We start from the raw sequence: 544,270 nt of genomic DNA on the forward strand, positions 1-544,270 counted from the left end.
TTCATCGCAGCATCCCTGTCCTGGCTTCACACAGTAAAATTAATAAAACGTTGGTTTTCAAAGTGTTTTCATATCTATTTTCTCATTTGATCTTCTCCACTTTGTCAGAGCCACAGAACGGATTAAGAGCCGCATTTAACAAAAGACTAAAATACTTGAATACTGAAGCCCAGCCATCCCTCCAATTGTAAGTACCTATGTCTTCCTGTTGGTGAAAATGACAAGCAATTAGTCAATTTACTCCTAAAAAGTGTTTGCATTAGGTCTATCCAGAAGTCTTAGCAGGCATTTAGCGTTTTTCTCTTCATTACACATGGCTTTCAACATAATGCTATGCATGCCAAGTGAATACTACTGTGCTGAGACTCGATAGGTTCCTGATAAGTGGGAAGACTAGGAAAATCCTAGTATTAGCCACAGGATCCTTTTTAAAGGAAGAATCTTCTAGGAATTCCCTGGCTGTCCAGTGGTTAGGACTCCACGCTTTCACTGCCTGAGGGCGTGGGTTCAATCCCTGGTCGGGGAACTAAGATGCCACAGGCCCGTGCAGCGCAGCCAAAAAAAAACAAAACAAAACTTATTGGAGGTTGTCTAGCCCAATGATTTTCCAGTGGTGAATCACAACTCATTGGTGAGTCATCAAATCAAGTTAGTGGGTCATGACTAGCAATTTTTAAGTTAAAAAAAATAGAAAATATTGGCATGCTTCACACATACTAAAGGTAAATATTGTTTCCTGAAGTTTTTACTTTAGTATGTACATGGTTTACACTGTGTAGGAATGTGAAATACATTTCTTGATATGGGTAACAGTCAAAAAAAATTGAAAGCCACAGTCCAGTCCACTCCACTTACTTAATGCAGAAATCCTCTCTATAGCGTCCCCAACAGACAAACATTAGCCTCTGTAAAAAAGCTCTTGGGATAGTTGCCCCCACTTCCCAAAGGTAGGCAAAACTAAATGGAATTTACTCTGAAATGTATCGAAAAAATTAGGTGGATGGACGAATGGCTAGAGGGATGGATAGATGGATAAATATGTGATAATGCAAGTACAGTAAAATGTTAATGGTAGAATCTAGGTGGTGAGAATATGGGTGTTCACTGTAAAATTCTTTCAACTTTGCTGTTATGCTTGAAGTTTTTCCTAATAAAATGTTTGGGGAGGGGGCAGAGAAACGATTTATGGAGAACCCTAATGGGTAGAAAGTGATTATATTGAGCTAAAATCCAGCTTCTTGTAACCTTTAAAAATTGACCCTGTTTATTTCCTTCCTCCCCTTGTCCCTCCTCTACCCCACCCCCAACCTACAATAGAAATAGCTAACCCTTGTTCTAATAGACAGCACTTCAGCTATGAAAAGATATGCCTTATAACCCACTCAGGATAAACACTGTCAGTTCTTTCAGCCATTCTTCACATGACATATCTCTCCTCTGGATATGGTCCAGTCGTTGTACTCTTTCCCATCTCATGGTTGTGCTCCTTGAGCAAAAATTTGGAAATAAGAGGAATTCTATATTTGTTCTCCGTCATTTCCATTTGGTAACATTACGTCGTCTCTCTCAATCAGTTACCAAGAGTGACAGATATCCACTCTTCCCTTTAAAATGTTTCTTAAACTCTAAAAAAAAGGGGAAAAAATGGTAACAGGTTTCAAAAATTTGGATTTCTGACTTATCCTGGAATCTGACAACCCTGGGACCACATTCCCACATGGCAACCAAGTGCTGGAGTGGAGCTGCAGCCTGCCCCCTTTTAGGCTGGGAGTGCCCTCTCCAGTTTCTCACTGTCCCCACACTATCACTTATTTAGACTTTAGATTACCTATCTGGATGCTAAAGGCTTTGGAGCGTAACACTCCTCTATAGCTCTTCTTCTAGTTTCTAAGGCACTGCCTACCTCAGTTCTTTGCACGTAAATATTCATTTTGAACAAAAGACCAAAACAACTAGGCCAGAATGCATTATTCAAATGTGAATAACACACATTTGACTGTGATTGTGATCATATTTATAGTTCTAAGTTTTTACCTTTAGGCAATTCTAAGGACACACACTTGAAAGTTGGGAAAATATCATTATACAGTGTTCTCTCCTGTGAGGTGAGAGAGTATTTGGAGGATTCAAATACTATTTTGAGGCTTTGAAAGCTGAACAGTCATAGACATCCCATTTGTATCTATTTAATTGACATTCTAAAATGAATCCAGGAGCTCGATAGATAGACTCTTTTAGCTTCAGCGACAGCCTTTCATTCACTGTGACAAGTCTTCATTCAGTCATTTAAACATTTCTTGTGTTCACATAATTAGGTACTTGGTAAAGTGAAAATAAGTAACTCTTAAGTAACAACAAAGGAACCTCCCAAATTTCATTACATGAATATATATTTTAAAATCACAATTTGGAGCAGTTTTCTTATGACTACCATGTCAACTATATAATACCATATGTAATTCCAGCACTGCTACAGATAAAATGTGGGTTTTTGTTGAAAATATTGTGTTATAAGACTATGATTCCAGTTACTCAGTACTCTCTATCTACTTGCCTACATAGATTGTATAGGAGTGAATCAAAACAATATGCCAAATATTCTTTGGAAAAAATATATGCATTCATAACTTGTATACATTTGTGTTTTAATTTTTGATGCCCCAAATTACTATTATTCTTAAAAAAATCTTTGAATTAGATTATTTGGCTGTTCCCATAGGAATATTTTCTATAAATAGCTCCTATTAAAAACTGGGAAAAATTAGTCAAGCAGCTTTTCAATCTGTTTTCTCAATGTGTGCAGAAGAAAAATAGTCTGGGAAATACAAAACTGAAGGGAAAGTCTTAAAAAAAAATAAAACCCAACTGAACAACCTGATTCTTGAAACAGCAGAATAAATCCTTGCAATAATACGTTGCTGTCACCAGGTGTCACAATCAACCTGACACAAAGCTCAGAGCTCCCCAACCAGCAAGTCCAGTCAGTAGCACCCTCAGTGATGTAATAGACTGTTTCCCAATAGGAAAGTTCAACTTATCTCAAGAGATTTTGTGAAATCCTAGAAAAGTTTTCACAACAAAATTACTTTAATTTGAAAAAAAACAAAAAACAAACACTTTCTAAACCTTGTCAGTACTGACAAAATTTCCTTCAAATCCATTCCCTTTCCTTCACCTGTGTTTGTTCTTCGATCATAAACTAGTGCAGTATAGCATAGCTGAGGATGTGCTTTTAAATCCCATATGCGACATCTATTATCTGTGTGGCCCCAGAAAAAAAATTATTTAACCAGTACTGGCTACGTAATTCCACAGGGCCAGTGCAAAATGAAAACGAGGGCTCTTTGTTGAGGAAAGGAATTTGAAGATGGCGACAGCAGAGCACTAAATCAAGTGCTGTGCATACGACAGGTCACATGCCCAAGAACCTGACTCTTATGTAACTTCTCCCAGCCTCCATTTCTCCATTTTCCTCACGGTTAAATGAGGATAATGATAGCACCTGCTTCATAGACCCGTGAAGGTGAGGGAGGATGATGCACATGAAACATTTACCACAGTGCTTGGTAAATGGTGAGCTCTCAATAAACAGGAGCTGTTGTTTTTATGTCCTTCATCAGGCTCTGTGCCTCCCTTCCCCTGGACCAACCCATTTTACAATCTTCTGCCAGAGTAATCTTCTTTAGCACAGTTCTAATTATGTCGCTGCCCTGTTTTTTACAAAAGCCAACCCTCACTGCCTACAGAATAAAACCCAAATTTCTTGGACTAACCTAATCCAGTTTTCCAGCTTCATCACCCATCACTTGTCTGGCTCCCTGGTCTCTCTCTGACCTCTGCCTCACATCCTGCGTCTTTGCTGATGCTGTTCCTTCTGCTGGAAATGCCCTCTCCCCGGGACTGTAGGGGAAATACAAGAATAAGAGTCACAGTTCTGCCTTAGAGCTGTTTACAACATAGACTGGGAAACAATATCACACAGAGATTCAGCAAGAACGCAAGACAAGGTGAAAAGAATGGTCAAGGAAAAAAATGTCTTAGAAGTTCAGAAGTAGAAGCCATGACTGAAATGGCACTTTTTAAAGCATTTCATTTCATAGTTTATTAATGGTTACTATGTTATGCACAGACTCTATGTTATATGTATCAAAACACAGAGCTCCATGGATTCTTTTTCAAAAATATAATTCATATCCCTCAGTTATTAAATGCTAAACTTAAAAGCAGGGGCAATATATACTTTTAATTCATTATTTTTAGAGCAGTTTTAGGTTTACAGCAAAATTGAGCAGAAAGTCCGGAGTTCCCATATGCCATCGCCACACACACGCAACTCCTTCCACTATCACATCCTGCAACAGTACGTTTGTTACAATTGATGAACCTACACTGACACATCTTTATCACCTGAAGTCCATATTTACATTATGGTTCACTCTTGATTTAGTCAGAGAGGCTAAACATGAGTTTAGTCAAATGTATAATGACAGGTATTCACCATTATAGTATCATACAGAGTTGTTTCATTGCCTTAAAAACCCTCTGTGCTCTGTCTATTCATCCCTCCCTCCTCTGAACACTTGGCAACCACTGATCCTCTTATGTCTCCATAGTTTTGAGTTTTTGAGAATGTTGTATAGTTGAAATGATAAAGTATGAGGCCTTTTTAGATTGGTTTCTTTCAGTTAGTCATATGCAATTAAATTTTCTTCATGTCTTTTCAGGGTACAATGTTTTTTAAATAAAATTTTGAATGAAAGTCACATTTAATTATACAGAGTACTAATTTTTTACTTTAAAAAGTAGGTTTAGGACTTCCCTGGTGCCGCAGTGGTTAAGAAACCACCTGCCAATGCAGGGGACATGGGTTTGATCCCTGGTCCAGGAAGATCCCACATGCCGCAGAGCAACTAAGCCCGTGTGCCACTGCTACTACTGAGCCTGCACTCTAGAGCCTGCGAGCCACAACTGCGCCTAGAGCCCATGCTCCACAAGAAGAGAAGCCACCGCAATGAGAAGCCCACGCACTGCACCGAAGAGTAGCCCTGGTTCACTGCAACTAGAGAAAAGCCCGCGGGCAGCAATGAAGACCCAACGCCGCCATAAATAAATAAATAAATAAATAAATAATTTTAAAAAGAAGACCCAAAACATACACATAATTTAAAAAGTAAAAAAAAAAAAAATGTATGTTTACCAACAACTCTTGTGTTGGGGACCTTTCTGTGGGATAATTTGCCCACATACATTAAGTATCAGAATTGTCATCTCAGAGGTGGTATGTTCCTAAAGTCTCTCTCAATTTTAGGGACAAACGGGATGGTTTAAAATACTGATTTTTTTAAAAATTCAGGTATTCAGTTTGCCTAAAAATAAAGTCTGTTATGGAATAACTGCTGAATTTTTAAAAAGCCCATTGTGTAATCATTACTTTTTTCATTCGCCTCCCAGATCTGATGGCACAGTCAGTCCATACCTTTCTCCTTTATCTTTCTCCTTTAGTGGTATTGCTACCACACACATGCCATGGTTTACTTTTCATGTTTTCCTAAACACTACTACTGAAACGCTCTATAGCCATCACTGAGTTCCTAGGATCCATTTATTACCTTGGGCTTTATAGGACTGTCATGATTTAAGAGAATGAGAGAGAAGGGAAAGGTATAGGTATTTCAGGAAAGGAAAAAAGAATGATCAAAAGCAGGGATGAAACAGTCACGTTCACGCCTGGATGCTGTGAGTATATTTTATTCTGCAAATGTAAGGTACTCTAGGTCAGGAGGTTAGACAATTCATCATACACACTACTTATCTAGTTAGTTAGTTAACATTTACAGAGCATACTATGTGCTGGGCATGATTCTATAACACTTTTCTAATATTCTAACCTCATACAATTTGGGAGGTCCTCTTTGGAAAGCACACATACAAAGAAATACAAAATTAGGTGGCCTTAGAAAGGACCCATGTAAGTGAAGAGACCTGAAAATTAAGCTTCACAGTAAACTCACCTCCATTTCCCATGACTGAGAGACTGAAGTGAAGAAGTAAGCTTCAGGCAGCCCAATTCTTCACCTCTCACAGGTATCCAAGACTGCTTCTTGTCCCATGGTCTCCATTTCTCCCTAGAAGAGCTCGGTTATATTGCCATTAGAGCAAAGGGCAAAATTAAACAAGAAGCTTTCATGTTCTGCTTGCCACACATTTCTAGCCACCATTTATGCACTGATTTTATTCACTGCCTTATTCTAGGCAGATTTTCTAACATTCTTTTCATCTTTTCATCAAACTATAACATGAAATTTCTGTATTCCAGAAAGACGGATATGAATAAAGTATCCTTTTTTGCCCCCTCTCCACACTTTCCCAGCAATTTATAAAATGATTAGTGTTCTCACAGAACAGTGTGTTCATTCACTTAATAGGCTTTTATGTGCCAGGCTGTACCAGGTACTCAGGATACTAAGATGCATCAGAAATTAATTTCTTCCCTCAGGGAACTCACATTCCAGTTTGGCAGAGAACAGATAAGTAAACAAATGATTGCAATAGTCCCTAACTGGCTGTAATAGGACTATGTACAACTGTTATGGGAACCTAGCTTTGAGCATCAGTAGAAACGTATAAAATAAATCTTAGAGGATAAATAGATACAACATGTGGACAAGGAAAGAAAGGGCTTTTAAGCCAGGGGCTCTTAACCAAGCGGTCCACGGTTCAAATTACGGAGCTTGAAGAATTTGGATGAGAAAATGAGTATGTCTTTATTTTCACTAACCTCCAGTTTGAAATTTAGCATTTTTTTCCATTATAAATATAGGGCACAAACTGGAGTAGTATTAGCAATACTTGTAACTTGTCACCAGTAGAAACATAGATATATTCAACATAGATATATTCATATTGCAGTTGACTCAGATTCTTGAAACATTATTTTACACATATTGCTACTTTGAAATTACAGTAGGAATTTGACTCACTGCGAGACCTTATTATTTATTGCATACTACATAACACAAATTTGTTTTCCTAACATTCTGATAATTGTATAGGAATATACAATTATCTCTTTGTAGTAATACGTATGTCTATGTAATAATATGTATGTTTATGCATTTAAATATATTATTCTGAGAAGGGCTCCACAGACTTCACCAGACTAAGAGATTCATTGTGAAAAAAGAATAAAAGTAAGGTTAAGAATCGCTGTTCCAGGCAAAGGGAACAGAAGACACAGCAAGTTTGGGACTTCCCTGGTGGTGCAGTGGTTAAGAATCTGCCTGCCAATGCAGGAGACATGGGTTTGATCCCTGGTCCAGGAAGATCCCACATGCCGCAGAGCACCTAAGCCCATGCACCGCAACTACTGAGCCTGCGCTCTAAAGCCCGCGGGCCACAACTACTGAGCCCACGTGCCACAACTACTGAAGCCTGCGTGCCTAGATCCTGGGCTCCGCAACAAGAGAAGCCACCGCAATGAGAAGCCCGCGCGCCACAACAAAGAATAGCCCCTGCTCATCGCAACTAGAGAAAGCCCTCACGCAGCAACAAAGACCCAACACAGCCAAAAAAAAAAAAGACACAGCAAGTTTAAAGACGAGGACTTGTTCAAGAATTCAGTCACCAGTGCTGCCTTTTCTTTCTCTTGACCCTGAATTCTTCCCACTCCTCTTTCTGCCACTCCCCTAGTTTGGGACACTTGTCCATTTGGCCCTCTTCTAATCTATGTTCCACACTTCCCACTGTTGGGAATCCATATTCCCAAAGCTGATATTGTGTCACTGCTATCCTGGTTGAAGGAGATCAGGAGAGCCCAGCCTGCTTGGCCTTGGTATTGCCTCTGCAGGCAGAGGCAAGATCAAGGAGCCCTTGGGATCCCTCGGACAGATCTGGAAACCCCTGGCCTAAAAGAGCAAGTGTGGCTTTCAACACCCTCCATGGGGCATTAATACCTCTCCATCCTTATCTTCTATCATATTCCCTGAGCTCTGTCCTCCAGCCTCACAGAAACACTTTTCACTTTTCATAAAGATCCTGCCCTCTATCACCTCCGGGGGTATACAAGCTATTTTTTCTGCTCGGGACTCTACTTCTCACCACTCCTTTTTCCTGGTTAACACCTACTTATCTGTTAGGTGTTAGTGTAGAGGTCTCTTCCTCTGGGAAGTCCTTCTACTCCCCACAAGAATGGCCCAAATATCTCTCCTATGTGTTGCCTTAACAGCCTGTATTTACCTTTTTTTTTTTTCTACTTTATGTGGCATAAATATTTTGTTACACAAGGTACAAAAATACTTTCACGTTTTGGTTGGTTTCAAAGTTTGAAAAGAATGACGGGCCACAGTAGGGGTGGGGTGCGATGTGGAGAGGTATGCAAAACGGGCAGAGAAAGGATTTTTTTTTTTTTTTTGGCTGCTTTGGGTCTTCGTTGCTGCACATGGGCTTTCTCTGGTTGCAGCAAGTAGGGGCTACTTTTCGTTGCAGTGCGCGGGCTTCCTATTGCAGTGGCTTCTTTTGTTGCCGAGGCAGGGCTTTAGGCGGGGACTTCAGTAGTTGCAACACGCAGGCTTCAGTAGTTGTGGCACATGGGCTTAGTTGCTCTGCGGTATGTGGGATCTTCCTGGACCAGGGATCAAACCCATGTCCCCTGCATTGGCAGGGGGATTCTTAACCACTGGACCACCAGGGAAGTCCCGAGAAAGGATTTTATTAACGGCTGTTGGCCCATCTGAGGAGGAGGAAGCAGAGGACCCCGATTTGAAGTGACCAGGAAAATGCTCTGTCTTGGCTGGGTGGTCCTTCCTGTTGGGCGGAACCAGCTGCAGGGCTTGGTGCTCACTGAAGCAGGGTGGGTGCAGGGAGAGGTGTGGACAGAGGGGCTGGGAATGATGAACCATTCGTGGTCAGGACCTGTTGCTATGGTGACACAATGTGAGAACAAATGGTACACTCACATATACACAGGTTTAAGTGTCTTAATCCATGCCAGAAAACATGCAAAATTAAACGCGTCGTTTCTTTGAGATGGAGCTATGGAAGCACATTTGGACTGGAGGTCAGGCCTCGCTCAGTCCCAGGGAGGCCTCTGAGCTGGGTCTGGGTGTCCCAGAGAGAAGGCCCCTGAATCCTGCCGTAAGCACCTTGAAGAGGGGTTTTGGGGCAGGACAGGGCTGAGGAAGAGGAGAGAAAGGAAACAGGAAACAGTGCACTGAGTCAGGCTTAAAATTCTCAGGCTTTGGAGGGAAGCAGCAGCTCTGCACAGGCTGCCTGGGGGCAGTGGAAGCTCAGGACGGCTTCCTCCTCAGTGGGGCGGGGGCCTCGAGCTGTGGTGACAAGACTGAAGAACTAACAGAACTGACAAGACTTCCAACCTTGCTGGGTGGTATCAGAGGAAGGGTACCAGCGCACCTCTGGACATCAGTTTCTTCATCCTGAAAATGGGAGAGCGCCACCTGACCTGCATCCTCTGAGCATGTAGGGCAGCGGCGGCAGCGGTAGTGGCAGCGGGGTAGGTGAGCGCAGCAGGTGAGGGGGCTGGGGTCAGCTCTGTGGTGTACAGAGGGAAGGGGGCCCAGGACCCTGGGTATGCGGCGATCAGAGGGGCCCCCATCAGCTCTGAGTGTGCTCCTAGGGAGGGGTGAGCGTTGGTGGGATTTGGCGTAGCCGTCAGCTTGTTCTTGGACGTCTTGGTGTTGGCTTTGGCACACTCTAGCCTCAGGGTCTGCGGGGTCTCAGGATCAAAGCGAATACTGTTCAACGCCTTCTGGGCGGCTTCTGCTCCTGCCCGGTCGTCAAAGGTCGTAAAACCAGCAGGCTGCCTCGATGTGAGCTTGATCGGGGATGCTTCATACCCCTTGCACGGCCTGAAGAGCAGGTAGAGTTCTTTGGGTTGAATGTCCACAGGGAGGCCACTGGCGAGGGTCCGGAGCGCCTCCTCCGTGCGAGCCGTGCGGGCGCTGAGCGCGCAGTCCGGCATCAGGTTGCTCGCGGTGCTGGGGGTGGGGTGTGGTGGCGGTGACAGGGGCAGCCAGCGGGTCCGGCTGGAGTCGCATCAGGCTTCGAGGGCGCGGGAGACGGGGAGGGGGTGCGGCGGACGTGGCGCTGGGAACCCCGGCCGAGCCGTGGTGGCCGCCGCCTCCGCCTTTTCCCTGCGACCGGCGAGTCTTGCCTTCCTTTTATCACGGAATGGTAATAGACCTTTTACTGGTCTGCGCTCTTCTCTCTGGTCGGCACTGAGCCTTTACCCACTGTTTAATTCCCCACATAGGGCCTGACAGTAGTGGGCGTTGGGCGGCTACTTACTGGTTAGATGGATAAATGAATGAAGCCAGAATTGTCACCTAGGGCTATAGCAGAAAAAGGCTTGGAAACCGAGGTAAGTGGTTTGAACTATATCCCCTAGGCCAGGATTTTCCAAACTGTACCTTATGACCTATTAGTGGATTGTGAGATCAATTTAGTGGTTTGCAATAATTTTTTATGTGAAATAGAATTTTATAGAACAGAAGAATAGAATAGAATAGATCCGAGTGCATCGCAAGAAGCAAGGGTAAGTTTGTTTCCTAAAACTTTTACTTCAATTACACATATCATGCGTATATATGCACATCCTGAACTAGTATGTGTGCCTTGAGTTGTGATTATTTCTTCCAATAGATTAAGTCAAGAAGATTCTAAAGCTCCTGCTGTAACCACAGGGAAGCCGTTGGGAAGGGTTTCAATTAAGGACGTGATATGATCAGATCTGTGGTTTGGGAAACTTCCTCAGACCATGGCATGAAGGGTATTTTGACCAGCGATGGTGGCAATGGGAGCATCTGAAAAACTACTAGAGTCAACTGAGAAATGACAAGAAAGATAATGGCGTGGGATGGAAAGGAAGGGGTGGGAAGGAGAAATAGTGACTGACTGGAAGACGGTGCTTTTGAGGGGGTTGAGGTTTAAGATCTAGTACTATGGGCTTGATCTGGAATGCCGTAATTCAGGTAATGGAAACATCACAGCCAATGTCAATTCAGTAGGAGGAAAATCATTATACTAACTTTTGAATTGAATTGACTGATCCATTTGGTCGGAATAATTAGCCCACATTGATATGAATTGCTCTGGATGCTAAATATAGTAGTGACTAATGGGCTAGATTGTCCCAAGTATAAATTATCCATAACTAGTGTTTGAATCTAGTTGCTTAAACATTTAAGCTACTTTTATTATGCTATCACTACAGTGTATGAAATTATCTATGTTTTTGAGTGGGGAAATCAACCTACATAGCCCATTGCTTATGAATTATCTATAGTTTACTCACCTACCTCAAATTCTTTTCTGGAACAAGACAAATATGAGGGAAAAAAATCCAGTAATATGTAATTCATATAATTTAATAAGCATTGCATATGAGAATAAATATTATTTTTGTTTCTCTATATAATAATTATGTCTTCTCTCGCAAAGTCCTCATTCATCTGGAAGAACTATATAATGTTCTCAATTTACTACGGATGGGTAATGCTTAACCTGGGTGGTATGTGGATCACCATATCTTAGTTGTAGGACGGGACCGCCTCCAAGCAATCTGAATGTAAATCGGGTATGGGTGTTGTCCTGAATAGTTATTTAGGAGCAGAGGAGTAATGGTGGACGAAGGTGCAGCCAAGGAATGAGACAAAATAAAATGTATTAGTTTTTATGCATTAGATTAGTAAGCGAATGATAAAATAATGATTAAAGGCTCACATTAGAGCAACAACTCTTAAATTTTGACCCTTACCATTTAATATTTAGTCTTACGTGTTAAACTGGATGTTAAATTCCTAAAGGATGTTGTGGGCCCCGCATAGCACTTAGCAGTGCCCTGAGCCATGCTTACTGACTGAATGATATATTTATTAAAAATTACAATGTTGCCCATCAACAGACAATTGGCTTGAGGAGATGTGATATATAATGGAATATTACTCGGCCATGAAAAGAATGAAATATTGCCATTTGCAGCAACATGGATAGGCTTAGAGAATATTATGCTTACTGAAATAAGTCAGAGAAAGATAAATACTCTATGATATCACTTATATGTGGAATCTAAAAAATAACACAAATGAATCTATAAACAGAACAGAAACAGATTCACAGACATAGAAAACAAATTTATGTTTACCAAAGTGGGGGAGGAGGGACAAATTAGGAATATGGAATTAACAGATAAAAACTACTATACATAAAACAGATAAGCAACAAGGAATTACTGTATAACATAGGGATTTATGCCCAATATCTTGAAATAACCTATAATGGAATATAATCTGCAAAAAAAAAAATCTGAATCACTATACTGTACACCTGAAACTGATATGATATTGTAAATCAACTATACTTCAATAAAAATAAATAAAATATTTTCAAACTCTTTAAAAAAATTCCAGTATTAATTTCCAATTACCACTAAATTCTTTTTATAGCTAAAATGAATTACTTGAATTAAAGCCATCTGCTTAAAGGTACAACTATAAAGTTAGGTGACTTTTAAAAAAAACATAATGAAATATAAATTATGTTGTTCCTCAAAGTTGAAACTCCAGAAGGCTACACACTTGTTGAACAATAATGTAATTACTCAAAATGAAACAGGAGGGAAGGAGGCAGGGCACAGCCTTTGAAAGAATGACATAGCCTGAGGACATGACATAAACTGATTAGAACCAAATAGGTCCAAAATGGTGGACAAGTCAACTTCCACTAGACCTTGAGCCTCAGTATACGCCCACGTCAGCAAGCTGAATGACACACCCACAGGCGCCATGACAGTTCCATAAGGATCAAAAAGTGGGCAGTGGCCCAATTCCTAGAAATCCCCTCCCCTTCCTAAAATAGCTGGAGTACTCCTCCCACTCTTTAGCCTATGAAATTTATATATCTTTATATCTTATTTATATATCTTTATATCTCTCCACTCCTATAAAAACTGAAAAGGCCATACCCTGGGGCCTTTCTCACCTTCTGAGATGGCCCACACTCTGTCTGTGGAGTGTGTTTCTCTCTAAATAAATTCACTTCTTACCTAACACTTTGTCTCTCACTGAATTCTTTCTGCAATGAAACGTCAAGAACCTGACCTTCGTTAAGTCCTGAAACCAGGTGTGTGATCTCAGTTGGAAGACTGTGGGTTTTGGCTCGGGTTCGAGTCCCAGCTGTGTGGGTTCAAGTCCCAATCTGAGGTGCATGGTTTCAAAAGCATCAGCAAACTCTTTTGCAATTGCCTTTAAAGCCAATTTAAGAAACATACAAGAAAAACAATTCACTTTATAAATACGACTAATTTCTGTTACCCCTCCCACTGGAAAAAAAATACATATTTGGATTGTTCATTTTATTCATCATATTTGGCTTTAGATAACTCTTGGTTGTGTGTGTGTGGTTTTTTGTGTGTGTGTGGTACGTGGGCCTCTCGCTGCTGTGGCCTCTCCCATTGCGGAGCACAGGCTCCGGACGCGCAGGCTCAGCAGCCATGGCTCACGGGCCCAGCCACTCCGCGGCATGTGGGATCTTCGCGGACTGGGACACGAACCCGCGTCCCCTGCATCGTCAGGCGGACTCTCAACCACTGCGCCACCAGGGAAGCCCTCTTGGTTGTGTTTTTAAAAAATGTCCTTGAAGAATAAATTTGTAGCCATTAAATGTACTGAAATAAACATGACATAGGATCATTGTAATATACTAAATCTCCATATTGAGAAATTTTTAAAATTGTATTGAAGTATAGTTGATTTACAGTATTTGTTAATTTCTGCTGTACAGCAAAGTGACTCAGTTATACATACATACATATATATATATATATATATATATATATATTCTTTTCCATCATGGTTTATCACAGGATATTGAATATGGTTCCCTGGGCTATACAGTAGGACCATGTTGTTTATCCATCCTATATATAATAGTTTGCATCTGCTAATCCCAAACTCCCAATCCTTCCCTCCCCTCCCCTCCCTTCCCCTTGGCAACCACAAGTTTGTTCTCTATGTCGTTGAGTCTGTTTCTGTTTCATAGATAGTTTCACTTGTGTTGTATTTTAGACTCAAAATATAAGTAATATCATATAGTGTTTGTCTTTCTCTTTCTGACTTACTTTGCTTAGTATTATAATCTCTAGGTCCATCCATGTTGCTGCAAATGGCATTATTTCATTCTTTTTCATGGCTGAGTAATATTCCATTGTATATGTATATATCATACCTTCTTTATCCATTCATCTGTCAATGGACTTTTTTTTTTAAACATCTTTATTGGAGTATAATTGCTTTACAGTGGTGTGTTAGTTTCTGCTGTATAACAAAATGAATCAGCTATACATATACATACATCCCCATATCTCCTCCCTCTTGCGTCTCCCTCCCACCCTCCCTATCCCACCCCTCTAGGTGGACACAAAGCACGGAGCTGATCTCTGTGTGCTATGCAGCTGCTCCCCACTAGCTATCTATTTTACATTTGGTACTGTATATATGTCCATGCCACTCTCTCACTTCGTCCCAGCTTACCTTTCCCCCTCCCCGTGTCCTCAAGTCCATTCTCTATGTCTGCGTCTTTATTCCTGTCCTGCCCCTAGGTTCTTCAGAACCATTATTATTATTTTTATTTTTAGATTCCATATATATGTGTTAGCATATGGTATTTGTTTTTCACTTGCTGACTTACTTCACTCTATATGACAGTCTCTAGGTCCATCTACCTCACTACAAATAACTCAATTTCGTTTCTTTTTATGGCTGAGTAATATTCCATTGTATATATGTGCCACATCATCTTTATCCATTCATCTGTCGATGGACACTTAGGTTGCTTCCATGTCTTGGCTATTGTAAATAGTGCTGCTGTGAACATAGGGGTGCATGTATGTTTTCGAATTATAGTTTTGTCTGGGTATATACCCAGGAGTGGAATTGCTGGATCATATGGCAACTGTATTTTTAGTTTTTTGAGGCACATCCATACTGTTTTCCACAGTGGCTGTACCTATTTACATTCCCACCAACAGTGTAAGAGGGTTCCCTTTTCTCCAAACCCTCTCCAGCATTTATTATTTGTAGATTTTTTAATGACGGCCATTCTGACTGGTGTGAGGTGATACCTCATTGTAGTTTTAATTTGCATTTCTCTAATAATTAGCAATGATGAGCATCTTTTCATGTGCATAATTGGCCATCTGTATGTCTTTTTTGGAGAAATAGCTATTTAGGTCTTCTGCCCATTTTTCAATTAGGTTGTTTGTTTTATTCTTATTGAATTGTACGTGCTGTTTGTATATTTTGGAAATTAAGCCCTTATAGGTCTCATCATTGGCAAATATTTTCTCCCAGTCCGTAGGTTGTCTTTTCATTTTGTTTTTGGTTGCCTTTGCTGTGCAAAAGCTTATAAGCTTGATTAGGTCCCATTTGTTTATTTTGTTTTTTATTTCTATTGCCTTGGGAGACTGACCTAAGAAAACATTTGTATGATTTATGTCAGAGAATGTTTTGCCTATGTTCTCTTCTAGGAGTTTTATGGTGTCTTGTCTTATATTTAAGTCTTTAAGCCATTATGAGTTTATTTTTGTGTATGGTGTGAGGGTGTGTTCTAACTTCATTGATTTACATGTGGCTATCCAACTTTCCCAACACAACTTGCTGAAGAGACTGTCTTTTCTCCATTGTATATTCTTGCCTCCTTTGTCAAAGATTAGTTGTCCATAGGTGTGTTGGTTTACTTCTGGGCACTCTATTCTGTTCCATTGATCTGTATGTCTGTTTTTGTGCCACATATTGAGAAATCTTAAACCGTGTATACAGGCTGAAACTGTATAGTGAGGATTGTCTATAATTAACCCATGGACCACTCTCTTTAGGCATTCTTTCTTTTAAAAAATTTATTTATTTATTTATTTTTGGCCGCTTTGGGTGTTCGTTGCTGCACGCGGGCCCTCTCTAGTTGCAGCGAGCGGGGGCTACTCCTTGTTGCAGTGTGCAGGCCTCCCGTTGCAGTGGCTTCTCTTGTTGCAGAGCACGGGCTCTAGGCGCACAGGCTTCAGTAGTTGTGGCATGCAGGCTCAGCATTTGTGGCTCGCAGCTCTAGAGCACAGGCTCGGTAGCTGTGGTGCACGGACATCGTTGCTCCGCGGCATGTGGGATCCTCCTGGACCAGGGCCCGAACACGTGTCCCCTGCATTGGCAGGCGGACTCCCAACCACTGCACCACCAGGGAAGCCCTCTCTAGGCATTAAGTTTGCTCAAGCATTAATATTAATAATACACCAATAAAGGGGAGAATTTTTACCGTGCATCTCCTAGGACCCAAAGTTGGTTAATGACAACTATGTTTGTAATATTAGCATCACCAGATGCCACAGCAGTTTGATTAAATGTAGATAGGAGAACAACTATGTTTTGTGACTATAAGCAAACATCTAGGTACACTTCAACATGTCTCCTAAGTACAAGAATAATCTCCTACGTAACCACAGTATAATTACTACACTCAGAAAATCCAGCATTGATACAATACCATCATCTAACATAAATCCATATTCAGATATCCCCAACTGTCCATAGGCCACATGTTTTGAATCCAAAATTGAGAATCCCTCCCAGAAAGAAGTTCTCTACCACTAGGATTATATCTTTCACCTTCTTATCTGCCATATTCCTTGCACCACAAAAAGAAAACTCTTGGTTTGCTCTCATCTCTGCTGAATTTCAGGTCAGCTATTCTTTGTGGAATGTTTCCAAGCCAGCTATCCATTTGTATCTATTTTTGAGACGTTTAATATGTATTTGGGTAATTAATGGGTTAAAGTCCACTTCTCCCACAAGACTGTTTCACAAGGATAGTGAGTGTTTCCTCCAGCCCCAAATGTATTTCCAGGTGCAAGTGCTTGGTGCACAGTAGGTTTTCAAGAAATATTTTTGGAATGAATGAATATATAAAGTGTTTAAGTTGGCAGAATGCCTGTATTGTCTTTATATCTCTCTGCATCCCATAGAGTGGGCCCTCAATGGGAGTTTAACAGACCTTTGTAAAGTGAAAATATTCAGCACCATAGCTGGAAGTATGTTCTGACTATTTCCTTTGCACTTTCCTTTGATATTTAATAACATTTAAAGAGCAGAAGAGGTATACAGGGAATGCTGAATTTGATCTCCAATTCAGTACACCGAGATGTAGGAATTTATTAACTATGGGGAGAATCATTGCTGTGACAATGGAAAAATTAATTTTTCATAATTTTCATATATTAAACTATCATTTATTATGCACTTACTAAGTGTCAAACACTGTGCTAACTACTTCACATGCATTGAAAATTTTTATTATTATATTTTTAAAGATAAGTTTTACTGAGGTATACTTGACATTCAGTAAAATTCATACCTTTTGGTGTACAGTTCCATGAATTTTGACAAATGCTTTAGTCATGTAACTAACTACCATTACAATCATGATATAGAATATGAATATTTCCATCCCCCCAAATCCTCTTATGTTCCCTATTAACACACGTCACTTACCTTCCTACTTTAGTATATTTTTCTCATTTTTTAAAATAAATTTGTTTATTTTATCTATTTATTTTTGGCTGCATTGGGTCTTTGTTGCTGCGTGGGCTCTCTCTAGTTGCAGCGAGCAGGTGCTACTGTTCGTTGTAGTGTGTGGGCTTCTCTTGTTGCGGTGGCTTCTCTTGTTGCGGAGAATGAGCTCTAGGTGTGCGGGCTTCAGTAGTTGTGTCACGTGGGCTCAGTAGTTGTGGCTCGTGGGCCCTAGAGCTCAGGCTCAGTAGTTGTGGCACGCGGGCTTGGTTGCTCTGCAGCATGTGGGATCTTCCCAGACCAGGGCTCGAACCCATGTCCCCTGCATTGGCAGGCAGACTCTTAACCACTGCACCACCAGGGAAGCCCCTTTCCCATTTTTTTTGGAGAAGAAAAACTGAGGCTAAGAGCAGTTGAGTAATTTATTCAGAGTTACATAATTAGTAAGTGGCAGAGCTTGGACTCCAGCCAAGGTCTGTCTGACTCTAAATCACAAGATTTAAGTATGCCACCCTGCCGTTACTACTTTGTGGTATTCCACTTGCTCAGCATTGTATTTCCCATTTTGTTACACAATGGCCATAGAGCTGTAACAACAAGAGGAAATTAAAATGAACCTTTCAAAAATACTAAGAATATGGTAAATGAATTACAAGATAAATTTTATGTCAAACTAGAGGTATATACTCTATTGCATAAGATTAAAAGCAAGTAAATTTTTGGTTCGTTGATATGGTAGTAAATATTTTAGTAGTTGTGAGTTTTAACTTTACTTCACAACTGAGGACTCTATTAGCCACTTGAATCTAGGAATATCCTAGGATAAAATTTGGGGGTTTGTCGCTGCCTGACATGTCAGACCCAGACAGTTCCTGTCCTCAGGTAGCTTACCACTGAATCTCAGATAAAACGATTACCTGCATTATGGTTTTATTTAGAGTTCTAACATGATGCATCTTAGCCTAAATCAGTTACAGAGTGTTTTGCTGAATTAGATAAATTAAAAATCTACTTAAAAATAATTTTAATAGATGGAACAGGGAATCCTCAAAGTAGCCTTAATATAATAAACATTTTGTATTTGTAGTATATTAGAAAGACAGTGTTCAATTTAACTACTAAATTTGGGGGTGGTTTGTTATGCAGCAAAAGACAACAGAAAACTGATACAGGTACTAGCTTATTGGTCTGTTCAAGCAGGAAGATCAAGTCGCATTTTTGAAGTCTCCAAATTACAAATTAGCTGCATTTTATAAGTCAGTTGTTTAAAATTTAGAGTATATTGTCTCATAGAAACAGATGCATTTTCTTACCAAGTAGTTTGGAATAATTGAATCTTTATGTGGTAGTTCAGGATTTTTCCATTGCCTACATTCATTGCACATCTCTGAGGTTAAGATACAAAAGGTGCTCACAACTGAGTTGGCTGTTTATTGACCTTGTGCCAGGTCACTGCTTTTTTTTAAGCAAATGTTTTTAGACAAAAAACTAGTGGCTTAAAACTGCACTATTTATTTGGCTCATGAATCTGCTGGGCAGTCCTGGTCTGGGACAGGCTTAGCTGATCTCCAATGGCTCTTTCGTGTGTCAGGGATCAGTTGGTGGCTTGACTGGGTATTGGCTTGTCCCAGATAATCTCACTCATATTTCTGATGGTTTGCTGTCTGTTCGTTGGGGGTAATAGGGGTGACTTAGCCACACATCTCTCATAATCCTGTAGGCTAGTTTAGGTATGTTCATAGAGCAGCAGGATTCCAAGAGAAGCAAGGAACTAAGCCCCAAAGTGCAAGTTCTTTTCAAGTACTGCTTGCATCACATGTGCTAATGTTTCATTTGCCAAAATAAGTCACATAACTCACTTAGATTTAAGGAGTGAGTAAATGGATTCTACTTCTTTATGGGAAGAGTGGAGAATTATGGGCATTTTTACAGTTTACCTCAATGTCAACTTAAATTCAGATAGAAAATATAAGAGAAGGCTAAAGAAAGAAATAAAAAATCAGTGTAGGTTAGAGACAGCTGGCCTCTTGACCTCATTCTCTGTTGGAGAATGAGAAGAGATGTTAAATGCACCTGAGATTGCTGGATAGAGGGAGAAGAGTACAAAGGGCATAATAAGATAGAGGACCCAGCTTCTATCTATCTATAAAATCTTGAAGATAGGCATCACATGACGTTGCCAAAGGGATGCACTTTGCCCCAGACAACCTCCTACCTCTTTAACTGCACTGTCTGCCCTCTGTTGTGTGTAGGCTCCCCCTTACCTGCAAAGCACGTAAATGTCAGTGTTACTCAGGGTTTTGTCCTTGCTCCTCCTTTATCCTTATTCTACACATTTGCCCTAGGTAATTTCACCTGATTTCACAGTATCAGCTTCCACCTATTCAGTGATGAAGTCCAAATCTACGTATGTAGCCCTGACCTGTGGCCTCCATAACCATATGTTCAATGAATTCTTAGACATCTGTGCCTATATAGCCTCCAAGCCCTTCAGCCTCAATATGTTCAAAACCAAATTTATTTTCATGCCCAGAGACCCTGATCTTTCTCCTGCTTTCCTGTTTTTAGTTAATGGTTTCACCTTCATCCATTTACCTAAGCTAAAAATCTAACCTCATTGTCATTCTTGATTACTTCTTCTCTATTTACTACAATTCCTGGTGATTCCATCTCCTACATGATTTTGTATCCATCCCCTTCAGTCCATTTCCACCCCATCGCCTTGGTGTGGACTCTCATCACCCCTCCCCGACCTCTTGCAGCAACCTCTTAACTGGTCTTCCTCAAATATTTTCACCTTTCTAGTTTTTCGCTACTCCATTCCATTCAGGGACGTTGTAAGTCCCAAGTTTGTTCATGTCACTCTATTTAAAAATGTAAGCTGGGCTTCCCTGGTGGCGCAGTGGTTGAGAGTCCACCTGCTGATGCAGGGGACACGGGTTCTTGCCCCGGTCCGGGAAGATCCCACATGCTGCAGAGCGGCTGGGCCTGTGAACCATGGCCGCTGAGCCTGCACATCCGGAGCCTGTGCTCCGCAACGGGAGAGGCCACAACAGTGAGAGGCCCGCATACCGCAAAAAAAAGAAGAAAAAAATGTAAGCTGGGTCCCTATTGCCTACAAAGCTAAATCCCAATTCCTTAAAAGCATGGCTCACCAAGTGCTTAGCAATCTGGGCCCACCTGATCATACCAGCATCATCTCCTCCCTTCCTGCCCCACCCCATCCCCTTTTATCCAACCTCACTGAACTTCTCACTATTCCCCACCAACACATGCACCTTGCACAATGCTGGGCTTTGGCCCATGTTGTTTACCCTTTCTGGATTACCAGCCCTCTCTTCTCTATCTGATAAATTCTTATTCATCAGCACAGCTCATCAACCTGTCACCTCCCTGCTGATGACTTCCCAGAGCCATCCAGAGTTAGTCACTTGTTCTGTGTTCCCATAGTCTTTTGCCCTTTCCTTCGGCAGTGACCATCTTGTGTGCTTTTGGCTGCCTAGGTTCTTTTGAGTATCGGTGTTATGTTTGGCAAATTTTGAGCCACATGAATTCCATCTCTCTGAAGTAGAACCCAGAAATCTCAAATTTCCCTTGCAGCTAAGAAGCCATTAAAGGATCTGAGCTCCCTCAATCAGATGTACCTGAACGGAACTTTTTTTTTAGAAGTGAGCGTTAGTGTGTAAGGGGGCAAGGTGTGGGGCTGATCTTCGGTCAAGAGTGATCAGAACAAATCTTTGATTCTTGGGATGGCAGTAGCAGAGCTGCCTGTGTGTAGCCCCTACTGCGAGAGGTGATAAGTGTGGTGTTTGCTAGACCAGCTCTCAGGAGTGGCTGGACATGTTTGGGCTTCAGAGTCTGGCTCTCTAGCTTTGTGGGATAGTCTGTGAGCCATCTCACATGCCATGATAAGTTAATTTATTGCTTAAACAAGCCTAAGTTTGTCTACTTTTGCAGTGACTGGAAAACAGTGAAACACTTTGGTTAGAACATATCAAGTTTTATGGTACAAGTTGTATTTTATCAAGTTGTATTTAAGTGTCTATTTCCCTCACTAGATTAATCACAAGTACTGTATTTTAGGTCTCCTATACATAGTTCTAATTTCTTATCACTCAGATAAAAAAATCTATATTGGGTGCCAACTCTGTGCCATGCACCGTGCTAGTCACTGGGGATATAATAGTAAAAAAGACCCATGCGATCTTTGCTCTTACAAACTAAACAGTCTACAAGATCTGTGCCTGAAACATTCTAGGTATCCAGTTAGTTTAAATACCAATTCATTTGATTAATTATTTCAATGAATGGATATTTACATTTTGAAAATGTAAAAATAAATGAGAAATGTTCTTGTGTTTCTCTCAGGCTAATAGGAGACACATACGTAAACAAATCATGTCCGTGCGATATGGACAGTGTGATAACTGAAATATGTTCCAGATTCCTTGATGGTAGAAGGGAATAGCATGAAGAATCTGCTTGGAGGAGTCAGGAATGAAAGAATGAATTACTGAACTTGTAATATTTGAGCAAGTGTGCTTGAGAAGATGTCCTCTTTTTTCCCTTTAACTTCTCTTTTCCCTCCTTCCCTCTTCCTTTCTCTTCCTTTTTTCTTGCTGATCCCTTTGCCCTTTAAGATTCAACTCAAGGGGCTTCCCTAGTGGCACAGTGGTTAAGAATCCACCTGCCAATGCAGGGGACACAGGTTCGAGCCCTGGTCCGGGAAGATCCCACATGCCGCGGAGCAACTAAGCCCGTGCACCACAACTACTGATCCTGCGCTCTAGAGTCCATGAACCACAACTACTGAAGCCCACGCGCCTATGCTCTGCAACAAGGGAAGCCACCGCAATGAGAAGCCCATGCACCGCAACGAAGAGTAACCCCTGCTCGCCGCATCTAGAGAAAGCCCGTGCGCAGCAACAAAGAGCCAACACAGCCACAAATAAATAAATAAATAAATAAGATTCAACTCAAGGGCTACTTTTATAATAAACCTTTACTGACCACTCCTCTTCCTCCCTCCCAAACTCCCAGGCTGGGTTAGTAATGTTTCCAAACTCCCATAAGGCCTGGTATGTACCTCTACTAATTCTCTTACCCTTTGACGTATATCATCTATGTGTCTGTCAGTCACCAACCACCCTTCCCCCCCAAGTCAAGGCCTGGCACATAATTAGTACTCAGTAAATTCAATAAATGTTTCTTGAGGAAATATAAATTAAGACTACAGTGGGATAACATTACACCTCCATCAAAATGGCTGAAATTTTAAAAATTGATATCAAGTGTTGATGAAAATATAGAAAAACTGGAAGTTTTAAACATTGCTGAAAGGAGAATAAATTGATACAACCATTTTGGAAAATGTTTTGGCAAAATCGATTGACGCTGAACATACGCCCACCGTGTTACCCAGAGGCTGAGCCCCTGGGTACATATCCAAAAGAAATGGATGCTTATAGTGCAACAGGTTCACACCAGCTTTATTCGTAATAGCCCCAATCTCGAAACACCTAAATGTCCATCCACAGTAGAACAGACAAGCGAATTGTGGTATATTTATATCATGGGAGAGTACACAATAATTTTTTTAAATGAAAAACTGCTATGTGAAGCAATGTGGATGATTCTCATAGACTAATACTGAGCAAAAGAAACCAGAGACAAAGAGGTACATCTTGTGATTCCACTTCAGTGAAGTTCCAGAAGAGTCAAAATTAATCTCTGGTGATATAAATTGAAATAATGGTAAACTTTTACAGAAGGGAGGGGTAAGGCAGTGGAAGGGGACAGGAGAGGGACTAAGGTGGTTTGGGAAATATTCTATATTTTTATAATGGTATATTTAAAATCCACATACAGAAGGATTTTCTAAGGCAATGTCAACTGTCCTTTTTAAAAACATTTTATACCCCCAACCACATAAATATGTAAATATTTGAGTTATATACTTAATGGTTTGTGCTTTTTTTTACTATATGTAGGATTACATTGATAAAAATGTAAATATAAAAATAAATAAAAATGAATGTTCTTGAATGAATGAATGAATAAGTTGGGTCTTCAAAGAGCAAAGAAAGAAGTATTACAGTGTAAGAGGGACTTGTACTGCATTGAATTTTAAAGCAGTACTTGGTTCTTCAGCACTTTATACTCCAATAATGCCCAAAGTGAATTGCTCATGGACTTCTTTTGCTTAAATATTAGTCCCCTTTGCTACTTAACCAGGATTGTGTGGTTAAAAAAGGAAATCATTAACAGTAAAACAGATGTCGGAGAGGCCTGTGGGACTGGCATTAATTCACAATGAGGGATCTATTAAGCCCTTGGGAACTGGGGAATATGCCTCATTCCCTTCAGTTTTTTATCCTTTTGTGCTTTATGAGGTGCAAGTACAAATTAATTTTTCAGACTCTTGAAGGGAGAGGAGAGGAGTTGGCACCCGTGATTACAAACAGGAACAGAAGCCATCCCTCACATGACATTGCTCAAGACACCTAAAGGGGAGAGGGATTAGTTCTAATTGCCGAGCAGCCCGGCCACGGGATGCGCCTCTCCCCATCCTTCTTTCAGGCGGGGCTCGTGGCTTAGCATTCTTCGTGCCAGCCTTGCGAAGGCCAAGAGTGACCAGCAACTCCTCAGACGACCGATGGCACATGCGTCAGAGGTGGTGTCAAAACCCGACCCGACTCTTGCTCCCACTAGGGTAGAGGATGCAGCGTCAGGAGACGCGGTTCCCAGGCTGTCCAGTAGGTGTCGCTGTCCCGCGGCCGCCGCGCTCCTCGAGGCCAGGGCCCGGGGGCGTGTCCTCCCTACCTTGGGACTCCGGCGCGCGCACCTCACCTGGCTCCCACCCCTTGCCTTCCGCGCCGCGGTCGGGTGGGGGGCGCGCTGTGCTGCGGTCCCGCGACCAGGGGGCGGGGTCGGACGGCGCGCTGGGAAAGGCGGGTCAGCTTGGCGCCCAGGTGCGTTCTTCCACAAGGACCGGGCGGCGGAGACGGCAGCATCCGAGCAGCCGGAGGAGGAAGCAGACGAGAAGATGCCACTGTCGCTGCCACCTCAGGGCGACCACGGGGAGTCCAGTCCGTCCAGGACCCCCAAGAAGCACGCCTCTTTCCATATCTGGCGCTCCAAGAAGAAACAGCAGCCTCCGCGGTCTGACTGTGGGGTGTTCATTCCGCACCCGCCCCCGGCGTCCTTCGGCGAGGCCAGGTAAGCCCCTCGCCGAGCTCCTCCCTCCCCCCAACAGTCTCACCTCCTCCTGCCCCCTTTCTACTCCTGCTGCGCTGACCCTGGAGTCCTCTCTACCGTCAGCCCGCTCGACCCCTCTCTGAGAAGGGGAAAGGCCCAGGGTCGTTTCCCCCGACAGGAGCGTAACGGGCTCCAAGGGGGGGATGTGGTGGCCGCTGCGTGTGACCGGGTTCCTCGCGGCTTCTAGCTCAGACCAAGCTCCAGCGAGAGGAACTTGTGCCCACACATGTGTTCTTTATTTTGACTGGCAAAGACTCTACACCAGAGTCTATACTATCAACTTGCTAACGAGAGCGTGTGGGTTGTGAAGGGTTATTACCATAACGAACGATGATCGGAGCTCCACCTGGGGATTCTGTAAGACTTGATAGTGGTGCCTGAATTGTGAAGAGTCCCACTCTTGCAGTTGTTATATCTCCATTGTCCTCAGAGGATCCGAATGGAGGAAGAAGTGGGAGGAATGGTTACCCCCATTTTATGCGTGGAGAATCTGAGACCAAAGGGTGAATGGCTTGTCCCCATTGGAATCAGTGGGAGAACCAGGCAGAACCTAGTTATTCAAAGTGTAACTGCCATTGTGCTTTTAAATTCTTTGCCATGATTTTGTGATGATTTTATCCTTTATGCATAATTATTCAATTATACTATCTGAACTGATGGATTCGTTGAACAATAATCAATTGGATGTAACAGTATTTTTATGGAGTACAGGTGTGTGAAGTATTTTTAATGAAGGACAGTTGGCAATATCCAGTATATCCTTCTGTATGTGTTTTTAAAACACACCTTTATGAACAATGAGAATAATAATGAATAATATAATAATAATAATAATAAAGGAATATTTTTCCTTTGTTTCTAAAAAAAGTCTTAATTTGCAACACATTTTCATTCATTTAGCAAATATTTTATTAACTAAGTGCTGGGATATCAAAAACAATGAGAGTGGTCTCTGTTATCAAAGACTTTTTAGTGTCTTGAGGAGCCCAAAAAGTAAACAGTGGGATAAGTGCTATGATAGTTGTTAGCATAGAGGAGGGGATCTAGGGAGGCTTCCTGGAGGAGGATGACTGAAGCGCTTTAGTCAGACAGAAAAGGGGGGGAGCAACAAGTTCCAGGCAGAGGTGCATTATGAGCATCGCCAACACTTGGAAGAATATGGTACTTTCTGAGAAGTACTTCCTGAACAGGTGGTTCAGGGCAGTCTATGTGTGAGGGCATAGGGAGAGGTGTGCTAAGAGAGAAGGTATTTTTTCTCATATTTATCATTCGCGGTAGTACTTGGTTGTAATAGGACATTTTTTTATCCACATAAAGACTTACTGTGCTTAACTACTAATTGAAATTTCTAACAAAATATGTTACTTAATAATGATGTATCCAACATAAAAGCATTTTTCCTATTACCTCAGTAAATATTTTAAAAACTTCCATAGTGGTGGTTCTTATTTGACCTAGTCACATCATTTCGTATCTATCAAATGAGATAATGCACAGCTGTAAACAATTTATTCAAACGCAAATACGTTTTAGATTGAAACTTAAAATAGGAGTCTTTGTTTCTCTCCTCGAGCTTCATGTATTTTAGTTCAGTCTTGAAGCATTCCATTCTTTCCTTCAGAACTATGATGAACTTTGTACTAACAAATGTCCTGAGAACTAAACTTACTGGTCTGTCTTTGGGATGTTTTTCTAGTTATACCATGTTTATAAATATTTTGTTTACTTCTGAGAGATTGTACCTGTTTCTAGTAAAGAGAGCAGCTAAAGCACCCTTAGGTTTCTGGCCCATCTTTGGCCAACGTGGCTCTCTTGAGCCATCTGCCCTGTACGTTCATTTCTGTCCAGGATTTGGAGGTGGTGGACCTCAGTTGGAATGTGCAGCACTCACTGTGGCCTTTGTTTCTACATAACGATGGGACAGTCAGGTGGCCACACTTATCTGCTGGTCATACACGATTAATATTGTGGGCTTTTAGAGCAAATGAAAGTGAATTTATGTCCTGGATGCGTGACCTTGCGCAAGTTACTTCACCTTTCTGAGTCTCAGTTTCTTCATATGGAAAATGGAGAAAAGAGTAATACTAACTTTGTAAGGCTGTCATGAATACCACATGATAATTCATGTGATTAAATGTAAAACTCTTATCACACTTCTGGACACAAAGTAGAAACTCAGTAAATGTAAAGCCATCATCACCATCACCACCACCACCACCACCACCACCACCACCATCATCATTATTATAAATGCAAAGGTCTAATGGGAGAAATGGAAAAAACAGGGTTGGGGAGGGGGAAAATGCTTCTCTTCCTAAAAGAGCTTTTACCACTCCAACGATGGTTCAAAGTTTATTGATGTCAGATTTCTGTATTCTGCAAATATTTGTGACTTTCAGTGTAGATGTTCTAAAATTCAGTGACTATTGCTTGCTTTCTTTACATAAAATAATTTGAACATGGCTGACTCTCTTCCTGAAATTCACCCTTAGAGGTTTTTTTCAGCTTGGTTTTGGTAAACATGTTAATATGTAATTTTCCATAGAAATAGAGCCTCGCCCTTCTGGGTCAGCCTCATCTCCTGTCTCGTCCATTCTGCTCTTGCCATCAGAGGGACCACGTTGGTGTGTGGAGAGGGCATGGCGAGCTATGGCCAGACTTTCCTTAGCAGCCATTAGTGGCACCATCATTTATTAGGTTTTGAATTATACTTCATTTTTTAAAAAATTTTTATTTATTTATTTTTGGCTGCGTTGGGTCTTTGTTGCTGCGTGCGGGCTTTCTCTAGTTGTGGTGAGCGGGGGCTACTCTTCGTTGCAGTGCGCGGGCTCCTCATTGCGGTGGCGTCTCTTGTTGCGGAGCACGGGCTCTAGGGGCACGGGCTCTGTAGTTGTGGCTTGTGGGCTCAGCGCGGGCTCAGTAGTTGTGGCGCACGGGCTTAGTTGCTCCTCGGCATGTGGGATCTTCCCGGACCAGGGCTCGATCCCGTGTCCCCTGCATTGGCAGGCGGATTCTTAACCACTGCACCAGCAGGGAAGCCCTTGAATTATACTTCATGTTGTAAACAGTTTATTCAGAGTGTGGATTCTCTATCTGGGTTTAAATCCCTGTTCTACTTACTGTGACACTGAGCTGTGTCATCCTGGGCAAGTTATTATCCTTTTTGTGCTTCAGTTTTCTCATCCATAAAAGGGACATAATAAGCATTGTTACAAAAATAAGTAAGTTAATGCATGTCAAGTGCTCAGAAAAGTGACTGGCACATTATGAGTGCTCAATAAATGGGAGCTGTTTCTCCTTTTTCTTACTACTATCTTGCCTATACTTCCTTTTTTTAAAATAAATTTAGTTTATTTTATTTATCTTTGGCTGTGTTGAGTCTTTATTGCCGCACACGGGCTTTCTCTAGTTGCAGTAAGCGGGGGCTACTCTTCGTTGCAGTGTGTGGGCTTCTCATTACGGTGGCTTCTCTTGTTGTGGAGCACAGCCTCTAGGCACGCAAGCTTCAGTAGTTGTGGCACGCAGGCCCAGTAGTTGTGGCTTGTGGGCTCTAGAGCGCAGGCTCAGTAGTTGTGGCACATGAGCATAGTTGCTCGGTGGCATGTGGGATCTTCCTGGACCAGAGCTCGAACCTGTGTCCCCTGCATTGGCAGGCGGATTCTTAACCACTGTGACACCAGGGAAGCCCTATACTTTCTTTTGAGTAGTAATTTCATTGTTTATTTTCTGCTAGAAAATAGTTGTTCCTTTTTATTCTCCCTAATCAAGACATCCAGTGTTATTTTGACTAGAAATGGGCTCTTCGCTAAGGTCAGTACAGTGAATTAAAAATGATCACCCACGAACTGAACTGAACTCGAAACCTAGAAGCAAGCATTAATGCTCTCTGCAGGGAAGCCAAACTCAGGTGATGGCTGGGCTCCATAATCCTCTGAAAATCAGCAGACCTGGTTTCATTTGGAGGACAAAATGCAGCCAGAGCCAGAGAGCAGAGCATCCTCATTACAGGGTACATAGGTTCAAGTTTTGGGACTGTCAACAGTCCCTTAGTTTTTCTGTCCTGGCATGGACCTTTTCCTTCTATAAAGGGAAAACAAGTTACTCCCTGTTTATATCACTAGAGTGTTGTGAGGATAAACTGCTGTTTTATTCCATGAGAAAAAGAACAATAAAATGTTATTTGAAAGCGTTCTGGAACTGTAGAGTGTTAGTCTTCGTGACTTAATTGACTCTAGTTTTCAGTCTTTTGTGGCTGGTTTAGTGTTTAGAACTCTAAACAGGTTTAATTATTTTCTAATATAAAGGACATAGCTAGATGTAGCCTAAGTTTGTTTTACCTAATATTGCATCTAAACTGGTTAATACATACTGGGTTATTTCCCTTATTTAGCTTATGCCAAAGGCAAGAGTTTGACATTTTAAGTTTATGTGGTTTCACCACTGATAAAGCAGGAGTTTAAATTTTAGCCCTGTCACTAGCGGTGAGCTCCTGGGGAAGTTTCTTTACTGCTCTAACTTCAGTTTCATGATCTGCGACCTACCTCTTAGCATTGTTTCGGAGACTTCTAAATATGTATTTACAATGACTAGCACAGTGCCTGGAAGATAACAGAGGCTCAATAAATAGCTCTGAGAGCACGCTGCAGTGGAAAAAGGCATAGACTGTGGTGTTGGACAGACTCAGTTTCAAATTTGTCTCTGCTATTTGGATAAGTTTTGCTAAGCCTCAGCTTTCTCTGTAAAATGGAGACAATAGCACTTCTCTTCTGGGGCTCTCTGATGGTTAAATACTATCTATGTAAAACACCTGGCCCAGGGCCCAACCTGAAGCAGGTGCTGGACAGATGAAAGGTGATGGGAGTGGGAGTGATTGTGGCAGTGATGTTGTAATTGTCGTTGTCTGCATAGTAATGGTGGTAGCATTCATAAATCCCTTTGTACTTTGTAAGTGGAGTCAAACAACTCCAAGTCCAGGAGAGGTTGTAACCAGGTCTGTCAAGACTTGAAGTACCTTTGGGTAACTGGAAGTACCTTTGTAGTTGTAAAAGTGCAGGCCTTTGTGCATTCAATGACTTAAAAGTCTTAATACATCTGATTTAAGAAGCCAAAGATAAACTTTATACTTGAAGTTAGAGGTATTTCTCCTGAAGTGATTTTTTGGTTTTGTTTTGTTTTGTTAGATTTTTTTAAAATGTGGACCTTTTTTTTTAAAGTCTTTATTGAATTTTTTACAATATTGCTTTCTGTTTTTATGTTTTGGTTTTTTGGCCACAAGGCATATGGGATTTTAGTTCCCCAACCAGGGGTCGAACCCACACCCCCCGCATTGGAAGGCACAGTTTTAAACCACTGGACCGCCAGGGAAATCCCTCTCCTGAAGTGATTTTGGAGTCTAAGTTTAGTATAGGATAATTCTTTGCCACTTAGCTCTGTCATTATATTACTTTATCCACTCTATTTCTACACTTTTAGTCATAATCGTCTTAGTCCGTAACCAAGTGATGTGAACACTTTTGGAGACCTTTAGTACTTCTGGGCTTAGGTTTATTTCTTTTTTCTTCTGTAGCTTTCAATTATAAATTTTATTTATAAGGATGAGACAGCGAATCACTGCTTTACTATTCATGCATGATTAGAGCCATGTAGCAAAGATATTCAATATTGAAATTTATTTTCTAACTGCTAATATTCATTCAAAATGCCCATCTTACTATGAACATTAAAAACGCTTATCTGTCTTAACTTTTAGTTCACCTAAGGCATTGGTTGTGTTTTAGGAATGTCCATGCAGAAAGAAGTGATTTAGTTATTAAAAAAACTGTGTCTGGTGAGATTATTTGAATCTTGAACTGTATGCATTTCTGTTTACCTTGAAAAATTTATCAAATGATTGTTTAATCTCCCTTTCATGTTTTAGCTACTGTATAGAAGATCTAGAGAGCCTGTTCATGAAAAGCAATGCAATCTTACCTACAGAATCATTTTTCTAGGATTAATGATACATTAGTCTATGGCAGCAAATTCCTTTCTGTATCTTATTGAAATGATTCTCAATCCGAATTTAAAGAGAAGTTTCTTATGTCCAACAAACACTTACTGAGCACTTATTCTGTATCAGGCACTGGAGAAAAGAACAATAAAATTAGAGCTGACCTCTGCTCCTAAGATACTTGTAATTTAGTGGAGGAGGGGCATATGGGTGAATAAAGTAGCATATCATGCCTTAAGTGCAGAAATAGAAGATTTAACCAAATGCACTGAGGTCAGAATAAGGATTACCTTGAAGGAGGAGAAAATTTTTTCTCTCCTGAAGAAGTTTTACTCATACTGAATAATTAATGAGAATTTTTATTCTCTCATACAGAGATCGTCAAAGGCTCTAAATCTTCTTCAGATTATGCTCATCTTAAACTATATCCAATACTGGACAAAAAGAAAAATCGTGGAAACTTTTATTTTCTCAGTGGCATTTAAAACAAAGAGAATCATGTATTCAGGATTATGCATAAATAATTTTCTATTTAAAATATCTAGAGCCTTAGATTATCTCAGCTATTCTATCGCATTTTGGCACCTAGGAATAAAGATTGGCCTTCAATTGTGACATATTGATTTGAAAACCTTCGCTGAAATTATAGGTAAACATGATATTAATACTCTAAGATTACAGGCTAAAAATGAGTGGTTCTTGACATTTTTTAGATAGATTTACAGATCCAGAGAGGATTGTTATATAGGGTACACAGCTAACTTGGTGTCTACTCGATCTCCGTCAGAATGATTCTGGAGTCTCCTTCAGGAAGAGTCCAGCATTGCCGGTGTTCTTCCTTAAGAGCAACCTATCTTTATTGCCATACCAAATTTCCTGGCATATCCAACAGGTGTCTTTTCATATATGCACTTTAGAAAAATGAATTCTGGACTTTTACCCAAGAGAGGATTGAAATGTGAATTCAATATCTTGTCCCAAAGTGAGTTTTCAAGATAAGGTATGTATAAATATCTGACACCTGTGGGGATTTTGGCAAGAAAGGCCAGTCAATTGTTTATGAGTCTCATTAGCTCACTTATCGCTCCCTTAAAACACAGCTGCGTTGGGCCAATGCAAATGCCTCATCAAAATACCTCTGTGCGTTCAGGTTTATGAGACGCCTTCACGCTAGAGAATGAGCACTTGCTTAGTGCTGTTTTTACAGCACTGTGTGTCTCCTGGATTGGCCTATTCAATGGGAGTGAAGCAATGATAGAGAAACTTCATAACAAGGGATCATTTTGACAAAGTACCAGGAGACCCCGAGACACACAGGTGAGGCAGAGAATCCTAAGTCCCTTTGTGGTGCCCCAGTTTCTCTCATCTACAAGTTATAGGTAAGACGAGGACAGGTAGAACCTGTAGCTAACATGGAAGAATGAAACACAGAATTAACGAGTGCCTTTTGTTTTTTAGCTTCCCCTGTATGGAAGTTAAATGAGTGAAAATAAGTTACTGTTAAGCTTGGCAAGATATTGGTTTGTAGTTTGGTTCTCTAGTTGGATAGTTTTTTATCTTGAAGTTGGGGTCAAGAGGCAAAATAACATGTGCTATGAATAAGACAAGAAAATACAGGAGGCAGTTGATTTATAATAGCTTTAGACCATGTCTGTGAAAACATTGTTTTCCATCAAGATTTCGTTGAAAGATGCAGCTTATTTAACATACACTGTGTCTGTCAGACACTGTTCTAAGTACTTTACAACTATTAACTCACTACAGTTAATTCATAACATCCCTGAGAGGTAGGTAATATTATCAATATTATTCCTATTTTGAGGAAGAATGAGGTACAGAGAGGCATATGGTAACTTGACTGTCAGGGAGTTCTTTATGGTTGGGGCTAGGGTTCTCCAGCTGGTGGTCTTGAGTCCTGCAGTTAATCACTGCAAATTGGAAGCACTGTGGTTAACGCTACCTTCTTTGTATTCCCACAGTGAGTGTATTTAGGCTGTAGATTTCACATGCAGGGATTATAATATACATAGGAAAACAAATTAATGTTTGGTACTAAACAACTTCTATATTAATTAGTGAAGAGAAAAACTATTTAAATACATTAAAGTACCATGTGTTAAATTCTTGGAAGAAGAAACAATTTTAAAGCAGAAATTCTAAAGTGTATGTTATATCCAAAAGCATCCGTGTCTAGATCCTTAGTCTGGGGCTTCTGCCCAAGCTTCGTCAGGAAACAGCATGACCTGGAAGGGGACCTGGTTGGTACACCCTTCTTCTTCCCTCACAGTCTCGGCCCAGGCAGTAGAGTGCAAAGTCAGATATAAGTGGCTAGCTAGGTGGCCCTCAGAATTTATAGTTGCTGCTCAGGCTAAGTGGGGTGTCAATTTCTCAAGGAGTAACTCTCACTTAGGTCTCTAGAGGTCCTGCTGCTTGAATCCTTTGGTTTTACTTGCTGATTTATCATTGAGGGCTCCCTGTTAACGAATACAAGTTTCACCTTATGTTGACCTTACACTTCAAGGATTATAAACTACTGCTGGTATTTTATCCCTCATGAAGCTCGTAATGGCTCTGTGCAGTAAGCCCAGACCCTCATTTTGTAGATGAGGGAACTGAAGTTCAAAGAATGCAATGCAAATGGGGAAGTGCAACTAAAAGCAGGTTTTCTGCTTTCTGCTCAGCTGTTCTTTTGGATTCTCTTGGGTTATAGACTGTACCGCTCCATTCCTGGCCTCTACCCAACTCTGGCAGGAGCCCAACTGACTCATCTAACTTCCTGATGACTATTCTCTGGGAAATCTTTGCCTAGATTCATAAACCAACAACTATGAGACTGTCTGATCCCCAGATTGAGTTATTAGTTATTCAGCTGGAATATACACTGTAGTCTGCTTACTGACATACTGAATACCTTCAGAGTTCCTGCTATAATTAGTACTTCACCTACTACCTAAAAAACAAAAAAGAAACAAACCCAAAACCCAAACAAACAAAACACGCACACACACAAAATATCTTAATTCATGTTTTCAAAAAATGTTTAAAGTTTGCACAACCCATATTTTATAATAATAAGATGGTCTTTAAAATTATAGAGTAGGGACTTCCTGGTGGCGCAGTGGTTAGGAATCCGCCTGCCAGGGCTTCCCTGGTGGCGCAGTGGTTGGGAGTCTGCCTGCCAATGCAGGAAACATGGGTTCGTGCCCTGGTCCGGCAGGATCCCACATGCCGCGGAGCGGCTTGGCCTGTGAGCCATGGCCACTGAGCCTGCGCGTCCGGAGCCTGTGCTCTGCAACGGGAGAGGCCACAACAGTGAGAGGCCCGCATACCGCAAAAAAGAAAAAAAAAAAAAAAGAATCCGCCTGCCAATGCAGGGGACATGGGTTCGAGCCCTGGTCCAGGAAGATCCCACATGCCACTGAGCAACTAAGCTCGTGTTCCACAACTACTGAGCCTGCACTGTAGAGCCCACGAGCCACAACTACTGAGCCTGTATGCCACAACTACTGAAGCCCATGTGCCTAGAGCCTGTGCTCTGCAACAAGAGAAGCCACCGCGATGAGAAGCCCACGCACCGCAACGAAGAGTAGCCTCTGCTCTCCACAACTAGAGAAGGCCCGCGTATAGCAACGAAGACCCAACGCAGCCATAAAAAAATAAATAAATGAAATGAAAAAAAGTATAGAGTATATGAATGTGTCCCCCTAAAATTCATAACTGAAGCGCTAAACTCCAATACCTCAGAATGTGATTGTATTTGGAGAGAGGGACTTTAAAGAGAAAAAGTTAAATAATGAGGCCATTAGGGTGGGCCCCAAACAAATCTAACTGTTGTCATAATAAGAAGAGGAGATTAGGATACACAGAGAGACACCGGGGCATGTACGCACAGAGGAGCAACCATGTGAAGAGGCAGCAAGAGAGCAGCCGTCTGTAAGCCAAGGAGAGAGGCCTCAGGAAAATCAGCCCTGCCGACACTTAGGGCTGGGATTTCTAGCCTCCAGAACTGTGAGAAAATAAATTTCTGTTGTCTTATCCAAAAAATAAATAAAATAAAATTATAGAGTCTATCCATATTGTACCCATTCAAGAATTCCTTTTATGGGGCCTGACATAATAATGGTGCTGAGATGGGGAATATATTTTATTTATGATCTGTCATTTAAATGTTTTCGTAATACTGATGAATTTCATAAATACTCTATGAAAGCACAGTTTGATTGTTTTTGCCTCTGCTATTAGAAAAAGTTGACAGTAGAACCAAACTGTTGACATTGATGTTGACATACAGTGTAAGTGTCTCCCTTATCATGAGCGCCACGTGCAAACCTAAGAACTGGCCCTTTTCAAGCCTGTGCAGGGGAGGCTGCCCCAGGCCTTGCCAGCCGTTCTTGGCTCTACTTGCAAAGGTTGGCTTGCTTGCCCACTGTTCCCCTCCTGAGAACTAAGTGGTTGCTATTATCTGCAAGGAATATTATCTTGCTGTTATTATATGCAAAACAAAATGTAGTTGCTCCAAGGTGGGGTTACAAAACTATTCTCTTTTACTATTGACTCCCCAAAACAATTTTGTCTGGAATAGACTCAGTTATCGTTCAGGAATCCTTCATTGGAGGCTACTTTGGATGGAAACAAGAACATTTGTATTCCCCGTATGTGTCAGTAAACATGTTTAAACAAGTTAGTCTAAAACTAGAAATTGGATAATTTTTTTCAAGATAAAAAAGCAAAGTATGACAAGTATGACTGAATATCCAGCATTGGCTCGGTTTTGACTTTTACCACTTTGCATATTGTGATTGTCCTAATCTCACCCTGTAAGAAGTTTCAAGTACTTTGACCTAGAAGTCATAGTAGCTAGTGCATTACCGGTGCTTAATTGTATCCTTCCTTGTTATTTCACTTTTATTTAAAGCTCTTTTTTATGCCCATAAGGGAACAATCAGTCCTAGATCTAGGTGATAGCTTGATGCATTGAGGCTGTGTTTGCTTCATCACGTGGTTTCCCACAGAGAAGCGTCTCAGGAGTTTATGCATCGACTTCCTTGCTCACTACAGGACTCCTGGTTGCTTTCTGTGTGTGTAATCATACTCTGGTTACAATTCCACAAATTTACAAAGCCAGCAGATGTTAAACAAAGGGGAGCACCAATTTTTGTCTTCATGCCACCCAGGAACTGATCAACAAAGAGCAAAAGACAGTCAGTTGGGTTTGGGCCGTTTTCTGAGGAAAATGGGTGCGGAGGTGGGGAATGGAGGAGGGGAATTCTTCTCAGCCCAATAATTCCCAACCTCTCCTATAAGTTAAGTAAACATAAGAAACTTAAGAATACATAGGTGGGGACTTACCTGGTGGCGCAGTGGTTGGGAGTCCGCCTACCAATGCAGGGGACATGGGTTCGACCCCTGGTCCGGGAGGATCCCGCATGCCACGAAGCAACTGAGGCCATACGCACGGCTACTAAGCCTGCGCTCTAGAGCCCACGAGCCAAAAAGAATACATAGGTGAAAGGGCACGAGTTGTTGATTACCTATTATGTGACAGTTGCCTTAATATTCAGTGTATCTCATCTAATCTTCATAATAGCTCTGCTAAGTAGGTGATTTTACCCCCATTTTTACAGTTGAGAACACAGAACCTGAAAGAGGGGAAGTAGCTTACGCAGGCTGATTTAGCTGGTAAATGACAGAACAGTATTTGAACCCAGGTCTTTCAGACTCCAGAGCTCGTAATATTTTCACCACACCATGAGAAAACTAAAGCTGATTGGATGAGCAGTTGGTAGAATGTGTGAATGAGTGTGTGTGTGTGTGTGTGTGTGTGTGTGTGTGGTAGTTAAAGAACAGAAGCATCAAACAGAAATGTAGTTATCCATTTACTCTCAGAGCAATCACCCTTTCAAAGACCAGGAAAGATGCATTTCTCCTTTTTAATTACCTGCACACTACCACATCCTATTTAGAAAAGGGGAATACCCAAGAATGAAGAATTCATGTGTGCTGGGAAGTCCATGAGGCATTCTTGTTTTCCTGGGAACATTTGACTTGAGATAATACTGCCGAGAATCAGTGACTCAGTCCCTGAAGTGTTAGCTAAACTTGTTGCACCTGATTTCCAATCTACTCTCAAAGCCACCAAGCCTTTACCTGTTGCTGAGATGATTCACAGAGTATGCAAAGGAATCTAAGGTGAAAAATGTTGAGGATTTTTCACTCTGCGCAAAGATTAATCATAGCCCTAGAAGAGGAAAGAAAATGCTGGTGACCAAGACTCGGAATTTATAGGAAATACTGTTGGCTTGAAAGACGTAGATCTAGAGAGTTTGATGTAAAAGGATTATGAAAACCCTTTAAATAATCTTTCTCTTTATAGGAGCTAGCAAGTTTGTCTTTAGTGCTCATTTCTCTGAAAATTGAATTTTATTTTGACTTTTATGTGTTTGAGTTATTCTTAAAATTACATTTAAGAATGTTCATTAATTTCTATGAGTATTATTATACGCACAAAACTAACTTACAGTAGTTCATAGAAGAGAGTGAATTTCTTTTTCCATTATACTAGGCTAAAACTTCTGCTCTGGTACTTAGATTTATTGTAGTTATTTTAAAGCATAAATTACTATAGTCATTAGTACTGCCTAATTCCCAGAGTACAACTGGAAATTTGCTACTTTATCTTGAACCACACTCTCTGCTCAGTTCTGCTTATTATAGACTTTCTCCAATTTTAAAAACAGTTATCCAGTGATAATGGTAATTGAAGCATCAGGTTTGCTTCTTTCGTGTGACTCAAGCAACTGAGCAGATGTTATCTCTATCAAAAGCGGTCTTAATGTATGGTCTTTGGTGTCTGTGTCTGTCACACTCAGGAAGGTAAGTAAATGTGAGAGTGAAAGTGCACCGATGGGGCTTCCCTGGTGGCACAGTGGTTGAGAGTCCACCTGCCGATGCAGGGGACACGGGTTCGTGCCCCGGTCCGGGAGGATCCCACATGCCGCGGAGCGGCTGGGCCCGTGAGCCGTGGCCGCTGAGCCTGCGTGTCCGGAGCCTGTGCTCCGCAACGCGAGAGGCCACAACAATGAGAGGCCCGTGTGCTGCAAAAAAAAAAAAAGAAAGTGCACCAATGTAATTCACTTATTTAACATATGTGGACATCTGCTGTGTGTGAGGCCCTGGGGTATGGGCTAGCAAACCAGTTCAAGCTCTATTGTTGGGAAACTGAGTCTCATTCTCCTGTCTCTGAAGACTGTGCAATACTCACCATTAAAATGAAAAGTTGCCCATTTGCCATTATAATAAGGTAGAAGAGTAAATGTTCAAACATGCACAAGACAGAGGCTGAGAGATACAGGAACTTAAGACTCACGGGGGATGAAGGATTTATGATGTTTGAGAGGTCTCAACATTGATACTGCTAAAGGAATTCCAAAGACCACTCGATAATGTTCTATCCATCTATTCTATGGGCATATATATGTGTAAAGTACTTATGCTGGCCTGTATGTGTGTGTATATATACACACACTCAGTGTGTATCTTTATATGCACACACCTGTATGTATTTATATGTACTCACCTATGCATGCATATGTGTATACACACATGTACTCATATCTGTGCCCAGTGCTAGATTACTTACTTGGTAAATTAAGCATGTGCTTACAATATTAGCAAAGCAGGGAGGGATGAGAAAGAGAAAAAACTTCAGAATATGCCTAGAAGTTTTATGTTATTTCAGAATATCAACATTTTGTTTTAGAGTTTAGAATTGTTTTTATTTTGAGTGGCATATTGGTTGAGAGAGGCATAATCTTTTTAGTGGTTCAAGTGATCATTATACAGATTTCTCTATATTCCTTGTTTAAAGAGCTGCCGGTTGGGGTTGGCGGGGGTGGAGGAAAATATGATGTGAACTATGGAAAGTAAGAGAGAAATGTGCCCAGTTTATTCTCATGTTCTTCACATGAGTTGTATTCCAGATCCCAAAAGTATCATTTTATCTTCCCTGAAAAGGCTTGATTGGTTGATACCACTTTTCAAATGACCTGTCCAGTTCTATGGAAGTGGTCAGAGTAGTGAACCTTCGAAGGGACTGTTCTTTTATGATTGAGACTCTTGTTTTTTTTGTTGATGTAGACTACATTTGCTTCAGCTATTTTGGTAGCTTTAATAACTAGTTATGAAAACACTTTCTGTTCTTTTTCTGTGCGTATTTTCATATAATTTAGCACTAAAGATGAAATTACAAAGGCAGCATTAGATGCCTTTTGTGTCCTGTTTTATTTTCACTTAGTGTTATATCATAAGCATATTCTCATGTCGTTAAAATATGTAAAATAATTTTCTTACTCATTCCCCTATCGCTGGACACTTAGGTTCTTTCTGATTTTTCATTATTAGTAGTAATGCTGCAGTGAACATCTCTGTGTGAAACCTCAGTCTCTGGATATTCTCTGTTTGCCCTTCCAGATCCACTCTCCACCTTCCTCTGTGCTCCTGAGAGCTGATTGACAGACTGTGTGGACCAAGCTCTCCTGCCCTCTGGTTTCTAGCTGGGTTCAGCCAATGGGAGGCTTTGGAGGAGAGGGCAGGAGCAGGAGGTGGCACTGGAGTGTGGTAGTGGTTTTGTTACTCTGCTGAAAGCTACAGCCTCTTCTACAGCTCAGATCTTGCCAGTTCCAGTACTCACACCCTCCCCTTGCCTATCTGTCTAGAGGTAGCAATGATTTCCTGCTGTTAGGAGCCCTGGGCTGCTCCACTGCCCTTTATTGATTTTCCTTCTCCTTCCCACATCTTGTAAATAGTTCTTTAAACACTTTTCAGTCATCTCTTCTGTGTGTGCCATCTGTTCCCTGCTGGGATCCTGTCTGACATCATCTGAATCTGAGTGGTATGTTCTTTTTATTATATTTTAAGTTAGGGTCTTTGCACTGCAGAAAGGTAAAAGACCATTCAGAATAGGGTAGGAAAGTTCAATGAGGTCAGGACCAAGCTGGTGCTAGATTGAATTAAATTACTCTCATAGAGATATAAGCAAATTGCTTTTGGAACAGAGAGAAGGGGGCAATAAAGTCTTCCGTGCCCTGTGTTGAAAATGCCTGTACTTAAAAGATAAGGAGGATATCTTAGCTGCCAAATGTTTCCAGTTCTCATGTTGCATTTGGATATAATTGGCTCAGTTGATTCATTTTCATTCTGGGATTTTGTGGCTCACCCCTTATATTTTTCCTCCTGTTCTTGGCAGTTTGCACATTCATATATACGGCCTTCTATATCCACTTACATTGTGTTGGCCAAAAAGTTTGTTTGGGTTTTTCCATAAGATGTTATGGAACTTTTTGGCCAACCCAATATTCCTTCTTCATCTACATGTTTCTTATGACCTCTTCCTTATAGAAAGCACACTTAGGATTTTGTGAGCTGAGTAGATGCCATGTGTTTGGAATTCTTCCATATATGAGTGATAACTTTCTTAGTCTTTAAATAAAAAGCAAAGCACCTAGCAAACAGTTAACTTCATTCACTTTTGCTTCGTTTCGAAATCTTAGAGTCTATAATTTTCCAGCACAAATGCCAAAGTGTTCATCAAACTTACTAGGGGCTGTTATTAGTTCACAAATCTTTTCAGTCGAATGATAATGTCATCCATGGCTAATGGGTCATCACTGACCAGATCCCTGACTGACATGGAGTATTGAGGCTTATCCAAGGACTCACCTGGTTGCTCAAAAGTCTAGTCCCTTTTAAAAAATAAATTTTATGTATTTTAGGAAATGTCTTTGTTGATTTGATATTCACATTATATTTCATGCTCTTAGAAATGTGAATTGTTATGAATATATTCTACCCCAGGTATGGAGTAAGGATAATTCACTTAAAATTCAATGTATAAAATTCTCACCATTTAATAATTACCAGTGATGGCAGAAAAGAAAAAACAAAACCAAAAACCCAGCAGTAGAGAAATGAGCGGGCTTCGGTCTTAATCCCGTATTTCTCAGTTCCAAACTAGAAAACTTTGGGCAAATCATCTAAACTCTTTGAGCCTCAGGGTATTCATCAATAAAATGGGAATGATACCAACCTGCCTAGCTCCCCACCAGGCTGTTGAGAGGCTCCTTGGAAACAGTGTGTGAAAAGTGTGGTGAGAACTGTGAGGTTTTCGGTAAACTCCATCACCCCTTGACTCATCCCTTGGCTCTCCTCACTTCTTTTCTGGAAGACTCGTAAATTATTTTCCCTTTTCCTTTGGTCTTTTCAAAACTGAGTGGATACATGGCAGTATTCGCTTTTCCCTATCTTTTCTCCATCCTAATCTCCTCGGTGTCCATTCCTCCCCGTCTCCGGAATTCTGGTCTGAAGCTGGTATGGGGCACTCCCATCCATGTCCCTGTGCAAAGTGACGAGGTGAAAGTGGGGACTGTGGATCCTCGTGCTGTTCTGCACGGCCCCTCCTTCTCGGCTTTCTTCCCCTGTCCCTTCAGTCTGTGCCACCTAAATGCCTATGGGAATTGTGGTAGCTGGATGGACACCGCCAGCTCTTTCCTCAGCCACTGCCAACCGGTTGCCTTTCTCTTACAGATGCAGCGTATTTCACAGAGGAGGCTCATGGGATTCCCACATAATTCTAAGTAGTTAGGTCTGGTTGTCTCCACTTAACAGATTAAGCAGTTGAGGCATGAAGTTTTTTAATGAAAGTGAGCACTATATCCCAGGACTCCAGAATTGTAGCCAGTGCTCTTTCCGCTCTAGCTTCACAGATGTCCCAGCAGGGTAGATAGAAAAAAAAATGTTTGTAGCTTTATTGGTTTTTGTGATGTGCTTTCTTTTTCTTCCCTTTTTTAATTTAACATGGTCAAGTTAATGGAATAAAATGATATTTAAGTAGAAGAAGAAATTGAAAAATATTTATTTGATTAGTAGCGTAAGACATTATCCTTACATTCTATTTAAAGATTGCACTTTAAAAAAAATTATTTATTTATTTATTTTTGGCTGCGTTGGATCTTTGGTGCTGCGTGCTGGCTTTCTCTAGTTGCGGTGAGCGGGGGCCGCTCTTCCTTGCGGTGCGCGGGCTCCTCACTGCAGTGGCTTCTCTCGTTGCGGAGCACGGGCTCTAGGGCGCGTGGGCTTCAGGAGTTGCGGCACACGGGCTCAGTAGTTGTGGCTTGCAGGCTCTAGAGCGCAGGCTCAGTAATTCTGGCGCATGGGTTTAGTTGGTCCGCGGCATGTGGGATCTTCCCAGATCAGGGCTCAAACCCCTGTCTCCTGTATTGGCAGGTGGATTCTTAATCACTGCATCACCAGGGAAGCCCAAGATTACACTATTATAAATATTAAATTTCTAAGATAACATTTCTAAGAAAATTCTATATGTAGAAAATAATGGATTTTTTTTTTCTTTTTTCTTTTGCTATACATGGGCCTCTCACTGTCGTGGCCTCTCCCGCTGCAGAGCACAGGCTCCGGAAGTGCAGGCTCAGCGGCCATGACTCACGGGCCCAGCCGCTCCGCGGCATGTGGGATCCTCCCGGACCGGGGCACAAACCCGTGTCCCCCGCATGGACAGGCGGACTCTCAACCACTGTGCCACCAGGGAAGCCCCGAAAATAATGGATTTTTGTTAGTAACAAATGGATGGCTGTTGAATTGGCAAGTTTGACTCTTACCTATTGTATGCTCTTTTGAAAGACAGTTGTCTCTAGGGCCTTTCAGTGTTTGGAGTTGGATAACCAAAGACACTGTCCTGACTTGTACAACTTCAGTGGAGCAAAATCTCAGAAGTTATTACTCCACCAGACACCTTTCCTATCAGAGCTACTCATGTTCAAGTCCTAGCACACACCTTCAGTTGTGTTTTTTCACTAAGTGGAAATTTGAGTATCATTGAACACAATGTATTTAGGAAATTCAAATATTTAACAAATAAAAATATCCCTAGGGTAATTTCATTTGGGAACTCACGATGTGAATTATCAAGAGGTTCTGTAGCCCCAAAGCCAAGGCTTGGGCATGGACAGGAACCCAGAGTAGCTGCAGTCAACTTCCCTGAGCATTGAAGCCTGGTGGTGGATCAGAGGGCCGATGGACTAGCCGCCTAAAGGAATCTGATGGTTTATTAGCCATCAGAGGAGGATGTAGCTGTTTCTATCACAATCTTTGTATTTTTGTACCAGTCATGTAGATGAATTTTTTTAAAAAAGGAGATTAATAACAATTTGGGGAAAGAGCCAAAGCAGAAATCTGAAGACTTGGATCTCTACTTATTGGCTATGTTAATTCAGTAAAATCAGTTGTCTTTCCTGGAGCTTAGGTTCCCATTTATAGTAGGAGGGGGTGAATTTGGTCTTCCATCATAAGGTTTGTTCTTGTCTAAGTCCTCTGAATTATGTATTTGAGTTGATCATTTTCCAGGAAAGTTGGTCAAGGTTTAAGTACAATAAACAGCAATGTGTAAGGCATACAGAAACTGAGTTGGTTCTAATGATAAGTAGTTATTTCTACACTTTTCAATGAGAGTGTCCCTTGATGAAAAGTAGAGCCATCAATGTCATGAGGTAGGTTGGCAAGGTTAGAGTTTCTATACCTCTTATGAGTAGGAAGCTTGTACATCTTGCACAGTTGCAAAAGGGAAAAGAAGGAAACATTAACAGTTATGCGTTTAACTTAGACACATGACATGAAGGGTGAATCATATAAATACTGTTTTGAGGAGTCTCTTAAGGTGTATACATCTGTGTCTTTATGTTTGATCGTCATTTCACTAATGCAGCCTAGGATCATAAAATTCAACTGAGGAATGTGCAGACAATCCTATTTGCAGCCTAGAAGCCTTTACTAACACATATTTGGGGGAAAAATGTAGAAAATGTCTATGTCTGGCTTCTACGTAGTCATAAAGTATCTTTTGACTTCATAAAATAGCATACTACTTTCTTTACAGGTTTGAGGCATAGTGTCTTCAGCCCTGAACTTGTGGCCAAAATATCTAAATTCTGCTCCTGGTTCAGCCGTTTCTGATTGTGTTGCCTTAGGCAAATCATTTCACCTCTTTGGAGCTCAGTTCCCTCAGATATGAAAAGTGAACCAGTGGGATGATGAAGGGATTTTAATCAACCTCTTTCCAGATTTTATATTCTGTTTGTCTACAGATTCCAGCTTGCTATTGGGGAGGTTGAACGACATAAACAAATGCAAATGTTATCTCCAACATTTATGCACCAGCCAATCGCAAATGTTAAAAACCGTATCCAGGGAAAGCTAGTTTAACTGAGGACTGGCTCCTAGGAGATGGTTCTCCCAGAAGCAGGTGCTATGACAAGGATTCAAGTACAGCTAGAACTCAGGAAATACTTCTAGGGAGTGAGAAAGTGAGCAGGGAAGGGAAGCCAGCCAGTAAAGGGGGAATGATCACTTCTGTTTCCACTGTAAGTAAATGGAGGTTAGTCCCCTCAGGGAATCCTGAATGTCACTGTAAAAGTCAGAGCTGTGCTATCTCTGGGGCAGGGGAATTGGAGTATTAGAACAGCAGGTTCTGCAAGTCACTGGTTGAGAGCTGCCCCTACAGGGCATTGTTTCTCTGGCACTTCCTGCCTCAGGCAATGTGGACTGTTGCAGGCCAGAAAGCCCCCTGGTGGTTGGAAGTTCAGGGTCCCAGGCCACAGTGTCCTGAAGGGATTACAGTGCCTGCCATAATCTGGTTACAGCGGTACAGCCAGAGCAGTACAGCGAAACTACTGCCCTGTGGTGCACCAACTGAAGGTAGGTATGCATCCACGTTCAGAAGGATGCACCACTAAGGGACACTGAAGCAGTTCACCAGGAAGTGATGAGCAGCCCTCCCAGATGCAGAGATTTCCCGTCTAACAATGTTTTCCTAAACACAATGACATGTAGCAGCCAGGGAGGGGCAGGCTCCTGAGTGCCTGTTTACGGTAGATCTGGGAGGCAGGCCATGGACATTGCAAAAAGACGTGTTGACAGTACACGTGCCATGAGTGTAGTCAAAATTGCAGGGCCTAATTGCTGGCTGGCTACGTCTGGGACACTTTAAAGGGAGTAGCATCCATGAGAACTTTGTGATGCAAAGGGTGAAACTCGCAAGGAATATGTTTTTATTTTGTAGAAACTCTCCTTTTGATAGAGAAAGCACATTCTCTGAGGTGTTATAAAAGCATGTTAGGAGATACAGAATTTCCTTCTATCAGGTTCTATGGAGAATCAAACCAGCTGTCAGCAACATCCTTGACTGATTTTGAAACATCTGGGTTTTAAAATAGAATGTTTGGCATGAGCATTAAATTTTTGTTCCTTCGGCATCACCCAAAGTTTTGTGAAAACTCTGTTGCTTTCTAGGTGAAGTTGGCTTTTAAAAATCTATCTTTTTTCCTATGTTTTGCTATTTATACAGTGGAAAAATGTGTTTTCGAAATATAACTATATTTCTGTTAGAAAAAAGCAGAGTCCTGTCCCCACGTCCAGGAATTAAAATTTGGTAGGTTTGGAGTAGGGCCTAGGAATCTGCATTTTGACCCACCTGTCAATGTTTGAGAACCACAGATCTAGCCCAATGGGGATTAGGATATAAAAATCTCAAGAGGATGGGGCTTCCCTGGTGGAGCAGTGGCTGAGAGTCCGCCTGCCAATGCAGGGGACGCAGGTTCGTAACCCAGTCCGGGAAGATCCCACATGCCGCGGAGCAGCTGGGCACGTGAGCCATGGCCGCTGAGCCTGCGCGTCCGGAGCCTGTGCTCCACAACGGGAGAGGCCACAACAGTGAGAGGCCCACGTACCGCAAAATAAATAAATAAATAAATAAAAATAAATCTCAAGAGGGTCTTCCCGAGGTTACCCAGCTGCCTGGTGGCAGAGCTGGGGCCAAAACCAGGTCTCTTGAGTTTAAAGTTTGTTTCTTTATATTTATAATTTTTATAAATATTTGAACCCATATTCCAAACTTATCCTTTGCATAAGTAATTATTGACTAGAGAACCAAATACAGCAGATGTGTAAAGTCTCAACCCTCTTATATGTATAAATATGTAAATGAAATGTATGCAGACTAGAATAATAGGAACAGTTTTGGAAGGCTGGGCTTTACATCCTAAAAAAATACAAAGCACAACAAATGACTAGTTCTGGTATGAATGGATTTCTAACAAGGCTCTGATACGAATGTATCATATGATTTGTCATACGTATTTTTCCTCTGATCACTTCTTCATTTCCACATCTATTGTTCATATTTGACAAGTTTGCCACAGATAACTTCCTCCTGCAGTTTTTCATATTCAACCTCCTACGTGTTCCAACCAGCAAGTCAACTGCTCAGAGCCAGGTAGTTGATGACTATGTGGGCTGGTGAGTTTGCATGATTAGTACTTGGGGCTAGGGAAGCTGTAATTGCGGTTCTCATTCCTGTATGTGACCAGTCAGCTTTGCTCTAAGAAAAAAAAAATGCTTCCTTGTTCATAAACTGCATTTGTCACAAGGCAAGTCTTCCTGAAGATGTGCAGTGTTGTCCGTGCAGGCACCAGGTGAGAGCAAGTGCACAGCTCAGCTCAGCACATCACCTGGGAGGAGGGCAACTTGCAGGGCACTTCCTGCTGTTGGTGGGTGGTTAGTGTCACCTTTGTTGAGGATGGGAAATTCCATGAGTTTAAACAAGGCTGCGGAGAATCTTCTGTGACCCTCTGACCCTCCAGGAGCCTCTCACAGGTACCTGGGCCCTCTAATTTAGAGGAGACAGAGTCGCGACAGGTTGATTTTGCACCAGGGTTGATTTTGACATGGATTAAAGCAAAAATAGAATTGGGAGACAATTGCTCTACTTTGTCTCCTCTCTTGCCCTTCCTTCTTGTTCTTGTAAGCTTATCTTAATCCAGTAAGGATTTCAAGCCTTTACCAGGGGGCATAAAATATAACAAAGTAGCATAATTTACAAATATAGTAAAACAACAGTGAAAAAACAAAGGTGGGACCCAAGTTAGTAAGGCTAAATTTACTGATCATAATGACCTACCCACTAGTATGACTGGGCCTCAAATTTGGTGCTGAGTTTTCTAACACTCTCATAAAACAAGAAATGGTTTAAGTCACACAGTTCAGTCCTTAATTTAGAAGAGACCCATGAAGAGAATTACAACACTTCTTTTTATTCAGATCAGAATTCTCTCTGGGGCATCCTTATAAAGAGAATTCTATGATCTAAGGAACAATGCTATTGACAATTTCTTAAAATAGAGTAAACAATAAATTTCCTGGGGTGAGGGGTGTTTCTTAAAACCCCTAATGTTGACTTGGAATATAATTTAGTTAAGGCAGTTCTGCAGGAGGCCAATACAAAGCAATCTAGGAATTGATATGCAAATTAATAAAATGACAATATGAAGTTGTAGGGATTTAAAGAATGTGTTGAGCTGTTAGAATTTCCACCAACACTGAGGAGAGGTGAGGAAGAAAAAAGCTGAGGAAGATAAACTCAACCTGCCTTTCATGTGCAGGAGAGACAGAAGTTTCCAAGTTTCCTCATGGGGCCTGGAGCATGGGGCAACTGTACCTTCCTCTGTACTCACAGCCCACCCCTCCAGAGGCCCTTTCTCCTCTCCCCTGCCTGGCACTCTTATTACCAGCATCCCCTTGTACTCTTGAAAAGATCCTTGTTTGGATGGATGAGAAGGAAGATGGCGGAAGAGTAAGACGCGGAGATCACGTTCCTCCCCACAGATACACCAGAAATACATCTACGCGTGGAACAACTCCTACAGAGCATCTACTGAACGCTGGCAGAAGACCTCAGACCTCCCAAAAGGCAAGAAACCCCCCACGTACCTGGGTAGGGCAAAAGAAAAAACTAAACAGAGACAAAAGGATAGGGACGGGTCCTGCACCAGCGGGAGAGAGCTGTGAAGGAGGAAAAGTGTCCACACACTAGGAAGCCCCTTCGCGGGTGGAGGCTTCGGGAGGCGGAGTGGGGGAGCTTGGGAGCCGCGGAGGAGAGCACAGCAACAGGGGTGCGGAGGGCAAAGCGGGCAGATTCCAGCGCAGAGGATCGGGCCGACCGGAACTCGCCAGCCGAGAGGCTTGTCTGCTCGCCTGCCGGGGCGGGCGGGACTGGGAGCTGAGGCTCCGGCTTTTGTCGGAGCGCCGGGAGAGGACTGAGGTTGGCGGCGTGAACACAGCCTGCAGGGCGTTAGTGCACCGCGGCTGGCCGGGAGAGAGTCCGGGGAGAAGTCTGGAACTGCCGAAGAGGCAAGAGACTTTTACGTCCCTCTTTGTTTCCTGGTGCACGAGGAGAGGGGATTAAGAACGCTGCTTGAGAGAGCTCCAGGGACGGGCGCGAGCCGCGGCTAAAAGTGCGGAGCCCAGAGACAGACAGGAGACGCTAGGGCCGCTGCTGCCGCCACCGGGAGGCCTGTGTGCGAGCGCAGGTCACTAGCCACACGCCCTTCCGGGGAGCCTGTGCAGCCCGCCACTGCCGGGGTCCCGGGATCCAGGGACGGCTCCCCCGGGAGAACGCACAGGCGCGCCTCAGGCTGCAACGTCTCGCCGGCCTCTGCCGCCGCGGGCCCGCCCCGCACTCCGTGCCCCTCCCTACCCCCGGGCCTGAGTGAGCCAGAGCCTCCGAATCAGCGGCTCCTTTGACCCCGTCCTGTCTGAGCAAAGAACAGACGCCCTCCGGTGACCTACACGCACAGGCGGGGCTAAATCCAAAGCTGAGCCCCTGGGAGCTGTGAGAACAAAGAAGAGAAAGGGAAATCTCTCCCAGCAGCCTCAGAAGCAGCGGATTAAAGCTCCACAATCAACTTGATATACCCTGCATCTGTGGAATACCTGAATAGACAACCAATCATCCCAAATTAAGGAGCCCTGTGGATGAAAGGCTCTTGGTGCTGCAGCCAGGAGTCAGTGCTGTGCCTCTGAGGTGGGAGAGCCAACTTCAGGACACTGATCCACAAGAGACCTTCCAGCTGCACATAATATCAAACAGCAAAAATTTCCGAGAGATCTCCATCTCAACGCCAGCACCCAGCTTCACTCAACGACCAGCAAGCTACAGTGCTGGACATCCTATGCCAAACAACTAGCAAGACAGGAACACAACCCCACCCATTAGCAGAGAGGCGGCCCAAAATCATAATAAGTCTACAGACACCCCAAAACACACCACCAGACGTGGACCTGCCCACTAGAAAGACAAGATCTAGCCTCATCCACCAGAACACAGGCACTACTACCCTCCACCAGGAAGCCTACACAACCCACTGAACCAACCTTAGCCACTGGGGACAGACACAAAAAACAACAGGAACTACGAACCTTCAGCCTGCAAAAAAGGAGACCCCAAACATAGTAAGATAAGCAAAATGAAAAGACAGAAAAACACACCGCAGATGAAGGAGCAAGATAAAAACCCATCAGACCTAACAAATGAAGAGGAAATAGGCAGTCTACCTGAAAAAGAATTCAGAATAATGATAGTAAGGTTGATCCGAAATCTTGGAGATAGAATGGACAATAGAATGGACAAAATGCAAGAATCAGTTAACAAGGACCTAGAAGAACTAAAGATGAAACAAGCAACGATGAACAACACAATAAATGAAATTAAAAGTACTCTAGATGGGATCAATAGCAGAATAACTGAGGCAGAAGAACGGATAAGTGACCTGGAAGATAAAATAGTGGAAATAACTAATGCAGAGCAGAATAAAGAAAAAAGAATGAAAAGAACTGAGGACAGTCTCAGAGACCTCTGGGACAACATTAAACGCACCAACATTCGAATTATAGGGGTTCCAGAAGAAGAAGAGAAAAAGAAAGGGACTGAGAAAATATTTGAAGAGATTATAGTTGAAAACTTCCCTAATATGGGAAAGGAAATAGTTAATCAAGTCCAGGAAGCACAGAGAGTCCCATACAGGATAAATCCAAGGAGAAATACGCCAAGACACATATTAATCAAACTGTCAAAAATTAAATACAAAGAAAACATATTAAAAGCAGCAAGGGAAAAACAACTAATAACACACAAGGGAATCCCCATAAGGTTAACAGCTGATCTTTCAGCAGAAACTCTGCAAGCCAGAAGGGAGTGGCAGGACATATTGAAAGTGTTGAAGGAGAAAAACCTGCAACCAAGATTACTCTACCCAGCAAGGATCTCATTCAGATTTGATGGAGAAATTAAAACCTTTAGAGACAAGCAAAAGCTGAGAGAGTTCAGCACCACCAAACCAGCTCTACAACAACTGCTAAAGGAACTTCTCTAGGCAAGAAACACAAAAGAAAGATTTAAATATAAGACCTGGAACCATAAAACTTCTAGAAGAAAATATAAGCAGTAAGCTTTCTGACATTAATTTTAATCTTTTTTTTTCTTTTTTTTGGATATGTCTTCTCAGGCAAGGGAGACAAAAACAAAAATAAACAAATGGGACCTAATCACACTAAAAAGCTTTTGCCCAGCAAAGGAAACTATCAACAAAATTAAAAGGCCACCTACTGAAAGGGAGAAGATATTTGCAAACAGTATATCTGGAAAGGGGTTAATATACAAATTATGCAAAGAACTCACAAAGCAGAAAAACAAACAACCTGATTAAAAAAAGGGCAGATACCTGAATAGGCATTTTCCCAAAGAAGACATACAGATGGACAACAGGCACACAAAACGATGTTCAACATCACTAATCATCAGAGAAATGGAAATCAAGACCACAATGAGGTAACACCTCACACCTGTCAGAATGGTTATTACCAAAAAAGACAACAAATAAGTGTTGGCAAGGGTGTGGAGAAAAGGGAACCCTTGTGCACTCTGGTGAGAATGTAAATTAATGTAGCCACTATGGAAAACAGTATGGTGAGTCCCCGCAAAAATTAAAAATAGAACTACCACATGACCTAGCCTGGGGATTTACATGAAGAAAACAAAAACATTAATTAGAAAGATATATGCACCCCGATGTTCATTGCAGCATTATTTTAAACAGCCAAGATATGGAAGCAACCTTAGTGCCCATCAATAGATGTATGGAAAAAGAAGATGTGGGGTGTGTGTGTGTGTATGTGTGTGTGTGTGTGCATGCATACACACATATATATATATACACACAATGTAAATCTTGCCATTTACAACAACATGGATGGATCTAGAAGGTATTATTCCAAGTGAAATAAGTCAGACAAAGACAAATACTGTATGATTTCACTTATATGTGGAATCCAAAAGACAAAATAAATGAACAAGCTTAATAAAACAAAAAGCAGGATTATAGATACAGAGAAAAAAAAACCAGATGGTTGCCACAGGCGTTGGGTGTGGGAGAAGTAAAGAAATAGGTAAGGGAGATTAAGAGGTACAAGCTTCTAGTTGCAAAATAAGTGCGTCAAGAGTATGAAATATACAGTGTGGGGAATATAGTCAATAACTATAACATTTTTGTATGATGACAGATTGTAACTAGACTTACCATGGTGATCATTTTGAAATGTATAGAAATATCAAATCACTGTGTCGTGTAAAAGTTGCTTACATAACGTTGTAGGTCAATTATAAATATAATTTAAAAAAAAAAAAAAAAACAACAACAGGGTTCTGAAGAACCTAGGGGTAGGACAGGAATAAAGACACAGAAGTAGAGAAGGGACTTGAGGACACGGGGAGGGGGAAGGGTAAGCTGGGACGAAGTGAGAGAATGGCACTGACATATATACACTACCAAATGTAAAATAGATAGCTAGTTGGAAGCAGCCGCATAGCACAGGGAGATCAGCTTGGTGCTTTGTGACCACCTAGAGGGGTGGGATAGGGAGGGTGGGAGGGAGATGCAAGAGGGAGGGGATATGGGGATATATGTATATGTATAGCTGATTCACTTTGTTATACAGCAGAAACTAACACAGCAATGTAAAGCAATTATACTCCAATAAAGATGTTTAAAAAAAAGAAAAAAAAAAAAAAAAAAGAAAAGATCCTTGTTTGAACGATAAGTTATAAGGTCACCCCACCCTGAACTAACTACACTGCTTTTTCTAAGCTTAAACTTAAGGCCCTGCTGCCACATTGGGAGACTGGTGAATTACATGCACTTCTTTTCTGTGTATGTTGAAAAGCTTCCCCAGAAGTCTGAAAATCACTTGATGGGTATTTTTACTACCTACATCTTTGCACCTCCAACTATTTCTGGGCCCTGAACTATCTTGGGGCTAATGCAAGGGCTAATGCACTGCACTTAAATGTGAAGAAGGGAGGGGAGATTTGATTCCCTTTTCCACCCTGTCCCTTTCCTCCATCCTCGCCCAGGAACTAAGTATTCTTCATAAATTATTGGCAATTGTTTAATTGAACTACTTCCTTCTAGCTCTATTAGCGATTTCAGAGCAAACTCTCTTATGGTTCAAAGATATCTTAAATATATAATTTTATGTGTATTAAGACATTTCATTTTCAGCAGAAGCCTCATAAAAAGGGGAATATACTTCAATTCAGAGTAGTATAGTAATTTCTGGCATCAACCATCAATCAGTGTGCAGAGAAAAATACCATCTAATCTATGGCCTTGTGAATTACATTACACTTTTCACTTTATAGGTTCAGATTGGCAAGTTTATTTCTCAAGCTGTTTCTATTTATGTACTCTCCTAATAATTAGAGTAAGATGCCGCCATACAAGAAACAGTATTTGGGTTATAGCCATCTTGTGAAAACCCTAGCTTCATACCACAGAGGTGTCTAGCTAAGAGAAAAATCAGTGTCTTTCACAGTTTTATCTAATTTAAAATAAAAATAGAATTCTTTACTATGATACCTAGGAATATTTAGTACTTCTAAACTTTTAAAAAAGGAAATACCTAAGCAGAAAAATAAACACTGGCATAAAGTTGGTACCGATCTCACCAATTTCTAAATTACCCAGAGTTTAGTTTATATTTTTGCTCACCTATTTATCCTCAGCTCAGTACTGAGATTGCACTTTGAATTAAAATTCCTTTCCCCAAAACTTCCTTCATAGTTTCATCTGTCTTTCATAATTTTAAAAATCTCTTTCTTTTTTTTAGGTTAAAAATTGCCTTTTGTTGATGTATGATTTGTATTTATTTGATTACTAGGGAAGTAGAAATTGCCTCATATGCTTATTGGCTATTTATTTGTATTTATTCTTTTGTGGCATGTCCTTTGCCAATTTTAATATTGGTGTGTTTGTATTTTCTTACTGATTTGTAAGAGTTTAGGAGTAAAATTAAAGTGGGCAGAGGGCGTTTATTGGCAATATGCTTTTTCTTAATATGGTGAATGGAACCACTTTTCTTTTACAAAATTCAAGTCTATATGTCCAATTAAAAATTTTTTATGAACCATAGTAGTGTTCCAAATTTTGTCAAAATTAATTCTTTGAAAAAAAATACTATGAAATAAACCAGTCAATTGCTTCAAAATTCAAGGCATCCTGGTAAGACAGAGATCACATATTTTTTTTTTAGTTTGTCATCTTAAGTTATATTTTAGAAAAATAGTAATTATTTACCTCTTTATATACTATAAGTGTGAGTTTTCTTTCTTGAGCAGGAATTGGAAGTAACTTATACAACATATGTTAGCTGGATATTTTTGTGTGTGAGAGAGATGGTTGAGTCCTTTTTGACATTTACTTTTATGAATTATATATATATATATATGAATATTTTATCACTTTTTATTTTTTGCATAATTTTCTAGTCTAATTGAACCCTGTAATGAGAGGTTGTATTGTATTTCTGTTGTATTGTGATTTTTGGCTTTTTTCAGCTGCCATAACTTGTCATTAATGTTAAAATCAACTTTATTTCATAATTACTGTTAAAGTAATTTAAGCGCTCACTCTTTTGGCAGAAGAAATTATTATTTTTATGTCTGTAACTGATTTTAATTGAAAATAATCCATAGATTTAGATAAATAGTTTAATTAATTTTATCCCTGAAGACTGTTATTGTTCAAAGACAAATAGCATTAAGATGAATCTTTTGTAAGATGGACCTATAAAGAAAACTGTATTCTGATTAGACCTACCAAAGAACAAATATTCTACCGTTTGGAGATGCTGGGTTTTAAGGGCTTGGTAACAAAGCAGAAAATATTATTGTAGAAATTACCACAGGTTCTTTGGTGCTTCCTTATTAAATCGCAGTGTCTGAGGCAGCGGCATGGTGTAATAGCTCTCATGCCCCCCCAGCCCCCGCTTCCTATCCTCTCTCTTCCTTCACTTTCCTTTCCTCTTCCCTTCTTTCATTTCTAATTGCGTATAGCTTACACAGAGCAAAGTACCAAAATATTAAGTACAGCTATTACTTATTATTAGTACAGCTAGTTTATTTTTTATGTATTTATGTACCCATGTAATCACAACTCAGATAAAAATGCAGAACAGTGCCATCACCCCAGAAGGCTTTCTTGTGTAATGCCCCCTTCCTCCACCAATGTGAAAATAACTGCTATTCTGGCCTCTGTTCACCATGAATTAACTTTACTGTTTTTATCTTTATATCATTGGAATCATATGGTATGTGTCTGGCTCTCACTCAATATTACATTTATAAGAGTCATCCATATTTTGCATAAAATAGTTATTGCTGTGTAATATTCTATTATATGACTATGTCATAGTTTATTTTATACATTCTATTGTCACTGGACCTTCGGGTTGTTTCCAGTTTTTCACTATTATGTATAAAGCTCCTATGAGCCTTCTTGTGCCTTTTGACAAACATAAACATCTGTACTCATATCTGCTGGGTATACTCAATATTTGAATGGCTGGGATGTAAGGCAAACATATGCTTAGAGTAGTAGATACTTCCAAACTATTTTCCAAAGCGATTGTACCAACTTACATTCCCACCAGTAGTGTATTAGCATCCCGGTTACTTGTCAGTCCTTTTAATTTTGGCCATTCTGGTGTGCACTGGTGGTTGGTAGTGTATCTTGTTGTGGTTTTTTTTTTTTTTTTTTACAGATTTGTTTTTTGATGTGCACCATTTTTAAAGTCTTTATCGAATTTGTTACAATATTGCTTCTGTTTTATGTTTTGTGTTTTTGGCCGTGAGGCATGTGGGATCTTAGTTCCTTGACCAGGGATCGAACCCGCACCCCCTGCATTGGAAGGTGAAGTCTCAACCACTGAACTGCCAGGGAAGTCCCTCGTTGTGGTTTTAATTTATCTCTTTTCCCTGATGACTAATGATCTTGAAAACCTTTTCATAAACTTACTGGCCATTTGATATCCTTTTTTTGTGAAGTGACTATTAAATATTTTACCCATTTCAGAAAATGGATTGTTTTTTTATTTATTTTTAAAATTTATTGGAGTATAGTTGATTTACAATGTTGTGTTGGTTTCAGGTGTACAGCAAAGTGAATCAGTTATACATATATGCACTCTCTTTTAGATTCTTTTCCCATAAAGGCCATTACAGAGTATTGAATAGAGAGTTCCCTGTGCTATACAGTAGGTCCTTGTTAGTTATCTATTTTATATATAGTAGTGTGTATATGTCAATCCCAATCTCCCAGTTTATCCCTCCTCTCCCTTACCCCCTGGTAACCATAAGTTTGTTTTCTACATTTGTGACTCTATTTCTGTTTTGTAGTTAAGTTCATTTGTACCCTTTTTTTTAGATTCCACATATAAGCGATATCATATGATATGTCTTTCTCTGTCTGATTTACTTCACTCAGTATGGCAATCTCTAGGTCCATCCATGTTGCGGCAAATGGCATTATTTCATTGTTTTTTGTAGCTGATTAATATTCTGGACTGTTTTCTTTTAAAATTATTGATTTATATGCATTCTTTTATATCTTTTACATATACCAAGAATGGTATATGTAATATACAAATACAACATTAATTTATCAATCTTTTCTTTCATAATTCTTTTATGTTTACTGTTTTGGAAATCTTTGCCCACCATGTAGTAGACATGTAGTAAATATTTAATAGATGAATGAGCTATGGGAACAAGTATATTTTCTACATTTTATAAGTAGTATTTCACAGCACCAATTACTTCTATTTGAGGTGTTGTATCTATATTATTTATATTTTCTCTCCAGTCTTATTTCATGGAAATAAATGTATTGATTGCTGTTTCCCACAAACTCTGTGCCCCTGCTGTATGGGAATGTCTCCTGCCTCCATCAAAGTTTGGGAAACACCTGTTAAGGACAGCTGACGAGTCTGGGTGAGGTGCTGTATGTCATGTGTAGCTGAAGATAAGCAAGTGTTTCTTTATTCACTAGTGATGAATCACCCAAGTTTGCCTGGCTCTGACTGTGCAGCCGGTGCCCTCCACATGTAAACACTCCATACTCAGGTGTCTTCTGCAAACGTCATCTTTCTTCTCTGCTTTTTTTGTCCACTCTTTCTAGAAGCACCTTTACTATGAACTTGTACACTTTACACTTGATTCAACTTCCCTGGCACCATATTTCTTTGGCATCTCTGAACACTGCTTGCTAATAATTGTCTCTAACATTGTTTATCCTTCGCTTTGTCCTGTTTACCCTCATGTTTTCCGAAGGTTCCATGTCTGCTATTTTTCTTAGAAGTACAAAACAGCATCTTACACTCATGGGTGTTCACTACTCATTAAGTGTTTACTAAATATTTATATTTTCTGCATCATGCCCATTTCCATTTATCACAGACAACTGAGTAAACATTTTTACTCAACTGGTAAACATATTGGTAAACATTTTTTTTCTTTCAAACCTCCAAGCTTCTCTTATGTTCTTATAAGATTATCTTAGAGTTGTTATCAAGGGATTGCTTTAAGCGGCCGAATTCTAGAAAAGCTGGGCATCAAAACACCTTGATTTTCATTCCTGGCATCGTTAAGCACCGTATCTGGTAAAGAAAAAATAAAGTGATTTTAAGTTATTTCCGAAATATAAGCTTGTTTTCTAAAGTAAAGCAGTTTCTAAACAAGTAAGTTGTTTGTTTCATAATAGTGCATTCAAGTTAAATGAACCATGTAATTTCTGCTTATGGATGTTAAGTTAAAAAGCAAACATTTTAAAGAAACTTGACAAGCTTAATCTTTCAAAGAAGAAAAAAAGAGTATTTCTTATTTGGTAGTGCAATGCCTTAGGGAGGTTATAGCGATTGTGTTAAATGCACACAGCAGGAATTGATACTAATCACATTTTAAAGTGCTCTTTCTAAAAATACTTAGACTTCAAAAGAAAAGTGAAGAAACACTGGAGATCTTACTAGAACCTTAAATATAGCTCAGTATATACTTGATGATCTGTAAAGAACAATTTAAGGGAAAAGGAATCACCTATATCAACTTCTGAAAGTAGAAACCTAAAAAGTTTATTTCCTTGAGTTATTCTTGCTACAGTTATTAAAAATATTATACATTATTATTATTTCATAGTTTTAAGAGTGCTTTAAATATTGAATCTCCTTTGAAATTATGGATATATTGTAGAGTTCCAAAGAGTGCTAATACCCATCTATGTCTTTCTTGAAAACTTTTTTGTTTTAAATTGTTCAATGTGTATTTCATGCACAAAAAATAGGTTTGCTTTTTTTTTTTACAAACTGTATAATTGTTAACAATTTGCCAACCTGTCTCCTTTTTCTTTTTTAAGAAAAAAACTTACAGATTTGTGGGTTTTTTTTTTTTTTTTTGTGGTACGTGGGCCTCTCACTGTTGTGGCCTCTCCCGCTGCAGAGCACAGGCTTTGGACGCGCAGGCTCAGCAGCCATGGCTGTCGGGCCCAGCCGCTCCGCGGCATGTGGGATCTTCCCGGACCAGGGCACGAACCCACGTCCCCTGCATTGGCAGGCGGACTCCCAACCACTGCCAACCAGGGAAGCCCTTAAAGATGTATTTTAAGGCTGTCCCCATTCATTCCATTTTCCTCCCTTTCTCTAGTTGTTTTTTTTTTTTTTTTTTTTTTTTTTTTTTGCGGTATGCGGGCCTCTCACTGTTGTGGCCTCTCCCACTGCGGAGCACAGGCTCCGGACGCGCAGGCCCAGCGGCCATGGCTCACGGGCGCAGCCGCTCCACGGCATGTGGGATCCTCCCGGACCGGGGCACGAACCCGCATCCCCTGCATCGGCAGGCGGACTCTCAACCACTGCGCCACCAGGGAAGCCCTCTAGTTGTTATTTTTAACTAAAATTGGTGGGTATCCTTCCCACTTATGTTTGAATACTTTTATTGCATGTGCATGTGCCTATAAGTGATATATATTATTGTTTTAAATATTTTAAGTTTACACAAATAGTATTGTCTTGCTTTTACCTATCCTTTTACGATCTGCTTTTTAAAATACTCTATGTTTTTTGAGATTTATATATGATGGTATAAGTAGATCTAGGATTTTTTAAGTGCTATAGAAATTTACATATTTTTGCAATATCGTAATTTATTTATATCCAATCTCTTCTGATGGATATTTAGGTTTTCCTGATTTTTCTAATTTTTCATCATGTGAAAACACCATCCTATTTGAGTGTGAACACTGAATGAACTACCAGTTCAGTGGGAAGCAAAGATCACATGACAATTCTTCCATATTTAAACATCAAATAATTATAGTATTAGCCTTTGTATGTATGACTTCACCAACCTCTAGCAAAGGAGAATTCTACCACTTTTGCCAGAGTATGTAATTTCATTTCTAGCATTTCAGGAATGACCCATTTTTCCTCATTGACAGCTTTAACACCAGAGTCAGGAAAACCAGCACCTAAAATCTCTGGCATGCCATTCTTAGCATGGGTCAGTGGAAAGGCCAAGTCTAATGATATTGCCTTCTGACCGAATATGCAAACGATGTGGCAGTGAGCACCCTTGTCTACCTCTCTTTATAGCACATGTATAAACGTTCCTCTAGGGTTTTTACCTAGAAGTAGACTTGCTGGGTAATAGGATATGTGCATTTTAAACCTTATTAGAAAGTAAGAAATTCTTTTCCAGTGTGGATTTATCAAAATGTGTGAGTTCCCATTTCCTACATCCTCACCAACATTTGGTATTATCCAACTCTTAAATTTTTGCCAATCTGATGGGTGTAAAATGGTATCTGTGTGTTGGGTTTTTAAGAAAATTTTAATTTGGAAGCATTTTCAAACTTACAGAAATGTGGGGAAAATAGTACAAAGCACTCTCATATACTCTTTACCCAGATTCACCAATTGTTAACATTTTGCCTTATTTGCTTTTTCATTCTCTCTGTATATGCATATTTTTCTGAGTCACTTCAGATTAAGCTGTTTGCATTATGCCCCCTTACACCTAAATGTTTCAATGTATATTTCCTAAGAATAAGAATATCTCTTATATTATCCCAGTACAATGATCAGCTTCAGGAAAATTAACCTAACATATAATACTTTTATCCAATCTACCACTCATAATTTTGTCCATTGACTAATAATGTCCTTTATAGCAATTTTCTCCCTTGTTCAAAATCAGGTATAGTATTTGATTAAAGTCTTTGATCTTTAATCTGGATCAGATCCTCAGCCTTTCTTTGTTTTAAAGAATATAGAATATTTGAAGAATATAAGAATATAGTCCTAGTGTATTGATAGAATGTTCTTCATTTTGAGTTTTAATGTAGTTTAATCTACATTTTCCTGGTGAAATTTTTTTTTTTTTTTTTTTGGTGGTTCGCGGGCCTCTCACTGTTGTGGCCTCTCCCGTTGCGGAGCACAGGCTCCGGACGCACAGGCTCAGCGGCCATGGCTCACGGGCCCAGCCGCTCCGCGGCACGTGGGATCTTCCCGGACCGGGGCACGAACCTGCGTCCCCTGCATCGGCAGGTGGACTCTCAACCACTGCGCCACCAGGGAAGCCCTCCTGGTGAAATTTTTTATATGTGTATTGGTTATTTAAATTTCCTCTTCCATGAATTAATACGTGTATGTTTTGCCCATTTTTCTGTTGAGTTATCCTTCTTGAGTTCTTTCTATATTCTGAATACTAATCCTTTGCTTCTTATATGTATTGTGAATAGCTCCTCTCAGCCTATGGCGTTTTTGTTGTTATTGTTTAACTTTAATGGTTTCTTGTGTAATATAGAAGTTTAAAAAATTTTAATGTAATAACATTTATCAATATCTCCCTGAAAGATTTCTTAGTCTTCCTCAAAATTGCCTTGGCTATTTTTGGCCTTTTGCTCTTCCATTATAAATTTAGGATCATCTCGGTAAGTTTGTTGAAAAGATCTCATGGCATTTCTATTAGAAAAGCAGTGGGTTTGTAGGATAATTGGAAGGAAATTTGACATCTTTGTGATGTGAATTATTCTTATCCATAATTATCTCTCTCTATTTAGATCTTTATTCATGTCCTTTAGGAAAGATTATAATTTTATTCCTGAAAGCCTGGACTGTTTTTTTGAATGCCTAGATACCTTTAGTTTTTGTTGCTGTGGACAGGATTTTAACAATTTTTTTTACATTCTCTAATTATAGTTTTTGGTATATAGAAACATAACTGATTTTTATACATCAATCTTAAATGTAACAACCTTGATAAACTCTCTTGTTACTTTTAATAGTTTGTAGATTGCCTTGGCTTTTCTTAGATAATCATTTAATCCATGAATAATAACAATTTTGTTTCTTTTATTCTAATCTTTATACTATATTTCTTTTTCTTATCTTTTTCACTGATGAGAAACTCCAGTTCAGTGATGAATAGACATGGTGATAGAGGTATCATGGTCTTAATCTTGGCTTTAAAGAGACTGTTTCTAACATTTCACTATCGTATGATGCTTGCTGTATGCTTTTTGTAGATATCCTTTGTCAGGGAAGAACTCCAACCTCTGTTGAGAATTACAGAAAGTAACAAGACTCCAAAAGAGACACAAGGCATCAGGTTGTCTTGCCATAACTCCACAGATGCCTAAAATAGATAATGAGACTCAGTGGGTCAGAGCATGACAGTTTATTATTCACACACAGCAAACAGCTTGAGCATCAGCATGGCATGCCAGTTCTCCCGACCCCCAAGGACCTTGGTGTGATGTGACGGCCCAGTGTGCCAAGCTGAGAAACCCAGGGCTAAGAGCTCGGCACATTTTATATCAAGCAGTAAACAAGCCAGTCCTCCCCCACGGAATGAGTAGTTGTCCCATAGTCATGTCTCGGTTGCCTTGATCTATTTAGTTGGCTGCAGAAATGGTTCAAGGATGGGCTGGTTAAGGCCTTGAGATTTGGCATACTCAGAAAGGCCCTGTAAGGATGTTTGGAAGTGATAGCAGATTGCATCTCACAACAAGAATTTTTCTATTTAGTTTGCTAGGGGATTTTTTTTTTTTTTTACTTTTTTAGCTGCGCTGGGTCTTTGCTTCGTTGTGGCGTGCAGGCTCCAGAGCACGCAGGCTCAGTAGTTGTGGCGCTTGGGCTCTCTAGTTGTGACACGCAGCCTCTCTAGTTGTGACGTGCAGGCTTCTCTAGTTGTGGTGTGTAGGCTTCTCTAGTTGTGCTGTGTGTGGACTCCAGAGCACACAGGCTCAGTAGTTGCGGTGCGTGGACTCTAGTTGCAGTGTGTGGGCTTAGTTGCCCCGTGGCATGTGGGATCTTAGTTCCCGGACCAGGGATCGAACCCATGTCCCCTGCATTGGAAGGCAGATTCTTAACCACTGGACCACCAGGTAAGTCCCTGCTAGGGGATTTTGACATGAATGGCTATTGAATTTTATCATGAGATTATTCTGTGTATATTGAGAAAACCATATAGTTTTTCTCCTTTAATTTGTTACTCTCATTTGTTATATTAGTAGTAACACTAATTGTCTAATGTTAAATCAGGCTGAAATTTATGGGGTAAATTCTTCTTGGTGAAGATACATTGTATTTTTATACATTGATTGATTCATTTTGCCAATATTTTATTTAGCATTTTTGTGACTATGCCTGTAATTGAGATTGGCCCACAGTTTTCTTTCCTTTATATAACCCATATCTGTTTGGATATCAAGTATATATGAGCCTCAAAAAATTAATTGCTGAGCTTTTCCTCTTTCTGTATTCTCTGTAACAGTTTACATAAGAGAGGTTATAAGATAAATGTTACCAGAAGTTTTAGTAAAGGTTACTGTAAAAATATCAGGGCCAATGAGTTTTTGGTAATTTATGGAATACTGTTTCAATTTCCTTAATTTAATAGGACTTTAATCAGTGTGTCTATTTCATCTTGAGTCAATTTTGTTAATTTATATACTTTTAGAAAAGTTTCTATTCTCTTTAAATTTTCAAATATATTGGCATAATATTTCATGATTTAGAAAACCATTTCTGTTTCTGCAGTTAGGTTTCTGTCATTATTCCTAATGTTTTTAGTTTTCTTTTTCCTCTCAAGTATTTGTTTCCTATTTCATTAATTTCTGATCTTATCTTTATATTCCTCTCATTTGTATAAACTGTATAAACTGTTCTTTTTCTAACTTATTATGTGAATGCTCAGTTCATTAATTTTTTATCTTTTTTCTTTTATATATATTTAAAGCTCTGAATTATTTTCCAAGTACTGATTTACCCAAATACCTTTAATTTGTTAAACAGTATAGTATTTTCATTGTTATTCAGTTCTGTTTTACGGTTCTAATTATGATGTCTCCTTGGACTCATGAATAATTTAGGTGTGAGATTATAAATTTTCAAAGATTTAGGATTTTGTTTATTTTCTTTAAGTGGTGGTTTTGCTTCTGCCCTACCTGCAGGAGTCTCATCTATTCAAGACTAGTTTTTATATTAGTTCCTCAGCTGTGATTACTACATTACAAAGGTACTATAAATTCAGACCTTGGCGTTTTGTTTTTCATGGGAGACTTTTTTCCCTATCCTGAGCCCTGGGCACATGGCAAGCTTCCTTATTCTTTCCCTGGGCCATTGTGGGGTGTTTCTGCTTCCATTTTCATGGAAGAGGTACCCCACCCATGGATCCAACCTTATGACTGGGTCTTATTTCCAGCTCTGCCTTGCGTGATCCTAGGGCTGTGTGTCTTGTCTCCTCAGGATCATTGAAGCCCTAATCTCTAGATATTAGAGCTTATTTCTGGATCTGCTATCCGCATCACGATGTCTGAGTGCCAGCTTGTACACTTACTGCTTTTGCTTTGAATCCTCTATTTATTTCTGATGCCAGGATATTTGTTTTTCTTTCTTCTCTCTCTCTCTTTAGCTCAGCTATGAATTTTAATTTAGTAAATTTTTTCTCACATTTCTGTGTTTATAGTGAAAGGGTGTCAACCTTTGATTAGCCTCTCAGTGATCTTTCTAGGCAGAATTGTGACCCCTGTTTCAGAGTGGACAGCAAATGAACTCGTAAATTCAGTGGGAAGTAAAGAGCACATCACAGTTCTTCTGTAGTTTACATCAAGTAATTTTAGTATTGGCATCTGTGTGTGTGACTTCACCAACCTCTAGCAAAGGAGAATTCTACCACTTTTGCCAGAATATGTAGTTTCATTTCTAGCATTTCAAGAAGGACCCATTTTTCCTCATTGACAGCTTTAGCACCAGAGTCAGAAAAACAAGTACCTAAAACCTCAGGCATTCCACTCTTAGCATGGGTAAGTAGAAAGGTCAGGTTTAATAGTATTGTCTTTTGACCAAATGCGCAGACTGTGGACTTGCTGATGCCCTGTTCTGCCAGAAAAACAAGACCTCAGGGCAACACCCACTGCTTGAATTTTGATTGATTACATCATGGTATGCAAAGACACCCAAACTGAAGTTGCTGTGGTATTACATGAAGTCATAGTATTTAAGAACTATATTTTCCCAAATGGCTGTTATCCTGATTCACTTTACTTCTAATATGTACGTGACTGTAGATTCAAAGAGGGCTTGAAATCATTGTTTCAGAAATTGCCTCAAGTAAGAGAAACATCAGGTTAGAGTTTAGGAGCTGAAAGGGTTAGGTACTTTTAATGAGCTCCATTCAGTTCATGGCCTGCGACACAATCCTGCTATAATCCTCGGCTCTAGTCCGCTCATCTCTGACAAAGGAGAGGGTGTGATCAAGGAACACAGAGTGCAGAAGTCAGCTTTATGCCCAGAATGAGGTGGTTTGGGGTCAATGGAAGGCTATTTTCATACCTGCCTCTATGAAAACAGTGGGGCGTATCACCACCCACTCCCTGACCACTGAGTGATAATCTTCACATTTGAAATATTTCTAATGAAGAATTAACTAGGGATAAATTGTAATACTCACCCACTCCCTGTATAATTCCAGGAAATCCTGTGTTTTTACCCTTTGCTATTATAAATGCAGGAATTTGAGCTGCTGTATCTCTGCATCAATGGAGCCTTTGGGTGTTGACTGTCTCTAAATCAAATTTATAGGCCCTACATTCTCTAGCAATTAGTGTCATCATGAAATGTACCCTAGTTTATCAGTAAGTGCCAAAAAGACCAAGTCTCATTGTACTGTCATACAAATTGTCTTTCATTTTTTTCCTCAGGAAGTTATGAAGTACAATATATATATTGAACCCTTGCCCATCTTCCCTACTTTCAAGGATCTCAGGTCTAGTAGACAGGAGTATACTAAGCAAAGGGAACAGAATAATAACAACAAAAATTCAACAAACAACAACCAATGAATTCAGAAGCCATTTCAGCAATCGATGGCAAAAAATCTATCTCCTATAAAATATACAGAAGTGTGTTCTTTTTTTAATTGAAGTGTAGTTGACTTACAATATTGTGTTAGTTCAGGTACAGAGCTCATTGATTCAGTTACTATTTTTTCTGATTATATTCCATTATAGGTTATTATAAGATATTGAATATAATTCCTTGTGCTATACAGTAAATCCTTGTTGCTTATTTATGTATAATAGTTTGTATCTATTAATTTCATACTCCTAATTTGCCCCTCCCCTTCTTTGGTAACCACAACTTTGTTTTCTATGTCTGTGAGTCTGTTTCTGTTTTGTGTATAGATGAATTTGCATTATTTTTTAGGCTCCACATATAGATGATATCATACAGTATGTCTTTCTCTGTCTGACTTACTTCACTAAGTATAATATTCTCTAGGTCCATCCATGTTGTGGCAAATGACAATACTTCATTCTTTTATATGGCTGAGTAATATTCCATTGTGTGTGTGTGTGTGTGTGTGTGTGTGTGTGTGTGTGTATATGTGTATATATATATGTATCTCACAACTTCTTAAGCCAATCGTCCGTAGATGGGCACTTGGGTTGTTTCCATATCTTGGCTACTGTAAATAATGCTACTGTGAACATCGGGGTGCATGTATCTTTTTGAATTAGTGTTTTCATTTTTTCTGTATATATACCCAAGAGTGGGATTGCGGGATCATACGGTAGCTCTATTTTTAGTTTCTTAAGGAACCTCCATGCTGTTTTCCATAGTGATCATGCTAATTTACATCCCTACCAGCAATGTACAAGGGTTCCCTTTTCTCCATACCCTCTCCAGTCTTTATTATTTGCAGACTTCTTGGTGATAGCCATTCTGACATGTGTGAGGTGATACCTCATTGTGGTTTTGATTTACATTTCTCTAATAATTAGTGATGCTGAGCATCTTTTCATGTGCCTATTGGCCATCTGTATGTCTTCTTTGGAAAATTTTCTGTTTAGGTCTTCTGCCCATTTTTTGATTGGGTTGTTTGTTTTTCAGTATTGAGTTGTATGAGTTGTTTGTGTATTTTGAATATTAACCCCTTATTGGTTGTATCATTTGCAAATATTTTCTCCCAGTCCATAGGTTGTCTTTTCATTTTCTTTATGGTTTCCTTTGCTGTGCAAAAGCTTTTAAGTTTGATTAGGTCGATTTGTTTATTTTTACTTTTATTTCTTTTGGATCGGGAGGCTGATCTAAGAAAACATTGCTGTGATTTATGTCTGAGAATGTTTTGCCTAGGTTCTCTTCTAGGGATTTTATGGTATCATGTTTTATATTTAGGTCGTTAAACCATTTTATTTTTGTATATGGTATGAGGAAATGTTTTGATTTCATTGATTTACATGTAGCTGTCCAGCTTTCCCAGCACCACTTGTTGAAGAGACTGTCTTTTCTTCATTGTACATTCTTGCCTCTTTTGTCATAGATTAATTGACCATAGGTGGGTGAGTTTATTTCTGTGCTCTCTATTCTGTTCCATTGATCTATATGTCTGTTTGTGTGCCAGTATCACACTCTTTTGATTACTGTAGCTTTGTAGTATAGTCTGTAAGGATTGCTTTGACAATTCTGGGTCTTTTGTGATTCCGTATAAATTTGAGGATTATTCTAGTTCTGTGAAAAGTGTCATGGGTATTTTGATAGGGATTGCATTAAATTTATAGATTGCTTTGAGTAGTATGGCCATTTTAATAACATTAATTCTTCCAATCCAAGATTATGGGATATCTTTCCATCTCTTTGAACCATCTTTAATTTCCTTCATCAGTGTTTTATAGTTTTCTGAGTATAGGTCTTTTAGCTCCTTAGTTAAATTTATTCCTAGTTATTTTATTCTTTTTGATGCAGTTGTAAATGGGGTTGTTTTCTTCATTTCTCTTTCTGATAGTTCATTGTTAGTGTATAGAAATGCAACAGATTTCTTTAAACTAATTTTGTATCCTGCAACCTTGCTGAATTCATTTATTAGTTGTAATAGTTTTTGGATGGAGACTTTAGGTTCCCTATATAGAGTATCATGTCATCTGCAAACAGTGACAGTTTTACCTTTTCCCTTACAATCTGCATACCTTTTATTTCTTTATCTTGTCTGATTGCTGTGGCTAGGACTTCCAGTACTATGTTAAATAGAGCAGTGAGGGTGGGCACCCTTGTCTTGTTCCTGAATTTAACAGGAAGGCTTTTATCTTTACACCACTGAATGTGATGTTGGCTGTGGGTTTGTCATAAATGGTCTTTATTATGTTGAGCTATGTTCTTTCTATACCCACTTTGGTGAGAGTTTTTATCATTAATGAATGTTGAATTTTGTCAGATGCCTTTTCTGTGTCTATTGAGATAGTCATGTGATTTTTGTCTTTTCTTTTGTTAATGTGGTCTATCACATTGATGATTTGCATATGTTGAACCATCCCTGTGATCCTGGAATGAATCCAACTTGATCATGGTGTATGATCCTTTTTATGTATTGTTGGATTTGGTTTGCTAATATTTTGTTGAGAATTTTTGCATCTATATTCATCAAAGATATTAGCCTGTGTCTTTATTTTTTTGTAGTGTCTTTCTCTGGTTCTGGTATCAGGGTGATGGTGGCCTCATAGAATGAATTTGGGAATATTCCCTCCTCTTCAGTCTTTTGGAATAGTTTGAGAAGGATAGGTATTAGCTCTTTTTGTATGTTTGGTAGAATTCCCCAGTGAAGCCGTCTGGTCCTGGACTTCTTTTGCAGGGAGTTTTTTTTGCTTGTTTTTTTTTTTAACTACAGATTTTCTCTATGAGTGATCAGTCTGTTCAAATTATCTGTTTCTTCTTGACTCGGTTTTGGCAGGCTGCATGTTTCTGGAAACTTGTCCATTTCTTCTAGGTTGTCCAATTTGTTTATAGTTATTCTCTTATGATTTTTTATATTTCTCTGGTATTGGTTGTTATTTCTCTTCTTTCATTCTTATTTTGTTTATTTGGGTCCTCTCTCCTTTATTCCTGGTGAGCCTGGCTAGAAGTTTGTTAATTTTGTTTATCTTTTCAAAAAATCAGCTCTTGGTCTCATTGATCTTTTCTATTCTTTAATCTCTATTTTATTTATTTTCTCTCTGATCTTTATTATTTCCTTTAGAAGTGTGTTCTTTTGAACACTAAAATATTCAAAGTCTCTCTGGGGTGACCTTTTTTCTGACCTTTAAGCTATCCTCAAGTCTTATTTATTCATTTTCTTATCCTACTTCTCAGTTGCTCGAATGTTATTTCAGAGTGCTACCTCTTCTATGAAATCTTCTTGGTTTCCTTCAAGCAAAATTGACCCCCTTCCTTCTTTTTGTCATATCTTCTAAATCCTTCTGTCACAATGCTTTCTTGCATTTGTTTGTTTACATGCCTGTTTCTCTCCACCAGAACATCAGCTTCTTAAAGGCTAGTGTCATCCTTTGTCCCTAGTGCCTAGCATGATATGTGGCACATAATACATCTCCCATAGAGATTTGTTGAGTGAATAAATGAAGACTAGGTTAGTCTTAGTGTTTTTTACCTAGATTCTATCAAGAACAATAGTGCACCTTTCTATTAAACCTTTCCAGTGAGGAAGTTTGCCCAGAGAGCCAGTTTATTTTCCATAGTAGAAGCACCGACAAATATATAGAATACTTTAAAATACCAAATTTAATTCCACCTTGAGTCTGTGCATTTAAAACATAACTGAAGAAGCGTGAGTCACCTTGCCGCTTCTTGTCAAAGCCTCTTCACCTCAGAAAAACCTTTTGGTCAGCACTTTGATAATTGAGTATGTAGAAAATCCTGACATGAGTCAATAGATCAAACACTGTAGACAGTTTTTGCAATAAGCTTAAAAGGAATTTCTTTTTCACCCTTTAATTGTCTAAATTACAATTTGTCTCATACTTTAGTTTACCCTTCTAACTTTCTAGACCAAAAAATAACTCACTACTATCTTACAACTTACTTGGTGCCCTTGTTGCACCTCAATCATTAAATATCAAGAACTTAAAAAGTTACATTCATGTTTCTTTTAGACAGTTTTGAACTTGTTGAGAGCAGCCATTTGAACAACATTTTGGATGTGTAATATAGAGATGGTAAAACCTTTAAAAACTCTGTGGACCCAGGGAAGTAAGCTTTAAATATTCTCTTATTGTTTAGAAAGAGATTTTTCTGTGTGATAACTTTAGTTTGGGTTTTCCAGATCTGTTCTTTAAGATGCAATATTAAACGTATTGCCTCCACATATAAAAACAGACATTGCCAAATCTTACTTGAGGCAGTACCCTTTTTCTTTCATTTTTTATATTAGTGAAATTATGTTTGTGTTTTCTCCATCTCTTATTTCACTTTATTGGACCCTAGAAATGGATGGAAAAAATATTCCAGAAGGATAGGAATGAAAACAGGTGCAACAGGAGGAGCAGTTTGATCACAAGTGAGGGCAGAATATTTTCAGGTAGTCGTGAAAAGATTTGCCTTGGTGTTGGAAGAAACTGAATGATTTATCGGAGCCCTTTAAGAGTGGACTCTTAAATATTTATTGGATACTTATAGAACATAGAATGAACCCCAGTAAGTGCCAGCCACTGTGCAAAGAACGAGAATAGAAATAGAAAGATGAATGTGATACACTTCATGCCTACATGGACCTCATAATCTAGTGGTACAGACAGACAGACACTGACCAACTGTCTATAATGTCATAAGAAAATTACGACACCCACAGCGTTTATGAGGACATAGAGGAGGGTGATCATTTCTTTGAGGGAAAGTCAAAGGTTTCACAAAGGAGGCACATGAGCTAAATCTAAAAGTAGGAGCTAGGTAGAGGAGGGCTAGGGGAAGAGCATTTTAAGCAAAGAGAAGGTGAGTAGAGCTACAAAAGTGCCTGGTGCTTCGGGAAACTGTCTTGCTAGCTAGTTGAGGTATTGATCAGTGACCCAGTGCTATGCTCTCACTGAGGCAGTGCCCGCAGGCACTACCTTTTCTTCTCCAAGTTCCTAGATTATCTAATGATCTTCTGGTCATAACTGAGTTTTCAGGTAAAAAGAGGTATGAAGGATTTTTTTCTTGATATTAACTCTAAAATTGTGAAGATTCTCTGAACCTCTTTTCAACATGCAGAGCAAATAATAGAGTTGGATTCATTTGTAACAAATAACTCTTAAGAAAGAACTGGTGAATGCTTTGGACTTTACTTGTATTTTGTGTGTGTTATCTACCACGGAGAGAGTTTTACCTTCATTTTGCTTTTTTAAATTTTTATTATTTTTGATTTCTAAATTTCTTTTTCATTTTGCTTTTTTTTTAATAGGAAATTAGATTCTGAGAATTTTTCAGTCATATTTTCTATCACTAGTAATATCATTCTCTTGTCTTGTGAATGAGTCTTTGACACTCGCTCAGGATCATTCAGTGAATGATGGGGACATGTCAGGGGAAGTGACCAGGAGGAAATGACACCCGAGCCCTTTGTCTGTGGCCTGAAAAAGGAATGAGCATTAGATCGTTAGCTCAACAGTATGTGGGATCGGGGTGCTGGGCCAGGGGTAGAGAGTGAGGGCTGAGCAGACTCACCGGTGGCGAGGAGCATGCTGCTTTCAGACCTGCATTGTAAGCTCTGTGGGGGCAGGGAGCTGGTCCGGGCTAGCTCATGCACCTAGAACGTCGTCTGACACGTGGCAGGTTCCTAACCAAACAACCTGTTGAAGGAGGAATTGAAAAGATCCCTTTGTGGCTGGGACACAGAGAACAAGGGGTTGCATGGAATAATGTGATTCTGAGAGAAAGACAGAGCTATACAAGGCCTTGTGTCCATGTTAAAGATAAGGGGCTTTGTCCTTGGCAGTGGAACAAAAGGATCTTAAGCATGACTGGATTTGCTCTGCAGTATAAAGCCAGTGCTTTCCAACTCTTTGATGGTGACCAATAGTGAGAAACACATTTTACATTAAAACCTGGTAAAACACACATACACATAACTGAAATAATGTTTATGAACAGTGCTTATCCTTACTAAGTGTGATGTGCTCCATTATTTTCTGTTCTATTTGGTATTTTTAAAAAGTAGTGGTCGAAACCAATATGACTCATGGGTCGTAAGTACACTTTGAAATGGATTTGATTCTGTGGGGAATAAAATCTCTACTGATGGAGGCTCTCTGCATAAAATTATAGGCACCATCAACTTTAGGTGATCTAAGAAAGGTCAAAACACGATAGCTTAAAAACAATATGCAAAGCAGAAATCTGGAGAGATGCTAGTTCCAGGGGAATGTATAACAGCTGTGTGGGAAAGATTTTAGGAGTTATAGAATCCAGATGGAAAGTCTGCCATAGAGAAAACCTGCTTCAGGGCACAGGGGAGTACTATCAGAGGGGACTAATGCCCAGACTTCTCCCCTATCTGTGATCTTTCCATGGTTCCCTTCAGCCTTGCCTGTCAGTGCTTTTTCACAATGATCTGAGGCACGGAGGCTTGCTGATCTTATCACCATTTCATACATCTGGATGCTGAAGCCTAGGGAGGTCATGTGACTTGCCGCAAGGCTACAAGACTACATGGCTACTGAGAGGATACAGCAGAGCTGGGTTCCGGGCCTCCTTATCACTGGTCTGGCGATCTTTGCATCATACTGCACTGTTTCATACATACGTGTGGAAAAAGAACTAGGCTTATAAAGTGACGGTGCTACGTTTTGACAGGTCTACATTTCTGTGCTAGAACTATGAGTTCTGCTGCTAATACTATTTAACCAATTTGGTATTAAAAATGAAGATTGAGGTGTATGAACTGCTTCTTCAGAAATCTAGGAACATAATCATTAATCTGTGTCGTAAAAAGAATGATTATATCTGAACATCCAAATCTCAGTCACATAATATCTTCATTGATATTTTGGCAGAAAGAGTGGGAGAGTAAATCAAGAAATGTATTCATCATAAAAATGCTAATGGTTGAAAACCCCTGGGAGATTGATTTTAATCTTAAGAACTGGGTAAAAAGATGAAAGGTAAAATGTGGTTAATAAGTAATGTATATAAATTAGAAAGCATTTGTGATGTTGACTTGAGGTAGTAAAATCAGTTTGAAATACGTTTTCTGCTGAGCTTCTAGAGGAGATTGGCTTTTTGAACTATCACAGAGCACTTTGGGCCATAAAATGTTCTGAAAAAAAATTTTTTAACCATGTATGGTGACAGGATGTTAACTAGACTTCTTGTGATGATCATTTAGCAATATGTACAAGTATCAAATCATTACATTTTATATTTGAAACTAATACAGTGCTGTACATAAATTATACCTCAATTTTAAAAAAAGAAAAGAAAAATCATGTACACAGCAAAAAAAAAAAAATCCAACTTGTATTGACCTACTTTTGACTGGGAAACGTTTCTGAGATGAGCTTGTCTGTAGCAGGGTTGATTTCTGTGGGCACCCCATGTGTGCCCTGGCCTGTGGGGTTACACCCAGGAGGCAGCCTAGCATCTGCCTACTGGTTTCACCAGGGTTCAACAGGTTTTTTTTGTTTTTTGTTTTTGTGGTACGCGGGCCTCTCACTGTTGTGGCCTCTCCCGTTGCGGAGCACAGGCTTCGGACGCACAGGCTCAGCGGCCACGGTTCACGGGCCCAGCCGCTCCGCGGCATGTGGGATCTTCCCGGACCGGGGCACGAACCCGTGTCCCCTGCATCAGCAGGCGGACTCTCAACCACTGCGCCACCAGGGAAGCCCAGAACTCAACAGTTTTAACGTTAGTTTAGTTTCTTGTCTGAGAGCTTCTGTCACCATATATTTGTATCTACATAGGCTTAAGGTCTTGGGTATAAATTTTTTTGAGTGATGTTTTTTTACCCAGAGTTCTCTTTGCATCTTATTGCCGGGGCTGCAGGTGAATCTTCTTCTAGTCCTTCTTACAACTTCACCTTCCTCACATGAGGCATGATGCCCCCATGCCCGTCCTGGTACTGGCATTAAAGACCCAGCTCTAGGGAGTGGATTTTTGGCCCCAGTACGCCCCCTCCCCCTATGCCAGGCAGCTTCACACTGCTTTGCTGATGGTTTGAGTCTCCTCTTCTTTTTGGCACCATAAAATTGTCTTTCTTGCTTTTGAGTGTAAATTACATATTTTAAATATTTTATTATGTATCCAGATTTTCTTTGTGTTTGGAATGGCATCACCTGAAGTACTTCCTATTACTTTAAAGTCTGACTTTGTTAGAAAAAGAAGGTATCAATATGTTATTGCAGTATTGTTTTATCCCACACATGTGCAGGGTGGCATGGACTGTAGTGGATTGTTACTGTGGTTGTGTGGTCATCACTGCTGCATGAGCCTCGCCCTCATGATTAGGGAAATTGGTCTTTGTTTACTTTGTCCTAACAGAAGTTGGGAAATATTAAAGCAAAGAAAATATGACAAAGCTTATTCTCTCTTATTTTCACCTTCAACTCTGAACCTGATGCGGCTCCAGATTTCAGTGCTTTTTGTTCTCCCCAGTGAACTTAGCCAAACTTTTGGAGAAGTTGGCAATGTTCTCATTCCTTGTAGCATCCAACTGAATGAAATTGCTGACACCTCTTGGTACGATCAGCTCCTGGCTTTGCTCCATCCTGTGTGTGCTCTTTCATCTGATAAGACTTTCTGGTTTGTGAGCCTCTTTTGGATACTACAAAGACTTCCATTGCCTTTGAAATATCCAGAAAGTTTCAAAACTTACCTTTTTAAACAACACTTCAAATGGAAGTGAATCTTGACCTTCTGTGCTCTGGTGGAATTCCTTTGATGCATAGCAGCACACTTAGTTTGCTCCTTTGGTGAAGAAGAAACTCCACGAGCTGTGCTGGCTCACTGGCCGTCTGCACAGGCATGGATTGCCACCATGGGCCTGGCCAAAGAAAGCCTTGTCCGTTGCAGACTACTCCTCCAGAGCCAGAGTCGGGAATTTCTTCCCCTTTGAGAAGTTTTTACCAAGAACTGGAGCAGCATATCAAGTTTTTCTCTATTCCACAGAGGGCCATTGGTTCTGGAAGACAAGTTGGAAGTACTTAATTGACCTTCAGAAGTTTCACTTTCTTTTGACAGAGAGATAAGGAAAGTCCATTCTTGGAGCAAGTTTACAGGGAGCTGTAAATGTTTGTTTTGGCTTCATTTATACATGTTTAGCTTTGGCAGTCATGTGAACCTTGATATTCACAGCCCTGCAGGCAATGTTAAGGATGCTGCTCCTAGAGCAGAGGGAAACATGGGGAGATTAGCTGTGAGTTCTAAGCCGTCCCTCTGGATGAAGAGTTCGGAGGCACACAATTATGTGGACTTTTCAGGACTAGAAGCAGGGTTGAGGCAGGCTTTCATCACTTTCTTTGTAGGCAAAGATCACCTGGAAACACTATCAATTACTTTCAAGAGTACTTTTTAGCCCACATGACTTAAAAATTGGAAGTGGATTTATAATCTCTTCCTTTCTCATAGAACCAACATCAGCCACATAGCCCTGGCTGAAGATGATCTCATTGACTTGAGGACAAAAGAAAGAATGCAAATGAATTCCACTGGCAGAATTTTGAAGAAATCCTGACCTTTTTTCACATAAATTTGACTTTAACCTGGCAAAGTGAGAGATGAGAGTTTTTTCTTTCCAGTTTTATTGAGATGTGATCAACATACAGTGAAAGCTCAGAGTCCACCTGGTTCTACAGTCTTTATGAGTCCAGGTTTTCAGCTGTGATTGCCCTTAATATGCAAAGTTAAAATTGATAGAATGTCAAAGACCATCTCATGGTTTTAGCTTCTTACTCAGGTTAAATAACATTAAGTATCTCATTAGGATGTTTCTTTATATTTTTTATATATAGTTAATTGTTCTTGGGAAATAGATATTACTTTTTTTCATAAAAAAGTAGTAGGCGACATAATTCTGCATTAAAATGCTTTTTGAAAAATCTTTTTATATAAAAGTAATCCCCAGTGCTTTTTCTCCAGCTCTACTTTTAAGACTGGGCAGGGGAAGGAGTGATTGGAGGAAGAAGGGCAAATATCTTCCACTTGGCTGGTAACATTTGACTCTCCTCTTTTGGCTCTGCATATGGCAGGTCTTCAAATGTTGGCTGTTTCTCTCTTGGTTCACTCTTGGGGTGATTTTATGGATTCCTTGGAAGCTTCAACAGGTGATTTGACCCTGCAGCATTCCCCGATACGGGCAGTGATGTGACTCTCCTCTTAGCATCCCTTTTCTGGCCTCTGCCCTGGAGTCCAGCCCACAGCCTCTCATTGTCTAGTTCCCTTTGCCAGAGCAGCAGGCCTCTTGGGGGGCCCAATTAAGATGACGCAAGTCTGGCAACTTTGCAGCACGGATCTCTTCCAAGAAAAACTCCTGCAAACTTACTGGAGACTCTTCCCTCTGCTGCCCCCTTTCTTGGTCTCACAGTTGAGAGCGACTCTAGTCCCTCAGCCTTCAGACTTCTCCTGGTATGAAGCCAGCACTGCCCTCTGTCCGTGTATGTCCCCAGACTCCAGGGCATACTGGTCAGACTCTCCCAAGAATGCTTCTACGGTGGACCCATGGCACCCCCAGGGCCAAATTCCATAGTGCAATAAACAGTATTGGGGGAAGTGCTGTCTTTCCTTCTTGCAGGCATTTCTAATTTCTATTTTTGATTTTCTTGGGGCTTCCCTTACTTGGTTTGCTGCAGTGGAGAGAAAAGTACTCTTTCTTCCCACCATGAGGGAAGGGAAAGACACCCAGGTGTAAGCTTTACTCTGATGGCGCTCTTAGGTCTCCCCTCAGATTTCTAGTCTTGTTTTATTTTAGCCTAAGGTGAAAGGCGGGGGTAGATAGTTGCTAGACTGGTTCTGCTGTATTTTAGTCAGTCTGGCACAGGGTTTTCTGATACCTTTCTTCAGAATGTGTTGCCCATTGTTCTCAAATGTGGAGCTTCAGCTGAAATTTTGAGAACAAAAAGGAAAGTTGTAAATATTTGAATAAATGAATGTTTATCTCAGAGTGATTTAGAAAAGCAAAAAAACTGGAACCATCCTAAAAGTCCTTCAATCAAGGATTTAGTAAAAAAAAAAAAATTACGGTATTCGTTAAACACATTGTGTGTGTGTATGTTTTGGGACACAGAAGCTACTCATGATACACTGTTAAGTAAATAAAATAAGAACAGTATGTATAGTCTAATCTCATTTTTGTTGAAAAAGATGTGTGTGCATGTGTGCGTGTGCATACGCAGTGAATAATCTTTATAATGTTTATCTCTGGCTGTGGCATTATGGGGATTTTAATTTCCAACTTGTTTCTGTGGTTTTTTTCTTCCAGTTTTACTGAGATATAATTGACATACAGCACTATATAAGTTTAAGGTGTACAGCATAATTACTAGACTTAAATATATTGCAAAATGATTACCACAGTAAGTTTAGTTAACATCTATCATCTCATATAGAGAAAAAAAAAGAAGAAACAAAAGTGTATTTTTCTTTGTGATGAGAACTTTTAGGGTTTACTCTCTTAGCAACTTTCCTACATGCCATACAGCAGTGCTAACTATGGTCATCATGCTGTACGTGACAGCCCTAGTACTTATTTATCGTGTAACTAGAAGTTTGTACCTTTTGACCACCTTCATTCAGTTCCCCTACCCCTACCCCCCAGCTTCTGAAAACCACAAATCTGATCGCTTCTTCTATGCGTTTTTTTGTTTTTTTTTTAAATAAATTTGAGTTACTTTTTGATTTACACAATACTCCTTTTTAAAAAAATTTATTTATTTATTTTTGGCTGTGTTGGGTCTTTGTTGCTGCGCACGGGCTTTCTCTATTCGCGGCGAGCAGGGGCTACTCTTCATTGCAGTGCGCGGGCTTCTCATTGTGGTGGCTTCTCCTGTTGTGGAGCACGGGCTCTAGGTGTGCAGGCTCAGTAGTTGTGGCACGTGGGCTCAGTAGTTGTGGCTCGTGGGCTCTAGAGTGCAGGCTCAGTAGTTGTGGTGAACACGGGCTTAGTTGCTCCGCGGCATGAGGGATCTTCCTGGACCAGGGCTCGAACCCGTGTCCCCTGCATTGGCAGGAGGATTCTTAACCACTGTGGCATCAGGGAAGCCCCTTTGAATTTTTATTTATTTTTAAGATTCCACTTATACTGTGTTTCTTGAATTGTTTTCCTTTAAGCACGTTTTTCTTTAACAAACAGAAGAAAGCCATAGTGGAATTTACATTTTTTTTAAATTGATTTTTTTAATTAAAAAAAAATATATTTTAAAAGGAGGGCTAGAAATTGGCAGCTGAGATGTTGAAGAGTAAGGAAGAGAAAGTGGCAGCCGAGCTGAGACTAGGGTGAGTCAAGAGAGGCATCTAGGGTTTAAAACAGAGACGCTCGATCTCAGGGTCGAGCAAGTGGCCTGAGAGTGGGCACTTCTTTAGAGTTCGCACCATAGATGCCTCTCTTGCTCACCCTAGTCCTAGCCCTGTGTGTCAGAAAGAAACCCAAGGAGCAAAATGTGGAAGATATTGCTCTGTTTGACCCTCAGACCACCACCCTAGACACAGGGCATGTATGTCTCCCAAAGTCTAAATCCTGTAAAGATAATCAAATGCTCTTACCTTTTTCTGCTGCTTTATCTTCCATCATTGGTATCTTCCATCAACGGAAGATGATACATTATCTGTTCTTTACCATTTACAACTCAAATTCAATTCTAAATTCCTTTTCCAAACTCCACTTTTGTTTCAGCCTGAACAGCCTCACCGTCAACTCACAGCTGTCTTCCAACCTGTTAACTGCCATCATGACAAGAGTTTGGCAATGACTTGGGTTCATAATTATGGAGTCAGTAGACATGACTCATCTACATTAAGCATAGTACCACGAGGAAGATAAAGAAATATAAGAATTAACATTAGCCCTTCCAAGTTTTAAAGTGACAAGCTAGTCATGCTGGGAAAGTTTAGCACAGAAACGTTACTCCACTAATTCAAAAGAGCCTCCAGCAAGCTCAACTCTGATTTATGATCAAAATTCCCAAGGCAGGAAAAAAATCCTCTGAGTTGCAAATATAGCTGTTTTGAAATTTTTATTCCTTTCTGAATAGAGATTGAAGCTGTCCCTGAGGCCAGACCATACTGATTTAGATTTGTATCTGTAAAGCCACTGATCTAATAAACTTCGCTCTCTGATTTCCTCGGCAGTTCATCCTAAGTCTAGCAGATCAGAAACGTGTGCTTTTAGCATGTGTTTACAACGGGAGATGGGACCATATAGAAGTCCTCTTAGCCAGCTCAGACAGTAGGCTGTAGTAATTTTGTACACTTCAATATGATTCCAAATATTAAAGGAAAGGTACGTTATATTCCGTGACTCTGAGGGCAAAGAATCACATACTTTGGCACAAATTGCTGTCAAAAATGGTTACGTTTTTGGTAAGCTTCCATTTTTTAGTATATTCACTTATGGGGAAAGCCTCATTTGCTGATAATGCCAAGTACCGGAGAGGTGAGGGTAAGAGTAGGATGTGCCAACAGAGCAGTGAGGAGAGTGAGAACATGGACACGTGCAAAAAGGAGAGATCTCCAAGGAGGCTTCCTGGCCTTGTGGGGAGGCTTCAGAGGGGCTGGGGCTGTGCTCGAATGGAGGCAGAAAGCCCTCCCACCCGGAAAAACTGAGAGAGTCAACACATCCAGGAGAGAAGCAGTGACGGGGTCAGAGGCCAGGGAAGCCTGGGGATTTGGGAGGCTACAGTGGCAATGGAAAATAAGTCATATATCAGCATAATAATGCAGGGAGACTCATTACAGCTTAGCTGCTGACCGGATATGGGTAATGGGAGTGTAGAGGAGTAGAGAATGGTTTCAGAATTTCAAGTTTGGGCAATGAAGTTTCCCTTACCATATCCTGAACGGAACTTGATGTAAAGTCATTTTTGGCTGCAGGGGAGATGGGGTGGTGGAAACCATCCTTTTTATTATTGAAGTGTAATTGAATTGCAATTTTATATTATTTTTAGGTGTAAAACATAGTGGCTTGATATTTTTATACATTATGAAATGATCATCTTGATAAGTCTAGTTGCCATCTGTCACCACACAAAGTTACTACAATAGTCCCTGTGCTGTACATCCCCATGACATTTATTTTATAACTGAAGTTTGTACCTCTTAATCCCCTTCACCTATTTCACTCATCCCCCCACGTCCCCTCCCTGGCAACCACTAGTTTATTCTCTGTATGTACCATACTTTTCTACATGTAATCAGTTCCAGATGGTAGACGCCCATATGCGTGGATGTGTTTCTTGGGAGTTTGGGTCCCGATTGCCTTTAGGACCACTGGAGCTAAGCCTGAGAGAGTAGGGCCTCTAGCTTCCATGAGAGGCCCTTGAGAGCAGAGGGCTATGCGTAGGGTGTCATTTGGACCCCACCTTAGATATGACTCGGTATCTTGTCCTTTTAGTCTACGGACTAGGATCTCAAATTTCTCTTGGTTTCAGCTTCCTCTCTTGCCTTCCACCACCCCAGATTCAGCTTTCTTTCAGTGTTTTGGGCCTTGAGGTCAGCTTGCGGTCTTCTCTGAGCTCTTCTCATTAGAGTTGGTGACCCCCTCCTGGATCCTACTGTGGCCTATACATACGTACTTCTTTTATGGCCCGACAACCCTTTTTGCACACAGTCTTTACATGTTTGTCTCCTCAGTAGTTGATAAACTCTTAACAGAAGAAAACATGGCTTTGAAGCTCTAGTGACTAGTGATTTCCTGGAACCAAAGAATCTCAGTAAATGCTAGTTCGTGTGTGTGTGTGTGTGTGTGTGTGTGTTGGGTTGGCCAAAAAATTCATTCAGGTTTTTCCATAACATCATATATATATATATCCTTCGTTTATCCCTTAAAATATATTATGATTCCTTGAGAGTGAATTCACCAGAATCTGGGATAACCCCTTATATTTCCCCATGATGTCTGATGTTTTTGATTTGGGGCAGGAAGGATCACTTTAGGATAGGAATTATTCTTTGTTTCTCTGGTACTGAACAGTCTGCTTTCTTCTCTCTGCTATTAGCTCATTTGTTAAAATACATAAGGTATTCAAATTAGAATAATATCTTACATTCATACATCACTCTATTAAGCGATTTCATAAACATTATTAGACTAATCAAATAACAAGGGCTTCCCTGGTGGCGCAGTGGTTAAGAATCCGCCTGCCAATGCAGGGAACATGGGTTCGAGCCCTGGTCCGGGAAGATCCCACGTGCCGCGGAGCAACTAAGCCCGAGCACCACAGCTACTGAGCCTGTGCTCTAGAGCCCGTGAGCCACAACTACTGAGCCCGTGTGCCTAGAGCACATGCTCTGCAATGAGAGAAGCCACCGCAATGAGAAGCCCACGCACCGCAATGAAGAGTAGCCCCTGCTCCCCGCAACTAGAGAAAGCCCATGCACAGCAACGAAGACGCAACGCAGCCAAAAATAAATAAATTAATTTAAAAAAACCCCAACAAATCAGCCAAATGAATGCCTTAACAAATGGACAATTAAAAAAAGATAAACTTCTGGACAATTAAACTACATACATATATTATAATTTTCCATGTGATTAGTTATTTCTCAAAAAAAAAAAGGTTAATGGGTGCAAATTATTCCATTGTGTCCAGAACTGATATATGGCAGATGCCCACCGGTAAAATATCCTAGTCAACTTCCATTTGGATTGATTGGGTATCTGTTTTAATTAGTTGGCATCTATCTGGTTCTTAAATATTTTGAATATCATCCCTGATTGTATGAGTAGATTATGTCTACTTCGAGACTATGAAATACATTATAATATCTAAATCCAAATTCAAATAAAACTATTTAAGACTTTTCTTATTTCAGTAGAATACCCATTTCTTCTGTATCTAGGTATGGTATCACTGTTTTATGACTTGAGAAAATTGATATCTCATATTTAATATTTTTAAGAAGCAATTTGGTAGATTTTGTATTAATGTTTTCATGGTTTGGCCCTTAGTTAGCTATCCTGTCAACATTATTCTTATTAGTGTTTCAAACTGTATTTTTATGAATTCAAAATTGTAGTGCCCCTTTAAAAATAGTTTTCTTTTTTCCAAATAACCATACTCCTTTTCTCTTGCTACCCTGACCTATTTCATTTCTCCTCCATCCCACTCTCTCTCTCTTTTTTTTTTTTTTATAAAATACTATGGAAACTTGGAATTCCGTAGAGGAATCAATTCCTTGTTAAAAGAGCATGTTAAGTATTATTTGGGAAGTATTGGCAAATAAAACTCTTCAGGTGGTAGCATTGTCAAGAATCTAGTAGATAGATTTTTGTTTTGTTTTTTCAGGAATAAAAAGCACACATTTCAGTCCTTCTTCTGCAGTCTAACTTGGGACAATACATAAATGTTCTTATTTGCTACTTATTCCGTAATGTTCTTTATATAGACTACTGGGGATGATGAAAGATGGTCCCTTCCCTCAAGGAGTTCTTTTCAAGTAAATGGACAGAATCAACAGCTAGATAAGGATGTGGTGATGCTATCAACAATCGTGGAGATTAGGTGCCTAAAACCAGTGTGACTCACATTATCACCTTTTTCAGGAGCTTCATTTTAGAATAGTGATGTTGCTGTGGTAAAGTCGGAGAAGAGCAGGTACTTTTTAAAGTCCTTCAAAGGTGGATGGTGACTAGCATACTCTAAAGTGAATTGTCCTGTTGGTAAGTTCAACAGACTCTTGGAAGCAACCAGGACAACATTTGGTCACTTGCTGCCCTGATGTGGTTCTTGGTGTGTGGAAAAAAACACATTTACTTTTTAATGAACTCTTGATCTTTGGAAAATAATGAATTGATGTCAGAGAATCACAGTCTGGGTTGAATTAATTGAGGAACTGATATCACCTGCAGACTAAAGGAAGCTTGACTCATCAAAGTAATGCTGGAGTTAATTGTTTTTATGAACAAAGACTTTTTCATAGCAAGTACATTTTGCTAAGGTACCTCCCAGCCACAGTTCAGTCATTCAACTTCTTCTTTTTCTTTTTTGAATCAAATTCAGTAGGAAAAAAACTTGATCTGTCAAGCAGTTTTCATGTAAAACTCTGCAGCAGAAACATTTTTATTTGTGTTATAAATATAGACACAAGCATAACATTCAGGCCTATTTATGTTAATACAAGAGGTGTATTGAAGCACATTCCAGTTGAACTATTGGGGTACTGTTTTAAAATACTGGAAGATTTAATTTGCTTTAACTTCCTTTTCTCCCTTTCTCCTCCTCCTTCCTCTTCCTCCTTCACCGCTCTCCTTTATATGTTGTGATTTAAGGTAACCTAATATACAAAAAGCAAAATTATGTAAATAAGCAAGCCAGAACCATTTGTACTGCAAAGGATTCTCCACTTAGAAAAATAACTTCTTTTACCTCACAAGCTATAGATAATATTTGGTTTATAAAATTCTGCGTCCAAACAACTTTTCTAGGAACACATAGTACAAAGCACGATAACAGGTGGGTTTTTTTCCTCCTATTTGTTGCACTCTTTGAAGGGTAATTAATCAGCCGACTGGCTTTTCCTCAGCTTCCAAATAAAACTACAAAAGTTATTAACAATGTACATTTTAATAACAATCTAATGATGACACAGGACTCACAGGACTCTCTTACTGCAGTGAAAAGCCAGACTTGTTTCTATTGATTCACTCATTCACCACATGTGTGAGGAGCACGTGGAGGCCCAAAGAGTCCCCTGAGCACCACCTTCTCCTCCAGCCCAGCTGCACGTGGCCCTGAGAACCGGCCCCAAAAGGAGGCTCTAGTGAGAACCGATTATTCAGAGGCCGTCAGGACCAACCTGCCAGGGCCTGCGTGCTGTCGGCCTCAGTCATTACCAGAAGTCTCTTCACTCTAGTCACTCTTTGTCATTGGGCTTTTCTCCCCAGACTCTCTGAACTTCTCCCCAAGTCCTTCCACTGTGTCCTCTGCAATCTGGGGTGCATCATCAGGAAAATCCCCCCAGACTCCCTCCGGGTACGCTTCAGAGCAAATACTTGATACCCCCCCAGGATATTACCTTCCCCGCGTCCCTCTCCCATAGTGGATGCCTGCTTTCTCAGTTCTGCCTCTCACTCAGTGTGGGAGGGGTTTTCCTGCCTCCTGTTGCTCTTTCTAGACCGTTGTTCTGCCTACCTTTTCAGCCCCACAGAGACATATGCCATCCTTGCCAGTCCTCCTGCTACCCCCCCCTCTCACTCAGTGAAGACTTAGCACTGGGATCACCTTCTCTCTGGCTGGCCCTATTCCTGGCCTGGCTCTTGGCAATTTCAATATCCATGTAGATGACCCAGCCTTGATTCTCAGGTTGCTGTCCTCACCTCCGCCATGCCCACTATTATGCCCTAGGCCTTGTCATTACCAGCATTTTCACTATCTCCAGAAACCTTAGTTTATCCCATGCCTTGACCTTCGCCTTTTATACCGTCTATCATTCCACCTGACTCCCTTCAGTGTAGATTTTTGGTCCATTACCATCACTCCTTTGCACACAACCTCAGCTTCCTTGCCTCCGTCCCATTATATTCACCTGGGAAAACCCCAATACTGACAAAATACAGTTGCCTAACCAAATACCTTTTCTAACTGAAAGTGACTGGAGAAAAATTCACAACTGTGCTGACTGGTTTCACTTTACAATCGTGACCGCATAGGCTGGATGGGTCCTAGGTGCTGACCCGCAAGCCTATGGTATTTCCTTAAATCCTTCATTCTCCCACATCATTGCCTGTCCCCAGATCTTCAACCCCACACCCCATCTCAGCGGATGACGTTGCTTCTCATTTGGAGAAAATTCAACCACCACTAATTTACCTTCATTTGTCCTTATACCCTGACTTTTCTCCTACTACCATGGATGTCCATGCTCCTATGTAAAGCCAAGCCTTCCACTTGTGCACTTAATCCCATCCCTTTTCACCTACTCAGGGATCTTTGCTCCATGAGTAAGCTCTCTCCCGCTTCGTTGTTCCTCCCACTCTCTGTTGGGTCATTCCTATCAGCAAACTAGCACTGTAATACCGTCTATCTTAAAACACATACAGCTGCCTTGGCCCCATGTCCCCCTCTTCATTTCTCTGATGCCCTTGAGCAGAAAACCTCACATATGCGTTGTTTATACTTGCTGTCTCCATATTTTTTCTCTTCACGTTTTTTCCTTTGAAGCTTACTCCAACCAGTCTCCTCTGACACAGTGAGGCTCTGGAGGTCTCCACGGGCTGCCTAATTAATAGCACTCATTTTCTTGCCTGGGTTCTGTACAGATTATATCTCAGGCTCCCCGACCTGGGCAGAGATCCTGCCCGCGGAGAAGCAGAGAATACCTGCTCCCTGCAAGCAACCAGCTCCCAAGAGGAGGAGAGATGAACCAAGCATGCCCAGTTAATTCTGCCGAGATTTACCGCCTGGAGAAGTCACTGTCTCTACAGAGGCAGAGTGAGGATAGGTGTGGACAGGGGCCAAGAGTCACTCTAAATGAATTCCTTCCATGTGGAACGAAACATCAGGTTTAAGGGCTACCAGGCTGCAAAATTCAACAGTCAGTTTGTAGACCTTATTTAACTCAAATTATCAGCATCGTTTTGCACACCTCCAGGCTTCCTTCTTTCATTGTGTTCGTGTGACGCTAATACGTCTTCATTTCTCTCCTGTCTCCGTAGAATCTCTTTTTGCCTCGTTGGCTGTTTATTCCTCCTCTTCCCAGTCTTGGAGGTTACTCTTTCTCTTCTAAATGTTGGAAGGCCTCAGGGCTCAACCCTTGGAGCCCTTTCCTTTCTCTGCATTTACTTTCTAGGTGAGCTGTCTAGTCCCACACATTTAATCATGCATATGCTGATGACTCTCATATTTATATCTCCAGTGTCAACCTCTCTCCCACATCCCAGACTCATATATCCAGTAGCCTTCTGACATCACGACGTAAATGTCTAACGTGCCATTCTAGCATAACAGGTCCAAAACCCACCTCTTCCCTAGCGCTCCCCATCTAGCAAACCTAATAACCCAGTAGTTCAGGCCAAAAAAAATCCTGTAATCATCTTGAAAACCTTCATTTTATCAGTAAATTCTGTTGGCCATAGCTTTAAAATATGTCTAGAATCTGACCACTTCTTAGCACGCACTCTGCTACTTTCATCCTGGTGCCTACTGGTACCATATCTAGCTTGGATTATTCCAGCGGCTTCTGGTCTGGTTTTTCTCTTTTCACTCTTACTCTCCCTACCGTCTGTTCCCTACATATCAGCCAGGGGGATTCTTGAAAAACCTGTCATATGGTATTATTTCCCTGTTCCAATTCTCCCCATTGCAATAAGAATAAAATTCCAAGCAGCATGGCCCATGACCTAGTCCCTAACTGCATCACCTCCTGCCACTGTCTGCCTTATTCAGCCCTTCCATACGCACTAGCCTTTTTCACTTTCTTGGACCACATCAAGCTCAAGTCTTTGTGTTTGCTGTTCCCTCTGCATAGTAATGCTCTTCCCCGAGATGTGGGCTTATTTTACATATATATGTGTGTGTGTGTGTGTGTGTGTGTGTGTGTATATATATATATGAAATATATATATATAAATTAAATATCTCCTCTCTTCTGGTTTTTGATGTGTCTGATTTAAACAATCAATATGATGTATAATAGTATATTTTTTTGGAAAGTTAAGAGTAGTACACTCATGTAATATATAGTAAAATGTTCCTATAAGGTAGGAGACCTTATAATAATTAAAATTTGTCATGAGCTTTGCAATTTACAAAGTGCTTTCACAAGTACCATCTCATTTAAACCTTACAACAACTCTGTGGCATGTCGTATCATCATCCTTATTTTACAGATGAATCTGAAAATCAGACAGATTAAGTGTCTTGCCCAAAGTGATACAGTTAGATGTGGCAGAGATGGTATTTTAGGTGAGGTCCTCTGATACCAAATCAGATTCTCCTTTTACTCTAAGGATGCAAGTACACACAAACGTTTGTCCTAAAACAAGCATATCAGTCCTTTAGTTCATTGTCCTTTGCACATATCAAAGCATCATCCTGAATTCTAGTGCGATTTGGTAAAGCCGAGAGGCTATGAAGGCTCTTTGTGGAAGTAACAGATCAGGTGTTCTGAGGTTTGGTAACTTCTCCTCCAACTTTTTATCAGATAAACAAGAGTGTCCTTTCCCTTGATCTTTTGTGAAAGCAAGTTGCGGATTAAGGTTCTAGAAGCAACCAAAACTAGCCATTCACTTGGTTTTAGAACAACACTTTTTTGGGGATTTTTACAATGTGTTTAAACTCTTTGAAATAGAAAACTATTTTGTAGTGCTGGCAGAGTTGATAACCTGGAAATTATACCCTTTGACAAAATTATGTTCCTTTCATTTCCTTCTATTCTCTGGCTCTGTGTGGACTATATTGCTATCTGCAGCCTTGCTAATCAGGGTTATTGAGCATAAGCCCTCTCAATAATGAAAGGATAGCATGTACTTGTGTGAGGGAGAGTGTGTGTCTTTGAAAGAAAGGAAAAATAGGTGAGATGGGCAGGGCCAGCCAAAGTAGAGAGCAAATCAGATGTTATGGTTCACAGGAGGACTGGTCAGGATAAATCCTCAGAATCAGATGGTGATGCCTCCGTTCTACCTTTTGTATAACAAATAATCTTCTAGGAAGTATAAAACAAAATAGCAAAAGGACAGATGTCCATACTGTATATGAGAAATTTTCCTATAGCTTCCAATAATTATATAGCGTGAATCTGACAGAATACTGTAGTAATGCAAAAGGATGCCAAAATGCATGCAAAATACTTAAGACCAAAATATGGCTTTATTTTCACTATTATTACTGTGGGACACATTCTCCTCTGAACATAAAAGTACCCAAATAATGAAACTATTTTACTGTTAAAGCTGCAGGCTGTATTGTAATTAAGTAGTTAAAAGGCTTTCATGTTGGGCTGGCCAAGTTCAAATCCCAGCTCCACAACTTCCTAGCTGGGTGATTTTAGGCCAATTGCTTAATCTCTTAGAGCCTCAGTTTCCTCATCTATATAAAAGGCAGATAATAACAGCTATCTCACAGTTTTTTGTTTTTTTGTTTTTTTGCGGTACGCGGGCCTCTCACTGTTGTGGCCTCTCCCATTGCGGAGCACAGGCTCCGGACGCCCAGGCTCAGTGGCCATGGCTTACAGGCCCAGCCGCTCTGAGGCATGTGGGATCTTCCCGGACCGGGGCACGAACCCGCGTCCCCTGCATCGGCAGGCGGAGTCTCAACCACTGTGCCACCAGGGAAGCCCTCTCACAGTTTTGTTGTAAGGATTAAATGATATAATAACTGTAAAGCACTTAGCACAGTGCTTGGGATATAGCAATCACCCCATAAAAGGTAATTATTACTACTACACTACAATTATCTTAGGTGCTTAGTACTGCTGAGTTGATTCTCTATTTGTCCTCCCCTACTGCTCTATTCATTTAAAATAAGATAAAAATTACAAAACGTATATATATTTTTTAAAATAAAAAGTGGGACTCCCTGAATCTTTCTATCCTTTCTAGAGTATATCTATTCAGATTCCAGGTTCTACCTAATAAATTCTTAGTACAACTGGGTTTTCTGTGGATGATTTCTGTAAGAAATAACCAAGTGTGGCGTTTTAAAAAAAAAGGATTTTAGCAGAAAGCTATTTGACATTAGCCTGTTTCAGTTATCTATTGCTGCATAACATCTATCCCAAAAGTTGGTGACCTAAAATAACAATCACTTTATTGCTTCTGATGATTGGAATTCGAGCAGGACACATGGGATCAGCTTGTCTCTGCTCTACGTGATGTCTGCTGAGGCTGGAACTTCTCAGATTGCTCCCTCAGTCCCATGCCTGACAACTCAACTAAACAGCTGGGAGCTGTTGGGGACTGTCCTACTGGGACTGTATGTCCAGGGCCTCAGTTCTTGCTTTTGGTCGAGTCCCAAGGTTCTCCCTGTATCCTCCCTCCATGTGGCCTCTCCCCCAGGGTAGCTGCATCTCTTACAAGGCAACTCAAAAGGGGAAAATAACTCCACCATTCAGCGTGAGGATTAGCAAGCAGAACCCAGAGAGGGCAGACTGCTGGGGCCGTCTCTGGAGACCACAGCCTCCTAAAAATGTGTCCATCCAGCCCTCTACCATTTAGGCTCCTAATCCCTGCTTTGTAATAAACCTCTCTAAATAGCCTATAACCTTCCTAAGTGATATATAAATACATTCTTAGGTGGACACTTTAATATTTCATTCAGTCCAAATACTTTCTTCACACAGTCTTTTCGAAACTTAAACATTCAGATTCCAAACCATCTTGGGAATCATGTCTGAAGTGGAATTTAAGACAAGGGGATTATAGACCCAGATGGGCAAACAAACTGCCTATTTTGGTTAAGCAGACACACCAAACTGAAAAAGCGGCATTGGGTTCTATTTTATTGACTTCATCTTTCTACCTGTAGATAGGACGAGTACACCAGGGTGGGGGGAAGATACATGCGGAAATAGCCACATTGCTTTGTGGTTTGTTGTATTTTTTGTTTTGAGCACTTTAAATATTTTGTCAGAGCTTGTCCTGTGAAGGTGCCCAGGTGTGCTTGGAATGTTTCTGTAGCCTGTAGCACCCGCTGTACCGAGGCTTGGCTGGCTCCCTGGGAGTCTGTCAGGGCCAAGAGCTGATGTGGGTCCACTCTGGACTCTCAGAACCAGATGTTATCAGTGGGTACAAATGACATGATGAATGTGCCACCCACAATGTTGTGTTTACATGGAGGGGTTTCTTTACATTGTTCGCTGAGTCATCAATTTGTTTACAGGTGCTTGTGGGCAGGGCCCTTGGTAACACTGCTATAAATAACGATTATGTTCTTAAGGGAGCAGAATATTAATTTCAGCATGACAAAAATCATTGCTGTCTTCTGCGTGCCTCTTGTCTCTTGAAGCTCTTTGAGAGTGCAACATTCCAATACACATAGTCTCTTCTTTTTCTTTCCAGTGGCCAGCTACTTATTTATTTATTTATTTTTAACATCTTTATTGGGGTATAATTGCTTTACAATGGTGTGTTAGTTTCTGCTTTATAACAAAGTGAATCAGTTATACATATACATATGTTCCCATATCTCTTCCCTCTTGCGTCTCCCTCCCTCCCACCCTCCCTATCCCACCCCTCCAGGCTGTCACAAAGCACCGAGTCAATATCCCTGTGCCATGCAGCTGCTTCCCACTAGCTATCTACCTTACTACGTTTGTTAGTGTGTATATGTCCATGACTCTCTCTCGCCCTGTCACAGCTCACCCTTCCTCCTCCCCATAACCTCAAGTCTGTTCTCTAGTAGGTCTGCGTCTTTATTCCTGCCTTACCCCTAGGTTCTTCATGACATTTTTTTTTTCTTAAATTCCATATATATGTGTTAGCATACAGTATTTGTCTTTTTCTTTCTGACTTACTTCACTCTGTATGACAGACTCTAGGTCTATCCACCTCATTACAAAGAGCTCAATTTCGTTTCTTTTTATGGCTGAGTAATATTCCATTGTATATATGTGCCACATCTTCTTTATCCATTCATCTGATGATGGGCACTTAGGTTGTTTCCATCTCCGGGCTATTGTAAATAGAGCTGCAGTGAACATTTTGGTACATGACTCTTTTTGAATTTCGGTTTTCTCAGGGTATATGCCCAGTAGTGGGATTGCTGGGTCATATGGTAGTTCTAGTTTTTTAGTAGTTTTTTAAGGAACCTCCATACTGTTCTCCATAGTGGCTGAACCAATTCACATTCCCACCAGCAGTGCAAGGGTGTTCCCTTTTCACATAGTCTCTTAATTGTGCCTCATAACCTAGATTTCTTAGAAGATGAGTCACTGTTAATTCAAAGAGGAGCTTTTCTCCCCTCCTTTGTCTTCCATTAATGTTTTCTGCCAGATTTTTGTCCACTTCAGAAATTGTAAATAGAAGGAAGTCCATCAAGAGAAATTATACACCTTTGTTTAAAATACTTTGTAATACAGTGTGTTTTATAGGTTGAAGAAGAAAATTATATTATTCGTCACATCCCTTCTTTACTTCCTTCCTCTTTTCCACTCTCCTTTCCTTTCTCACACATTTATTGAGGACCTTCCATGTGAATTCACTGTACTACAAGCTGCTGGGGGGTACAAAGATGAGTACCTGCCCTCCAGGAGTTAAGTATGTTATCAGGGTAACAAAGGTTCTTGGAGGGCTTGAACAGTTGAGGGTCAAGGGTGTGATTCTCTAATCCAAACATAGATATGGAGAGTGTGCCCTGGGTAGTGAACCTGAGAAAAAAATGGGGTTCTCTGGTAGAATCCTGGTAATGGGGTGCCACCAGGGTGACCTCAGCCTGTCCCCACTTGACCCTTGATTTGGCCTCTGAGGCCCCTCCATTAAACTTCTGGGCTTTACACATTCTCTGCAAAACATCCTAATACTTCACAGAAATAATCAGATGCTATTTTCTATTCTGATACTAATATTCTCTGTCTTAAATATTAATCTCTCTTAATGTTCTCTCTCATCTCATCTTAAAGTAAGATGACTCTTTTTTATTGAAGTATAGTTGATTTACAATATTATATTAGTTTCAGGTGTACGACATAGTGATTCAATATTTTTATAGATTATACTCTAAAGTTATTACAAAATAATGGCTATACATCCCTGTGCTGTACAACATTAAAGTAAGATAACACTTTAAACCTACAAGTCAGGGTTGCTGTGAGGATTAAAGATAGAATATCACATAAAGTCATTACTTTTCTAATGACAAAGTGCTACAGAAATGTGAATATTTTTGGTATCGTTCACCTCTCCTGGTAGAAGTACAAACAAGGCTGAAAGCTGTTCGGAAGCCTAAACTGGTCTGCGAAGTTTGAGCTCAGGTCCCCACGACACTTTGGGGGTTTGTTTGCTGTGTTCTGGTGGGTTTTAGTCCTCCTGGTGTGAACATGGTGCTGTTTCCAGGGCCCCCATGTTACCTCAGTCATCTCAGTCTTTAGCATCTTCGTTGCAGTAGAGGAATAATTAAGAGCTGCTTTAGTGGCTGACGTAAACCTGGAGTTTTTATAGTACAGAGGAAAGTTTCCGATTGGTTTGAAGCCCATGACATTGATATTGTGACCTGAGCTAGGTCCAATTCAGGATCCGTTTCAAGGACCATGTCTTATGTCTGACAGTCCTGTGCAGAAAGCTTTCCAAAGCTAGAAACTGGGATATGTAAGTGGAGGCAGAGGAAAGTGTATTCGTTCCCTGTTGTTGTGTAAACAAATTACCCCCAAATTAAGGGGCTTAAAAAAACAAACATTTATCATCTGACAGTCTGAGCAAATCAGGAATTTGGGAGCAGCTTAGCTGTGTGGTTGCAGCGCAGGTTCTCTCTTCGGTAGCAGTCAAGCTCTCGGCCAGGGCTGCAGTCGTATGAAAGACTGACGGGGGCTGTTACTCATATGGCTGTTGTGAGGGGGCCTCAGTTCCTCACTGGCAATTGGTTGGAGGTCCCAGTTCCTTGTCATGTGGGCCTCTCCATGGGATGACAGCAGTAGGTGATGAGAGACAGAGAGATAGAGACAGAGGGAGAGAAAAGCTACATTGTTATGAGTCTTAGAAGTGAGATACCGTCACATGTGTGAGTGAACTACCCAAAGCCATAAATACCAGGTGGAGCAGATCATGGGGGACATCTTGGAGGACAGCTGCAACAGGAGTCAAGAAAACTAAGTAAATCAAAGAATTATGCAGATTTGGACCTACCTCTAGGATTGTGGGTGAATTCTTCCTGTCTTTGAATTTATCCAAACTTGGGTAAACTTGAGCCTAAGTTGTATGGTAACTACCTAATAATATTTATTAGAGTTTTAGGAGTACTTATTCCTCTTCAATGAAGGTTATGAAGGTGCAAAAAGAAGACCCTCTGCCAAGCAAGCCTGTAGGAGTTTATGATCTAAAAGAGGGTTCAGCAGATAAAGGGCCAAAGAGTGAATAGTTTAGACACCGTCGACCATCTAGTCTCTGCCATTGTAGCACTAAAGCAGCCATAGATACTTCTGGGTTACAACTACTGTGTGGTTGTTTCAATAAAACTTTATTTACAAAAATAGGCAGTGGGCCAGACATGGCCTCCAGACCATAGTTTGCCAACCCGTGATGTAAAAGAAAACTACAGAATAATAAATCAGAAGATTTGGGGCTTCCCTGGTGGCGCAGTGGTTGAGAGGGCTCAGTGGTTGAGAGTCCGCCTGCCGATGCAGGGGACATGGGTTCGTGCCCCAGTCTGGGAAGATCCCACATGCCGCAGAGCGGCTAGGCCCATGAGCCATGGCTGCTGAGCCTGTGCGTCTGGAGCCTGTGCTCCGCAACGGGAGAGGCCACAACAGTGAGAGGCCCGTGTACTGCAAAAAAAAAAAAAAAAAAATCAGAAGATTTTATCCAGGATCAGTGTGAAAGCAGACCTCCACCAGTTTCATTTTACGGATTTACTGATTTATTCTATTAAATGTATATAAATAATAAAAAAAAAAAGAGCTGCAGGAGCAATAAAAAGATACAGAGCCCTGGAAAATGAAACAATAAGTGAAATCAGGATACTCATTGGTTATTTGCACCATGTCCCCTTTGAAGTAGAATAAATGATTTTGGAATTACGCACAGTAGGAAACAAAATCATCCTCTGTCAGTTTCTGTGCTCTCCTGTCCCTCATCTCAATCTAGCTGCCACCACTGCAAACCTACCTTTTGATCAAGATATGTTTTGACAAACTCAAAACAGATCTTGATTGCCTCAAACAGGGTGAGGTTCCCTGAAAGTATTCTTTTTCCTTGCAAATTTTAAAAACAAATGGTGTCTTGGAAACCACCCAAGAGAAAATTTGTGACTCTCATGAGATAATTGACAATAACTTGGGATATTCCAAAATCTAGGTTGGGAATTACTGATATTAGCCTAAGAAATTGGCAAAAAGAAATTGAGACTGGCAAGTAAAAATCTGTGCATTAATATTTTATTAGATTATATAAAAAGTCTGTCTCATCATGTAGGTTTTACCTTCTGCTACTGCCACTCAAAATCATTATTTAAACTTCCCTGAGGAGGCTATTAGGAGTTTTAAAACTTTTTAAATTAAATATTTTTCTTACTGGAAGAGACTGTATGACAATGTAGAAAATACTGATAAGAGCATAAATTACTCATAATCCAACTAGCCAGAGATGACCACTGTTAAGATTTTAGCGTATGTCCTTTCCATGTGTTCTTGGATATTTAACATAGTTGATACATACAATATTTTATTCCACTTTTCAACTTACCATGATATCACAAGTCTTACCCCATGCCTTAAAGGATTAATGGTATTCTATAATATGGATATTCCATAACTTACTTAATCATTACCCAAGTTGGTTGAGTTGTTTACAAATTTTATTATAGATAACACTGCCATAACATCTTGGTAAAAAAACTTTGAATACTTCTTTATTTCCTTATAAACCTTTCTTAGAAGTATAATCACAGGGTACAGGTATATTAACATTTTAAAGTCTCTGGATAAATACTAATAAATTGCTTACTAAATGGCTGTGGCAATTGATATACCTGCCCCCAGTAGTATGTAAAATCATTGAACATTGTTAATTTTAAAATGGTATCTATTGTTACTTTAATTTGCATTTTAATTACTAGTGAATTTGGGGAAGTATTGTCATTAAACATTTCTTTCTTCCTTTGAAAATTATTTATTTCCTTTACCCATTTTACCGGGTTTGTTAGTATTTTTCTTATATATTTGTATGATATCTTAACCAGTTGTTGGATGTTTATGTTGAAAATATTTTCTTGGCTTGTTATTGCCTTTCACTTTTTAAAAAATGTATAAAAATTTAAACTTTTTGCACAGTAAAATTACCAGTATTTTTCTTTTTCTTTTTTCTATTGCTTTTAATCTTAGGAAATTGTTTCCCATCCTGTATTATCTTCTAACGTGACATATAGTGACCTTCTAATCTTCTTTATGATTTCATGTTTTTATATTTAATTCTTTCAGCCACCTAGCATTAATATTGCTATATGTTGTGACTTTACTAGGATATAAAGGAGCGAGTGGTATAGAGATATACAGTGCTGTTTGTTAGAGATTCTCTCTTAGTACTCCTGTGGTTCTTGATTTTATTTCAGGGTTTCTGGTTACCCGAAGCAGCATTTTTTTACTTCAGGACTTTTGGTGTCTTTCGAGTGCCCTGGATGGCAAAGTGCATTCACCCTTTTCATTTCTCTTTCTTCCCTCCCTAAGGCTTAGTAAAATGCTCCACTCAAACTAGTCCAGACGCACATCTCCATGGAGGAGGCTGCTACATGCCAAGCTTTATTTAAAAGGAACTCAGAAGGCCCACATCCCTAAAAATGTCTTCTCTAAGTTATTTTTCATGCCGGAAACACCTGTTATTTCATCTCTTTGCATTAAAGATCACCCTCTTCCAGAAATCTTCTTAAAAACGCACATTCACCTCAGCAGAGTAGCACAGTGTTTTAGTTTCTTCTGGCAGCCATGACAAATTACCACAAACTTGGTGGTTTAGAACAACAGAAATTTATTCTGTCACAGTTCTGGAGGCTAGAAGTCTGAAAACAAGGTGTCGGCAGGGCCATCCTCCCTCAGAGGCTCCAGGGAAGCTCCTTCCTTGCCTCTTCCCAGCTTCTGGTCATTGCAAGAAATCCTTGGTGTCCTCAACTAGCATCACTCCAGTCTCTGTCTCCAGCATCACATGGTTTTCTTCCCTCTGAGTCTGGGTCTGTGTTTGTGTATCCAGATTTCCCTCTCCTTATAAGTTCACCAGTCATTGGATTAGGGTCCAACCAAATCCAGTATGACTTCATCTTAATTTAATTAATTACACCTGAAAAGACCCTGTGTCAGATAAGGTCATGTTCTGAGGTTCCAGGTGAACATGAATTTGGGGGGATACTATTCATCCCAGTACACACAGTGAGTGAATAGTTCTTTCACATTATTTAGTTTTATTAAATCTCCTTTCTGTTTAACAGCTGACGTGGAACCAGAGGAAGATCCTGGGATCTGTAGTGAGGAGGCAAAGGGAGAAAATGCAGGGAGAACTGAGGGGGAGGGGAAAGGGGCCAATGTCAGATTCCACTCCTTTGTCCATGGCTGGTCCTATAACCAGATAAATGGTAAACCCGCATCTGTTTTGCTTTCTCGGTAACTTGCTTGCATTTTAAGTGGGGAGTCCAAGTGTTTAATTAGGTTGACCAATATCTTCCTTTTCTGTTAGTAACATATATAAACTGTTTGATGGGGAAGTAAAAGAATAAAATGAGTAATCCTTTGGAATGATTTAAAAGATTCATGTCAAATCTTTTCTGTTTTCAAAAAAATATATTACATAAATTAATAGTAACTGAAATCATTGGATTTTTTCATATTTGATGTCTAGTGACATGAGTTGTAACTACTAAATTCAATAACGGGAGAAAAATACTTCAACTCTTTCCTAAATAGGGGGAACCCTAAGATTCTGTTAATTTAAAGGGAAAAAAGAATGACAGATTGGAAATTAATTTTGCTAATCATATTATTTTGATTCTTTTTAGTAAAAAGCAATTGCTAAGGCTGGGGAAATGCCAGTAGCCCTTTTTATCCATTTAAAACAATATGCCAAATGAAAATTTTAAATAAAATTTGCATATCTACTATTTGATTTTATAAATTGCTCATTTTTTAGAAGCATTTTAAGTCCCACCATTACCTGGTTTATGCAAAACAAGTTTATTTCCTTTTTGAAGTATTGGCCATATTTAAACATTTTTATTACAGAAACAGTCTGAAGATATTTTTAAGCGAAGAAAGTGAAGATAGCTCTTCCTCTCTGTTAGCTTGTGGCTGATTTCACAGCCAAACAGTGAGAAAGTCCCTTCCTTCATCTTGAGTACAGAAGGAAAGCTCTCCTGTGTACACAGAGCTTGTTGACTCACAAGTTCTCATTATACTGATGAGATAACACTGCCTAATTTAAAATCCTATTAGACAAAATAAATATTTTCTTAGGGTAGAATGCTTTGTGGTTTAGTGACTCAACTCTCTCTCAGTGCTGGAAACTGGGTTCTCAGTCAGTGCCACAAGAAAAAACTTGTTTTAAATCATCCCTGTCTTAAAAAAAAAAAAAAAAAAAAGCATTTATTATATACCTATTGAGTTCAGGTTATAGGGATAGAAGAAGATATGATTCTTAACTCCCCAAAACACATAATTGAATTGAAAAATGATATATGTTCACAGAAAACCTAATTGAACACCTAACAAATAATACTAGGTTGAACCATATGGAATTGCAATATTTGACTGGTTTTGACCTACACAAATGATACTTAAAAACATTCAACCTAAAAGTTCAAAACCAGTTACTGTCACTCACCTGAATTTTGCACGTCCTTTAGTCCTTTGTGTATAAAAAACTGTGGTGCACAACATCCTGTCCTGAGCCTTGTACCTCAACCCTCAGCCTAGGGGATGGGGGGCCGGTGGGTTTTCCCTCAGAGAACTGTGCACAGGCCATGCTGCCTCTTTTCTTCTGCCCTCAGCTGTCCGTCCCCAGCTCTGTTATTTCCACATGTGAGGATTTTCTTTCCTCCTAAGCATAGCCTCACCTTGTTTTGAATACTTTCCTCTCTTCCTGTTTCTTCCTGGTTTTTGCCAAGGAAATTCTCTCCCCATCCCTCTCCTCCCTTCCTCTTCCTCTTTTTTTTCTTTAATTTTTAAATTTTATTTATTTTTTTATACAGCAGGTTCTTATTAGTCATCAATTTTATACACATCAGTGTATACCTGTCAATCCCAATCGCCCAATTCATCACACCACCACCACCACCACCCACGGCTTTCCCCACTTGGTGTCCATATGTTTGTTCTCTACATCTATGTCTCAATTTCTGCCCTGCAAACCAGTTCATCTGTACCATTTTTCTAGGTTCCACATATATGTGTTAATATACGATATTTGTTTTTCTCTTTCTGACTTACTTCACTCTGTATGACAGTCTCTAGATCCATCCACGTCTGAACAAATGACCCAATTTTGTTCCTTTTTATGGCTGAGGAATATTCCATTGTATATATGTGCCACATCTTCTTTATCCATTCATCTGTCGATGGGTATTTAGGTTGCTTCCATGACCTGGCTATTGTAAATAGTGCTGCAATGAACATTGGGGTGCATGTGCCTTTTTGAATTGTGGTTTTCTCTGGGTATATGCCCAGTAGTGGGATTGCTGGGTCATATGGTAGTTCTATTTTTAGTTTTTTAAGGAACCTCCATACTGTCATCCATAGTGGCTGTATCAGTTTACATTGCCACCAACAGTGCAAGAGGGTTCCCTTTTCTCCACACCCTGTCCAGCATTTGTTGTTTGTAGATTTTCTGATGAAGCCCATTCTAACTGGTGTGAGGTGATACCTCACTGTAGTTTTGATTTGCATTTCTCTAATAATTAGTGATGTTGAGCAGCTTTTCATGTGCTTCTTGGCCATCTTTATGTCTTCTTTGGAGAAATATCTATTTAAGTCTTCTGCCCATTTTTGGATTGGGTTGTTTGTTTTTTTAATATTGAGCTGCATGAGTTGTTTATATATTTTGGAGATTAATCCTTTGTCTGTTGATTTGTTTGCAGATATTTTCTCCCATTCTGACAGTTGTCTTTTCATCTTGTTTATGGTTTCCTTTGCTGTGCAAAAGCTTTTAAGTCTCATTAGGTCCCGTTTGTTTATTTTTGTTTTTATTTCCATTACTGTAGGAGGTGGATCAAAAAAGATCTTGCTGTGATTTATGTCAAAGAGTGTCCTTCCTATGTTTTCCTCTAAGAGTTTTACAGTGTCCGGTCTTACATTTAGGTCTCTAATCCATTTTGAGTTTATTTTTGTGTATGGTGTTAGGGAGTGTTCTAATTTCATTCTTTTACATGTAGCTGTCCAGTTTTCCCAGCACCACTTGTTGAATAGACTGTCTTTTCTCCATTGTATATCCTTGCCTCCTTTGTCATAGATTAGTTGACCAAAGGTGTGTGGGTTTACCTCTGGGCTTTCTATCTTGTTCCATTGATCTATGTTTCTGTTTTTGTGCCAATACCATATTGTCTTGATTACTGTAGCTTTGTAGTATAGTCTGAAGTCAGTGAGCCTGACTCCTTCAGCTCCGTTTTTTTCCCTCAAGACTGCTTTGGCTATTCAGGGTCTTTGGTGTCTCCATACAAATTGTAAGATTTGTTGTTCTAGTTCCATAAAAAATGCCATTGGTCATTTGATAGGGATTGCATTAAATCTGTAGATTGCTTTGGGTAGTATAGTCATTTTCACAATATTGATTCTTCCAATCCAAGAACATAGTATATCTCTCCATCTGTTGGTATCATCTTTAATTTCTTTCATCAGTGTCTTATAGTTTTCTGCATACAGGTCTTTTGTCTCCCTCAGAAGGTTTATTCCTAGGTATTTTATTCTTTTTGTTGCAGTGGTAAATAGGAGTGTTTCCTTAATTTCTCGTTTAGATTTTTCATCGTTAGTGTATAGGAATGCAAGAGATTTCTGTGCATTAATTTTGTATCCTGCAACTTTACCAAATTCATTGATCAGCTCTAGTAGTTTTCTGGTGGCATCTTTAGGATTCTCTATGTATAGTATCATGTCATCTGCAAACAGTGACAGTTTTACTACTTCTTTTTCAATTTGTATTCCTTTTATTTCTTTTTCTTCTCTGATTGCCATGTCTAGGACTTCCAAAACTATGTTGAATAATAGTGGTGAGAGTGGACATCTTTGTCTTGTTCCTGATCTTAGAGGAAATGCTTTCAGTTTTTCACCATTGATAATGATGTTTGCTGTGGGTTTGTCGTATAGGGCCTTTATTTTGTTGAGGTAGGTTCCCTCTATGCCCACTTTCTGGAGAGTTTTTATCATAAATGGGTGTTGAATTTTGTCAAAAGCTTTTTCTGCATCTATTGAGATGATCATATGGTTTTTATTCTTCAATTTGTTAATATGGTGCATCACGTTGATTGATTTGCATATATTGAAGGATCCTTGCATCCCTGGGATAAATCCCACTTGATCATGGTGTATGATCCTTTTAATGTGTTGTTGGATTCTGTTTGCTGGTATTTTGTTGAGGATTTTTACATCTATATTCATCAGTGATATTGGTCTGTAATTTTCTTTTTTTGTAGTATCTTTGTCTGGTTTTGGTATCAGGGTGATGGTGGCCTCATAGAATGAGTTTGGGAGTGTTCCTTCCTCTGCAATTTTTTGGAAGAGTTTGAGAAGGATGGGTATTAGTTCTTCTCTAAATGTTTGATAGAATTCACCTGTGAAGCCATCTGGTCCTGCACTTTGGTTTGTTGGAAGATTTTTAATCACTGTTTCAATTTCATTACTTGTGATTCGTCTGTTCATATTTTCTGTTTCTTCCTTGGTTCAGTCTTGGAAGGTTATACCTTTCTAAGAATTTGTCCGTTTCTTCCAGGTTATCCATTTTATTGGCATAGAGTGCTTGTAGTAGTCTCTTCTGATGCTTTGTTTTTCTGAGGTGTCGTAACTTCTCCTTTTTCATTTCTGATTTTATTGATTTGAGTCCTCTCCTTTTTCCTGGTGAGTCTTGCTAATGGTTTATCAATTTTGTTTATCTTCTCAAAGAACCAGCTTTTAGTTGTATTGATCTTTGCTATTGTTTTCTTAGTTTCTATTTCATTAATTTCTGTCTGATCGTTATGATTTCTCTCCTTCTGCTAACTTTGGGTTTTGTTTATTCTTCTTTCTCAAGTTCCTTTAGGTGTAAGTTTAGATTGTTTATTTGAGATTTTTCTTGTTTCTTGAGGTAGGCTTGTATAGCTATAAACTTCCCTCTTAGAACTGCTTTTGCTGCATCCCATTGGTTTTGGATTGTCGTGTTTTCATTGTCATTTGTCTCTAGGTATTTTTTGATTTCCTCTTTGATTTCTTCAGTGATCTCTTGGTTATTTAGTAACGCATTGTTTAGCCTCCATGTGTTTGTGTTTTTTACGTTTTTTCCCCTGTAATTCATTTCTAATCTCATAGCATTGTGGTCAGAAAAGATGCTTGATAGGATTTCAGTTTTCTTAAATTTACTGAGGCTTGATTTGTGACCCAAGATGTGATCTATCCTGGAGAATGTTCCATGTGCACTTGAGAAGAAAGTGTAATCTGCTGTTTTTGGATGGAATGTCATATAAATATCAATTAAATCTATCTGGTCTATTGTGTCATTTAAAGCTCTGTTTCCTTATTTATTTTCATTTTGGATGATCTGCCCATTGGTGTAAGTGAGGTGTTAAAGTCCCCCAGTATTACCGTGTTACTGTCAATTTCCTCTTTTACAGCTGTTAGCAGTTGCCTTATGTGTTGAGGTGCTCCTATGTTGGGTGCATATATATTTATAATTGTTATATCTTCTTCTTGGATTGATCCCTTGATCATTATGTAGTGTCCTTCCTTGTCTCTTGGAACATTCTTTATTTTAAAGTCTATTTTATCTGAGATGAGTACTGCTACTCCAGCTTTCTTTCTTTTTTTAATAAATTTATTATTTATTTATTTATGGCTGCATTGGGTCTCCGTTGCTGCACATGGGCTTTCTCTAGTTGTGGCCAGCAGGGGCTACTCTTCGTTGTGGAGCACCAGCTTCTCACCACAGTGGCTTCTCTTGTTGTGGAGCACAGGCTCTAGGTGCGGGCTTCAGTAGTTGTGGCTCACAGGCTCTAGAGCACATGCTCAGTAGTTGTGGCACATGGGTGTAGTTGCCCTGCGGCATGTGGGAATCTTCCCAGACCAGGGCTCGAACCCATGTCCCCTGCATTGGCAGGTGGATTCTTAACCACTGCACCACCAGGGAAGCCCTCCAGCTTTCTTTTCATTTCCATTTGCATGGAATATCTTTTTCCATCCCCTCACTTTCAGTCTGTATATGTCCCTAGGTCTGAAGTGGGCCTTTTGTAGACAGCATATGTATGGGTGCTTGTTTATGTATCCATTCAGCAAGCCTGTGTCTTTTGATTGGAGCATTTAATCCATTCATATTTAAGGTAATTATCGATATGTATGTTCCTATGACCATTTTCTGAGTTGTTTTGGGTTTGTTTTTGTAGGTCCTTTTCTTCTCTTGTGTTTCCCACTTAGAGAAGTTCCTTTAGTATTTGTTGTAGAGCTGGTTTGGTGGTGCTGAATTCTCTTAGCTTTTGCTTGTCTGTAAAGCTTTTGATTTCTCCATCAAATCTGAATGAGATCCTTGCCAGGTAGAGTAATCTTGGTTGCAGGTTCTTCCCTTTCATCACTTTAGGTATATCATGCCACTCCCTTCTGGCTTGTAGAGTTTCTGCTAAGAAATCAGCTGTTAACCTTATGGGAGTTCCCTTGTATGTTACTTGTCATTTTTCCCTTGCTGCTTTCAATAATTTTTCTTTGTCTTTAATTTTTGCCAATTTGATTACTATGTGTCTCAACGTGTTTCTCCTTGGGTTTATCCTGTATGGGACTCGCTGTGCTTCCTGGACATGGGTGGCTATTTCCTTTTCCATGTTAGGGAAGTTTTCGACTATAATCTCTTCAAATATTTTCTCTGGTCCTTTCTTGCTCTCTTCTCCTTCTGGGACCCCTATAATGTGAATGTTGTCCCATTTAATGTTGTCCCAGAGGTCTCTTAGGCTGTCTTCATTTCTTTTCATTCTTTATTCTGTTCTGCAGCAGTGAATTCCACCATTCTGTCTTCTAGGTCACTTATCTGTTCTTCTGCCTCAGTTATTCTGCTATTGATTCCTTCTAGTGTAGTTTTCATTTCAATTATTGTATTGTTCATTTCTGTATGTTTGTTCTTTAATTCTTCTAGGTCTTTGTTAAACATTTCTTGCATCTCCTCGATCTTTGCCTCCATTCTTTTTCTGAAGTTCCATTCTTTTTCCAAGGTCCCGGATCATCTTCACTATCATTATTCTGAATTCTTTTTCTGGAAGGTTGCCTATCTCCACTTCATTTAGTTGTTTTTCTGGGGTTTTATCTTGTTCCTTCATCTGTTACATAGCCCTCTGCCTTTTCTTCTTGTCTGTTTTTCTGTGAATATGGTTTTTGTTCCACAGGCTGCAGGATTGTCCTCTTCCTCTTTTTCTTTCCTTCTTTGTGTCTTCTTTCATTCCACTATGAATCATGATCACACGGTCAATGGCTGTAAAGCCCAAGAGTAAAGCTAGTGATACATTTGTGTGAAGGAAAGGGAAAACCATGAGTTCTGATGTGAAATAATAGCAATCTAGATCTGGTAATAACAAAAGCTCTGTAAAGTCACTTTATAATCTCTGAAAAAATCTCTAACCATTATCTCTTTTCAACTGAACCTTTTTCTCAGTAATCCTTATCTCAGAAAGAGAATAATCCCCTTGGGAAAAAGAAAGACTATTTCTCAGACTGTTTTATTGCTTTCTTGTTTTTTTGTTTTGTTTTTACCAATACTGAAACAGTTCTATCTTTCATATTGGCTTTCATTTTTCCTTTCTTTTTTGCCATGACGTACTATTTCAGCTACATGAAATTGACTTTTAGGGCTTATTTGGGAATTAAACCACCACTTATAACTTTGTATTTACAGAATAATAAATCAGTTATTTAAAAAAAAAAGTTTGGAACACAACCTTTTGGTAAATTAGGATTTCCTTTAGTATAAACCGGATATCTAAGGGGTAAGGAAATACAAGATTCATTACAATCAGTGATATTCCGGGATAAATGACTTTTGTAATTAGTTTTAATAGAATCTGACAGCCAAAGATTGCAAAGAGAAAAGGGAAAAGAATTAATAGGCAGCCCAAGCAAAGACATATAAATAATGAAGCAAGGTGTACATAAGGGAAATGCAAACAGATTTCTCTGACCATGACTGAAAGGCTGAGTTTGGAGAGAGGAGAGGGGCGTTAGAGTGGTGTTGGAGAACCCCTCAGGGTGGGGAATTTGGAGATTGTTGCTAGCATCTCTGTAAGGACAACTTTATTAAGCTAGATGGAGAGTAGGGACACAGTGATAATCTCTTGTTGCCTCATACACCTGAGAGATTTCAGTTCATGAGAGCCGAGATGATAACTGTCAGTCTGTTCTCAGATCCAGCTTCCCACCATCTTCAGTCAGCAATCTGGATTCCTGATATGTCGGCAAGATGTTTTACATTATTACTTCTTGTTAGAGATGATTTTTAATTAGAGTTTTCTTTTGTAAAGACAATTAATTTTCTAATGTAAAGACATTAATTGAACTCATTCATTAAGTAAATGATAACAGTTCTAGTCACTACCAAAGGATGTATCTAGGAGACCCTTGTGGCGTTTACCCACCTGGTGCAGGTGGATAGGGGAAGCCAAAGATGTAATTCAGGCAATTATGTACTAATTACTGTGCATGTTACATTAATCATCAAACAACTGACAGGTATTTGGAAATCCAGTAAGTCAAACATGATGAAATTGACAGTTACGAAAATTAATGTGAAAGCTAACCTCCATAAGACTTATCTTGAAAAGTTAAAAAAAAGAGATAATGAGACTCATCCTCATATTTTGAAAGTTTTTTTAGTTTCACATTATCATCAAAGGACATTTACTATAAGCACCAGATTGTGTGTGGGAATGTTTTAATGTCTTATAAGTAACATTTAAAGACTCAATTCTCACTTTTAGGTTTATGAGAATTACGGACCATCATATAGCAAAAACATATTGATTAGAGCCTTTAAATCTCTGAATTATAGCTGTGAGAATTTTGAGAGTATCTGATTTGTAGGAAAAATAAGTATTTATAAGTTCAGGAAATGCCATAAATACTAAACATTATTGGTATGAGGAACAAATTACACAATTTCTCTTGAAACTTTATTGCTCCTAGAAATGCTACAAAGTAATAATGTTTACAGCAATGCAAGTATTATCAAAGCTCTGGATTGAGGAAGATAATTCTTTGAGTGCCTGGAAGGACTAAGGCAGAAGAGTTCAGTGCCAGGTTATTTAGGGACCCCAGAGTTTCATAAACTCCTAATTGTCATGGCACCAGAGTCGTTTTGGACTAGTGAGGTAGGTGGGGCCAAGGTAAACAAAGGAAGTAGATGGTGCCTAGTAAAGGTGCTGTAAAGTCAACTTCAAAGTATGTGACATCACCATAGACTTGTGGAAAATGACGACAGACCAGCCTAGCGTGCAGCTGTCGTGGTTAGGAAGAGGTGCTTTTGAACTAAAGCTTTATGTTGACCTTTGAAACAGTCGTAAACAGCAGGCTCTGCAAGCTGCTACTTATGAGTAGCTGTAAGCTACTAGTTATGAGTCAAACCATCTTTGCGAAAGGGGCTTTGTATTCTCTCACCCAGGAAGTCCTTACTGAATGTCTGTGATGTGCCAGATGTGGTCAGATGCTGTGTCAGAAACAGAGGGAATTATGTACACAAAGGAACTTCCTCTCTGGGATGAGAGAAAGAACCGTCCATGATTATGATAAAGCTAAATTATAGTAAAATTGCCTGTGACATAGGGCGTGTAGGAAAGCTATGTTTGAAAAGGTAAATTGGGTCCAGAAAGTAGAAGAGCTTGAATACTAAACTATGGAGTTAAGACTCTTCTGTACACAGTGCTGAACCATCTGATGGTTTTCAAACACCAGTCTACACCAGGAAGATCAATCCATTCATAGCTTTAGAATGGGTTAGAGGATGCAGGAGAGACCAGATAGCAGAGAATAGCTGGAAAACTCTGTAAATTGAAGAGATAGTGAAGTTAGGAAGTAGGATAATGGTAGTTGGAGTGGACAAGGGGAGATGGACATCATACTGGCAAGGTGGAAGCATGTTCCATGCATTTATAACTGCCACCCCATCCCTTCCTCCTCTAAAGATTTACAGTTTATCTTGAATTAACAATGTAAATAAGTGAAGATAAGAAAACTAAAGGAATAGTAGTGTGATAAGGCCAGAGAGACAATTACTTTACAGAATGTATATGATTCTGTATAATTATTAACATTTTTTCATGGTCAGGTACACAGTCCACATTGTCTGAAAGACACCTGGTGAGGAAAAGAAAAGGTTTATTTGGCACTTAAGAAAGAGAGAAACTTCTCCTTTCAGTCCCTGCAGAGAGAATATTAAATAAGATGGTGGCTTACACCCTTCTCGGGTTCCCTGCAATATGTTCAACAAAGAGGTCTAATGTGGCTGCATTTTTAGTGCCTCTCAAAGCAAGCTCAGGTATGATGACAAAGAGCCCCTGACCAGTGATCGGAGGTGGGGTGCTGGGAACAGGAGAGCTCAGGGATAACTCCCCAGAGTTGCCTCTGGTGATTCGGGGTTGGTTTTCTACCCTTGTACATATAACTATATTCCAAGCTTCCTGCTCATTGCCTGCTCCATGGTTATATAATCACCATTAGCTTTTGTTTTGTGTTGCAAAAGACAGCAATTTAAAATACTCTCTCTTGGGCTTCCCTGGTGGCGCAGTGGTTGAGAGACTGCCTGCCGATGCAGGGGACGCTAGTTCGTGCCCCGGTCTGGGAAGATCCCACATGCCGCGAAGCGACTAGGCCCGTGAGCCATGGCCGCTGAGCCTGCACGTCCGGAGCCTGTGCTCCACAACGTAAGAGGCCACAACAGTGAGAGGCCCGCGTACCGCAAGAAAAAAAAAAAACTCTCTCTTGAGTGGCATGGACATATATACACTACCAGGCGTAAGATAGATAGCTAGTGGGAAGCAGCCGCATAGCACAGGGACATCAGCTCGGTGCTTTGTGACCACCTAGAGGGGTGGGATAGGGAGGGTGGGAGGGAGACGCAAGAGGGAAGAGATATGGGAACTTATGTATATGTATAACTGATACACTTTTTTATAAAGCAGAAACTAACACACCATTGTAAAGCAATTATACTCCAATAAAGATGTTAAAAATAAATAAATAAAATGCTCTCTCTTGCATTATTTATTTGTTATTTATGAGCTTAGTAAAGTCATTAGTCTTTCTTTGGGGGTTATATATGTCGTCAGAAGAAGAGCTACATTTTCTCTGCTATTAGGTTATAGAAATTTGAGTAGGCTTAAAAGGAAAATACGAGCAATCAAGAAAACTTTTAATATTTTGACAACTAAAAACTAAACTTGTCCAACTGGAATATTGTAAAGAAAAGCTGAAAAAAAAATGCCAGAATCTTCAGCAGCTGTAAGTGAGAGCATATGCAGTCATGCATGAAACACAAGACTCCTGATGAACCTAAGCCATTCCTTGAGATACAGACCACGGGTCCTCAGTTCTCTCGGGGTTTTGGGCAATGATTCCCCGACTGGTTGGGGCCCTGGTCCTCTTTGCTCTTGCTCAGATTGAGATCCTTCTTTCCTCTGGGACCAACACTAATAAAGCCAAACCTCGTTGAGCCCAGCCTGGTTCTGGGGGGGCTTCATAGTTTGTTAATCATGGGAAGTGATCCCAAGTGACCAAAATTTGTGTATTATATTGGTCCTGAGATAGCTTGGTTAAATTTCACACACTCTGTAGCACCCAAAGCCTAGATGTCACTGCATGGAACTACTAGGGCAAAACCCAGCCTTGGTAGGAGAGACGATGATCTGCATTCCCAGCGGTCAGATATGAGGGGAACTTGGACAGACACGGGGGGAATTCTGTCCCACGCAGCACGTCGCGAGATGGTTTTGAGCTGCCATTTAAAGCATCGAGTTTAGTGACACGCACTGCACTGGGGTTTGCTGGCCACTGTATTTTTTGGTCATTTATAGTTGGGTTTATATTCTGTTTCAGAAATGATAGCTGAAAAATAGTTTATTTTTATGGAAATAATGAGCCATAGAAGAATGTTTTATCATTTGTTAGTGGCATCTGCCAGTTTCCTTGGCAGTGCATAACAATAAATATCTTTCTTGCTCTAAAAAAAAAAAAAAAAAAAAAATCAAGGGGCCCAGAAAGATGGAGGCAGTTGGGAGCAATAGAGGCCAACCAAACCAGGATGTGTTACTGTTTACAGAAACACTACTAAAAAGGATGAAAAGATTGATGCTCTAGTGAAACCACTAGATGGCAGCCTTTCTTCATTAAAAGCTATCACCGTTTGCTAACACCAAATACTGGTATTAATGATGTAAGTAATTCTTTATATGGCTAAAACTATGAGGATGTTTTGGATTTTCAAAACTTGAATGAGCATAGAGAATTTATTCATCTCTCCATCCAACTAGGGATTTTGTGATCATAAAACTCATCTACAGAGAATTTGAAATCAGTCTCTAAACTAGGAGTCAGACGGGTTCTATACCCTCAACTCTGTCAATAATTAGCCCTGTGACCATGAACAATGAACGTCTCTGGTCCTCAATGAGCTCAACTGAAAAATGACATGATTGGGTCACTAGATTATCTCTGAGGTATCTTCCAACTCAGATATTCTCATTTCTATATCCTTTCGTAGTTGAGCCTGATAACTATGCTAGCTCAAAATACAATCCACATGATGCCTAGTAAGTTATTGTATTCTTCAGCAAATGTCAACTGATATTCATAGGCGTAATTAACATAGCTGATACTTATTGAGCACCTACTATGTGGCAATACTAGGCTAAGTGTTTCATGAGCATTACCTAATTTAAGTCTTCTGACAGTCTGATTCTAATCCCCATTTTTCAGATGAGGAAACTGAGGCTGAGAGAAGTTAAGTAAGTAGCCCAAGATCACATGGCTAATGACTAGGCTGGTATGACTCTGAAATCAGTGTGTATACCATTGCTATATCTCCTCTCTGATTCAGGTGAGAAAAATACAAATTTGAATGCATCATTGCTTCTGAAAGAAAAACTCATTCTGTAAATCCAAAATCCTTGGTTTTCCAAGGGAAATATATTAGGGTTTTTTTCGTTTGGTTTTTGGTCTTTTTTCCTGGAGATAGGACAGATTTACTTGGCTCTACTGTCACACTGTCATTAGATGCCTCTTTGTGAGTCTTGTCAGAAAAGCCTAACATCCAGTTTCATGCACATGGGTAACCAGCAGGCCCAGGGCCCTGTCAACCTTGTGGTTTCTCAGAGCCAGTGTCTCTTTAAATGTGCAAAGAGGGACTGCACCAGGTACTCACTAGGGACCTTTCCAGGTCTAGAATTATCTGATGGTGTGTCCATAATCTGATACAGGGTCTAATATTAGCAGGATAGAAGTTGCTCAGTATATGGCAGCTCCCTACCATTTAGCAGTTGCAGCAAGGAAATACTACACATACTATTTAGTGCTGTTTGTTAGTGAATTAAAAGTTTCCTCCCTTTCTTTGCGGCCAGAAAACTTACGTAGCCTTACAACCACTGCCTTAATTCAGAAGAGTGGTTCTAATATCTGGTGTTTTCAGCTCTCTTGGAGACGCCTTTTGGTATCTTTCAAGTCACACCTCCAAGGTTTAGTAGAACATACTGTGAATTCTCTGAGTAGCCACTAGATGGCAGTAGAGCATCAATTTATACCCTAGAGTTAATCCCAAACCTTTAGTTTTCTGTCTCATTTTATTTTACATGTACATTATCTCTGAAGTAAGAATTATTAGACAGAGAAGCTCATAACTTGCTTTATATTGGGCTACGCATATTAAAATGCTTGAGGAACAGCTTGATGGAGCAGACCAGATTAGGAAAACCTGAGGTGGATTTATAGGAAGCAAACAAAGCTGAAGTTTCATGGGCAGCTCCAATGCCTTAGGAGGGGCCCTAGTGCTATAAATTTTGTTTTCTTTTTCTTAAAGAGGGCTCCAAAATTATATAAGCTTCAAGCCTCCCAAAGCTTGGATTTGTCTGGAAATAGCCATGTGGCTCTTTTAATTTAGGAAAGGGTAAACAATCCTGCCATTATTAATTTTCTACCTACTTAATCTCCAAGGACAAGGGCAATCTGGTTTTTAAAAGCAAGCCAAATAAAAAGGAAACAGGAAATAATGGAATCAGTGGGCCAATATTCCACTTGTTTATGAGTCTGAGTAAAATACAATACTCAACACTGAAACTCACTTCTGGCAGCATAATACCTGTACTAAAAAGAGGAAAGTACAGATTATAAATTAGCAAATTAGTAAATTATCCTCTGCTAAAACTCCAGACCGGTATGGCAGTGTTTGAGGATTTGATTTTATTCTGTCTTATTTTTTAACCCCAGAAGTGTTGTGCTTAATAAGAGACCAGTAGTGACTATTCAGAAGGGAAAGTCTACTTTCATTTATAAATCTTAAATTTCTCACCAGGGGGCTATGCTTAGTCTTTCTTAAGACTACCAACAGCCCATCAGGAGTTAAACTGAAATGTACCCTTTGGAAAAGAAAAATGAACTTTCCAATTGGTCTTTCCTGTTGCAAACACTAAGATTTTCTTTTAAGCTAGGGGGACTTATCTATGTCTAGCTCCATCTGTGACTATTATTCACAATTAAAATATTTTGTCCACGCGATGCGCTCCTATGTCTACTAGACCTTGATATCCTGAGGGCTTCACCTTTGTGTCCTTGGACATATGACACATGGCAGGAAATGTAAAAATGCTTGCTGAAAGAATGAGAGCTAGATATTATTTCAAAGTTAATGTAGGGCCTGGGGGTCCCTCCAGCATGATTCTGGGTGTATTATATCTGTGTCATGTTTCGCAAAGGTTGTGTTTCAGGAGACACACTTGTGTAATACGTTTGCCATGAGTAGAAGTTCTGTGTCTGACATTAGAGGAACTAGAAAAGGCTCCCAGGGTGGCCTCAGCGTCTGCGGGGAGAAGCTCCCAAAGCTGAACTCGGCTTGTGAAGCCCTCCCAGCCCACACATCCCGTGGCCTTTCTTCACCTCCCAACCGAGTCCTGGAGCCAACTTTGAAATAATGACACCTGTGACCAGGTGCTCAGCAGGACTGCTTGGATCTGGATCTGGAAGAAAAGGAATTCAGCCAACCCCTCATCCCCCTCCCCTCCAAGGGAGGTCAGAGGTCACTGGCTGTAGCACAAACTCGGCAATTCCTGGCTTGGGAATTGCAGATGAAGCAAGGACCTTGCCTGGACTACCTGTGAGGGTCATCCCCTTCCTCTGACCACTGGGAAGCTAAATCTGCCTTCTGAGATCATGACCCAAAGCATATAGAATTGACCTTTGGATAGCAGGCTAAGTCTTGTTAGTTTATCGCCAAATCAGGAGGACAAGTACACTGCCTGGGTTCAACATGCAATGAGGCCAGAGTCATGAACGTTTCTGCTTTGGTAACTCAAATTCAACCATGAGTATATACCGACTCCACGTCTACCAACAGTGTAGTAGGTGTGGGGAACGTGTTGTCAGACAGGGAGGTGAGGTGACACACACCAACATCCACGTCCACTTGCCCCCTAATCCTCTCTTCCTGATAGAACACCAGCTTGTTCTGGTGCCCACTCTCTGCATGGTGATGTCCTTTAGGCCCCAGCCTCAAGGGGGTAGGTCCAGTGATTGTTTTTGTGTAGGCATGAGACACGTAGAGAAGTCTGCTAGGTGGTTTCTAGAGAAGACTTCCTTACTTCTTTATATATATATATATATATATATATATATATATATACACACACACACACACACACACAGACACACATATATTTTTTATATTGGAGCATAGCCGATTAACAATGCTGTGATAGTTTCAGGTGCACAGCAAAGTGACTCAGCCATACATATACAGGTATCCATTCTCCCCCAGACTCCCCTTCCATCCAGGCTGCCACATAACATTGAGCAGAGTCCCCTGTGCCATACAGTAGGTCCTCGTTGGTTATCCTTTTTAAATATAGCAATGTGTACATGTCAATCCCAAACTCCCAAGACTTCCTTACTTCTGAGAGAGAGACACAGGAAAAGATAGTCTTTTCATCCCCTGGAATTATCGTATCTATCATATCTATATGTAATGACCAGAACTGTAGCAGTCACTCAATTCAGCAGAAACTGAATAAACCGATTAAACCAACTCAGTCCACCCTTCTCGTTTATATGCAGTAATAAACTTCGTGTTTGATTAGGCTTCTGTGAGTTGGAATTTCTGTTACTTGTAGGCAAAAGAATCCTATACTATAGGCAGGGATTGGATCACAAGAAAAATTTAGAAAAAAGAGCACCATTGCCAGCTTTTCATCACACAATACATAAGTATCTAGCAGGAAGGGAGAACTCCGTTTTGGAACTCTGCCCACCTCCAACAATATAAAGCTTAGGAAGCACATGTAGTTCAGGTTTATCACTGCATCACTAGATCCATTCAATGGCATATATTTTTTTCCTCAAAAAGAAAAAATACTAAAAGTGGCAGACTTTCTGTACATTTCTTGTTACTTTTACAATTTATAAAACTGCAGTGGTTGGAATCCATTTTCTGTCCTGAGTCCAAGCTTGTACTGCTCACCTCACAATATGCCAATAAATCGAGAAATGAGGTGTTGACGCAAGGAATACGATTTTATTTGGAAAACCAGCAGCTGGAGAAGATGGTGGACCAAGGTCCCAAAGAACCATCTTGCCTGGGTTTGGATGCTAGTTTCTTTTACAGAACAAAGAGTGGGAGGAGGGGAGGCAAAGTTAAAAAGGGGATAAAGCTGTTGCAAATACTTCCTGGTCCAGCCAGACTCCGGAGGGGGTGTGTTAATTTCTTCTTTCCTGCTGCCGTTTACAGGTGGGCCTGGTGAGGATGTTTCCTGTGAACTTAAACAAAGGCACTTTAGCTTACACCTCAGGCTTGGGAGGCAGGGTTCCCAGATACCGGCCATTATGTATACTTTAAACTATAGGCAATGTCTCTTTAGTGATGAACTTGCAACAAAAGCAATAGAATACGAAAGTAAAAGGAATAGATCCAATATGGAGTCAGATTTGTTCTTCCCCATTGTAGTCCTAGTGGTCTTCTCTTGCTTGCTGCTCTTCTTGGCTTATTTGTGAGCAGAAGAAGGACAAGGACTGTGGTTTAGGGTCAGTGGACCAATTAGTAAAAATAAGTCTTGATGCAGACATACAAGCGTGGTTAAGTCTTTAACACCTTCTCAACTCTAAGATACCTTTCAGTTGTTAATGTGATTCTCAGGGAGCTAGGTGTGTTTTTCTATCCCTTTATACATGCCGTCTGTAATTCCTAAGGAGACATTTTCCTCAAAGGTGAACTTCAGTGCTTTCTTTTAGAGGGTAGAAATGTTTTTTTCCTAAGTCCTTATATATGATGTAAATATTGCAGGAAGGAAACCGTTCAGAGTGGTTACTTATGCAGAGAGAAATTGTGACTGGGCTAAAGAAATTATTTTTTTATTTCAGTTCCCAAGGAGAAGACAAAAAGAAATTGTTGCTGCTAATATATTTTCTATAACACAAAGAATAATGTTTTCTAAAACAAAGAGGTACAAGATGAATTTCTTCAAATTACTCCCATACAGCCCTTAATTTCTCAGCCTTAATTATATGCTTAAGAAATATATCAACCTGGACTTCCCTGGTGCCTCAGTGGTTAAGAATCCACCTGCCAATGCAAGGGACTCGGGTTCGATTACTGGTCCGGGAAGATCCCACATGCCACGGAGCAACTAAGTCCGTGCGCCATAACTACTGAGACTGTGCTCTAGAGCCCGCGTGCAACAACTACTGAAGCCTGCATGCCTAGAGCCCGTGCTCCACAAGAGAAGCCACTGCAATGAGAAACCCATGCACTGCAACAAAGAGTAGCCCCCGCTCGCCACAACTAGAGAAAGCCCACGCACAGCAACAAAGACCCAACACAGCCAAAAATAAATAAATTTTTTAAAAAAGAAAAAGAGGGCTTCCCTGGTGGCACAGTGGTTGAGAGTCCGCCTGCCGATGCAGGGGACGCGGGTTCGTGCCCCGGTCCGGGAAGATCCCACATGCCGCGGAGCAGCTAGGCCCGTGAGCCATGGCCGCTGAGCCTGCGCGTCCGGAGCCTGTGCTCCGCAACGGGAGAGGCCACAACAGTGAGAGGCCCACGTACCGCAAAAAAAAAAAAAAGAAAAAAAAAGAAAAAAATATATTAACCCTTGTATCAGTTATAACGCTGCTCAACTACAGATAATAGAGAACAGGTGACTCAAAGTGGCTTAAAGAATAGGACATTTATTATGCAACATAACAAGAACTTTAGAGCTAGGGCAGGTCTAGGGTTGGTTAATTCAGCTACTCAACAATGTATTTGAAGACTCAAGTTGCTCTCATATTTCTGCCCTGCTTTCTCCTCCATCTATTCTCCATAGGCTAATGCCACTTCTGGTCCCAGGATGGCTGTCACATTCATCACATGCAGTCATGACACTGGCTTTCAGGGAAGAACTGTTGCTTTCTGTAAACCTTCTTTTAAGAGAAAGACCTTCTCCTGATTCCTTCAGCAGTTGTCTCTCTCATATCAGTGGCCAGAGTTGCATCAGATAAGTAGGGCAAAGTACAAACACTTTAAGGGTCAGGTAGACCTAAATCAGTGTGTTGATACCAGCCAGACAGATATGTATGGGCATATGTCTGAGTCAGTTACTGGCGAGGGGAGTGGGACACCAGGATTAGACCAATCGTGATTGATTATCAGGGCAGGAAGCAGCTTCCTCTGAAGCACATGGATATCTGAACAAAATCAGGGTTATTAGCAAAGAAAATGTGTGTTAGGGGTGTGGCAGTTAGGCTGGGGGTTTAGATAAAGGAAATGGTTTTGGGCTAGGCAACCACCAGTGTCTGCTAAAACTCTCTGCCTTAGTTGGTTTGCATTCCTTTTAAATCTAATAAATATTATAATCCTGGGAACAGTTTCCTTTGCCTGGCATAGCCTAGATTCCTCCCCTAACTGGGAGTCAGTTTCCACTTTATTTCCAATGTTCAGGAAACATACAAATGTCTTTTTTTTTTTTCTTAAGAGCAATGACAGCAGAGCAACCATACAAATATAAAATGAAATTGTATTGCTTTCATGTCAAAATCTAACCATCTAGCAATTTACCTATTTACCCATCTATCTCCATTTGTTTTCTGCACAGGGTTTAAAAGAATTCTGTTTATAAATGTGTTATGAGAGTACCAAGTTATCTGCAATCCTGTGTAGGCTTTGAAGAATGATTCATTATTTTGGTTGATTGGAAATATACACAGGAAGTGTGCCTTTGGGCTTCTTGATTTTCCAGCATCCTTGATAAGTTGTTGTTTCCACTCTTTACAGAGCTTTGGAGGTAGTGGATGGAGGCCATGTGGCTGGAGAGTGCCAAGAATTTACACTGCACTGCGGGGAGTCCCGGTTCTTTCACACTGCCTGTGAGGTGCCTGGTCCTTTACCTACAGAGTCTGGAATGTTTAAAAAGGTAATGCTTCATTTCCAGTATTTGGCTCCCAGGACTAAACACTTTAATGAATTAAAAAGTGAAAAATAACCCCTGTCTGATTGAAAAACACATACTTGAAAAGAACGTAGATGGTAAAAAGGTCATTATATATCAACGCACCAGGATAATAAATAAGGATCAAGGGATAAGTTTGAATCTTTGCTCTTTGCTGCCTTCAAATGTTCTACCTCGTTGTCCTGGGTGCCTTTTGCCTGCCTTTTTCCCTTTGTATACCTTTAACTCAAAGGTATACAAAATAAAATGACATCAATATTTGGAAATAGTGATTCATTCCCATAAAAGGCATTTTTACTACTTCCTACTGTAAGGCATTTAAAGTTGTTACCATTCTATCGGTAGTTACATCTTAATATCTAGATGTTTGCGCAGAAAGTTCTGACTTAACTATATTGCCTTGAAAAGTTTTTCCCAAAGTGGGAGATAACGTGTATGCATGTTAACTGCATCCTTTCACCCATGAAAAGACACGGCTCCTGTCCTTGCCTGCAGGCAACAAAGTAGAATAAAGTCTTGAGTCACAGTGTGAGAGCTGGTTTAGCTGCCAGGCTTTGAAGGTTGTATAATACATTTCTTGTTACAACTTCTTATAAGATCACTGAGGGTTAGTAATGAAAGATATTTTGTCATGAAAGAAATCTCCCTCCCAAAGGAATTTGCTTTAGTAATGCTATATATTAAAAGTGAAAAAATTACTTAGTGCAAGATGAAAAATTTTGGAGATTGGATGCACAACAATGTGAATGTATTTAGGACTACTGAGCTATATACTTAAAATGGTTAAGATGGCAAATTGTATGTTATGTGTATTCTACCACAATTAAAAATTAAAATGAAAAAATATCCTTACTGGTGGAAAGAAGTAAGAAAAAAGGACATGATGCAATTATAAACTCATATTTTATTAGAAAATGACAAAAGTAGGTAGGGAAATTCAGCAGAAAATGCTTTCTAACTCAAAGTAGGATGATATCAATCAGAGTACCAGAAATATAAAATTAAATTTTATGAAATGTTGAAATTAAAAAATCAAATTTAAACTAAAAAATTAAATAACCTGGCTTCCTATAATTTATACTCACTTTCAAATTGGTTTTGCATTTTGTTCTTCTTTCTGTGTAAGAAATAGTTTATAACTGGAAACAAAACCTGATAAATCCAGTCACTGGCCCTGAGTTTCGAGTTGTTTTCTACATTTTTCCTTTAATAACTTAAAATAAAAATAATTCTGCAAGTATCATGCCATTAACTATCCTATGATGTTTCCTGAAGTCCAGGAAACAATTGGGGGCAGCATTCAAAGTTGCGGCAAAAAGTAAATTCCCTGAGAAGGGTGGCGGTGAAGGGTCTGCAGTGCCCCCTCCCTTGGTCTGCAATTCAGCAATAGGCGTGTCTTCTTCCTAGTCCCCTTATCCCGTCTAGACATGCTCTCTCAGCCCTTGCTTGCTGTCCCAGGCTGCAGTCAAGGAGCCCTGAGCACCAGGCAGCTCATGGGAGAGGCCCCGAGGCCAAGCCAGAGAGCTCAGTCCCATGAAGGCTGGCAGGGAGAAAGAGGCCAGTCGGTACACCTGGGGAAGGCAGAGGCCTGGGACCAGAAACGGATGAACTGGGAACCCAGTGTAGGAAGGGAGCCAGGGCAGATAGAAACAGGGTAGGAACTGGACGAAAGGAGCAAGCAGAGGCAAAATGTCCTTCTGGCTACACTGTCTCCACGTGTTGCCTGAAATGGGGTCAGCCAGGCACCGTCTGTACTCTCTGCCTGTACCACACCCTCCTGCTCAGAGATGGTCAAACGTCCACATCAGGAAGAACTGGCTCCCGGATCCACTTCTGGATCTGCCTGTTTCTCCCTCTCCCGCCTCCATCAGCCCTCTTTCTTCCTCCTGCTTGCTCTGGGCTCTAGCTCTCTGGATCTTTCTCATCTGCATATTCTACTAGGGCTGGGAGAAAGGAAGAGGCATGGAACAGACGTTCTCTTGCCTACTGATGTGTTCTCAACTTTATGTCTCTTGAGATCATGGCTGAGAGGAGTAACCAGACCATTCTCAGAAGTGCAGGACAGCCCCACACCACCAGCCTGGCCAGTAGTACTGGGAAACAGAAGCTAACTCCATGTAGATTCTGGGTAGTTCGTACCCACTGTGAGTGCCAGCATGCCAGGGCGCCTCCCATGCGTCCAAAGGACTCTTCTCTTAATCCACTCTGGGCAGCAAGCCTGGTCATTTCCTGCAGGATTCAGCAGATTTACTAGGCAGTTGTATCAGGGCCGCCCTTGGCGCCTTTTCCAGGCAGAAGGCCATCAGTTCTTCTTAAGATACCTGACTTGATCTAGCCCTCTAAGTTATATCTATTTACTCAGATGAATGTTTCAATTTTTTATTTTCATTGAAGTGAAGCCATGTGCCTTCCCCCAAACAACCAGGATTTATTCCTTCTCTATATTTGTTCCATACACTCTGTGTTACTGTGTTTACTTATTTAACATGCTATTAACATTCCTTAGACATTCTTTAGAGCTGACAATACTGTACTGAATCCTTCAATTAAAAGAAGACATTGTTCTTCCAGCTTGTATAAACGGAAATAGGGATTTATAATTATAAAGCTGGTATTGCCTCTCAAATGCATGTATACGTCAACTAGGAAAAAAAGCACAACTACAAATCAAAGGAGAATATTACTAGAATTTAAATCTTAGATGAGAAACATCATCAGGGATTATATTTATTTATACCAAACAATTTTTCCTTTAAACGGCTACATAAAACCTTTAGTCAGCTTTAGAGTAGAAGATATATTTATGTAAATATTTATTACAAATATTTATATTTGTAACAGACTTTTAATATGAGAGAAAAGCATAAGGAAGTGGTATCATTGAGTGAAAACATATATCATATGTGATAATTATATTGAATAATTCTTTCTTTGCATGTAAGAAAGGATTAATATTGTAGATTAATATGTTTTGCTGTATTATATACTTATTATATTTACTACTGAATTCATTTTTTAAGTGAAAATGTCTTAATTCCACTACATAGAGATATTTCCAGAACATGAAGTAACACCCTTTATTAATTAAAGCATTTCTTTAAAAAAAAATAGAATAAGAATACTGAGCAAAGTATTGTTAATTAAAATTAGCATCTTCAAAGAGAGTAATTACCTTAATGAGAATTTCAGTGATTTCTAGTATGAAAATCTTTTAATTTCCCTTCAATTCTAATCACTTATTTTGATCTAGAAAATTGTATCTGACAATAGTGATAAGTAAAATTGTCACATTTTCAATCCTTCTGGAGCCAAGTTCAAACAAGTGAAAAGGAATAAGTGGGCACAGCAATTGTTTGATTAATTCAAGCAAAAGAAAAGAATTATTTTGCTTTAACTGTTTGGACTTTTTCATTCTTGACTTGGATAAAGCCTCTAATTCCCATTGCCTGTAAGTGTGTTTGCACGTGCATGTGTATAAGTGTGTGTATGTGTGCTTTTTAAAAGGAAAAATAAGCCCCACACCCCCGAACCAAAGTTGCTATAATCTATAGAGGAGAAAGAATTTTGCCAAATCAGTGCTGCTTCTTCAGAACTCATGTGTACAGATTTTGATTCTTGTTAATGCTTCTCTGCCTCATCATTCAGGAGATATCTGTGAAGGTCTCATCCCACTCTTGAGATTGGGATGCTCCCAAATCATCCAAGACAGGTATCTGCTTTAGTCTCAAGTATCTCAGAGATGGTTCTACCACAGTTGCTTTTGATAGCTTCTTCATCGCCCAATTAATCTTGCAGTTGTCAAGGTGGAGTGTTGTCCAGCTTCCAGCCTGGTTATTCTAGTTCAGTCAATAAGGATAACAGTTCAATTCAACAAGTATTTGTCGAGGTAGCAGAGAGGACAGAACATTTCCTAACACGTTCATTTCCATGTTTCTCAGGTGGTTGAACACTCTGAGAGGTGACATCCGTTTCTCTTCCCAACCCTATAACTTCTGCTTTCTCTCTCTCTAGCTGCTCCACATGGGCCCACTGGTTTTCCTCTGGATGCCCAATCCCCAGGCTTACCTCATTTCTTCGGTTGGACTAAGTTCAAAATATGAAGTACTTAAGAGGGCTCAGACTTGTCCACCCGCCCTGCCCCATCCCATGCAGCCCAGTGTTGGGTTGGCCTGGGACACAGTACATGAACATTGGTTGCTGGGCTCCTACATTTTGTCTCAGATCGCCCATGTTGCTGATCTCACCAAGGACTCTTCTGAAATTATCCTGCAGGTAGTAAGACCTTCGAAATCCAAGTTCCGACCCCCAAGCCCTAATCCTGAGATGGAGGCATTTAATTACTAAGGTTAGCCCTTCCCGATAGTGACTTCCTTGAAGGACTTAAGAGTATTATCCATCTGTTCCAACTCTGCATTCCACACTCCTATTGGCACTTTGTCTTACACTTGCATGTGTCATCTGGTGTGTGATTAGGGACTGCTGGCCCCTTAGACCTACCTTGTCCCAAATCTCTGCTTTCATCGTCCTTCAGATCTTCACATCATTTTACCCACCCCACCCTGGGACCGGCCCTAGCCATACAGGTAGGCCTAGTGCCCAGTTTCAATCTCTCATCCCTTTCCCTACTGGCTGCATGGCCGGAGTCTCTCTGTGCTCTATAAGTACTGATCTAAAAGGCTAAATATACTGTTAAGAAAAATAATTCAACATAGAGAGCAATGTGTACAGCATGTTACATTTTGTGTAAAAGGGGGATTAGAATAGATAGATAGATATAGATATATCTTTGTAGATTCATTAAGAAATTATGGAAGGATACATGAAAAGCTAGTAATAATTACTTGTGATAGAGGTGGGGGAAAAGAGTAGATAGGGGATGCAGGTGGGAGAGAGACTTTACTGTGCACCTTTTCATATTTTGAATTTTGAACTATTTGAAAGTATTGCCTATTCAAAATATTTTTGAAGATGGAGGAATGAATAGATATGATTTAAGTTATATTGTGATTAAAGTCACATTGAAATGGTTTAGGTATGCACGTGTGATTTTTTTATGATTCTCTGATTTGCTGTAAACTCTACCAGTCCTGACTGCATTGCCCGAGGACGTTACTGTTGTTCCCAAATTTCTTATTGCACCATTCTACTACCTTTGCCTATATTCTTTCCCATGCCTAGAAAGTCTTTCCACTTGTCTACCTGCAAAATTCTACTCATCCTTTAAGATCCTGCTGAAACAGCTCTTTCTTTGTGCTCCCTGCCCTCAAAAACTTGTTTATTTACCTTGGATGCATCAGGAACTCAGCATTTACCATATTGATTTACAAGTCTCCTTCCTTACCAGACTGGGAGGCCCTAAGGGTCAGATTGCATTTGTATGGCTGGAACATTATCAATTTTGCATGAATGAAATGCTGTCTATTTGCAGTAAAAAGTAGTGGAAAACAATGCTATTGCAAGTGTGCAGCATTTCAGCTCCGTATGAGTTGAATTTTTATTTATGCTCTAGAAGGTAGAGAAGGAAAGCTCAGCAAATGCATATACACACAGGTAAGCCATGTGTGGGCAGCAGAAAGAGAATGTGATTGTTTCCGGAGCATGACTCCACCCTCCTTCTCCAGCACTTGGGCTGTGGGGTCCGCGAAGATCAAGGTAGAGCATAGTGGCCTAGGGAGCACTTTTCCTCTGAAAAAGCCTGGTATTATTGGATGCAGCAAGAGGTGCTTTTCCTACATAGGAAGTTTCACATGTTGGGCATTCTGTGGGCTGGAGAATGTTGCTTTAATAACCCAAGAATGGCATTACAAAAGCAGGATATTGTATACCAGTTCTTTTTCTCATTAAAGCTAAATGTCTGGCCTTATAAGAAAAAGGTTGATTGCCTATGCATAGCTGGCTTTGGGAAAATCAAGCCTGTGGATATAACTATCTGTGATATTGTACATTTGAAGGTACCATGGTCACAAGGAAGTAGCAGGAGATCAATGAGTGATTTGTTGTTGTTTTTGTTTGTTTGTTTGTTTTTTGCGGTACGCAGGCCTCTCACTGTTGTGGCCTCTCCCTTTGCGGAGCACAGGCTCCAGACGTGCAGGCTTAGCGGCCATGGCTCACGGGCCCAGCCGCTCTGTGGCATGTGGGATCTTCCCGGACCAGGGCACGAACCCGTGTCCCCTGCATCGGCAGGCGGACTCTCAAGCACTGTGCCGCCAGGGAAGCCCGGTTTTGTTTTGTTTTTTACACCCCAAGTACATGTGTTGTCTTCCTTTGAGGTAGTGGCTGTGGGTGCTGTTTATTCACATATGTATAAATAAATATGTAAGTATATATTAACTAGTCCATTTCCCCATAACCCAAACTGGAAAGCTTTGTCTGTGGTAGGGTTTTGAGGTCTGTTTGTTTTTTAAATGTGGTAATATATTTATTATTTTTCTTCTAAATATTATGTTTGTTTGTTGCAAAAAATTTCCAAGAGTGTGAAACATACAAAATGAAGACTTAAATTCTCCCATTACACTTGAAGGTAACTAGTTTGGTGTGTATACTTTCAGAGTTTTTTGTTATGCATTTATGTAAACAGAGTTAGTGTATTTGTACTTTTCCAACCAAAAGATATCATGCAATGCATACAATTCTCTAATTTGTTTCTTTTTACTAAGCAATCTTTGTGATCATCTTTCCAAGTCAGTATCTATAAATACGCCTCTTTTGAACTACTACGTGATAGTATTCCATATGTATATTACGATGGCTGTACTCTTCTATAGTTAACCAATCTTTATTTATGAACATTTAAGTTATTTCCACTTTTTTTTCTTTTATAAACATTGCCCTCTCTCTGGGTGTTTTTTGGTCAGTATTTCTTTTTTTTTTTTTTTTTTGTGGTACGCGGGCCTCTCACTGCCGTGACCTCTGCCGTTGCAGAGCACAGGGCTCCGGACGCACAGGCTCAGCGGCCATGGCTCACGGGCCCAGCCGCTCCGCGGCATGTGAGATCTTCCCGGACCGGGGCATGAACCCGTGTCCCCTGCATCGGCAGGCAGACTCTCAACCACTGTGCCACCAGGAAAGCCCTGTCAGTATTTCTATGGGATAAATTCTCTAGAAATGGAATTACTGAATCAAAAGTACACTTATTTTTAGATGTTATAGATATTGTCAAATTGCCCATAAAAAGGTTTTATCAACCTAAGTTCCCAACCAAAGTGAATGAATGTGCCTATTTTCCTACCACTTCATAAATGTTGTATGTAATTGATATTTTTTTTTCATTTTGTCATTCTGTTGGTATCTCATTGTTTAAAGCTATAGTTCTTCAATTAGGAATGAGGTTGGGGGACTTCCCTGGTGGCACAGTGGTTAAGAATCTGCCTGCCAATGCAAGGGACACAGGTTCGAGCCCTGGCCCGGGAAGATCCCACATACCATGGAGCAACTAAGCCCGTGCGCCACAACTACTGAGCCCACGTGCCACAACCACTGAAGCCTGCGTGCCTATAGCCTGTGCTCCGCAACAAGAGAAGCCACCACGAGAAGCCTGCGCACCGCAATGAAGAGTAGCCCCTGCTCACCACAACTAAAGAATGCCTGCCCTCAGCAACGAAGACCCAACACAGCCAAAAATAAATAAATTTATAAAAAAAAAAAAAAAGCATGAGGTTGGGCTCTTTTTTTATGTTTACTGGCCATTTGTATTTCTTCAGTGAATTATCTTTTCATGTATTTTGCTCACTTATGTGTTGGGTTTATCTTGCTTAAGATATTGTGACAAGGTGATAATCATTGGTATTCAAACTGGTTAAAAATTGTGTTTTTACAGGGGACATTTTAACCTTTTTGTATTCTTTTTCTTTTAAAAAGTTATTTTAAGTTACTTAAAATAACTTAGTGTTCGGTTATCCAGTTAAGGTTTAAATTTGTTGTGTGCTTGTAGGGGCGGGAGTTTTGTGTGGCTGGAACTGTTAGGTAGTGAAGACCCGAAATGCTTCTCTGCTCTTACTAGAGAGTGGGTATCAGAGGAGACAGGAGTGGGAATGGGACTTGTGAAATAATATTTTTTGGTCACTCATGCAGTGGAACTAAATGACAGTCTCAGAAGAGTCACTGAAATGTTTTTCCCTCTCATTCACCTCAGTCCTGCTCCTGTACGTCTTTCAGTCCCTTTGTTCAAATGAATTTCTTTCACTTATTATAAAAAATATTTACAACAGTCTTAGACTCAAAGTATCAAGGCTGAAAATATTTAAGTTAAAGTCCTTCAGGATTCTGTGTCTAGCTCTAGTCAAGACAGATCCATTTCCATCAGGAATCCCTGGCTCGTGATCATCCTGACCAGCATGGCTGTCTTGTAAGGATCGTTAGTGATTGTAAAGCCCAGGGCATATACAAAGCTCTCTGTAAGTAGTAATTATTGTTATTCTCTGATATCCTTAAATTTCAAACTGAATTCCTACCAGCTAATGTAGTACAGGAGAAAATTAAAGTTCTTGTGACGTCATTCCCAGAATAAAGAGGAGTCACTGGCCAGTGACACTCATTTGTCTTCCTGAAGACGTCGAGAGATGTCGTCATGTTGGCCAGAGAGAAGACAATTTGGGGGGGGGGGGCCTTCTTTTGAATATTCTAATCATAGAATATTTATGTAGGTCAGGAATCCCTCATTGGGGATCCCTTCTTTAGTCAAGAACAAAGCCCTCTGGCTACACTCGACGACATTTGGGCCAATTGGAACGCGATCTGGTTGCTTATGTAGCTCTGGACACTGCATTTCTGCAATACTTACTTCTGAGGAAAATCTGAAGACTGGCCTAACCCAGAGCCTCAATGGGTGGGTCGAACCTGCTGTGGTTCTGGTTGTGGCAGGTGCAGCGGGTGTGCCGACAGTCACAGCGGGAGGGCAGACTCTCGGAATAGGTGCTCCGACTCCCGGAATAGATATGAAAATTCCAGAAACAGGTACTGTAACCGGGATCTAGAGGTGAGTCCTGCTGAGGGAATCTTTCTGAATATCGATTTGTCCAATGTCACTTTAATAACAATTGAGTATGAGGTACATGATTGGGAATCAGTATGTGTTACTGTTTCACAGGGCTAATGCCATGGTAGTCTTATATATTAACATACTCCCTTACTTTTTTTTCTGAGTGTTAAACAATTTTTTTTTTTTTGCAGTTGGTTAGAGCTTAATTGGGAAAGTCGATGCCGGTGAAGGTAGCTCCTGCTGGGTACTGTTCTCTGAGACTTAGTCTTCTCTACTTTAGGCTTTTGAGAACTTTGAATGCTGGGAGAGAACCATGCTACCCTACATTCTCTCAAAAGCTACTTTCCTGTGAGCTGAGCTTATTTGCAGATTACCAAGTTCTTAATTGAATCAGATATTAAATCACATAAAGGTGCTTTGAACAGTGGAATGATTCGTTTAAGATTCTGAATCAGCAGCTCAGAATTGCTTTTTGTGTACCGAATTTGACAGGAGCTGTTGTCTTTTTTATATATATACATTTATTTATTTATTTTTGGCTGTGTTGGGTGTTCGTTGCTGCACACAGGCTTTCTCTAGTTGCGGCGAGCGGGGGCTACTCTTTGTCGTGGTGAGCAGGCTTCTCATTGCAGTGGCTTCTCTTGTTGCAGAGCACAGGCTCTAGGCGCACGGGCTTCAGTAGTTGTGGCACGCAGGCTCAGTAGTTGTGGTGCTCGGGCTTAGTTGCTCTGTGGCATGTGGGATCTTCCTGGACCAGGGCTCAAACCCATGTCCCCTGCATTGGCAGGCGGATTCTTAACCACTGTGCCACCAGAGAAGTCCCAGGAGATGTTGTCTTAAGATTGAGAGGTGACTCAAGGTCTCAACACCAGTGGTCACTCGTTATCCCCAGTCCCTGTTTGTTAAAGCCAGTGTTTTGTTTTAGTAGTAGATCGTCTGTGCTACTTTGTAATATGTGAGGTGGCCAGCACCACCAGCCTGAGCTTGCCTTTGATGCTTATTCATCCCCTTCTTCTCCACCTGTAATATTATACATCTGCTTTGTTTTGCACATGATAGCTTTGAAGCTACTGGAATGGAATGTGTAGAATGTGTATGTCAGACTAGTTTTGTAATGTGCTTTAGAAAAAGCAAGCTGTATGTACTTCTGAGCTACAGTTTCCTCAGGGTACTGATTAGAATGTAACCCATAACTTAATGAAATGGGTAATAGATTTAAATATATATATGTGTTTGTATGTGTGTGTGTATATATGTATATACATATATGTTTGTGTGTTACACGCATACACACACACACACACACACACACTTTTGAAGAACATCTAAATGCTGAAGTGACAATTGAAGGTGGAATTAAACATTTGAAGTTAGTACTTTGCAGACCCCATTGGTCAGATAGACCCCTCTTAGCTGTTTCTTATGTTCAAGTCTTCAGACTTGAATACAAGGGACTTAGTATTTTAATTATTCTATGTTTATTCCCATGATTATTGATTTTACTGTCTTCTTAGCAGAGCTTTGATTTCTCTCTGCCATTTTACCTAATGACTTTCTCTTTTGGAAGCTTTAGTCAAACACCATCTATAGAGAGGTCAAAAATTTAGTATTACAGATTTGTGTCCTCTGATAATTAGTGGTTCATTATCAGCTACCAAGGGGTATTTTTAATGACTTTCAACCAGCAGTATGGAAAAAATGTCCAGAAAAACATGGGAAAAAACGAAAATTTGTGACTGGAAGACAACCAGATAACACTAACTTAAATGCTTAGAGCCTTTGGGTAACATGTGATTATGAGAGATCTCTGTAATTATGACAATTGCAACCTAAGTGAATCTCTCCAAGGCAACCTGGGTCATCTCAATGAACAGTGGACCATCTCACCTAATTCCCTGCTGACTTTGAATGTAGATCTTAGAAACTTGAACATGCTATTCACCAAAATGATCCAAAAAAGAACCCCAAATAATGTGGAACTTTTGTCTTATTTGATTTTGTTTTATTAGTATCTTAAAATGAACATCAACCAACTTAGAAGATGAGGCAAGTAGGGACTGATTTGGCACTGATGCTAAAATTCCTAATTTAAAGCATCTCCCTATTGGTGATAATGTCATTCAAACCAGTGCAGAAGACTTTGCCCTTGAGTTCTCTCATAAGCTTTGCCCAAAATAACTAAAGAGAATATCAAAATGCTTCTAAGAATTAACTTCTATGAGCTTAGCAATTAAGTGAAGTTCCATCATAATGTATATGTTAATTCAAAATATTGAATTTTTTCAGATATTTTCCAAAATGACAATATACATTGTAACAATGATAAATACCCTGAAAAAAAAAAACTCTTTGATTTTCTATTTTAAAATGGTGATAATCCAAACTGGCTAAAGTAATCTGGTGAGTACCTGTGAATGCGAAAAATTATGACTTATCAACATCTATTCATCTTTAAAACCCCAATTAAATATCATTTCATTTGTGAAGTTCCCCTGAATTCCCAGGTGGTATTGTCTGATATCTCTCATGTTCTCATGGAATTTTATAATATCCCAAGTGATTTCTCCATATTATTATTCAGAAATTATGTCTCTTCTCCACTAGGCTTCTCTAGGGCAGGGTATTCACATTCACATCTTATTCACACCTAATACTGTGCCTGCCATATAGAAGACACTCTACACTAATTGCAATAACTGGAAAAGTGAATTATAAAGCGCAGAATGTAGCCCAAAGACCAGAGCTCTGATTTCAACTTTTATATTTGTAACTTAGGAGATGAGAGTTGGATGAGACAGTGCTCTGTAGAACCCTAGGGGTCCTCTGAGATGCCTTGGAGGCTGCAACAGGAAGAAAGGGATGGATGGAAAGATGGATGGGAGAGGAACTCAGGCTTGCAAGCTTCACGCCTTGTCTTCACTCAGAGATGCTCACTTATATCTGTTTTCTATATATGACTGAATCCCTGTACAACTTCTTTTGAATAAAATGCTTTACTGCTGATAGAATCATGAAAACAACTGGACTAGATTACATATAATGTTCTTCCACTTCTAGTGTCTGTAATTTTATGTAACATTTTTATTAATTCATCTTATCATATTGTCTTTTTTTACAGATTTATTATTTTTAAATTTCATTTTATTTATTTTTGGCAGCGTCGAGTCTTAGTTGCATCATGCGGGATCTTCGTTGAGGCACGAGGGATCTTTCGTTGGGGGTGCGCGGGCTCCTCATTGCGGAGCGCAGGCTTCTTTCTAGCTGTGGTGTGTAGGTTTTCTCTCTAGTTGTGGCACGCAGCTCCAGGGCGCGTGAGCTCTGTAGTTTGCAGCACGCGGGCTCTAGTTGAGGCGCGCGAGCTCAGTAGTTGTGGTGCGCGGGCTTAGTTGCCCCGCGGCATGTGGAATCTCAGTTCCCCAACCAGGGATCGAACCCCCGTCCCTTGCATTGCAAGTGGATTCTTTACCACTGGACCACTAGGGAAATCCCTGATATTGTCTTTTAAGAGAAACTTAATAATCACATTGCTCTCACTGACTTGTTACTTATACCCACACCACCCCCCATCATACCAGTCTTTTCTGTTCTATTTTGTGCTTAGCCAGCTTGTCTATTACACCTTGTAGTTACTCTTTAAATCTGAATGTTCTTTAGTTTTGTAAAATCTGAATGTTCTTTAGTTTTTAAAATCATTCTTAAATTTAATTGTTTTGAAGTTCATTCTTATCTATCTGAGCATTAGCAACCTTGAATATCTAGTTTCATCTATAAATCTGATGATAGTATTCAGGTTGGAGTTATTGGGAGAGGGATGGTTGAGTAAATTGATATTCCGACCTTCCTATGGTGCTTGCTGATTTTGCAATGAGTTGTCTTCTCGACCCTCATCTTGTTTAAAAATGATATTTGAGAGAGCAAATATTTTAAAGTTTGTGAGTAAATATTCATGATGGTCATCTAAAGTACTAAATAGAGCAACACATATTTTCACAGCATAGATAGTAATGATGGAATTAGTAGGTAGGTTATAGGAGAAAAGGAAAGAAGCAGGAGAAGGTCAAAGTACACAAAATAAGGAAAGAGATTCAAATACCCATGTGCTCAGCGTTCATTCAAAGCTCATTAAACGTCCCTAGTGCGTCTGCAGTTTTAGTGCTAGCATTCTGCGGATGGCTTATCCTTTGTTCCTTATGTTTGGTACCTGTGCTATTTATTTATTCATTTCATGCTTGTTAATGAGGTACAAGCATGGGAGTTTCTCCTTTCAATGGAGGGGAATGAAAAGGGAATTGTTGGAAGTACACTGACTAATTCAGTCTCACAAATTACCAACAACTTACCCTAAAACAAGCCTAAAAGAAATGACAAACTAATTTTACTTAAGACAAAAAATAAGACCCAGTGTACCAGTTACATTTGATACTGTGTTGTTCTGTCTTACAATTCGGAAAGGCATCAGAATTGAGGCGATAGTTGAACACATGAGATGATAAATTAAGCAAAGTATTGATAGAATGTATTTGGTTAGAGAGAATGGTACAGAAAGGAAACTTAGGAAGTAGAATGTTTTTCAGGAATAAGTGTGGGGTGGGGTCCAGTCTTTAAATACAGAAAAATTATTGTAAGGTCTTGAGGAAAGAAGAATTCGTAATGAATGCAGTATTTCAGAGGTAGTGGCATTGATATTCCTGGTGTGATGGAAGGGCAGGGTTGAGGGATATAAAAAGCTGTGAACAGAGGTGGGGACTGGGATCTCAGAAACTGCCCAAGAGGCTATTAAAACAGTATGGGCTTGGGGCTTCCCTGGTGGCACAGTGGTTAAGAATCCGCCTGCCAATGCAGGGGACACAGGTTCAAGCCCTGGTCTGGGAAGATCCCACATGCCACAGAGCAACTAAGCCTGTGCACCACAACTACTGAGCCTGTGCTCTAGAGCCCGCGAGCCACAACTACTGAGCCCGCGTGCTACAACTACTGAAACCCAAGTGCCTAGAGCCTGTGCTCCCCAACAAGAGAAGCCACTGCAATGAGAAGCCTGTGCACCGCAACAAAGAGTAGCCCCCACTCGCCGCAACTAGAGAAAGCCCGCGCACAGCAACGAAGACCCAATGCAGCCAAAAAAAAAAAAACAGTATGGGCTTGTATTAAGGTAGAGGCTGTTGAATGGGTGAAGTCAAGAGATCCAATGATGCATTACATGTAGGAGCAAAAGTGGATAGAATGAAAGATTTTAAGATTTTTAATTTGGGAGGCTAGAAAAAATGGTGTTCCTGGTGACAAATGAAATCCTTTAGAAAGGAAGCCTGCTTGCAAGGAAAAATTGATTTGTTCCTTTTAGAAAATGTTGACTTTGAAGTAGGAACTTGAAAACCAGGTAGAAAGTTTTAGAATAAAAGAGAGAGCAGGGCTTCCCTGGTGGCGCAGTGGTTGAGAGTCCACCTGCCAATGCAGGGGACGCGGGTTCGTGCCCTGGTCCGGGAGGATCCCACATGCCGCGGAGCGGTTGGGCCCGTGGGCCATGGTGAGAGGCCCACGTACCGCAAGCAAAAAAAAAAAAAAAAAAAAGAGCAGTATGGAGAAATAGATTTGTGCTATCATCAGAGCAAATGAGAAGTAGAAAAATTTTCAGTTTTACTTTTCTTTCTCTCTCTCTTTTTTTCATTTTTTTGTTTGTTTGTTTTCGTTTTTTTTTGTAGATTGACATTGAAACTCATTTGGCAGCAAACTCTGACCTGAATGCTTATAAGGCAATTTATTATCTTTAATTATCCCATTTACAGTAAATTGTCATACATTTTTGCTACAGAAATATTAATGTGTTATGGTACGTATACATACTACCTTTCCAAAATCTGAAGATTCTTACTTTTAAAATACTTCTGACCCCAATGAGATTTGCATCAGGGATTGTAAGTTTGGAGAAAGAATGCCAGTGATGGGGTAAGACAGAATCATCCATAACTGGGAGTTGTCTGTAAGGTTGAATAAATGACAAGAGAATGAAGGATTAAACTTAAAAAGAAAAACATTATAGTTCACACAAGTAGAAGGTAAAATTGAAAGAGGGAATTCAAGAAATAAGTAAGTTGAAGGGGATAATGGATTTGGCAAAAAGAAGGATATAGCTGCATTCATACAGTTCTTAAAGGTTATGGGAGTGGTGGAAAATGGGCACTGGCAGCTGGAGAGAGAGCCTGAGGTTTATTTACAGGTTAAAGGAGAGCAAAGACTGGACGGGGAAGATTCAGGAAAGACTGTCAAAGGGGTAGCAGCACAGAGGGAAGGGCTGCTTGTTAAGATAGGACAAGGCAGTTATAGAAGCTGAAAAGAGGAAAAAGGAGAAGGGACTATAGTAAAAATGCTTCAGAATGAGGGCATCATTTGGGAGGTGCATATTGGTTGCAAGACAGACCTTGAGCTCAGGTGGTCCGTAGTTTTGGAGAAGAGAGACATCTTCTCAAACTAAGAGGAAGCTATCAGAACGTGAAGCTGACACAAGAAGGAATTCCTCCTGAAGAGTTTCACTTTTCTTTGTAGAGAAAGAAAGTCGCTACCCCAAAAAATAGGTCTGGGGGAGAATTGATGATTGAGTGTGGTTTTGGTGTAACCACTGACAAAAGTATGGTAGGAAGTCAACAGTAAACCGAGGGCGTCAAAAGGGCCAGGATGAGTAAAACACCATAAATCTACAATTCAGATGTACACAGAGTACCATTTGGCAATGGCTCTCTTGTTATTTAATGTGATCTAAAATTTCCCAGTCCACAAAAGTGGGATAGCTCTGTGTCCCAGCAGACATGTAGATGTGACATGTGAAGTGATGCACACAAAATGATCATTTGTCATTTGCTTTCCCAACAATGAGCAAGTAGTTATCCCAGGACTAAGGACGTAAGTGCCACACTGCAGTCGTCTCCTCGCTGGTCTCTCTGCCCCCCTTCTTACCCCCATCATTATTTCTGCATAAGGCAGCAGAGTCATCTTTTCAAGGCATAAATCAAATCCTACTGTTTCTCTGCTTGTAACTCTCCAAGGGCTTCCTATCACACATAAAAGAGAAAACTCTGGGTTTTTTTAATTTTATTTTATTGGAGTATAGTTGTTCAGTTATACATATACATATATTCAGTCTTTTTTAGATTCTTTTGTCATATAGGTTATCACAGAATATTGAGTAGAGTTCCCTGTGCTATGTAGGTCCTTGTCAGTTATCTATCTTATATATGGTAGTGTGTGTATGTTCATTCCAAGCTCCTGATTTATCCCTCCCCCTGCCCCATGTTTCCCCTTTGGTAACCATAAGTTTGTTTTCTATATCTGCAAGTCTGTTCCTATTTTGTAAATAAGTTCATTTGTATCATTTTTAAAAATTAGATTCCACATATGAGTGATATCATATGATATTTGTCTTTGCCTGTCTGACTTACTTCACCTAGTATGGTAATCTCTAGGTCCATCCATGTTGCTGCAAATGGTGTTATTTCATTCTTTTTTATGGCTGAGTAATATTCCATTGTATACATGGACCACATCTTCTTTATCCATTCCTCAGTTGATGGACATTTAGGTTGTTTCCATGACTTGGCTATGTAAATACTGCTGCAATGAACATTGGGGTGTGTGTATCTTTTTGGATTATGGTTTTCTCTGGATATATGCCCAGAAGTGGGATTGCTGCATCATATAGTAGTTCTATTTTTAGTTTTTTGAGGAACCTTCATAGTGGCTGTACCAATTTACATTCCCACCAACAGTGTAGGGCAGTTCCCTTTTCTCCATACCCTCTCCAGCATTTATTGTTTGTGGGCTTTTTGATGATGGCCATTCTGACTGGTGTGAGGTGATAACTCATTGTAGTTTTGATTTGTGTTTCTCTGATAATTAGTGATGTTGTGCATTTTTTCATGTGCTTTTTGGCCGTCTGTATGTCTTCTTTGGAGAAATGTCTATTTAGATCTTCTGCCCATTTTTTGATTGGGTTGTTTGTTTTTTTGATATAGAGCTGCATGAGTTGTTTGTATATTTTGAAGATTAATTCCTTGTCAGTTGCTTTTTTTGCAGATATTTTCTCTTGAGAAAACTCAGGTCTTTATACGTGTTTACAGGCCTTTTGTGAACTGGCCCCTTCCATTGCCCAGCTCAAACTCCCCCCAGCTCTGCCCCAGACACACTGGAGCAGTTACGTGATGTGCTGAACCCTTTTTTTGTCTTGAGAATTGGACCCTACCTGTTTGCCTGGCCTGGAACACCTCCCCCAGTCCTCACAGGACTGATTCCTTCTCATCCTTCACAGCTTAAGTGTCACCTGTGCAGAAAGGTCAGTCACCATCACCTCAACCTGCATGAATTATCTGCACAATACGGATTGCTATATATTTTCTTGCTTATTTGTTTGCTTGTTATTTTGTCTTTCTCCCCTACAATATAAACTCTGTGAAGCAGAGATTTTTGTCTCTTATTCACTGCTATACCCCCTTCCTAACACAATGTCTGACACACACTAGGTGCTCAATAAATGTTTGTTGAATGAATGAACAAATGTTTCTCTGTACCTTCTACTTTCAATTTAATTTCCTTAACTATTTTATTTTTTAATGACTACTTAGTAGGTGTTCAGCACTTTGTTCAATTTTCTTAATTTGGTTTGATTTATTAATTTCAATTTGGTACTGTAACTACAGTGCTTCTCTTTTCTACAGTTTTGTAACTGTTGGGATTAACCATCCCTGCAGTGTTTCCTAGGCAGTCGCGTCTGAAACCTGTTTTGTTCCCTTGTGCCACAACCTTCCCATCTTCTAACCCAATTAATGGCATTAAAAGGACCTTGCAGCTATCTTACGTAACAGAAAGTCAGTATTTTTGGTCAGGAACCAGTTTTGTAACAAACAGCTTTGACGACTCTGCCCCAAGGCCCATGGAGCCTACACATACAGAGATAGTAAGCTGTCACACGTGCTGCTGGGGGTGGTGGTATAGCACTCAGGCTGCCAGGCCAAGTCCTGGACACGGAGCTTCCCTTTGTCCCCAGGTCGTTAGTGTAGTCACTCCCGTCCTGTCTGTCCAGCAGAAGCCTGGTAAACACAATGCTCTGAAGTGATTGAAAGCCAGACACAGGTAAGAAGTTAAATAAGAAATATAAATACAGTAATTCTGCACCATGAAAAGGATGAATCTAAAATAGGAAAACAGGGACTTCCCCTCTGGTCCAGTGGTAAAGAATCTGCCTTCCAATGCAGGGGACGCGGATTTGAACCCTGGTTGGGGAACTAAGATCCCACATGCCGCAGGACACCTAAGCCCATATGCCACAACTACTGAGCTCACGTGCCTCAACTAGAGAAACCGCGTGCTACAAACTGCAGAGCCCACGTGCCCTGGAGCCTGCGCGGCACAACTAGAGAGAAGCCTGAGCACTGCAATGAAAAAGCCCAAGTACTGCAACGAAAAAGATCCTGCGTGCCTCAACTAAGACCTGACACAGCCAAAAATAATAATAATAATAATAAAGAAAATAAATAGATAAAATAGGAAACCAAACAACAAGTATATAATCATAAAGAACTGGGGTGGGTCTGCTAAGACCACCTTCCTCAGTGATTGACACAGCTTTGCTGGGCTCTCACACAGTGTAATTCCCATGTGTTACTCCTCAAGGGACGTATTACCTGCCTGTACCATGAAGCCTCTTTATATTTAGCCCTGTGCAGTCATTAATTAGCTCATACATGAGCCCCTGAGTTGGTATCATTAGCTCTCCTTTGCAAACAAGAAAAAGCAAGGGTGTTGGTGCCTAGACTCCAAGCAGTGTGCTGCTGGGCTCAGTAAAGAATCCTGGAATTCCTGAACTTGAGTTTCCTGCACTGTAGAGTCAATGTATCACATTGTCAAACACAGTCAAATGGAAATGACCCAAATACCTGTTGTTCTTGCAGTGTTTTGGCCCCGCCCTTGTGGTCTTCTACCTGAAGGGAGGCTGCTCTCTGCTTGGCACAGTTGGGGCTGGAGGAGAGGGACCGGAGAGGAGGGGCGTGGCATGGGGAAGTGGAAGGGACATGCATCATGTGATTTCTAGTCTTTAGAGAGAAGTTACTTGAACTAAGCTTTTTGAGGATGTCTCTTAGGTCTGAAAGTTATGTTGGTCTCCATGGAGCAGGGCTGAACATGCAACGTGGCCTCCCCTTCCAGCATGTTGCTAATAAATCCTAGAAGCAAAAAGCAGACAAATCTTGACTTAAGGCAATATCCCGGCACCAGGAATGGCAGAACAATGAACTATGAAAACAGAGGGAACGTGTGTATATCAATGAGCGGGTCTTCTCTGCAGGCATTTCAGAGGTACCTGCCTGGTCTGCTGAGAGGTAATGCTGACCTGGTTTCACTATTCATATTTCCACAGGATCATCTCTATTTTAATCGTCTCTATAAATTATTCAAATGAGCTCAGAAGCCTTTCTGTACCAGATAGGTAAAAAGTACCTGGGGATTAATTTCTGGAACATCACACCCCAAGAAGAGTCCTCTTAAGGGAGTGCTTGGCACAATCTCTTGAATGCAAGTTACTCTCCCAAGGAGGCGACAGCACTACCAGCCAGGTGACAAGTGGGATGTGGGTTAGGGGTGAGCAGGAGCCTCTGAGCTGTTGCAGTTTTCCAAGCCTCTCCCCTTCCCAAGCGTGTTTTAGCCTTATTAAGCTCTCTTTATGCCAGGCACTCAAAAGAGAAAGAGTCCTCTTTATTTGCATGCCATAGACAAAAAGGATAGAATAAGTAAAAATAGATAATAGCTAACAGAATAGACAAAAACAGAGAATCTTTCACCCTCTATCTCTTATCTTTGGTCTGATTTAAGAGAGAAGTTTAATAGTAACTGTCGAAACATTTCTTTCAACAGAATGGGCTGGCCAATAAATTGCTCACTGATTCAGGGTATTTTTAAGCAAAAGATACTTACTCTCTGACACTAGGCATATCAGTATGGCTTTAGCTTCTCCTTTGCAGGGAGAGAAGAAGATCACAGTATTCTATGAAAAACTTTGCAAACAGAAGATGATATCTGCTTAATATCTTTAATCAGAAGTGGAATTTGAAAAAAAGTCAAGTAGTATTTTTCCTTCAAAGAGTTATTAGAGTGGGAACTGATTCTGTTGAATTATTTTTTTTTCTTTTTAAGGTAAATTTGAGACTGCCATGAACACTAAATGTGTTTCTGTGGAAATATAAATTACATAGGTATTTTGGAGAACCGGGTGTCTATCCCTGGCTTGTGGTACTTGGCTGTCTGGAACTTTGGGAAGTGAGTTGTTCTAAACAGCTGAGTTTTATAGATGACTTAGTGTCTATCCTTGTAGGTTGGAAACTTTTAAAGTTTTACTGTTTTGGGTAAAAACTATCTGAAGATATGTTTACTTATTTTTTCTTTTTTAAAACAGAATATGCTAAAATTATTTAGCTTTTTCTTGATGAAGCATGATTATTATGGATAACAGCATTTTTTATGGAAATACAGTAATGTTCTGAGAGCCTATTGAAGTGTATTGTTCTGTCTGCTATTGCAGCAAATTATTTCTGTATTATTCTTTTTTTCTAGAAGTTGCCTTTTATTACCTGTCATTTCTTACTTTTGTCACTGTGTACTTTAAAAAAATCTTTTAAAATGTTTAAAGTGTTTGGGTTAGTTACATGTTTGGAAATTAGCTAACAATGCTCTTTAGAATCTTGTATAAAGGAAGGGTAAATGGGCTTGGAGTGAGGCCAAGACTACCTTCTCTAACTGTTCGTATTTAAAAAAAATTTTTTTATTATGTATAAAAATTTTTTTTGGTGTGTATTATTCTCTCTACACAAAAGTAGAGAGAATAGCATAATGTACCATCACACCATTCAACAATTACCAACTTCTGGGCAGTCTTGTTTTCTCTACACCTCCCCTACTTTCCCACCTTACAGCTGGATTAAAAACTGCTTTCAACATTAGTATGAACTCATACTTAGCTTAATATAGATACAGGTGGTTACATATGGAAACGTTTAGGTATATTTGTATATACACCAGTTAGTATACACACACATATTTCCTTGCTCTGTCAGGTGAGCGGGTCTAGAAGCAATGACACCGCAGTAGCAACAAGCACTAGAGCCCAGATCTTGGTTTCTGATACCATTCTCCAGTAAAATAAACCAGGGCTTCTTGAAAAAATGGCTGATTTTAGGACTGGAGCACAAAATATACAAGATGAGCCTGGAATGTCTTATAGTGCCAGAAAGTAAAAATGTACCAAACGCGCGCGCACACACACACACGTATATGCAATAATAGAGATACGTCAAAAGGTCCTAGAAGCTAACTGAAATAGTTCCCAATAGTCAAAACTGGAACAATTTGAGCAATAAAATAAAGAAAGCAGCACTGTATTATAACACAAAGTATAAAATAAGTATCGTTGAGTCCGTACTGATAGAAATAAGTGAGTAAATAAATAAATAAATAGAGGAGAAGAGACAAAGCTCCAATGCAGAATTTCAAATAATTTATGTAAATACTGCACCTTTAAGGAGGGGGAACATAATAGCCCCACTCTGTAAGTGTGAGCTCCGCATGGGGACTTCCTTCCAAAGACTACGCTATAGAAGGGGGATCAAAGAGTAACTTCACAGTGGAGAAACATGGCAAACATTACCAAAGTCAACATCAGTAGCCACAAATCATGTTGATAGTATGTACCCTTGATATAATATGGTGAAAATCACATTGACCTCTGTACTCGTCTTCACCAAAACCCATAACCCCAGTCTAATCATGAGAGAAACACCAGACAAATTCCAGTAGAGGCTCATTCTACAAAAGGTCAGACCCGTACTCCTCAAAACTGTCAAGGTCATAAAAACCAATGGGAGTCACTCATGGCCAAGAGGAGTCTAAGGAGACATGACAACTAACTATTCAGCTAGTGTCATAATTGTCTGTGCTGTGACTGCATCTCTGCCAAAATTATATTACGGGAATATAAAAGATGAAAAACATCCATTTATTAGGCTTATATGACACTGGTAAAGTTTTAATGTTTAAAAATGTGTATTCATAATGTTAAGAAAGTCAATTCCAGAAGAGGGAAATAGCAGGAAGAGGATTACATTTCTAGCAAGGGTGACTATCACTGGAAGATTTAAGGCACAAACAAAAGAGAAAAGAGAACCAGGTAATGGATGCAGCAGAAGTGAATAAAGAAAGAAGAGGGGACAACAGGAAAAAGAGAAGAGAGAGAGAGATACATACAGTGGAGAGAATGTCAATAATATTCTGTTCGCCAGTAATAATAGCTGCTGACCTAAACAGTCTCTGTTCTGCCATCCCTTTTTTGGATTCTTTATTTACTATGAATACTAACGAAAAATTATCAGAATAAGATTGAGTACTGTTTCTTGACATTTTTCTTTTTCTTCGGTGGTACATAAGATAATTTTCTGGACATGTAATTTCAAAACATGTTTTGGTCTGTTGTCATCTTCTGAACTAACCATGAAAGATAGACTTGTCTTGCATAAACTGAGACAAACATGTATTTACATATTCAGTGAGGAATCTAATTCATGGAGAGTTGACTTATGATTATATCTTTATAAGAAGAGCACTGCTTGCTTAGAAAAGATGGCGACTATGATTACATTTGCCAAACTACTCCATGACTCGGAAGCTAATCTGGAGAAGGACTGAAAAAAATAACAATGCAAAAGAAGCTGTGTCTTGCTGTTCATTAAGTTATATATCTGTGGTCATTTTTTAAGTTATATGTTCAGATATTGTCAGTTGTGACCTTGACACCTTTGCCAATATGTTTTTTGTTTGTTTGTTTGCGGTACGCGGGCCTCTCACTGTTGTGGCCTCTCCCGTTGCGGAGCACAGGCTCCGGACGCGCAGGTTCAGCAGCCGTGGCTCACGGGGCCAGCCGCTCCGCGGCATGTGGGATCTTCCCGGACCAGGACACGAACCCGTGTCCCCTGCATCGGCAGGCAGACTCCCAACCACTGCGCCACCAGGGAAGCCCCGCCAATGTGTTTTTTTTTTTTTTTTTCAAGGTTTTATTGCAAACCAAAGTTGGTTTATCACACACAAAAAAAGGTGTGTGGTAGGGAGGGGGGGAAAGAATTGTACATTATTATAACCATGTTAATTACAGTACATTAAAATGGTGGTTTACATTACAAATAAGCCTGTAAGTTTAAATATACTAGTGTTACAACCCAATGTACAGACTTCCTTTATACAATACATATAATTATCAGGAATGCAAAAAAGAAACAAAAAAAACCAAAAACATAAATAATGCCCATTTTACAGGTGATATTTTAAACAATGAAAACACCAGGCTCTGACTGACAACTGGGGCATTGGTCCATAAAAACCTTTTCTAAAAATAGAAATATTTGTAGCAGCAATGCTTCTTTAAGCATCTGGATACAAGTCACTGCAAGACCATTTTCGATAAATTTTAGTTATTAACTATATCTTACAAAAAAAACAGCCTACACATAAATTTATCTTCCAAATATGGAAGAACAAACAATGTCCCACGTTGTAGTGTCCTGCAAGTGTCACATTGATGCTTATAACTGAGTCCTTCTGTGAGCAAGCATACCACACTCATACGGCTGATCACACAGGAAAGTCCACAAGGAAGAACAGAACGGAAACACTCGGCAACAGAAAGAACTTTGGAGCTAACACGATCTCATCAGAAAAGGCACGTTTCATAAGATGCGTTATCACGGCCCGGACAGACCTTCAGAAGCTCCTTCTCCGAACAGCGTCCTCCTACGAATGAGACCACTGCATCTGCCTGGGGCAGCCCTCTACTGCTCATTTCAGAGATAGCACCACATTGGAAGGAAGAATAAAGGAAAACCTCACAAGCTCACTGAGGAGGATGTGCTCTTCGAAAAGCTTCCAGCAAACAGTGTGCAATAAGATTGCCAAGATGTGCAAGCTTCCAGGGATGTGCAAATTCTCTTTTAAGATGTCCTGTCAGCTGGCAGCTCTGCCAAAAGGCTAACTAAAACATTTCAAAAACGCCCGTAAAATCCTTCACAACCAACCCTAAGACCATTCAGAGGAAAGAGTCCACGGGAGGTGCGTAGGAAAAGCCCAGGAAGGCCTCGGCCGCTTCCTTGACGCTGGCTGTGAGGAGGATACTGTCGGGCGACCGACCGATGGAGTTGGGGACTGGCTCTTCGGTAAACTCGGGATCAAAGTGCCGCAGGTCGCTGGGTCCACTCACATTTGGGTTAAAAGGGGGAGTAATCTTCTTATTAATGAGATCATCCCAGTTAATTAGGGAGAAGAAGACGTGATTCTTAATCTCCATAAAGTCATTCTTGGCACCAAGCCTCTTTGTCCTGTCCTTCTGCAGGAGGCCCTCCAGGACATGTCTTGCAGAATTTGTAATATTTGGCTTCAACTGGAGGGGTTTGTTCAGAATGTTGTCGTACATCTCAGCTGTGTTTCGGCTATAAAATGGAGGCAGGCCATAGAGCATCTCATATAAGACGGCCCCCAGACACCACCAGTCCACGGTCCTATCATAAGGCTGCTTATGAAGCACCTCAGGTGCAAGATACTCGGGTGTGCCGCAGAAGGTGGATGTCGTGCCATTGTGTTCAATGTTCTCCTTGCAGAGTCCAAAGTCAGTAAGGACAATGTGTCCCTGTGAATCCAGCAAAATATTCTCTGGCTTTAAGTCTCTATAAACGATGTTCAGAGAGTGCAGGTAACCCAAGGCACTGGCTATTTCAGCAGCATAGAACCGAGCCCGTGGTTCCAGGAAGCATCGCTCCCTCTGGAGATGGTAGAACAACCTCTCCACCGTTAATGTAGTCTAGGACAAAGTACAGTTTGTCAGCCGTCTGGAAAGAGAAGTGAAGGCCCACCAGGAAAGGGTGTTTCACGTTCTTCAGGAGAACATTCCGCTCCGACATAATATGCTTTTCCTCCTTCTTTTTCAGGATCGCTTTCTTTTGTAAAACTTTGACTGCATAGAATGCTTCTTCGGCTTTGTGTCTTGCCAGGAGAACCTTTCCAAAACTGCCCTTCCCGATCACTTTCAAGAAGTGAAAGTCAGATGGTTTAGCATGAGGGTTGGATGATGGGCCCAGGTTAATTTGCTGAGAAGGACTTGGTGGAGGAGAAGGGTTGGCATTCATGAGCTCAGGCTCCTGAGGTTGGGAGATTTTCAAAATGGACTGAACTTCAGGGTGTTTGCATGCATAGGAGTTATTGGCAATCTTCTGAATAAAGTTGTTCAGGCCCATCCTTCTCTGTTTCATGAAAGCGATGAGAATTGCTACCATGCCCCTCATCCTGGAGTAAGTGAGGGTGTCCCTAGCAGCCTCGGTTTTCACCGTCATCACCACAGAGAGAGAGCACAAGGACTTGTCAGGCCCGAGAGACCGGCTCAGCCAACACCCGCCAATGTGTTTTTAATATTAACCATCTTGCTGTTCACACAGTGATATGTTCCTAGCAATAGTTATAGTGTGTAGTAACTTGCAAACATTTATAATTGTACTATATATTTCTCTTTTTAAAGTGCTTTTACATTTAAGAAGATGAAATTTAATTTAACTGATTTTTTAAAGTCATAAAGGTTTTACTTTTATTTGGTATTTTGAATGCAGCTATAAATTCTGAATGAATTTATGTTAAGAAGTAAAAAAGAACAGATTCAATATCTCCCCTAGACCTGGGCAAGAATGGCCCCACGTTAAAAAGAACTCTTCTTTGCCTTCCTCCCTGAGGGCAGGCCCTGCTACCACGGTGTGTAGCCCCAGGCCTGAGAGGTGGCAGGGAGTGTGTCCAGAGGATGGAGAAGCAAGGTAATATCCACTTGCGAACGTGGGAGGCCACTTGTAGTGCAGAATGGAGACGGGAGGGAAGAGAAGGAGGCAAAGCTGGGCTTGAGGTCATTTTGAAGGTGTATTTTTTTTTTTTTTTTTTTTTGCGGTACGCGGGCCTCTGACTGTTTTGGCCTCTCCCGTTGCGGAGCACAGGCTCCGGACGCGCAGGCTCAGCGGCCATGGCTCACGGGCCCAGCCGCTCCGCGGCATGCGGGATCCTCCCGGACCGGGGCACAAACCCGCGTCCCCTGCATCGGCAGGGAAGCCTTGAAGGTGTATTTTTAAAGGCAAGAAATTAGAACATACTTTAATAGTTTGTTAGCTTCATTTATAACGTTGAAATATTTAAACATATAGTAAGTGAGCCTCAATTTATATTCTTATTCCCCTTTAGCCACCAATGTTGAGGCAAATTTGGGTAGATTTTAAAAGCAAGACAAAAACACATTAAGCTCATCTGTTCCTATTTTCTTAATTCTCTTAACCTATTAATAAGTACTCTAACAGGTGATCTTTGAATTTAATCATGAATTATAGGTAAAAGGCTCTTACTTAAAGATATATCCTATAAGCTTTTCAGTTTTTAGAATAAGTGTATAAAATCATCCCAAATGTTTTCAGTGCCAGCTCTTCAAGGAGAATATTGGGGGAGGAGGAAGAAAATGGAAAAGCAATTAAATAACCAGCTATTGATACTTAGTTCTTTATGTGTTTAATGCAGAGGAAATATTTTTAGTCTTAAAAAAAGGTATCCTGCTCTAAAGGATAAACTGGATGGGAAGACAAGAGAAATGCACATGGAAAAATTAAAGTAAGACTGCAAATATGAAATCAGTGTTGCTAGTAATAAATGCTTTCAGAAAAGGAATTCAGGAAGTTTGGGTTGTCAGGGAGGCCTCCAGGCTGGACCTTGCAGTGTGAATCAGAATGGGATTGGCACATCTATTTACAATAGCCAGGACATGGAAGCAACCTAAGTGTCCATCGACAGATGAATGGATAAAGATGTGGCACATATATACAATGGAATATTACTCAGCCATAAAAAGAAACGAAATTGAATTATTTGTAGTGAGGTGGATGGACCTAGAGTCTGTCATACAGAGTGAAGTAAGTCAGAAAGAGAAAAATACCATATGCTAACACATATATACAGAACCTAAAAAAAAAAAAAGGTTCTGAAGAACCTAGGGGCAGGACAGGAATAAAGACGCAGATGTAGAGAATGGACTAGAGGACACGGGGAGGGGGGAGGGGAAGATGGGACGAAGTGAGAGAGTGGCATGGACATATATATACTACCAAATGTAAAATAGATAGCTAGTGGGAAGCAGCCGCATAGCACAGGGAGGTCAGCTCGGTGCTTTGTGACCGCCTAGAGGGGTGGGATAGGGAGGGTGGGAGGGAGACGCAAAAGGGAGGAGATATGGGGATATATATATATATGTAGAGCTGATTCACTTTGTTATAAAGCAGAAACTAACACACCATTGTAAAGCAATTATACTCAATAAAGATATTAAAAAAAAAAAAGAATGGGATTGGCACAGACAGTTGAGGTGATATCCTGGGAGGGAAAAGCCACATAGGCTAAGGTACCATGAGACAGGTAAGCCCTACGTGTGTTTGGGGGAACTGGAGACTTACTAATTTGGCAGGAGAGGACGGTTTGTATCACACACAAAGGCAAATGGACTTGAAAGATATGTAGTACTGTCTGTTTAGGGTTCTGAAAGTTTGGGCTTTACCCTGTAGACAGTGGATAGTTGCTGACGGTTTTTGAGGTACAGATGATAGTATGAAATCTGTGACTTGCAAGGAACCATCAAATGGCTGTGTTCAGACGCACTGGCAGAGAGAGATGAGAGGCAGGCAGACCATCTGGCAGGAAGTCCTGAGCTCCTGGACCAGAGAACAGGCCAGGGATCAGACATTTTGAAAAAGAGACTTTTTTTTTTTCCACAGAATTTTAAACATTTCCTGATGGTTTTCAGAAATATCAGCAACAGTTTCCACCAGGAACAAATGACTGGTGATGAAATATAATGGAATAATAGAAAATTAAAGTAATATACATTTTCCACTTAGGACACTCATATTCCATGTCCTAGTGTTTCTTATTTACCTGTCTGCTTCTCTAAATGAAGAAAGGTAAGCACCACCTAACTCATAATTGAAGCAGTTCAAGTATATTTACAAAATTCAACTGTTGGAATATCATTATGTTAACCTTGTCTGTACAGAGCATAGGAAAGTGTCTTTAGCCCCAGGTAATGAGAACATGTCACTCCTTTATATAAAAATGTCACGTCGGGTGAGGCAAGCAATGTGGTAAAGAGGAAAAAGACATTGGAACCTAGGGGTCTGTGAGGTTGTTCTGGTGACGGTCCTTCCACCGAATGGCTCTTAAGACCTGGGGCAAGTCCTTTATCCTTCTGGGACAGCCTCCCTTAAGGAGATTAAATTCTAAAAACTCCAAGGCCCTTTTCAACTCTAACGTTCTATAATTATGGAGTTAGATCTAACACCAAAAGAGCATTTCATAAAATGGATTTCTAATATACTTTGAGTCAGACTCTCTGGTTAGGTTTCCTGGCGGCTGAGAATAAATGCAAGTATGGATTTATCTACAGTTAATTTGAGGGAAACTTGAGGTAGAGTTTTTGTTTTTTTTTAATGCTGGATGTATAACAAGGTTATTAGGTCATTCAGTATGTGAAATGGTATTTCCCCTTCCCCATGAATCACCGTTAAAAATGGGTTAGTGTGTAGATGTAACTTTTTTGGGTTTTTTTTTTTTTTTTTTTTTTTTTTTTTTTGCGGTACGCGGGCCTCTCACTGTTGTGGCCTCTCCCGTTGCGGAGCACAGGCTCCGGACGCGCAGGCTCAGCGGCCATGGCTCACGGGCCCAGCCGCTCCGCGGCATGTGGGATCTTCCTGGACCGGGGCACGAACCCGTGTCCCCTGCATCGGCAGGCGGACTCTCAACCACTGCGCCACCAGGGAAGCCCTGGTAGATGTAACTTAATGGATGATATTCCTTCTGTGAAATTTTTAGGGACTGCCCACGAGGGACAGGAAGTGTGGCCAGTTCCCTGTAGACAGTGTGGTAAATTGGTTAAAAGCATACATTCTGGAGTCACATCACCTCAGGTTCAAATCTGAGTTCTGCCACTTGTTAGCTGTATGACCTTGGGATAGTTACTAAACCTTTCTGTGCTTCTGTTTCCTCATCTGCCTCATTGGGTTGCCGTGGGGATTAAGTGAGTTTATTACAAGTAAAGCACTGGAACACCACCCACCACAAGGATTTGGTAAGATGTTATTATTATTAGACAAGGCAGGAATAAAGCTATTTATCTAGGAAGGCACCCTGGCATGGAGAGCTGGAGGCGTAATTATGTGGACCAGCCTATCTCCTTCAAGATCAGTTCAGCCACTTTTGCAATGATGTTTTGTATTGGTCGGATTGTAACTCCAAAGCCACAAAAAATGACTGTTCTCATCATTGTTTCATCCTATTTGCGGTTTGCTAAAGATGAATGTATTTTTTTCTGTATGCTTTCAAGAAGGAATGTTCTGCAGTGAACATTCAGGAAGAGGAGGTTTAGAGGCAGAACGAAGGAAGTGGATCTTATGTTAGCATTGTGCTTCCAGTAGATAGTGAATATTCTTTAAAAGGTGTTTTCTGGGGGAAAATTCTGCTATAGGTCGAGGAACTAAAATTTCAAGTTCAGCTGAAGCAGTGAGTCAGGGTTTCTAAGACCAGCCCCATCCAGGCTACTTCATCTTAGATAACAAACTGAGGTTGGCAACTCATAGCTAATGGATTACCTCAGATTACCTCAAATTAAGCTTCATTTATTTGGGTTTTAGAAAACTCCTAGCAAAACATCTCACTTTCAGTCATCCCTGGTGATCCGAGCTCTGACCAAATAAACAGAAAAGAAAAAAAGAGAGAGGGAGGGGGACGATGGGTCTTCTTGTAGCCCCACCCTTCCTTCAGACCTTTGCCCTATTGGAGAGCAACTTTCTGCTGAGGTTTTCCTGAAGTTTCTCTCTGTTCCTTAGCTGAGAGGGAACCACGTTTATGGGGCTCATCAGAAGAGGGTGTGAAGGCTTTCTTCCTGTCTGAAGGATCTCAAGCCATGAAAAGGTCTTTTCATTCTCCATTTGGTGGAGCCAGAGCAGGGCACTGGGCCGTTTGGGAGAGGTGTGCCAAGGCACCAGTTCCTTCCCTTAGGGCAGGGGAGGCTCTGTAGGAGTTCCTGTCCCTCCTCCAGGAGGAGGGCACACTGTGCTCCCTGGCGGGGAGCCAGACAGCAGCTCAAGTGCCAGAATTGTGCCTCCTGATCTGGGATGTGGCCATCCACAGTGTGAGACAAAGTGTGGAGGGACGGCGATGGTTTCCACGACTGCCCCCTAGGTTTAGAAGATGCCAGGAGAACCCTTCATACGCTGCCCTCCGAGGCTAGATCTGCACGCCGTGGAAGAGCTGCTCTGTAATGAGGGTGCAGGAAAATGAAAAAGAAAATGAGTGTGTTTTCTTTTATTTTAAGAAGATTAGCTCTATCTTATCTCTCCTTCTAAACCTTTAATTCCAATTATGTTTGTAACCAGACAAAGCCAGTTAAACTGTGGTTTGGGCTGAGGCTGATGACAGCTACAATCTAGAAACTGATGCACAGGCTGAATTGTAAAATCTTGGGCTGAAAGTAATGGCCACGTGGGACAACGCCTGAAGGATTGGGTTGTGCCTCTCACACATCTGCTAAGGACAGGTCGACATTTGACAGAGCACAAATCAATGGAAAGGATGCCCATGTCAAGTGTATTTTGCAGGCATTCTTTGAATACCGACACCAGCTTTACTTTTGAACCCTTTCAGGCTGAGGAGACCATGCCTTTCCCAGGCCTTTTCTAATCGGTGTGTACCTCTGATTAGACATAAACACAGGACAAGAGAAACCTTGCTGGGGTAATAGCTGATGCTCAATGAATGTGTGAAGGAATGAATGAATGAACCCAGTTTCGCATGGGCCTTGACACCAAGAGCATATACTTTAATCAAAAATCATTTCCACCAGTGGAACATCTGTATCCTTCCTGGTGTTTTACATGTATTCTATGATTGTATGTTCACTCTCCTTATAGCAGCTACAACATGTTATACAGATTTCACCTTGTTCTATTTGAATCTCATATTCCACCCCCCCTTATAATCTAGAAGGTGCGTATTTTATCATTTGTGCATTTCTCATGTCCAGGGCACCCCCTCCACCTGGACCCGCAACTCAGCCTTGCTTTCTGAATTGTGAGGAGGGCTACTCATCTGAGTGGCATTCCTTTGATTGGGTAGGACTCAGTATGCGAAAGCAGAAACAATGAAGATTATTCCTTGTCATCACTGTGTTTTCAAAAAAGTTCTATGGGGCTTCCCTGGTGGCGCAGTGGTTGAGAGTCCACCTGCCGATGCAGGGGACACGGGTTCGTGCCCCGGTCTGGGAAGATCCCACATGCCGCGGAGTGGCTGGCCCCGTGAACCATGGCCACTGAGCCTGCGCGTCCAGAGCCTGTGCTCCATAACGGGAGAGGCCACGGCAGTGAGAGGCCCCCGTACCGCAAAAAAAAAAAAAAAAATTCTATGAACTATTTCCTTTCCGTTCCCTGGATTTATCACTCCTTCTTAGAAAGTAAAAATCTTTAATTCCAGTGATTTAAATGTCTGGCCCAATGTAGTAGTTAAAATTCTAAATGTCATCCAAGTGGTCATTCTCCCTTTGCCCAGCTAGGGTTGGTTTTGGGTGGGGCCCCCTGCAGGGAGGGAGGGGGTAGCTGGCTTCTGCTCTGTTCCCCCCGCTCCCCGATTTTACCCCTTTGCTCTTCAGTCCCAGCTCACACTCATTCTCTGTGGGTTAGGCCCAGACGGAGTGGGGATTTGGGTGGAAAAGGGGCACTGTCTTATGTAGAAGGTGTTGTCTGGCTTAAGTGGATATTTATAGCTGCTTCTTTCTCTCCAGGGGCTTTTGTGGTTTTCTCTAGGGCTCTTGTTGGACATATAGCTCACTGTAATTCCCAGGGTGGCCAGAACTTGCCCCTTAGCCCTCAGGCGTTGAGTCCACCCCACACTGACCCTGCTAGAGTCCAGATCCACACCCTCCCCCTTCTCGGACAGAGTCTCAGTCAAGACTGCTCCAGGCTGGCTCTCTCCTGCAGGGTCCACATCTGTTCCATGGAAAACTTCCCTCACCATCAGTCCAAATACCAGTGCCTCCTTCTTTCTGTCCAATAATCTCAGCCCCTTAACTTTAGATCTCCCAAATGTGAGGCAGACACTTGTCTTCTGTGTCTCCCAGCCTCTAAGAGACACACATGAAGCTCTCCATTTGTCCCCCTGAATTTCTCTCACTAGGCTTGAGGGAGGGGAAGCACCTGTGTTCTCTCTTCCACGGGGGAAGTGAGAGAGGGAAGAAAAATTCCACCCTGCAGCAGCCTTCTCCAAATGCAATCTCTTTCACAGCTTCTTTGACTTCAGAATTTCTTACACTGGCTCTGAGACATCACCTCTGCAAGTCCTGGTATAGGCGGTCGATGCACCTCACTTTGGAATGTGCAGGTACCTGGCACTACGGGTTTGTTCTCAGATTTGAGGTTTACCTGAAACTGAGCACAAAGCATTCCATTTCAACATCCTGTTACATATGTATATAGAGGATAGGTATTTTTACAAACCCTGCTCATTGTACTGTGTTGACATGGAGAAATTGTATAAAACAATAATAGCAGATTCTTACATAGCACAGCATTTATTGTATGCCAGGCACCGTTCTAATCCTGGCATTGTTTAGTGTTTTTGTTTTTATAGCAGTATTCACATATTTATTGAAAGATATAAAATACATGTGGCCAATGTTGTTATTTTCATTTGCAAATGGAAGTGTCGGAAAGTATAAAGACCTGTACTTAACTTTTTGTCAAGGTTATCTGCCGTCAAACTACTCTCATTGAGGCTTCTGCAGGTCTGGAATTCTCTTTCCACTGGATAAGAGTATATAGTGGGAATCCCAGTTGATGATAACTTACTTGTTAAAAAAAAAAGAAAATCAGCACAGTCAAGTTTCTTAGTCGTAAGGATTTTTGGATTTTGTCCTTGAAAGAGGTCAGGATCTTCCCGAGTCCTGGGTCCTTGAATGTTCTTTCAGTCATCAAAAGTGGAGTCCTTTATTTTCTCATACTCTGATTCCAATGACAATTCATTCATTTTTAGTTTTTGTTTTTCCAATTTAAGATCAATTAGATTACCAGTTTATTATAAAAGTATGCAACTCAGGAACAGCCAGATGGAAGAAATGCATAGGACAAGGTATGGAGAAGGGACCACAGAGCTTCCATGCCCTCTCCAAGCACACCCCTCTCCCAGCACCTCCACATGTTCACAACCCAGAAGCTCCATTTAATCCTTATAACAACTCTGAGGACAGTTATTACTCCTATTTCTCCAGATGAGAACCCTGAGGAATAGAGGTCTCTCGACTTGCCCAAGGTCACTCAGTAGTAAGTGTCAGAGCTGGGATTTGAACCTGTGTAACAAAGCTACATGTGTGCTCCTGACCACTGCATTATGCCGCCTCACATGCTATTGTAGAGGGAGGGGCATCCTCTCTGGAGCCAGGCGGACCTGGGATGAATTCCATCCAGCTCTACTTGCCATGTGACTTTGGAAAAGTTACTCTTACCTCTAGTTTCTTCCTCCGGAAAATGAGGATAATGCATTTGGCCTTTTGCATCCATGTGGCATGCATCCGGTGGGACTGGGCCCTTCCCACTCCTTCTCTACTCTCCTCCCACCATGCTAGCTGAAGAAGAGTCTGTTTACATCAGGTGCTCCGAATCCTTTAGGATCTGTCCAGCATGGCGATAGTAAGCCCTGCTCTTGCTTAGCAAGCAACCAGAGATGGCATTTCTGCTCTGTTTAATGTGTGGTCCTCTCTTTAAGAATGTAGGGAAGGTCCTGCAAAGATATTTCTCTATTTCTGGTCAAATGCAGGCCTTGAGTGAAGTTTCTCAGTTGTGTGTCCTTCTTCCAAGTAGTCCTGAAACATTTTCAGGAGCAGCAGAGCTTTGGGGAAGGGTTCTAGCAGGATGTGAGTAGTTCCTCCAGCAGCCTGGCTATGATCAAGACTGTACACAAGGGCACCATGTGGTCCCGGGGACCTTGGCAGAGGGGGTGCTCTGGTGCATTTAAGTGGAGAAAAACCTACAGTTTCACCCTTCATCTTCTTTAACATGTGAAAGTGGCACCATGAGTTCTGGTATCAAACAGACCTGGGTTCAAAGCCCAGTCACATGACTTTGCAAGACAGGTCAATTAATTTAGTCTTACTGAACCTCAGTTTTCTCACTTATGAAATGGGACCATAATATTTACCTCTTGGGGTGGCTGTGGGGCTTAAATATTATCAGGGCTCCTCAGAAATTAAGAGAGGCCGAGCTCACTCCCATTTTAGAAACTCCTAATACATTAGAACAACAACAACAACCAAAAGTCAAAATGTCAAAAATAGGGTTATGAAAATACTGATTTTTACTTTTACTAAATTTTTACTTTTTAAAAATTAATATTCTTAGCATACACAAATATAATTATGTATTTGCAAGATAAGGATATGCTAAAAAATACTAGTTTATATTTCATGAGATGTCATTTTATAAGGGACAAAAATTCCTGTTATTGTCTCTATGTACTTGAGTCTTTTATGTCATTGACAAATACAAGTTTGTATCTGAGGCCCTTCATGAATGTGAGCCCTGGGCTGACTGCCATGCTCCTGCCCCTTGTTAGGGACCTCAGGCTTTGCCGAAGTCGCCGACTCATAGGAGGCACTCCCGGACCTTAATTACCATCCTCCCTTCTTTCCATTTCCCTTTCTGCAGCTGCCACTAGAACACAGTGAGAAGGCCTTCCATAGCGCTTTCATGGATTTGGCCTTAGCATTGTTCCAGGGCCCCATAACTTTTTTCTTGCAACTTGAGATCTTATTTTACTTTCATTAGTTTCCTTGCACTGGGGCAATAAGGACACTGGAAATAGTCTCACTTCATTATTGTTTATCATCCATTTTTTAAAATTGAGAAGTGATCCACATACCATAAAACTTGTCCTTTTAAAGTATACAGTGGTTCAGTGGTTTTTATTTCCAAGGTTGTACAGCCATCACCACTACCTAATCCCAGAACATCTTCAGCACCCCAAAAATAAACCCATCCATAGTCCCTCCCCACTCCCTCTCCTCCCGCCACCCCCCCCCCACCCCATCCTTGGCAACCGTTAATCCACTTTCTGTCTCTGTGGATTTGCCTGCTCTGGATATATGGTAAAAGTGGAATTATACAATATGTGGTCTTTTGTGTCTGGCTTTTTTCACTTAGCATCATGGTCTCAAGTTTCTTCCAGTATGTAGTATGTATTGCAACATAATATTCTCCTGCATGGATATGCCAGATTTTGTTTATTCATTCATCAGTCAATGAACTTTGGGGTTGTTTCCACTTTTTCGCTATTATGAAAAATATTACCGTGAACATTCATGTTCAAGTTTTTTTTGTGAACATGTATTTTCAATTCTGATAGTATATACCTAACAGTGAAGTTGCTGGGTCATATGGTACTTTTATGTACCAAAACTGGTACTACCAAACTGTTTCCCAAATTGGCTGCAATTTTACAATATATAAGAGTTCTAATTTATCCATATCCTCACCAGAATTTGTCATTGTTTTGATTGTATCTATCCTAGTGGGTGTGAAGTGGTATCTTATTATGCTTTTGATTTGTGTTTGCCTAATGACTAATGATGTTGAGCATCGTTTCATGTGCTTACTGTCTATTTGTATATCTTCTCTGGAGGAATGTCTATTCAAGTCCTTTTAGAATTGGGTTATTTGTATTTTTGTTGTTGAATTGTAAGAGTTCTGGATATTAAACCCCCACATGTGGTTTGATGTTTGATTTACAAGATATGTGATTTGCAGATATTTCCTCCCATTCTGTGGGCTATCTTTTCACTTTCTTGCTAGTATTCTTAGAAGCGCAAAAGTTTTTATTTTTGATGAAGTCCAATTTATCTGTATATATTTTTGGTGCTTTACATATTATAAGAAACCATTGCCAAATTTAAAGTCACAAAGATTTACACCTATGTTTTCTCTTAAGAGTTTATAGCTTTAACTTACATTTAGGTCTTTGATCAGTTTTGAGTTATTTTTTTATATATGGGGTGAGATGGGGGTCAGCATCCAGTTTTTTGCTAGAATTATAGTTTATTTTCTCAGTGACATGATGTCTGGGAAGACATAATTGCAGAAATGATTGCCAGGACTTAAGGGAAGTATAAAGCTCATAAGGTCTGAGGTCCAGTGATTCTCATTAGGTCCAGTATGGCCGGCAAAGATGGTGTGGGCCACAGGAGGGCCTGGCTGACCCTGTGACCAAGCTAGGATTGCTCAATGCAGCCTAGCATGTACCAAGAGGATCTGAGTATTAAAGGAAACTTGGCTGCTACAATGGAGATGAAAGTTCAGCTTAGAAGAATTCTGTCACTCTGACGAAGTAAATTTAGGAAGAGAATAATTACAAACCCTTACCAGCTGGTGATTCTTATCAGCCAGTAGAATTAGACCATGACTCATATGTCTGCAGTACTCCATGCTAGTCTTTATGATGATGAGGCCTCTAGCTCTTCCTTTCCCTAATCTCAGCTGCACCTCCTTCAGAAACAGCAAGAGGGAGAGGCGAGGCTTACTCTTGCCCCAGAGATTCCTTTGCCTTCTCAGCTGGAGACCCTCCATTGGGCCCTCTGGGTTCCTCTCCACCCTTCTCCAGGTCTGGCTTTGGCCTCTCGCTTCCTGATGAGCTCAGTCAAAGGGAGTCACACCAGGAGATCAGAGGGAGGGAGGGGAGATGGGGCATCTACCCACCCTGATCCCCTCCCTCCGGGGTGGCTGCAGGCTCCTCTCAGTGTCCTACTCAGCACAGCCCTCTGCTCTGTCTGTCCTGGTATCTGCTCCCTCCTTGCCCTTCAGACCCGTTAGCAGCCTCGGAGCAGGACATAAGCTTCTTCGCGCCCTGCCCACACCTTTGCCCTGTTGTCAGACTCTCATCAAATTCTCCCACTCTTCCTGTACTTACTTACACCTGGCTGATACACCTTATCCCCCAGTCAGGCATGTATGTGCAGACCAGACCTGAATCAAGCCTTTCACTATCTGTGAGTGCCTCTATTCATTTAGCGGATGTCTTTCAAGTACCTATTATACATGTGAGATGCCTCTTATGAGCCAGCTCTTTTAGGCAACTGGGGGTTTGGGGTGAGTGAAATAGGGAAAGTCCCTGCTCTCCAGGAACCTGCATTCTGACAGAAGACAATCAAATAGATACATTGTATCATTAGCTAGTGGTAGGTGCTGGGGGAAGCAGCACGGGCAGAGGAAGCAGAAATGATGGCAGGGAGTGCCATTTTAGATAGCATCAGCAGTCACGGAAGGCCTCCCTGAAGGGACTTGAGTTAAGTGAAGAATGCCCATGCAGCTCTGTGGGAGAAGGGCAGCACACACAAAGGCCCTTGGCTCTGTGAAGGAGTGGTAACGAGAGCACAGCGGCTGGAGGGGAGCGACTGAGGCAGGCAGGGGCTGGATCACGCAGGGGCTTGATGGCCATTGTCAGAGCTTTGAATTTCTTTCTGAACATCATGGAAGCCATTGGAGGATTTTAAGCAGGGGAGTGACATGATCTGACTTGTGGTTTTAAAAGGATCGCCATTCAGCGGGACCAGGGAAAAAGGGTCCCTAGATAGCACTGTCAACTGACAAAAATAATACAATGTAGTAACAAGTTTGATGTCCTTCATTCAAGGGAAAGGACTGGATCTGGGAAGTGCAGTGCTTCACAAGCGGTGGAGCTCTCTTCCTGAGGGATTTTGGGCAAGAGCGAGATTTATGCCGCGTTGGAAGTGGCAACAAGGAAACAGGATGTGATTGGCTAAGAGGTGGTGATTTCCATATAAGGCTAGTAGGTGCTGGTTTCTAGGGCGAGGTGAGCTAAAGCTGAGTTGGAGAATTGTGATTGGTGTGTGTTCGGTTTCCTTGACAGGTGTTTCCTATAAGAGCCGGATGACTTAGATTTGTGATGTGGGCTAGGCTACTGGGGCAGTCTCCATTTTATGGGCCCCCATATACGAATTACCTTTATCAGCAACTAGCCTTGCCTCTTCCTGTGTGGCCTCAGCCACATTCCCTAACCCATACCAGGAGGCCGAGTGTCTATCTACCCAATGAACTTGACACGGTATCTATGGTGCGGGAACATACCGAGAGAGACGCCCCCAGAAGATGGCTGGATGCTCCCAAGAGACAGCAGAAATTACATTTGAGGTGGCGGGGGGATTAAAAAGGAAATTGATAAGAGGGAGACAAGCAAGAGGGTTATGAGGGAAGACAAGGGGGAACCAGAGAAACAGAGTGGTTCCCGGTAGAGCAGTGTGGTGAAAGCTGGTGTAGAGAGCGGAGGGTAAGAACATGGGATTCGCAGCCCAGCAGCACTGGGTTTGAATCTGGACACTGTTGATTCGTTCTCTGCCCTTGGGCAAGGTACTTACCTTCTCTGAACTTGCTTCCTCGTTTGAAAATGGGGACCGTAACAAGTACCTCTTCAGAGTCAATAAGATTATGTATATCAAGCACTTAGCAACATGTTTGGGACATAGTTAACCCTTATGGTTGAAATTTATAAAAATATAATACAAACATCTGCTATTTGGTGTCCCCCAAGACTTCCAGCCATAGGAGGACACCTGTCCTTCAATGCTCAAATAAAAAGAGGGAAGCCCCCTTCCACATGCTGGGCAAAGCCAGAGGCCTCCCTGCCCTCCCCCACCTCTGGCACTGACCCTTCTCAGGGTGTCCACTCCCTCTCTCACCTCTCCTCTCATGTTTCCTTTGGCCACACGTCAGCCTGTACGTGGACTTCAGTCCCCTTCTTGATTCTCCAGAAGCACCACTACCCTCACAGTCGCATACAGAGAACTCTTACTGAGGGTGTGGCACAGTATGGCTAGCAATTGAAAATCATGTATTCATCACTACTGTTGATAAAATTTCCTCAGCCATTCTCCACACTGGGAATGACTCACTGACCTTTTCTCTAAGTCTCAACCTTTATTCTATTTTTAGAGGCCAGTCTTCAATCCCCCAAATTCCTTTTTTTTAAAATTTCCCATGAAGATCTATGCTTCCTACTCTGATCTGTCCTATTTTTCAATATATAAATCTTTTAAAAATTTCTCTAAACCAAGGGCCATCTTATTTGAGATGTCTATCCACTAAAATGCACAGATTTTGAAATGATTATCTTCTTTTCCACATAATTTGATTCTTGTTAGATATGAGTCTCTTAAATGGAAGAGAGCGTATAGACTGAGCCTGCTGCTGCGTGCCCTTCCTCCACCTCCTGATGAAATGGATCCGGTACGTGTTTTGTTGCAGAGATCGGAAATCTCCTTTCTGTTAGTAAACAAGATATTTGATATCATAGAAGGAAAAAAACCCTTAGTGTTTACTGCATAGTGAGAATCAGGAAGCAGGGGAGATAACAGTATCAACATCTGAAAAGCCAGGAGAGAGCAAAGGATCTCCCTTATCTTCTGAACCAAGAAAGCAGTCAACCTTTCCACTTAGATGGAGAGCCAAACATTTGCTACCCTTGTTAACACACAAAAGGTGCCTCTCTTGCCTTCAAAGGCTGCCTGTTGATCACCAATAAAGTCCCAAGCAACCCCTATGGGAACTCTGTTTCAGCCAGAGTGTTTCATTGGCTCCTCCCTAAATAGACATTGCACTTTTCCATCTCTGCTTTGCTCACGCTCTTCCTTTGTCCTGGGATGCTGATCTACCTCATTTCTACCTAACACAACTATTCAAACTCCAGCTTGTGCCACCGCTTTCACAAAGCCTTCCCTGACTGCTCTCCTCCTTCACATTCCTAGTTTAAGAATTGCTACAACTTATCAGATACATGCTGCTTTATTTTGTCCCCACAGAGTTGCCTATATTATGGTCCCCAGTAGATTAAAGTTTCTCAAATACATGGATTAATCTTTACACTTAAAAAAAAATCTATTGCAAAATGTAGCCCAGTAAAAAGTGGCCAATAAATATTTATTGATATTGAATTAGTTTTCTATTGCTGCATAACATCATGAATTTAGCAGCTGAAAACAACATGCATTTCATTGTCTCAGATTCCATGGGTCAGGAGTCTGAACAAGGCTTAACTGGATTCTCCACTCAGGGTCTCACAACCTGCAATCATGGTGTCAGCTGGGGCTGGAGTTGCATCTGAGGCTAGGAGTCCTCTTCCAAGCTCCTGTGGCTGTTGGCAAGATTCCACTTCCTTGCTGTAGACCTCATAGCAGCTTGCTTTTCAAAAGTCATCAGGGGAGAGTCTTTGATGCTTCAAGTTTCTGACCTCTGGGCTCTCTTTTAAAGGGCTCACCTGACTGGGTCAGGTCTACCTAGGATAATCTCCCTTTAGAGTAACTCAAAGTCAGCTCATTAGGGAACTTAATTACATCTGCAAAATCCCTTCACCTTTGCCTCATAATGTACCTAATCACAGAAGCGACATCCATCATATTGTTAGGACCTGCCCACACTCCAAGGGAGGGGATTACACAGAGTGTGTGTACCAAGGGTGGGAATTTGGGGAACCATCTTAGAATTCTTCCTACCACAAATACTTTTTGACCAACAGTCTTAATAGAGTGTTTTTTATTTGATTGTGTCACAGATCCCAAATTACTTCAAAATAATAGGAAAAATTTCAAATTCATTACTATTTTGAGAGATTGAAAAGGAAAACAATAATTATTTTGAATCATTTTAGTTTGGTTGTAGTTTATGTTGTTTAGAGTTGGTTTCAGTTCATTTTATTCAGTCTGTACACAAGAACACAAAATTATCCCGTGTAAGTGACAGAGTTGAGTTTGTTTATTAATAGTGAGGAAACAGACTAAATGTCTAAAAAGTGCATAGATTGAGGAACAGGTAAAGAACTATGGGAAGACTTTGTCTGGAATGGAGAGACCAATGCCTCTAGGCAGGGCATGAAAATTCAACCACAGGGGAGTCCTTAGTCTAATGAGCTCACATTACAGTGTTGTTTCCCTCTCAAAATCCCACCCAGCGTTTTATTAAAATATATCCACAAAAAAGAAACAAAATTGAGTTATTTGTAGTGAGGTGGATGGACCTAGAGTCTGCCATACAGAGTGAAGTAAGTCAGAAAGAGAAAAACAAATACCATATGCTAACACATATATGTGGAATCTAAGGAAAAAAAAAAAAGGTCATGAAGAACCTAGGGGCAAGACAGGAATAAAGACACAGACCTACTAGAGAATGGACTTGAGGATATGGGGAAGGGGAAGCTGGGACAAAGTGAGAGAGTGGCATGGACATATATACACTACCAAATGTAAAATAGATAGCTAGTGGGAAGCAGCCACATAGCACAGGGAGATCAGCTCGGTGCTTTGTGACCACCTAGAGGGGTGGGATAGGGAGGGTGGGAGGGAGGGAGAGGCAAGAGGGAGGAGATATGGGGACATATGTATACGTATAACTGATTCACTTTGTTATAAAGCAGAAACTAACACACCATTGTAAAGCAATTATACTCCAATAAAGATGTTAAAAACAAAAAACAAATATACCCACAGAGATAGGGTGGTGTAATGCTGCCGGTTTCTTAATACAGCTGGAAGAATCCCTAGTTCATGCTGGTGTGAATGGAAGCACTTTCCCCTAGAAGACTGTGAGCTTTGGGAAATCAACAGCGATGGCATAACCATCTTTAAATCAGATTTGTGACTGGTCTGATGGTTCCTAAAGGAATAAGCACAGAAAGAAAACTCTACAATTCAGTTAATGAGGGGGACATCTCACCAGGAGGATTATGAAAGAGGAATTAGAACCTAAAGCGATAGATTGAGTAGATTAAAAAAAACAGAGGGTGGCAATTTTTTTTTTTTTGAGGGTGGCAATTTAAAGATGAATTTCTTTTTTTCAAATAAATTTATTTATTTTATTATTTGTTTATTATTTTTGGCTGTGTTGGGTCTTTGTTGCTGTGCCCGGGCTTTCTCTAGCTGTGGCGAACGGGGGCTACTCTTCGTTGTGGTGCGCTGGCTTCTCATTGTGGTGGCTTCTCTCATTGTGGAGCACAGGCTCTAGGTGCATGGGCTTCAGTAGTTGTGGCACGCAGCTCAGTAGTTGTGGCTCACGGCCTCTACAACGCAGGCTCAGTAGTTGTGTTGCACGGGCTTAGTTGCTCCACAGCATGTGGGATCTTCCCGGACCAGGGCTGGAACCCGTGTCCCCTGCATTGGCAGGCGGATTCTTAACCACTGCACCACCAGGGAAACCCCTAAAGATGAATTTCTTTTGCAAAATTGTAAAGTTTGCATATTGAATTTTTGCACTGGGAAGATTCATTGGGCCCTGTGAACACATGCTCTGCATTTATTCATACGCCTATTCTGTGACTAGCAGCTGAAATATGTTGATGTGAATATTTTCCAATGTGATACAGAAGGGCAGGGCCAATGAATGTGGGAGGAAAGTCAGGCGTTGGCAATTCTGCTGTCTTTTGCATTTAGCTCCTGCTCTGTGCTCTTTAGAGACCCAGCCATAGAGTCAGGGGCAGGAATTTTTCGTATTTTCCTATTCCTGCCTTCCTGCTCCAGAATACAGATTCCCACAGGTAGAGAGGGAATGAGTGGGTGAGGAAATGAAAGGCCCTGAAGCTGGAATGACCCCAGGGGAACTGGGGAACTTGGCTGAGGGGGCAGGAGGGAGGCCTGCCAGATTCTCGGGCCTTTCCCCACCCCCTGTGAGGAGTCCTGTTGCTGGCTCTGACTATTTTTCAAGTTGCACTTAAAAAAAATGTACAGTAATGAAACAGTACAGCACCTCCAGTGAGGCTGGAAAGTAAATGAAACTGGCAGCTCTTCCTCTCATCTCTGTGAGATGTTAATTTAATGAAGTCTCCTCTCCCAAGAGGATTTTCATTGGTTTCAAAACAGAACTACACGCTTGCTGTTTTTACTTCATTCATTATGAGAATCACAAAGCATGACCTTTTTTCAAACACTTTATTTAAACAAAATGATGTCATGTCAGAGTGGTTATTACTTACGTTTATTAATGCCCTTCTCACTACAGAGGTGGCTCAGCAGGGGCCATGTGTGGATGAGGCACATTTGGAGAGACTGAGTCCTGACCCAGATCTGTAAAGCGCCGATGGCAGCTGAGGACAGACACAGGTGTCTTTCATCTCTTTTACGGGGAGTAAGAGCACGTCTGGCCCTTCATAGAGCCAGCGATGCCAGTTACAAACTGTCACTTATGTCTTTCCTACCAAATTGTGATCTGGTATGTGACTGCTTGAGACTTCAGGTACAGTGTAGATATGTAGCTTTGAAAATGGAAATGGGTTCCAGGTCTGTTCCAGATGGCGTGTGGACATTTCCATGTGGAAACATTTACTGTGCCCTGAGTTCAACATGACTCACGCCAGACTCCTGAGCTCCGAGGGAGCTCCCAGGGTTCTCCGAGGCATCACGGAGTTCTTCGGAGTCATCTCTCTCTCTCTCAGTGTCTGCTTTCCTGCAGTCCTTTCTCTTCTTCCCTCTGTTTCCACAGTCGGTGGTCACTTCAGGCTCCTCAGCCCTTAATGTCTCAACTGCTGACTCCAGGTCCGCATGCAGTTGAGCCCACCGCAGCGTGCCATGCTTGTCTTCCTCCAACACTGCTTTAAATCATGTCACTTCCCTGCTCAGAAACCTGCAAAGAGCCCATATTTCTCGTGACATCACACCTAGGCTTCTTGACGAGCCTTTCAAGGCCCTCACCAAACTAAATTATTCTTACTTATTCAGCCTCCTACTTACTTATCCCACTGACCTTCATTATGCACCGTCACTCAAGCGAACCCCTATGCCGGTTGTCACTTCATTGCCTTTATTCTGGCTGTTCCCTTCACCTGGAATGCTGTTCCTCCACTCTTGCCTCATTAAATGTATCCTTCCAGGCAGTCCTAGGTCCTTCCTGCAGTCTTCCGGCGCGTTGTCACTCCTCTCTTCCTCTTTGAACTCCTGAAGCCTTACAAATGTCTCTTCTACACATTTTAGCACTTAATTATATGCCTGTCTGCACACTGGTGGTGGTTTTATAGACAACTCTATAAGCTCCTAGAAGTCAAAGTAAGCCTTATGTTCTCTGCCTCTCACCGAGTGAGTACACGGTAGGTACTTATAGAAGATAGTCATTGTTTCATGGCTTTTCTGTCCAGGTTGAGTCAGTAGAAGAATTCTTATTTTCATATTTTTTATATATATATATATATATATATATATATATATATCCGTATCACCAGGTAAATATTTTTAATATAAATGATTTATATTAAACTGCAGAATTAATATTATATTACAAGGGTTTTATCTGTTAACCACAGTACCATAACTAGGATACATGCACTTTAAGTATCAATTCAAATGCCACCCCTTCTATAAAGCACTACTTTTTCTACACAGGCCATCCATTCATGGTAGCTATCATCAGATGCCCACTGCATCCTATACACACCTCTAAACAATAACATTGCTTTGCTCTGTCTTGGCACACATCTGTCCTCTTTCCTTCCCTTTTACCCCAAACTGTGAGTTCCTTGATGGCAGAGACTGTATCTTTTAATTCCTGAATCTGCAGAAACTGACAGAGTTGGCAACCAATAACTGCTTGTTGAATGAATACGTGAACTATAAGAACCCTCATGTAATCATGAGTGTGACACTCTATAAATACAGTTATGGTTGGCAAATGACCATTGAGTCTTTTTATAAATAAACCTTTTAATATTTTTTAAGTAGTTATTTAAGATAATTTTTTTTTTTTAGTTTTTGGAGAGTTTATCTCTCAATCTATTCAAAATTTATCTTTTTACATAGATGATTACAGAGGAAATTACAGCTGAGTTTGCCAAGCCTAGAGAAATTTATAATATATATTTTAAATAAGTTTAGCCACCTACTTCTTCTAGCTTTTCTTTAGAATAGCACTATCACTCAAAAACAAAACAAAACAAAAAACAAATAATCACCACTTCATCATTAGGAAGACCACTACCAAAAAACCAAAAAATAACAAGTGTTGGTGAAGATGTGGAGAAATTGGAACACTTGTGCCCTGTTGGTGGGAAAGTAAAATGGTACAGCTGCTAGGGAAAACAGTATGATGGTTACTAAAAAAATTAAAAATAAATTACCATATGATCCACTTCTGGGTATATATCCTAAAGAATTGAATGCAGGATCTTGAAGAGATACTTGCACACCCATGTTCATTGCAGCGTTATTCACAAAAGCCAAGAGGTGGAAGTAACCCAAATGTCCATTAACAGATGAATGGATAAAGAAAATGTGATCCATACATACAGTGGAATATTGTTCAACCTTAAAAGAGGAGGAAATCCTGTCTTATGCTACAACATAGACAAATCGTGAGGACATTATGCCAAATGAAATAAGGTAGTCACAAAAAGACAAGTACTGTACGTTTCCACTTTATGCGGTACCTAAATAGTCCAGCTCCTAGAGACAGAAAGGAGAATAGTGGTTTCCAGGGGCTGCAGCGTTGGCAAAATGGGGAGTTGTTCAATAGGTATAAAGCTTCAGTTGTTCAAGATGAAAAAGTTCTAGAGATCTGTGCACAGCAGTGTGAATATAGTGAGCACTACTAACCTGTACACTTGAAAATGGTTAAGATGTAAATTTTGTTGTGTGCTTTTTACCATAATTTAAAAGAAAATTGAAAACATACAAAAGAGTAATAGTACCTCACATACACACTCACCATCATCAATACAAACTTGCACATTGAAATGAGCCAGTAGATGCTCAATAAATGTTTCTAATACTGATGCTCATGATGAAAAAATTAGGAGAGCACTTTTTTATGATTGATGTCACCTAATAACAAAGACTTAAGAAATATTGGTCTAATAGTAGTGTGACTATTTCGTTGAAGAATAAACTTGTTACCAAATGCTGAAAACTTCTGATCAGACATATAAACTAGAAACTTTTGGAACAAATGTCATGGTAATCTCTAGTTATTGAATCTTACTTATTGATGAAAATAGATATCAATTGTTTGGGTTTTAATGAGGTGGACATAATTTTTACATTTTCTGTTATGCTGCATGCTTTCATTTTTGGTAATGTTACATGGTATGTGGCTTATGGGATATAATTTATATCTTTTTAAGAAAGCATAAGTAAATAGAAGCTGGAATTAAAACGAGACATAACAAAAACTCGGCATTAAAGAAAGCTGACCTCGTTCACCAGAGAAAGAAAATCAAAGCTAAGAGGTTCTTCTCGCTCTACTTCCTATCAGGTTCTCCAATTTAATATATTCAGGGCACCTTTCCCCAAACTGCCCACTACTTCCTCTGTTGTCTTTTCAGCAATTTTGGGTCAGTGTCACACCCAAAAAAGGGCGCACCTCGTTAACCCTTTCAACTTTTGACTCAAACACGCCTTTGTTAAATGTGCTCTTCACATAAACAGTCAGTAGCTGTCATTCACCTCGGGCTCTGGGAGAGAGCAGCACTGCCAGGAAGGTGAGCTGGAGAGAGTTAAACACAGTCATCTGGGAGGAGGAGGACAGACAAGGCTATTCTGAGAAGTAGGAAGATTGATCTTGGTAATGCCTGCCCAGCTACACTGTACTTCTCATATTCTCTTGGTGTGTCTATAGAAAGGAAAAAAGAAGCCACATCATGGTAAGAAACTAAGTGAAGTTTTGTTATCTCTTCACTGACCGAGACTTTTTATTTTAAATTAATTAGTTAATTCATTTTTATTTTTGGCTGTGTTGGGTTTTTGTTGCTGCGCGCGGGCTTTCTCTAGTTGTGGTGAGCGGGAGCTACGCTTCGTTGCGGCGCGCTGGCTTCTCATTGCGGTGGTTTCTCTTGTCGCGGAGCACAGGCTCTAGGCGCGCGGGCTTCGGTAGTTGTGGCAGTTCGGCTCAGTAGCTGTGGCGCACGGGCTTAGTTGCTCTGCGGCACATGGGATCTTCCTGGACCAGGGCTCGAACCCGTGTCCCCTGCATTGGCAGGCGGATTCTTAACCACTGCACCAACAGGGAAGCCCGCTGACCGAGACTTTGTTTTGAATTTATGTAGTATTATTATTAATGACATCAGTTAACTTCACAGTGTGTTTATTGTCTAGAGCTGGTAAATTCTCTGGGCTTAAAAATCGTGAGCAATTGTGAGTAGAAGGAATATAGTAGGAGGCTGAGGAGTAGAGTGGGGGCTAAGTAGCCTTGGAGACTTTGAAATAGAAATGAAAACACTAGTATGTGATCTACTGTGTCTGCCCTTCTTGAGGTTCTTTAAATTATTGCAGGTAATCATTGACAACCTGCCCTTGCTGACTATATTTGAGTTAGTTCCATCAGCCATTCTAACGACGCCAATTTTATAGACCTGTTGTTGAGTGTGCTGCAAAGAACTTAGTTACTCCTTTTTTCTCCCCTGAGTGGAAAAAAATCTTTTCCCCACCCCTTTTCCAAATATCAAAGGCAAACTGACATCTAGCCCCTTGGAAGAAACTAGTTGGGAAACATTGTGTCGAGTGCTAAGGATTGATTTTTATTTTTCATCATGGTAGGGAAAGGTAGATCTCTATTACACTTTCTTTTAAAATGTAGGTTATCTTTCAGATACATTCTCCACTGGGTGTCGGCTGTTGCTGCTCACGCGGGCCTGTCCCCGTAACACGTTATTATGTGTTGCACGTACTTTCCCCAAATGAGATTTTATTAGGACACAGAAATTTATAGGAGTGACTCGGCTTCTTACAACCCTATCATTCCAGAAGTGCCATGGCTTAAAGGAAGTTATGAGAAAAAAGCAATCTTGTAAACTTTTCAGAAAAAGGAGTTTATGTGAGAGTCTATTAAACTTTGCTTCACTACTTTGCTCAGAGAGGCACAAATATAAAGGGCCAAGTAAGTGTTGGGCATTGTTGCCATCATCTTCTCTGTTAATTCTTATCACTTTCCCCTATCCTTTGATATTTTAGACACAGTGGCTTAATAACTACGTGGACAAATAGTCTTTACACTTAGGATATGAACTCCTAATCATCCCCTAGAAATCTTAACAGAATTAATACCTTGTGTTTTACAAGAAATGCCTTTTTTAAAGTGAATTTTCCAAATTAAAAAAATAATAATAAACAGCTAGGATTAAGAGCATTAGGACTATAAACCTCCAGAAAACATTTTAAGTTTAATAAGTAAAATTTCTGATGTTTTGGTCAACCATCTGATTAAGGCCTAATTGTAAATATCTATAAATGCACTAAGCAGATTAACGTAACTGTAGCCTATGCACCTTGGTAAGTAAGCTTGGCGTGGGGTGAGGAGGACAGTGCGGGGAGGTATAGTGGCCAGGCTGGTAATTTTGAAGGTTGCTTTTCCCTTGAGTTTCTCTGTGATATGAGATAAAGGTACGTGGAGTGCTAAGAAGGCACTGTGGGTGCTAAGAGCATGGTGGCTAGTGAGCCAACATTCTCATTTTAATTCAGATGTTGAAATGGGCAGGAAGCTGCTGCCTGTGTCTCCAGGCATAATCAGGACTGGGGCAGTGCTCAACCTGGGTGCACAAGCTTGTCCGCCTCAAGTCTGTACAGGAGCAGTGTTTGCAAAACACACTCCAGACCTGCAAGCTGAGGCAGAGAGTGGCATCCAAGGCTCCTGCCGCCCGCCAGGAACAGCGTGGTGAGAGGTGATGAAATGCTTCTCTTTTCAAAATTGAACGAGCAGCAACTTTCTCACAGTCTTCCCACTCCCAGCACACACACACACACACACACACAGTCCCAATCCCCCATGACAGAGTCTAGTGGAGTCAATGAAGAATAAGGCTAAATTCCTTGGGAGGGTAAAAAGGAAGCGAGAGGAAGGGTCAGAGACCCAGAAAGTGGAAAAAATATTCATTCGACGCTGGATGAAAACCCATAATTGTATAGGCCCCAGCGAGCTAAAGTGTGAATTCCCCCCACCCCCTCCAGTTTGTTGGTTCAGTGCTGTTCCCTGGACTCCCCTGGAGCTGCCCCTCCCAGCCATTTCCTGTCCTCACAGGGCCCCTCCTCCCCACCTTCCTTAGCAGCACCCTTTACTTCTCGGCTTTTTCTGTGTCTGGGGTGACCTCCCTTATCTCTCTGTTCATATTTAAGTGTGTGTGTGTGTGTGTGTGTGTGTGTGTGTAACCAATGTAACCCAAAGGAACAGAGCAGGAAAGAGAAGGAGAGAAATAGCACAAACATCGCAGTGCATCTTCTGGTGCCACCAGCTATGCATGACCTTGGGCAAATCACTTTTCACATTGCAGTTTTCTCAAACGTAAAATGAGGATGATAGTTATCACCTCACAGGACTATTAAGAGGTACCTGGCACATGGTAGGTTCTTAAATGTTAGCTGAAATAAATCACAAAAGAGGAAAAATAAAAGGTCAATAAGGATATAAAAAACATGTTCAATCCCATTGGAAAGCAAAGAAATGCAGTTTACCTAGTCATTGTAGATTACAGCATGCATCAGAAAAGTGTGTAAAATATAGATGTAAGGTATAATGAATATAAAGCAAGCACCTCTAATAACTAGGCGCAGGTCAAGAAATAGCATATTGCTACCACCTCTTAAGTCTCCTGTGGGTCTCTTTCTGATCACACCCCATCCCCTCCTTCACCATCAGGGCTAGTAGTAGGGTAAGGGGAGTGGGAGTAGGGTAAAGGGAGTGCCTCAGGAGCAAGTGGGAGTAGGGTAAAGGGAGTGCCTCAGGAGCAAAGTTTAAGGGGGTGCCAAAAAACTCGGTAATCAAGATAAATAATATATCAATCCAGTCTTTTATTGCAATATTTTTAAAAACAAAAGTTAAGGGGCTTCCCTGGTGGCGCAGTGGTTGAGGGTCCGCCTGACGATGCGGGGGACGTGGGTTCGTGCCCGGGTCCGGGAGGATCCCACATGCCGCAGAGCGGCTGGGTCCGTGAGCCATGGCCGCTGAGCCTGCGCGTCCGGAGCCTGTGCTCCGCAACGGGAGAGGCCACAACAGTGAGAGGCCCGCGTAACGCAAAAAAAAAAAAAAAAAAAAAAAGTTAATGCAAAAAATCCATGTGAACAAAATATCAAATTTTTAAATAAAGAGAGGATCTGTACCACAAGAGGTAACTACTCTCTTAACTGTTACAATCATCATATCTCTTCTTTATAATTTTACCACCTATGATTTTATCCCAAGACAGTGCAAATTAACTTACCTGTTCTTGAATTTCACATGAATGGAATTATACCCCAAGTTCTCATTCGGGTCTGGATTCTTTCAATCAACTTTATGTTTATAAAATTCATTCACGGATTTTGCTGCCGAAGTTCATTCATTTCTGTTGCTGTAGAGTATTCTGTTTTATGAATGAACCAGAATGAACTTACTCATCTTGCTGTGGCTGGGATCTGGGTTGGTTTCTTGTTGGGGGCTTGTACAAGCAATGCTGCCGGGAACATCCTTGTGCTCAGGTCCTTGAACAATGTGCATGAGCCTCGAGGGCAGCAGTTCTCAAAGTGAGGTCTGGGGACACTTGGGGGTTCCCCAGATCTTCCAGGGGAGTCTGTAATGTCAAAACTATTTTCATAAAAATGCTAAGATGTTATTTGCCTTTCACTTTCATCCTATCACAAGGGTACAGTGAAGATCGAGAGGCAACGTGATATGCGATGATGTCTTGCTCTGATGACTAATAGAATGTGTCCTGAGTATTGTTGAACTTTAAAAACAGCTCAGTTTTAATTTCTAAGCTGAGAAGTGTAGATCGATATAACCCATACAAACAAAGGCTCTTGGGGGCCTTAACTTTTTAAGGGTGTCAAGGAATTCTGAAACCAAAATTTTGAGGACTGCTACTCTAGGGAATATGCTGCTATGCTCATAGGGTATGCATATCTTCTGTTCTATTCAACAATGCCAAAGTGTTTTCCAAAGCAGTGGTTCCAATTTACACTCCCATCACCAGTGTGTGAGCGTTCCTATTGCTCCACAGCCTCTCTTATATTTGGAATCATTGCTCTTTTTAATTATTTTCCAATCTGATGGATTTGTAAAGATATCTCATTGTGGTTTTCCTTTTCATTCCCTTCACTACTAATTAGGAACATATCCTGTGGGAATAATTAAGGATGTGTGTAGAGATAAGGTACAAATATAGTTTCTGTAGTCTGCAATGCATTGAAAATAACATAAACTGTAGGCATTGTGGTACACTGACATGGTAGAATTTAATGCAACCATTAAAATATTGTAATAGAAATGTATTTATTGGCATGAATTCAGTGAAAGAATAATACACCAAAAAGCAGGTACAAAATGCTATTATACAATGCCCTGATAAAAAGCCAGAAAGAAAAAATAGTAAGAGTGGTATTTGGGGATAGAAAAGATAAAGGACAATTTATATTTTCTTCATTGTACTTGTTTATATAGTCTGACTTTCAAATATGAATATGTATATATATTTTTTAAGGTTTCCTTTCCCATTCCCTGTCTCTTCCCCAGAGACTGTGCTAGGTGTTTCACAGACATCTCATTTGATCCTCAAACAGTCCAGAGGATGAGCATTTCAGAAACTGGATTTTAAGGGAATCATTTGAGAAGTGGGCCAAGGCTAGAGACAGGCCTTTGTTCCTGTCTGAGAACGTTCACTGAGGGCCTCAGTCATAATTCATTGCCCCCAAACTACTGGCTGAACCATTACACAATGTCGTCTGGCTCTTGTCTGTGGGAGACTGAGAGATTTCTGGAAAATATGGTTGGTGTGTTCTTTTGATAAATATTTATTCAGTGCCTATTGGTACCACACATTGAGGAAGGAATAGGGACATAGTGGTGAACAAAACTACATTCTTATTCTCATGAAGCTTACGTTCTATGAGGAACGACAGACAACAAAGTATACAAATAAATATTAAGTACTTTCAGTTCAGGTAATAAGTGCTATGAAGAAAAATAAAGGAGCATAAGGTTATAGAAAGTGAGGTGCTTTTTTTACATAGGGTGATCCAGAGGTGTTCATTCTGCCTAGTTGCATATCTTCTATACATGATGATCTGGAAAAGATAATGTTTACGAGGAAGGGTAGACTTCAGTTTTTCATTATTCTAGTCATGACACATTGAAGATGAGTGCCCATGAGCAATGATATGCCAAGTTCTGCATGTCTATCATATTCTGTGTTCATCTCCATCTCACCAAGAATCATAAATTAATCCTGTTATTTAGTCAGCGTCAACTTGGGTTATGAAACATCAGCAGAATATCAGACTATGAATTATGCCAGCCATCACCATCTTAGGTACTTTGTGCTTTTCAAAGCATGTTCACATATATCATTTCATGTGAATTTCTCAATACCCTCGAGGACAGAAGAGGAATTTTTGAGAGGACAAATTATTTGATCCCTATTTAGTAGTATTCCTGAGTTCTCTCCATGAAAGCCTGCATTTTCCTTCTTAATTTGAAATGAATTGCCAGGAAGTCAATAATTCTCACTAGAAATTGCAGAAAACGGAGATATTTCTGGGAAGTATATATTAATTGTAAAGATAAAGAAATAAATTTATTTTTTAGGGGAAAACCCCACCATTTTCTGCCATACTTTTAACTGTGGTTACACTAAGCTCAAGTTATGAGGTGTCAAGGTCACTAGAAGTCTCAGAGGGAGCCTGGAGTTGACAGTGCTGTGTTGGAGAGGCTTCTTCATTCTTAACAGAGCTGCTACCTCCGAGTTCCTTCTCTCATCCTGGTCCCCTTAGTGGACTTGGTTGCCAGCTGTGCCTGGTGGAGACAGGCATGCTGTGTCAGTCTCTCTTGGTCTGCTTCACCCTCATCTCCCCAATATCCCTATCCGTCTCATCACATCATCTACATATGGATGACCTAACTGGAAGTTAATCCTTGCGACTTGAGCGCTTGGATTCGGCAATGCACTGATGGTTTTCTAGTGTTTTAAAGTACTCATTCTTGGGCTTCCCTGGTGGCGCAGCGGTTGAGCGTCTGCCTGCCGATGCAGAGGACGCGGGTTCGTGCCTTGGTCCAGGAAAATCCCACATGCCGCGGAGCGGCTGGGCCCGTGAGCCATGGCCGCTGAGCCTGCGCGTCCGTAGCCTGTGCTCCGCAACGGGAGAGGCCACAACGGTGAGAGGCCCGCGTACCGCAAAAAAAAAAATCTAAAGTACTTATTCTTGATCTTTGGCCTGAGTTATTGTACAAGTCATTTTTTTTTTTAATATAAATTTATTTATTTATTTTTGGCTGTGTCGGGTCTTCGTTTCTGTGCGAGGGCTTTCTCTAGTTGCGGCAAGCGGGGGCCACTCTTCATCGCGGTGCGCGGGCCTCTCACTATCTCGGCCTCTCTTGTTGGCAGATCACAGGCTCCAGACGCGCAGGCTCAGTAGTTGTGGCTCACGGGCCCAGTTGCTCCGCGGCATGTGGGATCTTCCCAGACCAGGTCTCAAACCCGTGTCCCCTGCATTGGCAGGCAGATTCTCAACCACCGCGCCACCAGGGAAGACCCGTCATTCTTTTTTTTTTTTTTTTTTTTTTTTGCGGTACGCGGGCCTCTCACTGTGCCGGCCTCTCCCGTTGCAGAGCACAGGCTCCGGATGCGCAGGCTCAGCGGCCATGGCTCACGGGCCCAGCCGCTCCGCGGCATGTGGGATCCTCCCGGACCGGGGCACGAACCCGTGTCCCCTGCATCGGCAGGCGGACTCTCAACCACTGCGCCACCAGGGGAGCCCCTGTCATTCTTTTTTAAAATATATAAAGGACATGCTTTTTTTGTTCTGAGTCAATAAAAAAGGAACTAATTTGACAATGAGCACATTTTCATTTTCCAGTTTGGCTAAGCTTCTTTACTCCAACTAGGAGCTAGCTAGCTAGTGATTTGAATATGTACTTATCAAAATATGCCCACAACCCAGGAGGTAGTAAGAAATATTCGCTATCCCTGTCAAATTCCCATATCTCCTGTAATTTACACATTATACATGGGAAAAAATTATTCACCAAATTAGGATTATATTTACATCTCTACTGTAAAGCAAATTAATTCAGTGTGATAGAGAAAAAAAATGTTGGGGGAAACTGTTCAGTTTACACAGAGAGAAACATTGTGAGTTATCTGTTACCTATGATTGAGCACATAGTAAATCCTAGTCAGAATCCCAGCATGGGAAAGGGCACAGTCAACTTGGATGATTGAGTTAAGTAAGAGGGGCTACGTACAAAGCATGGGCAAAGTTTTAAGGAAACCACAAGAGGCAAAAGAAGCTTAAGCTTCACGATTTCTTCCTTCACAAGGCCTCTTCCCAGGCTCTGTCCCTAAATCTGTAATCTAATATTCTGTTGTCGTCTTCTTAAAGAAAGCTCTCAAAATTATATATGCTTCATGCCCCACAAAACCTGGTTCCAGGGGCTTCCCTGGTAGTGCGGTGGTTAAGAATCTGCCTGCCAATGCAGGTGACATGGGTTCGAGCCCTGGTCTGGGAAGATCCCACATGCTGTGGAGCAACTAAGCCTGTGCGCCACAACTATGGAGCCTGTGCTCTAGAGCCCGCAAGCCACAACTACTGAGCCTGCGTGCCACAACTACTGAAGCCTGCGTGCCTAGAGCCCATGCTCCACAACAAGAGAAGCCACCGCAATTGGAAGCCCGCGCACCGCAACGAAGAGTAGCCCTCGCTTGCTGCAACTCGAGAAAGCCCGCGCGCAGCAACGAAGACCCAAGGCAGCCAAAAATAAAAAAACAAAAAAACCCAAAAAATCTTGGTTCCACCCCAAGCAAAGGATAGTGAAGCACTGCCAGGCCATCACCACTGAGACCCTTTCCATCCCGGGCCTGGAGGAGTGAGAGGAGAAGCAATTACTGGGACGTGGCGACAGAAGTGTAGCTGCAGGGGTGGTGCTATGACCGATGCTATGGTCATGCTGGACCACACCCAACCCAGAGCCTAACAAGGAGAGAGAGGGGTGGGAAGGAATTACCTTGACCTCACTCTAGTCCCTCCCTTTGGTTTCCTGTCAGTGTCTTCTACTGGTTGAACCTATCAAAGCCAAAGGGTAAGGGAGTCTGTTTCTCTGTTCCTCATGGTCAGGGGCCTGGGGCACAGAGAAGGGTGACAAAGGGTGAGCAAACAGAAGTCCCCACTGTTTACAGAGTTACCTGATTCTACAGCCAGCACTCCATCATAAGTGAGAGCTCAATCCCGGCCATTATTATATTGCAAGGCTCAGGAGGAAGCATGCCACACAGGTGTAACATACTCTATATAGTCAGTACGTACATAAAAGTGGTACGAAAGTCATATTCTAGTAAACGAAATCTTATTTTCCTAATGATATAAGTTCAAATGGGAAAATTTACTGAGCTAACTTTTAGAAAGCCCGACTTGTGTCTTAGGAAAATTATCTGATGCTTTGGGCCACAGTTTGCTTCTTTAAGGTAAGAAGAAAATCTGACACAAAGCAGACTCTCAATAATTATTAGCGGAATGAACGAGTAAACGACCCTACAATTCAAACATTCTATGATCTTACCTTCCTTTCTAATTGATCAAGTGTCAGTGGCTTTAAACAATTAGCTTTCACTCTGCTTCTTTCAAACAGTAAATGACCTAAAGACAATCCTTAGCTGGAACTGGGAGTCTACTTTTTAAAAGAAACTCTTTACTTCTTCAAACCCTCTGAAAGGGTGGGGAATACTTTTGGAATAACGAACATACAACTATTTCCTAAATTATGGCTTTCATATTCAATAACGCCTCTTTTTCAGGATGCTGTTAAACCTGACAGTTTAAAAAAAAAAGTCTGCTGCTATTCTTTTACATAATAGTATACCTATAATTCTGTCAACAGGATATGATTGCCATTTGGTTTGAAGTGACAACATTAGAAAAAAAACAAACATTGAGGTTGTAAGTAGAGAAGTATGTGTCACATGAAATGGAAAGGACAGAGATTTAAAAAAAAAGAGAGAACGATGGTGAGCAGCAGAGATGGGGTGGGCAGTGGGATGCTGACAGATATTGAAAACAGCACAGGGGCAAGCATCCCACCCCGAGAGACAGGGGAGCAGTGAGAGTGGAGAGAGGCTCTGAAGGTCTGATGCAACATACTGTTGGTTGCACCATATGAAATTGTACATAGATCAAAACTGGTTGAATGCAGTCATTTCCTGTGCCTCTTCATAAGAGGCCTGCTTATGATTAAACAGTATTATAGTCTGTGGGTCATTTAGTGCAAACCTTAGTCTATACTCATTGTAACAGCCATGGAAGAAATCATTATTATAGCACAAATGTAAATAGTTCTGTCTCCAGAATCATTAAGCCATAGCTAAATTATCTTTAGTATACTCTGAGGGAGGGAACTTGATAACATATGAAAAAAAATACTTGAAAAGTTAAAATGAAAAGTTTCAGTGTTTAATAGGTCAAGGTGTATTTATGTGAACATTTCTTCTTTTGCATTTTGTGTGCATGTATGTTGTATTATTTAGAGTGGGCCATATATATTAGCACAAGCAATACCAAAAAGATAGATTGATGAAGAGGACAGTAGATCATTTTAAATGCCTATTACAAATCTCAGTCCATAGTGAGCTCACAGGGAATCACAAGTGTTTAAAAAAAAAGAGTTACTTTTGTACATCACTGACCACATTTTAGCAGGAGGCACATGTGAATACATGTAAAAGATATTGATCTGCTTTCTCAAGTGAGACTCAGGCTGGGAACCAGCAGTAAACCTGAAGAAATCCAAGTTTGTGTGCCAGCAGCTGCATCGCCGTGCAGAATCCTCACATGGGCAGAAGAGAGCTGCAAATTCTTGACCACACTAAGTCTTTTTTTTTTTTTAATAGATCTTTATTGGAGTATAATTGCTTCACAATACTGTGTTAGTTTCTGTTGCACAACAAAGTGAATCAGCCATATGCATACACATGTCCCCTTATCCCCTCCCTCTTGAGCCTCCCTCCCACCCCTCTAGGTCATGGCAAAGCACGGAGCCAATCTCCCTGTGCTATGTTGCTGCTTCCCACCAGCCAACTATTTTACATACTGTAGTGTATATATGTCCATGCTACTCTCACTTCGCCCCAGCTTCACCCTCCCACCCCATGTCATCAAGTCCATTCTCTATGTCTGCCTCTTTATTCCTGCCCTGCAACTAGGTTCATCAGTACCATTTTTTTTTGTTTTTTAGATTCCACATATATGTGTTAGCATACGGTATTTGTTTTTCTCTTGCTGACTTACTTCACTCTGTATGACAGACTCTAGGTCCATCCACCTCACTACAAATAACTCAATTTCGTTTCTTTTTATGGCTGAGTAATATTCCATTGTATATATGTGCCACATCTTCTTTATCCATTCATCTGTCAGTGGACATTTAGGTTGGTTCCATGTCCTGGCTATTGTAAATAGTGCTGCAATGAACATTGTGGTACATGTCTCTTTTTGAATTATGGTTTTCTCAGGATATATGCCCAGTAGTGGGATTGCTGGGTCATATGGTAGTTCTATTTTTAGTTCTTTAAGGAACCTCCATACTGTTTTCCATAGTGGTTGTATCAATTTACATTCCCACCAGCAGTGCAGGAGGGTTCCCTTTTCACCACACCCTTTCTAGCATTTATTGTTTCTAGATTTTTGATAATGGCCATTCTGACCAGCATGAAGTGATACCTCATTGTAGTTTTGATTTGCATTTCTCTAATAATTAGTGATGTTGAGCATCTTTTCATGTGCCTCTTGGCCATCTGTATGTCTTCCTTGGTGAAATGTCTATTTAGGCCTTCTGCCCATATTTTAACTGGATTATTTGTTTTCTTGATATTGAGCTCCCTGAGCTGTTTGTATATTTTGGAGATTAATCCTTTGTCTGTTGTTTCATTTGCAAATATTTTCTCCCATTCTGAGGGTTGTCTTTTTGTCATGTTTATGATTTCCTTTGCTGTGCAAAAGCTTTTAAGTTTAATTAAGTCCCATTTGTTTATTTTTATTTTTACTTCTGTTACTCTAGGAGGTGGGTCAAAAAAGATCTTGATGTGGTTTATGTCAAAGTGTGTTTTTCCTAGGTTTTCCTCTAAGAGTTTTATAGTGTCTGGTCTTACATTTAAGTCTTTAATCCATTTGGAGGTTTTTGGTTTTTTGGTTTTTTTGGTTTTTTGCGGTACGCGGGCCTCTCACTGTTGTGGCCTCTCCTGTTGCAGAGCACAGGCTCCGGACACGCAGGCTCAGCGGCCATGGCTCACAGGCCTAGCCACTCCGCGGCATGTGGGATCCTCGGAGACCAGGGCACGAACCCGTGTCCCCTGCATCGGCAGGCGGACTCTCAACCACTGTGCCACCAGGGAAGCCCGGTATTTTATTCTTTTTGTTGCAATGGTAAATGGGAGTGTTTCCTTAATTTCTCTTTCTGATTTTTCGTTGTTGGTATATAGGAATGCCAGAGATTTCTGTGCATTAATTTTGTATCCTGCAACCTTACCGAATTCATTGATTAGTTCTAGTAGTTTTCTGGTGGCATCTTTAGGATTTTCTATGTATAGTATCATTTCATTGGCAAAGAGTGACCATTTTACTTCTTCTTTTTCAATTTGTTTTCCTTTTATTTCTTTTTCTTCTCTGATTGCTGTGGCTAGGACTCCAAAACTATGTTGAATAAGAGTGGTGATAGTGGACATCCTTGTCTTGTTCCTGATCTTAGTGGAAATGCTTTCAGTTTTTCACCATTAAGTATGATGCTCGCAACCACACTAAGTCTTGTGCAGAAAATATTTCCATTCTGTTTTTGTTTTGTTTAGAACTAACCATGTTTATAGTTGTCTGCAAGAGTGCTGATGACTCCCTTTGGAAGGGAGTGGGGATGTTACTAATTTTTTAGTAGCATCAAATAATTTATGTCCACCTCTACTGTAAGTCCCTGTGCTAGGTGCTGGGAATACAGATTGGTCAATTTTCTTGCTCTTAAGGGGCTTATATTCCACTGTGCAAGGAAAAGATGGGAAATATATGAAAGATTTATTTTTAAACAGTTTGTTAGTTACATTTTCAAATAATATGCTCAACGTATTTTCCTTCAACCTCCAAACATGATTTAGGTGAAGCACTTCTAAATTTAAAGCAACAACTTCAAGGTAATCTTTAAAAAGCAATAAACTATTATGCCTGTATATCCAAACATTTTGGTATACTAACAGTTTATCCTGTATTTCCTGACCTTTTGTTCCCCACCAGTGAGCAGATAGTAGAGATCTCTGAAATTATTTATAACAGTACAAGGTAGCTTTTATCTAGTGGCCGCTGTTGATAGTAGGTGCTACCATACCAAGAAGGTTGAGAATCAGAGAACAGCACTGCAGCCAGTACTGCCTGGGCCTCTACACACTGCTGGACTGTGGTCTTGTTACAGATACTTGCACACGGCCCCCCATGAGCCACATGTAATGTTTGACAAAAAGAACACTAAAACAAATCCCAGCACACAACCCATGGACCATTTCTAACATTGTCCTATTGTGGATTACGCTTATCTCAGTAGGGCATTGGTGACAGGAGGATTCCAGGTGCAGGTTTCTGCACAGCGAGGTGGGCAGAAAGGACAGGGGAAAAAGCTAACTACAAAGGAGGTCCCGGGTTTGCATGGCTGTGCTATAGTCCGAGAACACCCAGCCTGAGAACCCTCAGGACCCTGACCACACCAGAAGAGCCTGAGGAGTAGCCTGGGGGAACAGGAAGAAGACTGATGGGCCCCCATGGCCTCTGTGCAGAACACTCCCCTTCCTAACAGATGATCATCAAGGTCGAGGGGGAAGGTGCTGGGTCTTTGGCCTCCCATTCTAGGTTTAGGACTCTAGGTGCAAAGGCTCCTACTTAAGGAGGTGCCTACTCTCTAGACAACTCCCAGGCCATCTCATTTTTGTTTTCCATCTACTATACTCATCCTTCCTCCATGAACACTGTAATGAAATAATCCCTGGCTGAAAAGAAACGTGTCCTGTTTTAAGAAGGTGTGTTCCTCAAAGATGTGACTGTGAACTTTACTCAGGAGGAATGGTGCACTCTGAACTCTGAACTCTCAGAGATCCTACACAGAGATCTGATGCTGGAGATGCAGGGCCCGGACCCCTCGGGGGAAGACTGCATTCCCCTGTAAATGAGAAAGTAGCCTTTGAAACAACTTGAGGCCCCCATTGACTAAGAACTATGAAATGGGCACCTGAGCCAGATGGATTGTGTTTCTGCTCTTTACTTCCCAGGGAAAAACCTTTATTTTTAAATCAACTTTATTAAGATAATTTACATATAAAAATTGTCCCCATTTTAAGTGTACGGTTTGATGAGTTTTGAAAGATATGTACACATGTGTAACCATCACCACAATCAAGATCTGGAACACTGCCTTTATCCCCCAAAGTTCCTTTGTGCCTGTTTCCAGTCACACCTCCTTGCCCACCCCGCACTCAGGCAACCTTTGATTTACTTCCTACGATTATAGATTGGATTTGCATTGCCTAGAATGTCATCTAAATTGAACCATGCAATACCTTTTGAGTCTGGCTTCTTCCAGTTAGCATAATGCTTGTGAGATTCATCCATGTCATTACATGTTTTAGAAGTTCGGTCCTTTTTATCGCTGAGTAGCATTCTGTTGTATGGGTGTACCACTATTGGATCCATTCACCAGCTGATGGGACATTTAAGTTGTTTCCAGTTTTTGATTATTATGAATGAAGCTGCTGTGAACATTCACATCTAAACAAAAGTCTGGAATTCTAGTAAGTTCAACAGACAGAGCAGCTTGGCAGGTGACAAACTGGCTGCCCCTCTGGGGGGAGAAGGAGTCAAGTAGTTGATGAGGTCAAGTTACAAAGAACAACCGGTTCTGTAAAAAGCAGCTATAGCCAAAAATGAAAAACAAAAACCCGTACTGAGCAGAGAAGACGGCTGATCAGACGCCTTTCAACCGCATGGGAAAAATGGATTGCAACATCATTGGCAGGACGGGATAACATGTACACTAGTTTTTTTTGGACATGGTCTAGAATTGAGCCAATAAGACTCAAACCTATTCCTGGCTACTTCTTTAGGATATGTTTGAAGGCCTGTTGAGGCAGCAGAGACAAAGAGCTCCATTTCCGGAGTTAGAGAGACTACTGGCTGTGGGACCTTGAGCAAGGATAAGGAACCTTGGCAAATGAGCATAAAAACACTACCTATCTTCAGGGCTGTCTCTGATGAGAATCTATGTAAATCACTTAGTAAGTCTAGTGCCTAAGGAATTATTACGTTTCAAAACCATGTAATACCTTTGACTCATAGTGAAAGAGTCCAAATATATTCCTTAGGAGACTGGAATATTTTAATGTATTTTTTCTTAAATTACACAGTGAATTCTTCCTATATTATTTATATAACTACTGAATAATTATTAATCAAAATCTGGTTAAATTTTAGAAGCGTATCAACTCAGTCACAAAAGCTCCCAGTGGCTGCAACGTTCAATTGTTCCTCTCCTCATGCAGCAGCTGTCTAGTTCCAAAGCTCCCACCAGGGCCTTCTCAAGCGCAAAGAATCACCTCTGGAGTTTGTCAGTAAATCTGATTCAGGAGCATTTCCTCAGGAGCCGATTCTGGGGGAAGTGTGGCCTGCAGTCTACTCCTCTGGGCTGACTCTGGCTCAGGGTGCCCACTGCACTGCCATGTCCTCAGTGGGGAGTTGGGGGTGCTCGGACTGGAAGCTGAGGACCTGGGTTTGGATCCTGACTTTATTGCCCCCACCCCTAACACACCTTAAGTCTCTCTGCTCTGAGCTTTGCTTTCCTTATTTCTGCTGTTGGGTGACAAGCACCTCACGGGGCTGTTGCAGAATGACATGATGTTACAGTGTCAGGACTGTCTCAGTAAATGCTTGTGGACTCTGCTACTTCCATGCTTTATCTTACAGTCTTTCCTATTTCCCACCATCTCCCACGTCCACTGGCTGCATATAATTCAAATGAAATGAAGCCGCTTTAAAGAGTGATTCAGGAACCCCTCTGTAAGCAGTCAATATTGTAAAAACTGCCCTTCCGAGAAAGGTAGCTCTCGGGTTTTAGGTGGAAGAGGTAATTCTTAAGTTATTGTAGCCACACGTGTGGTCTGGGTTGCCGTGGGCTCGTTACCGGGAATAGGCTTCCCTCCGCTAGGAGCTTGTCTGGACTCGCCGCTCGCGCTCCCTCCTCCCGCAGGCGGGCCTCTTCCTCTTTCTGCCCGCCCGGGCACCTCGCGTACCGGCTCCCGGCGCGCCACGGCGCCCATTGGCCGATTTGCTTTAATTGATTTGTTCTGAGCGCCCTCCTGGCTTCCCGCGCGGGCGCCAGGTGCCGGCCGTTTTGCCGCAGGCTTTGTAACAGGCGCAGGTTTCTCCCCTTACCGGCACCCCAGCTGCTCGTCGCCGGCGGCCAGGGCCCCTCCCATGGGTGGGTCCGCCCCCTGGGTTCCCCCCCGCCCCTGGGGTTTCCCCCCCGCTCCGGTGCGCAGCCGGAGCCCAGCGGGGTGGTGAGGGACCGAACCCCGGCCGAGGTCGGCTTGGGAGAGCCCCGCGCCCTTCCGTCAGCCCCGGCCAGATCGGGGTGGGGTCGGGGGGTGGGGACCTGCGAAGGCGGTCGCCCAGCACCTTCGCCCTCCCTCCCGCAGGTGCTCGACCTACTGACACTCCCCGGAACTACCCGCGGAGAAGACCCTCTCGGGTGAGCTCGGCAGGGGTCAGCTGTGTTCCATGAGGACTAGCGGGCGTTTGATGCCCACGTGCTTCTCCCATTGGACGCGCGCTGCCTGGCGCGCCGAGAACCTCGGGCTTGGTGAAGGGCACGCCCAGGGGCTCGAATTCTCGTTTTCTCAAGGTTTTTCGTTTGCAGTCACGTTGAACCCAAGTGGTTTCCTTCAGTTCTGGGGAAGGCTGTTCTTCCCCGTACTCCTTTCCGCCTACAAAAAGAAAAGGCGGCATTTCAGAAAAAATTCCGCCTTTATTATGGTTACTGCTGCCCTGTAGTCACGCATGGATGTTTTGCAATTGCATCTTTACAGAGGAAGGAGGTAAAAAGCAAAACGTAGAAAGGCCTAGGAGTTGTTTATTTTGCTTGAGTGATTATTTGGACCTTCCGAATTTTCTTTAATAATTTTCTTTCTGTAGTTAATGTTACTCTTCAGTAGCGCCAAGCATAGATGGTGTTTGAGAAAAATTCAAAAGGTAAAATAAGAGTTTATTTTGTTGGAATGAATTCCCAAACACAAATCTCGTTTTCAGTTAGAAACTCTGGCCTATTATCATTTTGGCTTGTAGTTCCATAATATACTTAACTACTAAAGGAAAAAACCGGATTCTCAGGTTCTCTCTTTCCCCATCCCCTTTTATTTTTCAGTCCAGCGCACAACCACCAGAAGAGAACAAAAGGAAACCAGTTTTGGGAAAACTCGGCACCCTGTTCACGGCAGGAAGGAGAAGGAACACCAGAAACGGGTTAGAGAGTCCCACCAGCTCAAATGCCGTATCAGTCTCTCCCAAAGAAGTAACCTCTTCCAAACTCCCCGAAACAGAGACTGAGAAGAGTCAACTTCAGGGCAGCCAACGAAAGCAGACAGAAACGTGTGAGGAGGGCTCCCCCCAGGAAAAGTGCCAGGAGCCGGAGGGCGAGCGCCCCGAGGGCTGCGTCCAGGCGGCCCCCCCGGACGCCGAGCGGTCACCTGGCTCGGGCAGCCGTGCAGCGGAGGCGGCTGTGCAGCAGGGCCATGAAAGTGATTCACCCCAATTAGAACCTCTGGAGGCAGAGGGAGAGACTTTCCCAGATGCCACCACCGCTGCCAAGCAGCTGCACTCCTCACTAGGGAATTCCTCCGGGCAGGAGAACGCTTCGCTCGGCGCTGGCCGCGAGCAGGAGCCAGCTCGGGGAGCGAGGGGCGTGCCGGGCTCGCCCGCCGGGGAGCAGTCGGCCGACAGGGCCGCCCGCTTGTGTGCCCAAGGAGGCTCTCCGGAGCACCAAGACGCGCCGAGCCAGCCCCCCAAGGACGCATCGGCTCCTGCGGGCAACCGTCCCGCTGAGGGCGCAGAGAACCAGACGGGTTCGGCGCCGGGGAACAGCAAAGCCGATCCCCCGGGGCGAGACTGTCGGCCCCGCGAGCGCGCCCACCCCGCCAAAGTGTTGACTCTGGACATCTACTTGAGTAAGACTGAGGTGGCGCGGGTGGACGAGCCGGTCGTGATCAGTCCCGGGGCTGAAGATTGCGGCGATTGCGAAGATATGGAGAAGAGGTCGAGTGGCCGAAGGTCGGGGAGGCGGAGGAGGTCGCAGAAATCCACCGACTCCCCCGGTGCTGACCCGCTGCCGCCTGACTTTGAGCCCCGGAATGACGCGGTCTTCGACAACGAGGTGGCGCCAAACGCAGCCGCCGAAAACGGCTCTGCTGAAAAGAAAGTGAAATCTCCTCCAGCGGCCCCCGACGGGGGCGTTGCCGCTGTTTCCGGCCTAGAGTCCAAGCCCAGCCCCGACCCCAAAGGGCAGCCGCTAGGGGAGTCCGAGCGGAGCAAACAGCCGCCGCCCGCCTCGTCCCCCGCCAAGAGGAGGGGCCGGAGCCACGTTCCGGAGGCTGTGCCCACCTCACCCGCCGGCGGCCCGCGGGCTCCGGCCAAGGACTCTCTTCTCAGGAGGGCGTCCGGCCCCGGCCCGGCCGCCAAGGAGAGCGGGGAGGAGGCGGCCCGGGTCATCCACCGCAAGCTTATGGTCAAGAGCAGCTCGCTGCCGCCCGAGATCAAGCCCAAGCCCAAGAGGGGGCCGCTCCCCAACCTCTTCGACGGCCGGGGAGAGGGAAGTCGAAGCAAAGAGCTGGGCAGATCGGTCGGAGGTTCTGACGCCGACGGCTTGAAGCCCAGGAACCATTTCGGTGGGGGCAGGTGGACAGTGACCACTACAGTGACCATGTAAGTAACTGCGGGGTTGGGCTGGCGAGCCGCGGTCGCCGCACACGGGCTGGGCGGCCGCTCCGAGGGGCGCAGGTTCTTTGCATTTGTGGAAGAACTGTGTGCACTGGGTTTTCTCCTCGGTGGTGAAATTAAGATAGTGAAGGGCTAGTTAGCACAGTTAAGGTTTAAGAAGATGACCCATTCGGGACCTTAGTTGGTTGTTAATTCCTGTTAATATAAGCCTTTTAAGTTCAATGAATGTGAAAGTGAGATATCTCTGGAGGTTCAGTGTTTACATAAATAATAGAAGACTGCATGGCTTGACGAACTAATTCTATTCTTTATTCAGAATATGCACCAGCATTCCTGGGTGGGTCATTCTTAAAACACAAATGAATTTGAAAACGGAGCAAACACTAGTACGTACAGTATACCCAGTAGCTTTGACGTGTCTGAGTTCAAGAGAATTCACAGAACCTTTTATGGAACTTGGTGCATTATGGGCCTAAAGCTTTACAAAAAAAATCTCTAATACGAGTATCTTGGTTCCCCTTTATAATGTTAGGTAGTTTTGTGATATCTTTGCCACCAGGTCGAAAAGTAATTTTCAATTATTGAAATGAAGAAAGATCAGTGTTTTTACTGGAAGACTATTTGATAAATGAAAGGACACGTTAGAAGGATCAAGCTCAACAGCAGACTGTGACCACTTGCTGTTAAGTTTATTGATTTCTCAAATATTTATTGAGTACCTTCTTTCTGTGCATGGTAGTGTGCTAGGCACAATGGGAAAAATGCCACAACTGTGATTCAGTATATATTGCCTTTGAAAAGTTTATGACACATTCTGGCACCCAAGATGCTGACAAATCAGGTAACTGTAAGAGGTGATAATCTGATTAAACTGCCAAATGGATGTTACCATCCCCGAGGCTGGGGATGTGCACAGGAGGAAGAAATCACTGTTGGTGTTTTGGAGGAAATGGGATTGTGCCTTGATGGTGGGTGTGATCTGTATAGGTAGACAGGACGGGGAGGGCACCCTGGAAAACTCTTAAGACCATCCCCCTTCCCACACTCATCCTCCTGCGTCTCTCAGCACATGTGAAAAGTGAGTATCTAAACTTTTTCCAGCATTCACACATTTATTAAAAGAGCTGAGATTTTCACAGTGTTATCATTCTTTTTATATATATATAAATTTATTTCTGGCTGCATTGGGTCTTCGTTGCTGTGTGTGGGCTCTCTCCAGTTGTGGAGAGCGGGGGCCTCCCACTGCAGTGGCCTCATTCGTTGCAGAGCACGGGCTCCAGGCACGCGGGCTTCAGTAGCTGTGCACGTGGGCTCAGCAGTTGTGGCGCATGGGCCCAGTTGCTCCGCGGCATGTGGGATCCTCCCGGACCAGGGCTCGAACCCCTGTCCCCTGCATTGGCAGGCGGATTCTCAACCACTGCGCCACCAGGGAAGTCCACAGCATTATCATTCTTAAACTGAATGGATTCATTCTATTTGAATTCTTGGATAAGTAAGCTTAAGAGTAGGCAGTCTGCTTGGTAAACATAGGGGAGGAAATCCTGCTTAATGAATAACTTGAGCTACCTCACCAGCTGCCAACCTGGAGAACTTTGATAGAGTCAGCAATTTATTCTGTAACAGCAGCATCGGAGAAATAACCTGAGTGAATGATGCCCATTATTTGTAGAAGGCCAGTGTGACTGAACATTCAGACCTCCTAAGTGTGAGCCTTAGAGAAACTATGCTGTGTACCTGGTTAAGGGTGCTTCCCCGGTCTTCCAGTCAGAATACACCAGTGGAAAAACCAGAAATGTTACACCGTTAAGGGATAGGGTAAACAAACCAAGCAATCTTGCAGTGAAACTCTTCTTCATGTGCTGTTTCCTGTGACAGAACTAAACCAAATGTCTTTTTCTAAGGAGTGATTATTTCCTACCTAAAACTTTCCTTTGCCAGAGGCTCAGTTTAATTCTGTTTTGCACACGGCCTTGCACTTGGTGAATCGGCAAATTATTGGAATGGAGAATTAATAATTGTTTCTCATCCTTTGACCCATTTATGTTTGACTGATGGATTTTTTTCAGACCCTTTAGTTTTTCCTCATTGTTTTCAACTGGAGATGTTATGCAGATTATTTCTAAAAACAACTTGAATCTAAAATTTTATAGTTAAAACCATTTTATATTCTCCGAAAAATAACCACTGTGAAGCAGCATGTTTCTTGATGCTGCTAGAGAAATTATGTCTTCAGTTCTGCCAAGTATTGAATGTTGAGATTCTTAACATGGTATGTTTAGAATAAGGAGAATTTTCTTCTCATACTATAGCCATGGCTTCTTAGACTCCAGAATATTTTCCCTTCTCACATCTTAATGAAGGCATTACAACGCGAATTATAGGAGTCTTCCTTTTAATCAGTTTGAACCAGGTTAATTGTAGTGACTCTCTGTAGCAGAAGTTAATAGTACAGAAAGTTTGGTTGTAAAATGTATTTTGATCTTGGTGTAAATCTTTAACGTGCAGATGTGTGTGTCCTGTCCTTAACGTAGCTTATTGGCTAACCTGGAGCATTTTCCATTTACATCATAAGATCTACTTTGATATTTGACTGTTCCTTGAGCTGATTAGTGAGAATTTTTTAAATGTATATTCCCTGCTATGTGAACATCCCTCATTAACTGATAGCATTTGTAAGTTCTCTTATTTCTAATCATCTCACTGGTTTTAGAATTTAATCTTTAAGGAAGTGCTTGTAAGTTAATTTTGCTTTTAAATTTCAGGTAAGGGCCCACCGTGAGGGAGCTTAGATATCTTAAGGAGCTATTGGGGAAAGCAATGCCAAGGAGAAATTCATGAGAATATATCAAATATAGTATTTAAATAAAAAATTTAAAAATGAACATCTAATTCTTAATGCTGTATTTGGGAAGGACATCTCAAGTCTTCTCAGTCTAATCATTTTCTCCAGAAGAATAAAGTGTCTTCTTCCAAGGTCCTACTGCCTGTTCCTTCAAAAGGCTCCTCAGGCCCAGCCTTCTTGAAGGCCAGTGAGTCCATGCAGGAGACAGTGTGAGATGTTAGTGCTTCCCTACTTTGTGTTCTCATTATCGAGGTGGCCTCTGAGGTATGATTATCTTATAGCTCTCTTGATAATTTACTGACTCCTTGGATCATAAAGCTGGACAGAACCAGAGGCGGTCATTGAGGCGAAGCTAGTCTGATCCTATCTGGGGAAGCAGAATAGTAGAGTTGTTGGGAGCATAGCATCTGAAACCAGAACACCTGGCTTCTGTCACTTACTAGCTGCGTGACTTCAGGCAAAGTACTTACCTTCTCTAGATGCCAACTTCCTCATCCTAAAAGAGAATGTGGGGCTTCCCTGGTGTTGCAGTGGTTGAGAGTCCGCCTGCCAATGCAGGAGACATGGGTTCGTGCCCTGGTCTGGGAAGATCCCACATGCCGCGGAGCAGCTGGGCCCGTGAGCCATGGCCACTGAGCTTGCGCGTCCGGAGCCTGTGCTCCACAACGGGAGAGGCCACAACAGTGAGAGGCCCGCGTACCGCAGAAAAAAAAAAAAAAAAAAGAATGTGTAAAATTGTACATGAGGCAAGCCATAGAAAGTGCTTGACGATCAGTGAATGTCAGTGGGTGTTATCTCTTACATTTTATAAACCACTAGACTAATGATTTAGACATTTTTGTTTTTAGCTTTAGAGTCTGTTCTTCTTGGAAAGCTTATATAAAAGTGATATATAAAAATAAGTAGGAGTGATTCTGGTTGAAAGGAGGGTGGTTGGCCAACAGTTCCATCCCCCAGTTTCTACTGTCCCCTTTTGCAGCCCTTGAAGAGAACCACAGGATATCTTCAATGATAACATGTATGTGTGTGAACCAGTACACACACACGTTCTAAACCATCTAGTTTTTTGTTTATTTTTACAGGTAGAGAAGGTAGAGTTTAGAGAGTTAAGGTGGCTTGACCAAGTTCACACAGATAATTGGTATAAGAGCCAGGACCAGAGCCAGAGGACATTTTTTTCCTCAGAAAGAAAACAGTGTGTACATTCAAAGACTTAAAATTTCCATTAGGGGGCAGTTACACCCAAGAAATGTGAGAAAGAAGGGAGACCCTCTTTGCCCCCAGAATGGTGGCAAAACCAACAACTGAGTAATTGATAAGTAAATTGTGGTACATCTATATGATGGATTTTTATGCAGACATTATGAAGACTTTTCATATTTTTTAGTAACTTGAAAAATGTTAAAAATGTTAAATCTCTTTTTTTTTTTTTAAGGCAAGATACCAAACTCTATGAACAGACTAATCTCAATTCTATTGAAAATATTTCCCTATGCATACAAAAAAGACGGGAAGTATACTAGAATGTTGACAGGGATAGTGTTTGAGTGGTAAGATTATGAGTGGTTTTTTGTCTTTATATTTTCTAAATGTTCTATAGTGGACACACTTGTATAGTCAGAGAAAATTTTTATGGGGGAAGGATGAAGGGAATAAACTATCCAAAGAGGTAAATCATAGATAAATATTTTTTATAATCTCACTTTTGAGATAATGTAAAAAAAAGTTATAAAAAAATACACAGTTGATTTTTGGGGAAATCATTTACATATTTAAAGTATGGGAGTACAGGAAGTATTTAAATTGGTTCTAATGTTCTTCAGTCCCAACTCTAGTGCCAAGCACTGTACTTATCTACTAGGTACATGATAAACTTATTAGAAAACTTGTTACCCTCTCACCTCTAGCCTTTCTTAGCTATGTAATTTTTCATCCCTCATACGGAAGCGCAACATCCATTAAAGGTAACTGATAGTGTATTTAGAATTGTTTAAAAATTGTTTCATCAAAAATGTTACCTATCAGAAAGATACTGGCTTTTCACAGTTTTGTAATAAATCGGTATGTTCACTTTAAAACCCAGGTTAATAACTTTATCTTGCTCCTTTATTCTTGCAGCCCTGCCAAGCCCAAACATGTGGAACTAAATCTTAAAACCCCTAAGAATCTTGGTGGTTTGGGAAATGGGCATAATCCACTTAGCCAGCCAGTTCACAAAGGAAACACTGCCACCAAAATCTCCTTATTTGAAAACAAGCAGGCAAATAGCCCAAGACACACTGACCTTCGAGGTGCGAGGAACACTCCTGCCTCTAATAAAACATTTGTCGGGAGGGCACAGCTGAATTTAGCCAAAAAAGCCAAGGAAATGGAGCGGCCTGAAAAGAAGTTGCCGCCAGATAGTCACCAGAATGGTGCGCTGGGGAAGGAAGCCTCGGCAGAAGCCAGAGTTACTGTTCCTGAAGAGGAGACTCCTGGTTCTCCGCTTAACCAAGGTGATAAGGTAGATGGGCAAACAGATGCTGGCTGCCCTTCTGAACCAGTGGTTGCTGCTCTGATGCCTGTTAAGGACCACGAGCTCTTAGGAGAGGACGACTCAAAGGCTGCTGACCGCAAAAGACTTGAACGTGAAAATATGACTGATACAGCACAAGACAGCCCTGCCGTTCTTGAGGCCAAAGATTCACCTCCAACAGCCATACCGAAGCCGCAGGATGAATTTTCTGACTCCCAGCACCCAGCTGGGTCATCTAATGGGCCTTCTCTTTCACTGGCTGCCCCCATTCCTGTGGATGATCCCAAAGACACAGGTGCTCAAGCTCCTGTAAGCAGTTTTCTGTGCACTGATCTAAAAGTGTCGGAAAACCATAATGGATGTACTCTGCCTGTGTCTCATCAGAATAATGAGATGATGTCCCCCTCCAGACTGGCAGGAGGAGGAGGGGGAGAAAGAAGCCCTCCTTTGTCCCCAGAGCACAGCCTGGCAGCTATGGGAAATGAGTGTCCATCCAAGGTCCTTGTCCAGGTCAGGTCCTTCATGCTCCCTGGGGAGAACACCAAGGATGTCCGCTCTGGGATCATCTCAGATAGCTCTGAAGTTAGAGAAGCACAGTTGCCAAGCTATCACAATAAGGAACTTGAAGTGGTTTCCGTTGCAAGTCGTACTCCCCAGAAAGAGGAAGTACAGGGCAATAAGAGCACATCACCCAAACACATTCATTGCACAGAGGAACATGTAGCAAAATCTGGCCCACAAGTCATGCTGCCCGAATCAGAAAAAACTCTGCCTATTCAGGGCAACGGAAAACCCCTGAAGACTGAATCCAGCACCACCAACTACCCTGGCAACAGAAATCATTTAGAAACCCCTCAAAGACCCAATCAAAATGTTGTAAATGGCCAGGACAGTCCTGCAAGCCTTTTGAACATTTCTGCTGGTAGTGATGATAGTGTATTCGATTCTTCTTCTGATATGGAAAAATTCACTGAGATTATAAAAAAGATGGACAGCGCAGTTTGTGTGCCCCAGAAGAAAAAGAAGGCCAGGATGCCAAACTCCCCTGCCCCTCACTTCGCCATGCCTCCTATTCATGAGGACAATTTAGAAAAGGTGTTTGATCCCAACGTGTTTACCTTTGGTTTGGGTAAGAAAAAGGAAGGCCAGCCAGAAATGTCACTGGCTTTACATTGGATGCAGAATCTTGACACCAAATCCAAACTGAGACCCAAACGTTCATCCACTGAACAGAGTGTCCTTTTCAAGTCCTTGCAAACTCGCACTAATGGGAAAGGCGAGCCTCTGGCGGCTCCAGAAGTAAATGACAAGGAGAACAGGGATGTCACAAACGGTGGAGTCAAGAGATCGAGGCTAGAAAAAAGTGCGCTTTTCTCAAGCATCTTATCTTCTTTACCACAAGACAAAATCTTTTCTCCCTCTGTAACATCAGTCAATACCATGACCACATCTTTCAACACCGCTCACAACAGTTCTCTTTCTCGGCCTTCCGTGTTACAGCCTGTGGCTGAGGGTGCCCCACCCTGTGGTTCAGAGAAAGAACAGCCAAGTCTGCCACCCAGCAACGTAAAGGTCTTCAATTTCAACTCGTCAGATACGTCTCATTCGGGATTGGAAAGTCCGAGCTCCGTGGAAAAGTACCTGCAAAAAGAGGAAACCGGAAAAGATCTGGATTCACGAAGCAACCTACCCGTGCCCAAAACTACATATTCTGAATTTTCAAAACTGCAGAACAGTGGTGATATGGAAAAGGCTAATCATATTGAAAGTGTTCTTAAATCGAACTTGCCGAGCTACGGAAGCAGTGACACAGACTTCCCCGGTCTTTTCAAATCCACCCTGTTTGACCCAAGCATTTCTTTTTCTGAAATGTCATTATCAGATACAACAGTAAGTAGCAACATAGTATTATTTATGTGGGGTAGTTTTAAGTCAGAGGAGAAGGGGACGATGAACAATTCATGTTATTTGTTTAAAAATGGTTATGCTCGTGTCTGATAGTTTTTTATTCATTCATCACATATTTGAAAACCTACTATGTACAAGGGTCTTTAGAGTCCAAGAGAAAAGGTACTTGGATTCTGTTCTCAAGGCATTTGTAGTCCAGCAAGGAAAATAAGTTACAAATATTTTAGGGCACTTGTGAATTTATATGTTGTATTGTGAAAGGTTTAGTTAAGGTACCTTGAGAGCTCAGAGACAGGGTGTTTTTTCTTCCCTAGTTCTGTGTAAAAATGCTCAATACTATACCTAGAATTTTGAGCATTTATGAAGCAAGCTTCCTTTATCTGGAAAAGCCTCCACCGAGGAATCTTGTTCCTAACCGTTTCTCTTGTACTTAGAGATTCACTCTTTCTTCCCCTTAGTAGCAATAAATGTTTATCCCACATGGTTGATAAAGTATTTTCTCTTTATCTGGAATTAGTTTTCATTAGGGAAATATTATTTTCCTGCAAAGCTGTTGGGGAGTAAAGAATTTGGTCTACATTAGCACTTTCCTGTAACAGAGTAGAAAGGATGGCAAAATACCATTTTGAGAAACAGTTAAGATTTCTCCATCTTCTTTTATCTGACTGCTGGAAGTTGTTTTCTTTACTCAGTTTTTGATGTGAATTTGTGGCTTTCCGTTACCAAGCTTGATACTCAAGTTGAAAGAGGGAGGCAGATAAGATTTAGAGCTCAGCTCTGCTAAGCCCAGAAACAGGAGTGGGCCTCTGTATTCCTGTTGCCCACCCTGTGAACCAGGCTACCTGGCAAGTGTAGATCAACATCCAACACAGTTTATCCAGGCAGAAAATATCTTGCCCACTTCCTCATTTGTACAGGGCACTGCCCCATGTTTGAATTTGTTGTATTAGCTTTTGCTACAAGCCTATCATGGAATACAATTCTGGAAGCTCTTTCAAAATGTATAGTTGGATTTCCAGCAGAGGCTCAGATCCCTCTGCTCAAAAGTTTTCATATTTTTTACTCTTAGGATGCCATACACACACACACACACACACACACACACACACACACATATAGATATAGATATAAAGTAAAAATTATTGAGGACCCCAAAGAGTTTTTGTTGATATGGGTTATGCCTATTGGCATCTATTACATTAGAAATTAATACTGAGAAAAATTAGAACATACAAATGTACATTCCTGTAGCCATCAGAGCAATGATGTCATCACATGTCATGGACCCTCTGGAAAATTCCACACTACACCTGTGAGAGAAAGAAAGTGAAAAAGAGAAATAACCTCTTCTTATTATGAAAATGGTTTTGACCTAATGGACTCCCTGCAGAATTATTGGGGACCCTCCAGGGACCCCTGGATTTCACTTTGAGAACCACTGCTGTAAACAGATAAAACTGAATCAGCCTATAGCACTTAGAAATCCTAAGATTTTTGAGTATTTCTCTGAAAATTGACACTGGTCCACTTCCCGTTCATTACAGCATTATTCTGTCTTTTTAATCATTCTTAGATTACCTCTCTTTGACAATGAGTCTGACAACAGAATATACAGTTTCCCTATGGAGTCCCTTGAAGAACCCAATCAAATGGAGTAAAAAGGAGAAACAAAGTACTTTATACTTTCTCTAGGCCTTTTTATGATTTAAAAAAATTTTTTTTTTTTTTTTTTTTTTTTACACTTTGGGCTTTGTTGACTATATAACTATTCTCCCTTTAATGTCTTAACTGAATTTCATTTAAATACCAGGCTTTTTCTTTAGCTTGTCTTCTTGAAATGTGCATATATAAATAAGCATATGGCATTTTAATCTGTAATAATGCTCTACTGAGGCCCTTCCTATGGTCTTTCAGGCATATTCCACCCTGGTGTGGTGCAAGAGCGATCAGATCAAAGGCCGTCCTTAGAATAGGCATCCTGTTCAGCAGTGAAAGTAGTCCATGTTTTATAATATTTTTACATGTGTAATTACTATTTTTATTATCTTAGGCATTTCTGGTTTTGCTGGTCAGATGGTCTTGAAAATGATTAGTTTTGGAGCCATATAAAAATATATTTTGTTCATCAAAAAGGAGGGATTAAAGTAACCATGTACAATGTACATTGTGAAATATACCATAAACACTTTATTTAGACTAGTTATGTGATGAAAAAACAGTAATTATAGATTCAGATAAGATATGTATATGAACACATAAAATGGATTCAGCTCATTCTAGATATGTGATTAATCCATTAGAATTTCTCTGTTTATTTGAAATTATACTGAGATGGTTTGAATTATAATCTCTTAGCTGAGTTCTTGTTCTGTGAACTGATGTAAAACATAGGTCTGACTCTTACGCCCTGAACTTTCCAGATTGGTGGAAGTATCCTAGGCATTTAAATGAAAAGAAATTGAAATGTCAAATACAGTTGGGGGGGGGGAAGCCCTTATTTTAATAGAGCCAAAGAGAGTTTGTTTTGTTTTTTAAATTTTTATTTATTTTTATTTTGGGCTGCCTTGGGTCTTTGTTGCTGTGCGCAGGCTATTCTTCGTTGAGGTTCCCGGGCTTCTCATTGCGGTGGCTTCTCTTGTTGCAGAGCACGGGCTCTAGGCGCGCAGGCTTCAGTAGTTGTGGCACTCGGGCTCAGTAGTTGTGGCTCGCGGGCTCTAGAGTGCAGGCTCAGTAGTTGTGGCACACGGGCTTAGTTGCTCCGTGGCACGTGGGATCTTCCCGGACCAGGGCTCGAACCCATGTCCCCTGCACTGACAGGCGGATTCTTAACCACTGTGCCACCAGCGAAGTCCCGTCAAAGAGAGTTTTAAGACAACTTTGGCATAGATCAAGGTAGACATGTTTCCAAATTGACAAATATGAGGCAAATACGATCTTAAAGGATCATGAGAGGAGAAAAGAGGACTTTACATAAAGTTTAATTATTTGTTGTGTTTTTGTTCATCTGATTACAGACACTTAAAGGAAGTGTCCAGAATAAAATCAATCCCCGACCTGGAAAGGTAAGATTATTTTCTATTCCGAGTCTAGATTTCATTTTGATCTGTTAAAGTGCAGTAAAACGTGCTACCACTCTCACTTTCTTCAGGTGGTGATATACGGTGAACCTGACGTGTCAGAGGAGTGCATTGAAGTGTTCAGTGACATTGAGGATTGCAGCTCTTGGAGCCTCTCTCCCGTGATACTCATAAAAGTTGTTAGAGGATGGTAAGAGTGACACTTTGTGTTTCTGACTTGGAGGGTGTGTGTTTCACATTTTTAATTACCCTTTTGGTCATTAGTACTTATTTTAAATTATGCCCTTAGCAGTGTAAAGGGCAGACAATACTAGTCATAGTGAATACTAAAAGAAATTCATGTGTAAGAAATATGGTTTATAATGTTATTTCTGATGATAGGAATGCTGCATGTTGTTGTTAGAAAAATCAGAAAAGTGCAGCAGTATAAGTTTCTTTTTCCCACATAATGTTGGTTTGGACTCATGAGCACCGGAGTCCATAATATACTTTTGGTTTTTGAATTTTCAGTGAGGTTGATAAGAATTGCACTACTCATGTTGATAGGTCATAGTCATGTTGATAGAATTTTTTAAATTCTATAAGAAAAAACATCTTTGCTAACTTTTTTTAATGACAGTTCAGTGAAGGACTAATCTAAATTTTATTTTCTAACTTTTTGACAGCAGATAGTTTTTATTAAGTAAAGAAACCGTGAAACAATTATATTACCAGCTTAAATGCTTCGAGGAAATACACAGGAAATTGAATAAAGAAAAGCAGTTTTTAAAAAGTCACTTACCTGGCATGAATACTTATCTTTAGTGCCTGTTTATAAGCTTGTTTAAAAGAAAGAGTGTAGAGCTCTTTATGGTTTACAAAATTATTAAACTTTTCTTTAGGTCTCCATGTGATTAAATATGCAGCATCTTTCCTCTTAGGTTTTAGATATTTTAATATATTTTTCTGTATATTCAACATATTCATTAGAAAAATACAATTAGCTTTTGTTCTTAAATTTGAAAACTGAAAGTTATAATTTTGTTTTTAATGAATAGTGATTCTTCAGCTTTTGTTGACTTCTCTTAAGACCAGCACTGTCATATATTGTCATGAGGTTTCTCTTTAGTGTTCGGATGTTGTTGGGAAGAATACTGTAAAAATGCTTTTTGGGTCACGAAAGTTAAAGTATTACATGGTATATCTGAAAGTTGCTAAGACAGTAGATCTTAAAAGTTCTCATCACTAGGAAAAAAATTGTAACTGTGAGGTGGTGGATGTTAACTAAACTTATTATGGTGATCATTTCGTAATATACACAGATATCAAATCATCATGTTGTACCACTTAAACTAATACAATGTTATATGTCAATTAGATCTCAATAAAACTGCAAAAAATGCTTTCCATTAACATTAACATGCATGTAGTAGTCCTTTGTATCAATATATCCGTTGATATGGTTCTAATATATAAGTTAAAATCCCTCAAGAGAAGTGTTTTTTACATACATAAAAAGAAAAAAATTGCAATAAACGTCCATTTATCTGACATATTACTAAGTCTCCACCAACTGGCAATTCTATAAAACTTTAGTAGCTCTATAATGTTCATATTGATAGTCAAAAGTCCTCTAAAATCCTGATAAAATTCTTCAGTTATCAGAGCTTAATTATGCCCACTGAAGTTTTAGTTTTAGGGAGAGTTTATGCTGTTTTAATTGCTAGAGAATTGGCCACTAATATATGGTGTATATATATATAGTGGCTATTGGCCAGAATATTTACGTATTCAAAATCTCTCTCACCAAGACTGGCTAATAGTTTTGCTATGTTTTATTCTTAGCTGGATTTTTTATGAGAAACCAAATTTTGAAGGACACTCCATCCCCTTAGAAGAGGGAGAATTGGAACTGTCTGGTCTTTGGGATATAGAAGATATTCTGGAAAGAAACGATGACGAGGCAGAGTCGGCCAAGCCTGTGGTGATTGGTTCAATCAGACTTGTGGTCCGGGTAGGTAAAATTCGTAAGGTTTTAATAAAGGCAAACTGGATTTCATCCATTCTTTCAGCAAATATTTATCGAATGCTGGGTATAATTCTTTTGAGAGAGAGTTTCATTTTATGATAAAAGTGGGACAAATATTTGGTGTTTTATGGATGTATTTTCTGTATTTTAAACATTTGTACATGTTAAATGAATTAGAACTAAGAAACATTCTAATTGGTTAGTCATCTTTTTCACAATAAATCCTGAAGGTAAATTTCTCATTCCGGCCCCCCATTCCCATCTGCAAATGTATTTTACTTAATAACCTAGTTTTGATGAGTTCTGTACGTACAGATTTTTGTTTTTTTAAAAATAAATTTATGTATGTATTTTTGGCTACATTGGGTCTTCGTTGCTGCGTGCAGACTTTCTCTAGTTGCAGAGAGCGGGGGCTACTCTTTGTTGCGGTGAACGGGCTTCTCATTGCGGTGGCTTCTCGTGTTGCACGTGTTGCGGAGCACGGGCTCTAGGTGCGCGGGCTTCAGTAGTTGTGGCATGTGCGTACAGTAGTTGTGGCTTGCGGGCTCTAGAGCACAGGGTCAGTAGTTGTGGTGCACGGGCTTAGTTGTTCCGTGCATGTGGGATCTTCCTGGGTTCCCTGCATTGGCAGGTGGATTCTTTTTTTTTTTTTTTTTTTTTTTTTTTTTTTTTTTTTGCGGTACGTGGGCCTCTCACCGTCGCGGTCTCTCCCGTTGCGGAGCACAGGCTCCGGACGCGCAGGCTCAGCGGCCATGGCTCACGGGTCCAGCCGCTCCGCGGCATGTGGGATCCTCCCAGACCGGGGCACGAACCCGCGTCCCCTGCATCAGCAGGCGGACCCTCAACCACTGCGCCACCAGGGAAGCCGGCAGGTGGATTCTTAACCTTAACCACTGTGCCACCAGGGAAGTCCTGAACAGATTTTTCTTTCTTTTTTTTTTTTAATTAATTTATTATTTATTTATTTTTGGCTGCGTTCAGTCTTCGTTGCTGTGTGCGGGCTTTCTTTTTTAGTTGAGGCGAGTGGGGGCTACTCTTCATTGTGGTACACAGGCCTCTCATTGCGGTGGCTTCTCTTGTTGCGGAGCATGGGCCAGATTTTTCTTTTACTTAGTTTTTTGGTTGCTGTGCGAGTTCTTATTACCTTGAGTGGCTTACAGGAGTTATGTTTTGGAAAAATAAATAATCCAAAGATAATTCAGTTGATCAACTCTGGCATTTCATGTGGGTTTTTAGAAAAATAGGTATTTAAGGCCACTTTATGGATTGGGTAAAAATTTCTTGGTCCCTTATTCGTTGTTGAGGAACTTGTATCAGTTCTTCACGGTTCTTGGCATTTGATGATTCTTTACCTTTAAAAATGTAAAAGGTATCTTCCAAGTGAAAAAACTCCATTTGTGTACTAGACATGGGTGTTGGGGTACAATAGGGAAAAAAGCCATGTTCCAAAATGAGAACGAGTAACAGTGACTAACAGCTTTTGGCGGAGGAAAATGTCACCTGTTTCCTGGGTTAACATTTCTGAGTGACTTAGGTGGTAATATTGGTATTCTAAACGATTTATCCCTTACTAGTTTTAAGTACATAATGTGATGAACCTTATGTAAGACACGAGAAACACCATTTTAAAATGTCATAGTGGGATAATTTACCTGCAGTTTTTATTTATTACTCAAATAGTATTGGTAATGAAACAATATTTTAAACTATCATCCAAAATCCCATCTCTCATGAAGTGTCCTCCCTTCATTTTTCTGAATTCTCTACTCTTTCTTCGCCATATTATAATCTGCTTTTTCTATAGTTGTAATCATAATACAGGTACAGTGTTGTTTTCCTTTAAAACTGTGATTCTCAATCCTTTTTTTCTCTCTCCATACCACTTTCCTGAAGGTTACACTCCCGTTTGTAACATCTCTCAATGATTTGCAACTGGGGGAGGTATTAGGATCTGGTGGCGTGGGGATTTAGGGATCCCGGAAGGTGGGCTAAGGGAAATGAAGCACATTGGTAAAGAGGCCTCCTATTTCCCCTGATAATAGCAGACCTAAGGTGAATTAATGCTTTTCATGTTATTATATGGTTTGGGGTTTAACTGAGCATCATATTCCATTGGTATGATGCGCTATCATTTATTTTACCTTTCTTCTTACTGTGGGACTTAGGGAAAAACTTACCTTAAATAATACTGCATGAACATTTTTGTGCATTTAATAATGTATACATTTTCTGATTTATTTCCTTGGGGTAAGTTTTTCTGAATGGTGTCATGTTAAAGAGAAGGAATACCTTTATGGCTCCTAATATGTGACGAATTGTAACTTTTTACAGATTGTGTTTATGGTTTCTTGACACATAAACATAAGTCACAACGTATATTCAAGGGGGTCACCTTTTCAGTTCACTAGATTTGTTCCTTTTGTTAATGTTTGAAAGAGCTGCCCCTAAACTGACCCAAGTGTTAACCATTTTTTCTGTACCTCAGTTCACCTCGCTCTGCAACACAGAAGAGGTTCAAAAACCATTCGATCAGGGCTCAGGCAGTCAGCCAAGAGAGGCCTTTTGTAAAGTGTTTGATGGACATGCAGTGCATGGAATAGTGACTAAAGTGTAGAGATTTAAATCACCATAAACGTGTGCCTTTGCCTTTTATGACTTAGACCAAGCCGACATCATAGTCAAGGAGAGTTACCACAGGGGGCTTATGGGCACAAAACAGCTGAGGAAGATTCCAAGTGCAGCCACTCTATAAACCAGTATCCCTGGACATGGACGGTCACAGGAGAGCAAAGGAACTAAAACTCATGTTACCAAGGAAAGCGAAGCAGTTTTGTTTTTTTGTTTGTTTGTGAGGATGAGAGAAATAACTATGTTCCAAAACTCTAAAATACATTTCTGGTGCTCTTTGCTTGAATGTAACACTGAGATATATGACTAAACCAATGTGTCTGCCCCGAAAGATCATATATTATTAGGTCATGGGTGAGAACAGGAAAGGGATAAAGTGGCAGGTGATCTGTGCAACCTATTGTATATTTAAAGCTTCTTTTAACTATTTGAAAAGAAGAATAATGAGCTTACTGTAGAGTTTAATACATGGTGTACTATTATACATGTATACGTGTATTCATTTTTCTTTTTTTTTTTTTTAGGATTACAGAGTTAGTCAAATTGACTTATTTACTGAACCAGAAGGGTTAGGACTTCTAAATTCCTACTTTGATGATATTGAAGAAATGCAGGGGTTTGGTATGATGCAGAAGACTTGTTCCATTAAAGTACATTGGGGCACGTGAGTATTTTATTTCCAATACAATTCTAATGAAGCCTTTTTTTTGAGTGTAAAAGGAGGACTTAAGATACTCTGTCTCTGATTTGTTGTCCTGTCAAGTAATTATTGACTACAAGGTTTTATTATTTTTTTGATAAGGCACATAAAAATCTGATATTTTTGGTTACTGTGTTACCTATGTTCTTATGATTCAGCTCTCTTATAAACAATGATGATTTCTTGGAGGAAGTGCAGGGAGAAAACTGCATTTTTAAAAAATAGTTATTTATTTATTTTTGGCTGTGTTGGGTCTTCGTTGCTGCACACGGGCTTTCTCTAGCTGCCGTGAGTAGGGGCTACTCTTTGTTGTGGTGTGCAGGCTTCTCATTGTGGTGGCTTCTCTTGTTACGGAGCACGGGCTCTAGGCGCGCAGGCTTCAGTAGTTGTGGCTCATGGGCTCTAGAGCGCAGGCTCAGTAGTTGTGGCGCACGGGCTTTGTTGCTCTGCGGCATGTGGGATCTTCCTGGACCAGGGATCAAACCCGTGTCCCCTGCATTGGCAGGTGGATTCTTAACCACTGCACCACCAGGGAAGTCCAAAAACTGCATTTTTAATGTGGGAATTTCCTTTTTGCAAAGGAACCTGATTCATTCAAAGCTGAGTTGCAGATTATACCTTCAGGGTAATTCAAAGGAGGTAATTAAAACATGTGTGCCCCTGATATTTCAGGTGGGATGGAGGCCAACATGCATGCTACTTCCTTTAACATTTTCACACAATGCTTTCCAAAGCCCCTAGAATGTTGGTTTCAAAAATCACAGGAAATTGCAAGGGTATTTTGAAGGAAATGGGAATATCTCAGAGGAGAAATAAGGCTAGAAAGTTCAGGCTGCAGAACTGAAGCTTGTGGCTTCTGCAGTGGAGCGCACAGCCCAGGGCATGTGACAGACATCCACTGAGATGCAGAAAAAAACACTAAAGCTTCTTTATATATTATTTAAAATCTTCTTTTCAAATTTTGTCTTTGTGTATATTTTCTAATCAATTCATAATATATTCAGTGGTTATATATATAAGTTATATATTCAGAGACTGCTCAAGAGATTTTATTAATGGAATATGCATAAGATAATACATATGTAATGAGTGCGAAGGTAAATACTACAAGAAACATAAATTATGGAGAGGGACAGTGGAAGTGCTACATTAGAGAGTGGTCGGGAAGGTCCCTGGTGACCTTTAAGCAGAGACCTGAGGAAGTGAGGGAGTCTGCTGAGGGACATCTGAGGGAGGCGGAGCAGGGGAGTGTCCTAGGCAGGAAGCCCAGCATTTGCAAAGCCCTCCAGGGGATGTTTGGGCAACAGGTGGGAGGTCTGGCTGCAGTAGAGTGAGCTAGGAGGACCAGTGATGGGAGAGAGGCCTCCTGTCATGTCAGACCTTGAAGGACTTGGGAGGGATTTTAGATGGCTCCAAGTGACGTGAGAACTCATTGGAGGATTTTGATCTAACTTGTGTTTTAGGAGGATCACTCTAGCTGCTGTGTAAAAGTAGATTGTAAAGAGGTAAGAATGGAAGCAAAGAAACCAGTGAGGAGGTCACTGCAGTTACATAGGCAAGAGGTTTTGGTGACTTGGCATGATAGTAGTGGTGAAAAATGGTCAGATTCTGGATACATTTTGAAGACAGAACCAACATGTGCTGACAGATTTTATGTGGGGTGTGAGGGGCTGAGAAATGTCCAGGGTTTGGGACCCCAGCATTTACCAGAATGGAGAAAACTAGGAGGGGGAATGAAATCCAGGAGTTGAGTTTGTGAGGTTAAGTTGGAGATGTCAACTGCACATTCAAGTAAGAGGTCAGGAAGGTGACTGGATGCATGACACTGGAATTCGGGATTGGGGTGAGGCTGGAGATAAAATCAGGAGTCATCAGTGTGGAGAATGTATCTAAACCGGGTGCTAGATAAGATCTCATCGGGGAGTGAGTGTAAAGAGCAGAAAAGGCATCTGAGCTTCGGGCACTTTTGTGTTTAGTGATTGGTAAGAAAAGGAGGAATCTAAACAAAAAAAGTGTCTTCATCTCTTGCTGCCTTTTATTTTTTTCACATCAAAGAGATCTCTACATCTTTTTTCTCAAAGCATTTAATGTTGAGAAATATCACTTTCCTTAGAAGAATGAAATAGGCGTCTGTCATAATATTTTAATCTCCATGTCTGGAAGGTTTCATGACTCAGGCTTGGGCTATGTGGAAGCATAATGAGCTACACTTAAATAAAGTTTCTTACCTTGACAGTAAGTTTAACCTAGTTTTATAGGTGGTAGTTACAAACCAGTAATGTTTTACAAGTTTTGATGGGCTTGCGTGGCAGTAGACTTTTTTTTTTTTTTTTTCTGGTTCTTCATTTCCATTAGGATAATAGAAGCTGCCTTGGATGTCAGCTCAAAGTTTGGGGTCATTGAACTTGGTCATCTTAGGACCAGGTCAGTAGTACTTTTACAGATCTCCAAGGAAAATCTCAATGGGTTGGGAGAATTCAGCTGATAACAGGTACCCGAGCTCATGTTGCTTCTGTTGGTGCAGCAGTCCCCTGAACTGGTGTAAGAGAAGATTTTGCTGGGGGTGGTGTAGGGGGCGTGGTACTTGTTTAGATTCCATTAGGAGATTTATTTCAGGGCCTATTCATTCTGGATTAGGTTTTGCTACACATACACAAATTAAGAGTATTACTTGTCGGTTTCTTATTTGGGAAAGTGAGACATTTCTAACTCACATTTCCTTTCAGATTCTGTTGCCTGTGATTTGTTTTTAAACCTTTGTTTAAAGCAGCTGGCTAATCCTAGTACCCATCCTTGTAGAGGTGAGGGCGCATCTTTTTTTGAGTATATTTCTAATAAACAAAGCTAAAGGATTTTAGAACTTCAAAGGGAGCATTATGAGCATCTGTTCCAACACCATCATTTAACCAAGGAAGACAGGTTTTGGTCACTTTCTCAAGTTGGGTTAGTTGTTAGGATTAGTCGTCAGCAGAACAGGTACTGGAATGCAGGTGTTCTGAAGTCAAGGGACATTTTTTAATAGCCACATATTCTTTTGATCAGTGCTGTTATGAAATATTTGATATATAAGAATATGTGTATATGTGAATTACGAAGTCTAGTAGTCAAGCCCCCACGTGCCCATCAACCGACTGAGAACCTCACCGTTACCAATGCTGCCGCAGGACCTGGCATAGCCCGCCTGCTCCCATCCCCCTGACTCCTCTACGTGTGTGACCCCTCTCTGAAACTTTGTGGTTTTCTCATTCCCTTATTTTATAGTTTCATCCTATGGTATCTGTCCCTGCACTGTTTTAGTTGTGCTTGCTTTTGAACGTCATAAAAATGTTATCAAACGTCCGTGTGGCTTGTTCCTTTTTCTTTACGTTGTTTCTAAGATTACCCATATTGATGAGTATATCTGTACTGACTCTTTTTGTTTGTTTTAAATTTATTTTTTGGCTACATTGGGTCTTTTTTTTTTTTTTAAATAGGACTCTATTCACAAGAGTCTTAGCCTCTAGAAATGTTTTGCATTGAAAGAAAGTTATAAAGAATTGATCTTTTCTTTAGATCAATTCTTTAGAATTGTTTAAAAGTTTTATGTTATATAACCACATGTAAAAATTATGACTAATGAATTCAATCAAACTCCAAATACTAATCCTCTGAAAGTAGCTTTTAGGTTAAGATATTAAGTGTGGCTCAATGTTGTACCTTCAGTTGACTTGTCATCTATTGAAAGAAGGCCCACTTGGATGGGAGCCCCATCTTCCTCTCTGCCTTGACTCAGGTGGGCCTGTGCTCATACATATCCCTACTTGTAGGCATGACCTATTCTTAGATTTCAACTCTCTGATGGGTTCAAGAAATTCTGTAATCTTCTACTTTATCCAGCTTTTTCTTCTTGTTAGGATAACACTCTTCACAGCTTTCTCCATCTTAAGTGGAAACTAGCAGTCCCATTGTGATGATTTTTTTAAATTCATTATTTTATACAGCAGGTTCTTCTTAGTCATCCATTCTACACATATCAGTGTATATATGTCAATCCCAATCTCCCAATTCATCCCACCACCATCCCCCGCCACTTCCCCCTCTTGGTGTCCATAACGTTTGTTCTCTACATCTGTGTCTCTATTTCTGCCCTGCAAACCAGTTCATCTGTACCATTTTTCTAGGTTCCACGTATATGTGTTAATATATGATATTTGTTTTTCTCTTTCTGCCTTACTTCACTCTGTATGACAGTCTCATCCATCCACATATCCACAAATGACCCAATTTTGTTCCTTTTTATGGCTGAGTAATACTCCATTGTATATATGTACCACATCTTTATCCATTCTTCTGTTGATGAGCATTTAGGTTGCTTCCATGTCCTGGCTATTGTAAATAGTGCTGCAGTGAACATTGGGGTGCATGTGTCTTTTTGAATTATGGTTTTCTCTGGGTATATGCCCAGTAGTGGGATTGCTGGGTCATATGGTAATTCTATTTTTAGTTTTTCAAGGAACCGCCATACTGTTCTCCATAGTGGCTGTATCAATTTACATTCCCACCAACAGTGCAAGAGGGTTCCCTTTTCTCCACACCCTCTCAAGCATTTGTTGTTTGTAGATTTTCTGATGATGCCCATTCTAACTGGTGTGAAGTGATACTTCATTGTAGTTTTGATTTGCATTTCTCTAATGATTAGTGACGTTGAACAGCTTTTCATGTGCTTCTTGGCCATCTGTATGTCTTCTTTGGAGAAATGTCTATTTAGTCTTCTGCCCATTTTTGGATTGGGTTGTTTGTTTTTTTTAATATTGAGCTGCATGAGCTGTTTATATATTTTGGAGATTAATCCTTTGTCCGTTGATTCGTTTGCAAATATTTTCTCCCATTCTGAGGGTTGTCTTTTCGTCTTGTTTATGGTTTCCTTTGCTGTGCAAAAGCTTTTAAGTTTCATTAGGTCTCATTTGTTTATTTTTGTTTTTATTTCCATTACTCTAGGAGGTGGATCAAAAAAAGATCTTGCTGTGATTTATGTCAAAGAGTGTTCTTCCTATGTTTTCCTCTAAGAGTTTTATAGTGTCCGGTCTCACATTTAGGTCTCTACTCCATTTTGAATTTATTTTTGTGTATGGTGTTAGGGAGTGTTCTAACTTTACTCTTTTACATGTAGCTGTCCAGTTTTCCCAGCACCACTTATTGAAGAGACTGTCCTTTCTCCATTGTATATCCTTGCCTCCTTTGTCATAGATTAGTTGACCATACCTGTGTGGGTTTATCTCAGGGCTTCCTATCTTGTTCCATTGATCTATATTTCTGTTTCTGTGCCAGTACCATATTGTCTTGATTACTGTAGCTTTGTAGTATAGTCTGATTCTTCCAGCTCTGTTTTTTCCCTGAAGACTGCTTTGGCTATTCGGGGTCTTTGGTGTCGCCATACAAATTTTAAGATGTTTTGTTCTCGTTCTGTAAAAAATGCCATTGGTAATGGCATCGAATCTGTAGATTGCTTTGGGTAGTATAGTCATTTTCACAGTATTGATTCTTTCAATCCAAGAACATGGTATATCTCTCCATCTGTTGGTATCATCTTTAATTCCTTTCATCAGTGTCTTAGAGTTTTCTGCATACAGGTCTTTTGTCTCTCTAGGTAGGTTTATTCCTAGGTATTTTATTCTTTTTGTTGCAGTGGTAAATGAGAGTGTTTCCTTAATTTCTCATTCAGATTTTCCATTATTACTGTATAGGAATGCAAGAGGTTTCTGTGCATTAATTTTATATCCTGAAACTTTACCAAATTCATTGATTAGCTCTAGTAGTTTTCTGGTGGCATCTTTAGGATTCTCTATGTATAGTATCATGTCGTCTGCAAACAGTGACAGTTTTACTACTTCTTTTCCAATTTGTATTCCTTTTATTTCTTTTTCTTCTCTGATTGCCGTGGCTAGGACTTCCAAAACTATGTTGAATAATAGTGGTGAGAATGGACATCCTTGTCTTGTTCCTGATCTTAGAGGAAATGCTTTCAGTTTTTCACCTTGATAATGATGTTTGCTATGGGTTTGTCGTATATGGCCTTTATTTTGTTGAGGTAGGTTCCCTCTCTGACCACTTTCTGAAGAGTTTTTATCATAAATTGGTGTTGAATTTTGTCAGAAGCTTCTGCATCTATTGAGATGATCATATGGTTTTTATTCTTCAGTTTGTTAATATGGTGTATCACATTGATTGATTTGTGTATATTGAGGAATCCTTGCATCCCTGGGGTAAATCCCACTTGATCATGGTGTATGATCCTTTTAATGTGTTGTTGGATTCTGTTTCCTAGTATTTTGTTGAGGATTTTTGCATCTATATTCATCAGTGATATTGGTCTGTAATTTCCTTTTTTTGTAGTATCTTTGTCTGGTTTTGGTATCAGGGTGATGGTGGCCTCATAGAATGAGTTTGGGAGTGTTTCTTCCTCTGCAATTTTTTGGAAGAGTTTGAAAAGGATGGGTGTTAGCTCTTCTCTAAATGTTTGATAGAATTCACCTGTGAAGCCATCTGGTCCTGCACTTTTGTTTGTTGGAAGATTTTTAATCACTGTTTCAATTTCATTACTTGTGATTGGTCTGTTCATATTTTCTGTTTCTTCCTGGTTCATTCTTGGAAGGTTATGCCTCTTTGAGAATTTGTCCATTTCTTTCAGGTTGTCCATTTTATTGGCATAGAGTTGCTTGTAGTAGTCTCTTTTGATGCTTTGTATTTCTGTGGTGTCTGTTGTAACTTCTCCTTTTTCATTTCTAATTTTATTGATTTGAGCCCTCTCCCTCTTTTTGTTGATGAGTCTGGCTAATGGTTTATCAATTTTGTTTATCTTCTCAAAGAACCAGCTTTTAGTCTTATTGCTCTTTGCTGTTGTTTTCTTTGTTTCTATTTCATTTATTTCTGCTCTGATCTTTATGATTTCTTTCCTTCTGCTAACTTTGGGTTTTGTTTGTTCTTCTTTCTCTAGTTCCTTTAGGTGTAAGGTTAGGTTGTTTATTTGAGATTTTTCTTGTTTCTTGAGGTAGGCTTGTATAGCTATAAACTTCCCTCTTAGAACTGCTTTTGCTGCATCCCATAGGTTTTGGATTGTCGTGTTTTCATTGTCATTTGTCTCTAGGTATTTTTTATTTCCTCTTTAATTTCTTCAGTGATCTCTTGGTTATTTAGTAACGTATTGTTTATCCTCCATGTGTTTGTGTTTTTTATATTTTTTTTTCCTTGTAATTGATTTCTAATCTCATAGCATTGTGGTCAGAAAAGATGCTTGATATGATTTCAATTTTCTTAAATTTACTGAGGCTTGATTTGTGACCCAAGATGTGATCTATCCTGAAGAATGTTCCTTGCGCACTTGAGAAGAAAGTGTAATCTGCTGTTTTTGGATGGAATGTCCTATAAATATCAATTAAATATATCTGGTTTATTGTGTCTTTTAAAGCTTCTGTTTCCTTATTTATTTTCATTTTGGATGATCTGTCCATTGGTGTAAGTGAGGCGTTAAAATCTCCCACTATTATTGTGTTACTGTCGATTTCCTCTTTTACAGCTGTTAGCAGTCGCCTTATGTGTTGAGGTGCTTCTATGTTGGGTGCATATATATTTATAATTGTCATATCTTATTCTTGGATTGATCTGTTGATTATTATATAGTGTCCTTCCTTGTCTCTTGTAACATTCTTTATTTTAAAGTGTATTTTATGTGATATGAGTATTGCTACTCCAGCTTTCTTTTTTTTATATTTTTAAAAATTTTTTTTTTGCAGTACGCGGGCCTCTCACTGTTGTGGCCTCTCCCGTTGCGGAGCACAGGCTCTGGACTCGCAGGCTCAGCGGCCATGGCTCAGGGGCCCAGCTGCTCCACAGCATGTGGGATCTTCCTGGACCGGGGCACGAACCCATGTCCCCTGCATTGGCAGGCAGACTCCCAACCACTGTGCCACCAGGGAAGCCCCTCCAGCTTTCTTTTGATTTCCGTTTGTATGGAGTATCTTTTTCCATCCCCTCACTTTCAGTCTATATATGTCCCTAGGTCTGAAGTGGGTTTCTTGTAGACAGCATATGTATGGGTCTTGTTTTTGTATCCATTCAGCAAGCCTGTGTCTTTTGATTGGAGCATTTAATCCATTCACGTTTAAGGTAATTATCGATATGTATGTTCCTATGACCATTTTCTGAGTTGTTTTGGGTTTGTTTTTGTAGGTCCTTTTCTTCTCTTGTGTTTCCCACTTAGAGATGTTCCTTTAGCATTTGTTGTAGAGCTGGTTTGGTGGTGCTGAATTCTCTTAGCTTTTGCTTGTCTGTAAAGCTTTTGATTTCTCCATTGAATCTGAATGAGATCCTTGTCGGGTAGAGTAATCTTGGTTATAGGTTCTTCCCTTTCATCACTTTAAGTATGTAATGCCACTCCCTTCTGGCTTGTAGAGTTTCTGCTGAGAAATCAGCTGTTAACCTTATGGGAGTTCCCTTGTATGTTATTTGTCGTTTTTCCCTTGCTGCTTTCCATAATTTTAATTTTTAATTTTTGCCAATTTGATTACTTTAATTTTTGCCAATTTGATTACTTTAATTTTTGCCAATTTGATTACTATGTGTCTCGGTGTGTTTCTCCTTGGGTTTATCCTGTATGGGACTCGCTGAGCTTCCTGGACCTGGGTGGCTATTTCCTTTCCCATGTTAGGGAAGTTTTCGACTATAATCTCTGCAAATATTTTCTCTGGTATTTCCTCTCTCTCTTCTCCTTCTGGCACCCCTATAATGCGAATGTTGTTGCATGTAATGTTGTCCCAGAGGTCTCTTAGGTTGTCTTCATTTCTTTTCATTCTTTTTTCTTTATTCTGTTCCGCAGCAGAATTCCACCATTCTGTGTTCCAGGTTAGTTATCTGTTCTTCTGCCTCAGTTATTCTGCTATTGACTCCTTGTAGTGTATTTTTCATTTCAGTTATTGTATTATTCATCTCTGTTTGTTCATTCTTCTAGATCTTTGTTAAACATTTCTTGCATCTTCTGGATCTTTGCCTCCCTTCTATTTCTGAGGTCCTGGATCATCTTCACTATCATTATTCTGAATTCTTTTTCTGGAAGGTTGCATATCTCCACTTCATTTAGTTGTTTTTCTGGGGTTTTATCTTGTTCCTTCATCTGGTACATAGCCCTCTGCCTTTTCATCTTGTCTGTCTTTCTGTGAATGTGGTTTTTGTTCCACAGGCTGCAGTATTGTAGTTCTTCTTGCTTCTGCTGTCTGCCCTCTGGTGGATGAGGCTATCTAAGAGGCTTGTGCAAGTTTCCTGATGGGAGGGACCAGTGGTGGGTAGAGCTGGCTGTTGCTCTGGTGGGCAGAGCTCAGTAAAACTTTAATCCACTTATTTGCTGATAGGTGGGGCTTGGTTCCCTCCCTGTTGGTTGTTTGCCCTGAGGTGACCCAACACTGGAGCCTACCCAGCCAGGCTCTTTGGTAGGGCTAATGGTGGACTCCGGGAGGGCTCACGCCAAGGGGTACTTCCCAGAACTGCTGCTGCTGGTGTCCTTGTCCCTTGGTGAGCCACAGCTGCCCCCCGCCTCCGCAGGAGGCCCTCCAACACTACCAGGCAGGTCTGGTTTAGTCTCCTATGGGGTCACTGCTCCTTCTTCTGGCTCCCGATGTGCACACTACTTTGTGTGTGCCCTCCAAGAGTGGAGTCTCTGTTTCCCCCAGTCCTGCCAAAGTCCTGCAATCAAATCCTGCTAGCCTCCAAAGTCTGATTCTCTAGGAATTCCTCCTCCCTTTTCCAGACCCCCTGGTTTGGAAGCCTGACGTGGGACTCGGAACCTTCACTCCAGTGGGTGGACTTCTGTGGTATAAGTGTTCTCCAGCCAGTTTGTGAGTCACCCACCCAGCAGTTATGGAATTTGATTTTATTGTGATTGCGCCCCTCCTACCGTCTCATTGTGGCTTCTCTTTTGTCTTTGGAGTATCTTTTTTGGTGAGTTCCGGTGTCTTCCTGTCGATGATTGTTCAGCAGTTAGTTGTGATTCTGGTGTTTTTGCAAGAGGGAGTGCGAGCACATCCTTCTACTTCACCATCTTGAACCAATCTCCTGCATTGGGTCTTTGTTGCTGCGTGCAGGCTTTCTCTGGTTGCGGTGAGTGGGGGCTACTCTTCCTTGCGGTGTGCGGGCTTCTCATTGCGATGGTTTGTCTTGTTGCGGAGCATGGGCTCTAGGTGCACAGGCTTCAGTAGTTGCAGCACATGGGCTCAGTAGTTGTGTGTGGGCTTCAGTAATTGTGGCTCGTGGGCTCAGTAGTTGTGGCTCGTGGGCTCAGTAGTTGTTGCTCGCGGGCTCTAGAGCGCTGGCTCAGTAGTTGTGGTGCACGGGCCTAGTTGGTCTGCCGCATGTGGGATCTTCCCGGACCAGGGATCAAACCTGTGTCCCCTGAATTGGCAGGAGGATTCTTAACCACTGAGCCACCAGGGAAGTCCCAGCCACTGACTTTTTGAAGAATTTAGATTAGCTGCTTAGAGAATGTGCTACATTCTGGATTTTCTGAGTGTTTCCTCATGATATCATTTAACTCGTTCTTCTGTCGCCTGAATTTTCTGTATAGAGGTGGTTGAGTCTGCAGGTATGATCAGATGCAGATTGAAGAGTTTTGACAAGGTTGCTACTTCCTGTAGATAGTGGTGTATATTCATGCTGTATCACAACTTGTGGTACATGCCAGCCTGCTTCTCATTAATGATCCCAAGTTTGATTGCTTGGTTAAATTGGTGCTTCCCACATCTCCCCATTGTAAAGGCACATTTCCCCGCTTGAGATTCAGAGCTCACCCTCCTCTGAATAACCTCAAAGTTGGCACGTTCATACTTAATCTTTTGAGTACCCCACTGGTTTCTGTACGTAGCCAACATTCATGTGCAGCCATGTCTGGAGAATAAGACTGAGGATCCAGCCGGAAATACTCTTTCTTTGTTTGTTTAAGAACAGTGTTTGTTTAAGATAAGACCAGTTTTTCTTGTCTGACTCAAAGGGTATTTCTGAAAGAGTAATTATGCAAATGTTTTTAATGAATGGATGGCCATTGTTATTAGTTCAACAATATTCATTTGTATGTATACTTCTGTTATTTTTTTAAAAGTTCTTTATAGTCATACTGTTTATTCATAATGTAAGCAAAAGCTCATTATCTGAGTACATGGGAAAATAAAAGAATACCTTTAGAAAATGAAATAACACTGCCTGAAGGTAGTTTCCTCCTCTCTTGAGCGCCTCGTGAATAATGTATCTTGTTGGAATAGAATTTAGGGGAAAAGGATCACACTCTGTATATGAGTTTTCAAATTCCAGAGTCCACCAAACATTCATAAATGTCTGCTTGAGTTACCCAGGAGGCCCTTAGCACTCACTCACTGAGGAGGGACCCTCAGAACAGCAGTCTTTTCAAGTGTGGCAGTTTATATGTTCAGTTTTTTGAGAAATTACCCTTTACCCCAAATTACCTTCCTTCTATGAATGTTATTGTGACTAAACCATGTGCTTCAAGGAAAGTGAGATATTTAGTATCAGATGAATACATACCCTCGGACCTCAAACTGTAGAAGGAAAGACTGAATGAAAGGGTACTTCAGTAAGCATCATGTCGGAATCTCAGGATCACTGGTTTATGAGCTGTCCATTGTGTTTATGAAAAATTCACCCTGTTTACTTGGGAAGAGTCAGACTTCAAGGCCCGTGGCTAGTTAGCCAGATACCACAGTGTAGGACGAGTTGCCATTATTTAGCTAGGGCATCAGTGTGCGGTGTGCGTGTGAGAGCTGTGAGCTCCAGAAAAGACATAATGCATCCTTCCTTAACTGTCATGCTTTAAACAAAAGGAGGTTTAGAGGGCCCCACTCTTAGCCTCTGCTTTCTTGTGGTTTAGGGATATTGCAGTGATGTTTAAAAGATGTCTCTTTTTTCCCTTAATTTTTTACTGAAGTATATATAACATTTGTATTAAAAGGTGCACAACAAATCATACATGTGTAAACTGAGTGAATTTTCAAAATGTAGCCATCATTCAGATCAAGAAATAGTGCACAACCAGTGTCTTGGAAGCTCCCCCTCATTCTTGCCTTCTCCTGGTTGTCCTTGTAGCTATTATCCTGACTTCTAACCCTGTGGATTAGTTTTGATCCCGCACCCATACACCACACACAGCCTCTCAGCATTCGTGTGTGTGTGTGTGTGTGTGTGTGTGTGTGTGTGTGTTGACAGGTCTTCAGTGGGATTTTGATTATAAAACTCTGTATAACTAGTCGAACGAAGTTGCTAATTCATCCAGGGGAATCTTTAACAAAAACCATCCCCAAAAATATGCCCTTGGGCCAAAATTGTGAACAAGAGAAAAACAAAGAGGGGGGAATCAGAACCATTTTGCTGGTAAAAGATTGCCTTTACAGCCATCCTCTTCTTGGTTCGGTATTCCGGGAAACATGGTCACGTTACCCCAACTAGGATGCTTTAGCAAGACTAATAAAGAATTGTCGGGTGTGAGTGATCACCGAGAATTCCGTATTTGTTTACGAAGAGGAGGGTGAGGCTTCTGATTTCCTGACTGCAGCAGACGTGACAGCTGACAAGGCTGATAGAAGGGTGTGCTACTGAAAAGCCATAAAAATCACGTCCAAGAACTCAACAAGCTTTGGGCCTGGGAACAAGCAGCCTTAGACTTTCAAAAGCCCCACAGAGGTCCCTGTGCATTGAGTCATGCTCACGGCGATGATCTTGAGTCATTGTGAAATTACGTTCAGTGCACTCTCTGGAAAGAGAAGCATTGCTGTCAAAGGGTGATTGGGAGCTTGGCTTTGGGGTCAGCTAGAATCAGCCCTGCATTTGGTACTTGTAGCTGTGTGACCCTGGGCAATTTACTTAGCCTCATCTGTAAAATGGGGACAATAGTATTTTTTCCCAATAGCATTGTTGTGAGGATTAGGTAGAATTCTGAGTGGCATTCCTTGTAAGCTCTTTTGCTAGATGTTATTATTGATTGTGAAAAATTATTAGCTGGAACATCCTATTCTTTGGTTACAAATGGGATGTAACCTTTTAAAACATTTGAGATCTCCTGGGTAGAGCCTCTCTAAACACATATAGTGCAAAAGATAACTACTTTTATTACTTGGAAGTAATAGAGACATTTACACTTTGAAGCAATTCATAGTAGAAAGTAAAATAAGTGGACAAAGACAGCCAAGACAAGGAGACTAGTAGAAGCTCAAGAAGAGGCGCATATAATGGCCTGTTCCTCCTTGAGTTTAATGTTGCTCTATTACCTAAGTGTAACCGTACATCGTCCAGATCCACATCCTCTCCTGCTCTGTTCCTCTCTCATTAGTGGGGTGCTGTGTCCCACTGACAGAAATGATGAATTGTCTCTGTTTCTTCCTTCCTTGGTACTTATTTAGATGGCTGATTTACGAAGAGCCTGGATTTCAGGGTGTCCCTTTTATCCTGGAACCTGGTGAATACCCTGACTTATCCTTCTGGGATACAGAGGAGGCGTATATTGGATCCATGCGGCCTCTGAAAATGGTAAAGATGGAATCCAACGATGTGTTCTTAGAATCAGTAATTCTTTGCTTAACTTTGATAATTCATGGAATGTGACTTTAAAGCAATAAAGCAGACTTTTTAAAAACAAATATGTAGAAGATGGGACCTATTGCTAGATAGAAATAATAGAAAGGTTAACTTGCTAGATGCTACAGATGAAAAAATGTGGATAAGCCGATGGCCTTGGCCTTCAAGGTGTTCTCGGCCTTGCAGAGCCACTGATGTGTGTGCAGAGCTCGGCCCAGAGCAGAAATGAGAAAGTGAAGAATTAAACCTTTGAGGAAGAACAGGAGGACGGGCAGATAAAGTCCAACTTGTAGGTGTCAGAAAAGAGAAGGGGGATAATTAGGAGAGCTTCACGATAATTCAAGAGGGTCTTATAAACCAAGCAGGGTTAATTTAGGTGAAGGTTTCAGAGTACACTGCATGATCCAGGGCGGAGCTGGGCAAGGACGGGGCTTGCTGCGGACCAGCCAGTTGTAGTGACAGGAGGCCAGGCGGGTGGCAGCTTTGAGGGCCCTGGAGCTGGATGTCGGAATGAGTGTTGTTCTCCAAAGCTTTTGCCTTAGAAAGGGCCTGTGCTTCCTTCCCCTGTATTTTGCCTTGTTCTTTGTCTGTTTCATCTGCAAGACTCTAAGCCTTGGGAGGATCCAGTCTGCAGCTCAACCCATGTTGAGCTGCATTGTAGTAGGTGCTCACTAAAAACCTACCGCATGAGTGAGGCTCCTGTTAAACCGTGTTCTTGAAATTCCGCTTCATGATTGTCTTCTGAGGCAGTTTGAGACAAATTAGAAAGGCAGGAAGATAATTTTTTTATCTTAATTTTACCCCTCCTGCCAAAGCTTGTAGTTTAATTACCTAGATGTCTGCTGGTCTTCATGCAAATAATGTTGGGCTTTTTTCTAAAGTTAAATCCATTTTCAAAGAACAAAGTTTTGTTAGTTTTATGAATGTATGAAAGAATCACCTCAGGTTTTGAAGCCAGGTTTTTTTTGTACATCTTTATCGGAGTATAATTGCTTCACAATGTTGTTAGTTTCTGCCATACAACAGAATGAATCAGCTGTATGCACACACATATCCGCATATCCCCTCCCTCTTGAGCCTCCCTCCCACCTTCCCTATCCCTCCCACCCTCCCTATCCCACCCCTCTAGGTGGTCACAAAGCACCGAGCTGATCTCCCCGTGCTATGCGGCTGCTTCCCACCAGCCATCCATTTTACATTTGGTAGTGTATATATATGTCAGTGCTACTCTCTAAGTTGGTCCCAGCTTACCCTTCCCCCCTGTGTCCTCAAGTCCATTCTCAACGTCTGCATCTTTATTCCTGCCCTACCACTAGGTTCATCAGTACCATTTTTCTAGATTCCATATATATGCGTTAGCATACGGTATTTGTTTTTCTCTTTCTGACTTACTTCACTCTGTATGACAGACTCTAGGTCCATCCACCTCACTACAAACAACTCAGTTTCGTTCCTTTTCATGGCTGAGTAATACTCCATTGTACATATGTGCCATGTCCTCTTTATCCATTTGTCTGTCGACGGACATTTACATTGTTTCCGTGTCCTGGCTCTTGTAAATAGTGCTGCAGTGAACATTTGTGGTACATGTATCTTTTTTGGGTTTTTTTTACGTAAGTAAATTTTATTTTTTTTGTACAGCAGGTTCTTATTAGTTATCTATTTTATACAAATTGGCGTATATATGTCAAGCCCAATCTCCCAGTTCACCCCACCGCCTCCACCACATACTACATGTATCTTCTGAGGTATGGTTTCTCAGGGTACATGCCCGGTAGTGGGTTGGTGGCAGTTTTTAATGGTAAGCAGCAGAACTGTGAAGTTCACAGCATTCCGAAAGGATTACTTTTGAAAAGCGTACTTACTTGGCTGTGTGAGCCCTGATTTGTTGATAAAATCAGCCACATTCCTTTATAATTACAGTTCATTTGCTGTATTTGAGTGTCTTTGGCTGTACTTTTTTTTAAGGCTTTTAAACGTAGAGGTGAAAACTATCCTTCTTTCCCACTGCTGATTTTAACTTTTACCCTACTTAATATTTGTATGAGATACCTCTTCTGTGGTTGATTTTTAGTGAGATTTTTGATTAAAAAAACCATTTTTATTATAAAAATAGAGCAACCCCCATAGACCCATCCTTCTGGCTGCTTTAAATTTATCTAACAGTTTACCTGGTTATTTCAAAAGTCCTTCAGATCATATTGTGAACTTGAGGGAACTTCAACAGTTTTGTAAGCCAGCGGTTGCAAAATCAAATGCCTCCGGGGCCAGGCAGCAAATAGGCGTGAGTAGGCTGGCAGGGAGTTGAACTGCGGAAGAGGTGGAGACAGGCAAACCGCAGCCTGTATCCTGGCTGGAGGGTGAGCCCAATTAATAAGCGCAGATGGTGAAGGTTGCTGCCTGTGAGAATTTGGGTCCAGAGATGTCAGATTTTAGGATTCCTTTTTAAGGTAAGTGAGAAATACGCATTTTTTTTTGAGAAGTTTATTGAGTTAAAACAAACAAACAAAAAAAACCCTAACACTCATTCGGTTAAAAAGCACAGCTACTGTACAGATTCAGCTTATAGACCGCCTCTGTGAGACTCTGCTTTAAGTCTTCCTATATCTTCCCTGCGTTTTTGGTAATTTTAGAACTGTCTCAGCATTGATTAAACAAACAGGAATGTGGTTGCTCTGCAGTTCCATGGCTTACCGCAGACTGCTGTGGGTAATAGAAAATGGTAACGTATCTGTGACAAACGGCTTTTCTTATTATGTTATTTTTCTTTTCAGGGTGGCCGTAAAGTTGAATTCCCTATAGATCCAAAGGTAATCTATATATTTTAAAAATTTTATTCCCGTTCCATCTCCACGAAGGTAATACTTGTGTGATTTTACATATCAGCTTCCATAAAACATAATTGCAGCCAAAGGAAGTTGTCCAACTTACACGGCATCCTTCAGGCTGGAAGGTGATGCTGACGGCACCAGTTGTCACTAACAGTATGCATAGCTGTGGCTCAAAGCGTTCGCTGTTGTATTAAGTTTGTAGTTTGTGGTTGTATTTAGTAACTGCAGGACCTGTTGCTACTTGCCAGTTAGCAAGGAAGAACCTCACTTTTCAAGACAAGTTCTCCCTATTCCCAAATGCTCTTTCTGTTAGTTCTACTTCACACATCTATGACACATAGTTTGATCTATAGTTTATTTCATTTTTAAAGCAACTTAGAATACTTTGGTTCCTTTAGTTTGGCCTGAGCAAAATTCTAAATATCAGTTATAGACATTGAACAAAAACCAATTATGCATAAACTGTCTTTTGAACCTTGACTTCAGGCTACACCACAGCAGAAAAAAATTTCTGATTTTTAAAATTACATTTCATGGGGCTTCCCTGGTGGCACAGTGGTTAAGAATCCGCCTGCCAAGGCAGGGGACACGGGTTCGAGCCCTGGTCCGGGAAGATCCCACGTGCCGCGGAGCAACTAAGCCCGTGCGCCACAACTACTGAGCCTGCATGCCACAACTACTGAAGCCCGTGCACCTAGAGCCCATGCTCCACAACAAGAGAAGCCACCGCAATGAGAAGCCTGCGCACCACAACAAAGAGTAGCCCCTGCTTGCTGCAACTAAAGAAAGCCTGTGCACAGCCAACGAAGACCTAATGCAGCCAAAAATGAATAAATTTATTAAAAAAATTACAAGATACTGTTATTTAATTAATTTAAAAAATATTAGAACTTTTTTTTTCTTTTTTCTTTTTTTTTTTGCAGTATGTGGGCCTCTCACTGTTGTGGCCTCTCCCGTTGCGGAGCACAGGCTCTGGACGCGCAGGCTCAGCAGCCATGGCTCATGGGCCCAGCCGCTCCGCGGCATGTGGGATCTTCCTGGACCGGGGCACAAACCCATGTCCCCTGCATCGGCAGGCGGACTCTCAACCACTGCGCCACAAGGGAAGCCCTAAAAAATATTAGAACATTTTAATTTGTGTTCCAGGACTTAGAGATATTAAGTGACTAATGTTTGGCTCTTGAGATATTTAACTTTCAACAAATTACTAGCATATCTCATTTATGTTATAGGTAGTTATTTATGAAAAGCCTTTCTTTGAAGGAAAATGTGTGGAACTAGAAAAAGAGGTGTGTAATTTTATCATGGAAGGAGGTGAAACAACTGGAAATGAACATTTGCCCCTTACATCAGTGGGATCTATGAAAGTTCTAAGAGGCATGTAAGTAGACAGGAGTGACCTGTAAGGATTTCTTTTTATTCCCTTTAATAAAGTAAAAATACATGTTCTCTCTCTCCCAAAGATAGCATTCCAGATTGTATGGTAGAGTGAATTTCAAACATGTTTTCTTCAGCTGGTTGTGACCTGGATCTGACACAGCAGTTTGATGGGCTGTTTTGGGGTCAGTCAGCTGAGCAAGGCTGATAAAGTGGCCCATCCAGATTGATCAAATCTACAGTCTTGTTTATTAATATTATGCTCCAAACTATTGAACTGTTAGTTTGCTTTCTATTTTTTAGGATCATATTTTGCACTTTATAGATCTTAATATATTTCCTTTAGAATTGTACCCTGAAAATGGCTTGTAAATAGCCCAAAATATACAATATTTTAATTACTATTGGAAGAAAGTTCATTCGGTTTTATTTGCTGAAGTTCTTTTGAGTCAGTTCTTAGACGTACACGTTCAGACACACGTGTACGCATGCACACTTACCCCACCACACCCCTTCTCGGAACGTTGGTGTGTGCATCTTAGGTTGATTTCTTGGGGCCATTCTGTTAGTCTCTTCAATGCTAGGGAAGCATTCCAATAGTCATAATGCATGAGTCCATGTCTAGCTTTATAGCTATTTATATTTGTCAATGAAACTGATACTTTAACACTACTGAAAATTTCTACTCCTTCATGTTCTTTTGTTGTAGCTGGGTTGCTTATGAGAAGCCTGGCTTTACTGGTCATCAGTATTTGCTTGAAGAAGGAGAATATAAGGACTGGAATGACTGGGGAGGCTACAGTGGAGAACTTCAGTCTTTACGACCTGTATTAGGTGTAAGTCAAAGAAAAGCTAATGGCTAATACTAGGGCGTTTTGGGATAATAAACGGCTAGCCTTTGAATTTTGAATTTTTTTTCTCAATAGGATTTTTCAAATGCTCACATGATAATGTACAATGAAAAAAACTTTGGATCCAAAGGTTCCAGTATTGATGTATTAGGAATTGTTGCTGATTTAAAGGAGACTGGATACGGAGTGAAGACACAGTCTGTTAATGTACTGAGTGGAGTGTAAGTGCAATAACCCAATTGGGATTTTAAATATGGGTTTCGCTTTGGTTTGTGTTAAAGTAATGGAGTCTCTGACCCACAGTAGCACTCAATAAGTACATATCTCAAAAACTAAAACATTAAGTCAGCCATTTAATACTTACTGCCACTATATTTTAATAGCTGCTTTTTAAAATCTTTCTCATATAGTATTTTTTATGTGTAATATAACATTGGAGCAGGCTTTTGAGTTTCATGATAGAAATCTGCAGATCCACTTCCCTTGTCATTCTTCATGGAAAGAACTCATGAATTTCTTATGATGGGAAACAAATAATAATAGTGATCTTGTTAGACCTGCGCGGTCTCCTAGGAGTTTCGACTCGCCCAGGAAACAACAAGAGTCGGAAGTCGATGCAAAACGCAAGAGGTTTATTGAAGGCCGGTGCACCGGGGTTCCTTGGTCCTCACGCAGGAGGTCGAAGAAGGAACCCTTTTGGGCGCGAATATGTCAGTTTTATAGGTTCCCACTTCCCCGTATGTAAATTATAGATTTGGTTGTGTTCTCCTGCTGATTGGTCCCGGCTTAGGCTCGGACCAGAGAGGGAACTTGTCCCCAGCTGCCTGATTGGTCTTTGACAGACACCTTTTTTACATTTTGTTATCTCCCTCCTTCTCCCCAGCTGCCTGATTGGTCTTTGACAGACACCTTTTTTACATTTTGTTATCTCCCCTCCTTCTCGGAAGGGGGCCGGACATCCTGGAAATTCACCCATTGTCTAAGAAGCCCCTATTGTCTGGAGAGTTCTTAATCATTAGCTGGAACAATGTCCCTCGAGTCCCACAATCTAACATTAGAAACCTGAGGTTGAGACAAAGTCCCATTTGATTTTCCTGTGGTCCTACACCTGCTCCATTATATTTCCTCACTTTCATGTATAATGTACAGCAGAGTTAATTATATTAATCATATTCTAGATTATATCCCCAGTATTTATCTTATAACTGGAAGTTTGTACCTTTTGACCCCTTTCCTCCAACTCCCCCTCCCCCCCCCCCCGACTCCCACCTCTGGTAACCACAAATTTGATCTCCTTTTCTATGAGTTTGTTTGTTTTTTAAGCATAATTGGACTTTCAACAGCATGTTAGTTTGTGGTATACAGCATAGTGATTCAGTATTTCTATGCATTTCAAATGATCACCATGATAAGTCTAGTTACCTTCTGTCACCACACAAAGATGTAACATAATTATTGATAATATTCCTCATGCTGTACCTTTCACTCCCGTGACTCATTTATTTTGTAACTGGAAGTTTGTACCTCTTAATTTCCCTCACCTACTTTACTAAGCCTCCCACACCCCTCCACTCTGGCAACCACCTGTTCTCTGTATCTGTGACTGTTGCCTGTTTTGTTATGTTTGTTCGTTTTGTTTTTTAGATTCCACATATAGATGAAATCATATGGTGTTTGTCTTTGTCTGACTTATTTCACTTAGCATAATACTCTCTAGGTCCACCCATGTTGTCACAAATGGCAAAATTTCATTCTTTTTCATGGCTAATATAATTTTTATATATATATATATATATATATATATAGACACAGACCACATCTAGCTATCCATGTAGATAAATAGGTTGCTTCCATATCTTGGCTATTGTCAATAATGCTGCAGTGAACATAGAGGTGCACATATCCTTTTGAATTAGTATTTTTGTTTTGGTGGGTTTTTTTGTTTTTTTGTTTTTTTAATGGTACGCGGGCCTCTCACTGCTGTGGCTTCTCCCGTTGCGGAGCACAGGCTCTGGACGTGCGGGCTCAGAGGCCATGCCTCACGGGCCCAGCCACTCTGCGGCATGTGGGATCTTCCCGGACCGGGGCACGAACCCGTGTCCCCTGCATCGGCAGGCGGACTCTCAACCACTGCGCCACCAGTGAAGCCCTTGGTGGGTTTTTTTTTTTTGGAAAAATACCCAGAAGTGAAATTGCTGGATTGTATAGTAGTTCTATTTTTAACGTTTTGAGGAACCTCCATACTGTTTTCCACAGTGTCTGCACCAATTTACATTCTCACCCAGTTCACAAGGATTACCTTTTCTCTACATCCTCACCAACAATTGTTGTTTGTTGCCTTCTTGATAATAACCATTCTGACAGGTGTGAGGCAATATCTTATTGTGGTTTTGATTTGCGTTTTCCCGATGATTAATTATATTGAGCATCTTTTCATGTGCCTCTTGGCCATACTAGGTCTTTTTTGGAAAAATGTCTCTTTAGGTCCTCTGCCCATTTTGTAATTGGGTTGCTTGCTTTTTTGATGTTGGGTTGTATGAGTCCTTTGTATATGTGGGATATTAACCCCTTACCAGATACATTGTTTGCAAATATCTTTTCCCATTCAGTAGGCAGCCTTTTCTTTGGTTGATAGTTTTCTTTGTTGTGGCAATAGCTTTGTAGTTTGATGTGGTCCCTTTTGTTTGTTTTTGTTCTTATTTCCCTTGCCTGAGGAGTCACATCCAAAAAAATACTGCTAAGGCTGATGTCAAAGAGCCTACGGCCTGTGTTTTCTTCTAGGAGTTTTATGGTTTCAGGTCTTCCGTGTAAGTCTTTAATGCATTTTGGGTTTATTTTTTTATATGGTGTGAGAAAGTAGTCCAATTTGATTCTTTTGCATGTAGCTGTTGAGTTTTCCCAAAATGATTTATTGAAGAATCTGTCTTCCCCTTTGTATATTCTTGCCTCCTCTGTGGTAGATTAATTGACCATGTAGGTGGGTTCATTTCTGGGCTCTATGTTATTTTAATATAAAAATAATTGTTTCAGTGTACCTGGAATTAGCAGTTGAATGTTTTACTAATGCTAAAGTAAGTTTTTATTGAAAGATGATTAGTCAAGACTCTTTGGGACGCAAGTGACTGCAGGTCAGTCTAAACTGGCATAAATGATAAAAATGCAATATATTGACGTGCATAAATGATAAAAATGCAATATATTGACGTGCATAACTGAAAAGTCCTGGGAGAGATTTTGCTTGCGTCACGGCAAACGCAGATTCAGACACTGTCATTAGGACTTGGTCTCTCTCTGTCTCTTGACCGCGCTTTTGCTATGCTGGCTACACTTTAGGCAGGTACTTTTGTTGCCGAGGTGAAGCTCCTACTGCTCGCCACACAACAGGCCAATAAATCGAGAGACGAGGTTTTGGGACAAGGAATAGCAACTTTATTTGAAAAGCCAGGAGACTGAGAAGGTGGCAGACTAGTGTCCAAAAGAGCCATCTTGCTGGGGTTTGGATGCTAGTTTCTTTTTTTTTTTTTGCAGTACGTGGGCCTCTCACTGTTGTGGCTTCTCCTGCTGCGGAGCACAGGCTCAGCGGCCATGGCTCACGGGCCCAGCTGCTCCGTGTCATGTGGGATCTTCCCAGACCGGGGCACGAACCCACGTCCCCTGCATCGTCAGGCGGTCTCTCAACCACTGCGCCACCAGGGAAACCCTGGATGCTAGTTTCTTTTATAGAACAAACAGGGGGAGGTGAGGAGGTAAAGTTAAAAAGGTGATACATTGTTGCAAATGCTTGGTTCTGGTTCATCCTCCCCAGAGGATGTGCTAATTTCTTCTTTCCTGCAGCCAGGTTTGTGGAGATGGTTCCTGTGAACTCAAACAAGAGTATTTTAGCTTAACACTTGGGCATGGGAGGCAGGGTTCCCAGAGGTGGGCTATTTTGTTGACTTTAAGCTATGGCAACATCCCTTTAGGGATTAACTTGTAGCAAAAGCAATAAGGTTAAAGTAAAGAAAAGGATCCAGTATGGAGTCAGATTTGTTCTTCCCTGTTCCGCTTTCTATCTGGGACCTGTGGTGGGAGCATCTTGCTTTTGTTCTCAAATCTCACTGCTTCTAGGGGAAAGCTTCTCTTTCCCACAGAAGTTCCAGCTTTGACTTTGATTCTGTATGCTTAAGTCATGTGCACCTGTCTGAATCAATTGCTGTAGCCAAGGAGATGGCTGTGCCTGTGTTACATGCCCAGCCCTGCAGCTGAGATATAGGGTCAGTCCCATGGGGAGTACTAGTGTATATAGGGCTGAGGAGTTCCCCAGGCACATCAGAAAGAGTGGGTACAGATACTGGATTGGCAAAAGCAGATGTCTGTTAAAGTGAGTTATACAGTTATTTTTATGGTCCAGGCTGATGTCAGTGATAATTTGTTATAAGTGAGAGTATTCTTAAATGGTCATATGAAATCATTTGACACTGATTCTGTTAAAAACGTTTGGTGTTAGGCTCTTATGCTATGAGTAACATAGACTATGCGTCATTCTAACCTCAACTCTACTGTATTTCAAGGGGCTTCCCACAATAGCCCTGGTTATTTGAGATGTGTCTACAATGTAATATGCTTTTAGTGTTAGTCATGTTCACTAAATTCTTGTGTTGGTTTAGAGGGAAAATACAATAACCAACTCAATGTGGGGAAACAGTTGCACCTTTTCATACTCACCAGGTGTGTTGGTTTCATTAGTCAGAGCCCAGTCATGTACCCTAGCAGAGGAAGCAAAAGGATGCTGGGTGGAATTCCCTTAGGGCATTTATGTAGATTATGCTGTTAGCACCTGTAGAATTATTGTGCCTGGAGCCAGTCTCTCTTTTTAATCCAACCCTTACTTAAAATCCCTTTCCTTTATAAAATGTTGCTTTTATATGTTTCTATTTCTAGTTATTTCTAGTTACATTTCCTGGCTTAGGCTTTTTTTTTGGGGGGGGGTTGTAGCAGTTGAGTTTTATTGTTGGGAGGAAGTTGAAAGGAGGCATGCATGTGTGCGCGCGCACACACACACTTCCTTTTAAATTCTGTGGTTATAGAAGCGCTTCTGTACTTACCAGGGCCAGCTGCTTCCTCATATTTCATTCAGTCCATCGTTTGCTAAATATTTATTGAGGTCTGTTATGTGCAAAGCATTATATTACATCCTCAAAGAAGTTACAGTATTTATATGAAACCTAATTATTGCTACAAAATACAGAAAGATTAAGTGCTTTGGGGATCCACGGCAGAGAGAGATTAATTTCCAGTTTGGACACAGGGAAGACTTTGGAGGAGGTAGCATTGGAGTTCAGCCCTGCAGGATGGGAAGGTTGAGATGTGCCACTATCACATGCGTAATAAATTCCCTGGGTGGTGAACTCAGTATTATCTCTGAAACTGAGAACAGCCTTCAGGAAGCATCCTTGCAAATCCAGCAAATGAGGTTTTAGGAACCGCATTTTGTTTCTTGTTGAAACATCAAAAGAGATGCCTTTACACATCCCTCCTAATCATTTTCTAGTTCTGTGATGTTCTCTTGTTCAAATAGTGGAAACTGGACTAATTTTTTTAAAACTCAGAGCAAAATGAAATATTTCTAGAGTCCAGATTTTTTTTAAAAGTGTAGGTTTTGAGTTTTTTCCTTTTCCCTCCACAGAAGGGCAGGTTTGCCCTGCTGCCCTTAAATTCTGAGCAGTGACCCCAGGAGGCTAAGACCCGTTTGTACTTATACTTGGCAATCTTATAGACAGAGAAGTGTTAATTCACATGTACGGAATATGCTTAAACAAGGACAGGAAGGAGTTTTTTTCTTAAGAGTTTCAGGTATAAGTTATAAGTAGACTCTACATCATAGATATACCAGAGAATCTCAGAAATGAATTTTGGATTGGGGGCTGCATCTTGGAAGGAAAACAACACTATTGTCAATTCAAGTGACATTTTAATAAATGGTTTTCCTTTTTCAACTTCAGTGGGTTAGATAGGCATACTTGGGTGTTGGGTATTTTCTTACAGGTCATTTATTTTGTTTTATAGGGAAATACAGTACTCACAGTTGTGCTTTTTTTTAAAAAAGCACTGGCTAAAGTGTCATCCAAGGTTTGCTCAGTTGTCACCTTCTCTCCTGCATATTCAGACTTTCCCTCCTCACTGGCTGTTTTCCCTCCAAACCTTAAAATCAAACAATCAAGCAAAAAGGACTTTACCCTCTCTGTTTCCTTCTAACTTGCTATAGACCCAGAGCCTTGCCAAGACTACTTTTCTGTGATATGTCTTATCCTCTTTAATTTTTTTTGTTTTTAGGTCTTGGCTTTTGTAAAGTAGATGTACTTGCTCTGCAGAAATTCCTCCCCACATAGCAGTGTTCTGGGCCCCCGCTTTCTTTTCTCTTCATGACTCCTGATAAGCCAAAGGCTGTGTGAACAGAGGCCACACACAGAGGCACCTGTGAGCTGTACAGCCTCCCACCCTGTCAACACTGGGATCTTGGTCACTGCCCTTACTTAAAAATGAAAATACGGACTTTGACAAAGGTTGAATGACCTCTTTAAAGTTATCTGAAAGTTAATGTCATGACCACACCTAGAACCAGGCCTCCTAATTCCTCACTTCACAATGTTGAAGAATAGGATTTTAAAGTTGCTAATGAGGTTCTGAAGTGGGAAAGCGGCATTTTCTGAAATAGACTGTGATTAGTGCTTCTAGCAGTTTCTCCATTCAGCTGGCCAGAAATGAGTCCCCAGATACTAGCTGCCGTAGCTCATCATCACTTGAGATTTTTACAGTGTTCTTCTTTTTTTTTTTTTTTTTACAGTGTTCTTCTTGATGGCTGCTCGTTTCCAAGTAATAACTGCACTTGAGTTTTTAAGTCAAACCCTTTAGATAGTAAAATTGTAATCTGTTGTAATTGTGAAGCATGTGGGCTGTTTTAGGTATGGCTTAATGGAATGGTAAATGAAAAAACTACAAGGGTAGGTGGCAGTTCGGGTCACAAGGTGAAGAGACCTGGTGAGCCTCAGGAGACTTGGTCAAGGGTTCATTCATCCCTGGCCACTAACTGACAGGTCACTTCCCATTCAGAACAAACACCAACAAATAATACCACGTGATGCTCCGTACCCATCTCTGAACTTTCGAGGGCAAGGATTTTGTCTTTTTTTTCATCTTGCATTCCTAGTGCCAGTCTAGTTCCCAGCACATGGTAAATGGCCAATCAGTTTGTTGAATGAATAAAGGAATTACTTTTTCTGTCTTTAGGTTTTCTTCTCAGTAAAATGTGAAAACCAGTACCTCCCTGTTACCGAGTCCAAGTGCGTACTGCTCGCCGCACAACAGGCTAGTAAATCGAGAGACAAGGTGTTAGGGCAAGGAATAGTGACTTTATTTAGAAAGCCAGCAGACGGAGAAGATAGTGGGCTAGTGGCCCAAACAACCATCCTCCCCGACTTAGAATTCAGGCTTCTTTTATACTAAAAGGCGAGGGGCTGTGGTAGGTTGTTGCCAACTTCTTGGTGCTGGAATCCTTTGCTCTTGCAGCTGTCCACGTAGGTTTGGTCACAGTGTTCCTAGAAACCTCCACAAGACAGTTGTTATTTTCTGTTCTGCAACTTGATTTATCTCTATGTGAATGGAAAAGTTTTACACTAAAGCTTTAAAGGTCAGAGCCTTGAGAATGGACCATCATGTATATTTCAGGCAATAGGCAGCATTCCTTTATAAAGGTGCAGAGCCAGCATGACTAAGCACAGGCAACAGAGCACAAAGGTTAGAGCTAAAGGACTAGATCTAACACGAAGTCAGGTTTATTATTTGTTATTCTGTGTTACATCCCTAAAAGATTAAATGTGATAATAGATGTGAATGCATTTTGGAAAGTTCTGAGCATATATATGGGCATAAAGGTATTATTTCTTTAAGCTGTGAGAGGATCAATATAGGGCTATGAATTAACTGAGGAGAAAACAGTATCTCCTGAATATAACAGAATTGAAAAACTCTTTTCCCTTCAAAGACTTTATCTTTGTATAAGAAATAGCATCAGTAATTTGTTGATTTTCCTCTCTGAGTGTGGATCATTTAAAAGATAAATATGAAAACATTCCAAAAGAGATTCATTCTTAGTATTCTCAAGAGTTTGTTCAATTTTGCTTATTACATAGTTGTGTCATGTTGGAAATCCTGATTGAAACAAAATTTTCATTATTTAGCTGTTTTATTATCTTTTTTTTTTTAAGCATTTTTTTATGTCAGCTTTTTCTTTCCAGTGTGGTTTGTTGTGTAATAGAGACATAGCTTCCTGTAGTATCTTTCTGGAAAAATACTTTAATATTGATAACAAAAAGACTTGTTTATTAAAAGAACTTTTACAGCTACTTCTTTAAAGTCCAAATTGTCTCCTTAGAATAGAATTAGAAAGAAATATAGAGAAATGGGCTTATTGGAGTTTTCTCAGGGAATAAGATTTGATAAGCAAGAACACCAAAAGGTTCATGTAAAGATACCCTTTCACTTGCCACTTTGATTTGTCCTACAGACAAATCTATCTGCTCCTAAAAGATCAATGGAGAACCAGAAAAATTATTCAGATTACTTATTAGTAAAACAAATGAAAGTTGCTATACAATGTATATTTATCCAAATGGGTGTGATAGTTTTTTTTCTTTTTTTTAAAAATTTTTTAAAATTAATTTATTTATTTATGGCTGTGTTGGGTCTTCGTTTCTGTGCGAGGGCTTTCTCTAGTTGTGGCAAGCTGGGGCCACTCTTCATTGCCGTGCGCGGGCCTCTCACTATCGCTGCCTCTCTTGTTCTCTGTGGAGCACAGGCTCCAGACGCGCAGGCTCAGTAATTGTGGCTCACGGGCCCAGTTGCTCCGCGGCATGTGGGATCTTCCCAGACCAGGGCTCGAACCCGTGTCCCCTGCATTGGCAGGCAGATAGATTCTCAACCACTGCGCCACCAGGGAAGCCCTGGGTGTGATAGTTTTATTGTGAATGTAAACTATGAACTATAACAAGTCAGTGTTTTTTGTTTCTTTAGATGGGTAGCCTATGAAAATCCTGACTTCACAGGAGAACAGTATATACTGGATAAAGGCTTTTATACCAGCTTTGAGGACTGGGGAGGCAAAAATTGTAAGATCTCTTCTGTTCAACCCATATGTTTGGTAAGGAGTTACATTTTTCTCTAAGAATATTTAACTGAATTTTGGATGCCCTTAATGTGTGCTTCTGGTTCATGTAATACTTAACTACAGAAACTATCCTGAGATTGTTTTTAATGGTAATTGTCAATGACCCACAGAACAATTTGCGAGATGTCTGCCCCACTCACTTCCTTTTCTCTTCTCTTTAAACATTCTTAGGATTCTTTCACCAGACCAGGGAGACAAAATCAGGTAACTTAACAAACATTCTATCATTCATAATTAGAAACCTTCTGTTAAAAAGCTGAATTTATGTGTAAAACATCATACATTTGGGAACATATTGTTAGTTTTACCCATTTTTGTGCCTGAAAGCATAACTATATTTTGAAATTAATTTAAGTTTACAGTAAGGCTTAATTGATAGCACTGACCCATATCTAAATATTTCTTATAAAATGTTCTTATGTAAAGCTAAATTTTTATATCATTACAGTGGATCAGAGTTTTACATTAATACACTAGGATTAGTATTTCAAACAATAGCGTATAGTTATTGTGGAAAACAGTAAAATGAATTTTCGTATTTGCTGTGTCTGCATTAGGCTTTTTATATAGTGTCTTTTATATGGTGTCTCACTTAAGCCTTTTGAATGCTGACTCTCTGTATCAACTGAAGTGTTAAATTTGTTAAAGACTTTTTAATGGAAGTGTTCAGAGAGCCATAATTACAGAGGCACAAACACCACTGTAGCCTCCTTTATTGGCATACAAAAGAGTCTAATAAGTCAGCAGGTAGCTTCCATTGAGAGGGAGGAAAACTGCACCACATGTTTCCAAAATATAGTTTCTTGTAAATGTTAGAACTGTGAACAATTACTTTTGGCCACAGTAAGGCTTTAAAATGCCTGGCAGCTTGTTACAAGAGGGTGTTCTGTAGAAAGCGGCCTCTATTGTTGGACTGTCCTTTGATGTCTCTGAATGAAATTAAACAATCACGAATGGTGCAGCCAAAGTATTTCTAATTGATCATTAATGTAGAAGTAAAAAATTAAAGGTTTTATAAAATTCATACCAGTTTACAGTAACAAAAGTTAGCAGGTCCTGTTTGGTTATCATTTCAGAGGCTGAATGAGTTAATGTGTTTAGGAAAAGAATTTTATGTATTTCTGTTTACTTTTTCAAAGATTCACTTGTTTTCGGAACCACAGTTTCAAGGTCGCAGTCAGTGTTTTGAAGAAACAACAAGTCAAATTGATGAGTCATTTTCTGCCAAGTCTTGCAGAGTTTTAGGAGGCAGGTAAGCAAAACAGTGGACTGGCAGAGCCCAACCCGTGGGGGAAAACAGGATTCACATATCAGCAAGTAAATGCACTTGTAGGAGCCTGGTACCTTATGAGACCACCACATAGTACAAGCCCGTGTGAGTACTGAAGTGGACTTCAGAGCACTGAGTGCTGGGCGGCAGAGGACATGGACATCAGTGTGGGTGGGAGAAGTTGAAGATCACCACCTCGTTGTGCAATGGGACTCAGACCAGGTTCTCTGCTCTCTAGGCCTCTCCCGTCATCTGTAAAGGGACTTTAGATCATCTCTAAGGACCTCCCAAGATAGATTTTTTTTTACAGGTGGGTAGGAGTAGGGCAGGCATTCTGCATGATAGGCAAGTGCATGGTTGGGGTGGAGATGCTGATGAGGGGCACACCACCCTCTCTAGCTGGGAGGGCTCTGTACAGGGGGGAGGGGAAGTGAGTTTGGACAGGGAGGGTGGGCTCAGGTGATGACTCTTCTGAGCATATGAATTTGGATGGATGCCAAAGGAAAACACAAGATGGGCAAGGCAAGGAGCTCAAAGTCAGGGAAACGGATCAGGAAACCCTTGGAGCAATCTGTGCAAAAGGTGATGAATTAAGTTGAATAATAATAAGTAGCAGTAGCAGTAGTAGTAGTAGTAATGCCTTTAATCATATAGTTCTTCATGGTCTAAACAGCACCATCATGCCATTTGGCAATGCAAAGTGGAAAGAGCACCGGCTTTGCATTCAAATGCATAGATTTATATGAAGCTTCACTGTTTATTAGCACATACCTGCACCTCTGTCCTAGTTTCTCTTTGTCCCATATGCTGCTTCATTTATTACTACCAGGAATGTACTTTTTTGTTATTCATTTATTGTCCGTCTCAGCTCACTAGGGTATAAACTTCAAGATAACAGGGACTTTGTCTTGTTATATCCCCAGCAATGGAAAAATACCTGACACACAGTTATTCCTCAATAAGTATGTGTTGGGTTAAACAAAAACAAAACAAAAAGACCCCCACCTCCTCTAGGGAAGCATGGTAAATCACCATTTTGTCAGTAATGCTGAGTGCTAGAGAGACTAAGTGACTTGTCTAAGTCACTGTGGTATCTTGACTCCTGGCCCAGTGCAGAGGTGTTGGAAATGAGGATAAAGGGGTGAGGGAGAAATCTGGGGAGGAAGCAGTAGACCCAGGTGACTGACTAGCTCTGAAGGTTGAAGGAGTGTTCAGAAAAGACTCGAAGACTCAAGGGCTTGACAGAACCACCTTGGCTGGGAGAATGGTGGCACCATGAGAGGTGCAAGGAATGCTGGTAGGTGGAGAGGTGAAAGCATTCATCATTTCATGGAGAAAAATGTTGTATTTCCCAAATGACTTATGAATATTAGGTTGCCACAAGATGAAGTGCAGTAAACATATCCAGACATTTTTGCAGAGAGAACACTGTTAGCCATAAGCATTGTTTATTGTATGGCAGCTACCTCTAAATTCAAACTCCTTGACTAGGAAGACTCAAATTACACTTTATACGTGTGTGTGTGTGGTTTTCCCTCTATAGCTGGGTTGCATATGACGGAGAAAATTTCTCGGGTAATCAGTACGTGTTGGAGGAAGGCCACTATCCTTCGCTGTCTGCAATGGGATGCCTGCCTGAAGCAACTTTCAAGTCTGTTCGTTTTGTAGATGTCGTAAGTATCTCAGGGTGAATACAGCGTTACAGAGATGTATGGTCACACAGCTGACAGAGCAAGGGAACCAGCAGGCAGGCTTACTCAGGACAAAGTTGGAGGCAGAAAAAATAGTTTCGTGGACAACTTTCTACCCTGGTCTCTTTCCAGATCTTTAAAATGTAAACTGTTTGCTGTTTTCTCAGACTTCAGGGGCAGTGTTGGGTCAGTCATGGTGCACAGTGCACAATCATGGGCTAGTTCAAGGCCCTTCCGTCTTGTTTTTTTCCGTTTCACACCTGAGCCCTATTTCTTTTTTTCAAGATTTATTTATTTATTATTAATTAATTAATTTATTTATTTATGGCTGCATCGGGTCTTAGTTGCAGGATCTTTGTTGAGGCATGCGGGATCTTTTGTTGTGGCGTGCAGGCTCCAGGGCGCATGGGCTCTGTGGTTTGCGGCACTCGGGCTCTCTCATCGAGGCGCCCGAGCTCAGTAGTTTCAGGGCGCTGGCTTAGCTGCCCCGCGCCATGTGGGATCTTAGTTCCCCGACCAGGGATTGAACCCGTGTCCCCTGCATTGTAAGGCAGATTCTTTACCACTGGACCACCAGGGAAGTCCCCCTGAGCCCTATTTCTATACCTCTACCTTTAGAGGTACCCATTCTAATGTGTTTGGAGTACAGCTTGGATATTCCTATAAAATACATGTTTTTAAAAATATGTATACAGCCTTTTAATTTATATACAGTATTATGCTATAGTTCTCATCATGTTATAAAAACTCTCCTTACATGAAATTTTTTGGGAGCCATCCGTTATGCTGTGTGTACATCTAGTTATTGATTCTAATGGGTGCCCATGATGTAATATGTATTTACAATATGGAATCATTAACTAGATGTACATACAGCATAATGGATTACCCTGGGATCTTTTGGGGATACGTATTAAAAAGTGGATTGGGACTTCCCTGGTGGCACAGTGGTTAAGAATCTGCCTGCCAGTGCAGGGGACACGGGTTCGAGCCCTGGTCCGGGAAGATCCCACATGCTGCAGAGCAACTAAGCCCGTGTGCCACAACTACTAAGCCTGCGCTCTAGAGCCCGCGCGCCTAGAGCCTGTGCTCTGCAACAAGAGAAGACACCGCGATGAGAAACACGCCCACCACAATGAAGAGGGGCCCCCGCTTGCCGCAGCTAGAGAAAGCCTGTGGGCAGCAACGAAGACCCAGTGCAGCCAAAAACAAAGAGTGGATTTACTGGATCTCACGTGCATGAATATGCAACCTTCAGTAAGTACTGCCGAATTCCACCACTTTACACTGTTGCTGGCAGTGCATGTGGATTCGTTTTCAGCATCATGGCCATTATTGAGTATTCTCTGACATTCTAACTTTTGTCAGTTTGAAAGAATGGGGTAGAAGTTGTGTTAGTTTGCATTTCACTGTTGGTGAGATCTCCTATACATACTAGTCATTTAGGTTTTCTGTTCAGTGAATTGCCTATTTATATCCTTTGCCCAGCTCTTTAGTTTCCCGTCATTGTTGTTATTGATTTGCAGAAATTCCTTATAGTTTTTAAATCTATTCCTCTGTTGTTTTAGAGATTTGCAATGAAATGACTTTTCTCAGTTTCTCATGTATGTGCCAATCCAGATTATAGTGCTCCTTTTTGACCAGAGATCTTTAATTTTAATGCAGACAAAGCAATATTCGATAGAACAATACTGCAAGATAATGTTCAGATGTTAAAGTCTGGGTGTATCTGACAGTTTGGGAAGTATTTGGTAGCTGATATCTCATAAAAAGCTTTAAACATACGTAGTTGGTGATTTTAGCTTTAAAGGTAGAAGGAACATATGTGAGTTGGCTTTTTCTCATCCCCTCCTGCCCGTTCAAATAACGAAAATGTTGACCTTCCTTGAGATGTGAAAATAGTAGCAGTGAAACATAAAATGATGTGGTAAGATTCATTAGCTTACAAATAATAAAATATCTAAAAATTTGATATTTAACCTGCTTAGAATTCTAAAAGCAACCTACAAGTATTTAAAAAAAACAAACCCACTTTAGATTTAAAGCTTTCAAATGCCTTCCTTCAAGCAGAACTTAGCATATATGCTCACATCACTTTTGACATTTACAGATGATGTTCTTTTAAGTTTTGATTACGATGAAATGAATATTTTACCCATATTAAGAACGTATATTTTAATTGTGACTTAGTACTTCAGAATCGTTTGGTTGTTGTCGCTAGATTAGAGTGCTTGGAACGTTTTAGCATGCCAGCTCAGAAAAGTGCAGTGAACGTGCAAAGTAGTGATACTACCACAGTTTCTGTCATTTCCTTCTTGTATGGTTTATATAACCTAATTTCTAGACCATATAGAACACGTCTACACACTGATCTGCTCTGTTTATTGGTCAAGATCTTTCTACACATCAGAGCACATCCACATAAATGAAGCAGTAAGGTGTCACACCGTTGCCACAAAACTTTAAGCAAGTTAGGGAATTTTTCATGTATCATTTATGATTTTAGGATTATTATCATCAGAGCTTAGTCTAGGGTCATAAGGGTCTGTAATCTGAAAAACAAGCATAAGCTGCCAACTTCTCATTTTTCTGAAAATCAGTGGACTTGAACTTGGGGCTTCCATCCTATTTTTTCTCTCCTAACAATTATTCCTACAGGAAAGTTTGGGGATACACAGAATCATTGTCTTATTGACAGTTAAAAACAGGACATCTGAAAATGCATACAAGGGGAAGCTTCCTTTATTAGGCAGATTACCACTAGACCCCCAAAGATCACCACAGCCCCCGCCCCTCGCCATTTATGTCTTTGACTTTCCAGCCCCTTCTTATCTCAATAGAAAACAGAAAAGTTGAAAATAAAGTCCATTAGAATTGATATTCCAGGCATATATACCTGTTCCTTTATGCCTGGGATATGTTCCCCATTTTATAATACTTTACATTTACCTGCCTTTCTATGTAAGGGAAAAACTTTCTGCCCTCCATCCTTCCTTGCTTTAGCTTTGGAGTATATAACCACCCAGACGTTGCTGGAAAAGGGAGTTTATGAGCAGGCCAAGTCCAGCCAGATCTTCTGCTTTGTCCTTGTAACAAGGTGATTTTCATGTTAAGTTCGAATTACTATCAAGGATGAGTAACAAAACATTATTTTTGTTCCTAAACAGGAATTGTCTGAACCAACAATTATTCTTTTTGAAAGAGAAGACTTCAAAGGAAAAAAGATTGAATTTAGTACAGAAATAGTTAATCTCCAATCCCTAGGATTCAACACGCGCATACGCTCTGTTCAGGTGATTGGTGGCATGTAAGTGAGTTCCTACTTGTTTATTCAATAAAATAGATTTTAAAAATTAAGTTTGATCATATTTCTCTTCTCTGTTACCTTAACCAAATTGACGTATAACCCCTTTTTTTCTGTAAGGGTTAATATTTATGTTCCCTCACAGTATACTTTTCCTATTGGGAAGAGCCATGTGTGGGACATCATCTCTTCATCCAGATTTTTAGTTTACTTAAGATAAGGACTCTCAAAGTTCCTAGGCGAACGCTTTGCAATAAATTGAGCACTTCCTTAGCAAGTAGGAAAGAGAACTGATTTTGCTTATCCTTTTGAAAGACCAAGTCCTTTGATTTTGGAGTAAGGGTTGGGATTTTCCTTCGGCTAGGAGTGACTAGCAGATGTTATAGGCAAAATGACTTAATGTCAACATGGGAACATTTTTCTCAACTTTGAATAATTTTGAAATTAAGATGTAAAAATGAATAAGGACTATCAATGTAATGTGTTTTTACAAAAGTATTTTTCTTTCACTCACCGAAACAGCAGGTATAGTTTGAAGGCATCAAATGGTGGAGAGGACTATAGCTATTTAAAAAACAAATTCGGATTATTAGGGTGATTGATAGAATTTTATGCATGACTTTTTTTCCCAACAGGTTTAAACTAATATTTTGTTTTTATGATAAAATGACTACGATGATAACATTTTAGAGTTGCAGGGTTAAAAACAGAGAACCTTGATGTAATACATCAACCAGAGAGAAAGATTGCTGTGTTGCTTGCATGCTGGTCTGCGCTGGAACCCAGACTTCAGGTGTGGGTACCAGCATCTCTGTGTGGAAGAGACCTGAGTATCTTTAGTAGTTCTCTGGATTGAGGAAGATTACTCTCATTTTAAATAAAACTTTATTATCTATTTTTATCTAACCCTTATATAGCACCCTGTGTAAGAACTTTACAAGTATTAACCATTTAAATAAAGGTCTATTATTACAACTGAAGATGTTTTATGTAAAGTTCACAGGAAGTACTGGGCTGTCCTGCTAAAAGACTATCTCTATTGAAGAAAAAACTTACCTATTTCTCTTCAAGAGTGGAACTTTTGGGCATAAATACTCATGTACCATGAATTTGCTATTTGTCAAGACATGGGTGCTGTAGCTGTTTTTGATAATAAGGTTGTTTCCTTTTTTTATCCTCCAACATATATTTAAAGTATAAAAAGCTCGGTCTAGGTACTTCCCTGGTGGCGCAGTGGTTAAGAATCCGCCTGCCAATGCAGGGGACATGGGTTCGATCCCTGGTCCAGGAAGATCCCACGTGCCATGGAGCAACTAAGCCTGTGTGCCACAACTACTGAGCCTGCGCTCTAGAGCCCATGAGCCACAACTGCTGAAGCCCGCATGCTGCAACAAGAGAAGCCACCACAATAAGAAGTCTGTGCACCGCAATGAAGAGTAGCCCCCACTCACCGCAACTAGAGAAAGCCCAAGTACAGCAATGAAGACCCAACGCAGCCAAAAATAAAAATAAAAAGCTCAGTCTAAAAATCAAAGTGTTCTGAAAATATAATTGGTGCCCACTGTGAAATGGATATTGCTACTTACTGTGGTTATCTCTTTTTGTTTTCCAGATGGGTTACTTATGAATATGGCAATTACAGGGGTCGACAGTTCCTATTGTCACCAGCAGAAGTGCCTAATTGGTATGAATTCAGTGGCTGTCGCCAAATAGGTTCTCTACGACCTTTTGTTCAGGTACTTTCTTCTTTTACATGCTTTGAATAGACTCTTCTCTGAAATCTTTTTTGTAAATGTAATTAACTTTTTAGTTTCAATTTTAAGTGTGAAATTGGCCTCTCCCCCACCCCACCCCCGAGAATTTCTGAATTTCGGCTGTGTCTCTGGTGCCAGAAGGTTGTGACTGCTTTCAGAAATGTTATTACACCTGACATCAAAACCTGGTATGGGGCTTCCCTGGTGGCGCAGTGGTTGAGAGTCCGCCTGCCGATGCAGGGGACACGGGTTCGTGCCCCGGTCCGGGAAGATCCCACATGCCGCGGAGCGGCTGGGCCCGTGAGTCATGGCCGCTGAGCCTGCGCGTCCGGAGCCTGTGCTCCACAATGGGAGAGGCCACAACAGTGAGAGGCCCGCGTACTGTAAAAAAAAAAAACAAAACAAACAAAAAACCTGGTATGTCCCAAGCCCTGGGTTGTCCATAGGCAGGCTCCCAGCCCCAGGCACTTTGAAATTCTGTCAGCCTCTCCTCACTGAGAAAATCCTAAAGCCTCTGAAACTCTCAGATGTAGCAGTTTTCCCTTATCCAGCCTCATCTGGGATTCTGCCCCTGCTACTGATGCTTGTTCAGTGCTTCTGAAGTACAGCTTGTATATGACTATTGCTGGGGTTTTGTCTTCTAGAAACGAATTTATTTCAGACTTCGAAACAAAGCAACAGGGTTATTCATGTCAACCAATGGAAACTTAGAGGATCTGAAGCTTCTCAGAATACAGGTCATGGAGGATGTCGGTGCTGATGATCAGATTTGGATGTATCAAGAAGGATGCTTCAAATGCAGGGTGAGCTTTTTGGATTAGACAAGGGTCTATAATAGCATCTCTCCTCAAGTAGATGCTACTTCATGATTCCTGGAGCATTTTCAGAAATAAGTTAGAAGGTTTTTCATGAAACTATTTCTTAGTTCTGATAGAACCTGTCTAGGAACCAAATGGGAGGTAAATCTAGCACTGATCCAAGATAGAATCTTTATATCTATACTTGATTTTTATACAGTAATAGAAAAAGCAAGTGTCTGTGTTACCCTCCCCTTTTTCCTTAACCTACTTGTTATAGAAATAAACTTATAAGCCCCATCATTATCAACACAGATCACTCTTGGTTTGTTTCCATTTTGGTGGACCCCACAGACTAGGTTGAAGCGTGAAGAGATAACCACCCTGTGTACAACACAGTCCATTTCCTAATTGTCACACGTTGTAAAATGGAAAATTGCCCATCTCCCTCCTATCACTCCCGCCACAATGCACATTTAAAAGCTGAGTGCTGTAAGATTTTATGAGAGATGCTCACACTTCTATTGTACGTACTCATTTTAACTCCTTGATTTTATGGGCTTGACTGTTTGCTCCTGATTTTTTTAATCCTGGTGCCCTGTGAGTCAGCAGAAGGCATTACGGCCTGCTGAAAGGAAGTACAACTTGTTAATTGGGTCTGTTGTGCTTGAGGGAGAATCATCCTTTCAGTAAACAGAAGTACTATTTAGACATGCATAGAAGAAATAGCATGAGAAACAGAAGTAACTAATATAGAGGCATAGAAAAAGCTTCTGCCTTTGAATTATCTTAATTCAAGAAAATGGCATCTTTCAACAATTATTTCTAATGAACATTACAGTGATATTATTTTAACAGCTTTGAATTTGGTAGGTCAGTGAGAAAAAGGAAAGTGTCCTAGATTATCACAATCCTTTTATCTCAATATATTGTAGAACAGTACACTTTTCATAAGCATTTTCTATAGCAATGTGTGTGAATGCCATATGAACATGACTACCATACCTTATTTATATTATATTAAGGGTAGATTCACTTCATAGAAGGACCCATAAGATCTTTGCATTAGAACACACTCTACTGCATTTATGTTTTCTCTTTTTATACTTGGATAGCATGCCTTTTTAGAAAATTTTAGACATTTCTCATGAAGGGGAAGACAAGACAAATCAGTAAATGGAATTCCAAGTTTTAAAATGATAAAATGCCCTTTTAGCAACTTCAGTGCTACAGCAGCCTTCAAAATTAGAGATGCAGTCATATTCCGGAAGGGTCAGGCTGAGTGGAGTGGATACATCAGGGAGATTAGCTACAGACCCAGCCTCAGATCATGGTGATTTCTGGGGGGAAATATCATGATGGGCATTTTTAGTGTTCTAAGGAGGCTTCCCTTACTTATAAGACAGAGGGCCTCACAAAGGGCATAAATCTCTTAACAATGGACAAGAATTGAGAACTTTCTATCACAGGTTATCTGAAATGAAGGGCATAAATATTTGTTTGATCCCATTTACCATGGCTAAAAGCTGAAATTCCTCATGTGGGGTATAAATGAAGCTAGGAACTAAGATAACTTTAAAAATCAGCTCACACAGGAAATTGCTTACAATGGTAGCTGAATGTATATCCACCCATGTCTACGATACCTTGTCTTTTCCACTGAGCAGATAGCAGAAGACTGCTGCCTGACCATCGTGGGGAACCTAGTAACCTCTGGCTCTAAACTGGGCCTGGCACTCGAACAGAACATCGACAGTCAGTTCTGGAGCATGAAGTCTGACGGCAGGCTCTATAGCAAGCTGAAGCCAAATTTAGTTTTAGATATCAAAGGTAAGGATCGTTTCCTTTATTTTCTTTGTTGTGTCTTCTTTAGTTAACTAAAAAGCTCTTCTTTACTTTTGAAAATGATGCATGTACTATTATTAATAGCAAGTGATCCCTTACTACGTGCCAGCCTCAATGCTATACACTGTACCTACGTTATCTCACGTGATCTTCACAGCAGCCCCAAGAGGCCTGTGTTATCCCTCCTCCCCCCACTTTACAGCCTCCATACTGCGGCTCAGAGGAGTTAATCAGTTTGGCCACAATCTCACACCCATTAAGTGCTGAGGTGGAATCTGGACATGGGCCGACTTTAAACCATTTATTATAACAATGTTAGACTAAAATTCACAAGTTAAAAGGCTATGACCTCAGTCTGTAGAGTTCATGATTCTCAGGTACACGCATGTAAACTTTCATTGTAAAGATCTAAGACTGAAAAGGAATTAAAACAAACAACATAGCCAAAAAGATTTCAACTGAACATTTGTTCAGTGAAGTTAATCCAGAGCAAACCGATTGATGGTGCTTGGGGAAGAACAAATACATTTAGGCCAGGGGTTTCCAAACTTTATCTGCATGAGAATCCCCTGGAGGGCTTGTTAAAAAACACAGATTGCTGGGTTCCACCCTCAGAGGTTCTGATTCAGTAGGTCTGGGGTAGGGCCCAAGAATCTGCATGTCTAACAAGTTCCCAGGTAATGCCCATGCTGCCTGTCTACGAGAACTACTGATGATAATTTTAAAACAACATAAAGCAAAAAAAACTGACCTCAAGTAGACATGGGAATTCAGTGAACCTTTGTTGCTATAGACAAGCAAATGACGATGGTGTGTTTTATTCATGTCATATGGGGTGATTTTGCTTCAAATTATTAATGGAGACTTTCTGTCCCCTATCAGGAAACCAGTGTGGTTATGTTCGTCAATTTAGTGGAACCATACTATACCACACACCACTTTAAATCATGGCTAGAAAGTTGGCTCAGTTTTACCTGAGTCAGGGTTCTAGGCCAAAGCTGTCATTAAAAATTAAGACAGAGTGGTAAAGAAACAGCTGGTTTTAAACTAAATTTTGTGGAAGATGGAGAATAAGCCTGAACATTTCCATCAGGGGCTTTGGTGACTGCCCCTGGAGAAAAGTGGCCGTCACTTCTGATCTGCAGGTGGGGAGAGTGGCCAAGCCACCTAACAATGGGATTCGAATTTACAGAGAATCTGAGGAACAGAAAAGTGCTCAGAGGCAAACTAAGTTTAGTGAGGCAAAGGCAGGGCACTACATTTAGGGAGCACCACTAAGCAATATCTAACTCCAGGCTGGATGGGGCCCAAAGTCGTACAGTGTATAAAGTACAAGCAGGAGACAAATGCATTGTAGGCTGGCACGACAGATCTGTCCATATGTACACAAGTAAGATACCCATTGTATAGATGATCCACCGGAGGTTCAAACTGTTAAGAGTCACTATCATTTTATTCTTACTTTGAACAACTTGTTAAACTGGAGCTCCTCAGTCTATACAAGATAGAGTTTGAAAACCTCCAGAGAAGCCAAAGGAGTGTGACTAGACTGAATTGGAAACATGGATTTTGGGGAAAATACGGACTCATGTTTCTTACAGATGTGATCAGCTTCCTATGTCCAGGGTTAAGGTCACTGTAATCTTTACGAGCTAGTCTCTTAGAGCATTCCTTTTATTCTTTCAACATGTATTTATTGGGTACCCAATATGTGACAGGCTCTGTGCCACACACTGGGGGTATCAAACTGAAAGGAAAAAAAAAAAAGACAGTACCTTGGCTTCAGAGCGCTTACATTCTGGAAGCTCCAAGGATATGGGATTTTCCCCCACTTGCTACCCTGGCAGTTGACCAGGAGTAAGGATTCCTGGCTTTCTAGTCTTCGACTCTGAAAAGGACTGTGGGACTTCAGGAGCCTCCTCCTTAGGGCTTCGCTTGAAAGCTCCAAGATCACTTCCTAAAATGCAATATAAATTAGTCCAGTGCCTTTGGAATAAGGCTACTTTTCTGTATGTTTGTGAACTCTCAGTATATCGAGTATGGTAGCTACAGTAATCACTTGTTAAACTAGTTTAAATGTCTCAGAATGTGGGAGAATGATGCCATCTTGTGGACAAGAGAGAGTAGGGCCACACATCCCACATACTGTGCAAGGGGGATAGAAATACATCCCTCAATAGGAGACTGTGACTTTCACTGGCTACAACTGTTGACCATTTGTTACCTACTAATATTACCATAAGGTTTATTTCTTTTATCTCCTGGTGTTTTGGTAGACATCCGTGTATTATTCCAGACCAAAGACATTATAACAACAGTGTAAGCTGGTTCACACTCACTTTAAAAAAGTCTGTGAGGATTTTAATCCTCCCCAAAGGCAAAGAATGAATCAGATTATTTCTCAAGAACTTTCTAGTCATCATGACTCTAATTAGAATTATGATGTAATATACACAGAAGGTATGTTTAAGATACTATAATCTTGAAGAATGAAAAAAGACATTGTGACCTTAAGATAATATTTGCTGAAATCTCAGTGGAGTGGAGTGTGTTGTGTCTCAGTGGAGATGGTGGGGTTTGTGGTAGCGGTGACTTTTTTTTCCAGACTTAAGCATAAAATGCCCAGGGCACCTTGCCTTCGTATTCTATACCTAGCTGTGCAGAGGCTCTTAGTTATCATGATGATTAACCAATTTCTTAGAAGAGGGGCATGCATAAGAGATGATTTCCCTATCAAAATCTATTGTGTAAGTTTTCAGACCTTTTGGATGTTTTGTAAATGCTTTAAAAGAGAATACGAACATTTAATTCCTCTTGGCCTGAGGCTGCAGTATGATTTCAATACCAGTCGCACTTACCCCAGCGAGTTGAACAGATTTTAATTTTGATGGAGTCCTTGGTGCTATGACGTTGGTACAGAGGCTTATGCTGAAAAGGATAAGGTATCTGTTTACTCCACACTGGAAAAAAAAATCACATGGCCCTTTCTTTTGTTAATGATACTTCTCCATTGAAAGAAGAGGCCATGAGGCTAAAGAATCTGAAATATCTAGTAGGCACCCTTGGAAAAAAATATTCTGGTGAAAGGGAAACCATACTAGCTTTACAGTCTGATGGAACGCAGCATGTTAAATGCTATGAATTTTTATACACCACAGCCTGTGGGTTCCCAGAAGTGGGAGTGCTGCCCTGCCTATACTTCTGGGTGTCACTCAGACCTCCCCTTTGACCTAATACAACTATTTTTCATTGTTCATGCAAAATTTGTTCCGATGACTATTCTACTCAGGCCTGCCTGCTTATTTTGCTGGTATCTCAAATCCACAATCCCACACTGAATATTTGTCACAATCTCTTTACTCCTTTTCCCATTTCTAGATTCTGCCCCCGCCCCCCGCCGGTGCCATATGATGGGGCTTTAACACATCGCCCCCCAGAGGCTGGAGCCTCTCAGCCCTCCGTGCGTTTCTGGGCTTTCCTCCCTGCTTTGTCTCCTCGAGGCACATAGTTTTACACTTTGCTTGCTCTTGTTACATTGGTGTTGTGATAAACTGTGTCTGCTACAGCCTCTTCATGTGGGCATGTTTCCTTCTATCGTTTTCCTCTTCTGTCTTTCAGGGGGTACACAGTATGATCAAAATCACCTTATCCTCAACAGTGTCAGCAAAGAGAAGTCAACACAAGTGTGGGAAGCCATGGTCCTATAGACCTGAATTAAAGAATGCAGGAGGAATATTTCTGGAGGTCTTTCAGCTACCTTATTTAAACAAACAAACAAAAAAAGAAAAAACAAGGGCTGCAGACAGAAGCACCAAGAAGAAAGTGGACCTGCTCCTTCAACAGCTCTAAATTCTCTCTTGAATCACACCACCGTGACCAGGACAACCACTCATCTTCTCAAAAGACTGTAATCGTTTTAAACCAGTCATTTATCCTCCTCTTGTTTCATCCCTTTCATTTCTTTTCAGTAGCTGCTTAAACAGGTTGTCTTAGCAGCAAGACTATGTACAGTTTAAATTATATCCAAAGATAGAGAACAAGAACAAACTTACCGACCTTGCAGACCTACAAGTCCTGTACACTTTAAAGGGAAGGACAGAAGCTCAAGTTTGTATGGTAGGAGACTGTTCAGCATCTGAGAAGAAATAAGTTATTAGGCCTGTAATTTTGGTCCTTGATCTTCTGATTTCTGGACTTAGTAATTATGCCGTACAGCAAAGTGGGGAAAGCCTTATCTAGTCAGACCTACCTTAAGCAACTAAGTATAAACAAAATGTTTCTGTTCATATTAAAAATTAGGGGACTTCCCTGGGGGCACAGTGGTTAAGAATCTGCCTGCCAATGCAGGGGACACGGGTTCGAGCCCTGGTCCAGGAAGATCCCACGTGATGCAGAGTGGCTGAGCCCGTGAGGTACAACTACTGAGCCTGCATGACACAGCTCCTGAAGCCCGTGCACCTAGAGCCCGTGCTCCGCAACAAGAGAAGCCACTGCAATGAGAAGCCCACACACCGCAACGAAGAGTAGCCCCTGCTCACCGCAACTAGAGAAAGCCTATGCACAGCAGCAAAGACCCAACACAGCCAAAAATATATTTTAAAAAAATAATTAGTAAATTTACAAAGATAGCATGTCCATGTCTGCTAACATTTATTAGCAGGATCTGGATTATTTTAACCCACTCTAGAATGTCACATGTGAGTGTTGTTTAGTGCTTTTCTTGCAGATGCTACTGAAACAGTATTACCATGACCTAATTTATGAGCCCATCCTCATCTACAGGTAGTTCTGAAGCAGCGTTACGCAGGCCTTTGCTAAACTCAGGTCTTTTAGCCCAATTTCCTGCCCCCCTGTCCGGCTGCACTGGCACGGGGCTGCCTTCCCTGTGAGGCTCCACAGCCCCGCACCTGCTGTGACTGCTGGGGGACAGCCTCAGGTCATGTACTTCTGGGAGCAGAAACGAGAGGTGTGGGGGGCTCAAGAGGATGACCGGCAATTCTCTCCAGAAAGCGAAAGAAAGGAGACTGAAGCAATCCTAGTTGGCCAGCTCTCAGATCTGAGAACCCTAAGACGCGGCAAGTAGTTCAGGGGAACTGAAAATACTTAGCTGCTGATTGTGCGCTCCCTGGCCTCAGTGCTGGTCATAGTGTGAACAAAACTGCTAAACGTTCCTTGAACACACGCTTCCTCTTTCTGTCCTCATGTCGTTGTCCTCGTCACTGAACACTGGTGCTTGGAAGAACAAATCTTGTTTCCTTTTCAGCTACTCCATATGTTTCCAGTTGTAAAATGTTGATCCTCTGGAGCCTGTGGTGGGCAGTGGCGGCCATCAGAGTAGTTTACCTTCAGCTTTAAGATGCTCGCACACGTCCGGCAGCAGCCGCCACGGTCTTGTTCTTGGGTGCACAGCTCTGGCCTTAGGCCTTTGTGTGTCTCACTGCAGTAAGGTGGGGTAATACTGTCTAGTCTGTGTTGAATTCATCTCTTGAATAAACTTGTTTCTGGTTAACCGTATTGATGAAATCTGAGAGAGTCCATTCTAGCCCTCGTAACACTTCAAAGAGGGTCAGCAGGCAGATTAGAAACAAATGTCTGATCTGGACAAGGTGGGTTTCAGAGCTGCTAGAATAACAGCAGGGGGAGATTTTTGACTACCCTCTTTCCAGACTCAGTGGTGAAGGGGCACACTCCACTTTTCTGAGTGGACATGAGGGTAAGTGAGGTCGTCCCTCGAGAGATGCCCCTCACTACCACTGGGAGGCCTCAAAGAGAAAGAGCTGAGGTTGAATTCAGAGAAGTCAAAAGTGGCTTATTCACACCTGGAAAAACATCTTGCTTTGCTTTTGAGGTAAATTTGTACTGGTGAGAACAGCAATTCTACAGAAAAACCCCCATGCAACACTACAAATGAGTGTCTATCAGGAAGAAACCAAGTAGAAGGCTACTCAGACAGGTCTACGTCAGAAGCCAAATGATAGCAGCTGAGCTGCAGTAATGAGGGGATCATGGCAGGAACTGGACACTTACCGTCAATGATCAGAGGGCACAGACTATAGAGACTCAAAAGCCGCAACGGGTTTATTGGCGAGATACCTAAATGCAAGCATTTCAGGTCAAACTGGAGAACTCTGGTCCCCAATGGAATGGTGGTAATTTCCACGGAAAAGTCCCCAGAGAAGCACGTTTCAGTTGCCGAAAGAGGACTAGCCTTATGCAAAAAAGTAAGTGTTTTAAAAAGTTACAAACTTTACATCACATTTCATTTTCTAAAAGCGTAAACAACCAAATCGCTGGCGAGATTTTTGCATATGACCCTAAGAGATTCAGAACTCAGGGCTGTTATGACCGCACACTGGAGCAGATGGAATAAAAATCAAAGGAAACTTTGGCCAGTGGGAAAAGTGCTCACTATGACCCTAAGAAGGAATTAGCTTTAAGTAAGCTCTTCATGCTGCCATCCCTCCACATGCTGAAAGTTCTAATCTCTCACAGTTATTAAGATGATAAAACAAACAGAGTTTGAGCTACTAGAACAGAAGGTGCCGCCACAATTTGCAAATCTGCTGTGAAAGAACAGCTTGAAAAAACAATAGGCAATATTCAGCAACTTTACAGACAAGTCCAAGTGCAGAGATGTCCATATCTTGTCCCTGCTTACGTGTGTATCCCCTGCGCTTGGCATGGGGGAGCTCGGCAGACAGTGCGCGGCCGCGTTGGGGCAGGTGACGCGAGAACGCTCTGGGCAGAGCAAGGCGATGACAGAGGGTGGGGCTGTGGCTATAAAATCAGTCTCTGCTCAGCTCAGCAGACAGGAAATGACTGGCAGAAACGTGTGTGTGCTAAATTTATTTCATGGAACTTCTAGTCTAAGCTGGAAAGGGACGACTGGAAAAGAGTCGGGGCCTACAGGAACTCACCAAATAAGAGCCCACAGGCACCGAACTGAGTGTTTATTTAAACGACACTGACGACGGTCTTTCCTCGCGCGTGTCCTCTTTCTACCTTCAGGAAGGCTTCTGGAACTTTAGAAAACGGAAACGTTTTCTCAATAACTGGCTGAATCTGTAAAACACAAGAAAGGTTGACGAGCAGGTGAGAAGAGCCGCGTGGGTCAAGTCGGGTGACGTCGGTGGTTGGTTGCGTCGCGTGCCCAGCCCGGGCGGGCCTCTCTCCAGTCTGCGTGGTGCCCCCGGGTCAGGAACTCAAGGCGGGCCGGCAAGACGGCTGCCCCCCCGGCTTCTCCTGCCTCTTCGCGTCTCCGGTGTAAGGGAGCTCAGCCTGACCAGTAACCCTCCTCCGGCTCCACTCCGGGCGCCTCGCTCCCCTGCTCAGGGCCCTTCCACGGCGCCCGAGGCCAGCATCCCAAGGCCACTACCGTTCCAACCTCCACCCTCCGTGGACCCCGCGTTCCCAAAATGGCCTAGCTGCCATTGTCTGAGTGTGAGGTGTGTGCCCCTCTGCGATGTCTGCCGGGCGCCCGGCCCGGCCCCAACCCGAGCCTGCGGTGCGTCCTCTCCTTGAACCACCGCAGAGCCTGTGTGGCCCTCCTCACAGACGGCCCGCTACAGCCCAGTGCCCATCTCAGCCACGCCGTCCTGCGTGGTAAACGCCAAAGAAGGCGTCCCAGGGTTCTCGCTGCGTGTGTCCCCGTGGCCCCTCACAGGCAGTGCACAGAAGAGGGACAGATTGTTTCCATTTGTTGAATGTCTGGCCCGTCTACTCAAAGCTTAGCGCACCTGTGGGCTAGTCACCTCTTGTATCCGCCCCCCAACACCCAGCACGATGCTAGGCACACAGCAGGAGCTTAATAAGTGTCACTTAGGTGAAAACCAGTAAGATAACTGGGAAGCGAGAGTCTTGCGTGGGCTCTGTGGCCCTTCCCTGGCTGCAGCTGCCCTAGGGGCTTTGCTAAGCCACACAGCAGCTGGGTGGAACTTACAGGAACGCCAGCTCAGCCAGCGCATAAAGGCTGAGTGCTGCCGGTTCTTTTTACTGTAGCGTTAGTACTGCCAGCAACCTCCTTTGAAACTAGGACCAGTTAGCGCCCTCCCCCATGCACGAATCCAACTGAACTCATCCTTTTCAAAACTTCAAGCAAAAATCAATAACTATCCACTGGCTCTTTCCACAGGCAGGTGTAAGTTGTCAGAAGGCATAAGCCTACGTCTCGCAACCCTCTCCCTTTACAAGAGGAAGAAGTACGTGCTTTTGTGTTCGCATGCACCCGACAGACCTTGCTCTTGTGTGAATTTCACAGCCCTGCCACCAGAGAGCATCTCGGACTCCAAAAGTTCCCTTCTCCAGAGGTGAAAATTCTTTTGTACCCACAAACCACGATGAGCTCATAAAAGTCACAGTACATACTGTGCTCACTGTGTGCCAGGCACTCTTCTAAGTGCTCTGTATCTTTTACTTCATTTAACCCCTACAACCACCTTATGAGGTAGGTACTATTATTCCCCTTTTACAGATGAATAAATTAAGGCGCAGAGTTAAGTAAGTTGCCCAACGTTCCATAACTGCTAAGCGGTAGAGCAGGATTCAAGCTGGTGCCAGAGTCTGTGCTCTCTCCACTGCGCACTAAGCCTTTCATATATCAGCAGCTGCTTCCTACATCTACTCCTGAAATCTTAAGGGGAGGGAAAGGTAGCCAAGGATTATGACGATTCATCACAGCCTGCATCTTGGCTGGCCTGCCTCATGCTAACAGACTGCGCCACCTGAGGATCCAGTCTCCAGGCCACCAGGATAGCAGTTGCGTGGTCCATAGGCCACCACTCCCACCTGCACCTGTGGACGACATCACTGACGAATAATCGTGGCACTCTCCAGCAAGCTGAGGGTGACCTCAACCTCCCCCAGCATGGTGGCCACTGTGAACAGAACAGATCTGAGCTGGCTTGTTAGAGGAAATCAGCTTGCCTTTGTCTGGTAAAGGAGTGGAATGCACCCAAGTTGTTCCCTGCATGTCCCACCCAAAACCTCCCGAACCTGTCCCTCTCCTTCAAGCTGCTAGAACACTGCTTTCTGGATGCTGATTACTTGAAAAGGAATCACCTGAATGCATATTTAAAATGCAGAGTCCTTGGTCTCCAGTTAGAACAACTAAATCAGAATCTCTAGGGGTGAGGTGAGTTTTCTGCACATCAGGGAGGGAATCACTGCAGGCTTTTGCCTTAGCTTAGGGTTCCTGACTTGTGTCCTGCACATTCACCCACTCCACAGAGACTGTCTGCCCTCTAAGTTTCAGGCACTGATGCAGAGCAGGCACACAAAGCAAGCACCAGAGAGAGACATCAAGAAAAGAAAGGAGGCAGGAACACCCATCCGTTGTCAGTGAGCACCGGACACCACCGGCAGCGGCATTACGAGAGGTCACAAGGGAACGGGAATCCACCTGCTCCACCCAGGATGAGCGGCCCGCCCACCTAGCTCCGCCCACTCTAGAACCTGACCGGAGAGACAGACCCTGAACTGATGACCCAGGCAGCCCACAGCGACGGCACACTTTAATCTGGCTGGTCAGGCCTATTGTGGCGGATAATCCCACAGGGCTGACTGTAGCATAACGGGCATTCAGTTCTTCCCGTAAGTGACAATGAAAAAGAGGCTTTCAATTAACAGGCAGGCAAAAGCCACTGTTGGCTGAATATATGACAGCAAACAGAGATTAACGGGATAATGAGGCAGTGTCTACACACAGCCTCACGTCAGACCTGGAATGCTTGTTTGCTATGGACAAAGGGATCAGAGCAAAAATCCAGAGAGGGGAAAGAAAGGTTACTCACGGTGAGGTGGGGACATTTATGTGATGACACTGCTGTAGTCTGGCCGGCTCAGGGAGACCTGGTATAAAGCGGCGGGCTTGATACCACACTCGAGGGCGACACGGACGCGCGGGGCGCACAGCTGACCGGGAGTCCACGGCTGCAGCGTTCATCCCAGCCTCAGACCCAAATTCAGGCTCTCTGATTGTCCTTTCCCTTCCTAAACAAAGGCTGCACAAAACCAGGCCCCGGGGTTTGGCACTTGCTACCTGACATCCCTCCTGTGAAAACAGGGACCATGGGAACCTCAACCTCCCTGGTGTGGCCTCAGAAGGGCAAGCCTCCCTGCTTCTCAGGCAGAAACCCTCTCAGCACAGGAGCTTCGGAGAGCTGGTGGAGAGAGGATGGCACCCAGGCAGGCACGGTGGCCTGCAGAGAGGCTCTCCCTCCATCCCCACTCTGCGCAAATCACAGAACAGTAGAGTTTAAAGCAGGGGAGCCTCTGAGCCAGCCTGTTGGATAGATTAGGAAACTGAAGCGCAGGTGTTTACACGCTAAGTGCAAGGTCAGAGCTCTTAGCAGAGGAGCAGACTTAGGGTCCCAGACACCCGATGTCATCACTGCCTGGCATGGGGGAGGTAAGCCCAAGTCTGTCACCTCTTCCCCAGACCCTCGGCCGCAGCCTCCACGGGGCACAGAAACTGATCTGAGAGCGGGGGGAGTGCGAGGAGACAGAGGCCGATGACAGAGATCCAGGGAGACCTAAAGGCCCCTGGCAATCCCTGTCCTCATGCCTGTGGACGGGCCCTGGCGCAGGGCAGCAGGACACAGTGCCAGCACCCTCTCGGATAGGCGTGGCCCTGAGCTCTGACACAGGATCAGTATTTCCTGGGGCGGGATAAAGGGGAAGAAGGGGGCTTAAACTGAACAGATATGAAGAAGGAAAAGGTGGGCTTTGCTCAGACTTGCTATTTCTGAACTTCCTGGCCCCAAATGGAAAACTCAAGGCTGGAAGGTAGGAGGTGAGATGGAGCTGGGGGAGGATACTCTCCAAGGCAGTAAATGTGCATCCCAGGACTTGTCCCTAGGCCCCCCTAAAAACAGGCACTCCTTCTAGCCAGAAGGGGAGGGGAGAAACTCGGCCTATGTTTACCCATAGAAATTTTCAGTGGCATCTGAAAACTTCAGTAGCATCAAGGCTGTGAGGTACCTACCACATCTGGCAAGATAACACTCTCGTAGTGGTCCCAGGGATTCAGTCCCTAGCCGTTACATTTTTTCTATGGGAGAAAAAATCCAGCTGCAAATAAGGAGTTCAAAGTTTTGGAATACAGTTCATTGCAAAACTAGGGCCTGGCCATCCCAAAGCGGGTCTGGGAAATCATTTGCCTCAGAACTTATTACACTGTCTCTAAAGCTGCACTGTCCAAAACGGTTAACCTCCAGCCACATGGGGCTACTTAAATTAAATTAATCAGAAGTAAATAAAATGAAAAATTGAGTCCCTCAGTTGCACTAGCCACATTTCAAGTGGTCAACAGCCACATACGGCTAGTGGCTACCACACTAGACAATGCAGACAGAGAACATTTCCATCACTGCAGAAAGTTCTAGTGGACAGCACCGCTCAGGATGTAATTCAGCGTGACCAACGCATCTCTCCACGCACTACTGGGCGAAGCAAAGTGCCCACTAGCCCTCAGTAACTGTTTTGAATTAAATTCAAATAAGTTCCACAGGAACTATTTTGATGCTGGCTACAATAAACAAACCGAGATACAACATCGCTCAACCAAGAAGCTTGGCTGGTCACCTAGGATCTTGAATGGGCTTGTGGACTCCAATGGCCTTAATAAGTACACGAACCGCAAGTGCGTACACACGCTCAACAAGATGAAAGGGTATGAAGGAACATCTCCCTCCCATACTTGATCCTCAGCCATCTAGTTCTCCTCCTCAGGTGCAGCAACCAGTATTGCAAGTTTCTTTCATGTCTTTTTTTTTTTAAGTGTTTTTTTTAATAGAACTTTATTGGAGTATAATCGCTTCACAGTACTGTGTTAGTTTCTGTTGCACAACAAAGCGAATCAGCCATATGCATACACATGTCCCTTTATCCCCTCCCTCTTGAGCCTCCCTCCCACCCTCCCTATCCCACCCGTCTAGGTCATCACAAAGCACCGAGCTGATCTCCCTGTGCTGTGCTGCTGCTTCCCACCAGCCAGCTGTTTTACATTCAGTAGTGTATATATGTCCATGCTACTCTCACTTCACCCCAGCTTCGCCCTCCCACCCCATGTCATCAAGTCCATTCTCTATGTCTACCTCTTTATTCCTGCCCTGCAACTAGGTTCATCAGCACCTTTTTTTTTTTTTTTAGATTCCACATATATGCATTAGCATATGGTATTTGTTTTTCTCTCCTACTCTGTATGACAGACTCTAGGTCCATCCACCTCACTACAAATAACTCAATTTCATTTCTTTTTACGGCTGAGTAATATTCCATTGTATATGTGTGCCCCATGCATTGTGGTAGGCACCCCACCGAAAACAGTTTGCTAAATAGTATAAAAACAGGAAATGTTTATTGTGCTTAGGAGAAAATGCCAATAAACTTCAGGCATAAGGCACAGTGTCAGTAGCAGCCCATTAACCTCACTGTGCTAATTATAAACCATTTTTTTGTTTCACCCTACTGAATCACAAAACGTCTTTGGAATGCCCAAAAAACTGATAATGTTAGGGCCCTGACAAGGAGAATCTCCATGACTGAGGGACAGGAGTCAAAGGACGAGTCTATGAAATAACTTTTCCTACCTTTTGGATTTTGAATATTACAAATGTATTATTCATTCCAAAGCTTAAAGTATTTTAAGAGTAGCCTCTTCTGGTTCATGGCCTCACACTGTCAAAAAACAACTCCAGCCCCTCTATCGGATACCTGCTAATTAGATTCATTAAGCAGTCAGCCAAAGGTTGGAAGGATTTCAGTGTCCTCGTCCAACTTTACAGTCTTTACTAACCACACAATGGGTAAGCAGATCTGTTCTGTTATCCTTTCCAACTTCCCAGTGTAGACAGGCAACAACCTCTCACACCCACAAAGAAGCAGAATGCACAGCACAGCTGGCCGCTTCGTGGATCCGGTGTCACATATCAACCGCCATAGTCCCAGAGCCCTTCACTGTCAGAAATGACTCCTGAGCCCAAATAACCCTGGTGAGAAGAGAATCAAAGGCCAGAGGAACATCTCCTCACTCACCCTTGGAGGAGGACACTTGAAGGGCATCATTATTTCTACCATGTCCTCTTTTAGCCATTCCACCAGTTATCTACCAAATTCAATAGGGACATGTACACAAACACCTCTCTTTGTTGCATAAATAGTAATTTCTAGGTAGAGAGAGCGCCACAATATTTTGAACACAAAAGAGCAATGATAAGCATGTGGACAGTCTGGAGCCGACGTCAGGACAAGTGTGGTGACTTCTGGAGGACGGGGACCTCTCTAATGATGAGGCTGCATCCCCATTCAGCACTGTGCAGAACTATGGGCCGTGTTCTCTGACGATGGCTCATTTCCTTCCTCCTAGAAATAAAATAAGCATCCCTGTGGGATATGGGGAGATCCCTACAGAGAGGCACACTGCAGCCACAACAAGGCTGAGCTCCTGTCTACCCAGTACACATCAAGACTTAGAAGTCTGAGAAGAGGCAAGCAAACTTGGAACCAAAATATTTGGGAAATAGTAGTGGGCCATTTTCTATCATAAGTTCCTTGGCTGAAATAGAATAAAAAAACTAAATGCACAAAAAGCAGCCAGTAGTTCCTAAAAACATTTCTTTCCCAAACCAAAATGGAAAGATGAGATGGGCCAGCAAGGGGCAGGTGCAACACAAGAAAACCCATTTCAAGGGGCTCTTTCCGTATGGCTTAGCAAGGATCATGTGGTGTGATGCTAGACTTGCTCCAGACCCTTTCCCTGCCCAGTGTAAAATGACAAGTCAATTTAAGCTGAAGTCCTAGATCAGCTTCAAGCACGAAGAATGCAGCTTAATGGTGGGGAGGGAAAAGCACAGGACTGGGGTCAGAGGTATGAGTCCTGGTCCCACGTCTACAAATTTGAGCATGTCCCCTTATCCCTTTGAGCTAGTTTTCTCATCTATAAAATGAGAATCATTTTATCTATGACTTCATGCAACCCTCTAGGGTACATAAGCCTCTCCAATCATTTGGAGAAAAAATAATCATTATTATTTATTTTTTTACTTTTGGCTGAGTTGGGTCTTCATTGCTGCCCGCGGGCTTTCTCTAGTTGCGATGAGCAGGGGCTACTCTTTGTTGTGGTGCGCGGGCTTCTCATTGTGGTGACTTCTCTTGTTGTGGAGCACAGGCTCTAGGCGCGTGGGCTCAGTAGTTGTGGCTCGCGGGCTCTAGAGCGCAGGCTCAGTAGTTGTGGCGCACGGACTTAGTTGCTCCGCGGCATGTGGGATCTTCCCGGACCAGGGCTCGAACCCATGTTCCCTGCACTGGCAGGCGGGTTCTTAACCAATGCGCCACCAGGGGAGCCCTCCCTTCATTTATAATTCCATGTAATTTCTCAATAAAATCACGAATATCAGTACCAGAATATGAGTTTGCCTTCTGGGTTATTCGTCCAGAGGTGGCACGTCTGAGCCGTTAAAACCACGTAAGAAGTTAAATAGGCAGGTGGTAGCTAAGGAGTCTTTCAACTGCCATCAGCCCTAAGAGCCCTTTCGACACCCAGAAAGGGCTGACCAGGCTCCAAGCAGTAGTCCCTCCCCACCAAGTCCGCTGCAGGACAGACTCGAATAGACAGAAACACCAACCAGCTGTCTCTACCAAAATCGCCATCAATCCTGAATCACATCCTGCCCACTGACCCTCTCAGACATACCATTTATTTGCCGACGTTATTACACTGGCCTGGGAACAGGAGACCCAGGGACCTAACTTCTAGTCCAGTTCTGTTTAGATTCCACAGTGTTTGATCTCCTTGCTCATCTGGAAATCTGCTTGCCTCCAAAGCAGCCTCACCCTCGGACTAAAGAAGCTCAAGAAGCAATTCAACTGTAAACTCACAAGTGTGTCCCCACCTTTGTGCAACAGTTGCCTTCACGGTGCCTTCTTTTCAGGACCATTATCAAAATAGCAGCAGCCCAGCTGTAGATCCCAGCTCTGCTACCATGTAACCAAGCGTCTTTGGGAAAATCACATAAGCGCTCTGGGCCTGCCTCTCATCTGCAGACCAAAGGGGCTGCACTAGATGGTGCACGCTCTGTCTCAAATGCAGCAGCCTATGGCTATGATTCCCATGGAGACAGAACCCAAAACACAGCACTTAAACTTGGCGTGTAAGGCAGTGTGGACATTGGCCGAGCCTACCTCTGCGGAGTTCCCATTGACTAGCCTTGCTGGGCAGGTCACCAAGGTGACAAGGGACGCCCTGGCAATACACTTACCTTTCCCGCATCCACCAGTTCTGCAATGTCATCTAGATATGGACCACTGGCCATGAAAAAAGCCCAGCGATAATGGACTCCTTGCCAGAAATGCTAAAAAGAAAACAAAGCGTGTCAAATATAGGAAAGGATGAAATCTGACAAAATGCAAATTTTGGGAAAAGTATTGCCTGCATGACTAAGACAGACAAACTGCTTTCCCATTTCATGCTGCCACAATGAGCTGTACACCCAAGCACCTCAGCACAGTGACTGACAGACAGCGGATGCTCCATAAATGTTTCATAAATAAGTGAAGGAACAGAGATATACCCATGTGAACTCGGGCTTCTCCCCCAGGTTGCGACTGACAAGCAAGTAAGCACAGGAAAGCCCTTCTTAAAATGACAGTCTAATCTTACACACTCATTTCTTCCCTAGAACATATGAGGGGCTGAGACCTCTAGACCTTCCCTACCAAGGTTTGAATAAAGCCCTGAGGCACCAGAAGAGAGCCTTCACCTAATCCAAGAATGCTTTAAGGGCAGTACGGCACCAACATATGATCTTAAACAAGAATCCAATCAAAACATTTTTTCCTGGCTCTGAGAGGAATTAAGACAGCTTTAAAGACAAAACAAAGCATAAAGTTCCTCATGCATCGTGCCTGGATCTTCCCCTATAGTTATAGCAAGTCCCAAGCCACCTAATCTACTGTGGGGCAAAATGCCCCCTGGTGAAGACAGGCAAAAATCGTACACCAAGAGGGTTCATGACCACTCTACTGCCATAGCCACTTTGATTATTATTCTTTATGTTGGAGGTAGGGTAGGCCATTATCAAAACAGCAAGTGAGCTGAGGTTCTCAGTGATACCTCAACGACCTGCCCAACTAAACTTCATCAGACGGGAGCGACCCAGAGGCAGGTGGGGGGCCAGCCAGTACCTCCCGGCCGCCTCCCTCCCTGCACCTGCCCCAACTGCTGGGCGAGCTCAGACTTTCTCCACTGAGCTCACCGCACAATCTCAGCACGATGATCAGCGACCATCACGGCATGAAGCCGGCAGGTGCAGTGGAACTCCCCTGCTACTCTACCTCAGGCCTTGACAGTTGTGTTATTTAGGGCAAGCTACCACTTTCAGCCTGCTTCCCGGCCTGCAGAATGGAGGTACCACCACCCAGCTGACAGGGGGGCTGGAGGGACTAAATGAGAATGTATGTAAGGTGCCTGACACATCGAAAATATTTGATAAATAGTTACCTAGTGCTGAAAGTAAAGCTTACTGAGGAAAGGCTGGGGCAATGCAAATAGAGTTTAAGATTGCGGAGAGACAAACCCAAGCTGTGGTCGAGGCAGAGCTTCGCAATGAGAGCGCCAGGAACAGCCTACTGGTTTGGCTGAGTGACCCTTATTGTCTAACCTGGAACAACTTGTAAGAGTTAAAGGGGTCACCATTGATCATTATCTCAGGACCACAGATGTAAATAGAGCCAAGCTCACCCTAGCATAGGTATGACAAGCCCTCGGAGTAGCAGGGCAGAGCCCGGGCTAACGCAAGCCTCCAGGCAGTGTGCTCTTGGCCCAGAGTGGTCTCGATATGCTGTTCAAATACTATCATTTTCTCTGCGTGTCAGAGCATGAAAGAGGTCAGGAAGCATTGGTCTAGACAACTAACTTAAAAACAAACAAAAAAAACATTTGAAGGCTTAGGTGGCTAGACACCAGAGGCACTGGGACTGTCCCAAGCTTAGAGCAGGTCCAGTTAATTGCAATCACAGAAGACCTGTTCATGTACTTCTCCATAGGGCTGGTTTTACAGACTATAATTAAAACCTTCTGATCACTGTTTAGAGTTTTAAAGAGGAAGAGCGGTGGCCATAACTGCCATATCTGTAATTCCTTTACAGCAGGCTGCCCCGTAAAGTGAAACATTCGGTCTGCAACAGCAGAATTTTTATATTCTGCTCTAAGAGGTCTGTGCAGGTTTTCCAGGCCATTACAGGAGAGAGTAAACCAAAGCAGGCAGGCATTACAATGAGGCTTTAACTGTGCACCTTCTCAGAAAGACATCAGAAACTACTTAAAAGGTTTTCACGTGAGATTACCACTATCATCTTTCAAGACGGGGGAAAGGGAAACGAAGAGAGCTATGCCTGTCTTACTCTCGGAGGATAGCTCTGAAGCTTAACTTGTATGAGGTCTCACTGCAATTCAAACTGTGAAATTTTATGGAAAACTTAAACTTATATCTTAAAGCAGGTGGGAAGCCCGAGTTTCATGAAAAGAGAAAGAAGAGACAAGGACAGCTAAGATTCCTTCCTCCACCACAAAGCGCCCCGTGGACACTGCTGCTGGCTGCCGTCTGAACCAAGTGAAACTAAAGAACCCGGAGCACAGCGCCCGGTTTGTTCACTCCTATCACCCAGACCCAGCTCCTAAGGACTGAGCAGCAGTCTCCTCCGTCACAGCTCTCCTTCACCACCTCCAAGGACTTAGTACACAGCATTCAAGAGACCAAAGTCCTCAACTTCACCCCTCAAAAGGTTCCAAATTAATTTCGAGAACCAAGGAGAAGCTAAAGAGAATTAGCAAGCCAGTCATCTTGCAAATACATGGCAGTGCTGGCTAGGTCGACGTGACTCACAACCTTTTCACCCTTGAGGAACCTTCTACTGCCTTTTTCCTGAGCCTGAAGTATTTTGTCTAATTAAAAAAAAAGAACAATGTATATTTTCTTGTCACTTATTCCATTTCAACACTAATTCAGATTTTAAACCAATAAGCTATAATTACCAACAGTGCATAACATGAAATTATAAGCCTCTGTCACCACTGTCATGTCGGGTAGAGAGCAGACTCTGGAGCTCTGCTATCAGTCCTGTACTAGGGCTGACCTGCACTAGTCTTGAAGGCCCACCATGCACGGGATGTGTTCAGTTGGGTGACATAGCTCCTTACAGCCCTGTTAACAAAATCAGTCTGACTAATCAAATCTTTGAAACCCCCAGAATGCCATCAATAGTTAGAGTTTCTGATTCACATGGGACATGTACTGTCAAGACAAGTTGATACAATTCCAGAAGAAGCATGATGGTTCCATTAGTCTTTGTAGGCTCACTGACGGAAGAATACAATTTCCTTCAGTTTCTTTTTTTTTTAATTAATTAATTTATTTATTTTTTGGTTGAGTTGGGTCTTTGTTGTTGCACGTGGGCTTTCTCTAGTTGCGGTGAGCGGGAGCTACTCTTCATTGCAGTGCACGGGCTTCTCACTGCGGTGGCATCTCTTGTTGCGGAGCACGGGCTCTAGAGCGCAGGCTCAGTAGTTGTGGCGCACAGGCTTAGTTGCTTCACGGCATGTGGAATCTTCCCGGACCAGGGCTCAAACCCGTGTCCCCTGCATTGGCAGGTGGATTCTTAACCACTGTGCCACCAGGGAAGCCCCTTCCTTCGGGCTTTTGAAATTCAAAAAAATTCCCATGGATCTCTAAAGGTCCGAAAGCCCCAGTCTGGGAGTCACTGGCATATCCCAGTGTTACTACCATGAAAACAGCCAGCTCTATGCTGTCTTAATGAAGCTTCTGCCTTCATATACAAGAGACTGTATGTATTAAGACAGTGAAACAGAGAGCCATCAGGTGCAGACAAGAAAAAAGCGGAAGGTGTATCAGATGGAATCAGGAGCGGTAATAATAGCTAATAATAAAGGTTAACATTTAATGGGACTTCCCTGGTGGCACAGTGGTTAAGAATCCGCCTGCCAATGCAGGGGACATGGGTTCGAGCCCTGGTCCGGGAAGATCCCACATGCCATGAGCAACTAAGCCCATGTGCCACAACTACTGAGTCTGTGCTCTAGAGCCCACGAGCCACAACTACTGAGCCCGTGTGCCACAAGTACTGAAGCCTGCACACCTACAGCCCGTGCTCCACAACAAGAGAAGCCACTGCAATGAGAAGCCCACACGCCGCAACGAAGAGTAGCCCCTGCTTACTGCAACTAGAGAAAGCCCTCACGCAGCAAAGACCCAACGCACCAAAAATAAATAAATAAATTTTAAAAATAAATAAAGGCTAACATTTAATAAGAACGTCTTGGGTACCAGGCATTGTGCCAAGTTCTTCACATGGGTGGATTATCTCATTTAATCCTTACAACATACAGTAAGGGAGATACACCATTAGCCTCATTTCTCAGGTGAAGATGTTGAGGCTTAGTGACGCTAAGTAACTTGCACGGGGCTACACAACTACCAAGTGGAGGCCAGAATTTGTACCCCGTCAGTACGTGACTCCAGAGCCCGGCTTGCAGCCACTGTGCTGTGCTGGCTCCTTGAGAAAAGAAGCTGGCTAGGAGGAAACCAAATTCCAGAAGCCCCAGGCGCCTGCTTGCTCCCACCAACCAAGACTCTCCCCCTACCTTCAATGTCTTAGAGCCCACGGTGACGCCTGTCTGCAACATGCCATCCGCTATGCCCAACCGGTCCATGTTCAGGAGGAAAGGAGTCACCAAAGTCACATACGTGGCTCCTGACCACTTCTTGAGAAAATTTAGAGCCCATGTTTCGGTGGATCCACCAACACTGTCGAGAATAAAATCAAACCTGGAGAGAAAGAATCAAATCAAAACATCCTGGTCAGCCTTTATCCAGGGCTCCAAGCCGCCTTCACTCCCAGCCCCGGTTAGCTACAGGGTTTGTTTCGGTGACAGCTCGCAGACAGCAGGGGGTGGATGCCCGGACAAAGGAGGAAAGGGCACACCCACTTACTGGATCTCTGGGTTTTCTCCACCGTAAGTCAATGCCATTTTTTTAAATCATAAAATCATATTATTTTCAAATACTTTAAGAATGACTTAAACAAGTGGTTTTCAACCGAGGGTGATTTTGGCCCCCAGGAGACATATAAGGCAATGTCTAGAGACATTTTTAGTTGTGACCATTGGGGGAGGCGGTGGGAAGGGGGTACTGGCATCTAGAGGCCAGGGATGATGATAAACATCCTACAACGCACAGAACAGCCCCTCACAACAAAAAATTATCCAGCCCAAAATGTCAGTAGTTGAGAAACTAAGGTTGCCAAGGCTGAGAAACCCTGACTCAAGCTTTATAGAAAACTGCAAAGTTATCCATCCAATGTGAGGTCAAAGTACTCTTTCGTTCACATGAATACTTGAGAGAAAAGTGTATTAGGTTTTGACCCACACAAGTCATTTGCTTGCATTCCCTCCACAATCAGAACTGCTTGTAGAAGCATCCTCTTCACCTTATGGAATTTTCTTCTTTTGGTTTCATGCACATCAACACAAAGCAAAAGAGAAATCAACAGCCTGCTCTCAGTCTTCAGCTCTGCTCTAACATGCCAAAAAAATGCAGTCATGATGGAATACACAGGAACTGACAGATATTCAGCTCCTTAAATCTAACCTAAAACTGCTATAATCGCTACATTCTACTTAAAGGGGATAAAACCCAATGAAGCTTTAAAATACTTTAGAAAATAAAGATCTGTTTAGAGAATGCATGCTTACATATTAAGCAAATTAACAGAGGAACTCCTTTTTGGTAAGTCCCTTTTCCCTCCTAAGTTCGTCTGGATGAACGTCAAAGCTTCTAAAACCAGCTTTGGCCAACTTTGTGGCTCTTGAGTTCTTTCATGGGACTAAAGAAGGGCAAATAAAAATTAAAAGATATGAAGTGCAGGAGAATGACCTTACTAGATGGCTATTCTCATTAGAAAAGAACAGAAAAATTCTTCTTCATGAGTTTACGTTTCTGCTTAAGTTTCTACTTTTAAGTTCCTATTTCATTCCCAAATTTTGGATAAACAAACACAATGGCACTTAATTTAGATAAAACTTAAGGGCAGCCTGGTATTACAGAACTGGCACTGCCTGCAAAAAGAAGTCCAGAGACCAGGCTCTAGACCCAGCTCTCCCACCAATGATTAAGTGGCATGACCCTGAGCATGAAAAAAACTCCTAAATCCTCTGCCCCTTATTTTCTCGACTATAGTGCCATAGAGAAGGACTGAAGGATTTCAAAGCCCTTTCCTGCTGTAAAATCCTAGGATTCAAATCCAAGAGGCTGCTGTTTGGAAGGAGGAACACATTTATTCTAGGTGGATTAAGAGGCCAACCTCCAGGCAGAAGTTACAAAGATCAATTTTAACTAAAGCGATCATTAAAAAAAACAATAGCCTGCATTTGTGAGCTGGTGAGGTCCCCTGACTGGACAAGAGCAAACAGAAGGGGCAAGGCCGCCGGGCGGAGACTCGGAGGAAGAGAGTGAGGTGCAGGGTGGGAGGCAGGCCTGGGTGCGCTCTCGCCTTCACCCGTCAGGGTCTCTATTCTCTGGCAAAAGGTTCCAGACATGCAAAAAACTCAAGGTGGATGGGGGGAAAGGGTGGGCCTTGGCCTGTCTCTGCTGCTATTCCTAGAAGCAGCAGACGAGAGATGACTGACCGAAACTACCACTATCTAGAAGCCTCGGTCCTGCCACACAGGCAGGGATCTCCTCAAGGGACAGCGTTAGTCCTCAAATGTGCCGTAGAGCGTGTTCCTGCCACGGGGGCTTTACATTGGGTGTTAGCTCCACCTGGAACAAGTGCTCCTCTCCTAGATTCCCTCGACAAGTCATTAAACAAATAGTGACTGTAGGTCACTACACCATCCTGGGGTGGAGGGGGACACAGCAGGGAACAAGACCCCTGCCCCCAACAAAAAGAAGTCCTATCCTCCTGGCTTGCTCCCGAAGCCTCTGCCCAAATGCCTCACTTAGAGGCATTCTTCAACCACACCATCGCAAACAGCCTCCTCCTTCTAAAACAGCCTTTCTTTCCCCCTTTTGCTGCATCAGTGTTCTTGAGAGCACTAACCACTAGAATACAAGCCCACGAAAGGGGGCAATGTGTCTTGTTCGCCACTGTGTCTTAGCCTGTGCTTAGAACACTGCCGAGCAGGAAGGGACATTCCATAAAGAGCTCCAGGACGATGAGTGGCCGGCTGCTCCTGGCTGTACAGCCAAATATCTACTGTTGGGAGTTGGGGTGCTGGCTGAGAGTTTGGGCTGTGTCAGATAGGGGCTCCCTTTGTCTCCTTTTTTTTTTAACGCATGAAAATATACTTCTACTTAAAGTGGGCAAGAATAATTAGCTTCTGAAAACTAATTTAAAAAAGGAAAAATCCTTGAAATAGAAGCAGTAAAACAGCTTTCCAAATACTCCTCAGGCACGCTCTCCGCTGCAGCTTTGCCTGGGCTGGGTGAAGACCAGATTCCTAAGCACCTCCGTCCCTGCCCGAGCCACAGTCAGGAGGGACAGGGCCTGAGAGAATTCCTGAATCCGCTCTCACTTGGTACACTCCGTCAGACCACAGCCTGGCATTCAGACGCACCGAGAACATCCACGGAGTCCCATTACTGATATCTATACTGCCTTTGCTTCTCTGAAACCCTCATTATGAAGCCAAAACACTAATCATGTATTTCACGTACTGCTCTATGTTCTTCTTGTGGCGTCAAATGCCCCTGGAGGGAATACACTTCCAATTTTGCCTTCGGACCTATTACACACGAGCAATAAAAGGAAGTTAACTTAAAAATTAGCAAAAGGGGGCTTCCCTAGTGGCGCAGTGGTTGGGAGTCCGCCTGCCGATGCAGGGGACGCGGGTTCGTGCCCCGGTCCGGGAAGATCCCACATGCCGTGGAGCGGCTGGGCCCGTGAGCCATGGCCGCTGAGCCTGCGCGTCCAGAGCCTGTGCTCCACGGCAGGGGAGGCCACAGCAGTGGGAGGCCCGCGTGCCGCAAAAAAAAAAAAAAAAATTAGCAAAAGCCTAGGTAGGAAAAATGTCTTCCTCAGTACAAATTTCATTCCACAATCATGCTGTATTAACACCTGGAGTTAAAACAGAAACCAACCTAAATAACCTCTGGAGACATGGAGTGTTTTCGTAGATTCTTGTCTAAGACTCCAACATGACAGTAAGGCCACCCAACCATCTCAGGCTTGCATTATCAGCTGTCTTTGTTCCCACCTTCCCAATATGAACATTGTTTGAATACATACGGCTTTAAATATTTCAACTGCTCTTCCATATTTCCGGATTTGTAATCAATTACATCATCTGCCCCGAGCTTCCTTACAAGTTCACTGGCATCCTGAGAGCAGACTGCTGTCACATGAGCATCCCACGCTTTCATTACCTGCCCAAAAAAGGAAAAAAAGGGGGGGAGGGGAGTAGAAAAACTGAATTAAATAAAAAATAGTTGGCACCATGTATACATACATCAGGTTAATCTCCAGACAATTCTAAGTGCTCTGTCTTAACAAGAGCTACAGGAAGCTATCTGCCAGAGACTAGTAAAATGATTAAACTTTTGTTCACTAAGAAAAATCCAAGAAATAGATCTCATTTTCCGTGGACGAGACAGTTAGTCGCCTTGCTGTCATGAAGTTATAACCAATCCAATTATAGAAGGGCTCAGTGCCTCACCAGCATCAGAAAAGACAGGAGTTGATGGCCTTAAGCTCAGCATTTTCAATGATGACAAAGGAAAATGGGGGAAAAAAAATCATGTCCTCAGAAGATGAATATTTAAAATGCGCCCAAAACATAAAAACGCAACATCTCTTCATTTGCATCTCCAGTAAGTGTTAGTATAATCTTGAGTCAGACAACTGGGTAATCAGGTACTGGGTAATAAATGAAAGGTGCTCTTAAAAAGAGGGGAAGAAGGGACTTCCCTGGTGGTCCAGTGGTAAAGAATCCATCTTGCAATGCAGGGGACACGGGTTTGATCCCTGGTTGGAGAACTAGCAATCCATGTGCCGCAGGGCAACTAGGCCCGCGCACAACTGCTGAGTTCGTACACCTCAACAAGAGAGCCCGTGAGCCGCAAACTGAGGAACACACGCGCCACAACTAGGGAGAGAAAACCCACAAGCCACAACTAGAGAGAGGCCCACAAGCCACAACTAGAGAGAGGCCCACACGCCACAACTAGAGAGAAGCCCGCGCTCTGCAAGTAAGACCCACCACAGCCAAGAAAAAAAAAAAAAAAAGAGGGAAAGAAAACATGGCCATTTTACTTTTTTTTTTTTTTTTTTTGCGGTACGCGGGCCTCTCACTGTTGTGGCCTCTCCCGTTGTGGAGCACAGGCTCCGGACGCGCAGGCTCAGCGGCCATGGCTCATGGGCCCAGCCGCTCTGCGGCATGTGGGAACTTCCCGGACCGGGGCACGAACCCGTGTCCCCTGCATCAGCAGGCGGACTCTCAACCACTGCGCCACCAGGGAAGCCCCATTTTACTTTTAAAACATGCATCAGGTCCTCTCCTTTGGAGTAAAAAGACCTAAATAAATGGTTTGGAGGATTTAAAATGCAGATACCTTATATTTTAAAAATAATATATTTTAAAATAACTAGACTTAAAAAAAAAGGATTCAGAATTAAGTATCCAGAAAGCATCATGCTCCAAAATTACTACAGTTCTTTTCTATAATGACAATTTGATAGAATTAAAAGGGGGCCATCAGCAGCAGAATTTGAGAACAGTTACTTGAAGTTCACTGAGAAATTTTCAAATGGGCAGTTATAGGTCATAACAAATCAGCTGTTTTCTCACTCCTGTCCTCAATACCAATTCCTGAACTTCCCTAATATAAGTTGCAGAGGTTCACTAGAATATACGAGATCTGTGTTTGTTCTGTTCACTACTGAATCCCCATTCTGTGGTACACACAGATGCTGGAGATCTGTTAAAAACAAAAAACAATAAAGGATTGAAAAACTACTCACAATCTTACCTCTCACTTTTAAAAATACTGACCAAGGAATATGCCCTGGAAATCTGAGGGGAATTAAAACATTTAGGGACTGACATGATATATGATAGTTTAAGTTTATGGGCCACAAACAGAGACACTTGAGTATAATGACATGTTGCCTTCAACAGCAAGTCCCAAACTAAATTCAAATATGTGAAGAATACAATCCAAGATAACCATCCAGTATCTAGGCACCTACATTTGTGTTTTCCTTAAACAGTATTAAATCCTCAGGAGGAATCTGTCGTATCTTGAAACAGTTCAATGAATTTTTTTTCCAAATTTCTAGATTTTCCTCTCCCACTTAGATCTAATATCTTTGCACACTACTAAAAGCTTTTAAAACAGCTTTAGTTGTTTTACTATTTTATGTAAATGAAAACACAAGTGTAAGAGACGTCCGTAAGGCAGACACCACTCAGACAGAGACAGCAAGCTGGCTGCCACTCCAAAAGCTCTTCCCTGTGCCCGGTCCCCACACAAGTCACCGTTACCCTGCTATTTATAGTAATCACCTCCTTGCATTAAAAAAAAAAAAGGTTTTATCACCCATATATGCATTCCCTAGATACCATAGTTTAGTCTTACCTACCTACCTATCGATTTATTTGACTGTGCTGGGTCTTAATTGCAGCACTCAGGATCTTCGTTGCAATATGTGGGATCTAGTTCCCTGACCAGGGATCAAACCGGGCCCCCTGCATTGGGAGTGCGGAGTCTTAGCCACTGGACCACCAGGGAAGTCCCTATCCCCTTCACTTTCTTAAAATTTATCTGTGAAAGAATCTAGGCCATGTGACCTGCAGAGTTTTTTCCACTGGAAACTCTGGAATTTCTGACTGCACACCTGGGACAGTTCTACCTGTTACTCTGTCTCTTCTGTTTCAATCCATTTAGCAAGACTATGAATAGTGTCTGGCAAAATTATAGGATGCAGAGCATATCTGGTTGTTGCCCTTTTTATTATCTCAGTGGCTGTCTATTGGCGGTTGTAAAATGGTGATATTCTCTCTCCTTTTTTCATTTAGTAGTTGGAATACTTTTATAAAGAAACACCTCTCCTCATATACTAGTTTACTCAGGTGTACAGTTCCTATAGAAAAGGCCAATAATTTTTTCCTTTTTTCAGTTTATAAAATAATAAATTGGTTTCCTATCATCTTCCAAAAGTGACCACTTTTTAAAAAATATCATCATGAACTCATGGATTTAAACATAGTTGAAGGATTTCAATTCACTGTAATTATCATTATGATTACTGAATCTCAAATTGTCTTCTTTGACGATCTTTGGGAGTTTCTTCAAGTTGGCTCCCGAGTCTTTTTGACATGGCTCAACTAGTCTTTACTAACTTCCTTGCTATTAATATATTCTAGGCTCATTCTCGTACATTTTGCGCCCTAGATCTGGAATCTGCCGTTTCTCCAAGGCGCTGCATTTTTTTGTGTGTAAGCAATGATATTTCAAGAGACAGCTTTACATACGTACATATACAAAATATCTCTTGAGTTCAGATTGATACTTCCAATTCAAATTCCAGACTGTCAAGCTTTTACTTAACCTCTTTTCTGTTACATCTGTATCTCCTTTCCTCCACTCCTAAAACCCTGGTTGTCAAAGACAAAGGGGATGACAGAATTAAAATATGCCATAAATACCCAACTGTTCTGCTGTATATTACAACATAACAGTCTCTGAATAATAGTACTAATATCACTACCAATATGATTAATGAAAGGATTCAAATAATTTTAATATATGCTCTCTGTTCCTCCGTTTTTTTTTTTTTTTTTCGGTATGCGGGCCTCTCACTGTTGTGGCCTCTCCCATTGCGGAGCACAGGCTCCGGACGCACAGGCCCAGCGGCCATGGCTCACGGGCCCAGCCGCTCCACGGCATGTGGGATCTTCCCGGACCGGGGCACGAACCCGTGTCCCCTGCATTGGCAGGCGGACTCTCAACCACTGTGCCACCAGGGAAGCCCTGTTCCTCCGCTTTTTAAAAACAGCTGTACTGTTTACCTTGTCAGAGCATATGGCTGTTACACACTATACTCTCTTTTTCTAAGCCCTCATTTAGTTTTAGTTCTACAGATAACTTTATATTTAACATTTACCACCAGTCCTTGGTTCGATGTCTCTCTGGCCATTTTAGTTTTCAGAAGCTCATTTTCTAGTAGATTTCTCAGAAAGGGATCAGAAGAACATATTCCCCAAGTTCTTGCATGTTATTCACAGTTCATATGTGCCCTTTAGCGTTTGGAGCCCAGTTTTGCTGTATATAAAATGCTTAGCATATTCCTTCTCGAGTGTCTTAAATATGTTACTCCATCCCTGCTGCCTCCACTAGCATTAAAGCACTGCTGTCAAAAAGTCTGCTGATAATTGAATTTTACTTACATGTCACATGCTCTTTCATTTAAAAAGTAACATTTTTTTCTTAAAAAAAAAACAACTGGTGTATAAAGCAGAAACGAACACACTATTGTAAAGCAATTATACTATTTTTTTTTTTAAAAAAAAAGAATCGGTCCCAAAAGGGAAATGTGAAGGCAGTACTATGGAGAAACTTCCTCTACTTAACCACTTGACTCAATTCTAGATCATAAAGACCAAGTTTGACTTTAATTATCTTTCTTTCCAAGTCCCTTTCATTATATCCTCTGTCAGCCTTGGTTTTCTCATTTGTGAAATAAGAATAGTAATGCCCACCTTATAGTTTTGTCAGAGGATTAGACATTAGAATAATTAAATGCAACCAGGATATTGTATCTAGCATCTAGTGTGTACTCAATAAAACTACTCTCCTCCCCGTGTAAAACAAACAAACAACAAGCAAAAAACCTGGTGGCGCAGCAGTTAAGAATCCGCCTGCCAATGCAGGGGACACGGGTTCGAGCCCTGGTCTGCGAAGATCCCACAGGCCACAGAGCAACTAAGCCCGTGAGCCACAACTACTGAGCCCACACACCACAACTACTGAAGCCCACGCACCCTAGAGCCCGTGCTCTGCAACAAGAGAAGCCACCGCAATGAGAAGCCCGTGCAACAAAGAGTAGCCCCAGCTCGCCGAAACTAGAGAGAGCCCGCACGCAGCAATGAAGAACCAACACAGCCAAAAAAAAAAGAAAGAAAAAAAAAATGTCCCAAGGTTTTTTTTGTTTCTGCTTTTTCTTTAAGTGCCAGTAATTTTACTAGAGTTCCCCTGGATATTGCTCATTCTGGGTCCATGTTCTTAGATAAGTGCTTTGGTTATTTAATACGTAGTTTCAAATCATTTAACTTCAGGAAAGCAGGGAAGTTTCTTGAATTACTGATTTTAGTATTTGTTCTATCCCCTTGTTTAGGTTTTCTTCTTCAGAAACTCCTATTATCCATACAGCAATCTTCGTTCCTGTCTTCAATATGTGACACTTTCTCTGAATCTGTTTTTATCTCTTCCCTTCTTTCGTAATTTACAATTTTTCCTGTTTACACGTTCTGTTTCTATCAGGCCAGCATTATGTGTTGTGTTTGTTATTGAGTTCCTTCTAGTTTAGTCTTCATTGCTAAATAATTTTTTTTACTTTTTTTTGAGTTTTCCAATTATGATTTATTTCGTTCTTTCATGCTATCGTATTTTTTTAGATATATTAATTTGTTTATTTTTAATTTATTTATTTATTTTTGGCTGCATTGGGTCTTTGTTGCTGTGCAGGCTTTCTCTAGTTGCGACGAGCGGGGGCTACTCTTCATTGCCATGTGCAGGCCGCTCATTGCGGTGGCTTCTCTTGTTGTGGAGCACAGGCACTAGGCGCACAGGCTTCAGTAGTTGTGGCGCACAGACTCAGTAGCTGTGGCTCATGGGCTCTAGAGCGCAGGCTCAGTAGTTGTGGCGCACGGATTTAGTTGCTCTGTGGCATATAGGATCTTCCTGGACCAGGGCTCGAACCTTCTTAACCACTGCAATACAAGGGAAGCCCTCTATCGTATTTTTTAATTGTTTTTTTAGCTTGTTTTTGAAATTGCAGGTTTCATTTTGAGGTTTTCCAATGTGTTTTGTCTGTAGATATATTATTCTACCTTGATATTTATCTATTACTCAACTGTTTAATCTTATTAAAATATGTTCATTGTGAAACATAACACACAAAGTGCATGGAATATAAATGTACAGCTTAACAAATTATTATAAAGCAAATACTATTTTAAGCATCACTCAAGATTAAGAACTAGATTAATCTAGTTCCATCCCTGCTGCCTCCACTAGCATTAAAGCACTGCTGTCAAAAAGTCTGCTGATAATTGAATTTTACTTACATGTCACATATTTTATGGCTGAATAATATTGCTTTGTGTATACATACATACATACACACACACACATCTCCTTAAGCCAATCATTCAATTGCGGCTTTGATTTGCATTTCCCTAATGACTAATGATGTTGAACATCTTTCCATCGACTTAGTATCCATTTTTATATCTTCTTTGAAGAAATGTCTATTCAAGTCCTTTGTTGATTTTTTAACTGGATTGTCTTTTTGTTGTTGAGTTGTGAGAGTTCTCTACATATTCCGGATACCATACCTTTATTAGATAAGTGATTTGTAAATATCTGCTCCCATTCTGTGTGTTGTCTTTTTACTTTCTTGATAGTATCCTTTGATGCACAAAAGTTTTGAATTTAATCAAGTCCAATTCATCTAATTTTTTCTTCTTTTGCTTGTGCTTTTGCTGTCATCTCTAAGAATCTATTGCCAAATCCAATGTATGAAGATTTACTCCTATGTTTCCTTCTAAGAGTTTTATGGTTTTAGCTCTTACATTTAGGTCTTTAACCCCGTTTGAATTAGTTTTCACATATGACATGAGGTAGAGGTCCAACTTCATCCTTTTGCATGTGCATCTAGTTGCCCCAGTACCATTCACTGAAAAGACTATTCTTTCCCCTGTTTAATGGTCTTGCCACCCAGGTAAAAAATCAATTGGCCACTGGGACTTCCCTGGTGGTCCAGTGGTTAAGAATCTGTGCTTCCACTGCAGCGGGGCACGGGTTGGATCCCTGGTTGGGGAACTAAGATCCTACATGCCGCGTGGTGTGGCCAAAAATAAAATAAAATAAACCTTTAAAAAGTAAATCAACTGACCATAGGTTCATTTTTGGATGCTCTATTCTGTTCCACTGATCTATATATCTATCTTTATGCCAGTACCACTGTTTTGATTACTGTAGTTTTGTAAGTAAGTTTTAAATTAGAAAGTGTGAGTCCTCCAATTTTGTTCTTTTTCAAGATGGTTTGGCAGTTTGGGGTCCCTTGCAATTCCATATGCATTTTAGGTTCAGCTTTTTGCCCATTTATGCAAAAAAAAGGCAGCTGCCGTTTTGATAAGACTGCACTGAATCTGTAGATCACTTTGGGGGAGTATTGTCGTTTCTATACAGCATTTTGGCTATTGCATTTCTACATATATTTTAGAACCAGCTTATCAATTTCTACAGAATTGCAAACTTCCATCCACTTTCACTGCCCATGGTCTTCCTCCTTAAAAGCTTTCCTACATTTGTTACATAGGCCAGCCAGAAACTCACTCATATATTAAACCACTGGAAAGGTTAACACTTCCTTCTACATTAGAAAATTTCCTTCTTAGAAGAGCAAGCTGAAATCACAATGAATGTAATTTCTCTCACCTTTCAAGGAAAAATAGTTCACAATATATAAATTTATAAATTCATGAAAATAATAATCTTCCTATTCACAAGATAAAGAAATTGTCTTACCTGTATAGCAAAAGTACCAACTCCGCCTGAAGCACCCAAGATTAAAACACTGCAATGCAAAAATACTATAACTAATGAAAATATTAAGCCAACATAACTGGATAAACAAACAAGACGTTTTCAACATGTAACTGGCTCAAAGATAATCCCCAACGCAAACAAAATCGTTCAGCTTCCCAAGATTCTACTACACAAGGATTTTTTACGTTCACCAAGAACCTATAAGTGCTTAAAGTTAGACATGCTATGAACTCTTTGCCAAGAATACAATATACCAAAAATACCAATGATTTGTATTTTTTAAAGTAGCTCAGATGCTGCTTGGTAACATCTGTCTTACAATTTTTCTGGGCTTAAATTACCACAGCTTTCTCTATAAGGGGGAGCTTTGGGATCCTTTTTAGTGTGTTACAGTATATTCAGTTGCTCTCTAAGAAAAATCACATTCCTGACCACATTCTTGCCAAAGTGGAATAAACGTCTTTTGTTCAGACATGTCCCATCACACTCACCAGCTTTCATAAATGGAAACCAATCTTATCTTCAATTTGGCTTCTCGTTAAGCAGATGAATCTGTTCTGTCAGCACAAACATGCTTGTGCTCCAGGCTTTTACCATGTTTCCTTACTGTATGTAGTCTTCCTGCCACTCTAGACCAAGGATGTGCAGCCTGGAGTTTGTGGATGAGTGCTGGTGAGAGCTGTGATGGTGTGAACCCTGTGAAATTGTGAACTGACTGAAATAACATGCAAAGTTTGGTGAGATCATGCATATGTGCATCGGGGAGAAGAAGGATCCAGACTTATCATCAATTTCCCAAAGAAGGCATGATTCAAAAGAAAATCACGAGTCAAGAATCACTGCTTTACATATTCTCACATTTTATTCTGAATTAAGCTAGAGCTCCAGTGAACTGCCTTCCCTAGACTGCATAGATTCAGGTCCTCAGAAAATTGTTTGTACTGAACTGCACTTTGGTGTTCTGTTACCAGTCTAGGCTGAGAGACATTATAAAAAGTGTCCGTTTGATATTTGACACTACATTAGCTAAGGAGATACTGTTGAGAGAATTCTTCCTGAGAATTCTTTTTATGAGTGCCCACAGGAAAAAAACATTTTTCTGAAGACTAAGTTGGTGGCAGTAGCTATGCTTCTATTTATCTGTCACTGCAAATTGCGTAACTGCAGGCTGTGGGTCCCTCTTTGACTTGGCTGCTGGAAAGCGCAGGGAATTCTGTCACCTATCTCAATCAGGTACACCTGGAACATACATTCTGTCTACAATCTTAACCCGAGTTTCATTTTATTTTTTTTTCTCTCTTACCCAAATCACAGAAGGCTGCTTGTCACCCTTTAGATCTTAGAAGTTATTAGTAATATTTGTAAGCCAGCTATTCCCTTTGAAATTACCACCAAATTACCATCAAATGTAATTAAGGCAAGTCTTTTTGAAAATGATGTTCCTTTTAGAAGTTACTTTTTGTTTCATGGAATTATAAATTGTGAAGAATAAAAGAAACTTTAAAGACCAACTCCTCCAAAATCCTTCAATTCACACATTTAATAGCTTTAATGCTTCCTAAATGGGGGCACGGTGGGGGAGGGGAGAAGCACTAAGACTGCTTCACAGATACAGCCCAAAATTAGTTCATCCATGGGATATTATACCCTCTTATTTTGGCACATTCTTATAAAATGTAACTAGTCAAACTCTCAGTTAAGTTCTTCACAATCTAATCTTTTTTGCAACTCCGACTTCCTCTATTTCTGGAACAGAACTCTCCACCTGAGCCTCCCTAGTCCCCTCACTCGGAACCCAAAGTCCCATGCACGCTGGCCCACGCCTCAGGCTCTCAAATGCCTTTCACTGCCTGCTGAGGTCTCCCTTCCCTCAAAGGCTCAAATCCCAGTTTGCCTGCGCAATACCCTAGAGATAGCCCTGAGCCTGATATCCATGTCCGCATTTGGCATTGGACACATTGTTAACTTTCATTCACATGCTTGCTGCCCAGGCCATTCTTCAAGACTCTGAGGACAGAGACCTCATATTACACCCAGCACCAGCCATGCTACCCTGGGTGTAGCAGATGCCTGATCAATGTTGCTTGACTTTAAAAATCATCTAGGGACTTCCCTGGTGGCGCAGCGGTTGAGAATCCCCCTGCCAATGCAGGGGACATGGGTTCGATCCCTGGTCCGGGAAGATCCCCCATGCCACAGAGCAACTAAGCCCATGAGCCACAACTACTGAGCCTGCGCTCTAGAGTCCACAAGCCACAACTACTGAGCCCGAGTGCTGCAACTACTGAAGCCCATGTGCCTAGAGCCCGTGCTCCACAACAAAGAGAAGCCACCGCAATGAGAAGCCTGTGCACTGCAACAAAGAGTAGCCCCCGCTCGCCACAACTGGAGAAAGCCCGCACACAGCAACAAAGACCCAACGCAGCAAAAAAAAAAAAAAAAATTAAATAAATAAAAACAATCGAAATCAGCATTATATCCCACAATTAACAACAATTGCTACTACCCCAAATGAGGGAATCACCTGGCTATTTGAAAGACTGCATTAAAATTTCTTCCAGTAAAGAAAAACTTGAAATGAATTTCTAATTCTCACCCTGAGAATTAAGAGGATACCAAACACAATGGATGCTTAAGGATCCAATGGCCAGACACATCTCCAACTCATTATTGTCAATTCATAGCTTCCCCATAACTCTTGATTCAAAGCAGTCTCACTCCTCCATATGAAAAAGCAAAAATGTGTTTCTTAGCAGTTCTTGGTGGAAGAGGGAGTGGTTCTGCATTAGCAGCTTCAGTTCCTGATGGTGCCACTTGACGGCGCCCGCGAGTGCAAAACAGGCAAGGAGTAAGCCCAAAGAAGTACTACAGACAGGTCAGTTTGTGAAGCAGCCCTGGGGGCACACCATTCATTCTCTGGTCATGCAAACTCCATGTTTCGTGCAGGTTCAACCAGGGCCTGTACTTTTCTTTAAACAAAGAAAGTCCCCAAAACGGACAGCAGACAAATATATTTTTCAAGCCAGCAATAAGTCAGGTGGTCCTCATGGTTTGAAGCCCTATGGCTGAAGGAACTATTCTTGTACTCTTCAAAGCACTTTCAATACAAAGGGAAAATACTGCTGTTGCTTACCCCTTGTGGCCATTCACTTCATAGTGGGAATACTTTCTACCCTGCTTGCTATAATGGTCGTGAAATATATTCAAACTTCACCGAAGTAGTAGCCTATTTGTAGAGTGAAGAAAGGTGTACTGCTGTATCTTCTATGTATTGCTTATCGGTTTATAAAGAGTAAGGGCCCAGGAAATACTCTCTTTACAGAAAGCACTATAATTCAAAATTGCCAAGAATTTTAGTCACATTCTTCTCTTACTTCCTAAGTCCACACGCACAGCTTCTTTGGCAGTCAGTGGGAACCGCACTGTGGCAGATGTAAAAATATGAGAGAGGGCTTTCCTGGTGGTGCAGTGGTTAAGAATCCACCTGCCAATGCAGGGGACGTGGGTTCAAGCCCTGGTCCGGGAAGATCCCACGTGCTGCGGAGCAACTAGTTTCCTTTCCATGACTGAGTCACTTTGTGTTTAGCATCTGGGCACCTAAGTCCTCTACAATCACATTTTTCAGTATCACAATCTTACGAGACAAGGCATCAACACCCTAATTGCCTTACGCATAAAAAATATATGAAACATACTACAAAACAGCAGGCGATCCAGAAGCAGGGAATTGCCTTTCAAATTTCTACATTCTGGCTAAGCCCCAGAAATCTCTGAATGCCAGGGCCAGATATCTAGAGACCTGGGATCTAGTCACAACTCTCTCATTAACTGAATCTCTAGGCCTCAGATTCATCAGCTATGAAATGATAATCACAGAGGTGTACTCTAGGTGTTAGTGAATGAGAACTGGCATTTTCAATCTAATTTAAGCTTATATTTAGTTTCTCCACCTTTCTAACGTAGACGTATATGACCTTCACGATTCCCCCCAGACCACATACTTGTAATGGGAAAAAAAAAGTCACGAGAGTAGAGTGCCCTTCATTAAGTCCTGATGGCTCTGAAACAAAGCTGATTCAAATATGGCTAAATCTTCCATCAGTAGAAATAAGTGGTCTTTAAAAGATAAGGATGATGCTGAAAATGTATAAACTCATCTTTTAGTTTCACACACTACTTTTAAATCTGGAGGAAAAATGGGTGAAAGATAGCAAAGCGTATCATAATATGCTAAATTTATTCCCTTAAGTGAGAAACTTAATCTGAATAAGGGGAATAGAATTACAAAATAAATCAACCAAACATGACTAAGACAGCCTGGGTTTGTGTGTCCCCTTCTTCTACTCCTCCGTAATTCATGCAGACATTCCCCAATTTACAGAAGAGTTCATGTGTAAATTAGTTGTTCAGAACTTTAAACACATTTTCCCATGAAAACAAAGCTATCTATACATCTTGGCAAGATGCCCAGGGTAGCCCTTTAAAAAGGTTTAGTTAACCCATAATGGACCAAGAACCTTATACACAGTATAACGATGGTTCTGGGGGACATGTACTCAGAATTTCAACCTGGGGTACTGGGAACACATCTCCCCAAATGGGACAGGCAGTGGGAACCATTCCAAGACACTGGTTCCTTCCATCTGGTGGCAACACGAGAATGGATGAGAGAAGTAGCATGGTCAGAGGAGGTTCACCGTGGAAGTGACAGGATTCAGGAAGTACCACCTGAACATAAGGCACCTTAGCAGACTGAATATTTTAAGCTGAAGGAATTCGAGAAACAGCATGTGAGGGAAGGACCCTCTGATCTTCTCCCGTGAAGCTGGTCATAAGACCCTCGTGTGAGAGGTGTACGCCCTATACCTGGAGGAAAAGAGCACCTTATCCCCAAGATGGGACACAGTGAGGACTCGGAACGAACAGGCCTTGCTAAGTTTTCTCAGTGTACTACACTTGGCGCATATGTTTGTCCTATCACGTTTTTTTCACGACTCTCCACTCTTCATCAAAGCTGGCATAAAAATGCTCAGGTTTAAAAATGGAAACAGGGACTTCCTTGGCGGTCCAGTGGTTAAGACTCTGTGCTTCCAGTGCAGGGGGCACGGGTTCCATCCCTGGTTGGAGAAGCAGGATCCCACATGCGGCGCGGCCAAAAAATTAAAAAAAAAAAAAAAAAGAAATAGACTTACAGACACAGAGAGCAAATAGGTGGTTGCCAGAAGGGAAGGAGACTTGGGCAAAATAGGTGAAGGGGATTAAGAGATAAAAACTTACAGTGAGGGCTTCCCTGGTGGCGCAGTGGTTGAGAGTCCGCCTGCTGATGCAGGGGACACGGGTTCGTGCCCCAGTCCGGGAAGATCCCACATGCCGCGGAGCTGCTGGGCCCGTGAGCCATGGCCGCTGAGCCTGCGCGTCCGGAGCCTGTGCTCCGCAACAGGAGAGGCCACAACAGTGAGAGGCCCGCGTACCGCAAAAAAAAAAAAAAAAAAAAAAAAACTTACAGTGATAAAATAAGTCATGGGGATGTAATATACAGCATAAGGAATACAGTCGATAATACTGTAATAAGTTTGTATGGTGAAAGATGGTTACTGGACTTGTGGTGACCGTTTTGTAATACATTTGATTGTCGGATCGTGTGTCGTACACTTGAAACTAACATAATACTATATGCCAACTGTACTTCAATTAAAAAAAAAAGCTCAGGTTTAACCACTTCTTTGGGTCTTCATTTCCTTATAAAGGCTCCCATGTTGCATAAAACTGACAAACAAATAAATGTGTATGCTTTTCTCTTGCTAATTTATCTGCCTTTTGTTACCGGGGCCCCAGCCAAGACTTAAAAGAGCAGAGGAAAGATATTTTTCCTCCCCTACAGAGCCAGTGAAGCTTAAGCTTCAGTCCCTCCCACTTACACAAGGCCTGGAGAAGAGCCCCAGCAATGTATCTGAATGGACATGTAAGCAGATAGGGTAGGGGATCCCCAAAGAAAGAGAACCAGGCCGGGCTTTCTTGACAGAAGAGAAGCCATTTTTTGGCCTAAACCATTTTGTGATATAAGCCTGGCCACAAGGCTTGCCCTTGAACAGGTCTCAGTAATTAACGATCTTAAGGGAACAAAAGAATGCAGAAATAACTCTTATCAGGCAAGAAAGTAACAATAGCAAAGATAGTATGTCAGTTGTAATGACTCCCAGTTCTGTCAATGATAAAGATTAGCCTGAAGCGCTCAACCACCAGACGAACTGGAACCTAAGGGATGATGATGTTGCCCTTTTCTGACCCTTGTGACTTCAATCAACTAAAGGCCAAGCCCCTTCATGAATATTCATGTTCCCTTAGCTTAAAATTTACCCAATTTTGCTGTTTGGAGAGAGACTGCTTTGGGAAAGAGCCCCACCGTTCTCCTTACTTGCTGCAAGTGATAATGTTACAAGTCCTTCCTTCTCCTTATCTTTGGCGTGGTTGTGTCTTTTGGCTTGACACCCACCAAGAGGCGAACCGAGTTTTAGGGTAACAGACGTATGCTTTTGTAAAACTTGCAAAAGTAAGATATGCTAATGAAGGCTAGAAGAATATGGCACGCCAAAATATGCCACTTACGCATAAGAATTATTCAGAGCTGAAGGCAACTGAGAAGAAGTAGGCGTAAGAAATCTCTGTACTCCCCCTATTTGCCTAAAAGCAGGACAGAAGTTTACAAAGGTGCTTGCTTTACTCTTTACCAAGGACAAAGGTTAATCCCTGGAGATAACTGTAGACCCTTATCAATGGAGGAGGCAGCAATTTAAATCTGCATGACTAACTTTATTCTTGCTTTTCCTGGTAAACTTTCCACAACTGGCCTTCCCTACACTCCTCTATCTTTTGTCTTGAACTAAAAGATGGCATTTTGGCCTGAATTCTAAGCTAACTCTTTGAGTTACTCATTTTTCCTGGGTATCTTGTGTATACGTGAGGTGCACATGTTAAGAAACTTCTGTTTGTTTTTCTCGTTTCCCTGTCTTCTGTTACAGAGGTCTCGGCAGAGAACTCAGAAGGGTAGACGGAAAATTATCTTTCCTCCCTACTAACCACAATCAGTAAAACTGCTGCCTCTTTCCACTCCTACTTTCCTCTCCACTATACTTCCTCTCTTGTCAGGTGACACTAGATTTGATTTGGAAATACAGCTGCTTTGGGCTTAGTGGGAAATACTGATGTGGTTCATAGTAATTTCTGAGTACAGTTAAGTTATTACAGGCTGTCCTGGTTTAAGAATGCCTTCCAGGAATATTCCTATTTCCCACTAAGTCAACACAACAAGGTATCATAACATTTTATTACGATAAGACTGAATATCACGGTACCTAGCATTGGATTATATGAGGAGTGAAAGAGAAGTGAAGCCTGAAATGTACAGAACCAGAAGCTGGTCTGTAGAAAATTCTTCCAATTAAAAGACATGTAAAAACGTACAACACATCACTGATAAAGGTAATTTGTGATTCAGGACCCACAAAATGGAGGCCGCCCCAGTGGCCCAGCCCATGTCCCAGCCTGCCTCACTGCCAAGGAAACCCAGCACTAATCACCATCCTTCAACTCAGCTTTAGCTCACCTCACCCTAGAAACCAGCACCCGCTAGTCTTATAGGGAAATCAGACCTCCTAGCCAATCACGCCTTGTTTCTGTGTTGCCACTTCTAACGCTGCGTAAAACACAGTCTTGCCCAAAATCCCTTGGGAAGAGAGCTCCGCCACTTGTGGACGGTTTTCCATTGAATAAAGAATATTAAACTGGTTATTAAATTGTATTATTTTTGTCATTTGATACCACTATAGGGAAGATATCAATAACAAGCTAGTAAATGAAGGTTGTCAATTAAAATGCAAAAGTATTTTGGGCTTATTCACTGCACAAGGAAACATGAGATGCCCTGGAATCTTGCAACTCATAAAGAAACTTGGAAGACATTTTTCCAAATCTGACAAGAATCCTAAATTTTACATGACATGGACAATAACGAGTTGCACAGAAGGGGAGGGAGCAGGGTTTGGGAACAATACCATATTTTGGCTTATGGAAAATCACAGTTAACTGACAGTAGGAATATAGAGAAAACGTCAGGGTGGTCATCGGTAAGTCTTGTTTTGCACAAGTTGAGTTTCAGCTGCAAAGGGGACACCTAACTGGATGGAACTGAGTAGAGAGGATGGGGTTAGAAATAGGATCTGCAAGTTACCAAAATATAAAAAGAGGGCTTCCCTGGTGGCATGGTGGTTGAGAGTCCGCCTGCTGATGCAGGGAACACGGGTTTGTGCCCCGGTCTGGGAAGATCCCACATGCCGCGGAGTGGCTGGGCCCGTGAGCCATGGCCACTGAGCCTGCGCATCCGGAGCCTGTGCTCCGCAAGGGGAGAGGCCACAACAGTGAGAGGCCCGCATACCGCAAAAAAAAAAAAAAAAAAAAAAATTATATATGTGTGTGTATATATACACACACATATGTATAAAGAAACTGGGAGCAGATGAGATAACCCTGGGAGACAGAAAAGACGAAGGGAGACAACGGGAAAGCAGGTACAGTGCAAGGGCTGAGGGAGGAAAGGGAACCTTTAAAAATGATAAGAATTGGTTCAAAAGGCAAGAAGAAAACTAAACGAGTTTAGTGTCCCTGAAACCATGGAAAAAGTGAGCATAACAAAAGTGGGCAACACTGCCAGAGACTTCAGAGGTCAAATTGTAAGAAATGAAAAGTATCGCTGGGTTGGCAACTCGGTCAGCTATGACCCTGGTGAGAACACCTGCACCTGACTGGCAAAGCCGGAAGTGAGGTTACGGTGCACTGAAGAGTGAACGACTCCTAAACGTCACAAGATAGTTTTCTAGGTGACCGGGGCAACTATCTGTAAAACACAAATGGCCAGGAAAGAGTTTGCTACTAATTCCTTTAACAGATCCCTCCCGGAGCTCCCTGGAAAACAGGCCTGGGGTGGAGACGATTCATCAGCAGCACACCAGCCAGGCCAGAGCCAGCACCCTTCCTCCCAACCCCAGGATTTCTCCAAGCAAGTAGACCACAGGGGTTTCTTTCTCTTTCCCCTTTCCCCTCTCCCCGTACAACCCAGTCAAAGTGCAAATGAAAACCCAAAGTCCCCAGGGGTGGTGGGAGTGGAGAGGGCGGAGGAACAGGTGGGTCGGGTGGGGGAAGGACAGGCAGGCGAAGGCAGCTGAAAGAAGGAAGCTCTTGTAATTACTGGTGTAAGCATAGGGGGTGGGGGGCGATACAATGTTTTATGTTTGAGCCTGTCTAATTCTATAAACAGAATTAATCAGACACCTAATTTACAATTACATGACTAAGTGTTACTGTCGTAAAGCCTAATCTCAAAAAAGAAAAAGGGAAAAGCATTCCTAAATCCACTTCATTGAGTTTCAAGTATACACAATTTAAAAGTGAAATTTATTTTGCGGGGGAGGAATGGTTCAATTTCTAACACTTTCTAATACCTCTGTCAAACAGTGAAGCACAACCTCGCAGCAAGAGATGAATTTCAGGCAGAGCATGACACTACCAATAAATATAACCATCAAATAGAACCCCTTTCCAAAAATATCTGGCGTAACCACTTTTTTAAAAAGTTCTATTCATCTTGAGAACCCTAAGTTATCTATGTGTTCCTACGGAATAAATCACGAAGAAACTATGGATGGGCTGATAACAGGGATATCATTTCATCTGACTTTTCTAGTGATACCAAAGCACGGGCAAAAAAGACACATGACGTCAATATTAAATTATCCCCTTGGTTAACTGATGCTCAGTTGTTACAGAAATATAATTATAGAACAAAGAAGGAAAAGCAAAACACCATCGAGGCCTTAGAAAGCTTTGTCTTAATTTCAAAAAGCTGTTTGTTACAAAGAAATCCTGTAAAATCTTTCAAGGTGGGTGTTTTTGTCATTGTTAGTTTTAGGGTTTTTTAATTAACTGGCTAGAAAAACACTGTTGGTCCTTGATGACAAACACTGATTTGCTTTGTGCAGACTAAAGACTACCTTAATGCCGAGAGCTAACAGTAAAAGAATAATTATTGCTTAGAGAAGCCAAAATATGCTCCACCAATCACAAAGGATAGTCAAACTGAAAAAAGCCACTTTGGACACCGGAACCTCTGCATTGAAGTTAGTAAAGTCCCCCTATAATAGTAATTTCCTCATGTAAAATTATTTTTACAGTATTTTAAGGTGCTCACATCTCTCATGTGATTCTCACAAATAAGGAGTTGGAGGGACTTCCCTGGTGGTACCGTGGTTAGGAATCCGCCTGCCAATGCAGGGGACACAGGTTCGAGCCCTGGTCCGGGAAGATCCCACATGCCACAGAGCATCTAAGCCCATGTGCCACAACTACAGAGCCTGCGCTCTAAAGCCCGCGAGCCACAACTACTGAGCCCACGCGCCTAGAGCCTGTGCTCCACAAGAGAAGCCACCGCAACAAGAAGCCCGTGCACCACAACGAAGAGTAGCCCCTGCTCGCTGCAACGAGAGAAAGCCTGCGCGCAGCAACGAAGACCCAACGCAGCCCCCAAAAATTAATTATTAAAATTTCTAAAAAAAAATAAAAATAAGGAGTTGGAGAGGAAGGCCATTATTACTACCCATGTGTAATAATTTCAGTAAACAAATTTCCTAGAGCAGCAAGGGAACTTGGAACAAAGGCATCCTGAGTCACCACACATGTGGGAATGTGACACAAGTCCATGATATGAGCCAGTGAGGCTCTTTCAGTGGATTTCATTCCAGTGTGGTTAACATGTGGCTAAATCAATGAACTGACGCAACTCAATATAATATATAAATCACTTCTATAAGTATAAAACTTTCCACTTCTCAAAGCTCGCCTAACAACCTACATTGTCCTACACTCAGTAACTTGGTGGAAACAGCAAAGAGACCATAAAAAGCATGCATGTGGTCAGCTGATTAGTTAGTAGCGGTGTAGAGAGAGGAACCCAGGTCTCTACTTCCCCAGCTCCCAGCCATTACTGCTTAAACAGAAGATAACATAGTACCTACAAAGCCAACGATAAACTGGGAAGACAAGAGATAGTTAGATCAGTTTCTAACTCATTTTCTACAGAATACTAAAAAATGTATGCCTGGAGGGCCTGAACCAGCAAAAGGAATGAGAGCTCTTTATCTGGAGTGGTCATGGGGGCACAGAAAGCTGAATGCTTTTAAGGAAAAGCAAAACAAAGCATCAATGTCACTGCAGAGCCTACAATAATAATAAACGTCTAAAAATCCTGAACATGATTTTTGCAAGGTTATTATTAACTAAGACAAACCATTAGAAAAATCTACATGATCAAACTGATTTAATTTAAACAAAGTGTTGGACCAAAATGGCAACTTCAAGAATGATAAGGCCCAAAAGCTTAAAAATTAAACAGCGCTGACCTTTAGAATATTTACCTTGAATTCTATGATGAAGGGTAGCACCTCATTAGATGAATAGCCTTTATACTGCTTTCAGAAATACAGCTATTAAGCGTTCACTAAATTCAATGTCTATAATCCAACCCATTAAAGGTAAAGTGCAATGTTTCATAACAACAGGAGTATAGATTGACACAGACTTGTTATTTTTCTGGCACAGTCTTTAGCAATCAGAAAACAAAATTTGACCTACAGCTCTCTCCTTCATCACAATCACTGAATGGTTCTGAGGACCTAGTTTTCTCACCAAATAAAATCATCCGTTTTCTCTATGAGGCCAACTTTCTGAAACACAAAGAACACAGCAGTTGCATTGCTAAGAACAGTAGCCACCATGTACTGAGTGCCTTCTGTGTGCCACAGCCTGTGCCACCGATTTTATATGTGTTATCTCATCTCACCCCTAAAACAAAACTCACAAAAGAGAAGTGTCCAAGTGGGCCACCCGGCTAGAAAGCAGCAGAATCTGAATATGAACTCAAGAACATCTAACACTCACTGTGTTTTTGCAAACTCAGCAAGCACACCTGCAAGTCCTGGAAGCACCAGAACTGCCTAAAGGAGCCTGAGAGAGCACAGAGCCTAAGAGAACTCAACAATATTCAAACCCTTTATACCTGTTTTTCATAGAAACCTTCAAGTGTGAGAGCAACTCCATCATTCTTTAAAATCTGTAAGGAGGTCATTCTTAACCTTTTTAGGAATCTGATGAAAGCTACGGATCTTCTTCCGAGAGACTGACATACAAAAATTTTGCATCATTTTAGAAGGTTCAGACTCCTAACATCCATCTACATATTTTTAAAATTCTCAATTGATTGGGCTAAGAATCAACAGAATGAGATTAAAAAAGTACAAACTGGCACAAGAGTTCTTTGGAAATTGTTTTAACTGTTAGCACAACTCTGCTCATGTAAGTGAGCCTAGTTTTCATGCTTCTGACAAATCTACTGCAAAGACGTCACCAAATGAAAGAAGGGAGTTTTAGATGCCACCGCTGATGCTCACCGTTTTCCTGTGCAATTCTTATCATTCAGGCCACCAATCTTGTTTATGGCAGACCAGGCTGTGAGGGCCACGTATGGCAGAGAGGCAGCTTGAGCATGAGTGAGTGACTTGGGCTTGTGAGAGACCTAGATTTGAAGATAACAGTCAAAAATAAGCAATGACTTGCAAACCTATGAACACAATTAAGTACATCTATCTTCACAGGAATCCGACTATCTTCAGAGATATAACATTCGGCCAGGTTCAGTGGTTATTGCAAACCCTACTCCAAGATTATCCCTAAGGAATTTCTCCAAATGACTCAACCTGCCTCGCAGAGGTTCAGAAAGGTTTTATAGGTCACATTATCAGATACTGCTGCATAATGCTTCATAAAAAGACCACATTCAACAATACCATTAGTCCTAACTATACCCAGAAATAAACCCAAATAAACCTTGAACCCTCATAAATACATTCTAATTTGTTTTTGTGATCAGCTGTTTCCTTCACCCCCATTTACTGGAAGGTAATCTTTCCAGACTTTTTCTAATCTTATCTTTTTTCTAAACCTTTTTCCCTTCCTGTCCTCCCTTCTGTAGGCAATTTCCTTAATATTAACCCCCTTCTTTCTAATTAAATCGTTAGGCCTCCTGACTGGATTTGATTAGACTCCTGTTTTGAAAGTTATCTGAAACAGCTCGATACTTCCACGCTTCTGTTTATGATGCATCGGTATGCGCCACTTGGTATATTTGGTTTCAACTATTTATACTGGATAAAACCAAGAAACACAGCAGGGTTTCTAGATCTTGCTCCAAATCCCTGTTCCACAAGACAAAGATAAAAACGCTTTGGCAGGCAGTGTTATTTAAACGACATCCAATACTTTTTTAGATCTTTTAAAAATTCCTATTCTCTATCTCGGTTCTTTCAAAACTACCCATAAAACTTGAACCTGATCTCAAAAAAAAAAAAACAAACTCCAATTATTTCAGAGATATTTGTCAGTCTTTGTTTCTACTTTCCAGTGGCATTTCAGCACAGAACTGGTGAGTTACCTCATTCCCACTGACTACAACAAACTCTGAGAGAGTGCCTTGCTTCCAGGGAGGAACTGCAGCCCAGACCTGAAACACACACAACTTCGTTAGCAACAGATCTTTTTAAGCCAAAGTGAAGCATGAGAGTGTTCCCCAATACATATGCCACCCTGTGATAAAAAGCACAAGTCAGCAATCCAGCAAATAATAGAGTTACTTTCACATGATATCAATGTATTATTTAGTATGATTCTAGATTTACCAAGTCAAACCAGTTTGGAGGTAGATAACCAGTAAATCCTGCTGTATTTACTGGCTGCTTAGAGTACCAGTAAGAACACAGTCTCTGGGGCCTGAATCCTGGCTCTACCACTTATTAGCTGTGGGACCTCTTTATAGCTTGACTTTCCTCACCTGTAAACTGGGCCTAACTGTACTTACTTCATAGGGATTAAATGAGTTATTTTATGAAAAACAACTAGAACAGTGCTAGCTATTATTATAAGCTGACCTTAATTTCTTGGTATAAAAGTTCAAAGTGACAAGGGACAGGTGATTATATCAACCTTTAGCTATTTTAAAACCATCTAACCCATAAGGTAGAAATTGTCATTTAAAGACTTAAAAAGTCCCAATCATATATATCTTAAAGTCTTGCAATTCTTAAGCACTAGATTTAGAAAAGTTCAAGCACAGCAAGCTATTGTGACAGAACTAGAAACAACAGAAAGAAGAACTGAACCAAGAAAATGAGGGCTCCAGCCAAAGCTCACTATATTTGTTGAAAAGAAGAAAAAAGGTCAATGATACGGAATATATTTCCAAAAGCAGCAGAATGAAATCTGCAAATTTTGAGAAGGAATAGTGGAATGTGATGACTCACCTCATCGCCAGGCTTGAAGTACCTCACATCAAGTCCACACTCCATCACCACACCAGACACATCCCGGCCCAGAGTCAGGGGAAATTCTTCTCCTTTGATTTTAATATGTAAAGGATCACGTTTCATATTTAAAGCTGTAGCTCCATAGCCACCTATGAAATACAAGTTATTTGTTTCTTCCAAAAGAATGGGATGATTTCAAAACTACTGCAGGGTTACAGGCCAGGTACAATTCTAGATCTTCAAGATGCAGATTATAAAGTAATCAACCTTATACATTTTTTACCATCACACAAGAAAGCATAAAAACAATGGATGTTGTTCCTTTCAAAAAAAATTATTTGGAAAGTCATAATCACTGTTTTTAATTTTTCTTTTATACTGGAGTATAGTTGATTCACAATCACTGGTTTTGAAATTCCAATTTTGAAACTGTCTTCAGAACTTTAAGTATTTCCTTTTATAGGTTTTACTTTGTTCTTTGAAGATGGTTTCTTTGTTAATTTATTCATTCATGGACTTTTTAAATGACAAAGTCATCTGAAGCCAAGTCTGGTGAAGAAGATAATGTAAAAGTTGTCTGGTTGATAAACAAATAAATAAGGCATGGATATAGTAGTTGACACTGACACTGGTCTATGAGTAATTGTCCCTGCCTCACAAAAAATGTTTCTAGAACATCTCTGGGTTAAGTGCAAGGTTCCCAAATGGAAAAGAACCACTTGGCTGCATCAGTTCTGATATGTTAAATCAGGTTGACTGCTTTATTATACATCATTTTATTTTTAAGAACATTTACATAAACATCAGCTAAACAGAGCTGAAAACATTCCTCTGATCAGTATTTTTTTGGTTCAAATAAATTGGCTACAATAATCCAAAGTAGTTTATTACACAGCTTCAACATCTAAAATGGCTTTTCTAAGACACAAAAGTACTGTTGTCATCTCTTCTGCTCGACATCCTTCTAAGAACATTTCTGCCATGTAAGGCTCTCCAAGATAAGCACCCTGCTTACCTTTCTAGTATCATGTACCACAATTTATGCTCCAGAATCACTAAACCACTCAGTAAGTCTCCCCTTTTCTCCCACTCATCCTCATTAAATCCTAAGGATGGGGAGAAACCAGCAAAGGAGCCTGAGAAGGCTTGGCCACTGAAAAGGTGTTCAGAAAGCCAAGAGAAGAGGGTCATTTAAAGAAGTCAAATGCTGCTGATGGGGAAGACAGTTTTTCAAATAAGGTCAAAAGCTGCCAATAGACTTTTAAAAAACAAAACCCCCCAAACAAACAAAACAAAATACTAGATCCAACAACACAGCAGTCTTTCGTGACCTTCATAGGAGCGGTTGCTGTGGCATGGGGTGACAGAGAGAATGGGAGTGAGGAATTGAAGACCATGAGAACATTCAACTCTTTCAAATAGTTTTGCTTACAGAGGAGAGCAGAGAAATGGGGCAGTGGCTGGAGGGGGACTAGTGCGATAGAGGAAGGATGTTTAATGTTGTTTTCTTTTTCCTCTTTAAGAATGGAGAAATTAACAGCAAGTTTGTATGCCAATGGGAATGATCCAGTAGAAAGGAAAAGACTGAAGATGCAGGAGAGAACTGCTGAAACAATGCTCCTGTGTGGGTGAGAGGGCATGGGGTCTAGAACCCAGGTGGAGAGCTGGGCTTAGATGAGAGCAATGACAGTTAATCCATGCAGCAGGAGGTAGAGGATACAGGGAGAGAGGCTGACAGGAGGGTAGCTTGCAGAAGTTGTTTTTAATTAAAATCAAGACACATGGAAGAAAGTGTTTGAAAGTTGGGAAAGTCCCAGAAAATCTAAGCTGATGGCCACTATGCCAATATTACAAACTTGCCAGCTGGCTGGTTACGAGTGCATTCTATCAGGGGAAAGAAAAACTTCACATGTAATACTCACAAAAGTCACATTTTACTTTCCTGTCTTACATTCTTTTTCCACTCTCAAACACAATTAAACAATTATTCACTGAAATTCCTATGGGGTTTGATCAACAGAAGCGGGCATTTAGCTATGTCAAATTTTAGCTGCTGTTTCAGAGCTGCAAAAAAAAAAAATCTTCAGTCCTCTCTAAGCTACACAGCCTGCAGGGCAAGGTTGTTTTCTTGGTCACCTCGATATCACCTGCGTTAACTCTGGCTCATTGGTACCAGCTAAACTAGCCCCAAATCCAGAAACAGCTGGTAGTTAGGAACTGAGAACCTGCTTGGTGACACAATGAATGGGAACCCTTAGGAGCTCTGTCCCATTCTTAGAGGTGACCAGTTTGGTTCAGAGTTGGAGTGGTTTGGAAAATCCTAAATCTGCCCTCCGTTTCAAAAGCTTTAATTCCATCTAAAGAAACCAAACTTTGTTGGTATGATGCTGTTGGCTGTATTTTTTTTCTATTTTAAGATTATTCATTAGCCATTTATATGATTTATGATTTTATGTCCAACAATAGTGGACATCTCCAGAAAAACAGTTGGCTTTCATCTTTCAAAACAGACACGTCCTTGCTTTCTCGTCAAGGGAAATAACTGCTCCCTACACTTTACGATCTTATACTCATTATTTTATTTCCCCATATTTCAGGTATCTTCCGCAACGATAATCACACATTCTCCAAAAAGAATTCATGAGCAGGAAATAAAGAGGATAACTTGCAAATAATATTACCCACTCAAGTCATAAAAAACTAAGATGTCTCAAGAATACTATATAAAAGTAAAATGTGTTATAATATTATATTAAATAGCAGCCAAGAAAGTCCAGATGCAGCCATTCTACTGAAGTTAAAATGTACACGATACAAATTGTGCATGTGCATTCAAAGAAATGAAAAGTTAACAGACCTAAATGAAGATGAAAACCACTTATTTTAGTTTGTAACCTTAAATTAGAATGAAAATATAAAATGACATTAAAAATAATGACTGGGCTTCCCTGGTGGCGCAGTGGTTGAGAGTCCGCCTGCCGATGCAGGGGACGCGGGTTCGTGCCCCGGTCTGGGAGGATCCCACATTCCGTGGAGCGGCTAGGCCCGTGAGCCATGGCTGCTGAGCCTGCGCGTCCAGAGCCTGTGCTCCACAACAGGAGAGGCCACAACGTACCGCAAAAAAAAAAAAAAAAAAAAAAAGACTGAATGACAACTACACATGTTAAGCATAGAAACAGGCTACAGTTGACAGGGCATGGGATCTACCTACAAAGAGCTTATAATCAAGGAAATGAAAAAAACATAATGCTCACTGGGTATAAATCTACCACTTAAAGATAATTCTGATAAAACCTACATTATCTTCATGCACAATGTAAATGGAATAAACTGAAACAATATGCCCAACTAGTAATAGCAATTATTACTTTAAAGCAAACAAAAAGAATACAAATGTGTATTTCATGAGGCAATCATCATAAAGTCATTTCAATTAATTCTTAATAGACCTCTCCAGCTACATTTTGAGTCCAAGTCTTTCCCCAAACTCCCTCCCCACAAAGAAATACGTATCAGTTATTCCTCACATGTCTAGATCAGCACTGTCCAATAGAGATATAATGCAAGCCACATATCTGACTTAAAATTTTCTAGTAGCCACGATAAAAAGAAAGAAGTGAAATTAATGTTAATATTTTACTTAATATATCCAAAATATTATCAGGTTAATATGTAATGAACATAAAATTATTAATAAGATATTTTACATGTATATTTTTCTAAGCCTTTGAAATCTAGTGTATATTTTACACTAACTGTACATCCCACACTAGCCACATTTCAATTGCTCATTTTTTTGTCATTATTTTCCAAAGTTAAAGTAATTCACAAATGGTAATCAATCTTTTCAGCACTATAATAATTGCATAAGGAATACAGTACTCTCCAAGCTTTGTCAATATCCACCAGCAGAAATTAAGATAACATTATTCCCATTGAGGATGGCGCAAAACAGAAAAGTGTATTTTAACTTTGCAGAATGCAACAGCAAAAATGAGGAAAGTACTGTGTCTATATCCTGGCATCCTGTTCTGCTGCTTTGTCCACTGGACCGGTTAAACAAAGCTGTGATTAGTGGGAGGAAAATAAAAATTACTATGGAAATGCTAATTCTGAACTGATATGAAAACATAAGCATACCTCTAAAACCTGTGATGGACCTCAGAATATCACAAAGTTCCCAGGAGAGTGTATCACAAAGTTAGCTGTGGATACAATTCTCAAGTCCCAATTTACATTTTTAGGTAGTATTGGAAGCAATTCAAACTTATATTTTGTGAAAGATTAAAGCATACCGTAGACATTGCAATTTCAAAAATTTTGGAAATAATATACACTGAGATACTGTCAAAACCCTAAACAATTCCTTTGTGTTAACCAGAAAAATGTAGTCAATAACAACTGACCTTTTAAAACTAATCCCTGATGAGATTGTCTTAAGGGAAAAAAAAAGGTAATTGAGGAATGTCTTTTGAAACTTACTTCTCATATTAACATCTATAGGATTTATACTCGCAGCGTGAACTTTGATAATGACTTCATTTGGATAGTGTATCATTGGTATCATCATGTTCTGAGTAAATCGAAGCACTTCATTACTCCCATATTTATCTATCACCCAAGCGGGCATGACAGTGCTCCTTGGAGAGGTAGTACTAATCTTTCTAACTGAAGGCTTTTGTACAACTTGTCTTCTCCAGAAGCAAACCGCAGTGCATGCATTTCTTCTAAGTACACAGGTCTTCAGAAATCCCATCGTAAACAGTGGTTGAATTGCGTGCCCTAATTAAAAGGCACTTATACTGGCTCAAACCCTCACACCTGAATTCGGTCAAATTCTGCCAAACACTCTGGCCGGTTTCAAAGTTGAGAATTCAAAAATGAATTTAGACTGATGGAGCAACTGAAGAAAGAAGAGTACGGAACTACTCTACTCTTCACATCTGAAATGCTCCAATTAACGTTCCAGCCAGTATTCTGTCCATTCTCCTCCCCCCTTACACCCCCTCCCCTTAAAAACAAAAACAAAACCGCTAGAATCCTGCCCTGTCCCGGGAGCTCTCTGCGGGACAAGCCGACTCCGCTCGCGATTCGGATGTCAGAGAAATTCACACACTTCCAGGCTCCCGCCGCGACCCCCGGAGTCTCCTTGCCACCAGCTCTACTTCCCCGCAGGACTTCCTTAGCGGCGCCAGCCAATCGCGTGCAAAGATCATTTTCCTCGGGCTGCAGTTCGACCAATCTGAGTACTCGGTGCTGACAGGTTCGCTGGCAAATGGCTGCGCCCATGTAATACCGGCAGCGGCAGCTGACCTTTCTTTTTCTTCCTTGACACCAAGCCCATGTGGTGGCGGGTGGGATACGAGGACCATGTTGGGCCGGACCCTCCGAGAAGTGAGTGGAATTGTCTGCTGAGGGCCCAGGGAGGTCGGGAAGATTCGCGGAGTCCTTGTTCACGTGGACGTGGCGTCCCCCGGCCGGCGTGCATCTTGGTCAGCCTCGCCGCTTCCTTCCCTGGAACTTGGTGGGGAATTCGGACCGCCGGGTCCTTAGGCTGTGCTCCTTATATCCGTTCAGGAGTTAGGATCTCCGCGGGGGAGGCTTCTGCACCGCCGCGCTGTGGGGTGGAAGGGAACAGTGGCTTCTTTCGATTATTCGTTCGCCCTGGCTGCGTGGGGCCCTGGCCGGTCTCAGCCAGATATGGGGGATTTGGCTGGTCCACGTCAGTCTCTCTTGTCCGCTACACACATCTGATGCAGTCCTCACTAAGAAGCCCGAAATCTGTCCCTTGCAAAAGCCAAACTAGTGATTCTTAGCTTTTTTCCCTCCTGGACATATTCAAGCTTCAACTACCACCAAGATACCAGTGATTCTCTTACCCGTGTCTCCATTAATTGGACATCGTTTTTGAACTCTAGGCTATATTTGTGAATGTCTAATGGACATCTCTTCCAAAACTCCCACAAGAGTTTGATGAATCTAACCAAAGCTGACTTCATCCTTGTAACAGAGTCACCTCTTGCGTCTCAATCTCCATCATAAAAAACAAACAAAAACCTAATTATGGAATTCTTAATATTCTGTTTTTAGCGGCACAACTGTTATCCCAGGTGCCCTTAGATTCTTCTTCATAGGTCATATCCAGTAAGTCACTAAACCGTGTTAGTTCTCTTTTGAACTTATGTCTGGGATCTGTTCTCTCACTTCATCCCTGCTGTTAGGGCTTTAGTTCCGATCTCCTTGCTTTCTGATCTCTCAACCTGCAGAGCTGTCTGCAGGCCCACTGCTATCAGAATCACCTTGGCCCGCCTTAAAACTATAGTTATGTCCCACTCAGGAAGGTTAGTATGGTAAGGCCCAGAGTGTATGGTTTAACTTGGGTTCCAGGTGATTCTGCTGATAAGTAGCAGTTGAGGACGTACCCCGTCTTCCATCTTCATTTGTATCTTCACCTGGGAAGTCTTTTTTTTCTTTTTCCAGCTGGCAGCCTTTTAGAAAACTGTAAATTATGAGAACTTTAAATCCACAGGTTTTAAATAATAGTTATTCCCCTAAATACATTTTTGTTTTATTATCCTAAATTGTATCTTGTATACTGTCAATGAAGAATCCAATTTGTTTTTAAAAATTAAAAATTTTTTAACTCCAAACTTGTTTTAAAATGAAATATAACCTAAAAAAATACGGTATTTTCTTTTTCTGCCCTTTCCCCCAACACTACCTTTTTTGTGCCACCCCTTCCTAATGTCCAGTGAGCCATTGTCAGAAACAACTTTTACCTCAAGGGGGAAAAGGGAAGCTGACCCAAGGGTAGTCAGGAAATTGCCTTGGCATGATTACTTTCACTTAATCACTCTTTTAACAAATATTTATCGATGCCTATTGTGTGGAAAACATTATTTGCTTATTTTCCCAGCCCATAATATATCTTCTGTCCACTCTGTTCTTGCCATATCATTGTACCAATGCCCTAAATTCTACCAATTAGAGATTAATTAATTTAGTACACATTCTATTTTAAATATGTAAAGATGCTTGGGAAGGTTGAATGATTTATTTAGCCACTGTTGTGAATTATTATAGTTCAATCAGATTTTTCTCCATCACACCCTGACTGAGATAATCAAGGAAAGGGAAAATTTTGCGGGGGAGGGGATTGAGGGAGGGGCTGGAAACTATGGCATTTTGAGACAATTTGGGGGGCCTAAGTGGAGGCTTAGGGCAGTAGAGGAGCCCTAGGAGGAAGCACTAAAAGGAGGTAAAATGCCAAATAGGAGGTATACCTGCTACTTGTAAATTTTACCCAGGTACACTCAGTAAGGGGGAAGAGTCTTACTTTCACCTTCCTTTCTTGTGGCATAATCCCAGTGTTTCTAGGAACCAGATGCCAGGCTAATATTATTAACCCTAAAGTTATATTAAATGATTACTGTTATAGCCTAAGAACATTTAATTACTGTTCTATGGGAAAATAGCCTCCAAATTTTAAACAACTCAGTTATTCATTCAGTTAACATTTATTGAGCACCTCTGTGTTCCAGACACTGGGGATTAGCATTGAAGACAGTAATTCCTGCCCTCACGAAGCCTACATTTTTGTGGGGAAGCAGGCATTAAATAAGTTTCTTTGTTTAAGTAAATAATAGAATTTCAGGTAGTGTAGGTGCTATGAAAAAAGGTTAAGCAGGCTATAGTGTGCGAATTAGTTGGAGAGATGGATGTTTTAGATAGAGTGGTCAAGGAAGGTTTCGCTGACTGAGCGGGTGATATTTAGTAGAGACCTGAAGGGTGAGAAGGGTGAGCCCTGGGAAGATCTGGGAGAAGGGTGTTCCAGGCAGAGGAAAGAATAAAAGTGCAATGTCTCTGAAGCAAGAGCAAACTTGATGTGGTCAAGGAATAGCAGGAAGGCCAGCAGGCCCAAGAGAACTGAACGAGAAGAGTAGTGGGAGATGAGGTTATAGATAAGGAGGAGCCAGATTACCTTTCCGGCCATGTTAAGGAGTGTGGATTTTATTCTAAATGTAATGCAAATCCTCTGGGAAGTTGTGAGTCTTTGGACATGATCTGACTTAAAAATTAAAAAGCTCCTTCAGGTTATTCAGGATTATGGTCTATAGGAAAGCAAGTAGGGAAGCAAGAAGACCAGTTAGAAGGTCGTTGCATTGTCAAGAGCTGATGGCAGCATGGATAGGGTGATGGGAGGAGAGGTAATGCAAAGTGGGTGTTAGTTTTTTGTTGTCGTTGTTTTGGGGTTTTACAATTTTATTTAGTTATTTATTTTTGGCTGTGCTGGGTCTTCGTTGCTGCGTGCAGGTTTTCTCTAGTTGCAGTGAGCAGGGGCTACTCTTCGTTGCGGTGCACGGGCTTCATTGCGGTGGCTTCTCTTGTTGCGGAGCACAGGCTCCAGGCACGTGGGCTTCAGTAGTTGTGGCACATGGGCTCAGTAGTTGTGGCTCACGGGCTTAGTTGCTCCACGGCATGTGGGATCTTCCTGGACCAGAGCTCAAACCTATGTCATCTGCATTGGCAGGCGGATTCTTAACCACTGCACCACCAGGGAAACCCAGGTGTTAGTTTTTTAAGGTATGGCTTTCTGGTGGATTGGATATGGGATTTGAGGGAAAAGAGGTGAATCAAGGAGGATGCTTAGGTTTGGGGCCTGGGCAATTGGAGAAATGGTAACATTTATCAAGATGGGAAAGACTCTACAGGGAGCATGTTGTGAGGAGAAAGTTATCAAGACATGTTAATTTTGAGATGCTTCTAAAGATATCCAAGTGAAGATGTCAGTTAAGCAGGTGGATATAGGAACGTGGAGATCAAGAAAGAAGCTAGGTATGAGGATATAAATTGTCCAGAGTAGAGGACATAATTGAAGTTATATGGTCAGATGAGATCTGAGTGTAAATATAGAACAAGGCCTAAAACTTTCCAACATTTAGGGGTCAGTGGTAGGAAGCAGAGCCCACAAAGGAGACTTGGAGGAGTGGCCAGTAAGGCAAGAGGAAAACCAGGATGGCTTGGTATCCCAAAGTACAAGTGAAAAAGAAGTGCTTCAAGGAGGGAATGATGTCTTGTGTTGAATGCTGAGTGCTGCTGGACTGGGCCATGACTGCTGGATTTAGGAATGTGGAGGTTACTGGTGATCTTGATGTGCTATTTCTTGGAACAATGGCGACAAAAAGCATGAATGTTAAATGAGTGTGTTAAAGAGAGTACCAGTCAACCAGACACTCAGCTTTCAAGGGCTCTTCTATACCTTCAGCATTTATCAAGACAGTTTTTCTTTTGAAAGACAGTTCTTTTCCTAAGTTAAGCTTTGATGCTATCTGTAAAGTTAACAAAATGTTCTCTATTTGCTACAGAGGAGTAAATGCTGTAACAGCCTGCATAGAGAAGTAGTAGAGTATAGTGGTCCAGAGCATGGGCTTTGGAAACAAGATCAGGCCTTGGTTGAATCCCACCTCTGCTACTTCCTAGCTATGTGATTTTAAGCAGGAACTTCAGTAATTTATCTGTAAAATGGAAATAATATCAGCCTCTTAGTGTGGATATGAAGATTAAATGAAATACAAAACATCTAGGATAATGCCTAGAACCAAGTGCCATTATTAACACTAATTTTGTTACAGTGACAAAATTACTAGATTATATGTATTTACAGTTTTCTCTTCCCCTGTTTTCTAAGAAGAATGGTTCCTGAGGGAGATTTCTTAATTTTTCTAAGAAGGTGTATTACTTTTCTACTGCTGTGTAACAAATTAGTATAAACTTTTCAGCTTAAAATAACACATTCTTAAAACACACACACAATCTTATCGTCTCACAGTTTTGTGGGTCAGGAATCCAGGAATGGAGTAGCTGGGTTCTCTACTCAGAGTCTCACAAGGCTGAAATCAAGGTGTCAGCCAGAGCCGCAGTCTCTTTGGATGCCTTGGGATCCTCTTTCCACCTCACTGGTTGGCAGAATCCATTTCTTTGTGGTTGTAGGACTGAGGTCCCCGTATTCTTTCTTTCTTTTTTTTTTTTTTTTTAACATTTATTTATTTATTTTTGGCTGTGTTGGGTCTTCATTGCCGCACGTGGGCTTTTCCCTAGTTGCGGTGAGCAGGGGCTACTCTTTGTTGCAGCACGAGGGCTTCTCATCGTGGTGGCTTCTCTTGTTGCAGAGCACAGGCTCTAGGCACACAGGCTTCAGTAGTTGTGGCACATGGGCTCAGTAGTTGTGGCTCGCAGGCTCTAGAGCGTGGGCTCAGTAGTTGTGGCGCACGGGCTTAGTTGCTCCATGGCATGTGGGATCTTCCTGGACCAGGGATCAAACCCATGTCCTCTGCATTGGCAGGCGGATTCTTAACCACTGCGCCACCAGGGAAGTCCCTGTTCCCCGATTTTTTGCTGACCATGTGGGTAGTAGAGTAAATGAGCTCAGGGGACGAGATGTGGGATAATTAGAACTGAGGTTTGGGAGATGATACAGATGTTGGTAATGATATAGTCTGGGCTAATGACCATGTGAGCTGGTAACTGGGGTGAGGTGACGGAAGAGTTTGTGTGAAGTGAGGTCAGGAACAGAGAGGCCTGGTGTCCGTGTACCTGACTTGAATTTTGAAGTCAACAAAAAGAGCAATAGGAGCCATAGAAAAGAAGATTACAGCAAACCAGCTGCTAAAAACTTCAGTGAATGAAAAGGAATATCAGGAAGACTGTAGATTAACACACCAGGGAGAGTTATATAATCTCCTTCAAGGCCTGTGCTTCAGATGAGCTGGGGGTTTTGAGAAAAGAGGGAAGAGAAAACTTTTCTAGTTGATTTCATCTTATATTCAGATATGATACCTTTAGTTTTGCTCCAGGAGAGCTGTACTATTTTTATGTCATAATCCTTACATCTAATCCATTCTAGCTAATTAGCATCTTTGTTTTCATTTCTCTTCTCCAATACCCTTATTGAGGTTGTCAAATCTAAATTTCCTAAAAATGATCCTAACAAAGATTACCATTTAAAATGAGTACTCCCAAGGACTTCCCTGGTGGTCCAGGGTAAAGAATCCTCCTTCCAATGCAGGGGATGCAGGTTCCATCCCTGGTCGGGGAACTAAGATCCCACATGCCACGGGGCAACTAAGCCCACGTGCCACAACTACTGAGCTCGCGTGCCCCAACGAGAGAATCTGCATGCCACAAACTACAGAGCCCATGTGCTCTGGACCCTGTGCATGTCACAACTAGAGAGAAGCCCGCGCACCACAACTAGAGAGAAACATGTGCACCACAAGGAAGAGCCCACGCTGCAACGAAAGATCCTGCACGCCTCAACAAAGACCCAGCGTGCTGCAACTAAGACCCAACGCAGCCAAACAAAATAAAGAAAATAAATACAATTTTTTAAAAATAAATAAAAAATAAAATGAGTACTCCCAGAACAGTAGGGCGCGGCCTTAAAAATCTAAAAATAGAGCTACCGTATGATCTGCAGTCCCACTCCTGGGCATATATCTGGAGAAAACCATAATTCGAAAAAATACACACCCCTCAATGTTCATTGCAGCACTATTTACAATAGCCAAGACATGGAAACAACCTAAATGTCCATCAACAGATGAAAGGATAAAGAAGATGTGGTACATATATACAATGGAATATTACTCAGCCATAAAAAATGAAATAATGCCATTTGCAGCAACATGGATGGACCTAGATATTATCATACTAAGTGAAGTAAGCCAGACAGAGAAAGACAAATATATGATATTGCTTATATGTAGAAACTACAAAAAAAGAAAATTATACAAATGAACTTATATACAAAACAGAAATAGACCTGCAGACAAAACAAATTTATGGTTACCAAAGGGGAGGGGCGTGGGGGAGATGGATAAATTAGGAGCTTGAGATTAACATATACACACTACTATATATAAGATAGGTAACTATATACTTTATAGCACATGGAACTATATTCAATACTACGTCATAACCTATAAGGGAAAAGAATCTGGAAAAAATAGATATATTTGTATGTATCACTGAATCACTGTGCTTTGCACCTGAAACCAACACAACATTATAAATCAACTATACTTCAATATATAAAGAAAAAGAATGCTCCCAGACAGTCTCATTTCTTGCCCTTGTAACCATAACTGCAGTTCCTTACCTCTTATTCTCATATCACTTGGCAAGTCAGAAGACAACTTGGCATTAGGGGACTTGAAGGGAGACAAAGAAGAAGAGAAAATGACAGGCATAATTTTCCTCATTTTTATAATTTTGCTCCGGGGTAGGCCTGTCTATATACCTCTCTGTGTCTCTAGCTTTCCGTTTTTGCTAGTTCTGACGCTTGCACTCAGCCTATTTACATAAGCCCACTCCATGTTTACAACATTACAATACACTGCTGTCGTTTCTTTTTCTCCAGTTTCTCTCTTCTAAAGAGTTTACATCTCATACAAACCGTTCAACAGAAATATCTCTTCTTGTTGCTAGGTTACCTCCTTTAAGTTGAGCCCAGCTGCCCCTCCCCATTCTGAACCCCTCCCCCAGCATCCCCATGGCAGCCCTTTCCTCCTCTTGTGCATCAGCGTTAGGGATCCTCTCAATGGCCTATTTGCACTGCTTTTCTGGCTTAAAACCCTCAGACCTAAGAATACCACCACTTTGATGATTTATTCAACAGCCTAGAGCAGATCATTTGCAGATTTTCCCCTAAATGCAAATTCCTATTGCTTGATGCATATAGGACACGTGGAAGTACAGTCAGCATACAGGACAAGCTAAGCTTCCACTGGTGCAGAGAGAAATGGTGAAGGAGCAGTTAGTTACCTGTTAAATTTTAATATTACTACCTGTTAAGTTACTCTTTACTATTTCTGTGACTTTGGACACATCACTTAACCTCTCTTAGCTTCAGTTTCTTTATCTATAAAATGAGGTTAATAATACCTAACTTAAGTGGTTGGGGTTTTTTTGATTTTTTAATAAATTTATTTATTTTTTGGCTGCATTGAGTCTTCGTTGCTGTGCACAGTCTTTCTCTAGTTGCAGCGAGCGGGGGCTACTGTTCGTTGCAGTGCGTGGGCTTCTCATTGCGGTGGCTTCTGTTGCTCTAGGTGCACGGGCTTCACTAGTTGTGGCTCACGTGCTCAGTAGTTGTGGCTTGCTGGCTCTAGAGCGCAGGCTCAGTAGTTGTGGCGCACGGGCTTAGTTGCTCCATGGCATGTGGGATCTTCCCGGACCAGGGCTCGAACCCGTGTCCCCTGCATTGGCAGGCGGATTCTTAACCACTGTGCCACCAGGGAAGCCCTAAGTGGTTGTTTTAAGGGCTAAATAAAGTAATAATGAATCTAAAGCAACAACAGTGCCTGGCTCTTGGTAAATATTCAGAAAATGTTACTTTTCCCCCCATCCCCCTTGTCTGAGCTACCATCTTATCCAACTCTTTTCAGATGGTCTCTAAAGACTTGGTATCATCTTTGACTTCTTGTTATTCATTCCTTTTATTCAATTAGTAAGTATTTATTATTACTTCCTGCAGGAAGTATTACAAGTCATCACTTCACCTTAGGCTTTACTTACTGCCAATATGCAAGGTCTGGTCACTTGAAGTGCAGTTTATTTTAACGCGTTCTTTACTAGCCTTCCTAATGCATCAAAGACAGAGTTTTAGAAAAGCTTGTTTTTAGTTGGCTTTTGAACCCATATTTTACAAGCATTTCTCTCAATTTGTAGTGGCTCTTGCTTGAATTCTCCAATAGATAAAAAGGTCTATTTAATAAAGATCACTTATTTGGGGCCATAAAGTCCTGTAATGCCTTGTCTAGTTCATTCTGTTTTTTGCACTGTGGATGGCCTGTGTTGCAGCTAAGCTTCTCTCTGTACACTATCTACCCTAACCCATGATTCACCCACACTGGGCCTCTCCTTCTCCTAGACAGGGCGGCTTACCTAAACCAGCGATCTTGTTTGTTCAAGCCTGATGTAGAGTTCCTCAGCTAGGGCTATGACTGTGGTGTCCTCCAACCCATCTTTCAGCTGACCAATGTTACCCTTATTCACCACCCTAAGTAAGTGTAGACTTGATAGGTTCTCCTGGTTTTGAATCCAAGCCTCACTTTAAATTTTTATACTTAACCACTCTATCTGCACGCCTCAGTGTAACATTTGAAACTTCTGCAGACTTGGCAAAGGGTTTTTGAATTGTGTATACTCTAGGTTTCTGCGGCACTGAAACAAGGCCAAGTTACTCCAACTGAGCTCTGTCAAAGATGTCTCTCCCTTATCAAGAAGACCAAGTTTCTAAATGCTTACATTACTGTATCAGAAGAGGTGGCCTTAAAGCAAGCTGAAGAATCAGAGAAAAGATATAAGAAAGGTAAATTACTTTGAATTATACTTAATTGTGACATCCCAAGAGAAAGAGTTTAATTGGATGTAGCAGTCTCCATTTGGCAAGTGGAGCTTTAAACATAAGAAATTCCCTTATTTAAAGAACTGGGGAATTCCCTGGCGATCCAGTGGTTAGGACTCCGAGCTTCCACTGCTGGGGGCCCAGGTTCAGTCCCTGGTCGGGGAGCTCAGATCCTGCAAGCCAGCCGGCATGGCCAAAAAATTTTTTAAATATAAATAAATATATACATACATAAAAGAACTGGCCATGAGGTATAATAAAAATGAGGCTAACGGGTATAATGTCCAACTGTAATAATTTCTAACACAAATTTGATTTCTGAAGATGTATCTTTAGCAAAAACTAGTAGTTATTTTAATAACTATTATTAATATCTGTATTTTGAACTAGATACTGGGTTGGCCAAAAAGTTCATTTGGCTTTTCCCATAAGATGCTATGAAAAAACCCTAACAAACTTTTGGCCAACCCAGTATTTCTTCTATTCTTTTGGCTTTTTAATGCAGGTCACTCACTTGGGGATTTAGATGGAATTCCTGTTGCGGTAAAAGACAACTTTAGCACAGCCGGCATTGAGACAACATGTGCATCAAACATGCTGAAAGGTAAAGTTTAGCTGACCGGAGCATTGTTTTATAAAGCTAGGTATTTTTCAGTTTAAATTAAAGATAAGATACTAAAGCACAAAGATATTCTCAGACTGATTATATTTGCAAAGGAAATAACTTAGGGTAGAATATTACCTTTTTACTATTTGCTCTTTCAGAATGCAAAATTATTCTTCAGGGGTAGGCCTGCTTAATGGATGCATCCTACTTAGGAAGACTTGATAACTGACCACAAACATGCTAAGTGACCTCTAACACCCACTCGTTGGTAACACAGAAATAAGTATAAAGTGGCTGTCATTCCCCCTCTTTTGCAAATGGTATGAGGATTTATTAGCATCTACTGTCTGGTTTTTTTTTTTTTTGCGGTACGCGGGCCTCTCACTGTTGTGGCCTCTCCTGTTGAGGAGCACAGGCTCCGGATGCGCAGGCTCAGCGACCATGGCTCACGGGCCCAGCCGCTCCGCGGCATGTGGGATCTTCCCGGACTGGGGCACGAATTCGTGTCCCCTGCATCAGCAGGCAGACTGTCAACCACTGCGCCACCAGGGAAGCCCTGTCTGGTTATTTTTATCTCCTGACTCCTCCATCTATCACTATACTTAGTATAGTGAAGCTTAGTTTTATTTTTTAAAGTTTAGTAGGTCAAAAAGGAATCATATTTATCAAGATATTTGGATCCAAGGAGGAAAAAGAAATGGAAAAAGCATATTTAGGGTACTGTGCACTAAAACTAACATTCTATGAGGTGTATGCCCCAAGTTCCTCTGATAGGTAGACTTGTTAATTGTCTGGGAATATACACTAGATAGAGGAAATTTTAATTGACAATGAAGATCTATTCCTGCTGGAAATAGATAAAAATTACCATGGTATTTGCACATCTGAGAAGAGAAAGTCAAGTACAATGAGCAAAATAATGATTTGTGATTAGTTTCAAATGAATTGGGTACATCTCATTCAATACTTTGTAGTACTAACTGTTAAAAGTCAATTGTTTTAGGATGTAAAGACAGAATATATAGACTTTCTTTGGAAAACATATAGCAATTAGCAGTAGAAAAAATTAACTTTCAGAAGAAAGTACAACCTACTATTTAAATTAGGAATAATTAACATGTCAATATGAATTGCTTAATTGCAGTTTAAAATTTTGTTTCTTGTATATGATTTACGTGTTCCCTGTTTTCTTTCCTATGATAAAAATTACTGAATTTTTAAGAGGACAGGGGCAAGGTAGGGGAGGGGATTAAGAGGTACAAACTACTGTGTATAAAATAAGCTACAAGAATATATTATACAGCACAGGGAATTTTATCATAAAATTCCAACATTTTATAATAACTTTAAATGGAGTATAATCTATAAAATTTTTGAATTACTATGTTGTACACCTGTAATATAACATTATAAATCAATTATACCTCAATTTTTTTAAAAAAGAAGAAAATAACTGAATTTTTTTCAGGTTATGTACCACCTTACAATGCTACAGTAGTTCAGAAGTTGTTGGATCAGGGAGCTCTACTAATGGGAAAAACAAACTTAGATGAGTTTGCTATGGGGTAAGTAAAATTGAAATTTTCTCTTCTTGTATTTCTTTCATCTGCATCTTTAATTTCATTAAGTGTAGGTACCTAAAAGTAGTGAGGTGATTTCTTGAGGACTCTAATGCCAGTTTCTCAGACCCTCCATGAGATTTTGTTCTGCTAATAGGTCATATCTCATTTTAGTTTTAATTTGTATTTCCCTGATGACTAACGATGTTAAACACCATGTGTTTATTTTGCTACCCATATATCTTCAGTGAAGTATCTATTCAAATCTTTTGCCCTTTTTTAAAAGTTGCCTTGTCTTCTTACTGAGTTATAATAGTTTTTTCCATATATTCTGGATTCAGGTCCATTATCAGATAGGTGATTTGAAAATATGTTCTCTGAATCTCTGGCTTGTCGTTGCATTCTCTGAACATGCCTTTCAAAGAGTGAAAGTTTCTAATTTTGATGAAGTCCAGTTCATCATTTTCTTTAATGACTTATGTTTTTGTCTTTTCAAAGAAATTGTTACCTTTCCCAAGGTCATAAAGGTTTTTATCCTATGTTTTCTCCTAGAAGTTTTATAGTTTCAGTTCTTACATTTAAACTTGTGATCCAGTTGAGTTAATTATTTTGTACATGATATGAAGAAAGCCAGAGTTCAGTTTTTTTACATATGTCTGTCCTATAGATCTGGGACTATCTGTATAAGAATTCAAATTAAATTACTTTGATTCCTTTGGCAAAAATCAGTTGAACAGGGGCTTCCCTGGTGGCGTAGTGGTTAAGAATCCACCTGCCAATGCAGCGGTCCCGGGTTTGAGCCCTGGTCCCAGAAGATCCCACGTGCCCCGGAGCAACTAAGCCTGTGCGCCACAACTACTGAGCCTGCGAGCCACAACTACTGAAGCCCGTGTGCCTAGAGCCTGTGCTCCGCAACAAGAGAAGCCACCAGAATGAGAAGCCCATGCACTGCAATGAAGAGTAGCCCCCGCTCGCTGCAACTAGAGAAAGCCCGCGCACAGCAACAAAGACCCAATGCAGCCAAAAATAAATTAATTAATTAAAAAAAAATCAGTTGAACACATATATAGGTTCATTTCTGGATTCTGTTTTGATCTGTGTATCCAGTATCACACTATCTTGATTATTGTAGCTTTATAGTAAGCCTTGAAATTAGGTAATAAGAGTTCTTCAACTTTGTTGTTCCTCTTCAAAATTATTTTACGTATGCTAGATCCTTTGCGTTTCCATATAAGGTTTAGAATTGGCTTACTAATTTCTACAGAGAAGCTTGATAGGATTTTGATTGTGGTGGTATTGAATTTATAGATCAAGTTGTAGAAAATTGACATCTTAATATGTGCCTTCTGACCTATGAATTCTGTATATCTTCCCATTTAGAGTTTAATTTTTCTCAGCAATATTTTTATGATTTCTGTATATAAATCTTGCACATTTGATCTGTCTCCAATTATTTCATGTTTGTTTGTTTTTTGCGGTACGCGGGCCTCTCACTGTTGTGGCCTCTCCCGTTGTGGAGCACAGGCTCCGGATGCGCAGGCTCAGTGGCCATGGCTCACGGGCCTAGCCGCTCCGCGGCATGTGGGATCCTCCCAGACCGGGGCACAAACCCATGTCCCCTGCATCAGCAGGTGGACTCTCAATCACTGCGCCACCAGGGAAGCCCTATTTCATGTTTTTTTAATGTTATAGAAAATGGTGTTTTCTTTTCAATTTCTAATTGTTTAACATTGTTCGTTTATAGAAATGTAATTGACTTTTTAATTTTTTTTTATTAAAAAAAATTTTTTTTGGCTTCCCCATGTGGCATGTGGGATCCTAGTTCCCTGACCAGGGGTGGATCCTAGTTGCCCCTTGCAGTGGAAGTGTGGAGTCCTAACCACTGGACCGCTGGGGAACTTGCCTCTTAAAACTTCTGATTAACAGAGGAATTCCTTCAAAAGACTACTTGTTAACTGTTTGGATGTTTTGTGACACTCTTCAACTGGAAGACCTTAATTTACGAAGGAAATCATCCTAAGCTGAATTAGATGATCAATTGGGATAAAAATTTTCTTTTCTTAGCAGACTAGTTTTTTCCTACTTTCCACCACAAATGCTTTTACTTCCCTTCCTTCACCTCCTCAACTGTCTAATTAAAGAAAGGTACATCTAAGCAGGCTTCCTACCTTTTCTAATTCAAGTTATAGTGGATTATACAGTGTCAGAAGCAAATAATACAATCAGGAGATGAAAATTTTACATAAAATGAATTGTATTAAGATATCTTGCTTCACTTCTTCATCTCAGATCTGGAAGCACAGATGGCATATTTGGACCAGTTAAAAACCCCTGGAGTTATTCAAAACAATACAGAGAAAAGAGGAAGCAGAAGTCTCATGGTGAGAATGAGGATTCACATTGGCTCATAACTGGAGGAAGCTCAGGAGGGAGCGCGGCGGCTGTGTCAGCGTTCACGTGCTTTGCGTAAGATGTTTTTTACTATCTGTACTTTAAAAACCCAATCTAATACAAATAGTCATAAACCATACACAGAATTCAACAATAGAGTCGTTCATACCTTGGTATTTTTATTTCCCTTTACTGAGCTATTTGTGCTCAATGGTGTATCAAAATTATATCTTAAATACACTCAACTTTATGGTACACTTATGTGTATTCTATACATTTAACTTCAATTTAAGACAGCATTTAAACTCTTCCTCTATAGTATATGGTCCTCTTAAAAACATGATTTTACAGAATAAACCAGTTAGCTTAAATAGACTTCATTGAATTTCATTTTTAAATAATTTATTTGGGTATCTGCTCACTGATTGTACAGATATTTAGAGACTAACATACCTTGGCTTTAGTCGAGTGCTGCTGAACTAAATTGTTAGCTATGGTTTATCCTTCAGCTAAATCTGACTTAAGAAAAAAAAAAGGAAGGAAAGAAAGAAGGAAGGGAGGGAGGGAGGGAGGAAGAAAATGTTCCTAATATGTATCAATAGAATATATTAAATAGTGTTTTTCTAAACCTACAACTAAAAATGTATATAAGTACATAAATTTTTTTCAAATTTGTAGGGAGGTTATTTGTTCAACTGTCATAGTTTGTATTTGGAAAGAATCCATCAATCAATGCTTTTGTCTTAAGTCCCATTTGTAAAGCATTTCTTAACCATCTAAAGAAGAGTAAATAAATATTGCTGTTATTATATTTATTTTATTGGTCTCAATTTAACCAAATAGAATGTTTTCTTTAGCAGTACTATGTGTATTTTAATTATCCACTGAAACTAAGCTCTTTCTGAGGCACTGCAATCAATAAATGATTTATATTTTTTAGAGCTATGGAGATTTAGATTCTACAGGTTTTTAAGTTTCCCTGAAATCTTGTTAACAAGTAAAAGCATTTCATTTTATCTCTGTGGAATTTTATAGCACCACATTAATATTAATGAGAGTTCTGACAAGCAAGGGTTGCAAGATTAGGGGCTTTTTTCTATCCTCCTCACCCCACTTAGTGTTCATCTTTCTGAATGTGCTTTGAGAAGATGGCATTTTGACACATAATTCCTATGGAAATGTAGGTTTTACTTTTACCCAGACATCAGGGAATCCTAATAAGAAAATGTGTCCTTTTAGAAATTGTGAAAGCAGCAGTCTGATTTTGTGGCTCAAGTGGACTTGGTAAGAAAGACAATCTAATTTGCATTTTCTGTAGAGCACAAGGGCCATGTGACACGTAGGAGCCTTGTTCAGTCCAAAGCTTCACTCTGGATGTACTCAAGAGAGGCACAGACCGAAAGTAACTCCAGGTTGAATGGGTCCCAAACCATCAGATGTTCTGATTTGTTTTCCCCCCTATTGACTTGTTTCTTTTATAATAGTTTTTAAAACAGGAAGATTCTAGGAGTATTGATACTATGCAACCAATAAAAAGAATGATTTAGAGTGCTATGTGGTGACATGGGAAGAAATCCAAAATACACTGTTAAGTGGAGAACAAGTTGCAGAACAGTATGTATAGTATGTCTTATTTCTGTTAAAAATAATAATTACATATGTATATATGTTAGTTGCATGGAAGTGTCTGAATAAATATATATAAAAAGTGATAACAGGATTATTATGGGGGCAGTGATTATAAGAGAAATATCACTTTATAGATCATATAGTTATAAAATATTTTAATTTTTACAGTAGACATTACACTTTTCTAATTAGAAAAACCTTTTTTCCTGAAATAGTTAAAATTTTAAAATTTTTAATTGTGGTAAAATATACATAACAAAATTTCTCGTCTTAACTATTTTTAAGTGTACAATTCTGTGGGGTTAAGTACATCCACATTATCACACAGCCAGTCTCCAGAACTTGTTTCATTTGCAAAGCTTAAACTCTATACCACTTAAACAATAGCCTCCCATTTGCCCTCCCCCCACCTCTCCAGCCCCTGGCCACCACTCTTTTACTTTCTGTCACTGTGAATTTGACCACTCTAGGTACCTCATATAAGTGAAATTGTGCAGTATTTGTGCTTTTGTGACTCACTTATTTCACTTAGCATAATGTCCTCAAGGTTTTTTTCTTAATAAGAAAAACATAGACTATATAGATAACTAAGCAAAGAAATGAACAGACACTTCATAGTTGGGTAATGCAAATACAAATAGATGTGAAAATTTATTCACAAATGCACATTAGCAAAGCTTTAGGTTATCAAATTAACCAAATTTTAAGAGCTGCTAGTATTCAGTGATGATAATGAAACATAAAAAAATCCGACTCACTGCAATTGGGAATATAAATTGGCATAACCTTTCTGACAAGTAATTTGACAAAATATATTAAGAACTCATAATGACAGGTAGACCTTTTGTCCCATTAACTCTACTTCCTGGAAGCTAGCCTAAAATTTAATCAGATATATGGACAAAGATTTATGTCTAAAGGTGTTTATTACAAAGTAATTTATTGATTGATTGATTGATTGCTGCACTGCATGGCTTGTGGGATCCCCAACCAGAGATCAAACCCAGGCCCTCGGCAGTGAAAGCACAAAGTCCTAACTACTGGACCACCAGGGAATTCCCTACAAGTACTTTATTATGCAGTTATTCTAGCTGGCAACAACATAAATGTTTAAATAACTTAAAATACATTTCTAGCCATGAATCTAAATAAGGTAGTAGAATGGCTGTATCTGAATTTCTGGGAGGGGTGTGTTTAGTTTGTAAAAGCATATTATAAAATTGCCATTAAAAGAAGGTATAAGATTTGTATGTGTATAAATTGTACCAATGTTTTCTTAGGTCAGTCTCCCAAGGCAATAGAAATAAAAATAAACAAGTGGGACCTAATCAAACTTAGAAGCTTTTGCACAGCAAAGGAAACCATAAAACAAAAAGACAACCTATGGAATAGGAGAAAATATTTGCAAACAATGCAACCAACAGGGGCTTAATATCCAAAATGTACAAACAGCTCATACAGCTCTATATCAAAAAAACAAACAACCCAATCAAAAAACTGGCAGGAGACCTAAATAGACATTTCTCTAAAGAAGACATACAGATGGCCAATAGGCACATGAAAAGATACTCAACATCACTAATTATTAGAGAAACACAAATCAAAACTAGAGTGAGGTACCACACCACCTCACACTGGTCAGAATGGCCATCATTAAAAAGTCTACAAATAACAAATGCTGGAGAGGGTGTGGAGAAAAGGGAACCCTCCTACACCGTTGGTAGGAATGTAAGTTGGTGCAGCCACGGTGGAAAACAGTATGGAAGTTTCTCCGAAAACTAAAAATAGAATTACTATATGATCTAGCAATCCCACTCTTGGGCATATATTCAGACAAAACTATAATTCAAAAAGTTACATGCACCCCTGTGTTCACTGCAACACTATTCACAATAGCCAAGACATGGAAGCAACCTAAATGTCCATCAGCAGATGGATGGATAAAGAAAATTCATGTATATAATGGAATACTACTCAGCCATAAAAAAGAATGAAGTAATGCCATTTGTAGCAACATGGATACAACTAGAGATTATCATACTAAGTGAAGTAAGTCAGAAAGACAAATACCATATGATATCACTTATATGTGGAATCTAAAATATGGCACAGATGAACCTAACTACGAAACAGAAAGACTCACAGACAGAGAGAGCAGACTTGTGGTTGCCAAGGGGGAGGTGGGGAGGGGAAGGGATCGACTGGGAGTTTGGGGTTAGTAGATGCAAACTATTACATATAGAATGGATAAACAACAAGGTCCTACTGTCTAGCACAGGGAACTATATCCAGTATCCTGGAATAAACCATAATGGAAAAGAATATAAAAAAGAATGTATATATGTGTATAATTGAGGCACTTTGCTGTACAGCAGAAATTAACACAACACTGTAAATCAACTATACTTCAATTAAGAAAATAAAGAACTTAAAAGAAAGATTTGTATGTATATGGATAGGAGAACGGACTTTAAAAATGGGAATCAGTTGGGAATTGCCAATTGATATGATAGAGTATTATACATATTTAAAATTTTCAGTAATTTTATTGACATAGTAAAAGGCTCATGATAAGCAAAAAAGAGATGGAAACTTATGATTACAGAATGACCTGAACCGTGAAAGAAAAATTCATTAAAAAAAAGACTTGAATATCAGATCAGAAATAAATGAAAAAGAAATGAAGGAAATGATAGCAAAGATCAATAAAACTAAAAGCTGGTTCTTTGAGAAGATAAACAAAATTGATAAGCCATTAGCCAGACTCATCAAGAAAAAAAGGGAGAAGACTCAAATCAATAGAATTAGAAATTAAAAAGGAGAAGTAACAACTGACATTGCACAAATTCAAAGGATCATGAGGTTACTACAAGCAACTCTATGCCAATAAAATGGACAACCTGGAAGAAATGGACAAATTCTTAGAAATGCACAACCTGCCGAGACTGAACCAGGAAGAAACAGAAAATATGAACAGACCAATCACAAGCACTGAAATTGAAACTGTGATTAAAAATCTTCCAACAAACAAAAGCCCAGGACCAGATGGCTTCACAGGCGAATTCTATCAAACATTTAGAGAATAGCTAACACCTATCCTTCGCAAACTGTTCCAAAATATAGCACAGGGAGGAACACTCCCAAACTCATTCTACAAGGCCACCGTCACCCTGATACCAAAACCAGACAAAGATGTCACAAAGAAAGAAAACTACAGGCCAATATCACTGATGAACATAGATGCAAAAATCCTCAACAAAATACTAGCAAACAGAATCCAACAGCACATTAAAAGGATCATACACCATGATCAAGTGGGGTTTATTCCAGGAATGCAAGGATTCTTTAATATATGCAAATCAATCAATGTGATACACCATATTAACAAATTGAAGGAGAAAAACCATATGATCATCTCAATAGATGCAGAGAAAGCTTTCAACAAAATTCAACACCCAAAAAAAAAAAAAATTCAACACCCATTTATGATAAAAACCCTGTAGAAAGTAGGCATAGAGGGAACTTTCCTCAACATAATAAAGGCCATATATGACAAACCCACAGCCAACATTATCCTCAATGATGAAAAACTGAAACCATTTCCACTAAGATCAGGAAAAAGACAAGGTTGCCCACTCTTACCACTATTATTCAACATAGTTTGGAAGTTTTAGCGACAGCAGTCAGAGAAGAAAAAGAAATAAAAGGAATCCAAATTGGAAAAGAAGAAGTAAAGCTGTCACTGTTTGCAGATGACATGATACTATACATAGAGAATCCTAAAGATGCTACCAGAAAACTACTAGAGCTAATCAATGAATTTGGTAAAGTAGCAGGATACAAAATTAATGCACAGAAATCTGTGGCATTTCTATACACTAATGATGAAAAATCTGAAAGTGAAATTAAGAAAACACTCCCATTTACCACTGCAACAAAAAGAATAAAATATCTAGGAATGAACCTACCTAAGGAGGGCTTCCCTGATGGCGCAGTGGTTGAGAATCTGCCTGCCAATACAGGGGACACAGGTTCGAGCCCTGGTCGGGGAAGATCCCACATGCCGTGGAGCAACTAGGCCCGTGAGCCACAACTACTGAGCCTGCGCGTCTGGAGCCTGTGCCCCGCAACAAGCCTGCAATAGTGAGAGGCCCACACGCCGCAATAGTGAGAGGCCCGCACACCACAATGAAGAGTGGCCCCCGCTTGCCACAACTGGAGAAAGCCCTCGCACAGAAACGAAGACCCAACACAGCCATAAATAAATAAATAAATAATTTAAAAAAAATAAAAATAAAAACCTACCTAAGGAGACAAAAGACCTGTATGCAGAAAATTATAAGACACTGATGAAAGAAATTAAAGATGATACAAATAGAAGGAGAGATATACCATGTTCTTGGATTGGAAGAATCAACATTGTGAAAATGACTCTACTACCCAAAGCAATCTACAGATTCAATGCAATCCCTATCAAACCACCACTGGCATTTTTCACAGAACTAGAACAAAAAATTTCACAATTTGTATGGAAACACAAAAGACCCCGAATAGCCAAAGCAATCTTGAGAACGAAAAACGGAGCTGGAGGAATCAGGCTCCCTGACTTTGGACTATACTACAAAGCTACAGTAATCAAGACAGTATGGTACTGGCTCAAAAACAGAAATATAGATCAATGGAACAGGATAGAAAGCCCAGAGATAAACCCATGCACATATGGTCACCTTATCTTTGATAAAGGAGGCAAGAATATACAGTGAGAAAAGACAGCCTCTTCAATAAGTGGTGCTGGGAAAACTGGACAGGTACATGTAAAAGTATGAAATTAGAACACTTCCTAACACCATACACAAAAATAATCTCAAAATGGATTAAAGACCTAAATGTAAGGCCAGACACTATAAAACTCTTAGAGGAAAACATAGGCAGAACACTCTATGACATAAATCACAGCAAGATCCTTTTTGACCCGCCTCCTAGAGAAATGGAAATAAAACCAAAAATAAACAAATGGGACCTAATGAAACTTCAAAGCTTTTGCACAGCAAAGGAAACCATAAACAAGACGAAAAGACAACCCTCAGAATGGGAGAAAATATTTGCAAATGAAGCAACTGACAAAGGATTAATCTCCAAAATTGACAAGCAGCTCATGCAGCTCAATATCAAAAAAATAAACAACCCAATCCAAAAATGGGCAGAAGACCTACATAGACATTTCTCCAATGAAGACATACAGATTGCCAACAAACACATGAACGAATGCTCAACATCATTAATCATTAGAGAAATGCAAATCAAAACTGCAAGGAGATATCATCTCACACTGGTCAGAATGGCCATCATCAAAAAATCTAGAAACAATAAATGCTGGAGAGAGTGTGGAGAAAAGGGAACCCTCTTGCACTGTTGGTGGGAATGTAAATTGATACACCCACTATGGAGAACAATATGGAGGTTCCTTAAAAACTAGAAATAGAACTACCATATGACCCAGCAATCCCACTACTGGGCATATACCCTGAGAAAACCATAATTCAAAGAGTCATATACCAAAATGTTCATTGCAGCTCTATTTACAATAGCCAGGACAGGGAAGCAACCTAAGTGTCCATCAACAGATGAATGGATAAAGAAGATGTGGCACATATATACAGTGGAATATTACTCTGCCATAAAAAGAAACGAAATTGAGTTATTTGTAGTGAGGTAGATGGACCTAGAGTCTGTCATACAGAGTGAAGTAAGTCAGAAAGAGAAAAACAAATACCATATGCTAACACATATGTATGAAATCTAAAAAAAAAAATGGCTCTGAAGAACCTAGGGGCAGGACAGGAATAAAGGCGCAGAATTAGAGAATGGACTTGAGGACACGGGGAGGGGAAGGGGTAAGCTGGGATGAAGTGAGAGAGTGGCATGGACTTATATATACTACCAAATGTAAAACAGATAGCTAGTGGGAAGCAGCTGCATAGTACAGGGAGATCAGCTCGGTGGTTTGTGACCACGTAGAGGGGTGGGATAGGGAGGGTGGGAGGGAGACGCAAGAGGAAAGAGGTATGGGAACATATGTATATGTATAACTGATTCACTTTGTTATAAAGCAGAAACTAACACACCAGTGTAAAGCAATTATACTCCAATAAAGATGTTAAAAAAAAAAAAAAAAGACGAAGTTACTATGCCAAAATGTTAACAGTGCTTGCCTCAGGGTGGTGGAATATTTTGTTACATCTTTACACTTTCCTGTATTTTAAGAATTCTCTGGGGCTTCCCTGGTGGCACAGTGGTAGAGAGTCCTCCTGCCGATGCAGGGGATACGGGTTTGTGCCCCAGTCCGGGAAGATCCCACATGCCGCGGAGCGGCTGGGCCCATGAGCCATGGCCGCTGAGCCTGCGCGTCTGGAGCCTGTGCTCCTCAACGGGAGAGGCCACAACAGTGAGAGGCCCGCGTATCACAAAAAAAATAAAATAAAAAAAATTCTCTGAGATGAGCACGTTTTATTTTTTGTAAAATCAGGAGGAAATACATTTTTAAAATATACATTTAAAAAGATAAATTTCAAATATAATTAGAGATATATTATCCTGCTAAAGAGAATTTCATTTAAATTTCAGGGCTTTAGGATCAGATACAGGAGGATCAACCAGAAATCCAGCTGCCCACTGTGGGGTTGTTGGTTTGAAACCTAGCTACGGCTTAGTTTCTCGTCATGGCCTCATTCCCCTGGTGAATTCAATGGATGTGCCAGGAATCTTAACCAGATGTGTGGATGATGCAGCCATTGTGTTGGGTATTTAAACGATTCCATATAGTTTCAAAACATTGTTATTTCACTTCAGTACTGTGTCTGTCACTCATAAATATTCCTACTTACAGGTATACTAGCTGGGCATGATCCCAAAGATTCTACCACAATTCAAGATCCTGTTAAACCATTTACGCTTCGCAGTTTGACAGATATGAGCAAACTATGTATAGGAATTCCGAAGGTAAGTCTCTCTTTACAAAAGTACTGTCAAGTCAAATACAGAGCACAGACTTGGGAAACAGACTGGTTGGGTTTGAAGCCCTGCTCTGCCACTTTTATTAGCTATGTGACCTGAGCACATGAAAATAGATATGTTAAATTACTAACCTTTTAACATTTTAACTTTGAGCTTAGCAGTAATTTTTTGTTCTGGGAGACTGTGCTGTGCATTGTAAGATGTTGAGCAGCATCGCTGGCCTCTAACCCTAGAGGTAGCATCCCCACCACCACCACTGCCCCACTAGCAAAACTGTCTACAGATGTTACCAGATATCCCCTGGTTGAGAGGAAGAGGAGAGGAAACTGCCCCCAGTTGAGACCACTGCTGTAGAGAAATACTGTAAAATCTTTAAATCTTTAAAATCTTCAATTAAGGTAATAGATGTGCCTACTTTTAAGGATTTAGAGAGAAACAGACTTAGTTGAGAATCCTGGATCCTCTACTTACCTGCTATGTAACATTAGGAGAGTTAGTTAACTTCTCTAGTCTCAATATTTTTCATTAATAAAAAGAAGGATGATAATACCTACATCGTAAGACTGTTAAAAGCATTAAATGAGAGAACGTGTGGAAAGTATCTAGCAGAGTGCCTGATATATAATGAACATTTAACAAATATAAGTTCTCCAACCAGATCTCCAATCTTTAATATTATTATATCGAGCTCACAGTATCTTGTCATGCCATAAGCACTCTTAAATTAGTTCAGTCTTTCTAGCTACCTGCTAGCAATTTAATCAGATGTTCTAATGTATTGCCAAAGTTTCTGGAGTACAAATTTTTATGACACCATCTATACAGATATTCTAATTTCTGTATTTTGACTTTTTCCAATAAGGAATATCTTACACCAGAATTGTCGAGTGAAGTACAATCTCTTTGGTCCAAAGCTGCTAATCTCTTTGAGTCTGAGGGCGCCAAAGTAATTGAAGTGTCCCTGCCCCACACCAGTTACTCAATTGTCTGCTACCATGTATTGTGTACATCGGAAGTGGCGTCGAATATGGCAAGATTTGATGGGCTAGAGTATGGTAAGTTGCCTGTGTTTTGGATTTTTAAGGAAGTTGTCTCAAACATTTGAAAGGTTCGTTTATTAGTAGCAAAATATATTATTGCCAGGGATAATGTTAAGATTTAGAGAAGTAAATCAGTGAATCCTTTTACCTTTGTCATTTTAGCATTATAGTCACACTATTCATCATCATATCTCTGTATCTTCAGCTCACCCTCTGGACTGTGCATATCTTGAAGGTAGAGTATTTTAGCTTTGTATTATCAGTCCATACAGTGTGGTACCTGGCACAGGGTAGGAGCTCAGTAAACATCTGAATAAAATGAATGAATGAATGAGGGAGTGAACAACTGAAGTTTCCCTCTTCATTATCATTTTCTCTCTCCTTGCTTCCTGACAAGTCAGTCAGTCCAAAGGCAGATGAAAAAGAGAAACCATTAAGGTCAATCTCATGAAATTTTAGTATTGGTCACAAATGTGAATCTAGACCTGCTTTTCAGCCAAAACTTTACTTCCTTTTCAATTAATGTTTCGTGGGTTTTTGTTTGTTTGTTTTTGTTTTTTGTTATCAGGTCACAGATGTGACATTGATGTGTCTACTGAAGCCATGTATGCTGCAACCAGACGAGAAGGCTTCAATGATGTGGTGAGAGGACGAATCCTCTCAGGAAACTTTTTCTTATTAAAAGAGTAAGATAATCAGCTTAGGAATTTTCCCCATTCTTGAAAACTCCATAGTAAAGTAGTAGCATATCTGTCAAGTCTTGTAAGTTGAGATATTTGCTAAGGAAGCAAAATCCTTATGATTTAAATTAGAAATCGTAATTAAAGGCCCATTTATGGTACTTTTGGCTCCTGGTTATTCAAAAACAAACCAAATCATTGATGCTCTAGTTGAATGATTAGTACAAGCTAAGTAGGAAGCCCTGAAGGATTTTAGCCTTCAGGGCTTAAATGTCCCTTATTATTGCCACATTGTCTTACTGCTCTGAGAGCCTTAAGCAGGAAGTTACACTGGTGTCTCTTAAAAAACTTAGTGAATCAATGTAGTTTTCCCTTGCATCATGTATCTGTTCACTCCAAAAAAGAATTTTAAATTACTATGACTTTGGTATAAGTTTGTTCACCATCTTGTGAATAGGATTCATCTTCTATACTACCAGGTCTGTCTAAGAGGACATGAGAAGTGTGAAAAAGCAAGAGTGGTTGTACCAATAGCTTCCTGGGGTTTTGCTCTATGTCCCATAGATAGATAGATAGATAGATAGATACATACATACATACATAGCATTTTATTCATCTGTGCATCTCCTCAGGGCCAATAGTTAGGATTACTTTTTCCAAAGATACTATTTGAACAGCTACTGTGAAAAACAGCATGGAGATTCCCCAAAAAATTAAAAAGAGAATTACCATGTGATCCAGAAATCCCACTTCTGGGTATATATCTGAAGGAAAGAAATCACTGCCTCAAAGCATTATTCACAATAGCCAAGACATGGAAACAACCTAAGTGGCTGTCAACAGATGAATGGACAAAGAAAATATGGTGTGTGTGTGTGTATATATATATATGTAATAATGAATAATATTCCATTGTATGTATGTGTGTGTGCATGTGTGTGTGTGTGTATATATATATATATATATACACACACAGCAATTTTATAGTTAATTGTATCAATAAAGCTGGAAAACAAAAACTAAAATTATTATTTGATTAATGGGGAAATCAAAGGGCTTTGTTTATTTGCTTCCCTTCTAATGTTGTCTAATGTCTGAAAATGGTTGTTTCATTTTGTCTAGTTTTCGGTTGTTTAAAATGGCAGAGAAAATCCATCCCTAATATTCCCATCATTGATGGAAGCAGAAGTTGGGCTTTTGAACTATATTTAAAGTAGGAAGAAGTTTAATAGAAGTATTTGTTCTTTTATGAAAAGATATTGTTAGTACATTATTTAAGCCATCAGCTGTTGGGTAAATTATACGTGATGCCTGCATTCATCTCCCTATAGATCCTGTGGTCAAATGATAATAAGGACATCTGATATTTCTATAGCATTTTTCGGGATAAAAAGATTTCACATTTTTAACTCATTGTATTTGGTCCTCAGAAAGATTGGAGTTGTTATATCCATTTTTCAGGTGAGGAAACTGAAGTTAGAATGATTAATACTTTCGCCACCTTCATTAACAGCTTCAGGAGGATCTAAGGAGTATTTTCTTTTTCCATCTCTTTGCATCATTGACTTATAGTCACGCCTATGTCTGGCTAATTCCTTAATCTTTTCAGTAGAGTAAGCATTTTTTCTTTTGGGGGTGGGTGGGGAGTAACCATATCCTTTATTATTTTTTTTTTATTACCACAATTAGTTTAGTGAACATCTATCATCTCATATAGACACACCATTAAAGAAATAGGAAGAAAAAATTTTTTTCTTATGATGAGAACTCTTAGGATTTACTCTCTTATCAACGTTCGTGTATAACATACAGCCGTGTTAATTATATTTATCATGTTGTGCATTACATCCCTAGTACTTATTTATTTTATAACTGGAAGTTTGTACCTTTTGACCACCTTCATCCAATTCCCCCTCCCTCCACACCCCGCCTCTGGTAACAACAAATCTGATCTCTTTTTCTGTGAGTTTGTTTTTGAAGTACAATTGACCTACAACACTATGTTAGTTCCTGGTGCATAACATAAGTGACTTGATATTTCTCTGCATTTCAAAATGATCACCATGATACATCTAGTTGTCATCTGTCACCATACAAAGATATTACATAATTACTGACTGTAGTCCCCAAACTGTACATTTCATAGCTGAAAGTTTATAACTCTTAATCTCCTTCACCTATTTCTCTCCTTGCCCCTCACCCCCCTCTTCTCTGGCAACCACCTGTTTGTTTATCTATGACTCTTTCTGTTAGTTATGTTTGTTCATTTGTTTTTTGGATTCCACAGATAAGTGAAATCATACAGTATCTTTCTCTGACTTATTTCACTTAGCATGATACCCTCTAGGTCTATCCATGTTGTCACAGATGGCAAGATTTCATTCTTTTTTATGGCTAATTTTCCATTTTTTATATGTATTGATACTACATCTTTATCCATTCATCTACTGATGGACACTTTAGGTGGTTTCCAAATCTTAACTACTGTAAATAATGCTGCAATGAACATAAGGGTGCATATATCTTTTCAAATTAGTGTTTCTGTTTTCTTTGGATAAATACCCAGGAGTGGAATCGCTGCATTGTGTGGTAATTCTATTTTTAATTTTTTGAGGAATCGCCATACCGTTTTCCATAGTGGCTGCACCACTTTACATTCCCACCAACAGTGCACGAAGGTTCCCTTTTTCCTACATCCTTGCCAGTATTTGTTATTTGTTATCTTTTTTTTTTTTTTTTTTTTTTGCTGTATGTGGGCCTCTCACTGTTGTGGCCTCTCCCGTCCGGAGGACGCGCAGGCTCAACGGCCATGGCTCATGGGCCCAGCCGCTCCGCGGCATGTGGGATCTTCCCGGACCGGGGCACGAATCCGTGTCCCCTGCATCGGCAGGCAGACTCTCAACCACCGCGCCACCAGGGAAGCCCTGTTGTCTTTGATAATAGCCATTCTGAAAGGTGTGAGGTGATATTTCATTGTAGTTTTGAATTGCATTTCTCTGATGATTAGTGAGGTTGAGCATCTTTTCATGTGCCTGTTGGCACATCTGTATGTCTTCTTTGGAAAAATCTCTGTTCTGGGCCTCTGCCCATTTTTTAATTGGTTGTTTATTTTTTTGATGTTGAATTGTATGAGTTCTTTGCATGTTTTGGATATTAACCCCTTATCAGATACAGCATTTGCAAATATCTTCTCCCATTCAGCAGGCAGGCCTGAAGCATCTTTTCATGAATTTCACATTTCCATTCCTGGGCTATACCTGTCTGTAAAGTACGAAATTGCAAACACTGCATACTTTCCCCAGTTACTGTGTCCAGAGCTTGCTAGTTTCTAGTGTCTAATTCTGATGGCATGTTAGAATTTTCCAAAACTTCAGAGTCCTTATAATAATTATAACTATAGATGAAATAGGACATTATAATAATAGAAAGGATTGGAATGAGCCTCCAGAGACCTAAGTTCTAGTCCTTCCTCTACCCCTGTCAATCTTTGCAGCCTTTAGAAAGTCATTTAGTTGCTATGCACTTGATTTTCCTCACCTGAAAATGAATATTCTGGTTTAATGATGTCCCTGGAAGCGTTAATATTTTGTGATTATATGTACAGAATTGCATCTACTGGTGATTTTTAATTAATTCCAGTTATACAAACTTTTAGAGTAACAGTGTGGTTGAACAAAATTCATTTTTATGTGTTGTTAGGAATCTTACCGGCGCCTGCTCCAACAGGCCAAGAATCCAGTGATTCTTTAACAAGCCTTATGCATGAGAATTGATTCAAAGAAATAACAAAAAGCCCTTAAAGTGTCATCTGTTTTTTTAAACAAGCCTTATGCATGAGAATTGATTCAAAGAAATAACGAAAAGCCCTTAAAGTGTCGTCTACTTTTTTCCACAGAAACTATGAGAATTATTTTGTCAAAGCACAGAAGGTGAGACGACTCATTGCTCGTGATTTTGTGAATGTTTTTAACTCTGGAGTGGATGTCTTGCTAACTCCTACCACCTTGAGTGAGGCAGTGCCACACACAGAGTTCATCAGAGAAGACAACAGAACACGAAGTGCCCAGGGTGATCTTTTTACACAGGCTGTAAATATGGCAGGTGAGGATCCCTCAAGAACATTCTGGTTTTCTTCAATTTTTAGGTAGACACCCTGATCTTCGACTTAGGTTCTAGCTAGATTGTTCCCTAAACGCAATAGCTTGTCCTTCTGGAATGCTTGGGAATGTGTGTTTGTGTGTGCATGCGTGTATCTATAGGCTTGCACTTACCACACACACATACATTAATTTTCAAATCTACAGAAAAGTTGAAGTCGTATAATGAATACCCATATGTCCTTTGCTTGGATTCATCTTTGTTAACATTTTGCCTCACTTGCTTTCTCCTTCCTCTCTCTCTCTCTCTTTCACACACACACGCACACACACTCAGCTTTTATTTGAATAATTTGGAAGTTTCAACATCGTGTTACTTCACCCCTAAATACTTTAGCATGAATCGTCTAAGAATAAAGACATTCTCCTACATAACCACAATTCCATCATCACACCTAAGAAAACTAACACAAATACAATAATATTCCAAATACAGTTCATATTTAACTTTCCTCAGTTGTACCAAAAATGCCTTTTATAGGGTGTTTTCCCCGATATATTTATGATATCTCTTAAAGTCTAGAACAGTTCCCCAGTTCTGTATGTTCTACAACAGTCTGAACCACATCAGACTGTTATAATTTTTGTTTTAATCATCAAACATAATGTAGGAAACTCAAGGGCAGAGGGAACAGTCTGTTGTATTTATCTATCTATCCTTTTATTTACTGTGTTCATTTCTCCCTGATGTATCAGATCCTTTGCTTTACCATATCCTTTCTGTTTGGAGAACAGTTAGCCATTCTTTTAGGGTAGGTCTGCTGGCAACCAGTTCTCTTAGCTTTCTTCTGAGAATGTCCTGATTTTCCTTTCATTTTTAAAGGTTATTTTTGCTGGATATATGATTCTGATTTGACAGTTCTTTAGCACTGAAAAAATGCCTTGCTACTTTCTTCTGGCCTGCATAGTTACTGCTAAGAAATACCCAACCTTTTAAAAATTTTGTTTTAAGTGACATTGACTCTTTTGAGGAGTCTAGTACACTTGACCTGTAGGATATCCCATCTGCAATCTGAATTTGTCAGACTGCTTCCTCCTGATTGGGTTGAGTTAAACATTTTTGGTACAAATACTACATATGCTTCATGTCAAGAAACAGTTAAATATCAGTTTGTCCCACTTTTGGAAGCTAAGTTAATCCCTTGGTTAAGGAAGTAACTACCAGATATTTTCCTTATGAAGGCACGTTTTCCTTTTGTCAGTTGTAAGCAATTGGTGATGTAATACTTTGAGACAGTGTTTCCCAATAAACTTGAACCCACTTTTAGCATCTATTGATGATCCTTGCCTGAATTAAATATTACTTAGAGAATTACAAAATGCTGACTTTTCTAATTCTACCATTCCTTCTACATATGTTAGCTAGCAGCCTTCTCTAAAGAACAGCTTTCCTGGGACTTCCCTGGTGGCGCAGTGGTTACGAATCCGCCTGCCAGTGCAGGGGACATGGGTTCGAGCCCTGGTCTGGGAAGATCCCACATACCACAGAGCAACTAAGTCCGTGCATCACAATAACCGAGCCTGCGCTCTACAGCCCACAAGCCACAACTACTGAGCCCACGTGCCACAACTACTGAGCCCGTGTGCCACAACTACTTGTGCCACAACTACTGAAGTCCACACGGCTGGAGCCCGTGCTCTGCAACAAGAGAAGCCACCGCAGTGCAAAGCCTGTGTACCACAACAGAGTAGTCCCTGCTCGCCGCAACTAGAGAAAGCCTGCAAACAGCAACGAAGACCCAACGCAGCCAAAAAATACATAAATTAATTTAAAAAAAGAAAACATAATTTTTAAAAAAGCTTTCCTTTTTTAAAAGAATTCAATGTATTATAAGTAATTAACTGTCATTATTTTTGATGCTCAAATTTAACCAACAGTTGCGTATCCTTTAGACCAGCCCCCATTAATTTTTGAAAACTTTCTTATTTTATGGCATAACAAGATGTCCCAGGCTGTCCTACTTTCTCTTCCCCAAAACTAAAATTAAAACTACCCTGAATTACTATTTTTCATGTAACAAATTGGCAAAAATTCAAAAACTGAACAACACACTCTATAGGTGAGGCTGTAGGAAAACACTCATTTTGCTGATAGGAGTTGAAAAGGTACAACTTTTTTGGAGGGAAAGTTGGCAAAATATCTAATTACATATGCATTTATCTTTTGATGAAACAGTTCCTCTTCAGCTGAGAAACGTTCAGGAATACCAGAAAAATACACAAGGTAATTCACTGGGGCTTGGCATGAAATAGCTAAATACCGAAAACAACCAAAATCTCCAACCACAGAAGAATGGTTGAATAAATTATGGTAAAAGCACATGATGGAATACTATGCAGCTATAAAAAAGGAATGAAGAAGGTCTCTGTGAACAGATATACAGTGATTTCTAAGATATTAAATGAACAAAGGAAGATACAGAAGCATACATATAATTTTTGTGATTCTTTTTCATTAACCTTGTCTTGTACCTACTGGCACTGGAAAGTGGAAGAGGTCTCTGCATCTTAGGGTGGAGAATTAATCAACATTTAATGGGTCTCTTTCTTTTCCTCAGGGTTGCCAGCAGTGAGTGTCCCTGTGGCCCTCTCAAGCCAAGGGTTGCCAATCGGACTACAGTTTATTGGACGTGCATTTTGTGACCAGCAGCTTCTTACAGTTGCCAAATGGTTTGAAAAACAAGTACAGTTTCCTGTTATTCAGCTTCAGGAGCTAATGGATGATTGTTCATCAATCTTTGAAAATGAAACGTTAGCTTCTGTTTCTCTAAAATAGTAGTGATAACTATATCATGCAAATTATGACTTTTAAAGATTTTATATTCTAGAAAAGTCAAGTGATCTTGCAATTTGGTTCACTGTCAACACAGTCATTCCTTGGAATCGCTTTTTAAAATTCTTGTGATATAGTTAATTACTTATGAATAATCTGTCAGCATTTATTAAGCATCCACTAAGTATAAACAAAGTACAGGATTTCTATTATAATACAAGATACATGTTCCTGAAAAATGATGCATTCTGTAAAAATGTTCATTAAAAAGAACATTGCTTACAGTACTAGTACTGTACTGTAAGCAATGTAAGTATACTAGTAAACCTCTCAAAACTTGTACATCTTCGTAACCAAAGCACTAACAAAAACAGGAAGTGGTACCTCCAGAGATAACCTGGACAGCCCAGCTGACAGGCAACTCATCATGCGGTGGAGGCCGCCTCAGCGGATGTTAAAAATGCACAAAAACAATAAAATGGGAATATCCACTTCTAAGTCTGAGCAGAGCAGGTAGAGGAGGAGCTCTGAGCACAGGAGGAAGTGCAACCTGCTGGGGCCCAGAGTCCTGCAAGACAAGGGTGTGCCTCTCTCTCTGGGGAGAGCCCCAGGTGCAGACACTTCTCTAAGAATAGAGCTGCAATGACTAAGAACTTTTTTCCTTTCCTGCTAACAGTTAAAATCTTACTTCTGCCATTCCAGAGCCCCATGCCAAGGAACCAGAGTAACTCCATGTTACACTGAGTTCATTCTAGTTCGATCCCAAACAAGCTCAGTGATGCCATAGAGACATTTGTTGTGACCTAACAGACCAGACTGGACTCGAAACTTGGTAGCTAGTAGAGCATGGTTTTAGTGAGAAAGTTTCAAGATACACAAGTAAGATCCCATATGAAAAACTTGTATATAATTTGGTGAGGATGCCAAAGAGAAGAAGCCCGTGGACCTCCTCCCTTACCCCAGATTCTCTATTCCTTATGGTTTTCTTACCCTCTTGACTTTCTTTACAAGTGCTCTCTCTTTGGCCTCCTTGAGCACAAAGAAACATTAACAGGAATATGTATTCAGAATCTGAAAAAAAAATCTGATGAAAATCATACGTTTGCCCGCTATAAAGTTTCACTGTTGGATTTGTCTTTGCCAGAACACCATTGTCATCTCATATTTATCATGTGTTCTAATTTGACACTTGTTTATTGTTGATAAGTATAAGTGGGGAGCTGAATTATTATTTAACAGATTCACTTTGTTTAGTAAGAAAAAAGTCCTTTCTAAATATGAAAGACCTGAAGGAAAAACATAGGCAGAACCTTCCCAGAACCACTAGGATGTTGAGTGGTGGTAGTTTAACCTGCCTGGTACTTTTCATTAATAATTTTCTCTCCCCCTGGGATCCTCCCACTCCCAAATACTCTGATAAACTTTACATAAAGTTTTCTGTGCCAGGCCTGTAGGCCCACTAGGATTCTTAAATATTTTGACGTGAGTCCCTGAAAAAGGAAGAAATTCATGACAGAGAATTGCTTTACTTTATAACACGAGAAAACTCTTAGTTGGGGGAGCTAGTATGATGCAAATGGCAAGCAGATGAATCTTTGCCCCAGTCTTTCTTTTATGTGTGTATAATTCAAAATAAAAATTTTTCAAAGAATATTTATGTAATTTCTCTTATTCCTGTATCTCTGCTTGAGTTGCACTAACGATTTGAACTGGAAATAACGAAGTGAAACATTTACTGTTCTCACGTAATAACACCCAACTAGCGTGAAATGATACCTAATCTGTTCTTTCTTTTCCATCTTTACCCTAAATCTAGTAGATCTCATTTTGCCAAATCACTGTCTGGGAATTTAAGGGGAAAATGGTTTCTGTGTCTCAGCTAATTAAACCCTGAAATTGTTAGCAACAGGGCTGCCACAGCAGAGCACGTCAGAAAGGCGAAGGTGGCTGCAAGTGTAAGATGAGTTCCTTGATAAGACAGCAAAACAAAGCACTGCTAGAGTGAAAAAATGTGATGCGTTCACAAATCTTTGCACCCTGACACCACACAGCCAAATCCAAGCCAGATCCGTGTTGACCAACACTTAGCGTTACCAAGAAAATCGCTTGAAACCAGGGAGGCAGAATGTTCTATTTGAATGGCTATTTGACACCAGGTTGTTGGGAACACAGGACTGTGGGCCATCTAGAAAAGACAGCATGGTACAGAAGAGGAGTTTCTAAAAATGACAAAGGATGGTGATTCCTATGAGGAAATCACCTGCACCTTCTACAGTGGACAAGAAATATCTTTAGGATTTTAGAACAGGATCTAAAGAACAGTGAAAAGAGATCTGGTTACAGGGCACCAAAAAGTAGACCTCGGGGATTCTGTAAACTGTGTCATACCCTGTTCCAGTTTAAGTAAGGGAACAAACTAATGGGATTTTCACAATAGTTTCTGTTACGAACTTTCATTTATTAGCTACTTTTACTCTCCCTCCCTTTCCTCAAACATCTGTTTATGCTGAGGCTAAACATGTGTTGCCTGTGCGAGCCTAGGGTAAAATGTACTCATTGCGTTTAGAAGCACCAGAGGACCATTTAAAGTAGAAGGCTTTCCTCAGTTAGTTCATAACTTAAGCAGTGTGTACACTAGAACAAAACGCTGAAAGTTTAATGAAAGCAAATAACACGAGAAAACCCCAGCCAACATTAAATAAAAGGAATTACGGGATTTCAGAGGGGCTTTCATTTCTTTTTCTTTGTACCTCAATGGAATATAAATCCAAAAGGATTTTAGGCACTTTATTAGAAATGTATTATTACAATGGTATAAAAGTAAATAGTTGAGGAAATCACTGAATTGATAAAAATAGGGGAAGAGGTTAAAACCAAGAATAAGATTAAAAGTTAACAATGCTTGTCAAGGTATTTATTATACAGATGCTAAGACTGTGTAGTGTGATATGGTGGGAAATTTCCCAATTGCTTCCCTAGTGGGTAAGGCCACCAGATTTAAAAATCAGATATACCTGGGTTTGAATCCTATTACTGCCATTTACAAGCTGTGTAACTTGTCTGAGCTTCAGTATCCTGACCTGTAAAACGGAGGTAATATTTACTCCGAGGGAGGGTTGGGAGGATTAAGTTTAAATGATGCACTTAAAGCACCCAGCATAACAACACAGAATAAGTATTCAAAAGTTTGGAGCTATAAATATATGCATACAATCATGAAATTATCATTTTCCCATGGATGCTATAGATACACATTAAACTAATATGACCAAATTGCAATTTACTGAAAACTTATGCTAGAGACCAGCTATATAGCTCTCTGATGATCTGGCTTCCTCTGAGGATAAAGTTTAAAATACCTGGAAGAACTGATGGACTGCACATTTTTAAAGCAATTTCCGTGAGCCTATAATAAAGAATTGGCTAACACAGGGTTCAAAGACCCGGAGGTCTTTTTTTGTTTTTTTAACATCTTTATTGGAGTATAATTGCTTTACAATGGTGTGTTAGTTTCTGATGTATCACAAAGTGAATCAGCTATATGTATACATATATCCCCATATCTCCTCCCTCTTGCATCTCCCTCCCACCCTCCCTATCCCACCCCTCTAGGTGGTCACAAAGCACCGAGCTGATCTCCCTGTGCTATGTGGCTGCTTCCCACTAACTATCTATTTTACGTTTGGTAGTGTATATATGTCCATGCCACTCTCTTACTTTGTCCCAGCTTACCCTTCCCCCTCCCCATATCCTCAACTGTGTTTAACTTTTCGAGGAACAGCCAAACTTCTCCAAAGTGGCTGCACCGTTTTACATTCCCACCAGCAATATATGAGGGTTCCATTTGTCCATATTCTTGCTAACCCTTGTTATTGTCTGTCTTTGTTATTTTAGCAATCCCAGTGAGAGTGAAGTGATATCTCACTGTGGTTTTGATTTGCATTTTTCTAATAAGTAATGATATTGAATATCTTTTCATGTGCTGACTGGACAATTATATATATATATTTTTTGGTGGGGGGAAGAAATGTGTATTTAAATCCTCTGCTTATTTTAAAATTGGGTTGTCTTTTTATCGTTGAGTTTAAGAGGTTTTTTAAAAGATATATTTGGGACACAAGTCCCTTATCAGATATATGATTTGCAAATATTTTCTCCCATTCTGTGAATTGTCTTTTCATGTTCTTGATAGTTTTCTTAAAAGCAGTAAAGTTTTTTATTTTATTGAAGGCTAATGTACCTATTTTTGATTTTGTGGCTTTTGCCTTTGGTGTCACATATCAAATGTACCTGTAATGAGGCGGAGTCAAGATAGCAGATGGGAAGATGCAGAGTTAGCGTCTCCCCGCAACTAGGGGGCCTAACAGCTGCTGGTGGGGGATTCTGATGCCCAAGGAGATGGAAGGAACCCCAAAGTGAACCGGTAGGACATAGCGGGACTGAGGGGGGAGGAGAAGTGGAGGCCAGACAGGATTGGTGCCTCTGAGACTGGGGAGATCAGGAGAGGTAGAAGGGAGGGACTCTCCGGGAAGAGTGGGAGAGGAGCAGAGGGTGATCGCCAGGGCCACTTGGGCCGGGGAGCCTGCTGGGCTCCCAGGTTGATCCCCTGCCCTCAGAGCCGCCCCCCCAGGCCGCATAGGTCCTTGGGGGCATAGGACGGAGGCCAGGGAAACCAGGAGAGGCAGGCGGGAGAGGCCCTCCCAGACTGGAGGATGAGGAGAGGAGAGAAGGGCGTTTGCCTCACCCACTCGAGCCCAGGAAGCCTGCTGGGCTCCCAGGTGAGGTCCTCCGCCCTCTGAAACCAGGGGTGTGGGGCATGGCTGGGCCCTTCTGTTCCTTGAGCCTAAGCCCCACCCCTCACAGCCCCCAGGGCCTTTTCCAGCCATGTGGGTCCTGAGCATAGGCCCTGCCCACTGCCCAAACCCCACCCTTGCTTAGGCCCCACCCTCCACAGCCAAGGCCTCCCCCCCCTTTTTTTTCTTTTCCCTCCTCCTCCTCTTTACTGTTGTGGTACTGATGTACCTTCATTCATCTATATTTTAATTTATTCTTCCTAACATACCTGTTAGTTTCCTAGTCTAATTTTTTACTTTGTTATTGTTTTGTTTTTTCCCACCCCAGGTGGATTGCGGGATCTTGGTTCATGAACCCAGGGTCGGGCCAAAGCTCCTGTGGTGGGAGCTCCGAGTCCGAACCACTGGACCAACAGAGAACCTCAGACCCCAGGGAATATTCAAAGGAGTGAGGTCTCACGGAGTTCCTTATCTCAGCACCAAGACACAGCTCTACCCAAGAGCCTACAAACTCCACTGTTGGAAGCCTCAGGCCAAACAACCAGTAAGAAAGGAACACCAACCATTTAAAAAAAAATGAGATGGCAAAAAAATGTCACAGATGAAGGAGCAAGGTAAAAACCTACAAGACCACATAAATGAAGAGAAAATAGGCAATCTACCTGAAAAAGAATTCAGAATAATGACAGTAATGATGATCCAGAATCTCGGAAATAGAATGGAGGTATGGATTGAGAAAACAAAAGTAATGCTTAACAAAGATCTAGAAGAACTAAAGAACAAACAAACAGAGATGAACAGCACAATAACTGAAATGAAAAATACACTAGAAGGAATCAATAGCAGAATAACTGAGGCAGAAGAACGAATAAGTGAGCTGGAAGACGAAATGGTGGAAATAAACTACCGAGGAGCAGAATAAAGAAGAGAGAACAAAAAGAACTGAAGACGGGCTTCCCTGGTGGCGCAGTGGTTGAGAGTCCGCCTGCTGATGCAGAGGACATGGGTTCATGCCCTGGTCCGGGAAGATCCCACATGCCACGGAGCGGCTGAGCCCGTGAGCCATGGCCACTGAGCCTGCATGTCCGGAGCCTGTGCTCTGCAATGGGAGAGGCCACAAAAGTGAGAGGCCCGTGTACCACAAAAAAAAAAAAAAAAGAATTGAAGACAATCTCAGAGACCTCTGGGACAACACTAAATGCACCAACATTAGAATTACAGGGGTCCCTGAAGAAAAAGAGAAAAAGAAAGGGTCTGAAAAATATTTGAAGAGATTATACAGTTGAAAACTTCCCTAACATGGGAAATAGTCACCCAAGTCCAGGAAGCACAGAGTCCCATACAAGATAAATCCTAGGAAAAACACACCAAGACACATAGTAATCAAAGTAACAAAAATTAAATTCAAAGAAAAAATATTAAAAGCAGCAAGGGAAAAACAAAAAATAACATACATAAGGAATCCCCATAAAGTGATCAGCTGATTTTTCAGCAGACATGCTGCAGGCCAGAAGGGAGTGGCAGAATATAGTTAAAGTGATGAAAGAGAAAAACCTACAACCAAGATTACTCTACCCAGCAAGGATCTCATTCAGATTCGATGGAGAAGTCAAAACTTTTCAGACAAGCAAAAGATAAGAGAATTCAGCACCAACAAACCAACTTTAAAACAAATGCTAAAGAAACTTCTCTAAGCAGGAAACACAAGAGAAGAAAAAGACCCACAAGAACAAGCCCAAAACAATTAAGAAAATGGTAATAGGAACATACATATCGATAATAACCTTGAATGTAAATGGATTAAATGCCCCAGCCAAAAGACACAGACTGGCTGAATAGATACAAAAACAAGACCCATATATATGCTGTCTACAAGAGACCCACTTCAGACCTAGGGACACATACAGACTGAAAGTGAAGGGATGGAGAAAGATATTCCATGCAAATGGAAATCAAAAGAAAGCTGGAATAACAATACTTGTATCAAATAAAATAGACTTTAAAATAAAGACTGTTACAAGAGATAGGAGGGACACGACATAATAATCAAAGGATCAATCCAAGAAGAAGATATAACACTTATAAATGTATATCCACCCAACATAGGAACACCTCAATACATAAGGCAAATGCTAACAACCATGAAAGGAGAAACTGACAGTAACACAATAATGGTAGGGGACTTTAACACCCCACTTACACCAATGGACAGATCATCCAAACAGAAAACAAATAAGGAAACACAAGTTTAAATTATACTTTAAACAAGATGGACTTAATTGATATTTATAGGACATTCCATCCAAAAGTGGCAGAATACACTTTCTTCTCAAGTGCACACGGAACATTCTCCAGGATAGATCACATCTTGGATCACAAATCAACCTCGGAAAATTTAAGAAAATTAAAATCATATCAAGCATCTTTTCTGACCACAAAGCTATGAGACTGGAAATCAATTACAGGAAAAAACTAAAAAACACAAATACATGGAGACTAAACAGTGTGCTACTAAATAACCAAGAGATGACTGAAGAAATCAAAGAAGAAATTTAAAAATACATAGAAACAAATGACAATGAAAACACGATGACCCAAAACCTATGGGATACAGCAAAAGCAGCTCTAAGAGGGAAGTTTATAGCAATACAATCTCACCTCAAGAAACAAGAAAAATCTCAAGTAAAGAATCTAACCCTACACTTAAAACAACTAGAGAAAGATGAACAAAGAAAACCCAAAGTTAGTAGAAGGAAAGAAATCATAAAGATCAGAGCAGAAATAAATGAAATAGAAACGAAGCAAACAATAGCAAAGATCAATAAAACTCAAAGCTGGTTCTTTGAGAAGATAAACAGAATTGATAAACCATTAGCCAGACTCATCAAGAAAAAAAGGAGAGGACACAAATCAATAAAATTAGAAATGAAAAAGGAGAAATCACAACTGACAATGCAGAAATACAAAGGATTATGAGAGACTACTACAAACAACTACATGCCAAAAAAATGGACAACCACAAAGAAATGGACAAATTCTTGTAAAGGTACAGTTTTCCAAGACTGAATCAGGAAGAATTAGAAAATATAAACAGACATATCACTAGTAATGAAATTGAAACCGTGATTAAAAATATTCCAACAAACAGGGCTTCCCTGGTGACAGAGTGGTTAAGAATCCGCCTGCCAATGCAGGGGACACAGGTTCAAGCCCTGGTCCAGGAAGATCCCACATGCTGTGGGGCAACTAAGCCCATGCACCACAACTACTGAGCATGAACTCTGGAGCCCGCGAGCCACAACTACTGAAACCGGCATGCCTAGAGCCTGGGCTCTGCAACAAGAGAAGCCACTGCAGTGAGAAGCCTGTGCACTGCAACGAAGCGCAGCCCCCGCTCTCTGCAACTAGAGAAAGCCTGCATGCATCAACAAAGACCCAATGCAGCCAAAAATAAATAAATATATATATATTCCAACAAACAAAAGTCCAGGACCAGATGGCTTCACAGGCAAATTCTATCAAACATTTAGAGAAGAGCTAACACCCATCCTTCTCAAACTCTTCCAAAAAACCGCAGATGGAGAAACACTCCCAAATTCATTCTACAAAGCCACCATCACCCTCATACCAAAACCAGAAAAAGATATCACAAAAAAAATTATAGACCAATATCACTGATGAACATAAATGCAAAAATCCTGAACAAAATGCTAGCAAACAGAATCCAACAGCACTTTAAAAGGCTCATACACCATGATCAAGTGGGGTTTATCCCAGGGGTGCAAGGATTCTTCAATATATGCAAATCGATCAGTGTGATGCCCCACATTAACAAATTAAGGAATAAAAGCCATATGATCATCTCAATAGATGAAGAAAAAACTTTTGACAAAATTCAACACCCATTTATGATAAAAACTCTCCAGAAAATGGGCACAGAGGGAACTTACCTCAACATAATAAAGGCCATATATGACAAACCCACAGCAAGCATCATACTCAATGGTGAAAAACTGAAACCATTTCCACTAAGATCAGGAACAAGACAAGGATGTCCACTCTCGCCACTCTTATTCAACATAGTTTTGGAAGTCCTAGTCACAGCAATCAGAGAAGAAAAAGAAAAGGAATACAAATTGGAAAAGAAGAAGTAAAACTGTCACTGTTTGCAGATGACATGATACTACACACAGAAAATCCTAAAGACTCTACCAGAAAACTACTAGAGCTAATCAATGAATTTGGTAAGGTTGCAGGATACAAAATTAATGCACAGAAATCTCTGGCGTCCCTATACACTAATGATGAAACATCTGAAAAAGAAATTAAGGAAACACTCCCATTTACCATTGCAACAAAAAGAATAAAATACCTAGGAATAAACCTACCTAGGGAGACAAAAGACCTGTATGCAGAAAACTATAAGACACTGATGAAAGAAATTAAAGATGATACCAACAGATGGAGAAATACACCATGTTCTTGGATTGGAAGAATCAACATTGTGAAAATGACTATACTACCCAAAGCAATCTACAGAGTCAGTGCAATCCCTATCAACATTGTGAAAATGACTATACTACCCAAAGCAATCTACAGAGTCAGTGCAATCCCTATCAAACTACCAATGGCATTCTTCACAGAATTAGAACAAAAAATTTTACAATTCATATGGAAACACAAAAGACCCCAAATAGCCAAAGCAATCTTGAGAAAGAAAAATGGAGTTGGAGGAATCAGGCTCCCTGACTTCAAACTATACCACGAATCTACAGTAATCAAGACAGTATGGTACTGGCACAAAAACAGAAATATAGATCAATGGTACAGGATAGAATGCCCAGAGATAAACCCACACACATATGGGCACCTAATTTACAACAAAGGGGGCAAGAACATACAATGGAGAAAAGACAGCCTCTTCAATAAGTACTGCTGGTTAAACTGGACAGCTACATGTAAAAGAATGAAATTAGAATACTCCCTAACACCATACACAAAAATAAACTCCAAATGGATTAAAGACTTAAATGTAAGACCAGACACTATAAAACTCTTAGAGGAAAACATAGGAAAAACACGCTTTGACATAAACCACAGCAAGATGTTTTTTGACCCACCTCCCAGAGTAACAGAAATAAAAACAAAAATAAACAGGTGGAACCTAATGAAACTTAAAAGCTTTTGCACAGCAAAGGAAACCATAAACAAGACAAAAAGACAACCCTCAGAATGGGAGAAAATATTTGCAAATGAAACAACAGACAAAGGATTAATCTCCAAAATATACAAACAGCTCATGGAGCTCAATATCAAAAAAAACAATCCAGTTAAAAAATGGGCAGAAGACCTAAACAGACATTTCACCAAGGAAGACACACAGATGGCCAAGAGGCACATGAAAAGATGCTCAACATCACTAATTACTAGAGAAATGCAAATCAAAGCTACAGTGAGGTATCACCTCACACCAGTCAGAATGGCCATTATCAAAAAATCTAGAAAGAATAAATGCTGGAGAGGGTGTGGAGAAAAGGGAACCCTCCTGCACTGTTGGTGGGAATGGAAATTGATACAACCACTATGGAAAACAGTATGGAGGTTCCTTAAAAAACTAAAAATAAAACTACCATATGACCTAGCAATCCCACTACTGGGCACATACCCTGAGAAAACCATAATTCAAAAAGAGACATGTACCCCAATGTTCACTGCAGCACTATTTACAATAGCCAGGACATGGAAGCAACTTAAATGTCCATCGACAGATGAATGGATAAAGAAGATGTGGCACATATATACAATGGAATATTACTCAGCCATAAAAAGAAACGAAATTGAATTATTTGTAGTGAGGTGGATGGACCTAGAGTCTGTCACACAGAGTGAAGTTAAGTCAGAAAGAGAAAAACAAATACCATATGCTAACACAGATATGGAATCTAAAAAAAAAAAAAAAAAAGTTTATGAAGAACCTAGGGGCAGGACAAGAATAAAGACGCAGACGTAGAGAATGGACTTGAGGACACGGGGAGGGGGAAGGGTAAGCTGGGACGAAGTGAGAGAGTGGCATGGACATATATACACTACCAAACGTAAAATAGATAGTTAGTGGGAAGCAGCCGCATAGCCCAGGGAGATTAGCTTGGTGCTTTGTGACCACCTAGAGGGGTGGGATATGGAGGGTGGGAGGGAAACCCAAGAGGGAGGAGATCTGGGGATATATGTATATGTATAGCTGATTCAGTTTGTTATATAGCAGAAACTAACACACCATTGTAAAGCAATTATACTCCAATAAAGATGTTAAAATAATAAAATAAAATAAACAAGTCATATTCATTGGAAGTAAAGAGATAAAATGATCACTTTTAGATTATACTAATTGCATACTTAGAAAATTCAAGAGAATCAAATAAGAAATTCTAAATAATGTAAGAATTGAATAAAGTGGCTGAACACAAAATTAATGTTCAGAAATAAATAATCTTTCTATATACAAATAAGAATCTGTTAGAACCGCTTTGTCCAACACAGCAGCCACTAGCCACACGTAACTATTTCAATTTTAATAACAAAGAAAATTTTAAATTTGGTTCATTAGTAACATTAGTCATACCCCAAGTCCTCAATAGTCACTTGAAATTTGGAGGGAAGGAGCTAATTTGGAATTATTTTCCATAGGCCCTATGAAAAAATAAACAAGCAATAAAGGCCAGGAAAATTCTGAAGAATAGTAATAACGGAAACAGTCCTATAAGATATCAAAACACATTACAAGGCTATAATAAAGTGTTTGAATAGACTGCTCTATAATAAATAAAACAGAATAGGAATTCTAGAAACTTACTCCAACACCTATAAAAATTTTGCATGTGATAAAGGAGGCATTTCAAATCAGTGGTAAAGAGAAATTATTCAATAAATCATGTTAGGACTAGACTTCTAGAAAAAAAACTGTATCCCTACTTCACTTCTTACTCCAAAATAAATTGCAAATGTAGCAAAGATGTAAACATAAAAGAAAGCCCTATTACAGGTTTGCTTATAGTAGCAAAGGATTGGAGACAACCTGAAGGCCCTTTAATGATTAAATAATCATGGTATATACATTCAATTTAATACTATTTAGTTAATGGGAAAGAATATTTGTATTATGTTCAGATAATATAAGTGGGCCACATAAGTGGCCCATTATCATTCCTTGTTAACAAAGAGGCAACCAATCCCTTCTAAATATATCAGATTTGTTTAATTCTTTTTGTCTTCACCTGCACTAAGGTTGCCAAGTGTCCAGCACTGAATTGTGGTTTAGCTTTCTGTCCAGCAAAAGGAAAAATTTAAAACTAGATACAAGATGCCTTTATCATTAAAAACTTACTGGAAAAATTTTTTAGAAATAACATTATCCTGGTGGGTAGACAAAGCAGTGTTTTTAATAAGGGGAAAAGAGGAATACCTGAATAAATGACACCATTTGTGGTGTCTCTGTCGTAACAGATATTTTTAATTTTTTATACAAAATTTGAGATCTAATCTATTGGCTTCCTATCACGTAAAGGGAGGTTTTTAAATTTACAGTCTTCCACCTCATACACACACACAAAACACACGTTTCTTCTCTCAATTACAGCATAATTTTTGGTTAGATAAAAATTTAGCATTTACATTATTACAAGTAAGCTGCAGTGGATGCTGTGATGAGCCACCCAGCTCCCTCCTTAGTACAGAATATATCCCCCAGCTGCTGGAGGCACTGCTGGCAGACGCCTCGCCACCGGCAGCCTTGGAATTAGCTTCTGAGAGTCGGCTCACGGATGTCAAGACCCCTTCCCAGATATGGTGAGTGGCTGTCATTCAACGACTGCTCAGCATGGAGGTAAAAGGCCCTCACTGCAACTTGGGAAAATCCTCAAGGGCCAGCCCAGCTTTAGAGCTCCCTATGGGTTCAGCTAAGGCCTTTATGAAGGCCAAATTTTTCATCTGCCCAATCCTGCTTCCTTGCTTTTCTTCCTTCCCACAGGTATTGATCTCAAGAGCTCTCCCTAATAAACCTCCTGCCTGCCAATCTCTGTCTCCGAGGCTCCTTTCAAGGAACGCAACCTGTGACAGTGGGTACCAGAAATGGTCTGAGAAAGCAGTTGCTAGGATGGGATTTTGGAGCTGGATCTGCCGTCTGGTTCGCAGAGCCCCAGTGTTGGTGGAAGGGGAAGCAGACAGCACAAGGCAACAGTGCAATTGTTAAACGTTCACTGGTGGTAGCAAAAGCACTAGCTGATGCATTGTATCAGGCATTTGAACAATAGGGGGAAAATGATAATATTGGTAAAAGGACAGTGAAAGTGGCTATCGCTAAACTCAATTCATGCTTTGGAAAAAGATAACAGACTAAGAGTGATTAATTGACTTCATAAAGTGTGCAAATGTGAAAGCCAGAAGGCCTCCTTGGTAGCATGTAAAAAATCTTTTTTCTCCTGCAGCAAAGATGTAGAGAAAGCTGAGGACCAGGCTCAGGACTTAATCATAAGGGTAGCAGAGCTCCAAAAAAGTTAATCTCTCAGACAAGGCAGGCTTGCTCTGCCAAGATCAGGGCCCTGGTTAAACACACAATAGGAGCCTGAGGAGAGGATGGAGACCTCTGGATTGAGGCACCTGCAGAACTGCTCCATCCCCCGCCTATTACGGGCTAGCCCTCCCCTCTTCTAGAAGACAATTTGAAGGCCACACCCCTAGGAAACAGCACGACCCCCTCAGATCTGCCCCAACCTCCCAGCCTGGCCACCAGGCCAATCACTAGATTTAAGTCACAACACAACTCAGCTGAGGAGTGCAGGACTCAGCAAACAGGTCCTGGTAGGGCCGGGAGAGAATCCATGGGACAAGATTCAAAGGGTGTTGGATCAAAGCAGGCAAACTTTACTTTGGATTCAACACCCTGGCAGGAACCCCAGGAGACGGTGCGAGCATGCTAGCAGGATGACCCCAGGAAGTAAGGAAAAAGCAATGATCCGCATAAGTGAGGTTTAAACGCCAGCATTGCCCTGTCAGATGGTGGAAGAAGGGGTAAAAGGCTCAGAGAAGTGGGCGTGTCAGAGTGGATGTACTCTATAAGGCATAGATGACTGTGCTGGGGGGCAGCACCAGAGTATATACGATTTATCAAAGCAGTAAGCGACGTGCTGGCGAGAGGGGTGCCAATGGCTCTAAGACTTCAGCGGTAGCTCTCCTCCACAGACCAGGGATGAAGTGCTGTCTTTACAGAGCTCGGCTCACTGACAGCAGTGAGAGGGATAGGACAACTCCCACCTTTGCCCCAACCCCGTCCTCATAGAGGCCAGTGGTGGTACTTAGCCATCAGAAGCCAGGTGGATGCAATTACTGTAATGAGCGGTAGGGTTGAAGTGGCAGCCAAGTGGCCTGACCTACATAGAGTTACGGAGATGGTAAATAAGCGTAGTGTTCCCAGAAGCAAACGCATGAGTAGCCAAAGAAGGTACTACTTAACCTGTACAAACAAAAGAAATCAAGGATGGAAGATGAAGGCAGTCATCCCAATGAAAAGTCAGGATGCCTTTTGCTCATTTTACAGAACGGAGCCAGGTTTGGGGCCCGGAACCCATCAATTAAAAGAGGCCAGGGCTTCCCTGGTGGCGCAGTGGTTGAGAGTCCGCCTGCAGATGCAGGGGACACGGGTTCCTGCCCCGGTCCGGGAAGATCCCACATGCCGCGGGGCAGCTGGGCCCGTGAGCCATGGCTGCTGAGCCTGCGTGTCTGGAGCCTGTGCTCCGCAACGGGAGAGGCCACAGCAGTGAGAGGCCCGTGTACTGCACAAAAAAAAAAAAAAGAGGCCAGGTGCCCAGGAAGGCGCAAGTGTTCATAGTAATGATTTCCTAGTCCTTCTCCAATGGAATCCATGGCCATTTACTTGGGTAACTCTACACTGGGGGAAGTGGAAGACCGAAACACTATAAGGACAGTTGGACACAGGGTCCAGGTTGACATTAATGCCCAGAGCCCTGAAACAGCAGTATGGAACCCTGTTAGAGTGGGGGCCAGTATCATGGATGTGTGTGTGACCTGTGAGGTTCTAAGTGTGGTTTAGTTCTTGGTTTAATGCTCTGATATTGCCCTTTTGAAATTCTTAACAGCTTTCGAACAAGGGACCCTGCCATGTTCAGCTTGTGCTGGGCCCTGCAGAGTATGTAGTTGGCCCTAGTGGGAATATATGAGTGGCCTGGAAATGAATGCAGCTCTAGCCGAGGTGTGGCTTACTGTGCATCTGTTGGGTCTGCAGACCCATCTGTAATACTTTCCTGGTCTCTGACTATATACTTGGGATAGACATTCCCAGTAACTGACAGCAAGCACCATTCTGCCTCCTTGGCCTGTGGGATAAGAGCTATCACAGTGAAGACGGCCAAGTGGAGAGCGCTGAAACTGCCAATCTCTTACACTTACATACACACACACACACATACACACACACACACACACGGCCAAGATAGTAAATAAAAAACAATATTGCATCACAGAGGATCTGGCAGAAATTAGTGCCACTCTTAAAAACTTAAAGAATGCAGGGGTGGTGTGTGGACCCCATAATACCTCCATTTAAATTGACCAATCTGTCCTCTGCAAAAAAACAATAAAACAAAACCAGAATTTGAAGGGTAACAGTGGACTATTTAAATGTAAACAAGAACTAGCCCTGATTACAGAGGCTGTATCAGATGTGGTATATTTCCTAGACCCCATTTAAATTCCACCAACCGTCCAAACCACCCCTCTTTTTCTTTTAAGGTCTAGATTCTCATATGGAATCATATTTATGTGTCAGTCTGAAACAGTTCCACAGTCTTTCCCTGTCTCTCAAGTCATCAACAGTCTTTCCCTGTCTCTCAAGTCATCAACAGTCTTAAGAGGCTTCCCTGGTGGCGCGGTGGTTAAGAATCTGCCTGCCAATGCAGGGGACACGGGTTCGAGCCCTGGACCAGAAAAGAAGCTTCACTTATAATGTTTTTGAAATCTTCAACTGCTCCCTATAATATTTCTGTTTTCTCCAAGTCCCTTCTTTCTTCTTGTTTCTTCTCTTTCATACTGGAGGTTTTCTTAAAATACCTGGCCTCCCTCGGCTGTCTGTTTCATGAGAATGGGGCACCGAAAACCTATGTTTAGAAGCTATGGGGAAGGAGAGGAGGGAGAGATTATTGACTGATAGATTCTACTGTAGGGCTTAGGGTGATCTGGACAGGCTTGGTCAGTTTCTCATAATAATCCTCCAGTCACATGCCTGGATAATGCATTTGTGGATGTCTATGTTCTCAGAGCTTAGTCGAGCAAGAGGCTAGAATCCCACTGGCTTTATTAGATTCTTACATAATACCCACATTCAGTATGAAACCTTTACTTCACCTTCTCAGAATCAGCCTCTCTAAAGAATGAATTGCTGGCAGCCAGAGGATAGGGTTTTCTGCCTGGTGCCTCCTGCTCCTAGCCTTTGGGGAATTCTCTGGCGAGAACAAACCTGCTTCTGGACTCTCCCTTAGAGCTACTTTTGGTTTTTTTCTGATTCCCTAAATCAATGGTTATGAACCAGGGACAACTTTGCACTCAGAAGACATTTGGCAATACTGGAGATATTTTTGGTTGTCACAGTTGGGGAGGAGATGCTACCAGCATCTAGTGGGTTGAAGCTAGGGCTGCCGCCAAACATCCTACCAGGCCCAGAACAGCTCTTTACAATAAACAATTAGCTGGCCCCAAGTGTCAACAGTACCCTGTTGAGAAGCTCTTACCTAAATCATTCAGCGCAAATATTGCTTCTAGCTTCTAGTTTTTGGATGCCACCTCATTTTTTCTTCCACTCTCAGGTTTTGTACCTTTATGCCTTTTAAAAATCCTTTCCTGACATTTAAGAGTTAGTCCTAGTAAACATAATTGTTTAACTAGCACATTTGACCTAAACTCACATGGTGGAATTTGAATTTGAATTTGTTGAAAATATTTCAATTCCTGTCTCAAATGCTGGCTTAGATGAATGGTTAGTGTTAGGAAGAATGTGTGAACCAAAGAGTGAAACAGGATGCATGTGGAATCAGTAAGAAATGGACTTTGGGTCTTATGGAACATTCCATACAGTTGTTCTGAAGGTAAGCTGTCCTTTTTTTAAAAAAAATAAATTTATTTATTTATTTTTGGCTGTGTTGGGTCTTCGTTGCTACATGTGGGCTTTCTCTATTTGCGGCGAACGGGGGCTACTCTTCATTGTGGTGTGCGGGCTTCTCATTGCGGTAGCTTCTCTTTGTTGTGGAGCACAGGCTCTAGGTGCACGGGCTTCAGTAGTTGTGGCTTGTAGGCTCTAGAGCACAGGCTCAGTAGTTGTGGCTCGCAGGCTCTAGAGGACAGGCTCAGTAGTTGTGGTGCACAGGCTTGGTTACTCTGCAGCATGTGGGATCTTCCCAGACCGGGGCTCGAACCCATGTCTCCTGCATTGGCAGGCAGATTCTTAACCACTGCGCCACCAGGGAAGCCTCTTAAGGCTGTTGATGACTTGAGAGACAGGGAAAGACTGTGGAACTGTTTCAGACTGACACATAAATATGATTCCATATGAGATTCTAGACCTTAAAAGAAAAAGAGGGGTGGTTTGGACAGTTGGTGGAATTTAAATGGGGTCTAGGAAATATACCACATCTGATACAGCCTCTGTAATCAGGGCTAGTTCTTGTTTACATTTAAATAGTCCACTGTTACCCTTCAAATTCTGGTTTTGTTTTATTGTTTTTTTGCAGAGGACAGATTGGTCAATTTAAATGGAGGTATTATGGGGTCCACACCACCACCCCTGCAATCCAAGTTGCCATTTTTTTAAAAATAAGAAATGAATAAATGAAAGCTACAGAGAGCAAAAACTACATTATCACTTGAAATGTATAAAATACTTTTTAATCTTCACAGGGGCTGATCAGAATTTTTTTTTTTTTTTTTTTTTTTTTTGCAGTACGCAGGCCTCTCACTGTTGTGGCCTCTCCCGTTCCGGAGCACAGGCTCCGGACGTGCAGGCTCAGCGGCCATGGCTCACGGGCTCAGCCGCTCCGCGGCATGTGGGATCTTCCCGGACCGGGGCACGAACCTGTGTCCCCTGCATCGGCAGGCGGACTCTCAACAACTGCGCCACCAGGGAAGCCCAAGAGTTAAGTCTTTGGTTGAAAATCATACACATACTCCTCCAACATTTCTGGTTGTGTCTTTTTCCATGAAAAACCTCCATGGTTCTCAAAAACACAAGAGAAATAGCTGAATAAGTAAATCTTGATTAAATTTGTATATTCATTACTAAATAATTGTTTCAATTGTGTAATTCCATTTACTATAATTTGAAGAGAAAGGTATTTGTGTGGCCTAGAAAGAACATGTAAGACTCAGTCATCATAGTTTTTTTATAGATAAAATGATTCTGAAGCTAAATTATTTTAGCAATTCTTGACATAAAGATAAAGGCAAAAACATACATATTTTTCTCTGATGCCCTTTTCCACTCTTACAAGAAAAAAATAAACAACTGCATTTCAAAGAAAGTATATTAGTTGCCTAAGATTTGATCGGTTTTTAAACTATCAGGGAATTTGTTCCTTTTGAGAAATGAGAAAGCCTAGCTATGACCTGGAAGTGAAATATAGAGCTCTCATAACCACAGCAAGACCAAAAATCAATCTCCCAGATCTATGCCAAAGTCAACCCTTCCAGTCCCTCCCACCTGAGACATAGATAGTTCATTGAATTCTACTCCATGGCATTGAGGAATGAAGCCTGTCAGGCGGTTTCTGCATGTCAGTGAGGGCGACCTTTCTGCTGGAGGTCAGCCTGGGAGGGAACTCCTAGGCAGCAGGGTCAAGGCCGCAAGTTGTGACACAGCAAGTTGGCAGCATCGCGTGACAGCTTGCTCTAGACTCTCCTTCGTGCGTGGCTTCGGTTTCTAACGCCACACAAAGCACTTCAAGACAAAAGGCTAGAAATGCTACCCCTCCTGAGACTTGCAGAGAAACCGTAGCTATAAGCCAATTCCCTGCCCTACACTCAGTGAAAATACTGTTACGCAGCCTCCCACAGGGTTTCCACAGAGGTAAACCTACAGAACTTCTGAAAATATTATTAATAATCCACTAATTGTTTTCCTGCACCTCCTCCACTCCCATCAAATGACTCTGAAGTCTAATTTCTTTTGCTCTGACAAACAGAGCAAGGGAAGAATCCATGATCTCAAGGGAGATAAAGGCAAAGCAGAGATAAGGCCAGGGACCCTGGAATGGTGTCCATATTCACACATCCCCTCTTGGATGTCCCCTGTACCACCCCTCCCCGCTTTACAACCCATTTCTGTTTCAGTAATCCTAGGAATCATCAGAAAGGGGGTGGGGGGGGTGGGGGGAAGGGTGTTTTTCATCCAACACAAAGTATTCAGCTGGGACTTCCCTGGTGGCACAGTGGTTAAGAATCCATCTGCCAATGCAGAGGACACGGGTTCGAGCCCTAGTCCAGGAAGATCCCACATGCCACAGAGCAACTAAGCCTGTGTGCCACAACTACTGAGCCTGTGCTCTAGAGCCCGCGAGCCACAACTACTGAGCCCATGTACCACAACTACTGAAGCCCGTGTGCCTAGAGCCCACGCTTGGCAACAAGAGAAGCCCACCCACCGCAACGAAGAGTAGACCCTGAGAAAGCCCGTGCACAGCAATGAAGACCCAATGCAGCCATAAACAAACAAACAAAGTATTCAGCAAGCCTTTCTCTACCCTCTTACAGCCTCCGGCTGGGCCTGAGGATTAAGCTGATAGGAGACAGATTAACAGGAGGAAAGCATGCAAATTCTATTTAGTAGTTTTACACGCACATAGGAGCCTTCCCAGGCAAATGAAGACCCAAAATGCAGTTAGGCCTGAGTGGTTAGACACTAGGTTGAACAACAAGTAGTCACTGTGGAAAAGTAACTAAAATGTCTGTGCAGGCTAAAGGAAGATGAAGGTTATCCTAACAAGGTCTGTTTGTACAGATCTCTCTTAGCCTCAACTTTCCATCTCTGCTGATAAGAACGTTTCTTTCCTCCGGTATGGGGGAGGGCATCGTTCACGTGGGAGTTTTATCTCCTGCTTTTAGGAAGAAAGGTGAGGTCAGCACACCTTTCTCGCATGTGCTGTTTTTCAAGTGCCTTTATCTGAAGATCATCCTTATGACAAAGTGGTATGTTTGGGGGTGGCCATGCGGCTTATAGGATCTTAGTTCCCCGACCGGGGATTGAACCTGGACCCCAGCAGTGAAAGTGCCAAGTCCTAACCACTGGACCACCAGGGAATTCCAAACAAGGTGTTATAGACTGAACTGTGTCCCCCTCAAAATTCATACGTTAAAAAAAAAAATTTATAGGTTGAAGTCTTAACCCCTAGTACCTTAGAATGTGACTATATGGAGATAGGACCATTTAATTAAGGTTAAATGAGGTCATATGGGTGGGCCCTAATCCAACATAACCCATGTCCTTATAAAAAGGGATACTGGGGCACAAGCACAGAGGATCCACCATGTGAGGACACAGCAAGAGGGCAACCATCTGCAAGCCAAGGGGAGACACCACAGAAGGATCCAACCCTGCAGAAACCTTGACCTCAGATTTCTGGCCTCCAGAACTGTGAGAAAACGCATTTCTGTTGTTTGAGCCACCCAGTCGTGATATTTTGTTATGGCGGCCTGAGCAGGTTAATATACAAGGTAAAAGAGTATCACATAAAATGTTTTCCTGAGGAACTATGTAGACTTTCCCCTTGATAAATTCCAGCAGTCTTAAAGCACAAGAAGATATATCTAAAGGAGTTCTGTAGCTAGTGAATGATTAAACTTAGAACCTGACTATTTACAATCAGTGCTGTCTCCCGAAAGGTTACATCTTACAGGCTCTTGTCCGATGTGTGTGTTCTCCCTCCTGGCTCTGTGATGACACTTTGCTGCATCATTTGCCAGTTCCCTAATTGGTTTTCTATTTTCCAAGGGCCAGTTTTTTCTGATGAAAGCTCTTTACAGCCTCACCACTTTGGACAGAGGAGGGGGCGGGAGGGAGACTGCCTGTTAACAGAAGCTGTTTCTAAGAAACTCATCTCTTATTTTCTCTTGATACAGTCTGTGATGGGAGAAGAGACTGAAGGGACAAACTTAGGAAACAAAGTACCAAATCTCAAGCAGGGATGCGATTCCCTACAGGGTGCTAGCCGCGAGCCATTCAGCCACTATGGCTTGTGCTCCAATCCTGAGCCAGGCACTGAGGACAAACACAGCCAAGAATGAGTTAACCTTCTAGTTAAGTGTGATGTCTTTTTTTTTTATGATGCTATTTTTTTTAATATTTATTTATTATTCATTTTGGCTGTGCCGGGTCTTAGTTGCAGCACATGGGATCTTCGCTGCGGCATGCATGTGGGATCTAGCTTCCCAACCCAGGGATAGAACCTGGGCTCCCTGCATTGGGAGCTCGGACTCTTACCCACTGGACCACCAGTGAAGTCCCAAGAGTAATGTCTTAATTCATGAACCCTGAGACTAGTGCTCCTCTAAAATGAAGTTGTGTGCATTAAAAAATAAAATAAAATCTCCCATTCTGAAGGCACCACAGAGACGTTTGGAGCTCAGAATGAAGAAAGTGGGGGAGAGGGTCTCACTTCCAGAGAGCTAAGTGGCAGAATCAGAATGAAGAGGCAGAGACATGGCAGAAGGGGGGTCGGGGCTAAGGAAGAGGCGGCCTCGGTGAATGGAAGAGGCCTTGACCTTCTCCCAGCTGTAACCTCAGGGCACCTCCCACCCCCCAGCACAAATGCTGACACCTTCTCTGTGGTGGGAACCTGTTCGCAGGGCTCCGCCAGCCCTCTAGGCAAGAGGCGGGCGTTTAGAAGGAAGGCGGGACCTTGCCCCTTCTGGAGCAGGAGAGCAACACCAGTGTGTGAACTGCAAGCCGCAGCTAAGCAACCAGACTGAGAACCGTCACAGTCTCCCTCGACCAACCTGAGACTCTCCCTCTATCAATCGCACCCCACCCCAGCCATGGGGTCAGAAAGCAGATCCCCAAACAACACCCAGGATCAACCAAACCAAAAGCTGGTTCTTTGGGAAAATTTCCAGATCTACCCACATGGAAAATAAGCAGCCCACAGAAAATTACGGGTTTTACTGCTTCAGGAAATAGAGGAAAAAATTGAGAGGAAAAAATGCTAACAGTGTGGGCTTCCCCGGTGGCACAGTGGTTGAGGGTCCGCCTGCTGATGCAGGGGACACGGGTTCGTGCCCTGGTCCGGGAAGATCCCACATGCCGCGGAGCGGCTAGGCCCGTGAGCCGTGGCCGCTGAGCCTGCGCGTCCGGAGCCTGTGCTCCGCGATGGGAGAGGCCACAACAACAGTGAGAGGCCCGCGTACCGCAAAAAAAAAAAAATGCTAACGGTGAGTGTTAAAAAGAGTGACCAAGGGAATGAACTTAGAGGCCCAACCCCCAGCCCTCGTCAATGCTGAGCTCCACCTGCAAGCAAGCCAGTTTAAAAGATGAGTTCAGTGCATTTGACCTGGAGTTGGAAATTATTGAATTCCCAAAAGATGACAGCCTCCGGGGACACCTGGAGGGGGTGGGAGGTGGTGCTGCTACCTCCTAGTTTGAACCTTTGAATCAGCATAGGTGATAGAACTACCTTACATCTAAACAAACCCTCAGATTCTATTCCTACCCTTCAAACAACAGGTCATGTAGACTTGAGGATATTGGCTGGGCCACATTTGTAGTGTGTGGGTTTGTGATATATAGAAGAGAAAAACGAGCCATGAAGCCGTCTAGAAACAGAAAAGCACCACTTTGATTTCGGAGGTTTCCCAAACCCAGTTGCATGAGGAATAGTTCTACATTGACCGGAATGCATGTGAGATGGTCTGCTGTTGTTCTACTTTCGTTTTTGTAACAAGCTCTCTCTTTTTTGAACTGACTTGGATGTGTTTCTGTCTCCTGTAATAAAAAGCTCTCTGGCTAAGACCCTCTCCAGAAGACCACATCTAGATGACCATAAAATAAGACATTTTAAAATATATCTACTGGCTATGCAATTTTCTACTCAGTGAAACAGAGGTTTCCTGACAAATTTTATATTAGGAGAGAAATGAAAGACCATGCCAGGAAACATGAAGTTCTTAGGAAATAATTTGGTTATAAACATATTTCCTTAATAGGATACAACTGGATTCTCTCATTACCTTTTGATAAGAACATAAGACACCCGTTGTTTAGTCAACGATTCATGATGCTTTCTCAAATGTTTGCAGCCCAGTAGAGTACACAGCAGATGCCAGCATCCATCTTCATTTTACTGATGGGGCTGAACTCTATGGCTGGAGAATATGTGAGATCACAAGGGCAGTACGTAAGAAGCTGGCCCGTCTTTGGGTTCTTGGTCCAGTGCTCTTTTTACCACCATGCATTATTCCATGGTGCCTTTTTCACCCTTGTAAGCATCAAGGAAACTTTTTTCTGACCAAACAGACCTCCAGGTTCCATTAGAGCCTTTCCAGAGCTTACTGTTCCATAGAGGTCGTTATCATGTCATGGTCAGTTAGGGAGCTCTTCAAAATATAATGCTTGTCATAAAGTCATCTGCTTGCAGATGTGTCCTTCTATGACCAGAAATTTCAGTGCTCTGAGGACATCCTAGCTTTGAAATATTTTATTGAACCCACTTCTATCAATGTTATGAAAATCACTCGAAGTCCCATTCTTGTAACAAAGGTGACCATATAATCAAACTTTTGGGCACTGTTCACAATGGCACAGCATTCAAATGGGACAACAGGGTAATCTTTATTCACTTCCTGTGGAAATTCTGAAACATTATTTTGAAAGCTCACACCTGCCTTCTGCTCATAAAGTAGCAAGGTCAGTGTGCCCCTGATGCTGCCATGACCCCCTCCCAAACCAAGAAGCTTATTCAGTTTTTGCATCCTTTTGAAATGTTCTCAACCTTAAGTGGCCGTTGGAGAGTTTGGTTAAGCTCCAACAGAAGTTTAAATGCAAGAAACATTTCAGGGGCTTCCCTGGTGGCGCAGTGGTTGAGAGTCCGCCTGCCGATGTGGGGGACGCGGGTTCGTGCCCTGGTCCGGGAGGATCCCACATGCCGCAGAGCGGCTGGGCCCGTGAGCCACGCCCACTGAGTCTGCGCGTCCGGAGCCTGTGCTCCGCAATGGGAGAGACCACAACAGTGAGAGGCCCGCGTACCGAAAAAAATAAAAAATAAAAAAAATAATAAATAAAAAGAAACATTTCAGGAGGATTTTGGAAAAAGGAATAAGCTGTAACGGTAGTTGAAGTGGTGCACTGGCATTCCAAGTTTAACGTGGGAAGGTCATGTACCATTTGGTAGGTTTTGTTTGACTCTCCTTTCCCTGTCAGGCATGCCATCCTTGACCCTCCTTTCTTCTAGTCCTGAGATTGGCCTTTATGCAACTCAGGCAAAGGCCAAAGGGGCTATGGCCTGAAGGGCTGCTAGGCCTGTCAACCTGCACCCTAGAATGTTGCTGCCTGGTCATCTCTCTGCTAGGCAAGAGCAAGGATGGACTCTGATGTGCACAGGTTTGCATCTCCCAAACACAGAACAGTCCACTGTCCATTAACCTGCTTCTCGCGAGATGACTAGGGATAAGGCTCACACCCTGACAGTCAGTGACAACACAGCGTCAGATCATTTCTCAGCCGTTTCTCTGCTTCGTCTTATGTTTTGATCTCAAGTTGAAGAGGGTAGGAGGTTGTCTAGACATAAAGATACAGCTCCCTCTTTGGGGCTATTGTCAACAGCAGTCTAGAAAGTCTTTGGATCTGATTTGTGCAAATCTGAGAGAATCACACACAACTTAGTGTAGTTGTTCCTTGGTATCCATGGACCCCTGCAGACACCAAAATCCTGTTGATGCTCAAGTCCCTTATATAATGTTGTAGTATTTGCATATAACCTATGTACATCTTCTCATATACTTTAATTCATCTTTAGGTTACTTGCAATACCTAATACAATGTAAATGTTATGTAAATACAATGTAAATGTTATGTTAATAGTTGCTGGAGCACAACAAATTCAAGTACTTTTTGGAACATCCTGGAATTTTTTCCTCGAATATTTTTTCAATTGAAGTATAGTTGATTTACAATATTGTCTTAGTATCAGGTGTATGGCAAAGTGGTTCAGTTATATATATAATTCTTTTCCAGATTATTTTCCATTATAGGTTATTATAAGATATTAAATATATTTCCCAGTGCTATACAGTAAATCCTTGTTGCTTATCTATTTTATGTATAGTAGTTTATATTTGTTAATCCCTTACTCCCAATTTATCCCTCCTCCACCTCCCTTTCCCCTTTAGTGACCATAAGTTTGTTTTCTGTGTCTGTGAGTTTCCATTTTGTATATAATTAGATTCATTTGCATTACTTTTTAGATTCCACATAAGTGATATTATAGGATATTTGTCTTTGTCTGACTTATTTCACTTAGTGTGATAATCTATAGGTCCATCCATGTTGCAGCAATATTTCATTCTTTTTTACGGCTGAGTAATATTCCATTGTATATATGGACCACATCTTCTTAATCTAATCATCTACTGATAGGCACTTGGGTTTTTTCATGTCTTGGCTACTGTAAATAGTGCTGCTATGAACACTGGGGTGCATGTATCTTTTCTAATTAGAATTTATCTTTTCCAGATATATGCCCAGGATCATATGGTAGCTCTATTTTTAGTTTTTTAAGGAACCTCCAGACTGTTTTCCATAGTGGCTATCAATTTACATTCCCACCAACAGTGTGCAAGGGTTCCCTTTCCTCCACACCCTCTCCAACATTTATTATTTGTAGACTTTTTGATTATAGCCATTCTGACCAGTATGAGGTAATACCTCATTGTGGTTTTGATTTGCATTTCTCTAAAAATTAGCAATGTCAAGCATCTTTTCATGTTGGGCATCTGTATGTCTTCTTTGGAGAAATGTCTATTTAGGTCTTCTGCCCATTTTTTGATTGGGTTGTTTGCTTTTTTATTTTTTCGGCTGCACTGGGTCTTCGTTGCTGTGCACGGGCTCTCTCTAATTGTGGCAAGTGGGGGCTACACCTCATTGTGGTGCACGTGCTTCTCATTGCAGTGGCTTCTGTTGTTGTAGAGTACAGGCTCTAGGCATGTGGGCTTCAGTAGTTGTAGCACATGGGCTCAGTAGTTGTTGCTCGTGGGCTCTAGAGCACAGGCTCTGCAGTTGTGGTGCACGGGCTTAGTTGCTCCACGGCATGTGGGATCTTTCCGGACCAGGGATCAAACCCATGTCCTCTGCATTGGCAGGCAGATTCTTAACTACTGCACCACTAGGGAAGTCCCCTGTTTGCTTTTTTTGATTATGAGTTGTATGAGCAGCAAATTGAACAACGTAGAAGAAATGGACAAGTTTCTAGAAATATACAGCCTGCCAAAATTGAGTCAAGAAGAAACAGATAATTTGAATGGACTGATCACTGGAAGTGAAAAAGAATCTAAATAAATAAATAAAAACCACCTCCCTGCAAATAAAAGTCCAGGACCAGAAGACTTCACTGGGGAATGCTACTAAACATACAGAGAAGACCTTGTACCAACCCTTCTCAAACTATTCCAAAAGATTGAAGAGGAGGGAACACTCCCAAGTTCATTCTATGAGGCCACCATCACCCGGGTACCAAAACCAAAGACACTACAAAAAAAGAAAATTACAGGCCAATATCTCTGATGAATATAGATGCAAAATCCTCAACAAAATATTAGCAAACTGAATCCAACAATACATAAAACGGATCATACGCTATGATTAAGTTAGATTCATTCCAGGGTCACAAGGATGGTTCAACATACGCAAATCAATCAACGTGATACACCACGTTAACACAAGAAAAGACAAAAAACACACAATCATCTTAATAGACACAGAAAAAGCATTTGATAAAATTCAACATCCAGTCATAATAAAAACTGTCACCGAAGTGGGTATAGAGGGAACATATCTCAACATAATAAAAGCCATTTACGACAACCCACAACAAACATAATACTCAACAGTGAAAAGCTGAATGCCTTCTTGCTTAAATTCAGGAAAAAACAGGGGTGCCCACTCTCATCACTTCTATTCAACATATTTTTAGCGAATATTTGCAATCCCCAATTGGTTGAATTCTCGAATGCAGAACCCACAGACATGAAGGGCCAGCCGTAAATTTGTTTGAATCAAAACAAGTCTTCCTGAAAGGAGCTACCCTGATTTATACTGATTTTTAAGTAGGCCTGAGGAATTATCAACCAAGATACTCCCCTTAGATTGAGCCTATCTGTGCTTTAATCTCAGGCCCCAAGTTAACATCACAAATTTCTCTTCCCACTAAATTCTTCAAAGTGAGCCCATGCTTTCATTGGTCTAACCTACCTCCATAGGCCTCTGTGATTCCACCAATTCACCTCAACATTGAAAGCCTGGAACAGCTGTGGGTAAATACCAGGGTTGTATCTCGGGTGATACGAAAATCTGCATTTCCTAATTTTGCCACATCTCTTCTTTGCCAGTGGGGTTTGGCCCTTAGGGAATTGAGAATTTTAGTCTCTTGAGACTTCATTTACAACTTTTTTTTTGGGCCGAGTCATAAAGGAAAGTATAACCCCTAGACCTGAGATGTTAACGGGACAGTTCTAGGTCAATTTTTTTTTAGCCTCACATGATTGGCATTTGGGGCCAGATAATTCTTTGTCATGGGGGCTGTCCTGTGCAATGTAGGATGTCGAGCATCCCCAGTCTCTACCCACTAGACGCCAGTAGCTCTCCCCACCCCCACCAGTATGACAAACCAAAAGTATCTCAGACAGAAAATGTCTCTTGAAGGGCAAATGGCTCCTGGTTGAAACCTGCTGTGCTTATACGAAGCAAAAGGCCTGCAAGGACTTTTCCCCTTGCCGGCCTTCTCTCACATGGCTCTCAATGAAACTCTGCCAAAAACTAAATCTTGGTTTACTTGCAGTAGCTCTATTCATGTAGCATTTCATAACAAAATTGATTCGGCATTCACCATATGACAGCCTTTGTAGTAAGTGCTTTCCATACATTACTTCATTAAATCCTGACAACAATCCTACATGGTAGGTACAATGGTGAGTAATGCCCACTTAAAAAGGAAGAAACTGAGGCTTGACAAGGTCAAGTGACTTGCCCAAGGTCACACAGTGAGTCAGTGCAGAGACACCTCCCCCGCCCCTTGACCACCAGGCTTTACTGTCTCATTTCTGCAGGACAATAGAATTGATGAGATTCACAACACTGGGCAAAACTACAGCAGACCTCGTGGGTATACTCATGGTTTCCGAAAACTCTTCAAGTCTGTGTGAATCTGTCTCCATTCATTTCACATGTTTTTATAAACACCAGGGGAACAATAATCATTTGAACAGTTAACTGATTTAGCCCGGTAAAATCCACTTTTTTTCAGTCTTGAAATTACAGTGGATTTTGCCATTCTAACTGGGCTACTGCTTCTCCTTAGCCCCCGACACCACCCCATTTCTCTCCCGCTGCTCCTCAGGCCCCAGTACCTACACTTCTATTTTTCTTTTTATTTTTCCAAACAAAGATTGTATTTTATAGTCCAGATATCACTCCAAGGGACAATCATGGGGAACGCTGCAGCAAAAATGCTCAGAAGGAAATCAAACGAATTGAGAACGGAAGAGCGTGGAAAAGGAAAAATGAGAACACAAATATTTTCTAGACCCCTCGAAGTTAAAGCTTGAAAAACCCCAGTGTTTTGCAAAATATCACATTCAATTAGTAGTTAAAAAAACTTTTGTTCGACGCGCCCTTTGTGCACCAAACGGTTGGGAGAAGGCGCTGTCTGACCTGGGGAACCGCACCCTGGGGGTCCAGGCCTTTCTGATATGCTAGAAAGGTATGAACAGAATCTTTTAAAATCACTAATCTTTCTTACCTTTCTCGAGGCACCAGGAGGCCTTTTGGGGTCCGGAGTTAGGTCAGGTTGGTTAGGTCCTCTCTCCCTCAGACTGAGTCTGGCTCGGGGGTCCAGGAAGTGGCATTCAGACACGAATTAGGAGGTGAAGGGAGGAAAGAGCGTCTTCAGGTAAGACTGCCCGGGAGACTCCTGATGCCATAGTCCGAATTGGCATCATCCCCTTATATGGGTTCTCAGCTGTGATCTCAATTAGAACAAATCTTGAGAACAGCTGTGAATCGTTTATAGCTTAAGACGACAGAATCACACTTAAAATTTGAAAGCCTCGTTTTAATAACAGTTTTAACCACAGTTTTCCCTGTTCTTTTCCAAAAGCAGGGCCTAGTCAAGATCTTTTATTTCACAAAGAAGGTATTTGGTACTACTTTTCCTGAAGGAAAAACCCAGCCCTAAGGCCTCCCCTGCCTATTCTACCCCAGGAGGTAATTAGCATGGAATTCTTTGGAGGAAGAGGTCTAAGACTTTTCACATGCTTAAGTTTAGATTGAATTTGGTATTTTTCAAATTGCAACCCTTTAGAGATTGATAAAATCAATCTGGTAAGTTGCAAACAGCACTTGAAAAGAAAGAAAAAGATTCGACTCCCATGGCATGGTTTGAAGCTTTGCCTGGTGAGAGCGTATCCAGGAAAGGCCTAGCTTGAGTTCTCCCACCTGCAGGGAGGCATCCTCTCCAGGTCACTGTTTATCACAGTCAGGTGTAGAGGCTTGAGGAAGTTTAATAGCCCTTTCAAGAACTCACTAACGCAGTGGTAACAAGTCCTTCCCTACCAATCTGGTAGAATCTGCTTAGAAACTGCACACTTAGCCCACAGCCTTCTTCCCAAGCCCAGGTGCAGAGGGATACCTAGGCTTAGAGCAGTTTTATTTTCTAATGTAGGTTTTTTGAAAAAAGGTTTCTAGGGTCAACTATTTGAGAAACACTCTATACTGGGATCTTCTCGTAGATTCCCAGGGCACCTTAGCCTATGGAAGAATACAGTAAAGAGACCCATTTACTTATTTCACCTGATGTGTTCCCTGCATGTTTGACCTGGGCGTCCTTTAGTAAACAACCTCTATCAACAGTTGCGCTCCCCCAGACCAAGCCCTTAGCCTTGTAGCTCCTCCCTCAGCTTACCACATCGCAGCATTGCCCTTTATCACGCTGGGACCCGTGCAGTCTCTACTCTGCAGTCCACAGTAGGTCGTCTGTGTTCTCTTGATGGACTCAGGAAGTAAGATTTGCCAAATTACCTCCTCGACAATTCAAGGACCTTTAACACTGGGGACCCGATCATCACTATCACACTTTGGATTTTATTTAGAAAAGGACATTCCACCCTGAGTTGATTTCTACCGTGACTGTGGAATTAAATCGAATTGAATCTAGCTGTTGGTCAGTTGATCACTGTGGGTGAAGTCTGTTTTTCTTGGCTTTCACGTTATTTTATATATTTTTTTCCCTGGGGTGCTGTGCTGTGCAGTGTGACCTGAGCACCTGCCGGTGTGCACAGCGCCGGGAACTCAACTGTTCAGCCACTTTCTTTCTTTTTGTATCATGTTCACACAGGAGAAAAGGCTCGCTGGCCTGGAGTTCATTAAGGAACTGAATATATATATTGTTACAAAGCAGTCAACACTGCAGCCTGTCCTTTAGAAACAGGTGCCAAGAAAGGAAATGTTTCATATTTTCCAAGTGGCACGGACGCCATCAGAGAGTGTTTCCAATCAGAGTCTGTTTGCGCAGCTAAATCATAGGTCTCGATTCTTCCTTTTGCCTCAGGGGTACGGTTGCTGGCTCACGGCCGGCCTCTCTCTGACCCTGCGTCTTTCCTGCCATCATGCTGCTGTGCCAGCTGCCACTTCTGGGTGAAAACCTAGCTCCGGTCCCCTCCAGTGTCAGCTGGCTGGGATACGTGAAAGCTACTCTTTTCAACTAACCCTTCTTTGTCATTTCAGAAACCAATCCTGCTTTCCAGCAACTAGGCTGGCCAGGGTGTTCCATGCTTGCCGACTGCAGCAGCTGTTTTCTGCCCTCAGTAGGAGCCCCGGGGACGTACCCACCCACTGAGAGCCACCCTTGGCAGGCGACTTGAGGGGCAACTCCCCTCAGGGCCGAAGTGAGTTGTGCCACTGCCCGGGCTTCTACTCAGCCCAGCCTGCTCCCACCCCGAACCCCCAGTTTCCATCCTCTCTTTCTAATTTCTACTTATTTTCCTCCCTCGCATTTAAGCAGCACCAGTGAAATAATGCCAGATGTGAAGGCTTTTTAGTTGACAGGCTCTAATCATCATGTTACCAAATTCTGCATGTCCCTGCAAAGTAAGGCTTAGCGGTCTGAAGGTTTCATTTGTTCATTTTACCAGTAAGTATGGACTGTGAACTGTGTACCAGACAGTTCTAGGCCCTAGAGAAACAACAATGACACAATCCCTGCCCTGGTGCCTACGTACTAATGAGGGAAGCAGAAAATAAACAAAGCAAGCCAAATATATAGAACACTAGTGATAAGTGCTCAGAAGAGAAAATAAGGCTGTGAAGGTGGGGAATGGAAGTTTGGGGGCAGGGGTGGGGGGGGTGAGATTCTAGCAGGGGTGACCAGGGAAGCCCTCTCTGACAAGACGGTGTTTGTACAAAGACCCGAAAGGACAGTGGGAGAGAGCTGTGTGAGGGAAGCACATTTCAGACCAAGGGACCCACCAGTGCCAAGGCCCTGGGGTGGGATATGCCTGGTAGGGTCAGTGTGCACCGAGCCACAGGGCTGCTGTGAAGATTAAATGTCTGTGGAGTGCCTGGCATACAGATAGTGCTCAATAAATGGGAGCTATAGTTATGATAGTCACTGATCAGATATTTGTGGTTTGATTGTTGTAAAAAGGTACATAGGTCCAAGTAGGTCCAAGTCTGTTCCTTGGCCTCGAGAGGAGTGTTTTATTACAAGCCTGCAGACCTCTGAGTGTGACCCCAACATGCCTCCCATTGGCATCCCTAGTTTTCCCTTTCAGTAGGGGCATAAAGCCATTGCCCAGCAAAAAAATGTTGCTGAGCAGATTGCTTTTGCCTACTACGGGGCAGCCATTCCTGAAGTCTCGGTAACACGTGGGAACTTGTTAGAAATGCCACATCTCAAGCTGCACCCAGATCTACTGAATCAGAAACTCTGGGACGGTGCTCAGCGAGCAGTGTTTATCAAGCCCTCCAGGTCATTCTGACATAGGCTAAGTTTCAGAACCACTGCCTAGAGTTTCTGTTCAAAAAGTCTCCCAGGGCTGGAAAAGGCTTCACTAAGTCCCCTTGGTTGAACCAACTGATCAGAAAGAAGGTTTGTTTCCATTGTTGCTATATAAGTTTCCTGAGATGCCCTGTGGCCTCTAGGATGGTTGCTCCCCAGATCTCTAGAGATGGTACATCTGCTTTTCCTATGTCACCGAATTCTGAATGAAAACAGCTGCAGCTGGGCTCTGAGACCCACTTGGAGGATTCTCTCTGCCCTGATTACCTCCTCCAGCACTTGCAAAAATGACACTGACCACCTCTGAGAGCTATTTTAAGTTTTGTTATTATGGAATTTAAAAAAAACCAAAACTTTCAAAACCAAGATAGACCAGCTCAGATTTTCAGACACGACTCAGCATTTATTTCTCTCCCTGTCCCAGGAAGATGTTATCTTGCTGTTTACTGTGAATGAGATGAAACCTGATGCTCCAGGAACCAAGGCCACTTCCACTAACTTTTCTGGCATTGAATGGCAACATGACCCAACTTTTCCATAGGAAGTGGTGTAGTTAGAGTAACAGCCCTACTGGTCCTCCACGTGGGGATGGGTGCGCTGCGGGGAGAAGAGGAAGGAGGTCTTTGAAAATCCCATTTTGTTGCTCCTCAGTTTGAACCCTCTGGTAACTTCTGTTGTCCTAAGTAGCGGTTCTCAAAGTTAATCCAAAACCTCAAAAGTGTGCTCAGTGAAAGAAACCAGACACAAAATAACACCTATTGTATGATTCTACTTATGTGAAATATCCTAAAAGGAAAATATATAGAGAAGGAAAGAAAGAAGATTAGTAGCTGCCTAGGGCTAGAGGTGGGAATAGGGAGTGACTAGATGGGCACAAACTTCTTTTTAGAGTAATGGAGTTGTTCTAAAATTAGATTCTGGTAGATGATTGTATAACTTTGTAAATATACTAAAATTCATTGTATTGTACACTTAAAATGCGTAAATTCTATGCTACGTAAAATATCTCAATAAAACTTTTTTTAAAAGCAAAAAAAAAAGTAGTATTAAAAAAAAAGTTAATCCAAAACAGACTTACCTGGGTCTCTTGTTTGAAATGTAGACTACTGGGGCCCTAAAACAAGGGTTTCTAATACAGGTGGTCCTTCACATTTTGGGGACTCTAGGAAAGAAATAGCTTAACATTCTTAATTTCACAGGCACAAAAAAGTTCTTTATGATGTAGGAGTTGCTACCTCTCAAGACCAAATCTCCTACCATTCTCCTTTTGCCATTTAAGATAATATTTGTTCTTATTGTTTGTAGTCTTTAGTATGTTTTATCATTTTTATAAATTTTACCATTTTTCTTCTGTTTCTAATTTACCTTATTAGGAATGTCTGCTAAATTTTATTTTAAAATATTTTTAGGACCAAAATGTCCATCAACAGATGAATATATAACAAAGATGTGGTGTATATATTTATAATGGAATAGTATTCAGCCATAAAAAAGAATGACATAATGCCATTTGCAGCAACATGGACAGACCTAGAGATTATTATACTAAGTGAAGTAAGTCAGACAGAGAAAGACAAATATAATATGATATCACTTATATGTGGAATCTAAAAAAAATGATACAAATGAACTTATTTACAAAACAAAAATAGACTTGCAGACATAGAAAAAATTTATGGTTACCAAAGGGGAAAAGGGGAGGGGGAGGGATAAATTAGGAGTTTGGGATTAGCAGGTACAGACTATTATATATAAAATAGATACACAACAAGGACCTACTCTGTAGCACAGGGAACTATATTCAATATCTTGTAATAACCTATAATGGAAAAGAATCTGAAAAAGAATATATATATATCTATTCAGTTATCTTCCTAAAATCTCCATCTTTTATCATTTTAGGGATTGCCTGACTCTCTCTCCTGCGGTCCTTATCTTCTTTCTTGGTTAACTCTCACATCGTGAGGGAGCACATCCTCCAATAGCTTTCTGAGGAAGGGTACATATAAGTTAAGTTTTTCGAAAGATTCCAGAAAAAATTTTTTATTCTGCCTTCAGATCTGATGGTCTGTTTAGCTGGGGTATAGAATTCTAGACCAGAAATAAATTTTCTCTGAGAATTCAGAAGGCATTTCTCCCTTGTTTTCTGTAGAAAATTTTTGCCGTTCTCATTCCTAATCCTCTGTATGTGCCTTGATCTTTCACTGTTTTGTCCTTAGTGCTATGCAACTTCATAATGATTTTTTTAAATTATATTAAATTTATTTATTTATTTTATTTTTGGCTGCATTGGGTCTTCATTGCTGAGAGCGGGCTTTCTCTAGTTGCGGCAAGCGGGGGCTACTCTTCCTTGCAGTGCATGGGCTTCTCATTGCGGTGGCTTCTCTTTGTTGTGGAGCATGGGCTCTAGGCACATGGGCTCCATAGTTGTGGCTTGTGGGCTCTAGAGCGCAGGGTCAGTAGTTGTGGCGCATGGGTTTAGTTGCTCTGAGGCATGTGGGATCCTCCCGGACCAGGGCTCGAACCTGTGTCCCCTGCATTTGTAGGTGGATTCTTAACCACTGTACCAAAATGGAAGTCCCATAATGATGTGTTTTGTCAGAGATTTTTTTATCCTTGTGCTTGGCTCTGGGTAGACTCTCTCAATCAGTTCTGGGAAACTTCCTTGATAATTTTTTGTGTCTGTTTTCTCTGTTCTCTTTTTCTAGAACTCCTTATCATTCAAATACTGGACTTCCTCAAATGATCTTTGAATTTTATTATGTCTCTCTCTCTCTCTGGTTATATCTTCTTGGAGATTTCATCAAATTTGTCTTGGAACTAGGGTTACTAAATAAAATATAGGATACTTAGGTAAATATTAATTTCAGACAAATGAAGTATTGCCTGGGACATATTTATACTAAAAAAATTTGTTGTTTTCTGAAATTCAGATTAAACTGAGAGTCCTGTATTTCTGTTTGCTAAAATTGACAATACTTCATCTAATTATTCTCTTGAATTTTTCCTTTCTGCTATTCTATTTTTAATCTCCAATTAAAAATATATCTCTAAAATATATATATATATATATTAGAACAGACTTCTGGTTGCCAAGCACGAGGGGTTTGGGGGAAGGATGGAGTGGGAGATTGGGGTTAGTAGATGTAAACTATTATATATGGAATGGATAAACAACAAGGTCCTACTGTATAGCTCAGAGAGGTATATTCCGTATCCTATGATAAACCATAATGGAAAAGAATATTTAAAAAAAGAATGTATAGGGGCTTCCCTGGTGGTGCAGTGGTTGAGAGTCCGCCTGCTGATGCAGGGGACATCAGTTCATGCCCTGGTCCGGGAAGATCCCACATGCCGTGGAGCGGCTGGGCCCGTGAGCCATGGCCACTGAGCCTGCGCGTCCGGAGCCTGTGCTCCGCAACAGGAGAGGCCACAGCAGTGAGAGGCCCGTGTACCGCAAGAAAAAAAAAAAAAAAAAAAAGAATGTATATATATGTATAACTGAACCACTTTTCAGTACAACAGAAATTAGTACAACATTGTAAATCAACTTGACTTCAATAAATATATATATATATATATAAATTGTTCTCTAAATGTTACTTTTTAATTGCTTCTTTTGTTTCTTGAATACAATACCTTTTCTCTCCAGGTGATACTGAGGACTTTTTAAGTTTTCTTCTGTTGCCTATACTTTTTCCTTTTTTCCAAATTTTTTTATCTTTCTTTCTGGTCTCTGCCTTCCATGTTAGATTTTTCTCGCGTATCCGGTGATCCTTGATTATTTGCTCATATTTAAGACTGATGTACTACAGACATAAAAAACAAACATGGTTACCAAAGGGGAAAGCGGAGGAGGGATACATTAAAAATTGGGGATTAACAGATATACTCTACTGTATATAAAATAAACAATAAGTACTTACAGTACAGCACAAGGAACTGTATTCAATATCTTGAATATCAATAACCTATAATGGAAAAGAATCTGAAAAAGAATATATAATATGTGTGTGTGTGTGTGTGTGTGTGTGTGTGTATAACTGAATCACTTTGCTGTACACCTGAAACGTTATAAATCAATTATACTTCAATTTTTTAAAAAAAGAATGCTGTACTAGATGGCAGTGTAGGAGTTCAGTGTGTGGGTGGAATCTGTTGACTGGTGGGCTTCCCTGCAGCACCGTTTCATTGAGTGTTCCTAACTATCAATATCTTTAGGTCTTCTCCCCGGAGCTGGTCAGGTCCTCCAAGGGGAAACCTCCAGTTCCCTTCTGAGAGGGATAAGCATGGCTACTAGTGTCTGAGAGGTGCGGCACAGAAGAAGACCAGGGCCCAGGGATCCCACCTTTCTGTAACTCATCTTCCACCTCGTCCCCATTTTCAGTGTGGTTTCCTTGCCTCGGTGTGCCTGGTGGCCTTTAGTCCAGAATCCCTCTGGTTCAGCCTCTAGGAGAGTCTTTGGCCAGGAGGCGTTGGAGGGCCACTCATCCTGGGTGAGGCAAGAGAGGTGACCTGGGAGCCTAACTCCTTCTTATACAGATTTTTAAAAAAATTATATATATTTTTTTCTGAGAACAAGATATTATTTTCCTCACCAATTTGCATCATTTCCCCACAGAGATTGCTTCCGCTCTCTTCTGATTCCCCATCACTCCAATAAGATGAGAGGTTTAGAATCATTTTACTTTCCATTTTCCTCCCTTAGACTTTTGGAATTTTATTTTTTTCTCCCTCTCTTTCCACCCACCAGCAGTTGCTATTTTGTCATGGAAGCTCATATCCCTGTCCCTCCCCCACTCAGACACGCCTCTCACAGCTTCATCTCGCTGGGAATGTATTTTGCTTTTTCTCTCTGGCTGCTGGCCCCTTTTAGATGGCATAGTATTTTTCTGTGTGAGCTCTTCACGTCTTAGGACATGGGGGTTTATGAGCCCCAAGTGATGAGAATCCCACAGATGGCAGAAGCAATCTCTGTCCCCACGGGCTGACTTACAGAAGCTGCAGGAAACCCTTCCCTCCAGACTTCTCACACTGGCCCAGCTACAGGGTAGAGGACCCAGTCCCCATTCAGTTCCTTCTTCGCCTCTTGGGGTGGGAAGCCCAGCACAGACACACTGGGCCTGTGTTGACTTTATCCCCAACAGCCCAATCTTTCCAGGGTTTGCTGCTCCCACTCCTGGCCTTTGACATCATTCTCTAGGCACCTGCCCAACCCACTGGGAGAAGCAGGAACCTCACAATTCTCTCTACTTGGAACCCACCAAAGCCCAAGGCCTCACTCGTACCGAGCCACCCACAGGAGTTAGCAGCTTATCTGGTTCCAGAGAGGAAGAAATTGGGGGTTTGGGAGTAGGAAAGATGAAAGTTGCATCTCGGTTGTTATATTCCCAGACTCCCCTTCAGCCACCATAATTTATTTTCATAGCCATTCATCACACAAGGGCAGCCCTGATTAAAAGAGCAGAGTTGGAACGAATAGCTATAGTCCTGGTTTGAAACCTGAATACAAGCTCATCCCACTCTTGAACTTCAGGTTGGTCCATCTGGGAGACACATGCCAACTCCTGTGTCCTACACCATGATTTTAGCACCAATGCATTCAGAGATGAGAGAGAGTTACTGCACTTTCACCATGAAAGAAAAAAAAAAAATCAAAATGACTCAGAGTAAAAATGTAAGCCTTTCCTAACCCTGCTTTATCTGATGAGATATCTACCTGCAATGAGGAATCACTGCCAGTCTCACCTCAGAAAGTTTAAAGATCAGGCTAGTTCTGGAAAGGAAGATTGAGTGGGCACGTTATTAACCTAAATGGAATTAGGTTTCTGTTTCAATAAAGATTCCCATGAAAGCTGAAAGCAATACAGCTACAGCAGTGCAGCCATAACACCCCACTGCCTGTAGGAAGATGTGCTTAAATTACACCTGGCTGTGCACCCCATTATCACTTTGCAAAAGGCAGTAACTTGAGGTGGACCTCTGTGGTCACAGTGTCCTTCAGGTGACAGCCTCAAAGGAATTCTAGCTTGGATGCAATCAATACTCCAAACAAGAGGCTGACAATGATTAATCAACTACTTATGATAGGCTCTCCTCATCCCATTATACGTGACTTATTGAATGTTTTGTATTTTTGGTTTAGTTGCAGTGAAAAGGGTGTGACAGCCATATTTCATTCAAACTGTGTCCATCTGGAAAGGTAATCAGCATCTTCATCCTCATCAGGTAGGCATCGCCAGGGCCTACCACACTGGGGCAAACAGCAATGCAAGAGACTTTGTCTTGTTTGCCTGTTTCCAGTCTGGTGAAAATTTCAATTCTCCTCTCTTACGAGACTCAGGAAGGACATCACACACTGGCAGCTTGTGGCTGCGTCCAGCCCTCAAATGTGTTTTGTATGAGCAACAGGGTTTTAAAAATGAATTCACTGTCAGCCTTTAAAATCAGAAAATTTAACATGAAAGTCTGGACTTCTAGCTTTTCTTGGAATAAAGATCATCCGGGGGACTTCCCTGGTGGCGCAGTGTTTGGGAATCCGCCTGCCAATGCAGGGGACATGGGTTCGAGCCCTGGTCTGGGAAGATCCCATGTGCTGTGGAGCAACTGGGCATGTGCACCACAGCTACTGAGCCTGCACTCTAGAGCCCGCGAGCTGCGGCTGCTGAGCCTGCGTGCCACAACTACTGAACCCACGTGCCACAACTACTGAGGCCTGCACGCCTAGAGCCCGTGCTCCGCAACAAGAGAAGCCACCGCAATGAGAAGCCTGTGCACTGCAACAAAGAGCAGCCCCTGCTCGCCACAACTAGAGAAAGCCCGTGAGCAGCAGCAAAGACCCAACACAGCCATAAATTAATTTAAAAAACAGGTTTAAAAAAAAAAAGATCATCTGGCCACTCTGGCCCTGACAGCTGGCAGGTCTGAGTGGAGGCCACCACTGTTTTGACGCGTCAAGTGCTCTCCTGTTGACCCTAGACCCAACACTTTCTTTTTTTTTATATCCAGCAACTTCTCTCATTTTCACCACCTGCCTGGCTGCTGGCTTAGGGGTACAATCCAGTAGAACAGTCTCCAGAGGCCACAGTTCCAGTCCCCACTGCACTGGGAAACTCTGGGCATCTCACATCACAATATTAAGGTTTTATTATATGTCAGGGAACAGGGAAGTGGTTGCCCGAGGGCATGAGTCTAGTATTCTTTCCCATGCACCTGTGATGAAGACCCTCCATGCAGGGCACAGACAAAAATGCTTCCATTGTTCAGGGGCAAGAAAGGGCAGCAGGAGCTGAAGGGACATGTGGCAGCATGCATGTCGGGCAGGGTGCCTCCCTGGGTGACCAGACATGTCTAAAGGACAGTCCTAACCCTCCATAGAGAAAGAATGTTAACCACGCCTTAGTTCCTCCACGCCTGTTACTTTGGATCCAGATGACAAGTTCTAAGAATCCCTCAGCGCCTCCAGCCTGACTCTGGCTTGGGGCACCTCTGTCCAGATCAGAGTGCCAAGGGGAGTGACACATCCTGGATCTTGGACCCCACCTGTTTAATTGGGACAGCTTCCTGGTAAATTCAGAGATCACACAAAGCCCCAGGCGCCTTCCTGTTGATTTGAATCTGTTTAACCCCCAGCAGAGGAAAACAACATCAACAGATTAGTGGACACAGGAATCACCTGAGACCTTGTCAAAATGTGAACTCTGATTCAGAAGGTCTGGGGAGGGGCCCGAAACTCTGCATTTCTAACAAATTCCTGGGTGAGGTCAATGCTGCCAGTCCAAGGACACTTTCAGTAGAAAAGGGCTATGAAAACACCTTCTGTACCTGCTCATGGACATTTTTTGCCCTTCCTTCTGGGGCTCTTGTCTGTTTTCTCCACCCTATCCTTCTTTTTTCTTATCCTGCTTTTCCTCTCTCCATCCATCCTTCTTCTTGCCAACTCATTATTCCTACCAGGCATCCCTACCATCTCCCAACCTTCCCCCTTTCAAAGGATAAAGAAATTCCTGCCCCTTTCCCCCTGGACATTCATCTCCCTCCCTCCTCTCCTCAGTAGTGCCAGAAAAATAAGTCACCATTTATCAACAATTGTGTGCCAAGCACTGTCTCAGTGTGTTACTGTTACGTTGCACCCCGCAGGCCTGCAAGCCATGTAATTGCCCAGCTGCAAGACCCAAGAAAGAGCCCAGAGACAGAGATATCAACCATTTATTGAATAGGGAATCTTATAAGTCTGAAGCAAAGTCCTGGAGCAATACTCTACCATGTATGGCTGCAGTCAGGAACCTTCGCCACTCAGGGGAGAAGGAGGCTACCATTTATAGGAAAACCAGTGGCTGGGGCAGGGGGCAAGCGCATAGGTAGTTCATGATTAAGCCCTATGATTAAGAGGATTGGATAGTCATGTGGGTAGGGTATAGGTGAAGCAGGGACTGGTCCAGCAGGGGATGTATAAAGAGCAAGAGAACAGCCATCCTGAGTGGCCTGACCATACAGTTACCCATATTATTTAATTCTCACAACAACCCTACAGAGTATATATCAATACTGTCATTTTAGAAATGAAAAAATTGAGATTTGGGTAGTGAAAGAAACTTTGTCCTCAACTAGGAATTAATAAGTAGAGATTAGAATTTGGATCTGTTCAATGCCAGAGGCTACAACCTTTATACTACATTATGCTCATATAAGGTGAAATGGTCTAGAAGTCAGCAGGTAAGGGTGGACTGAGAAAAAAAAAAAAAAAAAAGTGCCCCAAGCATCACTCTAGTTATGCATCCTGTATGGTCCTCTGCACCCTCCTTAAGCAAGTGCCCTATGGGACAGCTTGACATAGCGACAATAAGAGCTATTTTAGGAAAGCCCAGATTAGCTGCAGTGGTACAGGGTTCCCAATAACAGAGTAGTAGTATTAGAACCCAAACTTACCAATATGCCTAAATTTTCAAGGTAACTCTTAAATTGGGTTCATAACTGTACACATAGAACCTACTACCAAAAAGAGAGTCCCACCATTAGCCAATCACCCAGTCATATGGAGTCTAAAGGATGGTTCCAAATCTCTCCTATCAATCCACACAGGGTCCTCCATGGATGGGAAGTCAATTCCCTTCTCTCTTTCTAGCTCCTCTTCCATAACCGCACCTCTAGCATCCCCTTGGTCTGTTATTATTCTCTGCCTGTTCTCAAGATTCTACCTAAGTGTCCTGGTTTCCAACCAGGGAGCCTTAGCTGATCTTAAAAACCTTTGTTTCTTTCAACAGAAACAGAATCACAGACATAGAGAACAGACTGGTGGTTGCCAAGGGAGAGGGGGTTGGAGGAGGGATGGAGTGGGAGCTTGGGGTGAGCAGCTGTAAGCTTTTATATATAGAATGGATAAACAACAAGGTCCTAGCACAGAGAACTATATTCAATATAGTTGAATATAGCACAGAGAAATATATTCAATATCCTATGATAAACCATAATGGAAAAGAACATTAAAAAAAAGAATGTATATATATGTATTGCTGAATCACTTTGCTGTATAGCAGAAATTAACACAACACTGTAAATCAAGTGTACTTCGATTTAAATAAATAAATACCTTTGTGTCTTTCAGATTCTTCAGACTGCAACATTTACAAGACAAGCAAGTCTTGCTTATGTTGGCTATCTCCCTCCCCTGACTTTTTTAGGTGTAGCAAAATTTTTTTTAATCTCCTTTTAATTGATCCCAAAGGTCCCACAAGGTATGAAAAGAGAAAAGGCAAGAGGTACGGATGAGGAAAATTCCATCTTGACACAAAAATTTTTTAAAGGTCTAAATTCACTCAAAGGAGAAGAGTCAGAATTTTAAAATATGGAATGGACAGGGAAATTGGGAGCAGTATCATTTGGGGGAAGGAGCCCTGGCCCAGTAGTCATGAGATTTAGGTTCTAAATCCATCTTTGCCACAAACCAGCTGTGCAACCTTGGATAAGCTGTGTCAGTTTTTTGGACACTGGTTTCTTCACCTTTGGAGTGAGGGGATTGAATTGAATGATAGCCAAGATTCCTTTGATCTCTACTTTTCAGTGTCTTCCCTAGCACCTAAAATAAAATGAACCAGAAAGCTGTTGTGAAATAAGGTGGCATTTCACCAGAAATTTAGACATAAACTAGGTTGAGTCAATGCATGAAAACAAGAGGGTAAAAAAAACAGTGATTAATAATGATAAGTGAATAAAAATGATAAAAATAAAAGACCAAGAAATTAAAGACAAAAAATGGCTGATTCTATAGTTTTTCTTCTTAAAAAGATTTTAAATTCTCTACCAAGTGGCCACCCACTGTCCATAATTATCAGTTACTTATAAAATATGTAATTGGGGCAAGGCATGTTCCATTCTGTAATATATTGTCATTGAAAAAATGTTTTCTGATAGAAGTATTGAATTATAAGGTCAACCACCAACATTTTTATCTAAACAATGGTAGGTAGATCAGAAATAAAATTAGGTCAATGTGAATAATTTCCTTCCTGGCAGGTTATGTAATTTTGCATACATGGTATTTTCCATCTTTGAAGTCAACATGTAATTATGTTTGTTTTATACCAACTCATCTGCCCCCAAATGTTTCAAACTGAAAAAGAGAAAAAGCGGCCTGTAGCTACCACTCCCTCCATGCACATACCCGGCCGGAAAAGAGAATTGCTGGGACACACCAGCACTGGACTCTTTCGGGGAGTGTGCTTGGGGGAAGGCCCACCCTCCAATACTATAATGGCAAAGATAATAACTCTCTGTGTTTTCTAAGCATCTGGATCAGTAAAAATGTATCACTCAGTCTGTATGGACACCACCTTCCTCAGTCTGTAATTAAGGATGCCCTCCCACATCTGGCCCTTGAAGACCTGATCTCTCCTGAAGGGTCATCACTTGTCTTCTGTGAATCACCCTTCATCAGCCCAAACCATGTGTGTAGGAGGATGCCTCAGCCACTCTACTCAGGGGGGTGTGCCTTGGTGGAACATTTTCTGTGATGATGCTACAGTTGAAGATTCATCTCATTATCTTCCTTCTGGAGCTCCATCCTGGTCTCAGGTACCCTCTATGCCAAAAATCACATTTGAAAATAATATTTTGATCCTTTGTCCTGAACTCCCCAGGCTGACTTAACGTGTACCATTGAGAGAACTCTTCTTTATGAAATAGCAGTTATTAGCTTGGAGAACCCAAGTCCCATCATTCTGTGTCCACCACATCCCCAGATGAGGGAAATGAAAGGCACCAAGAAGCCTGGAGTGTCAGAATCCTTACCTAGATCGAAAGACAAATTTCGAACAACCTCCTGCTCTTCTCCACTAGTCACTAGGACCTACTTACTTCTTACCTTCATCAAGAACAATTGGAAAACACGGCTGAAGATGTGGATTGCAAATTGACCCAAGCCATTTGACAATTTGGTAATTATGACACCCCTGTGGTAAATAGTGCTAGTACCTGGGGTTAGAAGAGGGTGGAGCCTCTGTATCCCTTTCCCCCACCATCTCACCCCCAAGCAGGTCATCATGGTGAAAGTCATTCTTAGGCCAGTTTCTGCCACACATACAAACCTTCATTAAGATACAAATACCGGATCACTATGTTGCACACCTGAAACTAATATGTCAATTCTATCTCAATTTTTTTTTAACTTACTTTACAGCGCTTCCCTGGTGGCGCAGTGGTTACGAGTCCGCCTGCAGATGCAGGGGACATGGGTTCGTGTCCTGGTCTGGAAAGATCCTACATGCCGCGGAGTGGCTGGGCCCGTGAGCCATAGCCGCTGAGCCTGCACGTCCAGAGCCTGTGCTCTGCAACGGGAGAGGCCACAGCAGTGAGAGGCCCGCGTACCACAAAAAAAAATAAAATAAAAATTACTTTACACATGAAGGGATAAATATTTAAATGTACTTAAAAAAATCTTCGTTAGCAAACAGGCACAAAACCCATCATCGTATCCTTCCTTTAATCTTGGTCAAGGCCACACACTCAGATACTAACACTCACCTTAATGAGAAGGAGCAGACATCCCAATATTCTGACAGCTGTTCAGCTGGGCTTCTGGAGAAATCAGGCAGCAGAGACCCCCAGGCAGTGGAAGGAGGCAGGGTCAGATGGATTTCTGGACCTGGAGCACTGCCCCAACGTGTAAGGCTCGTGGGCTTGCTGGAAAGGTATACTCTTTCCATGTAAGGTGGGCGGGACCTATCAGTCTTCTATCAAACCTCAAAGTTTGAACACTCTTCATTTAGCCAATGAAAAAGTCTTTTTTACACCACCTAGGCTAGTTGACATACCCTCTGGAATAGAATTTTATAACAATATTTAGAATGCTTACATAACCACTTCTGGATGGTGATTTCCTTATTAGTTTCCTTCACGTGCTATCCGTAACTCCTAGAGTGAAAATTAGAGTTAATTTACACATATGTGCATCACAGTGTTTATAAGGAATTATTTTCAATCACCAAAGAGACAACTTTCTGACACATCCTATCTGCAGATTTGATGTCTGAAACCTTTCCACTACTCTCATCCATTATATTGCTGGAGAAATTATGGAAACTTGCAAATAAAAATAGTAGCATTCTTTTTTGAGGTTACATCCCAGTTCCATGTTTAGCCATTACAGAAAATGTGTTTGAATAGAGTACAGAGGAAGAAAGGCATGTGAAGACAAGGTGGAGAAAGAAAAGACCTGGGGACCTAGGAAGTTGTTTTAGCTTAATTAAATTGTCTTAGCAAAGCAGACTTTGCTAGAAAGGATGGTGAGAGATGGGACAGAGGAAGGGACTGGAGAGAGATGGGTGGGGGGCATCCCCACAGGCATCCTCCCTGCAAGAGGAGCCCAAGCCACTTGGTAGAGGAGGGATTCCCTTTCTGGGCTTCGCGTGGTGTACACTGAGCTTATTAATAGCAGCTCGTGGAGTCACTGGTCAGATAAAAACACAGTGAAAGGGGCCATTGATCAGGTCCTTCCGTCACCTGTTCATTGAAGGAACAAACCAAGTTCTTTACCAGAGTCATTTACCTTTGCAGACAACTCAGACCATTGTTCCCTGGGGTAGGACAACGACTCACTTGATCAGTAACCTGCTGCTTTATCAGTTATAATAACTCATGCCTCGCCCCTTTCCACTCACTGTTGACATTTGCTTTGGACAATAAGTTAGTAGATTAAAAGAACAGCACAGTTTTATTTGGCAAAATGTTCAGGAACACGTTCGGTACTATCCCCTATTATTTTTCTTAATTATCAGTTATCAGTATTGAACTTCCACGGATGACTAAAAAGTCATAGAATAAGAAGAGCAATGAAAAAGAGACCTGGGTTCTTGTCCCAGCTCTACCACTCACTAAACATGTAGCAGCCTGGTCCCTTCTCTGAATTGAGACCAGACCAGATGACCTCTAAGGTCCCAACATTCATTCCTTTAACCATTATTATTATTTTTTTAAAAAATATATATATTTATTTATTTATTTTTGACTGCATTGGATCTTCTTTGCTGCACGTGGGCTTTCTCTGGTTGTGGCGAGCGGGGGCTACTCTTTGTTGCAGTGCGCGGACTTCTCATTGTGGTGGCTTCTTTTGTTGTCTAGCATGGGTTCTAGGCAGGCGGGCTTCAGTAGCTGCAGCACACAGGCTCAGTAGTTATGGCTCGCAGGCTTAGTTGCTCCATGGCATGTGGAATCTTCCTGGACCAGGGCTCAAACCCGTGTCCCCTGCCTTGGCAGGCAGATTCTTAACCACTGCACCACCAGGGAAGTCCTCCTTTAACCATTATTTATTGAGCATCTCCTACATGTGAAACATTGTTCTAGGCTGTGTCTAGAGGATACGATAATGAATTAGAAAGAGAGTCCTAACCTAATGGAACTGACATTTTAATGGGGGGTGAAAATAATAAATAAAGTAAGAAAACAAACACACAATATGTCACATTATGTGATAACTGCTATGGAGGAAAATGAAGTGGAGTAAGGGGGATAGGGTGTTGTTTTATGTCGCGTGGTAAGAGAAGGCCTCACTAGCATTTAAGCAGAGACCCCCTGTCTCTGTGTTTATCGGGGTGAGGAATGTTCTAGTAGAAGGAACAGCAAATACAAAGCCTCTGAGGTAGGAATGTGCTCAGAGTCAACAAGGAACAGCAAGGCAGCCAGTGTGACTGGAGCAGAGTTAAGAGAAGACGACAGTGGGGAAGAGGCGAGGGGGCAGTAGGGTGTGTAGGCATATGAGGTCTTTGGCTTGTACTCTGGGAAATGTGGGTGACCACTAAGGGATTTTTGACCTGAGAACTGCAATGTTCTGACTTACACTGGAACGGGATCCCTCTAGCCGCTGACTACAGGGGTTAAAGCGTAGAAACAGGCCAGAGATGATGGTGGCCTGGACCATGATGAAAGCTGTAGAGGTGGTAAAAAAGTGGTCAGGTTCTGGATCTATCTTGAGGACAGAACCAACAGTTTACAAGAAAAAGAGAAAAATCAAAGACACCTCTAGGATTTTTTTTTTTTTTTAATTTTTTGGCCGCACCACGTGGCATGCGGGATCTTAGTTCCCTGCCCAGGGATCAAACCCATGCCCCCTGCAGTGGAAGCACAGAGTCTTAACCACTGGGCCACCAGGGAAGTCCCCTAGGATTTTTGCAAATGGAAGAATGCAAGGGTTTTTTTCTATTTGTTAACTGGTGGTGTGAAAAAGTAGAATTAAGTTTGGCTTGGGACGTGTTAAGGATGAGTTGCCTATTAGATGTCCAAGAGGAGATATTAAGTAGCCTGTTGTATATACTTCTGAAATTCAGGAAGGTTTAGGATATAGATATAGAGTAGGTCCTGAAAGTGTCTTGCCAGTATCTATTTGGCACACGCTGGAGGTCACCTTCAGCTTGGTAGATAGTTTCCATACCTTCTGTGGCAGATAGACTCCTAAGGTGGCCCTATGATTCCTGCCTCTTGGTGTTCTTCCTCTTGTGGGATGTCCCTCCCTGTAAGTGTGGGACCTGTGACTTGAATGGAGCAAAGGTGGCAGGATATATGTGTACATGTTATGTGATTATGTTCCACAGAACTGCGGTGCCCATCGTACTGGAGCTTTCCTTTCCCTGTGAAGAAGTAAGTGGCCAAATTGGGCAATCCCAAGTAGTGAAGAACCATGAGCATCCTCTAAAAGCCAAGGGTGGCCTCTGGCCAACAGCCAACCCAAGACTAAAGCTCTCAGTTCTATAACCACAAGGAGATATATGCTGCTACCACCACCATGTGAGTGGGGAAGTGAACCCTAAGGGCTTTCCTTGGAGCAGGGTAGCAGTATTAGAGAGTTAATGTCCCCAGGGGCAACCTTTAAGCAATGAGTAAGAGGAGTGGGGGAATAAATATTCCAGATTCCTCAGCCCTTGGTGAGATAAATCTGGAATGTGAAGTCAAGCCCCAAGGACAAATAGACCAAAGGAAAGGAAGGAGAGAATCCAGAAACAGATGCTCACTTGGATGAACACTTGATTGTGACAAAGGTGGCACTGAAGAGTAGGAAAAGAATGGCCATTTCAATACATAGTGCTAGATCAATAAGATGGGAAGAATTGAAACTCGACCCCGTCTCACACCATACTAAAAATCAATTCCAGGGGGACTTCCCTGGTGGCACAGTGGTTGAGAGTCTGCCTGCCGATGCAGGGGACATGGGTTTGTGCCCCGGTCGGGGAAGATCCCACATGCCGCGGAGCGGCTGGGCCCGTGAGCCATGGCCGCTAAGCCTGCGCATCCGGAGCCTGTGCTCCGCAATGGGAGAGGCCACAACAGTGAGAGGCCCACGTACTGCAAAAAAAAAAAAAAAAATCAATTCCAGGTAGACTGTAGATATAAATTTGAAAAGTAAAACAATCAAGATTCTAGACAATAACATAAGAGAATAATTTTATATCCTCTGAGGTAGGCAAAGATTTCTTAATCAGGAATTGTAAAGCACTAACTATAAAGGAAAAGACTGACAAATTGAACACCCAAAATTAGGAATGTCTGTTCATCCAAGGACACCATTAAGAGAACCACAAAGAGGGTGAAATTATTTGTGACACGTATAACAAAGAGCTTGTATCCAAGCTCTCTAAAGACCTACAAATTAGCAAGTAAAAACTGACAACACGATAGAAAAATGGGCAAAACACTTGAACAGTCACTTCACAAGAGAGGAAATTCAAATGACTGAAAATATGTGAAAAGGAGCTTAACCTCATTAGTCATCACAGTGGTACAAATGAGATATTACTATATACCCACTAAAAGGCTAAAACTTAGTAAAGTAAAATACTGAGTATTGGTGACAATGTACCTACTTAGTTTAGAAAACTGGCGATATCTACAAAAGTTGAATAGATGCGTACACCATGAGGCTGCATTTTCACTACAATGTATATACCCAAGAGAACCGAGTGCATTTGGGCATCAAAAGATGTATACAAGAATGTTCACAGCAGGATTATTTGCAATAGCCAATAAATGGAAACAACTTACATGGCCATCAATAGCAGAATGAATAAAGGTGTTCTAGTCACACGATGGACAATTACTCAGCACTGAAAATCAACAGAAGCCCCGTTGATGAACCCCACAGGTGCAATGCTGGGGAGTGCAACAAGGAATGCCAACTTTAAGAAATGTTCTTCGTTTCATATAAAACAGTGTCTGAAACAAAAGTGAAAATTTGCCAACGTTTGTTAATTCTGGGTAACGGGAACACAGGTGTTTATTACACTATTCTTTGTACTTTCTAGAATTAAAAAAAAATGTGCCCTCCTCAAAAGGCAAAAGCAAGCCAACGTGTGGTGTGTGAGCAGAGGTAGTGAGGATGCCCATGCTAAGGCCTATTTTCCTCTCTGCTAACTTTTTTTTTTTTAATACCACACAGTTTAACACCTAATTACTGATTATTTTGCCTCACTGGCTAATTGCTTCATGTATATTATTTTTGCAACCTGAACTAGATTGTAAATTCAGGCCACAGACTGAGTAACATTTCTCCAATATTCCTCACTGGTTCTTTGTATCATGAAAGGCACATCTTGAAATAATCAATAAACACTTGAGTGATTTATGAATTGATTGGCAGAAGTAAATTTGGTAATCTCAGGCAAGACATTTACTTAACTTTCCAGGCCCCATTTTCCCCATTTGTGTGAATTCTTTCTTGTGTACTTTTATATCCATCCCCGTATTTCACTAAGGCTTTGCTGTAATAGACTTCAATAACTATGTATTAAATAAATACATTAATTTTAGGGGGATTCACACACAAGCGCACATATTTTCCCCATCTGGAAGATGCAAGAAATTTTAAGCTGCATCTCTTCCACTGGCTGTTGAGCCTGGCAAAATGCCAATATCTCCATAGAAATAACATTTTCAATTGTTATTAGTCATTTACACTTTAGCATAAACTAAGCCCACCATTTTAATGTTTTTAAAAGTTCAAAACCTATTTTAATTTGATTCCTCTTTTCAGCAAGCCTGGAGCACAGAACCCGGAGATGAAGCATTTCTCTTTAAATGTGTGATTGCCAAGTGTTATTGCTGGCCTGCCGGGGAATGCGACTTGCAATATAGAAGCAGCTAGCAAATTCATTCTAGATCGTCCTAGTGGAATGTGGAGTCTACTTGAAATTTGCTAAAGCAATGCCAAGGTTTTTTCCCTTTCACTGAGTGTGAGTGTTTTTGGGCTAAAAAAAAATTAGTTTTTCGACTCCTATGTATAATACGGAACTGGTAGGAATTAGGCCTCATCTCTCCCATTCCTCTCACTTTTCTGCTTTTCCGCAATTTGCCCCAGCAGGACCCTTTGAATTCTGAGCAGCTCAGAGAGAGTCTAGACCCAGGTTGGAGCAGCACGGCCCCGAACCTCTTCCCAGAACCCTTCTTCAAGGCAGGAGCCACCTCCCTCCTCAGCCTTGGCCTGTGGCTCAGCAGCCCACCTGGGCCTCAGTTCACAGTCAAATTCAGCATATCCTGAGACCCTCTGGGGGTGGGGCTGCCAGGATAGAAACGAAGTTTGAAGGTTGTTCTATGCAAGCAATTTCCTCCACAGAACAGGTTAATTTCAAACTGGCAAAAATTATACACTTAGTAATTATCTAGACTGGGGGCAAAGTACCAGTAAGTTGATGGCCACATAAAATAGAATTTAAAGAAAAGAGCACAGAGAGAAGCAATCTGGGAGTTTGCCTCCAGCTATTCTAAGCAGGTATTTGCTTACAATGACCCTCCGCTCTGCCATAACCTGACTTGTCAGCTCCACACCCAAATTTCAACCCTGTGACCTTCAGTGACTCCTACTTGCCCTCAGGGAGCCACGTGAGGTGCGTGCAATCCCTTTCTGAACCAGCCCCACTGACATTCCCGGCTCACACCGTACGCCAGCCACACACAGCAGCTCCCTTGCAGCTCCCCGGAGGCCCCGTGCTCTAGGGGCCTTCCTGTGCTGTACCTCCTGCCCGGAACGCTTTCTGCTCAGCCTTCCTGCCTGGCTCACTCCCGCTCATCCTCCAGAATGCAGCTCACGCCCCATCTCTTTACAATATTCCGGAGCTCCCTGCTCAGGGAGGTGCTTGTCTGTGCGTCACCACAGTCCCCATGGCTCTGTCTGATGACTGACTATATTGATCTGTTTTCTCATCTTTTGCGCACCAGGTTTAGTGGGGATCTGGGCCTTCCATCCTTGTGCCCCCAGCTCAGGTCCTGGGTACCTCTCCCAGGGACTTCTGTAGACACCTTCATAACAGGCCTTGCTGCTTTCAGTCAGCTTCTCCCCTCCCCCATTCTCCCTCTTCCCCACTCCAGAGTTATAGCTCTAAAACATTTAATTCCGCCCCCCTTCTTTTCTTTCAAAATCTTCTGTTGCTTCTCATTGCCCAAATTCTGGGGCCCGCAAGCATTCAAAGACCTTGCCAACCTGACCCCAAATTCCTCTTCCGTGTTCTTGCACCATTTGGGCCCTACGGCCCATCATCCATTCAGGATTCCCCAATGGGCTCACAAAATAGCTCTCTTCCACTTTGGCTCCTGGGGTTCCCTCCTTCTCCGTACCTGATAGGCAAGTCCCAGGTGAAATAGTACCAGTTAATGCCGTCAACTCCTAAGCCAGTGTCCGGCCCTTCTCTGGGTTCTGGTAACTCTGGCCAGCTCTGCTCAGCTTCTCCTTCTCGGCAGGCTGAGCTCCTGACCAGATACTTCAGCTGCACCAGCAGGTGGCAGCTGGATTTGGTTGTCTGACCTTGTGCTCTGAGCCTGAGGTGAATCTTCAGGAGCTGAAGCAGCAACGGCTACCTCCCAACACATCACACAGACACACACACGACACAGACTCACAACACACCGTGACAGCCCTTCAACAAGAGTGCGCCATCTGTCCCAGGATGGCCAGGGGTGCTCTGTTACATGCACTAGCACAGACCCTACTAGCCCCAGGGCATGGGTGACCACTGGGTCCACTGCAGGCAGCTGTCAGGGAGAAAAAAATTTCCTCTACTCTTCTAGGCTCTACTGACTGGTCTAAGAGTTAAACTGACATGAGACAGATGAACAGAAAGTCACGTGAATTTTAATGACATGCGTACATGAGGGAGACCCAGGAAAACTGAGTCACTTGCCAAAATGGCTGAAGCCACACTTTAAACCCCATCTTCAGCTAAAAACAAAAAAGGAAGTTGGGGGTAGTGGTTCGAGATTCAAAGGGAGGTAGGCAATTCACATGGAGATGGCAGAGCAAATGTTGGGTAAACAAATGTTTTCTGGGCCAGGCAGAGGCGATGGGACACAGAGAGGAATGATAATAAACAGACATTACTAGGTTCCTTCCTGTCTACACATCTAGCTCATAATGCAGTTATCTACATTATGATGGAGTTAGAGGACCAGGTCCTCTGTCTACATTCTTTTAGGCAGTTAAGAGGAAGGGCAAAGGTTCCTTCTGAGTCTTTTGGGCCTTACATATTTTCAGCTTGAAATAATCCACGTGCCAAAGAGACACGTTTTGGGGTGGCAAGTTATGCTCCCCTGCACCGCCTTCACGAATGCTCGTTTCTTCAGTGCTGTCCTAGTCCATTCAGGCTACTGTCACAAAGTACCATAGACTGGGCGGCTTAACATCAGCAGAAATATACTGCTCACAGTTCCGGTGGCTGGAAGTCCCAGCGCAAGGTGCCAGCACGGTTGGGCTCTGGTGGGAGCCCTCTTCCGGTTTGCAGGTGGCTGTCTCCTCGTTATGTCCTCACGTGGTAGAAGGGGCCCTAATCCCATTCATGAGGGCTCTGTCCTCATGACCTAATCACCTCGTAATCAGAGGTCCCATCTCCTGATACCATGAGGATGTCAACATATACATTTTGCAGGGAAACAAACATTCAAGCCATAACCAGTGGGATCCTCTTAAATCTTTCTGAAGAGACTAAGAACAGGCTCTAAAAACCTAGCATGTACCCTCTCAGCAACCTTGACACAAGCTGGTGCTTGGTTTTCTCAGGCAGCCCCTGTAGGGTGGATAAAAGTGTGGGGATGTGTACATTCTACTCCTTCCAATGGGGCCTCCCAAGACACACCTTCTCAAGCCCCAGGCTGAACAGGCTAGAAAGACAGTGCAGTGTCTGCCCTTGAAGTGAGTACTGACAAAACTGTATCTGCTCTGGGTGTCAAATAAGCCAGGTACACACCAACCACAGCCACAGAAATGTAGCCTGGTCCCTGCTGGGTCATTTAGTTTTATCTTGGCTGCCCCTGCTTCTGCAGTTACTCTTACTCACATAACTGCACCATTTCCTACTCACTCTTTACTTGTATATGTGTAGTGTAGGTTAGAGAAAGTTTTTTCCTCTACCCTCCTAGGTTTTCCAGCTGGGGCCCTGCAAACTAGACTAACAAAAGACAGATTAACAAGGGAAAAACAAACAGAGCTTATTAACATGTGCATCACACACACACACACACACACACACACACACACACACACACACACACACGAGAGAAATTCATCACTCAAAGGGATGATTAGAACTTGGGCTTAAATAGCATCTTAACAAAGATCAATACATTTGTAGAGAAGCTGCACGACAAAGAAAATAGGTTTTAGGCTTCCAAGGGCAGCAAACTTGTGGGAAGGTAAATACATGGGGGAAACTAATGGAAGATAAGGGCTGCTTTAGTAAGTCGATTCCTCTCCTGTTGTCTCTGGACTGATAAGAGTCCCTGGTGGTAAGGAGTCTACGCCTGCTTTTAGGCAAATAGGAGAGGGAAAAAAAAAAAATAGGAGAGGGCAGAGAGCTTTTTTTCATCTGCTGTTTCTCAATTGTCTTCAGCTCAAAATAATCCTTATGCCAAAGTGGTGTACTTTGGAGTGGCACATTCTGGTCCCCTAAGTAGTGACCTCTAGAGCCAGCTCCTCTTAGGGGAAGCCAACGCCCTCTAGCTTCTTCCTGTTCTCTGGGTGCCTTGCTTCTCAGAGGACTCCAGTGTTTCCAGCTTTCACTGTCCCTCCAAGAAAACTGGGGCAGATGAACTCAGCATGCTGTCCAGGGCCACGTCCCAGACCCTCAGCCTGCAGGGTGGAGCAAGCCCCAGTACACCCCAGGGAATCTCAGAGAGCCCCTTCTTCCAAGCACTCTGCTTACTAGAAAGGCATTTCTAAGAAAGAAATGAGCTGGGAAGTATTGCAAAATATTGTCGCTCTACAAGTATGACTGAATATTCCTGCCATGCCAGGGGCATGGGGACTTCCTGACTATATCTCTATGGGTCTGTTTGCATATTGACACCCAGCAGCCCTCAGGCTTAAGTGATAGGAGATTATCTGAGCCTTTTGGGGGATCTGGATCTCCATTACCGGAGGACTGCATTCTTTTTTAAAGTTTAGGTAGATGTCTTTATATTAAAGAGAATGCTGAGATCATATCACCTGTTACTCACCCCAAGGAGCCCACAGGTGTGATAACACAATTGGCTAAGAAGATTTCAACTCCCCACTGTGCCCACAACATTGCAGTGAACCTGCTCATATACAGAGACAAGTTCACAGAGAGGCTGATGAAGCCTCAGCTTTGAGACTTCTCACCTGCACAAATCCCTTTCAAAGCTCTGTTCCCAGCTTTTATGTTTATAATCTGTACTCTTCTTCTCAAATAGTGTTCCCCAGTTATATAAACTTCAAGCCCCACAAACCCTGACTGACTCCTGCGTCTAGGTGTCCCTTTAATGGGCATGCGTGAGAATTGCTAAAGGACCTAGGCCATGAAGGGAATTGCTGGGTTCTAAGGTATCCATACACTTAATCTGATTAGCTACTGACAGATAAGTCTCCAACCTGTGCTCCCCCCAGCCGCAAGAGGAATCTCTATCCCCACATCCTGCCAGCACGTGGCATTACCCAGCTTTCTAGCTGTGCTAGGCTAGTAGCTGCAAGCCTTATAGCATATTACTCCCTTCGAATATCACCTGCACCTATGCATTTCTCTGGTTATCAATGAGCAATTTCTTTCATATACTTGTAAAGCCTTTGGCTTTCCTCTTTCATAAGTCATCTGTTTATATATTTAACCCATTTTTCTTTTGGTGTATTCTCCTTTCTAATTGAATTGCAGGAGTTCTTTGTGTGTTCTAGATGTCTATCCTTTGTCACTTCTAGACATCATAAACCTCATAAATTTCCCAATCTGTCACCAATCTCTTAAATTCAACTCTGGTGCCGCTCGTTAACAGAAACCCTTAATTTTGATGTAATCGGATCTATCATTTTGCCTTGTGGTTTGTACTTTCTAAGTCTGGTTTAAGAAATTCTTACCTGTCCCAGGTTACGCTTTTCACCTGTTTAACTTTATAGTTTTACCTTTTGTATTTAGGTCTCTAATCCACTGGAAATCTCCTTTGTATGTGGGGTTAGATAGAGACCCAACTTTACTTCTCTCCATTCTTTCTTTCACTGCCTGTTTTCCCACCACCACCTACTAAACAATCCATCTTCCCCCTATTGATCTCTGGTACCACCTCTGTGTGAGATGAAGTTTACAGGTAAACACAGGACTACCAGTGCACTCTCGATTCTTCTCCACTGCCACATTAAAAACAACTTTGTAAGCGTCTCAGTATCTGGTGGGCAATTTCCCCCTCTTTATACTTCTGTTTCTAGATTGATTTTGCTATCTGTGAAACTTATTTTTCCCTATACATTTTAGGATAAGTATATTAGGTTTCTTAAAAAAACTACAACTAGAATTTTGATTGGGATTGCACTGGATTTATAAATTCATTTGGAGATAGTTGATATCTTTATAATTTAAGTTGTGCAATCCAAGACGTGATATGTCTGAAATGACAGAATCGTGAGAAGAAATTAAGATAGCTATGAATGAATATCTTTGAACGGGCCCCAAACCCTGTTCTCACTATGCCTCCTTATTTGGGTCTGGGGAGGTGGGGCAATAAAAAATTCCCATGCTGATCAAGGAGGAACCAAGTGTGCAGGGAACTGTGCTTCACTTCCCGGGGTGTGGGCCAGGAGCTCTGCAAGCATGTAAGAGATGGCTCTGACTGGCATGGCACCAGCAGTGACTGGACAAGGGGGCAAGGGAGTGTTTCAGAGATGCCCACTCCCCAGCAAGGGCAAGAGGAAGCAACCAAGTGTGCCCAAGTGGCCAAGCACTTCCAGCTTGCAGAGCCAAAGGAATCTGAGATGTAGATCAAGAGAATGTGAACGTGGAGGCCTGCTGGTTGGAGGTCGCGGTGGGACTGGGGGCATGAATGGTGGATCCCAGCCCACGAGGACAAGACATGATGAGTTCTGGCTGAGTTCATGCCAGTGGGGGGCAGAGGATGCCAATAAACCAGAAACTCCCTCTCACCAATGCCTGGGGGCTGCAGCGCCCTCTCTCCCTCTGCACAGGGACTGGGATGGCCTCCAGGGAGAAGGTGGACCAGGGGGAGGGAAAAAATCCAGAAACTGACTATTTATTCAGAGGAGTCTGAGTTTTAAAGCAGAAGTTATCTTGAATTAGTAAGTTCAGTTCTGTAGAAATAAATACTTGCCTTTTTTTTCTTTTAAAGCATCTGAGATGTCAGACTACAGTGGTTCTATAAATTTCATATCCACTCTACAGCTTTTAGTTTCTGCAGACTGGATTTCAGCAGTAGAAGAAAAATCTCGTAAGGAGGGGCTGGGAGAATTAAATAAATATGACGTAACCGTAAGGCAGGTAAAGGAACTGAGGCATAAAGAAACCAAAAGCTTTGCTTCTCAGCAAAGTGAATGAATGGCAGGCAATCGCATCATTTCCGGTTCTCATTCTGGCTCTGAATTTCAACAAGTACCTTGAGGGGATTCTGGAATAACCCCCTTGAGACCACAGCCCTGCTCACAAGAGCTCTGCTCAGTCTAGGATGTTGAATTGCAGAACGGGGAGCTTTTCCCTGAGGCCCCCTGTCTCCAGGGTGATGTGACTGCCCCACAGGAAGCGTCCAGCACACCAGGGCTGGCTGGGCTCCTGCCACTGCCAGGTGACCCCTTTCTCAGACAGAATGTGCAGCCCCTTGGGTGGCCAGGCATCCTGCAGCTGACCTGGGAAGCCCTCCTTGTCCTCTGGCTGTGGACAGAGATGGCTGTGGCTTTTCCACATCCCTCCTTTTGTGTGTGGATAAAAATGTTCTCAGCAGATACTGCTGCTAAGAGGACACACCGGATCCTAGCTCAGCTTCAGTTCTGGCACTGGCAAGCTCAGAACATGCAGTCCCCCAGGTTCCTCTAGCACAAGTAGATGAAAAGCCCTTCTCCCCTGACCCTCATCAGCTCCGGGGAACCCGGAGGAGCGGAAGCAGGCTGCTTCTCCTCCGAGGAGAGCCTCGTGCCACAAAGGCTTTGGGTGTCAACCGCTGCGTCTGCCGTCCCTGCTGAGGTCCCCTGTCCGGCCATGGCCTCCGGCTGTGGGCCCGGGCAGGTCGCTCCTCTCAGCCCAGCCTTCTCTGAATCGGCTGGCTGCCAGACAGCATCCCCCAACACTCTCTCTGAATGGGGCCCCGGGAGCTCTGATGCTTTGCTCTCACCGCTCTGGCCGCGTATCACAGAGCTGGAGCCAGGCCCTTCTGTCCGTGCCTCTCCCTCAGCCACTGTTGCTCTGATGCTCCTGTGCCGAGGGGCACATGGCATTTCCACAGGGGGCTCACAGCCTCCCCAGGGCTCGCCCTGGGAGGAAAGCCCAAGCCTTCTCCGCCCTGAGCGCCCCTACCCGCACGTTTATCTGAGGCACCCATTCTATACCCCAAACCCCCAGCCCTCAGGCGGGGCAGAAAGCAGGCGCTTCGACCCTGCACCTATGCTCTCATATTGTTTTGGTACAGCCTGCAAGGTAAGGACGGCGCTTACATTTCTAAATGGCTGAAAATACATCAAAAGGATATTTTGTGGCACATGAAAATTTATAAAATTCAGATGTCAGGGACCAGAAATAAACTTTTATAGGAACACAGCAGTACCCACTCGTTTACGTGTTGTCTGTGGCTGCTTTTGTGCTCCAAGGGCAGATTGGAGTAGTTGTGATGGAGACTGTAAGGCCCACAGAACCTAAAATATCTGGCCCTTTGCAGTAAACATTTGCTGACTCTTGTCAGGCACGAACCCTCCCTGTCCCCCCTCTCCTGAAGCCCCACTGGCCATGTGTAGCGAAAGCTACCACTGCTCCGGGAATGGTGGGGAAAAGCAGAGAGAACAGCCTCCACCAGTAGACTGACAGCCACTGGAGGGGATCATGGCTTTCATCATCATATTAGGGGATTGCTACATGTTCCTCCTATAGTAAATAATTTTCCATAGCTCCAAGTTACAAGCTCTCCTTATAACCAAACTAATTTTTATTTCTATGGAAAAAAAAGGTTACTGCTTTCTTATAATAAATTAACTGTCCTTCAAAGTTACAATAGAGTGAGTTGATAAATAACTTCCAAAGGGGAAGATGATCTCAAACCAATTCTGGTTAATTTTTAGATGAATCAGTTGGAACCACAAAATTGGGTACTAAAAGTACTGAGTACCATCTAAAATCAAAACAATTCCTCTGGGTGTGTGTGTTTATCCGTGTCTGTTTCCGTGTGTCTCTGTGTGTTGTTCAGTTCAACAAACTAGATTGAGAATAGGATAGGAGAATTTACCTTCTCAAGGGGGATTTTTAAATCTGATTAAGGATTTATATTTTAAAAAATTAGCAGTGTTTCTCTAATCTCATGGAATAGGAAAGGCTTGGGGAAGGGGAGTGGGTGCTAGGAAACATGACCATCCTTTGTTCAACTTTGAGAGAGCCAAACTGAAGGTATTGCAACCTAAGACAATAATTGCATAAACCTGTCTGCTCACTGGGCTTTCAAAAATTCTCTTAATCAGCATTCGTTTCCTGAGAACCCATTATTTACCATGCGTTGTATTACGGGAAAAGAGCTACAAAGATACATGCCGCCATCTTTGCCTACAGAGAGAACACAGTAAAGGCTGCGGGGGGTGGAGGTGCTCTCGGTCCTCAGGGGCAGATCCAGGCTGGCTAGCTCAGGAGGAGGATTTTTTTTTTTTTGTAAAACTACATGTGAAGCGTTAATGGGGCTGGTCTTTCACGACAGCCAGGGACAGGCATTGGAGGGGGCAAGTTCCTGACACTGGGAAGCCACTCTAGTTTTGGGAGACCGCTGGGCTCTGTGGCAGGAGTCATGCCTATTGACCTATAGCTCAGTCTCTGCTGGGCTTGAAACTCTTCTCTCCTCCATCACTTCTGCTTACTCATAGTTTCAATATTTTGTAATTTGGGCTCATTGTGACTCACTGTGGCCTCAACTCTTATTTTCTTGTTTCTAAACATCCTACCAAGTCTTTTTCTCTTGACATTTCCCTGTTTAAATTTCTAAGGGAGAAATGGGGATGAACCCAGCTTTCAGACGTGTGTGTGCCAGGTTATGAAATGAGCTGCCGACCAGCCTACTGAGTGGCTGCCTATTGGTTGGGTGTCCACCCTGCACCGATCAGCTCTAGGGGTGGGGTCATACGGGACAAAGCGTAACCACTTACAGCTGCTCCTTTGGGTTTCCCCTAGCAGGGTTAGTGAGAATGACAGATAATGTGAATAAGTTGTTCACCATGGAGAGACCCATATAAAATTAACCCTCTGCTGTGAAAACACTACAAGCGAAATTCACTGGGCAAGCTTGGCAGCACAGGTGGTGGTGCGGAAAACGATCCTATAACCAGGTAGGACGGGGAGCCTTGTCAGCAGGGCTCCCTTCCCCAGGGGCAGCCAGGAGGGCGATATCCAGAGGAGTTAGCAGCTGCAGGCTGTGTATTGTACCCAAACGGGCTCATGGCAGCCGGTCAGGCAGCATAGCGTGGTTCTGGGTGATGCGTCTGCTGATAGCCAGTGATTGGTTATATCATAACCAGGGTAGGTTCTAGGCCTATAGGGAGGAGAGACAAGATCAAGGCAGGATCTCCATGTTGTCTAAGTTCAGAGCAAACGACTAATCCCAGTGAGGAAATGGAGTGCCAAGCAGACACACAAGATTGAGGCCCACTCTTACGGAATTTGCGTGGGGCACGCAGGTGTATGTGTAGGGGAGAGCACTGATACAACTCTGGGGACACGTATCAGCTGCAGTAACACCAAGGGTCAGTAGTGGCACAAATAGCTTGAGACCTCTACCTGCGACGGGGCTTGGGCTCCCGGCCGGCATGGAGGGTCAGCAGTGCATCCGTGTCCAAGGCTCGGAGGCTAGAGGAGGAGGGAGCAGCAGAAGTTTGTACAGAACCGGGGCAGCCATGACAGATGACTTTTCAGCTGACGTTTGCTGTAAGTATTTATCAGGAAAAAGGGAGGAAGGTGAGGAACCTTCCAAGTGGTCAGTAGAACCAAAAGATTCTGGGGCCCCTCTGATATCTTCCTCTGGGACTCAAAATTACCTACTTAGCTAAGGAGGTTGTAAGGGAACTCAGAAGGTAAATTACTCCAGTTACAACCCCCAGACTGAGAGCCACCTGGGGAAGTCAGCAAGTAGACCAAATCCCCCAGAGCGTTGGTAGGCACACTAAGAACGGTGGTGGGAGGGGGGAGCTCCAGGGCCCAGCTGCTCTTCTCTTCATTTTCAAAGAGCAGGGTCTCATGGACCTTTCTTTCTTTCTTTCCCTTCCCTTTCCTTTCCCTTCCTTCCTTCCTTCCTTCCTTTCTTTCATGGCTGCATTCGGTCTCTGTTGCTGTGCGCAGGCTTTTCTCTAGTTGCGGTGAGCGGGGCCTACTCTTCGCTGCAGTGCGCAGGCTTCTCATTGCGGTGGCTTCTCCTGTCGTGGAGCACGGGCTCTAGGCGCTCCAGCTTCAGTAGTTGTGGCATGCGGGCTCAGCAGTTGTGGCTCGCGGGCTTAGTTGCTCGGCGGCATGTGGGATCTTCCCGGACCAGGGCTCAAACCCGTGTCCCCTGCATTGGCAGGCAGATTCTTAACCACTGCGCCACCAGGGAAGTCCTCATGGACATTTTTAATTGCTCTTTAAAAGTCTCAGCGACTTCTGTTGTGTCCATTAGTTCACCATAAAAAATGTACTCAGGTTGTTGCCCCAAGTGCTTTAACTATCTTTATCTGGAATCAGAAGCTTGGCTAATTAGCAAAATGAATGATAGAAATGGCTTCTGTTGGCAAAATTAGAGATCTGTTAATTAACATAAAGGATATTATACATGGGCTTTTACCGTGAAACCTTAATGGTGTTCAAGACATGAGCTTGGCTAGAACATCAGGGCTATACTCTCTGTCTACTCTATGTAAGCTGAGAATAAGATTCTAGCCAGACCTTTACCAGTCACCTTTCAGAATGGCGTCAGAGGCGTGATTTGGAACTTGTCCTGTGTTCAGCCACGAATTCAGACAATTCTGGTTGCCTGATGCTAACAAAAATCTGGTCTTTAGAATACTGCCCTGTCACTCTCAAGAGAACCTTTCATGTAAAGTGTGGACGGAGCACCTAAAAGGTCAGAGGGCTGGGACTTCTCTGAGCTTACAGAACCAGCTGCTTGAACATTTTTAGATCTTCTTACTGATAAATATGTACGTGTGTGTCACAGCACTTGGTCTGAGACCTACTTTCATTATTACATCACAGCGGGGCTGTGGGGAGATGGGGTTAATCAGATCCCACCACATCTTGGCTAGGAATGGGCAACCTCAGTGATGCAGAAGTGGGATACTCTGTTGCGGTTGAATTCATCCCTTCAGCAAATATTTCTGGCATAACGTCTATTTGCCAGGCATGTGCTTGATACTGAGGGTACAATGTTGCATGAGGCAGACATGATCCCCTCCCTCGAGAAGCTTCCAGTCCAGGAGGCAAGTGATCAAGCAAATAGCAACAACCAGTAGTGAGCATCACGGCGGGGGAAGTACAGAGGCGTGGGGACACGGAGTAGGCAGGATATACAAACTGGGAGGTCAAAGCAGTTCCTCCTTTTTTCTGGAAACATACAAGTGCTAGAATTGACCCCACAGGCCACTGGACAAATGCCCAAGGGCACTGATGTGGCCTGACCCTGTTGCAGAGTTTGAAGCTCAAGGATATTTTTGAGGTCCTGTGGTCATTCTCCTCCCATCAGTTTGAGCCCACATGGACACCTGGCTCCCTGTATTTTTATCCCGGACGCCGCTAAGGTTCAAATCCACATGATGCAGTTGGCAGATTTCATCCCCAGAGACCGCAGCACGAAGAGGCTTAGTGACTTGCCCAAGGGCATGTATTGAGTCAAGTGTAGAACTGGGAACAAAACTCAGTCACCTGACGCTGGGGCCAGCTCCCCTTCCCTTAGACACGTCACCTAACAGGGAAAATAATCTTCTGAAATATCAAATAGCATTGGTCTTTTGATGAGTAAGCAAGCTGATGAGCAAATAATGAGAAAAGTGGGTATTGAATTTCCTTTGACATACCCCTTTGGAAAACGCAGCAACAGATGCAAGAAGAGTGTGACTTATAAATGAAAGCAAAAATCTTTTAAGATAGCCTCAGACAGCTGATGAACAGCCACGAGGCCTGAGTGTCAGTGCAAAGGAGAGAAAGAACCAAACACGTAAGACACTAGAGTTCTCAGGCAGGCAAGGGAGTCACGGTCTCAGGAGTCACAGTGTTTGTATAGGGACTGAGTTGCCCTTTCTCGTCCTCTTGGTTATGGAGGGAGAGGGGAGAGGTACTTTTGAAACACAGATCACTTAAGGGTAGTCCCATGTGAGACTTTGATACGCTGACTAATGCCGCATGCCTGATAAAATCACGGTTGCCCGAGTTCTTGTTGAGATGAGAGAAAACACTACCTGCTTCTGAGAAACAAACTTATGGTTACCAAAGGGAAGGGTGAGGGAGGGATAAATTAGGAGTTTGGGATTAACAGATACACACCACTATATATAAAATAAACAGCAAGGACCTAACGTATAGCACAGGAACTATATTGAATATCTTGTAATAACCTATAACCTCTGCCCCGCACCAAAATAGTGCTGTGTCATTGCCTCAATGGCAGCACCTAGGACTAGGTTTCTCCAGCCTTCCTTTAACAAAACAGAACAAACAACAACAAAACTGAATTTCCTTAATGTCTTTCAGTTTGAGAGAGAAAAGGAAGTTGGAAGAGAAAAGGGTTTCCTTTGACCCTCTAATCCACTCAGTTTACTGAAACATGTCTGTGGGCTTCGTTTTGTAGATACAACCAAATACTGTCAACGTCATGGAACATATAACATCCAGGCCCCTGGGTAATTTAGGATCAGAAAGTTCAGGTATGATTGGCCCCGGTGTGCTCACTGCACCCCATTTCTGCTTCCTCATCTAAAAGATACTCAAGTGTGGACTCCCGGGTCGTATTGGGAAAGGGGAGGGGGCAAAGGTCATTGGAAGTTGGTAACCTTTTGACAGGTTTTATAAGTTTCCTAACGTGGGAACAAATCTCCCTAGACCTAACTACACAAGAAAAAAATTCTATTCCTATGAACAAATGTTCCACTTGACAGGATGAAACCTTTAGTCTTTCTTTTGTAGGTCAATTCTATGGAAGAACCCAGAAGCTAGTTTACAGAGAAATCTCAGTGAGGATCTGTCTCTTAAGCTCTACACACATATCCAACTGTGGAAGTCATTTTCCTAGATGCCCCCAAACTCGACGCTTCCCGAGCAGAGCCCGTCGTCTCCTCTCCCCGCCCCTCCAGCGCTGCTCTACTGACCGCGCTCTGCCTCAGCGAATGCCACCATCTTCCTCACGGGCATCCAATCCAGAAGCCACGGAGTCCTCTTTGATGCCTTTCTCTCTCACTCGCTCCGCTTCCAGTAAGTTACCCAGTCTGGTTACTGCTGCCTCCTAAATCTCTCCCATATTTACTTGCTTCTCTTCATTCCCACCACCTGCCACCTCCCTAGCCCAGTCTGCTAGCACCTCTCACCTGGATCACTGCACCAGCCCCTAATCAGGCTCCGCCTCCTGCCTTGCCTGCCATGCTTCCTACATGCGGGGAGAGTGATACTTCTAAAATACAACTCTGATCCCCTCACTTTCCTGCTTAAGACCCTGCAATGGCTCCCCACCATCAGGGAATAAGGACCAAATAAGACCTTCTCTGTTTGAAGGTTTATCTCTTCGGATTCTTGACTTGCCACTCCTACCCCCTCATACTCCAACCTTGAGCTATGAAAACTTTTAGGTCCCGGACGAACCTGCCTTGCACTCTGCCTCCTCTTGGCCTCAGGTATCCCTATTCCCACAACTTGGAACACTTCTTACTCTCACTCCTCACCAGAATCTGCCTGATTAACTGCTATTAGCCTTCAGCACTCAGCTTGGAAGTCCCTCCTTGACATCACTGATGTGCTCCAATAGCACAATCTGTGTGTCCCATTTCAAAACTCTTGCCTCATTTGGGAGTGCACATGCCTATTTACTGTTTTAGCTGTATTTGCTATTGGAAAGTATGTTCCTTATATGATGCTAGAAAAGGCAAAGTATAGGGACAGAAAGCAGATCAGTGGTTGCCAGGTGCTGAGGGTGGGGGGAGGGGATTGACTGCAAAGCAGCCAAGCAAACTTTTTGAGGTGATGGAAGTGCTCTATAACTCGACTGTGGTGGTGGTTATATCAGAAGGAGAAAGGGAAAGAAAATCCCATTTAAAAACATCTCAAAACAAAAACAAAAACAAACCTAGGAATAAACTTAACCAAGGAGGTGAAAGACTTATACACTGAAAACTATAAAACACTGATAAAGTAAACTGAAGATGATTCAAAGAAATGGAAAGATGTCCTATGCTCTTGGATTGGAAAAATTAATATTGTCATACTACCCAAAGCAATCTACAGATTTAATGCAATTTCTATCAAAATAACTATGTCATTTTTCACAGAACTAGAAAAAATTATCCTAAAATTTATATGGAATCATAAAAGACCCCAAATTGCCAAGCCAATCCTGAGAAAAAAGAACAAAGCTAGAGATATATCCCTTCCAGATTTCAGATTTTACAAAGCTATAGTAATCAAAACAGTGAGGTATTGGCACAAAAACAGACACTTGGATCAATGGAACAGAATAGAGAGCCCAGAAATAAACCCACACACTTATGGTCAATTAATCTACAACAAAGGAGGCAAGAATATACAATGGAGAAAAGACAGTCTCTTCAACAAGTGGTGCTAGGAAAGCTGGACAGCTACATGTAAATCAATGAAATTAGAACATTCCCTCACAGGACTTCCCTGGTGGCGCAGTGGTTAAGAATCTGCCTGCCAATGCAGGGGACATGGGTTCGATCCCTGGTCTGGGAAGATCTCACATGCCGTGGAGCAACTAAGCCCGTGTGCCACAACTACTGAGCCCGTGTGCCACAACTACTGAGCCCGTATGCCACAACTACTGAAGCCCTCATGCCTAGACCCCTGCTCTGCAATGAGAAATCCATGCACCACAATGAAGAGTAGCCCCTGCTTGCTGCAACTAGAGAAAGTCCGCATGCAGCCAAATGCAGCCAAAAAATAAAGAATTTTTTTTTAAAAAGAACATTTCCTCACACCATATACAAAAATAAACTCAAAATGGTTTAAAGACCTAAATGTAAGACATGACACCATAAAACTCCTAGAAGAGAACATAGGGAAAACTCTTTGACATAAATCAGAGCAATATTTTCTTAGCTCAATCCCCCAAGGCAAAAGAAATAAAAGCAAAATTAAATAGATCCTAATCAAATATAAAAGCATTTGCACAGCAAAGGAAGCCATCAACAAAACAAAAAGATAACCTACGGAATGGGAGAAAATATTTGCAAATGATGTGACCCACAAGGAGTTAATATCCAAAATATACAAACAGGTCATACAACTCAATATCAAAAAAACAAACAACCCAATCAAAAAATGGGTAGAAGACCTGAATAGACATTTCTCCAAAGAAGACATACAGATGACTAACAGGCACATAAAATGATGCTCAACATCACTAATTATTAGAGAAATAGAAATCAGAATCACAATGAGGTATCATCTCACTCCAGTCAGAATAGCTGTCATCAAAAAGTCTACAAACAGTAAATACGAGAGAGGATGTGGAGAAAAGGGACCCTCGTACACTATTGGTAGGAATGTAAATTGGTGCAGCCACTATGGAAAACAGTATGAAGGTTCCTCAAAAGACTAAAAATAGAACTACCATATGATCCAGCAATTCCACTCCTGAGTATATTATATAGTCAAAGAAAACAAAAACACTAATTCAAAAAGATACATGCCCCACAATGTTCACAGCATCATTATTTACAATAACCAAGACATGGAAGCAACCCAAGTGCCCATCAACAGACAATTGGCTTGTGAATACACACACACACACACACACACACACACACACACACGGGAATATTACTCAGCCATAAAAAAGAATGAAATACTACTGTTTGCAGCAACATGGATGAACCTAGAGAATATTATGCTTAGTGAAATAAGTCAGACAGAGAAACACAAATACTACATGATATCACTTACATGTGGAATCTAAAAAAGAATACAAACTACTATACATAAAATAGATAAGCAACAAGGATTTACCTATAGCACAGAGAATTATACCCAATATCTTATAACAATTTATAATGGAATATAATCTGCAAAAACACCCAAAAAACAAAAAACTGAATCGCAATGCTATACACCTGAAACTAACACAATATTATAAATCAACTGTACTTCAATTTAAAAATTTAAAAATGCATCAAACTTTACACTTAAAATGGGTGAATTTATTGTATAGAAATTACATGTCAATAAAGCTGGTTTTAAGAAAAATAAATGTATCCCCCTTGAGGGCAAGTTTGTACTTAGAAGAGTGCCTGGCCCATAGTAAGTGCCTACAATAAGTCATTGTTAAATGAATGGATGGATGAATGAATGCATATTATTCCCTTTCCCTACTGTTTTACAATTGGCATAAAAAATTTTTAAATCAATGTGTAAAAAATGTGTTATGACTTGCCCTGGCATCCCATGAATGGGATTCAAATTTCTCTCAGTGAAACATGTAAACATAAGCCCCATGCATGTCCTTTGGAGAAACATGGTTCCAGCAAGAGCTCAGGAGAAGGCATTTCAGTGACATGAGACAGCAGTTCTGCTCGCCTTACGAATGGAGAGGGTGAGAAATAAAAGCTTCAGTGGGGTGGCTACTGGCACTTCTGAGGCCTGTCTGCCCAGAGGCTTCCTTCCTGGAGCTCCAGGCAGATCTGTGCTCTGAAGACACTGACAACACCCACCTCCATTCCTTAGCTGCAAACTCTTTGTTCCCACAGACCAGGCAGCTCAGGAGAAGCGGGGTGGAAGCTGCTGCCTAGACCACCACGTAAATGCCTGGCCATCGCTGCAGAGAGACTAGAAACAAGCACCTGCCCTGGCCTGAGATCCCCTTGACCAGAGGCATGGGTTGTCCTTGGTTCACAGGGACCTAGACCCAGAGTTAACCCTTGCTCAGCTGTCCAAGGTTAAGAGCCCTTTCTCTTTATGGAGACCTACACTTACAATCCCTACCAAGAACAAAAGAAAATTCAGAACTGGAAAGGGTCAGCTTGCTCATTAGTTCATTTTCAGATGAGGAAACTGAGGTCAGAAAGGATGAGAGACTTGGCTGGATTCTGACCAGACAGCTGGGCTAGATCTTTGTTTCTAGCCATAAGGACCAGCTACCAGCCGCCTCTTCTCTGAGCACTCAGCCTCCCTGGTCAGTTTGCTCATCTTAAAGCGCTGCAGTGGGGACCGTGCTGCTCCTTTACAGCCAAGCAGGGGTTAACCCAGTTTGCTTCGCCGGTTTTAGAGAATACTTGGTGAATCAAAATAACGGATCTCGGAATTCAAATTTTCTCTCAGATTTTATCATTGAACGAAGGAAAAGAAGAAAAAGCGAAAGCAAATGGACTGATTTTCTGATCACACAACTCCTTTGGCTGGGAGACGGGAGACACCCCACCTCTCTTCGAAGGTATCGTCTCCCTGGGAAGGTGCCCGCTTCTCTCCCATCTGTCCAGGCACACACAGAACACAACAAGTCTGCTCTCTGTATCTCTCAACACCACCTCTTTTCTTCTCGCACACCTGGTGCAGACTGTTGAATGAATAAACAGACAAGCTCATTGGAAAGTAGGTGGCATGGAATCCAGGATACGTTTTCCAAAGGAAACGACGTCATGAGAGGGTTTGGGTTTCCTGAGCCTGCCCACAAAGCCGAATCAATCTATCACACCACTGAAAGGCTACATATTTTAGTAGGAAATAGGGGGAAAAGAAGTACAGTTACCATATTAATCATAAAATAAACAAACAAAAAACCTGAACAAGAAATGTTTGCTGGGGCGGATCTTACCCACACTGCTCAGCTCCACTTGGAAGATGAAGGGGGGCCGTCTCCCTCTTGAGTGATTATGCCTTGAAATTAGTGACTTTCTTTGCTAACAGCCGAATCTCTCTCTGACAGCTGCTCAGATCAACCAGGCATGCATTACTTTCATCTTTAATAAACAGGCACTCTGAAGTCAGTGGCTGGTCTCCATGGCAACCAGATCAAGTTTTTCCACTGATGTTAGAGGCAGAAAGGAAGAAGGGATAGATCACTTTTGCTGAGGCGCTGAACCCTGAGATGGCAGAGGAAGGCGGGTGTGGGGTACACGTACTGTCCTCCACTTCTTTATGGGTCCCAGGAGAACGGGAAGTGACTGTCCTGATCAGCAATATAAGACACAAGGGAAAGGGTTCCTTGAGACAGCATAGCCCACATCAAGGCCTGCACTGCCAAGCACCTAAATGCAATTCAGTCCAACGTAAATCACATTCACTGTGTGTGCCTGGCCCTCTGCTACATGCTTCAGGGGTTACTTACAGTAGGAGGATATAGAAAAAGTGACCAGCAGCTATGTTGAGGGGTGTGAGGTGCGTGGGACAGGTTCCCAGAGAAGGTTCAGCCCCTGCCTCTCCCAGCCCAGAATGGCTGCAGCTCACAGCACCCCTCCCCATCAAACTCAGCCATACCTAGTCCTTGAGCTGTAGCTGGGATGACTAGCAGCTGGTCAGGCTGGAATGAATAGTTTGTTGATAGTTCACTGCTGCAGTGTCCATGGGCCTTTACCACCTGGGGCCCATGGAATTTCCACCTTCTCTGAGCTCTCCCTGGTGGGTCCACTTGGTCTGCATGACTGGGATCTGAGTCACTCTCCTGATCCAGGCTGGGGCCCTGACATTTTGCCTCGCTCTTGCCTGCCTCTTCTCTCGGGCTTTGGAATCGGAATTGTAGTTCCATATCCCCAGGTGGGGTCCTGCTCTAAGGAAGCTGGTTACCTGGAGCCACACTGAGAGACTTGTCCCTTAACTTCAGCTGTCGCCCCCTCTGCAACCGTCTGCCTCTCTGCCCCAGCAGGAAGCTGGACCCTCCAGGTTACTGACTGATGCTTACGGGAACTAAGCTGTTAGTCTGCTGTTGGCCCCTGGAAACTGGACCTTGGGCCACTAGCACCCACTCACATTACCACCCCAAGGCCTGTCAGCTTCTGGTCCTAAGATCCTCCTTTCCCCCCCAGACCAGGGCTGCTGCCAAAATACCAGAAAGCCTTACTCCTGAGCCTGGTGGGCTATAATGGACGTGGTATTTGAGGTGAGTCTTGAAGGGCAGCCAGGATTTGGAAGGTAGAAGAGAACTTTCTGTCAGAACAAGGGTCCTGGATGAGATTCGGAGGGTGAGGAGGCATGCCTTTATCCCAACCTCAATTAGGCAATCCCAACTTCCTGCGCCCACTCAGCAGGGAAGGGTGCGGGTCATCCCGGCTGGAGGGGTCAAGTCCTGCAGGGCACCTGTTTCAGGAACTCTCTCACAGCTTCTCCTGGAGTTGGGCCCGGTAAATACAGTTGATACCCTCCTAGGATTCTTCAAGTGGAACTAGACAGCCAGATTCTGTGAACAGGATTGTAACTAAAATTTACTAACACATTAACTCATTATTCACAAAATAGATGAGGGTGGAGGAGCGAGAAGGGATGTGTCAAGAAAGGCACTTGTAAGCCATATTAAGAAGCTTGGACTTTTTAAAGAGATAATGTCAAGCTATTAGATAATTTTAATCTGGGGATTAATGTGATCAGATGAGGTTTTATGTTGTAGGCACAGTGGAGGGAGAGGCGAGCTCAGAGTCTGAGAGGAAGAAGCCAGGAGACAGCTCACCCACCCAGCTGCTTCCCGAGGGGCACAGATTCACAGGCTGCAGATGCCAAGGGCACAGTGGCCCTGGCTTCGGGGTCTCGTCCACTCACACCATCTACGTTTTCATTGAACTCTCTGCCGGGTTCCCTTCCCCTCTCCTTGCTCCTGCTGTGTCTTCTGTTTGTTCCCCATGGTGCTGCCCTGTACTCACTTTCTCCCGTGCTTTTTCACTTTCACCCTCACTTCAGCATCCTCTATCCTGGCCTCTCTTTTTCCTGCTTTCTGTCTGCATTCTCAATGCAGATGGAAAGCTGCTCGAGAGACCCACCCTCCCCACCAGCTTTAAAGGAAAAGACTGACCCCAGGAGACAAACGCTTCCTCTGGGCTGTTGGAAACAAGCCAGTTGATTTTTCCATTACAGAAGCGGAACACCAAAGGCTGTTGACCACCCCAGTAGATCAGCAGAAATGGCTATTAGGAGTTTATTGCTCACTTCTACCCATTCAGTGTGGAATATGCTAGGAGCTTCCCTTGACCCTCCCTTGACCTGAAATACCTCCTCTACTGATGCCTGAAAGCCCACCATTGAACCGGTCATTCCTTTGTGTTAATCATTACTTTCTCCCAATGGTTTTCCTTTGAACATACAAATCCTCCTGGAAGGGGAAACATATTAGCTTCCTAATGCTTTGATGTAACAAAGCACAGAGGGGAAAAGTACAAAAGGTTTCCATTCTCTCCTGAACATCATACTTGCGACTGGGGATACATCTAATTTGACTGGATGCAGAATTAACAAAACATTTAAATTATAGAACTGCTGATGTCCATGTGATCATTTTCTTCTTTTACCTTTTCTTTTTATCTTTTTCGCTGAAGTATAACACATACAATAAAGCACACAAGTCTTAAGTGTACAGCTTAATGGATTTTTACATATTTATACACCCATGTAACTACCACCTAGATTAAATATATTTCCAGCACTCCAGAAGGCTCCCTGTGCCTCTTCCTAGTCAATATTCCCACAAAGATAATCACTGTTCTGACTTCTATTACCATAGATTAGTTCTGCCTGTCTTCAACTTTATGTAAATTGAGTCATGTGAACTCTTAGCTTTTGGCTCAATACAATTTTTCTGAGATTCATACACATTCTTACATGTATGAGTCATCCGTCTTTTCTATTGGTGCTTAGTATTCCACTGTATGAATATACTACAATTTCTTTATTTTTCTGTTAATGAACACTTAGGTTGTTTCTAGTTTCTGGTTATTATGAATAAAGTAGCTATGAACATTCTTTTTTTTTTTTTTTTTTTTTTGCGGTACGCGGGCCTCTCACTGCTGTGGCCTCTCCCGTTGTGGAGCACAGGCTCCGGACGCGCAGGCTCAGCGGCCGTGGCTCACGGGCCCAGCCGCTCCACGGCATGTGGGATCTTCCCAGACCGGGGCACGAACCCGTGTCCCCTGCATCGGCAGGCGGACTCTCAACCACTGCACCACCAGGGAAGCCCCTATGAACATTCTTATACAAGTTTTTTTGTAAACATATGCACTAATTTTTCTTCGATATATATCTAGAAGTGGGATTGTTAGGTCAAAGAGTAGGCATATATTTAACTTTATTAGAAACTGTCAAACAGATTTCCAAAAGTGACTGTATCATTTTGCATTCCCACCAGCAAATATATTAGAGCTGCAGTTGCTCTGCATCCTTGCAAACACTGGGTGTTGTCAGTCTTTTTAATTTTAGCTATTCTGGTAGAGAAATATTTGTGATATGTTTGCCTGAGACAGGTGGATTCCTGAGCTGGGAGTTCTGAGCAGGAGAATGGAGCCCTCCTATCAGTGATAGCTATGGGAGCGGAGTCCTGATGAATTTTGTTGTTTGTTTGAATAACAAGAAACTGTAAGGGCTAGAAAGCTAGAGGAACATTTTCTATTAGTACCAGCTTTAAAAAACCAATCCTGGAGGCTGTGTCACCAGTGGAAGAAAGAGCTCATTTAGGCTAATTCTAGAATACTCTAGACAGGGTGGATGTGAAGCTAACACTGCAGACCCACCTGGGATGGTCTAGCCAGAAAGGGATCTTGTACCAGAATTCTTGGTTGCAAGCAACAGAAACCAGTTCAAGCTAAGATAACCAAGTGGGAATGGATTAAAAGCCATCTGGGTACTCACAGAATGGACAGGAGTGTCAAGGGCCAGGCTTGAGATGGGCAGGAATTGAGGAGGGTCTAAGAGGTCAGGAGCAGACACATCAGCCTACTCAGCGTGGCTTCCTGCCAACTATTCCGGAGTTCCAGGTTAAAGTTCCAGAAGAGCTCATCAGATTTGCTGGCTTAGACCATATGTCCACCCTCGGGGCTGGGAGAGGCAGAAGCAGGTCTCTCCTAGACTTTCCATAGTGGGGTAGGCACCTGGGTTTATACCCCACTACGACTGCACGCGTGGGGAGGAGGTGATTCCCTAAAAGAAATCAGATGCCGTCAGGGACGGGGAAAGGATGTCGCGTAGCCCAAGAAATACTACACGTTCACCACAGCCCTGACTTCAACAGCATTCCTTTCACACCAGGATGTTAATCAGGAAAGAAGTGGTGAAAGAACACTGGCCTGGGCCTACAGGGTGGGGAGGGAAAGGGAATTTGACAGGACAATAAAACCTGATTTGCTAACCTGTTTTCCAATGGACTTGAATAAGATGAGATCAAATGACTCACAGTTTGCTAAACTGTCTGTCATTTTCAGCAAGTCTGAGTCACTCCATGATCCCTTTACCGTGCAGTCAACCCTGACTGAGGGAGTCCTGGGTGGATGTGAAGGGTGGGGACCGCAGAAACTAAGAAGAGAAGATCACTCGGACGGCACTCCTTTTCAAGTCCTCATCTCACAGGCTCTACAAACATAGTGTCTAGGGCCCGTGAGCTTCTCAGGGCCTTAGGAAATATCTGAGAGTCGGGGGGAAATTACAGGTGCCAAAATACATAAAGAAAAATCGCAAATTAAAAAATTTTTAAGTGCTCAATCAGCAGTTAGCTACCCTTTTCCCCCTCTTTTGTGACACTCCTACCCCCAGCTCAGAGTTCCCCAACCTTCAGCCTATGGTGCGTTGTTCCTAATTACAAAGCCACCAGCAAATGAGAGCAAGCAAGAGAGAGCAGAGGCAGGTGACGTGGCTTCTCCACAACAGGTGACCACATCTTGGTCTTCATCTGAAACGAAGAGTCCAATCAGCTCCAAAAAGAAGGAAAAATGACTAAAGCTTTAACCTTAAGTTCAGAGACCTAGTTTCTGGATCCCTTTACTCAATGGAATTAACTCAACATGGCTTTACATCCAGGAAAGATTTTGAAAATGTCTTTGAGTTACCTGAAATTGGGCCAGAGGTCACACCCAGCCTGGACTTTTGGAGCGTGCATTTTCTTACAAAGGTAAGAACACAGGTCTGGGCGTCAGAAGACCCAAGTATCATCCAGGCTGTCATGAACTCGCTATATGACCTCAGACAAGTCACAGCCTTTTTTCTCCTCTTTCCTCTTTTGTAAAATGAAAGGAGTTGACTGAATGAGCACTGACGTTTGTTCAAGTCCTGTGATCACTTAAACTCTTAAGTGGATTCCTAAAGCAAAAAAAGAAACCACATTAGCCTCGCTGACACGTCTTCCGTTATGCTCCACAAAAGACCAAACGATATAATAAAAAGCATCTCTGTCCCCCAAACCATGCTTAATCTCCAAGTTATGCAGGCTGTGATTAGTAGAACCTATTTCGCCGTAACTGAGTGGGGTAGTTCTTGGAAAAGATTATACTGAATTTCACTAAATATGCATTCATTTGGTTAACCAGACCACTAGGGCTAACATACTGTACCGATTACCTAATATGAGTACCATCAACGTTCTTCCATTTTCGGTGAATTGGCTTTTTAGCCATCAGGCTAGAGCTCACTATAATTTATTTTCTTTGTGGTAGCAGCAAGCATGCCTAAATTAGTTAAATTACTTAAATATGTGGTTGCTTTAAGGCTCAAAAATTCCTGACCGCTCCTTCCAAGGAAACATCAACCCACAACATGTGGAATAAATCTCCATTTTCATGTCTTTGTTTCATTTGGGGTTCTTCTGAATGACTTCATTTTTGTTGCTGTTGCTAAATCAACTTAAACTGGGGACCTGACTAAACACTCCAGAGTTGTGCTTTTGACCAAACACCTTCCTTCATTTTCCTCCCCTGACCCCCACTGGGCAACATAACTGTGATCAATTACAAATTGCTGGATGGCGAGCTCTTCATTGTGTCCACAGCAAGATAAATGACTTCCTTGCCTAAACAACCTCTCCTGGATTGAGATTCTGACCTCCTCTCATTCTCCATCCTTCTCAGAGGAGGCCAGTCCAAGCCAGGCTGCCGAGCCACGTGGACGTAATTAGAGCAGTTTGAAAAATGTGCAAACACGGTATTAGCAACGTGTTTAAACAGCACCATTCCCTGAGGTGTTCATAATCCTTTAAAGTTATGACATAATTACTCCTTCCGGCATCACTCTAACATGTATACAGCACAGCAAGAATTATATTTGTCAAGGAACATGACAGTTATGAATAAATAAAAATTATTTCTCAGATCACACACAGCATTTGTCTTTATTTATGGGATCTATGTATCCCCTGTCTCTTTCAAAAGGATCTGAGGCATCTGACAAACTAATGTTATAGCATAACTCTAACAAAATAGGAATGAAACCACGATGGGAGGTAGGAAAGCTCTACCCAACAAGACAAGAAGCCTTAAAGGGAAGTGTGACAGATTTGATCTCACAGAAATCTAAAAGTTTTAGGTTGCAAAGGTCAAGCAGCAGGGCAACAGGTAAGGTGTGTGTGTGTAACACCACAATATCAACTGTATAAAAATGCCTAAAAATCAATAAAAGAACAATCACTCAAGTGTGTATTTTGTGTAAAGAATGTGAAGGTTAGGCCAGAAGAAGAAATACAAATAATCAAAAATCTTGGGGAAAAAAATGCTCGAACTCTAGTTCCTACAGAAGGAGTTTCAAATTAAAACAAGATGACAGTTTGCACCTACTCAATGGCAAAAAGAAAAATAGAAAGAGGTATAGCATACAGTATTATATGGCCATTTCGGTTGTTTTAAATTTTTTCCCAGTGCAAACAATGCTGTAATGAACATCCTGGTACATATATCTTTTAGCAAGTACACAAATATTTCTATAAGATAGGTTCCTAGAAGCAAAATTGAGTTAAAATGTATATGCATTTAAAAAAATGATAAACACTGCCCATTTACTCTCCTAAAATATTGTTCTGCTTTACACTTATATCTGTAGCATGAGTGTGCCCATTTCCCCTAAACATGCAATTACCATACAACCCAGCAATTATACTTATGGACATTTATCCCACAGAAATATAAACTCATGTTCACACAGAAATTGTCATGAATGTTCAAAACAACTTTATTCATAACAGTCAAAAACTGGAAACAATCCAGCTGTCCTTCTGTGGTTGAGTGGTTAAACCAACTGGTACATCCACATCATGGATACTACTCAGCAAGAAAAAATTGATACACACAACAACTTGGATGAATCCCCAGGGAGTTATGCTAAATGAAAAAGCCAATTCCCAAAGCTTATAAACTATATGATTACATTTATAGAACATTTCTGAAATGACCAAAGGATATAAATGGAGAACAGATGAGTGCTTGTCAGGAGTTAGGAGTGAGGGAAGGTGCAGGAGGGCAGGGGGGTGGGTATAAAAGGGCAACACAAGGATCCTCATGGTGACGGAACTGCTCTGTACCTTGACTGTGATGGTTCACACAGGAAACTGCACATGTGATAAAACTGCATAGAACACACCCACACCCACACACATACACACACCCAAATGAGTACAAGTAAATCTAGGGATGTCCGAATAAGATTGACGAATTGTATCAGTATCAATATCCTAGTTGTGATACTGTACTATAATTTTGCAAGATGTTACATCGGAGGAAACTTGCTACAGGGTATATGGGATCTCCCTGTACTATTTCTTACAACTGCCTGTGAACCTACCATTATCTCAAAACATAAAGTTTAATTTTAAAAAGCTATAAGGTGGATCTATATGATGTAATATGAGATCTGTGATATACTGTTGAGTGAGAAAAGCATGTCACAAAATAATGGGTACGGTATTATCCTATTTGTGATAAACAAACAAAGCCATATATCGGCTTGTGTGTGCATGTGGGTAAATAGAACGTTTAACACTGCTTACCTCTGAGGAAGGAAGGGAAAAAGGGAGTCCATTTTTAGTCCGTATTTAGTCTGTGTTGGTGCAGTGCTTTACAGCCAACATGTCTGACTTTTGTGATTTAAGTTTTTTTTTTTTTTTTTTTTTTGCAGTACGCAGGCCTCTCACTGTTGTGGCCTCTCCCGTTGCAGAGCACAGGCTCTGGACGCGCAGGCTCAGCGGCCATGGCCCACGGGCCCAGCCGCTCCGCGGCATGTGGGATCCTCCCGGACTGGGGCACGAACCCGTGTCCCCTGCATCGGCAGGCGGACTCTCAACCACTGCGCCACCAGGGAAGCCCTGATTTAAGCATTTTTTAGTTGTACGGAGAGATTAAATATACCAACATGAGGGTTAACCAACTGCTCTAGAGTATAAGCTGTATCTCCTCAAGCAAACTGGGCCCAAGGAGGTGCTCACTGGAAGGGCAAGTTTCAGTGAAGGCAACGAAGCACAGGACCCTGAGAGAGGAACGGAAGGATGTAGAAAGGGGAGTGGTCTGCAGCGGAACAGGCATTGAGCGAGGGGTTGAGTGAGGGAGGAGCATCCTGGGAAGAAACGCAGAGTCGAGAGTAAGAGGGAAGCTGGAGAGCGACGCTTTCGGGGTTTCCCAGTGGGGACAGGAATAAAATATTGCTTTTGGTTTGCTATTTGGGGTAGGGCATTTATCATTTATCAGGGAGGTGGTGGCACTGCCATCATAACCCTCAGGGAACCACCATGGGGAGCATTCCATTTCCTGAGGACATCTCCTCGAACGATCCATTCTGGGACAGGGGATCGTGTTGGACTGTGGTCTCACTGGACCCCTTGTTAGTTCAGGTCAAGGCTCTATCATCTGATCTCAATAGCCATTCCTCTAGTGAACCCAGATGGCATTTCTGATCTAGGCATCAGCATAAGCTCAATAACAACCCCCCAAGGAGATGGATAGTACCCTTTCCCCAGTACTCAGTCATCCTGATAAATGGTCACTTGTCCCTCTAGGCTTGAGGTAAGTTGCAGGGTCCTTTCTCAAAAGGTTCTTGGTCTGCAAACTGGCTTAGGTCTGGGAACTGGATAAGAAGCTATATATTCCCAATATGATGATGCAAGTTTGGTCTCTGCCCAGCAGAGCTAGAATTTTTCTCCCTTCATTTGTAAGGAAGTAACTTAGTACACTGCCCATCCAGTTCATTTTAGGTGATCAATTAGCCATTGATTGCCACAGATCCCTGCATATAAAATTCTATTTCTCCATCCCTGTGGCTTATTAAGGTAATTGCATTTACCTTCTCTCTGATGGAAACCAGAGACCACAGAAACCAATTTCATTGCCACATCAGCACTGTAATTTCTTTTTTTTTTTAACATTTTTTTGATGTGGACCATTTTTAAAGTCTTTGTTGAATTTGTTACAATTTTGCTTCTGTTCTATGTTTTGGTTTTTTGGCCACGAGGCGTCTGGGATCTTAACTCCCCGACCAGGGATCGAACCCGCACCCCCTGCATTGGAAGGCAAAGTCTTAACCACTGGACTGTCAGGGAAGTCCTCTGTTATTTCCGATCTTCAGAGAGCCACCTCAGAACTCTTCAATGATTCTGGTGCCCTTTACCAATGCATTTTTTCCTTCCTCGGTGGGTCCTCCCAGGGCATTTTTTAAAAATTAACTAATTTATTTATTTTTGGCTGCATTGGGTCTTCACTGCTGCACGTGGGCTTTCTCTAGTTGCGGTGAGCAGGGGCCACTCCTCGCTGCAGTGTGTGGGCCTTTCCCACTGTGGAGCATGGACTCTAGGTGTGCGGGCCCCAGCAGCTGTGGTGCGTGGGCTCAGCAGTTGTGGCTCGCAGGCTCTAGAGCGCAGGGTCAGTAGTGGTGGCGCATGGGCTTAGTTGCTCCGCGGCATGTGGGATCCTCCCGGACCGGGGCACGAACCCATGTCCCCTGCATCGGCAGGCGGACTCTCAACCACTGCGCCACCAGGGAAGCCCCTGATTCATTTTTGAAAGTGCAAAGTGCCCAAGCCTCAGCTCCAGAGTTTCTAATTCTGTAAATCTGGGATAAGATTTAAAAATTTCCATTTCTGTAATACATTCCCAGTTGATGTTGATGGTCCCAGGTGATGTGGTCACCACTCTGTTTGAACCACTGTTCTACATTATGCCAGAGAATTTACAGAACTTTGACCTAAAGAACCACAGACCATCATAGACTCCAGGCTCTAATATCCAATCCAACATACTATTCATGCCACTCCCTGGCGCTTGAGCCAACCCTGAGTCCTAGGTGCTATCCCATGTCAATACATTCAGCCTGATGGAGTCTCACTATCTTCCCCCAACACCCTTACAGTCTCCTCCCACATATGATCTTCCCACTCCTCCAGATACCACATGTCAAGATCTTGTAACTCTCTTGGTGGGTAGACTATTTTACCCTGGAGCAGGACTTTTCTATTTCTCCTTATGGGCTATATTGAGCTCTAACTCTTCTTACAGAGCTGGAGGCAGAGAAGAGAGAGTGCAGGCCCGAGAATAAGCAGCAGCTCTCGAGGCAACTGCTCCATGTATAGGCACTGAAAACACTGTTTTGCAGAAACAAGGCTCAGGGACATTTAGAGCTCAAAGTTTTCAGCCTTATCCATGTCCCACCAGTGCCTTACACTAGCATTAGAGACCTAGAAAGGCTGAACTTTTTTTTTTTTTTTTTGGCGGTACACGGGCCTCTCACTGTTGTGGCCTCTCCCGTCGCGGAGCACAGGCTCCGGACGCGCAGGCTCAGCGGCCATGGCTCACGGGCCCAGCCGCTCTGCGGCATGTGGGATCTTCCTGGACCGGGGCACGAACCCATGTCCCCTGCATCAGCAGGCGGACTCTCAACCACCGCGCCACCAGGGAAGCCCGAAAGGCTGAACTTTTCATTGGCACTTTAACTCTGCAACCCTTGCAATGAGACCCAGGGCTTGTCTGTTCACGGTAAGAACTTCAGGACAAGAGATTTCTTCAAGTTTGCCATGGAGGTTCGATTCTCCACAAGTGTTCTTAAATATATTATATATATTATATATATATGTACATGTATATATTCATACTCTTATCTTTTTTGCCTATATATGCACTTTGGAGCTGTAAGAAAAACGTAGATGACTCTATAATCTGTAAAATCACTTCCTTCAACAGAGCAGCTAAGTGCCACAGCCTTCGATCTCCCCATGTCATGCACTCCACTTGCTCTTCATGCCATGCTATGACCGCTGATCAGCTGAATGATTGTGATACTACTGCATGCAAGGATGATGAGCGTCCATTTCCATCCTTTAAACCTCCGCATTCTCCCAAGGTTATCGTTCAGCTCCTCGAACATGACCAACCCAATCCCAGAAGCACATTATGAGGATCTATTCCTTGGTGCAACTTCTAATATCAATGACTCTATCAGCCAAGTACCAGAAAGAAACAGCAGGTGTTCAAATGAGGATAATTTCAAGAGGGAACTATTTACAATGGTGTAGACAGAATATAGGGAAATCACAAGAGAGAAAGCAATAACCAGGAGCTGGTAGCAGCTGAGCAGATCTGCCCTAGACTTGAGGAGGAGGGTCATGCAGAGACGCCCCATTAAGAGAAGCAGCGACCTTCAGTTAAGGGAATCAGGCAGCTCCTGGCAACCTCACAGACAGGGAGCTAAGGGAGTGAACACCTTGACCTCACTCTCTCCCCAGTTTCCAACCTCTCCCCAGGGATCCCCAGTGGCCAAACCCAAGTGGAAGCCAGAGGTAAGGGAGCCAGTGGATATAGTCAACTAAATCAGCCTCCTGGGTTGTGAAAGCGGATCTGGAGAGGAAAATGCAAGATCTCTGGCATGATGGGAAAGGCCATGAGTTTAGTTCTAAACAAATGTGTCTGTGTCATCTAAGCATAGATGTAAAGCAGGTAGTCAAGAAGCTCTGGAGATTGGAGAAAAGTCTGAGCTGTTGTACAAATTTGAGAGGATAGAGATGAGGCCGTGAAGGTGGGTGAGATGACTTAGGCAGACAGTGTAGAGTGAGAAAAGTAGAGGATCCAGGGTTGAACCTGAGCAGTTCCAATGTTTAAAGGTCAATTAGAAGAGGAAAATCTGCAAAGGGACAGAGAGATAGAGCCATAGAAGTGGGAGAAAAACCAGGAGAGTATATGGCAGCTTAGATACCAAGAAAAATAGTTTTTCCCAAAGAAGGAAGGTTAAATTGGCTACAGTCTACTGAGAGGTCAAATACTGTGAAAATTCCGCAGTGTCCATGAGATGTAGGGGTGTAGAGGCCACTGGATACTGTGATAAAAATAGTTTTAACAGAGAAGTAGGGGAGGATGCCAGCTGGACGGGGCTGATGGGTAAACAGGTGCTGAATGAGGGCAAACAATGACTGTGCACAACTCTCCCAAGCAGTTTGGGTGTGAAGGGGAGGAGAGGAAAAGAGTAGAACCAGGAAGGAAATTGGGGGTCTGGGAGCGGGATTTTTTAAGAACAGGAGTGACTAGAGCACGTTTAGATGCTGATGAAAAGAACCCATTAGAGGGGAACAGATCAAGGCTAGAAAAGGTGAGATGGTTGGTGACACACATTTTCTGAGAAGGCCCACCTGAGGGCCTCTATGTCTTCTGTGAAATAGGAACAAAGACACCTGGTACTAGAGAGGGATGAGATAGGGACTAAAGACTTGAAGAGGAAAGTTTGAAATGGTTGTTCAGAGACTGAAAGGTGAGTGGGCAAGAGGACAGTGGGATTCCTCAGGGGTGAAGGTGATAATGAAGAAGACTCTGCTAGGCTGGGGGGTTCTTCTCGAGTCGTGCTTTGCTGCCTAGGCAGAGATGTGAAAAGGGCTATGGTTGAGTTCTTCTAGGACTGACTTTTTCCCCAGGTAAAAGTGATAAAAGGACAAAATAGACCAGTAAGTTTTCGGTGTTGGTGAGATAGTGATTGACATAATGGACCATGTATCTAACGTGGCTTCAAAGGGAAACAGATAGAGTGGGTTGATGGATAAGGAAAAGTAGAGGGGCCAGGAGGCTAAGGGCCTCAGTAGGGTTGGGGCACAGACTAGGTGAGCAAGCAGACTAGACTAGAATGAGAGGGGACTGTGAACAGAGGGGAGTTTTGACAGATGACAAAGTCCACAGTGTGACAGAGAAGTAGGTGCTGGAGGTGGCAGGGTAGATTAAGGAACTGGGAGGCCAGAGTACGGACTGGGTCATCCGTGGGTACCCTCACGTCTTCCAGGAATATGGCAGAGTTGAGGTGTGAGGGAATAGTGTGCCTTAGGAGGCAAAGTTCTCAGGGAAGCAGAGGGAGTGTTCCAGCGGCCAGTGGCTGTCAACGACACCAGCACTTCAGAGAGCAGCCATTTTTACAGGAATGTTTGGACTCTGCTCCAGGGAATGAGGAGCGGGCTATTCCCCTTCATCCTGGGGGTGTGGGCTGCGGAAGAATACTTAAGAGAGCTGCAAAAGAAGTGATACCCTCTGGGTAGAGCGGAGTTTCAACTCAGGCCAGGAGACAGAGGTTCTCCAGGGGGCCGATGCAAGCAGAGACAGCAGAAGTGACCAGGGATGAAGGGGGAGGCTTCAACTTGAGTACGTTTGGGTCACGGATTGTAAAAAAAAAAAAAAAAAAAAGTGCCATTAGGAAGATTCGAAATAAGTATAGAATCTATAATAAGTCCAGAAAGCATTATACTGCTTTTCAAAGACAGACACATATGCCAGCCCCAGTTGTCCTTCACTTTCAACAGTGACCCGCTGTGTGTGTGGTCTGACTCGGGAACAATGCCTAACCAGCAGTATTTTCTCCACGCTCAGGGCTGTCCTTGGGCTTCCTTGTTTCCAGCTGTTTTTTGCTGAGTCTGGCATGAGTTTTACCTTTGTCTCCATATTGCCTAGTTTACCAAACTCCTTGGTTAGGAGATTCTTAAAAAGAATCCTCCCACCAAGGACTGTTTAGGCCAGTTTTCTCTAGGGTTTCTGTCTGCCTCTCACCACATCTTTTGGCCTTGTCACATCCTTTGCTCTTGTCCTCCAAAGATTTCTCTGTGCTGTTCTACCCCCACTTCACTTCTGCGTGGGTATCCATCCTCTGTCTTTACCCATTTTCAGCACATCTAGGGCAATGAATGGGGTTACGGGGCAGCCAGGGTGCCTCTAAGATCACCAGGTGGATGACAGTGTAACTGATGTCTGTTCTCAATAAAAAAGATGACACGAGAGTAAACTTTCAGGATTTTTTAGTTGCACCATAGATGGCTAAACAAACGCTGCAGGTATCACTAAGCAAAATAAAAGTCAATGTGTAAACGGTGAAACTGAACTCACCAATTTTCCCCTTGAGTTTCCCAATAAGCTTTTTTCCTTTCCGTTTGACTTGGTTACTAATTCTTAGTAGGCAGGCTGTGACCTCCTCTTGACAAACAGATCGCCAGTGTATGCTGTTGTTTTTTCTCATTCCTAAGGATACTCACGCACCATGGTGAACACGCCAACTCAGTATCTAATCACATGTGAAAGACGCACTTAACAAACTGGTTTCTTTATGCAACAGGATGACTTAGAGCAGTCACACAACAAGTTCTTGCCCTTTGGGTACTCTCAGTCAAAACTCTTCACATAACCTTCAATTCAGTGTTCTCTCGCCCATGTTGTCTTGTGATTATTGTTGGGAATTTTGTTGCTGTTGTTGTGAGAGCCCTCAATATTTCCTGGATGACACTGTGAGCAGACTGGCTCTATTACTGACACTATGATTATTATCATCTATTACCTAAAATGCTCTTAAACTGTCTCAAACACCGTACCTTTGCTGGCTGTCAGAGGTCGTCTCGAGGGGCAGGAGAGATGGCTGATCCTAAGGAAAGCCCCACGGTGCTGGCCATCAGACAGAGCTTCCACAGCAACTCCACGGGCTTGTCAGTTTACCCTTTAGGAACATAAAGGAAAAATGTAATTTACTCTTGCTACAGGAAATTTACTTCTAAGTGAGAGAGATAGGTAACTGCAACACCCTCTTGATATCAGAGGCCCCTCCTAGGAACCTGAGTAGAAACTCAGGCTTAAAGTTACCCCACACAACTCTGTTCTAAAACCTTATTGTTAGCATTTAAGATAAATACCTTTTTCATTATAGGCACAACTTAAGTTAGCTGAATCAGACCAAAGGGAAGGATTTATATTCCTTGCTTCAAGGAGGAGTTTTCTTGCTTTTTCTTCCTCATGCTAGATGTGAACAAATCTATACACGTAGCCCCGTGCCCCAGCAGATTTCTTAAAACCTGAAGGGAGTCAATCTTAAGGTGAAGGCTTTGCAGAGAACAGCAGAACAGGGAAGGAGAAAACACGGGTCCTTGTTGACATGGTGGAGTTGCTGAATCAACCAGCCCTGGAGCCCACGCTACTTCTGGAAATTTCAGTTTTGTGAGGTAATGAATTTCTTTATCTTTAAGTCAGTTTGGTACAGTTTGTTTTTTAATTTTTTAAAATTGTTATTATTGGCCATGGAAAGCCTCCCAGGTATCACAGGTACTCACAAGTGCCTGAGCTGTGTAGCAGAGGAGAACCCAGCAGGAATGTGAGTGATTAGGGGTAATTCCTGCCAATCTTTTCTCTATTTCCCCTCCCTCAACCTGATTCCTGATATGAGATTATTTGTGCTTTGAGTTAGCTTTCCGTTGTTTCTTCCCCACCCCACCCCATTTTCTCTACCTCTCAGAAATCAGTTATTCTCCATCTAAATATAATATGACGTTCAAGTTGAAGTTAAGCTGGAGTCAGATCAAGGTAAAATGTTTGGAGACCCCATCTCAGGGTAGCCTGAAAGAGGAATGTGAGAAGAGTGTACCTTAGAGTTGCTTTCTGGAGTCAGCCAAATTCTGGGATGACATCTTTGGAATTCTGTCAGCATCACCACTGCCTCTCAGTATTTGTATCCTACCCCAGAAGTTTTATATCTTGTCAGTGAGTGGGTGGGGCTGGGTTTTGGGTCAAAGATATCTAAATGCCTGAAATTATCCTATTTGAGGCTTGCTGACATTACTATTTTTCATCAAATTAAAAAAAATTCCAATATTTCTTCAAATACTTTTTCTTCTTCATCTGCTCTCTCCCCTCCTTCTGGGACTCTAATTACATGTACATTAGATTGCTTGATACTATCCCACAGGTTATTAAGGCCCTATTCTTTTTCTTTTAATCTTTCTTTTCCTCTTTGTTTAGATAATATCCATTGATTTTCTATAGATTCACTGATAATTTCATGTGTTGTGTTCATTGTGCCTAACCAATGAGTCTTCAATTTCATATATTGTATTTTTCAGTTCTAGGATTTCCATTTGACTCTTTTTTCAAGTTTACATATCTTTTCTGAAATTTCCCATCTCTTCACCTACTATTCGCATATTTCCCACAGATTCCTTAACATATTTATCATAATTATTAAGACTTAGTTAATTCTAACATCTGGGTCCTATGTGGGTCTGTGTTTATTGACTATTGTTTCCCTTCATTATGGAGTACATTTTCCTGCTTCCTCGCACATTGAGTAGTGTTTTTATTGTATACTGAGCCTTATGGACAGTAAATTAAAGAGACTTTAGATTCTGCTATCTTTCTTTAAAGAAAGTTGAGATTTGTTGTAAGCAGTTAAATAACTAGCATACCACCTTGAGCCCCTAGAGCTATGGCATTCAAATGCCATATAGAAATGTTCTATACTCTGTGCAGTCCACTATAATGGACATTAACCACAAGTGGCTATAAGCCTTTAAAATGTAGCTAGTGACTAAGGAAGTGCAATTTGTTTTATTTAATTTTAATCACATTTCAAATGCCACATGTACATGGAGGTTATTGTATTGAATGGTGTAGCTGTGAACAATTGGTTTTAAGATCTGTTAGGGTGGGTCTATTTGGGTTTTGCCTTTATTCCTAGGGCACAACCTTCAGTCCTGGGAAGTAGTCCTTACTCCTAAGGTGCGCCCTCTGTGGTCTCCGTGGAAAGTCTTGGGTATTTGCCACACCACTCTAACTGGGGAGGAATTGAACTCTAAGCTCCATCTTCCAACACAAGGCAGCCATCATTTCAGCCTTCCAGCTATTGCTCTTCCCTGGGCTCCCTGCACCTCACTTTGCACATGCACCGTGCAAGAGTCAGCTGAGGAGCTGAGGGAAGTTTGTACATAGATTTTGGAGCTCCCCCTCTGAGGCTCCCTCCTTTCTGGGGAAGTCCCAAACCCCAGCTTCTGCCTCCTCAGCTCATAGGGCTGCCACTTTCCACTTGAGCTCTGTCTCTTGCCATCCTGGGAAGAGGAGAGTACTGCCAGGGGAAACGCCTGATCAACATGGACCTCGCCCAGTGGGATCCCCCCCCCACTTTTTTCAAGGGTCATATCTTCTCCAGTTTTCGTCTTCAGAACCAAACCATTTTGGTTGTCCTCCAGGACCTTAGAACAGGTTTTGTCATTGTCTTGTTTTAGGTCCAGAACTTATCATTGTTTTTGGCAGAAGGATTAGTCAGATAGTATTTACTCAGCCGTTATCAAAAGCTGGAACTGATCTGAGTGGCCAAAACTAGACACTAAAATACTGAGTTCAGTGGGAAAGCTTGGCTCTCCTTTCCTCCTAACATACTCTCCTGCGTCTCTTTGTACCAGAAGGGGCTCAATATTTGCTAATGAAAATTTGCTGAAAACTGGAAATTCTCTTGAAGGAGCCATACTTTGAAGCATTATCAGTCGTTCATAATTTAGAATGGAAAATCCTTTCCTGAAAGAAGATTGTGATAGGGGTTAATGAGAAGGAACAAGAGGTTCTTGGGTGTATCTGAATTCTGATTACAAGTGGTAGAAAACCTGACATAATTTTGGTGTAAGCAAAAGGAGAATTTATTGAAAAGCCTAGCTTAACACTCCATGGTAGGGCTGGCTCTAGGCATAGCAGTTTTTAGACCTCATATAGTATCATCAGAATGCAGGTTTTTCTTTTTTTTAATAAATTTATTTATTTTATTTTATTTATTTTTGGCTGTGTTGGGTCTTCACTGCTGTGCACGGGCTTTGTCTAGTTGCGGCGAGAGGGGGTACTCTTCATTGCAGTGTGCGGGCTTCTCGTTGCGGTGGCTTCTGTTGTTGTGGAGCACGGGATCTAGGCATGTGGGCTTCAGTAGTTGTGGCACATGGGCTCAGTAGTTGTGGCTCACGGGTTCTAGAGTGCACGCTCAGTAGTTGTGGTGCACGGGCTTAGCTGCTTTGCGGCATGTGGGATCTTCCTGGACCAGGGCTCGAACCTGTGTCCCCTCCATTGGCAGGCAGATTCTTAACCACTGTGCCACCAGGGAAGCCCAGAATGGAGGGATTTGGGTTTTGTTTTTTTATTTCTGTTCCCAGCTTTCAGACCTGCCTGTTGCATTGATAGAATTAATCTCAGCTTCCTGTGACTGCAAGAGGATGGCAGCAGCTTCAGCCCTGCGTCCTCTCAAGTGTCCAGTCCAGAGGAGAAAGTGCAAGCCTATTTTCCAGAAATACCCATGAAAATCTCACTGCCTCTCATAGGTTCTGCCTGGGTCATGGGCCCATCGGAAGCAATCACGTGGCCATGAAACAGGATGAAATGATTGGCCTCAGCGCGCCTCATATGCTCCACTCCCCAGTCAGAGGGGTGTCAGTGTCATCAGACCCCCACCGACTGAGAGGGGGGAAGGGGCACTTCCCCTGATAAATATCTGGATTCTTATTCACTGGAAGGGCAGACACACTCTGGGGCAGAAACAACGGAAGCCCACTAAGGTTGTTATCGGAGGAGACTGGAACCAAGGTACCCGGAAGGGGTTAAAAGGCTACAAGTAGAGAAGCAGGGGGCCTAAAGGAAAAACCCTGCCTCTTTCTCCACTTAGCCCCTTGGCTTAGGGCCGCTGGAGGCTGGGCTATGCTGTGTCATTGCTTCATGGTGACTGTGCTTGGGCACCTGCTATGAGTAAAATCCATGAAATTTAGATACCACAGCGGTATCTTTAAAAGGTATCAGGTGGAGAATGGCTTTTAATGTGGAATCCAGGCCTCCAATGAGAGGCTTGTTCCACTTGCTAAATTTGGTTTGGGTTAAATGCCCACTGACCTCTTGTCCCTATAGCATTTCATCACTGTGATGAATGCTCGAGAACAAATCCTCCTCTCCCCCGCCCTTCCTAATGGTACACGCTCTCTATACCGTTAGAGTTCTGAATTCTTTTCCCAGATCAATTTCCAGGCCCCCCTCTCCATCTCTTCCATGAGTGAGGAAGCAATCCAAGGAAAAAAGACAACTGCGCCAAATGCAGCAGTGCTTCCGAACGTCCGCTTGGCTCGGCCAGTGCCTGACCAGCACCTGCCCCGGCTCCAAACCATCCAGCAGCATTTGGCGGGGGGGGGGGGGGGGGGGGCCTGGGGAAGTGGAGGCTTCCTTTTCTCTCCCCCTCCAGGAAACCAGAGAAAACATAGCCGACCTCAGAGACCAGTGAAAAATACCTCTGGAGTCTCTCGATCCACTCACTCCCCACTGACTGCTCCTAAGCACGTTCTAACTTGAACCTAATGGTTCTAAGATAGCCCAGTGAAAGGGGCTTAATTGCTTCCCTAAGCAATGAAGAGAACTCTCCCCAATTTTTCAAAAACGTCTGTGCTTTTTAGGATCTCACTTTTTTTTTTTTTTACAATAAGCATGCCTCACTTTTGCCACAAAAAAAATAAGTACGGATATTCAAAGTTTCAGAATTTCCACAACGCTTTGCCCCCTTCAAAGCTCCCTCTGTAACCAGTGGCTGACTTGAAAGTCGCTGCTCGCAGCATTTCAGGCTTTTTCTGTCACTGCAATTACATCTAATCATAAAAAGAGAAATATACTTCTGACGAATTTAAAAATGCAACATGGAAGATGCCTCTGGAAAAAATTCCTGTCAGCTCTTTTCATACCCGGGTGCCCTTGGTGATAAATTCCTAGTCTTTTCAGGAAATCAGTTCCTCCTTGCTTGCTTGATGAAACAACTCAGCTCACTCGCCTCAGCCTCACCTTCCTGATGAGCTTGTCTTCTGAAGCATAGAGATATTCTGGTAGTTTCGCCCTCTTTCCTGCCCCCCCCCCCACCGCCCACCCAGCTTCTTCACTTGCTCTGCATCCCACCGTGCCGAGGACACCTGCCGCTGACCTCGTTCTCAGCTTTGTTTCCCCGATAAGTTTATTGGCCAGGTGCTGTAATCTTTGGTTTGCTGGGCAATTGCCTCCGTGCAGTTCCTGTGACCTACTTGGACTCTGGAGCAGACTTCTTCATTATTCACGATGAGCTAGAGGTGCAGTTACCAGTAGGGTCCACCTCCGAAACTTGTTTAGCCAGTTTCCTTCTTTCACTGAGCCGTTCCAAGACCGGCACATGCAGATTGACAAAAACACCGAGAGTTTCTGTGTTCCCAGAAACAAATCCCACCAGAACAAACCTCCGTCTGTTGCTAAACTATGATTCTCGTTTCCTCTCCCCACACTGTCTTCCCCCTCTGCCTCCACCTCCCTTTCCTACAAAGCTAAGGACCATCAGGTTTAAATGCAGTGTTGAGTTGTTGATGAAAACAGGGTGTTTTTTCCTGAATGTCAAACAACATATGAACATAAAGCAGGCATAAAAATATCAGGAAAACAAGCGTGCACTGCTTCTGCCCGGGATGCAAGTGCACAACTGGCTGAGCTTAAAAAGCTTCCATGCTCACGAGAAGTTCTGGAGCATTAAAATTGACGATGGGGATTAGGTTGTCTTTCAGAGCAGCAGAATCTGTATAACTGAATCCTCCTGGATGGAACCATTTTCAGCCCAGGCATATTAAGTTGGCTGGCTCTGAGTCGACTTTTGTACACACACGCACAGTATTTAACCACGAGTGCGGTGGGCCCCAAATTGAAACCATATTTTGTTAGCACCACGTGTTCCAGCCTTGACAGTATTTATCAAAGGGGAAGCTGCTGGATTTATTGAAAGAAATGAACTTAACCAGAATCTGGCAGACCCAACCCCAATAGGGAGTTGTTATTTTTACCCCGCCTGGTGAGCAGTACTGTAGCTGTCAGCGCAAGGCTGTTAACTGGCTTCGGGCACTGTTTGCTACTGGACCTCTCCAGGGCCTGCCTCCCAGCTGCCTGGGCCTCATGTGACGTCATCAGCGCCACAGCCGTTTGTTCTTCAAGCCCCTGTTTGTGTTCCTTTCTCTTCTGTGAGGTCCTTGCTCCTTGAGCCAAAGGTCGTTTCTTCCTCCTCTGATCTCTCCAGCATCAGCTGGGGCTGTGGTGGAAATGCAGAGTCCCAGGCTCCACCGCAGACCTCCTGCATCTGCATCTTAGGAAGAATCCCAGGAGACTCCGGAGCACACTGAAGTTTGAGAAACACTGCTCTACCCGCACTGACCTTCTCTACCAGTGGCTCTCAGTGGGAGTTGTTACCCCCTACAGGTGCTTTGGAAATGTACAGGGGGATTTGGGAGTTGTCACAATGGTGGGTGCTGGGCGGGAGAATGCTGGACGGGAGAATGCTGGGCAGCCTGCAGTGTAGAGCACAGCTCCACATAAGGAAGACTTGGTTCATACATCACGTGACTTTCTAAAGTGCCGCCAGGCAGGCAGGTTGGTGAAAAACCTATTTTTAATTATCTGAACCCGGAACTGAATTCCTTTTTCCACACAGACACAAAGTATTGTTTGCACAGTTTTAATATACACTCAATTTTCTAGGAATTCAACTTCTGAGAATTCAGGGAAGACTGTGCTTTGTTTTGTTCAGAATTTTACCTTCGTTTTTCTTTTTTTTTTTTTTTGGTACGCGGGCCTCTCACTGCTGTGGCCTCTCCCGTTGCGGAGCACAGGCTCCGGACGCGCAGGCTCAGCGGCCATGGCTCACGGGCCCAGCTGCTCCGCGGCATGTGGGATCTTGCCGGACCGGAGCACGAACCCGCGTCCCCTGCATCGGCAGGCGGACTCTCAACCACCGCGCCACCAGGGAAGCCCCGTTCTTCATTTTGGAAGCACATTATTGACAGGAATGCTGCTTACAGTATTTCAGTCTCCAGGACAATATATCTGTATCAGTGTGCTTTGGTAGCTGTCCCAGTACAGTGATTTTATATCTGACGACTTCATTGGTTTTTGGTATAAATATGCCTGAGCATTTATATATTGAAATATGTTGTTTTATTACAAATTGATTTTATTCCTTCATATCAGAATTAAGGAATTCATTATACAGATTGAGTTAGTTATATTATTCATGGATTCTAGTTATTTAATTCATGGATTCTATTTTAAGAAAATGAAGTCATTTTAAGGTATTAGAGAATGTTGGGGTCTGGTAGGGTTGGTGCTACATTCTTCAGTTGGCCCTTATTACATACTACCTAATCAGCTTAGTTATATTTTTGAGACCATGCATAGTCTCACCTACGAGATTATAAACATTCTTGGGGCAGGACTGTGTTTTATAAACTTGGTATTCTACTCACCACTTAGTTCAGCATAATGCACCTATTGACCATTACGTAATTGATCACATGACGACTTCAAGGACAGCCCCCCATCCTGCATTCCATCCCTCAAACGCTACTGAGTTCCTACCGTGCGCGGAGAACTGACAGCCCGGCTACAACAGTCATTAAGAGAAGGTTCGGCACTTGCGCTGAGCGTAAAGCTTAACACAAAGATTTCTGAAAGAAGTGGAGGTTGGAAGTGGTCCACTAGGGAAACAAAATGCTATGGGGTTATGGAGGGGAAAACAATCCCAACACGTGCATGTGCACATACACAAGTCTGGAGCGGCAAATTGCACATATAGGTTCCTTTATGTACGTTTTTATTTAATGGGATGGCCACCATCTTCTTTGCCCCGTTGAATCAGAAGCGTTTTGAGAGCCGGTCTCAAGTTCTCTAATTCCTTCGTATTACTGCCAAGCTTCAGTGTTGTGTCCGACAAAATCCCTTCTATTTCTTGGGACAAGGACCACAGACGTACAGTCTTTTCAATGTCATGTGATAATGTGACATTTTTTGTGTAGGCTAGATTGGCCTGGGGGTCCAGGGTCTGGATTTTAATCTGTTGATAATTTGGATAGGTCATTTCACCACCCTGGTGGTCATTTTCCTCATCAGAAAAGATGGACCAGATTGATGGTTCCCAAACTTGACTGTTCCTGAGGAGATTTTTAAAAATACAGAATTCACTGGACTCTACTCCCAACATGTTGAAAAGACTTTGGAGGTGGAGTCCAAGTCGCTGTAGATTTTAAAGGCTATCAGGGAATTCCAATAGGTGGCCTGGTTTTCTTTCTTTCTTTCTTTTTTTTGGCCACGCTGCGTGACATGCGGGATCTTAGTTCCCTGACCAGGGATCAAACCCATGCACCCTGCAGTGGAAGCACAGAGTCTTAACCACTGGGCCACCAGGAAAGCCCCTGGCCAGTGTTTCTTTTCAAACTTTAATATGAATACAAATCACCTGAAGGATCTTAAGATGCAGATTTGATACATCAACTCAGGAGTGTAGCCTGGGCGTCTGTAGCCCAACAAGCTCTCAGGTGACATCGATGCTGCTGATCAACGAATCCCACTCTAGTAGCCAAGAAAAAAGACTTAAGTCTTTTTCAGCTGAACACTCTCCATCCACATCAATTACTAGTGAGTAACGTTATATAAGATGTCATTAAAAATCATCCACATTTAGTGTAAGATGACCTGGCCAAGTTAAATTGTCATGGTAGAGTGTAGAATTAGTTCCCTCATTTATAAATTTTAAGTGATACTCTCAAATAATCTATGGAGGATTTTTTTTCCTCTTAAGTTAGCATCCCATAGTACAACATTGAAAGAGTTTTCAAAAATCCTTAAGACTAGAAGAAAATTTTCAACCAAGCAGCAGACTTCAAACTGACCTTTTTGTGGCACAGGGAGCTCAATGCCAGTGTGATCTGAACATCACAGAAGGCACTATGTCTTCCCAAATCCTCCCATGGGCTGGCATATGCCTGAAATTCCTTTAGCAGAGGACAGAGACTCTCGCTCACTCCGCAATTAGTGATGAGGCTTAAAATACAAATATCTCTCAGGAGGGTAAAGCACTGACTTTACATCTTAGCAGAATAAAGAAATGATGGGGGAGATTTTTACAGAAAGACGTTTTCATAGGAAAGCGTTGGATTGGGGGATGCGGGCTGGAGCAGAGAGTGAAAAAGATGTTTCAGAAAGGGAAGCCAGGGGCTGAAGTACATTTAACCTTCTTCATAACCTTGTCCAAAGGAGGCTGACCTAATGGTTTTCAGAGAACTGCAACTAGCCAGGAGAGCCGCCACGCTCTCTGGGGAGGCAGCAGGGGGAAGGGAGGAGAGTGGGTCTCCTCCTGAGAAACAGACACACCCCCAATTCCTTTGCTCATTTCTTAGGTTCATATGAGAGGCCCTTAGGCCTCTTTTTCCTACAGTCCTGCAAACGAGCAAAGGAGTGGGTCCCAGGGAGGAGAAGGGTCAGGATGAGGGACACTTGTGGGGCCTGAGCTGACCAAGGAGGCTGAGGGAGGGAGAGGGTCAGCAGGAGAACTGAGGTGGACACCAGAAGAGGGAGGGGGGTGTGACCCGCAAGACAAGGGGCCCCATAAACCTAGGTTTGCTTCCAGCACTACACAGCTGCTCAAGGTCTTGGCAATGCAACCTCTTCCCAGTCTCCTGTAACTCACCTGGAGGTCACGACTGCCAGTTTGCGACACATAAACAAGGCCGAGGAAGTTGATCTTTCTTCCAGCAATTAAGACACTCAGTCTCCGCCAAGCTCGTGATACTCAAGGGCGCCCACTCTCAAGGGAGGCAGCGAGGCAGCTGGAAGATCTATGAGTCTGGCTGCTGCCCAGGCTAGATTCGCCTCTGGGCACAGCGGCCGAGTATCTAAGATCTGGAACAATCTCTAAGAGCGGGGACAGACTGGGCACCTGACAGGACGTTAAAGCCGGGAAGAGCTTTTGCTCCAGCATACCTCCCTCTCAAGGTGTATTCTTTTACCTCTTAATCACTTTTCTTTCCTGAAAAGGAAAGGAGCTGAAGAGAGGCATACAGATCACCTGGGCTGTGGAGGCCAAGAGGAAAGATATTCCAGGTTCATATGACATCTCTACGTCTATAAACCACATGATTCACTGAGTATCAACTGACATGCAGACCCACAAGTGAACGCTCAACTCAACTGACGTGAGGGGAAAGAAATTGTGCAGTGAAGCCTGCAGGAGCACAGCAGCCCAGACCTGCCAAAAAGATGAGAGGAATGTCTCTGGTCCCTGTTGACTCAGGGCAAATGGACAGGGTCTCTTTCCAGGGCCCCCAGGACACAGGCTGCCCACCACGACTTCAGAATGAAGTCCATTTGTGCTGAAGGAGAAGAGAGGAGTGTTACCTTCACTTACGTTAGAAGTCACCTTAGAACCCTCCTACACTGTTGGTGCAAATGTAAACTGGTACAACCATTATGGAGAACAGTATGGAGGCTCCTTAGAAAACTAAAAAGAGGGCTTCCCTGGTGGCACAGTGGTTGAGAGTCCGCCTGTCGATACAGGGGACACGGGTTCGTGCCCCGGTCTGGGAGGATCCCACATGCCGCGGAGCAGCTGGGCCCGTGAGCCATGGCCGCTGAGCCTGCGCGTCCGGAGCCTGTGCTCCACAACGGGAGAGGCCACAACAGTGAGAGACCTGCGAACCGCAAAAAAAACCCCAAAAAACTAAAAATGGAACTACCATATGATCCAGCAATCCCACTCCTGGGCATATATCCGGAGAAAACCATAATTCGAAAACATACACACCCCGCAATGTTCATTGCAGTACTATTTACAATAGCCAAGACATCGAAGCAGCCTTAAATGTCCACTGACAGAGGAATGGATAAAGAAGATGTGGTACAGGGCTTCCCTGGTGGCGCAGTGGTTGAGAGTCCGCCTGCCGATGCAGGGGACGCGGGTTCGTGCCCCGGTCCGGGAAGATCCCACATGCCGCGGAGCAGCGGGGCCCATGAACCATGGCTGCTGAGCCTGCACGTCCGGAGCCTCTGCTCCGCGATGGGAGAGGCCACAACAGTGAGAGGCCCACGTACCGCCAAAAAAAAAAAAAAAAAAAAGATGTGGTACAGATATACAATGGAATATTACTCAGCCATAAAAAGAATGAAATAATGCCATTTGCAGCAACATGGATGGACATAGAGATTATCAAACTAAGTGAAGTAAATAAGACATAGAAAGACAAATATCATATGATATCACTCATATGGGGAATCTAAGTTAAAAAATGATATAAATGAACTCATTTATAAAACAGAAACAGACTCACAGATTTCAGAAACAAACTTATGGTTACCAAAGGCAAACGTCGAGGGGAGGAATAAATTAGGAGCTTGGGATTAACATACACTCACTACTATATATAAAATAGATAACCAACAAGGACCTACTGTATAGCACAGGGAACTCTACTCAATATTCTATAATAACCTATATGGGAAAAGAATCTGAAAAAGGATGAATACATGTATAACTGAATTACTATGCTGTACACCTGAAACAAAACATTGTAAATCAACTGTACTCCAATAAAATTTAAAAAAGAAGGAGTCACCTTACCCAATGAGAGCAAGGTAGCCTAAGGATTTTGGCACTTGGAGGGATTTTAGATCATTTAATTCACACTCATTTTATAGGTAGGGAAACAGAGGCCCAGCAAGGGAAAGAAGTTTGTACAAGTTCACTGGTAAATTCTTGGCAATGTTGAGTCTAGAATCCAGCTGACTCCCAGAGCCACTCTCCTCCCTTCCCCTCTGCTGCCTCCCAGAGAGCCCAGTGGCCCTCCTGGCTTACTGCACTTTTCTGAAACCTCTGGAGTTATCAGAGCTTGCATTCCCATACCCTTATTTCCTCAGCTCTCTAGGTGGTGCTGGATGAGGCTGTCCTCCAAGGTGCCCCAGCTCCAAGCTTAAGGACCAGTGTGAAAGGGGTCCTTGGCAAAGGCCCATGATGGGCTTGAAGAGACAAAACTTAGGTTCATGAACTTATACCACCCCTTTCAGAACTCCATTTTCAAGTTTAGGGGGAGAAATGAAAGCTCTTACCAGACCCAACAGTTGGGCTGCATCGCACAGGCCTGTAAGCCTCGTAGTTGCCCAGCTCAGAGACTGAAGAAAGAGCCCAGACACAGCAACAGAGACGCCAGCAAAAGGTCCGAGAGCAACACCCCACTGTAGATAGCAGGCAGCACGTGGCGGCAACCTCCGCTACTTAGCGGGAGAAGGAGGCTACCACTTACAGGCGGAATTGATGTCAGGTTGGCTCATCAGTTACCAGGGAAACCAGCGGCTGGGGCAGGGGGCAAGCACACACGCAGTTACTTATTAAGCCTTATAATTAAGAGAATTGGATAGTCATGTGAGTGAAGCAGGGCGTGATCCAGCAGGGGACGTACAGAGAGCAAGAGAAAAGCCATCTTGAATGACCCGATCATACACGAACTCATTCAGCACACGCTAAATCCAGTGTGGGCGTGAGCAGGTGCAAACGGGACTCTCAGGCCATGGTTGGCTCTGCATCTGGAAGTTAGGATCCCATAACCATAGAAAATATCAGTAGCCTGCTACGGTCGGACACAAGCGGGGCCTGCACATCTCTACCCCAACAAGCTTGCTGCCAAATGGAGTTGTTGCAATAACTGCGAGTCTCAGCTCACACCAAATCCCATCAAATGCAGGGAACTTTGTCAGCTAGCAGACAAAATTAATCTAACAAGTCTCATTTGTGGTTCAGAAGATATTTCTCTTTTTTCTTCCTGCACCCCTCTCACTCCCACAAAAAAATCAGCAGAAACACCCAGGCAAGAAGGCTTGCTGTTCTCAGCCTTGTCCTTCAAGGGGTAACTCTCTGGCCCTCCTCAGGCACCCTCTCCACACAGGGCAATGAGTCACAGGGCCCAGGGAGTGTGTCTACCCAGAGCTCATACCTCACCTTCTAGACCACCCTTTGGTACCTGGGATCCCAGAGTTCCCTGCCCAAGGGTCCTGAAATCATCTCCAAAGCCTGCATGGTCCTCTCCTCGGGCTCTGAGTTCTGAGGAGGGACTGGCCCATGGCTGTGCCTCGCCCCTAGGCCTGAGGAAAGGCCGGGAGACAGCTCTTCACAGAGACATGGGGTGTGGGATAGAGCTGGGGGTAGGCAGAGAAGGGGCAGCCAGGGAGGAGCAGGTGGAACTCTGAAGGGTCTGAGGATTCTACATTCAGACTCTGCATTCCAGGTCCCTCTGAAGACAAAAGGATAGAACATAGTCTACAATATAGTTTCTAGGCTAGATTTGCTGCTTTTCAATATTTGGACATATGGTATGTGGGTCTCCATCTGCCGTCTTGCCCCGGTCTGTAAACCTCTGTTGGAGGCATGTTCTTTGAAGCAAACACAAAGACTGGGCTCCTGTGGTTAGATGGTGGGGAGAGGGTGAGAGTCATCCTATCCCTGGAGACACCACACCAGTGGGCCCTAAGCTGAAGGCTTGCTGATTTTTAACCCTTATGCACACAAGGCAATTTGCCCTATTATATACACATACCAAACACACACCAAAAAATCGGGGGGTTCTACTAAATCAAGAATTCCTTCTCTAAAAAAAAGAATTACTTAGAACACTTTTATGCAAACAAGGCAACTTAAATTGTTGACAGAGACTAGAATTGATTGGCTTGCTTTACCCACTAATTAACCCACCCTGAAGAGCTAAAACAGATTAGGATTTACTTGTTCATGCACATATCACGTTACTCATGCCAGGGTATTTAAAAATAAATGACCACGTATACAACACAACAGCCAGCCTCCCAGGGTCCCCCTTTGTTCCTCAGATGGATAAGCCTAGGATGGTGCTGGGCGCAGCCCCTGGGGTGAGGAGTGGGCCGGGCCCCAGCAGCCCAGGACTAAGGGGTTCTCTGGCTCCCCCCACATCCCCCCGAAGGGGCACGCCAGCCCCCAGAGATGACTTGTATCACCGTATCAAGCAATAATTCTGCCACTCCACAAGCCACATACCCCAGGTCTATGTCCAGGTTTGGGATTATAAAATATTTACTCTACAGTATGTAAACAATCTCTCTTTTTTCCTGTGCCAGCGCTCCATGTTAAGCAACTTCCCTTTACCTGCACTTATTCTACAGGACCTAAGAATTTTCTATTTACATCCACTGAGGGGCTTATGAGCCGGCCTGGCCAGGACCTACTACGTGCTGATTTTCCAACTCTCTGCTGTGGTTACTCTTCACATAAGCTTGGGCTACTCTAACAATTGCTTTTCAACATTCTCAGGAGTTATAAGAAGGCAACGTTGAGCCCAAAACACAGGATCAGAACGAAAAGCTGTGACATTAAAAATTCTCTCCAAAATTCTCCAGAAAGCCGATTAGAACCCTAGGTAAATTAACTGGAAGAAAATCTTTATCATTTAACAGCAGACAGTAGCAGGTACCAACCTTAGTCTACAGATACGTAAATGTTTCTTTACTTTTCTATAACCCAACTTAATCTCTAACCTTCATTTCACGAGAGGAGTGAAAACTTTATCAGTTTGGGGTTATATCTTCGTTCTAGGGCACAAAGGGCTGTGGGAGGGCGGTGAGGTCGGGCATCTAGTCTTCAGTCATCTGTCCACAAGGGCATCTGCTGAGACCATCATCACCTCATCTGACCTTGGCCATCGTCCATGCAGATGGCTGCTGAGCTACCCCTCATCCTACCCACTAAGCCCTTTCAAAGCCAGCCACTCTGCCCTGCCCTGCCCCTCTCAGCAGCATGGGGGTCATTCCCTTGCTCTCAATCCATGCTGTGGCATGGGGAACTTTGTGAGGCTGTTTCTACAGCCCTGTCTGCCTAGACATGCCCCAAATCCATTTCTTTAGGGTCTTGCCACTTTCCTAGGGCTCTACCCTAGAAGTAAGAAACGGGTCCCTCTCTCTCCAGTCTCACAACCTAATCGGTGGGTTCTATCATGGGGTGGTTCCATTTCCACTCACCTGGGACACACAATCCTGCTTTCAAACATCCCTTAATGAGTATACAGTTCTTGCTTTCCCTCTGTGCCCCCTCTTCCCCCAGAGTCCTCAGGGACTGGGGACAGGGACCTTCAAGTGGGGTATCATGTCCTCTCTCAAACCTCTGGTATATGTCAGAGTCCTTCCTTCACACACACGGGCTTAGACTTGAGAAACTCAAAAGCCAGCAAACAGGCCCTTCTATCTGTTGAGAATCCTTCACTGAGGTGATGAACACAGACTAACCTTGCTCAGAGGAGCAAGATGAGAGGTAGGTGAGACGATGAAGAAAGATATTAGGAGAAGAAAGCCTGCTGGTATTTCAAAATTATACCCAAGCATAATACTGACGATAGAATGATCTTTCTGAGATACAGATATGATTATCTAACTGCTCTGCTTCAAATCCTCCAGTGCGTCCACGTTGCCCACAAAGGCAGTCCAAGATCCTCGCCTTCAGAGAAGTGAAGGGCTTACTGAGCTATTCGTCTGGGAGACCTACAGTTTGCACGAGCAGACAAGGCAAATATTCACATGGCCTATCCAACCACTAAAGCATCAGGTCCTGGGACCAAAACGAACAATTTCCCAAACAGTTCCAAAACCTGGCTCCGACCTCTCCTTGGGCAAAAACTCTGACCTAATTTGAGAAGATCCTGTTTGATTTCTTAAATCAAATATCCTTATCCTTCATGTACTATGGCTGCTCTCAATCAACCAATAAGAACAAGAGCAACATTAAAAAATACCATAAGGGCAGTTTCAATGCTCGTTTTCTCTCCTCCTTTCTCCCTGCCTGACCCTGGTTTCTCTTTTCCAAAACATGGCTGGAGCACCTCCTTCAAGAAGTTTTCCTCCCTGTCTTGACCTTATTTTAATCACACCATGGCTTGTGTGAGAGGCACAGATCCTGGCTGTTGCAGCTGTGTGTATCGTGTTGTTTTCTCTGTCTTCTTTCTCTGATTAGCCTATAAACTCTCCTGGATGAGGTCTGTACCCCTACTTCTTTTGCAGCACCCCAAGCATTTAGTCTGCACACAGAGGGAACTTAATAATTTCTGCAGTTTGATATCTGGGTCCCTGCCCCAGCTCCTGGGTAATCACTGTCAGCAAACAAATTAGTTATCAGTACAACAGCCAAGGTTTCCAGAGTGAATCATTTGTATTTCCACTGCTGGAAAAAACAACACATGCCACTCTCCTTGCAAAGAGGAATTTCAGTAGAGGAATGTGGTCATGACGCCATGGGCAGATCTCTCCTGAGAGTTTTGACACTTGTAACTCTTTGACCTGAAAAGATGAATCAACTCTTATTTGGAATCCTGTGATCCCCTAGGTTCTTTTAACCTAAAGGCGTAAAAGTCAGAGAAGGTGAGCCACGTCCTACTGGTAACAACAACAAGTAAATACGCATATGGTCTTGGCTGACCACCCACTAATAAAATTCCTGGGAGCCAAGCCCCGCCTCAGCCCCTGCAGCATTCGGGACCGGCTAAGAGATGGCTCAGAGGCTGTACCTGCCTTGGTTCATCCCAGGCGCGGTCCCACCCACGTGCCGAGGCTGCTTCTCTCTTGCAGGGGCTGATTCTCCTGCTGATGCCCAGAGCCTGCCTCTTCGGCCTGCCTCACAGCTCTAAGCCTGTCCAGGGGAGGAAGGTCCTGCCCTGGCCTCTCCTGGTCCCCTACTCCCAGGTGGGCAGCTTCATGAGTCAGCCCAGCCCCAGGGGAGCTTTTTGAGGAAGGGTTCTTTCCCTCCACCTCCTGTCTCCACCTCCCTCTTCCCCTCTTCCTTCTTTTTTTTCTCCCTCCTCCCTTCCTAACTCAAGTAGGGCTTGAGGGCGCAGCGTCTGGTCCCGAATGGGGTTTTGTCCTCCCTGCAGCATCTTTCCTTCTTCCACCAGCAGCGTGGGAGAACCCAGACACCCCAGACACTCCACCCACCAGAAAAGGGAATCTCTTCCCTCTCCTGTCCAAGTCCCCTGCACAACAGGGCAGCTCCATTTCAGTTCCCAGCCAGGTTTCCAAGCTCCATCCCCACACGGGGCCTCCAGACCTGCTACCCTGTTTCTTCAGGGAACGTAGTGGCCATTAGCTAGAGACAGGGCCGGCTCTGTGTTCTTCTGGACCACAGGAGGTGCCCCTGAGAGCCCTTTCCTTCCACCACGGCACACAGGCAGGCCCTCTGTGCCAGGCACACTGCAAAACACTTGTTGGGCCCAGATAACCAATGCCCAAGGAGTGCGGTCTGCAATGGAGCAGGAGGGCAGGAACCGGCCGGGTCCAACCACTACCCATCGGGATGCAGACAAGAGAAAGGGGCTCTGGGAGGAGAGGGGGCTGCACCCCAGCGTCAGGGAGGGGGTGGGCAGGACACCAGGAGTGGGCCAGACTTCAAGTGGACAACCTACTGTGGAGTTTGAAGATCTCCGAGGGACCCCCAAAAGATTCATCTGCCCTTTGCCCCGCCTCGGGTGCACGTGCAGGGTCTCAGCAAGGCGGCTGGACTTTCCTCTTCCTCTATCCATTCCTGCTTCTATGGAGGTCCTGCCCGACACCTGTATGTTCACTCCTAAGTACCAAATCTCACGCACAACACACTTCAGTAGCTATAGACTCTTTAAATGTTACTGCTGAAATTCTGTTCCCCTCCTTTACTGCCATCCCATTCCCTTCCACCCACTCTCCCAGTATTTTCCCAAGGAAATCATGAATCGAACATTTGAGTCACCCTCAATTAGCCCTTTCTGCAAGTTTCAGGGCCTTATGACCATCTGTGATCTCCTGTGAGGTCATTGTAAATCCAAACACTTGAACTGCAGTGGACCACGGTGATCGTGCCTTTCACTTTCTCCCTGTCATCCTGGACAGGGGCAGGCCTGGCTGGTTTCAGGGCACACAGATTCTTTCCTGCCTCCACAGTAAAAAAAAAAAAAAAAAAAAAAAGGGCCAGTCACAGCAGAGGTCAAGGCCCCATGGACAGTCCTCACTCCCTCTGACCAGGAGGAGGTGGGCAGCAGGACTCAATACTTGGCAGGGGAGGAGACAAGACTGAATGTCTCCGGAAGCTATAAAGTCAGAGAAATGATACTGACGAGCAGGCACTGGGCTCTGATCCCTGTGCTGGGTGAACTATGTTCCCTGAATCTTTACAAGAATCCTGGGGGTTAAGTTCTATTACTATCCCCCCCACCCCCATGCAGACAAGTAAATTAAGACTCAGAATGGCTCCATAACTCACCCATGGTCACACAGGCCAAAGTGAAGAGAAAATGGCTTGCTGCATCTCCCTTTGTCCCCAGGAGCTGGGCAAGGAGTTGGACCCAGCTGGCATAATAAGGTGATGGAGATTTGCTGAATTGGCCCTAGATCTTCAAGAAAGAGCACAGCTGATGAAGAGAGACCGGGCTTCCTGGGGAAGAGACAAGGAGGATTGTTAGAAACTTGTAAAAACTTGTCTGCTGTTGACTTATTGGCATGTGCTCATGCTGGGTTGGGAAGACCTGTAATTCCCTTCTGCTACTCCCAAATCTCCCGTAAAAGGCAGCCAGATGTACTCACACCACCTACCCTCATTAATTAGCAGAGGTATGTGTTGCCTGGAGAACAAAATGGGGGAGCAAGGTCTGGCCTGGAGGGAAGCAATGGAGAGAGAGGATGGTGGCTTGGACTAGCCAGACAGCACTGGGCCACTTGAGGGCTTGCTCTGAGCAGGACCCAGAGGGAGAGGGAGGCCATAGGAACGTACATGCCCTGGGAATCTTCAAACATGCTGGGAGGAAGCTAGATTCCTTGTGTAATTGGGGATGCAGGCTTGAGCCTTTTGACGTGGATATTAAAGAAAAATGATTTCCAGAAAGTTGAAGGATTTAGAAACCTGTTTTACCTCATGCAGTTCTAAAAACCACCCTATGAGGTAAATAATTTACTTTCTCCTTTGTGCAGATAAGTAAACCCACGTCGTTTAGGAGGTGGAACTTGTCTGGAACCAAAAGCTAGGGCCCTAACACAGGCCCTGTCCACCCGCTCTGCTCCAAGAGCTGCTCTCCCACAGAGAACTTCAACCTGCCTCGAGCTCCATCCATTCCTCACAGGCCTTGGTCAGAAGCCCTTCTTCATGAAGAGTTCACATTCTACCTTACTCCCCATGCCAGTGCAGCCTAAGTCTCTTTCCTTGAGGACTGCAGTGTTAGCAGTCCTGACTCTAAAGTCAGGCAGCCCAACTGTGTGACCCTGACTTCACCGAGACTCAGTTTCTTTATCTGTAAAACAAATAATAATAACATCTATTTTGTAGGGCTGGTGTCAGGATTAAATGGGGAAAAAAAAGAAAAGAAAAGAAAAAAAAAAGGAAGTCCCTAGCATATAGTTAGCTTGCACTAAAAATTAATTGTATTTCTATTATGGTTTTGCCTCGGCTAATGGGCACAGATTGTTTTCCTTAAGTTCTAGAAACATTGAAAAAAAACAAAACTTCAAATTAAGTTGTACTCTGCAACATATGGATATTAAAGTTATCACAAGAAAAGTATTTTGGAAGGACTCATTTTGGAAGGAATAATAAATCCTGATTGGTTACTTTCCCTATTGCTATCATTTCAATTCAGATTTACATTTAGTGTTCCCAAGAACTTTTATAACCTATAATTAAATACTTTGATAGCCTCAGGCGGAACTCAGAAAATCACCAACTGTAATTTCGCTATCCGCATTATTTTGATACACTAACATTTCTTGGCATACTTTAAAACTAACAACATTTCTTTTACTTCTAATGATAAAAGTCAAATATTGTAGAACATTTAAAAATAAATGTATAAAAAGTATAAAATAGGAAATAAAAATTGTACACTCACCATCCATAGATATCACTATTAACAAAGATTTATTGCTACCTTGTCTGCTTAAAAATTACACTTAACGGGCTTCCCTGGTGGCGCAGTGGCTGAGAGTCTGCCTGCCGATGCAGGGGACACGGGTTCGTGCCCCGGTCCGGGAAGATCCCACATGCCGCGGAGCGGCTGGGCTCGTGAGCCACGGCCGCTGAGCCTGCGCGTCCGGAGCCTGTGCTCCGCAACGGGAGAGGCCCCAACAGTGAGAGGCCCGCGTACCGCAAAAAAAAAAAAAAAAAAAAAATCCGCCTGCCAATGCAGGGGACATGGGTTCAAGCCCTGGTCCGGGAAGATCCCACATGGTGCAGAGCAACTAAGCCCATGCGCCACCACTATCGAGCCTGTGCCCTAGAGCCCGCGAGCCGCAACTACTGAAGCCTGCGTGCCTAGAGCCCGTGCTCCGCAACAAGAGAAGCCACCGCAGTGAGAAGCCCGCGCACCGCAACGAAGAGTAGCCCCTGCTCTCAGCAACTAGAGGAAACCCGTGTGCAGCAGCGAAGACCCAATGCAGCCAAAAATTAAATAAATGAATAAATGGATTAAAAAAATATATTCAGGATATGCACCATATGTCCTTACTAAAATCCAAAAATCGGACCCACAGGGTTTCCACAATAAAGTGATGATTCTCAGTCTTGCTTCAATTGGAATAATCTGGTAAGCTTTTAAAACAAAAAACACTAATGCCCAGGCGCAGTCCTAAATATTCCGGTTCAATTATATCTCCCAGTTTTTGTAATATACTTTTTTAAAATTAATTACTCTATTTATTTATTTTTGGCTGCATTGGGTCTTCCTTGCTGCACGTGGGCTTTCTCTAGTTGCGGCGAGCGAGGGCTACTCTTCGTTTTGGTGCACGGGCTTCTCCTTGCGGTGGCTTCTCTTGTTGCCGGGCACAGGTTCCAGGCACTCAGGCTTCAGTAGTTGTGGCACGTGGGCTCACTTGTTGTGGCTCGTGGGCTCTAGAGCACAGATTCAGTAGTTGTGGCTCACGGGCTCTAGAGCACAGGCTCAGTAGTTGTGGTGCACGGGCTTCGTTGCTCTGTGGCATGTGGGATCTTCCCAGACCAGGGCTCGAACCTGTGTCCCCTGCATTGGCAGGCGGATTCTTAACCACTTGCGCCACCAGGGAAGTCCCAGCTTTTTATTTTGAAATAATTATAGATTCATAGGAAGTTGCAGAAATAGCTCAGAAAGCTCCTGTGTACCCTTAGTTTTCCTCAGTGGTAACATCTTGTATAAAACCAGGACATTGATATTGCTACAATCCACAGATTTCATCAATTTTACATGTACTCGTGTGCGTATGTGTGTGTGTGTGTGTGTGTAGTTCTGTGCCATTTTATCACCTGTGTAGATTCATGTAACAACCACCAGAATCAAGATATAGAACTGTTCTATCTCCACAACGATCCCTGTGCTACTCCACCTCCCTCCTTGCCCCATTCTTAACCCCCATTTATTTTTGAGTCCCAAGGAGATGTCTCACAGAGAAACCTCACATATGTTTCCCCACACCAGCATGCTTGATACCGTCACTTCCTACAGGCCCTCTAGAGGAGGCCCAGTACTGTCCCTTCTACCATTGCTGTCTCCAAGTCCATGCCCTCCTGTTTCCAGGAATACCCGAATCCTACAAACCTTGGATATGCCAAATGGGGCCATGATATGTGTCATTTACCCAGGATGATCTCTAAGAAATGGAAAGACTGCCCATTCTCCAGCTGCGTCACAGTTTGCCAGCAGGGTACCGGAGCAAGATTGCCTCTGCCAGAATGATACACCCTCTAACCCTTCTGACTGCCATTCCCGTGTCTTTGGAGGTCAGCTCTAAGCCCCAGTGCTGTGCTGGGCAGGCACTGCCTTTCCTCCCTATGTCTCCACCTCTGTCCCGCAGGGGCCTCTGTTCAAAGCTCCTTCATCACAGTGTCCAGATCCTCTAGGTAAACAGACGCCTGGGGGGTTCATTGCACACAAGTGCATCAGTTACCACTAGGCTAAACTGCAGAATCACAAGTTTAGGCTTGGCTGGGAGTCCCACTCATCTCAGGATAAATTCAACAGCATTAAAAAGAGATGGATAGGGCTTCCCCGGTGGCTCAGTGGTTGAGAGTCCGCCTGCCGATGCGGGGGATGCAGGTTCGTGCCCCGGTCCGGGAGGATCCCACATGCCGCGGAGCGGCTGGGCCCGTGAGCCACGGCCGCTGAGCCTGCGCTTCCGGAGCTTGTGCTCCACGGCGGGAGGGGCCGCGTACCACCAAAAAAAAAAAAAAAAAAAAAAAAAAAGGGATGGATATAGCCAACTTAAGCTCAGGGACTATGTCATCAGTTTAGCACATCCATAATCTCATTCAAAATATACAGGTTTTACTGAGTCTAGCTTTGGTCAAAAATGTTTGATTGTCTAAAGAAGATCCCCTCTCATTCTCCTCCCGTGTAACGTAAGATGCGTTCCTGGTAATTAACTGTATACTCTAGTATTCAAGTCACAGAACAGCAACAAGGGAGTGTGACTTTTCTAGGACAGGAATTAACGTCACCCAAAGAGAGATACAAGGAGTCTAGAACCTCTTTACAGGAGAGGGTAGCATGTTTTAGGTGGTCCAAGAATAATTACACCATGTTAGGCAAAAACACAACGTTGCTATTGTCTTTATTTGGAAGCAAAGCAGGAATAAAAGAAGGGTATGTGAATGCCAAGTCGACAAGGCCTAGACTGTAGCGGCTTTGTACCATGGGAACTGAGAGGCAGTAGAACTACGTTTCCACGAATTCCCTCGTCTGTAGAGTTCCAGGTTTGCATTGGCCACAGGCGATGTTTTGCATCAGATTTGGAAGGTGGCAGGAAAGCAGTAGCCGTGTTCTCACTTCCTGGAGGTACCTGCAGAGTAGCGGCACCGTGGTCGCCTGTGAATATTGTCACTGACTTGCTGGCTGGGCTGGTTAGCGGGAGGCAACATCCAGTCCAAGGTTCCTCCAGCTCCTGCCAGATCTCCTCTGTCAGTTTCTCTGAGTCCTAGGCCAGGTACGAGTGCAGATCTGTCGCAAAGAGAGCAAGCTTCTCCTTCAGGTCACCTCGTAATGAAGGTTGGGGACAATGAGAGACAGATGGAGGTCCCAGTGTGTCTTTGCTGTGTCTGTCTGTTCTTATCCACCCCCAGCTCCCTTCTCAACTGCCCATCTCGTTGACCCATAGCAACTTCAGCCTTAACCCTAGATGCGGGGCCAAAGGTACACACAGGCAGCTCCCTCAGCTCATCCAAATGCAAAGACAGGACCCCTGTCCTCGCTATTCCACATTCCTCCAGTGCTCCTGCATCTTTGATCAACCCCTGACGGACACAGATTTCTGTACCGATTACCTCTCAGAGAAGCTCTAAATGACGGAACGTGGAATTTGTTGATTGAACAGAAGATCAAGTGTTAACTGTATACTGATTGGAGTGGTGGAAAATGAGCAAGAAATATAAATGCCCTGTGGAGATGCATGAAAATATATATTCTCGACCCGGAACAACAAATCCTACGTAACACTGGGCCTTTCTACTCTGACACTCAAATATCCTGCCTGTTCCTCAAACGGGAAGTGTCTTTACGAATGCTTAATCATTCATTTACTGGACAAACGATGTATGGTTAACCTCTGAGGTATGTCTGCCCCACCTGCTATGCCCCACCTGGACTCAAGCACGCATTAGCTATGGTTCAACAAATTTGCTTAGACATTTTCCTTCCTCCCACCCTAGCCTTGACCCCAGACTTCCTTCACTTCCACTTGCTCTCTCAAACTTGCAGCTCTAGATTCTGAGGCCCTGACTCAGATCCCGGCCTTAGGAGGGGTCCCAAGATGTCACATTCATCTGTGTGCACCCTGGTACCTGGACCTCAGTCTGCCTATGGACCCTGGCACCTCCTGGGATCTTGCAGGAACCCATAGCCCCAGCTCCTACCGAAGTCAGTTTCAACTTTGATGACCTCGATGGTGCTTCCCAGTGGGACCCCACATGAAGGTCCCAACACCCTGGAAGTGGAATTAAGCCACATAAGAAATACAATGTAAGCATCTAAACTGTTTTGAGGAAAGCCCACTCCATTCCACCAACCCAAGGTAATCAGGGAAGTCCTCCCGGATTAGGTGACCTTTGTAGGACTGGTACAAATTTAAGCATAACCCCAGCTATATTTCACGGTCCAAGAGATGAGCTGGGCAGGTTGGAAGGGAAAAAATACTTTGGATAATGGGGGAAGCCAGAGAATTGGAGCATGAGGCCTTGTGTACATAAAAATCAGTTAAATGATTAAAATGTTGTAGAGAAAAAGGTAGGAAATACAGGCAAGTTCTAATTTTCGGTTCTAAAAAGAACCAAGGAAACTCTAACCGCCAAAAATCAGCCTTTAGTTTGTCGATCGCTTAAAACTTGTCTTTCACAAGCTTCTTGCTGGGGTAACAAACACCTGAACGGTAAAAAAGAGGAAAAACCAGATGAACATAAATTGTTAGTTCGTTGCCCCCAGATTAAGAGCGCACCATTCCATAACAATGAGAGACAAGTCCCAGTTCTGAGGCTTTCGGCAGTTCAGGGAAGCACACACACATCTCCTGGACTCCATGAGCGCTCTTTACAGGCTGCGTTGGTGAACACGGCCTAAGAATGCATTTTTGAACCTGATAAATCATATTAACAACTTCTCTAGTAAAATACATAGGGAAAAAATAGCTGAAGATATTTGTTATAGATAAATATAGCACCACATCTTTCTGACGGCTTATGGAAGTAGAGATTTCTCTCATAATAATTTTTTTAAAAAAACAAGTTGGAAGGACACCAGAGGGACACTGTTCCCTCTAAAAAAATTGTTTTGACTACACTTCTGCAAGACAGGTGTGATCCTCAGAGGATTCTCCAGACAAGAGGATGGAACAAACCTGGAATATTTTGAAACTTATCTAACAAATATTCCAGTCAATACATTTGGAATAAGTTCTACAGATCCTCACTATTTAAATAAACTCTGATTAGAAAGTCTCTCACCAGGGAATTCCCTGGTGGTCCAGTGGTTAGGACTCTGCGCTTCCACTGCAGGCAGCCTGGATTTAATCCCTGGTAGGGTAACTAGGATCCCATAAGCTTCACCTCATGGCCAAAAAAAAAAAAAAAAAGAACGTTTCTCACCCATGGTAATAAAATAGTTCTTCTCAGATTCATCAGATTAGTTAGAGATGAACTATGTCTACAGTTACTGTAGACACATCCAAAGGACTGTGATCTACCTCAGGATAGCCAAATCATGAAGCTGTGTGATCATAATATTGTGCCCCTGAATTGGAACTAAGTAGCAGAAAGGCTTAGAAAAGGAGGGAACACAGGAATAGTTTTCATGGATAACCTGTACAAAGCCAGGATCCACATGGTTCAGTCTCAGAGTGGTGTGGTGGTCAAAGAAATACAGTCCACTAGAGATTATCATATGAAGTGAAGAACACCAGACAGAGAAAGACAAACATCATATGACATTGTTTATACATGGAGTCTAAAAAGAAAGAAAGAAAGAAAGAAAAAGAACTTATTCACAAAACAGAAATAGACCCACAGACACAGAAAAGAAACTTATGGTTACCAAAGGGGAAAGGTGGGGAGAGATAAATTAGGAGTTTGGGATTAACATATACACACAACTATATATAAAATAGATAACCAACAAGGACTTGCTATAAAGCACAGGGAACTCTGTTCAATATTTTGTAATAACCTATAATGGAAAAGAATCTGAAAAAGAATATATATATATATATATTATATATATATATACCTGAAACTAACACAATGTAAATCAACTATACTTCAATTAAAAAAAAATTTTTTTTACATAAGAGAATACAGAAAAAAAACCACCTCCATCTCAACACATTGGTTTGTTGGTAGTGATGACGTGGAACAGACACCTTCAGACATTGCTGATGGCTGTGTTTGTTAGCAGAACTTTTTGGGGAAGCAATTTGCAATATGTATCAAGAGTCATTAGTATATTCATACTCTGAGCCTGTAATTCAACTTGTAGAAACTAAAGAAAAGATTAAAATATAGAAAATGCATTACAATGGTATATATTATGGATTTATTAATACCATTAAAATTATAAACAAACAGAAATATGATTAATATATTTTAGTAATCTCCTGAATGAAAAGCCATCCATTCATTAAAATGTGTTCTTAAAAAAAAAAAAGAAAGAAAAAAAGAAAGAAATACAGTCCAGCACAAAAAGGAATTTCAAAGACTCACATTCTTTAGTTGAGGTTCTTGGAAACCATGAAGGCCAATATGGCGCACAGCAACATTTACGAATTTTCCTTTCTTCTCTGCCCATCTCACTCATAGCTGCTGCATTTGTTCTAAAGAATCTCTTTCCACAATTTCCCCATTCCTTTTTCCAAACCCAGCCCCTGTCTTTCCTTTCTTTACTTTCTCTCCTTTTCTATCTCTTGATTGTGTATGTTGATACAGCCCCTCTCCCAGCAATTAAAAAAGGAATAAAACCACTCCCTTTTTAGGGGGGGAAGGGGGGAGGAAATTGGGCAGGCCAGGACAGCATTATTTTTTGTTATCTGGGAAAGGGAGGAAGGCTGCAGACATTCCCACATAACAATCTTTATCCCATTGAACACCCTCCCTGCCAGAGAGAGATAAGAGGACTTAATTTATAGTGAGATCAGGATGGGGAACCCAATTCAGAGACAGAAATGAATCCAGGGCCACACACTCATAAAAAGCATATATTTCAACCATCCTTGCTGGTTGATGTACTATTTCTTTATTGTAAGAGAGTAAATATGTCAAAGAGCTCATGCTTTGAAAATCATGAAGAGGCAACAAAACTTGACTTAATAAATGTCACAAATAAATATAACAATAATAAATTATAAATGCTGATATGTATCCAATTATCTCTCTTACCTTTAATAGAGATGTAATGTTAGATAATTTGAAGGGGTGTGGGTTCAGATAAAAGAAGGTTCTTCCTCACATAAAAGCTACACCCTAACTCCAGCATGGGAAAACATCATAGAATTCATCCCTCATAAATTCCAGGTACTGTGCCAGCCCTTAGAGCCACACCAATATTCCAGTGTCTGTGAAGCCCATTTTACAATTTTTTAAAGCAAGATTTTAAGTAGAATCTTATTATGGTATACACACTCTGGGGCAGGATTTTACTTCCCTGACCAACATCGGGGCTGGGGTGGGGCGGGGCCCCTTGAGGAATGAGGGCTGCTGAGCTCAACTGCTCAGCCTGGCGGGAGCATCGAAACTGGCAGAGGAGAGAGGTCTGGTAGGGAACTGGGGGTTGGAGCTCCTGCAAATTCCTTGAAGCCAAAAAGGTGTGGAGAGAGAGAACAGCAGGAACCTAACAGCCTGAAGTGGCATTTCTGGTGTGCAGCCAGGCAGCTTTTTTCATCTGAGTTTTGGAAAAGTCCTCCCTTACATAGAACTGGTACATCCCTCTGTGAACTGCTTAAGCCAGGGCAAGATGTGCACAGCCTCTGGGAACAAACATGATGCCCCCCTCCAACCTACCCCCAAAACAACTCAGCGCAGCACTGTGCTTCAAATAAACTGACGAGCCCTGCGGCCTATAGTCAGTGACTTCACCCTTAAGCCACCAAGGACTTCACCCTGGCAAGAAAATGATGATGATACATAATGTAGGATTAGTCTGCTTGAGCTGTTATAACAAATTACCATAGACCAGGTATCTCAAACAATAGAAACATTTATTTCTCACAGTTCTAGAGGGTAGGAGTTCAAGATCAAGGTGCCAGCATGATCAGGTTCTGATGAAAACCCTCCTCCTGTTTCATGGCCACCTTCTCCTTGTGTCCTCACATGGTGGAGAGAGAGAAAGCAGCAAGCTCTGATGTCTCTTTTTATATGGGCACTAAATGCATTCATGAGGGCTCCACCCTCATGACCTTAACACCCTCCAAAGCCCCCACCTCCTAACACTGTTACATTGGGGTTAGGATTTCAACATATGGATTTTGCGGGTCCACAAACATCTGGTCTGTCACACACACAGGCGTGCACACACACACAATTTACAGGCATAGGATTCTAAAATTACACAGCGTGAATTCTCTTAAAAGTCACCAACATTCACTGATCATCTATCTAAGCAGAATTCTATACTAAGGTCAAGAGATTTTTGGTTTTATTTTTAATTATAGGATATTGCACTTTGCTAAAGAGGCATCATGGATGGAATAAAGGCAGTCCCAATGATACTGCTATTTATTTACCTGAGGAAGCCACTTGCCTGCTCAGAGCCTCAGTTTCCTCATCTGAAAATTTGGGGATGATAAAACCCGCCTTATAGAATTTGCAAGAATACTAAATGAACGAATTACTCTATGAAAAGCAACTGGCCAGAAATAGTAACAAGCAACAGTAGAATTTAGAAAAAGGATTTGTTTGGCTCTAACAGATGCTCTCCAAAGGTGAAAAAACGAGTTTGGTGAGAAAGGCAGTGGCTGGTTGGTAACGAGGCTTTGAGAGCCGCCCGCCCGCCTGCCATGTTTGATTGTGAAATCTCGGGCTCTTAGAAGCTTCTATAAGGGAACGAGCAGTCACAATGCCGCACCTTGTAGCGCCGGTTGCAAGGATGCTTGTAAAACACTCAAAGCCTATTAAAAATTCCCAGCAGATCTCTTCTCCCAGATCCTTCCCCACTCTCCACCAATGAGCCACTACACATCCAAGGGAAACAAAGAAGCAATTCTAAAGCACAAAGGAGCTGCCCAACTATTCCAGTAGTTTCCCCAGGGGGGGAGATGTGCGTCCTGACATGCTTGGCTGCAACTGATTGGGAACCAGACTGCGTTCACTGAGCAAGCTGAGAAAGATTTGCCTCTAGCTTTGGCACATTATGACATCATCTCTTGGCATTTTAAATATTCAATTGTTTACCTTGAAAAGCCTCTTGCATTCATGTCTTGTCTGGGTTGAATAAAATAGGCCTACTTCCAGCTTGTGTTAATTTAAACTCTTAAGGAAAGAAGCTTTATCTAACCCACTTGAGAAAAAACAGTTCCTGGTCTGATGGGAAGAAAGCACTGGAACGGAAGACTGCAGAACTGGGTTCCCAGTCACTCCCTCGTGGTTACCAGAAACAATCCAGAAGCACGTTCCAGCCTCCATTTCCTCACCTGTAAGATGCACCGAGACATCTTTAAGGTTCCTTTCAGCTCTGAGAGCTACATGACTTGGGGACAAATGAACCAAAGAGCGAAGGGCTTGACTCTCACCTGCGGCTTCTGCTCCTTGAAGGAGTGAGGATTAGCTGCCATTTAGCCACAGGAATGCAGTGCTTTGATTATTTTGGTGTCTGTTTTCACAGGCATTGAAGCTGAACCCACAGCCAGCCGTGAGACCTGACCGGACCTCTCCTCCCCTTTGAAAGTCAGCAGGCCTGGCTGATACGTGACACCACAGAGGTGCGGCCCCCCACCAGCCCCGCTACGATTACACCCCATCTTGTTGCTTGCTGGGTGTGTGGCCTTGGTAAACCACAAACCCAGCTACCTGCCTCCCTGGCGGGCCAGCTGAATGCCGCTGCTTCCTACCCAGCCCCTTAGGGATATGATTAGAAGAGTTACTTAAATGTGAAGATGTTACATTCCTAAGGCCCTGGCTGTAACCCAGAGGGGCTCCAGGCAAGATGACTGTCCCAACCACTTCACTCCTAGATGAAACTGAAGTCACCTGGTGTCCTTGGGGTGGCATGGTGTAGAGAATGGTGAGTGAAACTAAAGCTTTTTCAGCAGTGAACTGAGGTTCTCTGAGCAGGTGGCAAAGGAAGAAAGATCTGGCTTTATTTAAAAGGGCAATTAAAGTTCAGGCAGGAAAGGAAGTGTTGTTCTTCTTAATTTTTCACACTCTCCCTGACCCCAACTTCCATTCCACAAATAGCCCAGGGTACCAGTTTGCTGCCAGCAGGAGTATATGGATACCTCTGGAAAGCGATGAATGATTTACAAGCTGGGTCAATAATTAAGTTGCTAGGGAATGTGTACAAGACATAACGAACCTTAACTCCTTCAGTTCCAGGAGAAATGCTCCCGGGGCTGGCAAGAGAATAGTGGTTGCAAACAAAACACAATCCACGCAGATTTGAAATGCTCTGAGGTAGTAAAATGTGTCAGTCTGTTACTTGGGACCCAAACCCACAGCTTCTGTTCTGTCTCTGCTCTGGGAGGCTGGGTGGGCTTGAGTGGACCCTTTTCCTGGACCCTGCTGGAGCTCCCTCAAGGACCTCCCCAACGAAGATTTTAATCATGGCAGATCCAGGTCAGTCCTAAGGGAAAATCACCCACACATTCATGTGGGGGAAGGGAGTCTATGTGTGCAATCCATGGGAGGCACAGTCCCAGTCACCCATTCTAAGTAAGGGGTCAAGGATAACACCCCGGAAAGAGTCAGCAACAGGAGCCTGTGCAAAGCGCAGAGAAGTGCAGAGAAGTCAGCCAGGTGTGGGAAGGCCTCTCAGGTGAAGCAGGGCTGGACCCAGGCCTCAGATGATGTGTGGATGAGGGACAGGACACTTCAGGGACAGACAGTAGCTTCTTTCATACAGTCATTCCAGCCACAGGCCTACGCTGAGTGCTGCCTTCCACGAGCCAGACACGGGGATGGGCGCTGGGGACACACGAGTGACAGTGAAGGATAGTGCCCGTTATGGGCAGAGCTGTGTTCCCCCAAATTCACACGTTGAAGCCATAACTGCCAGTACCTCAGAATGTGACTGTGTTTGGAGACAGAGCCTTTAAAGAGGTGATTACGTTAAAACGAAGCCATTGGGTAGGTCCTAAGCCAATCTGACTGGTGTCCTTATAAGAAGAGGAAACACGGAAACACAAGGAGACGGCAGGGATGCAGGGCACAGAGGGAAGACCGCACGAGGACACAGTGAGGAGGAACCCTCTGCAAGCCAAGGAGAGCGGCCACAGGAGAAAGCAAACTGGCAGACGCCTTGGCCTTGGACTTCCAGCCTCCAGAAGTGTGAGGAAATACACAGCTGTGTAAGCCTACCAGTCTGCGGTACTTTGTCACGGCAGCCCTGACAGAGTAACACGGCGCCCCCAGCGCCCACAGGGCTTGAGTCTGTTGAGACAGACAGACAATAAACAGAAATTACACAGTCAATACTTCAGTGACCACTGTGCCAGGTACTAGGAAGGCGAGGACAAGGCATTTGAAAGCACCCAAAGAACAAAATTGGGCAGAGGGAGTCCCGAAGCCTAGTCTCAAAGGGATCGCGGGGAGGAGCTGGACCGGAGCGGCCGCAGGGAGTGTTGGCAAGACAGGCTGACGAGCCTGGGAAGTCCAGAGCGCAAAGCTCCTTGATATGGGCAGAGGGATTCACGCTCCACCTCCAAGGCGATGCGGAGCTATTTCAGGTTTCCAAGTGGAGAAGCAGCTCAAGGAGAGCAAGACTTTGCAGAGATTTGTCTCTTGGCATATGCTCGAGGGCTGCAGGCCTCAAGGCAAGGGCGGGGCGGGGGAGGAGGGGGGCAGGGAGGAGGACTGAACCAAGGTGGAGGAGAAGGGGGGGATGGAGGGGAGAGGCTGCGTGCGGAAAGCCTTGTGAAGAAGGGACAGGCCTTGGTGACTGACGGGAAACCCTTTGTTCATTATCTTGTCCCTGCAGTGGCCCGTTGGGGATGCTATTGACTCAGGAAGGCCCTCCATAGACCCATCTCCAGGGTCAGTGGTTGCTATGGCATCCGGCTTTGGGCTTAAAGACCAAACGGAGAGTTTACCTGACGCCTTCCTTCTCCATCCCCGAGGTTGTGCACTCCTGAGACCCAGAGAGCTTCTTTAATCTGCACAACGGGTATCATCCGAACAGTGGCCGGAAGGCATTTCATCATGGCTTTGAGACTCAGGAGGAAAGTAATACCCGGATGATGTCCATAAAGCCATATTGCAGATTTCTTTCTTAGGGTGTCCAACTTCTTGCTGCATTTTCAGCTGTTCACAGCCAGAGTGGGGTGGCAGTGGAGGGGTTGTGGGTAAAAAAAAAATGACTGAAATAATCAAACTTCCCATACCTCCCCCTGAAGGGATGTTCATGTCTGACTGACAGAAGCAGGCCAGCAGTTGCTTAGATCTACTGGGAAAGAGATGAAAATGTGAAAAATACTGGGGCTAACGTTCCAGAGCGCCTGCGCAGCCAAAGCCCATTGACTTGCAGAAACAGCCTGATGGAGAGAGCTGTAAGGAAGTGGATCCTGGGCTGTCAAGTGCCGGATGAAGCTTGTCACCAGCGTCAAGGAGAGGGGATGCCAAGCCACGTCAGGAAACCGTGGCTCTACAAGCCAAACTTCACAACTGCAGACAGCTACCAAGGCCAGAGCCCACCGCAAGGCGCAGACGGGAGAATGTCAGCCTCATCTGCCATCCGTCAGCAGCCGATGGTTAACTTAGAGATCAAATTAGAGGCACTGCTCTCTGCGAGACCCGCATCTGAAGTACTAGGTAAAGGCTAATATAAGCACATGTGGATAAAACACAGGGCAAGAGAGTCTAGCAAAACATCTTAGCATGCCAGCTGACTCTAAATGCATTCTCAGGATGCTGGTGGGAGGCAGGGGGAGTCTTTTTAAGGAGTAGACCATTTAAGAAACTATTTGTGCATGGTGGGCAGCTTTCATTATTTTACCATTACTTTTTAAAATCTCTTAGAACTACGTGGCTTCAAGATGCTCCATTTTGCCCTGGCCAGAAAAGCTAGTAAATGTTATTTGTAATTTGGGTCTGAAGACCAGCTGCACTGAGACTAGCCAGGAGCCCAATACAATCAGAGAATCTCAGATCCCAGCCCAGACCTACTGAACCAGAATCTGCATTTGAACAAGATCCCTGGAAGCTTCGAGTTCAACTTATAGTGTTAAAAGCACCGCTTTAGAGCAAGTTAGGCAAAAAGAAGAACTGAGACAGGTTGATAGCTAAGTGCTGGCTGGCTTTAAACACGGAGTAATGCTATAGCCAGTTCAGTGCCCACTTCCACTCACTGGGCAGGAGAACTAGAAACAGCCCCTGGGGCCACAGCGAGATGGTGTAGATGGCAATGAAGAGGCAGAGGAAGAGGGCCCAGCTTTAGCTTCTTCCACGAAAAGGACAGCACAGGTGCCTCTCCCTCTACATACTATCATATGTTCTCAGCCTTTAACCACAGAAGGCCAAGGCCCCGAGGAATACAGTTCATTCAAAGGAAGCCTAAGCAATGTAAAAGAAAAGAGATTTGTTTTCCCAATTAACAAAGGGTAATGGACCTCTTCGAAAAATTGTGCTTGGTGGTATAGGCCACATAAGTAATTTTCCTTTTGTTTACTTTTCCAAAGAGGCTATACCAGGACTAGCCCAGATAATTGCTTTCAGTCTGGTTGAGCAGCAACTGTTTGTGGTGCCTATGCTTCCCACCTGAAAGATCAATGAGAAAGGGATTCTGTTCATCAAAGCTGTGCTTAAATCCTGGCTGTTCTAGTTACCATGTGACCCAGGACAAGTCTTTTATTTCCTGAAATGGAGAGAGTAAACTATAAAATGCCTAGTGTTAATTACAATTATTACTCATCATGGAGTGGAAGCATAGCAGCACAGCTTAGCGTGGCCTAATAACAGCCACTATTATCCCTGTGTTACAGTCTAGGAGACCAAAGCTTTGAGAGGTATGGCTCAATGTCCTCCAGCTAGAAAGTGACAGAGCCCGGAACTGGTAGATGCCAGGACTGTCTCTCTCAAGAGCCCAGAGGATGGTTAAAACTGATTCCATATTCTCCATGCACAGAAGGCGCAGTCTCTCTCCCAGCCCCTTTCACCCTGCCCCATAATTGATGCTCCCACACTTTAAGATGAAATTACAAGTGAACCAGATTTACAAAGGGTACTCATCGACAATTTATGTTAGGAGAGTAATCAATGCTCACATCATTTATCTTACTACCCTTATGACTGCAAAAGTAATTATTGATATTTTAAATTGTGACCTGTTCAATCTTTGCTCTCCTTTGCTCCTGAATCATTTCATTTTTCACCCCAGAAAAATCTTAACTCTTCATGTCAACAAGAAAAATCTCAAAACAAGCTGGTAAAACAAACACCCTATCTACTCTCCTACTGTAAAATAACTAGCCTTCTCCCTCTTTCTCCCCACCCCGTCTTCCCCCTCCTCTTTTCTCTTTTTTTTTCTTTTTTTTTTTAGTGCAAATGAAACTGAGCTTTGAGCTCTCTCCCAGGACGGAGAGTAAGTATACCCTTAGCCTGAGTGAAACAGAGAAGGTTGAAACTGAAAGATTGAATAGACTTGAATTAAAACAACTTTCTCTCAAACAATAGCATTTAAGAGAATTTGGCAAAGGTTAGGCATGCCGAGAATGCTGTATTTCCTGGTATCATCTGATTAGCTTTTAAGATAATTAGTGGCAATGAGAGTATTACTTGAGCAACAAGCACATTCCTGGAGAGAAGCAGGAAGGGGAGAGCTGAGAATCCTGAACAGTAGCCTCGCTGGCTCACCAGCTTCTTCTGCATCTGTAAATTCTCTCCCTGGCTTCAGTGCCATGTGGGTGACCCTAGGGGCAAGACTTTGATGTGTGGGTTTGGTGGCATTCAAACTCCCAGCACTTTGCATGCATTACCCTTAGCTATGCGTCCTACCACTTTTCTGGGGGAAATATTTGCTATCCCCATCGCAGGAAGAAGGAATGGCTGCACGCACACTGACAGTCCTCATGACAATCCAGTGTGGCACCTACAATTATTATTCCCATTTTGCAGATGAAGCAACCGAGGTCTAGACAGATTTAGTAACTTTCCCAATACAGTTCAATAAATATTGAAGCTGGAATTAAACCCAACTTTCTCTGACTCCAGAGCCTGGGCTACAATAAGTAACGTTTCTGCCTTATCTCGCGTCCTTGTTTTACGTCTACATTTCCACAACTGCAAGATAAAGAGAGAAATAAAAATGTCATGAATGTTTCCAAGAAGTACTAGGCTTTTTTTTTTTTTTTTTTTTTTACCATCTGGCTGGCCAAGCAGCCAGGCGGGTGCTACCAGAATAGATATTCAACCAACTCTGGTTTCTATCTTTTCTCAGACACGAATTACTTCTGAGTAATGTTCATAGTTTCTCTTTCTTTCTTTCTTTCTTCTTTCCTTCCTTTCCTTCCTTCCTTCCTTTCCTTCTCTTCTTCCTTCCTTCCTTCCTCACTCCCTCCCTTCCTCCCTCCCTCCCTTCCTTCCTTTCTCCGCCAACCAGGGATCAAACCCATGCCCCCTCAGTGGAAGCACAGGGTCTTAACCGCTGGACCGCCAGGGAAGTTTTTCATTTTTGAAAAATCTCTCCCAACGTTGCCACATTTTAAGAGAAAAACTTAGCAGCTGCTGAGTATTTAGTGTGGGCTATGTTAACAAACAGACTGCCACTCCACTGCTCCCACACCTCATCAGTCATTATTAATCAGTCGTACTACTCTTCCCTAGTAAGGCTGAAAAGAGCTTCAGAGTCCTTCTCAACACAATGCTTTAGACAACTGTATACTAGAAATCAACTAGAGCTGGCCCACAGGGTGACACCTATTTGTGCTTCCTTGTCTAAGTATGTAGCTGGGTACTTTCCCATAGCTGTTAAACTACCCAAGTTTCAGATGTGAGGTTGCGCAGAAAAAGCAAAAGTCATCATAACACAAAAATATTCACTCAAGGAACTGACCACTCTTCTATGTCAGACCTCCTCAGCCATCTGTCCCATTTTTACACAAGCCAGTTCCCCTGAAGTAAGAATGTTATGCTCTTTGTTGACTGTTTTGCAAGTATATATTCAAACATGCAAAGAGATGGCAAACGTTGGGAAATATAAACTTTTGTGAAGTGGGTAAAAGTGATATTGGCAAAGTGCTCAAATCAGACACATGAAGCCATCAACAAATGAGAATCTGGAAAAACTATACCAGCTAACAATTGAAGAAGAGAAAATCTAAGGGTGATGACAAGACAGGTGCTTCAAAAGAGATTATTTATATATCAAAGGGTTGGGCTGAAGCTCCTGGGAAAAACTGATAAAGCCTTGGAATACTTTTGCAAAAAACAGTGATCTTGCTTATGCATGTACTGTGAAATCCAAACAAAAAGTGGAGGATTAAGCCATGCCCCTGCACAAGTTTGTCAGAAAACAATTATGCTGAGAAAAAAATCAACACTCCACTAATTGAATTCTTAATGAAGTATTTTTTGCAGGTAATACTATGCAAAATGAATCAGACCCGGTCCCACCATTCATATTGTTTTGGAATTTAATATGGAGCTTGGAATTAGCTGGGGGAATTATGTGGTGGTTGTTTTGTTTAAAAAGAAAAAACCCTTAGTCCAAACCTCTTTACAGATGAACTGACTAAAGGTCACCGAGAGAATCAGTGATTTGCTGAAGTCACACAGCAACCTAGAGCCTAGACATAGTGCCAGAGACCCTGAGGAGCCATCGATTTAACATCTTCTCAGTCACGTCTCTGACCTGAACCTAAATTCCTTAGTTCCCCGGAGGTGATAAAGAGAGTGGTGAGACTAGGTCTGATTCATTTTGTATAGAATTACCTGCAAATAAAACTTCATCAAGATTTCAAAGAAAGGCACATGTCCCATCTCCTGCCCCATCACATTTTTTACCTGTCATATCTCCCAAGAGATAAGGTGTTTCTGGATGGTTCCTCCCAAAATCGGGTAGGGCAAAGATGTAAAGCTCAAAGGGAACTGGGGCTTCCCTGGTGGCGCAGTGGTTGAGAATCTGCCTGCCAATGCAGGGGACACGGGTTCGAGCCCTGGTCTGGGAAGACCTCACATGCCATGGAGCAACTAGGCCCGTGAGCCACAACTACTGAGCCTGCGCGTCTGGATCCTGTGCTCCACAACAAGAGAGGCCGCGATAGTGAGGGGCCCGCGCGCCGTGATGAAGAGTGGCCCCTGCTTGCCGCAACTAGAGAAAGCCCTCGCACAGAAACGAAGACCCAACACAGCCAAAAAATAAATTAATTAATTTTTAAAAAAAGCTTAAAATTTTTTAATTAATTAATTTTAAAAAAAGCTCGAAGGGAACCTTCTAGGTGAGGGCTCCTGGGTAGTATGCTCAAGTGGTTAAGGCCACGGACATTGAGTCCAACAGTATAGAGTGTGGCTCCACAATGTACTAGCTGGGTGACCATGGGCAGGTGAACTAACCTCTCTGAGCCTCAGTTACCTCATCTGTAAAGTGGAGATAATAATAGCCACCCCACAGTGTGGTTATGAGGTTCAAGTCAGCAAATGCCTGCTAAGTACCCAGAGTAAGATTCAGTCAAAGATAGACTTCTAAAAAAAAAAAAAAAAAAAAAGATAGACTTCTTCCTATCCCCCTTCTCCTTCCTATCCCTTCCTATCCCAGTCTTGGTCCAGCCCTTTAGGAATGCCTCCTCCTCCCCTGTCCCAGGTACAAATGCATAGACAATGAAAATCACATCTTCCCTTTCTACCCTGTTCCGCAGACACCATGGCCCTCTCCCCAGAGGCAGGCAGGTCATCACCTTCCTGTGATTACTTCCTGAGATGGTCAAAGCACATACAAACATGTATATGTCCCTGTGATTACCACACTAATAGCACAGCTCTGTGCACCTGTTCTCATCTGTCTCCCAAGTCACTATAGGTCTGTACCACAATCTACTCAACCAGGCCCCTGTTGAAAGACACCTGGGGTGTCCCTTCCATCTTTTGCAACTTACAAACAATGCTGAGATGACTATGTCTTTACAAATGTCCTCTCACATACATATCTATATCCTGCACAGTATTCCATCCTGGGAAGGTACATAATTTATTTAGTCAACTCACTATTGAAAATCATTTAGGTGATTTTCAACTTTTGGTGTAAGAAACCGTTCTGTGATGAACATCTTTCTACATAAATTTCTTAAAATAATTCCTTACAAAGAAATTGCTAGGTCGAAATGTGTTCAAATTTTAAATTTTTGTCAATATTGTCGATTTTCCCTCCAAAGAGGTTGTACCAACCTACCTGTCTCCCAACTGTGTTTGAGTGTTCCTTTCTCTGAAGTCTCACCTAAACTGTTTGTTACAAAAACTTTTTGATTTTTAACAATCTAATAGGTGAAAAATGTCATCTTGCTGTTGTTTTTGTTAGCATTTATTTAATTATTCATGCACTTGGCATTCTCCCTTAGGTTTATAAAGCAGTTGTATTTCTTTTGTTGGCCTCTAGCTGGTCTTTGCCCATTCTTCTACCGAGTTGTAGGTCCTTTTCTTACTGAGTTGTAAAACTTTTGAAATATATATTCAGTAAATTATGTCTTTGCCATATATATATAGGAGGCAAAATATTCAAAATACAAATAACTTAGGGAAATGTCTCAAATATTTTCCTAAGTTTTTATTTGTATTTTGAATGTCTTTATGGTAATTCTTTGCTATGTAGAAATTTAAAACTTTTTTATAAATTTATTTTATTTATTTATTTTTGGCTGTGTTAGGTCTTTGTTGCTGCATGTGGGCTTTCTCTAGTTGTGGTGCGCGGGCTTCTCATTGCGGTGGCTTCTCTTGTTGCAGAGCATGGGCTCTAGGCGTGCAGGCTTCAGTAGTTGTGGCTCACAGGCTCTAGAGCTCAGGCTCAGTAGTTGCGGCGCATGGGCTTCGTTGCTCCACAGCGTGTGGGATCTTCCTGGTCCAGGGCTCGAACCCATGTCCCCTGCATTGGCAGGCGGATTCTTAACCACTGAGCCACCAGAGAAATCCCTTAAATTCTTGATGTAGTCAAACTTGCTAGTCTTTTCTTTTATGGCTTCTAGGTTCTGTATCTTAGCCTCAGAAAGTCTGGACTCATTTAAAATTCTTTCATGTTTATTTCTAACATTTTTATGATTTTACTTTCTTATACTTAAATCTGTGATCCATCTGGAATTTATTTTGGTATAAGGAATAAGATACAAGGGGTGTCCCGTGCCCCTCCTCCTGGGGTCTGCAGCACCAGCCTAAAGTGTCTCAGGTCCTATTTGGCAGCCACAAATAGAACTAATGAAAACATCATTTCAAAAATGAGCATAGTAAATGATGTAGGAAAAACAATATATACAACTTCATTCACAATTTTGAAGCAAAAACTTAAAGGAAAAGGAATTTGGAGAAGTCATCAGCAGAGGGGCACCCGGACATAATACAAAGTGCCCTGGGTGAAAAGCCAGAGCCTTGGCCTCTTGTTCCAGCCGTGGAGCACCTACACGTCTCCTCTCCTCTTCATCTCTAAAATATGGAGCTTGTGCTAGAAAAAGCCTGAGTTTCTTTCAGCAGTAATACTTGAGATTCCAGAACTGCCTCGGAGACCCTCTCCAAGGTTTTTTCTCAGGTCCCATAGGCTCCTTGGTGAGAGTCCCCTGAAGCTACTCTCATGCTCTGAAGCTTCCTTGACTTAGCCTGGCCCGGGAAGTCTCAGATCATGACCCTAGAAGGAAGCCCCTCCTTTACGTTATTATTTTCAAAAATTTCTCATGAAACTAGCAGAGTCTCTCACCTTCCTGGGTCTCATTCTTTGAAAGAAACAGTAAAGTAGGACGGTCACCTGGACTTTAACAAGCTTCTCTTTTCAGCTAAGATACTAGAACTCAGAGACGTGAGCCTGTGTGGGCCCTGGAGAGCATTTGACCCTTGGAAAAGAGGAAATGCTGAGTCCATCTCTTGATAAGGAAAAAAGGCCACTTCTGGGGAGCCTTCAATGCATGCTGCATGACCCAGCAAAGGGAACAGAACCCAGGTTACCATCATTTCCACCCTGAAGCAACCAAATCAGGAAGTTCTCAAAGCAGTTATTTTACAAGAAGTTTTGAGGATCTGGAGCATGGGAAAGATTACTGTCTTTTCCTCCTTCTCCTCCTCCCCCTCCTCCTCCCCTCCCCCTCCCCTCTCCCTCCTCTCCCCCTCCTCCCTCCTCCTCCTCCTCCCCACTCCCCCTCCTCCTTCTTCTTTTTTTTTAATAGTTAAGATTGTTTTCTAGGCATCACATATAAGGCAGGCTGAAACTAGAAGCCCAGAGCCTTCCGTGAATGAGTCTAGCTAAGTTCATTTCAACCGTGGGCTGCACAGATCCAGATGGGATTGAGGAGAAGGAATGGGGAGCATTAAATACTATGAATTTTGATATGTGTGAGTTTCGGGGCAAGTGAAGGTTCTCTCAGACGTATTCGTTAGGACTTTACATTTTTAGATAGGATAGAGAAGTAAAAGAAAAAAATGAAAAGAACTGAGCCTTCAATGTCGAGAGGGCTTGGGATTGATAACCCGATGGCATATTCTGGTTGTCCAAGAAGCTTCTAGATTCCACGTTTGTGGATACAATGATTCAGCACTCAGAGGCTTAAATGCTCTTTGTTCTTATTGCAGAGAAAAGGGCCTGGAAGGACTCATTTCCAATGCCAGCAATGTCTCTATTGAGGAGTCAAGGATGGGGCTGAGGGAGAAGGTGGATGGAAACTTTCACTTTTCACTTTATCTGCTTCCGTGCATTTTATTTTTTATAACAGATATTTATTCCACTGAATGTTGCAAACACATTTTTAAAGACCTCATTGAGATCATTCAATCCCATGAAGCAAAAGGGTGCCTGGACATTGCATTGCGGAGGAGGGTTTGGCCAGAACTTACGGTATTCGGTTCCCCAACCAGAGCCTTGGGTGTCAGCTGAAGCCACCCTGGGCATTTGTGTCACCTGCTCCCGTCCCCGCTTCCACAGAGATGATTTGCAAATGAAGTTCCTTTGCTGACCTGCCCTTGGGGTTGAGGCGTGAGTGGGAGGCTGGAAGAGCAGTGTGGAAGGTGGTCCTGGTGGGCTGGGAAGGGAGCCTGGAGGTGAGGGAGTCAAGGTTAGCCAGCAAGGTCAGAGCTGGAGACACCACACCTCCGATGGGATTCTCCTCCTCTGTCTTTGCCAGACTCCAGTCTAGCACTTTCAAGGCAGAGATCCCCGCCTATAGAACAAGGCAGGTCCTGAGCTTTCTAACCAAGCAGGAGGAGAGTGGGAGGGGCAATGGGGAGAGCTTCCCCTGCCAGGAGGTTGGAGAAGCTCAAAGGTGCCCCAGATTTCTTGCTAAGAAAGACGAGAAAGTGGTCTTGACCCCAGTCCTAGCCCAGAGCACTGAGAAAGGCCCAGGGGGAAGAGAACAAGATAAATCTCCGACTCCAGCCCCCAGTCACTAGGAGACTGAGCAGTTTTCTCAGGGGCCCCGCTGCCCAGCTAATGGATGTTTTTTGGGGGTTGGGTTTTTTTTTCCCAGTTCATTAAATCTCTCTTCAAAATGCTGGGTTAAAGTGCGCCCTCCATGTAATTTTTCACCTGGTGGGGGGACCAGGGTAGAGAGGAGTGGGATTTACGTGGTTTGAATCCTGTGTAATTAATCTGTGTCCTTCCTCCCTCACCCCAATAAAAGTTACATGATCTTTGGATGTTTTCTCCATGTATATTTTGCATATACAAATACACAGTATTCTCCTCTGGGTTAGACTTTCCTATGTTTCTAAAGCATTGACAACCCTTCTCCTTGTCTGAGTTCATTTCTGATGCCTTTCCACTGCTTCTACCATATTTAGCCTCAAATCCTGTACACAAATACTGAGCCTGGTTCTTTTTTTTTTTTTTTTTTTTGCGGTACGCGGGCCTCTCACTCTTGTGGCCTCTCCCGCTGCGGAGCACAGACTCCGGACGCGCAGGCTCAGCGGCCATGGCTCACGGGCCCAGCCGCTCTGCGGCATGTGGGATCTTCCCGGACCGGGACACGAACCCGTGTCCCCTGCATCGGCAGGCGGACTCTCAACCACTGCGCCACCAGGGAAGCCCGAGCCTGGTTCTTTTAGACAGCTCTGTAACTTGATATAATCCCTCAGTTCTGAAACAGACTAGAGCAGTGAGCACGTGGCTGTTGACCTCATCAGTGACATCAGATTGGTGACAACGACTGTCCTTTCTCATGGGTTTGGGCAGTCCTGGATTTTTAGATAGTCTCTAATATAAATGCATAGAGTCCTTCCATAGACTACCTAGCTCTGACTTATGCCTGTTTCTGGAGAAAATCAAAAGTTGAACTAGTGTTTCATGTCTGGCATCACCCTGGTAGAACCCTCACGGGACTGGAGGATCCTGAGGACCAGGGCCCTCACCAGACAGACTTTCAGCCCAAGGAGGAAGGGAGGGATTTAACCTTGGTGAAAAACCTAATAGTTGCCACTCAGACTTATCCCACTCTGCAAGTTCCCAGGCCCATTTCTGCTCTGCTTCTCTGCCACACCCCATACAAGCAATAATTTAACGAAAAGCAGGCTTGAAAATTGACTACAAAACATCAGAATCAACAAGGTCTTCAGTGCCCCCACCCTCAATTCATCATCACTGTAGCATCTTACCCTGGACAAATAGGTAATAAAGACTCTTTTTTTTTTTTTTGGCCTCCTTTTGCATCTCTCTCAGGAAAGCTGAGCTAATTAAAAAATAAAAGTAACCAGCTGGTAGAGATCTTGGATCTGTGCTTTGAAGCCAAGGTAATAAGCCTTTTGAACAAACTGCAAAATAAAGGACAAGGGGAAAATTCAGGCGGACTTTTGCACAGATTCTTTCTTATCATTTCGTGACATGGTTTTCACATCAGATATTTAACAGCCCATCAATCTGATTATGGTACAATTAGTCCCACTTCGAAACCTGATTAGCCACTCTGGTCTTGTTTCTTACAAAGATTAATTTTAGATTTTTCTCAATTAGGATTAAATGTCAACCAAAATGTAATACATGAAAAGTGTTATTAAAATTATCATAATAACAACTTATGTTCCCTCCACATTAAAGCATGTAACACATTTGCCTACAATGTGTGGTTGAGACCCTTTTCTTCCCAAACTTAAAAGAAAAGCCAAAGATACTGGAACTGAATATGAATGAAACATCTGTCAAGAGCTTTGCAAATCCTGCCCTTCATGCAAAATCAAATTTATCTCCATTGGATTAAGTTTAACTGGTTCAGGTCCACACAGTTGCCAAAGATAAGGTGTTAAACTCCTTTAAGGAACAATAACTTAGGAAACATCCATTGGATTCTTGCACTTTTCTATTTGAACACTCAAATGCCCTTCATGAATTATCAATGAGATTGGACAGCACTGACTTTCCTTGGGAATTATGTGAGATATTCTATTTTTAACCAGAAGCTTAAAAAGTGTGATGAAATCAATGCTTTAAATTAAGTCTGCATAATACCTCAAGAAAAGTTCTCATTAAAGGAACCAACGAGATTGCAAAAAATGAGGAGCAGATTGAAGTAATCCTGGCTAAAATTCTTGATAGACAATAGTTGTTGCTATTCCTCGTTGCCATGGAAGTCTGGTGTCTGAATGATGGCTTAAGAAAAGAAACAAAACGAGAAACACAACTTGCACACTATCAGCCAGAAACTAGCAGAAATCCCCAGTTGCTGGCACTGAAGCTAACCTTGGCATTTATATTCCAAACCAGTTCTAGAGATGAAATTGCAAACGCAAGGCCTGGGGTTTTAGCTGACAGAAAAATGAATTAGAAACATCTTCAATTTAGATTTTGAAAATAAAGGCAAGTATCAAGAAAAACATTAAAACCATGCTTTTTGGGCTTCCCTGGTGGCACAGTGGTTAAGAATCTGCCTGCCAATGCAGGGGACACGGGTTCAAGCCCCGGTCCGGGAAGATCGCATGGGTCGCGGAGCAACTAAGCCCGTGCGTCACAACTACTGAGCCTGCACTCTAAAGCCCACGTGCCACAACTACTGAGCCTATGTACTGCAACTACTGAAGCCCGCGCTCCTAGAGCCCATGCTCTGCAACAAGAGAAGCCACTGCAATGAGAAGCCTACACACCGCAAAGAAGAGTAGCCCCTGCTCGCCACAACTAGAGAAAGCCCACGCGCAGCAATGAAGACCCAATGCAGCCAAAAATAAATTTAAAAAAAAAGAAACCATGCTTTATTCAACAGCCCTAGAATGTATATATAATAACTGTTTCTAATATTTCAGAATATTTCAACCAATATTCTAATATTGGTTTCCAAACAATATTTTTGAGAAAGAGAACTAGATCAGTTGTGCATGTTTGTGAGTGTGTGTGTGTGTGTGTGTGTATGTGTGTGTGTGTAATCTTTTACAAACGAAATTGGGATCCTACTACATATAAATTTTACCATCGCTATTCACCAAAGGGCTATCCCTACAGGCCAAGCTCTGAGAGGCTGTCCCTTCCTCTCTAACACTGATGGATGCCAGCAACCACCATAATGGTGCAGGTATAAAAAGGTCTCTGTGTTTCTCTTCACAGCACAAAGGCTAATAGAATGAAGTGGGTGTAAGAGTTAGTGTCCAAAGGTGGAAATTCAAGGCGATATGGAGCCCATCATCTCATAACAGAAAATCATCAGGTTTACTATGTTCAGTTAAGGAAATCCTACCCTTAAAAAGCATGGTAAAGCCTAGTCCTAGAAGGATGTGATGTGTTCAGGAACCTAAGTGATTGATGCAGGAGGAAATGGCCCCACAGAGGAAAGCCTTCCTGCCTCTACTGTGAGTCTTAGGACGATGAACGGGGGAGAAAGGGAACCATACTGAGCACCACCCCTCCGGTGCTCAGCCAGCCACTCTATGAACCTGCAGCCCTTATGGCAACCTTGGAAAGTAAAAACTTATTTTGCTGTTAACAAAACTGAGGTTCTGAGCCCAAAGTCACCAGCTAATAACTGGCAGAGCCATGACTTAAATCCAGATCTCTCCATCACTGAACCTCCCCACTATACAACTCTGTATCACCAGAACTGGGATCCTTTTGTCTGCTCGGATACACACAGGATGAAAAAGTAACTCCAAGTGTCTACAGAGCCTCAGACTCCAACAGGTCATCCATCTATTCATTCAGTAACCACCCAGCACCTTCTGTGTCCTGGGCATTGTTCTAGCTGCTGGCGATAGCCGTGAACAAAGACAAAGCCCTTGGTTTGCATTCAAGATAAAGAATAAACAAATTTAGATAGATAGATAGATAGAGATATAACATGTCAGGTGCTGGTAAGGGTACACCTTGTTGAAAGGAAGGGTAAAGGGAACAGAGAGTGGCAAGGGTGGGGCTGCATATTAGTTTCCTGGGGCTGCCATTAGTTAGTGGTAACAAATTACCACTAACTTGATGGCTTAAAATAACAGAAACTTATTCTCTCAGAGTTCTGGAGGCCAGAAGTCCAACATCAACATTATCAGTAAGGCCTTGCTTCCTCCAGAAGCTCTCAGGGAGGGTCCCTTTTCAGCCTCTGGGGGCTGTCAGCATTCCTTGTGGCCACATACTCCACCCTCTGCCTCTGTCTGCATGTTTGTCCTTCTTACTGTTGGTCTGTCTCAAATCTCCCTCTGATTTCTCTTACAGGGACACTTGGCATTGGATTTAGGGTCCACCCAAATAATCCAGGACGATGCACCCTCATCTCAACATCCTTAACTTAATTACATCTGCAAGGACCTATTTTCCAAATAAGGTCACCTTCACGAGTTCTGGGGTTAGGATGTAGACATACCTTTTGGGAGGCCACCACTCAACCCACTACAGGTTGCTGTCACTGTTTCTCACGAGGTGGTCAGAAAAGCCCTCCCGATTAAAAGGAAATTTGATGGGCCTTCCCCGGTGGTGCAGTGCTTAAGAACCCACCTGCCAATGCAGGGGACACAGGTTCGAGCCCTGGTCCGGGAAGATCCCAAATGTCTCGGGGCAGCTAAGCTCGTGAGCCACAACTATTGAAGCCCACACACCTAGAGCCCGTGCTCTGCAACAAGAGAAGCCACCGCAATGAGAAGCCCGCGCACCATAACGAAGAGTAGCCCCCGCTCGCTGCAACTAGAGAACAGCCCGCGCACAGCAATAAAGACCCAACGCAGCCAGAAACAAATAAAATTAATAAATAAATTTTTAAGAAAAGGACATTTGAGGGCTTCACTGGTGGCGCAGTGGTTGAGAGTCCGCCTGCCGATGCAGGGGACACGGGTTCGTGCCCCGATCCGGGAGGATCCCACATGCCTCGGAGCGGCTGGGCCTGTGAGCCATGGCCACTGAGCCTGCGCGTCTGGAGCCTGAGGAACATATGGGGATATGTGGGCAAGTGATCAGAGCGGGGAGTCAACCCAAAGGTCTGGGGTGGGAGTGTGCTTGCGGTGTCTGAGTCACAGCGAGGAGGGTGAACAAGAGGTGAGGGCCTTGAGGAGATGAATCGTGAAGAAGGATCTTGGTGCCACGTGTGATCACATAATGTCTGAAGGTTACAAGCTGTTTCCATCGAGTGGCCCACAGAGGCCAACCAATCTAAACAGTTGGTGAGATGAACATACAAGGACAGCTCACTGCCATGTTTCTTCAAAATAGTTCAGGAACTCTGGCAGAGTAAACTGTACTGTCGAAAGGTAAACTCCAGTCCAGCAACCATACCCTTACTATTTTATAAATGGACACATCTGAAAGGATGTCCCTGACCCACATCTGACTGCGTTAGATAACCTCCATTTTTATTTCCTTAGAACCCTCTCCATGGCTGTCCCACACGCGTCGTGGTGTGCCATGATGGGCTGTCACCAACCCCCTTAGGCTGCTGTGTCTCCCATTCTAATCTTCACACTTCTTGAGGAGAGGAAATAATCCATCTTTATTCCCCACACCTATACATGTCTGGCATACGACAGGCAAGCAATTAATGCCTGTTGAATGAGTGAATGAATGAATGAATAGTGAAGATCTCATTTCATCCATGATTGGAATGCCACACAGTCACACTTCAAAGAAAGTTTTAGCCCTGAAGGTTTTATTTCATCTAGGTATAAATGTAACTAAGAATATATTTATCCTCGTACCTGGAGCCGAGTAAAATAAGAGACAGAGCTTTGCTTCCTATTATCACAAGGAGATCTTGGTTCTAGTTCTATCTCTGCCAATAGCTGTGTGACCTCAGACATATCACTTCACTTCTCAGGGCTCTGGGTCCTCACCAGCAATAAGACCCAAAGTCAGTCATCTCAGCCAGCTGCCCTCAACAATCCAAGCCCTTTCTGGACATCCAGACTGGGCTTGAGAACCTCCTTCTCCGTGATTCTCACTGCCTGATAGTGTCATTTGGTTCTGCTAAAGCCTGTTCTCAAACTTCTCTGTTGAAATAACCCCAAAAGCAGAAGACCGTGAACGACTTACTATTCCAAGAAAGCCAGGGGAGTAGGTCTATGGCTGTCCTCAGAGGCTAGAAATTTAAATATTTTACTTTCTTACAAGAAATTTATTTTAAAATCTGTGCTGTTTAAAATTCATGTGGATTTTATACTCTACAATCTATCTGCTTATTTAAAAAAATAATGTAGCTTTTCTGCCAAACCTTTGAGGGAAATCATTGCACAAAGGCGCTCTGCAAGGTGGGATAGCCCTTTCTTTACGGATTCTCTTTCAGGAATTAAGGAGCTTCTTAGGAATTAGAAAAAGACTACTTCTCTGTGCGCACACAACCCCCCAGCAAAGATTCCCTCCCTGCTGTTGCTGGAAGCGCTCTTGGAGCATGCTTGGTTTCTGCTCCACTTGCCCCTCAGCCACAGGCCTTGTGCAGGTCACCAAAAATAACTGCAGTCGGGACTTCCCTGGTGGCGCAGTGGTTAAGAATCCACCTGTCAGTGCAGGAGACACGGGTTCGAGCTCCGGTCTGGGAAGATCCCATATGCCGCAGAGCAACTAAGCCCGTGCACCACAACTACTGAGCCTGCGCTCTAGAGCCCACGAGCCACAACTACTGAGCCCACGTGCCTAGAGCCCGCGTTCCACAACAAGAGAAGCCACCGCAACGAGAAGCCCACGCACCGCAAGGAAGAGTAGCACCCGCTCGCCACAACTACAGAAAGCCCACGCACAGCAACAAAGACCCAATGCAGCCATAAATAAATAAATTTTATTTTAATAAAATAAAAAATAACTGAAGCTTTTAAGAGTCAGGGAGCTTCCCTGGTGCCTCTGAAATCCCCCCACAGGGGCAGCTGTCTTCTCTGGCACCCACAATAGACCTTGTTCTGGGCATTCCTAGCCCAATATCATGGATTACTTTTGGGTCTTCCCTCATTGTTACGAAACCCTCTACCACAGAAGTTAAGTCTCTTTTTGCCCGGTTGTTTTTAGCCCTGACCCTAAAGCAATCTTACTTTTATTTTCTTCACTTTTCACTTGTTGGCAGAAAATGCTTTTCTCATTTACCTCTTAACTGAAGTCCTTTATCCCCTCACTGTCCCCCCTTTTATTCTTTTCTTCCTAGAAACTTCTTATCTCTTGCCATCCCCCAATGCCCCCTCCAGGGGAAGAGAGCCGGCTTTCACCTTTAGGCATTTACCAGAAGTCTCTGTGTCAGGTGCCTTGGGAGGGGGCTGGCTCTTTCAGGCGGCTGTGGAAGCCTCGGGCCTTTTCCTGGGTAAAGGTCACAAGGAAGGCCAACCAAGAGTAACTGGGTTTCTGGGAAAAGCCTAGAGGCCCTAGAAAGCCCTTCCAGACAGTTCTACCCACTGTTGCCATAGATATCAGAAATAATTTCTTTAGCACTGATATGCATAAGACTCTGTCGAATACTGTTTTGAATTACAAATGAAGAGTGTTCCAGTATACCTCACCAAACACATGTTAAAAATGGCAAAGAGTAGAGTTAATTGAGAAATTTTTGTGACAATTTTGCAAACAATCTGTTAGTACAGGTTTGGGGGGGCGTGTAGAAAGAGTTCCAGAATACACCACTGTGGCAGAAAAATTATTTTGAGCAGAAGCCATTTGAGTTCCTGAAATCTCTTATCTGCCTCAAAGCAGAGCCAAAGAAGTAAAGAAATTCAATTGTCATAAATCCCTTCCCCCAGGAGCAAGTGGAGATGAGAAGTCTCACAACACACTTAAACAGACATTGTCACAAAATGATCACATCTCCCATCTACTCTCCTGAGGGCTCATTTTATCTTTGCAGAAAGTCAGGTTGTCCTGTAAATGTTGCTCTCCCTCTCCCCTTCCTCTACTAAGAGGGTCTATAAGCCCCAATTTTTTTAACTGTCCCTTTGAGTCACATTTTTCTGTAAGCTCCTGTACATACATTAATAATAATATGTGATTAACAAGGAACTATACTCAATATTCTGTGATAAATCATAATAGAAAAGAATATGGGGGCTTCCTTGGTGGCGAAGTGGTTAAGAATCCGCCTGCCAGTGCAGGGGACACAGGTTCAAGCCCTGGTCTGGGAAGATCCCACATGCCGTGGAGCAGCTAAGCCCATGAGCCACAACTACTGAGCCCAGGTGCCACAGCTAATGAAGCCTGCCCGTGCTCAGCAACAAGAGAAGCCACCGCAACGAGAAGCACCCTCACCGCAATGAAGAGCAGCCCTCGCTCGCAGCAACTAGAGAAAGCCCACGTGCAGCAACGAAGACCCAACGCAGACAAAAATAAATAAATAAAATAAAATTTTAAAATACATATAAAAAAATAAAAGAATATGAAAAAGAATGTATATATATGTATAACTGAATCACTTGGCTGTACAGTAGAAATTAACACATTGTAAATCAACTATATATCAATAAAACAAATTAAAAAAAAATACTATGTGATTAAATTTTGTCTTACCTCTGGCTATGTGTCTTTTGCCAGTTTCATTTGCAGGCCTCCAAGAACTAAACCTAAGAGTTTAGAGGAAAAGTGTTTCCTCCCGGACAAGGGTTCGGAGTAGATTAAGGGGAGAGAAAATGCTAGCTGCTTAGTTACTCTAAGATATATAATATTTTGCAAAGCATAAACAAGTATAAAGTTGAAAGATTCCTTGGTATCTTTAAAATGAAAACTTTAAAAAAGTCATGCAAATCATGATGTCTTTATACTGTCCTCAAGTTATTTCTGGTATGTTACATTTCGCATAACACCTCCATTAAGCTTGACTTCCTGATGAGAAAGCAGAACGAGAGAAAAAGGAGTGTATTAAGGTGTAAAGACTGGACCTCAAAAATCCAGGATCTGAAATTGGTGAAGAGCAATATTACTTCCCACTGAAAGATTATATAAATACTATTGTCTAATCTTTTAACACACATAATATTTCTTTTGATAATTATATTAACTTTTTAAAAATTTAAACTACTTATTGTTAAAAATGTGCAAAATACTCTTGGTAAAACATTTAGACAGGGCTTCCCTGGTGGCGCAGTGGTTGAGAGTCCGCCTGCCGATGCAGGGGACACGGGTTCGTGCCTGGTCTGGGAAGATCCCACATGCCGCGGAGCGGCTGGGCCCGTGAGCCATGGCCCCTGAGCCTGCGCGTCAGGAGCCTGTGCTCCGCAGCGGGAGAGGCCACAGCAGTGAGAGGCCCGTGTACAGCAAAAAAAAATCAAAAAAACAAAAAAACATTTAGACAGCAAGCAAAATGAATGAACCAAACAACTGGATGAATCTCAACAATTCAGTAAATAGTAACTAGCAAACACAAATGCCAAAATTTTACTTGAAATATTATTCCTCTTTCATAAAATTTAAGACAATGACAATAAAGAGACATAATTTTTAGGAATCCATTAGCTGCAATAAAACTCTATAAAAAGGAAAGCGAGAGAAAGATTAATTCCCAGCAAAGATGTTAATGGCTGGGGCAGTGGCAGGGAGATAAGATGGAATAAGAGAACCATATGGTTACATGTAAATTATTAGAAAGATCATAGCGTTTTTGTTTGCGATGGTGGCTTCACAGGTACTTACTGCAGTGTTTAATAATAAAAGGGAAAAAAGAAATTGAAAAAGTTCAGAAATGGATAAGTATATAAAGCATATTGGATCTCCAGTCCAATACCCCAGGAGTATCCATTGAATCAGTTTCTTATACATCCTTCGAAATTTTTTCACATTAGTATTTGAAAGCATATTCTGATTCCCTAATTTAAAAGTAAGAAATAGCCTGCAAGCTTACTCCCAGGGAAAACAAGTGAGGTCGTGAGTGAAGTTGCTGGTGTTAACAGTGACTGCAAGAAGGGCCTCTTGGGTAACTATGTACAGTACAGTAAAGGCTTTGAAAAAGCAGAGTAAAGTCTTATGCAATGGGCCTGAAAACTGTTAGTAATGGAAACCCACAGCTTCCTCCTAGCTCAACCCAGGCTGCTCTCCCCTCAGAGCCGCTGGACAGACAAGTCTTAAAATGTTTTCTGTCTGCCCTGAATTCCTAATATTAGACTAGAGCAATCAGAGGGGCTGGTGAGGGCAGAGGGCTCTGAACAGAGTCCTCCACGTCTCCACTCTCTAGAAAACCACAGATTTCTCAGGGTCCAGAATCCAACAGAGGAGCGTTGGGAGTTTCTCTTTTTTATAAGAGAACTGGGTATAAAAACTTTGTAGGTCTAGACCCCAAAAGGGAAAAACATTTTAATTCATAATTAATAATTAGTTCATAATCTCTTCCTGGGACAAAGGTCAACTTAGCCCTGTCAGATGGAGACCACAGCTCTCAATCTCCAAGCAAGCTACCTCTTTAGCTCCTCCAAAGAGAAGGTCCCCCAGCCTGTTCCCCAAACCGTCTACTTCCTCAATCTCACCACAGATTTCTCAGGGTCCAGAATCGAACAGAGGAGCGTTGGGAGTTTCTCTTTTTTATAAGAGAACTGGGTATAAAAACTTTGTAGGTCTAGACCCCAAATGGGGAAAACATTTTAATTCATAATTAATAATTAATTCATAATCTCTTCCTGGGACAAAGGTCAACTTAGTCCCGTCAGATGGAGACCACAGCTCTCAATCTCCAAGCAAGCTACCTCTTTAGCTCCTCCAAAGAGAAGGTCCCCCAGCCTGTTCCCCAAACCATCTACTTCCTCAATCTCACCACAGATCTCACACCCCAACTTGACCAGCCCATGCAGAAAGTGGGCAGGAAGTAGAGATGAAAGAGGACATTATATCCCTCACAGTTGCATCGAGGGACTTCGTTGTCATTGCCTGATTCAGGATGGTGGAATTCTGCACCATTGCCACTGTCCCTCTTCACCAATTGGGTTGTCACCATTTCTTCAATGAGCAATTAGATTTCACTAATATTTCACCCCACATTTGGACTGTAACCAGTAGTGTGCTGGTAAATGCTTAACAACTGGCTCCATGGGGGAAAAGAATCAGTAACATTTGTTGATCTCCGTGGTGTAAACACTCCCACCATGGCCGATATCAGGCTACCAATGTGATGTCACTGAAGGCAGAGCTGGGAAATGATACATGCAATCAGCTCTCACGAGCTGGTTTGAGCAGGCTCCCTTATACCACTAACTCTAATACTTCCATTATAGTTTATTATTATTTGGGTAGGTAGCTGTACAAGTGGCCAATATTTTACAGCCATGCCCCAGTTTCTTCAGTTTCTAACATGGGAAAATAAGACCCACTTCTCCAGACTACAGTGAGAATCCAAATGATGGGCACATAAAGTTTTCAATTCACGTCAGTCTTGCTTCCCTCATCTCCTTTCCTTCTCACATTGCACCTTTATTCCTTTCCCTCATTGTGAAGACACAATCCCACCAGGGACCTAAGTTCAAGGAAGGGCCACCTGGAGCCCAGGAGATGGAGAAGGGCTCCAGTTGATGGCCAGCTGGAATGCCAAGAGGACATTTTCTCATAGAAAGATGCTAGCGGACTCTATATAACATTGAGGTCTACGTCATGAACGCCTCTCCCTATAATGGGTTCTGCTTGTGTTTGGCATTCTCCCTAGTGGTGCCCTTGGGGATCTTTGTGGAAATGGACAATGGGTCCTACCTGGTGACAGATCCTACACAACAGTGAGTTCCAAATGGTGGTGTATCCTACAATAGCACTGGCACCATACTGTACCATAGATATGACATAGGTTAATAGGTGTTTGTGGGGTTGCTCCATTTCCTATGGAAGGCATTTCTGTGGGAAAAAGCATTCCCAATTCCAAATTTATTCAACCCATATTGAATTCAAGCTTTAATATTTGGGGAGCTATAGAGCAGAAGCAAGAAGAACTACAATCCTGCAGCCTGTGGAACAAAAACTACATTCACAGAAAGATAGACAAGATGAAAAGGCAGAGGGCTATATACCAGATGAAGGAACAAGATAAAACCCCAGAAAAACAACTAAATGAAGTAGAGATACGCAATCTTCCAGAAAAAGAAATCAGAATAATGATAGTGAAGATGATCCAGGACCTTGGAAAAACAATGGAGGCAAAGATCGAGAAGATGCAAGAAACGTTTAACAGAGACCTAGAGGAATTAAAGAACAAACAAACAGAGAAGAACAATACAATAATTGAAATGAAAACTACACTAGGAGGAATCAATAGCAGAATAACTGAGGCAGAAGAACAGATAAGTGACCTGGAAGACAGAATGGTAGAATTCACTGCTGCAGAACAGAATAAAGAAAAAAGAATAAAAAGAAATGAAGACAGCCTAAGAGACCTCTGGGACAACATTAAACACAACAACATTCGCATTATAGGGGTCCCAGAAGGAGAAGAGAGAGAGAAAGGACCCAAGAAAATATTTGAAGAGACTATACTCAAAAACTTCCCTAACATGAGAAAAGAAATAGCCACCCAAGTCCAGGAAGCTCAGCGAGTCCCAAACAGGATAAACCCAAGGAGAAACACGCCGAGACACATAGTAATCAAAATGGCAAAAATTAAAGACCAAGAAAAATTATTGAAAACAACAAGGGAAAAATGACAAATATCATACAAGGGAACTCTCATAAGGTCAACAGCTGATTTCTCAGCAGAAGCTCTACAAGCCAGAAAGGAGTGGCATGATATATTTAAAGTGATGAAAGGGAAGAACCTAAAACCAAGATTACTCTACCCAGCAAGGATCTCATTCAGATTTGATGGAGAAATTAAAAGCTTTACAGACAAGCAAAAGCTAAGAGAATTAAGCACCACCAAACCAGCTCTACAAAAAATGCTAAAGGAATTTCTCTAAGTGGGAAACACAAGAGAAGAAAAGGACCTACAAAAACAAACCCAAAACAATTAAGAAAATGGTCACAGGAACATACATATCGATAATTACCTTAAACATGAATGAATTAAATGCTCCAACCAAAAGACACAAGCTTGCTGAATGGATACAAAAATAAGACCCATATATACGCTGTCTATAAGAGACCCACTTCAAACCTAGGGACACATACAGACTGAAAGTGACGGGATGGAAAAAGATATTCCATGCAAATGAAAATCAAAAGAAAGCTGGAGTAGCTATACTCATATCAGATAAAATAGACTTTAAAATAAAGAATGTTACAAGAGACAAGGAAGGACACTACATAATGATCAAGGGATCAATCCAAGAAGAAGATATAACAATTATAAATATATATGCACCCAACATAGCAGCACCTCAATACAAAAGGCAACTGCTAACAGCTATAAAAGAGGAAATCGACAGTAACACAATAATAGTGCGGACTTTAACACCTCACTTACACCAATGGACAGATCATCCAAAATGAAAATAAAAAAAGAAACAGAAGCTTTAAATGACACAATAGACCAGATAGATTTAATTGATATTTATAGGACATTCCATCCAAAAACAGCAGATTACACTTTCTTCTCAAGTGTGCATGGAACATTCTCCAGGATAGATCACATCTTGGGTCACAAATCAAGCCTCAGTAAATTTAAGAAAATTGAAATCATATCAAGCATCTTTTCTGACCACAATGCTATGAGATTAGAAATGAATTATAGGGAAAAAAAAGTAAAAAACACAAAAACATGGAGGCTAAACAATACATTACTAAATAACCAAGAGATCACTGAAGAAATCAAAGAGGAAATCAAAAAATACTTAAAGACAAATGAAAATGAAAACACAACATGGGATGCAGCAAAAGCAGTTCTAAGAGGGAAGTTTATAGCTATACAAGCCTACCTCAAGAAACAAGAAAAACTTCAAATAAACAATCTAACCTTACACATAAAGGAACTAGAGAAAGAAGAACAAACAACACCCAAAGTTAGCAGAAGGAAAGAAATCATAAAGATCAGAGCAGAAATAAATGAAATAGAAACAAAGAAAACAATAGCAAAGATCAATACAACTAAAAGCTGGTTCTTTGAGAAGATAAACAAAATTGATAAACCATTAGCCAGACTCATCAACAAAAAGAGGGAGAGGACTCAAATCAATAAAATTAGACATGAAAAAGGAGAAGTTACAACAGACACTGCAGAAATACAAAGCATCCTAAGAGACTACTGCAAGCAACTCTATGCCAATAAAATGGACAACCTGGAAGAAATGGACAAATTCTTAGAAAGGTATAAGCTTCCAAGACTGAACCAGGAAGAAACAGAAAATATGAACAGACCAATCACAAGCAAAGAAATTGAAACTGTGATTAAAAATCTTCCAAAAAACAGAAGTCCAGGACCAGATGGCTTCACGGGTGAATTCTATCAAACATTTAGAGAAGAGCTAACACGCATCCTTCTCAAGCTCTTCCAAAAAATTGCAGAGGAAGGAACACTCCCAAACTCATTCTGTGAGGCCACCATCACCCTGATACCAAAACCAGACAAAGATACTACAAAAAAAGAATATTACAGACCAATATCACTGATGAATATAGACGCAAAAATCCTCAACAAAATACTAGCAAACAGAATCCAACAGCACATTAAAAGGATCATACACCACGATCAAGTGGGATTTATCCCAGGGAGGCAAGGATTCTTCAATATACACAAGTCAGTCAATGTGATACACCATATTAACAAATTGAAGAATAAAAACCATATGATCATCTCAATAGATGCAGAAAAACCTTTTGACAAAATTCAACACCCACTTATAATAAAAACTCTCCAGAAATTGGGCATAGAGGGAACCTACCTCAACATAATAAAGGCCATATATGACAAACCCACAGCAAACATCATTCTCAATGGTGAAAAACTGAAAGCATTTCCTCTAAGATCAGGAACGAGACAAGGATGTCCACTCTCACCACTATTATTCAACACAGTTTTGGAAGTCCTAGCCACGGCAATCAGAGAAGAAAAAGAAATAAAAGGAATACAAATTAGAAAAGAAGAACTGTCACTGTTTGCAGATGACATGATACTATACATAGAGAATCCTAAAAATGCCACCAGAAAACTACTTGAACTAATCAATGAATTTGGTAGTTACAGGACACAAAATTAATGCACAGAAATCTCTTGCATTCCTATACACTAATGAAGAAAAATCTGAAAGAGAAATTATGGAAACACTCCCATTTACCATTGCAACAAAAAGAATAAAATACCTAGGAATAAACCTACCTGTATGCAGACAAAAGACCTGTATGCAGAAAATTATAAGACACTGTTGAAAGAAATTAAAGATGATACCAACAGATGGAGAGATATACCATGTTCTTGGATTGAAAGAATCAATATTGTGAAAATGACTATACTACCCAAAGCAATCTACAGATTCAATGCAATCCCTATTAAATTACCAATGGCATTTTTTATGGAACTAGAACAAATCATCTTAAAGTTTGTATGGAGACACAAAAGACCCCGAATAGCCAAAGCAGTGTTGAAGGAAAAAAATGGAGCTAGAGGAATCAGACTCCCTGACTTCAGACTATACTACAAAGCTACAGTCATCAAGACAATATGGTACTGGCACAAAAACAGAAACATAGATCAATGGAACAAGATAGAAAGCCCAGAAATAAATCCACATACCTATAGTCAACTAAACTATGACAAAGGAGGCAAAGATATACAATGGAGAAAAGACGGTCTCTTCAATAAGTGCTGCTGGGAAAACTGGACAGCTACATGTAAAAGAATGAAATTAGAACACTCCCTAACACCATACACAAAAATAAACTCAAAATGGATTAAAGACCTAAATGTAAGACCGGACACTATAAAACTCTTAGAGGAAAACATAGGAAGAACACTCTTTGACATAAATCACAGCAAGATCTTTTTTGATCCACCTCCTAGAGTAATGGAAATAAAAACAAAAATAAACAAATGGGACCTAATGAAACTTCAAAGCTTTTGCACAGCAAAGGAAACCATAAACAAGACGAAAAGACAACCCTCAGAATGGGAGAAAATATTCACAAATGAATCAATGGACAAAGGATTAATCTCCAAAATATATAAAAAGCTCATGCAGCTCAATATTAAAGAAACAAACAACCCAATCCAAAAATGGGCAGAAGACTAAATAGACATTTCTCCAAAGAAGATATACAGATGGCCAAGAAGCACATGAAAAGATGCTCAACATCACTAATTATTAGAGAAATGCAGATCAAAAGTACAATGAAGTATCACCTCACACCAGTTAGAAGGGGCTTCATCAGAAAATCTACAAACAACAAATGCTGGAGAGGGTGTGGAGAAAAGGGAACCCTCTTGCACTGTTGGTGGGAATGTAAATTGATACAGCCACTATGGAGAACAGTATGGAGGTTCCTTAAAAAACTAAAAATAGAATTACCATATAATCCAGCAATCCCACTACTGGGCATATACCCAGAGAAAACCATAATTCAAAAAGACACATGTACCTCAATGTTCATTGCAGCACTATTTACAATAGCCAGGTCATGGAAGCAACCTAAATGCCCATTGACAGATGAATGGATAAAGAAGATGTGGTACGTATATACAATGGAATATTACTCAGCCATAAAAAGGAACGAAATTGAGTCATTTGTTGAGACCTGGATGGATCTAGAGAGTGTCATACAGAGTGAAGTAAGTCAGAAAGAGAAAAACAAATATCGTATATTAACGCATGTATGTGGAACCTAGAAAAATGGTACAGGTGAACCGGTTTGCAGGGCAGCAGTTGAGACACAGATGTAGAGAACAAACATATGGACACCAAGGGGGGAAAACCGCGGTGGGGTGGGGATGGTGGTGTGCTGAAATGGGTGATTGGTATTGACAGGTATACACTGATGTGTATAAAATTGATGACTAATAAGAACCTGCAGTGTAAAAAAACCAAACAAGCAAACAAACAAAACAACTAATACTAAACTTTCTTTGGGTTATTCGTATGGAAATATGTTAATATAAATGTTTCAGACGTTACATGAAATTTCTAAAAATCTTATATGTTCTGGTATAATGTTATAAGTCATAATTCTAGTTATTACTTTAAAATGTATATCTCAGAAATACCTAAATTTCCTTGTCAATTGCATTATTATGAACTTTCCTCAAATCTTTAACCGTGGTCATTTTTTTTTTTTTTTTTTTTGTGCAGTATGCGGGCCTCTCACTGTTGTGTCCTCTCCCGTTGCGGAGCACAGGCTCCGGACACGCAGGCTCAGGGGCCATGGCTCACGGGCCCAGCCACTCCGCGGCATGTGGGATCTTCCCGGACCGGGGCACGAAGCCGTGCCCCCTGCATTGGCAGGCGGACTCTCAACCACTGCACCACCAGGGAAGCCCCCGTGGTCATTTTTAAGTCTTTTGTCATTTACAGATAGTTCTGGGTGCACTCTGATGCTTTTGCAAATATGTTCCTATGAAAGGGTTTCATCTTCAAGGAATTCATGGAAAAGACTCTGACAAGTACAGGTTTCTGGTAACTGACTATACTGCTGAACTGAATGAATAAGCATTTTCAGAACTCTAATGGAGAACTGATGGCCTCATAAAAGTGCTAACAAAAGATCAAGATGAAAAAAATTAATTACATGGGACTGAGTGAACTGATGAGGATGATTATAACTTTTGTGACTTTCTGTTTGAATTAAAAAAAAATCCCACAAGGACTCAGAAGCAAAAAATATACAAATCAATTTTCACTGCAAAGTAAAGGAGCTGTTACAGTGGAGGATTACTGGACTGAATGTCAATAGTATGAGTGTGTTTCCTGTTTGGTAATTGCAATCATTGTTGCTTTTGTTGTGGTCATCCACTTACAATGCTTGGTGTCAGTCTATTTATCTCTTGTAAAAATAAAATACAGTGTGTGTGTGTGTGTGTGTGTGGAAAAAAAAGTATTTGGGGGGCTATATAAAAATACAGGCACTGTGCTAACAAATAGATATTATATGAGGTTTAAAAAATCTTCCTCCTCTAACAATGAAGTTATACCTCTTTTTCTTTACAGTCAAGTTTCTAGAAAGAGCTGAATTGCCTTCCCCTTGCTCAACTGCCCACACAGTCACGTTTCTTTCCACCCAATTTCCTGACACAGCTCTGGTAGAAATCACCCAAGGCTTCTGAAGTGGTTTTGAAAATATATCCACAAATTCTTTGATACTTCTCCCCTAAAGGGGTGGAGTGTAATTCCCTTCTTCTTGAGTGTGGGCTGTACTTAGTGACTTGCTTCAAGTGAACAGAAAATGGCACAAATGGTGGGTTATCACTTCCAAGATAAGGTTGTAAAGAGACTACAGTTCTGTCCTGGATCACTTGCCATGGAGCCATGGAGAAAGCTACAGATGTCCCTCAGAGATAATATGAGTTTGGTTTCAGACCACCACAATAAAGCAAACACCAAATAAAGTCACATGAAGTTTTTGGTTTCCCAGTGCATATAAAAGTTATGTTTACACTATACTGTAGTCTATTAAGTGTGAAGTAGCATTATGTCTTTAAAAAGTACATACCTTAATTAAAAAATACTTCATTGTGGGCTTCCCTGGTGGCGCAATGGTTGAGAATCTGCCTGTCAATGCAGGGGACACGGGTTCGAGCCCCGGTCTGGGAAGGTCCCACATGCCGCGGAGCAACTAGGCCCGTGAGCCACAACTACTGAGCCTGCGCGTCTGGAGCTTGTGCTCCGCAACAAGAGAGGCCGCGACTGAGAGGCCCACGCACCGCAATGAAGAGTGGCCCCCGCTCGCCGCAACTAGAGAAAGCCCTCGCACGGAAACGAGCCCCAACACAGCCATAAATTAATTAATTAATTAATTAAATTTTTAAAAATACTTCATTGCTAAATAAAAATTGCTAACCATCATCAGAGCCTTCAGTGAGTCATAATCTTTTTGCTGGGGGAGGATGTTGATGGCTGCTGACTGATCAGGGTGGTGCTTACTGAAGGCTGGGGTAGCTGTGGCACTCTATTAAAATAAGACAATAATGAAATTTGCCTCATCAATTGACTCTTCCTTTCATGAAGGATTTCTCTGTAGCATGCAGTGCTGTTTGGCAACATTTTACCCACAGTAGAACTTCTTTCAAAATTGGAGTCAATCCTCTCAAACCCTGCCACAACTTTGTAAACTAAGTTTATGTGATATTCTAAATCTTTTGTTGTCTTCTCAACAATCTTCACAGCATATTCACCAGGAATAGCTTCCATCTCAAGAAACCACTCTTTGCTCATGTGTAAGAAGCAATTCCTCATCTGTGAAAGTTTTATCCTAAGACTGCAGCAATTCAATCACATCTTCAGGCTCCACTTCTGATTCTAGTTCTCTTGCTATTTCCACCACAGCTGCAGTTACTCCCTCCACTGAGGTCTTGAACCCCTCAAAGTTATTCATGAGGATTGGAAATCAACTTCTTCCAAACTCCTGTCAATGTTGATATTTTGACCTCTCCCCATGACTCATGAATGTTCTTAATGGCATCTAGAACAGTGAATCCTTTCCAGAAGGTTTTCAATTTACTTTGCCCAGATCCATCAGAGGAATCATTATCTATGGCAGCTACAGACTTACAAAATGTATTTCTTAAATCATGAGACTTGAAAGTCAAAATTATTCCTTGATCCACAGGCTGCAGAGCAGATATTTTGTTAGCAGGCATGAAAACAACATTAATCTCATTGTACAGTACATCTCCATCAGAGCTCTCAGGTGACCAGGTGTATTGTCAATGAGCAGTAACATTTTGCAAGGAATCTTTTTTTTCTGAGAAGTAGGTCACAACAGTGGCTTAAAATATTCAGCAAAACATGTTGTAAATAAATGTGCTGTCATCCAGTCTTTGTTGTTACGTTTATAGAGTACAGGCAGAGTAGATTTAGCATAATTCTTAAGGGCCATAGGATTCTCAGAATAATAAATGAGCATTGCCTTCAACTTAAAATTACCAGCTGCATTAGCCCCTAGCAAAAGGGTCAGCCTGTCCTTGGAAGCTTTGAAGCCAGGAATTGACTTCTCCTCTATAGCTATGAAAATCCTAGATGGCATCTTCTTCCAATATAAGGCCATTTTGTCTACATTGAAAACCTAGTGTTTTGTGTAGCCAACTTTATTAATTATCTTAGCTAGATCTTCTGGATAATTTGCTGCAGCTTCTACATCAGCACTTGCTGGTTCATCTTGCACTTTTATGTTATGGAGATGGCTTCTTTCCTTAAACCTCATGAACCAATGTCTGCTAGCTTCAAACTTTTATTCAGCTTCCTCACTTCTCCCAATCTTCATAGAATTGAAGAGAGTTAGGACCATGTTTTGGATTAGGCTTTGGCTTAAGGGAATGTTGTGGCTGCTTTGATCTTCCATCCAGACCACTAAAACTTTCTCCATATCAGCAATAAGGCTGTTTTGCTTTCTTTATCATTTGTGTGTTCACTGAAGTAGCACTTCTAATTTCCTTCAAGAACTTTTCCTTTGCATTCACAACTTAGCTAACTGGTTCGAGGCTAAAGTCACATCTCGGCTTTTGATATGCCTTCCTCACTAAGCTTAATCATTTCTAGTGCTTGATTTAAAATGAGAGACGTGCGAGTCTTCCTTTTACTTGAACACCTTAGAGGCCATTGTAGCCTAATTTCAATATTGTGTCTCAGGGAAAAGGGAGGCCCCAGGAGAGGGAGAGAGATGGGGGAATGGCCAGTGTGTGGAACAGCCAGAACACACATGTTTATAGATTAAGTTCACTGTCTTATATACAGGCACAGTTTGTGTCACTTCAAAACAATTACAACAGTAACAGCAAAGGTCACTGATCACAGGTCACCATAACAAATATAATAGTAATGAAAAAGTTTGAAATATTGCGAGAATTACCAAAATGTGACACAGAGATACAAAGTGAGCCAGTGCTGCTGGGAAAACGGTGCTGATAGACTTGCTTGAAGAGGGTTGCCACATACCTTCAATTTGTAAAAAAACGCAATATCTGCAAAGCACAGTAAAATGAGGTGTGCCTGTATGTGTTGAGCAGTCCCTTAGAGAGGCCCACAGGGGAAGACCTGAAGCCTCCAGCCAAGAGCCATGTGAGTAGCCATATTGGAAGTTGATCCTCAGGCCCAGTCAAACCTTCAGAGGCTGTAGCCCTGATTGACAACTTGACCACAAACCCATGAGGCACCCTGAGCCAGAACGACCCAGCTAAGCCAATTCTGGATTCCTGACCCTCAGAAACTGCATAACATATTAAATGTCTGTTGTTTTAAGTTGCTAAATTTTGGAGTGATTCATTATACGGCAATGGTTAACTCAGCAATGACATGCAGTAAGTGTATCTAAATAAGATAAACAGTAGTAGATAACTAAGCTTTCTAGGGTACAAATCCTATGACTGTTTTTTTCCTTTACTTGACTCAAGTTCTGTTATATGTGACACTTCTTTTTCTTTTTCACATTCCCTTCTAGAATCGTGAAACACTCTGCTCCCTTATCTTCTGTATAGTCCCACCTCTCATATGAACGTTTCTTGGCCTCCTCCTCCTTGGGGTTCCCAGAGTTCTGTCCTGACCTTATTATTTTCTCACTTTACATGTACTGCCTCATCCACTCTCATGATTTTGATTAACACTTGTATTCTTTTGAAGGCAGATGACAACTCAAACTCACAGAAGCAGATGAAGAACATACTGCCTCATATATAAATGGATGAAGGGTCGGGGCCTGGGGTGGTCAGGGGAGCTCACAGAATTCCTACAAGATCTGCAAGAATTTGGCCCCAGGGGCTAGAACCCAAGACTCAATACTACCAGGACATTTTATCTCTGACCACTTCTTATCACCACTTGCTTTGGTTTCTCTTTGAGTGCTTGCCACATTCTTTTCCTGCTACAGACAGACTGTCTACAGTCTGAAGAAGACAGCGCCATAACTGTCAGTCCCACTGAGACCACACAAAGTGGCAGAGAAGTAGTTCAGCAAAAGAAGGGATGACAGCCAGATAGAAATGTCCTATGCCCACCACCCTGGGGGATGGATGGTTGACTCCATCACTGGCCTAGTGCTGTTTCCTGAACTCCAGACCTGTGCATCAATTGGTTCCCAGACATCTCCAGTTGGATAGACATTGGGTACTACATTAGTTTGCTAGGGCTGCCATAACAAAGTACCAAAAACTGGTTGGCTGAGAACAATGGAATTTATTGTCTCACAGTTATGGAGGTCAGAAATCCAAAATCAAGCCGCTGATAGGGCCCTGCTCCCTCTGGAGGTGCTGGGGAATAACCTGTCCCAGGTTTCTCTCCTAGTTTCTGGTAGTTCCTTGGCTTACAGATGCATCACCCCAATCTCTGCCTTCATCTTCACGTGGTGTTCTCCCTGTGTGCATGTCTGTCTCCGTGTCCAAACTTCCCCTTTTTATCAGGGTAGAGTCATATTGGATTAGGAACCATTCTCATGACCTCATCTTAACTTGATTACACCTGCAAAGATCTCATATCCAAATAAGGCCACACACTGCTGGACTAGGGGTTAGGACTTCAATATATGAATTTCAGAGGGACACAACTGAATCCATAACAGGCACGGTAAGAACTCTAATTGAGAATGTATTGTCTTTGCCAGTTCTTATCTCCCTGTTCCCTAAATTCGTTCCTTTCCCCATATATGTTGTCCTGGTTATAGATAACATTACATATCCTGTCATCCAAACCAAAAAACTGGGAGTCGTTTTTCTTCTGTATTCAATCTTCATTAAGTCCTGCCATGGCTACACCTTAAATGTCTCTTAAATAGGTCCCTCCCTCTCCAATCCCAGGGTGACACTACTTTAGCTCAGGTTCTTAATACTTAATACTTCATGTCTTGACATTACAAACACCTCCTAAATGGTCTCTTTACCTCCATTTTTGGCTCGGTGTTCAGCCCACTCCACTCCCTCCCCTACCACCAATCCATCCAATACCCAGAAGCCTGTGTGATCTGTCAAAAAATAAAACCGTTTTTTTTAACCACTTCAGAACTTTTCCAAAAAGTCCCAATAAATAAACACAAAGCACAAAGTTCTTAGTAAAGCCCCACCCCTGGCCCTGATACTGTGATCCCTTCATGGTCTCACCTCTGACCATTCTTCTCTTTAACCTTCAACCCGACTGAAACGGCTGCAGTTCCCCTAAGATCAGGCCTCTGTTCCTCCCCACCATTTACCTGTCAAAATCTTCCTCACTCTTTAAGGCTCAGCTCAAGAACTCTCTCTGGGAAGCCTTCTGTCTTAGTCTGTTTAGGATGCTGTAACAAAAAAGCCATAGACTGGGTGGCTTAAACAACAAATATTTATGTCTCACATTTCTGGAAATTGCGAAGTACAAGATCAAGGAGCCAGCAAATCCATGTCTGGTAAGAGCCCACTTCCTGGCTTGTAGTGTGAAAGGAAAATCAAAATGGAGTCGGTATTGCTAAGAGAGCTCTCTAAAATGGAACTAGAAGGCCATTGAGGAAGTGTGCATGTCTCAGCCTGGATTCTGGATGGATTCTGACCTTTTGATACCTACTGTGCTAACAAAGGTATCCAGCACAGCTGACAGAAACTCAAGACACTTATCCAAACTTTACCCTAAAACAACTTGTCACGGCCACCCCTTAAGGACAAATATTTCCTTTCTTGCATCAGAGCACAACTTCATGGCTTTTGCCTTTATAAGCCCTTAGCTCTGTCTCTTCCCCAGAACACTCTTTCACTTTTACCCAAATCTGTGTCTCCTGAATTGCAATTCTTAAGACTTCAAATTTAAAATTTTAGGACACCCAGCTAGTGTCTGACAATTGCTTGTTGGTGTGGGAAAACTCCCCCTTCTTCATTAGAATCGAAGTCAGAATTCTTTTAGGTGTTGATCCCACTGGGCAACGGTGGGTGAAGTGCTAGATGCCGGCCAAGTGGGTGGCAACTGTGGGTGGACCCGCTGGCAGAGGCCCTGTCACAGGCAGTTGGCAGGTGATGATGACTTGGCTCCCATCAGGCTCCTGGACCAGGACAGTGTCCTGGCTGAGGCCCTTTGCTAGGTCCTTTCACCCAACTCTTCCCAGCAGGAGGCCCCCTCCTGTCATGGGCGACTACAAAACAAACCAGCTAAGTGCCAGTCATAGAGGAGTTGGAATATTCAATTCCAACTAATAGTTGGAACTTCCTAGCATAAGCTAGGAAGGACAGGGACTGTGCCTTCAGCTTTGTAGACCCAGCACCAAGCACAGGAAGGGACACATAGAGGGTGATAATACCAGCAACTTCCATTTATCGAGCACTAGTCATGTGCCAGACACTGCTAGAAGCTTAAGGAGTACTCAGTCTTTTAATCTTCACAACAGTTTTATGAAGTTAGGTCTATCATTATCTCCATTGCATAGATGGGGGTACTGAGGCACAGAGAGGTAAAGGAATTTGCCCAAGGTTGCACACCTAGTAAGAAGTAGACCAAGGATTTGAACCTGGGCTATCTGGCTCCAGAGCCCACAGTCTTAGCTTTTATGCTCTATGGCCCATCAAGTAATATGATTAGTCTTTGTAAATAAAATTAAGATGTTAATATCCCATTTTATTTCAGTACACACAAAATCACTTTTGGGGCCCCAGGAAGGTCACCTCAAGGCTGTAGTTTTCCATCCTCTAAAGCAGCTGAAACGTGAAACCACTGTCTGGGCAGCACAGGCCACAAGGACTAAGAGGCCATAGAGAGAGATTGGCCTAGAAGGTGGAGTAGAAAGACCCTGAGCTCAGCTCCTCTCACAAGCACACCAAAATTACAACTATTTACAGAACAACTGTCAATGAAAAAGCCTGGAACCTGCCAGAAAATATCTTCTACGACTAAAGACATAAAGAAGGAACCACGATAAGATGGGTAGGAGATGGAAAGTTGCAGTATAGTCAAGATCACGTCCCCAGGGTGGGCACTCCATGAAAGAGAGGATAATCACAATTGCAGAGATTCTCCCCAGGGAGCAAGGGGTCCGAGTTCCACACTGGGCTCCCCAGCTCGGGGGTCCCGCACCAGGAAGACAAGCCCTCAGACGTATGTACGGCTTTGAAGGCCAGTGAGGCTTTTACGTTCAGGAGAGCCAGAGGCCTGTGGGAAATAGAGACTCCACTCTTAACGGGCTCACACAAAACCTCACACGGTCTGGGACCCAGGGCAGAGGCAGTCATTTGAAAGGAGCCTGGGTCAGACCGACATTCTGATCTTAGAGAGTCTCCCAGAGAGGCAGGAAGCAACTGGAGCTCACCCTGGAGACGCAGACACTGGCAGAAGCCATTCTGGGGAGCTCCTTCTACCACGTGGACACTGGTGCTGGCAGAAGCCATCTTGGAATCCTCCCTTTAGCTTATTAGTACCAGAATCATCCTCACCCTTGACCAACACCTGTAAGCCCTGGACGTCTTAGGCCAAGCAACTAACTGGGTAGGGCTGTATCCCTCCCCACCGGCAGACAGCCTGCCTCAAGACCCTCTGAGCCCACAGCCACTCCTGCCCAACAGAGGGCCCAAACCCGGCCATGCACACCAGTGTGCAGGCTTTAGATCCAGGGCGCCCAGGGCCCTGCAGCCAGAGACTCTGGGTCTCAGCTCCACCCACCAGTGAGCCTGCTCTAGCCTCGTGACCAGCCTCACGCACCAGCAGGTGGACCCCGCTGGCAGGATGACTGCAGCCACAGTCCCCCACCAGCGGGCCAGCACCAGCCCTAGGACTGGCTGGGCCCTAGCACCACCCACCAGCCGGCCAGCACAAGCTTCAAGACACCCAGGACCCCACTGCCACCTGTGTCGGGCACAGGCCCCATCCATCGGCAATCCAACAGCAGCTCTGGGACCCCGGGGCCCTGCAGCCAGACGCCAGGATACAGCTCTGCCCACCAGTGGGCCACCACTAGCCCCAGGACCTGACTTCACTCACCAGTGGGCGGACACCAGCCCCAAGGTCTCCTGGAGCCCATCTCCACCCACCAGTGAGCCAGCACTAGACCTGCCCCCCCACCAGTGATTCCATAGCCAGCTGCCTCATGACCCAGCCCTGCCAACCAGCAGCCTCTGCATAATGCAGGGCCTGGCACCAACCGGACCGGGGACCAAGCAAGCCTACCAGATAGACCACCCACATAAGCAGTCCACCACAGCAGAAGGACCCACACAACTCACATAGGGGGCACCCCCATAGCTCTGATAACGAGAGGGGAGTGCACTTCTCACAGGATACAAACATGTATAAAATAAATAAGCTACAAGGATATATTGTACAGCACAGGGAATAGAGCCAATCTTTTATAATACCTATAAGTGGAATATAACCTTTAAAATTTGTGAATCACTGTGTTGCACACCTGAAATTTATAATACTATAAATCAATTATACCACAATAAAAGAGGAAGAGAGATAAGCTGCACTGAAAAAAAATGAATCCATATAGAGAGAAACCTTCAGTGTTTTTTCCCTTTAAACCCCAAACAAAAAGCCACGAGGGCAAAGGCTCCAATGCACCAGGGTAAATTTGCGATGGAGACATTTCTCACATGGGCCACTGTTATGGGTTGAACTGTTTCTCCCCAGAAAAGATATGCTGAAGTCCTAACCCCCAGCACCTCAGAATGGGACCTAATTTGGAAACAGGGTCTTTACAGATGTAAGTAAGTTAAAATGAGGTTATTAGGGTGGGCCCTTACACAACACGACTGGGGTCCTTATAAAAAGGGGAAATTTGGACACAGATACAGACGCACACACAGGGAGAACAACAAGTGAAGATGAAGAGGCAGAGATCAGGGTGATGCATCCACAAGCCAAGGAAGCCCAAAGATGGCAGCAAACCACCAGAAGCCAGGAGAGAGGCCTGGAAGAGGGTCTCCCTCCCAGCCCTCAGAAGGAACACTCTGACACCTGCTAACACCTTCATCTCAGATTCCTAGCCTCCAGAACTGTGAGATGAGACATTTCTGTTGTTTAACCCGCTATACTCTCTCAAGTGGCACTTGGTTACCGAAACTTAGCAAACTCACACAACCAGTTTTTGTAGATGCTCCTGGGTGTTTGGGAGCTAGATTGACATTGATAGTCCACAGTTCTCCTGGGATTCTCCAGGGAAGCCAGCACAGAAATGAAAAGCAAGGAAGGTAGGGATAAATAGTCTAAGTCACAGTGGGTAGAAGAGAGCGTCACATGATCTCGGGATTGACCTGCCGTCTTAAGAGGTGGACAAGATTAGGGATAGTAGGGAGGAAAGGATTCTAGGAGGAGGGCCCAATGTGAGCAACGTTTTGGAGGGCAAGTGTGCATGGATGTTGGGAGAATGATAGTATGACTTAAGTGCAGCGGGTGGCGGAGAAGAATTCTTATGGCAATGACATAAAAATGAAAGTCTTAAAATAGGGCATGATTCCTCACGTCAGAGATCAACAGGGAGTGCATATAAAAACCATTTAATCATTAAACACATGCTCTTGAATGCTTATTGTGTTTGCAACACTATGCAAGAGTGGGAATAATTCATGAAATCCCACGACAAACTAAATGCTGAGACTTCAGCCAGCCTTCACCTCTGATGACAGCACAGTCAACTTGACTTCCCAATTTACTGCCAACTTTTAGTTCAGCTGAGTGATTTCTTTAAATAGTCCTAGTACTAAACTCCTCCGAAGACACTGAATATGGAAACAAGATTTTTATTAAGGGATCCCAGAAATGTGTATAACAAAAGTCTTCTAATTTTATAAACATGCAAGTACTAAGCATACTGAGTTACCATGTCTAATGCTACGAGTTGGAGGATTCTGAGAGGAAATTCATCTTTTCACTAAAGCCTTCCTGCAGTCCTCCTTCTGGTAAAGATAATCAGGAATGAAACCCAGGCTTCAAAAACGATGTTTTAAAAATTAATGGATTTTGATACTCAGGTTAGAGGTTTATTAAATTTCTTCTTATGTACTCTGTAATCTCTCTATAATCACCACCTGTTTTATTCAGTTCTTTTGACCGCCCGGTCAGTACACTGCTAATTCAAGTCATATTTACTTTAGCTTTAGTCAATATTTGGTATTTTTAGTAAATGTTATACTGTTATACTGCTTAAACGTTTATTAAGCAGTTACAATTGACTCTTTACCGCATTTAGTATTTATCTCTGAACAGACCAGGTACAGCACAGATAATCATACAATTCATAACTTATTTTAGTCGACTTGACCGAAAGTCATTCTGCATACTTGGAAATGTGTGTGACCAAAGCAGTTCAACACAGAGAAATCAGCCTGTACAACAACCAGGAAGCCCGTTTATTAGTGATTCCACCAACTCCAACCCTTGTTGGAAGAAGCTAGTTAATCTTCAATTAAAATTGCAAATTAACTTTTAATTAATCTTTTTTTAAAAAATAAATTTACTTATTTATTTATTTTTGGTGGCACTGGGTCTTCGTTGCTGTGTGTGGGCTTTCTCTAGTTGTGGTGAGTGGGGGCTACTCTTCGTTGTGGTGAGCAGGCTTCTCATTGTGGTGGCTTCTATTGCCATGGAGCACGGACTCTAGGCACATGGGCTTCAATATAGTTTGGCCCACGGGCTCAGTGGTTGTGGCTCGCGGGCTGTAGAGCGCAGGCTCAGTAGTTGTGGAGCACGGGCTTAGTTGCTCCGTGGCACGTGGGATCTTCCTGGACCAGGACTTGAACCCATGTCCCCTGCATTGGCAGGCGGATTCTTAACCACTGCGCCACTAGGGAAGTCCTTTAATTAATCTTGAAGCATATGCTGAGTATGTCAGTACACTCACAACAGTTCTGTACCTTGAACAGTTCCTCATATTCTACGTTTCTTTTTTATCTGGTGAAATTCTGAAAATACAGTATTCTTCCTCTGATAGCCAGAGTGAGTCAGCCTTTGTGCGGTCAAAGCAAACTCGTAGAAGGTGGGAATGGAGAGGGGAGACTCACTTCTTTGACACCAGCAAGTGCTTTGAGTCCCACCAAGAAGAAGAGGAAGACCACCCTCTAGTAAATAGCCTATGGATCTGGAACCCAAGCTCATTCATCCTGCAAATGTGTATGGAGCATCTTCTGTGTGCTACTGTGTGCCAGGCACTATGACAGGGGCTGAGGCTATGATGTTGAACAAAACAGGCCATGTTCCTGCTACCTTGAGGAGAGAGAAAATAGGCAAATAAACAAGAAAAAATTCAGATGTTGATCATTTCAGGAAATTTTAAATAGGATAATTTGGTAGACAGTTGACTAGAGTCTCCTCTGGATTGAGCATCAGAGAAGATCCCTCTAAGGTGGTGACAGTGAAGTCTGAAAGAAGAGAAGGATCCAGCCATGGAAAAAGCTGGGAAAAGAACATTCCAGAAGAGGACACAGTTATGCAAAGACCCTAAGGCAGGAAGGAGTCTGTCAGCTTCTGGGAATAGAAAGAAAGTCAACTTTTCCCCCCAAATGTTCATAATGATCGTCTATTATTTTATAAAAAGAAAAAAATATTATTCTGGAAAAAGTTCATGCCCTTTAGCATTTGTGGGCATCAATCTTAATGAAATTCTGAATGAAGAAAAAACTTTTAGGCACACTGATATTCATAGCAGCAGCATCAACAATAGTGAAAAAATAGAAACAACCTAAATGCCCAACCCTAGCTGTATGGTTACATAAATTGCAGCATATTCATTTGTTGGGGATTATATAAAATTTCAAGAATTTTGAGATAATGCTAAATGAAAACAAGCAGACTATAAAACTGATGCTCTCAGCTACATGGAAATTTAAAAGGGAAAAAAATGAAATATGAAAACATTTTAAAATTGTGTTTGGGGGGAGAATTATTTTTCTATTCTCTATTCTCCAAATGTGTTTTAATTAACATGAATTACTGTTATGATTAAACAAAAAATCCTTGAGCCTGTAAATAGTATAGTCCTTTCTCTCCTCTCTGCTTCGGGCCCCCCAAAATGTTTTTCCCCTTCCCATCCTCCACCCTAGCTTTTACTCAAGAGTGTAAGCATGCATGGATTCTCCTATCCCACTGCAGTAGACAGACATTTCTGTGGATACAAATATGTATGAATGACTACATAAATACCAATGAACCACATACTATGTAAGTCAGTGGCTATGACTACTGACTGATACCATCAGCCCAGAGACTGCACTGAACAGTTAGCACCTGGATAATACATGAAAAGAAAAAGGCAGGCAGTGGTGGAAGGGGAGAAAAAGTTTTGATATCCTGGCAGAAGTAGAATTCCCCTGGGGGGAGGGCACTAAATATGGGAAAACTAAGAGTTAGCCATGAAACTCTGGGGGACGATGACGGTAGGTCTGGAATGCAGAATCATAAGTAAACCAGTAGTGTCACAGATCGGATTCCCTGGAAAATAGATAGAGATTTGCAAGCAGGTAATTTGTTGGTGTTGTGGGTTGAATTGTGCTCCACTCACTCCCAAAAATAAGCTGAAGTCCTAACCCCCATACCTGTGTATATGACCTCATTTGGAAATGGAGTCGTTGCAGATATAATTAGTTACAACGAGAACATACTGGATTACGGTGGACCCTTAATTCAATATAACTGGTGTCCTTATAAGAAGAAGAAAATCTGGACAGAGTCAGCAGGAGAATGTCATGATACGACGCAGGCAGAGATGGGAGTCATGCATCTACAAGGAACACGGAAGATTGCTGGCATCACAAGAAGCTAAGAAAAAGGTATGGAAAAGATTCTCCCCTAAAGCCTACAGGAGGGAGCATGACCCTGCTGACAGCTTGACTTGAGACTTCTAACCTCCAGAACCATGAGAGAATACCTTTCTGTTGTTTTAAGCCAAGTCTGTGACACTTTTTATGCCAGGGCAGCCTTAGGAAAAAGACACAGGTGGGGACGGCTCTCGGGAGCTACACCCTAGGGAGGGAGGGAGGGAGGGAGGACTGGGCAGTTGTCAAAGTGGCTCAGCCTTGGGGGAGCTCTGGAGTTGGAAAGACCCTACAGAAACATCCCAAATGGAGGCAAAGGGCCTTTGGGCCTCCAGCATCCATCTGTCGTTGGATTGAGGCTGCCCCCTGGGAAGGGGTGAAAGCTGGGGTGAGGCAGTTTCCTTCAGATCTTTGCTCCAACCCCACAAGCCAACATCGGACTCTATCCAAAAGTGAGGGGGAAGTGCAGCCTCCCTCTACAGTGACCCTTTCCCCAGGAGATGGAGAAGTTCTTCCCTACTGTCAGCTGAGATCAGCTTTCCTGGGACTCTGTTTTTCCACCTTGCCAAACCTACTTACTCCCAGCAGACAAAAGATACGTTGAGTTTAATGTTTTGTAGTTTGCTGTACCACTCTTTCCAATGACACACAGTTTCTCCACCCCCTTTCCCAGAAAGCTACTGAGGTTCATTGCTTGGCAGCTCCAGGGAATGTGTCTCCCTTCCTCCATCCGGCAGCTCTTCAGATATTAGAAGACACTTTGTACGTCCTCCCTGAATCTTTTCTCCAGGCCAAATATCCCCAGGACTGGAAAAACTCTAAGTTCCTATCCACCTATACAATTCATTACACTAGGACATTCCTTGATCTTCCTTATATGCTCGTGTTTCAAACATTCATTCAATCATCATTTATTTGTTAAGCATCGATTTGGGGGCAGGTGTTTTACTAGGTTCTGGGGATAAAATAATAAACAAGGAAACTCCTGCTCCATGAGTTTATACTCTAAAGTAGAAAAGACAAGGAAAAACCAACTGCAGTTGAGTGCAGAGGTGAAGAGCTCAGGACATGTAGAGTTGTACTGCCTAGATTCAAATTCCATCTCCACCACTCACTAGTACTATGTCTTTGACTTACTTAACCTCCTGACCTTAGTTCATTCCTTCATAAAAGGGATAGATACAATGCCTACTTCATAGCATTGTCATTAAGGGATTAACGTGACACTCTTAAAACAATGCCTGCCATATCATAAGGGCTTAATGAAAGTGACCCGTGACTACTGTCCTTATTACTACTGTGAAATTAAAGATTCTATGGGAAAGAGAGGCATCAAAGATGATGTTCAAGGTTCTGCCTGGTCCACTAAATGGAGGGTAGAATATTTACTGAGACCGGAAGAGGGGCGGGCCTGGGATAAAGTGTTGAGCTTATTTTTGCACACCTTAGGTTTGAGGGAATGATGGGACATTCAAAAATAGTTGTCCAGGAGACAGTGGATATAAATTTCTGGAGCTCAGGGCACAGGTGTGAGTTGGAAATTTTCATAACCTCTTAGTATCCTAACCACCCTTTTCAGAATACTCTCCATGTTCTCAGCCTCTAGAAACAAGGTGTTCAGAGTTGGACACAGCCCTTCAGAGAGCAGCCGAGGGCACATATATGTCTCAGAATGAAGGGCAGTTCTTACATGTGGTCGAAGACAACGAGCCCCACCCTTGCCAGTGCTGTGCTGGGTGCCCGGCACATGCAGATCAGTGACTCACACTCCTGCTCTCAGAGAGCTTGCTGCCAGCAAATCAGTCATTCCTGAGGTGGGTACAGAGCTCTATCCCCAACAAAAGAAAGAAAATGCCCTTTGGTCTTTTAAGGTCTCAATTTACTTTCCAGTAGGAGACCCCATTCTACTGGGTGGCAGAAACTCAATTTCAGTCAGTTTGGGTTTTCTTTGCCCTTTGCCTGGGGTTGTGTCTGTCTAGGTCCCAGGGAGTCTCTAGGGGCATCCAGAAGGAATTTGGGGGAACTTTGCTGTCAAGTGTGTGTTCCTCCACTGAGATGGCTGTTAGCCTCTCCGATTCTAAGTTACGGGCCCACACGGCACCTGCTGAGCTGTCCTGTTCCTCTCCTCTCACGGGGCTCCTAAGGCCTAGGACTCAGTCTCTCTCTCCCCCCTTTTCTCCATTCTTCACCCCACCCCTACCCCATCTCCCTGCCTCCATACCCTCTCTGAGGTGGTCATGGGGAAATGCTGGAGGGTCAACCGAGGCACTGTCTAGCTGACACACCACAAAGCCATTCCTATCATAGGTCCTCCAAGGAAGCCTGAGCCCCAGGGAGGCACAGGCTTGCAAGGGGGCCGTTTATCAGAGACTGTCTACCCATTCATCAATTCCTCTTCAAAACGGGTCCCCCAAATAAAAGAAATACTACAAAATAAAAACATTCTTACTATTTCACCCCCAGTTCACCCCATCTCTGTCCCTTGAAGCCAGGCGGATCCATCACCCACAAGGCTAGACGCCGCAATCTTTTGATTCTCATGTTTTTAACCTGATGTCCTCTCCCCACTGCCAGACTCTCGACTCCATTATTTTTCTTCCATTCTGATTAGAACTTCACTCAGTCAGCCTCACTCTGGCTCAGTCGAATCCCCACCTCCAGTGTCTCCTGGTGTTTGAGGCAGGAGAGCGAGGTCATCAAAACCAGAGGCAGGTAGGAAGACCAGAGGATGTTGGCTGTAATCTAGGCAAGGTGCAATGAAGGTCTAACCTCAGGCAGGGCCAGGGGGTGTTCGATCCCCCTACCTTGGGGGATGCCAAGGCCACTCCAGGCAGCTGGCTAGTCGGTGTAGTGCCACAATCCAGGCTGAGTGATCATGAGAATCACAAAAGCAGAGAGCCCGTCAAGAGGGATTCTGAAAGTAGAATCTAGATTCTCTTGGTGGCTTTTGGTGAGATCCTCCAGCAGGCCTGGGAGGTGTAGCAATTACATCTAAAGTGTTGACATGGGGCCGTCAGGGGAATGGAGACAGTGCAGAAGAGAGAGATTTATCTACAGAATCTGGTAACCAATCGGTGTGGAGAGCAAAGAACCTGACAAACCCAAATTTCATATTGTAGGAAAGGAAGAAATACTTTCCTCTACCCTCTGTGTTCAGCTCTATGTTCTGTGACTGGGACCGGCAAATTAAACTGACAAAAGACCAGATTAACAGGAGAAAAAGCATACAAATTTTATTTGATGTTAATATTTAATTTTTTTTTTTTTTTAATGTGCACAGGAGGCCTTAATAGATAAGAAGTGAAGACCCAAAGAAGCAGTTAGACCCAGGGACTTATGTACCACTTAACAAAGGATGATAAATATGTAAAGAAGTGACAAGACAAAGGAAAAGGTGTTTGGGCTTCGAGGCATTATAAATTGTGAGGAGGTAATTATATGGGGGAAACTAATGATAGACAAGGATTATTTTCATAAGGTTTATTTGTGCAGACTGATGACAGTGACAACGGTCTGCCTCTAGTGATAAGGGTTGTTCTCCCCGTTATGGGAGAGGAGAGGGTGAACACCTTCACAAAGGGAAATTTATGTCCTGCGTCTAGACAGCAAGTGGGAGCGCAGAGAGCTTTTTCTGCATTTTGGCTTCTCAATTGCCTTCAGCTCAAAACAATTCCTGTGCTATAGTGGCGTGTTTGGGGGTGGCATATTCTGATTCCCTTCAATATTCAAGTCAGGGGTCGTGCAGGGAGTGGTAGGGACATGCCCAAGTTTCCAGCTTGGAGCCTGGGTGAAAAGTGGTAGCATTCGCTAATGCAGACGGGAAAGGAATGGTTAGGAACAGGGAGACGATAAGCTCAGAACAGGTGTAGTGCAAGAGATGGGAGCGCGAGATGGAATCGTGCAAGACAGTGCTTGGAGAGTGTGGTGCTGGAGGGGTACCAGGGGGAGCAGCTCAGAGTAACAGCGAGGTCCAGAACACGGTCATGATATTAAAGAAGACAAAACTCCTTAGAAGGAATAGGCCCAGGATCTGAGGGCTGCGGGTGTTGGATGGGGTGTCCACAGGGACACGGACGCATCGAGGTGTGAGGTTGCCCTTCCTGGCACGGCTGCTCGCCCCTCTGTCACTACGCGACATATCAGCCGTCCCTCCCCACCTCTGTCAGCTGAACAACCTGTGAACGTTCCTTTTACATTACTCCTCAAGTTGCTGGTAGAAATACTAAACAGGCCAGAACCGAATACTTACTTTGAATGTGCTTGGGGAGTTCCAAATATGCTTTTATAGTTATGAAGAACTTTGTTTTATACAGTTAGGAAGAAATTAATATTCTATATATTCAGTCAATACCTCACCTCCACTTATTTTTCCCATGACAGCCTGATCATAAGGTATGGCAGAGAGAGAAGGGTAAGCTATTTATCTCGTGGCTTATTTCCTGGGTTTTCTCATGTATTGGTAAGTCAGATTTCCTGGAATCTACTGAGCTCGGGTCCCATAGATAATAAAAGGCTGTACTTCTCTCCATAAGATACATGCAAAATGCAAAAAGGCTCTTGGGCTTTCTAGCAGTGATGCATTTTCTGTTGCACCTGAACCCGATAAACTCAAATTTCATATTCAAGTCAAGGATGGTCAGGGGGATGGGAGGGGGGCAGGGAGGTAACATGAGGGGAGGCTGCTGGTGGTAAACAGGCTAGAATGAAGACAAACTGAGTCACATGAGCTGGATTCTCACTTAGGCCCTGCCCTTCTTAGCTCTGGGAAGTGAGCTGAACTCTGGTTTCCTCTCCGCTAAGTGAAGATCACACTAGTTGACTATGCTGGGCTTAGTAGGTTAGCACGGGAATAAAGGTGAAACAATGGATTGGAAAACACTTTGTAAACTCTTAGCCATTAGAGATGCCTTGTGTTTATTAGGAAGAGCCACTGGACCTGCATTTCAAACACTCAGCAAGTCTTTGTTGCTGTTAACTCTTTGCCCATCGCTATGCATAATCCTTCCCCTCAGCAAGATCTTTTGAAACCCACGGGCTGCCTGAAGAACTGATTGATTCTGGTTGCAGAGAAAAGCTTCTCTGGCCAATCTAACCTAAACCAAGGCCACCTGTAGACCCATCTCAGCACCAGGTGGCAGGGGAAAAAATCTGAATGTGAAACGTCTTGAAGAGTCATTTTAAATTTCCGGATGGAAGGGGGGTGCAGCCTGGAAAGAGGGATTACACTCTGTCAGAAACACTCTCGGATCGTCATTAGACAACACTCTCGCCAAGGCCTGTCGTTCTTACTCACATTTTTCATTCTTATGTGGATAATTTTCAGATGCTTCTCTCCACTCATAACCCAAACAGCCTAGCAGCTCAGCTTCACAGGCACATTAGAGGAAATGCTGTGAATACTTAACTTTTTTTCCGATGACACTTAATTTCCAGATCATGACTGCCTCTGCCCTGAAGCTGTGTATGCGTTGTGTCAGACTCAGGACGGTAGCAAAAGACGAGATAAAGATCTTCAAGCCTTCACCTCCACTCTCCCCCAGCTCCTGGGCAGAGCTTGCTAAGCCGGGAGGGCTGCCTGCCCTCAGAAGCTGGAGTCCCTGGGTGGGCAGTTGACGCCATACCATGGCCCACTCCCTCCCTTCTCTCCCCATAGTAACCACTGCTCCACAAGCTTAAGGCAGGTAAGTGGCTCATAAATTGTTCAGTAAAGGGTAGCTGTTAAGATTACTAATAGCATGCTATGTGCTGTGGGGTATTCAAGGGAAATATGACCCAACTCGCCTTAGAGACACTTAAGATCTATCCATCCATCCGGGTGAATAGTGTTTCTTAGGTTCTAATATAGAACCTTAAATCTGACAAGACCTCAGGAAAACAAAGGTCAAGTCCTCTGCCTTTCAGCAGGAAAAATATCTTTAGTTTACATATGAAGCCCTTGAGGCTTGGACGGGTTATAATTTTCTCAAGGTCACACATTTGGCTGGGGCAAGAACCAGGTCTTCCCCTGGCCTTAATGTTGTCTCCTTAAGACGACATTCATGTGCTTTCTTCAGAAAGTAGCCTTTGCCTTCTAAAAGTGTCGAGTACAACGCTGTGAAAATTGATAATTCTATTGTTTTTACTCCCTTAAGATATTTGGGTCATCTCAGACTGAGGCGAATTAAACCCCCAGAGCTGTGTCTCCAAACCAGCAGCAAAGAGGCTGAAGTAGACACCATCTATCCCGAGAGGACAGATGTACCCTTAAGAGGGAGGGAAGAAAATGTAATAAACAGTGTAACAGCCACGTGACAACGAAGGAAAGATCTTGAACGTATTAACAGCATTTTCTTTAAAAAAAGAATGTGGCAAGGTGGGAAAAGGAAGAAGCAGGATGCGGTCTCAAAGAATGTAACTATAGAGACATGCTGATTAAGACATGTGGGTAGCTGCATGAAATCAATGTAAAAGAAATACCTGAGGGCTTCCCTGGTGGCGCAGTGGTTGAGAATCTGCCTGCTAATGCGGAGGACACGGGTTCGAGCCCTGGTCTGGGAAGATCCTACATGCCGCGGAGCAACTAGACCCGTTAGCCACAACTAATGAGCCTGTGCGTCTGGAGCCCGTGCTCCACAACAAGAGAGGCCAAGATAGTGAGAGGCCCGCGCACCGCGACGAAGAGTGGCCCCCGCTCAACACAACTAGAGAAAGCCCTCGCACAGAAATGAAGACCCAACACATCCAAAAATAAATAAATAAATAAATATTTAAAAATAAAATAAAATGCTTTATTTAAAAAAAAGAAATACCTGATCAGGGGCTTCCCTGAGGGCGCAGTGGTTAAGAACCCACCTGCCAATGCAGGGGACACGGGTTCGAGCCCTGGTCTGGGTAGATCCCACATGCCACAGAGCAACTAAGCCTATGCACCACAACTACTGAAGCCCACGTGCCTAGAGCCTGTGCTCCGCAACAAGAGAAGTCACCGCAATGAGAAGCCCAGGCATCTCAACGAAGAGTAGCCCCCGCTCGCCGCAACTAGAGAAAGCCCACGCACAGCAGCAAAGACCCAATGCAGCCAAAAATGAAAGGAAGGAAAAGAAGGAAGGAAGGAAGGAAGACCTGATCAGGTTAGACTCTGCCACTACAAGGAATTAGAGAAGATGAAAATCCTTCCTTCCTTCCTTTTGGTCTCTGGCTCTCAAGAAGGTACTGTGTCTCTCTCTCTCTCTCTCTCTCTCTCTCTCTCTCTCTCTCTCTCTCTCTCTCTCTCTCTCTCTCTCACACACACACACACACACACACACACACACACACACACACACACACACACACACACACACACACACACACACACACACACACACACACACACACACACACACCCGGGGTAAATATTGTGAATGCAGAACAAACTACCAATCAAAGGTCATAAACATCCTATTTCAAGTTTTTCTGCAAGTCCAGTACTTGAGATGGTTTATTTGAAGAGCTTTCAAATGCTACAGGCTACAAAAGCCTCTGGATCTACTTTTTGCCTTTAAACTCAGTTGAAAAGTACCTTTCTTCCTCCCCTGTCTCTCTGAGATGGAAGTCTGTGCTATCATCAGTAGTTCTAAGGTGGTGACAGTGGAGTGCTCTTCAGCTGACCAGTAACTTAAATCCACCAACTGGACTCCTGGTGGTGAAAACACCACCTCAGGGATCAGTCTTTGTGGTGGTTCAGAAAAATTCAGATCAGTGTTGGCCATACTGCCCTTGACCCTCTAATGGCATCATTCTTCCCACACTCTTTTCAGATCCGTCTTTTTGTTTTCTTTTAATTAGTAGACATTTTTTCTAAAACAGTTTTAGGTTTATAGAAAAATTGAGCAGAAACTACAGGGTTCCCATATACCCCCTCCCGCTCTCTCAGTTCCCCTATTATTAACATCTTGCATTAGTGTACGTTGGTTACAGTTGATAAGCAAATATTGATATGTTATTATTAACTACAGTCCATAGTTTACATTAGGGTTCACTCTTTGTGTTGTACATCATGTGGATTTCAACAAATGTATAATGTCATGTAACCACTGTTTCAGTATCACGCAGAGTAGATTCACTGCCCGAAAAATCCCCTAATCTCTACCTAGTCATCACTTCCTCCCCTACCAACCTGCCAACCGCTAATCTTTTTATTATCTCCAGAATATTGCCCTTTCCAGAATGTTACATAGTTGGAATCATACAGTACACGTGCATTTCAGCCTGGCTTCTTTCACCTAGCAATATACATTTAAGGTTCCTCCATTTCTCTTCACGGCTCGATAGCGCAGTTCTCTATAGCGCTGAATAATATTCTACTGTCTGGATGTCTCATAGTTTATGTATTCACCTACAGAAAAACATCTTGGTTGCTTCCGAATTTTGGCAATTATGAATAAAGCTGCTGTAAACATCCTTGGGCAGGTTTTTGTGTGAACATAATTTTTGAACTCCTTTGGGTAAATACCAAGGAGCATAACTGCTGGATCGTGGGGTACAAGTGTGTTTAGTTTTGGAAGAAACTGCCAAGTTGTTTTCCAAAGTGGCTCTACCGTTTTGCATTCCCACCAGCAATGAGTGAGAGTTCCTACACATCCTTGCCAGCATTGGTATTGTCAGTGTTTTGGATTTTAACCATTCTTTTAGATGTGCATTCTTTTAGATCTTGTTGTTTTAATACGCAACTCCCTAATGATATTTTCATATGCTCATTTGCCATCTGTACATCTTCTTTGGGGAAGTGTCTGCTCAAATCTTTTACCCACTTTTCAATTGGTTGTTTGTGTCCTTATTGCTGAGTTTTAAGAGTTCTTTATATATTTGGGGGTTTTTTTGTTTTTCGGTTTCTTCTAAATTAACACTTTCGCTCTTATTATTTTTTATATTTATTTATTATCTTTTTATTTATTTTGGCTGCACGGGGTCTTAGTTGTGGCATGCATGCCAGATCTAGTTCCCCGACCAGGGATCAAACCTGGGCCCCCTGCATTGGGAGCGTGGAGTCTTACCCACTGGAGCACCAGGTAAGTCCTAAGAGTTCTTTATATATTGTGGATACTAGTCCTTTATCAGATGTGTCTTTTGTAAATATTTTCTCCAAGCCTGTAAATATTTTCTCCCAGCCTGTGGCTTGTCTTTTCATTCTCCTAAAGATCCATCTGTTTTTCTAAATCAATGTGTTCTCTCTCCTTAGCCACCCTGTCTCCTTGACAAAGTCTTCTCTTTGTCAAGAGAAGAAAACTTCTCTTGAAAACTGGAGAAAAGTACAGTTCTATATCAAAACTCCCGAGGTCCTATGAAGGAAGTCAAACAAACCCAAGAGTCCTGAAACAACCTGACAATCTGAGTCCTAAGGAGAATCAACTCCTAACAGCCACAGAACTGAGCCCAGGAAATAAAACCTGCTCCTGCCTCCGTAGAACCTAGGATGGAGCATTGTAAAAGAATCTGGATGCAGTTTGCAGATTTTTAACTGCCCGAGAGAGAAAGAGAGAGAGAACACTCCAATGAGCACACGACTAGCTGACCCTCATCAGCCCATGAACACTGAGTGCAAAAAGAAGGAATAAATCAAATCTAAGAGAGTTAAAAACGGATACGGTTACATCTTAATGATAAGTTCATTATTTTCCACATTGGCTCAGCTCTGGACTCTATCAAATAAATTGATGGTACTATCTAATGCAACCCAGACCACTGGAAGGGGTTCCATGGGCAGGATCACATGTGCACATGAGTGCGAGGGTTCAGAAAGACCAAGAAAGTAATCTAAATAACAGAGGTCCAAGAAGTGGTGGTTCCAAAGAGAAGCCTGAAATATCTTCTCCAAACTTTACAGTCTCACATTTGCCCTGATTACCCTGTGGAAACAGGATGAACTCGTTGGGTAGGTTTTACCCATTTGTTGGTTTTTTTACTGTTGCCAAACATAAGTCCCAGGAATTGTGGTTTGTTTTTTTTTTTGCGGTATGTGGGCCTCTCACTGTTATGGCCTCTACCGTTGAGGAGCACAGGCTCCAGACGCGCAGGCCCAGCGGCCATGGCTCACAGGCCCAGCCGCTCTGTGGCATGTGGACCCTCCCGGACAGGGGCACGAACCCGCGTCCCCTGCATCGGCAGGCGTACTCTCAAGCACTGCGCCACCAGGGAAGCCCCCAGGAATTGTGTTTTGATCACTTACTCTCTTGCCTTTTCCAGGCTCTCTCGATTAGGCACCATGGAATGGGAAAAAATAACCCCTTTTACAGTTTAAGAAGAGGCACCTATAAAATCAGCTGTAATGGAGCCACTCTCACTGGGCCACGGGCTGGGCAAGAAAGGCCAAGAAGAGTCACCTAAAAGGTGAACTGGGGCTTCCCTGGTGGCGCAGTGGTTGAGAGTCCGCCTGCTGATGCAGGGGATGAGGGTTTGTGCCCTGGTCCAGGAAGATCCCACTTAAAAAAAAAAAAAAAAAAAAAGGTGAACTGTCCCTCACCAGCGTAATTCAAAATAAAGTTAAACTACAAAATAAATGTCAGAGTTAAAATTTTTCTATTTCTTATGATGACTACATCAACACTTTTTTATTTGTACATCAAATAATATATACTTTCCAAAATCTCTCTCTTTTTCTCTCTGCTGCCGCTGCTGGTGACCTCATCACAGGTTGTGTAGCTGACTTGAATGATCCCACGTGATAGGGTCCAGCTACGCCCTGGGTTCCATTGGACAACTACCCCAAACCCAAGAATGGTCCAGCCCAGTCCTGGGATCGTCAAAAAGTCCTGAAGAAGATCACTTATTGACAGACATCATTAATTCTTAGCTATTTTTTATGGTCTGCCCTACCTTTTCTATCACAAACTAAATCAACGTACTGTGGTGACATGGTGTTTAATTTGATGGTGGCTGAGGAAGGAAGGGTATTTCAAAGCCCCGTAGGGTTTTCTTTGCCTGTTACTAGACATTTCTTCCAGGTAGCTGACAATAAAACATTTATATCTATGTATTAGTAAATACTACTGAATTGTCACGTGTTCTGGCTTCTTTGCCATTTGACCAGTAGAATGTGAAATTTTACACAATGGTTTTTTGTTCGTCTGTTTGTTTTCCGGCTGCGCTGCACAGCTTGTGGGATCTCAGTTCCCCAACCAGGGACTGAACATGGGCCACAGCAGGGAAAGCCCAGCATCCTAACCAGAAGGCCACCAGGGAACTCCCAGTAAAACGTGAAATTTTAAAAAGATCAACTTTTGGACACTTTCAGGATTGGGAAATACTAATTTTCTATCCAACCTTGAGATTTCTTTTTTCTGGCAAGATTTAACCTTTAAATTGCTTTTCCAATTAATCTGACTGCTTTCTTCTTCCTTCTCTTATCCTGTTCACAGTTCTCACAGGGAGGGCTGACAATCTCCTATCTTGGGAGCCGTGAGCCATTCACACTCCAGGCCTCTCAGTCATCCCAGGGGGTGATGAATGCATGGCTCTCTCTTCCTTCAGAGAATTTGAAGGTAAAATACAATCTATATTAGCACAGGAGAGGTGGGTATTTCTCTCCCTGGAGGTCCTTTCAGAAATAATTCTCTTGCCTAACAAACAGGTTGGTTCAGGCACTGCCCTGCCTAAATTCTGAGCAAGACAAGTTAGGAGACTTCTTTCTTTTTTTTTTTTTTTTTAGGAGACTTCTTTCTGCCTGACAGATCTTTTACTGACAATTAGGGACAATTTTATTTAAATTCAGAATGCAAGGTGACTCCCCCATCACAGATGACCAACCGCACATCACTCACCTCAAGGAAAAACCCTTCAGCTTATTCTTCCCAAGGTTAGAGAATATATTCACGACCACCGCTAGCATCGCTGAAGAAGGGATCAATTGTACCCAAAACTATAGGGAAATGATATCGCTTACATGTGGAATCTAAAGAAAGGGTACAGAACTTCCCTGGTGGTACAGTGGTTAAGGCTCCATGCTTCCAATGTAGGGAGTACAGGTTTGATCCCTGGTCGGGGAAGTTCCGCATGCTACACGGTGTGGCCAAAAACAAAACAAAAAAAAGGGTACAAATGAACTTACCTACAAAACGGAAATAGAGTTACAGATGTAGAAAACAAACTTTTGGCTACCAGGGGATGAGGGGGAGGATTAATTGGGAGATTGGGATTGACATATACACACTACTATATATAAAATAGATAACTAATAAGGACCTATTATATAGCACAGGGAACTCTACTCAGTACTCTGTAATGCCTATATGGGAAAAGAATCTAAAAAAGAGTGGATACATGTATATGTATAACTGATTCACTCTGCGATACACCTGAAATTAACACAACATTGTAAATCAACTATATTCCAATAAAAATTAAAAAAAAACTATAGGGCAAAATAATCAGACTTAGCATAAGATGAATCTAATTCTCACTTTTATCAACGTGCTTACTAAAGTTCTGATTGTTGCGACAAAGTAATTACGTAGTGAAGGAGCTATTTATTCCAGCTGACATTCTAATAAAGCAGCATCAGGGAGCTAATCTCCCAACGTTATTGGGTAAAGAATTTCAAATTGAAGCAAAATTATAAATAAATGTCTCACTGCTCTTACATAGTTTGGATATACTAAAATTAATGGCTAGGATCTGGTGGTGCAATTAATTTTGATATAAGGCCCAGTGTAGGGCATGGTAAACAGTACAGACTGGTAGCTCTAGGACTTAGAGCCTGAGGCTAGACCATAGTGCCCAGACATATCTCCTAGCTAACTTCCTCCAAATCTTCTGGAATACAGCTGAATGATGCAAAAGTGTCCACTGCACCTGTGCTTAGAGGATAAAGGGGTTCTTCTTCAGGCTGAGGAATTTAAAGGAATGCTAAACGCATGCAAATTCCACCCTAAATACTGGGACTAGCTAATCACTGCAGCAAAGGTAAGAATTCGGGCATTCATTCAAAGGAAAGCTTACAGTTTCTAGAACAGAGATAATGTTACAAAACCACCACAGACCCCACCACAGGCTCAAATGTACTTTTGTATAAAATGTAATTTATGCATAAAATGTTGACTTTTCATATGTATTTGTGTTTTCACAAGGATTCGGGAGCTGTTCAAGTACAGCTCTGAGATTGTTTTCAACAGCATTTTTTGCTGTCCCCTTGTACCACATCAAAGCAACTGAAACTCTATATTTAATTTTAAGAAAGCATTCTAAAATGTCCAAGTTCTTAAGCCCCAAAGGAGAACAAGGCAAAGCTAAGCCCTTCACAAACAGTAACAGAAATGATCTCATTAAGCATCATTGTCCAAACACGTCCGCTCTTCAAACAGACCAGGTAGTGAAAGATTGAATAAAGGTGCTGGTTTCTATTTTATCTCCACCTAAAGGTTTCTGTCTTAGGCTGAAACTGAAGCTTATGTTCTTCACAGAGTTCACTTGTTTTAGAAGGAAAGGAAAACATTCCAAACAAATTACTCTAAAAACTAAAAATTATGGTCTAAATAATGCTATCTCCATCGGTCATAGCCTGAAATACAAAATCAGCGACACAGAAAGACCCTTTAAATGTTCACACTGATTTTCTCCCCTAATTTTGGTTTCCCTGCCGTACCCTCTCCACCCCTACTCCTGCCTCTTCATTTAGGGCAACACAAACACTCTCTGTTCACAGCAGTTGTTTCAGGGGAAAACAAACCTCTATGTCACTTAACCCATTAGGAGCTAGTTAGTAATTTGTGTGAATGATTCAATTCAACAAATATTTTGTGCATCTACTAGGGATACATCAGTGAAATAAGCAATCATAAAGAATCTCTACCCTTGGGAAGCTTACATTCCAGTGGGGAAAACAAACAGTAAACATTGTAAACAGTAACTATTCAGTATGTTTGAAGGTATTAAATAGAATGGACAGGGTAGGCGTCGTTGAGAAGCTGGGGGAGTTCGCAGAGTGGACACCACATCGCAGGGAAAAGCTTTCTAGGCTGAGGGAAGAGCTGGAGCGAATGTCGGGGGGGCTGGAGCAAAGCCAGAATATTCAAGGAACCAGTGAACGTCCACTGTGGCTGGGGTAGGGTGAGCAGAGAGATGCTCAGAGAGGTGGATGGGGAGTATATTAGAGAAGGATGGCAGAATGTGTCATTCCAAAACATGCCTCTTCGGCATAAGGATTATTTTGAGCTGATTATTTTGAGAAACAGCAGACACAGGAGAAGCTCAGAAAATAGAGTCGAAGTTCCCCTTACATAAGGGAAATTTACATGGAGAAAGAAAATTTCCCTGTGTAAGGGTGTGTCCCTTTCTGTACCAGGAAGAGAAGGTTCACTAAATCACAGTAGACTCTTGTCAATGGAGAAAGCATCACTGAAAACTTCACAGCAAAGCTTACCCTGCTGACCATCCTTTCCCTGGTAACTTCCTCATAACCAACCTCCCCATAGATAGTATTTAAGCTGGAGTCCGAAGCCACCACAGGGAGTTCCTCATTTTTCCCTGGGTGTCTCCCATGCTTCCGTGAGGTAGATATGTTGATAAACTTCTCTTTGTTTCCTCTCTTGTTAATCTGTCTTTTGTTATAGGGGCCTCAGCTGAGAACTAAGAAAGGTAGAAGGAAAAATTTTTTTCTCCCCTACATAAGGACTCTGATTTCTCCTTCTTAAAGGAGACAAGACGGTCTTAGAAAGGTGACACACATCTCACAGCAGAGCCTTGACGGCCAGTGTTCTTGTCCCATGTCTTCCAACATCAGAAGATGAGGCATGGTTTAATTTTTCTAACGTGCATAAGTCACCCTGCAAATCTCCATTTATTGGTGTCTTTCATCCTTAACATTTAACTTGGAATTGTTTTCCAGTGATAGCTCTTTCTTTTTATTTGCAGAAAAGATCTTCACTTTGGAACTTCTTGCCCTCAGATGAACATTGTAAACTTTACCTTTCTGCTGGCTACACAACTGTTGGCTCATAAAAATGTCGTTTGCTTTTAGTTCAGACATAAAACTTTCTTCTCCAGGCACACTTTCATCACAATTGTGAACTTTACCAACTAAGACATTTTATCTCTTTTCCAGTTCTCAGTCTCCAACCCTCCACCTTCCACTCTTACTCCTCAGACCTCTTTTCTGTGCCATCTTAAAAGGGCAATTATCTCCCCATTATTCAGAGATGGGTTATCCATCTTATGGCTCATTTATACCCTTTGCTCATTAACTTCTTTTCCTGTTTTAGTCATTTCAAATTATCATTACTAGAGAAAAGCTAGAGATAACATTTTATAAAACACATTTACCTACATATGATAGAGACAATGCCATTATTTTACCAAATCTCATTTTATCTTTCTCTTACTGGGCACTTGGGAAACTACATTTTTCAGCATACCTTGCTGTTCTTTGGGGCCATGTGACTCAGTACTGGCTGGTAGGGAATGGATGGAAGTGACATAAACCACTCCTACATCTGAACATTAGCGATATATCATGCAGTCCTGCATCCTTTCTTCCCTTTCTTCAATAATCTTGGAGGCCACATGTTCAGGCTGTATCAGAAGATGATGAAAATAAGGATCTCAGGGTTTTCAGAAGGAGGGGAACCTCCACTGATTCACATCTGAATCCACTTTGGTTGCGCTAAGCCACTGAGTTTCAGGGGTTGTTTCTGTAACAATCTACAGACTCTAGATTCTGTAACAATCTATCACCATAATCTATCTTATTCAATTCTTGTTTCACTTTCCCATCTCCCCTGAAAACATTTCACAGATGGGGAAACCAGGGCTCAGTTACGCCTGTGGTCTGGCTAAGCTCACACAGCTAGTAAATGAGGCAGCCAGCCCTTGGTCTTCTCTACATCAGAACTACTCTGTTTCTGGGGTTCTCAGTGTACGCTTTCTGCTCTTTGTCATGTAGGGAAGGGAAAAGAATCTTTTTCCCTCTACCCTATTAGGATCTCTGCATGGGGCCCTGCAAATTAGACTGACAAGAGACAGACTAACAAGAGGAAAAATAAACACAGAAGTTGATGAGTAGCTCAAAGAGGTGGTTAGAACTTGCGCATATAGAACATCTTAGCAAAAGAACAAAAAATTTTTAGAGCTTTGACAAGACAAAGGAAAAGGACTTTGAGTTTCTAAGGCAGCAGATTGTAAGAAAGTAAACATATGGGGAAACTAATGGAAGATAAGAGTCAGTCAGGTTTATTATGTAGATTCCTCTGGTGACATCTCTGGGCTGGTAAGGGTCTAGAGTTGTCTCCAGTAGTTATCTTCTGTCGTTCCTGGTAGAAAGGGGAGGGGCACAACTTTACAAATGTATGTCCTGCTTTTAGGTAAATAGAGGCAGGGTAGAGAGCTCTTCTTTTTTTTTTTTTGGCGGTACGCGGGCCTCTTACTGTTGTGGCCTCTCCCGTTGCAGAGCACAGGCTCCGGATGCGCAGGCTCAGGGGCCATGGCTCATGGGGCCAGCCGCTCCGCGGCATGTGGGATCCTCCCAGACCGGGGCACGAACCTGTGTCCCCTGCATCGGCAGGCAGACTCTCAACCACTGCACCACCAGGGAAGCCCAGAGAGCTCTTCTTGTATCTGTCTTCTCTCAATTGCCTTTAGCTCAAAATAACCCTTATTCCAAAGTGGTACATTTGGGGGTGGGCTACAACTTTCATTGGGTCATTCACCCCAAAGTATCCTACACTTAATCTCTTCAGAATGGTCATTTATTCCTAACCACCATAGCTCTATTAATATGCAAGGAGAGAGGGAACAGACACACTGCAGCTGTGGCCTACTGGGGAATAATGGCAGACCTCTCTGATGTTTAGCTTATATAACCAAAATAGCCACTAGTTTCATGCTTCCAACCAATAAGGCAAAACAAACAAAAAGCCATGTATCACAACAGATACTACAAGGGAGGACCCAAGCAAAAGTCACCAGGTGCTATGAAAAAGGTCTGAAGCAAACCTTCATAATTCAGGCTTCTTCTCCTGTGCCATGTTGTGAGGAACCTCTACACTATCTATTCATTTTGCAGCCACATTGCCACTTATAAATAATGATACCTCCCAAAAGACATGGCAAACATAATTCTACCTTTATGGGTTTGTGTGTATATGGCCAGACTTTAGAGATAACTCTGCAAACATCCTTATATCTAGAGTTTCCTCTCTATATCAACGCACCACCATCTACCCAGTTATCAGAGCCAGGAATCCAAGTGTCATCCCTGAGTCATCTGTTTCCTTCACCCAACATCAAGTCCAATCATTCTTCCTCCAAAATAACCCTCATCCCTGACTTCTATCCATCTTCAATGTCACCTCATCTCTTACCTGAATTAATGGAGAAACCTTGTAACTGGTCTCCCAGCTTCCACTTGAAATCTCCATTAGCCAAATCTCCTCAGCAAAAGTGATCTAAAAACATAAATAGATCATTTCACCCTTCCACCTAAATCTTTAAAATAATTTATTATTGTTCTTAGAATAGAATCTAAACTCTTCTCTATGGCCTTCGAGATTCTGCAAGACCTGGGTCTTGCCTATTTCTTTGGCCTCATGTCACAGAGTTCTCCCTACTCCCCACTCTCTATTCACTGTCCTTCCAACAGCTCTGTCTCACCTTTGCCTTGAGATCTGCTCTTGCCTCTGCCTGGAATGCTTTTGATTTTTAGACATCACCTCTCCAGGGAGTCCACGCTGACCACCTACATGAAGAAGGTCCCTCCCCCATTATTCTCTATTACGGCATTCAACCTCTTCAGGAACTCATCACAGCCTGCAGTGATCTTATCCATCTTCTGGTTACTTGTCTGTTTTCCCCACCAGAAAGTTGTGTTCATAAAGGTAAGATAATAGCTAATACTTTCTTTGTGCCAAGCACTGTCCTAAGTGCTTTATATATGCAAGCATAGCCTGCCAAGTATCTCCCAGAAAAACACCTTTTGTTTTTTTAATACCCAAACTTCATAGAATGTATGTATATCTCAATAGAGTTTCTCTATTTTAAGCTGGTATTAAATTTTATATCTTTGTCTCCAAAAATGTAATACACGTTAGCAAAACAACATGGAGGAAAGTTTTCCAGTTACCATCCAAATTCAAGTGGTAGAACAGCAGGAACAATCGTAGACATTTTGAAAAGCACAGCAAGTATCCACAGAGGGGAGGTAGTCTTTGGATGTTGCTGACGCTTCCAGTGACCTCAGAGCACCATGCTCAGAGTGAGTCATGCTCTGTCACTGGCGCTTGTCCTGAATGCATTTACCAGTGCTTTCCATATTGAGCCATTGTGTTTTGCCCAGAGCTGTACAGTGAGTACCAGAAACGTTGAGAAATTTTGGAGAGCATGATGGATAAGGAATTAAAGGAGTAAAAATAGTACTTACAATGGAAGAGATGTTACTATACATAAAGCAACTGTTTTAATTTTCTGGTGATCAATGTTTTAAACATTTTGCACCCTAATATGACCATTGTTAATAATACCTAGGTGTGTCAAGGAGAAAAAACTTTTTCTCTACTCTTAGGTGTTCTCTTGGGGACCTGTAAATTAAACTGACAAAAGACAGATTAGTAAGATAAAAGAAAGATTTTTATTCATGTGTATGTGGGAGTTCACAGAAAAATGTGACTCAAGGAGGTGGTTAGAATAGTTTATATATCATCTTCGTAAAAGATGGGAGGAGTAGAGCAGCACTTTTTGGAGAACAAATGTCTTCTTAGAAGGAGGGGAGAAAGGGCTCTTATACAAACACCATTTTTGAAAAATAAATGTGCCCTCAAGGAGGATAGAAGGAAGGCATGATAGTTTGTGACAATGTCTGTCTGGGTGTGGTACAACTTCTGACTTCTTATCTGTAAGAAGAGAAAATCAGGGTTGCTCCAGGGAGGGAATTTATGACTATTGAATTCTTTTGTGAGGCTCTGCTTTTAGGCAGGTAAGAGAGTTCAGGAACTCAGATGCCTTTGCTTAAAATAATTCTTATGCCAAAGTGGCATATTTTGGGGTGACCTCTCCTGATCCCTTCAGACGTTTTAGTATACTTTAGTTATGCCTCAGGAAGTTGGTTGGGGGTTTAGGGTTGATATGTAATGTGTTATAGTTTTTCCCTTTAAAGATAATGTGAAATAGAACCCAGGTAGCATCTTCACACAGAAAATCTAATTTTCAGATGCAAATTACTAATATTTACTGAGATGTCAGTATTGTGGTGCTGCGAGGACAGAGGACGACCCTGCCTGAAAGAGTGTCAGCCTTACGCCCCCTCCCGGACTCTTAATCGCCCTCCCCACCCTATTGCGATGTTTACGAAATTCCTGAGCCCACCTGGGCGATGTCCACCTGGGCCACAGGACCTGTTCCAAATAAGGAAAGGCATCTGCCCTGACCCACTCCCACCCTATAGAAGGAAGGTATATGTGCCTCGACCAATCAGTAAACAAAATGTTCACCTCGGACCATTCCTTTGTCTTCTGGCTATAAAAACTGATCAATAGCACATGTTTGGGCTTGACTCTCCCAGACTACTAGGAAGTCAGCCCGCTGTTCTGGCAGCGACCCTTCCCTCTAATAAATTCTATCTTCTTTACATTCGGCCTTGTGTCTGCAAATTCTTTTCCAACCCACGTTCGGACCATGACAATATGAACTCATTTCAAGCAAACGTCTATCTTATGTGGTAGGTATTTTTATTCACCTTGCCTCTTTCTGTGCAGCATGTAAAGGTTTAGCAACATGCCCAAGATTCTAATGGAAGTAAGTACATCTGGGACCTGAACCCAGCTATACTCAATTGAAATTCTGCTTTCTTACCCATTACAGAGGCTATAAGGGCCTCTCCCAAGGGAAGGTCTGCATCCATCTAGTTCACCATAGATCCCAATGCCTGACAGGGCTCCGTCCATAGTAGATGATCAATTACTTGTCCCAAATGAATGAATTTATGGATTGAAGGAAACCAGAATGTGTCACCTCTTTGCCATAAAAATTATTTTGAGCTGAAGGCATTTAAGAAGCAGCAAATACAGGAAAAAGGTCTCTCTACCCTTAACAGATGGCACTAGAGGAATCTGCAAACTAACTCCCTCCAGTAGTTTTCTCCCATATATTTACCTTCCCACAGTTTGCCACCCTTGGAAGTCTAAAACCACTTTCTTTTTTCCAGTCATTTCTCTACAAATATATTGTTCTTTGTTGAAGATGCTATTATAAACCAGAGTTCTAAGCCACCTCCCTGAGTTACTCTTTCCTTGAGTCTCTCCCTTGTACGAGATATACATGTTAATAAAATTCTGTATTTTCTCTTGTTAATCTGCCTTCTGTTACAAGGGCCCCAGCCAAGAATTTTGAAGGGTAAAGGGACAAGAATTTTTTCCCTCCCTTACAGATGAATGGATGAATGGGTTAAAACAGGTGCCGTAGGGCTTCCCTGGTGGCACAGTGGTTGAGAGTCCGCCTGCTGATGCAGGGGACACGGGTTCGTGTCCCGGTCTGGGAAGATCCCACATGCCGTGGAGCGGCTGGGCCCGTGAGCCATGGCCGCTGAGCCTGCGCATCTGGAGCCTGTGCTCTGCAAGGCTCTGACCTCTGACGGGAGAGGTCACAACAGTGAGAGGCCTGCGTACCGCAAAAACAAAAACAAAAACAAAATAGGTGCCGTAATAACTGGCCTGTAATCTTCAAACCTGTTCCCGAGGAACTCTTCTAGATTGAAGAAAATCAAAGAGATATGACAACTAAATGCATATGCGTGATCCTGGATTGAAACCTTTTGCTCCAAAGGATGCTATTAGGGCAACCGGTAAAGTCTGAATGGGGACTGTGGATTAGATGGTATGATTCATGGGACTGATAACGCACCTGAACGACACAAAGATAACTTCAAGGTGGAAACAACTAAGCTACAACTGATGCAGAAAGAGCTCTTATCTGAACTTTCCTTACCATGGCTTCATGAGAGTCCGCTGCCACAGCCCCTCCAAGATTTCCAATCAGAGAAGCCTGACCTTGGGCACCGGGACATTCCAAAAGATTGTGTAAACAAGGCTCATCCCAGCCTTCCATCCTTTGAAGCCCTAATCAGCACTAACACCCCCCCCACGTTCCCCCCCACCCCACCCCCCACCCCCCGCTGTTAAGTTGATACATAAACCTCTACCTTCAGCTGTTCAAGTTGTCTCTTCATCTGAAGGCTCCCACATGCATAAACAAACTTATCCTGTTAATCTGTGTGAGTTAATTCACAGACCATCCCCCCCCTTACCATATAAAATGGTAAAAGAAAATCTTCCTTCCAACATGATCTATCTCCGTTAAGTTCCTGATTTTGATGGTTGTACTAAGGTTATGTAAGATAATGTCCTTGCTTGCCAGGAGGAAAATTGGCTTCTATGAACACTTCTGCCATGATATCTACAGGAGTTTTTTTGTTTTTAAGTTATGAGATGAATAAAGTCTGTACTCCCTTACAAGAGAGATGGGGAAGTTATATGGCAGCAGAGGGATGAGTGATGATGGCCACATATATCAAGGCTATAACCATACCTGTTAACACAGGCCAGAGTTGGTGGAACCCAGGGAACTTCCTCAAGGATCAGACCCCCCAGAAGGCCACGTGGTAAATGAATCAGGAGAGGTGCAAAGGGTAGAACTTCGAGTGATTCTTACTCTTTTTTTTTTTTTTTTTTTTTGGCTATGCCCTCGGCAGTGAAAGCACAGAGTCCTAACCACTGGACCTCCAGGGAGTTCCCTGAGTGATTCTTATTCTTGTGCACATTTGACTGCCTTGGCCCTCACACTGCAGGCCATAACCATCACCTTAGGCGCCCCCCTAGAGCCCACCTGGGTTCCCTAGAGTGAGACAGACGGTAACACAGGGTTGAGTGAGTGGGTTCAGAACATGCCGCCCCAAAATATGCCAATTTGACTTTTTGATTATTTTGAGCTAAAGGCACTTGAAAAACAGTAGGTGTGAGAAAGGCACTCTGACCTACCCTTTTCTTCCTGAGGACAGAAGACAAAACTCCTATATGAAACGCACCCTCCCTGAACCTGGAGACAGCAAGGGGAGGCCAAGAAGCATTCGTGCAAGGAAACCTTGTTAAAATAACCTTTATCTTCCTTTAGTCTCCACGTATATTTTAGTTACTTTCTCATAAATACTACTCTTTGCTCCACCTAATATATAGAACACTTAGGCCTAACTGCTTTGGGGGGTTTTCATTTCCCTGTGAAGGCTCCCATGCACACATAAAAATAAAATGTGTAAAAAATAAATAAAAAATAAAATAAAATGTGTATGCTTTTCTCCTGTGTATCTGTCTTATGACAACTTAATTCTCTAGGCCCAGCCAGAGTCACTAAGGAGGTAAAGGAAAAGTTCTGTCTCCTTAACAAACCCTAATAAAGTCCATGGGGGGGGGGAGGGGGACAGGGGAGGCGGGCTCTGAAAACGGTGGCCACCGAAACAGAATTTTCCTTTCCTTTTTCAGAAGATTTGCTATCATACACATACCTGGGTTATTCTCAACATGGACTGACAGAGGAAGGTGTAGCACTGACCACATTTCTAACATAGCCCGTTTCCTGTGACCAGTGACTTAATTTGACGAACAGCTTAAATTCTTGGCTCTCTGATTCCCTGCTGACACCAAGATAAATGCTGTCAGTCTCAGGGATTTATTTTAATTCACTTCCATGTATTAATTTGATGCAAATAAATCATTAACTCCTCCACTGTACCTTTGCTCTTCTGATGCTTCGCTCTACTACCTGGGTATCTTGCTGATTCCCACAGACTAGTGAAGGTGGCTCTTAGCTGGGATACACTTAAAAGGCCCAGTGGGCCTTCTGGTTTCTCCTTCACCTCCAGTACCAGCCGTAACTGCCTCTCTTTATGTTCTCTTTGTTGAGTATCACTTTAGGCTTTATTTTCACTGTGTGGAGGATTTCATTACCCTGATTTGACCCAGTTACAACGTCCATTTAATTATATTGCCTAACTTTCTTATTTGGATAAATCTTTCCAAATCTTAAGAAGGCATTTTAGAGGGCAATCAGGCCGGTTCCCAAGGTTTTACACTTCACACTTAAGAATTTTATTTAAAATGAGTGTGGTTGTAAAAACAAAAACAAACAAACCCTAGACATAGAAAAATTATTGAAAGACAATACATCAAAATATGTTTTCTGGGACTTCCCTGGTGGCACAGTGGTTAAGAATATGACTGCCAATGCAAGGGACACGGGTTCGAGCTCTGGTCCGGGAAGATCCCACATGCCGCAGAGCAACTAAGCCCGTGAGCCACAACTACAGAGCCTGTGCTCTAGAGCTCACGAGCCACAACTACTGAGCTCACGTGCCACAACTACTGAAGCCCGCGCGCCTAGAGCCCGTGCTCCGCAACAAGAGAAGCCACTGCAATGAGAAGCCCACGCACCACAACAAAGAGTAGCCCCCGCTCACCACAACTACAGAAAGCCTGCGCACAGCAATGAAGACCCAATGCAGCCAAAAATAAATAAATAAATTAAATTTTTAAAATATATGTTTTCTTTTTAATTTTTCTGTGTGAGTTAATATTCATAATGGGAAAATGCAATTACTTCGTTAAATAAATTGAACACAGAACATTATCTTTCTTTTTAAAACATCTTACCATATCTTGGATCAAGGTGAAGATAGGATAGCCTTGGTTTGACACAATATTTTTTCCCCAAAAAGTAGCTATAAGGACTATTTCTCTGATGCAAATCTTATTTCCAGTTGACTCTCACTAAAAAATTAACGATGTGGTCGCACTGAAAAAAAGAAAGATAAAAAAAACTCAGTAGTGAGCATGTAGTACTTTCAATACTTGTAGATGTACTCAAAACAATGCATAATGTAGTTCTGTTAATAGGCAACTCATTTATCTCTCCATCCATTCATTCAACAAGTCATCCAATTCCTGAGCCCCCTGAGGTCTTGGGGAAGCAGCGGTGAATAAGACAAGCCCATCTGCCACTCTGAAGCTAGAGGACTGGTGATGAATGGCAGCAACGAAACAGGCCATCTGGAGTAATTACACTGGGAGTCACAGAACCCAGAGAGTAGAGAGAGGGGCAGCTGTAAGGAGTGGACAATCTCTTTGGATGATGGCCTGATGAATTTGCTTAGAATTTCCAAGAATTAGGAATTTTTTTAAAGATGCAAATTCCTGAGTAAGTCTTCTTGGCCCACCCCTTGGCTGGGGGGAGCGTAGCCCCCAGCAGCAGATGAAGCCCTTCCATCACAGCCCCTACTACTGGATATTGACATGACCTGCCTCCCCACATACCCCAAGAGCTGTATGTCCAATTCACTTAGTCATCTTGGTATCTGGCTCAGGGCCTGGGCCAGAAAATACATTTAATAATGCTGAGTGAACTGTTTGCTGATAAGTAACGGGACTGCAGGTCCTTGCCTTCTGTCGAGTATGTGAGACTCACTCTATGAATCTAAATAATGATGAATTCATGAGAATTAGTACTCATTACTGGTGGAGAGTGGAGGTGAGGGAGCTTAAAAGTATTATTTGTTAAGTGCAAACGTGTAAAATAGTTCACATTTATGTAACCTTGTGGGTGCTTCTCCTGATCTTATCCAGATGTGGCTATAAAGGTGACCTGAGATGATCCAGACCAGCGACGACCTCGCCAGGCCAAGGACCACCACGCATCCACATATGCACGTATGGGAGGGCAACGTGTATTAACACTGGTGAGTTTGCCAACTTCTCTGCTCCCTTAATCTGCCAGTGAGGATCCCCACATTTTTGGTCCCTTCTCAGCTGTACCCCAGCCTCTGAGGACAGGCCACTCCTGCCACATTTCTTTCTGGACATTGTGTGATGGGGAAGCCAAAGAAGGAGGCAAAGAGTTTGTGGGGGAGGAAAAAACTGTCTTTCTTCTACTTCCCAGGTTCTCCAGCTGGAGCCTTGTAAATTAGACTGACAAAAGAGAGATTAACAAGACAAAAACAAAAACAGAAGTTTATGACCATGAGCTTCACGCGTACACATGGGAACACTCAGTGATGAATAACTAACTAAAAGCGCTGGTTAGAACTTGGGCTTATATAGCATCTTAACAAAAGAACAATACATTTTAAAGAAGTGACAGGACAAAGGAAAAGGACCTTGAGTTTTTAGGGGTGGCAAACCGTGGAAAGGCAAACATATGGGGAAAGTAACGATAGATGAGTGCTAGTATTAGCAAGGTTTGTTATGCAGATCCCTTTGGTGCCACCTCTGGGTTGATAGGGGTCTCTGGTGATTAACTTCTGTCCTTCCTGGTAGAGTGGGGAGGGGAACATCTTCACAAATTTATGTCCTACTTTTAGGCAAATAAGGGGAGGCCAGAGAACGTTTCTTGTACCTGCTTCTTCTCAAATGCCTTCAACTCAAAATAATCCTTATGCCAAAGTGGTTCAGCTTGGGGTGGCATATTCTGCCACCCTTCAGGTTCAAAGAGATGTAGTCAATCTACAACCTGAAGAGACTCCAGAGCTGGGAGCCAACACACTGAGGCTGGAGAGAAAGAGTGCTTTGAGAGAATGCAGTGGCCAGCGAGAGGCATCTGGGAGCATGGATGACAACAGAGTTTGAGGAGGAAAGGAGAGGGACAGGAGAAGGCATGCTAGGGACCATGACTTAGATCTTCTTTGATGTCCTTGGAGAGACCAGAATAAAGAAAGTAATTTCTTGTTTCTCCATCTACCTGCCTTGGTCCATTCGGGCTGCTGTAACAAATATACCAAATACCAGATCACAAGGGTGGCTATAAAGAGCAGAAATTTATTGCTCACGGTTCTGGAGGCTGGAAGTCAGAGACCAGGGCACCAGCACGGACAGGTGAGGGCCTTCCTCTGAATCAGAGCCCAAATTTCTTGCCATGTCCACACACGGTGGAAGGGGCTGGGCAGCTCTGTGAGGTGTCTTCTATAAGAACGTTAATCCCATTCAGGAGGGCTCCACCTTCATGACCTAGGCACCTTTGAAAGGCCTCACCTTCTAAGGTCATCACCTTTGGGGGTTAGGATTTCAATGTATGAATTGGGTTGGGGCTGGGGGCGGGGGGGTGGGGTGGGCGGGGGTGGGATGCAAACATTCAGACCACAGCACCATCTTATCTCTCTCCTTCACCTTTGGGGATAGTATTTATTTAAATACGACACCCCTCCAGGACTGAGTGATGAGGTCCCAGTGTACCTATTCATCTCTACTTGGTTCTGACGAGAACAAATGAGCATCTCACGCTCAGCATGTCCAGCACTGAAGCCCGGACCCTCCTCCACAATCTGCTCTACCCACAGCCCACTGCTTCTCAGCTGATGGCAACTCCATCCTTCCACAGACTCAGGCCAAAGCCTTAGTGTCCTCCATGACTTCTCTCCTCTCATTCCAGTGTCCCATTCATCAGGAAATCCTCTAGGCTCTACCTTCCAAATACCTCCAGGACCTGACCACTTGCCCCGACCACGGCTCCTCCCAGTTGGAGCATCCATCAGCTTAGGTTACAGCAGGGACTCCCAACAGGTGTCCCTGCTTCTCCCCCCTCCTTCTTATGACCTATTCTCACCAGAGAAACCAGAATGATCTTTATGTACCTTCTAATAAGGTAAAAATAATTTAGCTCATTTACCTCCAATGCTTAAAATGCTGGAATGGCTAAGATAAGATGGTTAAGATAAAAGCCAAAATTCTTTTAAAGACCTAGAAGGATGCGTTCTGCCCTACCCACCCCGCCTCACCTACTCTCCCCTCTTTGGATAACTCCCCTGCAGTCACAGTGGCCTCCTCGCTCTTGTCTACACTCACTGGGCACACTCCAGATGAGGAACCTAGGGCCTCTGGCTGCTCTCTCTGCTGAAACACCGGCCCCAAAAGCCATGAGGCTAACTTCTTCCGCTCCTTCAAATCTTTGCGCAGATGCCACCTTCTTGATGAGACCTACTCCTATAAAAAATTGGAGGTCTGTCCTGAGCCCCACATTCCTAATCCCCTCACCCTGCTTTATCGTTTTTAGAATTTATCACCTTATCTATGATGCTGTTTAGCCTGACCAGATTGTAAAGTCCATGAATCCATGAGGATGGATGTCTTTGTTTTGATCTCTGCCACATCCCTATCACCTGCAAGAGTGACTAGCACAGAGCAGCTGTTCAATAAGTATTTGCTGAATGAATGAATGGAATCCATTTACACCAACAGGCAATCGAGGATGGCTTCTAGACTAGGGGAACTGTCCATGCCAGACGCAGCCTTCACGAGCTGGGGAGTGAGCCTTGTCCTTACTGACAGATACAGGCTGAGCTTCAGAGTCAAGCTCCAGGGACCCAGCCGTCTGGCACACAGACTTTTATCTTCATTATTAATCTGCTTTGCTTCAGGACAAAGGCAAGGACATTAGTGTTGACACAATTCAAAGACAAGTCCTACCGTTTCTATGCTCCATTTTATTCAATGGCTAGACATGCAGCAGGCCCAAGGTCCAGGCCAGATGAGGGCAGCTGGATGGTTTCAACTAAAATCTTGGATATATGTGATATACTCATATATGGATACACTTGATAAATTCCTTTAGGTACAAACGGCAGACCAATTGGTCTCAAATGCAACATCTGGGCTTCCCTGGTGGCGCAGTGGTTGAGAGCCTGCCTACCGATGCAGGGGACACGGGTTCGTGCCCCGGTCCGGGAGGATCCCACATGCCGTGGAGCGGCTGGGTCCGTGAGCCATGGCCGCTGAGCCTGCGCGTCCGGAGCCTGTGCTCCGCAACGGGAGAGGCCACAACAGTGAGAGGCCCGCGTACCGTAAAAAAAAAAAAAAAAAAAAAAAAAAAAAAATCCAACATCTGGCAGCCCTAAGCAAGGTGGAAAGGGAAGCCAGAGGGAGGCTCACAGATCTCTCCATCTTTTCCAGAGAGAAATATTTACTTCCTCACCATTACCATAAGAACAACCAATGTTTGCCCCCTTCATCCAGTACCAAACAGGAGCAAATGCATCCATCACTGTAGTCACAGGGTCTCACCAGCGAGCTAAAACCTACCTCTGCAAATCAGCTCCGTGAGAACCACGAAAAAGATGCATCAATATGCTGCGGGGTGGGGAAGGTGGAGCTACACACATAAATAAGAAAATGGCTATTTTTCAAGATAGACAAGTGTATGGGTTGAATTGCGTGCCCCCAAAATTCATACGCTGAACTCTTAACACCCACTACCCAAGAATGTGACCATTTGGAGATAGAGTCTTTACAGAGGTGATCAAGTTAAAATGAAGTCATTAGAGTGGACCCTAATCCAATATGACTTCTGTCCTTATAAAAGGGAAAATTTGGACACAGACATGCACAGAGGGATGAGGATGTGAAGAGATGTAGGGAGAAGGTGACCACCCACAAGACAAGGAGAGAGACCTTTGGACAGATCCCTCCCTCACAGCCCCCAGAGGGAACCAAACCTGCTGACACTTTTTTTTTTTTTTTTGGCTGTGTCAGATGTTCGTTGCTGTGCACAGGCTTTTTCTAGTTGTGGTGAGCAGGGGCTACTCTTTGTTGTGGTTCTGACTTCTCACTGCGGTGGCCTCTCTTGTTGCGGAGCACAGGCTCCAGCTGCACGGGCTTCAGTAGTTGTGGCACACGGGCTCGGTAGTTGTGGCTCAAGAGCTCTAGAGCACAGGCTCAGGAGTCATGGCTCACGGGCTTAATTGCTCCGTGGCATGTAGGATCTTCCCAGACCAGGGCTCAAACCTGTATGCCCTGCATTGGCAGGCGGATTCTTAACCACTGCACCACCAGGGAAGCCCAACCCTGAGGACACCTTTATCTCAGACTTCCAGCCTCCAGAGCTGTGAGATAATAAATTTCTGTTGTAGAAGCCAACTAGTTGCAGTACTTTGTTGGCAGCCCTAGCAGACTAATACAACAAGAAATTACATTTCAACGTGTAGTTAATATGATAATCCTGCCTCGTCTTACATCACTAAAATTTTAGAACTTGTTGTGACCTGATCATTCAGGTACGTAGCACTGGGCAATGGGTATCACCGAATCACCCATATGTAGTCAGTGTTTATATGTTACACAAAGCTGTCACTTCACCAGCAAAGATTGTTGGTGTTACCTTTGGCTGCCTTTACCTGCCCTCTATTTCTTTTCCACCCAGGGTCTTCTGAGGAAACTTGAAAAACTTTTCTTTTCCCAGTGCCAACACCCCCAGCCCCACCCCAAGGCAAACATTCAGTCTCCCTCCCAAGAATACACCAGGCTAGTCATTTCTTTTGGCAAAACCTGATTACTCCTTTTCTTGATTCTCTCTGACCCATCAATTCATGCCTTTCAGTGGGCCTTCCACAGCCCATTCCAAGGTAGATTTACTGCCCACTCCATCTTCCTTTTGCACGATTTAATCTGCTGTATTTTAATTGGGTAATAAAACTCTGTGGGCCACCCAGCAAAATTCCACAGGAAGCAATCACCAGGGACATTCTCTCAGCAGCCAATTTCTAATTATTTATTCAGGCCCAAAGCCTAATTCCACCCCTGAGTGCCAGTGGCTCTGACCTGCTACATTCTCCGTGGAGGGGGGAGGGGGCAGGGCGGCCACCACTTGGGATCCCTGCAAGCACCTCCCTGGACAGCAGACTGTCTCTGAGTCAAGAAGGCCTTACTCTTCTTGTCTCTGAGTCACAGGCCTGGGAGAAGCCTCTGCTCTGCTGTTACAGCAAACGGGAGGATTGCCCTGGGGCCTCTGCTTTGTCAGCACCTCCACTCCCGCACCCCGCATTGCTCGGGAATGAGACTGCCACAATCTGTGAGGCAGTATCCCCAACATTTAAGGAAAAAACAGGACTAATCAATTCACAGTGTCACAGTGTCAGCACAACTGGATAGCCATCTGGAAGCAAATTGACACAAAATAAACTCCATACAAATAAAAACACTGAAAGGCAGCAGAATATGCACCCAAAAATATGACCATGAGAGTTTAGGACATGCCACCCCCAAACATACGGCTTTGTTAAAATACGCTGCTTTGGTACATTGATTATGTTGAGCTGAAGGCACTTGAAAAACAGCAAACGCAGGGACAGGCTTTTCTGAACTCCCCTTACCTGCCTAATGGCCGATCCTCCAGAAGGAACTCAGTTGTCATATATACCCACCCCGGAGCCACATCAACCAGGGGAAGAGTGACTCGTCCCAGGAGATGAGACTAGACATCGACACGGCACCCAGACAAACTGTCACAAACTGTCGGACATGTACTCTTCCGAGAGCCCATTCATCTTTCCTGAAAATCATTTACCCACCCTAGGAGGCCTCCATCCCCTGTCCCCTTTCCCTATTAAGACGGCATTCAATGCTAAATTCTAAGCCATTTCGGGGAGCTCCTCATTTTTCCCTGGGTGTCTCCCATATACACGTGAGGTACACATGTTAATAAACTTCTGTTTGTCTTTCTCCAGTTAATCTATCTTTTATTACAGGAGTCCCAGCCAAGAATTCAGAAATGTCGAGGGAAGATTGTTTTCCCCCCTTACAAGATCAATATGAATATGAATTTATAAAAATGTTAGAATAGAACACAGAAGAATTTTTTATAACTTCAAAATAGATTAGGTCTTTCTAACTATTACACAAAATCCAAAAACCTTAAAAGAGAAGATTGATACCTTTGACTATATAAAAACTAAAACTTGTTAAAACATGCATTCCTCTCCAAAAATATCATAAGTCAGAAGATAAATGACAGATTGGGGGAAATATTTACAACACTCGTCACCCTAATATACGTTAAAAAACAAAATTCAACTGAATGTATTTTAAAGACCTTACAGGCTTCATTCATGAATCGGGTAGCATCCCATCTAGCAAATGTAAAGGAGTTCCAAGAAGCTGTACAAAATGCAAGGTTTTTATAGGCAGAAGGGAGCAGGAACAAGGAGGTTACTAGCAAAGAGTGGATTGTTTGTGGCAAGGTCACCTTCCTTTAGGGGACAGCACGGGTCTAGCAGGCAGATTACCTCACTAGTGCTGACCAGGTAATTCCAGACTGCCTGGTTTAAGATTCCACTCCTGGGAGAGTTTGAAACTGTACTTAGTTAGGTATTAATTCTCAGTTTGGTGACGTGGGGCTTGGCAAATATGACTTCATTTGGGGGCCTGTTGTTTCTTTTTTTAACCTATATAAAGATGTCTCCTAAAAATCCATAAGAAATATCAACAACCCAATAGAAAAGTTGCAAATGTCTAAGCAGAGAGTTTATTGAAGGAAAATAATGAGTACCTCTTTTGTAATGGGCACTTTTTAAAATGCCCATTACAAAAGAAATGAAAATTATAATGAAATACCATTTTTCACTTATTAGACTAGCAAACACTAAATCTCATACATTGTTGGTGGGATTATAAAATAGTTCAATGTCTATGAAGAGCAATTTAGCAGCAACTCTATAAATTACAAATATATACACCCTTCGACCCTAAGAATTTATCTTCCAGATATGCTCACACGTGGGAAGTAACACACTGTACAAAAGCTATTTATGAGACATTGCCTGTAATAGCCAAAGATTGGAAGCCACCTAAGTGTTTATCAAAAAAGAGCTGATTTCATCAACTGTGGTAAATCCATACATTCAAATATTCTGTAAGAACAAAATAGCTCTTAATAAATCAATAAAGAAAAATCATGCAGAAGAATACAAATATACATACCATATCTATATGTAAAGCAGGCTGTCACTGTGTAAAAAAAAAGAGGAGGGGGAATATGTCTCTATGCATAAAAATATCTGAGAGGATAAAAATAAAGAAATAGGGCTTCCCTGGTGGCGCAGTGGTTGGGAGTCCGCCTGCCAATGCGGGGGCATCCCGTGTGCCGCGGAGCGGCTTGGCCCGTGGGCCATGGCCGCTGGGCCTGCGTGTCCAGAGCCTGTGCTCCGCGACGGGAGAAGCCGCAGCAGTGAGAGTCCCGCGTATCGCAAAATAAATAAATAAATAAAATAAAAAATATAAAAAAGAAATAACAGTGCTTATATGTTGAGAAGGATGGGAACTAAATAAAGAAGGATAAGGTGGGAGGGAGTCTTTTGTTTTACAGCTTTTTGTAATTTTAATGTTTGAAACATGTGAATGTGTTACCTATTCAAAAAACTAAATTAAAAACAAAATCTGCCTGGGGACAGCGGGGGAGGAAGGGGATAAGGGGAGGAGAGAGGACCCAGATCACCCATATAGTATGGTTTCCAGACTGCACAAATCCTCCACACACTCCTTCCAGAACCCATCACAGTGATGACAGCACTGGGAGGTGGGGAAGGCGAGGAAAGGGGATGAAGACAGAACTGCAAGACCTCACATCCATGCAGTTCTGCTTTTGACATCGCTGTCAAATGAAACTAGACATACACCATTGTGTTTCTGTGTGTGAAAATGTTCCTCTGCTAAGCGTAAACAGTTTGCAATCCTGTTTCCTCGTTTCTTCACCGTTAAAAAGATGCCAGGAGCCTAAATGAAGAGAAGTCATGTAGAGTCCTTTCACCCCTGAGAAAGCCTACCCATTGAGATTTTGTCACATCTCCTTTCTTTTCATCTTAAAACTCCCCCCCCACCCCGATCGTGGCTATTGTATGGCAATCAACCAGACCAGGGGTCAACCAAGCCTACCAGACCACCCACAGTAGTCAGCCCGCCACAACAGAAGGACCCAAAGAGCCCATGTAGGGAGCACCCCTAGAGCATATATCTGTGGTGATGAGAGGAGAGTGCACTGCTAGCACACATAGGACATCTCCTACAAAGGCCATTTCTCCAAGGTCGGGAAACATAACCAACCTACCAGATACAGAGAAATAAAAACGGCAAGCTAGGCAAAATGAGGCAATAGAGGAACATGTTCCAAATGAAGGAACAAAATAAAAACCAGAAGAACAAATAAGTGATATAGGTAATCTACCCTAGAAAGAGTTTAGGGTACTGATTGTAAAGATGATCAAATACTCAGAAGAATGGATGCACAGAGTGAGAAGTTAGAAGTTTTTAACAAAGAGTTAGAAAATATAAAGAACAACCAAATAGAGATGAAGAATACAATAACTGAAATGAAAAATCCACTAGAGGGAATCAACAGTAGATTAAATGATACAGAGGGGTAGACCAGCAAGCTGGAAGACAGAGTAGTGGAAATCACTGAGAGTGAACAGAAAAAAGGAAAAAGAATGAAGAGCAATGAGGACAGTTTGAGAGACTTCTGGGACAATATAAAGTGCACTAATATTCACATTATAAGGGTCCCAGAAGGAGAAGAGAGAAGGAAAGGGGCTGGGAGCATATTTAAAGACATAATAGCTGAAAACTTCCCTAACCTGGGAAAAGAAACAGACATTCAAGCCAGGAAGCACAGGGAATGCTTAAGCCAAAGAGGAACACACCGATACACATTGTAATTATAATGAGAAAAATTAAAGATAGATAGAATATTAAAAGCAGCAAGGGAAAATCAACAAATAACATACGTGGCAACTCCCAAAAGGCTACCAGCTGACTTTTCAGCAGAAACTCTGCAGGCCAGAAGGGAGTGGCACAATATATTTAAAGTGATAAAAGGGAAAAAAATACAATGAAAAATATTCTACCCAACAAGGATCTCATTCAGATTTGATGGAGAGATCAAAGGTTTCACAAAGAAGCAAAAGCTAAATGAGTTCAACACCATCAAACCAGCTTTACAAGAAATGTTAAAGGGACTTCTCTAAGCAAAAAAAGAAAGGGCCACAACTAGAAACATGAAAATTACAAAAGGAAACAGCTCCTCAGTAAAGGCAAATATTCAGTAAAGGTAGTAAATTATCCATGCACAAAGCTAGTAGGAAGGTTAGGAGACAAAAGTAGTAACATCATCTATATCCACAATAAGCAGTTAATGGATACACAAAACAGATGTAAAATATGACGTCAAAAACAGTAATATTGAGGGAAGGGGAGTACAAATTCAGGGTTGTTAAAATACATTTGAAATTAAGAGATCAGCAACTTAAAACAATCACATATACATACAGATTGCTATGTATAAACCTCATGGTAACCACAAACCAAAATTCTATAATAGATACACACACAAAAAAAGAGAAGGGAATCCAAACAGAACACAAAAGACAATCATCATATCACAAAAGAAGAGAACAAAAGAAGGAACAAACAAGAACATATTGTAAATAATGCTGCTATGAACAATGGGGTGCATGTATCTTTTCTAATTAGTGGTTTTGTTTTCTTTGGATATATATTGAGGAGTACAACTCCTGGATCATATGGTAGTTCTACTTTTAGTTTTTTAAGGAACCTCCATATTGTTTTCCACAGTGGCTGTACCAATTTATATTCCCACAAAAAAAATGTACAAGGGTTCCCTTTTCTCCATATCCTCTCCAATATTTGTTATTTGTGGTCTTTCTGATGATAACCATTCTGACATGTGTGAGATGATATCTCATTGTGGTTTTGACTTGCATTTCTCTGATGATTAATGATGTTGAGCATCTTTTCATGTGCCTGTATGTCTTCTTTGGAAAACTGTCTATTCAGGTCTTTGTTCATTTTTTACTTGGGTTGTTTGTTTTCCTGATGTTGAGTTGTATGAGCTGTTTATATATTTTGGATAGGAATCCCTTATCAGTCATATAATTTGCAAATATTTTTTCTCATTCAGTAGGTTGTCTTTTCATTTTGTTGATGGTTTGCTTTGTTGTGCAAAACCTTTTAAGCTTAATTAGGTCCCATTTGTTTATTTTTGCTTTTGTTTCCTTTACCTTAGGAGGCAGATCCAAAAAAATATTGCTGCAATTTACATCAAAGAGTATCCTCCCTATGTTTTCTTCTAGGAATTTTATGGTTTCTGGTCTTACATTTAAGTCTTTAATCAATTTTGAGTGTGTTTTTTGTATATGGTGTTAGAAGTGTTCTAATTTCATTCTTTACCATGTAACTGTCCAGTTTTCCCAGCACCACTTATCGAAAAGACTGTCTTTTCTCTATTGTGTATTCTTGCCTCCTTTGTTGTAGATTAATTGACCATAAGTACATAGATTTATTTCTGGGTTCTCTATTCTGTTCCATTGATCTATGTGTCTGTTTTTGTGCTAGTACTATAGTGTTTTGGTTACTGTAACTTTGTAGTATAGTCTGAAGTCAGGTGGTGTGATACCTCCATTTCTGGGTTTCATTCTCAAGATTGTTTTGGATATTCAGGGTCTATGTGTTTCCATATAAATTTTAAAATTATTTGTTCTAGTTCTGTGAAGAATGCCATTGGTAATTTGATAGAGATTACACTGAATCTTTAGATTGCCTTGGGTAGTGTGGTCATTTTAACAATTTTAGTTCTTCATCTTCATGAACACTGTATATCTTTCCATCTGCTTGTGTCATCTTCAATTTCTTTCATCAGTGGCTTAAAGTTTTCCAAGTATAGGTCTTTTACCTCCTTAAGTAGGTTTATTCCTAGGTATTTTATTCTTTTTGATGTGATTACAAACAGGATTATTTCCTTAATTTCTCTTTCTGAGAGTTTGTTGTTAGTGTACAGAAGTGCAACAGACTTCTGTATATAAATTTTGTATTCTGCAACTTTACTGAATTTGTTGATGAGCTCCAGTAGTTTTTTAGTGGCATCTTTAGGATTTTCTATATATAGTATCATGTCATCTGCAAAGAGTGACAATTTCACTTCTTCCTTTCCAGTTTGAATTCCTTTTATTTCTTTTTCTTGTCTGATTGCGGTAGCTAGGACTTCCAATACTATGTTGAGTAAAAGTGGCAAGAGTGGACATCCTTGTCTTGTTCCTGATCTTAGGGGAAATGCTTTCACCTTTTCACCAATGAGTATGATGTTAGCTGTGAGTTTATCATATATGGCCTTTATTATATTGAGGTAAGTCCCCTCTATGCCCACTTTCTGCAGAGTTTTTATCATAAGTCAATGTTGTATTTTGTCAAAAGTTTTTTCTGCACCTACAGAGATGATCATATAACCATTTATTCTTCAGTTTGTTAATGTGATTTACCACATTGATTTTCACATATTGAACCATTTTTGCGTCCCTGGGATAAGTCCCATTTGATCGTGGTGTATGATCCTTTTAGTATACTGTTGGATCTGATTTGCTAGTATTTTGTTGAGGATTTTTGCATCTATGTTCATCAGTGACATTGGCCTGTAATTTTCTTTTTTGTGTCATATCTTTGTCTGGTTTGGGAATCAGGGTGATGCTGGCCTCGTAGAATAAGTTCAGAAGTGTTCTTTCCCCTCCAATTTTTTGGAAGAGTTTCAGAAGGATATGTGTTAACTCTTCTCTAAATGTTTGGTAGAATTCACCTGTGAATCCATCTAATCCTGGATTTTGGCATTGGGAGTTACTTTATTACTGACTCAGTTTCATTACTGGTAATTGTTCTGTTCATATTTTCTATTTTCTCCTGTTTCAGTCTTGTGAGATTCCATTTTTCTAGGAATTTGTCCATTTCTTCTAAGTTGTTCGTATTATTGGCATATATGATCCTTTGTATATCTGTGGTGTTGGTTGTAACTTCTCCCTTTTCATTTCTGATTTTTATTGATTTGGGCCTTCTCTCTTTTTCTGTTGAGGAGTCTGGCTAAAAGTTTATAGATTTCGTTTATCTTTTCAAAGAACCAGCTCTTAGTTTCATTGATCTTTTCTATTTTTTCTTTTTTTGTCATCTCTATTCCATTTATTTCTGCTGTAATCTTTGATTTCTTTCATTCTACTAACTATGGGTTTTGTTTGTTCTTCTTTTTCTAGTTCCTTTAGATATAAGGTTAGGTTGTTTTTTTGAGATTTTTCTTGTTTCCTGAGGTAAGCTTATATCGCTATAAACTTCCCTCTTAGAACTGCTTTTGCTGTGTCCCATAGATTTTGAATCATTGTGTTTTTTGTTTTCATTCGTCTCCAGGTAGTTTCTGATTTCCTTTTTGATTTCTTCAATGATACTTTTTTTTTTCCTTCAGTGATCCATTTTTTTTAATGTTTAGTAGCATATTGTTTAGTCTCCACGTGTTTGGGGGGTTTTTTTGCAGTTCTTTTTCTTGTAGTTGATTTCTAGTCTCACAGCATGTGGTCAGAAAAGATACTTGATATTTCAGTTTTCTTAAACTTACCCAGGCTTGTTTTGTGGCCTAGAATGTGATCTATTCTGGAGAATGTTCCATGTGCACTTGAAAAGAATATGTATTCTGCTCCTTTGGGATGGAATGTTGTATATATAGCTGTTAAGTTCATCTGGTCTAATGTGTCACTTAAGGTTAATGTTTCCTTATTGATTTTCTATCTGAATGATCTGTCCACTGATGTAAGTGGGGGCATTAAATTCCCTTGCTATTATTGTGATATTGTTGATTTCTCCCTTTATGTCTGTTAATATTTGCTCTATGTGTTTAGGTACTCCCATGTTGGGTGCATCTATATTTACAATTTGTTATATCTTCTTCTTGGATTGATCCCTTGATCATTAAGTAATGGCCTTCTTTGTCTCTTTTAACAGTCTTTGTTTTGAAGTCTATTTTGTTTGATATTAGTATTGTTACCCTGGCTTTCTTTTGATTTCCATTTGTATAGAATACCTTTTTCCATCCCCTCACTTTCAGTCTATGTGTGTCTTTAGATCTGAAGTGAGTCTCTTGTAGGCAGCATATATATGGGTCTTGTTTTTGTATCCATTCAGCCACTCTATGTTTTTTGATTAGAGCATTTAGTCCATTTACATTTCAAGTAATTATTGACATATATGTTTTTATTGTCATTCTGTTTAGTGTCCATCAACAGATGAATGAATAAAGAAGACGTGGTGTATAAATATACAGTGGAATATTACTCAGCCATAAAAAAGAATGAAGTTTTGCCACTTGCAACAACATGGATGGACTTGGAGGTCATTATGCTTAGTGAAATAAGTCAGACAGAGAAAGACAAATACTGTATGAGATCACTTACATGTGGAATTAAAAAAAAACAAAAACCAGTGGATATAACAAAAAAGAAAGACTCACAGATATAGAGAACAAGGTGGTGGTTACCAGTGGGAAGAGGGAAGCGGGGAAGGGCAAGATAGCGGTAGGGTATTTAAGAGATACAAACTGCTATGTATAAAATAAATAAGTTACAAGGATATATTGTACAGCACAAGGAATATAGCCAATAATTTATAATAACTATAAATGGAGTATAACCTTGAATATTGTGAATCACTGTGTTGTACACCTGAAACTTATATAGTATTGTGAATCAACTATACCTCAATTAAAAGAAAACTTCCCCCCAAGTGTCTACTCTAACCAAATGTCACTTGGAAACAAACATGAGATGGGGCACTCATGGATGACTCACCCAGGACACCACATTCTCCCCAGGAAGCCTTAGTCCCTCTAGTTCCATCTTAGGGAAGTAGATAGAGGCCAGATGCTGCTGTTTCAAGGTACATGTGCTCCTTCTTAGTAATTCAATACTCACTTAATATTTAGTGAGGGACTGCAGGGAAGGTATCTTAATATAATAGGAATCTTACCACAGGGTTTCTCTAAAGGCAAATCCTCCATTTTGTGTTCAGTTTTGGTCATTACTGAAAGGCAAGGGAAGGGAATTTGTTGGCAAGGAAAAGAAATTAGGGGTCTTTAAAAAAATAAAACATAGCATGAAGAAACAATAGTGAAGTCAGAATTCCCCTGGGACATTCACTTCCCCTGGCAATACTACAAAGGGTTTACTTAAAGTGTCACGCAGCACAAAGATTTTTCAGGAGCTGACGGGAAAGATTTAGCGTTCTAGAGATGGAGTACTCAAGGGCAAACATAAGTTTCTACACAGAATAATTATTGGAGAAAGACTACTTGCTTTCTTTGGGTGGAGTCACTGGTCATATTGGTCATATATCTTTGAAAGCCTGGGATAAAAACTGCTGCTTGAAAGTCACTTTTGAAGCATGATCTGATTAGAAGGAGCCATATCCAGGTACACACTGGCTTGGGGAGGGGTGCCAGGCCAAAGGAAAAGAGTTGAACATGTCCCAGGAGAAGGGGGCAGGAGCCAGAAACTACGCCACTCCACCCATGGCCCTGAGTTCTTGGTAGAAGAGGTCTTGCATATAACTATGCACCAAGGTCCCCAGCTCACCTGCCCCAGCAATGCAGGCATCATCCTCCCCGCTCACCCCACGTTCCCACCTCAGCACATTTTCTAGGTTCTGGCACTGCTACACTTCTGACAACAGTGCCTCCAGAAACCATTGCAACAACGCTACCATCATTTTGCACCTAAGATATACAGGGCCTTGACTCTGGGGGAGGCAAACAGACTACAATGAGAGGTATAGGATACAAGGATATACTCGGTGGAGCTCATTCCTGTAGAGGTAACCCAAGTTCTGAGGCCTTCCTAAAAGCAGATTACTGTGAAGCTGGGAGGAACACACTGTATGGTCTTGACTATCCTCACGGACCTCTGGGGTAGAAGACCAGCTTTTAAAGGGGCTGAGTTTGCCTAATGGGGAAGAGAGTTATTAAGTGTCACACAGGGGATGAAAATGCTGAACAGATATCAAAAGAAATTTTCAGATGCCAAAAGAAATCAGAACGCATAGGTCAGGGCTAGAGTAAGTAAGACCTTGGAAACGTTCTGGAACCTTAATAATTTCCTCATGTTTGCTTCTTCTGTTATCTTTCTATTATCCTTCCTGGTAGCACGACTTTTAAAACACTTAAAACAAAAGGCGTCTCTGTGTTTGCTTTGAGAGCAACAGTTAGTCATGGGGTATTGCAGCCCAAGAAGGCAACCTGGAGGATTAGGGTAATTAGGGCAGTTTTGGGAAGGGCAGATGGCTATATTGAGAAGGAGGAAGGAGCAGCAGCTTTGGCTGTTAGGTGTCCCAGAAACTTAGCAATTAAGGTTTCTTTAAAGCTTTTATTTTTATGTCATTATGCATTTTTGGTTTATAACCTACCTTATTCCATAAAATATTTAAGTAGCTTATAGGAATATAAGCTACTTAATAAGAAATATAAGAAACGTATGGGGCTTCCCTGGTGGCGCAGTGGTTGAGAGTCCGCCTGCCGATGCAGGGGACGCGGGTTCGTGCCCTGGTCCGGGAGGATCCCACATGCCGCGGAGTGCCTGGGCCTGTGAGCCATGGCCGCTGAGCCTGCGCGTCTGGAGCCTGTGCTCAGCGGCGGGAGAGGCCACGGCAGTGGGAGGCCCGGGTACCGCAAAAAAAAAAAAAAAAAAAAGTATGCAATAAGATATAAAGTCAGGGGCAGGAAAATGTCAATTTTTAAAAGAGGTCATGATTAGGAGAAAGTTAGAATACATGTCCACATAAGGTCCTACTCAGTTACTTAACGGCAAGCTTGGATCTGTCTCTGAGTTTCCAGGCACCCAAAGAGGAAAGGGAAATCAGATGGGTTACCAGATTCTCATCGTCCATGAGAAGGCAACAATTGCTAAGGTAAAGTTCTTGTGGTTCTTATCTCTAAAAGATAAATCCCTTATGGTCCTTCATAGAGTGGTGGAGGAGAGATGTGGTAGCAACACCTCTACATTATCATCAAGAGAAAAATCCATGAACCTGTCTCTTGTAGATGCCAAAAGGATGACTCCAAAGCAAAATTCACAGGAAGCCTTTCTGTGGAAACCCTCCCCTCTCACTTAATCAGAAAGCAGCAGAACTAGATTTGGAATCAGGTCATATGATGTCAACTCCTGTTTGCTTTTCACCTCCTTTCAGCTACCTATTTCCTACTCCTCTTTTAGCCTCAATTTAAACTTCACCTCTTTTTAAATTTTTTTATTAAAGTATAGTTGATTTACAATGTTGTGTTAGTTTCTGGTGTACAAAAAAGTGATATATATTCTTTTTCATATTCTTTTCCATTATGGTTTATTTACAGGATATTAAATATAGTTCCCTGTGCTATACAATAGGACCTTGTTGTTTATCCATTCTGTATATAATATAAACTTCACTGTTTGAAAAAGACCTTCTCTGACCCTGGGCTGGACTAGGCTCCTGGATTTTCCCTATCTTTCATACATCACATTCTTTGTTTTCACTTATTTGGTGTCTATCTTTACCAATGGACTGAAAGCTCACGGGAGTAGGAACTACCTGATCATCTCAATAGATACTGGAAAAGCCTTTGACAAAATTCAACACCCATTCATGATAAAATCTCTTATCAAACTAGGACTAGAAGTGAACTTCCTCAACCTGACAAAGGGCAACTAAGAAAAACCTACAGCTAACATCACTTACTGGTGAAAGACTAAATGCCTTCCTTCAGAGAGTAGTAACAAGGCAAGAATGTCCATTCTCATCACTTATATTCAACATTGTACTGGAGGTCCTAGCCAGTAGAATAATGCAAGAAAAAAGAAATGAAAGGTATCAGATTGGAAAGGGAAAATTTTATTCACAGATGACATGAGCCATCTATGCAGAAAATCCTAAGAGATTGATTTTCCCAATACCTATTAATAAATATAGCAAAGATGGAATATATATGGTTAATATATAAAAATCAACTATATTTCTATATAATAGTCATGAACAATTGAAAAATAAAATTCAAAAACAATAAAGTAAAACAACACCAGTAATGTGAAATATTTATGGACACATTTAACAAAAATATGCAAGACATGTAAACTGAAACCTCAAAACATCTTTGTGAGAAATTAAGGATGACAAATAAATGGAGAGACATTCCATGTTCACGGATTAGAAGATTCAATACTGTTAAGATGTCAATTCTCCCCAAATCAATCTATGGATACAAAGCAATCTCAAGTAAAATTGCAGAAGACATTTTTGTAGAAACTGACAAGCTAATTTTAAAACTCATATGGAAATACAAAGGACATAGAATAGCCAAACAATTTTGAAAAAGAACAAAGTTTGAAAACTTATACTACCTGATTTCAAGAATTACTGTAAAGGTAATCAGATGGTGTGATATTGCACAAGGATAAAGATCTAGATCAGGAGTCAGCAAACTTTTTCTGTAAAGGGTCAGATAGTAAATATTTTTGGCTTTGTAATCTGTTTCAACTCTGCCTTTGTAGCACGAAAACAGTCACAGACAATATTTAAAGAAATAAATAGGCTTGACTGAGTTCCTGGTAAAACTTTATTTACAAAACAGGTAGTGGGACAGATTTGGCCCTCGGGCCATCGTTTTTTGACCCCTGAGCAATAGAGCAATGGAACAGAAATAGACCCATAGTTATATAGTCTGTTGACTTTCAAGAAAGGCGCCAATGTATTTAAATGGAGAAAGGATAATCTTGTCAATGAATGGTATTAGAACAATTGGACAATCATATACTTCATAGCATATACACAAACACAAACACACACACACACACACACACACACACACAAAATACTCAGAATGAATCATAGACCAAAATGTAAAAGCTACATCTATAAAACATCCAGAAGAAAAAATAGGATAAAAATCTTTGCATCTTTGGGCACAAAACACAATCTTTAGGCAAAGATTATTTTGATATGACACAAAAGCACTAATCATAAAAGAAAAAAAATGGACTTTATCAATATTAACCTCTATGGCCAACTTGAAAAGAATACAGTGCTGCATATGCATAAGCTGTGACTAACAGGCTCAGACTTGCGGCCAGAGGTCAAGGTGGCCTCAGAGACCAAATGACTTTTCTGTGTTTCGATTTCTGAATTTGTAAAAGGAAAGTTGAGGGAACACAACTGAGTAAAATCTTCATACAGGCCCTCATACAAGCAATGAGAAATAAAGGGGAGCTCGTCTGTGCAAAGTATGGAGGAGACCTACATGATCTGCCTCAAGAGAAACAGGTTAACATGAGGAACCACATGGCTGGGAACTGGAACTGGAAATCCTAGAAAGCAAAAAACTTCTGAGGGCAGGACCCTCTCAACAGCTCTGCTTCTCTCTGCAATTATCTGACCTCTTTTTTTTTAAGTAAATTTATTCTTTTTTTTTTTTTTTTTGGCTGCGTTACTGCACGCAGGCTTTCTCTAGTTGCGGCGAGCAGGGACTACTCTTCGTTGCATTGAGCAAGCTTCTCATTGCGGTGGCTTCTCTTGTTGCGGAGCACGGGCTCTAGGCGTGCCGATTTCAGTAGTTGTGGCTCATGGGCTCTAGAGTGTAGGCTCAGTAGTTGTGGCGTAAGGGCTCAGGTGCTCCATGGCATGTGGGATGGACCAGGGCTCAAACCCGTGTCCCCTGTGTTGGCAGGCGGATTCTTAACCACTGTACCACCAGGAAAGCCCCTGACCTCTACTTTTTTATAGGCTGGCTCCCTCATTCTTTTATGCTCTTTCACATACCTTTGTTTGCTTGACCCAGGCCCTACATTATGGCATTACTTCACCCTCAGGTCTGCTGCTAATTGCGGTAAGTGTTTTCAGAATTTGTTTCACATTCTCTAGGGAAACATATTGATTGACTCAACTCATCATGTCAGGTCATGGATTGCTGGTCAGCCTAGGGATTTGCTTCCTACCCAGGTCCAATCAGCTGTGGTGAGGGTAGGGAGAAAAGGATCACAATGATATAAAGGGGCTTACTATCCAGGCAGAATCCATAAAACATTTCAATTCCAGGAGGACACATAAATGAAAGACTGATCTGTCCAGAACTGCCATTGTTTCTGCTAGTCTGGTAATGATGCCAGTTTCATAAAGGAGTAATTTAGAGGAGGATGGAAGGTGCTGTGTCATCAACAAAGTATGTACTGAGTTCCTAAATTCAGTATTTGCATAATGTGACTGTGATGGTTAATTTTGTGTGTCATCTTGACTGGGTTATGGGGTGCCTGGATATTTGGTTAAACATTATTCTCAGTATATCTGTAAAAGCACTTCCAGATAAGATTGGCATTTGAACTGATGGGCTAAGTAGAGCAGATGGCCCTCTCCAATATGGGTGAACCTCATCCAATCCACTGGGGCCTTAAAAGAACAAAAGGCAGAATAAGAGACAATTCATTCTCTCTGCCTGACTGTCTTTGTGCTGGGACATCAGTCTCCTGTCTTCAGACTCAGACTAGAGCTGTACTTTTGGGTCTCTTGGGTCTCCAGCTTGCAGACCTTGACACTTCTCAGCCTCCATAATTATATGAACCAATTCCTCATAATATGTAATGTACGCACACACACAAAATCATCCTATTTGTTTGGTTCTGTTTTGCTGGAGAACCCTGACTAATACAATGACTCAAATGCACAAAAATCAGACCAACAGGAACAAGATCGAGTGAAAGTATATTTCACTCCAGACTTTGTGATTCTTCATACAAAGCTATGGGATTCAGTTCTGCTATGACATCTTACCTCATACCCTTATCTTCTCCAAGACAGTAAACAAGAAACTGGAGACATGTGAATGAGCTGCACATTCATCCCCATTTCTCGCATCAGTCACAGATCCATCCCATCAACTCCCCACAGCATGAAATCCTTATAACACTTAAACCTCCTCAGCCCAAAGAGAACCTCATGAACCATATGTAAAATACAGTCTCATTTTCTTTCCTCTGTTTAATTAGTCACTTCATTTAATTTTATTTTTCTCTTTCGCATTGGGCAAAGACAACTTTGTATTTGGGTAAATTAGTCTAAGTTCTAATAATAAAGGAAGAATGTGTTTCCCTTTGACGTTTACTAGCATGATGAAAATTCCCAAATGTGCCCTGAACCACTAACATTTACTTCTTTTTACAAACAAACTCAGATCTTTTCTCTCATTAAACACCTAAGACGAACCCTCTTTCCTCCCAAAATGATTCCTGTTGGTTTTCTGTTTAGGCCAGAAAACCTAAAAATCTCTCTTGCTGGGAGAAGCAGCTGCCAGTGTCAAAAGGAAACAGATGGTTTTGGAAACTTTCTTATTTAAAGTAGGTGGTGTGATTCCAAAGAAACTCCCTTGTGTTATACTCTGCTGTTACAAGTTGTACATTTGTACCTCTTTTCTCCAGAATGTCCTTTCTCATCATTCTAGGCTCATAGCTGGATTTCAGTCCATGGCAATGCTCTTCAAATCTGAAAGTGTCTCCTGGGGTTTTTCCTAATAAATCACTTTTCCTAGCGGGAGCTGTTAATGGTTTTTCTTTCCAGCTAAGTTTTGATAACCAGATGAAAGCAGTGTCAATGAGACTGTGAAAATGTTTCCTTCCCAAGGCCTCATAAACCACTTCATCAAGCACCTCAGACCTAGCTCTGCCCATATGAAGGGGCAGGAAAGATTCTATTTTCTCCTCATGCAAGAATTAAACAAAAGCTCTGAGGCCACATGTGGTCTTTTAAAGCAGTCAACCATTTTCTTTCCATTCCTCTTTTTTTTTTTTTTAATGTCTGCTCATATCTGCTTCAAATGTGGACTTATTCTATCACGTGTAAAGTAAGAAACAACTAAGAGTAATACTTTGCTCTCACCGAACTAATGTGGTCAGTGGATTTTGTGCCCTCATGGGAGTATAAACCCTGTCACTCTAAACAGGTTTTCTGGTGGAGTCTAGAGAACTAAGGATATTTAATATATTATAGCTTATCCGGGCATAGCTAGGGATCACCACTAGCTTCTGAAACAGCTATAAAATTAAGGTTTATCTAATGTGTCAGATGCTTTCAATGGCTACTCATTTCCCACTGCTTATTTTAGCTGTTAGTTCCTAAATACGAGCCAGATGTGGTTGGTGGTAATTAACAAAACTTGTTAGCCATTTTGTATTTTTCATGCCGTTATTTATCCCAAGGTAATCTCTTTCCAGTCAGGGAAAGCACAGGGCAGTTCCTAGAGATTATCAGGTCTACTGTTCTCATTTTACAGAGATGCTGTAGAGGCCTGGAGGAAGCATAATGTTGGATAATCAAGTATGATAAAAATTTGTGCAGAGCCTTACCATTTTCTTTACCTAATGCTCATAAAAATCCCATGAAGTAGGTAAGACAGTTGCTATGAACATCTGTGTTAGTTACAGCAAAGGCCAACCTACTGTAACAAACAGACTAATGAGACAGTGCCTCAGAGCAAAGAAATGTATTTCTGGTTCACATAACAGTGTCGAGGTAAATAATGCAGGATGGTGCTACAGTTCTCTTCCACAGAGTCACTGAGAGATTCTGGTTCCTTCCATCGTGTAGCTCTGCCATTCCCTCAGGCATTTTTATGGTCAGAGCTGAGCGGTCAAAGATCCATCCCTCGCAGAAAGGGGACGATGGCACAAATGAAGCACATCCACTATTTTGAGACCTAGGCTCAGAGGGGCATACATACACCCCTTTCGCTCACATTCCACTGGAAAAAACACGGTCATGTGGCTACTTTGACTGCCAGGAGGCTGGGGAATGTAGGATAATGTGCCCACGAAGAAGGGGAGAATGGATTTTAGTGGGCGACTAACAATTTCCACAAACCCATTCTCATTTTACAGATAAAGAAATTGAAGCTCACAGACTAATACAGACAAAACTTCTGCTCCTGGGCTTCCCTGGTGGCACAGTGGTTGAGAGTCCGCCTGCCGATGCAGGGGACACGGGTTCGTGCCCCGGTCCGGGAAGATCCCACATGCCGCGGAGTGGCTGGGCCCGTGAGCCATGGCCACCGAGCCTGCGCGTCCGGAGCCTGTGCTCCGCAACGGGAGAGGCCACAACAGTAAGAGGCCCGCGAACCGCAAAACAAACAAACAAACAAAAAAAAAACAAAAATAACTTCTGCTCCTAATACAGAATTAAGTCATGAAGTAGTTTCACTTGAAAAATAGTATATAATTTCAAATGCTAGTTATACCCCCCAAAATGAGCGTGGTTAATGTATTAGTCAGGGTTCTCCAAAGAAACAGAACCAATAGGGTGTGTATATAAAGAGAAAGATTTATAGCAATTCAGATCACTGTAACAAGGAACTAGAAACTATAAAGAGGAACCAATCAAAATTAGACAACTCAATTGCCGAGATAAAACCAAGCTAAAGGCAATGAATAGCAGACTAAATAATGCAGAAGAATGAGTAAGTGATCTGGAAGATAGAATAATGGAAATCACCCAATTAGAACAGCAGACAGAAAGACAAATGAAAGCAACATAGAAGATCTATGGGCTAATATAAAGCGTGCTAACCTATGCATAATAGGGATTCCAGAAGGAGACAAAAGAGAAAGGGGGACCAAAAATATAAATATTTGGTAAAATTACGGCTGAAAACTTCCCAAACCTAAAAAAGGAAACAGATATCCAGGTACAAGAAGCCCAGAGGGTCCCAAACAAGATGAACCCAAACAGACCCACACTAAGACATATCAAAATTAAAATGGCAAGGATACCGAGGGGGTGGGATGAATTGGGAGATCAGGATTGATATATATGCACTACTACGTATAAAATAACTAATAAGAACCTACAGTACAGCACAGGGAACTCTACTCAATGTTCTGTGGTGACCTAAATGGAAAGGAAATCTAAAAAAGAGGGGATACATGTATACGTATGACTGATTCACTTTGCTGTACAACAGAAATTAACACAACACTATAAAGCAACTATACTCCAATAAAACTTAATTTAAAAAATTAAAATGGCAAAAGTTAAGGAGAAGATTCTAAAGGGAGCAAGAGAAAAAGTGTCAGTTACAAGGGAACCCCCATAAGGCTATCAGCTGACTTCGCTACAGAAACTTTGCAGGCCAGAAGGGAGTGGCAAGATATATTCAAAGTCCTGAAAAAGAGATTTATTTTAAGGAATTGGCTCACATGATTCGGAGGTCCACATGTGCAGGCTAGGCTGGCAGGCTGGAGACCCAGGGAAGAGCTGATGTTGCAGTTCAACTCCCAGGCTGTCACCTGGCAGAATTACTTCTTGCTCAGGGGAGGTCAGTCTCTGTGCCCTTAAGGCCCTCAGCTGAGTGGATGAGGCTTGCTCATATTATGAAAGGCAATCTACTTGACTCAGGGTCCACTGATTTAAATGTTAGTCTTATCCCCAAAACACCCTGACAGCAACATCCAGAATGTTTGACCAAATATCTGGGCATCATGGCCCAGCCAAATTGACACGTAAAATCCCTGTAGTTGTCTTTTTTCTAATAATACATGTTAAAGATCTGTCTATATCAGAACATAAAGAGTTTTTTGCGGGACTTCCCTGGTGGCACAGTGGTTAAGAATCCACCTGCCAGTGCAGGGGACACGGGTTCAATCCCTGGTCTGGGAAGATCCCATATGCTGCGGAGCAACTAAGCCCGTGCACCACAACTACTGAAGCCGGTGCACCTAGAGCCTGTGCTTCACGACAAGAGAAGCCACTGCAATGAGAAGCCCGCGCACTGCAATGAAGAGTAGCCCCTGCTCATCGCGACTAGAGGAAGCTGGCGTGCAGCAACAAAGACCAACGCAGCCAAAAATAAATTTTTTAAAAAAGAGATTTTTGCTTCTTATAGCTGCACAGTATTCCATGGCATGGATAGGTCATAATAGATTTTACCAGTCCCCTATTGGTGAACATGTAGGTCATTTCCTTTTTTTGCTGTTATAAGAAGTAAAATAGGGCTTCCCTTGTGGCGCACTGGTTGAGAGTCCGCCTGCCAATGCAGGGGACACGGGTTCGTGCCCCGGTCCGGGAAGATCCCACATGCCGTGGAGCGGCTAAGCCCGTGAGCCATGGCCGCTGAGCCTGCGCGTCCGGAGCCTGTGCTCCGCAACGGGAGAGGCCACAACAGTGGGAGGCCCGTGTACCACAAAAAAAAAAAAAAAAAAAAGAAGTACAATAACTAACATTGTATGGACATAATTTTGCATGCACCCAGGTATGTCTATAAGCTAATTTCTTTAAAATGAATTGCTCTGTTAAAAGAAACAGATGTGCATTTCAACTTTTGACAGTTACTGCCAAATTGGCCTCCATAGATGTCGTACCCATTCATATCCCACCAACAATATAAAGAGTACTTTGCCAACCCAAAGTTTTATCAAATATCTGGACATTTGTCTATCTGATATGTGAAAAACGGTATGTAAGTATAATTTAAATTTGTGTATCTCCTGGGCTTCCCTGGTGGCACAGTGGTTGAGAGTCCACCTGCCGATGCGGGGGACACGGGTTCGTGCCCCGGTCCGGGAAGATCCCACATGCCGCGGAGCGGCTGGGCCCGTGAGCCATAGCCGCTGGGCCTGCGCGTCCGGAGCCTGTGCTCCGCAACGGGAGAGGCCACAACAGTGAGAGGTCCGCATACCGCAAAACAAAACAAAACAAAACAAAGATACTGCAAGATGGACCCTCACGAAAAGACTTGCTTTGTGTGTCACTGTCCGTGGTGCTGACAGCATCCCTGTGGGCTGAGGCAGGGTGGCTTTTCCTCCTCCTGGGGCACTAAAGTGTCTTATACAAACCCTCCTGGGGAATTCTGGACAGGAGAGAAAGGAGGCAGTCAAGGGAAACGAGAAGTAAAAAGGACAAGGGCTACTTAGGCAGAATGTTTGTGAGGTTGGATGGAGAAGGAAGACGGATTGGTATATGACTGGGTATTGTGTACAAATCATCATAGATACTAAAAGATAATTCTGCCCCCTTTGACACAGTGGTGGGTCGGGGGACATATGCACATTGCCTTATGCATTCCATTATTGTATGTATATATCCCCTGAGGGCTTGAAGAAAAAGTAAGGTTATAGAAAGAGCTTAGAGAAAGTTATCATGTGGAATTTGAGTGGACAATTTTAGAAATAAAATGGACTGCCATCTTCCTGAGCTGATTTGACTATAATCCTGCTAAGACTGGGAATAGACTGGATAACCTCCCGAGAACTTCGCGATATTTGAAGTCACAACTTCAGTGAAAACATTCATCCTATTCTTGCTCTTTACCTGTTTGAGCTTCAGGACAACCTGGATTTAAACTAAAGTAATATCACAATCTATACTGATTATTTTTGTCTTATCTAAAGACATTTGCTTTCAAGTGTTTTTGTTTTTTTTAATTTATTTTTGGCTGCGTTGGGTGTTTGTTGCTGCGTTTGGGCTTTCTCTAGTTGCGGCGAGCGGGGGCAAGTCTGTGTTGCAGTGTGCGGGCTTCTCATTGCGGTGGCTTCTCTTGTCGCGGAGCACCGGCTCTAGGCAGGCGGGTTTCAGTAGTTGTAGCACGCAGGCTCAGTAGTTGTGGCTTGCAGGCTCTAGAGCACAGGCTCAGTAGTTGTGATGCATGGTCTTAGTTGCTTTGCAGCATGTGGGATCTTCTCAGACTAGGGCTCAAACCCTTGTCCCCTGCATTGGCAGGCGGATTCTTAACCACTGAGCCACCAGGGAAGCCCCAAGTGTTGTTTTAATACACACGAGAAGTTAATAACTCTCTCAACCTGTCAGTTCTTTCCCTAGCAGTATAAAAGTATAGTACAGAACATGAATTCAATAAATCCCATTCATTCCTCATTGGTGCGCTGAAATTGAACAATCTTCAATTCACATGATTAAGTATAAAAAATATTTATGTTCTGGTGCAAAAAGAAAAAGAAACTCTTGGATTTATATTAAGTGTAAAAATATAATTTTTTACATTTCTAGCCTTGGTTTTGTTTTCAATTTTTAAATGCTAAATTTTCCAGTTGGAGGAAATATGTAATTTGGGGGATTAGGCCAGAGATTCCATAAATGTTAAAATCTATTTCCCAATATTTTAATGGCCTCACTGGCGATGCAGTTGGCTTTGTGCTTGGCTGTGGTTATAATCACTGCCGCTACAGAGGCACAGGTTTCGAACTATCTGGGCTCGGGGAGGTCTTGTGCATGAGCAGTCAAAGCAACATCCAGACAGAGTCTCCAGAGGCCCTTACTGGTATATCTGTCCCCACACAGGGTGAGATTTCCCCATAGACCACCAGAAAAATAAGCTATTCTCCCCAAGGGTTATCTGATTCTGCCTGTGGGCAGTGACTCTTATAAACCTTCTCATATTCCAAGCTTAGAGACCGCCCTCAAGTTCTACATCAAATTTCTCTATTCCAGGGCTGTGACTCAGCTCCAATCTAAAATCCATTTGAGAAAAGAAAACATTTAAGGGAAAGGGTATCATCCTTTCTTCTGGATCATCTGTTTCAACATTTTCTTTTCCTCGCACACAGCTAACACAATGATCATCTTTTATCACACTGTTGGTGATTCTCTGCCAAAGTGTGGATGGGAAAGGCAGAGCACACGTCCTTTTCTGGTCCACCCAAAAATGCTTATCAAAATGGAGGGTGGGGAGGGTGACAAAATCTATAGGAAATCAGTTTACTCTTATAAATAAATTCAACAACCTGGCTGTATTTTATGACCAAATCTAATAAGTACCTGTTAACTCTTTTGAGTTTTCTTTGTATACAATCACATCAACTGAGAATTATTCAAATCTGACTTTTTTTTGAGGTTCCATATTGTGTAGTGCATGCACCCTGTTATGATTATCGTCACAAACAACAACAAATATATACTGAGCGTTTACCAGGTAAAAGACATGGAACGGGGTGATATGGGGATCTAAGGGATGAATGAGACAGAGCCTTTGCCCTCTCAAAAGGATAATAATTGGGATATGGTTTGTCTATGTGAAAAATAGAACCAATAAACAAAATGCAACAAGGTCATAATTACCTTTGCAGACTCAAACTTCATTTAAAAGAATTGCTTTTCTTTCACGCCTACTATGTTGGCAGGCTGCATACCCTAGATGGGCTGCTTGGTCACAATTCTCCGCTCTTCTCTTTTTTCTCCCCTTGTTTTGGACAAATGTCCATTGCACAGTCTATGGTCTGAGTCATGAACATAATGATATTAGAAGTAAATGGAAAAGGAAAAGCAGAGTAGGAGAATATTGTAGGAGAACAGCTATCACTCACTCTGCTATTCTCTCCATCTGGCAGGGCTTCCTGGCTCCCCCATAAAGTGCAGATCACCATGGCCACAAAAGACTCTGAAACCTTTCCCAGAAACCAATTGCCAGAATGGGAATTCTGAAGGAACATAACCCAAGTGAATAACACATTATTTTCTCCTCTAAGAGCAAAAGGTTATAAAAAGTAATAAAAAAAAATACGATCATGAAATCTGGATGAAGGAGACAGTTTTAGCCTGACTTTCAATCGTTTATAGACAATTTTGAAGTAGCTTAAATTTAGCTAACCCATAGGATGGATGACTCTTAAAGTTTTTTAAGTGGTTTACAAAATAGGATATATAACAAAATCTGTTTTTGTAAAAAAGAAATAAAGGTATATTTATGAATAGGAAAGACTATCACTTCTAATTTTTCCTAAGCACTGTGATGTTAGTTCATTTTATTTTCATCTCGGGTATAGGAATAGGGGACAGGGATGGGGAAGGAAGAGAACAGACTATTTTGATAACAAAGCCCACAGAACTACTGAACTTTTAAAAATATGTACATTTCGGGGCTTCCCTGGTGGCGCAGTGGTTGAGAGTCTGCCTGCCGATGCAGGGGACACGGGTTCGTGCCCCGGTCCGGGAAGATCCCACATGCCACAGAGCAGCTGGGCCCGTGAGCCATGGCCGCTGAGTCTGCACGTCTGGAGCCTGTGCTCCGCAACGGGAGAGGCCACAACAGTGAGAGGCCCGCGTACCACAAAAAAAAAAAAAAAAAAAAAATATATATATATATATACATTTATTTTTGTCAAGAATAAAAAATTATGTTTAATTTTTTCAATTAAAAAATTTAATGTAGCCTTAGAAGCAAAAAAGTGCTGCTATCGAGTAAGCAGTCGGTAAATGTTCGCTAATATTATTATGTAGTGAGAATAATCTTCAGAAAGAAAATCAGGATTACATTGCTTCTGAAGCTTTTGTGAAATCAAGCCTTCACCTAACCAAGTTGTTGACAAAAGGATAACGTCAGCATGGGAGCTACAAAAGCAGAGCTCACAGAGCAGGAATTAGGTGGCCAGTAGTTTTTTGGGTTTTTTTGTTTTTTGTTTTTTTAGGTAAGAAGTCGATTTATTTAGAGAGATACACATTCCCTAGACAGATTGTGGTTCGTCTCAAAAGGCGAGAACAGCCTTGGGAGAAACTCCACAGACAGAGTGTGGGCCATCTCAGAAGGCGAGAGGCCTGGATGGCCAATATTAAAACCATACTGTGCCGAGGCCAGAGATCCTGAAGAGAGAAAGAGGCTGGGATGCTACTTGCTAGCAGCTTGTGCCGTTTGAGAAGCACAGAAAGTTCACTGAGCACCACTAGGGCCACCTCCCTGCCTTTTGATTCCTTGATCCTCTGCTCACCCTATGACAATTCTGATGAATCAATCACCCTCTGGTTAGCGTAAGTACAACTGGTGCAGCGATATTTCCGTTATCATGAAGTAACTGGTTTGCACAGTAACCTTGGGTGAGTGTGTTTGATGCCCCCCTGAGCTGATGAGCAAAATGTGTGGTGAAGGAAGTAAGCCTGGGACATAGGGGCCCAAGAACATACCATTCCCCCTGTGAGTCTCCACAGGAGCAGCCAGACAGCCCCTCTACAGATCACGGCTTTCTTATCTATAGCGCCAACCACAATATTCCCATCTGAAAACCAAGTGTGCATATCATCCAAAATATTTACTCTGGACCACAGTCAAACCTTTACTCATGCTGATTAATGCATACACTGTTTACGGTCATTGTTGGTCTTACTTATCTTCCCCCCTTCTCTGGGAACTGATTGTAGTCCCAAACCAGAGGTGGGCATGTGAGCTGGGCTGGGTGAAACACAGAGTACTCTACCCTTCTGTGGTCAGTGATCCTGCCAGTGATGGGAACCTGACTCAAGATAGACCCATCAGAGTCCTGCCCAGGATTGTATCCAGCTAGACTCCACTTGCAAGACAAAATATAAGACTGAGACATTCAGTCAAGTAGCCAGAAGACTGTAGCATTGGCCCAGGGAAGAACAGCTGACTGACCTTGGGCAAGTCACTTAAACTCTGTTGGAACAAAGTTCTTTCTCCTATGAAGTGAAAGCTCTGATTAAGACCATCTGGAAAGTTCTGACATTCGGAGATGAGAATTTCCTGTTATGTAGACAGTTGAACCAAGACAACCTTATCAAGCTAGGCTAATGGATTTACTCTAATGATTCCTTCTCATCCTACAACTGGGTTTTCCAGGAACCCAGATAATTGCACCTGGAATCCCAATACCAAAAGAAGCACAAAACTTGCTGAGCTGAGTTACTACAAAATACGAACTATAGTTCCCTGTGCTACATAGTAGGTCCTTGTTGCTTATCTATTTTATATATAGTAGTGTGTATATATTAATCCCAAACCCATCAAAAAATGCAGAAGATCTAGATATTTCTCCAAAGAAGACATACAGATGGCCAACAGGCACATGAAAATTTGCTCAACATCGCTATTAGAGAAATGCATATCAAACATACAATGAGGTATCACCTCACTCCCGTCAGAATGGCTGTCATCAAAAAGTCTACAAATAATAAATGCTAGTGAGAGTGTGGGAAAAAAGGAACCCTCCTACACTGTTGGTGGGAATGTAAATTGGTGCAGCCACTATGGAGAACGGTATGGAGGTTCTTTAAAAAACTAAAAATAGTGTTACCGTATGATGCAGCAATCCCACTCCTGGGCATATATGCAGAGAAAACTATAATTCGAAAAAATATGTGCACCACAATGTTCATTGCAGCAGTATTTATCATAGCCAAGACTTGGAAACAACCTAAATGTCCGTCGACAGATGAATGGATAAAGAAGATATGGTATATATATATATGCAATGGAAAATACTATAGTTTTGCAAAATATTACCATTGGGGAAACTGGACAAAGTCACAGGATCACTCTGTATTACTTCTTACAACTGCATATGAATCTACTTGATCTCACTAAAAATTTCAATTAAAAAAGTTTTGATAGGCATAGGGGATTAAGAGGTACAAAACCTACTATGTATAAAATAAGTTACAAGAATATATTGTACAGCACAGGGAATATAGCCAACATTTTATAATAACTTTAAATGGAATATAATCTATAAAAATATTGAATCACTGTTATATACCTGAAACTACTATAATGTTGAAAATCAATTATACTTCAATAAAAGTTTTTTTAAAGAAAAGTTTGGGGCTTCCCTGGTGGCGCAGTGGTTGAGAGTCCGCCTGCCGATGCAGGGGACACGGGCTCGTGCCCCGGTCCGGGAGGATCCCACATGCCGCGGAGCGGCTGGGCCCGTGAGCCATGGCCGCTGAGCCTGCGCGTCCGGAGCCTGTGCTCCGCAACGGGAGAGGCCACAGCGGTGAGAGGCCAGTGTACCTAAAAAAAAAAAAAGAAAGAAAAATTTTTTTTGTTGTTTGTTTGTTTTTGTTTTTTGTGGTACGCGGGCCTCTCACTGTTTTGGCCTCCCCCGTATGCGGAGCACAGGCTCCAGACGCGCAGGCTCCGCGGCAGGTGGGATCTTCCCGGACCGGGGCACGAACCCGCGTCCCCTGCATCGGCAGGCGGACTCTCAACCACTGCGCCACCAGGGAAGCCCGAAAAGTTTGTTTTTATACCACTGGAACAAAACAGGTGAAGCCTTATCCTGATAATCCAAAGAATGAATTCTTAACATGAGGCCTTACTTATCCAGTTCAGCTTTGTTCCCCATTTGTGCTGACCTTGAAACCACAAAGAGGCAAGGAAACTAATTGTCACAGTCAGTATCTTACATGTTTTAGTACTGGTCAGGAATATCTAGACCTCATTTTCATAAATACTAAAAATGATTCACAAATTAAAAAGCAACATTTTATGAGACACTACATGTTACTTTTCTAAATTAAGAAGGAGAATGGTGTATAGTAAGATTTTAAACAGCCCTGCAAGAAACCTCATTCACAAAGGATCCACCAAAACTGTCCTTCAGAAGGACATCCTGGGAACATTTAAGTTAGATTCATCCCAAATACATGAAATTAGGAAGACAAAAAGGAAAAAAAAAGGCACAAGCACAAAGGAAATTAAAAATATTTGTAGGTGGATACTTCATTTAACATTATTAATATATATAAAACCTGAAGGCAACTAAGAATTTTCTAGGAATATATGAATTAATAAATTTTATTCCAGTGAATAATGGTGGAATGAATGGAGAATCCTGACAAAGCATTTTAGAAAGCTCCAGGTCCATATGATTTCACATGTGAATTCCTTGAAATCAACAAGAAAATCATTTCTATCTATGCTATTTGAACATTCCAGAGCATAGTAAAAGAATGCATGCTTTCCAAATATTTTTAACAGCCAGCATTAATACTGAAAACAAAGATAGGGAAAAATCACACACAAAAAAATCACAAATCAATCACAAAAACACCCTAAGTATAAATATTGGTGCAAACATCTTATGTAAAACATTACCAAGCAGAATCCAGCATTAGATTAACAGAATAGTGTACCAGTCCAAGTAGAGTTCATTTTAAAAATGGTTCAACATAGGAATTCTATTAATGAAATTCATCATGTTGGTTTTTTTTTTTTTTTTTTTTTTAGCGGTACGCGGACCTCTCACTGCCGCGGCCTCTCCTGTTGCGGAGCACAGGCTCCGGACGCGCAGGCCCAGCGGCGGTGGCTCACGGGCCCAGCCGCTCCGCGGCATGTGGGACCCTCCCGGACCCGGGAACGAACCCACGTCCCCTGCATCAGCAGACGGACTCTCAACCACTGCGCCACCAGGGAAGCCCTACCTTTTTTCTTTCAGTCAGTCAAAACCTGATTTTTTTCCAACCAAATAACCATAACTGAATCAAATAGAAATACATACTATTATAAAGATGTCAATTACCTCTAAATTAATCTATAATACAATACACACCAATACCATAACAGAAATGGAACCAAGCAGTCTTAAATTTCATCTTGTAAAGTGGTACTCAACTTTGGCTACACATTAGAATCATCTGGGGGGATTTTACAACTCTGTTCCCAGGATGAACCCCAAAGCAATTAAACCAGGACCTCTGGGAGTAGAACAAAGTGTTTATTGAGCCCCTTGAGTGATTATGATGTGCTGCCAAGATTGAGAATTACTTCTCTAGAAGAATAAATATGTAAGACTAGCAAGACGGAGCGGCTGGGCCCCTAAGTCATGGCCACTGAGCCTGTGCATCCGGAGCCTGTGCTCCGCAACGGGAGAGGCCACAACAGTGAGAGGCCCGCGTACCGCAACAACAACAAAAAAAAAGACTAGCGAGAAGTTTCTGGGGAAGAAAAGAAAAACGAGCAGGCTTGTCCTATCAGCAATTGAAATATATTATAAAGCTATAGTAATTAAAACAGTATATTATGAGCACAAGAACTGACAGACAAATCAATAGAACAAAATACATACTCCAAAAAAGAGTCGTCTGTACAATTTAAAATATAATAGAGATGGCATTTAAAATCAGTGGGGAAAAGAGGGACTACTCTGTGAATAATGTTGGGACAACTAGCTAACCATTTGAAAAAAACGAAGCCATTAAAATAAATTCTAGATTAACTGAATGTGAAAATTAAAACTATATGTTGCTTTTGCCTATGCAGTATATATTCATCCTTATCTTGGTGAAAGAACCCCAGTTTTCCTTGGGAAACCACTCATCAGCAATATTTAATCCATTTGATTGAAGGTTGAAGTAAAAAGATGAAAAGATATTAACTCTCTCTCTCTTAAACTAAAGAATATAATAAGAGCAATGAGATATCACTTATTGACCATGATATTGGCAAAATAAAATTTTTTATTGGTAACATCTGGTCTTGTTCAGTGAGTGGGGATTAGAAACTCTCAGAGTATAAATGGCAGTAAACACTGTAAATATATATACCTTTAATTCAGTACTTCAACTTTTGGTAGTATAATACAAGCTCACAGTCAATCACAACCACAGAGATGTACCTACAAAGATTTTATTGATATAGCTTTGTTTCCACAGTGAAAAACTAAATGTCTTTCAAGAGGATAATATACCTATACATGTGTTGACATTAAATATTTCCATGACTCTTCACACTCATTAGAATTACTATTATTGAAACACACACACACACAAAACACACACAGAAAATAAGGGTTGGCAAGGATGTGGAGAAATTGGAACCTTTGTGTACTGTTGGAATGTAAAATGATGCAGCCACTATGGAAAACAGTATGGTGATTCCTCAAAACCTTAAACATAGAATTACCATATGATCCAGCATTTCCACTTCCACTTTGTGTGTATACCCAAAATATTTGAAAGCAGGAACTCCAACAGATATTTGTACGCCATGTTCACAACAGCATTATTTACTGTGGTCAAAAGTAGGAGCAACTCAAGTGTCCATCGATAAATACATAGATAAGCAAAATGTGGTCCATACGTCCAATGTAACATCAGTCTTTAAAAGGAAGGATATTTTGATACATGTACAACATGGATGAACTTTGAGGACATCATGCTAAATGAAATGAGTCAGCAAAGGACAAATATTGTATGATTCTACTTATATAAATTTGACTAGAATAGTCAAATTCATAGAGACAGAAAATAGAATGGTGGTTGCCAGGGGCTGGAAGGGGGAGGAGTAGGGAGTTATTGTTCAATGGATAGAGTTTCAGATTTGCAAGATGAAAAAGTTCTAGAGATGGGAACTTCCCTGGTGGTCCAATGGTTAAGACTCCACACTCCCAATGCCAGGGGCCGGGGGTCAATCCCTGGTCAGGGAACTAGATCCTGCATGCCGCAACTAAAGATCCTGCACGCAGCAATGAAGATCCTGCATGCCACAACTAAGACCTGGCACAGCCAAACAAATAAATATATATTTTTAAAGTTCTAGAGATGGATGATGGTGATGGCTGCAGAACAATGTGAAATGTACTTAATACCACAGAACCGTGCACATAAAAATGCTTAAGATGGCAAGTTTTATGTTATGCATGTTTCACCACAATAAAACATTTTTCTATAAAAAAATAAGTTTTTGTTTATTTATTTTGATTTCCTCAAGATTTGTCTTTATTATTGGTGTCTGGGAAATTTGCTTTTATGATGAGTCCTTCATGAATGATGCTGACAGGCTTCCCTGCTGGCACAGTGGATAAGAATCTGCCTGCCAACACAGGGGTCATGGGTTCGAGCCCTGGTCCAGAAAGATCCCACATGCCGCAGAGCAACTAAGCCCATGCACCACAACTACTGAGCCTGTGCTCTAGAGCCCGTGAGCCACAACTACTGAGCCCACACACCACAACTACTGAAGCCCACGCACCTAGAGCCCATACTCTGCGACAAAGATAAGCCACCGCAATGAGAAGGCCACGCGCCACAACAAAGAGTAGCCCCCACTCACCGCACATAGAGAAAGCCCGCGTGCAGCAACGAAGATCCAACGCAGCCAAAAATAAAATAAAAATAAATTTTAAAAAAAAAGAATGACTCTGAAACACAAATATTGAGTTATACAGCAGCTTCCTAGATGTCATTCTTCATGATCACTTTTATAGTTTGTGATCATCAATAATTTTTATTTGTAGTCATTGTTCACAAAGTAGGAAAAGTCTTTTTAAAGAGCGAGACAGACAGACAGAGAGCAGAACCCTTAAAAACATCAAAGAGAATCCTTATACAGGGTCAATCACAAATGCAATTATGGAAAATTAGGTGGTGACATCATATCTTAAGTTACAAGTCACTTCTTTGTGGGATAATTTTCCATGTTGGACTTTTGCTTCACATTTCTCAGCAGCTCTATTTCACTCCCAGAAGCTAACTGCTCATGAAGATTCTAGTGGCCCAGTCATGCATGCCAGGGACCCAAAATCTGGAAGGATTCACTTGGCTAGCCAAGAACCCTGAACTAGAGGCGATCTGGTTTCTTTCTCAGGGCTGGAACAAAACAGTGAAAATATTTCCACTCAAAATAGAAACTGCAATCTAAAAGTAGCCCTGTTGCTTTTCTTTTAAAATAAGAACACAAGGGCTTCCCTGGTGGGGCAGTGGTTGAGAGTCCGCCTGCCGATGCAGGGGACACAGGTTCGTGCCCTGGCCCAGGAAGATCCCACATGCCACGGAGCAGCTGGGCCCGTGAGCCATGGCCACTGAGCCTGCACGTCTGGAGCCTGTGCTCCGCAATGGGAGAGGCCACAACAGTGAGAGGCCCGCGTACCGCAAAAAAAAAAAAGAACACAAGCAGAAATAAGGAGTGGGACTTTCATTTGCCTTACACTGTGGTTCAAGAAAGGAACTGCAGCATATATAAAACAAAATCTTAACTGCATTTAAAAACTGTATCTAGTGCAGCTGCTTAGTATAGAACATGATCAGGAGTGAAGAGAAATAATGCCAACCTCTTGTCAGAAAATCAGAACACTAAGCCATCTGCATGTATCTGGACAAAACTATAATTTGAAAAGATAATGCACCCTTCTGTTCATAGCAGCACTATTTATAATAGCCAAGACATGGAAGCAACATAAATGTCCATCAACAGAAGAATGGATAAAGAAGATGTGGTACATGTATACAATGGAATATTATTCAGCCATAAAAAGAGAAAAAAATAATGCCATTTGCAGTGACATGGATGGACCTAGAGATTGTCATACTGAGCGAAGTCAGACAGAAAGGGAAAGACCAATACCATATGATATCACTTATATGTGGAATATAAAATATGACACAAATGAACTTATGTATGAAACAGAAACAGACTCACAGACATAGAGAACAGGCTTGCAGTTGCCAAGGGGGAGAAAGGGTGGGGGAGGGGTGGCTTAGGAGTTTGGGACTAGCAGACGCAAACTATTATACATAGAAAGGATAAACAAGGTCCTACTGTACAGCACTAAGAACTATATTCAATATCTTGTAATAAAACATAATGGAAAAGAAAAAAACACTAAGCCATCTAAAGGCAGATAAATACCTTCCATTAATATCCATTTAACTATGTACTGAGGTTTCTAAACAAACAGTGTCACTGTGGAATGTAAATTGATACAGCCACTATGGAGAACAGTATGGAGGTTCCTTAAAAAACTAAAAATAGAATTACCATATGACCCAGCAATCTCATTACTGGCCATATACCCAGATAAAACCATAATTCAAAACGACACATGCACCCAATGTTCATTGCAGCACTATTTACAATAGCCAGGTCATGGAAGCAACCTAAATGCCCATCAACAGACAAATGGATAAAGAAGATGTGGTACATATATACAATGGAATATTACTCCACCATAAAAAGGAACGAAATTGGGTCATTCGTAGAGACGTGGATGGATCTAGAGACTGTCATACAGAGTGAAGTAAGTTAGAAAGAGAAAAATATCATATGTTAATGCATATATGTGGAACCTAGAAAAATGGTACACATGAACCGGTTTGCAGGGCAGAAATAGAGACATGGATGTAGAGAACATACGTATGGACACCAAAGGGGAAAGCGGCAGGTGGTGGTGGTGTGATGAATTGGGAGATTGGGATTGACATGTATACACTAATATGTATAAAATGGATAACTAATAAGAACTGCTGTATAAAAATTAAGTAAAATAAAATATAAAATTTTTTTTTAAAAAGTGCCACTGTGCACACCTTACATAATCTGATCCAAGGAACTAGCTGACTTTGATGAAGTTCCCTGTTTGCAACCAAACTGAGGAAAATTGTTCAAAAGGAACCAAAAGAACAGGAAAATTCTTGGGAGTCAAACCATTTATGACTGTCTGCCCTCTGACCAGTTGTGCTTCTGTTCCAATATAAAGTCACTCTTCTTAGGGACTTCACACCATCTGTTTCTGAGGTTTATTTAGACCAGGCTTAGTGATTTTATGCCAAAGGTGCATAAAAGTGTTGTTGTTTAACTCTGATATTTGGTGAGATATTTCTTGAATAAATGAAAGAGGTATGACACCTTCATATTTCTGACATTCTAAAATTATTTTCAAATACGACACAGAAATACTACATCACAAAAATACTATCAAAATCTGCCTACTCTCATTCTTGCAGGGGATTACAAATTGTTCATTCTAGTCATCCCAGCGTCTATGAGCATGCATTTAGAACTGAAGTGGCACAGTGACTCTAATAAATGCCAGTCTTTGCTGAGAAACCTCAGAAATCCATCCAACAGCAATCTGGGGGCTCAGCCGAGGCGATGCCCATAAATCAGTTGACGAAAATAATCAGTTCTTGCTGAAAATGAGAAGACTCCCATGATCCACCAATGCCAGGACTAGGTATAAACCTTGAAAAGTACATGTACAACAAGAGGTGACAGAATGTTCATGCAACACTGTCTGTAGTAGCATAATTCGGAAAAACCTAAAAGCTCATCAGCAGGAAATTAGATGCATAAATTGTGATATAATTGTGTAACAGAATAACAGAATTTTAAATTATAGAAGTTAAAATTAATAATTACTATGTAGGGCTTCCCTGGTGGCGCAGTGGTTGGGAGTCCGCCTGCCGATGCAGGGGACGTGGGTTCATGCCCCGGTCTGGGAAGATCCCACATGCCGCGGAGCGGCTGGGCCCTTGAGCCATGGCCTCTGAGCCTGCACGTCTGGAGTCTGTGCTCCGCGACGCGAGAGGCCACGACAGTGAGAGGCCCATGTACCGCAAAAAAAAAAAAAAAAAAAAAAAAAAAAAATTAAAACATCGACCTGAAGTAAATATGACAAAATGCTAACATTTATTCTAATTATGAAAACCCAGGTGATTATAACTCCCCATGTACTTTTCTGTATTCACTTTCCCCTACCACACCAAAGGTAAATCTAGTATTTAAGGGTCTTTTTCGGTTTTTTTTTACTTTTGATTGTTGTTTCCTTCTCTATGGGAAAAAACAAATTCCCTTATTAAAAATACCTTTGCACAAAACTAATCACCTAAGGATCCAACTTAAAATCATTGACAATTTCTCTTGATAATTTGAAATGGGTTTTGTTTGTTTTTTAGGAGAGTTACTTTAAGAAGTCAAGGTATAAATTGATGCTATAATTATTTGTGAAGATCTTTCTGGATAATAATAGATCAATAATAATAATATGAGAAGAAATTAATAATAATAAATATGCTAAAACTCCTCCATGATAAAGTGAAACCCTGCTTCTCAGATCCGTGTTCTATATGAGGAGCCAGTGAGTTTTAGGGCAAGCTATTCCACTGTAGGCTGTGGTTTTGTATATATCATATTGCGGCGAAATCTGCCAGGAGTTCCATGAGGTACTTTGTCACACTCCCAGTCTAGCTCTGGGCAGGAACCAGCCACGGACCACATTAAGTCACGTTGGCTCAGTACAGGCTCAGTGACTCATTGCAAGCCTGTCCCCAGTCATGGCCTCCGTTCAGGACCATTGGAGACATGTTACAGACCAAGAGAGGGACCAGATATGATATTGTGAGAGGGTAAACTAGGATGTCTTGGAGGGTACCCTACCTTTTATCTTTAACTTTGATCTTTGGGGTGAGCCAAATGCACATGTAACAGACGGGGCCCTGAAAACAGACGGTACACCAAAAGGGTTTAACTGAAGCAAACTGAATGAAGGAGTTACTTGCAAAAATAACTTGGGTCCCGGGATTAAGGGACCAACGAAGGAAGGTGAGGCACACAGTCCAGCACCAGTGAGAACCCTGACCTCCCTCAGGCTCCACAGTGTTACTGGAGTAAGAGAGAACTGCCCTGCAGAAGAGGGGCCCACCCTCGGGACAGTGCACACAGAGGGAGGCGGCTGCTGACCAGACAGAAGCCCAGTTGCTGAGGAAGTAAATACCTCAACCCCCTACTCCCGCCCTCCCATCTTCTGCCAGTACCTCCCATTAACTGACCAACCAATAGCCAGAGGTCAAGGGCATCCGGGGATGCTGTCCACACATGGTAACAAGGCAGGACACAGAGTGGGGCAGAGAATGAATCTTGGGGCCAAACAGAAAATTAACCATCACATTTTTCCCTCAGAGAAAACAGAAAGAGAATAATGCTATGGCATAGTTTGATTGCCAGAAAGTACAAGTTGCAGAGAATATAGGTGAAGACCAAATCCTCTAAAACCTCAAACTCCATGTTTTGCAGATGCTGACAGATGTTAACCTATAGAACAGTTCATGTCCAGGAATACCTGGTTACTTAAGAAAACATTTGAAATAATCTTTGGAAATATACTATAAGTTAAATTATATAATGTTAGCCTTCTGTTGATCATGATTCTATTGATTATTTTATATGTTAGATATATATATAGATGATAGCTAGAGATATACACATAGAACATATATATAAATATATAGAATGTATTCTATATAGAGAATATATAGGATTATATGTTTTCTATGTGTATATATAGACCATTATATGTCTGTATATAGATATATATAGATATTTCTATAGATCAAAATATTAATGGCTAGAGATGAGTGATTGGTAACTTCTGCTTCACAAAATTTCCAAGCTAAAATTACTGCATGCTGGTAGGAATGAAAATTGATATGACCTTTCTGGCAGATAGTGGGGCAATATACTATCAAAAGCCTTAAAAATGTGCACACTAACATTTTTTAAAATTCATAATGGCCAATGTAAATGCTCTTATAGGCTGTTAAGAAAAGTATAAATTGGTACAGTTTCTTTGGATGTCAGTTTGGCAGTACCTACTAAAATTTTCCATGCATATACACTTTGACCTAGTAACTACACTCTTAGGGAATTGAATGTGTGTACAAAATACACGAATAAGAAGAATGCTTAACCTGAAACCATAAAACTCCTAGAAAAGAACATAGGCAGTAAGCTCCTTGACATTGGTCTTGATGATTTTTCGGATTTGGCACCAAATGCAAAGGCAACTTAAGCAAAAATAAACAAGTGGGACTACGTCAAACTAAAAAACTTTTGCACAGCAAATGAAATTAGCAACAAAATGAAAAGGTAACCTAACGAATGGGAGAAAACATTTGCAAATCATATATCCAATGAGGAGGTCATATCCAAAATATATAAAGAACTCATACAACTTAATAACAACAAAAAAATAAACAATCCAATTAAAATATGGGCAGAGGATCTGAATAGTCAGTTTTCTAAAGAAGACATACAGATGGCCAACAGGTACATGGAAAGATGCTCAACATCATTAATCAGAGAAATGCAAATCATAACCACAATGAAATATCACCTTACATCTGTTAGAACGGCTATTACTAAAAAGACAAGAAATAACAAGTGCTGGAGAGGATGTGGAGAAAAGGGAACACTTGTACACTGTTGGTGAGAATGTAAATTGGTGTGGTCACCACTATGGAAAATAGTATGGAGGTTCCTCAAAAAATTAAAAATAGAGCCACCATATGATCCAGCAATTCCACTCTGGGTATTTATCAGAATAAAAAAAACCACTAACTCCAAAGGATATATGCACCCCAATGTTCAGCATTATTTACAATAGCCAAGATATGGAAACAACATAAATGTCTATCAACAGATGAATGAATAAAGAAAATGCGGTATATATACACAATGGAATATTCTTCAGCCATAGAAAATAATGAAATCTTGCCATTTGCGACAATATGGATGGACCTCGAGGGTATTATGCCAGGTGAAATAAGTCAGACAGCGAAAGGCAAATACCATATGATCTCCCTTTTATGTGGAATTAAAAAAAAAAAAAGCAAGCTCATAGATACAGAGATGAGATTGGTGGTTGCCAGAGGCTGGGGGTGGGAGTGGGGGAGGTTAGGCAAAATGGGTGAATGAAAGCAAAAAGTACCAACTTCCAGTTCTAAAATAAATAAGTCCTGGGGATGTGAGACACAGCACAGTGACTCTAGTTAATAATACCGTACTGCAGTTTCAAAGTTGCTAAGAAAGTAGATGTTAAAAGTTCTCATACAAGAAAGCAAAATTCTGTTAACTAGATCTGGTGGCAGATGTTAACTAGACTTATTTGGGTGATCATTTCACATTACAAATATCGAATCGTTATGTTGTACACCTGAAACCAACATGATGTTGTACATTAGGTATACCTCAATTTAGAGAAGAATGCTTACTGTTTCATTGTTTGTAATAGCACTAAATATATGTGTGTATGTGTATATACACATATATAAACACATCTGAAACTATTTAAGTATACATCAGTAAGAGAAACTATTTAAGTATACATCAGTAAGAGAACAGTTGAAACAGTAATCTTCTTCAAGGGTCTCCCATTTCACCAGCCATTCACTTGTATACCCTGGAAACTTAGGAGACAACCTGTACCCCTCAGTGTCTAGAAGAGGATGTGGCTGGCACAATAAATATTTTTATGTCTCCTCCTTTACCCAGGATATCCAATCCATTATCAAGAGGTATTGATTTTATTTCCTAAATCTCTCTCGAATCCATCCACTTCTTCTCCACTGCTAGGAGTGGAGTCTATCTATTTATCTCTCACCTGGATTATACAATAGCCTCTTATTTTGGTGTCTCTGCACCTTCTCTGGCCACTTTCTAATCAATTCTCAGCTGCAACCAGGCATCTTTCCAAAATAAAGATCTAATCACTTTACCCCGCCCCCAACCTTCAATGACCTAAATAGGTTAGTTTGCTAGGGCTGCCATAAAATACCACGGGCTGCGTGGCTTCAATAATAGAAATTAATTTTCTCACAGTTCTTGAACCTAGAAGTCCAAAAGCAAGGTCGGTTGATTTCTTCCGAGGCCTCTCCCCTTGGCTGTAGGTGGCTACCTTCTCTCTGTCCTCACATGGCCTTTCCCCTGTGGATGTCTGTGTCCTAATCTCCTTACAAGAACACGAGTCATATTAAATTAGGGCCTACCCATGTGACTTCATTTTACCCAAATTACCTCTTTAAAGGCCCTGTCTCCAAATATAGCCACACTCTGAGGCAGTAGGGTTAGAATTTCAACATATGAATTTGGGGGGACACCATTCAGCCTCTAACACCATGGCTCTTAGGATGAAGCCAAAGCTGTGTCCACGGCCGTGCGGGAGGTTTTTGGTTCGCCCCTCCTGGTTCACTCTTTACTTGGCTTCACCCTGTCAGCAGTGTCCCTGGAGGCTGACCTATATGGACCCTGCTCTCTGGCTGCCAGGAGGGTACGGCAAATGGCAGGCACCAGTAGGAGATCTGGAGGGTGGCAGGAGGGTAAAGCTGAGGCGCCTTTCCCCCACCTTCCTCTCTGTCAGGTCACCTCAGGGTGACTGCGTCCCTCTACTGAAAAGCCACAGCTCCTGTGAGGCAGCCCTCTCCACACAGTGACCAGCTGGGGTCCAGGCAGTGCTCCTTCAAGCTTTGGTTCTTAAGGGTGCCCTGCTAACACCAGGGATAATGGTCACCCCTTCGGGCCTTTACTAAACCCTGTCCACACCTTTGAAAGTGGATATACTGTCCTCGAATTACCCAACTGGATGCGTCACCTGCTTCCTGCCATGCACCTACTATAACTTTGTAAAGTCCTTTACGGTCTGGCCCTTTCAGAACTCTGCACCCTCATCTTACACTCTCCTCCTTCTCTCTGCTGCAGCCATGCTAGCCTCCTTCAATTCTGCAGACAGGCCCACCGATTTGAAGTCTTAACAAGCATACATCCCTGTTGTCTTAAAACTATTTAGGGTTATATAAAAATGTATGTAACATTTCTGTCTTAGGTCAGGTTCCCAGGGAAGCAGATGCTGACAGGAGATCCGTGTGCGTGAGGTTTTGGGGGGATGCCCTGGGATTCAACACCTGTGAGGGGGGAGGGAAGCAGCAGTGGGCAGAAGCAACAGCTGGGCTGTGATGCATCCGGAACAAAGGCCTTACCCGGTCCCATGGGAGCCAGAGCTGGGCTGACCCTCCATAGCTGATTGGGATTGAAGCAAGGAGACTGGGCTCTGGCCTCCACATCCACAATCACTGGAAGTGAGCTGCCCAGGAGAAGGGGAATACCCTTAGGAGAGGGAACTTCCTTCAGCCAAGGGAGGTCCTGGGAAGGGAATCAGTTGTGAGCTGTCAGCAGTCAACACCCTCAGAAGTGGGGAAACGAGTTGCTGTGTCCTGAAAGGAGGATCTAGGTGGCAGCCACAACAGCCGTCAAGAAATCCTACTCCTGGGCATCCCTGGTGGTGCAGTGGTTGAGAGTCCGCCTGCCGATGCAGGGGACACGGGTTCGTGCCCCGGTCCGGGAAGATCCCACATGCCGCGGAGCGGCTGGGCCCGTGAGCCATGGCCGCTGAGCCTGCGCGTCCGGAGCCTGTGCTCCGCAATGGGAGAGGCCACAACAGTGAGAGGCCCGCGTACCGCAAAAAAAAAAAAAAAAAAAAAAAGAAATCCTACTCCTAACAATTCACTAAAGGGAAATAGAGCTTTCCAGCAACTGTGAAGCTAGCTGGGAAGATCCCAGCCAAGTGCGAACTTGGGATCTCCCTGTCCTCCCAGCCCTTCGACCCTCCCCCAAAGCCCCTCAGTGACATGGTTTGACTCCACCCACAAAAAAAGGAAATACAGATCTAAGCCAAGAGCTAGGTACAAAGGTGCTCATTAAAATATTACTTATAATCGGGAGAACACTGGATGCAATCTAAATAGCCAGTAGCAGGATTAAGTATAGTACACCTGAAGAATATAATATTATGGAGCTATTTTAAAAGCATGTTGCAGAAATGATTAATCATGTGATAATAATTAAATTAAAAGGTAGGTTATAAAACAACTTTGTTGAAATATATATATTTGTGTGTACAAGTATCTGTATAAACGCACTGGGGGAAAAAGACCGGAAGAATTTGTATCAAAATACAAATTGTAGTTATTTCTAGGTGGTAGGATTATAGGTGACTTGTACTTTCTTCTTTGTACCTTTTTCCCCCTACTTTTAGCAATGAACGTATATTGCTTACATAATCAGAAAGAAACAATAAATTTGGGGATTGAAAAAATTATTGTGCTTGTGATGGCAGAGAACACTAATTTCTGACTGGTTTTCCTTGGAATTTTTTGCTTAATTAACATTTGCATGTAAACCCCAAAAGGGAAACAGATCACCACAGCAGTGCTCTACTTGGGTAGGGGGGACGGGCCAAGGGGAAAGGGCTGTGAGGCACGGTCTGCTCAGTTCTCTCCTTCACCACCTGCCCCCAACCCTCACATGCCCTTGTTGGGTCCCTTCACATCCCGCTTGAAAACCATAGACTTCTGTGGCCAACAGCACAGATTTTTTGACACACCAATGTGGACACGCCATGGCTGCTCTCCAGCCCTGAGCACACTCCTTTATTTTCACAACATGATGTCAGCTTTACTGTATATACAAATGTAAAAACTTATGCCTTTGTTCTTAAACAGCAAATGGAAAAGCCATACTCCATGATCTTGTCAGAGAAGATGACGCCGAACAGTCAGAGAGGTGCTGATGGTGCAGTGGCTGAGAGCAAGGAGCCACAGAACACGGGTTCAAACACCGTCTATTATGGGGTGACTTTGGGCAAGCTACTGAACGTCTTTCTGTTTAGGTTTCCTCATCTGTAAAAAGATGGTGATGCTTGTAGCACTGACCATGTAGAAACATCAAGTATTAAATGAGCAAATATATGTAAAAGCATTTAGGGTAGCAACTGGTACATGCTGTTTGCCATTGTTTTCTGCTCAATCTATATCAAAAAGCTCAATTACAAAAGATAATATTCGTGGAGGATGTTGACCGTATATTCCTCTAAATATTCAGTTTTTTCCTATGAATATTCAATTACAGAGGTGCATATTTGGTTAACACTACTTTGGTGACTGATAAAATTACTTCTGCTGAATTATGCTTTGCTATATCATTTGTTTTGATGAAAATGATAAGAAATAGACATCCATAAGAAAGTTGCCTTTGCTGCCATTGCAGGGATGGTGCCAATGACATTGACCATATTCACCTGGAAGCCTCCCCAAGGACCCACACTAAAAGCTTTCCTCAGAACTCGGTACTTCTGGTTTACTCATGTGTTTTAAATGCAAGGCAATTTAGCTTCTGTTTCTAATCATGGCCCCTTCCTTCCATTGGCTACAGAAGCTACTCAGGACCCTATGACAAGCATTCTCCAATCCTATCCATGAATTCATGGCCTTCTTTTACTGTTATTTATCGTCTACCTCAAATTCTTCATCTATCTGTAACCTGGTGTATAATGCATGTTTCTATAAGCTGACTCAAAAATTTTTTTAATTGGAATAAGACAGAATAAATAAGTAAATAAGTAATAGTACTGGACTTCCCTGGTAATGCAGTGGTTAAGAATCCGCCTGCCAATGCAGGGGACAAGGGTTCAAGCCCTGGTCTGGGAAGATTCCACATGCCAAGGAGCAACTAAGCCTGTGCACCACAACTACTGAGCCTGCGTTCTAGAACCCGCGAACCACAACTACTGAGCCCGTGTGCCACAACTACTGAAGCCCACACACCTAGAGCCCGTGCTGTGCAACAAGAGAAGCCATCGCAATGAGAAGCCTGCACACCGCAAGGAAGAGTAGCCCCCTGTCGCCGCAACTAGAGAAAGCCCGTGCGCAGCAAATGAAGACCCAATACAGCCAAAAACAAAATGTATACATTTTTAAAAATAAGTAAATACAAAACCAAATGCATACTGATAAACAGTGTTAATGATGAAACTACAAAGGGAAACTCTTGTTTCCTCAATGCATTCACACTCAACTCTCAACAAGCATTGTGTCACTGGTCATATTTCACAAGCCCCGTCAAACAGTTCAAAGTTGTTGCAGCCTCATTTAAAATGAACAGCAACTACCAATTAGACTGTGCTAATCTATCATTAAGAGAACCCTTCTCCAAGTCTTCAGAAAATGCAGTAGGGTGCAAAATGACAACTGAATAACAGAACAGATGAATATGATGAATGCCCGGTATCTCCTCGAGTAATAACAATGAATTTGCATTAATTTTTGAAGGCTCAGCATAGAGTAGTGAGACAAAGTTTTCACAGATGGGAGGGCAAGCTCACAAAAGCTCACAGGAAAAAAAAATTGTGACTCACGGAATGTTTCAAGTTGGATGGAATCTTAATATAAATATTCTTAAACTGGAAAATATCTCCAAAAAGCCCAATCCTCTTAAAGCCCAGAGAGGTTTCCAGGGGCCACGGAGCAAGTTTTCAGAACAAGGACTGGCATCTATATCTGCTTATGATGCTGGCTCAGACGCTGGACCCAGAGGACTCTAGCATGAGTCCGTGTGTCCTTTTCGAGTTGGGTAGAAATCCAAACGATGAACTAGAGGAAAGTGACCTTACCTGTCTCCAAGCACAGCTCTACTGTAAGCACCTCTGATAGTCACAGTGGTTCGAAGCCAGGGACCAGAACCCCGTCTGACTCCCCAGACCCGGCCCGCCAAATGAGCTAAGAAAGCAGAGCTGCCTGAGCCCACCCTCAGGCCCGTGCTTCGCAATCTGGCTGCACTTTAGAATCATCTGGGGGGCTTTTTAAATCTACTGATGACTAAACTCCACCCAGGCCAATTAAATCAGAATCTTCTAGGTAGGCAAAGCTGACAGACATCACCTTTTTAAAAAGCTTCCCAAGTGATTCTAATATGCAGTCAGATTTGAGAACCATTGTTGGAGATAAGCAGGTTTGCCTGTATGATGAAAACCGAGCAGCCACAAGAGATTAGCCTGTTTAGAAATAGCCCTAACTACCTTCTTGTGCTTCCCCCCAAGACCTAATATAGTATCAAAAGTCTGCCCTCCCCTCCCCCACTTACTCTGCTACTAAGGTACTGCTGCTGGCTGTTTTACTCACTCAGTATTAACTTAGCACCTACTCTCAGGAATCCAGAAGTGAAATATGAAGCACAAAATGAAATGTGCTTCCTGCCTTCAAGGAGCACAGACAGGTCAATGCAGTGTCCACACATCCATAAAAAAGAATGCTGACAACAAGGTCCTACTGTCTAGCACAGGGAACTCTATTCAATATCCTGTGATAAACCATAATGGAAAAGAATATTTAAAAAGAATGTATGTGTATAACTGAGTCACTTTGCTGTACAGCAGAGATCGGCACAGCACTGTAAATCAACTATACTTCAATAAAAAAAATTTTTTAAATGAAATTAATGTAATGAAAAACAAAAAGAATGCTGGCCAATGTTTATCAAGTACTAGCAATGTACCACTCTTCTAAAACTTTGTGTATTAACTCATTTAATTCTCCCAACAGCCTTACGAGATAGGTACCATTATCCAGTGCCTTTACAGACTCCTGAGCCACAGAGAATTTATGTACATGCCTGTGCTCCTTTCACTAGTCAGAGCTGGGCGGGGAGTCAAACTGAGGCAGCCTGGCTCTAGCATCCATGCCTTTAACCGCTACACTGAGTTGCATGCATGGGTGCGTTCAAAGCCATGGAGGCATAAAAAGACATTGTGGATTCCGAGAATGGTGGGCAATCCAGTGTGGCTAAAAATGGGGCTGAAAAGTTGGGCTGGAACCGGACTATGAAAAGCCTTATGGTCTGTGAATGGGGGTTTCTCTTCTATCTTCTGTGGGCAAAGGGTAGCCAACCAAACTTTTAAAGTTAGGAGCAAAATGATCAGATCCACATTTCAAAGAATAGCCACTGGGTGGAAAGACTAAGGGCAGAGAGGCACAGCTTTGACAGAGGATGCAAGTCAGAGGAAGGCAGGCAGATGGGGAAGAGAGGCAGGATGCCTAGACATTTCTGACTCAGAAGTGACAGGATGCTGTGGCCGATTGGAGATGGGAAGAGAGAGGAAGGAGGCTCCTAGGTTTGTGATGAGACTTGGCAGGTAGGTGCTCTGAAGAGAGAAGCAGTGGGTCTGTGGAGGGAAGGTAATGAGTTCGGTTTTGGACATTGTTAGGTTTCTGCAAACCGTGGCATCCTCCAGTTGCTAAGAGGCATGACAGTTACACCACCTCAAACCCTTTGAGCTCACAGAAAGATTTCTTTGCAATATCATAAATATGAAAACTTCCTAACGTTTCTTAGAAATGCGTTTGGTTTTAAATTTACATGTAATTTGAAGAGAAACTGAGGAGCAAATCATGACGGTGATTGTATTGTTTCAAAAAATGCCATCCTACTAAAGTTAGAAAAAATACTCTCTTTATACTAAGGAAGGAATCAACAAATATTCACACTAACCCCAGATAAGGTCTATGAGAAACGGAAAACACATACTTTTCAGCTACCTAAATATTTGAGTTCTATTTTAAGGACAGTGGCATTGGGTATGTGTGTTTAGAATATGTTTAGTTCTAAACAGATTTTTCTCGTCTTAACGTTATGGCAAAGCAACTATCTGCTTTTCTCTAAATTGTCTGCTTTTGTCTATTAAGACTCAACTTAGCTAAAGAGACACCCATACAATGGCCACTCATTACTCAATTTAGCCATTAATTATATGACTAGTATTTCAGCGTGAATATTTAAAGTATAACCCCAAAATCGAATTTTGAGTATTTTTCTAATAAATTTAAAACAGCTCATATTTGTTTAAAGCCATTTCCAAAGAATAGTTGAAAAAGTAATTATATAATAGTTCCTCCTCCATGAGCATTGATGATTACTTTTTAAAAGATATACCCAAGTTTGGGGGACTTCCCTGGTGGTCCTGTGGCTAAGACTCCAGGCTCCCAATGCAGGGGGCCCGGGTTCAATCCACAGTCAGGGAACTAGATCCCGCATGCCGCAACTAAGAGTTCGCATGTCTCAACTAAAGATCCTGCACGCGGCAACAAAGATCCCGAGTGTCAAAACTAAGACCCGGCGCAGCCAAATAAATAAATAAAGTATTTTTTAAAAATAAAAAAATAAAAGATATATGCAAGTTTTTGGTTGCTTTTCTATAAATGTATATTAGACCAAGGGTTGGCGTCAATTGTCTGTTTTCAGATTTCAGAGCTAAGCCCTGCCATCCTCTGCAGGCAGCAACCCTTCCTTGAGAAACAGGCTTTGGCTTGTTATTGGGCTTAAGACTGAATGCTTGACCGCGGATTGCCATGCAACCTGAGCTGCCCATCATGACCTGGGTATGGTCTAACCACCAACCCATAAAGTTGGATGTGCACATCAGCACTCCATTGTCAAATGAAGGTGGCATGAATGACACTGGGCTTGAGCAGGCCCTAAAAATAAGTTATAGGAGGAAGTGGCCCAAATGCCCATGGGCCATATTCCTGCTACATTATCATCTCTTTCCCAGCCTGTACCTATGTCTTCACGGGGAGTTCCCTATGACCAGTTGACTGAGGAAGAGAAAACTTGGACCTGGTTTACAGAAGCTGCTGCACAATATGCAGGCCACACCCCAAAGTGGACAGC

The 544,270-nt window shown here is 42.0% G+C and overlaps 5 protein-coding genes across 10 annotated transcripts; 2 read left to right on the plus strand and 3 right to left on the minus strand.

Annotated features, from left to right (window-relative positions):
- Window positions 1–9,345: 9,345 nt before the first annotated feature.
- Window positions 9,346–9,976, minus strand: LOC115866886 (RNA binding protein, mRNA processing factor 2-like). The gene is made up of 2 exons (XM_030882789.2): window positions 9,458–9,976; window positions 9,346–9,408 (listed from the first exon to the last, which is right to left on the minus strand). The coding sequence occupies exons 1-2, from the start codon at window positions 9,974–9,976 to the stop codon at window positions 9,346–9,348; spliced, it is 582 nt and encodes a 193-aa protein (XP_030738649.2).
- A 14,633-nt stretch (window positions 9,977–24,609) lies between these two features.
- On the plus strand, window positions 24,610–238,891 carry CRYBG1 (crystallin beta-gamma domain containing 1). Its single transcript, XM_030882915.2, has 22 exons — window positions 24,610–24,782; window positions 113,804–113,942; window positions 177,489–179,041; window positions 184,017–186,303; window positions 189,336–189,383; window positions 189,470–189,588; window positions 191,223–191,391; window positions 194,559–194,698; window positions 208,162–208,288; window positions 211,111–211,146; window positions 212,400–212,548; window positions 213,254–213,380; window positions 213,471–213,616; window positions 222,444–222,570; window positions 222,769–222,801; window positions 223,737–223,849; window positions 225,411–225,540; window positions 228,726–228,865; window positions 230,475–230,598; window positions 231,261–231,419; window positions 233,081–233,243; window positions 236,877–238,891. Exons 1-22 carry the CDS (start codon window positions 24,610–24,612, stop codon window positions 236,963–236,965), a joined length of 6,291 nt encoding a protein of 2,096 aa, XP_030738775.2. The 3' UTR covers window positions 236,966–238,891.
- Window positions 137,850–139,393, minus strand: LOC115866971 (serine/threonine-protein kinase Sgk1-like). The gene is given in 2 exon segments (XM_030882921.2): window positions 137,850–138,802; window positions 138,804–139,393. Coding segments are annotated over 2 exon segments (1,296 nt in total). The 5' UTR covers window positions 139,353–139,393; the 3' UTR covers window positions 137,850–138,055.
- A 428-nt stretch (window positions 238,892–239,319) lies between the features above and the next one.
- On the minus strand, window positions 239,320–382,907 carry RTN4IP1 (reticulon 4 interacting protein 1). 6 transcript variants are annotated; one of them, XM_060283287.1, is made up of 9 exons: window positions 382,792–382,907; window positions 278,500–278,651; window positions 277,635–277,703; window positions 276,595–276,719; window positions 264,080–264,128; window positions 256,557–256,693; window positions 252,913–253,096; window positions 248,513–248,605; window positions 239,320–240,320 (listed from the first exon to the last, which is right to left on the minus strand). In XM_060283287.1, the coding sequence occupies exons 2-9, from the start codon at window positions 278,623–278,625 to the stop codon at window positions 240,213–240,215; spliced, it is 891 nt and encodes a 296-aa protein (XP_060139270.1). In that variant the 5' UTR covers window positions 278,626–278,651; window positions 382,792–382,907; the 3' UTR covers window positions 239,320–240,212. The 6 variants fall into 6 exon arrangements, with proteins under 6 accessions (XP_060139270.1, XP_060139269.1, XP_030738790.1 ...); XM_060283286.2 differs by lacking the exon at window positions 382,792–382,907 and adding an exon at window positions 350,500–350,519; XM_030882930.3 differs by lacking the exon at window positions 382,792–382,907 and adding an exon at window positions 343,606–343,679.
- On the plus strand, window positions 283,766–316,402 carry QRSL1 (glutaminyl-tRNA amidotransferase subunit QRSL1). Its single transcript, XM_030882919.2, has 11 exons — window positions 283,766–283,896; window positions 292,714–292,873; window positions 293,415–293,513; window positions 294,985–295,081; window positions 297,365–297,541; window positions 305,720–305,895; window positions 305,982–306,094; window positions 306,972–307,164; window positions 307,718–307,835; window positions 311,725–311,930; window positions 314,545–316,402. Exons 1-11 carry the CDS (start codon window positions 283,873–283,875, stop codon window positions 314,760–314,762), a joined length of 1,581 nt encoding a protein of 526 aa, XP_030738779.1. The 5' UTR covers window positions 283,766–283,872; the 3' UTR covers window positions 314,763–316,402.
- Window positions 382,908–544,270: the final 161,363 nt, after the last annotated feature.

This window comes from Globicephala melas, chromosome 14, assembly GCF_963455315.2.
Source record: "Globicephala melas chromosome 14, mGloMel1.2, whole genome shotgun sequence".
Classification (NCBI taxonomy): Eukaryota; Metazoa; Chordata; class Mammalia; order Artiodactyla; family Delphinidae; genus Globicephala; species Globicephala melas.

Bases quoted from the DNA above. Each gene is read 5' to 3' on its own strand.
- RTN4IP1 (XM_030882922.2), bottom strand. From the start codon at position 283,258: ATGGGATTTCTGAAGACCTGTGTACTTAGAAGAAATGCATGCACTGCG. The intron at 277,704-278,499 runs GTGAGTCATCAC...TGTGTGTTTCAG, and splicing joins ACTTCAAGCCTGGCGATGAG to GTCTGGGCTGCAGTTCCTCC. The intron at 264,129-276,594 runs GTGAGCATCAGC...TTTGCATTGCAG, and splicing joins AAGAATTGCACAGGAAAACG to TGTTTTAATCTTGGGTGCTT.
- QRSL1 (XM_030882919.2), top strand. From the start codon at position 283,873: ATGTTGGGCCGGACCCTCCGAGAA. The intron at 283,897-292,713 runs GTGAGTGGAATT...TGTATACTCTAG, and splicing joins TGGGCCGGACCCTCCGAGAA to GTTTCTGCGGCACTGAAACA. The intron at 305,896-305,981 runs GTATTTAAACGA...TCCTACTTACAG, and splicing joins TGATGCAGCCATTGTGTTGG to GTATACTAGCTGGGCATGAT.
- LOC115866886 (XM_030882789.2), bottom strand. From the start codon at position 9,976: ATGCCGGACTGCGCGCTCAGCGCCCGCACGGCTCGCACGGAGGAGGCG. The intron at 9,409-9,457 runs GTCAGGTGGCGC...TGATGTCCAGAG, and splicing joins TACATGCTCAGAGGATGCAG to GTGCGCTGGTACCCTTCCTC.
- CRYBG1 (XM_030882915.2), top strand. From the start codon at position 24,610: ATGCCACTGTCGCTGCCACCTCAGGGCGACCACGGGGAGTCCAGTCCG. The intron at 113,943-177,488 runs GTAATGCTTCAT...TTTATTTTTCAG, and splicing joins AGTCTGGAATGTTTAAAAAG to TCCAGCGCACAACCACCAGA. The intron at 179,042-184,016 runs GTAAGTAACTGC...TTATTCTTGCAG, and splicing joins GTGACCACTACAGTGACCAT to CCCTGCCAAGCCCAAACATG.